The sequence below is a fragment of the Lepus europaeus genome, chromosome 3 (assembly GCF_033115175.1).
Source record: "Lepus europaeus isolate LE1 chromosome 3, mLepTim1.pri, whole genome shotgun sequence".
NCBI classification, from domain to species: domain Eukaryota; kingdom Metazoa; phylum Chordata; class Mammalia; order Lagomorpha; family Leporidae; genus Lepus; species Lepus europaeus.
The window spans coordinates 35,399,943-35,968,352 of NC_084829.1; the positions used below are offsets into that span (position 1 = coordinate 35,399,943).

Here is a 568,410-nt window from a genome sequence, read left to right on the forward strand (position 1 = left end):
GACCATCTTCCACTGCTTTCCCAGGCCACAGCAGAGAGCTGGACTAGAACCAGTGCCCAAATGGGATGCCAGCACTGCTGGGAGCGGATTTACCCGCTACTCCACAGTGCCAACCCTGAGAATTTCTTTTTTTTTTTTTTCTTTGACAGGCAGAGTTAGACAGTGAGACAGACAGAGAGAAAGGTCTTCCTTCTGTTGGTTCACCCCCCAAATGGCCACTACGGCTGGCACGCTGCGCCAATCTGAAGCCAGGAGCCAGGTGCCTCCTCTTGGTCTCCCATGCGGGTGCAGGGCCCAAGCACCTGGGCCATCCTCCACTGCCCATTCCGGGCCACAGCAGAGAGCTGGACAGGAAGAGGAGCAACTGGGACAGAATCCGGCACCCCGACCAGGACTAGAACCCGTGTGCCGGTGCCGCAGGCAGAGAATTAACCTAGTGAGCCGCGGTGCTGGCCAGGCCCCGAGAATTTCTAATCTTTAACCCTGCCAGTGACCTCATGTGGGAACTCTCCTTCAGTTTTTCCATTTTTCCAATGGTGTTTCCTACTCCAGGTTCTTTAACTCACAAATAGAAATTGACAACAGGCCAATGTCCACCCAGGAAAGGCTTACTGGCTTGTGCTCAGGCAGAAGGGAGAAGCACAGCAGGAAGAGGCTCTGTGCACTGGCTCAATGAAGTGAGCTAGGCAGGGGCTTTTACCATGCAGGGCGATGATAGCTCGCCACTGGCACATGGGGGAGTGTTCTGCATAGGCGTGGTTCCTTCTTTTTGCACAGGACATGATCAAAACCGGTGTTGCTCACTATAAATGTGTAAAAAGCCATGAGTTCATGCTGATACCTTCGATTATAACCCAACATCAGATAGTACATCACCCTCCCTTCCATTGTTTAAAAAATATTTATTTTGGCCGGCGCCATGGCTTAACAGGCTAATCCTCCGCCTTGCGGCGCCGGCACACCGGGTTCTAGTCCCAGTTGGGGCGCCGGATTCTGTCCCGGTTGCCCCTCTTCCAGGCCAGCTCTCTGCTGTGACCGGGGAAGGCAGTGGAGGATGGCCCAGGTCTTTGGGCCCTGCACCCCATGGGAGACCAGGAGAAGCACCTGGCTCCTGGCTTCGGATCAGCGAGATGCGCCAGCCACAGCGGCCATTGGAGGGTGAACCAACAGCAAAAAGGAAGACCTTTCTCTCTGTCTCTCTCTCTCACTATCCACTCTGCCTGTCAAAAAAAAAATTAAAAAATATTTATTTTGTTTATTTGAAAGTCAGAGTTACAGAGACAGAGGGAGACACACACATACACACACATACACACACACATACACCTTCCATCTGCTGATTCATTCCCCTAAATGGCTGCAATGGCCAGAGCTGGGCTGGGCCAAAGCCAGGAGCCTGGAACTCCATCCAGGTCTCCCATGTGGGTGGTGAGGGCCCAAGCACTTAGGCCGTCTGCTGCTGCCTTCCTGTGTGCATTAGCAGGAAGCTGGATCAGAAGTGGAGCAGCTGGGACTCAACTTGGCATTCATATGGGATACTTATAGCCCAACTCACTATACATACCACAATGCCAGGCCTATCCCCTCCATTCTTGAAACTCCCTGTTCTGTCAGTGAGAGAACTGACTCCTTACGCCCTCCATGTATTTTTTCATTTACTGAAGTCTAACCCACTAGCTACAATACTGTCAATATTTGTTTATTTATAGGGTGCGTTTGAGGAACAGTGGATATGAGCTACACAAATCTCAGGTACATAATTTGATAACTTTGACAAATGCCTATATTCATGCAGCACACACCCCTATCAAAATATAGAATATTTCCATAATTTCCAATGCCTCAGCAGTTTCTCTGGTGTTTATTCCCAGTTGACACCCCAAACACAGCCATTTTTCTTCATTTTATTCCACCATAAATCAATTTCATTTGTTTTAGACCACCACATAACTAGAAACATACTGTGTGCACTCCTTCGTGTCTGGCTTCTTTCATTCAGCCTAATGTTCACGCACAGAGGTTCACCTGTGTTGTCCTGCGTATCTGTTATTGTTGAGTAGCATTACTTTGTGCAGATTTGTTTAGCCATTCTGTTGGCATGGGCCTCTGGATTGTTGCCAGCTTGGTGATTATGAGAACAGCTTCTTTGAATTCTTGCACAAGTCTCTGTACAATTTTTCATTCCTGTCAGCAGTTTATGAGAGTTCCAGTTGCCCTATCATTTTTTAAAAAAAGTTTATTTATTAGATACACAGAGCTACAGAGAGAGGTAGATCTATCTGCTGGATCACTCCCCAAATGGCTGTTATCAGCCAGAGCTGGGCTGATTCGAAGCCAGGAGTCAAGAGCTTCTTCTGGGTCTCCTATGTGGGTGCAGCGGCCCAAGGACTTGGGACATCCTCCATTGCTTTCCCAGGCACATTAGCAGGGAGCTGGATTGGAAGTGGAGCAGCAGGGACTCCAGCTACACATATGGGATGCTGGTGCTGCAGGCTGGGGCTTTACCTCCATGTCACAGTGCTGGCCCCTACTCTTCAGTTAGGCTCTGTCCTGTGGATGGTGAGGAATCCAGGCTCCCACAGGCACTGCAGGGCAAGAGCACTGTTCTGTGGTTGTTTACAAACTCGCCCTGAGGCCAGATGACCCCTAGAGTCAGACAGCCTGGAGCAGGTTCGGAGCAGATGAGGAAGCTGCAGACAAGAGCATTCTACAGCTGAGCCTGGACAGCACTGGGCAAGCTGGGCACAAGCTGTGCTGGGTGCTGGTCAGACAGGGATTCCTGAGTGTCTTTGGCCAGTATCTGAGAGGTGGGAGTCCTCTGCGGAAGAGCCATCTAGGGGCTTACGAGGGGGATGGCCTGGGCCCTGGAAGTTGCTCTAATCTTTACCAGTGTTTCACATTTCAGTGTTTTACTTTTAACCATTATAGTGCTTTTGTGATGGTATCTCATTGTGGCTTTAATTTACATTTCCCTAATGAGTAATAATTTCGGGAACTTTTTAAGGGTTTCTTGGCCTTTTGCATATTTTCTTTGATGAAGTGTCTTTTGTACATAGTTTTTGGTCTTTTCCTTACTGATTTGTAAGTTTTTTAAGCAACATTTAAAATATATGTCTTTTTGAAATAAGTATATTTACTAGCATTTTCCCTCAGTCAATGGCTTTCCTATTTATTTTATTAACTATGGTGTCAGGTTGGGATACTGCGTGTTATATGAGTCACTTCCTCCAATGATCAGTCTCCTGAAGAAAGCAGGTTGCGTACAATCTTGAGAAATGATCCAGCAGTGGCAGCAAGTCCTGTGGCATGCCCCTCTCATGTTGTTTACTTTCCTTTTATTAACAATTACTTAATTAATTTTTAGTGTTTATATAGTTTTTTTTTTTTTTTTTTTTGGTCAGGCAGAGTGGACAGTGAGAGACAGAGAGACAGAGAGAAAGGTCTTCCTTTTTCCGTTGGTTCACACCTCTAATGGCCGCTGTGGCCGGCACACCACGCTGATTTGAAGCCAGGAGCCAGGTGCTTCTCCTGGTCTCCCATGCGGGTGCAGGGCCCAAGGACTTGGGCCATCCTCCGCTGCACTCCCGGGCCATAGCAGAGAGCTGGACAGGAAGAGGGGCAACCAGGACAGAATCTGACGCCCCGACCAGGACTAGAAACCCGGGGGTGCCGGCGCTGCAGGTGGAGGATTAGTCTATTGAGCCGTGGCGCTGGCATATAGTTTATTTTTTAAGATTTATTTATTTAATCAAAAGTCAGAGTTACACAGAGAGAGGAGAGGCAGAGAGAGAGAGAGAGAGAGAGAGAGAGAGAGAGAGATAAAGAGGTCATCCATCCGCTGGTTCACTTTCCAATTGGCTGCAACGGCCAGAGCTGTGCAGATCCGAAGCCAGGAGCTTCCTCAGGGTCTCCCATGCAGGTGCAGGGGCCCAAGCACTTGGGCCATCTTCTACTGCTTTCCCAGGCCATAGCAGAGAGCTGGATTGGAAGCAGAGCAGCTGGGTCTTGAACCAGCGCCCATATAGGATGCCGGCACTTCAGGCCAGGGCATTAACCCATTGTGCCACAGTGCCAGCCCCAGTGTTCATATAGTTTAAATGCCAAAATTGGGACCAGTGTTGTGGCACAGAAGGTTAAGATGCCATCTACAATACCAGCATTCCATATTGGAGTGCTGATTTGAGTCCCAGCTGCTGTACTTCCAATACAGCTTCCTGTTAAGGTGTCTGGGAAGGCAGCAAAAGATGGCCCAAGTAGTTGGGCCCCTGTCACCCACATGGGAGATACAGATGGTGTTCCAGGCTTCTGTCTTCAACCTAGCCCAGCCCTGGCTGTTGTGGCCATTTGGGAAATAAATGAGTGAATAGAAGATTCTCATTCTTTCTCTCTCTCTGCCTTTCAAATAAAAATAAATCTTTAAGAAGTAATAAACATCAAAGTTTTGAGAATTATACAGTGAGATATTTTTCCCATTTCTACCCTATACCACGGTTACTTTTTTCTTGCACCTCCTTTGTGAGATTTTAAACAAAAAATTTATTTATCTTATTGAAAGGCCTGAGTGGGGTGGGGTAGGTCTTTCATTGCTGGTTCAACTCTCAAATACCTCCCAAGAGCTGTAGCTGAGTGAGGCATAAGCCAGGAGCCTGGTACTCAGTTCCTGTCTCCCACATGGGGGGAAGGGAACCAAGTACTTGAGCCATCACCTGCTGTCTCCCAGGGTGCACCTTAGTAGGAAGCTGGAATTGGAGTGAAGCCAGGACTTGAACCCTGGTTCTCCAGTATGTGATGCTGAAATCCACATGGCATCTTAACTGCTGCACCAAATGCCCACCTTGAGAAAATTTTTTTAAAGATTTATTTATTCTTGAAAGTCAGAGTTACAGAGAGAGAGGCACAGAGACACATAGAGAAAGAGATCTTCTTCCATCTGCTGGTTCACTCCCCCAGATGGCTGCAAAGGCCAGCACTGGGCCAAACGGAAGCCAGGAGCCAGGAGCTTCGTCTGGTTCTCCCATGTGGGTAGCAGGGGCCCAAACACCTAGGCCATCTTCTGTTGCTTTTCTCAGGCCATTTGCAGGGAACTGGTTTGGAAGTGGAGCAGCCAAGACATGAACTTTCATGCCCATATGGGATGCCGGCATTGCAGGCGGTGGCTTTTCCTGCTGCATCACAACACCAGCCCCAACCCTGAGAAAGTTTTAATGTGCTTATAAGATAATACAAATAATATTTCAGTCTTAAAGTAGATGATATCAACTAATAATACTCTTCTGTACCCTGTTTTTTCAATTATTAATATAGCTTGGAGAGTTTTCCATATCAGTATAAACAAATATTTCTCAGTTTTCTATTGCTTCATATGGTGTAGATCTCCCATCTGAGAGACAGAATTATAAAGAGAGGGAGAGACAGAGAGAGGTCTTCCATCCGCTGATTCACTCCCCAGATGGCCGCAATGGCCAGAGCTGAGCTGATCTGAAGCCAGCAGCCAGAAGCTTCCTCTTAGTTTCCCATACAGGTGCAGGGGCCCAAGCACTTGGCCATCTTCTGCTTTCCCAGGCCATAGTAGAGAGCTGGATCAGAAGAGGAGCAGCTGGGACACGAACCAGTGCCCAGATGGGATGCTGGTGCTGCCGGCGGAAGCTGAGCCTACTGCACCACCGTGCCCCACACCCATAGTTTCCTTATCTGGCCCTTTGTGGATGGGCATTTTATTTTCCAGACTTTGCTCTTCCTTTCAAACACTGCTTTAATGAGTAATCTTTGTATATGGCATGGTGCACATCTGTAACTATAACTGTAGGATAAATTTCTAGAAATGAAATTGTTGAATTAAAAAGCATTTACATGGGAGGATGTTTTGTGACACAGCAGGCTAAACTGTTGCTTGGATCCCTATATCCCATATTGGTGTGCCTGGGATTGAGTCCTTCTTTGGATTTCCACCCATCTTTCTGCTACGGTTCCTGGGAAGGAGCAGATGATGGCACAGTGCCTGGGTTCTTGGCCCCTGGGTGGGAAATCCAGATGGAGCTCCTGGCTCTTGGCTTTGGGCTGGCCTAGCTCTGGCTGTTGTAGGCATCTGGGGAATTAATCAGTAGATGAAAGATCTATGTTTCTCTTTCTCTCTGTCAGTCTGCATTTTAGAAGAATAGATTTTTAAAAAGATTTATTTATTTGTTTATTTGAAAGGCAGAGTTTCAGAGAGGCAGAGGTAGAGAGAGAGAGGTCCTCCATCTGCTGATTCACCCCATAAATGGCTGCAATGCCCAGAGCTGTGCCAATCTGAAGCCAGGAGCCAGGAACTTCTTCCAGGTCTCCCACACTAGTACAGGGGCCCAAGCACTGGGGCCATCTTCCACTGCTTTCCCAGGCCATAGCAGAGAGCTAGATCAGAAGTGGAGCAGCCAGGACTCGAACCAGTGCCCATATGGGATGCTGGCACTGCGGGTGGTGGCTTTACCCGCTTGCTACACCACAGAGCCAGCCCCTTCAAATGAACAGATTTTAAAAGGTTTTTAAAAAACATATATATGATTAATTTTGATAATCATTATCAAATTGTCCTTAACAGGAATTGTTTTGATTTAAATAGCCTGGTAATATACGAGAGTTCTTATTTATCCATAATCATGGCGATTCTAAGATCAACCTTTTGGATTTTTACCAAACCAATAAGTGATAAGTAGTATTTCAATGACTTTCAATTTGGATTCCTGTTGTTATGAGAGAGGATGAGTGTCTTTTCATATGTGTAAATGACATTTATAGTTCTTTTTCCTTAGTACTTTTCTCTTGACTTAATGGTCATTTTCTTATTTTATAGAAGCTCTTTATATAATATATCCTACATCTTTTAGAAATTCAGGTTTATTGGTATATAATTGACTTAAAGTAAGATTCACCTGTAGGTGGAGCTGTCCCTTCTATGTGGAAGGCCTTCTAACTGGGCAGCTGGGGCTACATGTTGGCACTTTGAAGTACCTGTCTGAAAAAACGAGGTTCCCTATTGCAGCAGGGAAGTTGCTGAGAGTGAGTTACCCTTGAGATGAGATAGTGAAGGTCTCAGATGTACTGGCAATATGTTCAATGGAAAGAGCACTGGAATGTGGCCATCGGGGCTCAAATCCTGTCTGTCACATATTTGCCATGTGATTTGGTTCAGATTACATCACTTCTTTGGATTTCAGTTTTCTTATCAGTAAAGGGCAAAAATGCAAAAACAAAACAAAACAACAACAACAAAAAACCTTCAGAATCTTATCCCAGGAGAGATAGGATAAAAGCACACTGTCTAGTGCTGACACAAACAAGATGCTTAATAAATGTTAATTTCCCTTCTCTCCCAGTAAAAGCTACCCACTGAAGACAACATGCCCTGGGGCAGTAGACTGGTGGATGTGCATGGGGTGTGTGTGTGCATCTGTAAGTCTCATTCCTAACCACAGCCTCAGATCCTGCTGGAGTATTAAGCCACGCAGAGGCCACCTAGGTTCCTCTTTCCGGTTCTCCAGTATGGCACCCCTAAAGTCAAACTGGCAGCTTCTGATGATGGTAAAAGAGGCTCAGAGGAAATATCCTATCTACTTAAAAGAAGACGTTTCCAAAGTGAGTAGTACTTCCTTTGTAGAGTTTTCAAAATTGCCCTGCCAAACCCGTTCTTCTGCCTGGGTGATTAATGCTTGCCTGGTTTCTCTTGATGCCATAACCTGTTGGTCCAATGGCTTTAGATTAATAAAGAGGTTCAAACAGAACATGTTCCTCAGGCCCCAGGACTTCAGCCTTTCCGGTTATCAGCAACAAGCGTTCTGTTTACTGTAGGGGAGGCAAGACAGTCACAGCAGAACTAATGAATGGTTATTTCCTTCTCACCTGGCCAGGCAAAGATTGACAGTGTCTGCTGCTGCGGATGCCAGATGGGCATGCTCTTTATGGTCTTCCTGTTGCTGTCACTTGTTCAGCCTAGGTGGAGAAACCCTTGTTTCCGGGCACCATGACCTTGGATAGCTGCAGCCAGGTCACCTCCCAATCCACTGCCCTTGGAGGGTGGGGTGGATGAAGACAGTCAGCAGCAATCATGGAGCTCCCAGCCACTGCTATGTTTACGCCCACCTAGGAGGCCTTGCTGTGCACTTGTGCAAGTTCTCAAATAGAAAGATCAGGTGTCAGCTTTCTCAGTTCATTTTGTGGCCGCAAGCTCTCAGTCCAAAATGAGAAATGGGGGTTGGAGGAGGGAGGCACAGCAGGTGTGATCCACTCCAGTGGAGCACCTATCAGATCAGCCCCCTCTGAGCTGTGCTACGAGAGGAAAGCATGCTTTTGAGGTTCAGCCTCTCCCCTGCAGGTCAGGGCCCTGGGCTCTAGGAATGGAGCCAATAATTGTGAATTCTAAATATGACTTAACAAGTGGAAGAGCCAGCAGCCAATTATGGCTAAAATATGATGCTGACGTTTTTTTATTGGGATAGGGAAAATGCTGCTGAATTACTGGGCTCAGTTCCTGTGCTGCCCTAAAGGGGCCTGGAAGGAGTCCTGGACTTGACATTCAAGGGACCTGGGTTTTGGGAACCTGTTCTTGTTATCGACAGTCCCAACCTTGCACACCAAGTGTTGCAATGCTTTCCATGCAGTGCTAAGTGCTTTATCAGAATGATTTTATTGATTGATTGATTGACAGGCAGAATGGACAGTAAGAGAGAGAGAGAGAGAGAAAGGTCTTCCTTTTGCTGTTGGTTCACCCTCCAATGGCCGCTGCGGCCGGCGCACTGCGGCCAGTGCATCGTGCTGATCCGAAGGCAGGAGCCAGGTGCTTCTCCTGGTCTCCCATGCAGGTGCAGGGCCCAAGCACTTGGGCCATCCTCCACTGCACTCCTGGGCCATAGCAGAGAGCTGGCCTGGAAGAGGGGCAACCGGGACAGAATCTGGCACCCCGACCGGGACTAGAACACAGTGTATTGGCGCCGCAGGCGGAGGATTAGTTTATTGAGCTGTGACGCTAGCCTCAGAATGATTTTAATCAGCCCTCACAGTCATTATCCTGTGAAGTAATATTGTTTCTCTTTTAGACTAGAGGAAGCTGAGACCCAAAGAAGTTAAGCAACAAGCAACCTCCCCAAGATCAAAGCAAGAGCGTGTGGTGGGCCTGGGATTCAAATATGGACAGCTATGCTCATTAGCACCAGGCGATACTGCCTCTTGATAAAAGCATCTAGCCACACCGTGCTGTAATTCTTCATTCTCCCACACTGAAGTTGATGGCGGGCAGTGTGTTATTCATTTTCCCACTGATGGTGGCCAATACAGACCTAAACACCAAGTAGAGACTCAGTACATGTTTTGCTGAATGAATGTTGAATAATGAAGTATTACTTCTTGTGCCTTAGCACTGGAGAAATGTCTGGGAGAATTGAGGAAAGGTAGAAGTAGGTGATTAAGGAATGCAGGGCCCAAGTCCTCCAGTGGTGACAGTAGAATTTACCACCTGAAACTCGTATTTCCTTTGAGTTGGGTTTTGCAAGCTGTGTTAGGTATGCCCAATGGCAGCAGCGGTACCTACCAGTTTTGCTCCGGGATGCTTTTCTGTACTTCTTTGGCAGCAGAACACCTCCAAGTTTTGTGTACTTCTCTCTCACACCCTGAAGTTTACTTAAGCACAATTTCCCACCTGTACCCAACAGGGGAGGATTCCTGGCCTAAACCTGGCCATTTAGGTCTTTCCCAGCCCCGATTTCTGGCATTAAATGCTGGAAGAATGGAAGTTTACAGATATTTGAGGTTGTCTTACCTGGGGGCATGGGGAAAGCCAGGCTGTAAGAGGATGAGGCCAATATGCAAAGAGAAGACAAGCAAGATAAGGATGGAGCGAGACCAGTGTTGGTGTGCAGTGGGTTAAGCCACTGCCTGCCATTGCAGATATCTCATGTCGGAGTACAAGTTCCAGTTCCCACTCACCACTCTGCTTCCAGTCACCACTCCCTGCTCATGCAGCTGGGAAAGGCAGAGGATGGCTCAAGTGGCTTGGGCTCCTGCCACCCATGTGGCATATGTAGGAGAGAATTTTAAAAAGTTAATCTCAGGGCTGGCACTGTGGCATAGTAGGCTAAGCCACTGCCTGTGCTGCTGGCATCACACATGGGCACCGGTTTGTGTCCTGGTTCCTCCACTTCCAATCCAAATCTCTGCTTATAGCTTGGGAAAGCAGTGGAAGATGGCCCAAGTGCTTGAGCACCTGCACCCACGTGGGAGACCCAGAAGAAACTTCTGACTCCTGGCTTCGGAGGGGCCCAGCTTTGGCCATTGCAGCCATTTGGGGAGTGAACCAGCGGATGGAAGACCTTTCTCTCTGTCTTTACTTCTCTGTATGTGACTCTACCTTTTAAATAAATAAGTAAATATTTTTTAAAAAAATTAAAAGTTAATCTCAGAGCAGTGAAATGGCTTTTCTATATATGACCCAGAGTCATAAAAGAAAAGATGAATAAGTCTGGCCAAAACACAAATTCAAAAAAATTTCATGATAAAACCACCCAAAATAAAGCTAAAGACAAATAACTAATGGAAAAATATTTGCAACTAATATGACAGACAAGGAGTTAACTTCCTTAATATATAGAGCTCTCTACTCAAATCAAGAAAAGTATGAGATCAACAATGTAATAGAGAAAGGGACAGAGGATATAGGAAGGCAGTGTACATAGAAGTCTATTACTTTTTTCTTTAAAGATTTATTTATTTGAAAGACAGAGTTACAGAGGCAGAGGCAGAGAGTAAGAGAGAGAGAGGTCTTCCATCCGCAAATGGCCACAAAAGCCACAGTTGGGCCAATCTGAAGCCAGGTCTTCTCCCAGGTCTCCCACTTGGGTGCAGGGCCCAAGCGCTTGGGCCATCATCCACTGCTTTCCCAGGCATATTAGTAGGGAGCTGGCTCAGAAATGGAGCAGCTGAGACTCAAACTGGCGCCCATATGGGATGCAGGCACTGCAGGTGGAGGCTTTACTCGCTATGCCACAGCACGGCCCTGGCTCGGTGACTCTTTAAAGATTCCTTTAAAAAATTTTGGGGGGGCAGGTGTTGTGGCACAATGGGGATGCCTGCATCCCATATCTGCTTGAGTCCCACCTCTGCTTCTGATCCAGCTTCTGGTCAATGCATCACGGAAAGCAGCACATGATGACTCATGTACTTGGGTTCCGGCTACCCACACGGGAGACCTCGATGGAATCTCTGGCTGCTGGCTTTGGCCTGGTCCAGCCCTGGCTGTTGCAGGCATTAGGAGAGTGAAGCAGTGAATGGAAGATCTCTGTCTTTCCCTCTCTTACTTTTCTTTTCAAATAAATAGATCTTAAGAAAAACATTTTAAATTTAGAGCAAGTGAGCAAGTGTTGCTGTTGATTTCTTCTGAGAGGATTCGTTCTGAGAGAAGGAGCGTGGTGAGGGCAAGAGAAACGGAGTCACCACACAGACCCCGGAGTTGGGTGAAAGTGGGCCTGAGGCGAGCAGCCCACAGACTCGTTTATTCCAGTTGGTACAACAGCTTATATAGCCAAGACAGCCAATCTGGTCAAGGGGCGGTTTATGCCCTAACCAATCACAGCCTGTTGCCAGGCAGGCTCCATTTGCCATGTGGTTTCCAAAGCCATCCAATCACAGCCTGTTGCCAGGCAGTTTCTGTTGTCAGCGGCCATCTTGGCATGACCTTTTCTCCTCCTCATTCCACCACAAGCGAGTGAGCTTCCATCTGCCAGTTCACTCTCCAAATGCCTACAATGCTTGGGGCTGAGTTAGGGCCAGCGCCAGAAACAAGGAATTCAATCCAGGTTTCTCATGTGGGTGGCAGGAACTCAACCACTTGAGCCATCACTGCTGGCTCCCAGAGGCTGCTCTCAGGAAGCTGGAGTCAGGAGCTGGAGCTGGGCATTGAACTCAAGCACGCAAATGTGGAACAAGGATAGGCAGGTCTTAACTGCTAGGCCAGATGTCCTACCCAGGAATCTTAAACACATGAAAAGAAAGTGCTCAATTTTATTCATGATAGAAAGAAATTAAAATATTAATACAATGCCATTTTAAACATGTTATATTGAAAGGATAGAAAAACATTCTGAAATACAACCACAATGGAGAGCAATTTGGTAGTATTTTTTTAAAAAATATTTCTTTATTTATTTGAAAGGTAGAGTTACAGAGAAGTAGAGGAAGAGAGAAAGAGAGAGAGGTCTTCCATCCGCTGGTTCACTCCCCAATTGGCTGCAATGGCTGGAGTTTAGTTGATCTGAAGCCAGGAGCTAGGAGCTTCTTCTGGGTCTCCCACGCAGGTGCAGGGGCAAAAGGACTTGGGCCATCTTCTACTGCTTTCCCAGGCCATAGCAGAGAGCTGGATCAGAACTGGAGCAGTCAGGACTGGAACCAGCGCCCATGTGGGATGCTGGCACTGCAGGTAGTGGCTTTACCCACTGTACCACAGCACTGGCCCCAGTAGTATTTTTTAAAATTACAAATGTAAAGCTTTTCAGCCCAGCAAATCTAGAATTTGACTTCATTTGAGTGAATGTGAATTAATTTAAGTACTATGGTATCATTATAACTTCAAGAGGTAGGAAACAATTTAACTGTTCGTTAGTAAAGAACTAGTTAGTAAATTGAGGCACAGGGGCTGGCATTGTAGCACAGTGGGTAAAACCTCCGCCTGAAGTGCCAGCATCCCATATGGGTGCTGGTTTACATCCTGCCTGCTCCACTTCCTATCCAGCTCCCGAATGGTGGAATGGGAAAAGCAGCAGCAGATAGCCTGAGTGCTTGGGGCCCTGCCACCCACATGGGAGACTGGAATGAATCTCCTGGTTCCTGGATCCTGGCTTGCAGCTCGCTCTCTCTCTCTCTCTCCTGCCCCCACACCAGTTAAATCTTTTAAAAATGAATAAATAAACTGAGGTACATTATTATAATGAAATTTATGTGTTTTTAGGATATATTTTGAGTGTCCTCCGAGGCTTCATGTATTGAAGTTTAAGTCCGATTGGGAGGAAAAAGGAGGGTGGAGACTTATTTATTTATTTTTTGACAGGCAGAATGGATAATGAGAGAGAGAGAGAGAGAGAGACAGAGAGAAAGGTCTTCCTTTGCCGTTGGTTCACCCTCCAATGGCCGCCACGCCCGGTGCGCTGTGGTCAGCGCACTGCGCTGATCCAAAAGCAGGAGCCAGGTGCTTCTCCTGGTCTCCCATGGGGTGCAGGGCCCAAGCACTTGGGCCATCCTCCACTGCACTCCCGGGCCACAGCAGAGAGCTGGCCTGGAAGAAGGGCAACCGGGACAGAATCCGGCACCCCGACCGGGACTAGAACCTGGTGTGCCAGCGCTGCTAGGTGGAGGATTAGCCTATTGAGCCACAGCACCGGCCGGAAACTTATTTTAACCATGGTGTTTTTGAGATGGGGGTCTCTGGGAAGTGATTAGGATTAAATACAGTCATTAGAGTGCAGCCCCCATGACCAAATTCTGGTGGCTTTATAAGAAGAAGGAGAGAGACCAGACACACATATACACTCACAGTCTTGGTCTCACCACGGAATGCTCTCTGCTACCCCATATTGCACCAAGAAAGGGCCATCATCAGATGATGGCTAGAACTTGTACCTCCAGAAATCTGAGACAAAACAGACCTCTTTTCTTATATTTACTTATTTGAAAGGCAGAGTTATAGAGTGTGTGTGTGGGGGGGGGGAAAGGGGGAGATCTTTCAGCTGCTGGTTCACTTCCCAAATGTTTTCAATGGCCAGAGCCAGACCAGGCCAATGGCAGGAGACTGGAACTCTATCCCAATCTCCCATGAGAGTGGCAGGGGCCCATGTACTTGGGCCATCATTCACTGCTTTCCCAGGTGTGTTAGCAGGGAGCTGGATTGGAAGTGGAGCAGCTGGGATTCAAACCAGTGCTCTTATGGAATGCTGCTATGCCACAATGCTGGTCCCACCTCTTCTTTTTAAAGTAGTGTGGTGCAAGTATTTGGTTACAATAATGAAAAGTGGATTGCATCTATAAAATAGATTCAGGAAATGTGGGGTGTGTGTGTGTGTGTGTGTGTAAGAGAGAGAGAGAGAGAGAGAGAGAGAGAGAGAGAGAGAGAGAGGGGTTTTCATTACTGTAACTGTAAAATACCCAAGAGAAAGTTTTTAGGAAGGATGGTGGTTTATTTCAGTTTATAGTTTAGAAGCTCACATTCCTAGATTAGGTACTTCCATTAGTCTGGTGTCCAGCCCAGCCCTAGCTGTTGTGGCCATTTTGGGAGTGAATCAGCGGATGGAATATATCTTTGGCTCTCCCTCTCTCTCTGTCACTTTGCCTTTCAAATAAATACTCTTTTTAAACTTTTTAAGTTAGAATGACACCTTTTCCTGAGTTGGTGAAGGAAAGAGGTCCGTCTCTCCAATGTCCGCCTTCTGAATTTGCCTGCTGCCTTTTGCTTTCCTTTAGCTTCATCCCCTCACATATCCTATAAACTTCCTTGGATCCAAGTTAAACATTTTTCGTGATAACACAACATACTTGATGTATACTCTGCTGGCATTCCAACAGAAAACACCTAACAATTAATGCTAAGATTTACCACTGCCATAGGGTAGTTAGATGTTAATAACTTCTTTATACAGCTAACTTTTCCCTTAAAACCAGCAAGTAAACTTTGTGGTACTTAACCTGGTTAGCGCTTAGTTTTCTTATCTAAAATACGAATAAAGAGTTGTTGAATGGATTAAGTAAATTAATGTATTTAAAACACCCAGGAGAACGTAAGCATTTAAATGAAGTAGCATTTATTATTTTGGTTGCAACTACATCATCAGAGAATGTAGGGCAGAAGAACATAAAGTTCCTCCCCTTGAGTTCTCAACTCTTATTTCCCTTTGCTAAGAGGGAGGCAGGTCATTTTGTCATCAACAGCCCAAGCTGGAAGTTGGTCCTTGGGGCTACAACAGATTACATCTTTAGAGAATATACTTCCATCGTTTTTTCTATTTAATAGCTACCACTTGTGGAAGGCTTAGTACAAACATTTGATTAAACACTTTACAAGCATGTTCATATTTCATTCTTCCATCTGTTTACACGAGTAAGAATTATTACCCATACTCTTCAGATGAGAAAAATGAGGCTCAGAAAGACCAATTTGCCCAAGCAGCACAGCTAGGAAGCAAGCAGACGGGACTTAAAACCGGGGTGCTTGCGGTCGATACAGCAGGGTAGCAGGTAAAGCCGCTGCCTGCAGTGCCTGCATCCCATATGGACGCAAGTTTGAATCCCGGCTGCTCTTCTTCCGATCCAGCTCTCTGCTATGGCCTGGGAAAGCAGTGGAAGATGGCCCAAGTCCTTGAGCCCCTGCACCCAGGGAAGAAGCTCCTGGCTCCTGGCTTCTGATTGGCTCAGCTCCAGCAGAGTGAGCCAGCAGATGGAAGACCCCTCTCTCTGTCTCTCCCTCTGTCTGTAACTCTGCCTCTCAAATAGATAAATAATAAGATTTATTAAAAAATAAAAAACTGGGTATTCTACTATATTCCCTGGGCTTAAAGGGACTCAAACACTGTAAGTAAAGCGGTTTGCACTTGGCTTTATGCTTTAAGAAATTATCATTTCTCACTTGTCACCTCCTCAATAAGCATCCTGTGTCTTTAAAGTTGAACTTATCCCTTACCTGTTTCATTTTTCTCCCTCAGTACTTTGGTCCATCTAACCTAATACATATCGCTTTTATTATGTCTTACCCAATAACGTATCAATTTCATGAATACAAGGATTTTTGTCTGCTTTGTTCACTGCTGGTTTTCAGCATTTATAGAGGCTCCTGGCACACAGCAGAGGCTAATTAGGTAGCCGCCCAAAGAACGAATCACGCATTTCCGGAAGTATCCAGAGTCAGAATTAAATGGGCGAGTTTTGAGCCTCGTAGGGTCCCGTAGCACCCGCCATTTCCGCCTACCAATAGGTGACGGAGAGGAAGAGAAGCCCCGCCTCTCACTCGGCTGCAGCCGGCGAGGGCTTCTGTAGCGGTTGCGGCTGTCTCGTACTTCCGAGGCGTCGGCGCTCGTTGTGTGCGTCATTTCCGGGCGGCGGGCAACGGAGTGGCCAACGGCCTGCAGAGCAACATGCCCAAGTGAGTGGGGTCTGAAATTTGAGGGTGGTCGCGGTGGGTGCTGGTGGCCCTGTGGGAGAGCGGAGCTCGTGGCCTGGTTCTTGAAAGCCTCGGGGGCAGAGCGGATCCGGGAGCGGGGAGGGGAGCAGGGGCCGGAGCTCTGGATAGCGTTTCTAGAGTGGCGGTCGACCCGCTTAAGACAACGACGAAAATCTCTGCTTTGTGTCTGGACGCTTTGTGGGACACCTTCGAGGCGTCAGTGGGTCGGGGTGGGTTTCTTTGGTTTGTTTTTTACCCTTAGTTAATGGCGCTTCCGCGGGTGACTGCTTGTCATCTATCTACCACCTCTTTTCAGGTTTTACTGTGACTACTGCGATACGTACCTCACCCATGACTCCGTAAGTATCGTGTCTTTTCGTAGTTTGAAAACGTCGTATGTGCAATACGAGTTTACGTCTGCCGAGGTTTTAAGGCCTACTGCTTGGAGAAAATAATTGGAGATGTTTTATTCCGCCCCCTCCATCTTGGAACGATATTCATAATTTGAGGACATTTGCAAGAGTTAGTTTTCCAGCAGTCAGTATTTTCATTGGAGACCCAAAATAATAAAGCTATAGCAGGTTTGAAGACAAAAAAATTAATTAAAAATTCCTGGAGAGTGTCCATAAAGATCAAATATTTGGCTCTGTCAGGTTACTCAAATGTTTGTTTTGAATGAATGAAAAGAAAGGCCCGCGCCGCAGCTCACTAGGCTAATCCTCTGCCTACGGCGCCGGCACCCCCGGGTTTCTAGTCCTGGTCGGGGCGTCAGATTCTGTCCTGGTTGCCCCTCTTCCAGGCCAGCTCTCTGCTGTGGCCCGGGAGTACAGTGGAGGATGGCCCAAGTGCTTGGGCCCTGCACCCGCATGGGAGACCAGGAGAAGCACCTGGCTCCCGGCTTCGGATCAGCACGGTGCGCTGGCCACGGCGGCCATTGGGGGGGTGAACCAACGGCAAAGGAAGACCTTTCTCTCTGTCTCTCGCTCTCACTGTCCACTCTGCCTGTGCAAAAAAAAAGAAATGCCTTGACCTGAGCCAGAGTACTTTGCCTGAAAACTAGCAGATGATTGCAGCAGTTAAGAGTGGTTTTTTTTTTTTTTTTTTTTTTTTTTTTTTTTTTTTTTTTTTTTTTTGGTGAGGCAGTGTTGCAGACTTAATGCTCATATAATCCTGTGAGGGAGGAAGCTGAGGTAGAGGATGGCTAAAAATTGCTTCTGGTGTCACAAAGCCAGAGAATTGTACAGAGCTGGAAGGTGAGTCCAGGCAATCTAATTCCAAAGCTAATGATTCTAGCAGACATTTTGTTTTTTTGTTTGTTTGTTTGTTTGTTTTGACAGGCAGAGTGGACAGTGAGAGAGAGACAGAGAGAAAGGTCTTCCTTTTGCCGTTGGTTCACCCTCCAATGGCCGCTGCGGTAGGCGCACTGCGGCCGGCGCACCGCGCTGTTCCAATGGCAGGAGCCAGGTGCTTCTCCTGGTCTCCCATGGGGTGCAAGGCCCAAGCACTTGGGCCATCCTCCACTGCACTCCCTGGCCACAGCAGAGAGCTGGACTGGAAGAGGGGCAACCGGGATAGAATCCGGCGCCCCAACCGGGACTAGAACCCGGTGTGCTGGCGCCGCAAGGCGGAGGATTAGCCTAGTGAGCCGCGGCGCCGGCCTCTAGCAGACATTTTGTTCCCAGGGCCCCTTTACAGTCTTAAAAATTACTGGGTTAAATAAAAAAAAAATTATTATTTTGAAGACAGAGCAACAGAGAGAGATCTTTCACCTGCTGATTCCCTGCCCAAGTAGCTGCAACAGCCGCGGCTGGAGTGAGCTGAAGACTTGAGCTTGGAGCTCCATCTGGGTGGCAGGGCCCAAGCACTTGGGCCATCTTCCACTGATTCCCCAGGTGTATTAGCAGGGAGCTGGATGGGAAGCAGAGCAGGTGGGACTGGAACCAGTGCTAAAATAGGATGCTGATGTTGCTGGCAGCAGCTTAATCTGTGCTGCAACGTCAGCCTTTAATAGTCTTTTTAGATAATCGTAGGTGTTCTTCAGTACTGTTAGATTACTATACCAAAACTCCATACATGGCCAGTGGCAGTGTGCAGTCTCAAACTGTGTCAAACTTTTCATGCTGTTTCAGTGAAATTCAGTAATATGTGTTGCTCTTTAAAAGACATTTAACAGTGTGTGATTCTGAAACATATATTGGTCATTTGGAAAATATTGGTTCACCGTGTCATACAGGTCTTTAAGTACATTTATATAATATTAAAAATTCACATTTATTAGTGCTACAATCTAATTAGAACTGACTAAGTACTGAGCAGTTGGCAAACTTAGGGTGGCAGATTTTCTAAAATTGCAATTTTTGCTTCTAAGTTCAAATTTTATTATTGGTAACAAATATGATCAGTTGCTTTCTTTAATGTGACAGGCTCACATCATCCATTTGTGAGAAGTCCAAATACTTGTATGTCTGGATTTAAAAAATGTTTTGTGTCAAAATAAATACAGCTTTTTATGGGTGTGTGAAGTTAAGATGCCGCTCAGGACACACATCCCGTATCCGAGCGCCTGGGTTTAAGTCCTGGCTCTGCTCCCAATTTCTGCTTTCTGCTACTGTACACCCTGAGAAGCCTAGCGGAATGGCTCAGGTACTTGGCTCTCTGACACCCGCATGGGACACCCAGTTAAGTTACCAGCTCCTTGCTTTGGCTTGGCCCCGTCCTGGTTGTTTAGGGCATTTGGGGAGTGAAACAGTTGTTCGAAGTTCTCGTTTGCTCTCTTTGCCTTTCAAATAAATAAAATAAGTGTTTGAAAATTAAAAAAGAAATCTTTTAATTCCCTTTTCCATGAGCTTTTTAGAGTACCCTTAAATAGTTTTTTCTTAATCATTCTTTGAAATAAAAGTGGTGTTCTATCAAAGAGGTAACCACCTTTGATGGTAAAGCTCACAACTTGAAAAGCATGCCTGATTTTCTTTTAGATAGCAATATATTTGGCATACAGGGATATTTTTTTAAAAAATAAACTTAAGAGCTGAGATTTAAGAAACTTAATTTTATTGCTTCATTAAGGACAGTCTTGGTAAAGCTGACTCCCCCACCCACCCCGTGACATTGAAGAAAACAATAATCGCGCATACGTTAGGGTGCCACTGCCTTGATTTGCTCTGAAGTACCAGGGGTTTGACAACATCAGTATAAATGTCAACACAGTGAAAGACGAAAGTAATGTTTTAGTTACAATGAAAATGCTTCGACCTTGCAGACCCTTTCATTGATTGACTTTTCATGCAATTTGTTAAGCTCTTAGTATAGAGTTAATCGTATGTGTATGAAGTTGATTGAAAATAGATCTTGGCCGGCGCCGTGGCTCAACAGGCTAATCCTCCGCCTTGCGGCGCCGGCACACCGGGTTCTAGTCCCGGTCGGGGCACCGATCCTGTCCCGGTTGCCCCTCTTCCAGGCCAGCTCTCTGCTGTGGCTAGGGAGTGCAGTGGAGGATGGCCCAAGTCCTTGGGTCCTGCACCCCATGGGAGGCCATCGGAACAGCGCGGTGTGCCGGCCGCAGCGCGCTACCGCGGCGGCCATTAGAGGGTGAACCAACGGCAAAAGGAAGACCTTTCTCTCTGTCTCTCTCTCTCACTGTCCACTCTGCCTGTCAAAAAAAAAAAAAAGAAAATAGATCTTAATGAAAAACAAGAATGGGACTAGGAGAGGGAGAAGAGGGGTGGGAGTGTATGTGAGAGGGCAGGTACAGTGAGAAGAATAACTATATTCCTAATACATATGAAAAGCATGAAGTTTGTATTCCTTAAATAAAAGGTTTCTGGGAGGGGGAACATTTTGACCTTGCAGACCCCTTGATTGATTTATTGATTTTTATTTATGTATTTGAAAGGTGATATAACAGAGAGAGGGAGAAACAGGGAGAGAAGTCTTGCATCTGCTGGTTTCACTCCCCAAATGGCTGCAAGGGCCAGAGCTGGGCTGATCCAAAGCCAGGAGCCAGAAGCTTCCTCTGGGTTTCCTACGTGAGTGCAAGGGCCCAGAAACTTGGTCCATCTTCCACTGCTTTCCCAGGCGCATTGCTGGATCAAAAGTGGAGCAGCCAGCACTTGAAACAGCACCCATAAGGGGTGCTGGTGCCGCTGAGGGCAGATTGACCCACTATGCCACAGTACTGGCCGCATCTCTTGGTTTTTGCCTGTAGATCCCTAGTATTTTTTTCTTTTTCTTTTTCTTTTTTTTGTCACTAACCCCCTCTAGGTAAAACCCCTAGTCATAATTTTCTGAACTTCTTAGTGAGGGAGCTATATCTTTCTATTTTTGAGGCGTTTTATATATATATACATATATGTGTATATATATATGTATATATATACACACATATGTGTGTGTATACATATATATAAATAATAAAAAATTTTTATTTGTGAGAGGAAATGAGACAGATGCAGAGAGAGCTCCATTTACTTCACTCTAAATACCCTTTTGCTGAGTGAGACCAAAGCTGGGAACTCAAGTAGATCTCCCAGATGGGTAGCAGGGATCCAACTACTTGAGTCATCACCTGCTACTTCCAGGGTATACACATTAGCAAGAAGCTGGAATTGGGAGTGGAGCTGGGACTTGAACCCAGGCACTGCACCTGCATCCCAGCTGGCAGTTTAGTTGCTAGGTCATATGCAGCCCTTTGGTCATTGTATTTTCATGTACTGACATCTTGGTAATGCCAGATGTCAGATAATTGAAAACTATCTTTATAATAAGTGTCTCTTTATGAGAAATGTCAGAAAACCTATTCATATTGTTCTAAAATTGGGGCCGGTTCTGTGGTGTAGTAGGTTAAGCTTCTGCTTGTGGCACCAGCATCCTGCATGCATGCCAGTTCATATACTGGTTGCTCCTCTTCTGATCAAGCTCTCTGCTTATGGCCTGGGAAAGCAATGGAAGATGGCTCAAGTGCTTGAGTCCCTGCACCTGCGTGGGGGACCTGAAAGAAGCTCCTGGCTCCTGGCTTTGGATTGGCTCAGCTGCGGCCGTTGGGACCATTTGGGGAGTGAACCAGCAGATGGAAAACTTTTCTGTCTCTCCCGCTCTCTCTCTTTAATAACTTTATCTCTCAAATAAATAAAATCTTTAAAAAAGTATTTTTTCTAAAATGGTTTCTTGAAAAAACAGAACATTTCCACAGTGATTGTAGCAGTTCCATTTAGTGGACTTTGAAATTTATAAAAACATTTAGTGGTGGTGCTGTGTTGTATAGTGGGTTATAGTTTGAGGCCTAGCTGCACTGCTTCTGATCCAGCTCCCTGCTAATATGCCTGGGAAAGCAGTGGAAGATGGCTCAAATACTTGAGCATTGCCACCCACCTGGGAGGCTTGAATAGGTGTTTGAACTCTTGGCCTGGCCCCAGCCATTGCAGCCATTTGGGTAATGAACCAGCAGATGGAAGAACTCTCTATTGATCTGCCTGCTTGCCTTTTTTTTTTTTTTTTTAAGATTTATTTATTTATTTGAAAGAGTTACAGAGAAAGAGGTAGAGACAAAGATCTTCCATCTGCTGGTTCATTCCCTAAATGGCTGAAACAGTCAGAGCTGGGCCCGTCCAGAGCCAGGAGCTTCATCTGCTTCTTTCATGTGGGTGGAGGGGCTTGAGTACTTAGGCCATCTCCTACTGCTTTACCAGGCACGTTAGCAGAGAGCTGGATTGGAAGTGGAAGAGCTGGAACTCGAACCCATGTCTATATGATATGCTGGTGTTGTAGGTGGCTGCTTAACCTGCTATGTCAGAACACTCACCCCAGTCTGCCTTTCTAATGAAAAAAAAAAAAAAAAAAGGGAAAACTTTTAGTACTATAATTTTTGGATTTTGCTTGGCATGATTTTGTTATCTCCTTTTGTCTTAAAGTATCATTGTATTTGTGTAAGTGGTTTGGGAAACAGGGAGTAATATTTTGAATTTTTATTTATTTGAGAGATCGTTCATCTGCTGGTTTATTCCCCAGAATGTCTGGAATAGCCAGGAAACTGGAACTCGTTCTGCTTCTCTGGCAGGGACCCAAGTACTGGTTGATTCTCAGGGTTTGCATTAGCGTGAAGCAGGACTCAAATCTAGACACACTGTGATAGGAGATGTGAGTGTTCAAAATGGCATCCTTTTTTTTTTTTTTTTTTTTTTTTGACAGGCAGAGTTTGACGGTGAGAGAGAGAGAGACAGAAAAAACGGTCTTCCTTTTTTCTGTAGCTTCACCCCACAAATGGCCACTATGGCTGGCGCGCTGCAGCTGGCGAACTGCTCTGATCCGAGCAGTTGCTTCCTCCTGGTCTCCCATGCGGGTGCAGGGCCCAAGCACTTGGGCCATCCTTCACTGCCCTCCCGGGCCACAGCAGAGAGCTAGACTGGAAGAGGAGCAACTGGGACAGAATCCAGCACCCCAACCGGGACTAGAACCCCGGGCACTGGCGCTGCACGCGGAGGATTAACCTAGTGAGTGCGGCGCCGGCCCAAAGTGGCATCTTAATTACTGTGCCAAGAACCTGCCCTTGAGCAGTATTTTGAAATATAGACTGTGGGAAGACCATATCTGATTGATTGACAGTAGTCATAGCTACTGCTGCTGAGTCAGTCATGTGAGGAGTGGGTTGCCTGTAATTTGTAGTTCCGGCAGTGATGGGGGGCCTCTGGTAGCATTTGAGTTCCTGGCCTTGGTTACTGCATATGAGCTACATGTTTTTATTTTAAAACAATTTTTGAGAGGCAAAGAGACAAGAGACACAGATACACAGAGACAGACAGCTAAATGGCAGCACCAGCTGTGTGTTTTCAGAGAATGCTTTAAACATAACAGAAGATGATTTTTTTCCACCAATTTTATTGAATTATAATTTATGGTCAAATGCACAGATTTTAAGCCAGTAGTTTGATGATTTGTCAGATGATTGCACCTTGGTGTATTTCTCAAGATTTAGAATGTTATCATTCTAGAAAATTCCCTTGTATTTCTTTGCAGTTAGTCTCTTTGTGTCTGTGGCCTTAACTGATCATGTTTTTATTAATAAATGAGTACTGCTGGTTTTAAATCTTTCCATGAGGAGAATCTTACAGTAGAAACTCTTAGAAAAAGAAAAGAAAAAAAAAGGAAATGAAGTATAGACCGTTTGTGTGTCTCACCTCTTTTCTTAGCACATGTTTGAGATTCATCCATATTGCATATAATTTGTTCTTTCTATGTAAACATGATTTTTATGATGATAAATAGAGATGTTGCTTGTAAAGAACATAGTATGGTATCTGGCATATAGTAAGTGTTCAATAAATAGTAAGAGGTACAGTGATGATGATGCCACTTGAGACACCCGTATAATATTAGAGTCCCTGGGTTTGAGTCCTGGCTCCGTTTCTGATCCAGCTTCCTGCTGATGCATACTGTGGGAGGCAGCAGGTATTGACTAAGTGCTTGGGTCTCTGCCACCCACATGGGAGATCTAAAATGAATTCTGGCCTCCTGTCTTTGGCCTGGCCAAGCCCCAGCTGTAGTCATTTGGTGAGTGAACCAATGGATGAAAGATACCTGTCTGCCTTTCAAATAGATTATTTTTTCAAAAAAATTAAAAATGCATGTATTGTATGTCAATTATATATTAATAAAGCCATTGAACAAAAGGACTAGTAGGCTAGAGATAGGGGCTGTGGGTGATTTGTTCTAGGCTCTTAGTTCTTTAAAAGAGCATTTTCTCATAGAGTTTTGAAATGTATATAAATGAAATTATTTGGCCTTGGAATAACCTCTGAAAGGGCATTGAAATGATACTGATTTCTAAAGATACTAATGTTCTAAATTATGGGTTTGCAAACTTTTTCTTGAAGTAACAAATTGTGATTATTTCAAGTTTGTGGACATAGAGAACACACAGTCTTTGGTGGAATTACTGAACTCTGCCATTGTACAGAGTAAATATGTATATGTACACACGTATATATATGTGTGTGTGTGTGTATGTAAATGAATGTCTCTTTGTTCTCTCTATATATTTATATATTTTTTATAAAAATAGCTGACTGGCTTATGGGCCATAGTTTGCTGACCCCTGGTGTTGATAATATAGTAGATGAATTACTACAGTGTCTTGCTGGATGGTGTAAGTGTAAGGCTTTATAAACTTTATAGTATTTGAAACTTGTTCCTGTCTCTGATATCACCTTTGTGTTTTACAGCCATCTGTGAGAAAAACGCACTGCAGTGGTAGGAAACACAAAGAGAATGTGAAAGACTACTATCAGAAATGGATGGAAGAGCAGGCTCAGAGCCTGATCGACAAAACAAGTATGTTTCAGTCTCTTGTTGTGGTAGCATGATCTTATTCTTTCTTATCCCTGTCTGTGTTGGTTTTCACAAAAGCAACTCATTCTGAATGATAAATAGGGCATCTGGCCATGTTGAATGGAAGAAGTGCAAGGTCATTGGTTTCCCAGGGATATTGGAACACATTAATATTAATTATTGAGAATAGAGCAATCAGGTGTTGGTTGGACTGGGAGGGGAGGCAGAGAATAGAGTTGCCTAGTACTTTCTTTTGACATGGGCTGGACTTTTTAGCACGTTTATATAAGACCTCCTTTGTAGTAATGCCTGGTTTTTAGAAGTATTTTCCTGTTTTTATAGGAAAAGGTAAGGGGGTGGGTTGGAATCGTTTGAAAGGCTTCATTTGGATTGCTTTTTTGAAATCCTCACAGAGAACTAGTCAAACAGTCTAGCTGATAATAGTATGGTTATATTTTGGAGGCTTGATGTTTATGTCATGCCCATTTGAAAATTAGTAACGTTTTTGTTCCAGCTGGTTGGGTTGAAGACACTGATAAAAGGAGATGTTGCAATTTTACTTTATAGATAGTGCTGGTGTATTTGAAACAGTTTTGTTTTGATTTTTTTTTTTTTAAGATTAATTAATTTACTTAAAAGAGTTAGAGAGATCATCCATCTGCTGGTTCACTCCCCAGATGGCCTCAATAGACAGGGCTGAGCCAGACCGACGCCAGGAGCCAGGAGGTTTATCTGGGTTTTCCATGTTGAGTGGCAGGGGCCCAAACATGTGGGCCATCTTTGCTGCTTTTCACAGACCATCAGCAGGGAGCTGGACTGGTAGTAAAGCAGCAGGGAAGCAAACCAGTGCCCATATAGGATGCTGGTGTTGCAGGTGTTGACTTAACCTGCTTTGCCACAACACTGACCCCAGCATAGGCTTTCTGATTCATTGTATTCAGAGCTGGTAGGCAAATGTGGACTGAGTAAATTTTGGGGGAAAATGATTTGTTCAAGGGACAGAAAGAGGCAGAGAGAGCAGACAGATAGGCAGGTAGAGCTCTCATCCACTGGTTCACCCCCCAGATGGCAACAATGGCTGAAGCTGGGCCAGGCCAAGCCAGGAGCTGGGAACTCACTGTCTAGGTCCCCCACATGGGTGGCATGGATCCAACTGCTTGAACTGTTACCTACTGCTTCCCAGGGTCTGCATTGAAATTGGGAGCTAGATTCGACCATGGGGAAAAGTGAGTGCCTTTTTGATTAGACAAGTCCTTATTTGGGGCTGTTGCTGTGTACAGTGGGTTAACGCCCTGGCCTACAGCACATATGGTCACCAGTTCGAGTCCTGGCTGCTCCACTTCCAATCCAGCTCCCTGCTATTGTGCCTAGGAAAGCAGTAAAGGATGGCTCAGGTGCTTGGACCTCCACAGTCACCTAGGAGACTCTGAAGAAGCTCCTGGCTCCTGGGTTCGGATTGGCTCAGCTCTTGCCGTTGTGACCATCTGGGGAGTGAACCAGTGGATTTCTCTGTAACTCTTTCATATAAATAAATCTTTAAAAAGAAGAAAAAAAGGGTCCTTAGTTGGATATAATCTCTGATAGAACACAGGCTTTATTCAGAAGCATATGAATAACTGTTTATGCATCTGCATTTTATAGCATCATTTTGGATTTAATCTCTGTGAATTATCTGTGATTGACCTGAGTAATTAGACTTCCTTTGCACTTTTGGGATTGGAATAGGGTAATAGGGTAGGCTGCAGAGAACACTGAATTGGGAAGGGCTTACTTCAGAAGTAGACTTTGTAACTATACATTTTAGCATTTATTTTTGATTCTAAAGCCATATAGAGATGATCTTCTGTTTCTTTTATTTTCACTGTGCTGCATATTGACTGAAAGAATTAAAAGTTGATTGCATTATACTTTTTCTGAGTGCAATGTGATGTTAATCTTCAGGACAGGGTCTCCTAGTTAGTGCATCACTTGCAGAACTGGGAAACCAGAATGATGTCCTTGTTTTGACCTAGGACAGCATAAATAGGAGAGAGGTAGAAATGTGATAAAGTCTGGTCTTTGGGCATGTATTGCAAATTTTTCAAACAAAACTGTGAACATCTTCAATTAGTTATAAACTACATTTAAAGATTAAAGGTGGGCTGGTTCTATGGTGTAGTAGGCTAATAAGCCTCTGCCTGTGATGCTAGCATCCCATATGGGCACCGGTTCATGTCTTGGCTGCTCCTCTTCTGATCCAGCTCTCTGCTAATGGCCTAGGAAAGTAGTGGGGCCAAGTCCTTGGGCCCCTGCACCCATATGGAAGACCTGGAAGGAGCTCCTGGCTCCTAGCTTTGGATTGGCCTGAGCTTGGCTGTTGTAGCCATTTAGGGAGGGAACCAGTGAAAGGAAGACCTTTCTCTTTGTCTCTCCCTCTCTCTGACTTCTCAAAAACAAACAAACAAAAAACCTGCTTCTACTTGGTAAAGGATGTTGATAAGTAGGAAATTTTCACTTGAATCTCACATAGTTGTTTTAGCCATGGAAATAAATACTAAGTAAAAATAGCTTTAAAAACCTACATCAGGGGCCTGCACTGGGGCATAGCTGGAGCGGCACTGGCGTCCCATATGGGTGCCTGTTTGATCCCTGGTTGCTCCACTTCCATTCCCACTCTGTGCTGATATGCCTGAGGAAGCAGTGGAAGATGACCCAGGTGCTTGGTGCCCTGCACCCTCGTGGAAGACCTAGAGGAAGCCACTGGCTCCTGGCTTCAGGTAGGCCCAGCTCTGGCTGTTGTGGCTATTTGGGGAGTGAACCAATGGATGGAAAATCTCTCTCTCTTTCTTCCTCTTTCTGTAACTCTGCCTTTCAATTCAAATAAACAAATATTTTTTTTGATAAATTACTTTTTTTAAAAAAAAGATTTTGTTTATTTATTTGAGAGGTAGAATTACTACAGAAAGAGGAAGAGACAGAGAGAAAGTTCTTTCATCAGCTGGTTCACTCCTCAAATGGCCACAACAGCCAAGCTCAGGCTGATCCAAAGCCAGGAGCCAGAGCTTCTTCTGGGTCTCCCACGTGGGTGCAGGGGCCCAAGGACTTGGGCCATCTTCTATTGCTTTCCTAGGCCATATCAGAGAGCTGGGTCAGGGGAGGAGCAGCTGGGACACAAACTGGTGCCCATACGGGATGCCGGTGCCACAGGTGGAGGCTTAGCCTACTGTGCCACAATGCTGGCCCTTAAATAAACAAATCTTTAAAAACAAAAAAAGAAAGAAAAATAAATTGAATTATCTTTAGGGAAAAAAAACCTGAAAGCCTAAATCAGTAAGCCAATTAATTGTGATTTTATTTATTTACTTTTTTTTTTATTTATTTATTTGAAAGAAGAATTACAGAGAAAGAAGGAGAGATAGGTATCTTTCATCTCTTGGTTCACTCCCCAAATGGCCACAGTGACTGGGGCTGGTCTAGGCTGAAACTAAGAGCCAGGAACTCCATCTAGGTATCCTACATGGGTACAGGGACCCAAGTACTTGGCCCATCTGTCACTGCTTTTCCAGGCGCATTAGCAGGGAGCTAGTGGAGCAGCCAGGACTCCAACTAGTTCCTATATGGATGCTGACATTGCAGGCGGAGGCCTAACCTGCTGCACTACAACACCAGCCCCTTGATTGCAGTTTTAACTGATGAATATTTTAAATTTATTTAAAAACTAAAGCCATAATGTAATAACTTTAGATTACTTGCTAAAGTAAAGTAATTGGAATTATTTAAGATTTAAAAAGAAGTGGTTATTTTAGTAAATGTTCAGGGTGTTTTCATTGTTGTTTTTTCCTTCTCCAAAGCGGCTGCATTTCAACAAGGAAAGATACCGCCTACTCCATTCTCTGCTCCTCCTCCTGCAGGAGCAATGATCCCACCTCCCCCCAGTCTCCGTAAGTAAAGTTTTTATTGGAAGAGGTATGACTGGGCCAATTCTCCTTTGATTGGCAGATCATCTCACAGTTGTCTATCAAATGCTTGGTGAATGAACATACAGTGATAGAAAACAATTTTAGTGGTGTAACTTTTTAAGTAGTTACCTTTTGATTGCATTGTTACTAAGATAATGTATTTGTGACATCCCAAGTATGGGTCTGAGACAAATTCAGATGGAAGGCTCAGAATGAACCTGTGATTAGATGAGCTGGTACAAACAGGTGTTGTTGAACATGTTAGATTATTTTTGATAAACTCCTCACTCCTTCCGCCTATTTTCTAACCCATCTGATGGCAATGTGTATACTGTGTGAAAGCTAAGAATTAGGTAGTTGAAAGTGGAATCCTTGAGGGGCTTCCTCAACTCAAGAAAGGTTTGTGGTTTCTGCATGTCGGACAGGAGGAGTTTGAGTACTAAGGCATAAGTTCTTTGGCTCTCCTGGGATAGTTCAGATTGGAATTCGGCTGACACAGAAACTCAGTCTTGTAAGTAATCATGGATATAAAGATAGAGAAGTAGGCTGTCGGTAATCACTAACACAGATGGATCACTAATGACCCCTTCTAGGATCCTGCCATCCTGTGACCTGGTTAGGCCTTGGCACACAACAACTCCTAGGTTACTTCTCTGTCCTACTCCACCTTGACTGACTCATCTCCATTATTTTTTATAGCAAAATAGTCTGTTTTTTGAGTATTCCATTGTAGGCCTCACCATTTTCTTATTTTAAATATTAAAGTTGTTCCAAATTTTTGCAATTATAAATGGTACTGTCAGAGTTTCTCTGTAATACCAAAAAATATTTAAACCTTTTTGTCAAGAGTTCTATAGATAAATCCATCTTCCTTATTTTAAAGCTAAATTATCTTAAATTTTGTTTTTTTTTAACCTGGGGAGCCTGACTTCATTTTATACTTCTATTTAGGCAGGCTTGTTCTTGCTTTTCAGTCACAAAGTAACTGAAGTTTTCCTGCATGTGATTTTTGTGGGTCTACTGTAACAAAAAGAAACATAAGAGGTCCACTGTTTCGGAATTTGAACAAGTTCAAGAGATCACATTGGTGTCATTAGGAAGAGAAAATTATCATATAAGCATTCTTTAACCACGGGCTCCATTCTGTGTTTCAGCGGGTCCTCCTCGCCCTGGTATGATGCCTGCACCTCATATGGGAGGCCCTCCCATGATGCCAATGATGGGCCCTCCTCCTCCTGGGATGATGCCAGTGGGACCTGGTGAGTTTGGATGTCTTCGCTTCTAGGATGCTGCATTGTGCTTTAGTTTTCCGATTATATGATTTCTTAACTAACCATCTAAATGTAACAAATCAAATTTGATCAGTCTTTAATGACAAAGGAAAAATACTTGGTTTATCAGTGTAATTGGATGGTATCCAGTGACCTTGTGCTACTGAAAGCAAGATGTGATGTGGCTGCCTTGTTTTTCTTTTTTCCCCCTCCCACCTGTTTCCTTGCCTTATCCTGACTTTGGGCCATGTATAATAGAGAGAATGGTGGATGAACTTGTTCCACTTGGGGTGGGGTGGCAGAAACAGTAGAGATATTTTCTAGGTTTTGATTTGGAACAGAAGTGCTTCCTGTTGCTGATTTAATCTTGTATGTTGACTGATCCAAATCAGTATAAATTAGGTGTTGGGCTTGGTGATTAGTTTTTGATTGAGGAAGAAGGAAATTCTTATACTTCAGACATTTTATTTTAATGTAAGCATAAATATTCATGGATTTGTAAGTCTTTCTGATAAATGGATAGGACCTTCATTGTGAGAATGATTCTGCTGCTTGGGACATCATGTATTTCTTGCATAAACCATAACCATAATGCATGCTTTACCAACTTTAATTTTTTTTTTTTTAGGTGGTTAGGGGTCTTGTGATGCAGACTAGTTCCAATCTTTTATGGTCATTTTGTCTACTAAATTTGTGAGCATTTTGAGGGAATGATTTGCCTGAGTATTCCCAAGTATCAAGTTAGTTTTCATAGTTTACAATTCTCTTTTTACATCCTTATTAGCTTAACAGTAGAATAAATTTATGTAATGAGAGTAATGAAGACCACTGACATAATGCGGTTTAGGATCAGATGTGTCTGTGCAAAATGTTAGAGTAGCTTCCTAGCCAGAAGTGTTCAGTGAAGTGTTGAGAGGGATGGGAGTGAACAGCTAAAGAGAATACCTGCCTTCCTGGCCTGTGAGCCAGAACACAGTCAGAGTGGTTTAGATGCCTTTGGCATTCTTAAATCCAGGGAACAAATTCAAATTTCTTAGAGGAATTAGTAGGGGATGAATGGGGAATGCGTGACACATCTAAAGAAGGGTTCTGGAACTCAGCTTTTAGCCCGTGTTTGACACCTGAGAGCAGACTTGGTGTTGCTGGTTGTGTTTAAGTTTTTCTGTTCAGTCTGCATAAAATAAGATTGTGGGATTTGTGTTAATAATTGTGTAGTTGCGGGAGGGGTTGGGTAGGATAGGAAAGGACGGGAGTACAGATACGCAACATTCTCTGTGGGTGGGTGATTATTGAACCCGGATAATGGATACATGGATGTTCATTAGACTCTGGTTTACCCTTTTTTTCTAAGTTTGAACCTTTCCATAATAACAAGTTAAAAAAAAGTAATTTTAATTTCCATATGAAACCCCAAAGTCAGCAGCTGATTCAAATTTGTTCTAGAGACCAAAGAAAACACTATTTTAGGCACCCAGTTTTTAATCTTTGGTCTAAATCTGTTCCTCTAAGAAATAATTGAATATAGGTTGTGTAAAGCATAGGCCTTTATGTGATATTTTAGAAATTTAGTACTTTTCTCTGTTCCTTTTGAAATTGATCTTAAAAATCTGTCTTTGTATAGCTTTACGTCTCACTTTTGGTGATAAGGCTGTATTCAACTTTGAATATAGTTTTCAATCATTTCCTGCAAATGATTATAAATAATTAGGTGAAATTTGGTATTTAAAAAAGTATATGTAGGATGAAAATTGCAGCATAATAATGAAGTGAATGTCTGTGAACCCACCACCCTGCTGAAAAAGTAGAGCTTTGTCAGTCCCACGGAAGCTTCCTGTGCTCCTCCTCTACCCTGCCGCTTGTCCTTTCCTCCCTGGCTCGTCAATTTGGTTTGTTTATTGATGGAACACTTTAAAAAAATTCATTAGTAGTTTCTAAAATGCATTAGGAAAGTCAAAGTTTTGTGTGTGTTAATTGTTATCACATTCTTGCTATTATCTTTCTTGACTTGAGCTAAGTATGGTTACTAACAGGTTCTCAGCATGGGCCTCCTGCTCACCTTTCCTACAACTCCGAACAAACGCTTAGTGGTAAGATTGTCCTCTGTGCCTGTGTACATTCATGAACTAGCTCCTGGTTACATGGTGGATATAACTGGTTAAAAGAGCTGACTAAGTAACATGTGACTAGCTGTGAACTTCCCTGAGTGAGAGGAGAGGGCAGTGTAGGGAACTAGAGTCCCTGGTGATTTCTTGGAAGCAGTTTATTTATAGTTTCCCCTTACCATCCTTAGATTATGATTCCCACATGGTTCTTGTGTTGAACTTTTTGTTTTTTGTTTGAGAATGTCCAAGTAATTTACCGATGTGATGAATTTGTTGCATTTCTACTGTCAAGTGTGTCTTTTTTTTTTTCCAGCATTTTGCAAGGGGGGGGCTACTTTTAAAATTTTTAATTAGAAACCCCATCAGATTCTCTCATAAATACTATTTTCCTCATTTTTATTCCCCATTTTTTCTTTGTTTCATCCTGCAGCTCCTGGAATGAGGCCACCCATGGGAGGCCATATGCCAATGATGCCGGGGCCCCCAATGATGAGACCTCCTGCCCGTCCCATGATGGTGCCCACTCGTCCAGGAATGACTCGGCCGGACAGATAAGGAGAGAGGGGAGGCCTCTTCCTAGCAGCTCTGTATCGCTTGTTGTGCTTCACCAGGAGATCATGGTGCTGTGACTCTGGGTGTTTTCTAACAGCATGACAAAGAAGACTTGCTCCCCCTTCTTATCAAAGAAAGAATAGTTTTGGGGGGAAGTGGGATTTCAAAAAGTGCAGTTTTCATTTGTATTGTGAAATGTGAGAATAAAATTGTCAACTCTTTTAGTTAAAAAAGGTGTTTCTTTTTTCATCCCCTTTGTATTCTTTCTGTATTATAAAGAAATGAAACCTTCCAGTTGTGTTTCTCCAACTCATTCCGTTTTCAGCTTGTCTCTGTGTGAGATTCTTTGCCCTTAGATTGAATCCCTTTGGACACCTGCCTTTATTTAGTAAGGTTCTCCTGTGTAGGACTTTGGTAAATCTAACAGTCGTAGAGCTTTTGTGGGTTAAAATAATAAACAGCACAGTAATTTCTCACATGAATAATGCTGTGTAATAAGTTGAACATTTTAAGACTTTTATGTTGAAGTAAGGGAAAATACTTCATGTTGTGTGCATATCAGCTAAGAATGGCAAGAATTGCTTTAATATCAGCTTCTTTCTCTTCTCCTTTCTTGGCTTCACATAGTTTGAAAACCTCTGAAGAAGTAGTGAAATTACTCGCAATTTCCTTGGTATGAAAGTCATTAGAATGCTATTTGTTTCAGCAGCAGACTGTAAAAGTACAGTATTTTCAGGGAATCATCTAGAAGTAAGCCTTTGTCCCTATTCATATTTAGTGCAGTATAAAACTTAATCTTCTGACATTGTAAGTAGGATTGAAAATTGTTATACCATCTGGGGACAGAAATTTGGCAACATCTATCAGAATTACATTATCTGTATCCTAGGGCCTAGCATTTTCATGTCCAAGATTTTTTTTAAGAGCCATTTATTTGTTTACTTATCTGAAAGGCAGAGTAACAGAGAGAGGGGAAGAGACAGATCTTCTGTCTTCTATTTCTCTCCCCAAATGCCTAGAACAACCAGGGCTGTGTTGAAGTCAGAAGCTCCATTCATATCTCTCACCTGAGTGGCAGGTGCCCAAAGGACCTGGGCCATCTGCTGCCTTCTTGGGCACATTAGCAGGAAGCCAGAATGGAAGCAGAACAGTTGGGATTCAAACCAGCACTCTGATATAAGGCATGCTGGCTTTGTAAGCAGTGACTTAATCCTCTGTGCCACAGTGCTACCTCTAGGAATTTTCCTTACAGATAGACTTGCTTGTGTGTAAAGTATTATATATAAATTTATGCATTGCTGCAAAGATTGGAAGTAACATCTGCAAGCATGAGGCATTTAGAAAGTTGCCTAGGGGGCCGGCGCTGTGGCGTAGCAGGTAAGGCCACTGTCTGCAGTGCTGGCATCCCATATGGGTGCTGGTTCGAGTCCTGGCTGCTCCACTTCGGATGCAGCTCTCTGCTATGGCCTGGGAAAACAGTAGAAGATGGCCCAAATCCTTGGGCCCCTGCACCCGCGTGAGAGACCTGGAAGATGCTTCTGGCTCCTGGCTTCGGATCAGACCAGTTCTGGTCATTGCGGCCATCTGGGGAGTGATCCAGCAGATGGAAGACCTATCTGCCCCTGCCTCTCTGTAACTCTGCCTTTCAGATAAAATAAATAAGTATTTAAAAAAAAAAAAAAAGTTGCCTAGGGCTGGCACTGTGGCATAGTGGGCTAGGTTTCTGCTTCCACATGTGGTGTTGGCATCCCATGTGAGCACAAGTTTGAGTCCTGGCTGCTCCACTTCTGATCCAGCTCCTGGCTCCTGGCTTCAGATCAGTCAGCCTAGCTCTGGCTGTTGTGACCATTTGGGGAGTGAACAGCGGAAGACTTTTCTGTTTCTCCCTCTCTCTGTAGCTCTGCTTCTCAAATAAATAAATAAAATCTTAAAAAAAAAAAAAAGTTGCCTATACTGTGAATATTAGAACAAGGAAGCTTCATGTATAGATAGGAAAAGATCTGGGATACACATTGTTCTGCACCTTGGTGTGTTCACATAACAGGACATTATTCACGGCTATTCTTTTTTTTTTTTTTTTTTAAAGATTTATTTATTTATTTGAAAGAGTTACACAGAGAGAGAAGGAGAGGCAGATAGAGAGAGGTTTTCCAAGTTTACTTCCAAGATGGCTGCAACAGCCAGAGCTGTGCCAATCTGAAGCCAGGAGCCAGGAGCTATTGGGTCTCCCACGCAGGTGCAGGGGCCCAAGCACTTGGGCCATCTTCTACTGCTTTCCCAGGCCACAGCAGGCGCTGGATCGGAAGAGGAGCATTCAGAACTCTGACCAGCTATATATGGGATACTGGTACTGGAAGTGTTGCCTTTACCCACTTTGCCACAGCACCAGTCCCCACTGCTATTCTTTATAAAAGAAAATATTTGTATTTGCATATATTTAAAAGTTTCTGCAAAGACATATAAGAAACTGGTAATACTGGTTGCTTATGAAGAGTAAATGGGTGACTAGGGGACAGAGATGAAGGGAGAAAGGCTTGTTATCTTTTGAATCATTTTTAGAAAAACAACTGAGGGGCTGGTGCTTAAGCCTCTATCTGCAGTGCCAGCATCCCAGATTGGCTACGGTTCAAGTCCCAACTGCTCCACTTCCAATCCAGTTCCCTGCTGGTGGCCTGAGAAAGCAGTGAAAGATGGTCCAGGTCCCTACACCCACATGTGGGAGACCCACAAGAAGCTCCTGGCTTTGGATTGGCCCAGCTCCACCTCTTGAGGCCATTTGGGGAGTGAACCAGTGGATGGAAGACTATCTCTGTCTTTCCCTCTCTATAACTGCCTCTGAAATAAATAAATAAATAAATCTTAAAAAAAAAAAAAAGAAAGAAACAAGACCTCCCTCCATACACCCAGCTGAAATTACACTAGAGTGTGCCGTCAGCCAGCAATTTACAACCTGCCTGATGATCAGACTCAAGGGATCTATTTCAAAATAAAGATTCTAGGGGCTGGCACTGTGGTGCAGCGGGTTAACACACTTGCCTGCAGCGTCGGCATTCCATGTGGGTGCCGGTTCGAGACCCGGCTGCTCCGATCCAGCTCTCTGCTACGGCCTGGGAAAGCAGCAGAAGATGGCCCAAGTCTTTGATTCCCTGTACCCACGTGGGAGACCTGGAAGAAACTCCTGGCTCCTGGCTTTGGATTGGCCCAGCTCTGTCCACTGTGGCCATTTGGGGAGTGAACCAGCCAATGCCTCTCTAACACTGCCTTTCAAATAAATAAATAAATCTAAAACAAAAAAAAAAAAACCTATTTCTTTGAAAGAGTACAGGGCAGTGGGGGGGATCTTCTACCCATGGTTCACTTCCCAAATGGCCACTATGGTAGGGGTTGGGCCAGGCTGAAGCCAGGAAGCAGGAGTTTCTTTAGATCTCCCACATGGGTGCAGGGGCCCAAGTACTTGGGCCATATTCTGCTGCTTTCCCAGGTGAATTAGCAGGGAGCTAGATCGGAAGTGGAGCAGCTGAGACTTGAACCGGTGCCCATATGGGATGCTGGCATTGCAGGTGGTGGCTTTACCTGCTACAGCACAATGCTGGCCCCCATAGATACAGTTATAAAAATATAGTAATATTCCCTAGCTCCCTCCCTTCCTTTCCTTCTTTCCTTTCTTTGACAATTGGTTTTAATTCTAAAATATGAATGAACTGTAATATCAAGAATTAAAGAAGTTAAGTGTCAATATAGCATACAATACTTGCTTCCTTTTCTGTTGGCAGATCTGAAGCCATTATGAGAACACTTAGAAGTCTAGGCTTTCTCATTTACACTGCCATGTTTTTTAATAGTTTATCAGAATGTTGTCCTGCTTGATAGTAAGCTGAATAAGAAATAGGATCCTTGTATGGAACCATGGGCTAATTTGGCCATCCCACATGGAAAAAGTCCACTGATAAGTGTTTGTCTCAATTACGTAGCTCAGTCAGATAAGTATCTTTTGGCTCCTAGGTACATTTGGGAACAGAAGAAAAATGCCTGGCCTACCTTCTGTTTCTCCATCCGACAGAAGTGTCCTTGGAGAAATGTTAAGAGTGGAGCTTGGCTTTGTAGCACAGCAGGTTAAACCACTATTTTTGATGTTGTCATTCTTTATCTAGTGCTGATTTGAGTCCTCACGGCTCTAATTCCAATCCAGTGTCCTGGTATTGTGCCTGGGAAGGCAGCAGAGGATGGTCCAAGTGTCGGAGGCCACCCGACAAACCACATGGAAACACGCAGCACTCAGTCAATTCATCACCACGTTTATTGCCTCATCGCGTTCCAAGCCAAAGTAGGGGGCCCGGCGATGAGGGACTGGAGGCAGTCTCCCTAAGGAAACCCTTCAGTCTCCAGCCGCGAGCACCAAGAAACACAAGGATATATACCCCAGGCCCCATACAGATAACATTCATTGTGTGCAATCATGCATAGCACAGGAACAGAGCAAGTTTACAAAGTAGCAATGATCAGGGTACAAGCTCTGCAGATAGAGCAAAGAACATCATAAACCTTCATCAGAAGTCACATCCTGCCTGCAGGAATATGGGACAAAAAGTCTTGGAAACAGGATTAGATAAGGGACAGCCTCAGCCTGCTGCATCTCATGTCGGGCCAGGGCCACTGGCCCCGACATCCAAGTAGTTGGACTCCTGCTACCTATATGGGAAACACATGGAGTTGCCGGCTCCTGGCTTCCACCTGGCCCAGTCCCAGCTGATAACAACCATTTGGGGAGTGAACCAGCAGATGGAAGATCTCTGTCTCTTCCCCTCTCTCTGTTGATCTGGCTTTCAAATATTCAAAAATGAAAGAAATGTTGGCTGTTGCTATGGCTTAGTGGGTAAAGCCGCTGCTTGCCGTGTCAGAATTCCATATGGGTGCCGGCTTGAGTCCCGGTTGCTCCAGTTCTGATCCAGCTCTCTGCTGTGGCCTGAGAAAGCAGTAGAAGATGGCCCAAGTCCTTGGGCCCCTGCACTTGTGTGGGAGACCTGGAAGAAGCTCCTAGCTTCAGATCAGTGTAGCTCTGGCCGTTGTGGCCAACTGGGGAGTAAACCAGTGGATGGAAGACCTCTCTCTCTGCCTCTCCTCTCTCTGTGTAACTCTTTCAAATAAAAAAATAAATCTTTTTTCTTTTTTTTTTTTTTTTGACAGGCAGAGTTAGACAGTGAGAGAGAGACCGAGAGAAAGGACTTCCTTCTGTTGGTTCACCTCCCAAATGGCCGCCATGGCTGGCGCGCTGCACCGATCTAAAGCCAGGAGCCAAGTGCTTCCTCCTGGTCTCCCATGCGGGTGCGGGGGCCCAAAGTCTTGGGCCATCCTCCACTGCCTTCCCGGGCCACAGCAGAGAGCTGGACTGGAAGAGGAGCAACCAGGACAGAATCCGGTGCCCCAACTGGGACTAGAACCTGGGGTCCCAGTGCCGCAGGTGGAGGGATAGCCTTGTAAGCCGTGGCGCCAGTCAAAAAAAAAAAAAAAAAAATCTTAAAAAAAAAATGTTAAGGAGGTAGGCATTTGGCACAGGGGTTGAATCTCCACTTGGGATTCCTGCATTACATATTAAGATCTAATTCCTTTTGCAACGCCTCTGCTTCTGATTCAGCTTCCTGCTAATGCTCACCCTGGGAGGCAGCAGATGATGGCTCAAGTGCTTGGGTCCCTGCCACCCATGTGGAAGACCCAGATGAAGTTCCAAGCTGCTGGCTTTGGCCAGCCCAGCTCTGGCTGTTGTGGGTATTTGCAGGAATGAACAAGTAGATGGAACACCTTTCTGTGTCTCTCTCTACTTTTCAAATGGGAAAAAGAGAAATTCTAAATGTTTTATATGCCTTGATTGGAATTGCACAATGTATACATGTGTTGAAATAGCACATAGTACCCCATAAATATGTACAATTTTTATGTCTATTAAAATTTTTTTAAGGAAAATTCTCTTGACTACTTGCCTGCACATTATTTATTTTTTTTAAAACCTTAAGTACTCTTAAAATGTTTATTTTTTATTTACTCATGGCAGAAAGACAGAATGATTTATGCTCCATTGGCTGGTTCACTCCCCATATGCTCACAAAAGCCAGGGCTGGGCCAGGCCCAATCCAGCTCTCTGCTGTAGCCTGGGCACAAATGCTTGGGCCCCTGCACCCATGTGGGAGACCCAGAAAAAGCTCCTGGCTCTTGGCTTCGGATTGGCCCAGTTCCAGCTGTTGCAGCCATTTGGGCCATTTGCTGCCTCTACCTTATCAAATAAATAAATCTGTAAAAAAAATTTATTTACTTGAAAGGTAGAGTTACTTTTTTTTTTTTAAATTTATTTTATTTATTTGAAAGGCAGACTTACACAGAGATAGAAAGAGAGGTCTTCCATCTACTGGTTCACTCCCTAAATGGCTACAATGGCCAGGGCTGGGCCAGGCTGAGCCAGAAGCTTCTTTCAGGTCTCCTACATGGCCCAAGCATTTGGGGCCATCCTCTGCTTTCCCAGGCACAATGGCTTTGGTCTGGCAAGTGAACCAGCTGATGGAAGATCTCTCTCATCCTGTATCAGAGTGCCTGAGATTAAGTCCTACTTCTGCTTCTGATCTTACCTCCTGATAATGTACACTCTGGGAGGCAGCAAATGACGGCTCAAGTACTTGGGTTCCTGCCACCCATGTGGGAAACCTGGATGGAGCTCTGGGCTCCTCGCTTTGATTTGGCCCGGTCCTAGCTGTTGCAGGAACTTGGGGAGTGAACCAGAAGACGGAAGATCTCTCCCTCTCTGACACTTTGCCTTTCAAATAAATAAAAGATAAAGACACTTAAAAAATGGACAAGGGAGTATTTAGTCTAGCAATTAAGATGTTAGGACATCTTAATTGTGTCCCATATTGGAGTACCTGTTTGATACCCAGCTCCTGATTTCAGCTTCCTGTTAATGCAGACCATGGGAGGGGAGGTAATTGTGTTCCTACTACCCACATTGAGCCCTGGCTTTTCTGGCTTCCAGGCCACTGCAGAGATTGAGAGAGTGAGCCAGTGTTGGGAGTTGGTTCGTCACCCTAGAGAAGCTGTGGAGTTCTTGTCTTCACACAAGAAAGAATTCAGGTGTGAGACAGAGAGCAAAGTGATACGGTTTATAGGGGATAGGGAAGGGATAGGGAGAGAGTGGGGAAAGTGAGGGTACATGGTTGAGTGGAGAGAATACACCTGGGCAGGCCAGGTGGGCGGCTCAGCAAAGAGCAGAGAGCAGAATGCTGAGCTCCTAGTTTGTTTGGACTCCCTTGGCTTTTTAAGGGTGGAGAGTCCTATCGGGAAGGGTTTGTTGGGTGAAAATTGGCAAGTTCCTCCCCTAAATTTCTGACTTGCTACCTAACAGAAGATCTCCCTCTCCATCTCTTTCTCTGTAACTCTGCCTTTTAAATAAATGTCTTCATAAAAAGAAAAAGAAAGAAAAACACTCCTATAAGCATACAAGAAGACCTAGCTAATACTTCCCACTACAAAAGGAAAGATCTATCTATCTATCTATATGACATCCAAAATTCCATTTTACAGCTGAAAAACGTTGAGGCCAGTGTTGTGGTGCATTGCGTGCAGCACTGGCATCCCACGTGAGAGTGGCAGTTCCAGTCCTGGCTGCTTCCCATACAGCTCCGGGCTAATGTGCCTGGGAAAGTAGCAGCAGATGGCACAGTACTTGGGCTCCCGCCACCCACGTAGGGGACTCCCCCCCTGAGGCTCTGCCTTTACAGAGAGGCAGAGATAGAGATAGAGATAGAGATAGAGATAGAGAGAGAGAGAGAGAGAGAGAGAGAGATTATCTTCCATCTGCCGGTTCACTCTCCAAATGTCCACACCCGGGGTGGGCCACGCGAAGTCAGGAGCCGGGAACTCTACATGGGGTTTCCTACGTGGGTGGTAGGGGCCCAAGTGCTCTTGCCCCCCACGGTGCATTATCAAGGTGTTGGATCCCAGGAAGCTGGGGCCAGGACTCGAACCCAGAAACGCAGGCATTCTGAAGGCGTCCCAAGCGGCGACTTCCCCGCCCAAAAGCCCGCCCCTGCTCCTAGGTCTGGAGTCAGCACCTGCCTGGTGGCTAAGGGGCTGGAGGCCAGCGGCGCCACAAAGGGCACGGCGAGGCGCCGGGTCCGGGTCCCTGGGACCCTCAGCACGGGGCCTTGCGCGGCGGATCGCTGAGGGCGGTCGGCCCGCCTCTTCAACCGGCCGGCGAAGCGCCTGAAGTTACTTCTCAGTCCCCAGAATGACTTCTGGAACAGAATTAGTGCTCAACAAACAACGCGCTACTGCGGGAGGGAGGGTCCATGAATAAGAAATGGACCCTGCCACCCGCGATTAACTCACGACTTCCCGCAAAAAAACGACTGAACCACCACAACCACCCCGCCTCGCCCCGCGGCGCTTCCGAGTCCCTGCGGGTCGCCGGCCTCGCGGTCCTGAGGCGACATCCGCGGGCTCGCGCGGGCGGAGAGGCAGCCGGCAGCGCGGGGGAGGCGGCGGCCGGCCGGCGCCCGCCCCCGCGCCGCGCGCGTCCCCGCCCCGCGCCGCTCTGCGCGTCGCTCTGGGCTGGCGGCGGCGGCGGCGGCGGCGCGGCGCGCGCGGGTGGGTGGGATCGTGGCGGAGCGCCGGGCGCCGGGGCAGGGGCGAGAGAGCGCCATGGCGGCTGCTGTGGCGGCGGCGGCGGCGGCGGCATCCGGTGCCCGTGCCGCGGCGACGTGAGGAGGGCCGCCTCTGTTCCGGGACCGAGGAGGCCACAGCTGCCCTGTGCCTTCCACGCGGGCCGCGGCCTCGGCATGGCCGGGATCATTAAGAAGCAGATCCTGAAGCACCTGTCCCGGTGAGAGCGCCAGCGCCGGCCCCAGCCCTCCCGAGGGGTCCTTCCTATGCCCCTCTGACCTCCTCCCGGGCTCCAGCCCCAAGCCGCGGCTCCGTGGCCGCTGCCGCCCCAACTGGCGCCTCGGCCGCGGGCGCCGACCGTTGTCACCCCTCTCATTCATCCGTCGCTCGGCGCCCCTTGTTTCCCCTCCCCACCCTAACAGCCCCCCGAGACCCCTCCCGTCCCCGAAGGGCTCTCCCGGCCTGCAGCCCCATCCTCGGTTCCCACCCCCGCGCCGGCCACCCGGCCCTCCGCTGGCCGTCGCTCCAAGGCCCCCACGGAGCCCACCGCCCCCTGCCCGCCCCCGCTGGGTTCCCTCTGCCACCTCTGCCGTTGGCCCCGCCGCCGCCCCTCCCTCGGGGCCCCAGCCGGCCTCTCGCGGACCCTGCCCGTTCTGAATGACCCTGCCCCCCAGTCCTGCGTGGCCGCCTCCCCCTCGTCTTTCCATCGCCAGCACTAGTTTTCTGCTTCTCTGAAGCGCTCGGCTCTTCCTGCTCTTGTGTTTGACCCTGTTGCATCACCCTGGAAAGAAGATGTGAGCCCTGCACCCGGGGCCCTTCCTCCGAACTCATTTCTTCCTCCTTTGCTTCTCTTGTTAGATCAGTTGGAGAAAGGTCAGGAGAGTTTGGGATAAAGTTTTCGCAGCCTCCCCTTTAAGAAGATGTGGAGGTTTTTTTGACAGCCTGTGAAAAGTGCCAACAAGGTCCACTTCTGCTTTGCAGCCTCTTATTAAGCAGTGTTGTGCCATTCAGTAATTTAGGCGGGCGTGAGGGAGTTGGCGGGCAAAACAGTTGTCAGCTCTAGCTGGGTGAGTCCGGCCCCTGTGTTAGGGTTGCAGATGGCTGCAAAAATTTGGGGCTAGGATTTTTGTTGTTGTTGTTGTTTTGCTTCACTGGTTTTCACTGCTTATTCCAGGCTAGGATTGGTGGTTAATCCCTTCGCCAGCCCTTGTGGCTCCGGTGGAGAGTGATCCAGGGGTTGGCTCCCCAGAGGTCAGTGGTTTCCAGGAGTTGAGATGGGGAATTCCAGTCAACATGGGACACCCAGGCCCTGTGCTGATGTAGCTTTCCGGGTCTTCTTGTGGCTGGGGTGAGTGGTGCGTGAGACACTATGCCGCTGCCGCATCCCCTTTTCCTGGTCGACACTCTGGCTTATTTACTATTACTTTGATCTTGGGCTTCAGTTAGTTATTAGATTCAGATACATCTTTTGGATAATCCCTACTTTATAAAAGAAAAAGCACGTTGGAAGCTAAAACTGGAAAATGCCTTTGGACCCTTTACTACAGTTACTTACATTCTTTAGGAAGTGTTATCTGAGTGTTCCCATGAGTCTGGTTGTTCACTAAAGATTTCAAGGTGGGACTAAAGATTGCGGAATGGTACAGAGAATATTGACTCGAGGTAAACCTTTTTGTTTGGATGGACATAGCATTTTTTTTTTAACTTTTATTTAATGAATATAAATTTCCAGTGTACAGCTTATGGATTACAATGGCTTCCCCCCCCCCCAATAACTTCCCTCCCACCCGCAACCCTCCCCCCTCCCGCTCCCTCTCCCCTTCCATTTGCATCAAGATTCATTTTCAATTCTCTTTATATACAGAAGATCAATTTAGTATAAAGATTTCAACAGTTTGCACCCACATAGAAACACAAAGTGAAACATACTGTTTGAGTACTAGTTATAGCATTAAATCACAATGTACAGCACATTAAGGACAGAGATCCCACATGAGGAGCAAGTGCACAGTGGCTCCTGTTGTTGACCCAACAAATTGACACTCTAGTTTATGGCGCCAGTAACCATCCTAGGCTGTCGTCATGAGTTGCCAAGGCTATGGCAGCCTTCCAAGTTCACCGACTCTGATCATATTTAGACAAGGACATAGCATTTTTTGGGCTTAGAGATGATCTCACATATCACGGCACTGTGTTTAAAAGCTTGGGCTGTTTCTCATTTACTTTCTTCATCTCTAAAATGGGGCTAATAATATCTAGTTCAGAAGATTATTGTGAGGATTACAAGATTATATGAGAATTTTTTTTTTTTTTGACAGGCAGAGTGGATAGTGAGAGAGAGAGAGAGACAGAGAGAAAGGTCTTCCTTTGCCGTTGGTTCACTCTCCAATGGCCGCTGCGGCCAGCGCATCTCGCCGATCCAAAGCCAGGAGCCAGGTGCTTCTCCTGGTCTCCCATGGGGTGCAGGGCCCAAGGACTTGGGCCATCCTCCACTGCCTTCCCGGGCCATAGCAGAGAGCTGGCCTGGAAGAGGGGCAACTGGGATAGAATCTGGCGCCCCAACCGGGACTAGAACCCAGTGTGCCGGTGCCAGAAGGCGGAGGATTAGCCTGTTAAGCCACGACACTGGCTATATATGAGATTTTTTTAAGGATTTATTAATTATTTTTTGAAAGGCAAATTGACAGGGAGAGACAGAAAGAGAGAGAGCACCCATCTGTTGATTGACTCCCCAAATGGCTCAGTAGCCAGGTCTGGACCAGGCCAAAGTCAGGAACCAGGAACTCCATCCTAGTCTCTGACATGGATGGCAGATGACCAGGCACCCTGACCATCTTGTGTTGCTTCCCCAGGTGCATCAGCAGAGAGCTGGATTGGAAGTGGAGCAGCCAGAACTCAAACTGGTACTCCATATGGGCTGTAGGTGTCAACAAGTAGTGGTTGCTTAACTTACTGTGCCACAGCACCAGCCTTGTGTGTGAGTTAATTATGGAAGGAGTTGGCACATGCCTAGCGTATGTCAGTGCTCAGTAAAACATGAGCTATGGTTATTTTTGGGACATATTCTGTGTGATAATTGGATACAGCTGTAGGTCTCTCCAGAGAAATCCATATATGCAAAGAGGTAATTTTTAATGTAAGTTTTGTGTGTCAGGGTGGAGTTAAGAATCCCTAAAGCACATACCTCTCAAGGTATCCTGAAACTAGGTAAATGAACTTGATTTGGTTTAATGCCTCAGTCTGTGGTGAGGAATGTAAAACCTAGAGGGACAAATGACTTGCCCAAGTTGCATAGGAAGGTAGGGCAGTGGAATAGAACCAGCTTCCTAACTCTGGTGCTTTCCCCTGTAGTATACACGTATTCTGTGTACCTTCTATGAACACAGGTTGTTTTAAAAGAAAAGTTGTTATATTGTATGCTGACACATTCAGTGAGTTCTTGGTGGATAAAGTATTTTTTTTTTTTTTTTTTTTGACAGGCAGAGTTAGTGAGAGACAGAGAGAAAGGTCTTCCTTTTCTGCTGGTCACCCTCCAAATGGCCGCTACGGCTGGTGTGCTGCGCCAATCTGAAGCCAGGAGCCAGGTGCTTCCTCCTGGTCTCCCATGTGGGTGCAGGGCCCAAGGACCTGGGCCATCCTCCACTGCCCTCCTGGGCCACAGCAGAGAGCTGGACTGGAAGAGGAGCAACCGGGACAGAATCCGGCGCCCCGACCAGGACTAGAACCTGGGGTGCCGGTGCCGTAGACGGAGGATTAGCCTGTTGAGCCACAGCACTGGCCCAAAGATTTATTTTATTTTTTTGAAAGTTATGGAGAGAGGTAGAGACACAGAGAGAGGTCTCCCATACACTGGTCCACTCCAGCGGAGCTAATCCGAAGCCAGGAGCCAGGAGCCTCTTCTGGGTCTCCCACAAGGGTGCAGGGGCCCAGCCTCTTCTGGGTCTCCCACAAGGGTGCAGGGGCCCAAGCGCTCGGGCCATCTTCTACTGCTTTCCCAGGCCACAGCAGAGAGCTGGATCGGAAGAGGAGCAGCTGGCACTAAAACCGGCGCCCATGTGGGATGCCAGTGCTTCAGGCCAGGGCTTTAACCCGCTGCTCCACAGTGCCGGCCCCTAAAGTATCTTTTTAAAAATGAAGTAAAGATAAGTATGCTAGACACTGGGGGGAAGTGTGTTTCTTTCAACCTTGGGCAGGTGACTGAGAAGGAAGAGGTTATCGTTGTAATTTCAGGGCTCCAGGAAGAGGTGTTAGGACGTGAGTCTGACTGGGGGAAAGGCCAGACTTCTGCAGCCTTTGTGTTTGTTTAACTTGGAAAAGCTGCCTGATCATGTATGTCATTCATGTCTCTGTATAGCCCCATCACACACAGAGGTTAGCCTGTTTGGGGAGGAACTATGGCCCTGTGGCTTGTCAGACCTGATTGGGAAAGCGAGAAGGGAAGGTTTATGGAGTTACTGTGTTAAATATTATAGGTGTTTGATAATTGCTTGTTGCTGATGCTGACAATGCCATTTGACCTGGAGGAGAATGTCCTAGAAGTGACGGGATAGCCCAGTGACTCTTGTGTCTAATTTTAGGCACGAAATTTCAGATGATAAAGTGTATTATTGGAATGCAGCTTCCTTATTAGTATTATGCACTTAACAGTAGTGTAAAAACAGGGGGCTAAGGTTTTTATTTTTGCTTATTTTCACTCCTTACTCCGGGCACTAATCTGGGCACTGGGGATGCAGCAGGAAGAAACACAAATGTCTTCTTAAGGCTTTCACCCTTGGCTTAGATGCCTGCTGCTCAATACAAATCACTTTATTGCACAGTATTCAATTTAAATAAATCCAGGAAGAGACCTTTACTTAGAAACACAAAGTAATCATTGATTTTAGAATTATCAAAATTGGGTTTTCATTTGATTAGATTATTCTTGTTTGAGATCACTTTAGCTCATGACCTTTTATTATACAAGCAAGAAGAATTGTGATTGATTATGGAATACGTCAAGAGACCATGGCTCACGGGAAGAGCATGGGCTCTGCTGCTCTACAAGCCAGAGTCGCCTTCCCGCTCAGCCACTGATGAGCAGGGCAGCCTTAATCTCTTTATCCTTTAACGATAAGAATAAGGAAGAATCATACCACCTAATCTATGTTTTGGAGAACTGGGGATAAAATATTTATTTGTAATTTTTGACATGTAAATAAGTATTTAATAAGGAGTAGCTACATAGCTTGTAGTAGGGATATCACCACATCACACACCACAGAAAGCCAAATGCCTCTTTTAGTTTTTGATTTAAAAAATTGTTTTTTAATTTTTTTAATTTATTTTTTTGACAGGCAGAGTTAGTGAGAGAGACAGAGAGAAAGGTCTTCCTTCTGTTGGTTCACCCCCAAATGGCCGCTACGGCCAGCGCGCTGGGCTGATCCGAAGCCAGGAGCCAGGTGCTTCCTCCTGGTCTCCCATGCGGGTGCAGGGCCCAAGGACTTGGGCCATCCTCCACTTCCTTCCTGGGCCATAGCAGAGAGCTGGACTGGAAGAGGAGCAACCGGGACAGAATCCGGCGCCCCAACCGGGACTAGAACCCAGGGTGCTGGCGCCACAGGCGGAGGATTAGGCTAGTGAGCAGTGGCGCCGGCCTGATTTAAAAAATTTTTAAGAGATTTATTTATTTGAAAGATAAGAGACAGAGTAGAGGTGTGGGAGGTGTGGGGAGGCGAATTTTCCATCCGCTGGTCCAATCCTCAAATAGTTGAAATGACAGGGGCTGAGCCAGGCCTTTAAAGGCAGGAGCTTAGAACTCTATCTGGGTCTCCCACCTGGCTAGTAAGGGCCTAAGTAGTTGGGCTGTCATCTGCTGTTTTCCCAGGCACAGTAGCAAGGAGCTGGATTGGAAGTGGCACAGCTAAGTTGCACTGGTACTGTGATGTGGGATACCAGTGGTGACTTAACCTGCTATACACCAATACCAGCCCCTCTAAATGCCTCTTTTAGAAACCCATCAGACTTCTAGACTTCTTAATTATTTACTCTAAATGACTGCAGGAAATGTGATCTTGACTGACAGACATGGCTGATAAACATGATAGAATGTTGGCCGGCGCCGTGGCTCAATAGGCTAATCCTCCGCCTGCGGCGCCTGCACACCGGGTTCTAGTCCAGGTTGGGGCGCCGGATTCTGTCCTGGTTGCTCTTCTTCCAGTCCAGCTCTCTGCGCTGGCCCAGGAGTGCAGTGGAGGATGGCCCAAGTGCTTGGGCCCTACACCCCATGGGAGACCAGGATAAACACCTGGCTCCTGGCTTCAGATCAGTGCCGTGGGCCAGTTGCAGTGCGCTGGCCGCGGCGGCCATTGGAGGGTGAACCAACGGCAAAGGAAGACCTTTCTCTCTGTCTCTGTCTCTCACTGTCCACTCTGTCAAAAAGAAAAAAAAAGATAGATATTTTAAAATATTAATGTAATTCAGAGACAAATTTTTTAATAACTTCTTTTTTTAAAGATTTATTTATTTATTTGAAAGGAAGAATTACTGAGGCAGAGGCAGAGAGAGAGAGAGGTCTTCCATCCACTGGTTCACTCCCTAGATGGTGGCAACAGTTAGAGCTGAATCAATCCTAAGCCAGGAGCCAGGAGCTTCTTCCTTGGTCTCCCACATGGGTGCAGGGGCCCAAGGACTTGGGCCATCTTCTACTGCTTTCCCAGGCCATGGCAGAGAGCTGGATCAGAAGTGGAGCAGCCGGGACTTGAACCAGTGCCCATATGGGATGCTGGCACTGCAAGTGGCGGCTTTACCCGCTACCCCACAGCACTGGCCCCCAGAGACATAGATTTCAGAATCCCTTTTGGACATAAAGAGATCCTGACTGTGAGCTCAGCCCTCTTAGTTCATGCTCAGTGCCTCTATTCATTATTAGTCATCATCCTGATGAAACATTGAAGAGCTGGGAGGATCTTGGATCACTGGGACCAATGACTCATTAGGAGCCCCAGGCTCAGAGGGCTGACTGCTTTTTCAAGACTTATTTAGATGGAGGTTTATAGGACTTCGGTTATTATCACTTTCATTTCCCGAATTATTTTGTGCGTTTTCTAGTAACAGTCAAATCATACATGTTATTTCGCTTTCTCATTTTCTTTTTTTAAAAAATGTTTATTTTCTTCTACTTGAAAGAGAGAGAGACAGAATTGTCCATTTCCTGGTTCACTTTCAAAATGTCTACAATAGCCAGAGCTGGACTGGGCAAAAGCCAGGTGCGAGGAGTCTGTCCAGTCTCCCACATGGGCAGAGGAGCAAAGTACTTGGGCCATCATCGTCTTTGTACCAAGATGAATTAGCAGGAAGCTGGTTCGGAAGCAGAGGAGCCAGGACTCCAGCACTCTGATGAGGGATGCAGGTGTTACAAGCAGTGGTTTAACTTGCTATGCCACAGTGCCCACTCCTCCCTTTCTCATTTTTTTTTCTTTTTTTGTTAAATTTTATTTATTTATTTATTTGAGAGGTAGAGTTACAGACAGAGGGAGAAACAGAGAAAAAGGTCTTCCATTCTCTGGCTTACTTCTCAAAATGACCACAAGGCCAGAGGTGAGCCAACCCAAAGCCAGGAGCTGGGAGCTTCTTCTGGGTCTCCCACGTGAGTACAGGCCCAAGCACTTGAGCCATCTTCCGCTGCTTTCCCATAGCATAGAGGGGGATCAGAAGAGGAGCAGCTGGGACTTGAACCGATGCCCAAATGTGATGCCATTGCTGCAGGCGGAGGCTTAGCCCACTACGCCACAGCACTGGCCTCCTCTCATTTTCTTATGTTGCTTCAAAGTAAAGCACTTTTATTTACTTACCAAATATTTAAGAATAGCCAACTTTGCTAAAAAGCACTTCATGAATCTTAGGACAGTAATCCTAGGAGATAGATAACAGTCTCATTTTATATATGAAGAAATGAAGAACTACTTTATAAGTGAAGAAATGAGACAGAAAAAGGTTAAATAACTTGCCCAAAGTTATAACTAGTAAATGATGAATCTGAAATGCACACTCAGACCCCGAGATTCCAGAACTGTGTTGTTTAAATGGTGTAAGTGCTACTTACCTACTGAGTGTTTCAAACTGGATATACCATGTCACCAGCACTCACTTGAAGAATGGCAACCAAGAAACCTCCCATCCCATATTTATTTGAGAGGCAGAGTTACAGAGAGAGAGAGGTTTTCCATCTGCTGGTTCACTCCCCAAATGGCTGCAATGGCTGGAGCTGAGCCAGGAGTTTCCTCCAGGTCTCCCATGTGCGTGCAGGGTCTCAAGCACTGGGCCATCTTCCGTTGCTTTCCCAGACCAGCTCCCTGTTAATGAAGTGGAGCAGCCAGGACTCCAATCAGTAAAGCCCATCACAGGTGGCAGCTTTACCCACTATGCCACAATGCTGGTCCCTTCCTGTAATATCCTGTACTGGGAATGGATGAGATGCTTGGCTCTCTGTGTTTAATCATTTTTTACACTAAAACACTGGAAAGGCATTTGTTTTTCTTGAATATTGGGTCTTCAGACTACCTTGGGTATTAAGTAGCTTGTCTCTGCATGTAATTGTAGTAACCATGAGCATACCATTTCATCTCTACTAGAGAAGCAAAATTTTGAATTATATAGCTTTTCTTTTTAAAGAAAAAGTATTAATTTTTATCTGAAAAGCAGACAAAGGGGAAAGTAGATATCTCCCATCTCCTGGTTCACTCTCCAAATACAACAGCTGGGCTGGGCCAGGCTGAAGCCAGGAGTCTGGGATCCAGTCTGGGTCTTTCTTGGGGTGGCAGATACCCAATACTAGAGCCATTGCCTGCTAGCTCCTGGGGTGTGCATTAACAGGGAGCCGAACTGTGGCAGCTTAACCACTGCACTAAACTCCCTCTACAGATTGCATAGCTTTCTATTGCAATCTTTCTTCTTTTTATAGTAAAATGGTCACTTTGTGTCTTAAGGAACTGATGTTTGGTCCAACTTTGGGCTACTTGTGATGCCTTCATCCCTTATCAGAGTGCCCAAGTTCGATCACTGGCTCTGCTTCGGCTTCCAGCTTCTTGCTTACATACACTCTGGGAGGCTGCAGGTGATGATTCAAGTAATTGGGTCCCTGCCACTCGTAAAGGATTCCTGGATTGAGTTCTTGGCTTTTGGTTGTTACCTAGCCCAGTCCTGCCATTATGGGCATTTGCAAAGTGAACCAGTAGATGGGAACTCTGTCTCTAAAATAAATTAAATTAAGAAAATAAATTTTTCAAAGTATTATTTAGTATGTGTTTGACATGCAACAGTTTACTGTGGTTCATGATAATGAAAGTTATACGCTTCAGCCGGCGCCGCGGCTCACTAGGCTAATCCTCCGCCTTGCGGCGCCGGCACACCGGGTTCTAGTCCTGGTCGGGGCACCGATCCTGTCCCGGTTGCCCCTCTTCCAGGCCAGCTCTCTGCTGTGGCCAGGGAGTGCAGTGGAGGATGGCCCAAGTCCCTGGGCCCTGCACCCCATGGGAGACCGGGATAAGCACCTGGCTCCTGCCATTGGATCAGCGCGGTGCGCCGGCCGCAGCGCACCTACCGCGGTGGCCATTGGAGGGTAAACCAACGGCAAAAGGAAGACCTTTCTCTCTGTCTCTCTCATTGTCCACTCTGCCTGTCAAAAAAAAAAAAAAAAAAAAAAAAGAAAGTTATACGCTTCAAGGGGCAGGTGTTGTGGCACAGTGGGTGAAGCCAATGCTTGGGACTCCTGCATCCCGTATCAGAGTTACCTGGGCTCGAGTCCTGCCTCTGCTTTTTTTTTTTTTTGACAGGCAGAGTGGACAGTGAGAGAGAGACAGAGAAAGGTCTTCCTTTTCCGCTGGTTCACCCCCCAATGGCCGCTGCGGCCGGCGTATCTCGCTGATCCGAAGCCAGGAGCCAGGTGCTTCTCCTGGTCTCCCATGCGGGTGCAGGGCCCAAGGAATTGGGCCATCCTCCACTGCCTTCCTGGGCCACAGCAGAGAGCTGGACTGGAAGAGAAGCAACCGGGATAGAATCCGGCGCCCCGACTGGGACTAGAACCCAGTGTGCCGGCGCTGCAGGCGGAGGATTAGCCTATGGAGCCAAGGCACCGGCCCTGCCTCTGCTTCTGATCCAGCTTCCTGCTAATGCACCTAGGATGCAGCAGATGATGGCCCAATACCTGGGCCCTTGCCATCATGTGAAACACTAGGATGAAGTTCCTAGTTCTTGGCTTTGGCCTTACCCAGCCATGGCTGTTGTGGGCATTTGGAGAGTGAACCAGTAGATGGAAGATTTCTCTGTCTCTCCCTCTCTATATGTCATTATGCCTGTCAAATCAATCCATCCATTCCATCCATCAGTATTTTTTTTTAATATTACCTGGGGGCCAGTACTGTGGCATAGCAAGTTAAACTGCCACCTGCAGTGCCAGCATCCATATGTTTGCCAGTTTGTGTCTGGCTGCTCCACTTCCTATCCAGCTCCTGCTAGCACACCTGGGAAAACAGCAGAAGATGGCCCAAGTCCTTAGGCCCCTCCCACCCATATGGGAGACCTGGATGAAGCTCTTGGATCCTGGCTTCAGCCTGGCCCAGCCTTGGTTGTTGTGACCATCAAGTAGTGAACCAGCAGATAGAAGACTTCTCTCTCTCTCTCTCTCTCTCTCTCTCTCTCTCTCCCCCCCCCCCTCTTTGTAACTCTGCCTTTTGAATGAATAAATATATAAGGACCTGATTGAATAATAGTCTGTGAGTATGGTATTAATCAGTGAAAAGAAAGAGTCTTTTTTTTTTTTTAAAGATTTATTTATGGGGCCAGTGTGTAGTGTAGTGGGTAAAGCCTCTGCCTGCAGTGCCAGCATCCCATATGGGCACTAGTTTGAGTCCCGGCTATTCCACTGCCCATCCAGCTCTCTGCTATGTCCTGGGAAAAATAGTAGAAGATGGCCCAAGTTCTTGGGCCCTTGCACCCTCATGGGAGTCCTCGCTTTGGATTGGCCCAGCTCTGGCCATTGTGGTCATTTTGGGAGTGAACCAGTGGATGTAAGACCTCTCTATATCTCTGCCTCTGCCTCTCTGTAACTCTGCCTTTCAAATAAATCAATAAATCTTAAAAAAATTATTTATTTATTTGAAAGTCTGAGTGGATGCCAGTACTTCAGATGGTGGCTTAACCTGCTGAGCCACAGCACCGGCCCCAAGAATGATTCTTTTTATCACAGTTTAGTTCTTTATACCTGCTGGAGGCTGGTTTCCATGATAGCAGGGCTTGTGTCTTTTGATTGCTTTGAAACCAAAGACTTCGACAATACTTGGAGTGGATGAAGTGGGTATGGGAAAAGGCATGTGGTGTGAGAGTGTGTGGTTGGAGCTCAGGGAACCTTAGACTTGGAGGGGAGGCTTAGAAGACAAGGACACCCAGTTCAGCCAGTGTCATTACAAGGCCTTTTATCTCTGTGTAGTGAGGACAAGTTCTTGCTCCTGGTGGTGATCACAGTTACCTAAGAACCTTCTTCAGTGTTTGTAAGCAATCAAATCAAATCAATGTCTGTAGTAAAGGGGACATCTAAAGTGTAATATTAACACATATTAGTAAGTTAGGTGGAGGGTATATAGTTTGTACTTACTTTCTAAATACATAAGGGCTAGGTATTGTAACTATTTGTTGAGTTGATGTACTTGTTTTATTGCTTCTATCAGTAATATTTTTACATGATGTGCTGTCTGTAAGTACATTAGTTATGTGTGGCTTGGCTGCCAGCCTGGCATTTAAAAAATTATGGAGAGGGGATGGCACTGTGGTGCAGCAGGTTAAAGCCTCAGCCTACAGTGTCGTCATCTCATATTGATGTGGGTTCTATTTCCTGCTGCTCCACTTCCAATCCAGCTCCCTGCTAATGTGCCTGGGAAGGTAGTGGAGGATGGGCCAAGTCCTTACCCCTCTGCACTCACGTTGGAGACCCAGAAGAAGCTCTTGGCTTCGGATCGGCTCAGCTCTGGCCGTTGTGGTCATTTGGGGAGTGAATCAGCAGATAGAAGACCACTTTGTCTCTCCCTCTCTCTCTGTAACTCTGTCTTTCAAATAAATAAATCTTTTTTTTTTTTTAGAACTTTTTTTTTTTTTTTTTTTTGACAGGCAGAGTGGACAGTGAGAGAGAGAGAGAGAAAGGTCTTCCTTTGCCGTTGGTTCTCCCTCCAATGGCTGCTGTGGCCGGTGCATCCTGCTGATCCGAAGCCAGGAGCCAGGTGCTTCTCCTGATCGCCCATGTGGGTGCAGGGCCCAAGCACTTGGGCCATCCTCCACTGCCTTCCTGGGCCATAGCAGAGAGCTGGCCTGGAAGAGGGGCAACCGGGATAGAATCTGGCACCCCAACCGGGACTAGAACCCAGTGTGCCGGCACTGCAAGGCGGAGGATTAGCCTGTTAAGCTACGGCGCCGGCCCAAATAAATAAATCTTTAAAAAAATTATGGAGAACATTGATGGTGAGTTTTTTTTTTTTTAAAAGATTTATTTATTTGAAAGAGTTACAGAGAGAGAGGGAGAGACAGATCTTCCATCCACTGGTTCACTCCCTAGATGGCTGCAATAGCCAGTGCTGGGGCCAGACTGGAGCCAGAGCTAAGAGCTTCTTCCAGGTCTCCCACAAGAGTAGCAAGTGCCCAAACACTTGGGTCATTTTCTATTGTTTTCTCAGGCCATTCGCAAGGAGCTGGATCAGACGTGGAACAGCTGGGACACAAGCTGGTGCCCATGTGGGATGCCAGCATCACAAGTGGCGGCTTTACCCACTATGTCACAAAAATAGTCATTTATTTGAAAGGCACAATGACAGGGAAAGAGAACTCATATTCTCATCTACTTATTCATTCCCCAAATGGGAGTGACTTGCTGGCAGGGGCTCAGGCACTTGGGCCATCTTCTGCTGCTTTTCCAGGTGCATTAGCAGGAAACCAGATCAGAAGTGGAGCAGCTAGGAGTCAGACCAGTACTCCCATATGGAATGCTGACATTGCATCAGCCTAACCTGCTGCACCACAACACAAGCCCCAGTGGTGAGATATTGTGCAAGTATTTAAGTCTGACTTAATGGAAGTGGTTTTTTTCAAAAATTTATTTCAAAGTTTGAAATTTGGAATGTATGATCAGGTAGAAATAGTATTATAGTGAAATATAATGAAATATTTTCTCAGATATTCCACAAAAGCTGCAGTGGATTAGTTATTCCTGATATGAGTATACGCTTAACAGATGCATGTCTTGATTCCTGGTTGTTAGGGAACTATTTGAATAGGGATAGGTGAAGGAGAAGAAGAAATAAGTATTTGCTTTAATTTATTTTTAAGATTTATTTATTTACTTGAAAGTCAGAGTTACACACAGAGAGAAGGAGAGGCAGAGACAGAGACAGAGAGAGGTCTTCCATCCGCTGGTTCACTCCCCAATTGGCCACAATGGCTGGACCTGTGCTGATCCGATACCAGGAGCCAGGAGCTTCTTCTGGGTCTCACGCACGGGTGTAGGGACCCAAGGGCTTGGGCCATCTTCTGCTGCTTTCCCAGGCCATAGCAGAGAGCTGGATCAGAAATGGAGCAGCTGGATCAGAACTGGCGCCCATATGGGATGCCAGCACTGCAGGCAGCGGCTTTACCCACTATGCCACAGCGCTGGCCTCATATTTTCTTTAATTTTTTAAAAATTTTAAGAGTTCATTTGAGGGGCAAATACACGCAGGCACACACAGATGAGAGACAGACAGACTGGGTGTCGCCTCTCATCCATTTGCTGGTTTACTTCTCAAATGTCCTCAACTACCAGGCTGGGCCAGGCCTAGAGCCAGGAGCTAGAGTCAGGAATTGAATTCAGGTACTCTGACAGTTCAGATCTCCCATGTGGATGGTAGACATGCAATTACTTGGCCTGATCACGGTTGCTTCCCAAGATCCTTATTGGCTAAAAGCTGGAGTCAGGAGCTGGGAGTCAAAGCTAGGCACTCTGATGTGGAATGTGGGGCCTTGTAACTTCTAGGCTAAATCCCTGCTCCTAAGAGTGATTTCTTTTGCATTCCTTGGAGTGAGATCTTAATAAATTTCTTTTTATTTTATTTTATTTTTTTATTTTTGACAGGCAGAGTGGGCAGTGAGAGAGAGAGAGACAGAGAAAGGTCTTCCTTTACCATTGGTTCACCGTCCAATGGCCGGCGCACTGCTCTGATCTGAAGCCGGGAGCCAGGTGCTTCTCCTGGTCTTCCATGTAGGTGCAGGGCCCAAGCATTTGGGCCATCCTCCACTGCACTCCTGGGCCACAGCAGAGAGCTGGACTGGAAGAGGGGCAACCGGGACAGAATCCGGTGCCCCGACCAGGACTAAAACCCGGTGTGCCAGTGCTGCAAGGCGGAGAATTAGCTTGTTGAGCCGCGGCGCTGGCCAATAAATTTCTTTATTTGAGAAGCAGAGGGGTGGGGGTGAGAGAGAGAGAGAAAGAAAGAAAAATTCCATTTTCTGGTTCATTCCTCAAATGTCCACAATGGCCAGGGCCATTGCCAGAATCCAGGAACACAGTACAGCTCTTCCATGTGGGTGGCATGTATCCAACTACTTGAGCCATCATCTGCTGCCCCCCAGGTTATGTGTGAGCAGGAAGCTGGAATTGGGAGAGCCAGGCACTCCGATGTGGTAGATGGGCGTCTTAACTGTCAGCTTAACTGCTAGGTCAGCTGCCCGCCCCAGGTCCTTACACTGTATGTCTTTTTTTTTTTTTTTTTTGACAGGCAGAGTGGATAGTGAGAGAGACAGAGAGAAAGGTCTTCCTTTGCCGTTGGTTTACCCTCCAATGGCCGCTGCGGCCGGCGCATCGCGCTGATCCGAAGCCAGTAGCCAGGTGCTTCTCCTGGTCTCCCATGCGGGTGCAGGGCCCAAGCACTTGGGCCATCCTCCACTGCCTTCCCGGGCCATAGCAGAGAGCTGGCCTGGAAGAGGGGCAACCGGGATAGAATCCGGCGCCCCGACCGGGACTAGAACCCGGTGTGCCGGCGCCACAAGGCGGAGGATTAGCCTGTTAAGCCACAGCGCCAGCTACACTGTATGTCAACAATGACTGTTTTTGGTTGTCACAGTGATTGAAGGGTGCTATCAGCATTTGATGGTTGGAGAGAGGGTAGGGATACTGATGTACTGGAATAGGCAGAATAATCTCACATAAAGAGGCATTGTCTCTCATCTCTCTTAACTTTTCAGTGTTGTTAGATGTTTATGTGGATGAATTTCCTCTTTAGATTAAATGAGTCTGGAATCTAACTTTGTTTTACATAAAACCACAAATATTGCACAGCTTTAAACTGTTTTAAATATTCTAGGACAACTATTGTGAGGGAAGATTGTTTTGAATTTTACCAATTTGTCACCAATTTAGTGACACCCACCTGAGAGACCGGATGAAGCTCCTTGCTTTGGCCTGGCCCAGTGCTGGCTGTTGTGGCCATTTAGGGAGTGAACCAGTGATGGGAGATCTCTCTTTGTCTCTCCCTCTCTCAGTCACTCTGACTTTTAAACAAATAAATAAGTAAATAAATTATTAAAAATGTATAAAGTTTTAAATTTTTAGAAAATGTATAAAGTGCTTAGGAAAGCACCTGGAATAAAGCAAGCAATTAATAAGTGTTAGTTATTATTATTATTATTTTTTTTGACAGGCAAAGTGGTCAGTGAGAGAGACAGGGAGAAAGGTCTTCCTTTACTGTTGGTTCACCGTCCAATGGCCGCTGTGGTCGGTGCGCTGCGGCTGGCGCACCGCGCTGATCCAAAGCCAGGAGCCAGGTGCTTCTCCTGGTCTCCCATGCGGGTGCAGGGCCCAAGGACTTGGGCCATCCTGGAAGAGGGGCAACCATGACTAGAACCCGGTGTGCTGGCACCGCAGGCGGAGGATTAGCCTATTGAGCCATAGTGCCGGCCTAATGTTAGCTATTATTTTAAAAATGAGTTCTTAGAGAAATATTATCCTTATTCAGTTTATCTAGATGATGGTTGTATTGTGTGTTTTTAGAATGGACTGATTTCTCTCCCTCCTTTCCTATAAAACACTTTGCACCTTCTAATTATCTGTAATGGGAAGGGTGTGCCTTTAACCTAGCCTTGCAGAAGAGCTTCTTTCCGTGTTGGTAGATGATGCTCTTTTTTTTTTTTTTGACAGGCAGAGTGGATAGTGAGAGAGAGAGAGACAGAGAGAAAGGTCTTCCTTTTTTGCCGTTGGTTCACCCTCCAATGGCCGCTGCGGCCGGCGCACTGCGCTGATCCAAAGCCTCTCCTGGTCTCCCATGCGGGTGCAGGGCCCAAGGACTTGGGCCATCCTCCACTGCCTTCCCGGGCTGAAGCAGAGAGCTGGCCTGGAACAGGGATAGAATCCGGCGCCCCAACCAGGACTAGAACCCGGTGTGCCGGCGCCGCAAGGCGGAGGATTAGCCTGTTAAGCCACGGCGCCGGCCAGATGATGCTCTTAAACCTGGTTTAACATGTCTGGTTAATCGGACACATTATAGTTGGTTTGTAATATATGAAAGAATGTGGACGGATTGTTGGATATGCCTCTTTTTTTTTTTTTTTTTAATTTTTGACAGGCAGAGTGTATAGTGAGAGAGAGAGAGAGAGACAGAGAGAAAGGTCTTCCTTTGCCGTTGGTTCACCCTCCAATGGCCGCTGTGGCTAGTGCGCTGCGGCTGGCGCACCGCGCTGATCTGAAGGCAGGAACCACGTACTTATCCTGATCTCCCATGGGGTGCAGGGCCCAAGTACTTGGGCCATCCTCCACTGCCTTCCCGGGCCATAGCAGAGAGCTGGCCTGGAAGAGAGGCAACTGGGACAGGATCCGGCGCCTCGACTGGGACTAGAACCTGGTGTGCCAGCGACGCTAGGCGGAGGATTAGCCTGTTGAGCCACGGCGCCGGCCCTGGATATGCCTCTTAATTCATTTCACTTATTTGGTAGTTATCATTGCTTTGTAATTATTATCAACTCATTCAATAGATGTTAATTGAGCATCCTTATCCTAGACTTCATGGTAGACACAGACTAAATGACACAAGGATAGCCAGTAAGGAGCTCTTTGTTCTTGAGGTTAGAGACCTTTTTTTTTTTTTTCTTCCAATTTATTTATTTGAAAGTCAAAGTTACAGAGAGAGGGAGAGAAAGAGATATCTTCCATCTGCTGATTCATTCCCCAGATGGCCACAACAGCTGGGGTTGGGCCAGGCTGGAGCCAGGAGCTTTTTCCAGGTCTCCCTGTGGGTGGCAGGGGCCCAAATACTTGGGCCATCTTCTGCTGTTTTCCCAGGGGCACTAACAGGGAGCTAGGTTGGAAGTGGAACAGCTGGAACTTACGCCTGCAATGCCCATATGTGATGCTGGTGTTGCAGGTGGCAGCTTTACCCACTCTGCCACAACACTGGCATTTAGAGACCTTCATTTTGTTTTCAACTCCTCTTTGTATTCTCTGCTGCTCCATTATGTCTGCAGACCCACAAATGCTTGTCAGATACACGTGCTGCTCTCTTACATATTTGTTCACTGGGTCATCTGTGCTGGGGAAACAACTCACAGATCTAACACCAGATGTGAAAGAGAGCTCATTTTGACTCATCTTTGCCTCTTAAAACAAGCATACATGGTCAAAATTAGGGCCACTTGTGCTTATAAATTAAGGACAGACTCAGTGCATGTATAATTTTCCTTTCAGTTTCCTTCTTGGACAGTTTTCAAAGCCTAGACAATCAGTGTGTCAGATTTCTCTAAATAGTTGTTACAGGAGGTACCATGAAGAACCTATTGTTGAGGTGGGCGTTGTGGTATAGCAAGTTAAGCCACAGCCTGAGATTCCAGCATCCCATATGGGCGCCTGTTCATGTCCTGATTCCCTGCTAATGGTCTGGAAAAAGCAGTGGAGGATGTCCCAAGTGTTTGGGCCCCTGCCACCCCTGTGGGAGACCTGGATAAATCTCCTGGCTTCTTCCTGGCCCAGTGCTGGCCATTGCAGCCATCTGGAGAGTGAACCAGCAAATGGAAGAGCTCTCTATCACTCCCTCTATTGCAGTAACTCTGCCTTTCAAATAAGTAAATGAATTTTTTTTTAAAGAACCTATTTTGGGCTGGTGCTGTGATGTAGAGGGTTAAGCTACTGCCTACAACACAGGCATCCCGTATGGATGCCAGTTTGAGTGCTGGTTTCTCCAGTTCTGATCCAGCCATCTGTTAATGTTCTTGGGACAGCAGTGGAAGATGGCACAAGTCCTTGGGCCCTGCACCCATGTGGGAGACCCGGAAGAAGCTGCTGGCTCCTGGTTCCTGGCTTTGGCCTGACCCAGCTGACCATTGCTGCTACCTGGGGGGGGGGGGGGGGGGCGCGGTGAACCAGCAGATGGAAGATATCTCCGCCCCTTTCTGTAACTTTGCCTTTCAAATAAAAGAAATCTTCTTTAAAAAATGACCTATTTTTTAAAAAAAATTATAAGCATTTAAACATTTATTTCATTTATTTGAAAGAGAGATGCAGAGAATGAGAGATTGATCTTAATCTGTTTAACTGATTCATTCATCTACAGCCAAACCACCCTGAATGGATCCGATTTCCTCTGATCTCGGAAGCTAAGCAGGATTGGGCCTGGTTAGTACTTGGATGGGAGACTGATTCACTCCCCAGATGCCTCCAACAGCTGAGGCCAGGCCAAAACCAGGAGCCTGGAACTCTGTGTAGCTCTCCTCTGGAGGTTGCAAGAACCCAAGTGCTTTAGCCATCATGTGCTACCTCCCAGGTTGCATGTTAGCATTACACTGGTTTATAAGCTGAGACAGGAACACAGGTACCACGATATGGGATATGGGTGTCCCAAGTGATGTGTTAACAGATGTGTCTAATGTCCGCCTGAGAAATACCTATCTTTACCCAGTAGTGATTGGCCACCAACAATATCTGTTAGTGGGTTAGTCTTTCCTTTGCTGACCATTAGAAAATATGTTTTTATTTTGCTAATCCATGCCTGTAAGTGGACTTTTAATAGAAATCTAATATTTAGGTTTAGTCAATTAATGTCCTTGACCTAAGTTTGGGAATTGTTAAGAAATGAAAGTAATGAAAATAAGGGGAATGTGTTAGGATGACAGAAAATGTTTTTAGCATAGTTAAACATGCCAAGACTTGGTGTGATATCTTAAAGACCAGTGTAGGAACAGAATCTGGGACCTAAACACTATGGGAGCTAAATGGTTGAAGAATTGATAGAAGGCAGCTGTCTCAGAGTTAGAGTTACTGAGGAGTTTGTTCTATGTCCTAATTCTCAAATGATCAATGAAAGGGTAGCTAATTATGTATGAAAGATGCTGCAGCCATAATTCTGGAGGGCAAATATATGACAATCAATTAGTCGAGGAGTCTGTAGATACATGCCTTAAATGCCATGAACCCCACTAGTGGGCCAGATTGCAGGTCTTCAGTTCCAGGACAAAAGATTTGCTCAAACCAAACAGGACTTTAGGGCTTCAGCTAAACAGCATGGCTGTGTGCTCAGAGGAGGGAATTAGTACGGCAGGGCTACTCCTGAGACTTACGAGAACCTTTGCAGAATCTTTGTTCTGTAGGTTGGTCTCAAGCTGTGCAGCCATGGATTGTTGAGCTCTCAAGGGTAGGCAGTCAGTCATAGCTGCTGAGAATGTAAACCAGTATCAGTCATGTCTGTGAAGGGAGATCTGGGAGCATTTGGTAAAATGTAAAATTCTACTTCTGTAAATGTGTTCTGTAGAAAAACAAGTAAGAAAACCTGTGAGATTATTTAGTTATACGAATGAAATCATTGTAAAGGAGAAATTACTTGGGATATTATTAAATTACAGTGCATACATATAGGGGTATAGTTTGTATATGACTTTCTAATCATTAGTAAGTATTAAAAAGTTGACAATGTAAAATGACCAGGATACAGTGTTAATTAAAAATAAAAGCAATTTTTAGAAGAGTATATGTGGTTTTTGTTATTGTATTTTAAACATCTGTCTATAAAATTACTTCTGTATAGTAGAAACTCATTTTTATACCTTTGTATTTTAATTTTTATAATCACATCACCAGCAGACAAGATATTCCTCATCTGTTTTGCTGCTCTGAGAGGATGCATTGTGCACATCTGGTCATATGTGTTTTTGGTCACTCATATCATGGTTACCTTTTGGGCAGCACATGAAATCTAGTAGAAAAAGATTATGCTGGGGCCAGTGCTGTGGTATAGTAGACTAAACCTCTGCCTGCCACACTGGCATCCCGTATGGGCACCAGTGTGTATTCTGGTTGCTCCTCTTTTGATCCAGCTCTCTGCTTATGGCCTGGGAAAGCAGTAGAAGATGGCCCAAGTGCTTGGGCCCCTACATCTGCATGGGAAACCAGGAAGAAGATCCTGGCTCCTGGCTTCAGATTGACCCAGCTCAGGCTGCTGGGGCCATATAGAGAGTGAACTAGCAGATAGAAGACCTTTCTCTCTGCCTCTCCCTTTCTCTGTCTATAACTCTGCCTCTCAAATAAAGAAATAAATCTTTTTTTAAAAAAAAAAAAAGTTACAGATGGGCCAGCACTGTGCCGTAGCAGGTAAAGCCGCTGCCTGACATCCCATATGGGTGCTGGTTCAAGTCCCGGCTGCTCCACTTCCAATCCAGCTCTCTGCTATGACCTGGGAAAGCAGTAGACAACGGCCCAAGTCCTTGGGTCCCTGCACCCATGTGGGAGACCTGGAACAAGCTCCTGGCTCCAGGCTTCGGGTCAGCACAGCTCTGGCCTTTGTGGTCATTTGAGGAGTGAACCAGCGGATGGAAGACCTCTCTCTCTCTCTCTTCCTCTCTCTTTCTCTCTCTGCCTCTCCTTCTCTCTCTGTGTAATGCTTTCAAATAAATAAATAAATCTTTTTAAAAAGCTACAGAGAAGCAGAGGGGCTGGTGTCATGACACAATGGGCTAAGCCACTTCCTGCAATGCTGGCCTCCCATATGAGCACCCATTGGAGTCCAGCTGCTTATGATCCTGCTCTCTGCTAATGTGCCTGGGAAGACATCAGAAGATGGCCCAAGTGCCTGAGCCCTGCCACACAAAATGGAGACACTGCTGTAATTCCAGGCTCCTGACTTTGGCCTGGCTCAGCCCTGGCTGTTCCTAACACTTGGGGTAGGAACCAGCAGATGGGAGGTCTCTGTCTCTGTCTCTCCCCCTCTCTCTGTCACTCTGTTTTCAAATAAATAAATCATTTTTAAAAATCTGAGGGATCAGCACTGTGGTGCAGTGAGTTAAGCTGCTGTCTGCATTGCTGGCATCCCATGCGGGTACTGGTTGGAGTCCCGGCTGCTCCGCTTCCAATCCAGCTCCTTGCTAATGTGCCTGGGACAGCATTGGAGGACAGCCTAAGTCCTTGGGCCCCTGAACCCATATAGGAGACCTGGAAGAAGCTCCTGGTTCCTGGCTTCAAACTGTCCAGCTCTGGCCATTGTGGCCACTTGGGGAGTGAACCAGTGGATGGAAGGTCTCTCCCTCTATCTATCCCTCTCTCTCTGACTCTGCCTCTCAAATAAATAAAATGAATCTTCAAAAACACAATCTGCTGAAATTCTCATTGGGATTCCATTGAATCTATACCTCAATTTAGGTAAATTTGACCTACTAACAATAAGGAGTCATCCTTTTCTTGAATATCGTGTACACTCAAGGTGTGGCATATTTACTTAGGTCGTCTTTAACTGCTATCCCAGTAATGTTTTGTAGTTTTTACTATATTCCATTCCTTACATTTGTTTCTTCATATTTTCTTTTTACACTATTATAAACATTTCTATTTGTTTGCTGCTAGAAAATAGCAGCAAAAGTGGTATTTTTATACTTGACTTGTATCCTGCAATCTTAAATTTAGTTATTGGCTCTAGTAGTTGTTTTGTGGCTTCCTTAGGATTTTCTTTGTAAGCAAGATCATCTTTTAGAGTTTTATTTCCAATTCATTTTTAATTTATTTTTATTTTTTAAAAGATTTAGTTATTTATTTGAAAGGCAGAGTTACAGAGAGGCAAAGGCAGAGAGAAAGAGCAAGAAGTCTTCCATCCGCTGGTTCACTTCCTAAATGGCTGCAATGGCTGGAGCTGAGCTTATCCAAAGCCAGGAGCTTCTTCTGGGTCTCCCACGCAGGTGTAGGGGCCCAAGTACTTGGGCCATCTTCCACTGCTTTCCTAGGCCTTAGCAGAGAACTGTATTGGAAGTAGAGCAGCTGGGACTGGAACCAGCACCCATATGGGATGCTGGCGTCGCAGGCGGAGGCTTAGCCCACTGTACCACAGCTCTGACCCCTATTTCCAATTCTTGAAACAATCCACATACTACAACTCTACTAAACTCATTAGCTTTAATAACTTTTTAAAAGCTGTAATATTAGGGCTGGTGCCGTGTGATAGCCAGTCAAGGTACCATTGGCATCTCATTGGAGTTCTGGTTTGAGTCTTGGCTGCTCCACTTCTGATCCATCTCCTTGCTGTTGTGCCTAGGCAAGCAGGCGATGATGGTCCGAGCACTGCCACCCACAGAGGAGACCCAGATGGAGTTCTAGGCTCCTGGTTTCAGTCTGACCCGCCCTAACCATTATAGCCATTTGGAGAGTGAACTAGCAGATGGACAGTATTTTTTTCTGTCACCCAGCCTTTCAAGTAAATAAAATCCTAAAAACTCCTATTTTAATTTGGGGAAACAAGTCATACTCAAACCATAGCATTCCAACCTGGTCCCTTGAAACTCTTATTTTCATGTATGAGACATATTCATTTCATCCTCAGTTGTTCAGTCTTAATTTAGTCTAACATTAATGCAAAAGTCCAAAGTCTTACCTGAGACCCAAGACAAACTGTTTAGTTGTGAGCCTCTCTAAAATAAAAAAAACACATTATCTTCTGAGATAGAATGACAGAGTGGGCACAAAAGAGTGGATTACGAGAGTAGAAAAGAGTAATTGGCCCAAAGCAGAGTGAAACCCAGTAAGGCAGAAGTTAAATCGCATTTTTTTTTTTTTTTTTGACAGGCAGAGTGGACAGTGAGAGAGAGACAGAGAGGAAGGTCTTCCTTTGCCGTTGGTTCACCGTCCAATGGCCACCGTGGCCGGCGTGCTGTGGCCGGTGCACCGCGCTGATCCGAAGGCAGGAGCCAGGTGCTTCTCCTGGTCTCCCATGGGGTGCAGGACCCAAGCACTTGGGCCATCCTCCACTGCACTCCTGGGCCACAGCAGAGAGCTGGCCTGGAAGAGGGGCAACCGGGACAGAATCCGGCTCCCCGACCGGGACTAGAACCCGGTGTGCTGGCGCCGTAGGCAGAGGATTAGCCTGTTGAGCCGTGGCACCAGCATAATCACATTTTTGACATACTGCAGTGAAGGTTGGCCCCCAAGAGCATGGTGCTCTCACGGGCTGCACTTTGAGATCTACGGCTTTCCAAAGCTTGCACCATGCTCCTTGCAGCTTTACGTGGCAGGTGTTATATGCTGCTTCTTCATCCACCTCCCTGGGATCTCCTCTTAAGCTTCACTTTCACAGCTGCGCTAGCCATCATCCCATTGCGGGCTCCCTGTAAATACAGCAAACCTGGGGCAAACTTCTCTACCTGGCCCTCCAGCCTTTTTTTTTTTTTAAATATTTATTTATTTAAAAGGCAGTATTAGAGAGAGAGAGAGAGACTTTCCATCTGCTGGTTTGCTCTTCAAATGGCTGCAATGGCCGGGACTGGGCTGGTCTGCAGCCAGGAGCCAGGAGCTTTTCCAGGTGTCCCTCATGGGTGCAGGGCCCAAGCAGTTGGGCCATCTTTGGCTACTTTCCCAGATGCTTAGCAGGGAGCTGGATTAGAAGTGGAGCAGATGCAACTTGAACAAAATAATCTTGAAAAAGAATGAAATGAAAGGATAAGCTATCTACCTTCAACACTAAAAATGAAGCTACCATAATAAGTGTGTGTGTGTGCATGTGTGTATATAATATATATCTCAGATGAACAATATATATACATATATGTATATGAAAATATATATATATCTCAAATGAACAGAATAGAAAGTTCAGAAATAAGCCATTGTTTATAAACTACACCTTAAATAACTTGACAGTTAAAACACCCAACGTTGTAAACAAGAATCTGGAAGAAAGAAAATTTTCTCTAAGAAAGGCATCTAATCTATATATCAAAGTTTGGAGTATAAAATATATTATGGCAAACCTCTAAGATAGAAGCATTCCATCAGGTTATCTGAGATGAATAGCACTGGCTATGTTAGTGATTGTTCTGTTTTATTTGGGTGATTCAGGGGAACCTGCTGTCTAAGCCAGCTGCTTCAGAGCTGTGTTGTATCCTGTTAAAAGACAAGTTGGTGGTGTAGCTGAGCAGTGAAAGTACTTTGATGTAGATTTATGTAAGCAGTTTAGGAACCAAGGCCTAGGCTGCCATCATTTAATCAGTGGAAAAGATAGTGAAGAGAGTAAATTGTATTTATAGAGATTTAAAAAAAATATTTCTCCTAAGGAAGTTTAATTTCTTTCTCTTTCTTTTCTTCTTCTTCTTTTTTTATTTTCTTGAAAAGTGGAGACTCAGAGCCAGACAAGCAATCTTCTGTCCACTGGTTCATTCCCCCAAATGCCTGCAACAACTAGGGCTGGGCCAGACTGAAAAGCCCTTCTCCATCTGGGTCTACCACATGAGTGGCAGGGGCCCAGGTACTTGAACCATCGTCTGCTGCCTTCCAGGGTATGCATTAGCAGGAAGTTGGATTAGAAGTGGAGGAGACTTAAACAGGGACTTGAACCAGGCACTCTGACATGGAGTGCTGGTGTCCCAAACAACTTTTTTTTTTTTTTTTTTTGACAGATAGAGTTAGTGAGAGAGAGAGAAAGAGAGAAAGATCTTCCTTCTGTTGGTTCACTCCCCAAATGGCCGCTACAGCCGGAGCTGTGCTGTTCCGAAGCCAGGAGCCAGGTGCCTCCTCCTGGTCTCCCATGCGGGTGCAGGGCCCAAGGACTTGGGCCATCCTCCACTGCCCTCCTGGGCCACAGCAGAGAGCTGGATTAGAACCCGGCGCCCATATGGGATGCCAGCGCCGCAGGCGGAGGATTAACCAAGTGAGCCACAGCGCTGGCCCCACCAAACAGCTTCTTAACTGCTGTGCCAAATGTCTGCCCCAAGAGTTCAATTTCTTTTTTTTTTTTTGACAGGCAGAGTGGACAGTGAGAGAGAGAGAGACAGAGAGAAAGGTCTTCCTTTGCCGTTGGTTCACCCTCTAATGGCCGCCGCGGTAGCGCGCTGCGGCCGGCGCACCGCGCTGTTCCGATGGCAGGAGCCAGGTGCTTATCCTGGTCTCCCATGGGGTGCAGGACCCAAGCACTTGGGCCATCCTCCACTGCACTCCCTGGCCACAGCAGAGAGCTGGCCTGGAAGAGGGGCAACTGGGACAGGATCGGTGCCCCGACCGGGACTAGAACCCGATGTGCCGGCGCCGCAAGGCGGAGGATTAGCCTGTTGAGCCATGGCGCCGGCCCCAAGAGTTCAATTTCTATGGGACCCGGAGCAGGATGAGTATTGTAACTTGCCCCATTAGTAACGAAGGTACTGAATTAGTGGGAGAGTTGAATGAATTCTGGGGTAAATCCTGTTTCTGACATTTATACCACTGCCTTACTGTGACTCTTGGGCAAGTCATTTAGCCTTTGACCATTTGTTTTGCTCATTTGCAAATTATAGATGTGGTCCAAGTGATTATTTAGGATCCCTTTTAGCTCTGAAATTCTGAGAATCTTCAAATCTTTCTCAGTTCCCAAAACAGGAACATTTTCTCGATAATGTCTGAGAGCCTTTCTCTGTCATCTCTTTGGCAGATTGCAATCCCCTGGCACAAATGAAACTGGATCAAAATCTGTTTTTCCAACTTGATTTCATCTTAGCATTTACGCTCTGTAACAGTAACAGATGGGCAGAAAATGTTTTCCCACATTTTTGAAGTGGAATAAATAGCAGGCTTCCATTAGCCTTTTTAGCCACCCTTGGACTAAATAGTATCATCCTTGATTGGGAACCCAAATGCCGGATACAGTTTATGCCTAGAGACTGTGAGGTATAGGAAAAGGTATGTGTGATTATTTTCAAGAATTCACTATTCATTTGTCGCTTGTGAATTGAAGACTGTTGAAGGTGACTTGGAATAGTTGGTTTCATCATCGCATTGCTGCAGTGTAACCTCACTGTACTCCAGTATGGATGGAGAGTTTGAGCTGTTGCTCCCTGCTTAGGAGCAGGGATTGAGAGAGCTGACACTTGGGCCTCATGTAATTCTCACAGCAGTGGTTTCCTTGGCCCATCAAACCTCCACAAACCTCCACAAACCTCCTACCACTGTTGCTGTGTGATGCAGGCAGAATCAGGTAAAGAGTTCTCACTGCCTTTTTTGAGATGCTAATAAGGTAGTATCCAATTTTCTTGAACCAGGAAAGTAAATTGACAAATGAAAAAGCAGATTTGTATCATTTCTCTCATGAGAGAAGAGCCCTTGGTGGTCTGGCAGACAGACTTGCACGGGCAGCAGTTCTGAGCATGTACTGGAAGGATTCTTGGTTGTTGAGCACTATTCAGCTTTGGTCGACTACTTCTTACCATCATAGACTCTATGGTTTCTTTTCAGCGTCTTGCCAGAGACTAGGGGTCACCGCTAGACTAGTAACAAGTTAGTCCTTCTGGGCATTCTTAAGATTTTGTTAATCTGATTGAGTTGCTGAATTGTCTGAAGGTTTTTTATAGTACTCTGTAATTTCAGCCCCTGCCCTCAAATTTAATTTTTTATTCTTATACATGTTAATCAGATTATAAAAAGGGAAAGGATGTTCTCTAACCATTTTGGAAATAGCTTATAAATTTATTCTGTGCCAGGTATGTTTTGCAGGAATTGTCCATAATATCAAGAGAAAGACGATAGTATGAGTGAAAGTGAGCAAACCCGGCTCCATGTCTGCTTCTGCCTTCTCTTGTCCTGTTACCTGGGGCCAGTTACTTCACATCTGAATCTTATTCTCTTTCTCTCTAGAGTGGAGCTAATAATTTACATCTGCTGTGGGTTGTTACAAAGATTCATTGAGATAATGTTAGTAAGAACCTTCATTCAGTCCCTGGTGCAAAGTAGAATGTCATTATTATAATTAGTTTGGTTCTGCTAGTCCAGGTCACAGGATGAGGCTTTTTTCCACTTATACAAAATAAATTATGTTTCGAAAATGATATTTTCTTAGCTAATCAAAGGGTATTTATCTGGTTCAGCCTATAGGGTAAAAACACATACTTTTTAAAAATATTTATTTATTTGGCTGGCGCCGTGGCTTAACAGGCTAATCCTCCACCTTGCGGCGCCGGCACACCGGGTTCTAGTCCCGGTTGGGGCGCCGGATTCTATCCCGGTTGCCCCTCTTCCAGGCCAGCTCTCTGCTTCAGCCCGGGAAGGCAGTGGAGGATGGCCCAAGTCCTTGGGCCCTGCACCCGCATGGGAGACCAGGAGAAGCACCTGGCTCCTGGCTTCGGATCAGCGCGATGCGCCGGCTGCAGCGGCCATTGGAGGGTGAACCAACGGCAAAAAGGAAGACCTTTCTCTCTGTCTCTCTCTCTCACTATCCACTCTGCCTGTCAAAATAATATATATATTATTTAAAAGGCAGTATTAACAGAGAGAGAGAGAGAGAGAGAGAGAGAGAGAGAAAGAGAGACCTTCCATCTGCTGGATCACTCCTCACATGGCTGCAACAGCTGGAGCTGAGCTGATCCGAAGCCAGGAGCCAGGAGCTTCTTCTGGGTCTCCTACGGAGGTACAAGGGCCCAAACACTTGGGCCATCCTCTGATGCTTTCCCAGGCTCATTAGCAGGGAGCTGGCTCGGAAGTGGAGCAGCCAGACTCGAACCTGCACCCATATGGGATGCTGGCGCTGCAGGCAGCAGCTTTAACCTGCTGTGCCACAGTGCCAGCCCTACATACAATTATGATTATTATTTTTTAAAGATTTATTTATGCCCATGAAAATTTCACAGGCATAGAAAGCTGAGACACTCCGGCAAAAAAAAAAAAAAAAAAAAATGACTTAAATGAAAGATCTCTGTGAGTGAGATCCCAGCGGAAAGAACGGACCATCAAAGAAGGAGGGGCCTTTCTCTGAAAGGAGGAGAGAACTTCCACTTTGACTATGGCCTTGTCTAAATAAGGTCGGAGTTTGTGAACTCAAGAGGCTTCTATGGCCTTGGCAGCTCATGACAAGAGCCTCGGGTGATTACTGACGTCATAAATAAGAGTGTCAATTGATAAATCAACAACGGGAGTCACTGTGCACCTCTCCATGTAGGATCTCTGTCCTTAATGTGTTGTACTATGCAAATTAACGGTAAAACTACTACTCAAACAGTACGCTATACTTTTTGTGTCTGTGGGGGTGCAGTCTGTTGAAATCTTTAGTTAGTATATGCTAAGTTGATATTCTGTATATAAAGATAATTGAATATGAATCTTGATGAAGAATGGGATAGGAGAGGGAGTGGGAGATGGGATGGTTGCCAGGAGGGAGGGAGGTTATGGGGGGAAAAGCTGCTGTAATCCAAAAGTTGTATTTTGGAAATATACATTTATTAAATAAAAGTTGAAAAAAAAATGAGAAATTCACAACAACAACAAAAAAGACTTATTTATTTACTTGAAAGTTAGAGTTACACACAGAGAGAAGGAGAGGCAGAGAGAGAGGTCTTCCATCCACTGATTTACTCCCCAGTTGGCCACAGCAACTGGAACTGCGTCGATCCGAAGCCAGGAGCCAGGAGCTTCTTCCGGGTCTCCCACTTGGTTTCAGGGACTCAAGGACTTGGGTCATCTTCTGCTGCTTTCCCAGGCTTTAACCGAGAGCTGGATCAGAAGTGGAGGAGCAGGGACTCGAACCAGTGCCCATATGGGATGTAGGCACCACAGGCAATGGCTTTACCTGCTACGCCACAGTGCCGGCCCCAGATCCCACATACGATTATTTTAAGTCATTGTTCTGTCACCAAATTTAGTCAGCCTTCTTGTGTGTCCAGGTAGAGTAAAAATGGGAAAAAGTTAAGAGGAAGGTATGTACAGGTAGAGACTGAAACAGGTAATCTCTATAGAGAGATTTTCTCCTCTGATAGTCAAAATTATATAATAAAATGCAGTTTATCCTCTCACTTGGTTCTTCACCTGTACCTCTTTTCTTCACGTTCCTCCCAGTCTCTTACCTAGAAATTTGTGTGATCACTTTTGATTTGGGGCCTGATTCACTTTGGGTGAGAAGACAGATTGTTTTGGGTTTTGTACATTTCTGGTTGTTCCTATATATTAGTGTTGTTGACAACATATTTGGGGATGTGGCCCAATAGTCAGCATTTTAATATCACCCAGGTGATTCAGATCCATCTGATTAGTGGACTATAGTTTGAGACACTGCCCTAAATACTGTGCAGGTTAGGATGAAATGTGACAAAATCTCATAGATGTTTTTTAAAGCTTGAGAAATGTCATTTGTTTTATATAGAACTGTAAATGGAGTTAGATTTCACAAAGAAAAGTCTAGAAATTCTATTATATGGTAACTATTTGCTATAATCAATCACTCTGTGACTTCAGTGCTAAGAAGCAGTGTAGCTTATTGTTGACTCTTTTTATGTTTCATTTTATCTCAAGTGTGTTTCCTTTTCAGAGAGGTTGTCAGTTTCTTTTCTTTTCTTTTCTTTTTTTTTTTTTTGACAGGCAGAGTGGACAGTAGAGGGAGACAGAGAGAAAGGTCTTCCTTTGCCATTGGTTCACCCTCCAATGGCCGCCGCGGTAGGTGCGCTGCGGCCCGCGCACCGCGCTGTTCCGATGATAGGAGCCAGGTGCTTCTCCTGGTCTCCCATGGGGTGCAGGGCCCAAGGACTTGGGCCATCCTCCACTGTACTCCCTGGCCACAGCAGAGAGCTGGCCTGGAAGAGGGGCAACCAGGACAGGATCGGTGCCCCGACCGGGACTAGAACCTGGTGTGCCGGCGCCGCAAGGCGGAGGATTAGCCTGTTGAGCCACGGCGCCGGCCCAGTTTCTTTTCTTTTTAAAAAAATTTTTTAAAGATTTGTATTTATTTATTTGAAACAGGGAGTTACAAAGGCAGAGGCAAAAAGAGAGAAAGAGAGAAAGAGAGAGAGAGAGAGAAAGATCTTCCATCTGTTGGTTCACTCCCCAGATGATTGGGATGGCGGGAGCTGCCCGGATCCCAAGTATAGCAACCATACAGGCCACTTTGGGAGTGAACCAATGGAAAAAGGAAGACCTTTCTCTCTCTCTTTCTCTCTTTCTCTCTCACTCACTCACTGTCTAACTCTGCCTGTCCAAAAAAAAAAAAAAAAAGTGGAGCAGCTGGGACACGAACCATTGCCCATATGGGCTGGCGGCGCCTCAGGCGGAGGCCTAGCCGCTGGCCCATCAGTTTCTTTTCTTTAAAATGGCCTTTAATCCTAGGAAGAGCAGCTTTTTATTTGAGTGGTTCTCATCCTGATCCTCCCTATTCAGCGGGAGCCTCACTCCCATCCCAGTGCACCTCCCCACCCCAAAGAGTCTCAGCTGCTGGGGCGGAGAAGGGGAGACAGTCTTCAAGGCTAATATGCCTGTTAAAAAGTTCTTGTTAGGCTGGCGCCGAGGCTTAACAGGCTAATCCTCCGCCTTGCGGCTCTAGCACACCGGGTTCTAGTCCCGGTTGGGGCGCCGGATTCTATCCCGGTTGCCCCTCTTCCAGGCCAGCTCTCTGCTATGGCCCCTCTTTTTTCTTTTCTTTTCTTTTCTTTTTTTTTTTTTTTTTTTTTTTTTTAAGATTTATTTATTCATTTGAAAGTCAGAGTTACACAGAGATAGAAGGAGAGGCAGAGAGAGAGATCTTCCGTTTGCTGGTTCACTCCCCAATTACCTGCAACGGGCGGAGCTGTGCCAGTCTGAAGCCAGGAGCCAAGAGCTTCTTCCAGGTCTCCCATGTGGGTGCAGGAGCCCAAGCACTTGGGTCATCTTCCACTGCTTCCCCAGGCCATAGCAGAGAGCTGGATTGGAAGTGGAGCAGCAGGGACTCAAACTGGTGCCCACATAGGATGCTGGCACTGCAGGCAGTGGCTTACCTGCTATGCCACAGCGCCGGCCCCTGTCTGCCTTTCTTTCCCTATGAACTATACCCCAGGAGTTCCTGGGCGCTACACTGTCTTTCTTCACCCTCCATTATGGTTTTAGTCATTAGCAAGTGTTTAGAGGCCTTTCCACTCTTTCACAGCTACTCCCTTTTCATGGTACGTAGGCCTTCCTTTCAGCAAAGGAAGGATCTGCTTTCCCTCCATAGCAAGTTTGTTTTGGAGGCAAAGGAGCCATTATAGAACTAGCTTTTCTTTTTGGTCCAGAGAATAAAATGTACTCATTAAATGTTATTTCAAAGAAACGTTAAAAATCAATTAAAATCAGTAAACGTGTGCAGGCTCTGAGATTTTTATTTTACCTTCTGTAAGAGCAATGGGAGGCTGGTGCCGCGGTTCAATAGGCTAATCCTCCACCTTGCGGCGCCGGCACACTAGGTTCTAGTCACGGTCAGGGCACCGGATTCTGTCCCAGTTGCCCCTCTTCCAGGCCAGCTCTCTGCTGTGGCCCGGGAGTGCAGTGGAGGATGGCCCAAGTGCTTGGGCCCTGCACCCTATGGGAGACCAGGATAAGCACCTGGCTCCTGCCTTCGGATCAGCGCGGTGTGCTGGCCAATGACAAAGGAAGACCTTTCTCTCTGTCTCTCTCTCTCACTATCCACTCTGCCTGTCAAAAAAAAAAAAAAAAAAAAAAAAAAAAAAAACAAAAACAAAAAACTGCAATGGGAAAGCTCCCCCTTTGCCCTCTCACTTGTCTCTGGAATGAATGGATGATAGGTTCATGGGAGGAAGGGACGTGTACAAGGGGCAGTCACAGGAGTGTGATTGCCCATAAGCCAGTGAGGTCCAGATCCTTTTGTATCCTTCCTCAGGGTTGGGGGAGGAGGGTTATGACCATTTGGAGGGGTGGTAAATGATTTTAGGTGAATGGAAGGGCTCCATTAGACCCTATAGATAGTAAATTATTCTCTTTGGGAATTAAATGGGTCTAGGAAATGGACCATAGTTTGTGACAAGCTCTGTATAAGTGTACAAGTATGGTTACATTCTTCATGTAGATCAGAGTTTAATTCATGAAAATTCAGAGAAGAGACCAAAAATATTTTTTTCCCCTTTTGGTGGGACCAATCTTCAGCAGATAAAGGAGTTTCAGAATAAAGCCTCTGGGGCTATCATTGTGGCACAGCGAATTAAGCTGCTGTCTACAATGCCTGCATCCCATGTGGGTCTGGTTCAAGATCCGGCTGCTCTACCTTTTATTTTTTTAAGATTTATTTATTTATTTATTTATTTGAAAGACACAGTTATAGAGGCAGAGAGAGAGAGGGAGGGAAGGAGGGAGGGAGGGAGGGAGGGAGGGAGAGAGAGAGAGAGAGAAAATCTCCCATCTGCTAGTTCACTTCCCGAATGGCTGTAACAGCTGGAGATGGACCAGGCCAAAGCCAGGAGCTCAGAACTCAATCAGGGCCTCATAGTAGAATGATAGGTCTCATCTAACATCTTACATTGTATGAAGACAGTGTGATCATGATCATTACTTGTCATTTGTTTTTAACTTTTTTTCCAAATTCAAAAATATCATTGACTATTAATTCCTATTTAGCAGATTCCTATGGGAATAATAGCTTCTTTATCATCATTCTTTTCAGGTTCACTAAGAATCTTTCCCCAGACAAAATCAACTTGAGCACTCTGAAAGGAGAAGGTCAGCTGACAAACCTGGAGCTGGATGAAGAGGTTCTGCAGAATGTGCTGGAGCTGCCCACCTGGTTAGCCATCACTCGGGTCTACTGCAACAGGGCCTCCATCCGGGTGAGACTGGGGGTCAGCATGCTGCTGTGCTCTTTGGCTGGCAAGCCTGCCTTCTGGAGGGACAGCTCCACAGCTCTGAGTCTCTGCTTTCCTCTTTCAGATTCAGTGGACAAAGCTGAAGACACATCCAATTTGCTTGGTAATGGTCTTTTTTGGTTGCAAGTAATCAAATGGGGATGTCTAGTATTGGCTTTTGAAAAATAAGAGAGGGTGTGGGGAGGAATCCTATTGTGCTGACCCTGCTGGGACTGGCGGATGCTTCTTTATGGCCCTATGAGCGTCTCTGAGACAGAGTGACCATTGTCTGGGCTTATTCAGGAACCACTGTGTAGTGTAGGAATTAGCACCAAGGCACGAGACCCAGGACTTTTGTTACCTAACAATTTCTGCTGCCCAAATTCCATCCCTTGATATCCCCCATTTCTCTTGGCATCCTGACAGAATTGAAGTTAGAAACGTAGTTCCTGTTGACTATTGGGTGATTGTCAGAGTCTATGCTGTCTTCCTTTGTATTGTGTGTGCTTTTGTGTAGACACTTAGCTTTGCATGGCTTTTATTTCAGTGTCTAGATAAGGTAGAGGTGGAGATGAAGACCTGTGAGGAGCCTCGGCCCCCCAATGGACAGTCTCCCATCGCCCTGGCTTCCGGACAGAGGTTAGTTGCTTTGAGTCCTGTTGTTTTCCACATGTGAACTGTTGCAGACTCTATTAATTAAAAACAAACCAGGGCTTTTTATTGTAGGAATTTTCAAACATATACTAAAGTGGAGAGAGTAGTGTGATGAACCCCCGTGGGTGTGTGTGTGTGTGTGTATGTTTGTGCATGCATACTGACAATGTATCTCAGGTGCCATATGATTCCACCTGTAAATGTCTCCATATCATATGCTTTTAAAGGTTTGAAAAAATGAAAACTACTTTTACATTCAGTGAAAATAACAAGAATTCATTAATATAGTCTAATACCTATTTCATTACAAATTTTCCTGAGTTACCTCTAAAATATTTACAGTGTGGGTAGAAAGAGGTTCACACGTTACATTTGGGTGATATTCCTTTTGAGACGCTTTAATGTTCTCCCATCCCTTTTAATATTTATTCATTGTAAAAAATTTTTAAAAGATTTTCCCTTGTTTTGTATTTTGATGATTATATCCTCAAACTATCATTTAAAATGTTTCTCATTTAATCTGGCAGTTAGATTTAAGAACTTGAGCTGATTTGATTTTCTGTTTCCTTGGTGTTTTTCCTTAAAAAAGGCACTAACCCCATTCACGAGGTCTTGGCCCCAACTTCTAAAGCCATCACGTTGGGCATTAGATTAGATAAATTTGGGGGAACAAGACCATTCAGAATAGCACTGAATAATATCCAGTTGTACAGAAATACCACCATTTAGTTATGTATTCACTTGGTGGTGGTTGTTTATTTCTGCTTTTTGGTTGTGCCTAATGCTGCTGTGAGTGTTCACATACACGTTTCTGTGTAGTCACGTGCTTTTATTTCTCTTGGGTGAATAGGAAATGGGTGGTATGGTGTGGGAGAATTTAGCGTTATAGGAAACTGCCCACCTTTTCCAGAGTGATTACCTTTTATATTCTTTTTACAGTTGAACCCACATTTCCATTTTCCTCTTCAGTATATTTGTTGCATACCCTGCATTCACAGTCAGTGCTCTGTTCAGATGTCCTCATCTGTGGCCAGGTAGAGCCTTTCTAAGTAAACTCCTGTGTCCTTTGGACAAGACCCCAGTAATCTCTCAGCTTTTTTTTTTTTTTTTTTTTTTTTTTGACAGATAGAGTGAAAGAGAGAGAGAGAGAGATAGAGAGAGAGAGGTCTTCCTCTGTTGGTTCACTCCTCAAATGGCCACTACGGTTGGAGCTATGCTGATCCGAAGCCAGGAGCCAGGTGCTTCCTCTTGGTCTCCGATGCAGGTGCAGGGGCCCAAGCACTTGGGCCATCCTCCACTGCCTTCCAGGGCCACAGCAGAGAGCTAGACTGGAAGAGGAGCAACCGGGACTAGAACCTGGTGCCCATATGGGATGCCGGCGCCACAGGTGGAGGATTAACCAAGTGAGCCACAGCGCCGGCCCTCAGCTTTTTAAAAAACAAGATGTTCCAAATTTCTCTTACATGTGTTTACCCAGACCTGGAATCAGAAGTTTCTCCAAGGAGCCCAGATTCACTTTTGTGAGAAACACTACTTGAGACTGCTGTCTGGGCAAAACTGTGTTAGTGGAGTTATCTTTGCTTTAAGTCATTTTCAGTGTCCAGTGCTAGGAAAGAAGTATTTTTCTTTTAAAGATTTATTTTTATTTATTTGAAAGAGTTACAGAGAGAGGTAGCGACAGAGAGAGAGGTCTTCCATCTGATGGTTCATTCCCCAGATGGCCACAACGGCAGGAGCTGTGCTGATCCGAAGCCAGGAGCCAGGAGCTTCCTCAGGGTCTCCCACGCAGGTGCAGGGGCCCAAGCACTTGGTCCATCTTCTACTGCTTTCCCACGCCATAGCAGAGAGCTGGGTTGGAAGTAGACCAGCCAGGACTTGAACCAGTGCCCATAAGGGATGCTGACACTTCAGGCCAGTGCGTTAAGCCACTGTCCCACAGCACTGGCCCCTAGGAAAGAAGTATCTTTAAGAAAGAGAAAAGGGGCCGGCGCTGTGACATAGTGGGTTAATCCTCTGCTTGTGGGGCTGGCATCCTATATGGGTGCTGGTTCTAGTCTCGGCTGCTCCTATTCCAATCCAGCTCTCTGGTGTGGCCTGGGAAAACAGTAGGAGATGGCCCAAGTCCTTGGGCCCCTGCACCCACATGGGAGACTGGGAGGAGGCACCTGGCTCCTGGCTTCGGATCGGCGCAGCTCTGGCCGTTGCGGCCATTTGGGGAGTAAACTAAGGGACGGAAGACCTTTCTCTCTGTCTCTCCCTCTCACTGTCTGTAACTTTACCTCTCAAATAAATAAATAAAATCTTCAAAAAAAAAAAAAAAAAGAGAGAAAAATAAATCATGATAATACCCTGATATTTCTCAATTCAAATGAAAGAGGTTTTTTTGACTTAACTTTTTGAATTTAATATTTGTATTTTAAAAAAATTTACACACTGAATTTTGATGCCTAACAACAGTAACATAGTAAATGATTTATAGTATTTCTCGCTTCTTTTTTGTTTGTTTTAAAAAGATTTGTTTAATTGAAAGGCAGAGTTATATACGGAGAAGGAGGGAGGTAGGGAGGGAGAGGGAGAGAGGGAGAGAGGGAGAGAGGGAGGGAGGGAGGGAGAGAGAGAGAGAGAGAGAGAGAGATATCTTCCATCTGATGGTTCAATCCCCAAATGGCTGCAACGGCCAGGGCTGGGCCAGATTAAAGCCAGGAGTCTGGAAATCCATCCGGGTCTCCCACATGGGTGCAGTGGCCTAACAACTTGGGCCATCTTTGGTTGCTTTTCCCAGATACGTTGGCAGGGACCTGGACCAGAAGTGGAGCAGCCGGAACTTGAGCCAATTTAACTCGCTGCACCACAATGCTGGCCCCTATAACAGTTTCAAAAAATAACGACCAATATACTAAGTATCAGTAAGACTATTTAATGCAATAGATACTTGTGTGGTTTTGTATGTTTTAAACTTATATCACATTAGGGGTATATGGTCAAAATATTTTAAAGGTACTTGAAATCATTTTTTATGTGGTTGAGTGGCAATTTTTTTAAACTTTTATTTAATAAATATAAATTTCGAAAGTACAACTTTTGGATTATAGGGGCTTTTCCCCCCATAACCTCCCTCCCACCCACAACCATCCCATTTCCCACTCCCTTTCCCATCCCATTCTTCATAAAGATTCATTTTTAGTTATCTTTATATACAGAAGATAACTCTATACTGAGTAAAGATTTCAACAGTTCACACCCACACAGACACACAAAGTATAAAGTACTAATTAAAGATTAGTTTTACCATTAATTCTCATAGTACAGCACTTTAAGGACAAAGATCCTACATGGGGGGTAAGTGCACAGTGACTCCTGTTGTGAGTAGCAATTAAATATACAGAAAGCTTTGCTTGTTTTAAATTATTTTAATTTTTGAGAGGTAGAGTAAGCTCTCATCTGATGGATCACTCTCAGAATTCCCACAGTGACTATGATCAAACCCCGGAGCTGGGAACTCAACCTGAATCTCCCACATGGGTGGCAGGGACCCAACCACTTGAGTCATCACCTATTGTCTCCCAGTGTGTATATATATTATCAGGAAGCTAGAATTGGGAGAAGAGCTAGGACACTCTGTTATGGGTTGTGCGCAACCCAAGTGGCATTTTAATCACTAGATCAAATGCCTGCTGTAATTTATTTTTAACTATATAAAATAATATAGTTCTACAAAGATGGTACCAGGACTGGATGCAATGGGTTAATCCATGTGAGTGACAGTTTAAGTCCCAGCTGCTCCACTTCTGATGCACCTGGGAAAGCAGCAGAAGATGGCCCAAGTATTTGGTCCCCTGCCACCCACATGGGAGATCCAGATGGGGTTCCAAGTTCCTGGCTTCAGTCTGCTCCAGCCCTGACTGTTGCAGCCATCTGGGGCGTGAACAAGTGGATGGAAGATCTCTTGATTACCCACCCCACCCTGCTGTAACTCTGCCTTACAAATTAGTAAAATGAATCTTTTGCGAAAAGGTTGAAAGAAGTATTATGAGTTTATTTGTATTTTCCCCACCTGCTTCTTTTTTTTTTTTTTTTTTTGACAGGCAGAGTGGATAGTGAGGGAGAGACAGAGAGAAAGGTCTTCCTTTTTGCCGTTGGTTCACCCTCCAATGGCCGCTGCGGCCGGCGCATCGTGCTGATCCGAAGCCAGGAACCAGGCACTTCTCCCAGTCTCCCATGCGGGTGCAGGGCCCAAGGACTTGGGCCATCCTCCACTACCTTCCCGGGCCATAGCAGAGAGCTGGCCTGGAAGAGGGGCAACCGGGACAGGATTTGTGCCCCGACCGGGACTAGAACCCGGTGTGCCGGTGCCGCAAGGCGGAGGATTAGCCTGTTAAGCCACGGCGCCGGCCTTTTTTTTTTTTTTTTAAAGATTTATTTATTTATTTGAAAGAGTTACACAGAGAGAGGAGAGGCAGAGACAGACAGAGACAGAGAGATCTTCCATCCAATGGTTCACTCCCCAGTTGGCCGCGACGGCTGGCGCTGTGCTGATCTGAAGCCAGAAGCCAGGTGCTTCTTGCTGATCTCCCGTGTAGGTGCAGGGGCTCAAGGACTTGGGCCATCTTCTACTGCATTCCCAGGCCACAGCAGAGAGCTAGATAGGAAGTCGAGCAGCTGGGTCTCTAACTGGCGCCCATATGGGATGCCAGTGTTTCAGGCCAGGGCATTAACCCACTGTGCCACAGCACCAACCTTCCCACCTGCTTCTTTACAAAAAATATACCATGGTTTAAATGTTTTCTCTACATTACTTCTTTCATGTAAGAGTATGTCCCGGAGATCACCCCGTAGGAGTATAAAGATATTCTTTATTCCTTTTCCTTAAGATTCATTTATTTATTTGAAAGGCAGAGTTACAGTGAGAAAGGGAGAGACAGAGAGCTCTTCCATCTGCTGATTGGTTCTCTGGAGAGCCACAACAGCCAGCAGTGGGCCAGGCCAAAGCCCGGAGCCAGAATCTTCTTCTGGGTCTCCCACATGGGTTGCAGGGGCCCAAGCACTTGGGCCATCCTCTGCTTCTTTTCCCAGGCCATTAGCAGAGAGCTGGTTCAGAAGTAGAGCAGCTAGGACACAAACCAGCACCGATATGGGATGCCAGCATCAGCTGCTTTACCTATTATGCCACAATGCTGGCCCTCTGTTCCTTCCTTTTCTTTCTTTTTTTTTTTTTTTAAAGATTTATTTAATTTATTTGAAAGACAGAGTTACAGAGAGAGAGAGAGGGAGAGGGAGAGAGAGAGAGAGAGAGAGAGAGGTCTTCTATCCGCTGGTTCACTCCCCAGATGGCTGCAATGGCCAGAGCTGCACTGATCCAAAGCCAGGAGCCAGGAGCTTCTTCTAGGTCTCCCACATGGGTGCAGGGGCCCAAGTACTTGGGCCATCTTCCGCTGCTTTCCCAGGCCATAGCAGAGAGCTGGATCGGAAGAGGAGCAGCCAGGACTAGAACTGGTGCCCATATGGGATGCCAGCGCTTCAGGCCAGGGCGTTAACCTTCTTCGCCACAGCGCTGGCCCCTATTCCTTTTCATATCTGCTGAATCTGCTTATTTTATTGAGGTACTGTAATTTACTTAACCAGTTCTCTGTGTTGATAAATATTTGGATTATTTCCAGGTTTTTTAGTGTTGCAAATGGTGTAGCAGTAAATAACCTAAGCCAGTATTTTGCTAACATGTTTTAAAAATCAGTTCATTAAAAAAAATAAAAAATAAAAAAAAATCAGTTTCATTGAGATATAATTTCTGTACTAAAGAATTCACTGATTTGAAGTGTGTATTTGGTTTTTTTTTCTAAATTTACTAGTATATGCAGTTATCACCACAATCAATTTTAGAACATTTTCATCATTCCAAAAGAAACTCCAGGCCGATTAGCAGTCACACTTCATTCTCCCTTGCCTTAGCTCCACTAATCTACTTATCTACTTTCTTTCTTTTTAAAAAAAAAAATTTTATTTATTTATTTATTTATTTGAAAGGCAGAGTTACAGAGAGGCAGAGAGATCTTTCATCCGCGGTTCATTCCCCAGTTGGTCACAATGGCTAGAGCTGCACCGATCCGAAGCCAGGGGCCAGGAGCTTCTTCCGAGCCATCTTACACTGCTTTCCCAGGCCACAGCAGAGAGCTGGATCAGAAGTGGAGCAGCTGGGACTTGAACTGGTGCCTATATGGGATGCTGGCTCTGCAGGCGGCGCCTTTACCCCCTACGCCACAGTGCTGGCTCCACTAATCCACTTTCTATATCTATTCTGAACATTTCCTATAAATAGGACTATATGTTCTTTTTAAAAATGTTTTCTTTTTAAGATTTATTTATTTGAAAGTCACAGCTACAGAGAGAGAGGGAGAGGCAGAGAGATTTTTCCATCTACTGACTCACTCCTCAGATGGCCGCAATGGTTGGGGCTGAGCCAGGCTGAAGCCAGAAGCCAGAAGTTTCATCTGGGTCTTCCACTTGGGTGGCAGGGTCCAAACACTTGGGTCGTGTTCCACTGCTTTTCACAGGCCATTAGCAGGGAGCTGGACTGGAAATAGGGCAGCCGGAACTCGAACCAGTGGCTTAACAGGCTTAGCAGGCAGTGGCTTAGCAGGCTAATCCAGGATGCTGGCTTCCATGCCAGTCTTTGTACTGGAAGACATCAGACTAAGCTATTGCCTACTAACATTGTAATTGATTGTCTTTATTTTTCTCTTCTTGTATTTTTTAAGTTTCTAATTTTTTTTATAATGATGATAGAGTATTCTTTTTAATGGGATTTTTAAAAAAGAACAGAATAAAAGGGAAAAAGTTAATCTGGCAGCAATGTCCCTCCTATTAGAAAGAATAAGTTGATAAATCTTTTTATGACCCACAAACCACCTGAATAAATATTTAGATACTGTTTGTGAAGGGTGGAATAACTATAAAAAGAAAATACTAGGTTTCTATAAAATCTTCAAAGATAAAGCACATTCTGCAAAACCAATGGAGTGAACCAATGATGGAAGATTCTCTTTTTCGCTCTAACTCTGTCTTTTAAATAAATACATAAACATTAAAGGGGGGGGGCACAGTGCTGTGTTACAGCAGGTTAAACCATTGTATGCAATGCCGACATCCCATATAGGTCTGAGTTTGAGTTCCAGATGTTCCATTTCTGATCCAGCTTCCTGCTAATGTGCCTCGGGAGGCAGCAGAGGCTGGCATAAGTGCTTGAGGCCCTGAACCCACTTGGGAGACCCAGATGATGCTCCTGGCTCCTGGCTTCAGCCTGGCTAAGCTCAGGCTGTTGTGGCCATTAGGGGAGTGAACCAGTGGATGGAAGATCTCTGTCTCTCTTCTCTGTAACTCTGCCTTTCAAATCAAATCAATAAATCTTTAAAAACACTGTGCATGAAGTCTCATGATTCTGATCACTGGTTTGCTTCATTTTTGTAGTGAGTATGGCTTTGCCGAGAAGGTGGTGGAGGGGATGTTCATCATCGTCAATTCCATCACTGTCAAGATTCACTCGAAGGCCTTTCACGCTTCTTTTGAACTGTGGCAGCTCCAGGGCTATAGCGTCAACCCCAACTGGCAGCAGAGTGACCTCCGCTTTACTCGCATCACCGACCCCCACCGAGGAGAGGTGACAGCCCTAGCATCGTGAGGGGAGTTGATGGGGGATTCAGAGGAGGACTAATTCTTAAAGGAAATTACTCCTGCTTTGGCAGTTTCCTCAAATGTTCCCTATTCCCAGGAATCCAGAATTCTTTCTGTCTGGTGTTGCTGAGACACCCTTTCCTCCGTTATGAGTCTGTTGTGATCCACTGCTGTTCATTGTTGGGATCCTGACCGAGAATGCTGGGAGTCTCTGCCTTGCCAGTCTGTTTCCTTTCTCCTTCCTGCCTCTTGGTTAACTTCACCCATGGAATTAAGGGATTTACTTTATCTCCTTCCAGGTTTTAACATTTAAGGAAATAACTTGGCAGACACTTCGAATTGAGGCAGATGCCACAGATAGTGGTGATCAGGACCCAGTCACCACTCCACTGAGGCTCATTACCAACCAAGGCAGGATTCAGATAGCCCTCAAGAGAAGAGTGAGTATATTCTCTGTCCTCGTGAAAATGCCCGTCTTTCATTCTTCTACACAGCCCAAGATTTGGCATCTTCACATTGTTGGAATTTTATTTGAAGGGGGGAGGGCCTGCAGTTCAGTACTGGACAGTATATACCAGTGAGAGAGCATGTCCATTGCTCTGTTCTCCAAATTTTGGAAATCACCATTCTTAACACTGGTATAGGCATCTAGTGGTTAACTATTGATGCTTTTTTGTTTGACAAGGGAACTTTAGTAGTTTGGTAACTAACTGGCTGTCCATACTGGAGATTGAAAATCTACCTCTGAAACTGATTGGGCAAGTCAGTTTGAGAAGTTGGGTGGTACAAGGTGATAAACCCCATGTTTTCTGTGGCTCCCTTAGACCAAAGATTGCAATGTGATAGCCTCCAAGTTGATGTTCCTGTTGGATGACCTGCTCTGGGTGCTAACTGACTCACAGCTCAAGGCTATGATGAAGTATGCTGAGTCACTGAGTGAGGCCATGGAGAAGTCAGCCCACCAAAGGAAGAGCCTGGCCCCTGAACCTGTACAGGTTAGAAACAAAACAGATACCCTTGGTGGAGCTTGGGGAGACGGTAGACCAGACCTAATTCTTCTCAACATAGGTGGAAGCAATACTTTATTTGGCTTATTTTGGAGTTTTTTATTTGCTTTTGGATGTTTGTGGGCTTTGCTTATACCTCTGATTTTGTTCATTCTTTTGTTGGATAATTCCAGTGTTTTAGGTATACAGTGTTAGTCACCAGAGAGGAAAAGTGGAATAAGCCTCATGTTCTTGTCCTGGAGCTCTTACTGTCTGGAAAGATGAACCAGACACAGGTTGTTGTAACATGCCATGAGAATTGCTGCAACACAGGCAAGCACTGTGCCCCGAGAGCACAGAGGAGAGGCATTTCACCACTAGAGGAAGTGGTGTTTGGTTGGTTGTTTTTTAAAAAGATTTTATTTATTTATTTATTTATTTATTTTTAAAGATTTTATTTATTTATTTGAAAGTCAGAGTTACATAGAGAGAGGAGAGGCAGAGAGAGAGAGAGAGAGAGAGAGAGAGAAGGGGGGGGGTCTTCCATCCGACGGTGCACTCCCCATTTGGCTGCAACAGCTGGAGCTGTGCTGATCAAAAGCCAGGAGCCAGGAGCTTCCTCCAGGTCTCTGACACGGGTGCTGGGGCCCAAGGACTTGGGCCATCTTCTACTGCTTTCCCAGGCCATAGCAGAGAGCTGGATTGGAAGTGGAGCAGCCGGGTCTCAAACTGGTGCCCATATGGGATGCTGCTGCTTCAGGCCAGGGTGTTAACTTGCTGTACTCCAGCGCTGACCCCAATTTTATTTATTTATTTACTTGAGAGGCAGCGTTACAGAGAGAAAGAGGCAGAGACAGAGACAGAGGTCTTCCATCTGATGGTTCACTCCCCAATTGGCAACAACGGCCAGAGCTGGCCCGATCCGAAGCCAGGAGCCAGGAGCTTCTTCTGGGTCTCCCATGCAGGTGCAGGGGCCCAAGGACTTAGGCCATCTTCCACTGCTTTCCCAGGCCATAAGCAGGAAGCTGGATCAGAAGTGGAGCAGCCAGGACTCAAACTGGCGCCCATATGGGCGAGGCTTAACCTACTATGCCACAACGCTGGCCCCTAGAGGAAGTGTTTTATTATCTGTCAGCTAAGTCCTGGTGATTGAGAACTTGGAGTGCAATTCATACCTCAGGACAGTATTCCAGCAGTTACTAGACTAATTAATTAGGCATTTTGGAGTTTGAGTTATCGAGTTCGCACCAGACCTAAGCAAACAGTTATGAGAAACAAAGGACATTTTGCTAAACTGTAGTTTTATTCAGGCTGGACTGAAGCTTAAAGAAAACCTCTGAAGGAGCATCTCAGGGTCTGCACTTCTTGTTTTTCTCTCTGTCACATGTAGATCACTCCACCTGCTCCCAGTGCCCAGCAGTCCTGGGCCCAGGCATTTGGTGGCAGCCAGGGCAACAGCAACAGCAGCAGCAGCCGCCTCAGCCAGTACTTTGAGAAATTTGATGTGAAAGAGTCCTCCTACCACCTGCTCATCTCCCGCCTGGACCTGCACATTTGTGATGATAGCCAGTCCCGAGAGCCAGGTAGCCCATGAGGCCTGCGCTTGGGCTGGGTGGTCCACGTCACTGTCTAGATATGGACAAAGCCTGGGATGGAAGGTTCTTTTCCCAAGATGCTATGGAGTACTTTGGTTTCCCTTCACACAGCACTCACTGGGCCTCGGCCGTCCTGCGGTAGCTCTCTCGGTTAGCGTGAGGCAGTGCTCTCTAGCCGTTAAGGTTTAACGGGGCCGCCTGCCATACTTAATGAGGTACACGTTCTGGTCCTTTTCCCCGAACTCACCAACTCAGAATCTTCAGGGGAGAATCCAAGCACCGTGAGCCTTGTTTGCCCTCCCCAAAGTCCCTTGAGCAATGCTGATGCTTGCCAGTGGCTGAGAGTCTCTGGGTAAGATTTTAGGGAAGTAAATTCAGCTGTAGGAAACCTCTGAACGATCAGGCTTTTGAGTCATCTTAGTATAATTTATTTGGTATAGTTCTGCTTTTCTCAAATAGAGAGGTTTTGCTGTGTTCTTGTCATATTTAGAACTACTGATATTGCATATATCTACACATTTATTCAGAATGGAAAAAGGATTAACTGATGTCTTTTCTTGATGAGCCTTGGGGAAGTCCATCTCTTGGTCAACCTTTCTGAGTTTCCTCATTTGTGAAATGGAGCTAAATCATATCGTATCCATTACTTCAAAGGTTGTCATTAGGCTCAAATGAGATAACATACTGAGCCCAGAGGCAGATATTGGCTGTTGTTATCACTCTGCTGCGTATTCCTTCAGCACTGTCTCTGTGTTCCCTTTATACTGCTCTGGGCCACCAGCTGTTGGCTTGTGATGTGCACTTGGGGTAGATGATTTTCTTACTATGTTATTTGTTTTTAAAGATTTATTTATTAAAGCCAGAGTTACACAGAGAGAAGGAGAGGCAGAGAGAGAGAGAGAGAGAGGGAGAAAGAGGTCGTCCATCCTGAGAGAGAAAGAGGTCGTCCATCCTCTGGTTCACTCCCCAGTTGGCCACAATGGCTGGCAGTGAGCCAATCTAAAGCCAGGAGCCAGGAGCTTCTTCTGGGTCTTCCACACGGGTGCAGGGGCCCAAGGACTTGGGCCATCTTCTGCTGCTTTCCCAGGGCATAGCAGAGAGCTGGATTGGAAGTGGAGCAGCCGGGACTCAAGCCAGCACCCATATGGGGTGCTGGCACTGCAGGTGGTGGCCTTACCTGCTATGCCACAGCGCCGGCCCCCTTACTATGTTATTTTCTCTGAAGGCTGAGTTTGCCTCTCAGGGAGAGCTAGGCTCTGTTTCCACGGCAGCCCCACCTATTCTTTTCTTCCTGGGGACAAACAGTGTTGCGTCTGTGCTTGGCTATTCCTTGCTCTTCAGGTGATTTCAGCCCCTCTATGCCCATTCTGAGAGGGAAGAAGGAAGCAATGATCGCATCTTTGCTTTTGCTCTTGCTACCAAAGAAAATCATGTGCCAACGATCATTTTGGAAGTTCACTACTGAAGCTGTTTTTATCTTTGGTTATTTCTTCTAAAGTCTTTTTGTTTGTTTGATAGTTGTTTTTTAGTTCTTTCAGAAGCCTTAATTAAGAGTACATTATTAAGAATTTCAGCCTGTTGCTAGCTGAAGAGTGTATAGCACATTTGTGTGTAGGTGCCAGTGTCCTAAAATCCATACAAAGATTTTAATGACTGTGATCTTTTCACTTATTTTTGTTTATTTTAAAATATTTATTGAAAGGCTGAGTGACATGAGAGACAGAGAAACAGAGATCTCTCATAAGCTGGTTCAGTCCCCAAATGACTGCTACAGCCAGATCTGGGCCAGGTTGAAGCCAGAAGCCAGGGACTCTTCCAGGGCTTCCACATGGGTGTCAGGGGCCTTGGTACTTGGACCATCATCTACTACCTTCCCAGGTGCATTAGCAGGAAGCTGCGTCAGAAGTGGAACATCCAGGGCTCAAACTGGCACTTCAATATGGGATGCCAGCATTAATGACTTAGCCCATCACGCCACAAAGCTGGCCCCATTTTCTATATTTTTTTCTTTTAAAGATTTATTTATTTTAAGAGTCAGAGTTACAAAGAGACAGAGAGAAAGAGAGTGGTTCACTCCCCAAATGGCCACAACGGCCAGCCCTGGGCCAGGCTGAAGCCAGAAGCCAAGAGCTTCATTAGGGTCTCTGTCTTGGGTGGCAGGGGTCCAAATACTTGGGCTATCCTCTGCTGCTTTTGTCAAGCCATTAGCAGTGAGCTGGATTTGAAGTGGAGAGCTACGATGTGAACCATTGCCTGTATGGGATGCTGGTGTTACAGGTGGTGGGTTTACCTGTTATGCCTCAACACTGGCTCCTTTTCATTTATTTTATGAAACTAAATTAATCTCCTGGGTGGATGAGATATTTGTAGCTGTGGGGATAATTCCCAGCCTATTATGCCCACATATGGTATATTCCTTTGTGTAGGAGCATTCAACAGGGAGGGTTCTTATAACTTTGACTCTTCCCCCTTGGATGTTGGGATGAAGAGAAGGGAAATCTAGGAGGTAAAGAAGGGGCTTTAAGAGTGTCTGGAGTTATTCTGTCCAGGGAAGTAGCCACTAGCCACAGGTGACTATTGGGCCCCTGGAATGTGACTGATGCAATTTGAAATACTGAGCAAGTGTGATATAAATGTTGAATTTCAAAGATATGGTATGAAAAAAGGTGTTAAATACCTCAATAATTATTTTTATATTGATTACATATTAAAATAATATTTTAGGTATATTGACTTACTTTTTAAGATTTATTTGTTTATTTGAAAGGCAGAAGTAGAGAGAAGGGAGGAGAAAAAGAGAGAGAGTGAGAGAGATATCCTCCATCTGCTGGTTCATTCTCCAAATGGTCCCAATGGCCTTGGCTTGGCCAGGTATAATCCAGGAGCCTGAAACTCCATCCAGGTCTCCCACATGAGTGGCAGGGGCCCAAGCATTGGGCTGTGTTCTGCTGCTTTCTCAGGCACATTAATGGGAAGCTGAATTGGAAGTGGAGCAGCCAGCACTTGAAACTGGCACTCATATGGGATGCCTGCATTGTAGGTAGGCACAGAACCCACCATGCCACAGAACTAGCCCTGAGTATATTAATTTGAATAATAGATAATGTTAAAATCAATTTTGCTTTTTAAAATTTTTTCACATAATACAAGAAAATTTTAATTACTTATGTGGTTCACATTATATTTCTGTTATACTAAAACTGTCCAATCTGGTAACCACTAGCCACATTTGGCTATTTAAATCAAAATGAGAATTAAAACTATATTTTATTTTTTATTTTTTGACAGGCGGAGTTAGTGAGAGAGAGAGAGAGAGAGAAAGGTCTTCCTTCCGTTGGTTCATCCCCCAAATGGCTGCCACGGCCAGCACACTGCGCCGATCCGAAGCCGGAAGCCAGGTGCTTCCTCCTGGTCTCCCATACGGGTGCAGGGCCCAAGCACTTGGGCCATCCTCCTGCCTTCCCAGGCCACAGAGAGAGCTGGACCGGAAGAGGAGCAACCGGGACAGAATCTGGTGCGCCAACCGGGACTAGAACCTGGGGTGCCAGTGCCGCAGGTGGAGGATTAGCCAAGTGAGCCGTGGCGCCGGCCTATAATTTTATTTTAAATATAATTGAAATTAGTTCTTTGTACTAGCCACATTTCTTTTTTAAAAAAAGACATATTTTTTCTCTTTTACAAGGATTAATTTATTCATTAATTTTGAAATAAAAATACTTGCAAAATACAACGTATTTCCTCTGCACATACTATTTACACTGTCTTAGAACTCTTCAAGCTGGGGCCAGTGCTGTGGCATAGCAGGTAAAGCTGCTGCCTGCAGTGCCGGCATCCCATATGGGTGCCGTTCAAATCCTGGCTGCTCCACTTCCAATCCAGCTCTCTACTATGGCCTGGGAAAGCAGTAGAAGATGGCCCAAGTCCTTGGGCCCCTGCACCCACGTGGGAGACCTGGAAGAGGCTCCTGGCTCCTGACTTCAGATCGGCACAACTCCAGCCGTTGTGGCCAGTTGGGGAGTGAACTTTTGGATGGAGGATTTCTCTCTCTCTCTCTCTCTCTCTCTCTCTCTCTTTCTCTTTCTCTTTTTCTTTCTCTTTCTCTTTCTCTCTCTGCCTCTCCTTCTATCTTTGTGTAACTCTGATTTTCAAATAAAAAAATAAATATTTTTTAAAAAATCAAATGGGAGCCATTTTTCCATTCAGTTATCATTTATAGCCATTGTCTATATTCCTACTAAACCTTGTAAACATTTTTACTTATTAAACTTCTTATTTGGTGAAGTACTAGGAGCCTTTTTACTGTAATGTAAATTCAAAATATGTTATCTCAAAAACTAAACGAACTAAAAAGAAAGAAAAAGAATGAGAGTGGGAGGGAAAGGCAGAGGGAGGAAGGGAATATCATTATGTTCTTTTCTTTTTAAAAATATTTATTTATTTATTTGAAAGACAAAGTTACAAAGAGACAGAGGGAGAGACAGACGGAAAGAGAGAGAGGGAGGGAGGGAGGGAAAGGCAGCTTCCATCTGCTGGTTTACTTCCCCAAATGGCCACAATAGCTGGGGCTGGGCCAGGCTGAAGCCAGGAGTCAGGAGCTTCTTCCAGGTCTCCCATGTGTGGGTGCAGGGGCCTAAGCACTTGATCCATCTTCCGCTGCTTTCCCAGGCGCATTAGCAGGTAGCTGGATCAGAAGTGGAGAAACCAGGATTGAACCAGCTCCCATATAGGATGCTGGCATGGCAGGCAGCAGCTTTACAGCTACACCACAGCACCGGCCCCCATCATTATGTTCTTAGAATTGCATCTACACATCACATTGAATCTGTTAAAAACTAGTTAAAAATTAAAATAACGTGTAAAAAAAAAAAACAGGAGAAAAAATAAAATCACACACACACAAATCCAAAGGGAGCTGCTCACACTTCAGGCTTTAGAGTGGAGGTGGGTAGCTGATGGGGAAAAGAGTATTACCTGCCTCTTTCTGTTTTCTTCAGGATAAAGTCTGTGAGCCCCAGACTTTCCTTATCTCTCTTAAGCACAACCTGTCCTATCCCCACCAGCTAATTGGAGAAGTTTAATCACTCATTTACTTAAACGGTTTACCATTTATGGCTCATGTGTGATTATATGTTTACAATTAGATATATTGGCAGTTGTTAATTACATTTGGTTTCAGTTCTGTATTTTAAAGAGTTATTTATTTATTTGAAAGGCAGAGTTAACAGAGAGAAAGGGAGAGAGACACTCAGGGTTCTTCAGTCCACTGGTTCACTTCCATAATGGCCATGCAATGGCCAGGGCTGGTTCAGGCTGAAGCCAAGAGCCAGAAAGTTCATCTGGTCTCTCAAGTGGGTAGCAGGGGCCCAAGTACTTGGGTCATCTTCTGCAGCTTTCCCAGATGCAAATTAGCAGGGAACTGGATTAGAAGTAGAGTAGCTAGGAATTGAACCAGCACCTATATGGGATACTGGCATCTCAAGTGGTGGTTTCACCCACTGCGCCACAACACTTGCCTGTATTTTATTGTAAAGATTTGTCTATTTGAAAGTCAGAGCTACAGAGAGAGAGGGAGAGTCAGAGATAGAGGTCTTCCATCTGCTGGTTCATTCATCAGATGGCTGCAATGGCCAGGACTGAGCCAGGCCAAAGTCAGGAGCCAGGAGCTTCATGTGGGTCTTCCACTTCTGTGCTGGGGCCCAAACACTTGGGCTGTCTTCTGTTGATTTTCACAGGCCACTAGCTAGGGAGCTGAATCAGAAGTGGAGCCACCTGGGGAATGAACCAGCAGATGGAAGACCCACTCTCTTTGTCTCTACTTTTCTCTGTAACTTTGTCTTTCACATAAATAAAATAAATCTTAAAAAAAAAAAAAAGTGGAGCAACCAGGACTGGAACTGGTGCCCATATGGAATGCCAGTGTCACAGGCTGCAGCTTTATCCATTATGTCACAACTCTAGTCCCTAAACCCTATTTTAATATGCTCCATTCATGTGGTCTTTTGTTCTTTTAGCTCCAAATAACTTTAGTGTGGAACCCTCTTCCTACCATAGCCTAGGTCATGCAGTTTCAACTGAGATGATACTACCTCCAAACGTGAAAATGACTCTTTTTTTTATTAGCCTTATTAAGATAATTCACATATCACAATTCATTTATTTAGAATATACAACTCATTATTTTTAGGTTATTCATAGAGTTGTGCAGTCATTACCAAAATCCAAAAAAAAAAAAAAAAAAAAAGAAACCTTGTATTCCCTGTTTCACAGCCCTTGTCAACTGTTAATCTACATTTTGTCTTGATATCTGCCTATTCTAAACATTGAGAATTGGTTTTGGGAGGCAAAAGAATCTCAGATATAACAATAGTTGTGGCCTATACAACAAAACTTTAATCCTTAGTATTTAATTTCTCTCATGGGCTTTCTTGAGCATCATAAAAAAGTTCATGGAAAATACCCAAAATGTGTAGAATATCAGTGCTACAAACTATTGGATGGTTGTGAGCAGAGGACTTTCTCTCAGTTCATTGCTCGACCTCAAAGTCACATGGAAAGAGATGGCCTGCCATTGCCTGTCAGCTGCCACTGGCTGCCCTGCTAGTGTTATTTTTGTTTGATTCTCAGTACTTTTGTGATTTGAACTTTGAGAATGAAATTAAAATATTTTATGCTTTATTATTTAATTATACTCTACTATGAGATGAGGGTATCCCAACCAGTGTTTTAACTGCTAGGCCAGATGCCTGCCCCCAGTTTAATTTTTTAAAGATTTATTTCTTTATTTGAACGGCAGAGAGAGAGAGAGAGGTCTTTCAACCCCTGGTTCACCCCCTAAATAGCCACAGTGGCCAGGGCTGGGCTGATCAGAACCCAGGAGTCTAGAGCTTCTTTCAGTCTCCCACATGGCTGCAGAGGCCCAAGGACTTGTGCCATCTTCTACTGCTTTCCCAGGCCATAGCAGAGAGCTGGATTGGAAGTGGAGCAGCCGGGACTCGAACCATCACCTATTTGGGATGCTGGTACTGCAGGTGGCGGCTTTTCCCGCTAAGCCACAGTGCTGGCTCCACCTAATTTAATTTTTAACTTTAAAATTTTATTTAGTGTTTCCTAGCCATGCATTAAATAAAAAGAGTAGGTTTCTGTGTATTTCCTTTTATGTATAAAGCACACACATGTACCTGTGGTATTAAAATTTAAAATTTTTAAATAAAAATTAAAATTTAAAATTAAGATTTCATGGGAAGTGGGCTGTTAGGAAAAACAATGTCAGAGAAGGCTCATTAGGGGTAGTTATTATGAAAAAAGATTGAGAAACAGAAACATTGGTGCTGATGTCTCTCTTAACAGGAGTGTAGAACTCAGGATGGTAAAATCTAGAATGGATAGAACAAAAAAGTCCCTACTGGTTGAAGGTATAAAACTTACACCTAGAGAGATGTCCATGGTTACCTCCCTTCTCTCATGTTTAATAAGTATCTACTACTTACAAGGCTCTGTGCTAGATACACTAATAGGGGACAAGGTGGAAGTGCAGAAGAGGGTATGTCAGATAGCACATGTATGTTGAAAAATACTTCCTATTGTTACAATTCTTCAGTCTAATTGGAGAGAGAAGAGAAACATGGAAAGTTCATTCATTTAGTAGCAAATATAACTCCAAGAAAAACACAACACAGTATTTGACTTACTGCTCAAATTCTGATTGTCCTGCAATATTCAGTGTGTTTAACTGATAGTGTCCCTGCTTCAACAGTCTTTAGCGTTCATGGCTACTTTGTACAGTGATGACTGTCTCATGTTATAGCTTCAGTTCTGAGACCAGAATACAAAGTGTTGTGGGTCCTGTGTTTTGAGGAATTGGCTTATGGTTCTCCCGTTGTTGTGTTGAGGATCATGAATAGTAATTCTGTTAGCATTGGGGGAACTAGTCGGTCAAGAGTGTGGAGTGTGGGGAAACCTGGGATTGGAATTCCTGAATCCTGAGTTGAACAGTTTCTTTTGTCTTTCCAGAAACTGCAAAAGTTGGCAGTTCGTTACAGAGAACATGGAACATACTATTTTTTTTTAAAGATTTATTCATTTAATTGAAAGAGATACACAGAGGGAGGAGAGGCAGAGAGAGAGAGAGAGAGAGAGAGAGAGAGAGAGAGAGAGAGGTGTCTTCCATCCACTGGCTCACTCCCCAGATGGCTGCAACGGCCAGAGCTGTGCTGAGAGAGAGAGAGAGAGAGAGAGAGAGGTGTCTTCCATCCACTGGCTCACTCCCCAGATGGCTGCAACGGCCAGAGCTGTGCTGATCCAAAGCCAGGAGCCAGGAGCCAGGAGCTTTTTCCTGGTCTCCCACGCAGGTGCAGGGTCCCAAAGACTTGGACCATCTTCTACTGCTTTCCCAGGCCACAGCAGAGAGCTGGATCAGAAGTGGAGCAGCCGGGACTCGAACCAACACCCATATGGGATGCCGGCACTGCAGGTGGTGGCTTTACCTACTATGCCACAGCACTGGCCCTGGAACATACTTTTTAAAAATCTTCTAAAGCATACTCTTTACCTGTTGCTGCTCAAATGAGGAGGAGGGCCTCAGTCTTAGAAATCAACTGACATCAGGGTCTTTCACCTGTACTACATGATTACCTGGGCTTTGGACCTGGTCCTCAGAGGACTTTTCAGTGCTTTAAGTGATATTTAGGCTTCTTTGTTCCTTCCACTGCTATTCACCTGTATTTTTCTTTTCTAGGTGTCTCTGCAAACAGACTCATGGGTGGTGCCATGCAGCTTACCTTCCGCAAGATGGCATTTGACTATTACCCCTTCCACCGGGCAGGTTAGGAGAATTCCTAATAGGATCAGTTTTAGTGTGGCCCAAAATACTGAGGACAGATTCCCTGGATCCCCCCTGCCAAGCAGAGGGTGCCGGGGACTGCTGCACATGCCCAGAGAGGCATTGGGAACCCCCTCTTCAGGAGGACGTGTAGGAATTTGCGATGTCTGCTATTGATGATTCCTTATTGGTGATGAGACCCAGTGGGGGAGGAAAGGCAGTGCCTGAGGTGATGTTCTTGGTTTTATCTTGGCCCCTTGCTTTCACTGGCTTTATCACCTCTCCAGCAGTCCAGAGTCAAAGAGGGCAACAGCCAGCAGCTGGCTTTCAGGGAGCTGTCGGGGAAACTACATACGGAATCCTGAACTTGGGGACTCTCATCGCATAACTTTTTCTTAACCCAGAGGATTCTGGACTGGGGGTGAGGGATCAGTTTCTGAACATGAATATGACTGACAGAAAGTCAAAATTGGAATGTTGGTTCATCAATGTAGGTTAAAATCATTTTGCTTCTTTGTTATCTAGGTGATAGCTGCAGACACTGGGTCCGGCACTGTGAGGCCATGGAGACACGAGGCCAGTGGGCCCAGAAGCTGGTGATGGAATTTCAGAGTAAAATGGAGAAGTGGCATGAAGAGACCGGTCTGAAGCCACCCTGGCACCTGGGGGTGGACTCTCCCTTCCGCAGGAAAGCAGGCAGGTTAAGAGAAGCTGGAGGACTGCAGGTGTTGGCCTCTTGCCATTCATCTTGAATAGCTGTTGAAAATAGGCAGTGGACTAGTTAATTACCTCATTGGTGTCCCATGAGAGGCATCAGTGAGTTTTTTCTTTGCAGAGTCCTGTGTGTCCCCAGGGGTAGCTGCAATGTTGAAGAGACATTGTCATCATCTCTATTCACTCGGCTGTTGTCTTGTTCTTAAGGAAAATATAATTTTTTGAGCTCCCTCCAGGAGCAAGACTGTGTTAGGCTGTCTCATTTGACGTTTGGCATTCATGATCTTAGGATTTCTACTTTCCACGTACTATGAATAGTGAGAGTTGAATGTATCTGATTCTCATTCTCACTTTTTTTGTCTTTATTTAGATTCTTTGTCCAGTCCTCGGAAGAACCCGCTTGAGAGAAGCCCATCTCAGGGCCGGCAGGCTCCCTTTCGACCCCCAGCCTGGAATCGCCTGCGCTCTAGCTGCATAGTGGTACGGGTGGATGACCTGGACATCCACCAGGTGAGGACACAGGGAAACCTGGTTGGAAATGAGTGTAATGTTCACTTGGAAGGCACCTGGAACAGTATGAGCAAAGTGGTGGGATTCAGGGACTGCCAAGCTCACTTGGTGGTAGATTGATTGTTCCATCTGTTTCTTTCTGAGCATGGTTGCTGAGATGAGGGCTTGGACTTCCCCATAGAATCCTCTGAATACCCTACTGCTCCTTCCTGCTGAAAACACTAACTTGCCAATGGTGTGAGGCAGTGATGAGAATGCCTGGAACGAGAGAACAGTTCAATAAGTTCATGGAACACTTGAATTAAAGATACGTTTATTTTGGTGCAAGCCATTTTTGAAATCTATGCAGAGGGTATTTTTTTAAAAAGATTTATTTATTTATTTATTTGAGAGTCAGAGTTACACAGAAAGAGAAGGAGAGGCAGAAAGAGAGAGAGAAGTCTTCCATCTGCTGGTTCACACCACAATTGGCCGCAACAGCTGGAGCTGTGCCAATCCGAAGCCAGGAGCCAGGAGCTTCTTTTGGGTCTCCCACGTGGGTGCAGGGGCCCAAGGACTTGGGCCATCTACTGCTTTCCCAGGCCATAGCAGAGAGCTAGATTGGAAATGGAGCAGCTGGGACTTGAACTGCGCCCATATGGGATGCCAGCACTGCAGGCAGCGGCTTTACCTGCTACTTCACAGTGCCGGCCCCGGTTTTCATAATCTGTTGTTGTCATGAGCTTTATGAGGACCTTTCATATGCATGGATTTTGAAATTTTTTACACCAGAATAAACTTACTTATTAATTCCATTGTCTAAGAACCTTTTGAAGTACCTCCAAATGTGTGGAAAAACACCTTGCTCCCTGTACAGACTCGGAAAGGATGGTAGAGCTTGGTATTCCTCAGAGGAGACTGAGTTCTCTCTGGCTGCTGCTCTGGATGCTAACATAAGTTGCAATTGCTTAGGTTTCTACAGCTGGACAGCCAAGTAAGAAGCCTTCTACACTCCTTTCCTGCAGTCGGAAACTCCACAACCTGCCCACTCAGGTCTCTGCCATTCACATTGAGTTCACAGAGTATTACTTCCCAGATAATCAGGAGCTTCCAGGTAAGCACCTGGGCTGACTACTTCTGTCTCCCCAGGCCCTTCACTTTTGTCAACCTGGAGCCACCTCTTTTTCTTTGTCTTTTAAAAATGTATTTATTTGAAAGTCAAAGACAGAGGCAGAGAGAGCTCTTCCATCCTCGGATTTACTCCTCAAATGGCTACGTGATCAGGGCTGGGACAGACTGAAGCCAGGAGCAAGGAGCTTCATTCAGATCTCCCACATGGGTACAGGGGCTCAAGCACTGGGTCATCTTCTACTGCTTTCCCAGGTGCGTTAGCAGGGAGCTGGATTGGAAGAGGAGCAGCTGGGACTTGAATCAGTGGCCATATGGGATGCTAGCACTGTAGGCCACGGCTTTACCCACTACATCACAGCACTGGCCCCTGGAGCCACTTCTTATGTTCTCTTTTATTAGGAATTGTAGATGTTCAAATTAATTTAGAGCCCCTTTGTTAGAAACTCTGCCCTATGTAAGTGTGTAACTTTGCTCTCCTGATGATAAAATAAATGTTAGGTGGAAAGTAAGAGTTGAACTACTGCTTTATACCTGAGGATTTTTTGGTTCTGCTTTCCAGTTCCCTGTCCCAATCTCTATATTCAGTTAAATGGCCTGACATTTACTGTGGATCCTGTCAGCTTGCTCTGGGGAAACCTCTTCTGCCTGGATTTATACCACAGCTTGGAGCAGTTCAAAGCTATCTACAAACTGGAAGATTCAAGCCAGAAAGATGAACACTTGGATATCCGACTGGATGCCTTCTGGTTGAAGGTAGGGAGAGTGTGGGGTTTTTGTTTCCTGTTGGGAGCCACAGTTGCATTTTCCCATGGCTGTAATCCACAGTTCTGCTCTGTTCATTTGATGAAAGTCCAAACTGTCTTTCATTTACGTATTAACAGTGTAGTGCTGTTACTCAGATGGCCATTGTGAATTGTTTCATTTCTGTTGGAAGGTAAGCTTCCCGCTGCAGAAGAGAGAACGGGCGGAGTTGCATCGTCCCCAGGCCCTTGTCTTCTCAGCCTCAGGCATGGTTGCTACCAATACCCGCCATGCTCCACACTGTAGCTGTCCAGATCTCCAGAGTCTCTTCAGGGGCTTTGCTGCTACTGAGTTCTTTCACTCCAGTTATGATCACTTTCCCAAGGTTCCAGGTGGCTTCAGTCTTCTACATATGCTGTTTGTATACCATGCCTTCCAGATGGACTCCCGGCTCCCTCAACCTAGCACACTCCCTCCCCAGAGGCCTAAGGCTTCCCAGGATCTCTGGTCCATCCACTTCACCCAGATCTCCCTGGACTTTGAGGGAACAGAGAACTTTAAAGGCCATACTTTGAATTTTGTGGCCCCCTTTCCTTTATCCATTTGGGCCTGCCGCCCCCACCGCTGGGAGCAAGCCCAGGCACGGAAGCTCCTTTTGGCCTCGGAGGGGAGGCTGAAACCATCCGCCAGCTTCGGCAGTGCGGCCCAGGCTGAGGCCCTGGCCCCTGACTCTGTGTCCCATCAGAGGTCAAAGACTGAGCATGATCTGAAAAGCCTGTCAGGACTCACAGAGATTCTGAGAGAAGGCAGCGGTGGTGTGGAGAGCACAGGGCCCCTGGCAGAGCTCGAGGACGCAGCAGACATTCACGTGCTTGTGCACTCCCCTGTCCACGTCCGCGTGAGGCTTGACCACTACCAGTACTTGGCTCTGCTCCGCCTGAAGGAGGTGCTGCAGGGGCTGCAGGAGCAGCTGACGAAGGATACAGAGGCCATGACCGGGTCTCCCCTGCAGGACCAGACAGCTTGCGTTGGCGTCCTCTTCCCCAGCGCGGAGGTGGCTCTTCTCATGCAGCCTGCCCCGGGGACTGTTGATGCTGACTCTGCAGGTTCGGATACTACCAGCCTCATAGATTCAGAGCTGTCCCCTTCAGAGGATCGGGAGCTCAAGTCTGATGCCTCCTCAGACCAGGGCCCGGCAAGCCCAGAGAAGGTCCTGGAGGATGGTAGCACTGGAAATCAGGATGCATCCCAGGAGAGGCCACAGAGCGATGGAGAGCTGCAGGCCTCGGGCCCTCTTGCACAGCAGATGACAGGGAAGGGTGACGAGGCAGTTGAGTCCCTACAGGCCAAGACACTGAGCAGAGCCCAGGCCTCTAGCTCAGCAGCCGCACCGAAGCCCCCAGCTGCCAGGGATCCGACTGTGAACGGACAAGGTGAACTCATCCCCTTGAAGAACATTGAGGGAGAGTTGTCAAGTGCTATCCATATGACCAAGGGTGCCACCAAGGAGGCTCTGCATGCCACTATGGACCTCACCAAGGAAGCTGTGTCCCTGACCAAGGATGCCTTCAGTCTGGGAAGAGATCGGATGACCTCCACTGTGCACAAGATGTTGTCCCTGCCTCCAGCCAAGTGAGTGCTTCTCTGCCTCCCGCAGCCATCTCTTCGCTTCCTCCTAGTCCTGACATGTGCATTTTAGATTGGCAAGCACCTATAGTCCAGGAGAAGGCATGGAATGGCCTATTCAATCAACATTTATTTTTTCTTAGAATCAGATCATGCTCCCTTTCACTGACTCACTACTACTGAATATGCTGTTGGTGAACAGTAATACTTGGCATCTGTCTAGTACTCTTTTCAGAAGGCTTTTTTTTTTTTTAACAGTTTTTTGTTCAAATTGATCTGCACAGCAGTCTAGTAAATTAGCTATAGACGTTTCTATTCTGAACTTATGGCTGAGGAAACAGGCCTTAGGGAGGTTGAGCCCATGGGTTCTGACTTTGTATCTTGTAAATAGAAAAGCTGGGGCTTTGGATTTCTGGCATGCCTTATCAGTGACTGCCAGGGAAACAGAAGGATTTCATTCTTTTTTTTTCTTTTCTTTTTGACAGGCAGAGTGGATAGTGAGAGAGACAGACAGAGAGAAAGGTCTTCCTTTTTGCCGTTGGTTCACCCTCCAATGGCCGCTGCGGCCGGTGCATCTCGCTGATCCAAAGCCAGCAGCCAGGTGCTTCTCCTGGTCTCCCATGCGGGTGCAGGGCCCAGGGACTTGGGCCATCCTCCACTGCCTTCCCGGGCCATAGCAGAGAGCTGGCCTGGAAGAGGGGCAACCGGGATAGAATCTGGCGCCCCAACCGGGACTAGAACCTGGTGTGCCAGCGCCTCAAGGTGGAGGATTAGCTTGTTAAGCCACGGTGCCGGCCAGGATTTCATTCTTCTGTTCAACAAATTTTTTTTTTTTTTTTTTGAGTCCTCACTGAGAACTAAGCTCTGTGTTAAACCCTGGAGATACAGGTAGGGAGTAAGCAGAAAAACACTGAAATGTACTGCTAGAAGAGTACAGAAGTATGGATTTTCTCATGGGTGCCTGGGGGTTTTAGGAAAGATAATGAAGACTTACGGAAATCTTTGAAGGAATACTTTGTGCTTTAGAGGCTGTGGTGTGAAGAGCAATGATTTCAGAGCTTTTGTCTAAATGAAATGAGTTAAAAATGAGTTTCTAAGCACTCCTGTGGGTGTGCTGGTTTATCAGCTGGGATAGGCAGTATGTTAATACTAGCCAACCTTTTATCAACTGCTTTCTGTGTGTCCGGCCCTGTCCTAATTCAATATTTACCCACTGAATTCTTGCAGCCTCCTAAGATAGCTCCTAATAGTACTCCCCATTTTGCACATGAAGAAGCTGAGGCCTTTTACACATGACGAAACTCGGAGCATAAGCAGTTTGCTCAAGATCCTACAACATGGGAGTGGTGGTGTGAGCACTGAAAGCCTAGCTCCGCATCAAATGTGCTGCCTTTGTAAATGGAGATAAGCAGGGGGATGGAAAAAGAGAAGGGAAAAAGAGAAAAGAAAGGTGTGTGACACAAGCTCTTTTAATACGTCAGTAATAACTTCCTAACTGCCCCAGCTGCTGGTTTTTCTTGGTCCTCCTTCTCCTGGACCTGTTTGTGGCAGCTAAATGCCATTGAATTCCTTCTGAGCATTTGTGGTTAACCCCACCCACTTACTCGCACTTCTCTGAAAACATATTCTCTTTCTCCTTGCCCATTCTCTTCTTTGGTCCTATAAATGTAAATATTCCATAGGGCTAGGCCATCTATATTCTGATCGCGTTTCTCTTAGTTATTATTTTTTAAATTATAAAAATTAGTTGTGCTCATTGTATTATCAGTGTAGGAAATAGAATAGAGAAGATGTAGAGATCGCTTACCTGATTGTGGTTCTGGCTTTAGCTCCTGACTGCAGCTTCCTGCTAGTGCCGGCCCTGGGAGTTGGCCATGGTAGCTGAGTAACTGGGTTCCTGCTATCGTGTGGGAGACCTGACTTGAGTTCCCTGTTCTGGTTCTGCCCCAGCTCTGCCCTGGCTGTTGTGCACAGCTTGGGAGAGAACCAGTAGATGGGAGCTTTCTCTCTGTCTCTTTCTTTATCTCTCAAGTCAATCAGCCAACCAACAAATCTTTGGGAAAGAGAAATGAAATTTCTTATCCCTTCTTTTGATAATGACATTCACCCATTCCTCCAAGCTCTTCGTTTTAGCTCTTTCCCTCTTAAGCTTGCTTGTTGGTTCTGACCACAATTCCTGAATCAGTGGTTCTCAGATTTGAACGTCCATCCGAATCACTGAAGCTTGTAAAGCAGAGTGCTGCATCCTACCCGTGGAGTTCCTCGTTCAGGGGGCTGAGAGAGGCCTGAGAATCCATCTGCGTGTCTAACAAGCTCTCTGTTGCTGCTCACCTCCTGCCAGGCCCACGTGTTACGAATACTGCTCTAGGGAATCTCGCATCGGTTTTTCCTGTCCCCGTATGTGCACTGTTTTAGTGAACTCTTCATTGATTCCTGCATTGGAGATCTGTTCCTCTCTAACTTGTTTGGGAAAGCCAGGGCAAACTTCCTGAAACACAGGAATGGTCTTATGATTTCCCAACTGCCAAACCCTTCATCTGTTTCCTTATCCCCACTGAATTGAGACATAGTCAGTTAAGATGCATCCATGTGGCTGGCGTTTTACAGTTTTCAAAACATTCTTTTTTTTTTTTTGACAGGCAGAGTGAGAGAGAGAGAGAAAGAGAGAAAGGTCTTCCTTCCATTGGTTCACCCCCCAAATGGCTGCTACGGCTGGCGCTGCGCTGATCTGAAACCAGGAGCCAGGTGCTTCCTCCTGGTCTCCCGTGTGGGTGCAGGGCCCAAGGACTTGGGCCATCCTCCACTGCCTTCCTGGGCCACAGCAGAGAGCTAGACTGGAAGAGGAGCAACTGGGACAGAATCCGGCGCCCCAACCGGGAGTAGAACCTGGGGTACTGGCACCACAGGCAGAGGATTAGCCAAGTGAGCCATGGTGCCGGCTCAAAGCATTTAATATATAGTCTCTACACAAGGTTTTCTGTAGCCTAGCTGCAACCCATGTGGTAAAGTGAGCAAACACCTAATGGGAAGTTAGGAGACTTGGGCAGTTGATAATTCCACCTGAAAGTGTGAGCTTTATCAGTTTCTTCATCTGTTCAGTGGGAAGGTAGCATTAAGGGGTCCTTAAAGGCTTCCTTTCACTGTGCTTTGTTTTTCTAACTTTTTTATATAAAGATTTATTTATTTACTCGACAGGCAGAGCTACACACAGAGGGAGAGACTAAGAGAGAGGTCTTCCATCTGCTGGTTCACTCCCCGAATGGCTAAAATGGCCAGAGCTGGGCCTATCGGAAGCCAGAAGCCTGGAGCTTCTTCTGGGTCTCCTATGCAGGTGCAGGGGACCAAGGTCTTGGGGCCATCTTGTACTGTTTTCCCAGGCCACAGCAGAGATCTGGATTGGAAGAGGAGCAACTGGGACTTGAACCAGTGCCCATATGGGATGCTTGCGCCACAGGCAGATGCTTAACTTACTATGCCATGGTGCTGGCCCCTATAACTTTATCTTCTATTGCTTTTCTCAGCAGAAAGTACTCCAGCTGGGCCAGCTACTTAATAGTCTTTGAGGGTACTTTTTGTTTCTGATTCTTGGCATATGTGCTGTTTTTCCCTACAGAATACTCTCTATCCCCCTCTCTCTCCCTCTCTCTTCCTCTCTCTCCCTCTCCCTCCCTCTCTCTCCTTCGCTATATCCCTCCCTCCCTCCTAGTCCTTCAAGGCCCGTCTCAAGTGCCATCTCCTTTCACACAGCCATTCTTTTTTTTCCCCCAAGATTTATTTATTTATTTATTTGAAAGTGTTACACAGAGAGAGGAGAGACAGAGAGAAAGAGGTCTTCCATCTGCTGGTTCACTCCCCAATTGGCCGCAATGGCCAGAGCTGCGCTTATCTGAAGCCAGGAGCCAGGAGTTTCTTCCTGGTCTTCCACACAGGTGCAGGGGCCCAAGCACTTGGGCCATCTTCTGCTGCTTTCCCAGGCCAAAGCAGAGAGCTGGATCTGAAGAAGAGTAGCCAGGGCTCGAACTGGCATCCATATGGGATGTTGGCACTGCCAGCGGCGGCTTTACCTGCTACACCACAGTGCTGTCCCCCCTCCCCCACTCTTCATCCTCTTCTCATTAGCCTCTGGCCTGTGTGGCTTACTCCCATTTAATGTTATGCATGTATAAATCTCTCTCCTAACAGAGACGAATTCTTTGAGTCAGGGAATGTCTTCTTCTTCAGGGTACCCATCTCCATGCCTCTCTCATGTTGGTAGGGAGTCTTACATACAGGAGCTATTGAGTGAATAGGAGGGGGCTTCAGAAAGTTTGTGGAAAATGTAAGGAAAATATTTGGGACTTTTCCATGAACTTTTGGAGGCCCCTTTGCATTTGTGCAAATGAATATGAATGGCTTCAGGTACCATTCAGCCATTCATCAGCACCAGGGTCTCTTTTGTGTATAGAATGACCCTGAATAACCTTGATACTTAATGTTAAGCGTTTATGCAGTTAAAAGTACCCAAGTAAGGATTCAGAAAGGCCAGCAATTGAAAAATGACTTCATTCCTTTATACAGCACATTTGTGTGCATAGTAAATGAGCAGAAGGGGAAGGGAAAGGGAGCAAACGTACCTCCAAAGCCCCATTTGTGGTTTTTGTTTTCATTTTTCCCAACAGGGAGCCCATGGCCAAGACAGAAGAGGGGGTGGCAGCCCCAGTGGGTGGAGGCGCTGCCCGACTCCGGTTTTTCTCCATGAAGAGGACCATGTCTCAGCAGTCATTTGATGGTGTCTCATTGGATAGCAGTGGCCCTGAAGACCGGATCTCAGTGGATAGTGATGGCAGTGACAGCTTTGTGATGCTCCTGGAGGCTGGTATGTGGGAACAGAGCCAGACAGAGCTGCAGAGGCTGGGAAGGGTTCTCTCCACTGCCCATGTTCAAGAGGAGCTAAGATTTCATAATAACAGGCATTTTCTTAATCAGAACCAAAAAAAAGAAAAAAAAGAAATTTGAGTGGATTTGTGACTCTGGCTTTATTTCCATATCCTAGATTATTGGTAATACTTGACCTTTATCACAGAAAGATTTAAATCAAATCTACAACTATAGGATTAGTTTTGTGGTTGGTCTCAGTGTTGAGTATGTTGATTTTTTATATGTATTTTATTGTTGGAAAATAACTATGAGCCTTTAGTCTATTGATAAAATAAGTAACTGTTAGGCCGGCGCCGTGGCTTAACAGGCTAATCCTCCACCTTGCGGCGCTGGCACACCAGGTTCTAGTCGCGGTCGGGGCGCTAGATTCTATCCCGGTTGCCCCTGTTCCAGGCCAGCTCTCTGCTATGGCCCAGGAAGGCAGTGGAGGATGGCCCAAGTCCCTGGGCCCTGCACCCGCATGGGAGACCAGGAGAAGCACCTGGCTGCTGGCTTCGGATCAGCGCGATGTGCCGGCCGCAGTGGCCATTGGAGGGTGAACCAACGGCAAAAAGGAAGCCCTTTCTCTCTGTCTCTCTCTCTCACTATCCACTCTGCCTGTCAAAAAGAAAAGAAAAAAGAAAAAAGAAAAAAAAAAAAGAAAGAAAATAAGTAACTGTTAAGAATTAAATCAATCAGTTGTGAAGTTATATTGTTCTTTGAGCTTATAGAAATAGAAACTTATATGATCCTTTAAGATTATCTAAAGAGGGAATGTATTTCCTTTCTATTTTTTTTATTGGATATTGACAAATTGTAATCGTATATACTTGTGGGATACTAAGTGATGCTATATGTAGACAGTATATAATTTTTGATTCAAGCTAACATATCCATCACTTCACAGCACTAGGCATTTATTCTTCCTGTGCACCTGAAACATTGTGCCCTCTGACCAACGTCTTCCCATCTCCCCCCGCTCCCCTGCTCCCCAGCTCCTGGTGTCCACCGTTCTGCTCTCTGCTTCTCTATGTTCAGTTGTTTTGGATAGACTAGATTTAGAGTGGTAGTTTTGTCTTTCTGTGCCTGGTTTATCCCATTTAGTATAATGTCCTCGAAGCTCATCCATATTAGTGCAAATGACACGTTTTCCCTCTTTCTTAAGATGAGTAGTATTCCATTGTGTACATACATTTTCTTTTTAAAAATTGTACTTATTTAAAATTTTTATTTAATTTTTTAATTTGAAACAGAGAGGAAGAGAGGGAGGGAGGAGCAGAAGGAAAGAGGAATCACCTGTTCTCTGGTTTAGTCCCCAAAGCCTGCAACTTCTGGGGCTGCGCAAAACCAAGGCTGAGATAGGGTTTTCTGCATGGGGTGCAGGGATCCAAGAACTTGAGCCATCACACCGCCACCTGGGGTGTATATGAGCAGGTGGCTGGAGCTGGGAGCTGGGACGCAAGCCCAGGTACTCTCATGTGAGGTGCAGGCTCCCCAAGTGGCATTTTTTTTTAAAGATTTATTTTATTTATTTGAAAGACAGAGTTACAGAGAGAGGTAGAGACACACACAGAGAGTTTTTCTCACTGATGTTTTACTCCTCAAATGGCCGCAATGGCTGGAGCTGAGCCAATCTGAAGCCAGGAGACAGGCGCTTCTTTCAGGTCTCCCACGTGGGTACAGGGGCCCAAGGACTTGGTCCATCTTCTGCTGCTTTCCCAGGTGCAGTAGCAGGAAGCTGGATTGGAAGTGAAGCAGCTGCGACTTGAACCCGGTGCCTACATAGGATGCTGGCGCTGCAGGCTAAGGCTTTAACCCACTGCATCACCCCCACCCCCGCAAGTGGCATCCCTACCACATTTCTTTAGCCATTCATTGGTTGAGGGACACTAAATTCATTCCATAACTTGGCTATGTGGATAGTGCTGTAATAAATACAGGAATACAAATGTCTCTTAGATATACTGGTTTCAGATACTTTGGATATATACCCAGAAGTAGGACTACATAATGTATTCAATAATGGTGGTACTAAATTTATAGTCCTTCAGCCTTATTCCAGGGTTTTCTTTTCTCTATAGCTTCACCAACACCTATCATTTTTCATCTTTTTGATAGTAGCCATATCTTGTTGTTTTAAGAGAATGGGTGACATGTACTCATGGGGCATCATTATTTGTCATTATTTTTACCCTCTTAGGGAAATTTTCAGATATGCATTACAGTATCAAATAGTGAGCCCTCATATACCCATTACCTGGCTTCAACATGGAGAATTCAAGGCTGTTCTGCAGATACATTGCTGCCCACCTTTCTTCATCCCATAACACCTTGAAGTAAATCCCAAACATTCCTGTTTATCCATAAATATTTTCAATTGCGTGCTGCTAGAAAATATAAACTTAAAATGTTTTTTAAAAATTGCAGTGAAAGGCCAGCGCCGTGGCTCAATAGGCTAATCCTCTGCCTGCGGCTCCTCTAGTCCCAGTTGGAGCACCGGATTCTGTCCCGGTCGCTCCTCTTCCTGTCCAGCTCTCTGCTGTGGCCCGGGAGTGCAGTAGAGGATGGCCCAAGTCCTTGGGCCCTGCACCCATATGGGAGACCAGGAAAAGCACCTGGCTCCTGGCTTCGGATCAGTGCGGTGCGCTGGCCGCAGCGGCCATTGTGGGGTGAACCAATGGAAAAAGGAAGACCTTTCTCTCTGTCTCTCTCTCTCTCACTGTCCACTCTGCCTGTCAAAAAAAAAAAATTGCAGTGAAATCCACATGAATCTTATCATCTTAGCCATTTTTAAGTATGTAGTCAATTGGCCTAAAGGCCATTATCATTGTTGTGCAGCCACCACGAGCACCATCTCCAGGACTCTTTCCATTTTGCAAAACTGAAACTCTGTACCAATTAAACACTTAACTCTCCATGCCTTCCTACCTCCAGCTCCTGCAACCGCTGTTCTACTTTCGGTCTATAAATATCAGTATTTTATGTTTCTTATTTAAATGAAGTCATACAGTGTGCCTCTCCATTTTCTTTTCTTTTTTTTTAAAAGATTTATTTATTTACTTGAAAGTCAGAGTTACACACAGAGAGAAGGAGAGGCAGAGGGAGAGAGAGAAAGAGGGAGAGGGAGAGGGCGAGGGTGAGGGCGAGGGTGAGGGCGAGGAAGAGAGGTCTTCCATCCTCTGGTTCACTCCCTAGTTGGCCACAATGGCCGGAGCTGTGCTGATCTGAAGCCAGGAGCCAGGAGCTTCTTCCAGGTTTCCCTCATGGTTACAGGGGCCCAAGGACTTGGGCCATCTTCCACTGTTTCCCCAGGCCATTAGCAGGGAGCTGGATCAGAAGTGGAGCAGCTGGGACTCGAACCAGTGCCCATATGGGATGCTGGCACTGCAGGCAGTGGCTTTACTGGCTATGCCACAGCCCCGGCCCCTTCCATTTTCTTAAGATTTATTTATTTGAAGGCAAAGTTAGAGAGGGACACAGAGAGAGAGAAAGAGATTGATTTTCCATCCACCCATTGGTTCAGTCTCCAAATGTCCATAATGGCTGAAGCTGGGCCAATCAAAAACCAGGAGCTTTTTCCAGATCTCCCACGAGGGTGTTAGGGGCCCAAGCACCTGGACCATCCTCCGCTGCTTTCCCAGTCATATTAGAAGGGAGCTGGATCGAAAGTGAAGCAGCCTAGGCTCAAACTGGTTCCATATGGGGTGCTGGTGTTGTAGGTGGCAGCCCTACTTGCTTGGCCACGATGCTGGCCCTGTGCCTCTCCATTTGTGATTGTTATTCTACTTAGTATAATGTTCTTAAGGTTCTGTGTTGCCAGCATATGTCCAAATTTCCTTCCTTTTTAAGGCTGAATGATGTCCCATAGTGTGTGTGTATCATATTTTGTTTATCCATTTGTCCTTCAAAGGACACTTGGATTGTTTCCATTTATAGACTTGTTGAAATGTGACCAAAACCATTATCACACTTTTAAAACCTAACAGTAGGGACTGAAGCACCTGGCTCCTGGCTTCAGATTGGCTCAGCTCCAGCCATTGCGGCCATTTGAGGAGTAAAACATTAGTGAGAAGAATTCTCACCGCTTGCAGTGTCGGCATCCCATATAGGTGCCAGTTTGAGTCCCAGCTGCTCCACTTCTGATCCAGCTCTCTACTATGGTCTGGGAAAGCAGTAGAGGATGGCCCAAGTCCTCAGGCCCCTGCACCTGCATAGGAGACCCAGAAGAAGCTCCTGGCTCCTGGCTTTAGATCAGCGCAGCTCCAGCTGTTGTGGCCATCTGGGGAGTGAACCAGCAGATGGAAAACCTCTCTCTCTCTCTTTCTCTCTTTCTCTTTCTCTGCTGCTGCCTCTCTGTAACTCTGCCTTTCAAATAAAGAAATAAATCTTAAAAAAAAAATAAAGCCTAACAATACTCAGGGATTTCCTATGTTATCCCCATAAATATGTATAATTTTTATGTGCTAAAGATAATTTTAAAACAATTAAAAAATAATTCATTAAATCCATCTAATACGTAGTCTTCAGTTTCTAGTTGTCTCATAAATGTTTTGATAATTGTCGTTGTTTTTAGAGGTTAGATTTGAACAGAAATTTCTGACTTTTGGACTCTTTTGCCATGTTTCTCATACAGAGTCTGGTCGAGAATCTGTACCACCTGGCTCGCTCCCCAGTGTCTTGGATGATGCCGGAGTTCGATGCAGCCCTGTTGTGGATAATTCTGGCCAGGGGTCATCAGAAGCCAATAGTTCGGTCTCACCCAGTGGGGAAGACCTCATCCTTCAGCCGGTCAGCTGCTGCACTTTATTCTCTGCAGAGGGTTGGCTCCGGGCTGGAAGCTTGAGACTCAGAGCTAAATCTCCTTTGACAGGTCTCAGTCCTGGTCCTGAAGGTGAATGAGGTGTCTTTTGGGCTTGAGGTACGTGGTGAAGACCTGACTGTAGCCCTACAGGCAAAGCAACTGAGCCTTCAGCAGCTGGGCACCGTGGGACTCTGGCAGTTCCTGCATGGGCAGTGCCAAGGTGAGGACGGTGGCCATTCCATGAGGGCCGGTGGGATTCATGTTGGGAAGCCATAGGTAACTGACACCTGTCACTGTGCCCTAAGAGGCAACTCTGCGAGTCCAAGCCTTTGGTGTATCTCTCCAGCAGCCATTAGGGGGAGGGAAAACTCCAGTGATGCTTCCTCTTGCAAGGAGCCTCTTGAGCTCTTTGTGGGGCTTATTCATTCCCTGGGCTGTTGCCCATCTTCCATTCCCGGTACTTCTTGAGTTTCTACAAGGACAGTGTGCACATCTTCATATGTGTGGCTGCTGGTTTAAAACTATCTGGGGGCGGGCCCTGTGGCATAGTAGGTAAAGCTGCCACCTGCAGTGTTGGCATCCCATATTGGTGCCGGTTCGAGTCCTGGCTGCCCCACTTCCGCTCCACTTCTGCTATAGCCTGGGAAAGCAGTGGAAGATGACCCAAGTGCTTGGGCTCCTGCACCCATGTGGGAGACCTGGAAGAAGCTCCAGGCTCCTGGTTTTGGATCAGCCCAGCTCCAGCTATTGCAGCCACTTCTCTGTCTCTCTGCCTTTCAAATAAATAAGTAAATATTTAAAAAAACCCAAAACTGTATCTGGTTAGGGATTCATATTTAGTTTTTTGATGTTGATTAGTCATTTCTACTGTTTAGATGACAGGGAAAACTGGGTTCATGTTACATGCTTCATTAAAAAATTATTTAAAAAATATTGAGTAGATATTAAAGATTACTTATAAAATACATATAAAGCATAAAATGATAACAATATGACTCCATGTATTCACCTCCTAATTTAATAACTTCAACATACCATTATCTTTGAAGTCCTTGGAGTCGCTCTCTCACACCTTCCCTATTGTAGGTAATCACTATCCTGAATTTTTTGTTCATTATACTCTTGCTTTACTTTTAATTCTCCCACATGTGTTTGTCTGAAATGTGTTTGGTAGCTTTTGCAATTTTTTAATTTTCCTAAATAAAGCCATAATTTGTACTATTTTGTTTTTAGTTTCTTACATGAAACACAATACTCTCGAAATTCTTTTAAGTTGTTGAGTTAGCTGGAATTCATTCTTACTACCATATAGTATTCTATTATCTAAATATGCTTTTTTTGCTTTTTAAATTGAGGTATAATTTGCATAGTATAAACTTCACTTATTTAAAAAAATTTTTTTTAATTTACTTGAAAGAGTTACAGAAAGAGAGAGAGAGAGAGGTCATCCATCTGCTGGTTCACTCCCCAAATGGCCACAATGGCCGGGGCAGGTCAGGCCAAAGCCAGGAGCCCAGAGCTTCTTCTGGGTCTCCCATGTAGGCACAGGGGCCCAAGCACTTGGGCCATCTTCTGCTGTTTTCCCAGGTGCATTAGCAGAGAGCTGGATCAGAAGTGGAGCAGCTGGGTCTTCAGCCAGTACCAACATGGGATGTGGGTGTCGCAGGTGGAGGTTTAACCTGCAACACCACAACCTGGCCTCAAACTTTACTCATTTTCAGTGTAAAATGTGATACAGTTTAGTGAATATACAGAGTTGAAAACCCATTATTACAACTCGAGTTTAGAACATTTCCACCATCCTCCAAATATCTCTTGTACTCATTACTCTGCTTCTCCAGTGTATTCTGAGCAGACACTTGTGTTGTTTTTGGGTATTTTGCTATTTCTCTCTCTCTCTCTCTCTCTTTTTTTTTTTTTTTTTTTTTGACAGGCAGAGTGGATAGTGAGAGAGAGAGACAGAGAGAAAGGTCTTCCTTTTTGCCATTGGTTCACCCTCCAATGGCCGCTGCGGCCGGCGCATCTCGCTGATCCGAAGCCAGGAGCCAGGTGCTTCTCCTGGTCTCCCATGCGGGTGCAGGGCCCAGGGACTTGGGCCATCCTCCACTGCCTTCCCGGGCCATAGCAGAGAGCTGGCCTGGAAGAGGGGCAACCGGGATAGAATCTGGCGCCCCAACCGGGACTAGAACCCGGTGTGCCGGTGCCGCAAGGTGGAGGATTAGCCTGTTAAGCCACAGCGCCGGCCAGTGTTTTGCTATTTCAAATCAGATTGCTGTGAATATCCTTCTGTGTGTCTCCTGATACACATGTTGTAGAGTTTTTCCAGGGTGATATTCCTGAGGCTATAATTTCTAGATCATTTGCATAGGTATAGCTTTAACTTTACTAGTAAAGATAATGCCAAATTGTTTCCCAAAGTGGTTGTACCAATTTACGATTCCATAAATATTTGAGTTGTTTCATATCCTTGGCTGAACCTGAGATTGTTCTTTATGGAGTTTTAGAGAGAGAAGCATAGATCCTACTTGGCTTTATCAACAAGAGATGAGAAGACTAAGCCTTCTGTACAGAAAGAAAGAGACATTCAAATTAGTAAGACCAAGTATCCTATTAGGACCTTTCCCTTGGCTACCAGCCCAGCCTCAGATTGATAGCAAGGCTGGCTTTTTGTTGGTCCTTAACCTCTGTTCCACCAGAACATCATCGCATCATAGTGAAGTGGTGACTTTGTGTCAGCCTGCCTGGCTTCATTCAGATCCTGTTCTTGCTCTTTGCTAACTTGTAACTTTGAGCAGCATATTCTCTACAATATAGTTCACTCACCTGTAAGAAGGTGGTTATGGTGATTCTTTAGGCACATGCTTGTTATGAGTACTGAAGACATGAAAAGTGCTTGGAACAGTCCCTGGCTGCTAGCTCAGTAACGTTTTCCTTGGCATCCCTTCTCCTAGGCACAAGCTTTCAGGAATCCTCCACCTTGAAGACTGACCACATCAGACCAGCTGTGGGCCTTCGCTTTGAGGTGGGGCCTGGTGCAGCTGTTCACTCCCCGCTGGCCGCACAAAATGGCTTCCTGCATTTCTTGCTTCAAGGCTGCGATGTTGAGCTGCTCACATCGGTGCTCAGTGGCCTGGGGCCCTTCTTGGAAGATGAGGAGATCCCAGTGGTGGTCCCCATGCAGATTGAGCTCCTGAACTCCAGGGTTACCCTAAAGGTGAGGGGATCCCGTGGGTTTTGCCCTGGACTTCAGGTGAGGAGTTCTGGCAGAGACAGCTGTTCAGCTTTGCCCTTGTCACAGTCAAGTGTGGTGAGGATCCAGGGAGGAAATGCGCAGTAGCATTCTCTTCCAGTGTCCCAGGAAGTTATCCATGTGTGTTGCTATGATGGAGGCCTAAGTTCAGGTGAGCAGACCTGGACTCTGTGGTAACCCTGTCCTTGTCCTCAGCCTATCACATCTTCAGTTTCACTCACTGTAGTTTGGGGGAGACTATTAAGTCTCATACCTTGCAAAATGTATGGAAAAACAACAGAAAACTGCTTAGAGCTGAGTGGTGGAAGCACAGGTCACGTTACCTTGACTTCTATGAGCTAGTTGGGGGCTTCATGTGGTTTCCCTCTTCCCTGCAGGATGATATTCCCCCCATCTATCCAACGTCTCCAGGCCCTCTCCCCATCACTGTGGCCATGGAGCACATTGTGCTGAAGCGGAGTGATGACGGGGTGTTCCACTTAGGCGGTGAGTTGGGCTTTCCAGTCTCCTGGCCTCAGCCTTTTCCCCGCTGTAAGTGAAGAGATGACAACTGGGAACTGGCTGGTGGTGGCAGCAGTTTGTCACTTCCAACTTTCACTTTTTTTCCAGCTGCTGCTCAAGACAGACCACCAGCTGAAGTGCCTAAAAGTGAGAAGAGGCAGCCCCCCAAAGAACAGGTGTTTCTCATGCCCACGGGAGAGGTTTTTGGACAGCAGGTGAGGACCTAACTGACCAGTACCTTCCCATAAACCCTTAGGGACTGTAATTGTGGAAGCTGGAAAACCCAGAGGGCTGTGTATTGCTGGTGGTTTCTAGAAGCAGCTTCTAGAAGTGCTAACTAGAGGATGTAAGTCAGGACCTGGAGGGGCAGAGTGGCTGATCACACACTCTGTCTGTTAATGTCCATGCAACCGACGAACACTCAAGTGGGAAGCAGCTCTTAGAAAAGATCTAGTTGCGGCTGGCGCTGTGGCTCAATAGGCTAATCCTCCGCCTTGCGGCGCTGGCACACCGGGTTCTAGTCCCAGTCGGGGCGCCGGATTCTGTCCCGGTTGCCCCTCTTCCAGGCCAGCTCTCTGCTGTGGCCAGGGAGTGCAGTGGAGGATGGCCCAAGTGCTTGGGCCCTGCACCCCATGGGAGACCAGGAGAAGTACCTGGCTCCTGCCATCGGATCAGCGCGGTGCGCTGGCCGCAGCGCGCCTACCGCGGCAGCCATTGGAGGGTGAACCAATGGCAAAAAGGAAGACCTTTCTCTCTGTCTCTCTCTCTCACTGTCCACTCTGCCTGTCAAAAAAAAAAAAAAAAAGATCTAGTTGAGTTCTCTTGTTCACTGGCCTAACTTAAAGATTGTTGAGCTTGAATTCTTCCCCCGTTACCCTTACTGCCTGCCATGGCAAGGTGGCACGACCATGTGCTTTAACTGTGAACTACTTATTGCTTCCTAGGTGCAAGAACTGCCCACCCTACAGAAAGAACTTACAGAAACTAAACAAGCCCTGGCCAGTGCCAACCAGGATAAAGAAAGACTTCTTCAGGAGATTAGGAAATATAACCCCCTCTTTGAGCTCTGATGGCAGTGGCTCAGCCATCTGTATCACGGAGAGAGGAGATCACCAGCAATAGCACCACCTAGGACAGAAGGCAATGTCTGGTGTTTGAGTACATCTGCCAAGGATGCAGAGCACCGAGGGTGGGTACTTAGCCGCTCCTGCGGGCGTGCTGCTTTCCGGCTGTTCTGATTTGGATGGCGGACACGGCTAAGCATGACCACGTCCCAGGAAACTAGGAGTAGCGCTGGGTGGCTCGCGCATCATGGCTTGCCTGTATAAAGCCTTTTGGCCTTCTGCGTACTAGGTGGCATCTTCTCAACACAATAGGGCCATTTCACCTCCTCATTTCATGTCAGAGACATTTCCTTCCTTTGCAGCCTGTGTGAACAAGTGGAAAGTACCCACCTCCTCTGGCCCACAGAGTTACCAAAGAGTCAGTGTCCCAGAGCTTCCCATAGCAGGCCTGAGAAGTCCTCGACTTAAGCTTTGCCTAGCGAGGGGGGCCGGGGAGCAGGAAAGGCACAGGAACAAGGGAGCCCAGGACTCTGCCTTTTGTGAGAGGGGAACCAACTCCTGTCATCTTGGCAGAGGGTCAGGCTTCCTGTTATACTTTCATCATCATGGTGCTGTGATAGTAGAAAGTAAACAACAGCAGTAGCTCAGTTCTATCATCCTTCCTCTGTTAAAGTATATTTGAAATTTAAGTCAAGGAATCTCTCCCTGAGCTGGGTTGAAGGCATGATGTGGTAGGGTTAAGCAGGAAAACTTGATTCTGCACCCCCTCCACTTGCCCACCTACAGCTTTGCCCCTCTTCCACCATTGCACCCGAGGGGTTACTTCCTGTTCCCCTGGGGCCCTGGCACATCTGCCTTCTCAGCACTGTGATTTTCCAACAGTGCTCTCCTTAGCACTTGCTGGTTTGGAAACTAAAAATGTGCTTTAAGCTTGAACATCTTAACCTGTTGCTTCTTCTCCCCCTCTCATATAAAATCATGTAATTGTAACTTAACAAAACCCTTCAACCTTTATAGATTTTGTCCCTGTCCCCATAAAAGAGAGTAATTTCTCCTCTTTCTTTCCTATCTAACTCCAACTCTGTTTCATCCATACTGCTCTGTTGTACACTCCAAGCTGTGTTGATTGCACTGAAGTTCATCAGCTAACTCATCTTGACTCGGCAAGATGGTAAAATAATAATTTATTGATATCAGTAAAGTCTTCATCATACACGAGTTATTGGAGGAAATATAAAGTGGTTTCTTTCAGAGGAAACCATGCTCGGCTTGTGTATTCTAGTTTTCTGAGGGTAAAAAGAAACAAGCATTCATGAAGAAACAAGATCTAATCTGTTCAGATTTGTAAAGGACTTTGGCCAACTGTTTCCACCAAGGCAAATTTGAAAACTGCTATTACGTGACTGTGGGAATCTGTCACATTTACAAACCAACCTAGAGACTAAGAATACAGAAATGTCATTCTCGAGATAATGTTAACAGGGAAGTTCCCAAGGGTTGGTGCTTAGTTCAGCCTTATGTAATAATTTTGTAAGTGACTTGAAGGTAGGATTTTACAGTGAAATCAAATGTCACTACTTTCTGGAAGTTAAATATAGACCGGAAGAGACTTAAAAATGCAACCAGAGCAAGGTCACAAGCAGCAGGCCCGTGAAAGCTCAGAATAGCAACAGGTGAGGCTCAGCATCCAGAGTGGAAGCATTGTCAGGTGATTGGCAGTGAGCACTTTTAGAGCTCCAGGAACGGAAGTGCTGTTGGGAGGCAGCGGGTTCAGTGTGCTGCTCTGAACAAAAGTCTGACTGCCCTTTGGGTTCGTCAGGAAGGATGCTGGGAGACAGCGGCCAAAACAGCACCCCCTGCAGACCCGTGGTTGTGTCTCAGATTATCTGCGTTTCTAGAGACCTTCCTTATAAAATCTATGGCGTAGCTAGGGAAAGGCTGAAGACCACAGAAGCTCCCAGGGGCAGATGTACTTCTTTATGAGGCCACATCTCTGAAGCGTAGACTCTCGTTCTGCAAGGACGAGAGCTGAGGGGAGTGCTAATCCAGTAACTATCCAGTCAAGAGCAAGGAGCTGGTCCTGCAATGCTAGCTCTACCTCACAGCCTGGGGTAAAACAAAGCACTTCCTGTGGTGAGGCAGAAACGTAAGCTTGTCCTCCAAGTGTACACATGGGTAAGATGGCTTAAGAGGAATCCTTGTATGATGACCTCCCACTAGGAATTAGAGAAAACTAGGGCTACTTTGTGATGCACAACTGAGGTGACTGTGTCCCTCTACAGGCTGCCCGTCAGTGCTTTTGAATGCTGAACCAAGGAGACTACTGGTTCTCCCCGGGATGGCAGTTCTCATGTCTGTCCTTGAGGGAGGAGGGAGATCCACTAAGCAGGAAGTAGAATTATTCGACCCTAAGTTCACCTGAGCTGGTTTAAAATCACAACTGTTTCCTCCTCCTCCTCCCCCACCTACCGTACCCCTCCGGCACCCCTCCATGCAGGGAGAAGGTCTAACAGGCATTGCTTTGGGGTACCTTTACCTTAAGCTGTGCTTCGGGGGAGGCAATAGAAACAATCCAGCAAATACTAAGGCTTAACCAGCAGAGTGCAGCCAGCTTTCTGGGCTCTTGTCTGTGTGACACATGGAGTCACATGGAATTTCTGTGGACTTTCTTTAGTGGCAACTTTGGCCATTGTATGTTGAAGTCCTTCTTCAGGAAATGTGGGGGTCAATATTCCATGGGATTTTTGTAAAAATTACAAATAATTTAATATTCCTGTTCATTGGGAGAAGAGACTTTCATAATGAAGAATGTGAACTGGTGGTACTCTCCACTGTAAACGTAAACAATGGAAGGAAAAAGTGGTGTCAGCTCTTTGATACTGCTAGGTTTCTGCCTTGGAGCCGCAAGACTCTGACGGAGAAATAACAATACCTCAAGCAAATGTCTGCGGTGATGACAGCACCACTCCTCTCAGACTCGTCACTGCACGCTACCATTTCAGCTGGGAAGCATCTGTTACATCTTAACATCTGTTACAGATCTGTAATTTGGATTTCCTGTTTACATGGTCCTACTGGGGATATGCTTAGTGTATGTGGACTTGAGTTTAAATCTTGTCAAGAATGGGTTCTATTCAGAGGATGGCTGCTCTTCACTGTCTATTTCAGCTGCCCTCATTTTGCCATGGCCTCAACCTGTATGCTTCCTTTTTCATGGTTCTGAGAGGAATGATTCCTATATATGAAATATATGAGGGATTAAACACCATCACCCAGCCTTTAACTTAAATGCTTCCATTGAATTCATTTACATGTTTCCCCTTAGAGAAAAATGGGTAGTGAAGAAGGTAATTTGAAATATGGCCACAGTAACATGGAGATTCTCCATTTCCCAAACCTTTGCACCAGGATTTTTAATAAAAAAAAATGTATTTAATCTATGTCTAAAAACATCTGAAGCCTGCTGCAGTAAAATCACAAAGCTATGGAAACTAGTTAACTAGACTTTGCCACACAAGCTAGTGTGATGACATCTAGCTGTAAGAACTGTCAAAGCTGTGTCCTCACCTCCTAATTTTTCAGTTGTCACTACGCGTTGTCAGAATCTGGAATGGTGCACTGTACTTTCAAGGGACCAGGGCCAGGCCGGCGCTGTGGCTTAACAGGCTAATCCTCCGCCTTGCGGCACCGGCACACCAGGTTCTAGTCCCAGTCGGGGCGCCGGATTCTATCCGTTGCCCCTCTTCCAGGCCAGCTCTCTGCTATGGCCCGGGAAGGCAGTGGAGGATGGCCCAAGTCCCTGGGCCCTGCACCCACATGGGAGACCAGGAGAAGCACCTGGCTCCTGGCTTCGGATCAGCGCGATGTGCCGGCCGCAGCGGCCACTGGAGGGTGAACCAATGGCAAAAAGGAAGACCTTTCTCTCTGTCTCTCTCTCTCACTATCCACTCTGCCTGTCAAAAAAAAAAAAAAGAGACCAGGGCCTTCCTAGTTGCCCCTGCCTCCGCCAGAATAAGGACCTTCCCACTCTCCTCTGAGTAGTTATGGATAGTAGCTATCATTGAATTTGGGTTATTTTCCCCTGGTGCAAAGGGAAGCACTCCCATGTAATGCTTCTCAATGAGGCTTCACTAAGTGACCAGACTTGGGATTTATCTTTCCCTTTTGTTAAGTTTCAGCCTTATCCAGCATCTCTGATTGTTAGCAGGTACAGTTCCTATCACTGGTTTTATGAAATTCTTATTAGAACTGCGAGAATACCTTTGTTGTTGTTAATCAGTTTTTGATCAAGATTTAGCTCGAGTCTTACAGCACTTCTTCATGGAATGCCCCACTGAAGTGTCTCCTCCATTGGCTAAGTACGTGTTTGAAGCCATGAGTTTTCATGTAAGATACTAACACAGTCACATTTGCCCAACTTCATGTGTCCAAGCTGTTTCCCCACTCCGGGTGTTAAACAGAATTGGGATCATTAAGACATGCTCAGGAATGCTTCAAAAAAGGACGGCTTCAAAACCCTTCTCCCTGTGACACTGAATGATAGAGAAGAATGAATTCCAGGGGTTTGCCAACTATATACAGTCGCCTTATTTCTGCTAATCACTGTCAATAAATGGTCAATAATGGTCAATCAGTGGTCACTCCATTCCCCTCTGTTTGAGGAAAACAATGAGAATGTATCTAATAAACTGGAATCCTGGTCAGTATTGGAAAATTTTAATGTTGCAATAGCTAATCAAGCTGAGTGTACTGGTTCTGTGAACCACCTGAAAAAAAAGCAAATTAAATTTATTAAACAATAATGGTTGTGGTATATCTGCTTTACAGGAATCTGGAAATATATGGGCTTTTACACTGTTTTGAGCAGTGTTTGGAATGCTCTTTTGTGACTTTTTAACAGTTATAGTAGAAAGTGGGAAGGACTAAAATTTTCACAAAAAAGCCAAGAGCAGTTTCATTTGGGTGCCAAAAATGAATGCTGAACTTCTCTATTCAAACCAGCTATAAAGAAAATGAGTACACAGATGGCAAGTTGGAAAAGAGTTTAATGATCACTCACCACAATCCACGGGAAAATCTTAAGTGTTTACAATCACAAATCATTCCACTAACTGCTATCACCGTATCCTTCCTGGTAGAGTATCACAAGTCACAAGTTTCTAGTTGTTTCATCTACATAAACCAGATGTGAGAAACAACCTAAATCCTAGCAACTTTAGGCTTCAATGTGAAACCGTCCAAGCTCTCTTGGGAATGTTCTCTCTCAGAAGGCAGCTTTCCAGCCCAGAAGATTGTTAAGGCCATGCAATGTTGTTCTCCAGCTAGCCGAGAGACATCTCAGCACCTCAAAATGCTCAAGACGTCCCAAAATTTAGTCATGGCAGGTGTGAACCAGGCTGCATGCCTTGTAGGTGTGGCGAGAAAGACATTAAAATTGTCAGGGAATCCTTGGAGGACTGAGGTACGAAAGCACCGGTGCAGAAAGTCTCAGTAACAGAAAGGCTGGAGCCAGGACTTCTTCCGTCGGGAACTGATCTTTCTAGGCTTTGGTCTAGAAGAAGATGATTTTTTTGTGCTTCGAATTGGGGATCTGCCCCTTTGACTTTAACCTCCGAACAGCCTCCCTCATATGTTTGGGTTGTAATGGTGGCATTTCTCCCCACTTCTCACACACGTCCAGTGCTAAACAGGGCAAGGAGAAAGTTTCATTATCATACAAGGATTTTATTAGTCACACAATCCTTTTGAATCCTAGAATTCTTGTTAACTCTTCCCAGCTTGTAACAAAATAAATCATGCCTCTTCCCTTCTATAGAGAATGCTATACAATGTGACATGTTAGTTTTAGTATAATGTCCCACACAGGGCTTTATTCCAGGCAACAGTTTAAAACATATTCACTGCTTAAAAAAATAAGATTTTACCAGCTGGGTGAAATCAGCTAGACTTTTTACTCAACAGACAGGACAGTCCCCAGAGGCACACAACGTCAGAGACAACTCCCCACCATCCAGCTGGTCAGCCCTGGTGGTTGCTTCCTCTTCATCTTTAATTGTGGCAACAACAACGAGCAGGTCCACTAGCAAAAAATATAAAATCTGCTTCTACTACCCTGGGCTGACGACAGGAATCAGGGAGGGGGATTTCCTAGATAGTTCTTGCCCCCGAGTATGGAAACTTTCCAGGAATAATGGCCATGCTCTATGGACTATAAGGCTACATACCTGGTCAACTTCTAGTACAAGTGGAAATTCCCACAGATGCTTAATACATTCCTTAGTAGAGAGATTCTTGAAAACAAGATCATTACAGGTATAACCCAGTACTTGTACCCACCACCACTTACCTTCTTCTACCACCTCCCCGACGAAGACCTTGGAAATACCTGACATGGCAATAACAACATTCTGAGACACTGAGGTGCCGGTGATGGACTGAATCAGCTTGAAAGAAGAACAAAGATTCTGTGACTAAGACAGTCAAAGACTGACATTAGCACATAGCACCAACAAATGAGCTGTGCACTGGAAAAATGTTTACTAATGGCCATGGGCTAAGACTATTAAAACAAGGACTCAGGTGTGTAATGACTTACTTTGTGTTGAGATACCGTCACTGGCTTATAGAAGTGGCCTGATCAAATAATCGAGCGCATGTTATTTTTGTTTTCCTAGATAATATACTAGCTCGCCTAAAAAGTCATTTCAAAATGCAAGTGGTCATGGCTCTTGAGTCTGGATCACTTCTAATCTAAGATGGAAATGAAGTGTGGTGGTCCATCCTTACCCTTTTAATGGCTGCCTTCGGGAAAGCTGACCGGCGATACATTTCGTAACGGTTCAGCTGCTCCTCAGAAAAAGATGAAACCAGGATTCTAGACAAAGATTCGGGTATTAAGTTGGTTTATAAAATTGAGTGCTGGATAGTTAAGTCAATAAAAGCAAGGCAGAGATAGCAGAAGACCCTCAGGTGATCAATGGCACCAGGCTTGGTGCTTGAGGAATGGAGATAAAAACATTTCTGCTCTGAAGGAGCTTGAGAAAACATGGATCACAAAGTTACTTTGGTCGTTTAGGACAAAAACAACAATGTTGTTCCATTACTATTTGTTTTCAGCTTCAGGCGCTCCATAATTTTACCTTATTGCACTTCATATTGATGGCAAAAATTTAATGCATATATATTCAAATCACTATTTTTTTTTTAAATTTATTTTTTATTTTTTGACAGGCAGAGTGGACAGTGAGAGAGACAGAGAGAAAGGTCTTCCTTTTGCCGTTGGTTCACCCTCCAATGGCTGCCACGGTAGGCGCGCTGCGGCCGGCGCACCGCGCTGATCCGATGGCAGGAGCCAGGTGCTTCTCCTGGTCTCCCATGGGGTGCAGGGCCCAAGGACTTGGGCCATCCTCCACTGCACTCCCTGGCCACAGCAGAGAGCTGGCCTGGAAGAGGGGCAACCGGGACAGGATCGGCGCCCCGACCGGGACTAGAACCCGGTGTGCCGGCGCCGCAAGGCGGAGGATTAGCCTAGTGAGCCGCGGCGCCGGCCTCAAATCACTAATTTTTAAAAAAGATTTATTTATTTATTTCAAAGTCTGAGTTATAGAGAGAAGGAGAGGGAGAGGGGTGGGGGGTCTTCCATCTGTTGGTTCATTGCCCAAGTGGCTGCAATGGCCTGAGCTGCACCTATCCGAAGCCAGGAGCCAGGAGCTTCCTCCATGTCTCCCATGTGGGTGCTCTTAGCAAGCACTTGGGCCACCTTCCACTTCTTTCCTAGATCATAGCAGGGAGCTGGATCGAAAGTGGAGCAGCTGGGATTCAAACAGGTGCTCATATAGGATGCTGGCACCGCAGGCGGCAGCTTTACCCGCTATGCCACAGCGCCAGCCCCCTAAACCAGTAATTTTCAAAGTTAACAGATATAGGAAAAATATGGCAAAATATACAGAAAACATCCATGTGGGAGACCCAGAAGGAGTTCTGGGCTCCTGCTGGCCCACCCGTGCCTGCTGCAGACATCCGGGTAGGGAACCATGAAATGGAAGATACTTCTCCCTTGCAAACTGAAAAAGATGGCAAAAAACCAATTTTAGAAAATGAACAAAGACATGAACAGGACATTTACAAAAATACTAATGGCCAACAAATACAGAGAAAAAAATTTTTCAAATGAACCCTCACTTTTTTTTTTTTTGACAGGCAGAGTGGACAGTGAGAGAGAGAGACAGAGAGAAAGGTCTTCCTTTTGCCGTTGGTTCACCCTCCAATGGCTGCCGCGGCTGGCGCGCTGCGGCCGGTGCACCGCGCTGATCCGATGGCAGGAGTCAGGTGCCTATCCTGGTCTCCCATGGGGTGCAGGGCCCAAGCACTTGAGCCATCCTCTACTGCACTCCCGGGCCACAGCAGAGAGCTGGCCTGGAAGAGGGGCAGCCGGGACAGAACCGGCGCCCCGACCGGGACTAGAACCCGGTGTGCCGGCGCCGCAAGGCAGAGGATTAGCCTAGTGAGCCGCGGCACTGGCCCAAATGAACCCTCACTTTTAAAAAAATATTTATTTATTTGAGAGGTAGAGCTACAGATAGAAGAAACAGGTAGACAGATAGAAAGGTCCTCTATCTGCTGGTTCGCCCTCCAAATGGCTGCAATGGCTGGAGCTGGGCTTACCCAAAGCCAGGAGCCAGGAGCTTCTTTCGGGTCTCCCACATAGGTGCAGGGGCCAAAGCACTTGGGCCATCTTCAGCTGCTTACCCAGGCCATAGCAGAGAGCTGGATTGGAAGTGGAGCAGCTGGGACATGAACTGGGGCCCATATGGGTTGCTGGTGCCGCAGGTGGAGGCTTAGCCTACTATGCCACAGCACTGGCCTCTTGAACCTTCACTATTAACTAAGGAAACTAAAACTGAACTACAACAAGGTAATATATTTTTTTAATTTAAGTAACTATTAAAAAGAACAGTTCTAGACTATAAAGACAAATTCATACAATCTGGCAGAGTATGAACTGGAACACCTTTTTGAGTGCAGTCTGGAAACATATGAAAAGCCTTTGGAGGGGAGCAGTGTTGTGGTGTAATGAGCTAAGCTGCCGCCTGAAATGCTGGTATCCCATATGGGTGCTGGTAGGAGTCCTGGCTACTCTACTTCTGATCCAGCTCTCTGCTATGGCCTGGGAAAGCAGTGGAAGATGGCCCAAGTCCTTGGGCTCCTATATCCCTGTAGGAAACCTGGAAGAAGCTCCTGGCTCCTGGGTTAGGTCTGGCCCAGCCCTGGCTGTTGGGACCTTTTGGGGAGAGAATCAGCAGATGGACAGTCTCTCTATCTGTAAAAAAAAAGAAAAAGAAAAAGAAAAGCCTTTGAAAATGTACATATTGTTTGAACCAGCAATTATACTTCTAGGAGTTTATTGTAGGAAGTAATGGACAAATATGCAAACATGTGTCCAAGGACACCTCAACATGTTGTGAAAGGAAAAGACTCAACCTGCATAGTTACAGGATTGGTTACATTGCAGCTGAGCCACATAATGGCACAAATGGCAGCCATTAAAAACGAAGATTCATGGGTGTATCTGCTGATAAGAAAATATTTAGCTGTATACACCAACCATTTTCTAAAATCTGAAAAAGTATATGCCCAATTTATTGTACCCAAACATATATACTTAGAGAAAATGCTGAGATAGCATTAATTTTTTCTACATTTATAATGAGCTAACATCACTTTTAAAATCAGAAAATATAATAAAGCTATTTCCATTTTCACAAAAATTATGTCCTAGAGGTAGAACTGTTGATATGAGAAATACCATATATAATAGGAAAAGCAGGTTATGAAATAGGACTTTTATTTTTAAAAAAGATTTATTTATTTATTTGAAAGGCAGAGAGAGATCTTCCATTTACTGGTTCACTCCCCAAATGGCCAACAGCCAGGTCTGGGCCAGGTGGAAGCCAGGCACCAAGAACTCCTTCCTGCTCTCCCACATGAGTGGCAGCGAGTCCAAGTACTCGGGGCATCTGCTGCCTTCCATTAGCAGGAGCTGGAAGGGAAGTGGAGCAGCCAGGACCCAAACTGACACTGCAGTATGGGATGCCAGAGTTGCAAGCAGCAGCTTAGGCCACTGTGTCACAATGCCGGCCCCAGTATTTGACATTTTTCAAAACAAAACAAAAACCCTGTAAAAACTTATTAATTTTATAAGTTATATGTGTAGAGAAAATATCTGGGATCATATACATTAAGGTATTGGTAGTATATACCTCTTACGGTGGTAGGGCGATGAGTTTTCTTTTTACTTATTCACATTTTATAACAATGTATTAATTACTTTATTTCCTCTTGAGTCAGAAATGTAGAGGCCAAGACAAATTTATTAAATTTGTGTGGTCAGGCTGGAGCTCTGAAAAGGAGAAGGAACAAAAAGAGACTTACTGCATCTTCTGAATCTCATCTTCATCCACTTTTTGCTTCTTCTCTTTCTTTTCTTTGGTATCGATTTTCAGTTTTTTGGCTGCAGGAGTAAGTAATGACGCGTCTTCCCTTTCACCTGCTGTTAAATCGGAGACGTCTTGACTTTTGAGCTGGGAAGATGAAAAGAACTCTATTATATATTGGTCCTACTTTCCAGGCTTGGCTAAGGTTAAGACATCATCCTCATAACACAACAGATCTACTTATTGTGTAGTTTTTTGTCCCAGAACTGACTGTACCACCCAGTATATGATACAGTATCTCTCCTCAAGGATGATTAGTCAGGCTGTAGAAAGAACCAGTTAAACAATCACAGTTTAGCTGTGATCACACCTTCAGTGTCTGTATACAAGGATAAAGAAATGGCCAAGATCATGAAAAACACTCTCTCCGTGGGCTCTCTCTCTTGCTCATTCCCTACAGGGGATGTCAGCAAAGCCCTCTCCAGCCAGCCAGCCAGCTCTTCTCCTCTGGATCCGAAGATATTTTTACTATTGATGATTCCATTTAGAAAGATTATTAAAAAGGAGGCCCTGGAGTGAAAATCTGAGATGCTGGTTGGGATGACCATGTCCCCTATTAGAGTGTCTGAGCTGTTTTGGGCACTTGGAGTGTGAATCAGCAGATAGGACATTTTTTTTTTTTTCTAATAAGTACATTTTTTGAAAATCAAAAACATGTAGGGGCCAATGCTGTGGCATAGTGGGTTAAGCTGCTGTCTGCAGCATTGGCATCTCATATGAGTGCTGGTTCAAGTCCCGGCTGCTCCACTTCTGATCCAGCTCCCTGCTAATGTGCTTGGGAAAGCAGCAGAAGATGGTCCAAAGATGGCCCAAGTCCTTGGGCCCCTGCACCCATGTGGGAGACCTGGAAGAAGCTACTGACTCCTGGCTTCAGCCTGGCCCAGCTCTAGCCACTGTGACCATTTGGGAGAATGAACCAGCAGATGGAAGCTTGCTCACTCCCTCCCCCCCCCCCCCCCAGCTTTGTGATTCTGACTTAAAGAAAATTAATAAATATATGTTACATACTTAAGTGCATTATGTTACATATTGAAAGCTAATCCACAGTGCCGGCCCCAACATAATCAATTTTTTTTTTTAACTGCCTTTGCTGTTTCTCTTTCTTCAGTTTGTCCAACTGTCCTTCAAGCTCTTGAATTTTCTGAAGAGCTCTTGTAGGCAGGCCTTCCTTCCATTCTTCCAAAGCCCAGCTCATTTTATTGTCTTTTCTTTATTATTCCAACATTTGTAAAGAAACTTTCCACTGGGGAAGGCAAAACAGCCGCCGACAGTCCGATTCTGCCGCAGCCTCCACGGGGTAGAGCACAGCTTCCAGTTCAAACTGCCCCAACATAATCAATTTTTAAAGATTTATTTATCAAAAGGCAGAGTTACAGAGAGAGAGGGAGAGACAGAGAGTTCCTTCATTTGCTAGTTCACCCCCCAAATGGTCACAACCACCAGGGCTGGGCCAGGTGGGTGCAGATGCTCAACTTGGGCCACCTTCAGCTGCCTTCCCAGGCATATTAGCAAGGGCCTAGACTGGAAGCAGAGCAGCCAGAACTGAAACAGTGCCCATATGGGATTCTGGGGTTGCAGGTAGCTTAACCTGCTGTGCCACAATGCTGGTCCTTGATTAATTTTTAAAAATGTTTCAGGCCGGCGCCGTGGCTCAATAGGCTAATCCTCTGCCTTGCGGCGCCGGCACACCGGGTTCTAGTCCCGGTCGGGGCACCGATCCTGTCCCAGTTGCCCCTCTTCCAGGCCAGCTCTCTGCTGTGGCCAGGGAGTGCAGTGGAGGATGGCCCAAGTACTTGGGCCCTGCACCCATGGGAGACCAGGAGAAGCACCTGGCTCCTGCCATCGGATCAGCGCGGTGCGCCGGCAGCAGCGCGCCTACCGCGGCGGCCATTGGAGGGTGAACCAACGGCAAAAAGGAAGACCTTTCTCTCTGTCTGTCTCTCTCACTGTCTACTCTACCTGTCAAAAAATTAAAAAAAAAAAAATGTTTCAGAAGCATCACAATTCTATCCTCTGCTGGCTCCAATTTCTATATTGTAGTGAGCTCCTTTAGTGGACCAAGCTAACTATTCCATTCCTTTGCGTCCTTGAGACCCATTTTAACCTTTCCTTCTTCAGTTTTGTCAACTGTCTTCTCTTTTTCTAAAAGCTTACCGTGTATGTTTTGGTGAAAAGGCTATCCATCTAACAACGTTCAGTCCATGAGCTCTTCAGTTCCTTCTGTCTCTAAGATCCTAGAGATTCTCTCTTTAGAACAGGAACCCACAGAACGCTGAGATTCTGGTCGCGATTGTTGCGCGGTGAGGCAACCCTGCTGAGCTATCCTGAGAGCACAGCTGGTGGATGTGGTGTTTTTACGTTATAGAAACCCCTGGACATTAGCACGGAGGACACTGGTAGCAGCTGGATGAGAATATGACTTCAAAGTCTCCCGTTAAGGAGAACCCCATGAGCAACAGCAGTCAGAAGATGATGGTGTCACACACTCAAAACCCTAAGGGCAAACAACCACCGGTGTGGAATTCTACCCAACCAAGCTCTCCTTACGCGGCAGAGGTGAAATAAATACACTCAGAAACATGTCAGAGCCCAGAATTATTTACTATCCACAGCTCTTAAATGAAACAGAAATAACCAAGCAGAAAACTACTAGTAAAATAAATACTTCAGCAAGAACCCAGAGGGAATGCAAGAAATAATTGTGACGATTGCGTTGCTGGTAACAGATGTGTGAATCATTATATAGCTAATTAAAGTACATTTCTGAAAAAAAAAAAAAAAAGTCTCCCGTTAACAGATCTGATCAATTCTGCCTCCTATAAAGACGAAAGCTGTACTTAAACAACAAATAACTCAGAGGACCTACGGTGCGGTGAAAGGCGCGCTGGGAATCCTGGATTTTGGCTCTTGCACTAAGTCTCGGGATGACAAGGGATACCGACTTCATCAATAGGAAAACCAAGAAGCTATTTAAAATTCACTTAGATGTAGCTTTAATCCCGAAAGGCAAGGACTAAAAATATTAAAACCGAATGCTCGAGTCTCTGGAACCAAACCAGCACCACAGTTTTGTTGCTCCTCCCACACTCCCCGGACGGCAGATCTAGAGGGAATCGTGGCGAGCTCCAGGTAACAATCCCGGCGTATGCCGCCAGCCTCAGCCACACTTCTCTGCCTACCTCGCCTTCCTCCGCTGCCGCTTCTTTCAAGTCCGCGTCTCCGTCTCCGTCCGCTTCCTCCGGGATCCCGTCCGTGTCCGCAGTCCCCGGGCCCCCAGGAGCAGCGGTCGTCTCGTCTGCCTCCCCTGCCTCCCCACCTTTGTCCGTAGGAGACTCGCGGGCATTGTCCATCACAGCTAGAACGGCAAGGGGAGGAGATCGCGGTGCTGTCGGCCGCGGGGCTCCGGACCTCGCGCGGCACAGTGGGCTAGGCGCTTACTTCCTGTCGTCGCGCCGCGATGTCGTCACCACTACCGGGCCTCGGAAGGGCCATGCGGAGGCGCGCGGAGGACCTGAGGGCTTCGTTTGAATCCCGGGTGGGTGGTGCTGGAGAGAGAACGCTGAGGGTGCAAAGTCCCCTGTGGATGCTCCGTCCTTGGAGACCAGCACCTGTGAAGAAGTGCAGTTGTGCTCCCTGAAGGGTTTCTTTTTCCTTTCCGTCTTTCTAAAAGTGCTCTGTCAGTTAACGTCTTCCTCAGAGTAAAGTTGGAGGACCCGGGAGAAAACTGCTCCTGGGGTAGCAAACTTTCAGGCAGGGACTCAACCTCCTTTATTTCAGCTGGACGGACGGCGGGCCTGACTTTACATTGAATTGCCACCATTTCCCCTCTACGAATATTTCACGAGCACCTTAAAAAAAAAAAAAAAGCCCTATTGCTTGAGCAGTGTTTATCCAACCCATTCATTCACTCCACGAGTGCCGACTGCCTGTTTCTGAGTCCGGAGCAGCGCTAGTACAGGGAGCAAAACATTTTCTACCGAATTAAATCATTTTTCCAGTTCGCCAGTGCTGAAGATCGGGATAGGTTTCTCAAGCCTGACTTCTGTTGCCCACTCCGTCTCATCGTGAGGAATCCCTACAGGGTGGGAGGTCTCTCCTCGGAGCGCTCCACGTCAATGAGCCATTTCACGGATTGGGATGGTGAAGGGGCGAGGATATTTCTGCTTTTAAAATGTCCTTCCTTTTCTCATTGAGGGACGCGGAGGGAGGGGCAGGGCGTTCTATTCACCACTGTATTACCAGGCCCCCGCACCTGTTACATATTACTTTATGCTTAAAGAACGGACTTGGAAATGTAGGTGCGTATTACCATATTTCTCTCTTTGTTTCCACACCGCCGGGACGAATTACCGTATTTCCTGTCCCGTGAGCTCCCAACACCTTTGGAAAAGAAGCGCACTCCGGCGGCGTGTACAGGTGGGTCCCCTTTGCCCCTTTCCACTTCTCCAGTGGGTACCCACATGGCACTGCCCCATTGACCTGTCCTGTCCGGACGCACCAAGGTCCACCTGCACAGGGACGCGGAGCCCCGCCCAGCTAGGTGGGCAAGGGGGCGGGGCTTGGGGGCGCGGTGACGCGTGACGCCGGATCCCGGAAGTGACGCGCTCGTGGGGAAAAGGCGGGGGGGAGGGGGGTGGTGTCCCCGGCCGGTTTAGGGGGTGCGTTGCCCGGAGACGGAAAGTTTGGGAGCCGAGCCGGCTCCACGGTGGCCCCGGGGTGGGGGGGTCCTGGGGTGGCGGCCCTGGGGATGGGGAAGGAGCAGGAGCTGCTGGAGGCGGCCCGCACCGGGCACCTCCCGGCCGTGGAGAAGCTGCTGTCCGGGAAGCGGCTCTCCTCAGGCTTCGGGGGTGGCGGCGGCGGCTCCTCCGGGGGCAGCGGCGGCGGCGGTGGCGGTGGCGGCCTCGGCTCTTCCAGCCACCCTCTCTCCAGTCTGCTCAGGTGGGTACGCGCCGGGGCCCGGCAGCCGCCTGGAGACCCCCCCACCCCCCCGTCCGTCTCTTAGGTCCCTGGAGAGGTCGGGCTCCAGAGACCCGGCGGGGTGGGCTCGCGGCGTACTCGGGGAGCGACGGCAGGCGGCCGGCGGGACAGGAAGCCGGAGGGGGCGCGGGTCCGAGTTGGCGCGGCGCACCGCTCTCCGTGTCTCTCGGTCCTGACCCGGGTGCGAAGAATGGTGGGAGTGCCCAGGTGGCCGCTCCGCCGCCTGGCACAGCCCGGCGTCACCCTCGCCCGCTGTGGGATGCCAGCTGTCGTTGCTTCACAAAAGCCACTAGGGAGCAAGTGATCAGTGTATGTGTATGGAACCTGCCTCACCTCCTGCAGAAGCTCCCACGGCTTGCAGAATGCCGCGGCTCTGCTGGAGGGGATTCCCTTCCCACAGGAACTTGCAACCTTCCACCAGGCTGTGCAGAACCTGGCTTTTGTTTATATCAGAATTGTCTCTGGATCGGTCGCGTTTGGAGAGTTCGTCTTGGAGCCCCTCTCGTGCTTGAGGCTCGAAGTGTGGCTCCTTGTAATGAGCCTCCTTGCAGGGTTCTTCTGGGGTCTGTTCATCAAGAAGTGAAAGTTTAGGAAGACTTGGTTGGGAAATTGAGGGGCGCTTTAAAATTTTCTGGGGTCTGTTGGACACTTGAATCCGAAGCTGTGAGGTTCGAGGGGGGAAAATGACTTCTGTGTCGTTTGGAAGGGGGATTGGAGATGCTTTGTCATTGAGTAAAATATGTTGGTTCAGCAGCACTTTCACAGCCTGTTTTCCTTCCTTGTTCTTTTGAGGTTTTTAAGAAGTGGAAGTTCATTTAGAAATGGCTTCGTTAGCTTCTGTTCCCCATTAATTTGTGTTACTTCGATTTGGGTGAGCTTGGACCAAAAAAGAAGCCCGAGTCAAGTATTTTAAGCACTGAGTACCAGCCAGGGTCTTTACAGGAAGATTTGAAAAGGCAGTGTAAGACAAGAACCCTTCCCAGGAGTTTCCTTAAGGAAAGAACAAACAAGCAGACCAGTACCGTTTCCTGCTGTTTTGCCAGCCCTTACAATACTGGCCTATAGTAGATATGGACGATTTATCAAATCATAAAAGTGTCAGCTGGAGGATCGCACATTTCCAAGTCAACTGATGGTGGTACTTACCGTAGTTGTTAGTAGTTCAGAGAACGCTTTGGGATGGGGAGGAGGTCACATCTTGCAGGAAGAGTGGGACTTAAGAGGATTTGGGTAAACGGAGTATAATGGGAGTGTTCCAGGTGGGCAAAGAAGTGAGAAAGTTGGCCTGTTGGGTACTTGTGGGGCACTGGGAGAAGAACTTCCTGCTGGGACTTTCGAGTAGTTGGGCACGATACAGTAAATAAGAATGGACGCGTATTCTTCCAACTATCAGAGTGACAGTTTTTGTCAGGCTTATTTCTCCTGTCCTTAGAGGTGCTCAATAATTTCACACTGAACACATGAATTGGGCTTTGAACTTTGATTACTTTGATACTGTGTAATTCTGACGTCTAAGCAGTGAGGGAAAGACTGTACATGATTGGAGGTGCCTCTGCCTCTAATGAGTTGATGATATAGCTTTTGGAGGTTTGCCAGAGATACCTTAACCCCCACCCAGCCTATGCTGCTGAAGTGAGACACTTTTGCATTACCTCCTGCCTTTAAGTACAGGTCAGATTTTTCTTAGTGCTGCTCTTCAGAGACTTGAAATTCTGCTGTAGTTTTCACTGCCATGCAGTTAAGCAAGACCAGGAAATATGTTGAGCAGAATGTTTTTATTCTGGCCCTCCTGCTGATGTGTCCATTCCCTGCCATACAGCGTGGGTGGTGTCTTGGTTCCCTGGAGTTGAGAGAGCTGACTCCTTCTGACTTGTTCCTGTGTCTGTTACAGATGTTAGATGCTGAACAGCTTCCCCAGCCTCTCATTCCTGTGACTTCTAGGGCAGGGAGGATCTGCAGTCATTAGTTGTATCAGGTGTGCTATTTATTAGCGGTGACTCTGATTAAACATTTTGAAAGATTTCTGAGTGGGGCCAGCGCCGTGGCTCATTTGGTTAATCCTCTGCCTGCGGCACCGGCATCCCATATGGGTGCCGGGTTCTAGTCCCGGTTGCTCCTCTTCCATTCCAGATCTCTGCTGTGGCCCAAGTGCTTGGGCCCCTGTACCCACATGGGAGACCAGGAGGAGGCACCTAGCTCCTGGATTCAGATCGGCGTAGCTCCGGCCGTGGCGGCCATTTGTGGGGTGAACCAACGGAAGGAAGACCTTTCTGTCTCTCTCTCTCACTGTTTAACTCTGTCAAATTAAAAAAAAAAAAAAAAAAAAAGATTTCTGAGTAAATCAGACCATACAGTTAAGTGATCATTAGGTCAACATGTCATCTCTGTTTAGGTTTGGAAATAATAGAAAATGGGTTTTTAGGTCCCCAATTCCTCTGTCTCCCAAGGACCTGTGTTGTTTTAAGGTGGATTTGGCCTTTGTATCCTACTGTCTGGAGTACTGCCAGCTGCAGCCTACCTGTGTCCTGCTGTTTGAGTGATACAGTAAAGCCGGCAGGAGTAGAAGCTTCAGCCGCAGTGAGTGTCAAGGTTCCAGACGGCCCAGGTGTTGTCTGTTCAGCTATTTATGACCCTCCTTTCCCCGTAATCCACAAACACTGTGCTTATTCTTAAACTACAAAGTGTCCCTTTCTCCCACCGTCCCTTGTTTCTTATACTGCTTGGGTTTGGGTTTTAACTTCTTGTAGCCTTCTCTGATGACCCTAATGTGTACAGATTTCTCAAACTTGTCTTCCTGGAGCACATCTTCTGTGGTTCATTGACTTATACCTTGCTTGCCTAGCTTTGGCCGGCCAGTATACTGTTAATACTTATGTTGTCACCTATTGAGATTGTAACTGAGAAGCAGAAAGGTAGCAAAGAAAACTTGTACTAGAAAACAAGTTGTTATAAACTTTATGTTCTTCCAGCCATCATTTATTTCCATACCCTTGTTTGGAGGCAGTGGAGAGGTATACTTAAGACTGCTTGGTCTGGAGTCAGGCTGCCTGGATTCACAGTCCATTGTCTAGCTGCTTCATTTTCTACAAGTTAACCATTTTAAGCATCAATTTTGGCATCTGTAAAACAGGGATAATATCTGCTGTATAAGAATAGCCTTATTTAAAGAGTGTAAGAATTTTTTTTAAATTTTTTTTTTTTATTCTTTTGACAGGCAGAGTGGACAGTGAGAGAGAGAGACAGAGAGAAAGGTCTTCCTTCTGCCGTTGGTTCACCCTCCAATGGCCACCGCGGCTGGCGCGCTGCGGCCGGTGCACCGCGCTGATCCGATGGCAGGAGCCAGGTGCTTCTCCTGGTCTCCCATGGGGTGCAGGGCCCAAGAACTTGGGCCATCCTCCACTGCACTCCCTGGCCACAGCAGAGACCTAGCCTGGAAGAGGGGCAACCGGGACAGAATCCGGCGCCCCAACCGGGACTAGAACCCGGTGTGCCAGCGTCGCAAGGCGGAGGATTAGCCTAGTGAGCCACGGCACCGGCCAAGAGTGTAAGAATTTATCACAGTCTGGCGCCCCGGCTCACTAGGCTAATCCTCCGCCTGCGGCGCCCGCACACCGAGTTCTAGTCCCGGTTGCCCCTCTTCCAGGCCAGCTCTCTGCTATGGCCCGGGAGTGCAGTGGAGGATGGCCCAAGTGCTTGGGCCCTGCACCCGCATGGGAGACCAGGAGAAGCACCTGGCTCCTGGCTTCGGATCAGCGAGATGCGCCGGCCGCAGTGGCCATTGGAGGGTGAACCAACGGCAAAAAGGAAGACCTTCCTCTCTGTCTCTCTCTCTCACTGTCCACTCTGCCTGTCAAAAAAAAAAAATTAAAAAAAATTATCACTACTTATCACTATTTGTGGCATACCCTAAATTGTCAGTATTAGCCATCTTCAATTCAACACATACAATTTTTACCATGCAGTGCCTGCTATGAGTAAAGTTGCATGCCAGACACATTTTAAAAGGTGTTTTTTCCTGCTTGGAGATCTGTTTCCTAAGCTGTGGTAGACTAGAAACAGTAAATAAGGGAGAGGACCTGCTTTGGGAGGCAAATGCCATTCCTTTACCAAATGTTTACCCATTGTCTACTTGGTCTGTCACATTGTAGGCACTATATCAGTATTAGCCCCTTAGCCCATATATGGTCTGTTCCCTTACAGGGTTTGTGGTAGCATACATCTGTGTGACAGATTGACTCCCTCCCCCAAATAAAAAACCCACATCACCAAAAAGGGAATTTAGAGCTAGTATAATTACTGTTACCCCATCCCTGTCATTGAGCATAGTAGCGTAGTCCTGCCTACCTGGTTAGGTCCTAGACTTCACTGTACTATATCTTTCTGTTATAATTTATGGTTATTATGACTCTTGCCATGAAATAAATATTAAATTATGTACACTTTGTTAATGAGGTGGAAAGAATATTTTAGTTTTGTATCCAACATGATTTAAATATTTGTGTTACTTAAAAGGATAAGCAATAAATTATCTGGAAAGTGTGTTATCCAAAATATCTGGTTCTACAGAGGTTCTGGATCACATGGATTGTGTTTTCTATAATACTGTCTCATTGTTTAATTATTGTGTGCCTTGTTTATTGCTTGGGAGCTTGGGACAGGCTCTGTATTAAACTTTTTTTTGTTATGATTTATTTTTTTTGAAAGGCAGAGAGAGAGAGAGAGAGAGAGAGAGAGAGAGAGAGATCTTCCATCTGCTCGTTCATTCCCCAAATGGTCTCAATGGCCGGGGCTGGGCCAGGCTGAAGCCAGGAGTCAGGAATTTCTTTTAGGTCCAAGCACTTGGGCTGTCTTCCGCTGATTTCCCAGACATGTGAGCAGGGAGCTGGATTGGAACTGGAGCAGCCACAACTCAAACATGTGCCCATATGGGATGCAGGCAGCACTTTACCTGCCATACCACAATGCCAGCCCCTGTATTAAGCTTTTAAAGTAACGGTATTTTTAGCAATGGGCACATAGCAGGCACTCAAATTGTCACGAGAGAGTTGGTATATTTAGGGTTGTAGTGAAACTATGGATTTCCAGGAAAACAATTTCTGCACCAGAATACAGTAAGTTTTGGGTTGAAAATGAATTTCTTAAAAAGATTTATTTATTTATTATTTGAAAGGCAGAGTTACAGAAAGGCAGAGAGAGAGAGATTGATCTTCCATCCACTGGTTCACTCCCCAAATGGCTGTAACCTTGGCTTGAGCTGGGCCGATCTGAAGCCAGGAGCTTCTTCCATGTCTCCCATTTGGGTGCAGGGGCCAAACACTTGGGCCATCATCTACTGCTTTCCCAGGCCATAGCAGAGAGCTGGATCAGAAGAGGAGCAGCTGGGACACGAACCAGTGTTGCAGACAGGAGCTTAGCCTATTATACCACAGCACTAGCCCTTTGAAGATTAATTTTTTATTTATTTATTTGAAAGAGAGACACACACACAGAGAGAGAAAGAGAGAGAGAGATCGAGCGAGCTTTTCTGTCTGCTAGTTCACTCCCCAGTGGCCACAATGGCTGGGTTTGGGCCAGGCTGAAGCCAAGATCCAGGAGCTTCATTCAGGTTTCCTGTGTGGGTGCAGGGGCCCAAGCACTTGTACCATGTTCTGCTGCTTTCCCAGGTACATTAGCAGGGAGGTGGGTCAGAAGTGGAGCAGCTAAGACTTGAACCCATGCTCATAAGTAGCCTAACTGTGCCACTATTCCTGCCCCATTGAAGGTGAATTTTAAACAACTAAAAGGCCAACAGAGCTGAGAAAAGGAAATGTTAAAACTGTTTATATAATAACTTAAAACTGTAAGTTGAATTATGAGCTAAATACTCTTGTGTGTGGATGGAAAGGTAAGTGAAATGCATTCCTCAGAGTTGAGAAACTAAACCAAAGGTTATCGTTATGGAGGATTGTGTCATAGCAAATTCTATACTTAAATTTTTCAAGAATGAGGAGAGAAGAGTGAGTGAGGGAAGAGGAAGCCATGGAGGCTTGCTAGAGAAATTTGAGAATTTATAGACAGCAGTGATAAGCTACTGTTAACTAGTTTTCACTCGGTGGGGTGGGGTGGGGGGCAGAGGGGAGAACTGTCCGCAGACACACATTTCTCAATAAATTGTTTTGAAAATGAATGGAGGGGCTAGTGCTGTGGCACAGTGGGTTAAAACCCCAGCCTGCGGTGCCAGCATCCCATATGGGTGCCACTTCGAGTCCCAGCTGCTCCACTTCTGATCCAGCTCTCTGCTGTGGCCTGGGAAAGCAGTAGAGGATGACCCAAGCCCTTGGGCCCCTGCACCGGCATGGGAGACTCCTGGCTCCTGGCTTCGGACTGGTGCAGCTCTAGCCGTTGTGGTCAATTGGGGAGTGAATCAGTGGCTGGGAGGCCTCTCTCTCTCTCTCTCTCTCTCTCTCTCTCTCTGCCTCTCCTTCTCTCTTTGTGTAACTTTGACTTTCAAATCACCCCCCAAATGGCCTCTATGGCTGGCGCATTGTGGCTGGCGCGCTGCACCAATCCGAAGCCAGGAGCCAGGTGCTTCCTCCTGGTCTCCCACACGGGTGCAGGGCCCAAGCACTTGGACCATCCTCCACTGCCTTCCCGGGCTGCAGCAGAGATCTGGACTGGAAGAGGAGCAACTGGAACAGAATCTGGCACCCCAACCGGACCTAGAACCCAGGGTGTCGGCGCCGCAGGTGGAGGATTAGCCAAGTGAGCTGCGGCACTGGCCTAGAAGGTAGTGATTTAAAAAAAAAAAAAAAGAAAGAAAAGAAAATGGATGGAAAGTTTTCAAAAGTGGACCCTGTTTTGAGGACAATAGCAGGTTCTCCAGCATGTCAGAAGATATCATCAGCATTCATTGTTTTTAAGAAAGGTTCCTAATGCTTATTTGGGGAATTTGGACTTAAAAAAATAGCAGGGGGCTGGCATTGTGGCACAGTGAATTAAGCTGTTGCTTGTGTTGCCAGCATCACATACTGTGGTGGTGGTTCCAGCCCCAGCTGCTCTACTTCTGACCCAGCTCCATGCTCATGCTCCTGGGAAGGCGACAGGATGGCTCAGGTACTTGGGCGCCTGCCACCATGTGGGAGACCAGGATGGAATTCCTGGCTTCTCCCTTCAGTCTGGTCCAGCCCTGGCTTTAGTAGCCACTTGGAGAGTGGACCAGTGCATGGAAGCTCTCTCTCCCCATCTCTTACTCTCCGTGTGCTGTTCTGCATTTCGAGTGATTAAAGAGATGAGCAACTTCAAAAAGAGTGGTTCACATGATCATTCTATTTGAAATGGTCTTGTCTTCACCTCCAGACTGGATTTGTAGTGTGGAGACTGGAATGGCCTGTCAGCCTTGTATTTGCTAACCCTTTTACTTTTGCCCTTCTGTTGTGCCAGATTTCTTCTAAATGTTCCTATTTTGAGCAAAATGATTTTAACATCCTAAGGAAGAAGGCAATACTGACCATGTAGGGACTGTAGCATGGGAGGCCTGGAAACAGGATCTTGTGAATTTGTCTGATCTAAGTTCCTGCTTTTCTAAAAGAATGCAAATACAAAAACAAAATGAAACACTGCCTTTCACTGGAATAGCACTTATCTGAATCTTTCTTTAAACTACCTAGAGTAAAAATCATTTCTTAAGAACTTCTTAAAATACTCCTTTTAAGTATGAATTTGTTGAGATGGCAAACCCTGTTCCCTTGTTTTGCAATTGCTGAACTTTTTTTTTTTTTTTTTGACAGGCAGAGTGGATAGTGAGAGAGAGAGACAGAGAGAAAGGTCTTCCTTTGCCGTTGGTTCACCCTCCAATGGCCGCCACGGCCAGTGCGCTGCGGCCGGCGCACTGCGCTGATCCGATGGCAGGAGCCAGGTGCTTCTCCTGGTCTCCCATGCGGGTGCAGGGCCCAAGCACTTGGGCCATCCTCCACTGCACTCCCTGGCCACAGCAGAGAGCTGGCCTGGAAGAGGGGCGACCGGGACTAGAACCCCGTGTGCCAGCGCCACAAGGCGGAGGATTAGCCTAGTGAGCCGCGGCGCCGGCTCTGAACATTTTTCTTTAAAGCAGAATGTTCCCCTATTTAAAACACACACACACCCACACACACACCACCACCACCACCACCACCACCACCCATCTACTTACCTACCAACCCCAAATGGGTAGAATGCCTGGAGATGAATCCTGTGTTGGCTACTTTATACTAAAATCTAAAGAGAGTGCCTTATCTTAAACTGAATAGGGCATCTACTTCTTGTAAAAGGTAATTTATAGAAGTTTAGTTAGTTAGCGGTCTCCCTTCTGAATCCTGTAATTGAAGTTTAGTTTTTACTATCTTAGTTACAAAAATTAGACAGGAAACAATGAAGCATCTTGTGGTCTGAAGAATTTAATTTGTATCCAGTCAGTTTCAGCGTGTTCACTTGTCACAGGAGGTTGTGGTCCCAGTGAAAGTTGAATCCTTGACCAGAAAAATCCCTTCAAAAGGTTTTTTTTTTTTTCCCCTCCCTTGATTTGTTCCCCTCAAACAGCTGTGAATTTTGGTTTGCAAAAAGGGAAGTTCAGGCTATTTCTGCCCTTGTCTTTAGTAGGGAAAGTAAATTATTGGGTTTTGTAGCCCAGAGAGACCAAGGAAACCCCAGAAGTAGACAGTGGAGAGTTTGTTCTTGGAAAAGTCAGGCGCTCCTGTGGATAGAACTTGGTCTGTTTTTTGGAGAGCCCTCAGAAAATGTTTCCCACACTGATTTACTAAAGATTACTGGGAGATTTTCTGTGGTATGGAAAATTATATCATAGAATATGTTACATTCATAGAATGTCTTCAAATAACTTTGGTGTGGTTAGAGTTAATGGTAGTAATACTAGAAATTATATGGTATGGCTTCATATTTATCCTTTCTCAGTAATTTGTAGATCAAGTTTGTTTAGTTTACAAATCAAAAGTTTTAAAAACAAGTCAGTTGTCTCTGCTTTAAAACAAATCAGTTGAACCTCTTGTGACGTTACTACCTCTATTAAAACGATGCAGCTGACCCGGGAAGCAAACCTGTTCCCTGGCTCACCTAACTAGTGAGGGCAAAGCGTGGCTGCTGAGGATCAGACTCTGACGCAGCTCTGCCATGACTAAGGCACTTTAGGTAACTGCTGTTAGCCTGGGGGTGTCCGTGTGCATGATTGGCCTGGGACACCGACCTGCTAAAGCAGCATCAGATGAGCCACAGGATGTGTGCAAGGCACGAATGGCCTGGCTCATGCCAGTGGGTTGGTAAAAGGCTGCTCGATTGATCTGATGGGAGCCAGATGCTCGCCGTCTTTGGTAAATCTAAATAACAACCCTGTTTGTTAAGTACATATCTTTTATTGATGTTGCCATTTTAATAGTTTTAAGGGTTTTTAATGGTCAACTTAGGGCCTCACAGACTCCTCGAGAGGCAAAATGTTTAGAAGAGGCCCACTAATAAAAAGCAGTTTTCTGTTTTAACTTTTCTTATTGGAAATTTCAGACATACAGTTCTTGTGAGCCTGAGGCTGTGTGTGGTTCTGCCTCCACGTGATGGGATCTGTCCTTTGTCGTGGGTACACGCTGTGCTCCTGCCTAACAGTGGTGGCTGGAAGCAGCTTGTATGTAGGGATCAGTCAGGCCGTTTACTGGGCATGGAAAAGCAGTTCCAAATGTATGTTCCGCTGTACCACTATCAACAGTCACCATTTGTGATAACTCTGCCTTTCAAATAAATAAGTAAATCTTTTTTTTTTTTTTTTAAATGGCTGCAATCACCAAGGCTGAGCGAGGAACCTGGAATTCCATCCAAGTCTCCACATGGGTGCAGGGACTCAAGCAGCTCAGCCACGTCTTTTGCTGCTTTCCCAGGCACATTAGCAGGGAACTGGACTGGAGATGGAGTGGCCAGGACTCGAACCGGAGCTCATATAGGATGCTGTGCCACAACACTGGCCCCAGATTCACTTCTTGGGCACTTAATCCTTTGCCCTGTGTATGCTGACAAGCAGTGGAGGATGTTCCAAGTCCTTGGGCCCTTGTACTCACATGGGAGATCCACAGGGAATTTCAGACTCCTGGCTTCTGCCTGACTCAGCCCTGGCTATTGTGCTTATCCTGGGAGTGAATTAGTGGATGGAAGATCTCTGTCCCTCTAACTCTGCCTTTCAAACAAACAAAATTTTTTAAAAAATAATAAAGCACATCTGCATTTTCTGTTTACCTTTGCAGCATGCCTGCTAGACAGTTGTTATTATTTGCATTTTACAGGTGAGGCAAGGGTTTAGAGAGGCTAAAGTTACCAGCCCAGGGCCACACAGAGGATTGCAGTGCTAGGAGTCTCTGTGACTGCAAAACTGATACTAACAAAAAAACAGTACATTTGGGGTCGGCACTGTGGCCCAGCAGGTTAAAGCCCTGGCCTGCAGTGCCAGCATCCCATATGGGCGCTGGTTCGTGTCTTGACTGCTCCACTTCCAATCCGGCTCTTTGCTATGGCCTGGGAAAGCAGTGGAAGTCCTTGGCCCCTGCACCCATGTCGGAGACCAGGAAGAAGCTTCTGGCTCCTGGCTTCGGATCAACTCAGTTCTGGCCATTGCAGCCATTTGGGGAGTGAGCCAGTGGAAGGAAGACCTCTCTCTCTCTGGCTCTACCTCTCTCTGTAACTCTTTCAAATAAATAATTTTTTTTTTTTTTTTAAAGCAGTACATTTGACCACTTGGAGAAGTTCGTTTCTGGACAAGATTCAGCCATTACTTTGTATATGGTTAGGTAAAATTTCACCAAAAAATTGTTAGGGATTTATTTTAACTTAATGGTTGCTTTTATAGCACTTTGTGCCATACACTGTTCTAAGCACTTTATAAATATTAATTCATTTTGCCCTTATAACAGTTCTTCAGGGAAAGTACTAGGGGTGTTCCCATTTTTCTGATTAGGAAGCTGAAGCATAAAAAAAAAAAAATATCAAGTAACTTGCCCAAGGTAATAAGCTGGTAAGTGGTAGCACTTGGTTTTGAATCCAGGCAGGCTGGTTCTGGAGTCTTTGCTCTTAGTTATTATGCAACTGGGAATTCTTCTTTTACCCAAGAATATAACACAGAATACCTTTGACCACATGAAATGAGGTAAGCTTGTTATTATTTTTTTAATTGGCAGTTTCCCTGGAATATAGGAAAGTTAGATGAGGGGAATGTCTTTAAACTTATGCCAAATAATATATTAGTTTGTAGGACAGAGGGAAATGCCTTGCAGATCATAAAGAGGAAAAAGCCTCCTCCATTGCTTTTTTCTGATGTTTCTGATAGAAAATTCTCATCTTCCTCAGATAGGTTCACATGTCGTGGATTTTTACCTGTGAGAAAATTCAGACTCTTCTTGTTTCTCCCTCCCTTTTGCCCCCCAATACAAAATAATGATTTGTTTTGGATGCATGAACTGCCAAATGCACTGCTCGGGAATGTGTGCTGGGAAGTGAATCTAAACAGTAGGCAAGAAACCAGAGGCCTTTGTGTTTGAAGTTGTTTCCAACTATTGCTACAAACACTTCTTTCTTTCTTTCCTTTATTTTAAATTTTCTGTTCTCTCCCACTAGTGATTTACAACCATGTTTTGGATTCTTAAAATAATTTGTCCATAAAATATTTTTGGGGGCTGGTGTTGTGGTGTACTGGGTTAAGCCGCTGCTTGGAATGCTGACATCCCATACGGGTGCTGGTTCAAGTCCTGGCTGCTCTATTTCCAATCCATCTCCCTGCTGATGCACCTGGGAAAGCAATGGAAGACGGCCCAAGTCGTTGGGCCTCTGCACTCATGTGGGAGACCTGGAAGAAGCTCCTGGCTTCAGGTTGGACCATCTTGGGCCATTGTAGCCATCTGGGGAATAAAACAGCTATAGAAGATCTCTCTCTTTGTATCTCTCTCTCTCTCTCTTTGTATCTCTCTCTCTCTCTCTCTCTGTGTGTGTGTGTGCGCGTGTGCATTTCAAATAAAGTAAAATAAATCTTTGAAAGGAAAAACCAGAAGGCAGTACTTTTCATGTACTCAAAGACTGGAAAGATGATGGACCTTCTCAGTTAAAAAAAATTTTTTTTTCCAGAGAGTATTATCTGACTGGCTCAGATGGTTGTTGGAACTAGATTGAAGCCAGAGATAATGGGATGGGAGGCCTGCTTGCCTGCCTTCCTTCCTGATATTTATTTATTTGATAAGGCAGAGTTAAGGGAGGGAGAAAGAGAGAAAGTGGTAGATACCTTCTGTCCTCTGGTTCACTCCCTGGATGGCTGCAGTGGCCGGGGTTGGACCAAGCCAAAGCCAAGAACTCCATCCATGTGTGTGCAGGGGCCCAAACACCCGAGTTGTGTTCCTCTGACTTCCCTGGTGCATTAGCAGGGAGCTGTATTGAAAGTGAAACAGCTAGGACTCCAACTGGCATTCATATAGGATGCCAGCATCGCAGGCAGTGGCTAAACCTGCTGCACCATACTGCCGGCCTTTCAAGTGTTACTCTATAGGCTTTGGTGCCTCAGTCTTCACAGTACAGATATCAGTGCCCGTTTTAGAGATGAGACTCAGAGGTCAGGTGACTTGCCCAGGACTGAGCTTTTCCATTTGCAGGGCCTCTGTCTTATGGAAATCATGGTTACCAGAAAGATGTCTGAGTCCCTGGTGGTGGAAATAAAGGGAAAAGATGGTATTCTAACTAAGTAGCTCTGAAAATACCTATGAGTCCTATAAGCTTAGCAGTAATAGAATAGAACTATTACTTCCCCCTACAATTGAAAATACCTCAGATGTTGAAATTGGCAGAGAGTCCCTATGTGTTACCTTTTAATCTGTTGCTATCACCGTAATTGTATGTTTGAGACCCAGTAGGAGCATAACTTTCTTTTTGGGCACTCATGAGAAGTCCCTTTCACCATCTTCAGCAGCCCCAGAGCCGACATTCCAAAAGGTTGTTAAAGCAAATGATCCAGCACTTAGTGCTTCACTTAAACAGGTTTTTTTTGTTTTTGTTTTTGTTTTTTTAAGAGCAAGTGTATAAGAAATTAGGACCTGGTATTTTTATTAATTATGTTTTGTTGCTAAAACTGATACAACTTTTAAAAAAGTGTTTTTCTTACTCATCGTAATCTGTTAGACTCATTGTTGTCTTTTGTTACCAGCATTTCTAGTTCTCTCCTTAATATTTGCTCTTTTTGCCACCTTTATAGTTCATTTACAGTGAGAACCGATGAAAATGGTAGTCTTCCTACTGTAGCTTCTTATTCAATATATCTGTGAAGATCAAATTCTTTTGGGTGAAATGTCACAATCATTTAAATATACCTGCTGGCTCTGTGGCCTAGTGCATGAAGCCGCTGCCTATAGTGCTGGCATCCCATTTGGGTGCCCATTTGAGTCTCGGCTGCTCCACTTCCAATCCAGCTCTCTGCTATGGCCTGGGAAAGCAGTAGAAGATGGCCCAAGTCCTTGGGCCCTTGCACCCTCATGGGAGACCCGGAGGAAGCTCCTGGCTCCTGACTGTGGATCAGCCCGCAGCTCTGGCCATTGTGGCCATTTGGGGAGTGAACCAGTGGGTGGAAGACCTCTTTCTTTGCCTCTGCCTCTCTGTAACACTTCCTTTCAAATACATAAATAAATCTGTTTTTTTTTTTAAAGAATTATTTTATTTCTTTGAATGACAAAGTTACAGAGAGAGGTAGAGCCTGAGAGGGACAGGTCTTCCATTCTGCTGGTTTACTCCCCAAATGACCGCAATGGCCAGAGCTGAGCTGATCTGAAGCCAGGAGCTTCCTCCAGGTCTCCCACGCGGGTACAGGGGCCCAAGGACTTGGGCCATTCTCCACCGCCTTCCCAGGCCATAGCGGAGAGCTGGATTGGGAAAGGAACAGCCAGGACTTAAACTGGCACCCATAAGGGATGCCAGCGCTGCAAGCTGGGGCTTTAACCCACTGTGCCACAGCACAGGCCCCTACATAAATAAGTCCTTATAAACATACCTGTTTGCTGAGAGGATCACATGTAAGTCTAATGGAATACTGCTAGTACTAATGAAATTACATAGCAGATGCCAAACTTAAGGTTTTCTTTGGCTGAGGTGAAGTCCCATTGTAATCTACAAAACTGATTTTTGTCTATAACCTGTGTGTTTTAGTGCTTTCCAGTTGACTTCTTGTGGAGTTTGTCATTCTAATAAATCACACTGGGTGACAGGGATAAGAGAACTCTTTGTGCCATCTCTGTGGCTCTTCCGTAAGCCTAAATATTTTCAAAATAGTAAGTAACCCAGTAAGGCCACTTCCAGGTAGTGGCTCTGTAGTCAGTCTCCCTGGACTCTCAGCCACCTGCCAGTTGGGAGATACAGACAACTTTCTTAATTTTGTTGCCGTAATTCCCTGGCCTACAATATCAGAATTTCCCCTATAATGTTGTGTGAATATTAAATGAGGTAAATTATAAATACTCAGAACAGTGGCTGGAACATAATAATGTCAGCTGTTAACTATTTATGCAGAGGAGGTTCAGCCTCCTTGTAGGTACTCAGCTGTTTAACCATGGACATAAATAGTTTGAGGAGAAGGAATCGGTAATGGGCTAGGGTGGTTTGGAGACTCCTCCCCCTACCACAAGTACTCTTAGGAAGTAGAGCTCAGGCTCTGTGCTTTAGGACAGAGATTCAGGGAGCTGATGAAAGACTGGTGTGGTAGAGGGAGGGGAACAGACATGGGCAAAGGGGGAGAAGCTAAAATGGGAAAGACCTGTTTGCCCAGCAGTGACTAAATTGAGCTTTCCAGCAAGAGTGGACAGAGGCTTCTTGGGGAGTCAGTGGAAGTGAGGTTGGCTGGTGGGTCCCAGCTTGTCATGAGCTTGGACCTTGACTTGATTGAGAGTTATCTCTAGGCTACTTTATCTCTAGACCAGAGAAAGAGAGGGGATATGAGAATTCATACAGTTCTAAAAATTGTTCAGGTCTTACAATGCCGTGGTTATCCTTGGAGTACTTGATGACTGAGAAGATATGTTTGATAGAGTGATTGTGAACTTAGTAACTTGCTGAAGTGAATTTGTGTTTCATTAAGTGTTCGATCAGTACCCTTGGGACCTTGTGAGACATTTATTTTGTCTATTCCGACTGTGTGGAACACAAACGCATCTGCTGCCCCTTTGCAGTGACAATGAGGCTCCAGAGCTGAGCCACTGCTTTCGGGGTGCAGGTATGCTTTGACCTTGGAGGCTTATCATTTGGACTGTCTTTGTTACAGAGGAAATGTGTTTAATGAAAAAAATTGGAAAGCAAATACATATAATTGAGTGCATGTACAGATCAGTGTATTTTTACCTGTGTTTACATTTGTGTGATCATCACCACGGTAACATTTCCAGTGCCCAGAAGGCTCTCTTGCATCACCTCTCAGCCAAAAAAGCCCCTCCTTGAGGTAACCACTATCCTGACCTCTCTTACTGTAGACTTTTGCCTGGTAGCATACTGCATACCCCTAGGCTGATGCAGTACAGTGGGGTGGGAGCAGAGGAGAGTCTGTGTGTGCCAACTACTGCACTAGACACATTCCCAGACTTAAATAAATTCTCCCATAAAACCACAGACCCAGGCTTATATAACTTGTCTAAACTCAATTCCATCTCATTGACTTCAGAGTTGCTGTTTTCTCCATTGCACTTTGCTCTGTGTCTTCAACTGACATGTGTTGTAATAATTATCATTAATGAAAAGTCATCTAGACTCTTCATGGTGGTCAGAAAGTGGTTGTTAACACCCAGTCCTTCTTTCTGAGTGCATTTAAAGTCAGGGATGGAGTACGTCGTTTGGTCTTGCTGGCCCTGCCAAAGCAACTGCAGGCAAGACTCAAAATTAAATAAATCTATAGCAGGCTAATTTAAAAAAAATATTTATTTATTTACTTGAAATTCAGAGTTAGAGAAAGAGTGAGAGAGGGGCCTTCCATCTGCTGGTTCACTCTTCAATTGGCTGCAGTGGTTGGAGCTGGGCCACTCTGAAGACAGGAGTTAGGAGCTACTTCCTGTCTCCTATGTGGGTGCAGGGGCCCAAGCATTTGGGCCATCACCTGCTGCTTTCCCAGGCACATTAGCAGGGCTGGATTGGAAGTTAAGCAGCCAGTTCTCGAATCAGCGCCCATACAGTATGCCAGTGCTGCAGGCCAGGGCTGTAACCCGCTAAGCCACAGCACCGGCCCTGGTCACAAACTTTTTCAGTCACTCTGGAGTAGTGTGGGCCGTTGCATGGATTTTGAATTAGAGGATAATTGCACTTTCTTTCATTTAATGAGGCTCTTGTTTGTGCCAGAGCATTGCTGGCCAGTAGACCTAAAGAGGGAAAACAAGTGTGAATCGCAGTGTTTTGAGTGTGATGAATGCGATGAAACAGAGGGGTGCTGAAGGGTCATGGAGAAATAAGAGGGTCAGGGAGATACTCCTAGAGGAGGTGAGGTCTGAGTGAAGTGTTAGAGCTGATAGGAATTGTGCAGGCAGAGAAGGGCAGAAGTGAAAGTTGTAAAGGGGAGAACATACAGAGTGTACGAAGAATGGGTGTCTGCAGAGCATGGCACGTTTAAAAGACTTTAGGCGGTTGCCTGGTGTGTAGGAGGCAGGCAGGTGCTGTGGGTGGAGAGGTACTAATAGGGTAGTAGGCAGAGGTGAGACCTTCATACTCATGTTAAGGAGTGGGGTTTTGCTCATACACTGAAGGTAATGATAGATTTGCAATTCAGGAGAATCACTTCAGATTTTTTTTTTTTTTTAAGATTTATTTATTATTGAAAGGCACAGAGAAAAAGAGAGATTCCCTCTGCTGGTTCATTCCCCAAATGTCTGCAACGGTTAGGACTGGCCAGGCTGAAGCCAGAAGCCAAGAGCTTCTTCTGAGTCTCCCATGTGGGTGCCAGGGCTGAAGTACTTGGGCCATCTTCCTCTGCTTTTCCAGGCACATTAGCAGGGAGTTGGATCAGAAGTGGAGCAGCTGGTCTCAAACAGGTGCCCATATGGAGTGCTGGTACTGCTGGCGGTGGCTTTACCCACTATACCACGCTCCAGCCCCAACTTCAGATTTTTAAGAAATGCATCAGAAGGGTTGAGATCAACTAGGGTGAATGATTAGGGTCTGATGGAAGGCAGGAACATTGGGTGTGAAGAGGAAGCCAAATTTGAAAGACCTCCAGGAAGTGGAATGTGCAGGACTTTGTAGTTAGATTTGCAGTTGAGAGGTTGATTTCTCCTATGACTTTGTATCCAAAAAGGATATTACAGTATAAAATCAGAGAGTGCAATTTTGTGAACGGCTGGGTTCTTGTATATTATAACAGAAATGCAATACTTTTTTCCATCTTTAGTAGAAGGGTAGTATTTGCTTTAGAACTGCTCATTACTTATTTTGATGTACATCAGGAATTTGGAGAGAGAGAGGCCTAGAGTTCTGTGATAACTTTTTTTTTTTTTAATCAGGCAGATAAATCAGTCTTTCAGTTTGTTTTGATCTTCCTTTATCATGGTCAAAGCTAAATCTCCAAATGAGTGTTCCCACAGGGAAGATCTTTGAACCCTTGAACTAAATTGGACTGATGATATGGAAAGCAGACTTCTTACTCCTTCCAGGATTGATTGATTTATTTACGGACCAGTGTGTACTTTTGGCAAAAGGGTGTATGACTTTTGTGTTCTAAGAGTTTTAGACTTTGCTTTGACTTGTTCTCTGCTGAAATAAGCTCCTCCTGGGTACACAGGGTAGCAGTGTATGTGTGTAGGAGGGGCCCTAAGGTAGCAGGGCTTCCTTACTCATCCTTACAGTCCTGGTCCTGGGCTCTGAGAATCTTTCCTGAAGCCCAAGGGCCATGCGCTCAAGACCGAAAACTTCTAGAAAAGGCTTTGTGATTGACAGTGTCTGGAGTCCAAGCCCTGAATGGTCATTAAGAAACCCACACCACATGCCGAGAGGAAGCTTTTCTTCCCAGTCAGCTCAAAATCAGATGTCTGACTACCCCAACTCCAGAAGCCCTGTGATTATGAATCCTTGACTGTTTAGAATGAGGGATGGTGGTGTAGAGAGTATAGAATCCTTACTTCAACGAATGGAAGAACAATGACAGTGTTTATAATAAGATTGCAAGATACATCTCTTGGCTCTGGAGATCACTGTGTAGTGCTCTGAGCTACCAGGAGTCCCTGCTATTCCAGTTCTCAGGTTGTGTTGACAGACTGTTGAAGTTCTGCAACAAAACAAGTTCCTGTTCCTCTAGAGATGTTTATTTCAGCTTGAAGTCCTAAGTAAACAAGCATGCCATGTGTGGGCTGCAGTCTATGAAAGCCAAGCATATGTGACCTCAGTTTGGTTTTCTGATGAAATCACTCACAATCTGGGGTGGTCCTCTAGCCCAGTGATTAAGATACCAGTTGAGACGCCTGCTACACACATCAGAGTAACTGGGCTTGTATTCCAGCTGTGGCTCGGATTCTCGTTTCCTGCCGATGCACACTCTGGGAGGCAGCAGTAATGGCTCAGGTGGTTGGATTCCTGTCACCCACATGGGAGACTATGATTGAATTCTCATCTCCAACTTTGGCTCTGCCTAGCACTGTCTATTGTGGGCATTTGAAGGGTGAACTAGTAGATGGAAGCTCTCTCCATTGCTCTACCTCTCAAATAAACTTAAACAAACAAAACACCACTCCTAATCTGACATGATCTTTGTCATGCTGCATAACTAGCCAAGCAGTTTACGCAAGAGAATATAATTAGTATTCATTTTTACATGACCAAGTCAAATTTTACACCTTTTTATTTATTCATTTATTGGTTCTCCAGCATCTCTGATTAGTATCATTCTCAGCATATATTTCAATACCTGTATATACTGATCCTCATCTCTCTCTCTTTTTTTTAATTGACAGAGTTATAGACAGTGAGAGAGAGACAGAGAGAAAAGTCTTCTTTCCGTTGGTTCACTCCTCAAATGGCCGCCACGGCCAGCGCTGCACTGATCTGAGGCCAGGAGCCAGGTGCTTCTTCCTGGTCTCCCATGTGGGTGCAGGAGCCCAAGCACTTGGACCATCCTCCACTGCCTTCCCGGGCCACAGCAGAGAGCTGGACTGGAAGAGGAGCAACTGGGACTAGAACCGGTGCCCATATGGGATCCCGGCGCTGCAGGTGGAGAATTAACCAAGTGAGGCTGGCGCCGTGGCTCACTTGGCTAATCCTCTGCCTGCGGCGCCGGCACCCCAGGTTCTAGTCCTGGTTGGGGTGCTAGATTCTGTCCCTGTTGCCCCCTTCCAGTCCAGCTCTCTGCTGTGGCCCAGGAAGGCAGTGGAGGATGGCCCAAGTGCTTGGGCTCTGCACCCGCATGGGAGACCGGGAGGAAGCACCTGGCTCCTGGTTTCGGATTGGCGTGTACCGTGCCAGCCATATGGGGGGGTGAACCAACGGAAAGGGAAGACTTTTCTCTCTGTCTCTTTCTCTCTAACTCTGCCTGTTAAAAAAAAAAAAAAAAAAGGGAGCCGGCGCCGTGGCTCAACAGGCTAATCCTCCGCCTTGCGGCGCCGGCACACCGGGTTCTAGTCCCGGTCGGGGCACAGATCCTGTCCCGGTTGCCCCTCTTCCAGGCCAGCTCTCTGCTGTGGCCAGGGAGTGCAGTGGAGGATGGCCCAAGTGCTTGGGCCCTGCACCCCATGGGAGACCAGGAGAAGCACCGGGCTCCTGCCATCGGAACAGCGCGGTGCGCCGGCCGCAGCGCGCCTACCGCGGCGGCCATTGGAGGGTGAACCAATGGCAAAAGGAAGACCTTTCTCTCTGTCTCTCTCTCACTGTCCACTCTGCCTGTCAAAAGGAAAAAAAAAAAAAAAAGAATTAACCAAGTGAGCCACGGCACCGGCCCCCCTCATGTCTTGCATCTTGTGGCTCCTCTATGTTAAAATGCCATGTCTGTGTTCCCTCCCAGCCCCTTGGAAAAATGGATAGTCAGATGCTCCATTCTGTCTCCCCACACAGCCTCAATAACAGAGCAGCTCTTGTGGCTTTTCCCTGGCCCCAGGTGTTCTGGGAATGTGACATTTTCACACTCAGGACCCTGAGACCTGAGTGGCCTGCCCAGAGGTGGAATAGTATACTGTTGGGTGAGAGAAAAACCCTTTCACCTCTGGGAAGAGGTTTGTAATACATTTTATTGAAGAGCATGGATTAAATAACTGAAAATTTCTCATGGATCAGATAGTAAGGATTAAGGATTTAATGATATTTATTTTAGAACTATCTTATAAAATTAATTTTAGGTTACAAAATGGGCACACCAAAAAAAAAAAAAATGGATACAGTGGTAGGAATACTTTGATATCTTGATTAGGGAATCATTGAAAAGAAAATGATATATTCTGGACTTATTGAGAAACAAAACTGATTTTGAGTGACATTTTGAGTGCCAGCCCCCAGTAGCATAGGTTCTTAACCATTGGTCTGATAAAGTTATAAAACAAAAGTTTTTCAAAACTATATTTTTAGCAGTACTGATACACACAGACATTTCTCTCTTTTGTTTTTTGCTTTAAATGTAAAGGGGAACATGCATCATTTGTCTTTCTGGGATAGGCTTACATCACTTAACATTGTGTCCTCCAGTTGTGTCCATTTTGCTGCAAATGGTAGAATTTCATTCTTTTTTATAGGTGAATAATATTCCATTGTGTATATATACCAATTTTATTTATCCATTTATCTGATGATGGATACCTTGGTTGGTTCCAAATTTTGGCTATTGTGATCAATGTTGTTATAAAACATGGTGGCACAGGTATCTTTTTGATATAGTGTGTTCAAGGCTTTTGGATATATGCATAGTAGCTGGATTTCTGGACCACATGGGAAGTCTATTTCTAGTTTTTTAAGAAATCGCCATACTGTTTTCCACAGAGGCTACACTAATTTACACTCCTTTTTTAAAACATATTTATTTATTTGAAAATCAGTGTTATACAGAGGGAGAAGGAGAGGCAGAGAGAGAGGTCTTCCACCCACTGGTTCACTCTCCAATTGGCTGCAACGTCCAGAGCTGCGCCAATCTGAAGTCAGGAGCCAGGAGCTTATTCTGGGTCTCCCATGTGGATGCAAGGGCCCAAGGACTTGGATCATCTTCTACTGCTTTCCCAGGCCATAGCAGAGAGCTGGATTGGAAGTGGAACAGCCGGGACACGAATTAGCACCCTTATGGGATGCCGGCACTGCAGGCTGCAGCTTTACCTGCTATGCCACAGCACCAGCCCCTAATTTATATTCCTACCAGCAGTGTATAAGTGTTCCCCTTTCTCCACATTCTTGCCAGCATTTGTTACTCTCTCTGTTTTGAATTTTAGTCATTCTAACAGGATTGAGGTGATATTTCATTGTGCTTTTGATTTACATTTCCCTGATAGCTAGTGATGTTGAGTGGTTTTCATATATTTTTTGGCCATTTGTATTTCCTCTTTTGAGAACTGTCTTTAAAGTCCTTTGCCCATTTTTCAGCTGGATTAATTTTTGTTTGTGGTTGAGTTTTTTAAGTTGCTGATATTTTTGGGATATAAATCCTTTGTCAGATAGGTGGTTTGCGGTATTTTTTCCCACTCTGTTGGCTGTGTCTTCACTCTATTGATAGTTTCATTTGCTGTGCAAAAGCTTCTGAGTTTGTTATAGTCCCATGTTTTTAGTTTTTCTCTTCTTGCCAAAACCAAAAACAGAACACAAAAAGAAAACTACAGATTTAAAGCATTAATGAACAGAGATGCAGATTATCAATAAAATACTAGCAAATCAAATCCAAAATCTCATCAAAAAGATCATACATCATGATCAAGTGGGATTTATCCCAGAAATGCGAGGGTGGTTCAAAATTCACAAATAAATAAACATCATAAATCACAAGAATAGAATGAAGAACAAAAACCATATGGTCATCTCAATGGCTACAGAGAAAAAATTTGATTAGATTCAGCACCCCTTCATGATAAAAATCCTCCACAAATTACGTATAGAAGAAACATTCCTCAAGATTATAAAGGCTATATATCACAAACCAATAGCAAATAAAATACTGAATAGGAAGAAACTGAAAGCATTTTCCTTCAGTTCTGGAACAAGAGAAGGATGTCCTTTCATCACTCTTATTCAATGTTTTACTAGAATTTTTAGCAACAGCAGTTATGAGGGAGAAAGAAATAAAGGACATCAAATTTAGAAAAGAAAAAATCAAATTATCCATGTTTGCTGATTACATGATGTTGTACATGGAAAAACCTAAACACTCTACCAAAAATCTGTTAGAATTGATAAACCAATTCAATAAAACTTCAGGTTACAAAATAAACATACAAAAAAGTAGCTTTTTTTTTTTTTTAAAGATTTAATTTATTTATTTGAAGGAGTTACAGAGAGAGGTAGAGCCAGAGAGAAAGAGAAGTCTTCCATCCACTGGTTCACTCTCCAGATTACCACAATGGCCAGAGCTGAGCTGATCTGAAGCTAGGAGCCAGGAACTTCCTTGAGGTCTCCCATGTGGGTGCAGGGGCCCAAGGACTTGGGCCATCTTCTGCCTTCGCAGGCCATAACAGAGAGCTGGATCGGAAGTGGAGCAGCCTGGACTCGAACTGGCGCCCTTATGGGATGCTGGCGCTGCAGTCTGGGGCTTTAACCCGCTGCATCACAGCTCAGGCCCTCCAACAGTAGTTTTTTTAATATGCTAATGATGGACTCACAGAGAAATCAAGAAAGAAATTCCATTCCCAATAACCACAAACACATCAAATATTTAGGAATAAATTTAACCAAAGAAGTAAAAGAACTTTACAATGAAAATTATCAAACATTGATGAAAGAAATCATCAAGTACACAAAAACATGGAAAGATAGTCCTTGTTCAAGGATTGGAAGAATCAATATCATCAAAATATCTATACTGTCTAAAGCAATTTACATTTTCAATGTGATCCCTATCAAAATACCAATGGCATTCTTTACAGAGTTAGAGAAAACAATGCTAAAGTTCATATGGAATCACAAAAGCTTCAGATAACTGTAGTGATCCTGAGCAAAAAAAACAAGCTGGAGGTATCACAATACCTGATTTCAAAGCATAGTACAAAGCTATAGTAATTAAAACAGCTTGGTACTGGCATAAAAACTGATGCATAGATCAGTGGAACAGAATAGAGAGCCCAGAAATTAATCCATGTACATATAGCCAACTGATTTTTGACAGAAGTGCTCAGACCATACAGTGAAGTTAGGATAATCTCTTCAACAAATGGTGCTGGCAAAACTAGATGTATATATGTAGAAAAATGAAATTAGATCCATACCTCTCACCATATACAAAAATCAACTCAAGGTGGATCAAAGACCTAAACTGAAGACCCGAGGCTATGAAATTGCCGAAGAAAATGTAGGGAAACATTCCAAAACATTGGTATGGAGGAAGACTTCTTGGGCAAGACCCCCCTGAAGCAAGTATTTCACTTCAAAACCTTTTACAGTTACCTCTATAATCAACTGTAGCCTCATCACCCCTGTAAAATGGAGGACTGTTTACATACGTGGTCACAGAGAGGTGGGCAGACTTGTTAAAGCTGCACATCACAGCAGTGGCTGAGCTACAGTCTCATCTTTGACCCACCAATTACTCACTAGTTAGGAAAGTATAAATAAAGTAACTTTCTGTTTTTGGTTTTTCTGTTGACATCGAGAACTTTATTGGTGGGGAAACTTGTTTTAGTCTGGCGGAGGAGTCTGGGATGGAAAGGTCCATGGCCCATGGCGGGGTGGGAGGCATTTTCCCAGATACCATGCTTTCTCCATACACAGAGAGCAGCCCGCCTGTGATACTGGCTTGGTGTGGGTGGTCAGAAACTGGCCACAGTACCTGTGTGTGGGCATATGGTTAGGGCCTGCTGGGTGGCATTGTATGGCACGTTGAACACCAGGGCATGACCTTGGGATCAATCACGAGTGCACCTTGGCTCTCTTCACCTCGTGCCTTGGGAAGAAGCATGAAGCTGGGCTGCAGCCTGCTCTGGATTTGGACATACTTGAGAGGGAATTCAGGATCTCTTCCCTCTTGGTGTCCTCCTGATGCTCAGACTAGTTGCTCTGAAGCTGAGCATGACCAGGCCCTGGTCCCAAGGCACCCTTGCAGCTTGTTGATCTGATGTGATCCGGGCTCATGGTGCCTTGGATGATGCTACATTCTCAGTGGGCAGCACCTGGCCCCACAGGCATCCCAGGCTCAGGCTGAGAAGACCACACTGAGGACTGGGCCCCCACTAGTGGGGCTCATGTGTGGTGAGGGTGTCTGAAAAGTGATGGGAGGGCCCTGGGCAGCACAGGAGCTAAATAAATAGTCTAAAACTATTTTGAGTCTAAAACTAGCTAATCAGGAAGGATAGCCTCTAGCCAAAGAAGTTTATGCAGGCACTTAAAAAATATATATTCAAATGATTTGTAGACTGGCCTACTTTATGAGAAATAACTAAAAACATGAGAACTTAAACTGTTACTAAGGATTTAAAGTTTGCCCTATAAAAATACTCATCAGTTAGTAAGTCACTCTAATGAATCTAGATTGATTTAGTCATTACCATTTGGTTTATAGTGTTTTCAGGAAGATATTATTCAATTTATTTTTATTTTTAAAGTATAATTTCTTCTTTATTTTTCCAGAAAATAGTTTTTTCTCACTCCTTCAGGACTCGGCCCCTATACTGGGCTTGGATGCAGGTTGTGGGACAGCACAGGCGGGTCTAAATTGCAGTGCCAGTGTTTGGTTCTCTGGACTTGCTCAGGTTGATTTCTGACTGCCTTGCTGTGACTCGCACAACTCAGTAATGTCGCTTCACATGGAGCTTGAGAAGCAACTGGGCATCGAAGACACTTCATAAGCGTCCCTGATGTCTGTGGCCTCCACTGTGTTTCGGATGATGAGCTTCTTAATAGTCTTGTCCTTGGGCACTCATTGAGCATGGGTTTTGTGGCAGATAGACTGCATGAAGCTGCAGTCCTTTCTGGTGTGACTTTTTTTTTTTTTTTAAGATTTGTTTATTTCTGTATTTGCAAGGCAGAGAGAAAGAGAAATCTTTCATTGTTGGTTCACTCCCCAAATGGCTGTAACAGCTTGGACTGGGCCAAGCAGAAGCCAGGAGCTAGGAACACCCTTCCTGATCTCCCACATGGGTGGCAGGGGCCCAAGTACTTGGGCCATCTCCCGCTACATTCTCTGGTACATTAACAGGAAGCTGGAATCAAAGCAGAATAGCCGAGACTCAAACCAACACTACAATATGGCATGCTGGCAGCACAAGTGGCTGGCCCCATTTGTTCCTTCTTTGTCTTCTTGGAAGCGAGGACCTGAGAGAGGCCAGTGCATTTTTTAGTTGGTAGGGAAGGAAGATTTTTCTAAGGATGAGAAGGAGACAGTTTGAAAATTCTTCTAGCCAATATTGAGTTGGCCAAAATGGGAGAAATAGTTAAGTTAACGTGTCAGCTTTTTCTCTTGGATATTGAGTAATTCCCAAGGGCCCAATAACCTGTTTGGATGTGTACCATGAAAAAAAGTCTCTGGGCTTCCTGTGTTACTCCTTTTAGTTTCTGAAGAACTTGAGAAGGGAAATTTCCCTATGAGTGAAGTGAAAAGAACATTGATGTTGTACCATGGACACCAAAATGGTGTTTAGTGGTCATAAGTATGTCCAAAGGCCCTGAGTCTGGGAGCTGGTTCAGTTGTAGAGTTGTTTCTTCCTGGAAAATCACATGGCTCTGGCTGCTCAGCCAAGGGTGGAGGCGATGAGCTGAAGGCATAAAGTGCTGTTCAAACAGGAACCTTGATGGAAGGAGAAGGAAGGGATGAAGGTATGCCAGTTAGCTCTCCATGGAGGGACTTCAGGAAAAAGCCGAAGGAGGGCTCTCTGTTTCTGGAGTTAAGAGTTACTTGATAATGAAGGTTGTTTGGGGATTACTGTACTACTGGTATTGCTAACAGCACTGTCTTATTGATTGCAGCATGCCTCAAGGGCTTGCTTTCTTTTTTTAAAGATTTATTTATTTATTTGAAAGTCGGAGTTACACAGAAAGAGAAAGAGAGGCAGAGAGAGAGAGAGGTCTTTCATCCGCTGATTTACTCCCCAATTGGCTGCAATGGCCGGAGCTTAGGCGATGGGAAGCGAGGAGGCAGGAGCTTCTTCTGGGTCTCTCATGCAGGTGCGGGGGCCCAAGGACTTGGGCCATCTTCTACTGCTTTCCCAGGCCATAGCAGAAAGCTGGATCGGAAGTGGAGCAGCCGGGACTCGAACCAGCACCATATGGGATGCTGGCACTGCAGGCGGCAGCTTTATTCTCTATGCCACAGTGCCAGCCTCTTCCTGGTGGTCTTACTGAGGGTTTTGGGGAGTAGTAGTGAGAGGACGAGCTTGCCTGGCGTGGTTTGATGTGCAGTTGGAGGCACTGCTGAGCTGAGGTGATTAGGTGTACAACCCTGGGCAAATTGTTTAATGAAGCTAATTTTTAAAAAGATTTATTTATTTGTAAGGTAGAGCAACAGAGAGGGGAGAGGCAGCTGCGATGACAATGGCTGCAGCTGGTCCAAGACAAATCTAGGAGGCCAGAATCCATCCTGTTCTCCCACGGTGGCAAGGGCCCAAGTATGTGGTCCATCTTCCACTGCCTTCCCAGCCATGTTAACAGGGAGCTAGATGGAAAGCAGAGCAGTGAGGACTCAAACTGTAGCTCTGATACAGGATGCCAGTGTTGTAAGCTGTGGATTTTTTTTTTTAAAGATTTTATTTATTTATTTGAGAGGTAGAGTTACATAGATAGGGAGAGACAGAGAGAAAGGCCTTCCATCTACTAGTTTACTCCCTAGATGGGCACAACGGTTGGAGCTGGGCCAATCCAAAGCCAGGAGCCAGGAGCTTCTGGGTCTCCCATATTGGTGTGGGGACCCAAGCACTTGGACTATTTTCTACTGCTTTCCCAGGCCATAACAGAGAGCTGGTTCAGAAGTGGAGCAGCTGGGACTTGAACTGGGCACAATAAGATCTCAGGCAGAAGCTTAGCTTACTATGCCACAGCACCGGCCCTGGCTTTAAAAAATTTTTTTTAAAGATGTATGTATGTATTTGAAAGAGTTATAAACAGAGGGAAAGACAGAGAGATCTTCCATCCTCTGGTTCACTCCCCAAATGGCCATGGTGGCTGGAGCTGGGCCAATCTGAAGCCAAGAATAAGGAGCTCCTTAGTGAGCTGAGGTGATTAGGTGTATAGCCTAATGTCCTACATGGTGCAGAGGCCCAAGTACTTGGGCCATCCTCCACTGCTTTCCCAGGTGCATCAGCAGGGAGCTGGATCAGAAGCAAAGCAGCCAGGATTGAACAATCACCCATATAGGATGCTCGCACTGTATACAGTGGCTTAACCCCCTGTACCACAGTGTTGGCCCTGCAAACAGTGGCTTAACCTGCTGTGCTACAATACTGGCCCCAAGGTCTCTGATTTTTTTTTTTTTTAATCTGTGAAATGAGATTGTATTTTATTTGAAAATGGAATTTGGGGTATCATATATGGAGAAGATCTTTCTATTTCTAGTGGGAAGTATTAGCTAAACCTTCATGTATGTTTATTTATGGGAATGTTCCAACTGTAAATTCCATAGGGACTAAGGCTGTGTCTGTTTTGCTTATCAAGTGTCCATGCCCTTATGGCAATGACTAGAGCTTAATAGATACTCAAGTACTTGTTTTATTGTACATCTGTAAGTGAACGAGTCTCCATAATGAATACTTTAACAATGTGCAGTTTGGATTTTTATATTCGTAAGAGTTCTGGAGGGTTTCTTCTACTTTAGCTTGATTGATTAAAATATAATAATGAAGGGAAAGAAATGGCTTACTGTGTATTCTTTTTGAGGTGGGCCGGCATGTTTGAAGCCACTCTGTTTTGTTTGGAGTCCATTCCTAGTTTAAGGCAGAGCTAGATTTTTCTTTTTCTTCTTCTCAGAGAAAGTATGATTCCTGATCAAAGCCACTTAAAAACTTTTGGAGAATTTTGGGTAAATAGGAATCATGTCCACATCTTACTTATTAACAACACTGAGGAAAGTCTGGACACAGTGGTTTGTCAAAGAATAAAACCAGAATCTCAACCATCGTACATTTTTCCCCTGCAAAGATTTTTTGTTTGTTTATTTAGAAAGTCAGAGTTGAGGTGGGGGGACAGATGGACAGACCTTCCATCCTCTGGTTCACCCGCAGATAGCTGCAGTCAGGAGCCAGGCGCTTCATCTGGGTCTTCCACGCAGGTGGCAGGGGCCTAAACACTTGGGCCATCTTTTGCTGCTTTTGCCAGGTCCAGTGAACTGGATCAGAACTGGAGCAGCTGGGACACGAACCAGCACCCATATAGGATGCCAGCATTGCAGGCAGTGGTTTTACCCCACTGTGCCACAGTGCCAGTCCCTCAGCTATAGTGCTTTCTAACAAATACTGCTGAACTGGAGTTAAAATGCTCATTAGTGGGAAAATGAAATTACTTTGGATTGAAACTGCAGCTGCTTCTGTGTTCTCAATGGAGCCTGCTAAGGAAGAAAAATTTGACAAAATCCTCTCCACAAAGCCTCTATTTTAAGAAGAATGAGTCAGGGAGGAACCCAGGTCTAAGACATTTTCATCAGCAAATGAAATCTGAATTGCCAGGTTTGCCAGATGTCTCATTTTAAAGATATTTTTCTTCATTTGGCCTCTTGTAAAAGTTTTCCTTTTACTTCTGAAAAAGGCTGTGCCCCCATGTAAGTTAAAAAAGGTCTTGGAATGTTCAGGGTTCTGTCTGTGTAGGATTTGTAATTCTGAGGAATTCAGCTGGGAATTATATTGCATAAAAATAAAGGCAAAAAATGCCATTGTTGGACTGCAGAGTTTTGGGAAATTTCCTTAAGTTGCTGAGTGTATTTGTCTTGGTCTTTCAGCACTTATTGAGCACCCGCTGTGAACAGAGATCCTTGTTCTCTAAAGCAGAGAACAGCTTCACTTCTGTGTGTTAGCATATTTGTCCCCATTAAAGATTCATCGTGTGGCCATCCTACCTTATGTGTCAAATGGGGAAGAATCCTTAGTCTTTGAGGCCGGCGCTGTGGCATAGCAGGAGAAACTGCTGCTTTTAGTGCTGGCATCCCATATGGGAGCCGGTTCAAGTCCTGACTGCTCCACTTGTGATCCAGCTCTCTGCCATGGCCTGGGAAAGGAGTGAAAGATGCCCCAAGTGCTTGGGCCCCTGCACCCGTGAGGGAGACCAGGAAGAAACTCCTGGCTTCGGATTGGCACAGCTCCTACTGTTGTGGCTGTCTGTGGATGGAAGATCTCTCTCTCTCTCTCTCTCTCTCTCTCTCTCTCTCTCTCTGGCTCTCCTCTCTCTGTAACTCTGACTTTCAAATAAATAAATAAATCTTTTTTTAAGAAAGAAAAATCCTTAGTCTTTAAGAGCGGGCCTCTCCCATTCACCGTTAGAGACACAGGGCCTTCTAATGGACAGATCTAGTGGGAGATCCATTTTGGGAACAACGTAAAACACCTTTGCTGTTTTTTTATTTAGAGAGCCATCAGTACTCTCTCAGCATCCTGTCCAGGGGTCTTTGTACTCTGGCAAGGGGAGAAGAAGGAAGAGATTTTCAGGAGCTAACCCCAACAACCTACAGGCCACCCTCCTGGAAATACAGAGCTACCTGTGGAGAAATTGGAGCAGGGCCCTTGGCTGAGTACAGAGGCAGATTTGACTTGAGGCACAATTAAATGTCAGCTGTGTGTTCTTCTGACACTTTATCCTGATGACCTCTTCAGATCTACCCACACTCCCCTAGGAGTGCTGAGTCACCATCACAATTCCCAACAACTCAGTAACTATATTCAACTTGACAGAAAAGCAGTTTTTGTAAAGAGAACTCATGTTCAAGTGCAAATGAAATGGCACTCTGCCCTGCCCTCCTCTGTCTGTTAAACCAGCAATCTGGTATTTTAATAGGAAGAGGTCTTTGTGAGTTCTTTGCTATCTTTTAACTGAGTAGAGGGACAGGCCGCCCTGTTCCTACAGAGTTGGTGCCTGGTAGTCCACTCTCCTTCACACTCACCTGCCTCTTCCCTGCACCTGGTGCTGGGATCTCCCACCCAGCCAGACTCTACTGCTCCACTGTAGCTGCCTTGCTTAGGGAATTAGGGATATTTCTTTCCGGCCAGCAGCTCAGGAGGCTAGTGATGTGAGTGGGGGCTGGATTGTACAGTCCCTGGAGACAGGAAGAGGCTGTCTCTTGTTGTCAACAGTCCTCCCCCTGCGTGTTAGCTCAGACACAGCCTCTCCCAAGGAGCCTTGCTTTCCCCCTCACTCCTTCAGCCTCAGGCTCACTCTGCAAGTGTATTTTCCCTGTTTCCTTTCTATTCTCTGCCATATCCCTGGGACCTGCCCCCACTTCTTCCTTCATAGTGGTTTAGGCGTCATCATGGAATCGCAGCCTTGAGACTTTGTGAGTATGGAGCACCTTCAGGCTGAAGACCAAAGGGCATGGCATCCCATGTAGATGAGGATGATGCATTTGAGGTGACTCCATTTTGAAGCCAGTGTGTGTAAGTGGGTAACAGGATGAGTTTGAGAGCCAGTTCATCTGCGTTTCAGATGACAATTGTCTGCTTAAATTTCTGTCTTCCAAAATGAGGGTGTCTTTGTGAAGATCAAAGGAGATAATATACATGAAGGGGTTTCAAACAGTGCTTGGCACATAGTATGCGCTTGTTAAATGTTAGCTCTATAATGATTGTATAAGGAGAAGCCAGGAGGCTGATAAAATGCCTGCCAAGCCCTCTGTGCTTTCTGTATGGAAAACTGTGTTGCAGGGGGAAAAGGTGCAAAAAGAATCTTGGGATCATTTTACAAAAAACATCATTTTAGCACATTCTCTTTTTATTTATTTATTTATTTTAAATTTTTTTTTTTTTTTTTGAGAGGCAGAGTAGACAGTGAGAGAGAGAGAGGGGGAGAGAGAAAGGTCTTCCTTTGCCGTTGGTTCACGCTCCAATGGCCGCCACGGCTGGCGCGCTGCGGCCGGCACACCGCGCTGATCCGATGGCAGGAGCCAGGTGCTTCTCCTGGTCTCCCATGGGGTGCAGGGCCCAAGAACTTGGGCCATCCTCCACTGCACTCCTGGGCCACAGCAGAGAGCTGGCCTGGAAGAGGGGCAACCGGGACAGAATCCGGTGCCCTGACCGGGACTAGAACCCAGTGTGCCGGCGCCGCAAGGCGGAGGATTAGCCTGTTAAGCCACGGCGCCAGCTTAAAATTTATTATTATTTATTTATTTGAAAGGCAGAGGCAGAGAGAGAGAAGTCTTCCACCTGCTGGTTCACTCCCCAAATGGCTACAACAGCTGGAGTTGGACATATCTGAAGCCAGGAACCAGGAGCTTCTTCCAGGTCTCCCACATGGGTACAGGGGCCCAAGGACTTGGGCCATCTTCCACTGCTTTCCCAGGCCATAGCAGAGAGCTGGATCGGAAGTGGAGGGGCCAGGTCTCGAACCAGCATCCAGATGGGATGCTGGCACTGCAGGTGGTGACTTTACTTACTATGCCACAGCATCAGCCCTGGGAAAATTAACTGTTAACTTAGCACTTTTCAGCATCATGGCCTACTTTGAGTCCAGACTCCTTACTAAGTCTGAGAATTTTTGAGTCTGGCTTACTTCTCTTTCCCCATTGTTCTCCACTGTTAGCTTTGCACTGGATTTCAGGATTACTTAAGTCAACATACTTTAGGTTCTGCCTACTTTGTGCCCATAGATGTGCTGTTTATAGTTCCCTTGAACCCAGGTCCTGCGCTGACTGCTTCTGGACCTGTACTCATGCCTCTCTGCTGGCAAAAGCTTCCCATGCTCTGGTCTTTGACAGAGCCTGTTAGAAGGGGCGGTAGGTGATAATTAAGTACTTAGACTCTGAGTCAAGGTGTGTGGGTTCAAATGCCAGCTCTGCCGGTTGCTAGCAGTGTGACCTTGGAGAACTTTCTTAACCTCTTTGTTTCATCTTTAAAATGGCAGCAGCAAAAAATAACTGTCTTAAGGTGCTGTTTTGAGAATTAAATGAGATTCCTATGGCTCATGCTTAGCACACAGTAGTAGCTTTTTAATAGCTGTCAGCTGTTAATTTTCAGTTTTAAAAGTCATTTCCTGGAGGAAGTCTTCCTGATTCTGCTTGTTAGGGCCCTTCCTGTGCACTCCTGGATCCTGCTCTGTAGCTCCTATCACTGTATTTTCTATGCTGTATTGTAATTTCCTGTTTGTCTCTGTCTACTTCTTGGCTGCAAGCTTCTTAAAAGTAGGTAGTCTGTTTCTTGGCCACAGTTATATCCCCATTATTTCCTTTCTCTACCAGGTTGAAGATGTTAGGGTAGGTTATTTATCTAGTTTGTTTTTTAAGAATCTCTAATTGCTAGTGATTTATTGATAAGTAGATCTGCTTGCCTGTTTTGTCACAAGCCAAGAGATTCAAAACTGTGTATTTCCTGTCTCATTAGGGCAATTTTAAAAAATACAATAGAGTATTTGGATTGGAAATATGACATACATTAAGCCTACTTTGTGGCAGGCATTGCTGTATGCTCTTAAGAATTATTGTAATTTTTATTGGGGATTAGGCTAGGTGCTTGACCTAGCAGTTAAGACACTGAGACAACTGCATCCCATATCAGAGTGCCTGGGTTTGGATTCCAGCTCCATTCCTGATTCCATGTTCCTACTAATACATACCCTGGGAGGCAGCAGGTGATGGCTCAAGGCATTGGGTCCCTGTCACCCACACGAGAGACTTAGATTGAATTTCTGGTTCCTACTTAATCCTTTGCTGGCATTTGGGGAGTGAAGCAGTGATTGGGAGTGCTGTGCTGTCTGTCACTGTCTCGCCTGTCTCAAATAAATAAATACTTTTCAGTTAAAAATTAAAATTATTTATTTGAAAGTTGGAGCATGGGGTGGGAGAGAGCTCTTTCATATGCTGGTTCACTCCTCAAATGGGTGCAACAGCCAGGGCTGGACCAGGCTGAAGCCAGGAGCCAGGAACTCCCATCTGTATTTCTCACATGGGTGTCAGGGCCTCAAGTAGTTGGACCATCACCTTCTGCCTTCCAGGTGCATGAGCAGGAAGATGGAAGTACTCCAATATGCAATGCTAACTTTGCAAGTGGTGATTTAACCTGATGCATCACAAAATAAAACATCTTTTAAAAAGATAACATTCATATTGAATTTCCCCTCAATTCCTCTAAGGTGCTAATGTTCCCATTTTAAGAATTATGTAGGGCTGGCCTTGTAGCCTATCAGATAAAGCTGTCACCTGCAATGCCAGCATCTCATATGGGCACCAGTTCGTGTTCCAGCTGCTGTACTTCTGATCCAGCTCCCTGCTATCCATGTGAGAAACCTGGAAAAAACTCCTGGCTCCTGGCTTTGGCCTGGCCCAGCTCCAGCTGTTGTGACCCTCTGGGCGTGAACCAGTAGATAGAATATTCTCTCTCTCTTTCTCCCTTATCTGACCCTCTCCTCCCTCCCTCTTTCTGCAACTCTTTGAAATAAATAAATCTTTAAAAAAGAATTATGTAAAATACTCAAAGTCATTCAGCTTAGTAAATGCCACAGATGAGCTCTAAACCTGGATCTGTTTGACTTCATGGCACATGCTGTTTCTCTCCTGTGCTTACTGACTTCCTGAGAACTTGGTAGCCTGACTGGTTCCCTGTCTATAGTGGATTCACTATTTATAACTGGTTCCCTGCCTACATAGCTGTACAGTAAGACTTCAAAATGGTTGTTACAGAGATTGAGTCTGTAAGACAGATGCTAAGTTGACTATGTTCTTATATGTGTAATTAGAATAATTTAATAAACAAGACAACTGCCATGGAGGCAAATAAGGATTATGGGCAAACACAGCAAGCTTGGGGACTTTGGGGAGAAGAGAGCCTATAAACATCAATTACTACAGCTTCATTTTGTAGTTTGTCCAGAAGTTAAAGATGGAATTAAACACATACCATAGGGTACATAGAAAACTTAGACAGTGTCTCTGAAAGGTAGTCCATCCATGTCAAGACTTCCTTCCTTCCTCCTGTCCTCCCTTCCTCCCTTCCTTTCTTCCTGTTTATTTGTTTGAAAGAGTTACACAGAGAGAGGAGAGGCAGAGAGAGAGCGAGGTCTTCCATCTGATGGTTTACTCCCCAAATGACCGCAATGGCCAGGGCTGCGCCGATCTGAAGCCAGGAGCCAGGGGCTTCTTCTGGGTCTCCCATGTGGGTGCAGGGGTCCAAGGACTTAGGCCATCTTCTGCTTTCCCAGGCCATAGCAAAGAGCTAGATCAGAAGTGGAGCAGCCGGGTCTTGAACTGGCGCCCATATAGGATGCTGGTGCTTCAGGCCAGGGTGTTAACCCACTGTGCCACAGCACAGGCCCCAAGACTTTCTTTCAAAACACGCCATTCATCAAACCATATTCTTTTCTGAATGTGATTTTTAAAGAACCATGCAAATTAGCTTGGAAACCCGAGTTTGTTCTAACTGTAGCAGGCCTTCAAAGTAGTAGTGATAAACTAACGAATCAAAATAATAACATGTCTTGTCTTTATGCTAACAGTTGGTAGAGAACCAGCCTTTTATAACATCATTACATTTGCGCTTTCTGTGCATGTTTAAAAAGACAGGGAGCAGGGTGTTTCTGATGATTAGCACCTGCTTGCTGAGCTGTGGTACATGAGGCCTGGTAGGCCTGTACAGCACCTAGGGAATCTTTGCGTCGTGTTGTCTGTCATCTCTCACCCAAGCTGAGGGGCACAAGGACTAATCACAGGAACCTCTAAGTGTAGCAGTTGAGGAAGACCTGGGCTTCAGAAATATCTCAAGCTTCTTCTAGCTGTGAAATTCTGTAAGGACTCTGAAAATACAGGAGAAAGGAGGAGAGAGAGACTCTTTGTGGTTGATTTTATGTGCTTCAACAACACTAACATCTTCATTTTTTAATTTAAGGAAGTTATACAGCACTGATACCTTTTTTTTTTTTTTAATTTATTTGACAGGTAGAGTTATAGACAACGAGAGAGACAGAGAGAAAGGTCTTCCTTCTGTTGGTTCACCCCCCAAATGGCCGCTATGGCCGGAACTGTGCCTATCTGAAGCCAGGTGCTTCCTCCTGGTCTCCCATGTGGGGGCAGGAGCCCAAGCACTTGGGCCATCCTCCACTGCCTTCCCTGGCCACAGCAGAGAGCTGGACTGGAAGAGGAGCAACTGGGACTAGAACCCAGCACCCACATGGGTTGCTGGCGCCGCAGGCGGAGGATTAACCAAGTGAGCCACGGTGCCAACCCCTACCTTTTTTAACATTTTTTTTTTTTTTTAATTTGCCTCTTTTAAAGGCAAAGTGACAGAGACAGGGAGATTTTCCATCTGCTGGTTCACTTCCAGAATGCTCACTGTAATAGCCAGGAGCTAGGAACTGCATCTAGTCACCCATGATGGTAGCATGGCCCAAGCAGTTGGACCACTGCCTGCTGTCTCCCAGGACATATTAGCAGGAAACTGAATACGAAGTAGAATATCTGGGACTGGAACCAGCACTCAGACATGAGATGTGGGTTTCCCAAGCATCAGATTAACCTGCTGTACCACACCACCACCCTCCATTAACATACATCAAAAAGTTTATCATTAAAAAAAAATTTGGGGGCTGGCGCTGTGGTGTAGCCGGTAAAGCCGCTGCCTGCAGTGCCAGCATCCCAAATGGGCACCAGTTCTAGTCCCAGCTGCTCCACTTCTGATCCAGCTTTCTGCTATGGCCTGGGAAAGCAGTAGGAGATGACCCAAGTCCTTGGGCCCCAGCACCCGTGTCAGAGACCTGGAGGAAGCTCCTGGCTCCTGGCTACGGATCAGCCCAGCTCTGGCCGTTGCAGCCATATGGGGAGTGAACCAGCGGATGGAAGACCCCTCCTCTCCCTGCCTCTCACTGCCTCACCTTCTCTCTCTGTATAACTCTGACTTTCAAATAAATAAATAAATCTGTAAAAAAATTTTAATGCAGGCATATGGGAACTTACAAGCGTAAAAAGTCTTAGTACAACTTGAAGCTTTCTGATCAGAAGGAACATAAAGACTTACTTGTCAGAGCCCCTGGCATTTGGAATTCATAAAAGCATAAGCCACAAAACATTGAGGCTCTTTTTGGAAGTTGGTCTGTCTGTTCAAACTTGAAGATTTTGTGTTAATAGCAACCGTTTAGTGTAAAAAAAAAAAAAAACAAAAAAAAAAAAAAACCTTTCTTGGGTAGAGAACATGTTATGGGCATTAGAGGTTTGTGAGGGGACTCAGAAGAACATATCTAACTGGCCTGAGTAAATTGATACCCTTTCCAGGGTGTTAGATGTCAGTAATTCAAAGCACTGGTTATTGGTTTTCAGTTTGTATTATTCCTTCTTGTTTGTGTTAGGACATCTTAACTGACATGCTTTTCTGATTATAAGAGTAAATGGAGAGCAATAGCAACTAAAATTTCTTGCACATTTGCCACATTGTAAGCATTGTGCTGCTGCTTTGCATGTTCATCATTGAATCCTCACAAAGCCATGTCTACTGGTACTGACACTTCCCTTTAAAGATGAGGTGGCTGAGGCAAGAGAAACTAAGTAACATGTCTGCAGTCACAGAGCTAGCAAGTGAATGAGTTAGGGTTCTGTCTGGCCCCAGGGTCCACATTCCTTAAACACTGCATGATCCTTATTGGGGCTGGAGATGTTATGAGAAATGTAGACATTCTGTAAACCTACCAGTCAGTTCAAGCTTTTTTTCCTTTTTTTAAGATTTAAATATTTGGAAGGCAGAAAGAGAGAGACAGACACAGAAAGAAAAAGAGCCTTCAACTGCTGGTTTCACTTGATAGATGGCTGCAACATCCACGTCTGGGCCAGGCTGAAGCCAGGAGCCAGGAGCTTCTTCTGAGTCTCCCACGTGGGTTCATGGGCCCAAGCACTCGCACCATCTGCTGCTGCTTTCCCAGGCACATTAGCAGGGAGCAGTTGGAACTTGAACCAGTGCTCCAATGTGAGATGCAGTGAGCAAACAGTGGCCCATTGTGCCACAACGTTGACTCCTCAAGCTGTTGTTTTCACACATTGTTTTGTTTATAGATACCTCCTTTCCACTTGGATTAACACACCTGACTTTATGTTTCATCAGTTTGCAGAGGTCAAATCTGTCCTTGTGGGGTGAAAATGTTCTTGCATATAATGGTAAAGACCCAGCTCAGGTGAAGTTACAGTCAGTGTCTGTAGTTCTGTGACTCATTCTAATGGAAGATGAGATGGATTCCAGGGAGCCCAGGGACACACTTGAGCAGAGAAAAGGGCCACAAGATTCTGAACCACAAACACTTCCTTACTCCAGGGGCAAAGGGAAGAGCCAGGGAAGCTGACAGAGGAGGAACCAACAAGAACTAAAGAGGAGTCTTGGGAGAGTATGATCCAGGAGTCCAAAGGGAGGTTGGCTAACTGTGTCCACTGCTACAAATACAGGGAGGAGGAAACTAGAGGCTGGTTTTGGTGACCTCTGAGAGTGTGTTTCAGTAAGACGGGGGAAAGCTGACCATTGCCTCGGGGTGTGCAGTGAATGGGTAGGGAGTTCACTGCCCAGCCATCAGGTATAGGCAGGGACAGGAAGGATGGAAATAGGATGGGGATTTGTGGGGCCTGGGAGCTGCTAAAATCTTTTTTCCTCTGTTGGGAGGTCCCTTCTGACCTTATCTGATAAGCACTCGGAGAACTAGAAGGAAAGATAGAAATGGAAAATGCTGGGATGTCATTAGCATATATTGAGTGCTTACTGAGGGCCAGGTGCTGGGGGAAGCACATTTCCTATACCATTTTACTTATCTGCACCTCAGCCCTGGGAAGCAGATAGTCAAAGTCCCCTTTATAAACAAGGAGACAGAGATTTAGAGTTTAAGCAACTTGCCTAAGCTCACATGGTTACTAAGCTGTATGGTTTTAAACTGAGGTCTGTCAAGCTACATCAAGATATAATTGAAAGAAGCAAATTATAGGGGAGATAGAGTCCGAGAAGAAAGGTGCCTTTCTTCTTTGGAGACCAGAGGAAAGGATGCCTCAGTTCAGATGGAGAGAGGAAACTGAATTAACTCTGACATTTATTTTAGTGCCTGCGTTATGCCTGATGTCAGGCTTATACTGCTTCTCACTGCTCGGGTCTGCTCCCCACCACCCATACTGCTACATACTTAAAGAACTTGCAAGCTGTTTGAAGGATGCCTGTATTTATTTATTTATTTTCTTTCTGGTAGCCTAAGTCTTCTTGCAAAGGTAGGGGCTTCAGATATCTAGTGGAGGTTTTTTTTTTTTTTTTTTTTGACAGGCAGAGTAGACAGTGAGAGAGAGAGAGACAGAGAGAAAGGTCTTCCTTTTTGCTGTTGGTTCACTCTCCAATGGCCGCTGCGGCCGGCGCATCTCGTTGATCCGAAGCCAGGAGCCAGGTGCTTCTCCTGGTCTCCCATGCGGGTGCAGGGCCCAAGCACTTGGGCCATCCTTAGTGGAGATTTTTTTAAAAACCAGTTTTAAAAGCCAGTTTTAGGGCTGGCGCCGTGGCTCAATAGGCTAATCCTCCGCCTGCGGCGCCGTGACCCCAGGTTCTAGTCCTGGTCAGGGTGCCGGATTCTGTCCCGGTTGCCCCTCTTCAGGCCAGCTCTCTGCTGTGGCCTGGAAGTGCAGTGGAGGATGGCCCAAGTCCTTGGGCCCTGCAACTGCATGGGAGACCAGGAGAAGCGCCTGGCTCCTGGCTTCGGATCAGTGCGATGTGCCAGCCGCAGCGCACTGGCCGCAGCAGCCATTGGAGGGTAAACCAGCAGCAAAAAAGGAAGACCTTTCTGTCTGTCTGTCTCTCTCTCACTGTCCACTCTGCCTGTCAATAAAATAAAATAAAATAAAAAGCCAGTTTTAGACAGTGAACTCACTGGGGTGTTGGCTTGGCTCCATGGCCTCCCCGAATCCATTTGTATTTGACATAGAATAAAGTGTGTGTGTGTGTGTGTGTATGTTTCCCTGTATTTATGGGTGTTAATATGAATCATCCAGCCAGATCTATAGGTCTGTGAAGTCTGATAGAAGTTGGTCAGGGTCTGGTTTTGCAATTTTTCTTTAGCTTTTCTTTCAGTTATCTTGAAGTTTGTTTTTGTTAGGCATTTATAGATTCCGGAGACCCACATCTTACAGCTTCAGTACTCATGTTAGTCCTCATAAAATAGTTGAAAATTTGTACACATTCTGTACTCCCAAAATCATCTATAAGCATAGCTGCCTTCCAAAAACCTTCTGCAAATGCATTTTCATGCTTTTTTTTCTCCTTCAACTTTTAACCCTATAAGGAGCCATTCTTTGGGGTAATTTATTTAAGTTTCATATTTCCCTGAAGCACTGCTATTTCTTTGTATGGCTTGGCAACCATCAGCACAGGGTTTTTGGATTTTTTTAAATGGGTAGCTCCAGCCTGTCCAAGAAAATCCATCTGAAATGATAAAGGAGGTAGAGGAAGAGACAAAATGACTGGAAAGACAAAAGCAGAGCAATCTGTTAGTACACTTATTCATATCACTTGATTTTAGAATAGTCTTAATTGTCTCTAACATCACTTTTATTTTTCCTACTTAATTACCTTGTTATTGCTGAAGACTAATTTTAAAATAGTCAATTCAGCAGGTACTATAATATTTATTTTATTGAATTTTAAAGTGTCCTCATATTTCTTCCTTATATTAATTTACAAGGAGGCAGTTTTTCATACCTTACTGGTCTGTATTAATTATAATTTCAGGACTGGCGTTGTGGCATAATAGATTAAGCTGCCACCTGCAGCGATGGCATCCCATATGGGTGGCTGTTCGAGTCCTAACTGTTCTACTTCCAATCCAACTCCCTGCTAATGTGCCTAGGAAGGCAGCAGAGAGTGGCCCAAGTCCTTGGGCTCCTGCACACATGTGGGAGACATGGAAGAAGCTCCTAGCTCCTGGCTTTGGCCTGACCCAGCCCCAGCATTTGTGGCCATTTTGGGGAGTGAATCAGTAGATGGAAGATCTCTGTCTCTGTCTCTCTGACTCTGTCTCTCTTTCCCTTTGTGTCTCTCTGTCTCTCCCTCTCTCTCTTTTTGTAACTCTGCCTTTCAAAATCAATAAAATAAATCTTAAAACTCTATTTGTGGCCGGCACCGCGGCCCAATAGGCTAATCCTCTGCCTGTGGCGCCGGCACACCGGGTTCTAGTCCCGGTTGGGGCACCGGATTCTGTCCCGGTTGCCCCTCTTCCAGGCCAGCTCTCTGCTGTGGCCCGGGAGTGCAGTGGAGGATGGCCCAAGTCCCTGGGCCCTGCACCCCATGGGAGACCAGGAGAACCACCTGGCTCCTGGCTTTGGATCAGCGTGGTGCACCTGCCGCAACATGCCAGCCGCAGCGGCCATTGGAGGGTGAACCAACGGCAAAAAGGAAGACCTTTCTCTCTCTCTCTCTCTCTCTCTCTCTCTCTCTCTCTCTCTCTCACTCTTTCACTGTCCACTCTGCTTGTCAAAAAAAGCAAAAAAAAAAAAAAACAAAAAAAAAAAAAACAAACAAAAACAAAAAAACACCAAACCCAAAAAACAAAAAACCCTCTATTTGTTTGTAGCCTTCCATAAATGTTCTGTTAATCCATTTTTCTCTCCAAGATAGGGTCACTTTTACCCCAAGTTTCTGTTAGTAGAATAGTGTTCCTAAAGTCCTGTCTGATAAATAACATCACAGGTGTCAGGAGGGGTGTTTACTAGCATGTCATTGGGTCTTAAGGCAAAGGCTTTCATACACTCTGCCTGAGATGGGAGGGTAAGCCGTTGAGCCCAGGGGTCACTGTGTAGAAGACTTAGAATGTTTCTAGAGAAGTAGAGTAAGCATGAAAGAGCCTATGACAAGACAAGACAGAGGAAGGATCTTCTTGCCAGAAATTGGAGAATCTAGTTCAGGATAAGTTCATCAGTAGATTCCTAGAGAATGGAAAATGGAAGAAAAGTAGTTTCAACCTAATACTAGAGGGACAGAAGTACTTTTTGGGGTTCAGACCAAAAAGAGTTAACTTTCATTTCTTTAGAGCAGTGATTCTAACCAGCGGCAACTTTAGCACCCCAGGACACTGGCCATGTTTGGAGATTTTTTTTTTTTTAATTTTTTTATTTTTGACAGGCAGAGTGGACAGTGAGAGAGAGACAGAGAGAAAGGTCTTCCTTTTGCCATTGGTTCACCCTCCAATGGCCGCCGCGGTAGCGCGCTGCGGCCGGCGCACCGCGCTGTTCCGATGGCAGGAGCCAGGTGCTTCTCCTGGTCTCCCATGGGGTGCAGAGCCCAAACACTTGGGCCATCCTCCACTGCACTCCCTGGCCACAGCAGAGAGCTGGCCTGGAAGAGGGGCAACCGGGACAGGATCTGTGCCCCGACCGGGACTAGAACCCGGTGTGCCGGCGCCGCAAGGCGGAGGATTAGCCTGTTGAGCCACGGCGCCGGCCTTGGAGATGTTTTTGATTGGGAGCAGAGGTCCTGGCATCTAGAGGGTAGAGACCAGGAATGCTGTAAATTTCACGCACAGGAAGCCTCCTACAGTCAGTAATTATCTGCCTGAAAGAGCTGAGACTAAGAAACCTTGCTTTAGAGTGAGTCTTGGGCTTTCTTCAGGAATGAATTAGAATCGGGAAGTAAAGCTAGAGGAGGCTGTAAAAGGCTCAGGTCTCATTGTATTAACTTGTCTTAAGCTAATGTGAAGAAAAATTATAACTAGATTGTGTTCTTTCTCTGGTATGATGTCTATCCTGATGGACACAAATTACAGTAAAGAAGCTTTCACATTCCAGGCCACTGGTGTGCTACCCAGCGCAGAGCACAGGTGAAGGATGCTCACCTGTGAGTAGGGCAGGGCATTCTGGGGTCTTAGACTTTCAGGGGCAGACCTGAAATCCCCTTTGGGCAGCAGCAGCAGGAGAAACTTACCTGTGGGAACTGGGAAGCTCTTTGTGGGCTACCTGCAGCCTCCCTTGATCATCCATGCCTGCGATGGGAGAACGAGAATCCCTCAGAAGCTTCTTTAGAGCCCTCTGAAGTGTAGTGTTCCCACCTCTCTTACTCATAGTTTCCCAAGTGAAACTTTTTGAGTCCTTTTGTGACTCTTATGATTTGTCATGTAGCTGACCTGAACACTATTTCTGAGTAAATATTTCTCATCATAAAATTCTAGATTCCTTGGCTAGATTTCCTGCGGACTTTGAGATACAAAGTGTATTCTGTCTGTACTTGAGGTGGATTTTATATTGGAGCAGTCATGAGTTAGATGTTGTTTAGAGGGTCCTTCCACTCATTCACAGTCACTCTGATGTACCCCAACTTCCCCAGAGGAAAGAAAACTTTTTTTTTTTTTTTTTGGACAGGCAGAGTTAGACAGTGAGAGACAGAGACAGAGAGAAAGGTCTTCCTTTTTCCATTGGTTCACCCCCCAAGTGGCCGCTACGGCCAGCACGTTGGCACTGGCGCACTGCGTTGATCCAAAGCCAGGAGCCAGGTGCTTCCTCCTGGTCTCCCATGTGGGTGCAGGGCCCAAGGACTTGGGCCATCCTCCACTGCACTCCTGGGCCACAGCAGAGAGCTGGACTGGAAGAGGAGCAACCGGGACAGAATCCGGCTCCCCAACTGAGACTAGAACCCAGGGTGCAGGTGCCGCAGGTGGAGGATTCGCCTAGTGAGCCTCGGTGCCGGCCGGAAAGAAACCTCTTTTAGCACTTCTGTGCACCAGAACCAGTCACCAATCAGGCGGCTTGACCTGGCTTCTTTAATTACAGAGTATTAGATGGTATGTAGCTTTGGGACTTGGCTGTGGGGAATATAGGTATGGATCCTGCTGTCGAGTAACTTATAATTGCAGGGCAGTATGGATGATTTGTAATTACTGTGTTGTGGTTAGGAATATAGGCTCTGGCACCAAATTGAATCCTGGCTCCAGAATTTCCTGCTATGTGACCTTGGGCCAAGTTAGCCTGTCTGTGTAACTTTGCCCTTTGATAAAATGAGACTGATTCCATCATTGGAATTATTGTAAAGAGCAAATAGTCATAGAACATTAAGAATGGTGCCTGTTATGTACTAACTGCTCAGCAAAATGATTCTGTAAGATGGCGTGGTGTGGGGTTAAGTGCTGGAGGAACTCAGAAGTGGAGGAGGTGATTTGGTCCAGGAGGGGTGTCATTGGTGAGGTTTGCAATGGACTGAAGGTTTGAATCAGTGTAAGGGAACAGTTGGAGATGATGTTCCAAGCAAGAGGAGCACTGTGCTTAAGCTTGCAGAAGGAAGAAGGGGGTTGAATGTCCTAGAAACTGTAAAGAAACTGGGATAATGGAAAATTAAATTGGGTATGAGATTTGGGGGCTAGGAGATGGGGAAAATTGATAAAAAGGGCACTAAAAATTAGTTTTTGTGAAGGGTTACCAGGGGACCATTTGGGCTACCACCAGTTCTTGTGAAGAAAAAGAAACTGGAAGTTCAAGCAGATGAGTCAATTGTAGATTTACAGGGTGAGTTGATGTGAGGAGTAGGGACAGGAGTTGGAGACTAGCCAGGAAGCTGCTCTGCTGGTTTACTGCATTTGGGTTGGCCTAAGTGATGGCTGTGAGAAGAAAGGGGAAAGGGTAAGTGTGGGTGGTATTTTGAAACAGGACTGTAACACACAGAATTTGATGGCCAATAGCAGTGTTAGGGAGATAGATATAAGGTGACCTAAACCTCCAATTCAGCTTGCATGTCTGGGCAAAAGTTATTGGTCATAGGGAGGAAGAACAAGCTAGAGGAAGGTAGAGTGACAAGTAAGAGAGCAATTGCTTACCTACCCCCTTATAATCAAGAGGAGCCCTGAAAACTGCCCCAGGCCCCTTCCCCAAACTGAGATGGCTTTTGGGCTGCATTTGAGACCAGGCACAGTGGGCAAAGACAGCTTTTCCATGTTCATTCACAGGGTGTCCAGATCCACATGGCCTGCTTCATGAGGATCCACATGTGGCACCTGCTTCTTAGTGGTTTCTACCCAGTCTCATGTCCTCTTCCTCAGATGCTCTTGAGCCACATGCTTTTCAGAGAGTCTGCTGGGATTTGGGCTTCACCCTGTTTTCTATCCATAAGGAAACAAACAGTTGAACCCTGATAAGGATTGGGAACGTTGTCTTGCCATCCCTGTGTTCGCCAACCACGTACGTGTGCTGTCTCACATCTCATTACAGCCCTCCTGGCTTGCCATGGTGGGGCGCTGATGGTGGTTACTTTTGAAATTGCAGAGGAAGAAGCGCAGTGGAAGAAGCGATCAGCCTTTTAGAACCTCAAGCCTCTCTGGATCATCTGAAAGGACTCAGATTTTCATGCTTGGAGTCACTCTGTCAGAAGCACTCTGTCATGGGGAAGCTGTAATTTTTTGATAAAGGAGAGCCCTTTCCCCCAAGGCCAAGACTGTCACCCAAACTCCCAAATAAAAGCATTATCACAGTGGGGTAGAGTGGGACAAGGCCCTTATCCATATTTGCCTACTTTCTCAGTTATTCTCTCTAGAACAGCTTTTTTGATAATATTGTTCTCTTTTGCTTACTGCTTTGTGTCAAACACAATTCTAGTACTTTCCATATACTGGCTTATTTAATTTTCACAACCACTCTGATGAGGAAGGTGTGATTGTTATCCCGTTTGCAGATGAAGAAACTGAGGCATGATGTGGTTAAGCAGCTTGCTCACAGTTGCATTCCTAGTAATGGAGCGGCTGGGGTTTGAATCCTGGCAGCCACTTCAGGATCCTTGTTCCAGCTGTGTTTCACAGGCTTCCTTCAGTTAGCTGGTGGCATTTTCTGTTACCTGCTTTTAGTTCTGAAGAAGTTATTTTAGGAATGTTGCTGGTGATGTAAGAGGGAACAGATGCTTATGTAAAGTGCCTAGAATTTGGTGCTGTGGGGTTTGGGACAGGTTATTTAATCTCTATAACATGAAGATACTAATGGCTACATCCACACAGGCTTTCCTGTAAAGCCCTTGGGAACATATCTAGAATGTAGTGACTACTCAGTATTGTTACTGCTAGCAGGCTCTTCCTACAGTGCATTGTGGTGGGAGTGGTTACACTGAGTCTTCTGGTTAGATTTCATGTACTTGTGACCCTTAAGCAAAAGTGCCTTGCATTGCAGGGGCTTGATAAGATTATGATAGATGAATGGGTATGTGTGTTCCACCCATGTTTGATTTCCCTGTTTAGCAAATACCTGCTTGGAAAGCTCCCATTTTTCTCGAGCATTATCTGCAGATATGCTAGTTGAGTGACTTGGCTCATTTTCCATTCACTCGTGTGTAATTTGCCATTGAGATACCTATTCTAGGAAGGAAATTTTGTTCTTTATCCTTGTCATTTGGAGTTTTTGGCCACCTGCTTCTTTGCTTACTTTTTTGTTCTTGTTTCTTTATCCTTTTGAAATACAGATACTTTGTTGTAAAAATCATACTGACTAATCATGACTTTTAAGTTATGAGACCCAGACTTCTAAAAAGTGCCTTCTCTGTTGGGCCTTACTTTTTAATCCTGTTTATTTTCCCTATAATTTCTGGCTTATTCTCTTTGATCCTGCTCTTTGACTTCTGAAATTTGTGAATGGGATTTTTCTTTTCACTTATCATTCATTGATAACTATCTCCCCTCTCCCACCCCCACCTTGGATTCCCAGAGACCTATTTTAATAAATAAAAGGGTTTGGTCTTCTTTCTGTTGTGCCAATGAGTAGTTTCCAAAACAGGAAGTTGGTTTCCATATCTAGTGTGATGATTTCCCAATGATTCAAAATTCTCTCCAAGTCTGTAGGAATATTCATAACGTTTTTAATATTGATCTTTATTCTTTTCTCACTGTGGGGGGGTGTGGTGGGTACATCTGTCCTGTACTGGATGGTTGATGGTTGACAACATAAATAAATCAAGCAGAGGGATGGAATGAGAGAGAAGCTTTACAGGAAGGTAGGGGAATGGATAGTCTGTGTAGTGTTGGTAGCACGGGCTGAGGAACCCCGTGGAATAAGGTTCACACTCCAGCTCTGCTTTGCTCTGTGTAACTGGGCTAGCTAAGTGTTCCAAGTCCCTGATTGCTTTTGTGTAGAAAAGGGATGCTAATGTTTCTGTGTAGAGTTGTATCAGGACTGAGTGAAATGTCCTGTAGTGAGCTCTGATTTGTCTCCTGCTCATCATTTCATCTTGTTCTGCTTATTTCCGATGAAGTCAGCTTTTCTGCTTTTCTGCAGTTCTTCTTATGGAAATTAACATACTTTGTCAAATTTTGAAGTGTTATCTTTCTGTTTTTTAAAGATTTATTTTATTTTTTTTAAAGACAGTTATATAGAGAGAGGAGAGGCAGAGAGAGAGAGAGGTCTTCCATCCGCTGGTTCACTCCCCAATTGGCCACAATGGCCAGAGCTGCGCCAATATGAAGCCAGGAGCCAGGAGCTTCTTCTGGGTCTCCCACGCAGGTGCAGGGGACCCAAGGACTTGGGCCATCTTCTACTGCTTTCTCAGGCCATAGCAGAGAGCTGGTTTGGAAGAGGAGCAGCCGGGACTGAAACCGGCGCCTATATTGGATGTCGTCATGGCAGGCGGCAGCTTTACCCGCTGCACCACAGCTGTGGCCCTGCTTGGTTCTTTCTTAATTGTCCATCAGAAATGACTCTTCTGTATTGCTTTGGTTGAGGGAAGAGTTTTATGCTTAAATAGAGACATTTTGGGGAAGGTATTTGGTTCAGCTGTTAAGATGTTGTTTGGGAGACCTTTGTCCCAAATCAGAGTGCCTGGATTCAAGTCTTGGCTTTATTTTGATTCCAGCTTCCCACTAATGCACACCCTGGGAGGCAGTAGTTGATGGTTCAAGTAGGTGGATTCCTACCAACCATGTGGGAAGCCTAAATTGAGTTCCTGGCTCTTACTTTGATCTGGTCCAGCCCCAGCCATTGTGGGCATTTGGGCGAGTGAACCAGTTGATGGGAACTTGCTGTCTGTCTCTGTCTCTCTGCCTCCTGAATAAATAAGTAAATTTAAAAACAAGGCATTTCAGTCTTGGGCATTCACACCTTCTTAGCTTTCAAAGTTCTTAGAAGCGAGTTTCATTTTTGTATAGAGAACCTCCTCCCTTTCCCTTCTTCTTTTTCACTTCTTACAAATGACATTATTTTCATAGTCTTTTAAGCAGTATTTAAATATTTAAAAACTTAAGAGACTCAGAATGGTTATAGGAGGGAACCTGTTAAATCTTTTCTTCCAGAGAGTCCAGGTAAGGGATTAAGTAAACTTGCTTAGTGCCCATCTTTCATACAGGAAACCCCTGAGTATCTATTTGCAAGTCTGAGAAGATGTATGCTTAGATGACCATATTACTTGGTTCAGTAACTAACACTCATTTCTGTTATGGACACTTCCAAAGAGCTAAAGGGCATCAAAATAAATGAGCAAGAAGCACAGAAACAGCAGAAGATTAATAAATATGACTGATCTTTTTGATGCTCAAAAGGTAATGAGCATATTTTGCAGATACAAGAGAGACTTCCCTTAAAACAATAGCCTCTAGAGAAGGCGTGAAGAAGGCTGTTGGAGACTGAAGCCTCCAGTGGCTAGTGGGATAACCTTGGGTGGTTCTGATAAAGTGCGGAGATGGAAAAATCCACACAGGATTAGGCCTTGACTTTAGTTCTCGTCTCAACTCTGCCTTGTTCAGAGTAAGTCCCCCATTTTGACCATACTTTCTTCATATATAAGCTGAGGGAATTGATCTGCATGGCTTTTCAGGTCCCTTCTAGCCACAGCTGCTGATTACTAGCATCTGCCTGTAATAGTCACTGGTTCATATAACCATACTCTGTGTATATATGTGTTGTTTTCATCTTTGACCTGGTCATCCCTGTCACTTAAATTGTGTATTCCTTTTTGTTAGTGCATGTTTCAATAGTTTATATTGGATCTGCAGAATTGTATAACCACAGTCTAATTTAGAACATCTGATTCACACCTGAAAGAAACCCTATACACATTAGAATCCATTTCCCATTTTCCTTCAATCTCCCCAACCCTGGGCAACTACTTAACTACCTTCTGTCCATAAAGATTTACCTATTTTAGACATTTCATGTAAATGGAATCATACAATATGTGGTCTTTTGTGACTGTATTGTACTTAGCATAATATTTTCAAAGTTTATTCATGTTTAGTACTTCTTTTTGCCAGTTAATATTTATTGTGCATGTACCATGTTCATCTGTCAGTTAATGAAAATTTCAGTTTCCATATTTCAAATATTATGAATCATTACTTCTTTAACACATATATACAAGTCTTTATGTGCATGTATGGTTTCATTTCTTGTGGACTGAATTGCTGAGTTGAGAGCCAGCCAAATTGTTTTCCAAAGTGGATGCATAATACTACAATCCACCAGCAACATAGGAGGGGTCTAGTTTCCCTGCATTCTCACTAACACCTATTGTTGGTCTGTTTTATTTTAGCTACCTGAATGAGTATAAAATGATTTTTAATTTGCATTTCCCTCATGGCTAATGATATTGAACACCTTTTCATGTGCTTTTAGCCACTTGTATATTTTTGGAAGGATGTCTTCAGATCCTTTGGCCACGTTTGAATTAGATTATTCATCTTTTTATTATTGAGTTGTAAGAGTAAATTTCTTTCTGAAAAAAATTTTTTAGCAGTCTGGAATTTAACTCTATGGTAAAGATCATCCTGTCAGTACTTTTATAGACTAAATGTTATTGACCATACAGATTTTCTTGAAATGAGTTATTAGTAATGGATGAATAAAAATATTTTAAATACAAAGTGTTGTAGGGGGTCATGGATACAGCAATGGGAAGAAGATTGTTCTGGATTTATACATAGGAAAACTCTATCAGTCTTCTGGAATCAACTGCCCTTCCTTCAAACACTTACCCTCCTTGGATATCATATCTATCTCTGCTTTGTTCCAGTTATTTTGTGGCTTTGACATCTTCCAAAAGAGTTGTCAGAGCTAATTTTTTTTTAAAATCTAACAAATTAAGTGGAATTAATGTAATTAAACATTTTTGAGAATATTGTGGTTTTCTTTGGATAGACCAAGACCAGTTAACAGCTGGTATTTTAGGACTGTCATTCCAGAAATTGTGGCATTAGACCAGGATACCAATAGGAGGATTGACTTGGAAAAAGAACACCCAGATAACTGTGTATGCTGAAGAATTCAAAGTGTTTTTTTTTTTTTTAAATACTCCTTACAAATTGAAGCATTTTCCAGTGAACTGATGAGACCTCATTTTAGTTCCCAGGATACTTACAACACTAGGTGAAATTATTGTAGTCATTGAAGTCTCTGGAACTTACCTCAGACTTAGCTTTAAATTATATTTTGGGGGTAGTCATTGTAGCACAGCAGGTTAAGCCACCACTTGGGACACCTGCATTCCATATTGGAACAAAGCCAGTTTAAGTCCAGCTACTCCAGTTTTGATCCAGTTTCCTGCTAATGCACTTGGGCAGGCAGAAGATGATGGCTCAAGTACTTGGGGCCCTGTCACTTGTGTGGGAGACCCGGAGTTGGGCCCTTGTCTTTGGCCTGTCCCAGCCCTGGTTGTTGTGGGTGTTTAGGGAGTGAATCAGGAGGTGGAAGAGTTGAACATAAACATTAAAAAATTTTTAAAATTATTTTGGCATTCAAGGCCCTGTCTAGTTATTGCCCATTTTCTCATTTGCAGTTGCATGTAACGCTGGGGTTTTGCCTATGTCTCATTCTCGTTTAAAAAAAAAAAAAAAAAAAAAAGCCAACAGAAAAAACCCTTACAACTGTGCCTCATAGTAAGTGTTGGAAACTGGGCTTCATGACAAGTTGGCTCTGAACCAAGCTTCCCTTGCTCTTACACATGTGAAACCTGTTTCTTTTGGCTCAGGCATTTAAAGAAAAAACTGTCTACCTCCCAGCTAAAACAGTCTTGTCTTAGTGTCCTCTATTTTCATCCCCCAAACCCTAACATTACTTTTCTCCTCTTCCTTCCTGTTTTATTTTATAAGACTGCTGTGGATCACTTTTTCTACTTGTCTGAAACACTGGGCTCTTCTTTCATCTGTGATTATTATAGAGCACCAGCCATGTGAGATCATTCACATTCACTCCAATTTAAGAAAATCTTTTGAGTGTTGTTCATTGAGCACGCTTAGGAGATTTGGCTCCATTTTTTATGCTTGTTTGGCCAGGGATGGTCTGGAGTACTGGTTTTTTTTAAAGATTTATTTATTTTATTGGAAAGGCAGAGTTACAGAGAGGCAGAGGCAGAGAGAGAGTGAGAGAGTGAGAGAGAGAGAGAGAGAGAGAGAGAGAGGTCTTCCATCCACTGGTTCACTCCCCAGATGGCCACAATGGCCAGAGCTGGCTGATCCGGAGCCAGGAGCCAGGACCCCCCTCCAGGTCTCCCGTGCAGGTGCAGGGACCCAAGGACTTGGGCCATCCTCCACTGTTTTCCCAGACCATCGCAGAGAGCTGGGTCAGAAGTGGAACAGTTGGGACTTGAACCAGCGCCCATATGGGATGCCGGCACTGCATCACCAGCCACAGCACTGGCCCCTGGTTTACTGTTTTAAATAAATTTTTATTTGAAGGAAAGACAGACAGACACAGGGATTGCCCATCTGCTGGTTTAATCTCCAGATGCCTGCAACAGCTGAGGCTGGGCCAGGCCAGGCCAGGCCCTAGCCAGGAGCCCTAAACTCATTTCAGGTATTCTGCATAGGCATAGAGAGAGAAGGAGAGACAGAGAGATCTGCCATCTGCTGGTTCACTTTCCAAATGGCTATAATGGCAGGGCTGAGACAGGAGCTTCATCTAGGTCTCCCAGGTGCGTGGCGGAGGCATAAGCACTTCGGACATCTTCCACTGCTTTCCCAGACAGTTAGCAGGGAGGTGGATCAGAAGTGGAGCAGCTGGGTCTCTAACTGGCGCTCATATGGAAAGCCATGTCACAGACAGAGGCTTAACCTGCTGCACCACAACACTAGCATGTATTTTCACATTTTCTGCATGTCTTGTGGGCTAAGGAGACAAAAATCATTTTCTCCCTTGAACTATTCATTTTCTTTTGCCAGGCCTTTTGTCAAACTATCCCAGTGCCTAGATTATGTTTTCGTCCTCAAAGTGCTACCATAATTTCCAACCAATCCTGGGTCTCTAATTCCTTCAGAGATTCTCTAAGGGTGATAGCTCCTAAGGATATTCAGTTCCCTCACTTGACTCACTCCATTCCCAACATGTATAGGATTAATGGCCCCTTTGTTACCAGTTCTTAAGAAATATGACCCTCATGACACCTAAATAAAAAAATTCCTCAGAGCCAGATTTTTGTAAGAAACTACTCTTGTTTGAAAAAGCTAAGACTGACATGTAGCTTCTGCTTACCAGACATTTTATCCAGATCCTACTATGTGCTGGGTGTCAAGTGGATACAAAGATGAATCTCACATACCTGAACCTTGATCTACAGAGTTTTGAGTATAGAAAGTATAGAAAGGACACATCACATACACATGTATGTATATGTATGAGAGATCTTCAGAAAGCTTACAGAAAAGGCAAATTATGAAAAAAACTATGCATGATTTTCCAATGTTTTTAACCAAAATAAGCTTATTTTCTAATCCCATTTTCCATGAATTTTTTAAAGTACCTTCATACATATCACATCACTTTTTACTCCATTATCAATGAGGTAAAGTGTAGTGGAAGTTCAGGAGAAAGAAGATAGTCCGTTTGGATATATAGTACTGAAAGGCACAGTGATGGTTATGGCTTTGGACCTGGATTCAGATCCTGTTTTAGTACAGTCATGTGCTACTTGTGTCATTGACAGACTGCATAGTCAACAGTGGTCACATGGACAATAATGGAGCTGAGACATTTCCATCTCCTAATGGCATTGTAGCCATTGTAAGGTTGTTGCACAGCGCATTACCCGTGTTGTGGTGTTGGTGTAAACATACCTACTGCACTAGTATTCATATAAAGGTATAACACAGACAGTTGTAAACAGTACACAGTGCTAGATAATGATAATAAATAATGTGTTCCTAGTTGTTGTATTTACTATATTTTTTTTACCATTGTTTTAGAGTATATTCCTACTTTTGAAAAAGGAGGAAGCAAGTGTTTGGTTTAGGGCTTGACACTAATCATTCCATATTGGAGTACCTGACTTCAAGTCCTGGCTCTGGCTCCTGACTCCAGCTTCTTGCAAAAACAGATTCTGGGAGGAAGCAGGTGGTGGCTGAAATATCTGGGATCCTGTCACCCATGTGGGAGAACTGGGTTAAGTTCTCAGCTCCTGGTCGGTGTGGCTCAGCTCTAGCTGATGCAGGCATTTGATAAGTGAACCAGTGGATGGAGCATGTAGCACATGCCTCCCCCACCTCCCTACTTTCCCTTTCCCTCTCTGAATCTGTCTATACCTCTTAAATAAATAAAAAAATTTTTTGAAAAGCAAAAGAAAAGTTTTAACTGTAAATGTTATGCTGAGTAGCAGCGTATCTCATTTACATCTCTTGATTATCTCAAGAGGCCAAGTCCAGTGGTTGGTCTGTACCATCTGGGTTTGTGTAATACTGTGTGATGTTTGCACAGTGACAAACTCAGACCTACCAATGTGTTTCTCAGAATGTATCCCCATTGTTAAGCAATGTATGACTGTACTTTTTATTGCAAGACTCCTGGATGAGTTATTTTTCTAAGACTGTTTCTTCTTATAAATGGGGATAATAAATACCTATTTCACAAGGTAGTTGTGATTATTAAATAATATACAGGAGTCCCCCCTTCAGTTTTACTTTCAGTGGTTTCAGTTACCTGTATTAACCTCAGCCTAAAAATATTAAATGGAAAATTCCGTAAATCAACAATCCCTAAGTTTTAAGTAACTTTTGTTACAGTATATTATTATAGCTTGTTTTATTATTGTTAATCTCTTACTATGCCTAACTTATAAGTTAAACTTTCTCATAGGTATGTATGTATAGGAGAAAGCATAGGATACATAGAGTTCAGTACTATCCATGGTTTCAGGCATCCACTGGGGGTCTTGGAACATATTCCTCATGGACAAGGCGGGGACTCCTGTAGTACAGGTAAAAGCCCTTGGCAGAGTGCCCGACACATTGTAGGCCTGGTTACTGTGAATGGGAGGTCAGAGAAGTAGCGTGGAGGCTGTAGCTTGTGGAGAAAGAGGAGAATGAAGCATGAAACAAGAGAAGAGTAGAGAGAAAGGCAGAATGAGCTGTGCATGTTTGGAGAAAAGCTAAATTTCATCGATTTAATGGGGTACTGAGGGTCGGTGCTTGTGGTGTAGCAGATTAAGCCACTGCCTGCAACACCAGTATCCCATGTGGGTGCAATTTGAGCCCTGGCTCCTGCTAATGCTCCTGGGAAAGCAGCAGAGGACAACCCAAGTGCCTGGAAACCACCCCTGGGTGCTGGCTTCGGCCTGGCCCTGCCCTGGCCATCTAGGGAGTAAACCAGGGGATAGAAGATTGATCTCTCTCTTTCTCCCTCTATCTCTGTAACTCTGTCTTTCAAATAAACAAATAAATCTTTTTTTTAAAAAATGGGGTATAAAAGGGTAACCAAGATACTAAGGTGTGGAAGAAAGCTTTGGCTGGCTAACATAAGGTGTCACATCCTTTACTGTGTCATTTGACCTCATTCTTAAAGGCCAAAGGTTTGGGGTGGGTTAGTAATGACCAGACTCTGGTAATAGTGTCTATGATGGAGAAACTTGTTAGGACAAGGTCATGAGCATCTGTTGTATGACTTGGTCCCTTGCATATCATGGACCCTTTCTGGTCATTCAATTTCCTAACACATCATCATTTTAAGTGATGGTTTCTACATTTTTTTCTCCCACCCCACACCTCCCTCTGTAGTGACCTCTTTTCCACTTAGGGCGCCTAGTGACCTGTTTTTTTCTTCCCTCCATCAAAGCTGGGAAGGATCTGACATGTCATTTATTCATAATTAAATAAAATGCATTCAAAGCAAATGCATTACTTATCATGCGTTTTAAATCACATGTTAAGCCATTTCTTTCTTTCCTTTTTTTTTTTTTTAAACCATTTATTTCTAATTGCTGTTTAAAAGGCTTTCCTTTTCCTTAGAAAAATTTCAGGCATCAAGCAGATTGCAAACAGTCCTTTTTAGGCCTATTCAAATGACCCTAAAAAATTAATCTTATTTAGGCCCTTTTGAAATAAGAGGTGGGAGGAGTCTCTAGTATCATCTTCCAAAGAGAGCTGTCCTCTCCCTAAAGGAGAGGGGCAAAATTGCTCCTGTGTCGTTCCCCCTGCCTGACCCAAATGGTCCTTCTACTCAGTGGATAAATTTGTTTGTCATGTGCCAGTTATGGCCATGGCCCTGTGCTGATCACATAACCTTACAGTCATTTTTTCTGTCTGCCCTTCAGAAATCTGTTTTGGTCACTTTTGAATTTTTGTCTTTTATTTATTTATTTGATTTCTGGGATACTCCAGTGATTCCTGTAATATTTTTGTTTGTTTTTTGTGTTATTCTGAGTTTGGAAGAGTCATAAAAAACCAAGTGTATCATAAGTAGTTACAGCATTAGAGTATTCACTGGTTGTCTTAAGAATTGTGACCTTTTGCTCTGAAAACATTTGGTTTTGTATTATATAAGAGCTTAGAACAATAATTTTAGGCTCTTTGGAGGCAGCTTTTATAGGGTTCAAGAGAGTTAAAGAATACCCCTATTGTTTCTGAAATAATTGAACAAAGAGTGAAATATAGATTCAGATGGATGAAAAATATCAATTAAGGTTTTTTTTTTTTAAATTTTGACAGGCAGAGTGGACAGTGAGAGAGAGAGAGAGAGAGAGAGAGAGAGAGAAAGGTCTTCCTTTTGCCGTTGGTTCACCCTCCAATGGCCGCTGCGGCCGGCGCGCTGCAGCCGGCGCACCGCGCTGATCCGAAGGCAGGAGCCAGGTACTTCTCCTGGTCTCACATGCGGGTGCAGGGCCCAAGCACTTGGACCATCCTCCACTGCACTCCCGGGCCACAGCAGAGAGCTGGCCTGGAAGAGGGGCAACTGGGACAGAATCTGGCGCCCCGACTGGGACTAGAACCCAGTGTGCCGGTGCCGCAAGGCGGAGGATTAGCCTGTTGAGCCACGGTGCTGGCTTTCAATTAAGTTTTATTTTATTTATTTGAGAGACAGAGAAAGAGAGCAACTAATTTATTTCTCCAGTGCCTGCAATAGCCAGGACTGGGTCAAAGCAAAGACACTGGCTTGGAATTCAGTCCAGGTCTGTCATGTGGATTGGAGGGCCCCAACTACTTGACCCATCACTTACTGCCTTCCAGGGTGTGCTTTAGCAAGAATCTGGAAACAGGAGCAAAGCTAGAACTCCAACTCAGGCACTCTGATAGAGGGTGTGGGTGGCACTGACCTGCTAGACCAGAGTACCACCCCTGAAATACCACTTTTATTGCCAATAAAATTGACTATTGTAACTTTGATCTGTTGCCAGAAAAGCTTTCTAACATCTGCCGTCTGGAGTAGACAGACTTACAGACCAGTCGCTGGCATAACTGTCTGGGGAGCCCTTGCAGGCTGGAGCTAGGCAGAATGTATGCCTCCTGCAGACAGGGTGGTGGAGTCCCTCCGGAAGCTTCACAGCAGCGATTTCACAAGTCTGCTTAACAAACGTACTTCATGTGATCCTGTACATTTCATCAGATTTGTGGAATTTGCTTACAGATCTTGTTGATTCATTGGACATCTAAGTTGCAATATGCATTTGGTAAATATTTTTGATGTGAATTAATGCAGTTTTAGCAAGGTTAGGATATGCACTATGGTGAAGTATTTAGTTGCCTTCTGTGATTTCCTTTCAAGCAACTGGATATAAAATGTATTTGGGAATATGCTAAGGACAGTTAATGCTTTTCATTTATTCACATGGTATGTTAATGGTTTCCACATTCTGCTTAGAAGAAATATCAGCAAAGTAGATGATGGTGCAAAAATCAGCCACAGCAGGCTTGAAGAGTCAGGAGCATTTTCTATTTCTGAGGCCTTTTCATTTTCACATCTTGCTTATCTAAGAAGTACGATTGCTGCTGCTAGCACTTGTAGGCAGTGTCTGAAGCCATTCGACCAGACTTTGGAGGAAGTGCTGTGGTGCAAGCACAATGGGTATCAGTTGTCTTGGGTCTGGTTAGATGGCTACTGAGGCTCCCAGTCCCAGAGCTGGCTTCTCAGGGACTGCTCACTTGTCTTTCAGGCCAAGAATATTTGCAAGATAGGCAGCTTTGTGGACTTAAGATCAGAGGGTATTTTGCACTGTCTGATGAGTACTTTGTTTCTCTAAAGTTGAGATTCTACATAGTGAACTCTGGAAAACAACTGTTCTTCAATTCAGAAGATAATGAAAAGATTAATTATACATTCCTCATCTCGCTGACCACTCTGTGCTGACCCATGCAGTTCACTGACCTGAAGACAGATCCAGGAAGCCTGGAATGTGTTGTTTCACATGGTTTCTCCCGTAAATTGTTTTTTGTGTGTGCAGAATATTCAGGGCAGAATCCTTGGTATGACCTTTATCCTTGAGGTACCTGTGGGAGTTTGCATGTGACAAGATAAGGATGAGAATTTGAAGCAAAAAATAGAAATGAGAGCTGTTCTAATTGGCATCAGTCCATATAATTGAGACTTCTTTTCCTGATGGTTCTTAGAGTCTTTTCTTTGTCCTTGATATGAAATTAAGTGAACCAAGTTTAGGAGTGCCTTGAGTCTAACCTTTATAAGATAAAAATATCATTTAGAAGATGTTAAGGGACAGGCATTGTGGTACAGCATGTTCAGCCGTCACTTGGGACACTGGCATCCCATATCAGGGTGCTTGAGATAAAGTCCTACCTCCGCTTCTATCCAGCTTTCTGCTAATGTGCCTGGGAGGTAGTAGATAATGGCACAAGTCCTTGGGTTCCTGGTATCCACATGGCAGACCCAGATAGGGTTCTTGGCTCCTGGCTCCTCACATATGGTTGCTGGTGTCCCAAGTGGCAGTTTAACCTGCTGTGCCATAGCACCTGTCCCCATTTTTGTTTTCATGACACAAAATATGCAACTTGGCTATTTCACTTAATGTAATATTGACATTGAGAAGGTTTTTTTAATCGTAAATGAATTTTGAATCGTTTATTTTTAAATGATCATAATGATTTTCAAAAATTTATTTATTTAAGAGGTAGAGTGACAGAGAAAGATCTTCCATCTGCTAGTACACTCCCCAAACTTCTACACAGCCAGGGTTGGTCCGGGCCAAAGCCAAGAGCCAGGAAATCTATCTGAGTCTCCTACATGGATGGTAGCGACCCAAGTACTTGAGCCATCATCTGCTGCCTCTTGGGTGCTTTAGCAGGAAACTGGATCAGAATCAGAGGTGAGGTTCAGTTTTAGTACCCCGATATGGGATATAGGTGGCGCAAGCTGCAACTTAACTCTCTGTGCCTCAGTGCCTGCCCCTCATCAAGTATTTTTTATCTAAAGAACATACAGCTTTCCTCCTCCATTCTGTTAATGGGTACATCAGATCCTGATGCTCAGCACTCCTGACACTCAAGTTGATAGCTGCTTTAATGACATTTCAGGAATGTCACAAAACTCAGCATGTGTGACCTGGGCTGGGAAACCTGAGAGGGACATGGTTTAACCTGTGCTGAGAATGTGACTGACCATTTAAACTGGAGTCAGAGAAAGTTAAATGGAGGGAACAAGCACTTTCAGGAGCTCTTCTTAGTGTGTGGTTATTAGAGGTGATATTATTAGAGGTTAATATAATTTGCCTACAGTTTTAGATTGTGATTTATATTGTCCTAGCTGTTGACATTTTTTTCTTTTAGATTTATTTATTTACTTATTTGAAAGGCAGAGTGACGGAGAGATTTTTCATTCACTAGTTCATTCCCCAAAGGACCGCTATATCCACAGCTGGACCAAGCTGAAGCCAGGAGCCTGGAACTTTATCTGTGTTTTCTACATGGATGGCAGGGACCTGAGTATTCAGGCCATCATCCACTGCTTTCCCAGGCACATTAGCAGGGATCTGGATTGGGACTCAAATCAGCTTCCAATATGGAATGCATATGTGGTGCAGTGAGTTGGTGGTTGATCTATAGTTTGTTCCAACTATGAGCTTTTGGTTTTGTGTAAATGCTCCCACTTCTCTTAGACAGATCCCTCAGTTGAGTACTGAATGTTACAGATAGGGGGATGCAAAGATATTGATTATGTGTAAATTGTGCTATTCTTGGTTCTTTTTTAATTTTAAAGATGTATTTATGTATTTGAAAGGCAGAGTTACAAAGAGAGAGAGGGAGGAAGGGAGGGAGAGAGAGACAGAGTGAGGGAAACAAGGAAGTGGGGGGAGAGAGAGAGAGAGAGAGAGAAATGTCTTCCATCCGCTGGTTTAGTTCCCAAATGGCTGGGACTGGGCTGGGCCAGGCCAAAGTCAAGAGTCAGGAACTCCATCTTGGTTGCCCATGTGGGTGGCACGGGCCCAAGTAATTGGGCCATCTCCTGCTTTCCTAGGTGCATTAAGCAGGGAACTGGATCAGAAATGGAGTAGCCAGGACTTGAGCCTGCTCTAATACAGGATCACAAGTGGGGACTTAATCTGCTGTGTCACAAAACTGGCCTTCATGCCTCTTTTCTTCCTATGTTTTAGATTGTGTATTGTACATTGTCGTTTATGTTATTGGTATATACATTTAGGAAGTATGAGAATTTTTTATAAATTTGACTTTTTAGAGAAATTTGAGATTTATGGAAAAATTTCTCAGAAAGTGCTGAGTTTCCATATACCCCACCTCTTCTCTCTCTTACTCTTACAGTTTCTCCTTTAGGTGTACTATACATTCAAAATACTATATTATAATTTTTACATTTGTTATAACTGATGAATGATAGTTTTGATTATTAGTATGAACTGAAGTCCTTTAGGGCTCACTTGTGTGGTATAGTTCTGTGGATTTTTGACAAATACACAATGTTGCATCTACCATTATGTCATACAAAATAGTTTCACTGCCTTAGTAATGTCCTGTGTCTATTCACACACTCCTCCTCCCCACTCTCCGAACCCCTAGTAAGCACTGATCTTTTTACTGTCTTCATCGTTTCGCATTTATTGATGTGTCATGTAGTTGGAATTATGCAGTATGTAGCCTTTGCAGACTGACTCCTGTCACTTAGCTGTGTGCATTTACAATTCCTTTAAGTATTTGGCCTTGCTACGCCATTTTTAGCATGAAATATTTCCATTGTAAGCTGCAGCTTGTTTATCCATTCACCTATTGAAGGGCATCCCGATGGCTTCCAAGTTTGGGCAATTCTGAATAAAGCTGCTATAAACATTTGTGTGTTAGTTTTGTTTTCAGTTCATTTGGGTAAGGTTTTTATGTGGATATAAGTTTTCAGCTCGTTTGAGTAAATACCCAAGAACCCCATTATAGATAGAGTCATATAGTTAACCTATGTTTAGCTTTTTAGAAACTGCCAAACTGTCAAATTAGAGGTATAATTTTGTGTTTTCTACCAGCAATGAATCAGAGTTCCTGTATTTATTTATTTGAAAGTCAGAGTTATGCAGAGAGAGAGAGAAAGGTCTCCCATCCACTGGTTCACTCTGCAATTGGCCACAACAGCTGGAGCTGCGCCGTTCCAAAGCTGGGAGCCAGGAGCTTCTTCTGGTCTCCCATGTGAGTGCAGGGGCCCAAGGACTTGGGTCATCTTCTACTGCTTTCCCAGGCCATAGTAGAGAGCTGGATCGGAAGTGGAGCAGCCAGGACTTAAAACAGTGCCTATATGGGATGCTGGCACTGCAGGCTTTTCCCACTACACCACAGCGCTGGCCCCAAGAGTTCCTGTTACTTGGCATCCTTGCTTTTCAATAGGTATGGAGTGTCAACTTATTGTTGTTTTAATTAGTAATTTTCTGATGACACATGATTTTAAGCATCTTTTCATATGCTTATTTGCTACATATACATCTTCATTGGTGAGGTGTTCAGATCTTTTACCCATTTTTAAATTTGATTGTTTTCCTATTGTTGGCTTTCAAGTGTTCTTCATATATTTTGGATATATCTATTTTCCAAAGATTTGCTCCCAGTCTGTGACTTGTCTTTTCATTCTCTTAACTCCTTTTCACAAAGCAGAAGTTTTTCTTTTTTTTTAAGATTTATTTATTTATTTGAAAGAGTTACAGAGGAGAAGCAGAGAGAGAGAGATCTTCCATACACTGGTTCACTCCCAAAATGGCCCCAAAGGCTGGAGGTGGGCCAGCCTGAAGTCAGGAGCCAGGAGCTTCCTCTGGGTCTCCCTCGTGGGTGCAGGGGCCCGAGGATTTGGGCCATCTTCCATTGCCTTCCCAGGAGCATTAGCGGGGAGCTGGATCGGAAGTGGAGTAGCTGGGACTCTAAACGGCACCTCTATGTGATGGCAGCGCTGCAGGTTGTGGCTTTAACCCAACTGCACCACAGTGCTGACCCCTAAATCTGTATACTTTCGAATTTCCTTTTCTTATTGAATTAGCTAGAACTTTCCAGATGATAATGAGTAGGAATGATGAAAAGTAGGCACACACACAGACACACATACACACATATACATCTCTCCCATGTACTGATTCACCCCCCAAATTCCTGGATCTGGGAACTTAGTTTAAGTTTCCTGTATAGGTGGTAAGGACCAAACTATTTGAGCCGTCATTCCCTGCTACCTTCCAGGAGTGCATTAACAGGAAGCTGGGATTGGGAATGGAGCCACGACAAGCATTCTGAAATGTGATGCAGGCATCCCAAGTGGCATCTTGACTACTGCAACAAATGCCCACCCCGTCTCTACAGTTTAACCTGAAATTGCTGCAAAGACATAAGTATTAGGAGCTAACAGATAATGACATTAGAACTTAGAGTCCTTAGACATGAGCCGTCAGTTAGTTAAAGCTACCAGACCACTGAGGTAGTAGGGAGTGGAAGGGGTAGTATAGCTGTGGGAGGCAGGTGGAGTTTTACATGCTGGCTCACCATGCTCAGTGTGTAACCTCGGGTAAGTGACTTCACCTCTCTGAGCATATTAAAATGTGCACAATGCAAATTCTTATTTTGCTATTTGGTATAAAAAGAGTTAATGAATATATATTAGGTGTCTAGTGTGATACCTAGTATATAGTAGGCTCTATTGTGGTGCTTGTGTTTCTAAAATGTGATATCTGTGAGACTCATTAAAGAAATTCTGGATTTTTTTCATGCTGCAAAGCCAGAAGCATGTGATAGGACTTTCCTCTTGTTCTTTGATACACGAAGCTGTATTTCTTCCCATATAGAGTTTTGATTATTATAAATGGCTACCTCTTGATTTGTACATTTAATGTGTGGGAAGTAAGAAGCTATTTGAGGGAAAACCATCTTCTGGTTTGGAAGACTAACTTTTATGAGTTTCCCGGCCAAATCACTTACTCCTCAGTTGGGAGATGACAGCATGGCGTTGTTTTCTAGCCAGGTGTTTGCCAAGGCTCTTAGTCATCCATGAGTGCTTATTTTTGGAAAGACTCCAAGGATAGGGTACGGGTGCCTTTTGAGAAAGCTGGAAGAAGAATTTGGCATATAGAGCAGATTTGGGAGGTTGATTAAATACAGATCTCAGGAGTCCTGACACAGGTTCTGGGGTTAAATTAAATTTAAGCATGTTACTTGCAGAGACAAAGAAAGTGAGAAAAGCCTGCTAGACCTAGTTAAGGCCAACAGTTTATGTTTTTTAATGTTCCAAAGTAATTTGCCCTTTTCAGGGAGTTTTACTTAATGGAAGTTGCACTAAGTGGCTACAATGTTTCCTGTATTATGGAGAAATGGCTTTAAAAATAGTTCAAACAGAAAAGCTTAAGATCCCAGTATTTGATCTGTTAACCTGTAAGTATGTAATCTTTCAGAAAAAGAATACTGTTTTACTCAACCGAAATATAACATTTATTTTCATAAATCAGTTTTGTTAGGATGCCCTTTAAAATTTTTTATTTTATTACTTGAAAAGCAGTGAGATAGACATGGAGTGGGGAGAGAGGAGAGGCAGATAGGGAATCTCCCATCTGTTGTTTCACTGCATAACCACAGTGGTAGGTCAAAGATGGGAGCTGGAATTCAGGCCTGGTCCACCACACAGGTGGCAAGGATCCAACTACTTAAACCATCATCTGCTGCCTCCCAGGGTGCACATTAGCAGGAAGCTGGAGTCTGCAGCAGAGCTGGGACTCAAACCCGTGTACTCCAATATGGAATGCAGGTGTCCCCAGCGGCATCTCAACTGCTGCACCATATGGGTGGTTCTGAATTTAACTTTTATAAAAGAAATAATGTGCTTGGGGATGCCTCCCTGGGCTACATAGAACTAAGGCAGAGAATGCATTACTAGTAAAAGGATTCTGGGAGTGGCGTAGTTCTTTGTATCCTGGCTCTCCTGATGTAGAATAAAAATGGTTTTTGCCATGATCTAGGTACCAAGTAGACTTGAGTTGTGGGGTTACTTGCCACCTGTTGGTCCCTGCAGTGTGCTCTAGCTTCCTTTGCAAATCCTGGAGAATTAACCTAACCCCATTCCTTCCCTCTGACCTCACAGTGCAAAAACCATTTCTCACACCTAGATTTATGGGCTTACCTCATAGGAAAATGGTTCTGACATTAACAAGTAGACTCTTTATCTGCCTTCTGGCCTGGATATTCAAGGCTCTTGTTAGATCCTTTCTTGAGGAGAGAGAGGAGAAGGCAGGGAAGATGAGCAGAGGGTTGCCAAGGATGGGGCATGTGTTTCAATTATACTTCATTAAGTGGTTTTAAAAATATATGCATGAAATCACACACACAAAGCTATACATTTTGAAAAAATAACAAATTAATCAAAAATTGCAAATACTAGGTGGTGGCATGTGGTGTAGTGATCCAGATATGGCTTTGTGTGAATACATCCCATATCAGTTAGAACTGCATTGCTTTATTCTTTGTTTAGAATTGTATTCTTTAAGTTTTCACAAGATAACCTTGAAATGTGCTATCTTAGAAATTGCATATTTCAAGTATCCTATTTTGAACTATGAAGAATTGTCTGAAGAAGTAAAGAGGCTGATCCCTGTGTGAGGAGTGGTGGGGAGAACACGTCACTGGAAGGCAGAAGGCCTCCGTTCCATCAGTGTACTAGCTTCCCTTCTCCCTGCTGTGGCTCAGTTTCCCCTTCTGCTTTGCTTCTCTTAGAGAGCAAAGGTTTTGGAAATGACGGTTTAGGCACTGGAGACAGAGATGGAAAAGACGAGGCCCCTGCCTGTGTTCATTGTCTAATGAAGGAAATAGGCTTGTTGCAAATAACTGAAGAAAACAAAGTATTGTTAAGTGTTTCCAGAAGAGATCCAGAAAGAGCTGTGGGTATACTTAATTCAGCCTGAAAATGGGTGACATTTCAGTAGGGCTTTAGGGAATGCACAAAGATTAAGATGGGGTAAATCAGGGAGAATATTATATACACAGACCCAGACTATTTTATTTTTTGTTGATGGAGAAAGACACTTGGCAGTCAAGATTGCCTTGGAAGTTAAGACTAAGACAGTGACTTTGGAAATAGGAAGGAACCAAATTTCTGAGCTGTTTAGGATATAAAATATTCTAAATTTGATAACCTCAGCTGACATATTACCTTCCCTATTCTCAATCATCATTTAAACTAGTAAATAACTATTCTGTACAGTTCCTGCAATGTCTTCTAAAATCCACTCACTTTTGAAATCACTGACCTATTTGGTCCGCTCCCCTGGGGGTGGGTACTGAAGTCATTCAGGCAAGGTTGTTCTCAGCCTCTGTAATTGAAGGACTCCATTCATAAGCAAGAGGGAGTAATTGATGTTCATCCTCCAGAGGCTAGAAAAAAATTAAAGACCAGGGAGGCTTTTTAAAAAGCCAAACCCCGGAATAAATTTTCCCTAGAACCCCTTATAAAAACTCTTAAGATTTTCATAACTGGAAGCCTGTCTCTCTCTGGAATAGCTCTGGCTTCACTTTTAAAAGTGTTTATGTTGTAAAAGTGAAATTAATTCTGATACTTCTTAAAATAGCAAGGAAGACTTTATTCTGAATTATTGCAGTAGGGCTATTGCAGCAGGGGAAAGCAACCGGCTTAACTCCATATGCAGCAAGGGCAAGTGGGGATTTATGAGGAGACTTCAAAGAGATCATGGAAAAATGAAGTTAAAAGATGAGTTTATTTAGGCAGCAAAAAAATTGAAATCCATGCATAGCTGTTTCATATTACACATTTTCCATGAACTTTTTGAAGACTCCTTTTATAACCAAGGAGCCAGGTGAAGGGGTTGATGGGTGGAAAATTACTTAAAAGAAGCATCAACTGGGGCCAGTGTTGTGGCGTAGTAGGTGAGGCTGCCGCCTCTGGGTGCTGGCATCCCATGTGGGCGCCGGTTTGAGACTGCTCCACTTCCGATCAGACTTTCTGTTGTGGCCTGGGAAGGGAGACCTGCATGGGAGACTCGGAAGAAGCTCTTGGCTCTCTGTCTCAGATTGGCACGGCTCCGGCCGTGGCAGTCATTTGGGGGATTGAACCAGAAGGTGAGTCTCTCTCTCTCTCTCTCTCCCTCTCTCCCCCCCCTCCTCTGTCCCCCCTCTCTCCCCTCTCTGCCTCTCTGTAACTTTTCCTTTCAAATAAATAAATAAATAAATAAATAACTTTTAAAAAAGCATCAAGAATAGGGGGTTCTTTCTCAACTGATCTAAGAGGATTCTTGCTGATGGCAGGCCAAAGACTTGAACATCAAAGGTAAGGGTTGAACATCTTGCTCAGATATCAAGGGTGGGGGAACTCTTTAACTTACTTAGCAGGATTCTTGATAAAACTGGACCGGGTCGGCCAAAGACAGGTGGTCAGTGTGGGGCCAAGGTCAAGGCTCAGTTGAAAAGAAGACTCAGAGAAGCCTGACTAAACTTTGTTGAGAGTCTTTGTCAGAATGTGTTTTATTAAAAAAATATATGCCTTTTGGTATGCAGCCTTCCATATGTTAGTATAAGCTTAGAAAAACACATCGTTTCTCAGCCTTTTGGCTAAGATCAAGTGTGTGTAGAAAAACACTGCTCTTAGAGAAATGAGATCATTCTCTACATACTGTTATGCAGGTACATTTTCCACTTCATTTATCTTAGGTTTTTTTTTTTTTTTTCTTTATGTCAGCAAACATACCTTGGTCTCATTCTTTAGAATGCCTTGCCTCACTTTAGATATTATTTACATACACACATACACAAACACACACACACATATATAAACGGTACAATTTAAACTCTTACTTTTTTAAAAAATTATTTACTTATGGCCGGCGCCGTGGCTTAACAGGCTAATCCTCCGCCTTGAGGCGGTGGCACACCGGGTTCTAGTCCCGGTCAGGGTGCCAGATTCTATCCCGGTTGCCCCTCTTCCAGGCCAGCTCTCTGCTATGGCCTGGGAAGGCAGTGGAGGATGGCCCAAGTGCTTGGGCCCTGCACCTGCATGGGAGACCAGGAGAAGCACCTGGCTCCTGGCTTCGGATCTGCGAGATGCGCCGGCCGCGGTGGCCATTGGAGGGTGTACCAATGGCAAAAAAGGAAGACCTTTCTCTCTCTCTCTCTCTCTCTCTCTCTCTCTCTCTCTCTCACTATCCACTCTGCCTGTCAAAAAAAAAAAAAAATTTTTTTTTTTACTTACTTATTTGAGAGATAGAGCGCTTCTACCTGGTCAAAGCCAGGAGCCAGGAACTCAACCCAGCTGGGAGGAGCCTAATTACTTGACCTATCACTGCTGCCTTCCAGGGTCTACATTAGCAGCAGGCTGTGGTAAGGAGCTGGAGCTGGGTATCGAACCCAGATACTCCTGGGACAAAGGTGTTTTAAGCACTGGGCTAAATGCTTGCTTCAGTTTTTACATTTCAAGTTATCTCCAATTTATATTTTTTCACATACATTATTCCATTTATTTCATGAAACAACTCTCTGAGGGTGGAGATAGGGCAGGTAATAGCCCTATGTTACATACAGTTTAGACTGTTTACTAGGAATTTTGCATCTATTATGTGTCAGGTCTACAGTTCACACATGGCTCAGTTTCATGTGTGAAAAATTTAGATCTTTGACATTCAGCTTACATAATTACAGAGTACCATTTTTACCTGTGATGCTTGGAGGTACAGATGGGAAATGTGTGGAGTATGGAGGATCTAGAATCTGATAATAAATTCATTTGAAGTGTTTGTTCCTTTTTTTGTGTATTGTTCATTTCTCCATTGAAAATTCTTGTCATTTTAATTTTCTCACAATAACAAAAGGATCATTTAAAATATTTAAGTTTAAATGAATTCAGTCAGCTCATATCCTTCATTGTAATGTTGATGCCTTCAATTGTTAGGTAACAAAATTTGTCATCTAACTGGATTTCTGGAAATGTTAGTGAAAGTCTTTTTTTTTTTTTTAAAGTCCTTATGTCTTAAACATTTTTTTTTTTAAAGATCTATTCATTTATTTGAAAGTCAGAGTTACACAGAGAGAGGAGAGGCAGAGAGAGAAAGAGAGAGAGAGGGAGGGAGAGAGGAGGGGTCTTCCATCTGATGGCTTACTACCCAATTGGCCGCAACGGCTGGACGGAGCTGTGCCGATCTGAAGCCAGGAGCCAGGAGCATCCTCCAGGTCTCCCCCGTGGGTGCAGGGGCCCAAGGACTTGGGCCATCTTGACTGTTTTCCAAGGCCGTCAGCAGAGAGCTGGATCAGAAGTGGAGCAGCCGGTTCTCAAACAGGCACCCATATGGGATGCCGGCGTTTCAGGCCAGAGCGTTAACCCACTGTGCCACAGCGCCGGCCCCAGTGGAAGTCTTTGAATTAACTACCTGTACTCATTTCCCCCTGGGATACTCTTTGTATCTAGAACATCTTACCTCTGTTTCTCAGTACTCTTTATTGGATTTCTGTGACCCTGAGAAAAGGAGCAAGGCAGAATGAATGAGGAGTGGGCAGTGTGAGGCAAGGTGGAAGTGAAATGGTACTGTGAGTGGGAGGGAGTTCATCTTACTCAGGAATGAGAAAAGCAACAAGGAGAAAAGCTATTTCTCAAGAAACTTTATAGCACAGAGGTTAAGATTTTAGAGTTGGTGGTGGATATTTGGCACAGCAGTTAGGACACCCACACTCCACGTCAGTTCACGTCCTAACTGTTCCTGATTCCAGCTCTCTGCTACTGCACACCATGGGAGATAGTTGGGATGGCTCAAGTACTTGGGCATCTGCCACCTATGGATTTGGCTTTTATCTGGCCTACGTCTGGCTGCTGCACACATTTTGAGAGTAAACCAGAGGATGGAAATCTTTTTCTATTTCTGTCTCTCTTCCTTTCAAATTAAAAACAAAAAAGTGTGGCGTTCAACTGTGTATTACCTTTTCTAGCTCTGTGACTCTGGGTAAGTTATTCATTATTTGCCTACATACTTGTCAGTTTCCTAGGCTTTCCTTATAGGATTCTTAGAAGAAATAAATAGTGGGTTATTTAATCCATTTGAAGTATACCTGGTTCATAGTAAGTAGTGATGCTGTTACTTCTAGGCCATTTAATACAAAATTTCAGGAAGAGGCTCTCAAAGTCTGGATGGAATAAAGTGACCATATACTGTGCCTACAAGACTGTTAATAATTGTGCTGGGATAACAGATAATGAGCCACAATTTATGATTTCCTGGAAGCGGAGGCATCTGTGCCCCATGCATGTGGCTGATTAAGCATCTTTCCTTCCTCCTTCAGTCCACTTAAGACTTGGACTTTGGTGAGCCAGGGAACAAATCATTGTTTAAAACCTGCAGCCAACAGACACTCACACACACACTAAGTCACGGACGAAACTTTGCTTTTTCTTTCTAGCTAACATGTCTTAGAGATAGGAGTCTACTCGAATATTTAGTACAATTTGTGCAGTATTATTTACCCAAGAAATAACATAGAAGAGGGAATTTGCATTCTTAGAAGTAGTTTATATCATACAAAAATTAATTTTGCCATACCTCTCTTTAACCAAACTCCCTTCTTTCCTTTAGGTATAGATTTTTCTTACCTGTTGATCTCTCAGAGTGTGCCAGATGTTGTGAGAATATAATGACTAGTAGAATGAATTTGAAATTTTTTAAAAGATTTTTTGTTTATTTATTTGAGAGGGAGAGTTACAAACAGTGAGAGGAAGAGACAGAGAGAATGTTCTTCCATCCACTGGTTCACTCCCCAAATGGACTCAATGCTTGGAGCTGTGCCGTTCCGAAGCCAGGAGCCAGGAGCTTCTTCCAGTCTCCCATACAGGTGCAGGGACCCAAGGACTTGAGCCATTTTCTACTGCTTTCCCAGGCCATAGCAGAGAGCTGGATTGGAAGAGGAGCAGCTGGGACTAGAACTGGCGCCCATATGGAATGCTGGTGCTGCAAGCGGAGGATGAACCTACTGAGCCACAGCACCAGCCCCTGAATTTGAAATTTGACCCAGAGTGGCTTGTGGTCTGATGAAAAAGACGGTCAAATAATGACAAATATGGACTCTAAACTGAGATCGTTGTGAGGAAGGCAGCGTACATGGCCACTCTACGGATAGCTCATGAAGATCTCTGGCTGGCCTGGGAAGGTGAAGGAAGTTCCTGGAGTAGGAGAGCTCTGCTCAGCACTGAACAGGAGTTGAGGAGGCAAGATGAGCTGGGGTCTGGGGAAGAGTTGGGAGGGAGCATAGTCTTTTTTTTTTTTTTTTTAAGATTTATTTATTTATTTTAAAGTCAGAGTTACATAGGGAAGGAGAGGTGGGGCGGGGGAGAGGAAGAGAGAGAGAGAGAGAAGTCTTTCATCCACTGGTTCATTCCCCGGATGGCCGCAATGGCCAGAGCTGTGCCGATCCGAAGCCAGGAGCCAGGAGCTTCTTCTGGGTCTCCCAGTAGGTGCAGGGGCCCAAGGACTCGGGCCATCTTCTACTGCTTTCCCAGGTCATAGCAGAGAGCTGGGTTGGAAGTGGAGCAGCTGGGACTAGAACTGGCACCCATGTGGGATGCTGGCACTGCAGGCGGCTTTACCCGCTATGCCACAGTGCCGGACCCGGGAGCATAGTCTTCTAGGAAAGAAAGATCTGTGTGAGGAACACAGAAAACCATGACTTTCAGGCCGGCGCCGTGGCTCAATAGGCTAATCCTCCACCTGTGGCACTGGCACCCTGGGTTCTAGTCCTGGTCGGGGCGCCGGATTCTGTCCCGGTTGCTCCTCTTCCAGATCAGCTCTCTGCTGTGGCCCGGGAGTGTAGTGGAGGATGGCCCAAGTGCTTGGGCCCTGCACCCACATGGGAGACCAGGAGAAGCTCCTGGCTTCGGATCAGCGCAGGGCGCTGGCTGCAGCAGCCATTGAGGGGTAAACCAATGGAAAAGGAAGACCTTTCACTGTCTCTCTCTCACTGTCCACTCTGCCTGTCAAAAAAATAAATAAAAAGAAAACCGTGACTTTCTTTAAAAAAAAAAAAAATCAAAGTGGCTTCAGGGTAATCACACTTTTTCTCCTGTTTTCATTTCCCTTGCACTCCCCCCTCCTTTTTTTTTCCTAATGGAATCCCCTGTCCAAGCCTTCCTGTGTTCCCTTAGCGTTTGTACACTTCTCATTGCTGCATAGTGTCTTTGCTTCTGTGTCTCTGACTTCCTTTCAGGTAGGACTCAGGCAGAATTAGAGAGAGAGACAGAGAGAAAGGTCTTCCTTTCCATTGGTTCACCCCCGAAATGGCCACTACGGCTGGCGCTCTGCGCTGATCCGAAACCAGGAGCCAGGTGCTTCCTCCTGGTCTCCCGTGCAGGTGCAGGGCCCAAGCACTTGGGCCATCCTCCACTGTCTTCCCAGGCCACAGCAGAGAGCTGGACTGGAAGAGGAGCAACTGGGACAGAATCCGGCTCCCCGACCAGGACTAGAACCTGGGGTGCCGGCGCTGCAGGTGGAGGATTAGCCAAGTGAGCCACGGCGCTGGCCAGGACTCAGTCTTAATCACCATAAGACACCTAGAATAGTACAGTGACCCCCTCCTCCCCCCTTTTCCCTTTCTCCACAATGTTAGGTACTGTGTGCTTGCTGCTTGGGAAGGTGGCACAAGACAGGTGCCATCTCTGTCATGAAGTGTGCAATGTGCTGATGCCCTTCTCAGCAAGTGAATACATTGAATGATTCACGCTTACCGTTTTGAATTTGAGAGACCATTTTCATGTGGTTTGGCAGTTCTCTGCCTTATTTGCAGTTGTGAAACAGAAACAGTGAATGTTCCAGCGTTAGGAGGCCATTGTTGGTGCCAGTGCTGTGGCACCGCCTGCGGCAGTGACTTCCTATTTGGGTACTGGTTCTAGTCTGGCTGCTCCTCTTCCAATCCAGCTCTCTGCTATGGCCTGGGAAAGCAATAGAAGATAGCCCAAGCGCTTGGGCCCCTGTACCCACATGGGAGACCTGGAAGAAGCTCCTGGCTTCTGCTTGGCTCAGCTCCAGCCCTTGAGGTCATTTGAGGAGTGAATCAGCAGATGGGAGACCCTTCTCTCTGTCTCTCCCTCACACTGCCTGTAACTCTACCTCTCAAATAAATAAACAAAATCTTAAAAACAAACAAACAAACAAACAAACAAAAAAAAACAAAAAACATCGTTGGCCAGCGCTGTGGCACAGCAGGTTAAGCTGTGGCCTGCAGTGCCAGCATCCCATATTGGTGCTGGTTTGATCCCAGCTGATCCACTTCCAATCCAGCTCCTTGCTGTTCCACCTAGGAAAGCAGTGGAAGATGGCCCAAAAATCTGAGCACCTACCACCCACTTGGGAGACCTGTAAGAAGTTTCTGTCTCCTGGCTTTGGCCTGGCCCAGCCCCGGTTGATGCAGCCATTTGGGAAGTAAATCAGCAGGTGGAAAATCTCTGTCCTTTTCTCTCTCTCTGTGACTCTGCCTTTCAAATAAACAAATAAATCTCTCTCTCAAAAACCATTATCAAGGCAAATTGAATCAAATAAAAGATAATGCCCCACCCCCACCCCAAATAGCATAGACCTTTCGAGAAGTATGGCTTTTAAGATCCCAATTCATGGGGCCAGCACTGTGGTGCAGCAGGTTAAAAGCCCTAGCTTGAAACACCAGTATCCCATATGGGCTGCTCCTCTTCTGATCCAGCTCTCTGCTGTGGGCTGGGAAAGCAGTAAAAGATGGCCCAAGTCCTTGGATTCCTGCACCCACGTGGGAGACCCAGAAGAAGCTCCTGGCTTCGGATTGGTGCAACTCCAGCTGTTGCGGCCATCTGGGGAGTGAACCAGCAGATGGGAAATCTCTCTCTCTGTCTCTACCTCTCTGTAACACTGCCTTTCCAATAATTTTTTTTTTAAAAAAAAGATCCAATTCCTATCGCAGCCCTCAAGAATACACCTTAGTGCCTGCAGAGAACTGTAGTGACTTTCACTTTGTGTGGTATACTCCTCAGGTTGTCATGTCCATGTGCATAATGAAAGGACAGTCTTGCTCTGCCCGCCTCACGAGATGCCCACAGTCTGCCTTCCTATTCCAGGCATTGAGAGGGCAGGACTGCCTGACTTGCCTGAGATAGCAGTGGCTTAAAATAGCAGTCCTTAGAGTGCTCACATGAGGAGGTTTGGAAGAGTCTCTGCTTTCTGGGACCTGCAGATGTGAGGGTTCAGGTGGGGGTTGTACGTGTACACACAAATTTCTGACTAGAAGAGCCAAGAACAGACTAGAAGGGCAACATTGCTTATAGCCAGTGTGTCTAGCCTGGAGAGAATTGTTTCTGGCAGGAGAGAGAGAGAGAGAGAGGGAAGAGCTCCTTGCTGGCTTTGTGGAACAAGGAAGCCATCACCTTCCAAGCTTGTTGGAACTGTGTCCCATATGCAGTTAAAATGGGGCATTGCCTTTACTGCATGTATCTGTCTCTCATGAGGGAATAAGCCCTTCAAAGCCACTGCTTTTGAGGATAGCTCAAGTAGTTGAGTCCCTGCCACCCCCATGAGGAGACCCAAATTGAAGTCCGGGCTCCTGGCTTCAGCTGACCCAACCTTGGCTGTTGTGGGTATTTAGGGAGTGAATCAGCAGGTAGGAGATCTCTCTCCCTCTGTCTCTATATCCCTCTGCCTTTCAAGTAAAGTGGAAAACAGGTTTTAAAATGTCATGGCTTTTTATCATATCCTTGAAACACAAAACATGGCCATAACAACCCAAGGTTACCAGAATTATACTGAACATTTCTTGGTTGATAAGGGCTTCTCCTACTTGCCATGTAGCAACAGAATCCTTTGTGTGCCATTGTGGCTGTGGCCAGAAGGCCGTTTTTGCACGCCTAAGTCTGAAATTTGAAAAGCAGCTACTTGCAGCTCATGTACTGCTTCTTGTGTTTCCTCTGTACTTCTGATTATTGTACTTAGGCTGTTCTTTATTTCTTAGACCTCCTCTGTTATCTCTGTTGTGGAAGTGGAGGGTTTGGCTTTCTTACACTCTGTTGGTCCACTGCCTTCCAGTTTGTCCTTCAGATATATCACAGGTTTTAGTATGTCAGGATTTCATGCTTTTATGTTATTATGATTGCTGGTATTATTCACCTGTGAGCCACAGATCACTAGATTGTGATTTTTTTTTTTTTTATAATTCATCAGTTGCTTCTCTTGGTTTTCTTTTTCACTTTTTAAAAATACATAAATTTATTTCTATTTTGAAGGGCAGAGAGAAGGGGTGGGTATCTTCCCTCCGCTGGTTCATTCCCCAGATTCCTGCAACAGCTAGGGCTGGGCTAGGCTGAAGCCAGGAACTCAATCCAGGTCTCCCACATGGGTGGCAGGGACCCAGATACTTGAGCCATCGCCTGCTACTTCCCAGTGTGTGCACTGATAGGCAGCTGGAGTCAGAAGTGGAGCTAGGCCTTGGATCCAGACACTTTGATAAGAGATGTGGGTACCCCAAGCAACAACTTAACTGCTGGGCCAAAAGCCCACCCCTCTTGTGTATGTTCTGAATTTTTTCTCTCCTTCTCACTCTTACTTCCTAAATCACAACCGTGATCCTTAAATCCCTAAAACCTCTTTCCCAAATGCTAGGCAGGTCCATCGTTGGCTCTTGTCAGTTTCCTTTTCTCCTGCAGTCCGTCTGTGGTTTCCTGAATTCTGCAGCTACGGCCGGGACTGCGATTCTTGAGACCCGCTGTATGGCTCAGTCCCTTTGCCCCGTTTCCCGAGTGCCTGTCTTCCTCCTCCTTGGTTTGCTCATTTATTTGGCAGAATACATTCTCCATTCACTTCCTGATAATACGGGTGTGGGAGGTAAAATTTGAGACCCTATGTGTCTAAAAATATCTCTATTCTCTTTTAAAACTTGACTGATAAATTGTCTGCTATAGAATTCTCTGTTAGAAATCATTTCACCTCAGAATTTTGAAAGCATTTCTCCTTTGTCTTATGATTTCTAGAGATGCTATTAAAATCCCGATACCATTTAGTTCTTTGTGAACTTTTTCCTCTGTGGAACTGTGTTCTGTTTATCCTATATATTCTGAAATTTCAAAGTATATAGGTCTTATACTGAGTCCCAGTTTATTCTTTCAACTGGACATTCAAGGAAAATTTATTTCTCTATTTTTCTCCTTTTTTCCTGTCTCTATTCTGTAACTGTTAGTCCTCCAATTTTCTTCTTATTGTTCCTGTTTCCCATCTCTCTCTTGACTCTGTTTCATGAATAATTTATTCAGCTTTATCTTTTGGTTATTTGCATTTTTATTTTCACTATTTTAATTTAAAAAAACTTTTCACCAGTTTGGTTTTTTTATCCTGTTTTTGTGTGGTGATAAGTTCTTATTTTTGAGGTTTGTTTCTCTTTGTTTCTTTGAATCATTTTTTCATGTTTAAGGCTTTTCTCAAATGTCTCTGGGTTCTTGGACACAAAAAGATGATTGGATACAGAGGTGGAAAGAACTTATCAAGGATGGACTTTATTTTTTATTTTAAAGGTTTATTCACTTGAAAGAGTTACAGAGAGAAGTAAAGGCAGAGAGAAAAAGAGAGAGAGAGAGAGAAAGCCCTCCATCCACTATCCACTGGTTCACTCAGCAAATGTCTGCGATGGCCTGGAGCTGGGCTGATTGGAAGCCAGGAGCTTCCTCCAGGTCCCCCACATGGGTGCAGGGGCCCAAGGACTTGGACCATCTTCCACTGCTTTCCTAGGCCACAGCAGAGAGCTGGATTGGAAGTGGAACAGCCACAACTCAACTGCCACCCTTATGGAACTGCAGGCAGTGACTTCACCCACTACACCACAGTGCTGGCCCCAAGGATGGACCTTGTAGAAAGTAATGTGATTAGGCAAGAATCTCATTTGGTTGGGAGGTCCCCAGAAGTCAGCCCTCTTGATCTTCTCTGTTAAGTCTTCCTCCAGGAAAGATTGATTCCTCCTTCCTACCTTCCTTCCATCCATTCATTCATTTATAAGGCAGAGGTAGACAATTCCATCCGCTGGTTCACTCTCCAAATGGCCACAACAGTCAGGCCTGGGTCAGGCCAGAGCCAGGAACTTCTTCAGGGTCTCCCACATGGGGACAGGGTCCCAAGGAGTTGGGCCATTTTCTGGACTTGAATCAGTGCCAATATGGGATACTGGCATTGCAGGTGGTGGCTTAACCTACTGCACCACAGCACTGGCCCTGAAAGAGTCTTTATTGGTCCTCTTTGGTGGTGGAGGTGGAGCTACCAGCATACTAGAAGTGAGGTGGACTCAGGGGTTGGGATCATGTCCTTCAAGATACAGACTTTCAGAGCCTGTCTTTTCAGTACAGTGCCTTGCCCTGCCTTCTGCTGCTCCAATCCACAGGTCTAGAGCCACATTCTTTTGCCTGGGGAGGGGAGGAATAGTCTCCTGGTTGCCCTGGATGTGACAATAGAGCTGGTGGTCCAAGATGTATTACACAGAATTTGTATCAAGCCCTGACTTTCCACTCCTCCTCATCACTGGCCTCCACTGCCACCCAGGGCCTCCAATCCCTGTGCCTCCGCAGGGCTGGTGTGTGAGTTAGCATCCCCTTCCCTGGGTGTAGGAATCCAACTCTGCTAATTTACCTGTCTCCATCTTTTAAAAAGATTGATATTTTATGTCCATTGTTATCTTCCCTTCTGTTCCTTTTGTACTTTTTGTTTGTCTGTACCCTGATTTTAATGTATTTTAAGAGGGAGCAGAGATGAAAGTGCAAGTTCAATGCTTCCAAGTTAACTGGGCTCCTTTGGCACTGTTGTGTGGGGATTTTGTGATTGTTTTGTACCTGTAGGTGTTGTCTTTCTCCAAAGATAATGAGCTTTGCGGGTGGGGGTGGTTTCCTAAGCTGCTTGTAGTTCTCCTTTTACTCTCAACCATTAAGTATATAGAAATCATTTAAGTAAGGATATGTCAAATTCATTTTAGTAAGAAGGAGTCTTTACTAAATTATACTGATTTGGGACAGTGTTTCAATGTATTGAAAGAACTTCCAGCCCTACCTGAGGTTTAGAGAAAAATCTGTCTTTGAGAGGAAGACAGCAAGGGCCTTAGGCAGAAAAAGATTGATCAGACAAACTCCTATTTAGACTTCATGAATTAATGAAGAATTGATGAGAGATCTATATGTGGGAGTCAAAATTTGCTTTAATAATCTGAAACAAAACTCCCTCTCCTTCATCCCTGTACTCCCCTACCTCAACTTACTACAGTGATCAAACAAACCAACCCTGGTTTTCCTACTGAATTTACTCTCGCTATCCTCTGAATTGCCAAGTTCACATACCTTCAAGTTCATTGCCTTTGCTTCCTCTGTATAGGGTCTGTGATCCAGAAGGCCTTTTCCTGATCTAATGCTCTGAGAGCCCTTGACCTCCTGAGAACTAGTGCAGGAAGAGACCACAGAGCTGCAAGTTGTTTTCTCTCAACATTCAGGGTCAAGGACCTGGGCAGACTGAAAGAAACATGCACTAGTGGTCAAACGTGGGGTTCTGCTTCATGTTTCATTTAATTAGCTGGCTGATAATCAGCAACTCACTTGAACTTCAATGTCCTTATCTGTAAAATGGAAAAAACAGTATCTTTTTTCCTACTCCATAATATTGTTTTCAGGGTCAATTATAGATAACATGAATATGTAAACATTTGAACATTGTCATTTTAAACTATTTTTTTTTTTTTAATTTTTGACAGGCAGAGTGGACAGTAGAAGGAGATAGAGAGAAAGGTCTTCCTTTTTTTGCCGTTGGTTCACCCTCCAATGGCCGCCGCGGTAGCGCGCTGCGGCCGGCGCACCGCGCTGTTCCGATGGCAGGAGCCAGGTGCTTCTCCTGGTCTCCCATGCAGGTGCAGGGCCCAAGCAGTTGGGCCATCCTCCACTGCACTCCCTGGCCACAGCAGAGGGCTGGCCTGGAAGAGGGGCAACCGGGACAGGATCGGTGCCCCTACCGGGACTAGAACCCGGTGTGCCGGCGCCGCAAGGCGGAGGATTAGCCTGTTAAGCCACAGCACCGGCTATTTTAAACTATTTCTGATCTAGACCCTTGTATCCACCAGACATCTACATGTGGGAGCCAAAATTCTTTTCAGCCTTAACAAATATAAAATTAAACTCTCTTTCTCCCTGCCTCATGCTATTCACAATCACAAAACGAGATGATCCTGGTTTCCCTCCTGAATTTACTTCCGTTGTCCTCTGAATTGCACAGTTCACACACTCCAGTGCCCTCCATCCTGAGTCCTATCTTTTCTACTGATTCCATCCTTGTTTTTCTCTGTTTCCCTTAACCACTGCATTCATTTGGGCCCTCACTTCATGCCTGAATTGGTAACTACCAACTTGGCTTCCTGAGTCTAATCACATAGTTTTTCTAGTCCATCATGTACACAACTGCTTAACATAATTATTTTTAAAAAATATTTGAGAGGTGGAGAAGCAGAGATAGAGAAAGAGAAACAGCTCCCAACCATTAGTTTATTCCCTAAGTGCCCATAGGAAGCCAGGAGCTCAACCAGATCTTCCATCTGGGTGGCAGGAACCCAACTACTGGAGACATCAGTGCTGCTTCTCGGGGTCCACAATATCAGGGAGCTAGCATCAGGAGCTAGAGCTGGGCATTGAACCCAGCACTCCAGTGTGGGCACAGACCTCCTAACCAGTACCTCAACTGCTAAGCCGAACCCTAGCCCTGTGGTTGTTTTTTTTTTTTTGTTTGTTTGTTTTTTTAATTCTGAAAGATATCAGCCTGTCTGAACAGTTAGGTGAATAACAAATTGGCCATCTGAGTGTGGCCACCCCCAGCTGTCAATAGAAAGATTTTTATTTTTTAAAAAATGAGTATTTCCCTTTTAAAAATATTTATTTATTTGAAAAACAGAGTGACAGAGAGAGGGAGGGAGAGAGGGAAGGAAGGAGAGAGAGATGGAAGATGAGATAGAGGGAGACAGACACGTAGGCATCTTCCGTCTGCTCATTCACTCCCTGAATGGCTGCTATGGCCGGGGCTGGGCTAGGCTGAAGCCAGGAGCCTGGAACTTCACTCCAGGTCTCTCACATGGGTGTCAAGGGCTTGGGCCATCATCCACTGCTTTCACAGGCACAGTAAAAAACTACATGGGAGCCGGCGCCGTGGCTTAACAGGCTAATCCTCTGCCTTGCGGCGCCAGCGCGCCAGGTTCTAGTCCCGGTTGGGGTGCCAGATTCTGTCCCGGTTGCCCCTCTTCCAGGCCAGCTCTCTGCTATGGCCTGGGAGTGCAGTGGAGGATGGCCCAAGTCCTTGGGCCCTGCACCCGCATGGGAGACCAGGAGAGGCACCTGGCTCCTGCCATCGGATCAGCGAGATGCGCCGGCCGCAGCAGCCATTGGAGAGTGAACCAACGGCAAAAAGGAAGACCTTTCTCTCTGTCTCTCTCTCTCACTGTCCACTCTGCCTGTTCAAAAAAAAAAACTACATGGGCAGCAGAGCAGCTGAGACACGAACAGGCACTTTGAGACAGGATGCCAGCAACATAGGTGGTGGCTTACTCTACTGTGCCACACCACTGTCCTCAACAGGAGGATTTTTCTAGAGCACACATTTGGTCATTGCTTGCTTGAGACTTTTCAGTGGCATGCTGGAACCCTCCTGGTCTGCCCGTGCGCCTCTTTACCTTGGAGTCACCATTCTCTCACTTGACGTGCAAGCTGCTCACAGTGACCTGCGGTTGTTCTGCTCTGCAGAGACCACGTGGATGACCTGGAACCCAGGTGTTGCTTTGTTTCTTCTGCCTGGCTGATTCCTCCAAAGCTTTGAAGACCGAGTTGGAGGATCTCCTCTTTGGTGGAGCCTCACTATTCCCACTTCCCCATAAGCCACTTTGTGCACTTCCTCTTCAGAATGTTACGCACTGGGCAGTACTGTCATTTGTTTACTTGGTCTGCCTTCCCTACTCTACTTGTAGGCAGGGATGACCCAGCTCCCTGCCATAAACATGTGTTGAACTGAATTGGCCAGTTGAGATGCTGTTACTTGTCTGTGCAAAGTAAGCTGTGAAGCAGCTGGACAACCACATGAAGCATGTTTACTGCCACTAAGAGCCACTCTAGGGTATCATCCAGTCCAGAAATGTGATCCCACAGAGTGGTCACACATGGAAATGGGCTAGGCACTTTGATTCCTACTTAAAGTTCTTCTGCCTCTGTTCTGTGTGCACATGTCTCACAGCTTTCGCATATGTCCCAGCATGAGATTGTCAGTGGTTTTGTTGTGCTGTTATTTTCAAGGCAGAGAGAAAGATATAGCTAGCTAGCTATATCTTTTACCATCTGGTTCACTCCCCAAATATACTCCAACAGCTAGATATAGATCAGGCTGATGGCCAGGAGCCTGGAACTCAAACTGGATCATGCACATGGAGACTTACTGCCTTATCACGGTTTAGACTTTAGCATCTGTACCCCCTTTTGAAAGTGAGTCTTCCCCTTTTCCCTCAGATGAGGTCAGGCACATTTCGGGTGGTATGGCCATAGACTTCCCTCTTTTCCTTTAGCTTGTGTCTTCCTCTGTGTTCAGCCTCTGGCATTTAGCAATAATAGATGTCAGGTGGGTGCTTATTGAGTGGACCGTGCCTCACTGTCCTTTGTGATCCCTGCTCCTCCTCGGCTTTCTCGCCACATGTCAAACATGTTCCTTTTCAGGGGTTCTGCTTTCAATGCTGTCTCCCTCAACGCTACCTTGCTCATTCCTTCACTTTATCAGATCTCTTCTCAAAGGTCATCTTCTGAGGTCATCCCTGGTTACCTTATCTAAGACACCACCACCATTGTCCATCCTTTGCTGCTTTTTGATCCTTACGACTATCTAGAATCATGCTCTCTGTTTATTTACACACGCTGTCCCCCTCCCTCTTAAATTCATGCTCTATGAGGGCAGGAACTTGGTTTTTTTCCATTCTGTGTCTCTAGCCCCTTGAATAGTGCTTGACACATAGGGCACACACTTTACATGCCTGATGAATATGAGAGGACTTCAAAAAGTTTGTGGAAAATGAAATTAAAAAGTTTGGCTGGCGCCGCGGCTCAATAGGCTAATCCTCCACCTTGCGGCTTCAGCACCCCGGGTTCCAGTCCCGGTCGGGGCACCGGATTCTATCCCGGTTGCCCCTTTTCCAGTCCAGCTCTCTGCTGTGGCCCGGGAGTGCAGTGGAGGATGGCCCAAGTGCTTGGGCCCTGCACCTGCATGGGAGACCAGGAGAAGCACCTGGCTTCTGGCTTCGGATCAGCGCAGTGCGCCGGCCGCGGCAGCCATTGGAGGGTGAACCAATGGTAAAAGGAAGACCTTTCTCTCTCTCTCACTATCCACTCTGCCTGTCAAAAAAAAAAAAAAATTTAAAGTTCATTTTGAGAGAAAGGCCCACCTGAGTCTTAAATGACGGTGTTCCAGGGTTGACTATGGCCAAAGAAATCCTAAAACCAGGCATCAATTCCATATTCTTTAAGACATGCTTTAGATTTTACTTTTCTGGATGTCCTACTCCTACCCTAAAAATTGAATGTATTCTAGAACAGACTTATGGCCAATGGAGTAGAGTCTACATAGAATTATGCTTTGGGGTGTTCTGGGAAAACTTTTGACTTATTGGCTGTATTGTCCCGGATGATTGTATAGCTCATTGTGCTTTTGAATAAATTGGCTGTGTTGTTATGTATTCTGAACCATTAGTGGAGTCTACAATTCAAAAATTAGATGTTGTCTTTGTAGAAAATCTTAGTTGACATTTTTATGGTATCCATAGGTGCCAGCAAGTCATATTTGGTTAGAGGGTGCAGAGTTCTACAGATTCCAGGGACTGTGGAATATGGAAATGCCCAGTCCTGTCCTGTTGAGGTGGATTCGTTCTGAGAGGAGGAGTGTGGTGGGGGCAAGAGGCGCGGAGTCACCACACAGACCGGAGGCGTACAGCCTACAGACTCGTTTATTTCAGTTGGTACAGCAGCTTAAATAGCCAAGGCAGCCAATCTGGTCAAGGGGCAGTCTATGCCCTAACCAATCACAGCCTGTTGCCAGGCAGGCTCCATTGTCATGTGGTTTCCGAAGCCATCCAGTCACAGCCTGTTGCCAGGCAGGCTCCGTTGCCAGTGGCCATCTTGGCATGGCCTTCTCATTCCACCACATTTCCCCCTTTTTGCTTATTTTTGAGCAATGGGAGGCATGATTCTTGGCCATACCATTGTTGACCCCGTTTCCATGTGGTCTCTGTATGCGGCTGTGCCTGTCTTAGGTTGCCCCCCAGGGGATCTTACCCTTCGTTGACTAACCAGCGTCAAAACGGGAGACCACAGGAGTGCTTGCTCAGATGGGGGTAGGAATGAGGAACAATGGTAATCAGAAATGGTGTGACCGCACACAGGCTGTGGGCCATTTGAGTGGCTGACCAGAGCTAGTGGGATATAAAACAGTAGCGGATGTGGCTGTGGACAGTTCATCAGGGCAGGATGATAGGGCAGCAGTGTGACAATCAGTAGCAGGTGTGTCCACTAACAAGGCGGACTCTCAGTCTTGTTCAGCTGGTTCTGGTTGACTGTCGGTTGCAGGCTTGATGTTTCTGGCTGGTACCCAAATAGGCTGTCCCGCATTCTCTGGAAAGACACAAGCATATCCTCGACCCTTGGTTAGCAGAGGGTGTGGTCCCTTTCATTCTCCTGTCAGGGGATCTTTCCACCTAACCATAGGGGCTGGGGTCTGGGATGGAAAGGGTCCCCAGTGTTTTGATTCCCTTGGGAATCAAAAGTAAGAAAATTGATAGTGAAAAGTACCTCAGTCAAAGCAAGCTGTGGGTCTAGGGGCATATGATTGTTTTTCTGACTTGGTAAGAGATCTTTAATTGTCCTATGAGTTCTTTCAATGATTGCCTGTCCCTGTGGGTTGTATGGGATACCTGTGGCATACTGTATGTTCCAGGACATCAGGGAGAAATTAAATTCCTGTGATGTATACGCTGGCCCGTTATCAGTCTTATGGTCCAGGGGACACTGAGGACCAGCATGGCTGACTTAACTGCCTTTATCACATTACTAGCCTTTTCTCCAGATTGGGCTGTTGCAAATAGGGCTTTGGATAAGTACCACCACATGGATAAACTTCAGTGAACTTTTTAAAGATCCCTCAAGCAACCTCATTCAGCTCTTGCCTCACCAGAGTGGACTATGTTTGTATGAAATTCTTATTCCTTGATACCTCCAAATCCAGCACAGTACCTGCCGTGTGTAAAGGTGCAGTCAGCTTTTAAAGGGATGGCCTTTGAGGTAGAATTAGTCACAGGTTCTCATCAGTCTTGTTTGTTCTTGCTCTCGGCAAGGCTTGCTGTTTGACACATCACAGGCCTCCCAGTGCTAATGCTAGTAACCTGGCTCAAGTTTCTATGAACTGTTTAAGTCCTGGGGAGCCTATCCCAGGTTTTACAGATGCAGAGACTGGTTTGGAGGATGAAGTGGGCTGTCCAAGGTCACACAACTGACAAGTGACAGAGACAAGTTTTGGAGTCGGGTCTGCTAACCGCAGAGCCCACGCTGTTAATCTAGGTTCTGTAGTTTCATCACGCAGGATTTCTGTGACTGGTCTAAGACCCATAAAAATTATTCTGAGGCTTTGAGCTGCAGGCCAAGAGTAGCTATTGCATTTCTGTACAATCTGTACAAGTTGAACTTTGTCCATGAATCTTCTGGACTGTGTTTTACTTTTTTTCCCCCTTGGTTTTCTTGGTGCATTGTATTCAGCTTTTGTTTGCTGGTGAGAATCCTTTGATACTTACTGTTTCAGAAAATCCTATTAGGACAGCTGCGACAGGGAGGAAAACCTAGATTGTAAATAGCTCTTCTTGTGCTGCCAAAAAGGAAGAAACTTGGGTGGAGGTGGATGTTGCTGCCATCCTGTCTGACGCTAAAATTCCAAACAGGGAGATTGTATTTTCATTTAGGTTTTGTGTAATGTGTTCCCCAGTCCCTAAAATTTCTATATTGTCTCTTGGAGGCGATGTTAGTTAGAGAAAAGATAGGAGAGATTGGAAGTGTTGCAGCTTTCTGCAGAAAAGTCCCCATCTCCCTTGTCTTTTCTAATTGTTTTGAGGGAGTGTTATTGCTGGCATAGTCTGTCTAGACTTAATGATCTGTACACCAGAATCATGGAGGTAAAAGAACATTTTGGAGAGTTTGCTCAGTTTTGCTTTTTTGTTAAAATAAAGTACAGTTGAAATCGTAGTTTCAAGGTTACACTGGGATCTGGGTTGAGATGGCTGAAGTCCTAATTGAGTACTCAACTGGTTGCCTATAGGCCTGTGTGCTCAACTGCTTTACCTGATGCGGATATTTCCTCTTTCTTAGCTCCTGTTGGTTATTCCAGTCATTTTGGTATTGAATGAGCCTTCTATTACTGCATATTAGCTTCATCTTGTCTTTATCATTAGGTTATAAAGTCCTTGATTGGTCAACTGTCAAGAGCTCCTTAAATAAAACTTTTTGTCTACTACTGACTTGGTTTGTGATTTAAGGCAAATAATTTGGATTCCCAGTGTTACTTACTTTATAATAGAATGATAATCTTTTGTCTTTTGTAGCAATTTGAAAACTAGTTTAAAAACAACTTTGTAGATTTTCTAGGTATATTTCACTTTCCATCATGCTGATCAATCCATTTTTAGGCATAATTATATAATTTTTGGTTAAAACAATGAGGTCATTCTACAAGTATGACATGGTATAATTGCTTTAGCTCCTTGTTTGGAAAAAGCTGTAGGAATCCAGTCTCACTGGAGGATGATATACCATCTTGTCTTCACCACCTTTAGCTGACAGTGAACAAATAACATAGATGTCAAAACACACTTATAAAAATAAAAAAGTGATACGACAAAATGTATTTTTATGTATTGTGTACATAATGATGTTTTAAAATACATATACACTGTGGAATGGCTAAATGGAGCTGACTAACCTATGCGTTAACCCACATCAACGAGTTGTTAGTAACTTGTCACCACGTTATAGGGGAGATGGGTTGAATCTTCCTCCTCCTCATTGAGATTTTGTGTACTTTGACAGACATCTTCCCTCTCCCACCCCAGCCCTCATATTCATCATTCTAGTCTCTTCTGTGAGTTCAGCTTTTTGACTTTCCACATACTAAGATTATGTGGTATTTGTGTCGGATATATTATCCTCCAGGTCCATGTTTGCTGTTGCAAATGACTGAGTTTTTTTCTTTTTAGAAGCTTTATAGAACTCAATTGTGTATATATACCACATTTTCTTTATCCACTCATCCTTTGAGAGACATTTGGGTTGGTTCAGATTTTGGTTGTTGTAAATAATACTGCAGTGACTGTAGGAATACAGATATCTCTTCAAAATACTGATATTATTTCTATTAGTGGTATTTCTGGATCATGTGGTAACAGACAGCTGCCATCCACTGGTTTGCTCAGAAGATGTCTGTAACAGGGCCTGCTAGGCCAAAACCAGGAACCAGGAACTCAATCTGGGTCTCTTACTCCCAGCTACTTGAGCTATCACATTGCTCAACTGCATTGGCAGGAAGCAGGAACCAGGAATCCAACCCAGCCACTCTGATGTGGGATGTGAGCATTTTAACCACTAGGTCAAACACTGTTCCAATTTTAAATTTTTTGAGGAATCTTCATAATGTTTTTTTAGAGAGACAGAGGTTACCCATCCATTGCTTCACTCCCTAAATGGCCTCAGTGGGCCTGGTCCAGGCCAAAACAAGGAGCATGGAATTTGTATTGGGTCCTCTATGTGGGTGGCAGGGTCCCAAGCATTTAAGCCATCTTTTGATGCTTTCCCAGGTGCATTAGCAGGGAGCTGGATTGGATGTAGAGCAGTTGGCCATTGAACTGGCGCTCATAAGGTGACATCATAGATAGCAGCTTAAACTGCTGCGCCACAACACCAGCTTCTCTCCATGTTGTTTTCCACTATGGACGTACTAATTTACATTCTCACTAACAGTGTACAAGTGTTCTCTTTTCTCCACATCCTAATAACTTATCTTTTGTCTTTTTGATAATAGCCATTCTGGCAAGTGTAAAATGGTATCTCACCGTGGTTTTAATTTGTATTTCCCTGATAATGATGTTGAACATTTTTCTTATACACCTGTTGACCATTTGTATGTCTTCTTTTGAGAAATGTCTTTTCAGGTCCTTTGCCAGTTTTAGAAGTTGGGTTGTTTTCTTGCTGTTGAGTTTGAGTTTTTTATGTATTTTAGATGCCTGCCCTTTGTCAGATGTATGGATTTCAAATATTTTGTCCTATTCCATAGGTTGTTTCTTCACTCTGTTGATTGTTTCATCTGCTGCACAGAATCACAATTTTCTTAAAAGTTTATCTTATTTTTAAAATTATATATTTGATATAGACACATACACATACATGTATACATACATACATACATACAGAGCTCCCATCTGCTGATTTATTCCCACAGTGCCCAGTACTGGGCCAGACCAAAGCCTGGAGCCAGGAACTCAATGCAGGTCTCCCAGAACGGGGGGCAGGGACTTAAGTAGTTGAGTCATTATCTGCTGTCTCCCAAGGTGTGTATTAGCAGGAAGCTGAAATTGAAAGTGGAGCTAGGACTGAAACCCAGGGATTCTGATTTGAGATGTGACTGTCCCAGCCGACAGTTCAGCCTCTAGGCCCAATGCCCATCCTATCTTAATATTTTAAAGATATGATTTACATGCTTATTAAAGTGGCCTGTCATCTGTACACAACATTTATTCTTGACATTTTATGTATTTTTGTTTTTCCTCTGTGCATATTCTTCCTTTCTTTCCTTTGAAAATTCCACTGCACTCCCTGGCCACAGCAGAGAGCTTGCCTGGAAGAGGGGCAACCGGGACAGGATTGGTGCCCCGACCGGGACTAGAACCCAGTGTGCCGGCGCCGCTAGGCGGAGGATTAGCCTATTGAGCCGCGGCGCCGGCCTCGGAAATTGTTATTTTCTTAAAAGATTTTATTTATTTGACAGTCAGAGAGGTAGAGAGAGAAAGAGGTCTTCCATCCGCTGATTCACTCCCTAATTGGCCACAATGGCCGGAGCTGTGCCGATCTGAAGCCAGGAGCCAGGAGCGTCTTCCAGCTCTTCCCACATGGGTGCAGGGGCCCAAGGACTTGGACTATCTTCTGCTGCTTTCCCAGGCCATAGCAGAGCAGAGAGCTGGATCAGAAGTGGAGCAACTGGGACTCAAACCAGCACCCGTATGGTATGCTGGCACTGCAGGCGGCGGCTTTACCTGCTACGCCACAGCACTGGCCCCAACTTTTGAAAATTATTTAAAAATTAATTATCACATAAATGCAGTCTTATTGTGTGGATTTTTTGTCTTTTCTTTTAATGTGGTAAGATTCAGAACCAAACAAGATTCTCTCTTCACCATTCCGCAGTACCCCAACGTACATACTTCCTTCCCCAGAAGTAACAGCTGTCAGTATTTGGCGAGTGCTGCTCCAGCCTCTGTTCATTTATAGGGTTATGTGTATATGTACACTTATAAAAAGGGACTCGTATTCTGTGTTTTATAGAAAGTCTCCTATTTTTCACTTACCCATGGCACACAGTATATCATGCGAAATCTCTGCAAATTAGGACATACAGGTCCAATTTGTTTTTCTGTCATTTTTAATGGTTTTGTAGTGTTTTTTGGATTGCTTAGTATTTATCTATTTGTTGATAGGCTTTAAGTTTTTTTTTTTTTAAGATTTATTTTATTTATTTGAAAGACAGAGTTACAGAGAGAGGTAGAGACAGAGAGAGAGGTCTTCCATCCACCGGTTCACTCCCCAGATGGCTGTAATGGCTGAAGCTGCGCCAATCCAAAGCCAGGAGTCAGGAGCTTCTTCTGGGTCTCCCATGCGGATGCAGGGGCCCAGGGACTTGGGCCATCCTCCACTGCTATTTCAGGCCATAGCAGAGAGCTGGATTGGAAGAGGAGTAGCCGGGACTAGAACTGGTGCCCATATGGGATGCCAGTGCTTCAGGCCAGGGTGTTAAACTGCTGTGCCTCAGCGCCAACCCCAGACTTTAAGTTTTTAGTTTTTTACTCTTAGAGTGAAGTAGTCCTATATAAACATGTGTCTTTGTGCACATGTAAAAGTGGTTTTGTTGGATAGTTGCCTGAGAGTGGAATTGCTGGCTCAAAGTGAATGCTATTTTTGATTTTGGTAGATTCTACCAAATTGTTTTCCCAAAGGAATTCACCAGTTTAAACTCATACCAGTGATGTTGAAGTGTTCTTATTTCCCTGATATTTACAAATACTTGATAATGTCAATATTAACATTTTTGTCAATCTGATAGGTGAAAAATGGTATATGATTGTTTTAATCTGTATACTTCAAGATTGTGTCTTGGTAGATTTGATCTCATCTTAGGAATTCCTCAATACTACCAGTTACTTAATGACATCTTTTAAAAATATTCTTGGGCTGAATCTGTTTATCTACCTATCTGGCTGAATGACTCTGTGGACTCATTAGTATAGGGTGGGGTATCTTTTCTCTCACTTCAGAGAACTTAAGGCAGGAGATGGATTAAACTTGTGCGCTCAGTCTGCTATCTGATAAGTTTCTGTCATAGATTCTTCCGGAGCTACAACTATACATTATGTATAATTTTTCTTTTTTACTTTAACATTATAATCTTTCTGTCTTACTACATAGCAGGGCTTTTTTTTTAAAGATTTATTTATTTATTTTTAAGAGTTACACAGACAGGGAGGGAGGGATAGAGAGAAAGAGAATGTGTGTGTGTATGAGAGAGAGAGGGAGGGAGAGAGGGAGGGAGGGAAGTAAGGAGGGAGGGAGAGGGTCTTCCATCGCTGGTTCACTCCCCAATTGGCCGCAATGGCCGGAGCTGCACTGATCTGAAGCCAGGAGCCAGGAGCTTCTTCTAGGTCTCCCAAGCAGGTGCAGGGGCCCAAGGACTTGGGCCATCTTCTGCTGCTTTCCTAGGCCATAGCAGAGAGCTGGATCGGAAGTGGAGCAGCCAGGACTGGAACTGGCACCCATATGGGATGGTGGCACTGCAGGTGGCAGCTTTACCCACTACGCCACAGCTCCGACCCCAGCATAACAGTTTAATTGTTATATGATAGTTTCTGTATCTATACTGCATTTATCAAAATAATTTCTCTAATGATGACTATTTCTAAATGTCATTGTTATAAAGCTGCTTCCAATATCTGATCATGACTCAAGACTTAGATGGTTTTACTGGCAATACTTTGTAATTTTAATGCTCTATGTCAATGATTCCTGAATACAGAAATGAGTAGAAAGCTGCTCACCTGATCTGTGGTCCAGATGTGACGTTGATTCCCTCCAATAGCACTAGCTTAAAAAACAAAACCTTTGGACCTACTTCAATTAATGAATATAAATATGAAAATCCCAAGTAAGTAGAATTTCAACTAGATATTCTTTTTTTAAGGTTTATTTATTTATTTGAAAATCAGAGTTACAGAGAGAGAGAGAGAGAGAGAGCGCGCGTGAGAGTGATCTTCCATCCAATGGAATGGGAATTGGCCAATCCCCAATTGGCCGCAACGGCCGGAGCTGCGCTGATCTGAAGCCAGGAGCCAGGAGCTTCTTCTGGGTCTCCCACATGGGTGCAGGGACCCAAGGATTTCGGCCATCGTCCACTGCTTTCCCAGGCCATAGCAGAGAGCTGGATCGGAAGTGGAGCATCCGGGTCTCAAACTGGCGGCCATATGGGATGCCAGAGCTTCAGGACAGGGTGTTAACCTGCTGTGCCACAGCACCGGCCCTGATACTCTTTTTTAAAAAATATATTTATTTGAAAGTCAGAATTACAGAGAAAGAAAGAGATCTTCCATCCATTGATTTACTCCCCAAATGGCTGCAACAGCCAGGGATGGTCCAGGACAAAGGCAGGCGCTTCATCCAGCTCTCCTACATGGGTGCATTGGCCCAAGCACTTGGGCCATCTTCTGCTACTTTCCCAGGCACATTAGCAGGGAGCTGGATTAGAAGTGGAACAGCTGGGACATAAACTGGCACACCTATGGGACGCTGGTTTCACAGATGGCGGCTTAATCTGCTGCGACATGATGCTGGCCCCTCAAGTAGATGCTCTTAAGCAGAATTCATGAACAAGGACATCATGAATAATGAGCAGATAAGTTTTATTGAAAAAAGGAAATTGAAATAAAGGCTAAAAAAAATTGCTCAATGAAAAGTAACCTGTATACATGTTTAAGTCATTAAATGTGAAAAAGTGTGATTATCTCTGTAGATATATAAAATGTATACAAATTAAAGCAACTATCTCTAACAACGCTGTAGAAAATAAAATAAAATAGAATACTTCCTTTATGTTTTGCAGAGTGTCTCCCTCAAACCATTAGAGGCATTACTAGAAGTAAGGACAAACAAGCTTAACCTCTGCTACTTTTTTGTTTTATTATTTATTTATTTATTTATTTATTTGAGAGAGAGAAGGAGAGCTCCCATGCTGGTTCACTCTCCGAATGCCCATAGCACCCTGTGCTGGTCCAGGCTGCAATTGGGAACAAGAAGCTCATTCTGGGTCTCCTGTTGGGGTGGCAGGGACCCAACCACTTGAGCCATGAACCTGCTACCATCCAGAGTGTGCATTAGTAGCACCCTTATATAAAATGTCTTAATATCTTCATATAATGTATGCACTTTCCCCATATGCTTTAAAACACCCCTAGATTACTTAAAATACTTAATACAATGTAAATGATATGTGAACAGTTTTTATTTTTTTATTTGTCTGACAGGCAGAATTAGAGAGAGAGAGAGAGAGAAAGAGAAAGGTCTTCCTTTTTCTGTTGGTTCACCCTCCAAGTGGCCGCTACGGCCGGCACGTTATGACAGGCGCGCTGCACTGATCTGAAGCCAGGAGCCAGGTGCTTCTCCTGGTCTCCCATATGGGTGCAGGGCCCAAGGACCTTGGCCATCCTCCACTGCCTTCCTGGGCCACAGCAGAGAGCTGGACTGGAAGAGGAGCGACCAGGACAGAATCTGGCGCTCCAACTGGGACTAGAACCCAGGGTGCCGTTGCCGCAGGCAGAGGATTAGCCTATTGAGCCATGGCGCTGGCCAAAGTTGTTATATATGTTGTTTAGAGAATAGTGACAAGAAGAAATGGTCTGCACATGTTCCGTATAGACATATTTTGTCCCTGCGTATTTTGGATTTACAGTTGGTTGAATCATGAATACGGAGGGCCAATGATTTGTAAAGAAAGGACAAAATATCTATTGTGTCTTAATACATTTATCCTCCTGTGTGTGTGTGTGTGTGTGTTTCTTTTTTTGACAGGCAGAGTTAGTGAGAGAGAGAGACAGAGATAAAGGTCTTCCTTGCCATTGGTTCACTTCCCAAATGGCTGCTATGGCCGGTGATGCACCAATCCACCAATCCGAAGCCAGGAGCCAGGTGCTTCTCCTGGTCTTCCATGCAGGTGCAGGGCCCAAGGACCCGGGCCATCCTCCACTTCCTTCCTGGGCCACAGCAGAGAGCTGGCCTGGAAGAGGAGCAGCCGGGACAGAATCCGGCGCCCCAACTGGGACTAGAACCCGGGGTGCCGTTGCCGCAGGCAGAGGATTAGCCCAGTGAGCCGTAGCGCTGGCCCTCATGTGTTTTTGATCTTGATCCTTGCTGTTTGAATCTGGTCTGTGTTGAGGTCCTCTCTGATGCATTCAGTCACCAGCACAGGGGTCAGCGTACCTGTGACGACTACGTGGTATGCTCCCATGATATAGTTGATGTCCTTTCAATGAGCTGTTTTTGCAAACCTGGCATCAGTCTCAGACTGAGTGAATAATGAAGTTACAGACGAGGAAAAAGGTGCAGAAGAACAAGCTTTTTATTGATGCTGCTGCTGTTTTGACACTTGACTCCTTGTTCACAAAGCTTTGTGTACCCTCAGTGCCGTGTGTTTTTGTAGTGTATAGCTTCTGGCCTTTATCAGGAGTCATTTCTAAGTACCCAGTTTAATAAACACCACACAGAAATATTTTCTAAGTACTAGCTGTTTCTAGCTTTGGTTTGTGGCTGCAGTCTGTGAACTCTGTCTCTCTTTTTTTCCCCTGATAGCATGTGGAGAGGGCCAAATGTGAACTGTGTTGACAGCACTGGCTACACACCCTTGCACCATGCCGCTTTGAATGGCCACAAGTAAGTATTAACCCAGCCCCTCAGGTTGTCTTCTTCACTTTTATAAAGCAATGAACTGAGGAAAAGAGAAAAGCATACTAAATTCAATCCATGCAGAATTCCCAAGTCTCTCTATAGGATATAATTTAAACATCCTCCCCAGCCATACCCCACCCTCTAAAAGACCTTTGGCCAAAGGTTAAGTTTTATCTTTTCTTCTACTTGTTCTTTTCTCCTCTGGAATGTTCCAGTGCCACATAATGATCTAAATATGAAGATCACATTTGGGACAACCAAATCATAAAGAGGCTGGAATCTATTAGGTAACTAACCTCTTAATAAGATGAAAATAGATTGAGTGGTCACGAGAAACTTGTCTTCTATTAAAGTAGCTATTGATTTATTCTGACTTCTTGCCTGACATTATTTCTTCATAAAATTAGCCTGTAAACAAAAAGATCAATTTTTTGTAAAGATTTTATTTATTTATTGGAGAGGTAGAGTTACAAAGAGAAAGGTCTTCCCTCTGTTGATTCAATCACCAAATGGCCGCAACGGCCAGAGCCACACTGGTCTGAAGCCAGGAGCCAGCTGCTTCTTCCTGGTCTCCCATGTGGGTGCAGGGGCCCAAGCACTTGAGCCATTTTCTACTACTGCTTTCCCAGGCCACAGCAGAAGGCTGGATTGGAAGAGGAGCAGCTGGGACTAGAACCGGCACCCATACGGGATGCCAGTGCCATAGACAGAGGGTTAACCTACGGCACCAGCCCCAAAGATCAATTTCTAAGAGATAAAAATACATAAATAATATGGCCTATTTAATCCTCTTAAATATAAAGATATCATTAGAAATTTGGTAGAATTTGTGTGGAAAGTTTTCTGGAGAAGGTGTGGTCTGGGGGGAATTGGAGAAAGAAGGGATAAGCTTAAGTGATTGGGCTCTACCCTTTAAATGAGGGAGATGTGATGGCTCCACAAAGGGGCTGGCAAGGAGCACAGTCAGTGGGTTTGCCAGGATGTCCAAGAATGGAAACCAAAGTATGACAGAGTGGAGCGAGTTAAAGACAGTTTCAAATAAAGTGCTATAGGAGGTAACCAGTAAAGGTTTAGTTTTTATTAGATAGGATTTACTGGATCATGTTACATTATCCTGAGCCAGTAGCAGGCCCTTACCGTCTTACAGTACTCTGTATTTCTTGTTCAGTATTTAGCCCAGCTTAATTAACTCCTGTGTGCCAAAAAGAGGCAATGGTTTCCTTCAACGTTAATTTTTTTAAAAGATTTATTTATTTATTTGAAAGGCAGAGTTACAGAGAGGCAGAGACGGGGCAGGGGGAGGGTCTACTATCCCCTGGTTCACTTCCCAGATGGCCGCAACAGCCGGAGCTGCACCGGTCCAAAATCAGGAGCCAGGAGCTTCTTCTGGGTCTCCGACACAGGTGTAGGGACCCAAGGACTTGGGCCACCCTCTACGGCTTTCCCAGGCCATAGCAAAGAGCTGGATCAGAAGTGGAGCAGCTGGTACTCGAACCGGCCCCCAACATTAATTTTTTTTCTAAACTGTGTTGCGTGTGATCATTAGATCATTGCTATAACAATCGTAAACAAACCAAAAAGAAATTTGTAGACATTTCTCCCGAAAATAGAACAATCTGAATTAAAGTGAATATTGAACTTAAATGATTATAGGTAGGTTGTCAGTCAGTTCATCTCCAGATGCTGTTTTTATTTACAGTGAGGATTTCCTTTGGCTCCATGTGCATGGAGGTAATTACAATCTTTTATCTGCCGAATTAGTGGTGTCCCCAAGAAGAAAGCCAAATCCCTCTTTCTGCATCAAATGATACTGTATGTGTCTGGCTTATGTTTACAGCAACTTTAATTCTGCTTTGTCTATCTACTTTAGCTCTCACATCACTAAATGCTGTGATTAATGTAATGAATAATACTTGTCTTACATGATCATTTTAACATAAATTCTATCTTTCAGTGCTATTTAAACATCACAAACTAGAAATCGAGTTCAGAATGGAGTCCAGACATTGTCAAAAAAACCTCAACAGGGAGGAGATGAATCAGTGTAGCAAGTCAAGATGGCTCAGCTGCTGTATGTCAGCAGCTGTATGGGTTGCTGGTGGAATAAAAGGAAAAGCCTGGACAATGAGCTCAGGTCCATTGGGAGGGAAGGGATAGGAGCAAATGAGATAATTCCTGTGCGGGGGCTTTGTGGTACACAAATGTACAGAGCGGTTGATGTTCTGAAAATTCAGGACTAATTTTTGCCTTCTAGGGATGTGGTCGAAGTTCTGCTGAGGAATGATGCACTGACCAACGTGGCTGATTCTAAAGGCTGCTACCCTCTGCACTTGGCCGCCTGGAAAGGAGATGCCCAGATAGTACGGCTGCTCATCCATCAAGGGCCCTCGCACACCAGAGTCAATGAGCAGGTTGGAAGGAGGGGAGGGTTAGGGTTTCCTCCTTCTATTCAGTTCTAGCCAGACCTTGGCAGCCCCATCACATCTCAGTCCCATAGTTCACATCTCAGGGAACCAGCTCTTCCATTCTCCCTCCTACTTCTACTCATCTTAATGTATTAGAAGACTCCTTTTTAAATTTTAAAGTTTTTTAGTCTTTTTTTAAAAATTTTAAAAATTATTATTTGTAAGTGGAAGAGAGAGCTCCCATCTATTGGCCAGGACTGGGCTCAGCCGAAGCTGGGATCTAGAAACTCAATTCGATCTCCCATATGGATGGCAGGAATCCACTTACTTGGGCCATCATCACTGCTTCCCAGGATCAAAATCAGAAGGAATCTGGAATCAGGAGCTGGAGCCAGGAATTGAACGCAGTGACTTGATATATGTGGATGTCTTGACTACTAGGCTAATGAATATGGAACTCCAGGATGCATTTTTTTTAAAAGATTTATTTATTTATTTGAAAGTCAGAGTTACACACACACACACACACACACTGGGGGGGAGGGGGTGTCTTCCATCACTGGTTCACTCCCCAATTGGCTGCAACGGCCACAGCTGCACCGATCTGAAGCCAGGAGTCAGGAGCTTCTTCCAGGTCTCCCAAGCGGGTACAGGGGCCCAAGGACTTGGGCCATCTTCTACTGCTTTCCCAGGCCATAGCAGAGAGCTGGATCGGAAGTGGAGCATCCGGGACTTGAGCTGGTGGCCACATGGGATGCTGGTGCTTCAGGCCACGGCGTTAACCTGCTGCACCACAGCACCAGCCCCTCAAGGATGCATTTTATATGCAGTTGACTCATGTGGACTAGAAAGAGTGCTATAATAAAACTGTACATACTCTGTGCAAAATTTGAAATAAGGTAAATCCTTCAGAATTGCATAGAGTTAAAACTGGTAGACTTAATTAATTTTAAATTGTGTTTATGTCATCAGCATGGCAGTGCAGCTTTCCCAGTGTTTGCCATGTGAACCATGCTGTTGTTCTACATACATCAGAATACACAGAAGGGGATGTACTTATGCTGGTGCTGAAAATGAACTCAAAATCAGAAACACATGAATGGAGGTCAGAGGTGATTCAGTGGAATGAAGATCATTTCCATGGTACCCTCTGATGTTGACTCAAGAGTGAGCATGCTTTGAAAAAGCAGAAATAATTCTTAGAAAATAAGAAAAAGACAGCATTCAAGCAGAAATACATCACAGTGGCCATGGATTTAGGGACTGAGAAAATACAACTGCTTTTCTTTATTATTCTGGAATTATTGAAGCTTTAGCTAAGGCTGTCTTTAACACATCCCTGTCACTGGGTCAAGGTGCATGCCCAGTGAGAGGAGACGGTCTTTCCTTAAGCGACCAGCCATTTTCCTATTTTCCTCTCTACTCTGAATGGAGCAGGAGACACTGCTCTTTCTCAATAAACATGACACTGTTTCCCTAATGACTTTGCTGACAGGAGATTGTTAAATTACCTGTAGGATTAGATCAAGGTTTTTTTGTCTTTGTTTTTTTCTCAGAAATGTAGGAAATCATTCTGGCCAGTTTGTCCACTAGATCCATGCAAATTTTCATTGAGCTGTTAAGAGCATGACTTTGATTCCAAGAAGTGCAGCTTTGCTGTGAGGTGTGAAAAGATTGAAGCAGTGCTCCCAAACCTCTCAATTTGGAGATTGTGTGTATATTGCTGTTAATCAGCTTCCCTTTTGTCTTTTGAGTCGTAGTTCCTGGGTAGGTGAGCAACAGACACTTAAGATCATCAGTGAAGATGCTTATTAATAGCATTTGGGAATGAAAGTCATCTCTTCAGAATTGCCTCTGTAAAATCTAAATGCAATTTTACTCCTCTTAGCTAAAGTGGTAATTTCTCTTCTGAGGAAATATATAAGGAAGTTTGCTTAGAATTCATATTCTTTAATATTGAAAAAAACTGACCACCCATTAAAGTCCTTCTCATTTAAGAAGTTTTCAGCAACCATTTCTAATCCTGTCTTTGCTCACTTTTGCCTTGGAACACAGCTGCTTATATATTGAGCCACTTGAGTACGCTAGCTTGTTCTGCTCACACACAGCTGCCTCCTGCGTGGAGTATCTGTTGATAGGTGGGACGCGAACCCAGTGCTTTGAATATCTGGCAGGTGGGTGGACGGGACAGGATGTGGGTACTAGCTATAAGAACCTAATGGATCTGGGTGGTAGTTGAAAGTACTGCATTGGTTTGTTTAAAAACCGTTTATGTGGTTCTAGTTGGATGCTTAGATTAAAAAAAAAAAAAAAAAAAAAGGGGGTTATGAGTATGATGCCCTGGAGGTTGTCTTGCCCATTAACTTCCTTGTGAGGCATCCAGAGGGCAGGTCCAAGTCCTTCTGTTGTTGGGCCTCCTCAGGGCTATGTATTGCTTTGATATATTTCATCCATTTTATCATCACATTTTTTCCTCTCCTTTTTGTAGAATGCTCTTGAGATCAAAGAACTCAAAAAGTACGGCCCTTTTGACCCTTATATCAATGCCAAGGTGTGTACTTTGCTGCCAGGATTTCTCTGCATCATTTCTCCAAGCTGCAGCCCCACTTTGGTCCTCTCTGCCTTCCACTCTTGTCCTCTCAGGCCCCTCCTCATCATTCTGACTGTTGTCTGCTTCAGCCCTCTGCTTTTGGCTTGTTTGGGAATGGGAAAATGCAGCTGCAGTGGATTTTGGTTTTATTTTTAAAACCCATACTAATTCTGGAAAGGTTGGTGCTTTTCCTGGAACATCTGACATGGCAGAAATTGGGAATTAAAAGGAACCACATTATATGCTTAGTTTGCCGTTGTAATTTCTAAAATCATGTAAATAAAAAAAATAGTTAGAAGATGTCAAACAAATTATTTTACCTTTTGATAAGCACAGATAAATTATTAAAGTATACTTCCTGAAATTGAAATTAAAAGTTTAGTCTACATTCTGTATTTCTTTTGAATTGCAATCTGAATTTCTTTCAGATTTCAATAGCTGCTGGTAGGGGTGTGGGGGAAAAGACCTAGATAACTCCATTTTATTCTTTTAAAAACTGTTGCTTGCCACTTGCCTCTCATTTTCCTGGAGTTTGTGCTTTTCTGCCTGATGTTTCAAAGCTTCAGTCCAGTCTCTCTAGCATTACCTTCCAACTCTGCTTGGTCATTCATGACCCACAAAGGACTCTGAAAACAGTGGGCCAGGCAGAGCACTTGCCTGAAGTCTCCCTCCTGGTGGGGTTGGGGCCTGGGGATGAAAGGCCAACCTGCTCTGCCCCTTGGAAGGGCCAGATCTTGCCAGTGGAGTGGTGACATTAGTCTGTTCTCACACTGCTCTTTTGCTGATTGCTTATTTGTTTTATTTGAAAGACAAAGATCTCCCAACCACTGTGTCACTCCTCAAATGTCTATAATAACTCGGGTGGAGCCAGGCTGAAGCCAGGAGCTTGGAACTCCATCTGTGCGTTCTGTGTGGGTGCCAGGGACCCAGGCATTTGTGCCATTACCAGCTGCCTGCTGGGGTACACTTTAGCAGGAACCTAGAATAAGGAGTAGAGCTGGGACACAGACTTAGGCACTCTGATATGGCATGTGGATGGCTCTATGCCGCCTTGTCAAATGCTCACTCCTCACCTGTCACTTTTTGATTAGAGGCTGTACTCTGATGACGTTTGATAGAGTTTGGCAGAGATACACTGCATTATCTACATTAACTATCTTTTATTTACTCTGAATATGGCTGCCTTGAGGAAGGGAAACATAAGGAACTTCTACTTCTTTCCAAACACAGGCAAATATTTTATACCTTTCTTTGAGAAATACTGGTTTAGCAAATCAGTATCTGGACCAGACCTAGGAGGCACTGTGGGGAGTTTTCTTCTATGGTTGGGCATTAATGAGCTGCAGTAATGGAACACATCAACTCTGTTTTGGCTTACTCGTTGCATTTTTTTTTTCTGTGTCTTTATTTTCATTTTATTTGAAAGAGAGAAAGAGAGAGAGAGAGATTGATCTTCATCTGCTGGTTTACTGTCCAAATATCCACAATAGCCAGGATTGGGCCAAGTCAATGACAGGACCCCAGAACCCAAATACTTGCGCCATCTTCTGCTGAAAGGGAGGAGTCAGGACTCTAACCAGACACTCCCATGGGGGATGCAAGCATCCCAAGCAATGTCTTATAACCACTGTGCCAAACACTGACCTCTTTTGTAAGTTCTTAGCAAAATAGGAAGATGCTATACCTTAGTTATTCTCTTTTGGGGGAAGTTGAGAAATAGGAGTGAAAATTTACAGGACATAGGATTTCACGTCATTCCTGAGTTTGAGTTCTGTGCTGCCACTTATGGTTTTGTTGACTTGAGTGGGTTGTTTAAGCACTCCAAGCCTCAGTTTCCTCTTGTGTAAAATGGGGTACTATCATCTACCTTGCTATAGTGTTTGGGAACGTAAATAAGATAATGTAGATAAAGTAAAAATATCTACTATTAGTAATATTTTGATCCTATTTTCGAAATGTTATGTAGTATTTTTGGATTCTATTTTTGTTACTAGTAGGTAATGCTCAGTGAAACATTGCTCAATTAGCCTCTCTTTGGGTTATGTTTTGAGGAGGGCTTGAAGTGATTATTTTCCCACTTAGTGGATCATTTAGTTAGCCTATAAAGTTTTGATTAAAGGCTGAGTCTTTGGTTTTTGAAAGTATGTTTTCCTATCCTTTGATTTTGCATACATAAAATAAAATTAGGCTACATGTAATAAGAACCTTCTCTCTTTGGAAATCTTGTCCTTTGCTGCCCTCTCCCCTGATCTTGAAAACCAAATGGTGCCAACTACAGTGAAGGATAAAGCTGTTCGGCTCGTGCTGAGAATGAAAACCCTTCTTGAGCTGATTCAGGCCTAGCCTTCCGGGATTTTGTCCTGACTTGGGTTTTCATTGACCTGCCTTGTGTCTAGGATTGTTTTGCTAAACTACACTTGACTGCTAAGTCCTACCAGGCACCTGTAAAAATTAAGTCTCAGATGACTTTTCTGGAAGCAGAAATAGTTTTCATGAGCTTTGATGTCCTCTTCAACATCTGGGACTTTTTCTTTTTCAGCAAGTCAGCAAAAAATAGTCCAAATGAAAAACATTCTTGGCCAAGGTGGGGATGTGAAAATTGTTCATTTCCCAGCTTTGAAACCAATTTTAACTTACTCTGAGTATCATAAGATGAGCAACAAATTAGTTTTAGAGTAAAGCTATTTTTTCTATGCGATTAAAAATAGTTTCCACTCTTAGAGCTAGAAGAGATTTGGAATTTGATCTAGACCAATTGTGCCTGAACATTGGTCACATCAGATTAACCTGGTGAGCTTTTAAAGCTTTTTGTTTTTAAAATTTTTTCAATTTCAAGTTGTGAGAATAATACTGTGAGCTGCATTGTACTTTTCTTGTTTGTAAGACTGCTAACATTTTGCCACATTTGCTTTTTTGTTTTGGTATTAGCTGATGATAAGTTGTTTGAGATTAAGTCATGAACATCATAGCCTTTTAACCCTAAATAATTTAATATTAGTTATGACTTCAACCTAAATCTCCTATAATCAAAGACCTTTATTTAGAAGACCGCAATGCAATTGTCAGATCCAGAAAATCAACATTGTTCTCATACCATTATCTAAGATAGAATTCATGCTAAATTTTTTTTTTTTTTTTTTTTTGACAGGCAGAGTGGACAGTGAGAGAGAGACAGACAGAAAGGTCTTCCTTTTTGCCGTTGGTTCACCCTCCAATGGCCGCCGCGGTAGGCGCGCTGCGGCCGGCGCACCGTGCTGATCCGATGGCAGGAGCCAGGTGCTAATCCTGGTCTCCCATGGGGTGCAGGGCCCAAGGACTTGGGCCATCCTCCACTGCACTCCCTGGCCACAGCAGAGGGCTGGCCTGGAAGAGGGGCAACCGGGACAGGATCGTTGCCCAGACCGGGACTAGAACCTGGTGTGCCGGTGCCGCAAGGCGGAGGATTAGCCTAGTGAGCTGCGGCGCCGGCCAGAATTCATGCTAAATTTTACCAGTTGCCCCAGTAATATCGTTTAGACCAGTTATTTTTTTCTGGTCCAGGATCCAGTCCAGGATTCTACGTAATAAAGCAATTCTTAAGTCTTTCTTAGATTTTCAGACATTGAGATTTGGAGAACATAGGGTATTTGTTCTGTAAATTTTCCCTCAGTTTAGGTTTGTTTGCTATTTCCTCCTGATTAGATTCAGATTATTCATTTCTGGCAGGAATGCCACGGAAGTGATTGTATGTTGTTTGTAGTCCATGAAGTTGTGAGGTACATGATGTCCATTTGTCTCATTCTTGATGAGGATGGCTGCTTGATTTTGTTGGTGCCTGCCAGGTTGGTGAGTTTTTTGTTTGTTTTTAATTTGAAAGGCAATTACAGAGAAAAGATGGAAAGAGGGAGATCTTCCAACTACTGGTTCAGGCCTCAAATGGCCACAGTGACCAGGGACGGGCCAAGCCAAAACAAGGAGCCAGGAACTTCATCTGAGTCTCCCAAATTGGTGGCAGGGGTCCAAGGACATGGGCCATATTCTGCTGTTTTCCCAGGAACATTAACAGGGAGCTGGATGGGTAGTGAAGCAGCCGGGACTCAAAGTGGTGCTCATAGGGGATGCCCGCATCACAGGCAGCAGCTTAGCCTGTTGTGGCACAGCACAGGGCCTGGTTGGTGAGGTTTTTGATAATGCTTTCCTGGGCTTCACCTTCTGAAGTACTATCATGGCAGGTCTAGGGTAGATCTACTGCCAGTTACTTTGAAGCTGTCATTTAATTCCAAATTGAAGCTGGTTTGAGAACCACTGATCTAGATCAACTTGCCACTAGGGCAGAAATTCTGTTCCCTCTATTACTGGAAAATGTATCTATCTACCCTTTACTTGTTTTTCCTAATAACAAACAGAATTCATTACCACTTGTGGCCTCTTTTTAGATTCTACATATTTTTTATGTATTATGACATCTGTCTTCCTAAATCTTCCATCTTTTGGTCAGAGTTGTGCTTTCCAGAGCAGTAAAGAGTAAGTCTGGCTCTTCTTCCACAGGAGGGACTCAGTTCTCTGTTTTCTCTATTCTACTCAAGCCTGGTTTGGCTTTTCTTTCTAAAGATGATGTTTCTAGAGCCTATAGCATCATTGCTGTAGCCCAGGTGTCCCTAACTTGGGCTTCTGTCAACTGTGGATAAATGTGCTGCTGGGCTGTAATCTCAGCACTGGGCAGTGACGGTCCTGAAGTAGTTTCAAGAAGAATAAAGCCATGGAGATGTTTCTGTTATTTTCTGCTGCTTGTAGTTTATATAATGGATTTATACATTGAATGGAATCTTCAGGGGTAGGGGTATTCATAGGGATCCCCTTTTTTCTTTGAACTAACCATAGCAAAGAAAAATGAATGTGAGTCTCAAGTTGAGTAGGTATGGAGAGTTTATGCAAAAGCTTTTGGGGAAATTGGAACATTTCCTCTCACCCCCTTTCCTTGGTCCAGACTAATAGGGATGTGATTCTGGAAACCCTTGAGGTGGTCTGATCACCTGTAGTGTGAATTGCCAGGTGTGAAAAGAAGGAATTCAGGTGGTTAGAATCCCTCCCTTTCTTGTGGGTGTGTGAATCAACACTTAATGACTTCTTGGGCTGATAGTTGTCGGGCTCAAAGAGGAAACAGTAACACAAGCTCATTATGTTGGCCTGTGTTCAGTGGTAGAGCAATGTGGTCAGCCCAGACATAAACTCAAGAGTACTGTAATTACCAGATCATGTCTGGCCAGACTGAAACATACCCAGATGCTCCCTACACTGTGAACATGAACATAACTTTCTGCAAAGATGTGGCTAGACCATTTTTAACATGCCACAAGAAATTTGCCAGTAGTCATCAAGACCTTCCTATTAGCAGGGCAGCTCCCCTCATTCAGGCAAAAAGAGAAGAGAGATCAAGAAGACTTTATATGTGTGTGTGTGTGTGTATGTATTTAAACAAATGTGTGTTTGTGTTTAAATACAAACACACACATATATACACACATACATGTGTATACATATATAAAAATATATATTTCTCTCACTGCATGGAGTCTTACACTTCTTCAGAGTTCTTCAGCCTTTTTTTTTTTTTTCTTTTAGTGGTTTATTTATTTGAAAGGCAGAGTTAGAAGGAGAAACAGAAAAAGATCTTCTGTCTGCTGGTTTGCTTCCCCGAATGGCCACAATGACTGGAGCTGGGCCAGAGTTTTTCTGGATTTGAATTCTTATAAGAATAAGCTGACTTTTTGGCCCTTGCTGTCACTCTAATCTTGAGCTAGAAATCCCAGAGACTCCTCTTAAACTTCTTTGGGTTGCCAGTGTCTCCTGGAATTACTCTCTAGAAAACTCTTGAAGGCTTTTTTTTTTTTTTTTTTTGACAGAGTTAGAGAGAGAGAGAGAAAGGTCTTCCTTTTTCCTTTGGTTCACCCTGCAAATGGCCGCCACAGCCGGCAGGCTGCGCCGATCCGAAGCCAGGAGCCAGGTGCTTCCTCCTGGTCTCCCATGCGGGTGCAGGGCCCAAGCACTTGGGCCATCCTCCACTGCACTCCCGGGCCATAGCAGAGAGCTGGCCTGGAAGAGGGGCAACTGGGATAGAATCCGGCGCCCTAACCGGGACTAGAACCCAGTGTGCCGGCGCCGCAAGGCGGAGGATTAGCCTAGTGAGCCACATTGTTGGCCAAGGGCAGCTTTTTTTTGACGTGGCTGTCTTTTCCTCCTAAGAAGAGAAATGACAACTCTGAGTTTGCACAGGGAATCCCCAAGTCAAAGCTTTACAGGAAATGGGCATTCCAATGAGTGTTCTAATGATTTGTATGGCACCGGAACCCCAAGAATTTGCTTCCTGCGCAGCATTTCCTTTCCTTCACGCTTTTAGGTTGGCATGGAAATCGCCGCTTGGGCCCAGTTGTACCGCAGGAGGCCCTGGCTAACAGGCCGTGCTCTGGGCCAGTGGAGGCTCTCCACGCTTTCTCCGCAGCTGTGTTTGAACTCAGGGCTTCTGCCTCTGTATCCTCGTGTTTATCTGTGTGCATTTATCTTTGCATGTGGCTCCTGCTACCACTTTTTCTGTCCTTATTTCATTTAAAAAATATCCTTTGCCGTCCTTCTGGCCTTTGGAGGCCTTGCTCCCTGCAGCTGTGGATCTGACTGGTACACTTGGTATAGCTGGAAAAAAATGATGCAGTCAAATGCCAGATCAAAAGCAAATGGTATTGCATGTGTGTTTGGGTAACTTCTAATCTGTTATTTTTTGTGCCGTTAATTAAAGCAATGGTAGAAACATTTAACTTTTACCTTTTGCCCACTGAAAGGTGCACAATATTGCCTTGATGGGAAAAACCCCTTCTTGTACTCCTAAATAAAATTAGGAATTTCAGATTGTGGGAGAGTTATTTTCATTGGAGCTTCTCAAAAAATGAGAGGTCATGGAAATGATTTTTTCTCTAATTATATGTTGTCAATAACAATAAAAGAAAGAGCATAATTGGAATGACTAGCATTTTGCTTCTAATAGGATAAAGCACAAACTTCTCCCATTTTATCCCAGACTAAATTTTGTTCAGTTTTAAATGAATTGGCATCAGGGTTGTGAATTCAAATTGATGGCGACATATTACATATTGATGACAACATTACATTTGAATATTTTGCACCTCTCATGCAAAACATTTCAGCATCTGAATTGTATCTCTCACATAAGATGCACTTCCCTGTCCTAGCTTCCGTTTTAATGAAGTAGACCCTGCATGCATTGATCGGTGCAGGCTCCTGGAGCAGGCACAGTGCAGCACCAGGTCCCGTGTTGCTCTGCGACTGAGCCCAAGTGCTTCCCTCCCCTGGAAGTGGCTGTTGCCTGATGACTTCAAAGGGATTTTTGGTGCTCTGCTGTTACTTTCATTGATGGCTGATTGGTTTGCATGCAAGAAGCTGTACCGATTGCAAATTCTTCTTAAAAAGCTTGTGTTTAAGGCAATGGATGGTTGATGAGTCTAGAATTAGAACCACAGAGTTGAATAAGTATAAGTTGTTGTAAAACCAGTGAAGTTTAAAATGAAACTATGGCAGTGATATTATTGGCATTAGTCTGTGCCAGGACTTCTACAAAATGCCTGCCACGTTCCTTTGTTCAGTCTCCTTACAGTCTGGAGACACTTTCTTCAACGCACATAGGAAACTAAATGTTTTGGAGAGGGTGGCTCCCCTCTTGCAGAATGGGGGGAAGATGTGGCTGTTGGTGCAGGCAGACTTGTTTCCAGGGGAGCATTCCTGGATTCTGACTTTCATTAGTCCCCAGGTATTGCTGCTATCTTTCTCATTTAAATTTCAGTGGTTTTACATGTGCTGTCCTGGTCAGGTGCCAGTCTGCCAGCCACCTTTCTGATGAGATCTGCTTGTTACTTCTTTAGAACAACGACAATGAGACGGCCCTGCATTGCGCAGCGCAGTACGGCCACACGGAGGTGGTGAAGGTGCTCTTAGAGGAGCTCACGGACCCTACTATGCGCAACAACAAATTTGAGACGCCTCTGGACCTGGCAGCACTCTACGGGCGACTGGAGGTGGTGAAGATGCTCCTCAACGCACATCCCAACCTCCTGAGCTGCAACACTAAGAAGCACACCCCTCTGCACTTGGCAGCCAGGAACGGCCACAAAGCTGTGGTCCAGGTCCTCCTTGATGCTGGCATGGATAGCAACTACCAGGTAGCGGGGCGGCTACTCCTCCCTGGCTCAAGGGACTTAGTTTGGAAAGGAGGCACAAGTACCATGCTTCTGGGCTGTGTTCTTATTTAGCACGTTTCCCATCACCTTTCAGATGCTTCCATTTGTTGACTCGTTTGAATGTGAAACTTTAGAGACAGATGAACTCCTCAAGTGAGTCTGTTATTTTTCTACTTCTTTTCAGGGGGTAGTTTGTCATCATTAAACCCTGAAAAGATGAGCTTACGGACTATCTTTCAACATTCAAAAAGTTTCATTATCTTCCTATACAAGTGTGTTCCCACTGCTACCAGCTAGCTCCAGAGTCTCATCAGTGTGATGTTGCCAGCAGGACACCTAGTCTTTTCCTTCATTGCTTTGCCCATTGAGATGAAGGATTCCTTAGGTTTTGCATGCACTGAAGCACATTTGCAGTGAAGGTGATTTTCTTCACTTGTGCTTGCTTCCCATTATTCCTCCCACTTACGAAGGTAGACTTCCGAGGATTTTCACCAGTAGGTGGCTCCAAGAGCACCTGTTCATTTATTCACATATGACCTGCTGGTGGCATACAAACAACTTTGAGATACATACCACAGTTGTGGTTTTGGAATCCATACACGAAGAATTGGAAAGATAATGACAGAGGGCTCTGTGGTTTATTTTCCTTTCCTGTCCCTTCTCATCCATGTCCCATTTGTCATGGGAAGCCACGCCAAACTGTTCTGATGACATCCTGCTCTGCGCTCTCGTTTGCTTTCCAGACGGAGATGGGCAGTGCTTTGCATGAGGCTGCTTTGTTTGGCAAGACCGATGTGGTGCAAATCCTGCTGGCTGCAGGTGAGAGGTCGGCAGTGCTCTTGTCTACACAGCACGCAAGGGTTGGGATTCTTTCCCCATAGCCTCCCCTGAGGGGATGTTTGCTGGCTGCATTTGAATCCATTGTATGTGTGAGTCTGCACTGGTTGGTTACAAGTGTGTGAATTGTTCTGAATAGCTAGATTAAATGGCTTTGGATAAAAACCTTTGGTTGTGCTGCTGGGAGCCTTAAGTGTCCTAGAATTTGACCTTCTTTGAGGCTGGCTTGCAAATGCTTACTCTCCTGGTCCACCTGGTGTGCCTTTCTAGGAATTGATGTCAACATAAAAGATAACCGTGGACTGACTGCACTAGACACTGTCCGGGAACTGCCTTCTCAAAAGAGCCAGCAGATAGCAGCGCTTATTGAAGGTATCAGCCCATCTTCCTTATCTGGGTGACCAGGGGACACGCTACCTGAACCATGGCATTTGTATTCGGTGCAGCTCATTTAGTTTTTTTAATCACTCCATGTAGATCACATGATGGGAAAAAGAAGTACAAAAGAGATGGATAAAAGCCCCACAGCCCAGCCACCTCTCATCTCCAATACGGACTCCATATCACAGAAGTGTCAGAGTAAGGCAATTCTTCTCTTCTTGGTGAAGGTGAACATTCTTGGGCAGTATGAAAAATCTTAGTTTAAATAATAATTTCATGGGATTGTGAGTACTCAGTAAATTTATGTTCATTTTCCCCCCAGCTATTACATGAAGGTTTATTGGACATAGCTTAGGCCTTTGTTGATGGGCTTTTGTTCTGTTTTTACAGCTGGTTCTATGAGATCTATTATGGGGTGTGAATTCTCAAGATTTCAATGGAATCTTCTTTTGCTAACACTATCATGCCTTGTGCATAGTTGGCCCACAGTAATATATGATGATTGTCATCTGGTTGGTAGATGTGTGGCAGACTTTGGTAATACATTGTTTGGCCACCAGCTGCTCTGGAGGCTGTCTTAGACAGCGCAGGCGATCCGTTATTAGCCACGTCTACCATTTCAGATTTGTCGAGCAGTCTTTCAGGTCTTTCATATGATGAATGACAAAGACAAAGACTGACACCTTCCTCCCAGTTACAAATCACAGTACAGAAGGCTAGAGAGACAACACAGCTAAACGTGAAAAAGGGAAAGGAGTTTTGCAGAGGAGAACAGAGATACAAGGGTTAACGGGAGCTCAGCTTATCTTGACTGCGGATTCCTTGTCTCCCTCTTTCCCTCCCCATGCACTTTTTACCTTGACCTCTTAATCTGCTAGTAATAGGATTACTAGTTCACTAAGCCCTTAGCTTTCAAGGATTTTACATTTTTAGGTTTGGCTATTTGCAGATGAGCCAGAGCTAACTGGTCTGTAACAGTAATTTTGCAGTCACGGATTTAGATCCCAGGTACTCAGGTTGGTGCTTACCCAGCAGCACGTTGAGTCTTCACACTTGCGCAGAAAGGCATTACGGGATTACTGAAGGTTTTCGGTTATATGTTGCTACCCTTTATAGGTTAAGTTTATACTCTTATAGTATTGAGATACTTGGGGGATTTTATAAAAGTCTTAGGAGGTATCTCTTAGATAGATGTCAAGGTTTTTCCATACTGAGTTAAAGAAGAATGTGTTTAGTCCTTAGAGTATGAAGAACAGCTGAAACTTTTTATCTCTGTCCTTGGAACAAAGTAATCATTTCCTGCTCTGGGTTGGTGTTTGTCTTGTGCAGGTTACTAAAGAAGCTTTGGGTTGCTGCAGTAGTTGGAACCTGAGATTCTTCTCTTATTGACTGTCTTACCCTCCAACCTCCTCTCAGGTGATGTGGAGAAAGCAGTGACTGAACTGGTCATCGATTTTGACACAAATGCTGAAGAGGAGGGTCCCTACGAGGCACTGTACAATGCTGTCTCCTGCCATTCCTTGGACAGCACGGCCAGTGGGCGATCATCTGACCGAGACTCCACAAACAAGGAGGCTGAAGCCGCAGGAGTGAGAACTGCTGGAGTGAGGCCTGTATGTCCCAGCGTCCTACGTCTCCTGGGGTTTGTGCTGACCAGCTGTCCTGTGCTTTGTGGGGCATCAGGAGGGGTGTGACCCACTGCCTGCTCACCTCACAGAGGCCTGGATTCCACTCACTCTGCTCTTCTTCATAGGGGCTCTGCCATGTTTCTCTTGCCCAGGGTAGTAAAGCTGTGTATCTCACACTGAGGGAGAATTTTCAGTTTTTCTGGTTTCATTGTAACCAGCTTGCATCTTTCGATTACTTCAATGGCCTTTAGAACAAATGAAAACATTTTATGTCAGTGTTAATGCTGCTTGTGTCTTTGGGGTCTCAGCTCTATATTATGTATTTCTCTCTGGAGAGCAGAAATGTACAGTGAAGCAGCTCACTGGAAATGAGTTCCTGTCTACTCTGAGTACATGTTCACTTTCCATTTGCCCTCAAGAAATTACTCATTTGGATCTGGTCAGGTAGTCTATTCAACAGGGTTTTAGCTAGGCTTAATCAGACGTTGTATTTACATTCCTACTTTATCCAATTATAGTGCCTCTACCTGTTGAGATAATAGGATGAGAACAACTTTGAATGTTTCCTTTCTCAGGGTCTACCTTCTCATATTACTGCTTCTTTCTCTGTGTATTGTTACTACTTCTAGTCTTGTGGATGGTTCTTAATACTCCTGACCCCCTTTTTTTCTCCCACTGTATTATGCTGTCAGCTGGGGCCAAAATCACCCATTCCACTGACCTCCCTCCTACACTGCCAGGCACAGTACTGTGAAGGTTTGAGTACTGCCAGGCCATTGCTCTAACACTGCTCACCCTACTTGGAGGTGTGTGTTCCGGTGTATGTTGTTTCTTCCTTTCGGAGAGATGGCCTTTCCCTTTTGGTGTGAATCTGACATATGACCATTCTGATGATCAGCCTTGGCTCTTTTAGGTGTGCCCTGGGAACGGCCTGATGCTTTCTAGAATGTTCCTCTTTGTTAGGCTCCTTACCATACCCTGCCCGAAGTCATGCCAACATTTCAGTATGGATCTTGGGGAGGCCTGCCAGATTGTGGTAGCCCATCAGAGCAGGTGTTACTGAGGACTGTAACAAAATTCCTGGTGAGAGGTGAAGGCAACTGCACATACTGAACACCCATAGCATGGAGCTTCTATAGACAAAGGTTTTCCCCCATTTCTTTCATTTTCAAGCAAAATGAGTTAAGCAAGCCCAGTTGTGGAGGAGGGCTTTGATTTAAATGGTACTTACAGGTGATGCCCATTAGGGGGAGCTGGAGCCTTTGTAAGAAGCAGCATAGGGTTACTGAAGTAAACAATGGAGTTCTGTGATTGATTTACCCAAGTCTGTGAATTCTTGTCCCACCCTGTAAACCTAGCCCCTTGTGGTCCTAAGTAGAAGCTGAAGCATCTTTGGGTGCATGCTTTGCCATTTTTACTTGTGTGTGTTGTGGCTGTGCTGTCTTCCCGGACCTTGGTAATTAACAGTGGCTGAGAGACTGCTTTGCATCTTGATGAGCGCATCAATGGTGTGTGCGGATCAGCACTGTGCTTCCAGTACCTGGTCCAGAGTTTGCACGTTAGAAGAAAGAGGCTTGGGGCCAGCATTGTGGCATAGTGGGTTAAGCTGCTGTCCGCGACATCAGTATCCCATATGGGTGCTGGGTCCTGTCCTCGCTGCTCCACTTCCTATCCAGCTCTCTGCTAATGTGCCTGGGAAAATAGCAGAAGATGGCCCAAGTGCTTGAGCCCCTGCACCCATGTGGGAGACCAGGAGGAAGCTCCTGGCTCCTGGCTTTGACATCGTCCAGCCCTGGCTGTTGCGGCCATTTGGAGAGTAAACCAGCAGATGGAAAATCTGTCTCTCCTTCTCTCTCTGTAACTCTGTCTTTCAAATAAATAAACTTAAAATTTTTTATAAAAGAAAAAAGAGGTTTACAGGTGCTTCTGCTTAATTCCAATGTCCCTGGTGATCACTTCTTCCAGGATTCTAGGGTGAGTCCTTTTTGTTGTTGGATTTCGTTTTGATTTTCCTCTGCTACTTGTGTCCCAAGACTGGCTTACTGGTGGAGCATGAGGACCTGTTTTTTTGCCGTTTCCTACCTTACAAAGTGGCACTGAGACAAGGCTCATTGCTGCATTTCTGCACCAAAGAAGGGTGGAGAAAATTGGATTTTGTGGTTAAATGTGAGCTAAATAGCTTAGTTTGGTTTCAACATTTGAAACCTGCTTTGAAGTTGTTGCCATTGGGCATCCATCTGGCTCCAGGGACAGTGGGAATGACCCATTTATCAAGATCAATATGGGGCTGGCGCCACAGCTCAATAGGCTAATCCTCCGCCTGCAGCGCCAACACACCGGATTCTAGTTCCAGTCGGGTCGCCGGATTCTGTCCCGGTTGCTCCTCTTCCAGTCCAGCTCTCTGCTGTGGCCCAGGAGTGCAGTGGAGGATGGCCCAAGTGCTTGGGCCCTGCACCTGCATGGGAGACCAGGAGAAGCACCTGGCTCCTGGCTTCAGATCAGCGCGGTATGCCGGCCGCAGCGTGCCGGCTACAGTGGCCATTGGGGGGTGAACCAACGGAAAAAGGAAGACCTTTCTCTCTCTGTCTCTCTCTCTCACTGTCTACTCTGCCTGTCAAAAAAAAGAAGAAAAAAAAAAAAAAAAGATCAATATGGACCAGAGAAGCTTGTTTAACAGAGGGATCGTGATCGCCAAATGCTATTTCTGATGGATCCTCAAACATGAGAAGTGTGTTTCCTGGAAGATTTCTCTGAGGTTCTCCCATAACTCCGTATTCGCCTCTACCTTGGCTTTCTGAAATACTCCTGTTTGAGCAACATGGTAAACTAACCTACAAGCCAGGGAATTCCCTGTGGGCCCACTTCAATTCAGGCCCCTGCGCCCTTCAGTAGGAACGCCTGATGATCGAGCATGGCCAGGGCTGTGGGAAAACAGTACGTGCTGGAAGTACTGCAGCTGCAACAGCAGATCTCTCTTCAGCTTTGATCCGTTAGGTTTCCTCTACCAAGATCATTCTGGGTGTTCCTGAAATTGTCCACCCGTGATCTGACTAATCTGATGTTGCCTCTTTAGTGATTTTCTCACTCCAGGGGAGGGGTTGGCAAACTAGAGCCCACAAGTAGCTGTTTTTGCACACAAAGTTTTATTGGAACACAGCCACACTTGTTCATTTACATAAAGGTATTGTCTGTGGCTACTTTTATATTGCAGTGGCAGAGTTGACTGCAGAGCCCAAAATATTTACTATGTGGCCCTTTGAGAAAAAGCTTGCCAATCCCCACTGTAGAGCAGACAGCTTTTCAAATATTTTTATTTTATTTTTATTTTTATTTATTTATTTTTTTTTACAGGCAGAGTGGATAGTGAGAGAGAGAAACAGAGAGAAAGGTCTTCCTTTTTGACGTTGGTCCACCCTCCAATGGCCGCTGCGGCCGGCGCATCGCGCTGATCCGAAGGCAGGAGCCAAGTGCTTCTCCTGGTCTCCCATGGGGTGCAGGGCCCAAGCACTTGGGTCATCCTCCAGTGCCTTCCCGGGCCATAGCAGAGAGCTGGCCTGGAAGAGGGGCAACCGGGATAGAATCCGGCGCCCCGACCGGGACTAGAACCCGGTGTGCCGGCGCCGCAAGGCGGAGGATTAGCCTGTTAAGCCACGGCGCCGGCCAAATATTTTTAAATTTTACAAACAGGTTTTCCTTTTTGAAAAGGGTGCAGATGAAATAGAGTTTTCATATGCTAATGATATGTAATACTTATTATTGAAGGAAGTGACCAACATTTTGAACTTTTGCTAATAAATGAGCATAGACTGGTATTAGAGCATTAAAATTTGAATAGGAATTGACATGTTTTTGTCCTTGATTATTTTCCTCATTACTTCCTCAAAGAACTTTGGTTTGTTAGAACTGTTTCACAAGTTGATTCTTTTGATCTAGTGTTTCCTCTTTTTAGCGTAGATTGAAAATTGAGCCAGTGGTTTTCCTACTCTGAAGTTTTATGTATCAGTATTTTGAAGGACATTTTCTTTTTCTTTTCTTTTTTTTTTTTTTTAATTTTTGACAGGCAGAGTGGACAGTGAGAGGGAGAGACAGAGAGAAAGGTCTTCCTTTTGCCGTTGGTTCACTCCCCAATGGCCGCCGCGGTAGGCGCGCTGCGGCCAGCGCACCGCGCTGTCCCAATGGCAGGAGCCAGGTGCTTCTCCTGGTCTCCCATGGGGTGCAGGGCCCAAGGACTTGGGCCATCCTCCACTGCACTCCCTGGCCACAGCAGAGAGCTGGACTGGAAGAGGGGCAACCGGGACAGAATCGGTGCCCCGACCGGGACTAGAACCCGGTGTGCCTGCGCCGCAAGGCGGAGGATTAGCCTACTGAGCCGCGGCGCCGGCCTTGAAGGACATTTTCTAACAAGGCAGTTAGGTGTTCTCAGTGCTGGCATTTCTCACTGGGGTCTTGAGTATGAAAGGGGTGTTTATGATCTCTGCTATGAACATCAAAAACCGCAGAACATGCTAATTGTGTGTGTGTATGTGTGTGTGTGAGTGTGTGTGTGTGGTGTGCAAGGTTCTCCAGCTGCTCAAAGACTAGACCTTAACTGTCGTCTCCCAGGAGAGTTCTTTACATTATTCTCTTCATTTGCAAGGGTTAAGATAAAGGTGGACTGTGGAACACCTTCTGTTTTCCTTTTGCAGAGGGAGCGTCCACCGCCTCCAGCAAAGCCACCACCTGACGAGGAGGAGGAGGAGGAGGAGGAGGAGCACAGAGATAAGAAGTATTTTCCCACGACAGCTTCTGAGGTAGAGGGTTGAGGGTTTATTTCCATTACTGAAATACGAGTTTATTGGAAAATGATTTGTGCTTTAAGACTTTGCTTTCTCATTTTCTTAGCACCTTCTTGGATTGTAAACTTGTGTGTATCAGTAATCTGGAAGACGACCTTTCACACTGATAAACGTGTGTAACACTGACACATCTTTATTGGATCTGTCCCTCTCTAGCAGACAAGCTCATTATTGACCAATGGTACCATGTGGGAAACAAAACATGCAAAGTTTCTCCTGGCTCCAGTGAGCAGAACAGTCTCACTTTTAGCTTTTATGCCTGTGTTGTCTTAGGTTGGAAGATGTAGGGTATCACTGTTCTCTCGACTGTGGCCTGTTCGTTGACTTTGGTGGTTCTGCCCCAAACGTCTTATTTCTGTTTTTGCATTTTCTGTTCATTCCACATGCAGACTGTATCCCACCACAAACATGAATTGAGTCATGAAGACTCATTAGAAAAGAAAATAGGAGTTGTGTGGGGTGGGTGAGTAGAAAGATCAAAGGAGGTAATTTGAAAGGAATAGTCTGCCTTTTTTAAAAAAACAAATTTTATCATGGGACAAATAAGCTTCTCACTTAGGTGTGTGAAGAAAATTATATTTTCCTTGATCTTTTATCTTCAGAATGCTCTTTTACTTCTTCCCATATTGAGAATGTTTATTGACTACCTGTTCAAAATATTACATAGTTGTAATCATTACTTTGTAGCTCATTTCATTCTTTAATTTAAAAATTATTATGTAGGGGCCGGCACTGTGGTATAGCAGGTAGAGCTGCCACTTGCAGTACTGGCGTCCCATATGGGCACCCATTCGTGTTCTGGCTGCTCCACTTCCCATCCAGCTTCCTGCTGATAGCCTGGGAAAAGCAGCAAAAGATGGCCCAGCCACTTGGGCCCCTGCTACATGTGTGGGAGACCTGAATGAAGCTCCTGGCTTCTGGCTTTGGCTTGGCTCAGCCCTGGCCATTGTGGCCATCTGGGGAGTGTCTGTCTGTCTGTCTCTCTCTGAAACTCTGACTTTCAAATAAATAGGTCTTTAAAAAAAATAAAATAAAACTCAGTAAATATAAATCAGCTAAATCTCATATCATATATCCCTGGAAGTTAGAGTTAATAATTTTTTACTGTCTTACCATGGGCCACCTAATCTGACAAGTTCTTTTATTCTCAGTAAACACATGGAAACAAAAAGAATGGCTTTAGTTTAACAAAATATGTAATTATAAGGAATCCCCTTTAAAGATATAAAAGTCTGTGTTGGAGATAGGGAAATATTTCTATGCTAGGTATAAATTCCATATTCTTTTCCACTCCTTAATTACAAAATACTTCTTATCACGTCTCAACTAACAGTCTAGAATTGGGTTGCTTGTAGATGGCAAGTGCATGCACATTTTATGTGAATAGAGCTTTGCTTCATTACTTTTTTTGTTTGTTTTACAAGGACAAGCCTAGTAATGTGGAGCATGTTCAGCTGGGACCCTGTAAATGCCTTGTGCCACCTGTTTAACAGAACTTCGATTCGTTCATAGTGCCCAGGGATAAGGATGAGGCTCTGAGAAATACTGGATAACTAGAACTTTCTGTTTTCCTAAGGCTTTCTAAAGCAGGCAATTTGGTAATAAGGCAGTCTCAAAAGAATTTGGGGAGACAAAGATCTCCATTTACTTTCTTGGATGGAAGAGTCTTTCTGAGATGTATCTTCTAGAACTGACATCTGAATAGTCTGGAATTCAGGATCAAGTGGACCAGCATAGTCAGTACTTGGAAGACCACAAGAAACATGAATTTGCTTATTTACTGGTGATTATAAGCACCTGGATGTAGATACAGCTCTAGGTCGCTGTCTTTTTAACAATCCAAGCAGAGTTTATTCATATGCTGTAGTTTGAATGAGGAGGTATTTTTTTAAAAAATAGACTTACCTTTTTTGAACCCTGCAGTCTTCACCATCTTTGTTTCCCATACTCTCAAAGCTTTAATGTCGTAAAACCTCATATCTCAGGAGACACTGGCTTCATCAAACTTTAGGTTTTTGTGTTTGACAAGCAGTCTCTTCTAATATTCGAGCCCCTGTTCCTGAGACATCTCATCATCACATGACCTGTAGAAGCCTTTAAGGGAAGCTGGGATATACCTGCTCTGGGAGAGCTTTTTAGAGTAATGATTGATGATGAAACTGGCTTTATTCTTTTTTTTCTTTTTTTTTAATTTTTGACAGGCAGAGTGGACAGTGAGAGAGAGAGAGAGAGAGACAGAGAGAAAGGTCTTCCTTTGCCGTTGGTTCACCCTCCAATGGCCGCCGCAGCCGGCGCGCTGCGGCTGGCGCGCTGCGGCCGGTGCACCTCACTGATCCGAAGGCAGGAGCCAGGTGCTTCCTCTGGTCTCCCATGCGGGTGCAGGGCCCAAGCACTTGGGCCATCCTCCACTGCCTTCCCGGGCCATAGCAGAGAGCTGGACTGGAAGAGGGGCAAGAAACTGGCTTTAAACATTTTAGATACATATGCACACACATGCATGTGCTTTTGAGATATTTTTGCCTCCACGGAATGAGCTGCCAGCTGCCTCAGAATGGGCTCTGGTCTTCTCTCTCCTCAGATGTGCTAAATGTTCATGGAGGGTGCAGCTGCCCACACCCCCCAGCTGGACATTCCACTGAGCGCAGTTAGACACTGGCTATAGATACAGTTAGTGACTGTCTGTAGTTTTTCTCTACAGCAGAAGTGTTGCTTCTCACATAGCAGAAAATGTATTTTTTCAGCTTTTATTTATTGCCAACCCTGGAAGAAAGGACAAAGAACATTAAGAAGTGATTTAGTAAACAGCAGAAGCCTTTCTGTTGAAAATCAATTATTACCATCCCCACTTTGGCACAGGGCTTCTTGAATGGGGGCTAAGAAGGCTCAAAAAAAAAAAAAAAAAAAAAAAAAAGATTTACTGCTCAATTGTGAGATCTTAATCCCATAGTAGGTAGGGGCCAGCACCAAGAGGAAAGTCTGCCTACTACTCATTGTTGGGGTATGAGGCAACTCATTAGACATCTAAAGGAAACAAAGAGCTCTAAAACGTATGGAGAAAAAGTGAAAGCCAGAAAAAAATGAGGCCAGGCTGCCCCAGAAACAGAGGAACTGAATTTTATGGCCATGGATGTGCAAAGTTCCCTGTGTGATCTAGAGCAAGTCCCTAGACCTCTCTGGGAGCCGTGCTTGTCACCAAAAGTGAAAGGCCTGGAGCCAGGTGCTCTCTAGCTCTGCCTGTGAGGGTTAAAGTTCTAGCTCAGGCTTTTGCTGGCTCTCTGATTCCAGTTGTCCCGCACAAGAGTCAGGCACAGAGTGGTTTTTCCAGATTTAAGTTGTCAGTCTTGTCCTGCTTGAGAAGAAAAGACATTTCAGGCCATGCATCCAGGCTGTCCCTTCCCTCTCAGGGAAGCATGCCTGGGGCTGTATGGGAGCTCCTGCTGTGTGCAGAACTCGGACCAAACTCTAGTGCAGATTTCCAGGACTTGCATAAATGATAGCTATGTGGATGTGTAAACCTGCAGAACACAAATTCCTGTCTGTGAACACATGGCCTTAAGTTGACACCGTAGGAACTGCTTAATGGCCCCTCTTTGTTCCTTTAATTGTGTTCCCAGGAAGAGGCCAGGAATAAGGAATACAGGCCAAGGGCTCGTGGTAGTGAAATAGCTTTCAGTTTCCAGGTGGCTTGCAGTAAGTGAAGGCTCCTGCAAGGCTTAGCAGAATTTTGGAAAGAGATTATCATTTTGCCTTTAGAGTGGCAGCCTTGTTAACAGACAGGAGCTGCTGTTTCTCGAGTAGTCTAAGACTGCTGGAGTCCTTCTCTCATTAAGCCATAGCACAGTCAGCTGTGCCTCAAAGAAGCAAAATTCTGATGGATCACAAACAGGACGCTTTCCCAGTGATCTGTGGGCCGTGTCAGTGTAGGAGGAGGTTTCTGTGAGTGCCGAGGAATCACATTTGAAGGGTATCATTATTTGTCAGGGGGAGTTAGGAATTCCCCCCACATGCTTGTTTATAATACATCAGTTGTCCTGACCAAACTGCTCAAGCAGAGATTCTGTGTATGTGCTTACCCTTGTAGTGATTATTCTTAATTTGCCTGTAAAACATACCAGGTTTTTCAGACGGATGAGCCAGAATCATCCTTCAAAGCCAAGATCTCTTGTTCTCTCTCCCACTGTGGTTGGAGCACACTAGTCATGGCATTTCTGGCTTGGTCTGAGGGAATGCTTGGCTACTGTGGTGCCATGACTCGTCGTGACCACCCGGCCCTCAGCTGACCAAAGCCTCACAGTTGGCAGGTGCAGGAGCCAGCTCTAATTCAGTTACTGCATCAGACACACTTGACTGCCTGGGTTAGGGATTTCTCAGTAGACTTCCTCCACTGAAATTCATTCATAGTTCCTGTCCACTTGACTGTTCCAAGCAGAGACTGGTAGAAGTGATTAAAATTGTGTTATCATACTCGTCAATGTGTTCAGAAGCCAGATATAGGAAAACCCTTCCTTCCGGTACCTGAGAAGAAAGACAGTCCATGAGGCAGGACTATTTGTTTCTAATAAATGTCAAGTGTTGCGAGTTGGTCAGAACTCATTTTTGGTTCCCTCTTAAGCAGGTGGGAAGAATTCCAGCCTTTGTATAGTATTAAGAAAGAAACATGGAGAGGAATGGCTTTTATGATGCACCATGGCCAAAAACCACTTGGGAAATATCACCAGGAAAGAGATCATGCAGAACATTGTGGAGGTGGGAGAGGCAAGGGGAGGAAGGATTTTGGAATTTATTTATCTTTTTTAAAAAAGATTTATCTATTTATTTGAAAGTCAGAGAGAGAGAGAGAGAGTGAGCACAAGTGAGCGAGAGAGATCTTCCATCCACTGCTCTGTTCCCCAGATGGCTGCAATGACTGGGGCTGGGCCGGGGTTGAGCCAGGCCGAAGCCAAGAGCCAAGAACTTATTCTGAGTCTGCCATGTGGCTGTCAGGGGCCCAAGCACTTGGACCATCTTTTGTTGATTTTCCTAGGCCACCAGCAGGAAGCTGGTTGGAAGTGGGGGAGCTGGGACTAGAACTGGAGTCCATATGGGATGCCAGCATCCCAGTTGGCAGCTTTACCCACCATGCCACAACACTGGCCCTTAATTTATCATTTTTTAAGGGATAAAACAACATAAGGAAAGGGGAGCATTTCAATAAAAGGTTGTTGAGATGTGAGGTACAGGAGAGCAGTTGTGAATCCATGTGACACTTGAGTTACTCACCTTCTTTTCCCCTCCTCCCTTCCTCTTAGTGAAAAAGGAGCCAGTAGCTTCACATTTGTTCAACACCCCTGAATTGGTATTTAGCCATGTGCACAAGAAGTACTGGCTGTTTCTCTTTCTTAGGTCTTGGCCGCGAGACCTAGGATTCAGGGGAGTGGAGCCAGGGAAGAGGATGAGCACCCGTATGAGCTGTTGTTAACAGCGGAAACAAAGAAGCCGGTGGCAGTGGACAGTAAAGTAAAAGGTACAGCCTGCACACCCGGGAAGACGCCCCCAAAGGGGTTATTAAAATTTGTCCTCTTGGTTGGAAGGGGAAGATGATGTGGCTGCAGTACTCTTTGGGCTGGGGACTTCAGACTTCATGGCAGTCTGGGGAAGTGGGGGTATGCATTATGGTCTTTCATTTTTGATATGTGGACTTTATGCCCTGGGTTGGGTTGGATGGCTATACCAATCAGCTTGTGAAGTAAAGAGAAGGTTAGGCCAGAGTAAGTGATAACTGGGGAGGGGAGAGACTGCCGGAGACTGACATAGGGTCTGCAATCATAAACCCTAAAGTTAGTGCTGTGGAAAAACAAGTCCAGCAAGTCAGTCCCTTTGGGTTCAGGCTGACGGCACAGACTCTGCCTTTGAGTCCTGACCTCAGAGCGATTCACTCCTAGGGAGGGGCCCGTGATTGGCTGCCACCCTGTAACTAGAGTGCTCGGTCGCCTTGGCCTACTTTCCCGGCCTCTGCACAAGTCAGTTTCCTCTGTGAGGAAGTGCTTGCTGCAGGACTGAGAGCAGCCTGCTGATGTGAAGGCAGTTACAGCAGAGGTAAGTGTGCACTGCTGCAGGACTTGTGTCAACCCCACTGCCCAAGGAAGAACCGGGGGGCACTGCAGGTCCCCCTGCAATTTTACTAGCTGGGTTGTGGACTGTTAGTGCCTCCTTGGAATCCTAAGACTGTCTGTGGTTCAGGTAAGATCAGGGCATGAGATGGTTTCCTTTAAAATGCCCTTTGCTAGACATGTCAGAGGGTAGGGGGTGGCAAAGAGGTGTGTTCATATGATGGTGACATCGTAGACCTTATTTGTAATGGTTCTGCTTAAAAGGTTTTCTTTTCTAGCGTGTAGAAACTTTGTGGTCATTTTCATAGTAGTTTTTGATTTGGTTTGATTTGTTTTGGATTTTATGGTTTCCACTTAGAGCTTTTAAAAAAAGTTTTAATTTGATAGAGTAAAATTCATGCTTTTTGTGTAGAGTTCTGTGAGTTTTGACATACTACTGTATAACTGCCATCACAATCAAAATATAGAGCAGTTTGGTCATAGGAAAAAATTTTCCCATGGCCTTTGTCATCAGCCCTTTTCCCCTCCCGTGTCCCTGGTAACCACTGCTCTGATCTGTCCCGGTGACTTTGCCTTTTCCAAAATGTCATATAAACAGAATCATATAGTATATACCTTTTTGAGTCTGGCCCCTTCCACTTAGCATAATAAATTTGAAATTCATCCTTGTTGCATATTTCAACAATTTATTTCTTTTCATTGCTGAGTAATAGTCCTTTGTATGGATATACTACAGCTTATCTGTTCCTTATCTGATCTCATTATGGGTTTATAATTTGCTTTTCTCTAATGAATAGTGGTGTTGAACATCTATATGATTATTTGCCATCATTATATATATATATATATATATTTTTTTTTTTTTTTTTTGACAGGCAGAGTGGACAGTGAGAGAGAGACAGAGAGAAAGGTCTTCCTTTGCCGTTGGTTCACCCTCCAATGGCCGCCGCGGCCGGTGCACTGCGACCGGCGCACTGCGCTGATTCGAAGGCAGGAGCCAGGTGCTTCTCCTGGTCTCCCATGGGGTGCAGGGCCCAAGCACTTGGGCCATCCTCCACTGCACTCCTGGGCCACAGCAGAGAGCTGGCCTGGAAGAGGGGCAACCGGGACTAGAACCCGGTGTGCTGGCGCCACAGGTGGAGGATTAGCCTATTGAGCCTAGGCGCCGGCCCCATCATTATATATTTTAAAATATTCTTTAAAAATTATATTTTTAATAGACACATAGTTATTGTACATATATATATATTCCTTTCTAACATCTAATGAAGTGTCTGTTCAGATCTTTGGCTTATTTTTTATTAATTGGATTATTTATTTTCTTATTGTTGAATCTTGAATTCTTTGTATATTTTGGACACAAGTTCTTTTCAGATATGTGATTTTCTCCTACTCTGTGACTTGTCTTTTTATTCCCTTATAGTTCCTTACAGGTTCTTAAAAAAAAAAAAAATTAAGATTTATTTATTTGAAAGCCAAAACTACAGAGAGAGGGAGAGACAGAGATCATCCATTCCCTGGTCTCCCACGTGGGTGCAGGGGCCCAAACCGTTGGGCCTTCTTCCGCTGCTTTCCCAGACACATTAGCAGGGAACTGGATCAGAAGTGGAGCAGCCGAGATTTGAATCAGCGCCCACGTGGAATGCAACACTGCAGACAGCTGCTTAACCTGCTAAGCCACAGTGCCAATCCTAGGTTCTTAATCTTGATGTTCAATTTATTCTCTTTATATAGTGGGTAAGGTCACAAGTAGTTAATTCCTGTGGTCTAGCAATCTTTTAGCTGTAGGTTTTATATTGAGATCTATGATCCATTGTAAGCTAATAGTGTGAGTATGTATAAAGATTTATTTATTTTTCTTTCCTTTTTTGGACAGGCAGAGTGGACAGTGAGAGAGAGAGAGACAGACAGAAAGGTCTTCCTTTTCCATTGGTTCACCCCGCAAATGGCCACTGTGGCTGGCGCGCTGCAGCGTGTGCACCGCTCTGATCCAAAGCCAGGAGCCAGGTGCTTCCTCTGGTCTCCCATGCGGGTGCAGGGCCCAAGGACTTGGGCCATCCTCCACTGCACTCCTGGGCCACAGCAGAGAGCTGGACTGGAAGAGGAGCAACTGGAACAGAATCCGGCGCCCTGACTGGGGCTAGAACCCGGTGTGCCGGCGCCGCAGGTGGAGGATTAGCCTATTGAGCCGTGGTGCCGGCCATGGATGTTCAGTTTCAGCACTGTTTGGTGAAAAGACTGTCCTTTCTCCATTGACTTGACTTTATAACTTTGTTTTTCTTTTTCAGAATTTTTTTTTTTTTTTTTTTTGGACAGAGTTAGTGAGATATAGAGGCAGAGAGAAAGGTCTTCCTTCCGTTGGTTCATCCCCCAAATGGCCGCCACAGCCGGAGCTGCTCCAATCTGAACCCAGGAGCCAGGTGCTTCTTCCTGGTCTCCCATGCAGGTGCAGGGGCCCAACCACTTGGGCCATCCTCCACTGCCTTCCTGGGCCACAGCAGAGATCTGGACTGGAAGAGGAGCTACCAGGACTAGAACCCAGCCCCCATATGGGATGCCGTACTGTAGGTGGAGGATTAACCAAGTGAGCCATGGTGCTGGCCCCTTTCAGAATTGTTTAAGGTATTCTAGTTCCTTTTGCCTTTCTATAAAAAAATTTAGAATCAGTTTTTGTTTTTCTCCTTTCTAAAAATGTATTTTATAAGGCCGAGTTACAGGGTCAGAGGGATTGGAGGAAGAGAAAAAGACACACAGATCTTCCATCTGCTAGTTCACTCCCCAAATAGCCTCAATGACCAGGGTTGGGTCAGTTCCAGACCAGGAGCCCAGAACTCCATTGGATCTCCCATGTGGATGGCAGCAGCCCAAGAACTTGGGCCATCTACTGCTGCTTTCTCAGGCACATTAGAAGGGAGCTGGATCCTAAGTGGAGCGGCCCCTGCTAAATCGGCCCCCAACTTCTTGGTTTACGCAGACTTCTGGGATTTTGATTGGGTATTGCCTTAAATCTATATAGCAGTTTGGGAAGAATTAACAACTGTATTAAGTTTTCCAATTATGTTGGTAGGTTTTAAATTAAAACATTTAGAGATGGTATAGTGGAACACCAATGCCTTCTCTAGTTGCTTTCCAAAAATACACACACACACACACACACATGGGCCAGCATTGTGGCTCAGCAGGTTAAGGAGCAGCCTGGGACAGCAGCATCCCTGGCTGCCCCATTTCCCATCCAGCTGCCTGCTAATGCATGTGAGAAAGCAACAGGAAATGGTCCAAGTGCTGGGCCTCTACCACCCTTGTAGGAGACCTGGATGGAGTTCCTGGCTCCTGGCTTCTGCCTGGCACAGCCCTGGCTGTAGTGGCCATTTGAGGAGTGAACCAGCCAATGGACAGTCTCTCACTGTCTCTCCCTCTCTTTGTAACTCTGCCTTTCAGATAAGTAAATGAAATTTTTCTTTAAAGATTTATTTATTGGCCGGCGCCGCGGCTCAATAGGCTAATCCTCTGCCTAGCGGCGCCGGCACACCGGGTTCTAGTCCCGGTCGGGGCACCGATCCTGTCCCGGTTGCCCCTCTTCCAGGCCAGCTCTCTGCTGTGGCCAGGGAGTGCAGTGGAGGATGGCCCAAGTCCTTGGGCCCTGCACCCCATGGGAGACCAGGAGAAGCACCTGGCTCCTGCCATCGGATCAGCGCGGTGCGCTGGCCGCAGCGCGCTACCGCGGCGGCCATTGGAGGGTGAACCAACGGCAAAAGGAAGACCTTTCTCTCTGTCTCTGTCTCTCACTGTCCACTCTGCCTGTCAAAAAAAAAATAATAAAATAAAATAAAATAAAAATAAAGATTTATTTATTTACTTGAGAGTCAGAGTTACACAGAGAGAGAAGGAGAGGCAGAGAGAGAATTTGTTCTTCCATCTGCTGGTTCACTCCCCAATTGGCCACAATGGCTGGAGTTGTGCCTATCCGTCCAGGAGCCAGGAGGTTCTTCCAGGCTTCCCACGCAGATGCAGGAGCCCAAGGACTTGGGCCGTCTTCTACTGCTTTCCCAGGCCATATCAGAGAGCTAGATCAGAAGTGGAGCAGCTGGGACTCGAACCGGTGCCCATATGGGATGCTGGCACTGCAGCTTTACCTGCAACGCCTCAGCACTGGCCCCCGAAATTTTTAAAAATAGGTAAATATTACTGCAGTTAACCCTTATAAAACATGCAATTGATTTAATTTAATGCTGTGTTTGGAAATGGGTCTAAGTAGGGGAATAGCCTGTAGCATCAAGGAGAATGGAAATTCCAGTTCTTTCTTTGAAAAGCTTCCTCCAGAACGTCTCCAAGATTGCCAGCCCAACCTCTGGAAGGAAGAAGAGGGGAAAGTTAGAGAAACTTCATGAGTGGGGCCCATCTCCTGGGCTGCCAAATATCCTTGGATTTTCTATCCCCAGGTCAAGAGATCTTCAGATTAAGGAAGAAACTGCCAAGAAAGACCTAAGACCTCACATCTGCTCCTCCTCTTTCACTTCTTCCAGCCCTGCAATATTGGAGAGTGGGTGGTGTGGGAAGATGATTTAATTGAACCACAGCATGTGAGGTGTGCCTGCCTCCAGGCTAGCTGCTTGGATTACTCAAAGAGCTTTCAGACAAAGGGGTTGAGACATTAAATATGAAAAAAAGACTGTGGCAGGTTCTCGGAAGCCCAGCCTGATCTGGCAGCCTGAAAGGGACAGTTAGCCTGGAAGCCACGCCTGCTTGGTGGGTAAAAGTGAGACATGTCAGCAGAGCATGTCAGGGGTTCGTTCATACTCAGTCTTTTCTGCTTTGCCATTAATGTCATCATCTCATACAGCTTTTGTGAATTAATTGATTAGTTTTCAAAAGGCTGTGTTAATGAGACTACCAGAGCTTTCAGCCTCTCATTAGAATTCAAGAAACTGCAGTATGAGTGGTGGGATGGAAAATGGTTTTAAAATTACATTAGTACACTCTCTGAGAAGAAAGAAAAATTAAGATGTGTATTTGGTACAACTGTTAAGGTGCTGCTTGGGATGTCCAGATTCCATATTGGAGTACCTGGATTCAAGTCCTGGCTCTGCTTCCAATTGTAGTTTCTTGCTGATGTGTACCCTGAGAGGCTACAGATGATGGCTCAAATACTTGAGTCTCTGAAACCTACATCCTACTTGAGTTTCAGGCTTCTGGCTTATGAGTGTTTGTTAAAATAAATACTTTTTTTTTTAAGGTCTCTGACAGTTCTGATCAAGAAAAAATTAAAAACTGCAACATGATGGAAAGAGTGTATAAACACATAAGTGATTTTAAAAATTAATGAGAATTTATAGGACTAAATTTTATATGGTTAATCAGAGTTGCTTACCATCCCCCTGGGAGCATTGAGAATTGGTTGGCAGAGTTTTAATTCCATCACAATGACTGGTTGACTAGGAATGCTAAGCATCCTGAACTATGCAGGACAGTCCTGCACAGTGAAGGACTTTACTGCCCTGAAATGCCCTTTGTACTTGTGAAAAACCACCGTGGGCATTTGGCCTAGTGATGAAGACATTGGTTGGGATGCTGACATTCCATATTGGAGTGTCTGGGTTTAATACCCAGCTCTGCTCCTGAACAGCTTCCTACTAATGCAGACTCTCAGGCAGCCATGATGGCTCAAGTGATTGGATTCCTATGACCCATGTGGGAGACTTGGATTGAACTCCTGGCTCCTGGCTTTGGCCCCAGCCAGAGGCCATTGCAATCATTTGGGGAATAAACCAGTAGATTGGAGTTCTTGATTTCTCTGCATCTCTCTCCCTCTTCCTCTACCCCCCTCCCCGTCCTTGTCCCTGCCTTGTCTCCTTTTCCTTCTTTTTCATTTATATGCACAATAATTTTTTTTTAAAGATTTTATTTATTTATTTATTTGAGAGGCATAGTTACAGACAGAGAGGGAGAAACAGAGAAAGGCCTTCCATCTGCTGGTTCACTCCCCAAATGGCTGCAACAGACTGAGCTGGGCCTATCTGAAGCCAGGAGCCAGGAGCTTCTTCCAGGTCTGCCACCCGGGTACAGGGCCCAAGCACTTGGACCATCTTCTGCTGCTTTCCCAGGCCATAAGCAGAAAGCTGGATCAGAAGAGGAGCAGCTGGGATAAGAACTGGCGCCCATATGGGATGCCTGTGTTGCAGGAAGAGGCTTAGCCTAGTACACCACAGCACTGACCCAACAATAGTTTTTTTATAAAGACAAAAATAGGAAGTTTTAGTAGACTGATGAAGTAGGAAGCTCATTCCTGCAAAGGGCACTAGGCACAGATGGTTTTATCCAACTTGGTATTCCTTTGCTATTTAAATTGTTTCAAATATAGAAACTCTTTCTGAAATCATTACACAGGGACAACATGACTGAGAGCAATGTTTCCTGATGGTGTAGCATTGTCATTTATCTCTTTACTGTTTGACTTTGCTCCTGGACATTCTGGACAAATGAGAATTACCATTGAGAGAAAACAGTTTTGATAGAAAATGGGAAAGTAGCCAACAACCCTAAAAGTCATATGGCTTTCTGTGGTGCTTTTTCGTGCGGTGTCCACTAACAATGCTTGGGTCTAGGTGAAGTGGTTACTTAGCTTAGGACAGTGATGGGTGATTATCTAAAAACAGCAATAAAAGCTTTAATAGACTCATCATGCAGTTATACTTCTGAGGGTTTTTAAGTGCAGGTAAGTTAATATTCCTGAGTGCTATGCATTTGGGTCTGTATGCAGTTAGTGAATGAGCATAGTCCTCTTAAAGAGGAGACAGCTTTTTTTTTTTTTTTTAAGATTTATTTATTTATTTTGAAAGTCAGAGTTACACAGAGAGAGGCGAGGAAGAGAGAAAGAGGTCTTCCATCCGATGTTTCACTCCCCAAATGGCCGCAGGGGCCGGAGCTGTGCTCATCCGAAGCCAGGAGCCAGGAGCTTCTTCAGGGTCTCCCTCATGGGTGCAGGGGCCCAAGGACTTGAGCCATCTTCCACCGCTTTCCCAGGCCATAGCAGATGGATCAGAAGTGGAGCAGCCGGCTCTTGAACCAGCACCTATATGGGATGCCGGCGCTTCAGGCCAAGGCGTTAACCTGCTGTGCCACAGCGCCAGCCCCAGGAGACAGTTTTTATTTTAGTATCTCTCTCAACTTACACATCCAGAGTGCTACCAATTCCTGAACCTTTGAGGAATGTATTGTAAATCTTGGCTTTTCCTTTTGCCAGCTTCGGATTGAATTTTCTCAGGTGTACTTCTATCTGCTGTTCTGTTTTTACTGTTGGTTTACTGAGATTTCAGGAAGAAGAGAAAGTAGGTACCTATGTCACATTCACCATTTTGGCCTGGAGATCTTGTTTAGTTTTTTACAGTACAGGCCAAGGCACAAGTTTGGTTGCTTTTTCCAGAGGCAAAAAAATGTCAGTGAGAGTGTCACAATTAAGCTTTTTCTTCAGCAGCTTCCTCACTTCTCACCTTGCATTTCAGGAGCTTCTGCCAAAAACCTTGCTGTGTGACTGTTTTCTTCCTCCCAGTTTATGTTTCTAAGTGGAAATAATTCACTTTTCTTTCCATTATGGAACAAGTCCAAGCCTTGTGAACTAAGTGTCTGTATTTTCTTCCACCAACTGTATTGACAACCATTTATGTAAATACATATACATGAGACATATATAAAGTAACTGAAAGAGGGCAGAATATGTTAAATTAACTTAAAAGTAATTTTGATATTTAAAGGAGTGGATAAACTAAGTCCGTATAAGATATCAGAGATGGCTTTGTGAAGGAAGTATCATTTGAGCTATACCTTAATATAGAGAAATATACCTAATGGACCGAAGTAAGGAAGAAAGAGAGGACATTACAAGCAGGGAGAGTGGCATATTACAACAGTAATATTGTAGACCGGTGCCGCGGCTCACTTGGCTAATCCTCTGCCTGCGGTGCTGGCACCCTGGGTTCTAGTCCCAGTCGGGATGCCGGATTCTGTCCCAGTTGCTCCTCTTCCAGTCCAGCTCTCTGCTGTGGCCCGGGAAGGCAGTGGAGGATGGCCCAAGTGCTTGGGCCCTGCACCCCATGGGAGACCAGAGGAAGCACCTGGCTCCTGGCTTTGGATTAGCACAGCATGCTGGTTACAGCGCGCTGGCCGTAACGGCCAGGGGTGAACCAACAGAAAAAAAAAAAAGGAAGACCCTTCTCTCTGTCTGTCTGTCTCTCGCTAACTCTGCCTGTCAAAAAATAAAAAAATAAACAGTAATATGGTGGCAGGAGGTAGCGTGTTTGGAGAACAGTTAGCTGGAACAAAAGGGAACTTGTAGAGTTTTGTTTGTCAAATGGCATTCTTTATCTCAAAGACAGTACAGTTTTGTTGAAGCCTTTTGAACTGAGAGACAGGGCCAGAGCCTCACTTTAAGAATGCGTTAATTGTGGAGTCTTGGGTTGCTTAGTTTGGGACAGACTGGAAGTAGGAATACCCTAAGTCAGGACACCTCAAGGAATCCCTTGAAGGTAATTAGAACTCCACCTGGGGGGGCACTAGGAAGTTATAGGAAGGAGGATATGCATGGAGCAGGTGGAATTAACAGGACTGTACAACCAAATGTGGGAGAGTGAGGGAAGGATATTAAAGATTCTGAGGCTTTGAGCCTGGTTAATCATGAAGGTATTATGTAACAAATAGGGAATTGAGGGAAGAGTGTGTATGAAGTAAGATATTATGTGTAATTTTAAGTACGTTAAGGTTGAGGTGTTTTAGCTTCCAGGAGAATATCCAGGTCAAGGTACTCCATACACACTTGGAAATGTGAGTCTGATGTTCAAGAGACAGGTTAAGATTAGAAAGAGAGAATCAAGAACCAGCCAAGTTTCAGCTGATCATTAACATAAAAGAGAATCAGCTGCTTAGAGAAAGACTAGAGAGATTGGAAAGGTCAAGAATTGAACTTAGATTTAGAGGCACAAGGGAAAAGAAACCTAGGAAGATAACCAGGATAATGCAGTATTTTAGAAATTCCCGCTGAATATGACAGCAAACCAAACCACAGTTTAAACAAAATAGACATCTAGAGTAAGAAGTAGAAGGCCGGGTGGCAGTTCACGATCATCGAGGGCTCGTTCTTCTGCTCAAGTTGTCTGTTCACGTTTAAGCCATCTGACTGGGAAGAAAGAAAGGGGAGAAAAGGACTTTGAAAACAATTCCCAACAGTTGCACATTCCGCTTTCACTTATGACCCATTGGCCAGAACTTTGTGTGGTTAATGCTAGAATATGGAAAATGTAGTCTTTGTTCTGTGTGGCTGTACGCCTAAGTAAAAATTCCATAACCAAGGAAGAAAGGGAGGGTGGATACTGGGTGCAGCAAGTAAACAGTGTCCAATGATATACATAGGGCTAGAGGGATAAGGTTAAAAAACAAAGATTTAGGCAATTAGAAATTCGTTGGTAAATCACAGATGAAGAGATACTTTTCTGGAGCAAATGGAAAGAATGAAATTACTCCCAAGTCTTGACATAGTGTTAAGAGTAGTTAAGGAAATTTGTCTTGTGTAAGTTTTCTTAGGAAATTGGTGCAGTTTTCCTCCAAGAGTGTAAGTGGGTAAAGATGATGGTTTGAAAAGAGTAGAATGGGGGCCGGCGCTGTGGGGTAGTGGGTAAAGCCATCGCCTGCAGTGCCGGCATCCCATATGGGCGCTGGTTTGAGTCCCGGCTGCTCTACTTCCAATCTAGCTCTCTGCTATGGCCTGGGAAAGCAATGGAGGATGGCCCAAGTCCTTGAGCCCCTGCACCTGCATGGGATACCCAGAAGAAGCTCCTGGTTTCAGATAGGCGCAGGTCTGGCCATTGTAGCCAGTTGGGGAGTGAACCAGCAGATGGAAGACCTCTTTCTGTGTAACTCTGACTTTCAAATAAATAAATAAACCTTTTTAAAAAAAAGGCAGAAGGGATGAGGAATTGATGTAATGGTGATGGAAAAAAGGATGACTGAGTCTGGTAGCTGGGTTTGCATTTGAGTTCTTGCTCTGCCACTTACTGGCTGGTGACCTTGAGGAAGTCATAGAACCTCTTGTAGCCTCAGTTCCTGTCTGTAAAGTAGGGATACTAATTCTTTCTTCATGGTTATTACGACTGTTAAGAAGAAAATGCTTGGCACAGTGAATGGCTACTGCTCAATCAATGGAAGCCATTGGAAGCCAGCGGAGGTAGACAGATTGGTAGAGGATTCAGTCAGTTGTTTCTCGAGTGTATAACAGGGTTCAACATTCCAGCAACTGGAGAAGAGAAAGCAAATGGCTGTGAATATCCAGTACTGGAACTGGCAGAACATCAAAGGGAACAAAGACAGCAAATGTGCTGTTAAGTTAGGCATGGTTACATACTGTGGCTGCTTGGAAGCTGGTCAGGTAAACTCAGTATATTGAAAAGTAGGCAAGTTTGAGCGACCAGAGGTCCAGAGACAGGCTGCAAGTGGACTTTTCAGGAAGAGTTGAAGAAAATGAGGGAAATACAAGGTCATGAAGTCATCAGAACAAGACCAGTGTTTAGGTCTTAGGTCCCAAAGCTGGGATGTAGCTGGGGGGCCCAAGGTGATAGGGATGATCCCTATCCTGAAGATTCTCTCCTATGCCATCACATATCACCCTGAACCAAACTTGCGAGGCTACTGAACCTCTCTTGGCATTTGAGATTTATTCTCAAATGCCTGGTTTACAGGACCACAGAGAAGAAACCAGTCTCCTTTTCAGAGGTGAGAGAAAGGAAACCAACCTCTGTGTGCATGTTAGTGTGAAGAGCAGTTTAGAAAGGATTGCAAGTGAAAAATGGTAATAATGACAGCTGCTACCAATTACTGAATGCTCCTATGGGCCAGCCTCCTTGCAAAACTGATTTACACTGGTTATGTCATTATATATCTCAAGGCAAATCTTGAGGTTGGAGGCTATTTTTTGTCTTATATAATACATGAGGAAGAAGAGGTTAAATGTTAGAACTGGGATTTAAGGGGCCAGCGCTGTGGTGTAGAAGGTTAAGCTTCTGCCCGCAGCAACGGCATCCCATATGGGTGCTGGTTCGAGTCCCGGCTGCTCTGCTTCTGATCCAGCTCCCTGCTGGTGGCCTGGAAGGGCAGTGGAAGATGGCCTGGGTCCTTGGGCTCCTGTGCCCACTTGGAGGACTCAGAGGAGGCTTTTGGCTCCAGCCTGGCCCAGTCCCGGTCGTTGTGGTCATCTGGGGAGTGGACCAGTGAATGGAAGTTGTGTCTGTCTGTCCATCTGTCTCTCTCTGCCTTTCAAATAAATAAATCTTAGAAAAAGAAAGACAGGAAGGAAGGAAGAGGGGGAGGGAGGAAGGAAGGAAGAGGGGGAGGGAGGAAGGAAGGAAGTGGGAGAGAGAGGGAGGAAGGAAGGAAGTTGGGGGGGAGGAAGGAAGGGGACTTTAAGCCTTAGTGTGATTGAATCCAAAGCCTGTGCTTTTTAACCGTGACATTAAACTGTTCCATCTGAAGTCTTGCTGCAGTTCACAGTCTTAACATCATAGAACTGGAATGGATGTTAGGGAAGTCCTCTTAAACACAGCTTCAAGCCATACTCACTCCCAAAGCCCTCAATAATGCAGCCCAATCTTTCAAATTTTGAAAGATACCCAGAAAGAAAAAGTCGTAACGCTTAGGTCTCTTGAATCTCAGCACGTTCTTGTTTTACTTCTCAGGTTGCTGTGGAGCAGAATGGGCTCTCAGTCTATTGGCCTTATCAGATCACAGTCTTCAGCGAACGTCCGCATAACCTAGCCTCTACCTTCCTTCTGGGGAAAGCCTGGCGATCCCCCGGAAGCGGCCATGTACACTCAGGAGTTCTGGACACACCCAGTGTCTGATGCTTGCCCCAGCAACTAGATGGCTGGAGGGTCCCAGTCCTGATGTGTGGGAAACCGGGTACCCCAGCTTTCTCTCTGTGTCTGAGGATTGATTTGAATTAGCAACTTCTCACATGAGCTGCATTTTTCAGCCCTAATTTAAATGGGCAGAGGTAACTGAAAATGTGTAAATGTTAAAATGTTGTTATTCAGAAGCCCTTGAGATCCCCACAGATCATCTCAGTAATTAAAATGCAGTGCAGACGACCCCTTGCTTCAGCAGCTCACGCGTAAAAGGAAAATGAATGGCCAGAATGAAAAAAGATTCTAAATTAGTGGGGCTAGAGGCTGACACGGGAATTAGCACGCTGGTATGTCATATTCAGTAGAACAGCTGGCCTTGATGTATGGGGAGAGAGAGAAACAACCTCCCTGCTTGTGAGCTGTTACCTTCATATTTCTCTCCTAGAAGAGGAGGAAGGCTAAGTGGAGTGCAAGAGAATATTGGAAGCGGTGTAGGTTGGCAGAAGGAAAGCCTTAGTCTTGAGGGATCTCTTCTTTGACTCCAGTAGTCGCTGAGCACAAGGTTCATGTCTCTGCCTTTTCTGTGTATTTCTATCTCTCTTTAAGCCTGGCAAGATCTTCACTTTTATGTTTAAAAAAAAAATTATTTGGGTGCTGGCATCTCATATGGGTGCTGGTTCAAATCCTGGCTGCTCCACTTCTGATCCAGCTCCCTGCTTATGAGCCTGGGAAAGCAATGGAAGATGATCTAAGTTCTTGGGCCCCTGCACCCATGTGGGAGACCCGTAAGAAGCTCATGGCTCCTGGCTTTGGACCAGCCCAGCTCTGGCTGTTGCGGCCATCTGGGCAGTGAACCAACAAATGGGAGATCTCTCCATATCTTATTTATTTGAAAGTTAGAGTTACACAGAGAGAGATATATCTTCATCTGCTGATTCAGTCCTCAGATGGTCACAACAGCCAGAGCTAGGCCAGTTCAAAGCCAGGATCCAGGAGCTTCTTCCAGGTCTCCCACGTGGATGGCAGGGGCCCAAGCACTTGGGGCATCCTGCACTGCTTTCCTAGGCCATTAGCAGGAAGCTAGATTGGATGTGGAGCAGCCGGGACTCCAACTGATGCCCATATGGGATGCCGGCACTGCAGGCAGTGGCTTCATGTGCTATGCCATGGTGCTGGCTCCAGGTTTTCACCTTTAATGCCCAGCTCAAAAGCTGCCTCTTCTGAGAAGGTTCCGAGTTCAAAGTAATTACACTTTCTGCTCACTGTGCATGTGAGAATGCCTTTTTTTTTTTTTAAAGATTTATTTTATTAATCTGAATAAATAAAATGGGGGAGAGGAGTCTTCCATCCAATGATTCACTCACCAAATGGCCGCAATAACCAGGGCTAGGTCAGGCCGAAGTCAGGAGCCAGGAGCTTCATCTGGGTCTCCCACATTAGTGAACAGGTCCAGGGACTTGGGCCATCCTCCACTGCTCTCCCAGGCAGATTAGCAGGGAGCTAGATCAGAAATGGAGCATCCAGGACTAGAACTGGTGCCCATATGGTATGCCAGAGTTGCAGGTGGTGGCTCAACCCATTATGCCACAACTCTGGCCCCTATACCTTTCTTAAAGCATTCTGTTAATTTTGTTTTCTAATTATTTCCACATATATCAGTCTCTATTCCAACAACTGTGAGCCCATTAAGTTGGATTAGTTGTCTTCATCTTTATGTCACTGGGTGTCTGAAGGCAGATGTCTTGCACACTCTCCATTGGTGGATTGAGTAGTTTCAGTGGCAGTTCTGAGGCGGCTGGTTTGAGTTTGACTTCAGCGCTATCACCATATTAGAGAGTTGTAATGGATGTTTATAAAGTGCTTTGTAGCTTCAAATACATTCATATCCATTGTCTTTGATGACCCTGGGGTAGACCTTTGAGGAACAGGGAAGTACGTGATCTCGTCTACAAGTAAAGTATGTTGTGATGGATCCTGTATGGAGGACAGTAACAGTTGCAGACATCTGTGGAGGGCTTGGCATGTGCCATACATGGTTCTAAATGCTTTACATGTATAATTCTTAAAACAGTCGTAAAATAAGTGCTAGTAAGATACCAAAATTGCAGAGGAAAATAATAAGGCACAAAGAAGTTAAGTCACTTGCTCTATATCTGTCTTTTGATCATTATGTTATATTGTTAATACCTTGTTTGTGCCTATTTGTGCTGTGGCTCAATAGGCTAATCCTCCACCTGCGGCGCTGGCACCCTGGGTTCTAGTCCCGGTTGGGGCGCCAGATTCTGTCCTGGTTGCTCCTCTTCCAGTCCAGGTCTCTGCTGTGGCCCGGGAAGGCAGCAGAGGATGGCCCAAGTGCTTGGGGCCCTGCACCCGCATGGGAGACCAGGAGGAAGCACCCGGCTCCTGGCTTTGGGTCAGCACAGTGCCGGCCGTAGTGGCCATTAGAGGAGTGAACCAACGGAAGGAAGATCTTTCTCTCTCTCTCTCTCTCTCTCTCTCTGTCTATAACTCTCTCTGTCTATAACTCTCTCTCTGTCTCTGTCTCTCTTTCTCACTAACTCTGCCTGTCAAAAAAAACCCAAAAAACAAAAACAAAAAAAACCTTGTCTCTAAGATACCTTCTATTACCTGACTTGGCAAAGGAAGAAACCATTAGGAGTTTTTTTCCCACCCATTGATTTGGCAGAAAACCTAGCTTAGCTTATATATAGTTTTAATGGGAAAATGAATACCAGCGTTAGGGCCAGCATAGTGTCCCAGCAGGTTAAGCCACCACTTGTGATGCCAGATCCTGTATCAGTGTCAGTTCCAGTCCCTGCAGCTGTGCTTCCAGTCCAGCTTTCTGCTAATGAGACTGGGAAGGAAGCAGAAAATGGCCCCAAGTAGTTGGGCCCCTACCACCCATGTGGGACCCCAGAAAATGGAGTACCTGGCTCCTGGCTTCAGACTTGGCCCAGACCCAGCTGTTGAGCCATTTGGGAAGTGAACCCCCCTCTTTCCCTCTCTCCCTCCCCCTCTCCCCCCTCCTCTCTCTCTCTCCCTCCCTCCTTTTCTTCCTTCCCTCCCTCCGCTCCCTCTGTCTCAGTCTCTGTCTCTTCCTGTCTCTGCTGCTGGTCTGCCTTTCAGATAAATAAATAAATAAATAAATAAATAAATAAATAAATCTTTTTTTTTTTTTAAAGAATACCAGCTGATTAAGATCCAAAGTTTCTTAGATCTTGGCAAGCTCTCAGATAGATACCAAGGTGTCCTATCTAGGAATTGCCTTCATAAGTCAGGTAATAAGAATCTCTTTCTGTGTTTCTTATACTTCACAAACTATTGGTGAATTGTGGTTTCTGTAATGGAAGTATGACTCTCAAAAACTGTTCCTCTCCATATATTTCCTCCACTATAAGTTTCCATTGCTTTTTCTGCCTACCTCCTTCTCCATGGCATCTGTCTGGTGCTGGAGCTCTTGGCATCTGCCTTTCTTTCTTCATTGATAGCTAGCGTGAATGGGTGGTTGTGTGACAAGGACTTCATTGTTGGCTCCCACAGCAGCAGTCGACATTTTCTGTGGTCTGTTCTAAGTCTACCATACAGCATGAGCCAGGCTGGCTCACAGTTCTGGGCAGTGGTGCTTTTCGTTTGTCTCCCCATCCCCCATGTTGATAAAGAACAAGCTAAAAGCAGATGAGAAGAGGAGACGCCTGTACTCCTGTAATCAAAGTCCTCTTCCACTCAAATGCAGTCAGGGACATTGCACCTTGGGCCAGATCTATAGAAAGTTGGCTATCAGAATACAGTCCTAGAGGCAGCAGATTTTGCAACCTGGTTGCCTGTCCCTGTCAGCCTCTCCTAAAAAGTATTGTTGTCCTGAAGCACCATCCGATGGTCATATGTCCTTTCTGTGGCCCCACCATGCAGTACCACAGGACAGCTTTGTCCTGGCTTGTTGTATGTGATATTGTGTTATGTTATGCTGCCACTTGTTTTATGTTAACGCCCATAGCTGTGTAGTAACAGCTTCCTGGAGCCTCAGTTGCACTGTGTGGAACTCTTAGGTACTCAGCATTTTTTCTTCCCAGGAGAAATGATGTTCAGTGCATTATCATTGTTCAGGGCCTGACCTTGGGGTGTTGGGTTTGTGAGCTAGGAGTGTGAAAAGAGCTGAAGCTGTCAAATGAAGAGAAGGAAGATGCCAGAGTTTCTGCTTCTGGGCTGTGGCTTAGTAACCAGAGCCATAAAGTAGAACTAATTGACTGTCCTGCTGCGGTGTCTGCGGAGTTGCCAGAAGCTGAACAGACTGTGGGGACTGGACCACTCTTCTGGAAGGGTGGGGTGGTTAGAGCTGCATCTCTGCCCAGGAGAGCTAGTTGTTGGGATCCTTCTTTAAAGGCTGCCTTGAAAGAACCAGCATTGTGGGACGCTAGTGTCAACATTAGGCAGTAGATACTGTTTTTAATACATCATGAATTTTATAAAATTCTCATTTTGCACCCACCTCCTGACTTCTCTTTTCGGTTATGGAACTGAGCTTTCATAGGGGACTTGGGACTGCGGGCGTGTTGATAAGGGAATGTGGGTGGTGAGCAGGTGGCAACAGCAGAGCGGTCCAGGCAGGGCTCTATATATCCCCAGGGGAGGAGTTTGTCATTGCAGCCTAGTGGAGACTTGCATTCTCAGCGCTACCATAACATTGAAGGGGATCATAAGGCTCACCCAGGCTGTTCCACTTGTTGTAGACACTGAACCCGTGAAACCACTGCCAAGGCCTCACAGCCAGAGAGCAGCCAGGGCCAGGACCAGATCCTCAGACTCCTGAGTTAAAGTCTTCTCTCTGATCATCTTGGACAAACTTATATAGACCCATGGACCTTAGATTTCTCCTTTGTCAAAACAGAGGAACTCCGTCCATTTGCTTCTAATCTCATGGATAGTTTCTGATCTCATGGATAGTTCTCAGGAGATTTGGGTTGACGAGGAATTGTTTGTTGTATGGACCATGGGTATTTACAGAAAAAATAAAGTTGAGTGTTAGCTTTTCTGGACATAGGGCTGTTATCTACCCTGACAGTGTGGGTTAGAATCTTAAATGGGTTTGAGTTTAGGCAGGGAAAGGCCCTGGGTGCCTCAGTGCAGTGCTGGTGTTAGACTGTGATTTGGTCAATTATTTATGCTACTTCAGGGCAGAGATATTGGAGTGTACAGTAGTAATTGGCCTCATGAGCAAGTAGTGTCGGATTTCTAGGATGTTAGGGAGGTTTCGAGAGAATTACAAACGTCTCCTGGCATTGACAAATTGGACCGCTTTTTCAGCAGATCAACTAAGGTTAAACTTAAACAAATAGGAGCAGCTGGGAGACTTTGGAAGGTGCAAGATGTGCACATTCTCCATGGAAAAAAAAAAAAAGAAAAGCCTGTGCTCCCTGAGGAAGGAAGGATGAGGCGTGGAACTCTGCATGGGCTCCTCTGAGGAAGGAAGCGGTTATTTCTCTGCTGTTTTGTTTTGCACTTTCAGTTAAGAAATTCCAGAAGTGGCAGGTTGTGGATCATGACCTCCCCACCCCCGCGCTGTTGCTGCTTGCCAGAGGAAGGGAGGGCGGGCAGCTGTAAATAACACTTTGGCCTTTACGGAAATGTGTCAGATGGCCCAGCAGTGAGTCTCCTCGCTCACTCTCGCTCACCAGCTCGCGCGTGCTCTCCCTCGCTTGCTCGCTCTCGCTTTCACTCACCTCATGTTCACTCGCTCTGTCCTCACTTGTGTCCTTTCTGTAGGATGTTGTTAGCACTTCTCCTCGCCTTATATAGCAAGGCCTGGTCGTTAATGTTAACAGAAATCCAACAGCAGGGAAGGCAGCCAGATAGCATTAATCAGGCCAGTGTTTGGAATTTCATAAATGCTCTGACTTTGAGTACAAATTGAACATTAAGAACAATATGAAACTGTTTTTCTTCCTCTCTCTCCTTCTCTCCCTCTCTCCCCTCCCCAGCCAACCCCTCTCCTCTCTCATTCCCTGCTTTTGAATTCCTCTGCTTTGCCGGGTGCTCACTGCATTGGAACTTTGTTGATTTTTGCCACATTTAATTTTTTATTTCTCTGTCTCTCCGTCCACTCCAAGACTACAGGCAAAGCAGCAGCAGCCGGAGCCAGGACTCTGCGGAGGAGCAAGACGGACAGGTCCCTGAGCAGTTCTCAGGTCTCCTCCACGGCTCCTCCCCGGTGTGTGAGGTGGGACAAGACCCTCTCCAGCTGCTCTCTGCCACTGGCCAGAGCCATCCAGACGGGTCCCCCCAGCAAGGCACCTGCCGCGAGGCCAGCATGCAGCTGGAGGAGACGGGTGCGCATACCCCTGGAGCCTCTCAGCCCAGCGCCCTAGACCAGAGCAGGAGAGTGGGCTGCCCATCAGGCTTGCCTACCACCACCAACAGCCGATTGCACCCCGGAACTTTGACTCGCTCAGCACCTCTGCACCCTGGTGGTGCTGAGGAAGAAGGAGAGCAGCCCGGGGCCAGAAGCCGGGCCCCTCCCACCAGCAAACCCAAAGCCGAACTCAAACTCAGCCGCAGCTTGTCCAAGTCTGACTCTGATCTCCTGACCTGCTCACCCACAGAGGACGCCACAATGGGGAGCCGAAGCGAGTCCTTGTCCAACTGCAGCATCGGGAAGAAGAGGCTGGAAAAGTCTCCCTCCTTTGCCTCAGAGTGGGATGAGGTAAGGCCGACGTGACATCACAGAGATCGAGGCTTGTTGGGTTCCCCTGCAGGCTGACTCCTTGGACTAGGATCTGGGCCAAGATCACCCTTATTCCTTCTGACTGACCAGGGTGTTTCTGATAGCTTGGGGGGGGGGGGGCGGGCAAGCCCCAGCATAGCCAGGGGCACAGAGCACAGGTCCACTGATGGTTAAACTTAAGGGTGGAGGCCCCAGTAGAGCAGGGCCAAGGGAGGGGCAGTCCTTAGGAATGACATGCTGTTTGGAAATATTTGGATCCCATCAGCAGCCCCACTGAAGGAATCCTGCTCAACCTGAAGATGCTTAGAGCTAGAGGACTTCCTGTCAGTGCCTCAGCAGAAAGAGAGGAGTCCAGGATCAGCTGGGAAGCAGGGGAGAAGGGCAGCGAGGGGTAGCGCTTGGGAGACGCTGATGAAAAGGGATCTGAGGGGGCTTTTCTATTCCCCACACCTCCGTGAGTGTTCCTACAGTCTTCCTGTGGAAGAACAGCTTTCTCTCCCAGCAGTGTCTCGCCCACCCACAGTCTCAGGCTGGACACACAGGCCAGGTGATTTCAGGAAACAGAAACCTTGGTGAGGAGAAAGCGTTTGCTTTCTCCTGAGGCCCAGGTTCCTTTCATAACTGCTGTTAGAGAATAGTTGGAAATAAATACCCAAATATTTTTCAGTGACCTATGGCCTTACTGGGCAGGAGAATATGTTTCTCAAAGACTGGTAAACACCCCAGGAATGTTCAAGTGCCACCCTTGCAAGCTTCTTGCTAAGAGGAAGCTGTCTTTGAAGTGAACTGAGTCTGTCTCCCAGGAACATTTTCAACAGATGCATTTAGCTCTCCGAGAAGAGGGGGATCGTACAGCTGACACGTCCATTTGAACAATCTGTAGACTTAATGCCCTGCCCAACTCTATTTGGGTTGCAGCTGCAAAGTTATGTAAACCAAAACCATTCCCATTCCCAGTATGGGAACAGGGCGGGACAATTTCTCCAACACTGTTATCTCCAAATAAAATGAGGCTTGGGACTCTGTTTAGTCAGACAGGAATCCTGTGCAAAAAACGATTGTCATTCCTTAGTGAACAAAGATTTGGTGAGCCTGAACTGCATGCTGCAGTAATGGAGAATCACTATATAGGTGAGATAGCTCCTGGAGTGGCCCCTAAGAAGCTACACAAAAGAGTATGTGTATTGGTAGGAATGTTTTCAAAATAGAGCTTCACTAATGTAAGTCAGCTATACAATAGGGCAATTCAAGGGTAGGGTGGAGACAAGGGCAGTCTCTGAAATGGCAGAGAGGTCAAGAGAGGAACATATTGGGGGGAGGGGGAGACAGGAGGTGTAAGAGGGTGGGAAGGGACTTTAGGAAAGATCACTGAGATGTGGAATTTGACATGGCATTAGAGACCAAGTGTTGAGGTTAAAACCAGGTGAAAACTTGGGGGTTGGATAGGGGGCTGGTAGGTGGAGAGAGCATAAGCGAAGGCCTGCAGCTGGGAAGTTAGATCACCTGCTTTCTGTGGAGTGTGGAATGTGTGCAGGGGAGAATAAGAAGTGGGGTTAGGAAATAAGCTTTGGAACAGAGTGAGAAGGCCTTGAACATGAGTCAGATGTAAGTACCTGATTGGATATCAAGGTAGTATCTCATGATCTTCAAATGGGCTGAAAGCTTAACCAGTCTAATTAATTACTGTCTTCATGGCTCCTTCTCCCAAGCACACACCTGTCCAGGGAGGTCTCTAGTGCTGAGTGATTCTTCATGGGATGCTCATGCCCTCTTAGCATGCAGCACTGCTGGGCAATCTTTCTGGCTCCACCATTTCTTCTTGGAGAACACAGAATCACCAAGCCAAAGTCTGGCTTAATCGAAGTTGGCCATTTGGGTTAATAAGGCAGTTAGTTGTGTGTTTATGTCTTAACGAGAGAAGGTTCATGGTACTTTTGCAGATAGAGATTGCACATGGGTGCAGTGAGCTCAGGAACTATTGGAGAGCTAGGTGCCGTGGGCTAGTTCTGTCTTGTGGCTGATGCACCAGCAGCACTGCCACATTTGAAATTTGCAAAACTTTAAAGGCAGTTGAAGACTTACTGGAAAGAACTCAGAAGATCAGGCTTTGCTTGCATAGTAAACATAACCCTTCCACATTGTTTTTGAGTCATATTAAACTTGGTTTTTTTGGATAGCTCTATTCAAAGAGAAACGTCAGAAGTGTTTCCCTCAGAGATGGGCCCTAAATCCAGGGCTTTGGCAGCCTTTCCCAGAACAGGGTGTTAGTTAATGACTATTCCCCACGCTACCCCCCACCACTGCTTGAAGCCTGCTTTGCTTATTATTTTTTTCTTTGTGAACCATTAGATCCCCAGGAGGTGAATAAAACTGCTCCGGAGGAGCTTGAGACCAGATGAGTTCCTCACTGTGAGATCAGGGGAAGAGAGAGGGCTTGGGGTCCTGGACAACTGTCATCCAGGCACAGGTCAACCTGCAAGTTAGTGTGCACAGCCACGCCTAGAAGGCAGTGCAGGGCTGACACTGTCTCAGCTTGAGTCCCAGCTCAACCACTATATCACTTTGGTGTGTTAATGGCCTCACTAATCCTTGGTGTTACTTATCCTTATTTGTGAAACAGAGACAGATGGATCTGTGTTTCAGAGTTTTTTTGTTTTGTTTTTTTGTTTTTTTTTTTTTTTAATACAAATTAGAGATATTTTTAAGTGCCTCGCACACAATTCCTAGACGCATATGGTATTATCTAAGTGACAGGTCTTACTGTTATTGCAAGGACAAGTGTTCGGCTCAGGGGTCAAGCCATTAAGCCATTGCTCAGGTTCAAGTGCCCACTCCACTCTCGATTCCAACTTCTTGCTAATGTACACCCTGGGAGGCAGCAGGAGATGGCTCAAATACTTGGGTCCCTGCTGCCTACATGGGAGACTTGGATTGAGTTCTGGACTCCTGGCTTCAGCCTGCCCCTGCCCCAGATAGTATGGGCATTTGGGGAATGAACCAGCAGTTGGAGACCTTTCTTTGTCTCTGTCTCTCTGGCTTTCAAATGTGTGTGTCTGTGTATGTGTATATGTGTGTGTGCATTAATATTCCTGAAACCTGTGCAGTATGGAAACTGAAGCCTGGGATGTGTTCAGACCTTAAGGAAAGCGGAGCTCTATACAAATGATCCCTGGCTGTGGTGCTGCTGGAGTGGTTGGAAAGCAGTGGAGTTCAAGCCCTTCTCCTGATGATCTCTCTATATGGCCTTTTCCCACCCTAGAGACAGGAGAGCCTATCCAGCCTGGAAAAGGCACGCAAGTCCCAAGCATATACTGTTGCTTCTGGAGAAATTAGTGGGCCTTCCTGCTTAACTCTCTTGAGGAGAGAAGAGGAATCAGAAGTCTGTAATTCCCTCTACTATATTTTTCCCAAATATGTTCACCTACATAATGGCCAGCAGTGGCTATTGAATGGTTGTGTTAAACCAGAACTCTTGAGCCTGAGGGAACTCTGAAATAAAAGGGTTTATTGAGCCTTTATGGATGCAGTCTGGAGCAAGGACCAGGTCCCGGGACAGGTTTCCACCACTACCAGTAGCAGGACTAAGGAACAGTTGGAAAAAATGTCTGTTGGACCTAGAGCCGAGAGTATTTTTGTAACAAAAATTTGGAAAAGGAAAGCATAAGTTGTTGACTTTGGCTATAGATAAGAGAGGCAGGATAACACAAAGCAGGGAAAGCTTTGGGATAGGAGAGTCCTCCATAGGAGGAAGTAACAGGCCACTGACTACCATGGCCCCGGTGACTGACATGTATTCAGGGGTGTGAAACAGTCTTTTTTGGTTTCACCAGTAGCTATTAACTGGTTAACTTACCTCTTCCCTACCCCACCCCACCCCATTTTCTATGCCTTTGTGATTAAATTTGGGATGTCTTAGAATTTTTGTTTTATTAGTTGCCTAGGATGACCTTCTGGTTGGGGAACAAGCAAAGCTAATAGTTTTAGGAGTCATTTTCTCTAGACTGTTCCTTAAAGCTAGTTAAAGAAGCCCTTATTGAATTGCCCTGGACGAGACAACTTCTGAAAGTCGGCCCGGCTAAGGTAAACTTCTGAGGCAATATCCATTATTGACACTAGCATTCTCCCTACTTTCTATATTTTTGGCAACAAATAAATAAGAGTCTGCCCTTAAAAGAGGTTAGCCAAGCTTCAGTAGATATTTTCTGTGAAGTCAAAGCTCATTTTGTTGTCTTAATGATCCCTGGGGCACAATAGAAGTTAAACTAAGAAGCTGTACATAAATAAAACTTTAAATATAGATAAGGAGTGGGGATCCCTTCTCTATCTTTTGGCTAAGATCAAGTGCAGATAAGGAATGGGAAAAATCTGCATCCCTTTACACACAGTTAACCGTTGTTAACCTTTGATGTACATCCTCATGTAGAATCTGTTGTTTTTTAACTAATGACTGCATGTTGTGGCTGTCACCACAGCAGTGTGGGTCATATCTGGATTTAGATCTTCATTCTCAAAGGCTTACTGTTCTGTTGTATGGCTGTTTTATGTGAGTTTGTTTGATGTGAGCTGTTGCGCAGGACATTTTCTACCTGCCCAATCCTTTCTTTTCCCTTTTTAACCTGCTTGGGGGTCCTGCATTGATAGGCTAAGGAAATGCTGAGTTACTTGTGTCCCTCTACTGAAGGCCACCTCTCCTGTGAGTGACCTTCCCTTTGATCCTTTTTGCTTGGGACTTCTGTGACAAGCCCCACCCCCCCTTGCTTGCTTGCTTGCTTCCTTCCTTCCTTTCTTTTTTAGTTAGTTAGTTACAAGGAGAGACAGGGAGAGACAGAGAGAGAGAGCAAGTAACTTGCATTTGCTGGTTCATACTCCCCAGATAGCCACAACTGCTGGGGTTGGGCCAGTATGAAGCCAGGAGCCAGGAGCTTCATCTGGGTTTCCCACATGAGTGCAGGGGCCCAAGCACTTGGACCATCTTCTGCTATCCCAGGCGCATTAGCAGGGAGCTGGATCAGAAGTGGAGCAGCCAGGACTCGAACTGGCACCTTATGGAATGCTGATGTCATAGCTGGCAGCTTTACCAGCTGTGCCACAGTGCCGGCTCTGATTCAGACATTTTTTGCACCGTTTCTATCAACACTAAGCAAGCATCAGTGGTCATATGCTGAAGTAGTAAATGTGACTCCAGTGTGTAAATTGTAAATTAATCTTCATTTGCAAATGAGCCAAAAAACTTGATAGCCAGGGTACTGGGAAGCAGGACAGATTCATCATTTAACTTGAAGCTTTTCTCACTGCCAACTATCAGAACAAAGCCTGTTCTCCCTTTTACTAACTTGGCAGTATCGTCAGCATTTCAGTTGTGTGCTCCTGTATTAGAATCTCCTTCAATGTATTTTCATTCTATTTCTCCTACATGGATAGAGAGAAAGAGAAATCTTTCATCCACTGGTCTACTCCCCAAATGGCTTTAACAACTGGGACTGGGCCAGACCAAAGTCAGGAACCAGGAACTCCACCTTGGTCACCCACGTGAGTGGCAGGGGCCCAAGCACTGGGGCCCTCATCTGTTTTTCCAGGTGTATTAGCAGGGAGCTGCATCAAAAGCAGAGCAGGGACCAGCGCCGTGGCTCAATAGGCTAATCCTCCACCTGTGGCGCCGGCATCCCATATGGGTGCCGGGTTCTAGTCCCGGTTGCTCCTCTTCCAGTCCAGCTTTCTGCTGTGGCCCGGGAGGGCAGTGGAGGTTGGCCCAAGTGCTTGGGCCCTGCACCCGCATGGGAGACCAGGAAGAAGCACCTGGCTCCTGGCTTTGGATCAGCCGGTCGTAGCGGCCATTTTGGGGGTGAACCAATGGAAAGAAAACCTTTCTCTCTGTCTATAACTTTACATGTCAAAAAAAAAAAAAAAAAAGAAGAAGAAGAAGAAGAAGAGAAAAGAAAGAAAGGAAGGAAGGAAGGCAGGCAGAGTAACCAGGTCCCAGGCTGATGCTCTGATATGGGGTGCCAGTGTCACATGCAGTGGCTCAACCTTCTGCTCCACAGTGCTGGCCCCTCTTTACTTTATTTGAAAGGCAGAGAGATAGACACGGGTTTCCCGTCTGCTGGTTCATTCCTAAAATGTCCACAATAGCCAGGGCTGGCCAGGCCAAGACCAGGAACCAGGAACTCAATCACTGTTTCTCATGGGAGTGGCAGGAATTCAATTGGCTTGAGCAGTCACCTGCCACCTGTGCAGTAGCAGGGAGCTGGAATCCGTGGTGGAGCTGGATCTTGAACTCAGGCCCTCTCATAGGATGTAGGCATTGCTATGTAAATAGTTGTTCTGTTGTGTTGTTTAGGGAATAATGGCAAGAGAGCCAGTTTGTATGCTTTCAGTTACAGACCCACTATTTTTTTTTTTTCTGAATATTTTTTATCTACATTTGATTGAATCCAAAGATGTAAAACTCAAGGATAGAAAGGACCGCAGACAAAAGACTAACCATAGGAAGAGCAGCGACCTTCTGATCAGCTGTGACTTGAATGTATAAGAGGACTCTGGGTTAGCTGGGTCTTTCACATACCTGCCTTTGAGTGGCACTGAAGTTGATGAAAGAGGAAACCACAGAAGCCTGCCTGTCTACCTAGCGTAACACTTGAGTCATTTAAAATTTGGCTAAAGGCTTAAGTGATAAATTTATGTTTTGTATTCTGCTTTCATAAATATTAAACAAGTGGGAAATGGATGAAGAGCAGGGACATGCTTTGTATGCATTTTGTATAAGCTGAGACTCATTTCTGGACAGGAATGTCCATTTGGGATGTCCTGGTTTTGTGTGAAATTGTAGCTGAAGGGACTGTTGGCTCTTGAATCCCTTCTTGAGATGTGAAGTGGCAGCAGCAGGGAGGGCACCCTTCCAGACCAAGCCCTAGACGCCTTGCCCTTTCCAGCACTGTCCCATTAGAGGCATGATGTCATCACGAGAAAAGATGATTGGTTAATTCCACAGTGGCTTTAGCTGCTTTTAACCCTTGATGGTTCGGTGTGCAAAAAAAATGACATCATGTAAAATAAAGAGATTCGAGTCTGCACTATGAATCTCTAAATTTCCCCATGCAGTATTCTGCAGTATGCATTGTTCTTTATTATGTAAAGAACATAATGCTGTGTTGTCCTTTCTGGGGAGCAGAGCTCTCCCACTCTCAACAAGAATGTGACTCTCCTGCCACTGGGGACAGATTGGAGCCTGGAGTGTCCATTCAAGGTGCTTCCTGTTATACACAGGAGTCACAACTTGGATCCTAGATGAAATACTCTCTAAATACTCTCTAAATTTTCACCAATTTAGATGGCCTGGTAAGACAAGTTTTTTTTTCCATAAGACTGATTTATTTATTTGACAGGCAGAGTTACAGAGAGAGAGGTCTTCCATCCACTGGTTCACTCCCCAGATGGCCGCAACATCTGGAGCTGTGTTGATCCAAAGCCAGGAGCCAGGAGTTTCTTCCAGGTCTCTCAAGCGAGTGCAGGGGCCCAAAGACTTGGGCCATCTTCTACTGCTTTCCCAGACCATAGCAGAGAGCTGGATCAAACATGGAGCAGCTGAGACTTGAACCGACACCCATATGGGATGCTGGCACTGCAGGCGGCTGCTTTACCCACTGTGCTACAGTGCCAGCCCCTTTTTTCATATTTTTAAAATAATCTCACTTATATTATAGTCCTGAATAAATAGTCTTGGCCTTTCTACCAGATAAGGTGATTTTTGTTAGATTGCATTTCCGGGGCTTTGATGCTAATAGAAGAAACAACACATTCTGAACAAGTTGAGGTTAGGCCTGGCTGTGCAGTTAAAGCAGAGAGAAGACTGGAATGTTACCCATCCCCTGCCCCTGTGGCTATCTCCCTGTGACTTCAGTTTGAAAGGCAGAGTTACAGAGGAAAGAGGAAGAGATCTTCCATCTGCTGGTTCACTCCCCAAATGGGCACAATGGCCAGGACCACCCAAATCCAGGAACCTGGAGCTCTTCCAGGTCTCCCACGTGGATACAGGGGCCCAAACGCTTGAAACATCCTCCGCTGCTTTCCCAGGTGCATTAGTAGGCAACTGGATTGGAAGTGGAGCAGCCAGGACTCAACCAGCATCCATACGGGATTACCGACTACACCATAATGCCAGCCTCAGGAACTCTTGGTGGGGACAATGGATTGAAAAGGGAGGTGGGTCTGTAAGCCTGTGAACTTTCCTTTTCCTCCTCCTGTACTGTTTCTCTGCCTGTCCTAAATTCCTCCTGGCTGCTATTGCTGTCTTGTCACTCATCCTGCTTTCTTCTTTTTCCCTTTGCTCTTTCTCCCCTGTCCTTCTATGTTCTTTCCTGTCTTTTTAAATTATTATTATTGCTTTCTCCCTTCTTAAATTTTATTATCTTAGATACTTTTGCTTTTCATTCTGATTTTTGGTGGTGAAGTAAAGGATACACTTCTCTGGTAGCCTTTCCTTCTCACCGCTCTCTACCAGAGATGTTTAAATTTTTCCCCCTTTTTAACCTTTAAAAAAAAGGTTTATTTACTTATTTGAAAGGTAGAGTTATGGGAATAGGGTTAAAGGTGGGGAGTGGGTAGATATTCCATCCACTGGTTTATTCCCCAAATGGCTGCAACAGCCGAAGCCAGCAGCCTGGAACTCTATCCAGGTCTCCCACGCAGGTGGCAGGGGCCCAGGCACTTGAGCCATCTGCTGCTGCTTTCCCAAGTACATTAGCGAGGAGCTGGATTAGAATTGAACAGCCAGGACTCTAACCTGCACCATATGGGATGCCAGCATTGCAGGCAGCAGTGTAACCACTGTGCCACAACTCCAGCCCTTCTGTTTAACCTTTTTGCCAGTGTTTACCCATGTGTTTACATTCTGCAGAGGCATTTCTAGCTCTTGTGGTGTTAGCATGTCACACCCCCACTGTCTGCTCACCCTCCTTTCATGAGCAGTCTGGTTCCACTTAACTGCAGCTGGAGGGGCACCATCATGCACCATGTAGATTTTGTCATATTTGTGAAGTTGCCCAGAAAATGAGCATTTCCCTTTTTTTCTTTTTCTTTTTTTAAATGGCAATCCAATATAGGATGCCAGCATTTCTTTTTCTTTTAAGATTTATTTATTATTTTAAAGGGGGGAGAGAGATTGAGAGATAGAGAGATCTTCCATCCACTAGTTCACTCCGCAAATGGCTACAACAGCCGGAGCCGGGCCAATCCGAACCCAGGAGCCAGGAGCTTTTTCCGGGTCTCCCACTTGGGTGTAGGGGCCCAAGTGTTTGGGCCATCTTCTGCTGCTTCCCCAGGCCATAGAAGAGAGCTGGATCGGAAGTGGAGCAGCCAGGACTCAAACCAACACCCATATGGGATGCTGGCACTGCAGGCAGTGGCTTTACCACATCACTGGCCCCTCCTTTTTTATTTTGACCAGACCAAAAGTTTGAGTGACAGTGAATGTAGGTGAATAGATCAGAAAAATTTGATCTTTACTCCAGTGCACACAAATTCTGAGAATCACAAAAACATTTTCTGGGACTTATTAAAAATAAATTTCATTTTTGTCTTGTTCTCTGTTCCTTCTGTTTGTCTAGTAATAGCACCAGTAGAATGCAGACTGAGTGCTCTTACGTAATTTAGGATATAATAGTTCATCTTATATTACTCAAAGCAATTGTGTCTGAGAAATAAGTAGAGATATTTTTACATGATTGGTAATAATAGAAAATTTGGGGCCAGCATTGTGGCACAGTGGATTAAGCCATTGCTTACATATCAGAGTGCTGGTTTGAGTCCTGCCTACTTCACTGTGACCTAACTCCCTGCTAGTCTGTCCAAGAAAGTAGTGGAAGATGGTCCAAATGTGTGGGTTCCTGTCAACCATGTGGGAGACCCAGGTGTAGTTTTTGGCTCCTGATTTCTGGCTGGCTTAGATCTGGCTCTTGCACTCATTTGGAGAGTGAATCAGAGCATCGAAGATCTCTCTTCCTCTCTGTCTCTTTTTCCCCACCTCTCTGTTACTCTGCCTTTCAAATATGCATGTGTGTGTGTTTATCTTTTGAAAATATATACAATTTAAGTTCTGTGTATTTCTGTTATTCCTGTACATTAATTTAACTGATTGGATGAGTACCTGCTCTGTTCCAAGCACTGTTGTAAGTGCTGGAACACAGCAGTGAATAAAATAGGCAGAACCTCTTTTGCTTGCATGGGGACATTCTAGAAAGCAAGAAGGGAAAGAAAAAAAAAAGATAAATAAGTGATATCTCCAGGTTGCTAATTTGTAATATATGTAGGTGCTAATGAGAAAAATAAAGCTAGGAAGAGAGATGGAGCATGTGGTGGGCATGGGTGGTTGCAATTAGGTGGGTCAACTGGGAAAGGCCCCTTTAAGAAGGATTTAAAAGAGCAAACCTTGCAGGCATGGGCGGGGAGGAGAAGCTTGAGCAAAATTATGGCTCTGCTTTCTCTTAATTGATTTCTTCCATGACAGAAATGTGGAGGTCCATCCTGCCTGTCTTGAAACGGGTTATAACTCAGCCATTCTACTTCCTGTGCCTTTCTGTTTAGCCATTATTGTCACCTGCTGCTACTGCTGCTGCTTTTTTTTTTTTTTTTTTTTTGGTCTTGGCTTTTTACCCTGATGTTTTTCTTTTAAGATGTGTTGGGTGACTTTTTAAATTTTGTATACAAATACATAAATTTTTCTAAGGCTATTGACCTAGCAATCTGAATTTCTTTATTTTTAATCAATGCAAAATCATTGCATGTGATTATGGAGTACAGTGTGATAATCAGTATATGTATGGTGATCAAATGAAAGCTGAATTTTTAAGAGATTCTTAAACTAGATCACTGTCCTTATCCCTATCCTGGTTAAGGATCATGAGTTCTGGTATAGAGGCTTGGTTCTAGGTCACGGTCTCAGGAAATTTCCATGAGCTCATCACATACACAAAGTAGAAATAAAATCTTTAAACCAAGGTAATAAGGCAAAGAAAGGGAATTCAAAATTACTAAGTCCAGAGATGGCCAGGAATCTGGAGAAGAGATCTAGTGAGAGGAGGACCACTGATGCTGTGCTGAGGGAGTGAGGGAAGGTGGATCTGTGAGGCAGCACCACCGTCTGGAAAACAGACGTGGTGCCAGTGTCCTGAGAGGGTGCTCACCACAAATAATTTGCCCTGATGAATCTTAAATACTTCCTCTCGGAAGCCAAGCATATAGGTTCCACATAGGTAGTGTAACCAATGAGAGTGAGCTGCTGGTGGCTTTGCATTCTCCAAGCATGGTGGGCTTCTGTGAGGTGGTGTGGGATGAGCTTCTTAGACATCAGATACGAAGGCAATCTGTGTATACATGCATGCGTGTGAGAGAGAGAGTGTGTGTGCAGGTCCCAAAGAGGTTCAGTGAGAGATGTGCTGTGTGTTCAGAGTGGCAGCTGAATTAACTGACCAGATAGTGGAGGACAGACTTTTTGTTACAGAAGCCTCTAGGGAGACAATTAATCTGGACCACACTTGGGCTTCCTTTGGGATTTGTGATCTCAGAAACATCACAGAACTTTTCTCTGGACCCCAGTGTCGTGCCTGCACCCTCGGAGATACTGTCTAATCTCAGTTCTGTGTTTTCGTGGAAGGCTGCCCTCCCTGCTTAGCATTCCTTTGCTATCGTTTGTCCTGCTTTCTTCCCCATAGATGTTCCTTTTTGATGCCAGCAGTTGCTTACCCACTGGCTATAGACTCTGGGCAGGGCCAAGACGCAGAACAGATCTTTCCCAGACCTCCTGCTCTTGCTTGCTCACTACCTCTAATGAACCAGTCTCTGGCGCCACAGGACCCACCTGTCCATAATTCAGGGCAGCCTGTTTATTTGTCTGGACAAGTGGAAAACTGCCTAAGCTCACTAGGGGCCTGCAAATGACAATTTGTCAGGCAATCTGTTCTTCACTGTCCTGATTTAAACAGCCAGGAAGCCATTGTAAACTCATATGTAATGTTGAAGTTTGTGTAGATGTTCTGGTTCCTTTCCACTTTGGATCTAGTCGTTTTCAACAGAATCTCTCCCTGGGAGTACCTTGTATCTGTTCTGCAGCGAGCATGCCGTCCTGGGATTTGCTGCTGGGGAAACAGCTTCCCTTCCTGACACCCAGAAGGTAGAAGATCCTGGAGAATTCATCCTCCAGGGACCAGCCCTGCCCTGTTTGCTGGCCCTTAGGACAGTAGAGAGACCCTGTATTTTTGAGCCTTTTCTTTTTTAATGCCCTTGGAGGGGGATATTTGTCTTAACCTCCATATTTCACTATGTATAGAAATCTAGGCAAAACCATCTCTGGAAATGGAATTTTTATACTCTTGGGATTTTCCAAAAATTATGATACCTGAATGTGGCTGACATTTTAAAGACACTAAGGAATACTTAGTAAAAAAAGAATAAGTCTTACTTCCTCCTTATCATCTAGATACTAGTTCCTTCCCCCAACCTTTTTTTTTTGAAGATTTATTTGTTTATTTGAAAGGCAGAGTTAGAGAGAGAGAGGGAGGGAGAGACACAGAGAGGTCTTCCATCTGCTGGTTCACTCCCCAAATGGCCAAAATAACCAGGGCTGGACCAAGCCAAAACCAAGAGCCAGAAGTTTCTGGGTCTCCCACTTGGGTGCATGGACCCAAAGTCTTGGGTCGTCCTCTGCTGCTTTCCCAGGTGTATTAGCAGAGAGCTGGATCAGAAGTGGAGCAGCCAAGACTTGAACCAGCACCCATATGGTATTCCAGTGTTGCAGGTGGCAGCTTAACCCACACGTATTTTAGCAGCTGTATGACTCACCATGACCTTGATTTGCAAGTAAAGTTCTTTTGTACCAGTTTGTCATTTGAAATGAATAGGACACTAGAGGGCTGAGAAGGCTCGTGTTTTATAAATAACCTTGAGCCAGACCCTGAAAAGAGTATCCTAGCCTTCATGTGCCCTTGACTCTGACCCTTTCTTCTTCATCCAGTTCTTTTGTGAGTCATCCAGCTTCCTCCTCACATTTCTCTCCTTCCTCTCATTCCCACTCAGCCTCCTGGGATCCCCGCAACAACTGTGGCCTTGGTGTTCTCCTCGCCCGTGGGCTTCTCTAGTCCACCTTCCTTGTGGCTGAAAACTTTCCTTGGTTCCATGTTCCTTCAGTGCCAAGTCCAGGATCTTCAGTGTGGATTCATGCTTCTCCAGAGAACAACCTTCTCACACATCTTGTATGCTGCTTTTTTGGCTTTGGTCACTTCCTTTGCTCACTGTTTTCCTATTAGGATGACTTTCTCCATTTCTTTTTTTGCTGAAATTCTACCCTTAATTAAAGGCTCACTCATTCATTCCCCACATTTATTGAGAGCCTACTCTGTGCCTGGCATTGTTCTAGGCCAAGCAAACAAATGAAATCATAATCAAAATAAATAAGCAACTTTTGAGGAACTTACAGTCTAAAAGAGGCAGATATTAAACAAGTACAAACAAATAAAAATATAATCACAAATGAAAATACGTGCTCCTAAAGAAAAAGAGCAGAGGGGCAGGTGCTGTGGTGTAGCGGGTTAAAGGCCTGGTCTGCAGTGCCAGCATCCCACATGGGCGCTGGTTTGAATCCTGGCTGCTCCGCTTTTGATCCAGCTCCCTGCTATGGCCTGGGAAAGCAGTAGAAGATGGCCCAAGTCCTTGGGCTCCTGCACCCGCGTGATAGACCCAAAAGAAATTCCTGGCTCCTGGCTTTGGATCAGCACAGCCCCGGCCATTGTGACCACCTGGGGAGTAAACCAGCAGATGGAAGACCTTTCTCTTTCTCTCTCTCTCTCTCTCTCTCTCTGTCTCTCTGTCTCTCTGTCTCTCTGTCTCTCTTTCTTCTTCTTCTTCTTCTTCTTCTTCTTCTTCTTCCTCTTCCTCTTCCTCTTCCTCTTCCTCTTTGTAACTCTTTCAAATAAGTAAGTAAATCTTTAAAAAGAAAAAGAGCAGAAAGATGAGGAAAGGCCTTCAATGAATTGGCGCTAAAGACCTCTCTGTGCAGTCAGGTGCTGTGAGGTTTAAGGAGACCCAGAGTTAGCCCCATAACAGTAACTGGGGCTCTCTCAGGCTGTCTTAAAACCTGCCCCCTTGCTTCTCTAGACTGCGCAGGCCTTGCAGTGGGCAGTCCCTTCCCAGCCCCAGTTTTGCTCTGAAGGCATTGCTGATCTTGGTTATGTGCATGACCTGTCTCCCCACTAGACTGGAGAGCTTTCAAGGGTGGTAATCAGTTCCTTTTTCTAGCTCTGTAGGCTCTGCAGCCCCAGTGCACACTTAGAAATGCAGGTTGGTGTTTAAGGACCCTGGGAGGAGAGAAGGATGTTGGATGTCTGAGGCCTTAAAATGTCATGGTCTCTCCAAAGAACTCAAGGTCTGGGGTACTAAAGACCTTGCTGTGCGTGGACATAGAGAAATCTCTCTCTTCTTGAGGGAGGCACAATAAAGTCCTTTACCTCATCCTTAGGTTTTGAATTTCATTTTCTTTTTCATTCTTTAGTAATAAGTAATAGCCTTTTAAACTACAACTGGGAGATTCTAAGAAAACTCAGAAGCATTTGCTTCCCAGATGGAAGCACAGAAATGTGCAGATTTCAGGAGAGGCGTGCTGCTGATATTTTGTGCACTTCTCAGTTTGACAGATTAATCCCCCCTCCTTTTTTTTTTTTTTTTGACGTTGAGAATATTGTTTTACTGCAACTTGCTGGTTTGGAAAGGAAGGGAGATGCTGAATTTGACATTTAAATGTCAATATAAATTTCAAGCTGACTCCACTCACTGCCTTTCCTCTTCCCCATACGTAAAATAGGTAACGTTTATATACAGAATGTGAAAGTGGAAGCCCCTTGATAATGTCACAGTGGGTATTACAGGTCTTCTGCATTCGAGTGTTGTGTATGTAAGTCGAAAACAGAAATGGATGTGGCCAGATCTTAGCCTGTAACCCTTTAAATTAAATTTGAAGGGGAAAATATCCAAACCAGACTGGGTGTATTTCAACTAAAATGTCACCTGCCCAGGTGGCTCCACCAGTCCCCTTGGTTTCTCCGGAAGAACTTGCTGCAGTGGAGCCCATGCTTAACTACACAGATCCTCACCCACGTCTTTATGTTTACAGCCACTCACAGGTTCACAGGCACTGTGACAGAGCAGAATTATCTGACTTGGTTAAAAAAAGAAATTTTTCTAAAACCCATTTTTTAAAAATCTGAAATATCTCTGCTGACCCAGAAATAAGGCCTGTGAGTCTCCCCTGTTGGGGTGTTACCCAGAGGTGTCTGGCCATGCTCCCATTCAGATAACACTATTTCTCTGTGCTGCATTCCTCCTGAGGTTCGGATAGATTTGGCCGCTTTTCATTCTGGGCAGCAGCTCAAGAACTGCCAGTTTCTAAGGCTGGAGCTTAGTGATGGATGCATTTGTTTCACTGCTGACAAAGATTTCAGCGTAAAATCTCCCAGACCCTTGAGGATGGACGTAGATTGATCTCAGTGAAGAGGTAGGCTGTTGGTCCCCATGCAGAGCTGCCGAAGTACCCCCTGTGCCCTGGGAAGGGTTCCCCGTTGCCAGGTGACCTGAGCAGGCTGGATGTTGCAGCCTGTTCAGCAGCAGGATCCTTTCCTGGGAGAGAGCTCCACTACGCTACTTATTCGAAGTCATCAGTGGTGTTAACACATTCCCAGTGCCTTGAGTCAGACATTCACAAACCAGCATTTGCTGAAGCTTCTCTAGAACAGGGCCGTTCCCTTAGTGGGTTCTTAACTTGCTGCCTCATTGCTCGATTGGCACTTAGTTTTGCTTTTTCTTTCCAAGGATCAGTTTGCTTATGATTCCTTCACATCAGTGGTTCATGGTAACTCTTGTGTCAACTGTTGTCAGTGCTTTTCTGTTTTGACATCACCATGAGTGTTTTGGTTCTTTTTTCTCTGAATGTTTCTCTCTATAAAATCAAATTCGGGGCTGGCGCTGTAGCTTAGCAGATGGAGCCAGCCACCACCTGCAGTTCTGGCATCCCACGTGGGCACCAGTTCAAGTAGTCCTGGCTGCTCCTCTTCTCATCCAGCTCTCTGCTATGGCCTGGAAAAGCAGTAGAAGATGGCCCAAGTCCTTGGACCCCTGCACCCGCGTGGGAGACCCAGAAGAGGCTTATGGCTTCAGATTGGCCCTGCTCCAGCCATTGTGGCCATTTGGGAGTGAACCAACAGATGGAAAGCTCTCTTTCTCTGTACCTCTGCCTCTGCCTCTTGCTCATTGTAACTTAGCCTTTCAAATAAATAAATAAATCTTAAAAAATAAAATAAAATCCAAGACAGACTTGGAAAGTGAATGGCATGGGACCTGCTGTCCCACAGTCCCTAGTTTCCTCCAGCCTTGTTTCTTGGGGATAGCAGGAAGAGTAATAAGTGGACCTGCAAGTCACTTATTGGCATTAGTAAGAGTATCTGAAACAAGTAAATGACAAAGATTTCTGGGTTTAGACCCAATTTATGGAAAGTCTACATAGAACACTAGGTAACCCATCAGATCTGTAACTCTGCCCTTCACTTGCTTCAGTTCATACAATAGACCTTTCTTGTACCAATTAAAATACATTTCTAAGCCTTTGTAGTCTTAATTTTACTTGGGCCAATATCATTGCATCATTTGCTACGTTTTATGTAGTGAGGTAATTGTGTCTATATTTGTGTGATATTGAGCTAGAAAATGGGAAACGAAACACCAATCTGTAGTGAGCTTGGCTAAAGGCAATCAAATCTACAAAAATGATTCTGAAGAGAGGAAGTCCACGCTGAGGTGATTGACACCTGTTGCATCACAGGACATAAGGCTAAGCACAGCCTTGATCCTGAAGCCTGCCATCGTGAGCTTAAACATAGATAGTGCCACTTAAAGGTAGAATTTGAGGATAAATGAAGGAAATAGCTCACTTGCCACTGGAGGTAATAAGCCCTTGAGACTCATTATGCTGCAGTAGGTGGATACGGTGGCTTAGGAGCAGTCTCACCCTGAGAAACAGGCGCCTGCCTGGAGCCCTGTTCTCAGCCGCACCTCTGCCGGTGGCTGACCAGGCTGGCTGGGACCTTGCACTTTGCTATCAGCAGGTATTTGTTAGGCGCAGACATATGTCAGGCACTATGACAGGGGCTGGGTGAAGGGGTAGCGTGAAAGGCACGACTGCTTCTCTGAAGAAGTTGGGTGGTTCCTGAAACTGTATACAGGAGAATCTGAGAGCGGTAGTCTGGCCAGAAGTAGGGACTTGGGCTTGTCTTGATGTGCTTCACTGCTTTTACCTAAGTTTTCTTTGTTAGATCAGTAGAAATCATGTTCTAAATATGCTTTTATTTAACTCTCACATCAGGCTGAGAAAATGTTAGTTATTTATAGAGAAAAGAATCTTATTTTTATTGTGCTGCCATGTCAAGAGGCTGTTGCACCAGAGGGGAGTAACATTGCCCCAGCCCCCTCGTGGCCCTCCTTGATCGTGCCGCCACGGGGCTCTGTCTCCACCTATGTAACCCTAGTGTCATGTTGACATATGGACCCGAGGGTAGAGGTCTCTTTTAACTGAGTTCTTTTCTACCTTAAGCCTTGTTGCATCCTGATCTGAGGATGAGAAATCAGCCTCATTTCTCTTTCTCTGTTCTACAGTTGATCTTCTGGTCACCCCCACATATCAGTTTGTCTGTAAAATAGAGTAAAACAACGATGTTCCCTGCAGGCTCCCCCTGCAGTCTGGAAGGTCAGTGCTTGCCGGCTTCATTCAGAAGCTGGCCTCTCACAAATACAGAGCATGTCCTCAGCGCCGCCCTTCACAGGTGGCTGCCCCACCTCTCTCCACGTGCGTCCTGCTTTACATTCAGAGCAGGAAAGCTGTTAGCACAAGGTTCATTTAAAACCCCAGCTGAGGAGGTTGTCATAGCATCCTTAATTCGACTGAATAGCTCTGGTTTTCCCTTCAACGTTTGGAGTGATTAAATGTCATAATATATCAGAGGAGTGCCAATTATGACAGGGGTTTCATGCTGGGTGCTTTTAGATTCTTTGCTTGGTATTGGGCATAGTACTAACTTACCTTGGCAGCACCTTTAAGTGGGGCATTTGTTGAATTGTGTTGGACTCTAACCAGCTCAGAGGGTCTGAGAGAGGACACAGGACTGCTGCCAGGGCTTCATCTGCCTGGTCACAGTTGGCCCATTGGAGCAGCTGGGATCTGACATTTTCTGTCTCACTGTCCGGATAGCTAGGCAGAATATTTTTGCTTTGAGCTTTGATGCTGCTTTGATTTTTATTGTAAAGCATCACAGCCAGGAGGTTCCCTAAACAAGAGTTATGTCCTTTACCGCTTAGGAAGCTGAGGTCCGTAGAGAATGTGAGTCTCACAAGACCTTTGACAGCACCCAGGCTCCTGTGCCTAGCAACGTCTTCCCATAGGTTGGGCACGTGACACCTGCTTGTTGCATAAATGAGCAAGCCCAGGTCTCCTGGGATTTGGGTAACAGTTAATTTTACCATTTTTGGTTTAAACCTTCTTTTTAAACCAGAACGTGTTTGGTTTTGGCTCAGTGACTGATCTAGACTGTTGGAAGATTCCACTTGTTTTCTTGAAACTATAGACTGGTCGGCCTTTTGTCTTGCTGATGCCCACTGACGTTTAACCTGTAGTTCTTCCTTTATGGGGCTGTGAAGCAGTGGTTCTCAAGTGATTGCAGCTTCACCTGGGAATTCAGGACTACAGGTCCTCCTCTTCCCCAGACCTTCCGAATTAGCAACTCTGGGGCTGGGCCCCGGAACCAGTGTTGGACCAAGCTCCCCAGGTGCTTTTGCTACACCCTGACTGGTGAGAGCCCTGCTGTAAGTGCTGAGTCCTAAAGGTCTTCCCTCTGGTCGTGGACAGACTGTGCAGTGTGAGTACCCACTTAGGAGCACACAAGAACCAAACATGAGGTTGCAAAACACAATCATCAAATAAAATGTAATGCGAGTTTTATCTGACACTAATAAATACGTGGTAGTTACTGCACCAGCGGCAATCAGGCAAATGAGAGGCAGTTCATATAAATGGCTCTAATGATTTTACTAAGGCACATCAAGTTTTTATAGTTTTTTTCCCTGTTAGCTTTCTAGTATCTACGAGCAGCCATACTCTTGGTGGTTTCTCTCATTGTTACATACATGTACATCCCTTCAGACACCCACAGAGGTACTCATCCGTACTTGAAATTCTGGCTCTCAATTTCCCGATTATTGAGGTTCCTTGTGACCACCTAGCTCAGGTTAAGTTCCCTCCATGGCAGCATTTCAATGCAAATAATTTGGGATATGATCCCAGAAAGTAATGCTAAGGGGAGTAGAGGAATGAGAAAGAAAGGAAACCAGTAAAGGGTTTGTTATTAAGTAGGTTAACACTTGGCCCAGGGGCTCAGACCTCTTGGGGGACCCCAAGAGATGGTCTCACAGTTTTTTAGAGTCCAGAGAGCTGGATTTTACCTGCCATTTCCAGTCAGTCTGGGTGAGAACTCCTCTCCTAGTGGACTTGATTCTACCCAGTATGCAGGCTCAGGTGCCTCTGGTGGCCTGAGAGGACCCTCAGAGTGTCTCCAGGGCTTGCATTTGGAAACTGCCAGATGGGAGCACATGTCTGCCAAGAGAACATAGGCAGATATGCACCGTGTCTGCATCAGTGTCTTTCAGTGGCCCCAGGCTGAGGTTGCTCAGGACTTGCTATGTATCCCCCTCGATCTGAGGTCTTTGAAGAGCACCACCAGTGCTTTTATTTCTTTTTCAAACTTTTTTTAAAAATTTAATTAGGTTTTAAAATGTGCTTTGTAGACACAGGTTTTTTGTTTTTTGTTTTTAAGATTTATTTATTTGAAAGGAAGAGTTACAGAGAAGCAGAGGCAGAGAAAGAGAAGTCTTCCATCCACTGGTTCACTTTCCAAATGGCCACAACAGCCAGAGCTGCGCCAATCCGAAGCCAGGAGCCAGTAGCTTCCTCCAGGTCTCCCACGTGGGTGCAGGGGCTCAAGCACTTGGGCCATCTTCCACTGCTTTCCCAGGCCACAGCAGAGAGTTGGGTGGGAAGTGGAACAGCCAGGTCTCAAACTGGTGCCCATGTGGAATGCCGGCACTGCAGACAACGGCTTTACCTGCTGCATCACAGTGCCGGCCCCCTTGTAGACGCGGTTTTAAGGACGTAATAATATTCCCTCCCTCCCTCCCACAGGTGTCCATCTTGGCATGGGAAGGGCTTGCTCCTGGGGTCCAAGCTCTGGAGGAGATGTGGGCCGGCAGCACTCAGGGTCTGCTGCTAGGGTGGTGGCAAAAGGCAGGAAGAGGTTGTTGCAAGCACAGACTCTGCATCCTAGAGCCTGAGCCAGGGAGAGGGAAAGGTGGAGTAATGAAGAACACCTGGGCATGTGACTGTCTGCCATCGCGTCTCTGTGCTCTAGTGGAGAAGAGGAAAGCACTGGGTCTGGGCACTGGTAAGAGGGGCAGAAGCAGAAGAGAATCTTAAGCTTCTTGCTAGCAAAGCCCCACGTGCCCTTTTCCCCAGCCCTAACCCACGCTTATCCTGTCCCACTTCTGTTTTCTGCCCCTCCAGCCTATAGAGTTGGTAACCACCCACCAGGCCAGGAAGAAAGGGAGCCTTATGCCAGGCCTCCTTCTGGGTGGATCCACTGGCACATTGTTCTCTTGTCAGGCTGGTGGGATACAACACAGAGTCTTGCATTCTTACTGAGGTAGCCCTCAACTCAGTTTCATTTGTCCATTACAAATGGGAAGAAATGAGCTGTGAGGAGTATTGAGGTGGAGCTGGTGGCATTTGGCTGCCAGCCACCTTTATTGATAGCATCTGCCTTTTTCCTACTTTGGACTTAAGCCATCCTTTCTTTAATAAAACAAGAGGATAGTTCCATGGTAATTTTTAGATTCTTTTCCTTTATCTAAATTTTCTGTTTTTGTTTTAATCATAGAAAGTTGCAGAAATAGTACAGAGCAGCCTTTTATTTGGTACCCTTTACCCAGTTTCTGCCAGTGTTAATATATAACTCCAGTACAGTACCAAAACCAGGAAATTAGCACTGGTACAGTCCATAGATCTTATTCACATTTTCCAGGTTTTACATGTACACGTATGGTGTTTGTACATTTTTATCATCTGTAGGTTCATGCCTTCACAATCAAGATACAGAACTGTTCTATTACTTCAAAGATCTCCTCATACTACCCATCATGTTAATTTTTAATTTTTTTAGAAGATTCATTTTGTTTATTTTGAAAGAGTTAGAGAGAGGGAGAGACAGAGTGAGAGATCTTCTCTCAGCTGTTCACAGCCAGCACTGGGCCAGGCCAAGCCAGGAGCCAGGAGCTTCATCCGGGTCTCCCATATGAGTGGCAGGGGCTGAAACACTTGGGCCATCTTCCACTGCTTTTCCCAGGCCATTAGCAAGGAGCTGGATTAGAAGTGGAACAGCTGAGACTCAAACCAGCACCCAAATGAGATGCAGGAATTGCTGACAGAGGCTTGACCGGCTACATGACAACACCGATCCCATATTTCTAAAGATTTATTTGTTTGAAAGGCAGAGTGACAGATCTTCCGTTCACTGGTTCACTGCCCAGATGGCCACAACAGCTAGGTATGGGCCAGGCTGAAGAGGAGCCAAGAACTCCATCCCAGTCTCCCATGTAGGTGGCAGGGGCCCAAGCACTTAGGCCATTTTCCACTGCTTTCCCAAGAGCATTAGCTGGGTCGGAAGTGAAACAGCTGGAACTTGAACTTGTGCTCATATGCAATGCTGGCATTGCAAGTGGAAGTTAACCTGCTGCACAACAGCACAGGCCCCTCTGAGAGGTCTTCGTGCCTTCACCTAACCCTAGTTTTTTCTCAAAGGTCCCATATTCAAATACCTTTACATCAGGAGCTAAGGCTTTGGGATGTGAACTTGACGGGGAGTCACCATCCACTCCAAAGGTAGTATCTTCACCAAGGGCCACTCCCTTAACTGCAAGATCAGTGAAAACTCGAGGCAGGAAAGAAGCCAGGTTCAGTGCCTGTCTGCTCATTGCCTATATTAAATTATGTAGCCTCTGTATACCTTGGCTTCCTTGCCTGCAAAACTGAGATTCATCTGGGTAATCTCTAAGCTCCCTGCATACTGAACCTACGGCTTCCTGCCTCCTTGGCTCTTGTCCTCCTGTTGGCTGTTTGCATTGATATGGTGGTGAAAGCCCCAGGGCCAAGTAAGTCCATCTCCCTACCAGCTGTTCTCACTTATTCCCACTTCGGGGAGCAAAGAAGAAAAGAGGAGTTCAGAGGTTTTGTACTTCACAGTTTTGACTAGGGCCATCCTGTTTATTTTCTGCTGAATGGGAGCATATTTGAGATTCTAGTGCATGTGTGCAAACACACACACAGCATGGGCCCAAACAGATTAGAGGAAAATGAGTCTTCTTGATCACTTCTTTCAGTCTGAACTTATACTTTCTACCCCAGTTCATTTATTCCTCGTGTACTTGATTCTACAAGGGGTGTGAATCTTAAAAGACAGAGTTCTTGTACTCCAGTTAACGATGGAACTGGGAGGCCCAGCCTCGGATTCCTCCCCCTTTGCCAGGATCTCTTCAGAATCCCAGCAAGCATTCCCTTCCCGCCACCCTCCCCCATAGACCTCAGGGATTGATAAGCCTGTTCAGGCTGCCTGCCCCCACTGTCTCTTCCCTGTTTCCTGTCATGCTAAGACTCTGGGAGAAGGAACAGAGTTTTCTTGTCTCTAGTTTTTCCGTATCTGAAATAAACAGACTCCTTTTAAGTTTTTATTGCTTGTTAAAACAAAAGTGGGAAACTGAGAGGCTGGAAGAAAATAGCCAATAAGTAGCCAACAATAGGGATGTTATAAAGTTACCAGAAATAATTCTGGGGCCTGTGGTATGGTATAGCAGGTAAAGCTGCCACCTGCAGCACCAGCATCCCATGTGGGCGCTGATTGGAGTCCCAGCTGCTCTGCTTCTGATCCAGCTCCCTGCTAATGTGCCTGGGAAAGCAGTGGAAGATGGCCCAAGTGCTTAGGCCCCTGCACTCATGTGGGAGACCCGGGAGAAGCTCCTGGCTTTGGTCTGGCCCAGCCACGGCTGTTGCGGCCATTTTGGGAATGAACCAGCAGATGGAAGTTCTCTCTTGTCTCTACCTCTCTCTTTGTGACTCTACCTTTCAAGTAAATAAATAAATCTTTAAAAAATATTATTCAAACATCAATAGAGTAGTTTGTTCCTTGTTTCCTTAGACCAACCTTCTCTAGATGTTTTCTTGAGGTTGTAGCTCCCACTCCTTTTCTGAAGAGACCTTCCTCCTAGGCATGCACACAAAACTCCTAGAGACGAGTTCTTGGCAAAGATCACTGCTTGCAAAACAGTTGACTAATGGGCTGTGACTGCTTTGGAATCTGCAGTGAGGCTGAGGCTGGAGATGGTCTTTGAAGGGCTCATTGAGTGGAGAGGGTTGTATGGCCATCGTTTCTGTTGTTCCTCTCCCTACGCGTGACCTGTCTTCATGTCACCCTGCGGAAATTCATATATTCCATAACTGCAACTCGCATGGTCCCCTTGCCAACAACCCCACGAGGTTTCAGTCCATAGGCCTTTCCTAGGGTGGGCAGTCTTCAGTGAGATGGTTTTTTTTTTTTTTTTTTTTCGTTCCAAGATACTTTATTAAGATCAAAGGTTTTCCATTACATTTACTTATAAATCCTCACTACTCAAAAAGGAAATAAATAATAAAAATCTGTATCTTCAGGAAGACTTTAACAACATGTTTTGTAATTCTGAGAAGTTTACATACTTGTCAATTGTGAGTTATTACACTTTTGACACATTTCAATCATTCCACACTCTCAGGAGATTCCAAGAAAGAACTCCCATATTGCTTAGTCAAGTCATGTCAGTGAGATGGTTTTGATAGGCTATGTTCTTTGTAGTTAGCCACATGGTTGTGTATTTTAATTTGAAATCCAGCCCCCAGCTTTTGCATGGTCCTGGGAATGGATTTTCTCAGGGTGCCTCACATTGTTGCCCAGTGGGATGCCAGGGCCTGTTCTCTGTTTACTGATGCTGCTGCTTTTTCAGTTGCTGGGTCCTTCTGTGACCTCTCATTTCCTTAGTAGCCCAAAGGAGACCCTTGCACTGATCCCTGGTCCTCAAACCTGTTGGATTACCTCGCAGATTCCAAGTTGTGCTCCTGTCTGCTTCCCCTAGAAAGGAAGAAAGCAGTCTGTGTTGTTGAGGACTAACATCTAGTGCAGAACAGGGGTGGCCTCAGAGGAGCAAGGACCCATAAAGGGCATGTCCTATTTCTCAACCAGGTGGCAGCCATATAGATGAGTCATTTATTATTGCTGTTGAAGTCATAATAGTATGGGATGTGCTTTTGGAATTTAAGAAACAGTTTTGTTTTCAAAGAGGAAAGAACAAAATTCCATGTAATTAAGGTCAGCATGCAGCTGATGTAAGAGGATGCTGACCCAGCTTACCAGTGAGACAGTGACAGTGCACATGGAGGAATTTTGGGTGGGAAAAGGCCACACATTTGCTAGGAAACTAGAATTCCTTCCTAAGAATCAGGGGTAAGCTCTTTAAAAGCTGTGTAGTGTTTTTCCACTGGGTTTCCACTAAACGTGCCCAGTGCTCAGTACCTGGTGGGAGTACCAGTGGGAACTACAAAACAAGCAGAAGAGGTGGGCACATATATGTCAAGGGATCAGGGACCACCCCTGGACCGTGTTTACGGGAGCATGTTTGTCTTAGTACAGTACAACCAGGCTGCCTCTGCTGCAAGTGTCTAAAAAAGACTCCTCAGTTGCAGTCTGCCCTCAAAGGGCACTGGCAGAGCACCAGTGCTTCTCAAGCACTTGCTGGGTGCCAGCCACGCTACTTGTGTCATCACATTTTATCTGCACCCCCTCCTGTGAGGCAAGTATTGTCAACCCTGTTTATAGATGAGGCATAGGCAAGCTATGCATTTTGCCAAAAGGACAAACCAAGGATAAAGCCTTGCCCTCACCCAGAAAATTTTTTATATTAGACCATGTGCATCAGGTAAAAGCACAGGTGACTTGAACTGGTCCGGGAAGAATTATAGGGTGAAGATTGACAGGGTTGGGGAAGAGGGAGTTGCAGAGGCCTGCCAGGCTTGGGCTTTGGATCTCCAGGAACATCAGGATTGCAGGTTGGATGGATACAGAGTGCAGAGTATACCACTGGGCCTCCAGTCAGGGTCAGGTGTCTCAAGTGCATGCATTTAAAAAAAAAAAAAAAGATTTATTTATTTGTTTATTTATTTATTCAAAAGGCGAGTTACAGAGAGGCAGAAGCAGAGAGAAAAAGAGAAAGGTGTCTTCCATCTACTAGTTCACTCCCCAAATGGCCAGTCTCCCACACAAGTTCAGGGGCCCAAGGACTTGGGCCATCTTCTACTGCTTTCCCAGGCCATAGCAAAGAGTTGGATTAGAAGTGGAGCAGCTGGGACTCAAACCGGCGCCCATATGGGATGGCGGCACTGCAGGCGGTGGCTTTACCCGCTATGCCACAGCGCTGGCCCCAGCACTATCTTATTGGTCGCAGCTTACCTCAAGGACTTTCTACATGCACCATTGCTCCTGTGTGGGTCACATGGCCATTTGGGATGGGGCTGTTTGGTAGTTATAAAACCCTATTAAAGGGGGGAGTCTTTTTGAAAGAAATATAACCATTTTGGTTTAACCCCGGATGGGGTGGATAAGCATACTAGCGTTTGATGTGGAGCCGGGCCTTTTCTTCGCTAATTAGGAGCTCTGTCCCATTTATAATTACATGAACCATGTCCATTATGTACCATTGACTGAAATTTTGTTTGAATTTCTTAAAAGTAAAGCCACAGTTCAGCCACTTGTGAAGCAATCTGGGTGTAGAATTCTTGTAGAAGTTTTTCATAACTTATTTCTCTAGCCATACTTAATTTAAGAGCACATGTAAGAAAATGGTCACATCACCAAATCTCTTCAAAGTATCTATCTACAGGGTTGTCGTAGAAACAGCTCTTTCTGCACTTGTTTCATCGTTTATATAGTGTTTAATTAAACTTTCTGTTTTCATCAACAACCATAACCATCATAAACACTTTTGGATGATTCCAGCTGATTCTTGGTAAAGGTAATGCTTGCTGAGTGGAAGCAGAAGATTGTGGGTGTGCCAGAGAGCAGCCTGCTGGCTGTGAACCTGAGCGTCTGTTGGTGCCCTTTGCTGAAGGAGTAGAAGCCGTGTAGTTAGCTGATTGGCAGGTCACCTAAGTGGAGATGAGTAAGAGACTTGCCAGGTAGGTGTTATTCCTGTCATTGATGACCAAGCTGAGGCTGTGAGAGACCAGGTACCTTGCTCACTGTCATGCTGCTAGAAGCTGCAGAATTGATTCCCCAATCCTGGCCTGTGTTGTCCCCGCTGACCCTGCCCTGTGGCACCAGCTCTCTGGAGAGGTGTGGGAGATGGTATAGGCACCTTGGCCTCCAGCCCTCACCTCAGCCCTTACGTGGGAAGGAGTGGGCCTGAGCCGAGACCCTGCTCACCACGTCACTTTGGTATTGTCTTGGTTCCTCAGGTTCGTGCCCCAAGAGCTGCCTTACAGAAAGGCGTCACCTTCCTCTCCTGAAACATTCTGTTCTGAATGGAGGAGCTGCCTGCAGCTGAGTGTCCAGGAAGTGAGCTATTGTTCATACAGCACGTTTTAAACATTTTCTGCCAGAAGGGAGCCCTTTCCCTCTGGTCTGTCTTAAGAAAAAAAAACACACACACACACACACAAAGGAACCTGGGTTGTGATTAACTTGTTTTTTAGGTAGAATTCTATTTATTTTGGAACCAGATGAATGTGAATGAGGAACAAATCCTTTGGTAACTTTTTAAACTAAATGAGCAGGGGAGCAGGGCTGTGTAGACTGTTTGCCTGGCGTCTGTGGCTCTACAAGGGCTGCATGTGTTTCCCAGTGTAGGGAAGGCTTGCATCTGGCCAAATGGGTTGCAGAGAGAACAGTAAATAACTATTAGTCTCAGTCCCATTTTCCTAAGGATTTAATTTGCGGAGGCGCCTCGGTACCTCCTGCTATGGCCCCGGGAGATGGCAGGAATGGGACTCACCCCAGAGCAGGGGCAGGCAGGCGCCGCCCTTGGAGGAGGAGCAGTTCTCACCACTGGGGCTTCCAGCCACAAGACCCTTGCTCCTAGGCTCATGCCATTTGGAAAACAAATGAACTACACAAAGAACCCACGTCTTTGGCTCTGCGTGGCGTCCTCAGACTTGTGTCATGATAAATTAACTCCTCGACAGAGTGCCATCTGGAAACCAAACACGCCCTCACTCTCCTATATGTAGTCTCAGATTTTTGCCGCAGGCTTATTGTATTGTGTCTGCATTTTGAAGAAACTGAGGCTTAACAAAAGGCAAGTCCAGTATTGTCCGTAACAGTGATGCCATGGCTGAGGAAGTTATTCACACTGTTGCAGAACCAGAAGCAACCTGGGTCCCCTCCTCTGACACATGGGAAACTGGTCACTGATACCATGGTGGAGGGGAAAAAATTGCAATTTATTTTGCGATGCATAGAGCAAGGAGTTGGACAACTGTGGCTTAATTCCCAGGTTCCCTGAGAGATTAAGGGTGGCGAATCTTTCAGATTTCAGTTGTGGTTGAGCAGTACATGATGAGCTTGTGTGCTCGCGGCTTTCCTTGGATTGATCAGTGATGGGAAGCCTGCATATTCTTTGGAAGGTGCTTGTGATGGCCAAGTGGGCTATGGTCCTTCTGGGGGTATATGGGTAGATTGGGTATTGCTTTGTTTACTCGGGGCCTGGGATTCCTATGAAACTCTCAAAATAGAGTCTAGCAGTAAGGTGTTAACTAGAGGTGATAACTGAATTCTGAGTTCTGGGACCTAGGTCTCCCACATGAGTGCAGGGGCTCAAGGACTTAGGCTCTCTTCTCCTTTCCCAGGCCATAGCAGAGAGCTGGATTGGAAGTGGAGCAGTCGGGACCCAAACTGACGCCCATATGTGATGTCAGCACTGCAGGTGGAGGCTTTAACCACTGTGCCACAGCGCTGGTCCCCAATTTTTTTTAGTGATTTGTTTATTTACTTTGAAAGTCAGAGTTGGGGGGTAGGGGATCTGTGGAGAGATCCATCTTCCACCCACTGGTTCACTCCCCTGATGGCTACAATGGCCAGCACTGGGGCAGGCCGAATTAGGAACCAGGAGCTTCACCCAGGTCTCCCACATAGGTTGGCAGGGGCTCAGGGACTTGGGCCATCTTCTGCTGCTTTTCCCAGGCCATTAGCAGAGAGCTGGATTAGAAGGGGGGCAGCTGGGACTCTAACTGACGCTCATATAAGACCCAAGCCTTGCAGCAGGTGGCTTTACCTGCTCTGCCACGACGCTGGCCAGACGCCTACAGTGTTTTATTCTAAAGTCTTCATTCTTTCCATTCCTATACGCTGTCTTTCCAACTCAATCCAATATAGTTGAAATTCTGCTCTGAGCTTTAATAGAGCAGAAGTTAAGGCTGAAATACACTGTAACTCTGAATTAGGTAGATAACACATGGGCAGTGACCACTTACTGCTAGTGTGGTGACCCTGTGGTCATTTTGCTTTTCTGATGTTTGGTTTTCTTTTCTTTAAAGTGAAAGAATTCATTTCCCACACAGGGCTGTTGTGAGGAGGAACTGGATCACTGGAGGGCAGTCAGGATGCACTGAGTGAACCCAGCCCTGAGCCAAGGGCCCTGGGGGTTGAGGGGTGGGGCTGAGTTGGCTTTCTGGAAAGACAGCCTCCTGGAGTAGGAAGGAGATGATCTAATGGGCTTTCCGTGCTGTCTATATACCTCTCTCTGTCCCTTCAGTATCACTAGCTTTGTCGATCCAGACTGTGGAGGATACAAGCATATTCTGCTAGCTTCGTGTTCTGCCGTGCAGCTTCCCATGCTGAAGTAACCGCTAAGCGAGAGATCAATTTCTTTTGAGGCTCATTAATAAGAATCAGTTTCCCAGGGTCTGCTCATCCTTAAGCAGACTGTCAGACTGGGGTTGGACTGGGTTCCAGAATAGAGAAAGCCACCCCACAACACAGAGGCTTTGCTGGGAGCCCTAACCTCTCAGGAAGCTTTGTGGTAGGGAGGAATGGTGAAGGCAGCTTCCCCCGTTCCTTTCTCGTTGTCCCCTCGGCCTCTTGGCCCGTCTTTGCTTGTTAGCATGTTGAGCAGCTGAGCAGAGTTCATTACAGCAGAAACTCAAACCCAAATGGATGTTATAATTTATTAATTTGTAAAGATTGGAACCTGAAAGATTTTTTTCCCCAATGTTTCATTCTGAGAATTGTAAAACTACAGGAAACTTGTATTTTTATTGCATAGTGAATGTCTACATGTCCATGATGTAGAGCCTAGATTCTATACTTAGCGTTTTGCTGTAGTTGCTTTATTTCATCCATCCAAATGTCCAACCCACAGTCTGCTTAGCAATTTCCATGTTATTTTTTGATGCATTTCAAAGTTACAGATGTCAGTACATTTCATCCTGAAAATGCTTTAATGTGTGTATCATCAGTATTTGTTTACAGAGTTTTTTTGGGAGTGGAGGGTAAAATTTATACAAAGTGAAACATAAATTTTAAGTCTGTCATTCCATGAGTTTTGACAAATACAAGTACATGCATTTGTGTAACCCAAATTCCCATCAAGATACAGAACATTAATGAGCATCACCGGAGAAAGTACCCTCTTGCCCTTCCTGGTCTGTCCTTACCAGCCACACCCTCCAACCTCTCCCTGGCGCCTACTTTTCTGATATTTTTCCACCGTGAATTAACTTTGTTTACCCAGAACTTCATGTAAATGCAATCAGTGCAGTATGTACTTTTTTGTGTGTTGTCTGAAAGACATTACTGCCTTAAAAATAAAGTTTGGGGACTGTCAGCCTCATTTAGCCAATGTCTTCCTGTTTCACAAGTTCAGAGATAATTAGGAGTGGCAAACTGCATGGCATCTCAAGGCAGCTGGCGTCTACTGATAGTGTATTTGTAGTGACTATATAATTTTTTAACATATTAAGTATGTATAGTTTGATGCTCAGAATTCTACATCTGACTACCCTGATACTATAAGATAGGTGTTCCCCTGTAGAATCTCAAGAGTGATGGATTCAGGACCCCATTCCCTAGCCATACTGCTGAGGAAATTGACTTTGGGTCGGAGTCAAAGATGTTTCTTGGGACTGTTTTTATCCATAGCCAGACTAATGGTGCAGTAAGCTATAAGGAAACTCCGACGATGAAAGAACCAGACCAAGGGAAAGTTACTTGGAGACCATTGGTGGTACAAGAAGGACCAGGAGGCGGGCTCCCAGTGTTGTAGGTAACTGCAGCCTTTCTGAATTTGTGTGCTTCCTCCTTGCCCCACCCCTACACCAAAAATCAGGCCTCATCCTGGACAGAAAGTAGATTGTGTAAATTGGACTAAAACCAACTACATAATCCTCATTAATCTTTGAGGTTCTTGTCCTACTTATTAAATCAGTACTTGGCACATAACTCAGAGTTGTGTGGCGAGCAGTAATAAAGCTAATTAGAATCTGAGTCTCCCAAATGTTTTCTTCTTTCAGCAGCTTCTTGAGATTTTGAGTTGAAGATTGCTTTTATAGTAGTCTATTCTGGTGTGAGAAGGTCATTTGACAAATATTGTATCCATGTATTTCCTTTATGTTATATCCATCTGTATCTTTTCTGTGTATTTCTTTTCTGTGAAGTTAGAAGTTTAAGGCTTTAATTCTGACCTCTGGGTTGAGCAGAGGGTCAACTGGTGTTTATAGGATTTGCGATGTGCTGGGGAACTTGACCCAGGTGTAGGACGAGGAGGCTTGGGACTGGTATTGTGGTGCAGCAGGGTAAGCCACCACTTGGGACACCAGCGTCCCACATCAGAATGCAGGTTGAAGTCCCAGGTACTCTGCTTCCTATCCAGCTTCCTGTTGATGCATCCTGGGAGGCAGCAGATGATAGCCCAAGTACCTGGGCCCTTGCCACCTGTGTCAGAGGCCCTGGCCTCTGGCTTTGGCCTGGCCCAGCCCAGGCTGTTGCTGCTACTTACGGAGTAAACCAGTAGATGGAAGATCTCTGTGTCTCCCTCTCTCTTTGTTGCTCTGACTTTAAAATAATCTTTTTATTCAAAAAAAAAAAAAAAGAATTAAAAAGGAAGTGCTGAGGGAGAGTAGAGACGTAGACTGGGGTCAGAAAGCCAGAATGCCCTGGCCTAACTCTTTCCACCAGTCTAGCCTGAGGCAGACAAAAGGGTAGGCTTTAATCTGAGCCTTTGTCAGGAAAGACTGACAAAGCACTTTTTAAAAAAAAAAAAAAAAAAAAAGGATTTATTTATTTGTTTGAAAGGCCTTGTGATGCATGCTTTTGAAACAAAAAGCACTTCTGTTGTCTCTTAGCCTAGTAGAAAAAGGCAAATTTGAGAGGGAAGGTGACGGTGGAAGAGGATTCAAGTTAAGGGATATAACAATAGATACGGCACTGTGTGAGCATGCACACGCGTGTGCACACACACTCACACAGCCAGGAGACAGATTATGCTGAGGCTGCCAGCCTGCTCCATGCAGGAGTTACTGTTGGTCATGGAGCTGCTCGGGAAGGACCGCCCTGAGCCCTCTGGCAGACATTTATTCATTCCCTGCCCGCCTCCCTCTCCTAAAAGCAGTTGACAAGGTTAGAAAATCAGGACAAGTCATCTACTTCAATCCATCTTTGTCTTTCCTGAGGCCTTGTGCAATTCAGTCTGGTAGAAGGAAAAAAACTAACCCAGACCCTGGTCAGTGACCCTTTTTCAGATGTGGAATCAGAGCCCACTCCAGGCTGAGAGCCTGTCCACTGCTGACAAGCAGAAGACAGAGATGGTGATGAATTCTTGCATGGTTTCTTGGCCTGGGAGTGCAGCTGTCAGCAGTCTTTAGGGTTCCTCGCCCAGCCTAAGGAACCGATCTGACGCCAGCAGTCATCTGATGGGATGCAGGGAGCATGGGGGAGGCTGGGAGGTTGAGGCTCCGCTCCTGAGAATGGAGAGCACTGTGCAGGGAGGCATCAGGCAGAGGAAAGGGCTTGCTCTTAGCCCTGCAGCAGGAGGCTCCAGGTCCCGGAGCAGGCTCGCTGCCATGCACTGAGACAGTGCCCTCAGAGCCTTCCTGTGGAGTGGAGATTCTGCAGCCTCGCCTGAGGAAGGCGTCACGTGTGTGCTTGTCAGTGAGCTGAGGCTCTGAAGGATTCCTGATGGAGGACCAGCAGGTGGCTGTGTGGGGCTTTGGGTAGACAGTAGACCTTTGCCAGCAACCCAGGGAGGCCAGGCAAAGACAAAACTGAGGCGAAAAGGGGAGTTAGAGAATCCAGGCTGGTCCAGCAGTCAGTGTTGGCTGCCACCTCCCCTCTTACTCTCTCACTGTACTAGTGACGACCCTAGTGTGTTTAGCCAATGGTGGGCATTCCTGTTTGTCACTGAACACCTCCAGTGTGCCAGCTCTGTGCAGGGCACAAGATGGGACTAACAGCACAGTTGAAGCAGGATCCTTGCCCTTGAAGTCTGTAGTGTCTCTGGGACACAGCGTACAGCAGTCAGGGAAGTACCAGTGCAGATCAGAGTGTGCTTCTGGGCCAGTGAGGTACTAAGTGTCAGGACGAAGAAGAAGCAGAAATAGTGTCCCATCCTATGGGGCAGACTGCGAGAGACTGCTGTGTGTTTTCCAACTGGCGGGGAGTCCTAGGGCACCAGTACTGCCCAGGCAGCAGCCAGGGCTTGAGGAGCTGGGAGACAATTCCAGTTGCTGGCAGATTACAGAAGCGTCACCCTTCGTGTTCCCTTCTGCACCAGAAGAAAGGGTGAAGGGAATTCCTCTATGTTCTTCTTCCATGGGACCCCGGCTTCTAGGCCTGCAGTCCTGATATTTGGCCTGAGTGCATCGCTGCCTCCAGCTGGTACCACCTCCTGGGAAGGTTTACCACAGGCCTCAGGGCCAGGCTGTACCAAACTAGCTCATGATGCTCCAGAGTCCCCGGGACTGCTGGTGCTTGGCATACTTCCTGGCACAGAGAAGACCCACCAAATTTGGGAAAGGTGTCCCCCCCCCCCCCCCCCCCAGTATTCATCACGGACTAGTGTCTGAATGTCTGAACGCAGCCTGGTGACGGGCGATGAGGCCCCTCCATAGACAGAATCTCAGCTCCTGTTGCCAGCCCTTGGGCAAGTAGGATCCCGTGGTCTGAAAACAAGCAGATGTCAGACGGCCTGAACAGCAGTATCTCTAGGGTTTGTTTTTGTTTTCTACCATATGGAGAACACATTTTATGCAGCACTGGTGGGGGGAAATATGTCTCGATAGACTCATCCTGACTACTTTCCAAGTTTTCTGTTTTTTTTGTTTTTTTTTTGTTTTTTTTTTAATTTCTTCGCTTATTTAAGAGACAGAGATACAGAGGGCAAACTCCCTGTGTTGTCCCACTCCCCAGATGCCTACAATGGCAAGAGGCTAGACCAGGATGAAGCCAAGAGCTGGGAACTCAGCCCAGGTCTCCTGCATGGATGGCAGGGACTCAGGGACTTAAGCCATCACCTGCTGTTTCCTAGGAAGCACACTCGCAGGAAGCTGGAATCAAGGGCAGAGCTGGGACTTGGTCTAAGACACCCCAAGATGTGCGGGCATCCTAACTGATGTCTTGACCACAGGGCCAAACACGTGCCCCTCCCCGCAAGCATTTTTTTCAAATATGAGTCCGTTGTGATACCTTTCAGGCCTTACCTTAACAATCATAAATGTAAGTTCTCTATCATAGTTCACATGAAGGGCAGTGATAAATCTTGGCCATTGCCCATCTTGCTTACAAAAAAAAAGTCACGTAACAGGGGCAGCCATTCGGCCTAGCAGTTTAATGCCGGTTGAGATGCCCACTTCATATATCAGAGTTCCTGAGTTTGAGTTCTGGATCTGCTCCTGATTCCAGCTTTCTGCTGCTGCATACCCTGGGAGGCAATCGGTGATGGCGCCCAGCCACAGCCTCGCCCAGTCTGTGTCGTCAGTACATTTGTGGTGTGAACCATCTCTCTGTGTGTCTCTCACTCCTTCTCCCTCTCTTTTCTCTTTCTCTCAAATAAATTAAAATCTCAAAATGTCGCTTAACACCAGGAAAAGACGAGAACACTAAAGTGCACCCTTGCATTGTATTCTATCTACCTCCTCCTCTCTGAGGTGCTCAGCAGCTCTGGGAAGGCAGCCTAATGAGATTTTCCTAACTCAAGCCTCAGTGGCTACACTGCATGCAGTGTACAGATCAGAGTGTTATCTGCTGTCCCTGAACACTGTTGTTTGTTAGACTGAAATAATCATATTTCCTCTGCTGGTTCTGGGCCAGGAGGGTGAGGCAGGGAGAGATGACTCTCAGCTCTGCCCCATCTCCGCAGCCTAGACTGAGGGGTGGGGCAGCATCACGACCTCAGATGGCCCCACTGTGATGCCAGGGTCAGGACTTGCCCATTTCTGCCCCAACAGCTGTCTTCACTCCTCATCACACCTAACCTTGAGCTTTAACCAAGGTAAGTTCTAATTGCTAAGGAAGGATTCCTGGACTATAAGCTGTTAGTAAACTGCCCAGTACCCTAAGTTCCTCTGTTAGCTAGATTCTTCTCAGCTAGACTTAGCTACAGCAGTTCACAGACCAAGCAAGTGCACTTTCCTGGTTTGAGTGACATTGTTTTAGAGCAGTCACTAGCACTTCTCTGCTGGCCTGCATTCTGGCGCACCTCGCGTGCACCCCGGGGAGCTCTGGGGACCAGGGCCTCTGCTGGCCCTTGGTGGTGGCATGCAGGTGTCCCCCGGGGCAAGCAGAAAGGAGCAGAGAAGTAGCAGGTGTTCGCTTCTGTTCACTCTGATTTCAAAAGGCTTGTGGCAAAATCTCACAAATTGTGCAGCCAGGGGTGTTGATTGGACAGGCCAGCTGGGGCTTCGAGTGTTAAGTGATTAGATGATAATGAAATTTGTACATGACTTGACATTGTTTCTGTGGACGCCCTGGAGTCACTCCTCCGTTTCAGCTCTTTCCGTGCTTGGCGCTCTGTGTGGCCTTGGGAACACAGCTTTTTTTTTTTATTTCTGGACTGAAATAAATGGCGACTACACTTTCATTCATTCATACATTTGTTCGTTCATTCAGTAGGTCGCCTATTGTCATAGACCCAAGAGGTGAAATGGTAAATAAAATGTGCTTGGTTCTAACCCCCACAGTGTTTGCAGTGTCAGTTTTTCCATATACCCTTCAGAACCATTCTGGGACTAAGAACCTAGCCCTACGTGTAGGAAAAAGTTTCCTCACTTTGTTTTTAGAAGAAGTTCCATATATATACACATCACACATACATATGTATACATTTAGCTCCCTCCCTCCCTCCCTCCCTCCCTTCCTCCCTTCCTCCCTTCCTCCCTTCCTCCCTTCCTTCCTTCCTTTTCAAAGAGCAACAGAGAGAGGAAGAGACAAATCTTCCACCAGCTGGTTTATTCCCCAAATAGCTGCAACAACTCAGTCTGGACCAGGCCAGAGTTAGGAGCCAGAAACTCTATCCTGGTGTTCCTCATGGGTGACAGAGGCCCAAGTTCTTGAGCCATCTGCCGCTGCCAGGAAAGGCATGTTAGCAGGGAGCTGGATCGGATATAGAGCAGCTGGAACTTGAACCTGCACTCTAGTGTGGCATACTGGCATCACAAGTGGCAGGTTAACCTGATGTACCACAATGCCAGGCCCCAGAGTTTCCTCACTTGAACATCCTCCTTTCTCCCATGTAAGTGTTGAAAAAAAGGAAAAAGAAGACAAATTGGCAGATATTTATGGAGTACCTGCTCTTTGCCCACAGCTTGTATAAAGATTGAGGACGACACAAATATCTGTCAGGAGATTGGCTAAACAGATAATCATATAGCCATATGTTTGATGATAGCTCATCCAGTGAAAAATGAACATCCTGGGATGGGTGTTGTGGCACAGCAGGTTAAGCCACTGCTTGGGATGCCTGGATCCTATATTGTGAGTACCTGGGGTCAAGACCCAGCATCCTGCTGATGCACTGTGGGAGGTAGCAGGTGATGGCTCAAGTACTTGAGTCTCTGCCACCCACATGGGAGACCCGGATGGTGTTCTAGGCTCCTGGCTAAACTCTGGCTTTTGGTGGGCATTTGGGAAATAAACCAGTAGATAGAAGATATTCTTTCTCTCTGTGCTCTGCATTTCAAATAAATAAAAATAATTTTTTATGGTTTCTTTATTTATTTGAAAGGCAGAGTTAGAGGGAAAGGCAGAGAGATAGATCAGGGCTCGGCCAGGCTGAAGCCAGGAGCTAAGAGCTTCATCCAGGTCTCCACATGGGTGCAGAGGCCCAGGTACCAGGCACATTATCAGGGAGCTGCTTCAGACTCGAACTGGTACCCATATGGGATGCCAGTGCTTGTGGGCGGTGGCTTAACCCACAGCACTAACCCCAATAAACTTTTAAAAAAATGTTCTTTATCAATTATGGAAAGAACTCCAAAGATATATTGTTAAATGGAATAAGATGCAAAACAGCATATATGGAATATCTCTATTAGTAATGGGGTGAGGCTGCGTATGCTGTTAAGCTTGCTTGCATTTGAGTAGAATAGATCTAGAAAGATCCATGAAAAACTGATTGCCTCCAGAGAGAAGAACTAGACAACTGGGAGACAGAAGTCGGAGCCGGAGGGGGGGTCTCTATATGACCTCTTATATCTTTTGAATTAGGTGAATGTATTACTTTAAAGAAGAAAAAAAACAAGAATAAATAGCAGATTTTTTTAAAGCTGAAAAAATAGAGGCTGGCACTATAGCATAGTAGACTGAGCTCCCGCCTGCAGCGCTGGCATCCCATATGGCTGCTCCACTTCCAATTCAGCTCTCTGCTGATGGCCTTGGCAAACTGTGGAAGATGGCCCAAATGCAGTTCTTGCACCCATGTGGGAAACCCGGAAAAAGCTCCTGGCTCCTGGCTTTGGATTGGCCCAGCTCCAGCTGTTGTGGTCATTTGGGGAGTGAATCAGTGGATAGAAGACCTTTCTCTCTCTCTCTAACTCTCTCTCTCTAACTCTGCCTCTCAAATAAATAAATAATAATAATAAATTTCATTAGACTTTACTCTGGGGAGCACCCGGAGTCCAACAGAAGGGAAGCAGAAAGCAAACTGACCTTTTATTGAACATCTATAGTGTGCTAGGCTTTGGCTAGATGCTTTATATACACACCTTTTAATACACGCAGCCCTGTTTGGGAGGCATTACCATCTCTTTGATAATACATTGAAAACTGAGGCTTTGGGAGGATGAAGTTCTCACCTACGTGGCTCATCCTTGCTGAAGGAGGTAGCACTTGAAATGGGCAGCATCAAAGGAAATGATGCATGGGTGGAAGCAGTACACTCATACTCTGGTGCTGTTCCTCCCTCCCCCAGTGCCTGCCTCTGAGCTTCTGGGGCCAATAAGTAGGGACACACTCTCAGTTCGCTCCAGGGAGGTCAGATGTGGGGTGTTTCCCTGTGCTTGTGTAGAGCTCAGGGATGCAGGTCGCAATCCGTGTTAACAAGCAGACCAGAGACAGCCTGAGCTAGCATTCGCTTCTGTGCCTGGAGGAGAGTACGTCTCTGAGCTCTCGGCTGCAGGGGAGAGGTGGTGCTTGCTCTGTGCTCTTTGCTGGGTGTCAGATATGTGTCTCTGTCTGCCAGCTGGAGGCTGGCTGGAGAGTTGTTTTTCTGATTGTCAGACCCAGGCTCCTTCCTTGCACTTACAGGAAAAATCCAAGCCCTGGTACACAAGGTCTTCTTTCTGTTTCTTTGGAAAAAGAGCAGTGAATGAGCTCATTATCACTGCAGCTCAAAAAGGAGGAAGGAAAGGTGGCTTCTGGTCGCTGCCTGGTGCTGCTCCTGGCCAGTTTTCCTGAGATGGGATGGCGGCTTGGATCTGGCCAGAACAGGTGGTCCAGACGACAGGCAGTGTTGGAGACATTGGAGGCTTTTGAGACTGGGGCAGAGGAATGTGTCCCTTATCCCCTGAATGCAGAGCGCTCTCCAGGACTGCTGGCCTCCAGGCAACAAAGGGAATGCCCATAAGGACTATGTGGCATCTTCATCCCACCTCACAAGAGGTTCCAGTGTGTAGCGTTCTCCTGTCTCAGCTCTAGAAATTGCTGTCGCACCTCAGAGTGGCAGTCATGCAGTGTCAGTTATCTGTCGAATGCTTGCAGCTTGCCGGGCACCACTCTCCACACTTGGGGTGTAGCATGGACAGAGACTGGCACAGCGTCTGCTCTCGTGCTGAGCCGTGAGATGTGCCAGGTGAGGTCTGCTGGTGTGCCCTCCACGCAGTCTCTGCTTGGGTGGTACACGGTGCCTTCTAAGGGAGGTGCTCTGGCATTTCTAGCAGTGAAGCCCGGATTTCAAGCGCTCTCTCCCTTCAGAGCTGTCTTCAGGCCCCTGGACCAAGGCCAAAGAAGGGCTGTGCTAGATCTGAGCAGCAGAGAGTTCTGATTCCTTGCAGGTTAGAACTGGACCTGGGATTGTCTGAAGGACACCTGAAAAGGTCCGTCCCCCAAGGGGCACTGATTGATAGTGAGCTGACGACCTTGAACCCGAACCTGACTGCCCTTCCTGTTCTCTCTGTCATTTCAGATTGAGAAAATCATGAGTTCTATTGGAGAAGGGATTGACTTTTCTCAGGAACAGCAGAAGATCTCAGGTACCGTACCCAGCAGCCGTCTTCCCCATGAATACAGCTGCAGCGCCTTTGTCGCTCAGCTTTTCCTCTGACACAGGAGATGGATGTTTGGGGGGGAGGGAGCAGCCTCAGTCTGAGCCATGGGCTCCCATTCGGAACCTCCTCTTTATAGACAGTGCTTCTTGCTAGAGCCATGGCTGCTTTCCCACGGGGAAAGTGTACAGGTAAAGTTTAAGATGCCTGTAAGGAATACTTATTTTTAGCCAGCAGTTGTCACTCACTTTTCTTTAAAAATGTTAGCTTTCTCAGACTGTGATAAATTGGAGGGCACCTCAACATTGGTCTCCCCGGCTTGGGGAGTGGCTCTGGAACAGAGTCTCCGTGAGCACAGGGCTATTGTTTGCCTCACGTGTGGCCGTAGCAGAGTGGTGGTTAGACCAGTGGCCCTGAACTTGTAACCTGCCTCAGAGTTGCGCCGCTTCCTCCCTGTGTCTGTTCCTCCATTTTCCATTTTACTTAGTCACTGTTTTTACTCTATCACTGTTGCTTTGGTCCTTCTTTTCATTTCTAAGCTGTAGGGGTGATGTCTGGCTCTGTTTTCGTTATTTGAAGCAGGGACTGGGAAGGACCCCTGAGCTGTTCTCCTTGGTAATAAGATTGGTTGTTTTACCTTTCTCAGGAGAGGAAATGTGCCTCTCAAAAAAACTCTCCCACCCCTTACCCCAGACATCTGCAGTTAGCCGGGTGCCCTGGGACCAGGACTGACAGCAGCCATCCAGGAGCCTGGCTTCTCCCCACCTGATGAAAGTGCCTCTCTGCTCTGAAGGCATGATCCTTGGTCACTTGGAAGGCTCCACCCAGGACTGGCCTCCCGGCCTCCAGAAGCGTCTCTGGTTCCTCTGTGTGCAGGAAGTCGGACAGCTGAGTCAAATGTGCATATCAGGGAGAAAGAAGCTGCCAGGGCCATGAGGCTTGATGGGGAGAGCCTGGAGCCTCCCAGTCCTAGGTTTGAATCCCGACTCTGGCTACACATGAGTCTTAGCAAGTCACTTAATCTCCCTGAGCCACGAATCCCCCATCTGCAACATTTGGATAATGGTGCCAAGCTTAAAAGTTTGTTGTGAATGAGTTGAGTATATAAGACTATACTCAGTAAATAGTTGTGTGCCCATTTTTTGTCTGTGAAATGAGAAATTTAGCAAACACGGTCCGTGCTCCCTTGGCTTGTCTCCCTCCACCAGCTCTCAATGTTGGTTCCCGACACTACCCTCCCTCCAGCAGTCTTGTCTCCCTAGGTTCTGGCCCAGATCAGTCTGTGTCAGTCTTAGAGTATGCTAGGATCCACAGAAGTGGCTCTTCTGGCTAAGAGTTTGTGGATGTTTCCAGACAGTTGCTTGGATTCAGGCAAGCGATCTCACAGTCCTTTGCAGTTCTCAGGCTTTCTGTGGGGCCAGTGTTTGTTGGGGTTAAATGTTAAGGTAATGTTGTTTGAGGTAAATACTATTTCCGTTTTCAAAGCTCTGCTTTTGAGGAGCAGGCATTGGGCACAACAGTTAAGACACTGCTTGGGGTGCTGGCGTCCCACATCAGAATGCCTGGTTTCTACTCCTAGCTCTGCTTCCATACCCTGGGAAGGAAGCAGTGCATGATTGCTCAAGTACTTGGGTCCATGTCATCCATGTGGGACAACCGGATTGAGTTCCAGACTCCTGGCTTCATCCTGGTCCAGCTCTGGCTGTTCCAAGTATTTGGGAAGTGAGCTAGCAGTTGGAAGATCTTTCTCTGTCTGTCTCTGTCTCTTTCTGTCCCTCTGCCTTTCAAATGAAATGAAAATAAAAATTTACAGAGAACAGCTGTGCTTTGGGGACAGTCAGGGGATGACATCAGTAGCAGTCCATTTGAGGCTGCTTTCTCTTCCCCTGTACCTTGCTGTGTCCAGAGAGCAGGAGCGCAAGTCACTTGCATGTGTGTATAGCCTTGAGTCAGAAACAGGCCATTGCCTCCTGGATTTGATGAGCCAGGAGATGTGGCATTGCTTTGGGAAGAGCCTTCTTGTGAATGCTACACTTGAGCTCTTTCCTCGCCATTCTGGTCCCATCTGTCAGTTCTTGCCTCTACTCCCTCTTCCCATGAGCCCATGTGAGTGAAGGGAAGTGTTCTGTTTATACCCCGCTGGGTGTCTGGATTCCAATATACAGTCTTACTTCAGTGCTCATTTTGTTGAACCATTCTACATACCCCAGTTTGGGAAGATCAAGACAGTGACCACCTAAACAAAAGGCTCATGCACCCATGTTGTGGAGCCCCACCCACTGTGTCTGCACTGTGCCAGGCCGTGGGGAATGCAGAGTGTGGCTCTGGCCTGATGACCTGTGACTCTGTCTGATGGGTCAGGCAGGGTTTTCTCCAGGACCTCAGGGATTAGTACCATTCTTCAGCTCAGGTCCCAAAACAGAATTACCGATTCCTTTGGATGGTCAGTGACAAGGTTCAGATCGTCCTTGGGTTCCAGGACTAAGGAGAGGAGACCCTCGCTCTGGGTAGGCAGCCTGGAAGGGAGGGGTGTTGTCTTCAGCAGCCAGTCCTGAACCCAGCATGAGTGTGCTCACTGTGCCCCGTATAGCAGAGTCCTCACTTGAAGGACATTAGACTCTTCAGTTCTGTTTGGGGACCATGGGCTCCTGGGCTAGTTACCCAGATCTCAAAGACATGTTTTACAACGAACTCATCCCTCTGTCAGCTCCCACCCTCAGGAGCCCTGGAGGATAAGCCTTTCCACACTCCCAGGCTGCCCTGGCTGCTTCCCACAAAGCCTGCTCTGTCAAGCAGAAGAGAACTGCGTGGCTTTCTTTTGCTAAAGCCAAGCCCATTCTGTGTGTTGAGCTGCTGTTAAAGGCAGGCTCCTCTGGGGCCTCATCTCCCAGTACAAAGCCCTTTCTTTGCCAGGGCCCATCTTCAAGGCTATGGGCCTGCTGGCACCCCCAGAATATTTAGAGGATGACAGGACTGTTATCTCTATCTCTGTGCACCCATTAGCTTTTTGTGTGGACTTTGGTCCTGTCCCCTCTGTCCACGCCTTTCCCTTCCCAGCTTCCCTCCCCCACCCGGGGAGTGGCCTGCTCAGAGTACATCCCTCTCCCCCGGGGCTAAGAGGCCCAGAGAGAAGTCTGTCCCTGAGTTGTGTGATGCGATCACCTGAGGGGCATCGGACCACCTTTCTCTGCCTGTTTTTGTGGTGAGTGGCACAGTTATTCCTGAAGTGGCAAGTGAGAGGTCATTTACCTATGGGCTGGACTCTCGGGCAGCGTCGTTCCTCTGTTCCCTGTCCTGGAGACTGTCGGCCAAGCCACAGGAATGCTCCCTTTCTGATAAGCTGCTTCCAGCCCCTGAGCTGCAGGTAAAATTTCACCGTCATGTGCATTTATACTGGCCGGCATCAGACACGGGGAAATCTGTCATTTTGCTCTTAATGCTAGTGCTGCTGTCTCTAGCTCCCTCAGCAGCAGCTTCTGCTCCAATGTCCGATCCCTGATGTATTTTCCTGAGCATGGAAGGGGGGAGGGCGGGGAGGGGAGGAAGGGGAGGGCCAGACATTATGAGTGAGCAAGGACTGTGGAGCCGGCAGCGTGGAGCCCAGGAGCCTTTAGACAAAGCATTCGGCTGCGGTCCTGTAAGCGCACACATCTACCGGCAGCAGGCAGGACCACGGCTGCCCGGCTGGGGATTACAAGCAGGAATGAATCAGCAGCAGAGGACACTTGTCTTCGTGGGCATACAAGAGCCTGCTGCTTAGGATCCTGGAGCAGACCACCCAGTCGAGGGCAGGGGCGCTCCAGCAGCCCCCAGACTCAGCATTTTGGAGTGCTGTTGCCGCGTGCATCCTGGAGGCCTCCGGGTCCCTGACCACCGTCTGTTCTGCAGAGGACACAAGAGAGGGGGTGGAGGCTGCCACAGTTGGTCACCCAGGTCTTTCAGATAACGAGGCAAGTTGGCATTGTCCTGCCTGGGAGGCAGAAAGTGCCCAGGAACGGCAGATGACTTTCACCGTGTCAAGAGTGCACTGAAGGTGATGTTTTTGTAGTTGCTTCTTCTCTTTCCTTCCTCGCACTTCTTTTTCCTCCCTTTCTTTTTTTTTTTTTTCTTCTTTTACCTGTTTTTACCTACAAGAACCAGGTGTTCAGTTGCTTGGCTCAGAACATCCAAGGTCTACCAGGAGGGGCTGAACTCGTGTCCTCCGTGTGCCACCACCACAGTGCCTGTCCTGACCGAGGAGCCTAGCAAATAAATGTCCTCGCTGCCCCGCTCATGCTCGGAGGAGGACGTCGAGACCTGGAGAGCCCGGGAACACGGTCACTGTCTTTATCACACAGCCAGGGAGAGGACAGCGCAGAACGTGAACAGACTTAAGCCGCCACAGCTCAGCCGCCACAGGACCGCATCTTTTTTCTCTCTCTTTCTTCTGGTTGGGTTTTGTCTTCTTCAGCCAAGAACTGAATCTGCCTGCCTGCTCTCCACCTGAACAGGCGAGCGAATCACAAGAACAGCCACTCTTAGAAGAACATGAGTGCTCAGCTCTTGAATGCCAGCCTGGCCCCGGACGAAGGCTCTTCAGACGGCGCCCCAGCCCAGGAGACGCCCTGCCCCCCGGCCGCCAGAGTGTAGCCTGGGCCCTAGTCCTGCTGGCCCTGCAGCCCAGAGGAATGCGATGCTGCCGGCCCAGCACAGCCACACCTGAGTCCGCTCCGCACGCCCTGGCCCTTGTGCCCTGCTCAGTCCCTGGCTGCCCTGAGGTTCTGAGCACAAAGGGCCAGTGGCCATGGTTTGCTTATTCCGGGACTGCTGGGGGAAAACAAGTAAAAGCCTCCTTCCTCCCCTGCCGTGTCTGTGCTGCTTGTGTTGCATGTGCTGGGTGTCCGTGAACAGCCACCGCTGCTTCCCTCCCGGAGCCCTCGCTGCGTGCCTGTGTCCCTCAGCTGCATGAAGACGTGTGCTTCCTCCTGACCAGTTTATGCTGCAAGGTCACAGAACTTGCCCTCGGCACAGCCCCGCACGGGCTTCCGGTGGGGCTCGTGGGCCCTGAGGAGCTCCCGGCCCCTCTGGCACGCGTGGGGGCAGATCCTCAGCAGTCACTCAGTGCGAACGCTGACGAGGAGTGGACGTGGAGACTGTCGGGGTTGGCTTGCCCCTGACCTGCAGGCAGAGATCATGCATGCCCACTGACGCTCTGGAGCAGCTCAGCCCCAGGGAGTGTGAGTGGGCGGCGGCCGGGCAGTGTGCGACTAGCACAGGCAGCCTGCCCTTGGCCTGTACACGGAAGAGCTGCGTGTCCGCTGCTCCCTGTTCTCTTGTACATAGTTTGGCTGCTTTATGGTAATGACTATGATGTGGCAATGCCATCTGTCTTCCTCTGAGTGCCGCTGCTACCGCCTTAATGGTTTTTCCCTTTTCAAGCGTCTGCCGATTCCTCTCTCGTCAGGTTCGCGACCACTGGAGCAGAGCGTTGGGGAGTGGCTGGAGTCGATTGGGCTGCAGCGGTATGAGAGCAAGCTGCTCCTGAATGGCTTTGACGATGTGCGCTTCCTGGTAAGTGCAGCAGGCCCCTTGGCTGCGTGCCGGGCCCCGCCTTGCCCGCCGGAGCGTGAGTCGGCTTGCAGTCAAGGGTGGGGCCTCTGCCTGCTTTCCAAACTGTGTCCGCTCCAGCTGTGCTCCAGCAACAGTTCCGCAGGGCAAGCTGTTTGCAGGCCTGCAACCCAAGAAGGAGGGTTTCCTACTCAGGAACGCCCCCAACCTCAGCCACCTGCCATGCAGCCAGGCATCCAGACCAGCTTGTTGGGAGTCCTTGGTACCTTCAGTGGCAGCACAGCCAGGTTCTCCATGGCGACTGTCCTGTCTCATCTGGACACCAAGAAGTTTCCTTTATTTCCCAAAACTTGGTGTCAAGTGATTTGTCATTGATCAGAACCCTCTTCCCTGCCTGGCCAAGGCCAGTGCTTGGTACACCTGGGCTGCACAGCCTCACGTACTCAGGCCCCTGGGTTGGTTTGGGGGATTGGCTGCTTTTCTGAGGTGTAATTCTATACTCTTACAAAACATGAGAGGCCAAGAAAAGGACAACACCAAGGTGTCCCCCTCTGACTCCCAGCTGGGGCCCAGGGCCTAGGATCTGACCCGGTGTTCCTCTGCCCAGAAACAGCTTAGAGGAGGGCGACGTCTACTGTTGCTCTACTGGAAGCCCTCCTGGGGCATCCTGCTATGTTGGGCAGTGGGCTAAGCTTGCACCTGCATCCCCAGGAGCAGCGTTTGATGTCACGGTAATGGCATGGCAGCTGGCACTGCTTATCAGTGCATCCTGTGTGCCCGTGCCACTCAGAGAGGTCTGCATGTTGGCTCGTGGGGTCTTCAAGGCAGCCCTGAGCATGCACTCACGCCTCTGGGTGAAGTCTCAACCTCTGAGCCACAGAGTAGTTAAGTGGCTTGCTTGGGCTCCCGCTGCCTTAGCGGGCAGAAATCAAACGTGTACCCAGGCATTGGGGTTCCAGGAGTTGTGCTCTAACCACGATGCTACTCTACCTGTTGCTTCCCTGTGGGTGCAGGGAGTAGGGTGTAGCCACTTACGTGCCCCAGTTACCTTCTTGTAAGAGCTGTCATGGAGCTCTGAGGTGACTCCAGCAAGCCCTCCCCGTCCCTGCACCTCCTTGCTTCCCAGAAGGCCTCCGCACGATCTCATAGTCCCTGGGCATGCAGACCACAGTTGACGTTGCCTTCCCTTCCCCCTTCTGGAGCAGATCTCCGTACCCCATGCCCACCTCACCCTGCTGCCTAGGTCAGAGTCGGCACAGAGCTGCCGCCGCCTGTCCTCCACTCCCTCGTAGGCCTCTCTGAGCTTCCGGCTGGTGGAGTTGTTTGAAACCTGTCCAGGGAGCTGACCTAAGGCTTCCAGGAAGGACGCTGGTTCAGACCCTTCCCCTCTCCAGGGCAGCCATTAAGGTCTGCTACAGACAGCCAAAGCCAGCTGGGGTGGGTTTTTTTGTTGTTGTTGTTGTTTTTGTTTTTGTTTTTGTTTTTTCAGTTTTAAAAAGTTGTAAGTTCTAAAATAACAGTTCATCTTTTTTTCTTTTTTTAAAAGTTAAACTGAATATATTTGTAGTTCTTGTGACCTAACCCCTGACTTACCACGTTCCTTAGGAAGGGCGACAAAGCCAGGATAGAGGCGGTGAGCAGGGGTGGCTCACCCCGGCTCTTAGTGGGGGACCTTTCCTCTCTGACGTCACCCTTCATCAGACCGGCTGTCAGGCCAGTGAGGGTAGTGGTGGACCATGGAATTTTCCTTCCCTGTATGTGGACGCTGTAGAGGCTGAGGGTTTTGTTTTGTTTTTTGTTTTTTTTTTTTTAAGAAAAAAAAAAAGAATTATTTTATTTATTTGAAAGACAGAGTTACAGAGAGAGGTAGAGCCAGAGAGAGAGAGGTCTTCCTTTCCGCTGGCTCACTCCCCAAATGACCACAACAGCCAGAGCTGAGCTGATCTGAAGCCAGGAGCCAGGAGCTTCTTCCAAGTCTCCCACGTGGGTGCAGGGGCCTAAGGACTTGGGCTGTCCTCTACTGCTTTCCCAGGCCATAGCAGAGAGCTGGACCAGAAGAGGAGCAGCAAGGACTCAAACTGGCACCCATATTGGATGCCAGCACTGCAGGCTGGGGCTTTAACCCGCTGTGCCACAGCGCCGGCCCCGAGGCTGAGGTCTTGGCTTCTCACCCCTCCTCCTGCTAATTCTGGAAGGGTAAGGTTCCCACACTCCTTAGAACTGCCTTCTTGCCCTGCCCAGGCTCTGGACCCCAGGTCACCAGGCAGTCATTTGGGAAAGGGTGGCCCTGGGCCGGACACCCATACAAGGCACAGGGTCTGCGGTAGGATGTGTCCATTCCTAAACTGGAAGGCCCCTCATTGAGGGAGGCCAGCAGCTCAGTCCTTCCAGGGGCTCTCTTGGTTCTGGGCAGCTGGTGGGCGGAGCCTGTACTGGAAGGCATGCTGAGTACTCCTGGCTGGGCGTGTTGTTTCAACTGGCTGGAGTGGTCTGAGCAGCCATGCAGAGCATGCTGGGTAATTGCATGTGAGTTGCCGGATGGGCTTTAAGGGTAATTAAGTTTTAGCAACCAGAAAAACAAATAAATACCAAGGAAGAGGAGCATTTTTGTTATTGAGCCATTCCCTCGTTGCATATAGCATTTTACCTCGTTAGGTATGGTATATCCCCATCAGGTTTGGTTTTCAATAGGCTAAGAATGCTTCCTTTGGTTCTTAAATTCCCTGGAGACTCTTTTTTTTTAAATTTACTTATTTTATTTGAAAAAGCAGAGTTACAGAGAAGGGGTGTGGAAGGGGAAAGATATTTTCCATTCATTAGTTCTCTCCCAAAATGGCCACCACAGCCAGGGCTGGGCCAGGCCAAAGCCAGGAGCTTTATCTGGGTCTCCCATGTGGGTGCAGGGGTCCAAGTAGTTGAGCTACCCTCTACGCTTCTCCAGGTGCATTAGCAGGGAGCTGGATGAGAAGTGGAGCAGCTGGGGCCAGAACTGTGGCTTAGCCTGTAACACTGCCACCTGCAGCACTAGCATCCCATATGGGGGTGCTAGTTCAAGTCCCTGCTGCTTCACTTCCAATCCAGCTCCCTGCTGATGCGCCTGGGAAAGAAGCGGAGGATGGCCCTGTGCTTGGGCCCCTTCACCCACAGGGGAGACCCAGAAGAAGCTCTTGGCTTCAGACTGGCCCATCTCCAGCCTTTGAGGTCAGTTGAGGAGTGAACCAGTGGATGGAGGATTTCTCTCTCTCCCCCTCCAACCCAAACCTCAACCTCAACCCCACCATCTATAATTCCAAATTACAAAAAAAAAAAAAAAAAAAAAGAAGTGAGCAGCAGGAGCAGACACCCATATATATGTGTTGCTGGCATCACAGGAGGCAGCTTAACCTGCTGTGCCACAATGCCAGCCCTACAGCGGAGACTAATGCAAGACACAAGCAGCTCCCAGGAGGCAGGCGCTCGGGCAGCAGCTTGTTTCACATCAGAGTGCTGCTGTGGACTTCCTCCCCATTGTTGTGGAACAGGGTACTGCGAGTGTCACACAGCTCCCTCTCAGGTCACACTGCCTGGTCACCCTCTCTCTGCTAATTCCCTCCCACGGTACCTCTGCTCTGATGTCTTTCCAGTCGAGGAGGAGTCACTGCCTTACAGAGTTGTAAGGACCAGAGGCCTCCCTTCTTTGCCTTGCACTGGCACTGCCCATGCCAACCTTCACCTGTCCTACCTTGAGCCTGAGACTCAGAAATTTCCAATTACAAGGAGAGGAGAGGCGGGTGAGAGAGGCCTGCCCACAGAGAGTGAAGGGCTAGCTGGGGTGTAGTGAGGGCAGGGCTTTGATGAGGCAGAACAGGTGGGCTGGGCCAACCTGAGGGCCCTGAAAGGCACGTGTGGAGGGAGCCCCAAGGTCTCCAAGAACCAGATGTGTTGGGAGAGGGGCCTCTGGCCCATGCCCCTCGCCAGACAGAAAGACCCTTGAGTCGAGGCGGGAGAGGTTGAGAGCCAGCCTGAGGTTGAGGTGCAGAGAAATGATCCCTGGAGAGGAGGCTGGCCTCAGGCTCAGGATGAGTTAGGAACAAAGAGAAGCAGCAGGCCAGAGCCGGGAGGCCTCCTGCTCTCCTATCACTTTCTTCCTTCATGGGCTTTTGCCACGAGGCAGATGGACCCCGCTGTTCTGTCTCTGAGACTGTGCCAGCTTGTTCCCCTGTGTTGGGAGAGACGACAGGTGAAGAGGGGCCAGAAAGCACGCTGTGACTGACAGGGCCTTCTTTATTGGCTTCCACGAAACTTCCAACCAGACCTCCAAGGCCCTGGAGTCCCTTCTTGCTCCTGTCCCGATTTGCTCCTCACTGTTGGGCCCCATAAGCCAGCTTTACATGAGCCCGGGGCCTGTGCCCATGCTGCCCCTCCTCCCAGGGGCTGTGGCCAGCCTGAGGAAAGGTGCCTCTCTTAGAGAGCATCGCTGCCTCGACCCCCTCTCCTCTGGCCTCTGCCCGCCTGTCTGCAGCTGATCGTGTTGGAATCTTCCGAACCGAGTTGAGGACCTGCGTGGGGAGATGGGTGGAACTAAGGCTTGAGAGGAGCGCCCTTAGACGAGTGTGGGTCCTGCCTCCTGGACTGTTTTTTTTTTTTTTTTTTTTTTTTTTAAGACAGGCAGAGTGGACAGTGAGAGAGAGAGACAGAGAGAAAGGTCTTCCTTTTGCCATTGGTTCACCCTCCATGGCCGCTGTGGCTGGCATGCTGCGGCCTGCGCACCACGCTGATCCGAAGGCAGGAACCAGGTGCTTCTCCTGGTCTCCCATGGGGTGCAGGGCCCAAGCACTTGGGCCATCCTCCACTGCACTCCCGGGCCACAGCAGAGAGCTGGACTGGAAGAGGAGCAACTGGGACAGAATCCGGCACCATGACTGGGACTAGAACCCAGAGTGCCAGTGCCGCAGGCAGAGGATTAGCCTATTGAGCCACGGCACTGGCCTCCTGGACTGTTTTCTGTGGCCACTTCGGGACATAACTCCTCAGGTATCCCAGGAGTTGACGCTGTACCAGGTGCCTCCCTTGGTCCCCAGCACCTGCCCAGGGCAGCCCATTCACCTTGAGATAGGTGCAAGCTGTGTCTGGGAGCTTTCCCAGCATGTGCACTCTCTCACTGTCCCTCTGCTGTCCTGCCTGTGCCAAGTTACTCAGGGTGGTACCTGCTGGAATGACGTAGGAGCCCACCTCCAGCCACCCCAGGCACTGCTCTGGCCTTCTCCAGCCCCTGTATAAATGTGGAAAGAGATTTGAGAACTTGAGTGCTTGTTTTCCTTCTGTTCATCTGACCAACAGCACTTTAGACTTGGCTGGCAGCCCCTGTTCCGTGCTGACATCCTGGTGAACAGTAGTGGAAGGGTCTTTCCTGGCACTGCAGAATGTCCAGTGTTCACGTTGCCAAACAGCCCCCAGCCCCATTGTCCATGTGTGGAACGTTAAGACCAGGGGCAGGCAAGGGGCCGCATCTCTGACATTCCACCAAGGGTCAGCTATAACTGACCCTCATGGTTCCCAGGCCCCCCTGAAGCCCAGGAACAGCAGCTTCAGGGCCTGTGGATTGAATGATTCGCTCATGGTTGCCCCTCAAGCAGACAGCAGAGTTTGGACTGTCCTCTCGGTCCCCTGGGCTCAGAGTGGTGCTCCTGCTTCCCCACCCCAGGAAGGCGCCGCCGCTGAGCCCAGCACATTCCCACAAGGTCAGAGCCTGGCACGAGGGCCAGTCGGGCCAGACAAGCACACCACTCCCAGGGGTGGTCTGGGTCAGTCTGTCCTGTCCACCCGCAGTATAGGGAGGCATTCTACAGAAGGCTGAGAAAGGAGCTGGCAACAAAACAGACCTGAGTGAGCTCTGCGCACTGACTTAGGGCTCCGGGCCTGCACAGCCACCACCACAGCCCTGCCCTGCTGCCCGCTGTCTCTGACGCTCTGGATGGAGGTCAGACTTGTGTAAACTGAGGGGAAAGGTTCAGGAGAAAGCTTAAGATCATACTTGGTGGCAAAGAGAATTGGACCAGGGATCAGGAGACCTGGATTCTCCTCCTGGCCCCTTCCTGTGTGACTTTGAGCAGGTTGCCCCGCCTCTGTGTTTATCCTCTGTCACGTGGGACTCCATTTGACCCTCTTGCCCCATGGGACATAAGCTCTGAAGGTGACGCACTGTTGTATGTGGTGACATTGTGAGGGATGTGGCCGTGTCCTCACTGAGAGAGTGCACAGCACTCTCTCTCTGCAGGAAGCAGAGGTTAGTCTGTCTGCTCTTGTCCCCAGAGCCGTGAGATAAAGCTGTTGTGAGTGGTTTGGAACCCAGGACTGGGCCCTTTATCACCAGACCAGCAGGCCCTACCTCCTGATGACAGGGTGAATGTGAGTCCTGGGCTGCCGCCAAGACCTCAGAGGAAGGTGTCTGAGCTGACAGGCTCCAAGGGCAGGGCAAGGATGCGACCCTGGCCTGCAGAGGGCGGACACCAAGGACCTGCTGGGAGAATGAGGGCCAGAAGGCGTGCTGCCACCAGGAGCCAGTAACATTTTTGCTTCCTCTTGCTCACTGTCATCATTAAGTTTTATTACTTGAGTGAGGCCCGGGCCTGGGCTAGGCAGGGTTTTGGCTACTTGGGAAGGCAGGGAGGTATGGGTCAAGGCCAAGTACCTCCTGGGGCAGCCATGAGTTGAGGTGACCACTTCGGGAAATTGCATCAGAAAGTCCAGAAGAGGCACGGGTTGGTGCCGCCAGGCAGCATGGGGGGACAGAGGGGAACGCAGCAGGAGTCACTGAGCCCCTGACTCACGTGCAGGTTGGTGCTCACCCAGTGACAGTCGCTACTCAGCCTGTGCAGCAGGTGCTCTGTTCCTGCTCGCCAGGTCCTGAATCGGTGAGAACCTTGAACAGCAAAAACAGGAGTAGAACTCGGTCTCATGTCTTTACAACACAGCCACCTTGTGTCGTTGCTGGCGCTTGGAAAGCCCTTACCCCTGAGGTGTCTAGGAGCACACCCTTGAGCAAGCGAGAGCGCTCTCCCTCCGTGCTGTCTGCCCCTCACTCCGAGGCTTTCCTGCTGTCCCCTGGCCAGCTCCTCTCACCCCAAACTCTGAGTCTGGGGCTGTTCTCTGGGCTGGAGGGAAGAGTGTGCTCCACCCCCTCTCCTGGCTCACTGCGAGAGCCCCCACGGGTTGGTGACAACACCCCAGTCCGAGCTGAGACCAGAAGCCTGGTCTGTGTTCAGTGGCCTGTACCGCAGAGGTTGTTCTGGGAGCGATGGCAGCCTGCCGCAGCGACGACTAGCAGGCAGAGCCCAGAGCAGGCAGCCTGTGGGTGTGCGTGCGGCCGCTGCCATGTTGGCAGAGAACAGCTGTGTGTCCTGGGCAAGTTCTGCACACAGTCCATGGGTGTGTGGGAAAAGCTGCATATATGGGGGTGTATGCATGCACAAGTATATGTTACGGCCCCGTTTTACCCCCCAAAATTTAATAAAACTTAGAAAAGTACACTAAAATGGTAAACATCCCACTTTTTAAAGAAAATTCATTCATTTAGAAAAATGTACCGGCCGGCGCCACAGCTCAATAGGCTAATCCTCTGCCTGCGGCGCCGGCACACCAGGTTCTAGTCCCGGTTGGGGCACTGGATTCTGTCCCGGTTGCCCCTCTTCCAGGCCAGCTCTCTGCTGTGGCCCGGGAGTGCAGTGGAGGATGGCCCAAGTGCTTGGGCCCTGTACCTGCATGGGAGACCAGGAGAAGCACCTGGCTCCTGGCTTCAGATCAGCATGATGCGCCGGCCACAGCACACCGGCCACAGCAGCCATTGGAGGGTGAACCAATGGCAAAAGGAAGACCTTTCTCTCTGTCTCTCTCTCTCTCACTGTCCACTCTGCCTGTCAAAAAAAAAAAAAAAAAAAAAAAGTACCAAAATGGGAACCTTTTTTTTCCTCTCGAGGTGATGGATTTACAGGTTACTTTCACATTTTTCTTTGTGCTTTCTTTACTTTCAAAATGTTCTATAATTAACGTATAATTCTACTCAGAAAAATAATTTGGAGAGAGAATGCAGGGCCCAGTGGAAATCCGCCATGCTCTTGAAGGCGGAGCAGATATCCCAGCCCGGCCCTGACTCAGGAAGCTCTGAGTAACTTGGGCCCTGCCTCCTGCTCTGCCCAGGGTTTGGTGAACAACTGTCACCCAGCCAGGGCACAGCTTTCCCCTGTGCTGGCTCTGCTGGCCTTAGGGGGATTCTCCTTTCTGGTCCTGAGTCACATTTGCTGTGTTTCCAGAGTGTGCCCCCTTGGGTACCGCACCTGCTGTGTGAGGCGAGAGGGGAGGAGCTACGGGGAGAAGCACCTGTCAGGCCAGGATGTAGCTCTGTCTCACGGCCGCCTTTGCATTTTTATGTCTGGTGGCAGGCAGGGAGTGACCAGCATGGAGATGAGGCTGGAGGAGGCGGCAGTGGCATTGGCGTGTGGTCTGAAACCAGAGCCTAGGCCAGTGCTGTTCTGGCCACTAGGCTTTGTCTCTGTCTCTGTCTTGTCTTTAAAGATGAATTTATTTATTTGAAAGAGTTGGAGAGTGAAGGAGAGACAGAGAAAGAAAGGTCTTCCATCTTCAGGTTCACTCCTCAGATGGCCACAACAGCCGGGGCTGGGCCATGCTGAAGCCAGGAGCTTCTTCTGGATCTCCCACATGGGTGCAGGAGCCCAAGCACTTGGACATCTGCTGCTGCTTTTCCCAGGCCACAGCAGGGAGTTGGATTAGAAGTGGAGCAACCAGGATGAGAACCAGAACCCACAGGGGATGCCGATGCTGCAGACGGCGGCTTTACGTGCTACGCTGCAGTGCCAGCCCCTCACCCTTGCATCAGAAGAGGGACCTTGGTATGCATGGAGGTCCCATGCTTGAGAGGCTGGTTTTGGCCGAGGTCTGGGCCCAGGGCTGCCCCTCCACCCCACAGCCTTGGGATCGTGCCACAGGCCCAGCCCTCACGTCCCTGGCCTTTCTTGAGCAGAGGGGAGTTGGTAGATGGTGGCTTCATGCCTTTCCCACTGGTGTGGAGAGTGAGCCCTGGGACACTCCGCCTTTTCCTCAGCTCCCTCTGGAGACCCCAAGACTGGGGAGAGTGACATTTCCCACACCAGGCTTTTCTGGTTGTGGTTTAAGTGAGCTCTGTTTCCTTACTGTATTTCCCTAACAAACCCACCCCTGGGGCCTCTGTTATCCCTGCAGGTGGACAGGGAGGTTCTCTTGGTTTCCTACTCTACAGTGTGGCTTTCTCCTCCTCCTGGAGTTACTGTAAGGATTAATGAGATGCGGGCAAGGTGCTTGTGCTCATCACTGTCAGCCCCCTGCAGGCCATCGTTGGTATTGGCGCCATCCTCATCTCGGCTCTTGCAGCCCAGAGCCTCTGCTGAATCCTCCACCTGTCCAACTCTTGGCCACCTTGCACGTCCCCTCGAGGGCCACCTTCCCAGGACGCCTCCCCCTCCCTAGCTCTCTCCCCCTTCCTCCTCTGGTGAGTTCTCTGAATTCCTGCAGCCCCCTCAGGAACTGCTCCCTGGAGCGCTGGGTCATTGTTCAGTGGCGTGGGGCCAGCAGCACCGAGAGGTGACCGTGGTGCAGGCCCTGGCTCCCGTATGTTCACCACCTCCTCGGGACAGACACGTCAGCACAGCCATAGTGCAGCTGATATGCGTGAGCCTCGATTTGTCCCAGGAGCCAGGCTTTGCAGTGTGGTGGGTTGTGGAGCTCCCTGCTGCTCCACCGTGTTTTCTCTCCCACACGTGGCCTGTGGTCAGGGGAGGGGGAGGGCTGGTCTCCCCCTGGTGTGGGCCTTCCCAGGCTGAGTGCCTCAGAGTCCCTGGCACTGTAGGCAGTGAGTGGAAACGGTGGAAGACACCTGGAGGACAGAGGTGCGGTAGGAGCCAGGGTCCCCGGGTTCTGTGCCTCTGTAAAGAGGGGATTCTCGATGACCCATAAACCTAGATGGGCTTGGGGTTTTCCTGGCTCTCCCAGGGTGGTTGCCTCAGTAACCAGAAGTCACCTGTGCCGTGTACACCCTCAGACATCTCTGGACAACCTTGGCATCTCCCTACACCTGTCAGCCTTGCCCTGCTCTGGACTGCTTTCCTGCAAGACTAGAGATTGAGCGTGTTAGAGAGTTTGAGCGTTGGGAGGACTTACCACACTGACCACCTGTGGGGTCCTGTATTCCCAGCTAGCAGGGGGAGAGGCAGGCTTGGCCAGGCCTGGTGTGAGGGCTCACCAAGTGTCCACACACCAAGGGCTTGTCTTCTCCCAGGATAGGTGGAAATGTCCGGTGGATCCCAGTGCTGGGGACTGACAGGAGACCTTGACCCCCACAGGCCCAGCATGTTGGCGGCTGCCATGCCCTTCCTCGCCCTGAGCTCCCTGTGCAGATGGGGGAAGGGCAGTGCCCTGCGTCTCCGATTTACTGTTCTAGCCCTGGCCCCTTGGCTGGTGTGCCTGGGAACAAGCTCTTAGTCCCATTCTGTAGCACCAAGTACCAGTGCTTTGGTTCCTCTCTGTGAACTGACGCAGGGACAGGGCTGCGTGACCTTGTGTGACCTTGCCCACCTCGCCTTCCTGGCTACAAACTGGGACAGCCTTTCTTCACTTGGAGCAGGACCCTGGCCGGACTCCAGGGCCCCTCCCTCAGCAGCCTGACCCTTCCCACCTCTGCAGTGCGGTGCACCTGCTGCTGGCCGCAGACCCACTTCCCTGCCCTCTTACCACCTCCAGACAAAACCCTCAAGCCCTTGGGGTCTGAGGCATCGATCCCTTTGACCCTCCCCTGAAGAATACTGTGATAGGATGAGAAATGTCTGTGTGGCTCTTCCTCCTGTTTCCTGACACACAGCTCCTAAACCCCTGGAGATCTTTGGTATGCTAATGAGATGACCGGTGGCCCCCTCAGGGAGGGGGAGGCTGAGGCTGGCCAGTGATTTGGTCAACTTGCCTTGAGGTCTCAACAAAAACACCGAAGACGGTGGGGGTGGGGTGGGAGGTGGTTGGTCAGAGCACTTCAGGGCAGCCGCCTGCCTGGTGTCCCTCTAGCAGAGAGGCTCCCAGCCCCTCCCACATGCCCACGAACACATCCTTATTACACACGGGTGAGCAGAGGTTCTGTGAGCTGCCCTAGTAAGTGATCCAAGCCAAGGAAAGGGCCATGGGAACCCTGGCTTACAGCCGGTGGGTCAGGTGCGCAGGTCTCAGCCTGGGCTTGGGTTGTGGCACTGAGCGCTGTACCTGTGGGATCCACTCTACTCCAGGGGGCAGCGTCAGAGGTGACTTAAACTGCGGGCTGTGTGCAGAGAATCAAAAGGCTGAGGGGCGTGAAGAGTGGTGTGAGCCAGCGCAGGCACGTTGGCTTCGTCTCACATCAGCCCTGATTCGTCCCAGCCTTCACCAAGGAGTCAGAGACCAAGGCTGGCTGGCGCTGTGGCTCAATAGGCTAATCCTCCGCCTGCGGCGCTGGCACACCGGGTTCTAGTCCCGGTCGGGGCGCCGGATTCTATCCCGGTTGCCCCTCTTCCAGGCCAGCTCTCTGCTGTGGCCCGGGAGTGCAGTGGAGGATGGCCCAAGTGCTTGGGCCCTGCACCCCATGGGAGACCAGAAGAAGCACCTGGCTCCTGGCTTCAGATCAGTGCAGTGTGCCGGCCGCAGCGGCCATTGGAGGGTGAACCAATGGCAAAAAGGAAGACCTTTCTCTCTGTCTCCCTCTACTGTCCACTCTGCCTGTCAAAAAAAAAAAAAGAGAGAGAGACCAAGGCTGTGAGGTTGGCAGCATCGAGTTCAACTAGTCATCCGTTTCTTTTTTTCTTTTTAAGGTTTTATTTATTTGTTTAAGAGGCAGAGTTATAAGACAGAGGGAGAGACAGAAAAGTCTTCCATACTTCCATACACTGGTTCATTCCTTAGGTGGCCACAATGGCCAGAGCTGTGCCAGTCCAAAGCCAGGAGCCAGGAGCTTCTTCTGGGTCTCCCACATGGATGCAGGGGCCCAAGGACTTGGGCCATCTTCTACTGCTTTCCCAGGCCACAGCAGAGAGCTGGATCGGAAGTGGAGCAGCGGGGACACAGTCGGTACTCGTGTGGGATGCCAGCACCACAGGCAGAGGCTTAACCTACTGCTCCACAGCACCAGCCCCTATGTTTCTTTTTTATTTCATAGAGTTTTTTATATTTGAGGGAGCTCCCGCCTCCTAGTTCACTCCCATAATGCCTGTAAGAAGCCAAGAGCCAGGAGCTCAATCCAAGTCTCCCAGGCACAGACCCCGTCACTCGAGCCGCCATCCCCAAACCTGGGTCTTGATCCACTTGTTCTAATCCGGGCTGTGGGGGAGGCCCCATCCTTTCCCTTTTCTCATGTCGGCCGCGACCCCTCCGACTGTCCGTGGTCACTGGACTAACATGCTGAGCACAGACACGGCAGCCATGTTCCTCCTCCAAGAAGTCTGACAGGACAGGGGCCTACCACAGCTTCCCTGTACCAACCCCTCCAGTCCCTCGCCATGCTCCCAGGACAGCTCCTGCTGTGTCCTTCCCTTCCCGCAAGGGGAGCCTGGCTCCACGCCCAGAGCCACCTGCACCCAGCTGGCGGCCGCCCGCGTCTGGCTGTGGCTGAGGGCCAGGGCAGAACCTGTGAGTCTCCTATCGGGGCCCACACTGTGCCTCTCAAAGTTGAATCCGAAAATAGCTGTCTGGTGAGTCACAGGCACGAGGCGTCCTCACAGGGGTCAGGACGTGACGTTGTCACACTGCCCAGGTTCCGATCAGCTCCACCTCTGGCTGTGTGACCTCAGGAACTTCTCACCTGTGTGTGCCTCAGTTTCCTCATCTACAGAACAGGACCGTGCGTGCGACGTGGGGATGACCCACATGAAAGCTCTCAGAGCGAGGAGCGTGCAGTGAGTGCCAGCCACGCCCTCGCCCCATCACACGGGGTGCGAGCAGCAGGTGCCCCGTGTGCTCGGCCTCCCTCAGCTGCTCCCTCAGGGCCGGTGGAGGTCAGGGAGAACAACCCGAGTGGACGCGGCTCTGGCCCACTCGTCATGGGGCGGGGAGCCCTTCCTAACTGGGTGCCCTCCTCCTGGTGGCAAGTCCAGCTCCTTGGCTCTGCCTCTGTCACCAGCTGCCTGCCTGCAGGCGTTCTCACACTCTAGAATTACAGTCACACCTGCGAGACCCCTTGGGACTAGCCCAGCGGTTCTTCCTCTTGGCCTTGGGACTGCTCCCCAGACGCACACATGAACACTCAGGTGGGCTAGTGCAGGTGGCCAGGCGTGGGAGGTCCCACCCCTCAGCCCTGTATGTCCTGGCCCAGGTCCCCAGATCAGCAGCCTGCAGGGTTGTGTGCAGTTGACCCCAGCCTCTGGCCCCAGGACCCCTGAGTCCCCTTGCTGTCTTGGTGCTGTTGGTGCAGCAGCAGAACTTGGCCACAAGCCATGGGCTCAGGAGGGACCCTGACGTCTTCCTCTCTGTTCTCAGGGGTCTAACGTGATGGAAGAACAAGATCTGCGAGAGATTGGCATTGGTGACCCGCAGCACCGACGGAAGCTGCTCCAGGCCGCACGCTCTCTGCCCAAGGTGACCACTACTTATGCCAAGGCCAGGGCCCTGTCCCTAATGCTGTCCCCTGGACTGAGGATAGCTGGGCTCCAGCACGTACAGATCATATGGGTCTCTTCCTTGTCCTGAGAGCCCCAGCAGGGCCAGCACACATCCTGTTTGCTTCCTCACTGAGTCGCGAGGCCCCTGGAGAGGCATCAGGGCTCTAGGAGCAGTAAACACCTTGTCAGGATGGACCGCAGAGGTGCCAGGCTCTCATGTGAGCCTGATGCCCACAGGGTTGGCCTGTCGCCTCGAGCCCCTTTGGGGCATCCAGGCCACCCCGTACTGACCTCCGGCAACAGACCCCTCCCCAGGTGGGCCTGGGAGAGCAGGGCAGCCAAGAAGGCATAGTCTTCCCCTGGGGAGCTCGGAGCTGGCAGGCCTGGGCCCCTCCCCCGAGCCGTGCTGGTGCCACATCCAGGGCCCCGTGTTCCTTCCACTCGGTCAGGGCTTAGAAGCACCTGCTTCACAGACACCCCATTTTCTGGTCCCTGCACCCCTCATCTAGCCTTACCCGGCCCTGAGGGTCAGCCAGTGGTTCCCACCTCCCACATGGGGAAGCTAAGGCCAAAGCGCCAGTGCTAGAAAGGGAGGGACTTGGGGGTGCTCAGGGGCTTCCCTCAGCCGCTGCCCCTGGTGTAGTTGTGTGAGCTGGCCTGGGCCCCAGGTCCTCAGGTCCCCATCCTGTGAGTGTGGAGATGTCAGCCCCGTTGCCTCCCTTGCCCCATAGGTGAAGGCGCTGGGCTGTGATGGGAACAGCCCCCCATCAGTGCCCTCCTGGCTGGACTCCCTGGGGCTGCAGGACTATGTCCACTCCTTCCTGTCGAGTGGCTACAGCTCCATCGACACTGTGAAGAACCTCTGGGAGCTGGAGCTCGTCAATGTGAGTACAGCCTGGGCCTGGGCCGGCTCCTCCATGACACGCCTGGCCATGGGGACCCCGCTGACACCTCCCCTCTTTGCTGCCCAGGTCCTGAAAGTGCACCTGCTCGGCCATCGCAAGCGCATCATTGCCTCCCTCGCAGACAGGCCCTACGAGGAGCCGCCCCAGAAGCCCCCGAGGTTTTCCCAGCTGAGAGTGAGTTGAGGGATAAAAGGAATCTGCATGTTCTCTGTGTCTTTAGACTCAAAGAGAATCCTCTCGGAACCTTTCAGAGAGGTATCCGCTGTGTTGTTGGGGCCAAGTCTGCCCCTGGGCTCAGCTCAACAGGGGAGCACAGGAGATAGGTCTTTGCCTGGCTCTTTAGAAATCACGTGCCTCCCAGAAGCCTGGGGTGGTCTATGATAAAGGGGCTGTGGGGCAGACATTCGGCCTCGTGGTTAAGACACAGCTTGGCTGGGAGTGCCTGCTTTCAGCTCCACCTCCCAATCCCAGGGTCCTGCGAATTCTCCCTTGGGAGCCAGCAGGTAATGGCTCAAGTGCTTGGGTCCCTGCCACCCACATGGGAGACCTGGACTGAGTTCCTGGCTCCTGGTTTCAGCCTCATTCCAGTCCCAGTTGTTGCAGGTATTTGGGGAATGATGGGATCTTTTAAAAAAAAAAAAATTTATCTTCATCTACTCGAAAAGCAGAGTGACAGATCTATCCAATGATTCACTCTCCAAATGCCTACCACAGCCAGGGATGTGCCACACTGAAACCAAGAGCCTGGAACTCCATCCCGATCTCCCATGTGGGTGGCAGGAACCCAAGTACTCGAGTCGTCACCTGCTGCTTCCAGGATGCATTGGCAGGAAGCGGATAGACAGGCATCCCAAGCAGCCACTGAACCAGTTTGCCACAACACCCACCCCTAGGAGCTTGCTTTCTCTGCCTTTCAAAAAAGATTTTCCAGAGATTTTCTTTAATTGGGGCAGACATTTGCCACAGCTGTTGTCACTGCTTTGGATACTCACAGCCCGTATCAGGGTGTTGGGGTTCAGGTCCTTCTCTGCTCCCAGTTCCAGCTTCCTGCTGAGCTGCACCCTGGGAGTCTGTAGGCGCTGAGTCTCTGTAGGCCACGTAGAAGCCCAGATTCAGTGTCCAGCGCCCAGCCTCAGCCTGGCCCAGCGCTGGCTGTTGTGAGCATTTGGGGAGTGGACCAGTGGATGGGAGATCTGGCTCTGTCTCTCTGCTTTCCAAATAAATAAACATTTAAAAGAAAATAAAAGTTGAGGGGAAAGTAAAACAAATATACAGAATGCAGGCTTTGCTGGGGCTGCATCTGGGTGTTAAAGTCAGCCCCCACGCTTGCGCCCTAGTGCCTGGGGCGGGGGTGGGGGGTGGGCCCGGGGGTGAGGTGTGAGGAGTCCCCTCAGGGCGGTGTGATCTGAGCCCCAGGCCTAGCTGGATCGGGATATGGGGGTGGGGAAGAGCAGGCCTCCCGGTGACGTGATGTGTTGCAGAGGTCCTGGAGCCCTGACTGCAGGCAGGATGGGTTGCACCCGCAGCCTGTTGCCCCCTCAGGCCAGCTGCTGCCTGCCAGGCCCCTGTCCCAGGCCTCATCCCATTTCATTCTCCCGCAACTTCAGCAACTGGGGGCTATTTTATCCTCCTCCGATGGACGAGAAAGCTGCAGCCCAGCCTCGTTCTGGGAGCCAAGCGCACAGCGGACGTCCATTCTTAGGAAGCCTGAGGGCGCAGGTTCGTCCTCTCTCAGCTGGGACCGCGGGGGCCGCCGGCAGTGCTGTAGTCTTCCCAAGGTTTTGTGCAGATGATTCCCTCTCTGATGGGCTTAAAAGCAGCGCCCTGGCCTAGCGCTGTCCTTTCCACAGAGGGCCCAGGCCCAGGGGAGCATCGTGGCCTGAGGGTGCTTGCGGTGGCCACACCCCTGCGGGTGGGGTCGTCACACTGGGCCAGTGGGCTGTGGTTCTACCTGGGTTTCTCCCCATGCAGTGCCAAGACTTGCTCTCCCAGACGTCATCCCCCCTGAGCCAGAGTGACTCGTGCACCGGGCGCTCAGCGGACCTCCTGCTGCCTTCGGTGGACACGGGCAGGCGGCGGCACGAGAGCCTTCACGAGCCTGTGGCGCCCTCTCGAACTGAGCGCTGCAGAACCCAGGTGGGCAGGACGGACCCCCAGAGCCATCTGCTGCCCCGTGCCTAGGCCTGCTTCCCTTGTCCTCCACTCGGTGGCCCAGCTGAGGCCCGGCCGGCCTCCCGGAGCTCGGACTGCACAGTGCGCCGCAGTGTCGGTGCTGGGCCACACCCACAACCTCAGTGGCCTGGACTCCCCCCTCAGGTGTTCAGAGCCACCTGCTCCTCTGTGACCGCAGCTCCCTACTGTCCAGCCCCGAAGGCCCTTGCTCATTCCCACGGCCCATCCCAGGGCCCTTGCTCCCGCCCATTCTCTCTTCCTTGCACGGGTTGCTCCCACAGCTGCACATCTGTTCACCTCCCCAGCAGAACTGCAGCCCAGCTCAGAGCCGGCCATTCCTGCTCTGTGCCTGTGGCCTCCAGTGGGTAGAGCCGGGGACCCCAGGGTGCTCACCAGCCTTGCTGGCCCTAGTGCCGCCTGTTGTCCTTGCCCAAAGCCGGCTCCATCTCACACTCTAGCTCACCTGCTCAGGGCATCGAGATACTGAAGACTGGCCTGCCCCATGTGCTGCCTTGCACAGACCCCTGGCCGTGTCCCTTGTCCCCTTTGGGCTTGTCAGATATCGGATTGGCAGGTGTCCCTCATGCCTGTCAGGGTGAACTTTAACTTCACTCCTGCCTCTTTTTCTGACTCACACTTTTCATTGCTGGCGTCTGGGGATTTTGCTTGCTGTTCCACAAACTTGACCGTGACTTCAAAGGTCTTAATGGCCCTTCCAGCAGTTTCAGGCGCTCTGTATTGCGAGGCCACAGCTGCTGGCGGTGGAAGCCTTACACGCTGCCCTCCTGAGGAGGCCATCATCTTTTTTTTTTTTTTTTTTAAATTTTTGACAGGCAGAGTGGACAGTGAGAGAGAGAGACAGAGAGAAAGGTCTTCCTTTTGCCATTGGTTCACCCTCCAATGGCCGCCGCGGTAGGCGCGCTGCGGCCGGCGCACCGCGCTGTTCCAAAGGCAGGAGCCAGTTGCTTCTCCTGGTCTCCAATGGGGTGCAGGACCCAACCACTTGGGCCATCCTCCACTGCCCTCCCTGGCCACAGCAGAGAGCTGGCCTGGAAGAGGGGCAACCGGGACAGGATCGGTGCCCCGACCGGGACTAGAACCCGGTGTGCTGGCGCCGCAAGGCGGAGGATTAGCCTAGTGAGTTGCGGCGCCGGCTGGAGGCCATCATCTTGACCCAGGCCCAGCTGCTGCCTGAAGGCTCTGTTAAAATGCAGCCCCAGGGGCAGGTGTTCAGCCTGGTCCTTAAGCCTCCCACATCCCCAATCAGAAGGCCTGGGTTTGGTACCTGGCTCTGGCTCTGGCTCTGGCTCTGGCTCCTGACGCCAGCCTCCTGCCAGTGCAGACCCTGGGGAGCAGTGCTGGCTCCGGAGTGGGACTTGTTACCCACGTAGGAGACGTGGGTTGAGTTCCCAGCGTCAGCTCCAGCCAGGAGCCATTGTGGGTATTCAGGGAATGGGCCAGCACATGGGAGCTCGCTCTTTCTCTCTCTGTCTCTCAAGTAAAATTTAAAAGCATCCTAGCCAAGGATTCCCCGTCTTGCACTGTGAAACACAGCTCAAGTCGTGTGCGCCTCTGCTTTGTTCTGAACAGCGCCCAGCAGCCCGGGCGTCCCCACGCGGAGTCTGCTGTATTCCCCTCTGCTTTTGGCCATTTCCAGTCTCCTTTGGGACTTCTCTCGGACTCTGCAGAGCCAGCCCTTCCTCACTGAGCCCTGCTCTGAGCCGTGGGTCCCCCCTTCCTGCTGTCCTCAGCACCTCCTCCCCTGCACAGTGCATTTGAATTGCTAGTTGCCCCTGCCCTCTCCACTGGCCCTTGAACTCTGAGGTCGCTGGCTTCTGCACCCTTGGGTGTGCTGCAGCCAGCCAGCAGCCAGCAGCGATCCCACAGCATGTGTTCTGCAGGAAGAGCACCGCGAGGCCAAGCTGACCCTTCGGCCCCCCAGCCTGGCTGCCCCCTACGCCCCCGTGCAGAGCTGGCAGCACCAGCCAGAGAAGCTCATCTTCGAGTCCTGTGGTTATGAAGCCAACGTGAGTTCCTCCCCACCGCCGCTTCCCAGCCAGGCCTCTAGAGTTCCGAGTCCAGCCGGCCCCCGGACCCGCCCAGGCCCAGGGCTCAGAGGCTTTTTTCTCTGCTCTTCAGCGCCTCCCCACAGCATAGGGGCAGGGGTAGAGAGCTCTGGATGGGCTTAGCCAGGGGGAAAGTGGAGGCCTTCCCAGGCTGGGCAGAAGCGGGTTCGCTGGGTTGTGGGACAGCCCCAGATTGGCGGGTCACACTGGACAGTAACACCTGAGTCCTGAGCCCAGCCACTGTTCACTCCCACAGTATCTGGGCTCCATGCTGATCAAAGACCTGCGAGGGACAGAATCTACACAAGACGCCTGTGCCAAGATGCGGGTAGGCTGGAGCACGCAGGAGCCGGCTAGGGCAGGAGGCCGCAGGCGGGAGCACTGTGTGGCGGCTGGGAGGGAGGCCGGGGCTGTGAAACCAGAGGTGAAGGGACATGCACGGGCACTCCTTGTTCTCTCCAGAAATCCACTGAGCATATGAAGAAGATCCCCACTATCATCCTGTCCATCACCTACAAAGGAGTCAAGTTCATCGATGCCTCTAACAAGGTGCGCTTCTCCTGAGGCCTGTAGACAGGCGCAGGGGCCTTGTCGTCACAGTGATGGGGCTCCAGGGCCAGCAACCCGGATGCCCCTCCTCACCCCTGGTCTCAGAGTGCACCCGGGTCCCTGTCATTCTCATCCCACCACCCTTGCCAGGCGCTTGCCTATCCTCTACCCTGGTCCCTGCCACCCGCCTCTGTCCCCACCCTAGTCAGCATGGCTTACGTGCCCACAGGCCTTCGGTGAGCAAAGGCCCCTCCCTGCGCCATGTACTACCACTCGGGGTACCACCATCCTAAGCCCCTTCCCACCTTGCCCCTACCCTGGAGGCCAGAGAGGCTAGAGAAAGCTCAAGATTGGATGTCCACACTTTACTGCCTTAGTAGCTGTGGTCACAAGCAGAGACCCCGCACCTAAGTTGGGAGAGGTGGAAGTGGGTTTTGGCTAATGCACTGGGCTGAGACAGTGGGAGATGGTAGAAGCCTGGGCGGTGGTGCCGGGGGTGGGCCTGGGGGAGGCCGGGGCTCCAGAGCGCTTCCTTCCCACAGAACGTCATCGCGGAGCACGAGATCCGCAACATCTCCTGCGCCGCCCAGGATCCCGAGGACCTGTGCACCTTTGCCTACATCACCAAGGACCTGCAGACCAGCCACCACTACTGCCACGTCTTCAGCACAGTGGACGTGGTGAGTGGCGCCCCGGGCCCGGCGGACACTGAGCACACGCGTGGTCCACGGAGCAGGCCCTGCTGCCTCCCGGGCCGGTCTCCTTCACACAGGGGTGAGGCTGAAGCACGGAGGGCGGCCAGGGCTGGCCAGGGCCTGCGTGGCAGGGGTTTCTGAGGGCTGGCGAGGCCTCTGTCTCCCCAGGGCTCTGTGCCCAGTCCCGGCAGCGCCCTCCCTTGCAGGTTTCCTTCCTCACGTTTCTTCTCACACTCAGCCTGGGTGCCTGTGGGGACTCTGCCCGGAGACAAGGCCCCAGGGCATCCAAGTCCCCGCTGCACTCGGGGAAAGCAGCTACTTCAGAAGCTCTGTGGCTCCTGGAGTACTCAGCTCTCAGCACCCCTGCACCCCAGGCTTCGGAAGCTCCAGCCCCCTGCTTGCTCTGGGCTGGCGGAGTTAGGAACCAGGTCTGGCATCAGACCCCTGGCTGTGCCCCTTGCTAGCTAGCTGTGTGACTTGGGAAACCTCTGGCCATTTCCTCATCTATTCAAAGGGAAATATGAGGGACTGCAAAAGGGTTTTGGAAAATGAAATTAAAAGGTAAGTTTATTTTTGGTACACATCAGTTGAAATCCATGCATAGTTTTTATATAATATGCATTTTCCGTGAACTCTCTGAAGACTTGTATAGCCAACCTCGCAGTCAGGGAGGCAGGGGAGGCCTGGAGATGGAGGGAGGTGACCCACGCCGCACTCACAGTCTGTGGCCCTTGTCGTGTGCAGCCGGTTCTGTGTCGTATGTGCTCCTAGAACTCACTGTGCTGCATAAAACCACACAGAAACACCATGGGGCTATGGGTAAGGGGTTAGGGGCACAAACTCAGTGACACATTACAAAAAAGGCACTTTAAGAACACTGGCACTATTGTATTAAGTGGTTACGGAACATGGAACTAGATACTGCAGCACACGCACCGCCTTGAAGGCTTGTAGAGCCTGGTGCGGACACACACACACCCACCATCACACACACACACACCCCTGCCTCCCCCCTACCATGGCGCACACACACCCACACCCCTCCCTCCATCCCTTCCCCCCCCATGACACACACACACACACACACACCCCTGCCTCCCCCCTACCATGGCGCACACACACCCACACCCCTCCCTCCATCCCTTCCCCCCCATGACACACACACACACACACACCTCCCTCCATCCCTTCCCCCCCATGACACACACACACACACACCTCCCTCCATCCCTTCCCCCCCCACTATGACACACACACGCACACACACACCCCTCCCTCCATCCCTCCCCCCCTACTATGACACACATACACACACACACACACACACCCCTCCCTCCTTCCCTCCCTCCCTCTCTCCCCACCCCCACATGACACACACACATCCCTCCCCCCTTCCTTCCCTCCCCACCCCGGCCATGACCTTGTGAGTGAGGGGAGAACGGGAGAGGCCCAAGGAGTGTGAGGGAGGAGGGCCAGCAGGCAGGGAGGGGAGGCGGTGGGAAGGGTGGCTGTCTCGGTTCCCGGGACCTGCCGGTGCGGCGGCCACAGGTCCTGCATTCACCTGGCCTTTCTGAAAGGTGTAATTACGCAAATGGACAAAACGGTGCTGTGCTCGGATTGTCCCCGATGTCTCAGTCCTGCTGCAGCACCCTGTTTTCCAGACAAGCGCTCTCTGTTAGCCGTGCTCAGGCAGGACGGCCCCCCGCTCACCAGTGCTCTGTCTCCCCCCAGAATCTCACCTACGAGGTCATCCTGACACTCGGGCAGGCCTTCGAGGTGGCCTATCAGCTGGCCCTGCAGGCCCAGAAGGCCAGGCCTGTGGGGGCCCCCGCAGCGGAGACGATTGAAACCAAGTCTACCAAACCAGTGCCTAAGCCTCGGGTCGGCGTGAGGAAATCTGCAGTACGTGGGCCACCAGCGCCAGGACGCCCTGGCCTGGATTCGGGGTCCCTGGGTGGGGGGCTGCCCCTCCAGTGGTCCCTGCCCGTTAGGACAGCAGCTCCTCCCCTGCTCACCTCCCTTACCAGGCTCACCCCAGGGCAAAGCCACCGCGGGGCTGCAGAGTGCGAGCCCGCAGCAGGCCCGTGACGCCACCCCTGTGTCTGTCTGCTTTGCTCTGCGCCCCAGGTGCCGCTGCCCCCTGATAGTCGCTGTTGTTACTGTCACACCTGCACCACCCACCGTCCCTCCTACCTACCGCTGCCGTCTCTTAGTCCTGGACTCAAGGTCTTTGCGCCTCCTGCTGTCTTGTGTGTCCATCTCCCCGAAGTGACCGTGAGCTCTCTTCCTCGGCCTGCGTGGCCCACGTTCCCTTCTCCTTCCTGGTTGGCGCTCTGCCCCTCCCTGTGTGTGCTTCCGCCCCTGTGTTCCTGTTGTGTGTCCTCTGTCCCGAGGCCTGGCATGGCTGCTGTGGTCTCGCTCCAGGGTGAGCTGTCTGGCCCCACTGAGGGAACCGAGGCTTGGAGTTGCCCAGCCCCGGGTCCCTTTCTTGCCCAGGGGAGGGGCAGAGGAGACTCAGGTAGGGCACGCTTCCTCCCCTGAGCGGACCGAGAGATTCTTGGGGGGAGGAGGAGCTGCCCCTGGAGGTGGCCGACCCCCAGGTGCTCCGAGGAAGGCCCCGGCCCCGGCCCGCTCTTGGCTGAGACTCCTGTGCCACCTGGGTGGTGAAGGGGCTGCGGGCTGCTTGCCTCCGGCCCCGGCCTGGGGCTGCCCTCTGACTCTTCTCTGTGTTCTTGTTTGGCAGCTGGAACCGCCCGACACGGACCAAGATGCTCAGTCCCACGCCAGTGTCTCCTGGATTGTGGACCCCAAACCAGACTCTAAGCGGAGCCTCAACACCAAGTATGAGACCACTATCTTCTAAAACAGCCCACTCCCCGTCTCCACTAGTGTCACTGTGCCTTGCCGCCCGGTCTTTCTGCTTTCTCAACTCCTTCCAGCTGCTGACGCCACGGCGCCGCCTCCACTGGGCCCTGCTCTCCTGGGCAGCTGCTCCAGACACCACACTCACAGCTGTACCCCACACCGCCACACACTGTGAATCCTCCCCCTTGGGCTGAGGACAGCTTAGGGGGTGAGTTGCCTTTGAAGTGGGCAGCAAGGGGGCAAGGGACGTGCTGGCTGGGAGCCCACGCAGAATGCACCGTTAACACCCTCTCGGGTGGGCCTGGCTCCCGGTCCTGCCCCCCGTCTTCTATCCTGAGCCGCGGCGGGGCGCTGTCCTCACCTTCCCTGACACAGCCAGCCACTGTGACGGCCCAGTGCCAGAACCCCGCACCCTGCGGCCCCACCCACTCCCCTCGGCTGCTCTGAGGTGCTGGCCTCACTCTTGTGGTCGGGCCCCACTGAGACTGAGCTCGGAGATGTGGCCTGGCCAGGGACAGACTGCGCTCTGGGAGGGCCCCAGGTACGTGCCAGGCCCGTGGGCGCCGGCTGGCTCCACTCGGCATGTTTCTTGGTCCTAATGGGCCCTCCACTCCAGGGAGCCTGGTGGCATGCATGTGTCTCAGCCGTCGAATCACCAGGCAGTGGAGCTGTAGCTCCCAGGGGAGTAAGGCGTTCCTGTAGGAGTCAGCAGGAGGGGCCCGGCCCTGCTCCCATGGTGCACCACTCCCGTAGTCCTCTGAGAGCTCTCTGACTGTGCGAGCCGCCCGGGCGAGGAGCGGCTGTGTAGTCTGCCCCACCCCCAGCAGCTGCGGAGCGGGGCCGTGATGGAGGGAGCAGCCCGTGGTCCGACACGGGCATCAGTTTAGGTGGCAGCAGTTCCCGTCGGAGGCCGTGCAGATGTAGCGTAGTCCGGTGGCCGAGCCCAGTGGGCCCTTCCGCCTCCTGACCTTGTGCCTTCCTGAGCAGAGGGCGGGCTGGGTGTGTGGAGGGCAGGGAAGCGGGCGGGACTGCTCGTCTGCACCTCCTCTCCACTCCTCCGCCTTGTGCAGCCCCTGTAGTTAACCCTCTCCTCCCCCCATTGTTTGCTTCTGCCAAGCTGAGCCACTGAGGAACCACACTGTGCTGCGGACACACACACGTGGGGGCGCAGGCTCCTGCCACCACCACCGCCACCTCACCTGCAGCTTTGAAGACCCAGGCCCGACCTCTGCCTGTGGGGACCTCCACCCGACTGCTCGGCCTGGGCCTGCCGCCCCCAGGCCTTGCAGAGCGAGCCCTGCCCTGGCCGCGGGAGGTGCTGCAGGCCCCAGCAGAGGTGCTGACTCTGCAGGGCAAGAAGTGACTCGTCTGAACAGGTTTTTAATAGAAAAAAAGCTTTTTTATAAAATGAACTTTTAACACTTGGCTCAAACCTCTGCCAACAGTTAGACAAATGGCTGTGGGATCCGAGGACAGGGGACCTGAGATTGGCAGCCTCTGTCCTCACGGTGGGATCCCAGTGTGACCTCTGTGTGGCTCAGGCCAGGGGAGTGGACGGGTTTCTCTGCTTTTCCAGCCCCCAGCCAAGCTGCTGTCCTTCACACACTGCCCGACTTCTCATCCTGGTCTTGCACTGGACATGGGCAGCTGGGCAGAAACAGCTGCTTCCTGCTTCCAGGGTTCCTAATGTGAGGGTCCAGTGGCCAGATGGAGACGAGGGGCCAGGAGCTCCTCCGTGCCACGGAGTCGAAGAGCAGCAGCTTGCTTGGGGCCTCAGTGGGCAGTCCGATTTGTCCCATCAGAGCTGTGCTGTTAGGGCGCATTTTGGTTCTCTGAACAATTGGGCTGAAGCTTGTATTCCCTGGTGCTCAGCTTCTCGCTGGCTCCAGGCATAGGAGAGGCCTGTTGGTCCCTTTCATTCCCCCAGGGCGGCCTAAGAGCAGGCCTGGTCTGGGCCCACCAGTGCTGCTTAAGCCTCCCCCTGGCTCGCTTTGCTTTTACCAGTGGCCTGGGCTGTGTTCTTCACCCTGGGTTTGTTCTGTGGTGTTGAGAGGCAAAGCCGGGCCAGGCCTGTTGCTTCCAGGGTCGTGGGCAGGTACTGCCCACCATGGTTGGGTTAGCAGGCCTCATGCTGGGCCCAGGATACATGGTCCAGGACTCAGCACCACGCCCTCCCTCCCAGGTTGGATGCTGATGTCTGTGTCCCCGTCCACAACCCTGGCCAGAGCGCGATGGCAGGCCTGTATCTTGCAGCTGACTTGAGGCTGGGCCTCGTGGCTCCTGTCTGCTGAGCGTCTGGCATGGCGGGTCCTGGGATGCAGCTCCCCGCTGTGGGAGAGGCAGACTCCTCCTCCTTGGTACTAAACAAGGACCTCGACACCTGCAGTTCTTCTGTTGGCTTCAGGGCCTGTGAGAATCCCCGTCAGTAACACTGCACAGTATTCAGCCCCTGCTTCCTCCCAGAGCTGCCCAGGAAGCCTAAGGATCCTGAGTGCACAGTGCTGCCTCGCGCTGCGGTGCGGGGGCGGTGCCGGGGCGGTGCCGTCATCTTCTACAGGGGCCGAGTCCCAGCGAAGCCGGCGTCTGCTGGTGGGCAGGAGACCCAAACAGAACGTAGACACTAAGATGCGTCCGGAGGCAGTCAGGCGTTTTTAGAGCATAGGTGTGTCTTCCCCTGAAGCTGCTATCTCTATTTATTCAGGGTGTGCTCGCACCCCAGCGCCTCAGCCGGTCTCCTCCGGCTCTGGTTTTGAGATTGGCTTATTTCAAAGACAGGAATGTGAGGAAGGCTGCGCACTCCCCTGTGCCCCCTCCCGGCCCCCCGCCGCCTGCCCCGGGAAGGCCAGGCTTGTGGTAGGAGAGCCCTGTGTTTGCACCGAGTGCAGGTCACACCGGGAGGCCCAATCCCTGTTTCTGAACTGTGAAGGAGCCCCGAGGTGGGGGACTCCAGCTGGGAGCAGACCCAACCCTGGTCCCCAAGCCCCCCACCTTCTCTTCCGCTTGCTCTGCACTTGCCACGCTCCGTTGCTAGCATCAGATAATGGGGGGGGAGGGGTTCCTTGAGCAGCCTGGGCTGAGCCCACAGCAGGCACAGCCGTAGTCACCCAGGCACCGGGAGCCTGGGCTGAGCTCGGCCTTCGGAGACACCCAGGCCTGCGGAGTGCAGCTCACGGAGGTGTGGTTGCAGATGGGGTGGCAGTGGGACTGAATTGTAATAAAAATGTTATTTAATCTTTGTCTCTGTATTTTGATACTTGAATGACTTCCCCTCGTTTCACTGTACATACATTTGTTCATCTGTCTGATTTTTGTCTGAATTATAGACATCTTGTGGTACCAAACATAACCAATCTGTGTGGCAACATAGACTGACCTCACTTCACGAGAGTGTAAATATTCCTGGGCTTCCAGCTTTGGTTTTGTTATTTTCGTAACTGTACAACTTAGAACAGATGGAATGAATAAATGAGGAGCGACATCAAACCAGCCTCTTTCTTGGATCCCCGGATTCCGAGAGCTCGGGCTGGGGCGGCCGAGGTGGCAGTCTGGGAGTCCTGCCGTCTGAGCTCTTCGGCGGGCAGCTGGCACAGTCAGCAGGGCCGGTGCAAGGGCTGTGCCAGCCACCTTCCTCTCCCAGGAGACGCGGCGCGGGGAGGGCCGGGCAGGGCCACGCCCTGTGCTCGGAGGCTCCTCGCGTCCTGGTCGCAGCTCCTGAGTCCACAGTGACGGGGCAGCTGTCTGCCAGGCAGCAAGGGGGACCTCATAGCTCAATGAGGGGAGGGGAGGGTAAAGGTGGAGACATACACAGCCAGTGGAGGTGCGAGGCCAGCCCGTGGGCTCCCAGGGGGCCACTGGTGGGCAGAGGGGAGGCTGGCATGCGGGCTGCCCTTTAACGGGCAGAATCTGGAAAGGCACAGTGGTAACAGCAGCCGCTCACTGCCTGAGCACCTGCGCCAGCAGCCATCACGGCAGCCTTATCGCTAGAGAACAAAACGGGCTCGGGAAGCTCAGACACCCGCCTGGAGACCCGCAGCTCCCTGCTCCTACACCTGCTTCAGCCCGAGCTGCCAGAACACAGCACTTACCCAGTCCAATCCCCAATCTTACTTGGAAGAAAGTAAGACTCAGACATGGAACATGCTCCCCTGAGCCAGGGGCCACGCCCGGCCCCTGCGCCCATGTAGGACTTGGAAGGGCAACACTGCTGCAGCCGGGCCAGAAGACCTGGGCCCGCTGGGCCGTGGAGAGTGGCCCCCTTCACTCCCTGACCAGGGTACTCTCCTAGGCAGAAGGAGCCACAGCCTGGAAGAGAAGGGTCAGGTCCGGCCTAGTGTCACTGCACTGCCGCAGTCCCTGCCTGGGCCACTCGGAAGCCCCCGTTTGACTCTGACACCGCCCAACTGTAGTGCTGGCGGGGCCGCAGACTGGTTCAGGTTGGGCCCAGGCCTGCTGCTCAGAGCCAAAAGTAGCACCAGCTGTCTCCCCTGCCTCCCTCTGGGGGACCTGGAGGCAGGAGCGCTGCTGGGAGCCAGGCACTGCCAGCTGCTCCCGTGTCTTGGCATGGGGTGTCAGTCGGCCCTCTGCCCCTGCTGCGTGCTCCTCTCGCCCCTGCAGGGGCCCACTTCTGTCACACTCCCCTGTCTTTACATCTCCCCTCCGCAGGTACTGTGTTGGTGGAGGCTGAGACTGGCCTGGCCACCCTTCTACAACGCCCAGGCCACTGAGCACACCGAACTCTGCCAGCCCGTGTACCTTTTTTTTTATTTCAAAGGCAGAGTTAAAGAGAGGCAGAGAGGAAAGTCTTCCATCCGCTGGTTCACTCACCAAGCGGCTGGAGCTGCGCCGATCCAGAGCCAGGAGCTTCTTCCAGGTCTCCCACGTGGGTGCAGGGGCCCAAGGACCTGGGCCATCTTCCACTGCTCTCCCAGGCCACAGCAGAGAGCTGGATCAGAAGTGGAGCAGGCAGGACTCGAACTGGCTTTACCCGCTATGCCACAGCACCAGCCCCTAGTGCACCTTTTAAAGCAGCTTTGGATTGCAAAATACAGAGTGTGCAGCTCCGAGCCGAGCAGAACGTCACAGGTCAAACTGGCTCACACAGGCCCCAGGAAGGCCGAGGCTTGGCCCGGCCCGTACTTGCTGCAGGCACTGCCTTTTCCAGGTCACAGTTCTTAGGAACACTATTAATAGAGCGTTTAGCAAATAAAGGAATTTATCCTGAACCCAGAATATGGAGCTGGGACAACTGGGTCCACAGGGAGGTTCCTGTTCTACGTTCCAGGTGGCTCGTGTTGTACTGGTGCAATTAAAACCTCCGACAGAAACACCAGTACAGACACAGGAAAATGTAAAAAATTCAAAGCTAGAAGAAAATTTTTTCATAATCTTGGGATGAGAGCAGCCTTTCTAAATGCCACAAACTGGAATCCAAGAAGGATTAATATATTCAAGTATATAAAAACCAAACATCTCTACAGAAAATGCACCATTAAGAAAAGGAAACAACTGAAAAGTATTTGTACCACCTGTAGTAAAGGACAGCTCGACACGTCCCCAAACCAGAACCGGAACTTGGGCTTCCAGGCGGGTCAAGTTAGCTGCGCCCAGCCTCCCCCTGAGTATGATTAAAACCCCTGGCGGGGAGGCCAGCATCATGATGTAGCAGGTTAAGCCTCCACCTGCTGGTTTGAGGCCTGGCTGTCCCAGCTCCCTGCTAATGCTCCTGGGGAAGCAGCAGAGGATGGCCCAAGTGCTTGGGCTCCTGCACCCATGAAGGAGACCTGGAAGAAGCTCCTGGCTCCTGGATTTGGCCCAGCCCAAACACGGCCATTGTGGCCATTTGAGGAGTGAACCAGCAGATGGAAGATCTGTTTGTCCTCCTCTCTCACTCTGCCTTTCAAATAAATAGGTTAAAACCTTGGCAGAAACAGCAGCACACACAGACAAAAGCCTGCTCTCGTTAGCCACAGGAACGGAAAAGGGGCAGCCCAGCAAGATGGGGAAACTTTGAGACGTTACCTGCCCGACGCCAGCCAGACACCACAGACAGAAGGGTGGCCCAAAGCTGCCCATTCCAGCAGGGGCCAATTGAGGCAGCCGCTGAGACCAGGCTATAACAGGTGCCCCAACACTCTAATGGGGTGGTGTCCGAGGAGGCCCAGTACACAGTCTACTGCTCAGGGAAGACAAGGCTGCTCCCACCTCAGGGGGAGCCCGACTGCCACCCCAGCCTGGCCATAGGAGGTAACATTTCCCTTTCCCTCACTGGAGTGGTGTCAAACAAAATCAGCTGAAACAGAGTTTGAGTAAGAGCCCGCATCTCAGAACATAACACGGAAATGTCAAAGTTCCGATAGAAAATGACTTATAGCGAGGGACAGAGAAGTCTCCAGGGGCGAGTGTGCAGCTATTACACCACCACTTGTAACGCAGCATCTGCTGTCAGAGTGCCAGTTTCAGTCCTGGCAGCTCCTCTTCCACTCTAGCGAATTTGCCTGGGAAGGCAGCAGCCAATGATCCAGGGCTGAGGTGGCACCGGTTAAGCTGCAGCCTGTCATGGCGACATCGCATATAGGCATCTGCTCTAGTCCTGGCTGCTCCACTTCCCAGCCAGCCCTTGCTATGGCCAGGTGCTTGGGCCCCTGCCACCCACATGGGACACCCAAATGGAGCTCCAGGCTCCTGGCTTTGGCCTGGCCCAGCCCCAGCCATTGCAACCATGTGGGGAGTGAACCACTGGATGCAAGACCTCTCTTTCTAATTCTGCCTTTCAAATAAATAAATCATTTTTTAAAGAAAACCTGTTATATCATTTTTTTCAAAAAATCATTTCACAGGAGAAGTCCAACAAATGTTTAAAGGTGAATTAATACAAATAACATGCAATCTGTTCCAGCAAACAAGAACACTTCCTGATTCATTCAATGAAGTTAACATTATTCTGAAACTAAAACCAGATAAAGAACAGAATAAAGAAACCAGAAACAAATTCCCATCATGCGTATAGGCACATGCAAGGTGTCCAGCATGTAACAAATCTTCCCAGGCAGACGAAATCAATTAATTCACAGGCTTTTATTGGGGTTCCGCTCCCGGGCGAGGTTCCACGGTCCCAACAGAGCAACAGAGCAACAGAGCAGGGGCCAGGGAAGTCGCGCGTCAGAGATTGGGAGAGCTCCTTTGATAGATTCAGGGCATGGGGGTTAAAGGTTGAGGCGGGTCTGATCCTCACTGGTTGACCTTTAGGCACTCGCGGGGACCTTGACAAGGACTTTTCTTCCCTGGAAGTACAGGTAGGAACTTTCCATTCCCAGAAGTACAGGCCTTCCCTCCATGCGGATCCCAAAGCTACCAGCACATACACACAAAAACCTTCACAAGACATTAGCAGATAGAATTCAGTTACACGCATGTGCGTAGGTATGATTAAACACCATGATCTAGTGGAGTTTATTCCAGGGCTCCAACAATGGTCAATATTTGAAGATCAATGTAATTCAACATATTAAACTGAAGAAAAAAAATCACATTATCGTAGTGATTGATGCCAGAAAAAAATGTGAGAGAATTCAACATCCATTCATGGTTAAAAAATAAAATACAGAAAAATGGCCACAGTATGAACAGCTCCCCTAAAATGTTCACATCCTGATCAACACACTGTGACTGTGTCTCCTGCGGTGGTAAAGGATGCTAAAGGCTCTGGAGAGGGGGGTGGTCGTGATTACGCAGACGGCCAGGGGAGAGGGGCGCACAGAGAGGAGAGGTGACGATGGAGGCAAAGGCTGCAGGGACCGGCTTGGAAGGTGGAGGAAGGAGCTACCAGCCAGGAGCGCGGGCAGCCTCTAGGAGCTGCAAAGGCAGCAAGCACTTTTCCTTTGTAGCGGTCTGAACGAGGGCCACCCAAAGCTCTCCGGTCCTAACTCCTGGAACCTGTTCCTGTCGCTGTTAGCTTCCTAGGGCTGCCATAAGAAACCACCACAAATCACATGGCTTAAACACCAGCAGTAAGTGTGTTTGCTGGAAGGCTGGGAGTCTGAAGTCAAGGTGTCAACAAGCTCCACCCTGCAGAGGGCCAGGAGGGAGGGTGGGTTCCCAGTCCCTCCTCCGGCTCTGGCAGCCTCCACGCCCCTCTCCTTGTGGATGATGCTCTGTGTTGTCCCGTCTTGCCTCTGGTCTGTCTGCACAGGGATTCTTCTTATGAGGACAGCAGTCACATGGGATTAGGGACACATACCACCCCCCCCCAGCTCCAGCACAATTTCAGGTTAACCAATCTCATCTGCGATCACATCAAATAAAGCCGTGGGGCCCGCACTGTTGGCGTAGCAGGTAAATCTGCTGCCTGTGGTGCTGGCATCCCATCTGGGTGCCGGTTTGAGTCCCGGCTGCTCCACTTCCAATCCAGCTCTCTGCTATGGCCTGGGAAAGCAGCAGCAGATGGGCCCCCTGCACCCACGTGGGAGACCTGAAAGAAGCTCCTGGCTCCTGGCTTTGGATCAGTGCAGCTCCAGCCTTTGTGGCCAAATAGGGAGTGAACCAGCAGATAGAAGACCTCTCTCCCTCTCTCTCTCTCTCTCTCTCACTACCTCTCCTATCTCTGTGTAGCTCTGAGTTTCAAATAAATAAATAAATCTTAAACAAAAAAAAAAAAAAATTAAAGCCGCGTTCTGAGCTGCTAGAGTTGGGACTTTAACATACGAGTTTCGGAAGGAAGGAAGCACAATTCAACCTGTAATAGTTGCCTTATAAGAAAAAGGAGTCTTTTCCTATGTAACCAAGGACCTTGAGATGGGGAGATTAACCTGGACTATCTGGGTGGGCCCTACATTTTTTTAAAGATTTATTATTTTATTTGAAAGGCAGAGTTAGAGGCAAAGAGGGAGAGAGAGCGGTCTTCCATCTACTGATTCACTCCCCAAATGGCTGCAATAGCCTGAGCTGTGCCAATCTGAAGCCAGGAGCTTCTTCCGGGTCTCCCACATGGGTGCAGGGGCCCACAGCCTTTGGCCATCTTCGTCTGCTTTCCCAGGCCACAGCAGGGAGCTGGATCAGAAGTGGAGCAGCAGGACTCAAACAGGTGTCCATTTGGGATGCTGGCACTGCAGGCGACATCTTTACCCGCTACGCCACAGCACCAGCCCACCCTGAATCTTAAAGAGGCAGACGGAACCTTGGTACACACAGAAACACAGGTTATCCCCGTGTAAAGATGGAAAAGACTAAAATAACGTGGCTGCAAATCAAGGGACACCGGCAGGGCCTAGAGGAGGGAGAGCAGAGCCCCCCTAGAGCTGGCAGAGGGCGTCCTGTTCTGCCAGCTCCGTGACTCTGAGGAGATGGACTCCTGGTCCCCAGAGCAATCTTTAGTGTGAAATAGTATTACTCTCACCTTTCTATTTTATTGCTTCTTACTGTGCCTAATTTGTGTATTAAGCTTTACCATAAGTATGTATGTATGAGAACAAACAGTATCCACAGCGCACGGTACCAACCATAGTGTCAGGCACCCACTGTGGGAATGTGTCCTCCATGGGTAAAGAGAACGAAACCACAAACAACTAAAGGAACCAGGGAATGACATGTGCACTTGTGCCAAGTGTGACACTGCCATGCCCCGCTGGAGCACCAGGTCCAGTCCTGGGCTGCACTCCAGTCCAGCTCCCTGCTAATGCACGCTGGAAAGCAGAAGACCCCAAGTTCTCCCGCTCCTGCCACCCCCGTAGGAGACCCAGATGGAGGTCTGGACTCCTAGCTTTGGTCTGGCCCAACCCTGGCTGTTGTGACCACTTGGGGAGTGAACCAGCAGGTAGAAGATATCTCTTTCTCTCACCCTGTCACTCTTCCTTTCAAATAAATAAATCTTTTTAAAAAGAGAATATCAATGATGATCTGATATAAATGGTAACAGGGGACCAAACAGACATTCTGGAGCTGAAAAGTAAAATAGTTAAAGTGAAAAATTCACTAAAGAAGTTCAAAAGGAGATTTGAGGAGGCAGGGTAAAGAATCAGTAAACTGGAAGGAAGGCAATTAAAATTATCCAGTTTAGGGGCCGGTGCTGTGGCATAACGGGTAAAGCCGCTGCCTGCGGGGCCAGCATTCCAAATACATGCTAGGTCAAGTCCCAACTGCTCCACTTCTGATCCAGCTCTCTGCTATGGCCTGGGAAAGCAGTAGAAGATGGCCCAAATCCTTGAGCCCCTGCACCCGTGTGGGAGATCCAGAAGAAGCTCCTGGCTCCTGGCTTTGGATAAGCGCAGCTCTGGCCGTTACGGCCAATTGGGGAGGGAACCAGCGGATGGAGGACTCTGCCTCTCCTTCTCTCTCTGTGTAACACTTTCAGATAAATCAATCAGTCTTTTTAAAAATTAAATTAAAGTGGCCGGCGCCGTGGCTCACTAGGCTAATCCTCCACCTGCGGCGCCAGCACACAGGGTTCTAGTCCCGGTCGGGCGCCGGATTCTGTCCCAGTTGCCCCTCTTCCAGGCCAGCTCTCTGCTGTGGCCTGGGAGTGCAGTGGAGGATGGCCCAAGTTCTTGGGCCCTGCACCCGCATGGGAGACCAGGAGAAGCACCTGGCTCCTGCCTTTGGTTCAGCGCGGTGCGCCGGCCGCAGCAGCCATTGGAGGGTGAACCAACGGCAAAGGAAGACCTCTCTCTCTGTCTCTCTCTCTCTCACTTTCCACTCTGCCTGTCGAAAGACAAAACAAAACAAAAAAACAAAAAATTAAAAGTAAATATTATAATCAAACTAAATTTCCATAAACTTAGAATGTTGACTATAACCCTAAGGACAACTACTAAGAAAATAAAAAGGAGGCAAGAATTTAGCCTAGTAGTTAAGATATCTGTATTCTACACTGGAGTACCTGGGTCCAAAATTCCCAGCTCCAGCTCCTAACTCAAGCTTCCTGCCAATGCAGACCTGGGAGACAGGGGTAATGGCTTAACTGGGTTCCTTCCACTCACATGGGTTGACCCCAAATCAACCCTGGCCAGTATGGGCATTTGAGTAATTAAAACAGTGGATGAGAAAGCACTCCCTCTCCCTGCCTCCCGAAGTGAAAAAAAAATAGGAACCGGCATTGTAACATAGCAGGTAAAGCCATTGCCTACAGTGCCAACATCCCATGCAGGCACCAGTTCAAGTCCTGGCTACTCCACTCCCAATCCAGCTTCCTGCTAACGGCTTGGGAAAGCAGTGGATGATGGCCCCAAGTGCTTGAGCCCCTGTACCCAGATGGGAGACCTGGATGACACTCCTGGCTTTGGCCTGGTACAGCCCTGGCTGTTGTGACCATTTGGGGACTTCTCTCTCTCTCTCTCTCTCTCTCTCTGTCTCTCCCTCTGTGTAACTCTTTCAAAAAAAAATCTTCAGGTTTTTTGTCAAGATGGTGGAATAGGGAGGGAGCTTACTGCTCTAGTCTAGGGGAGGATAGTTTAAAAAAAAGTGGAGGCCGGTGCCATGGCTTAACAGGCTAATCCTCCGCCTTGTGGCACCGGCACACCGGGTTCTAGTCCCGGTCGGGGCGCCGGATTCTATCCCGGTTGCCCCTCTTCCAGGCCAGCTCTCTGCTATGGCCCGGGAAGGCAGTGGAGGATGGCCCAAGTCCTTGGGCCCTGCACCCTCATGGGAGATCAGGAGAAGCACCTGGCTCCTGGCTTCGGATCAGCGAGATGCGCTGGCCGCAGCAGCCATTGGAGGGTGAACCAACGGCAAAAAGGAAGACCTCTCTCTCTCTCTCACTATCCACTCTACCTGTCAAAAAAAAAAAGAAATGTTAACATAAAAAAAAAAAAAGTGGAAAGAGTGCAATCTCAGGAAAGTGTTAGGGAGAAAATGGCAGAGGAAACTCCACGCAAACTGGGGGCACACTGTGGACCTCCATGAAGGGTGTGGACACGCACAGCTCGGGACCCCAAGAGCCTCAGTGCTAGCTCTGGAGTGAGGAGAGACCTGACTGCAGCAGCCCAAGCCACTGGTGATAAAGCTGTGGGAAGAGCTTGGCACGGGCCCAGCTTAGAACTCTGGGGGGACTGTGTACCTGCCAACCTAGAGGGGAAAAGGGTGGCACGCTTCTCTCTCCCTGACACCTGGCACCAGCGTCCTGTAGCTGGCTGAGGGCTGGCGCCATTTTGACATACATAACAACTGCACTAGTGCGTGTCCGCACCCAGCAACTAGCCAAGAAGAGACACCCGAGTCTGTCTGGAAGAACTGACAGGGGGCTGGGTGCTCGTGACCGTGGGAGCCTTGTGTGCCAGCATTGTGGAAACACTGCAGCTGCATGGGAGGGCACAGGGTGTGGCTAGGACTTTAAGCGGTTCCACATGCTCGGGGCTCCCTGATTCCCTGTGAGGGTCACTGCTGCAGGATCCGGGTTCACACTGAGGACTGCACAGATCCTTTGTGTGGTTCTTGTGGCAGCATGGATGAAAACTGTACCCACGGGGGCTAGCATCCAGGCATTGGTCTCCTATGAGGAGAGGAGGTGAGTATGAGAATAACCAACAGATCTCAACAAACCTCCCCTTGATTAAAAAAACTACCATGCCCAACTTGGCTGTCACCTTGAACACTCCCCTCACCCTGGTGCACTGAACAGAGCTCCCTGGCCACACCCAGAACACGTCTCTGGGTATTCACTGAAAGAGCGACACCCCATTGAGCCACAGAGACATCATCCAAAGATAAAAGCCATTATAGGGGGGAAAAAAAAACAATAAGTTTCACCACAAATGCCTAATAACACAGAAATTCAAGAAACAATAAGGAAGACAAGGACACTTTAATCCTAGAACATGAAATGAAGATTGACGAGATGCCAGAAATGGAATTCAAAAAATTGATCGTAAGATTACTTAGAAATAATCAGAAGCAAATCCATGAACTAAAGAAATCTTTACATGTCATGAAAGAAAATTTTCCCCATGAAATTGAGATTTTAAAGAGAAATCAAAATAAAATATTAGAGATGAAGAATTCAATAGAACAAATTAAAAAAATGGTGAAAAGCCCTAAGAACAGACTTGATAAGGCAGAAGAACATGCAAGTTAGAAGACATATCTCCATCTAATTTTACAGTCAGACCAAAAAAAAGGAAACATTAGAAGACTAACAAAGCATTGGAGATTTATGGGATACTATCAGATGACCCAACATACAGGTCTTAGGAGTTCCTGAAGTTGTGGAAAGAGAGACTGGATTAGAAGGTTTTCTTATTGAAATAATTACAGAAAAATTCCCTAATTTGGAGAAACAAAGGGACATCCAAGTACAGGAAACACATGGAACTCCTAATAGATATGACTAGGAAAGATCCTCACCACAACACATTGTAACCAAACTCACCACATTAAAACATAAAGACAATATTCTAGGCCGGCGTTGTGACTCACTTGGCTAATCCTCCGCCTGCGGTGCCAGCACACAGGGTTCTAGTCCCGGTTGGGGTGCCGGATTCTGTTCCGGTTGCTCCTCTTCCAGTCCAGCTCTCTGCTGTGGCCCGGGAAGGCAGTGGAGGATGGCCCAAGTGCTTGGGCCCTGCACCCCATGGGAGACCAGAAGGAAGCACCTGGCTCCTGGCTCCAGATGGGCACAACGCGACGGCTGTAGTGGCCATTTGGAGGGTGAACCAATGGAAGGAAGACCTTTCTCTCTGTCTCTCTCTCTCACTAACTCTGCCTGTCAAAAAAAAAATTTGAATAAGAATTAATATCATTTCTCGCAAACTCTTCAAGAAACAGAGTATAGAACACTTCCTAGTTCAATCTTTGAGGCCAGCATTACCATAATTCCAAAGCCAAAGACACTACAAGGAAGCTAGACTGATATTCTTTACAAATACAGATGCAAAAATCCTTAATAAAACACTAGTAAGCTGAATCCAACAGCTTATTAAAAAGAGTACATTCCATGATCAAGTGGGATTTATCTCATGAATGCAAGGGTGATACAACATAAGAAAACCAAACAATGTAATTCATGTTAATAGAATAAAGGGAGAAAAACACACATTCATCTAAACTGATAAATTAAAGGTATCTAACAAAACTCAGGACCCTTTCATATAAACACACTTAGGAAACTAGAAATAAAATGAAATTTCCTCAACATGAAAAAGAATATCTATGAAAAACCCAGAGCTACCATGAAATTAATGGTTAAAAATTGAAAGCTTTCCCCTAAGAGTCAGGAACAAGACAAAGATGCCTGCCATTCAATCTTTTTTTTTTTTTTTTTTTTTTTTGACAGGCAGAGTGGATAGTGAGAGACAGACAGAGAGAAAGGTCTTCCTTTTTGCCGTTGGTTCACCCTCCAATGGCCGCTGCGGCCAGCGCATCATGCTGATCCGAAGCTTGGAGCCAGGTGCTTCTCCTGGTCTCCCATGAGGGTGCAGGGCCCAAGGACTTGGGCCATCCTCCACTGCCTTCCTGGGCCATAGCAGAGAGCTGGCCTGGAAGAGGGGCGACCGGGATAAAATCCGGTGCCCCAACCGGGACTAGAACCCGGTGTGCCGGTGCCACAAGGTGGAGGATTAGCCTGTTGAGCCACAGCGCCGGCTACCATTCAATCTTGTATTGGAAATTCTAGCCAAAGCAATTAGGCAAGAGAAAGAAATAACTGGTACCCAAATTAGAAAGCAGAGTACAAAACCATCTCCATTCTTAGATGCCAAACAGATCAACAGAAGAGAAAACTCAAAAATAAACACTGGCATGTATGGTCAATTGATTTTTTTAAAAGATTTATTTATTTATTTGAAAGGCAGAGTTACAGGGAGGGAAGGAGGGAGAGGAAGAGGGAGAAGAGGGGAGAGAGAGGAGGGGGGAGAGAGGAGGGGGGAGGGGGGAAGGGGGAGGGGAGAGGGAGAGGGAGATCTTCCATCCACTGGTTCACTCCCCCAAATGGCTGCAAGGGGTGGAACTGGGTCAGTCTGAAGCTGGGAGGCCAGGAGCTTCTTCCTGGTCTCCCACATAGATGCAGTGGCCCAAGCACTTGGGCCATCTTTACTGCTTTCCCAGGCCATAGCAGAGAGCTGGATTGGAAATGGAACAGCCAGATCTTGAACTGACTCCCATATGGGATGCTGGCACTGCAGGCGGCAGCTTTACTCGCTACACCACAACACCGGCTCTTTTATTTTTCACAAGAATACTAAGACCATTCAATAGGAAGACAGTCTCTTTGACAAACAGTGCTGAGAAAAGTGGATGTCCATAACGCAAAAGAACAGTCGAGGGCTGGTACTGTGGCACAGTAAGTTAAGCAGCCTTTTGGGGTGCCTGCGTCCCACATCGGAGTGCCTGCCTGGTTTGAATCCAGCTACTCTACTTTCACTATGGCTTCCTGCAATACATCCTGGGAAGCAGCGGACGATGGCTCAAGTGTTTGGGCCCCTGCCATCCACCTGGGAGATGTAGATGGAATTCTTCCTTCCTGATTTCAGCCTGGCCCAATCTGGCTGTTGCAGGCATTTGGGGAGTGAACTAGCGGAAGGAAAACCTCTCTCTCCCCACCTCTCCATCACTCTACTTTGCCTTCAAATAAATAAATAAATCTTACCAAAAAAAAAAAAATTGGGTCCTTTCCTTACACCATATCCAAATATTAATTAAAAATAGTAGTTTCTTAATAAATTAAACATAGATTTACCATTTGACTCAGCAATTCTATAGTATATGGATATATACTCAAAAGCACTGAAAACAAGTGTTCAAATAAAAACTCATCCTGGCATTTATTTATAAAAGCTAAAAGGTAAAAACAAACCAGGTATCTAACAACTTATAAACACAATTTAGTATATCCACACAGAATATTAGCCATAAAAATGAAGTACCAACACACACTATAACATAAATGAATCTTGAAAACTAAGTGAAAGTAAGTCACAAACCTACCTATTGTGATTCCGTTTATATGAAATACCCAGCGTTGGAAAATCCATTGAGAGGCAAGGAATGAAAATGAGGAGTTCCTGGTTACTGGTATGGGAGCTAGTCACGACAGCTGTACGACGCTGTGAATGTACTAACTGGCACTGATGGTAAGTTTCATGTTGTGTGTTTTTGACCATAACTTAGAATATGGAACTATATATTAAATCCCCTCAAAGCAGCTGGCAGGATTGACCAGAACCATCTTTTCTTGTTTAGGGACATGTGGAAGCATAAGAAAACCGAGTCAAGACTCCTACTAAATTAATGATTCCAGATTTAAATTATGAAGTGCAAGTTCGGGCCAGTGTCTGCACCCTCCAAGCAGGCAGGAACCCCTTCAGACCACTTTTATGCTAACCTAGCTCTGTCACTCATCTAGGACCTTCCCTCTAAGAAAAGAAAGTCAATTAGCAGGAAACCCTGAGCCTAATGGAACTCAAACCCCTCCTCTGCTGTTCTCCCCAGAACATTCAAGTCCTTCCAGCTCCTGCGATGGCCAAGACACCTTGTCCTGAGAACATGGTGAACTTCCATTTCTCTTGTGTATTACAGAAAACGACCATATCTGAACTGGACATTTCTTCATTTCAGTTGTGTTAGACAGGGGCTGGCGTGCTGCTGTCAACCTGAAAACAGGGGGCTGGATCTCTACAACCCCAGGAGACACACCCAGGTCCTTCCCGGAGCATCTCTCATTTGTGCTGCCAAATCAGACTGACAACCTCATCTGCCCAGGCACCTCAAAACGTCCCTGTCACCTCTGCCACGCAGGACAAGGTGCTCTAGCCCTAGAGAGAGGCCGGGAAGGAAACCTACTTTCCGCGCTAGAGAACAGGACCAGAAACTGATGCAAGGCAGTTGCTGACGGAACTGTCTGCGCCTGCGCTCTTGGTCACGTGAGACACCGCCCACGACCTCTGAGGCCATCCTCTGCAGAACGCGTGCGGCCATCACCCTTGCCCTTCACGCCTGCCTGCGCGCTGCTCCAGAAAAGGCCACACGTGGGGAACAGAGGCTCGTCACTTCCCCTGGCCCTCTTGTTGCATTAGAAACCTTCAGGAGGATTTGGCCTTGGAAACAAGCTGTCTCATGTCTTTCAAACATGTGCCCTCCTGAGCTAACTGGACACGAAAGGCTTCCTAGAGAAGCCTTGATACTCACGGCTGGGATAACTCCACAGAGTTCTTAGTTCTCAGAGAAATGCTTTACCCTCCTAGAGAAAATAATGCTACCACCTGGTGTCTCGGCTGCGCATCCTGGCATGTTAAGGTTGCATGCCGCCAGAGAGAGGAAAACCGGGCTTGCTGGCTTCTCAGCTGGTTGGGGGCTGAGGACATAGGGCCCAGCCTCAGCCTCCGCCTCAGCACAGGAAGAATGGAGGTTTTCTTGCAGTTCAGAAGTTTATTGGTGAATGGGTTTGGGCCAGCTGGTATTTACATGCTTGATCCCTACAGCCCTGCTGTATTGGCTGTGGGGGCGGGAAGAGGCTCTCTGCTCTGCTGGTCACTGGCGATGTTGTCCCAGGAAGATGATGGGTCCCTCTTCTGGGTCCAACGTGCAAGGTCTCTGGACTGGTGCTATCAGGGAGACTCCACTTTTGTTTCCAGAGCCTGGGCTGGGGATATGAGGGATTGTAGGATCTCAGTATAGTAGGGGCCAAACACCTGCTGATTGTGATGTGTCAGGTTGACAAACTTTTGGCCTAATTCCGCCAGCTCTGTCTCAATGAGAGTAAGGCCTCCTGGAAGGTCTAACAGAGATCGCTGCACACCGAGAACCAAGCAGCATTTGAGAAACAAATGGATCCGCTGATCTGTATGAAAGACAGTGAGAAAGGAAAGGACAGATTTGGGAAAGAAATACTGCACTCGCACTCTGTTCATTCACATTCTAAGTTAACTGAGACATTTGCCAACCACCTGGACCACCTACAGATAAGGAAATGTGTTTTGTTGGGGAAGGGATTGTCTCCTAGCTCTCAAGGCCAAGGCAAAGATAAAAAACTAATGGGTTAGTAAACTTCTGGCAATTCTCAAGACTGCTTAAGTAGCCATCAGTTAGATCCTGGTGAGTATCCAACATAATAAGATCTTGGAATGATCTTTTAGATGGTTGAGGTTAGGAACAAACTGGCCAAGTTCATGGCCTCCATTCCAACATGGGATAAGGCAGTCCCTACTATTGGAACATATTTTTCAGCCTAATTCAGTATCACTTTCTTGTTAGAGGGCTGTGGGTGCGGGTTGCCAAATATTTTGAACAGCATTCAGAGAATTCAGTTACTAACAGGCCAGGTTGACTTAACCAGGTGGGTTGAACAGTCTCCCACACCCAGAAGTCATGGATTCCTGGGTACAGATCTTCCTTTAGTCTACAGACTAAAAGGAAAGTGTTTTCAACCCAGCATCTTAAAAAAACTAAAGGCTAAACAATGACTTGCCCAATGACCATGCCTTTATTGCCAGTTCAGCAACTGACTTCTAAGGCTGGCATCTCTCTCTCCCTCCAGTGTACTCCCCACTCTACAGGCATGCTCACCAATGACACTGCGGACACAGTTCTCCTTCTTGGCAATGTTCTGGAGCTGTCCTACCAGAGATGCTGTGTTGTCACTGCTCAGGGCGGCAAGGCCCATATTCTTGAGGCTTTGATGGATTTCCTGAGACACCTGTTCACTCACAGTCAACATAGCCTCCTCAGGCCTAGACAACGACAGAGAAGAAGCTGGCACCTATCTGGCAGCCATGTCACAGGTCCACAGCCAAGGAAGCTCCACACCAGAAGCGAGGCCCATCCGAGGAAGAGCTGGGCATCCTCCCCATGCCCAGCCCCCGGCCCCCAACCGCACTGTACCCAGTGGGCAGGTACAGTGTCTACTGTTACATTCAAGACACCAGTAGTCTGTCTGTATATATGGTCCAATGGTTCTACTTAGAAAACAAGATAAACTGTAATATCAACTCTAGAAAAGTATTTAGTTATGCTGTTGGGTCCACTCAGTATTCTTTAGTCCCACTGACTTTTATATACACATATCTACAACTATTTTAGACATCTGCCATGGTCTTTTGTCCTACCTCATCAATTACAATTACAAACCTGGCCTTCTGATTGCTTTTCTCTTAGGTGTGATGACTCGTACTCAGAAGTAGTCCAGCCAGTGTTGCTGACTGAGCCACTCTTGGACATATGAACAGTCATCCACTCAGCTAGATAATGACTGTTGGAGCAAACCATCCTCCACACTACCTTGTTGGAAGAAAGTTTTATCTTTCTTTGTCACAAGCCATAACACCTTTTACAGAAAGCATCCAACATTCTTTGTGGCTGGTTCCAAAGGGCCTCTGTGTGGTCTGTGGTGGAGAGGAAGCAATCATTCACTGTTTGCCTGTGTCCTAAATAAACATATCATCACCTTCTACTCTGAGAATTAACATCTAAGCTGCTTACCTGGAGTTAAATTCCTCCATCAGGGATTTGGTTATGCGTTTCAGTTTATCCACAAACTGGGGGGAGCCAAACAAAACGCTGCCAGAGAAACTACTGGCCACTAGCAAGACGGAGGCCAAGATGGTTAACTGGTGCAACTGGGACTCCAGCTCCTGCAGCCGAGTTCTGTCCATCAGCAGGGTCTGGGAACCAGGGAAGACCAGGCTGTCAGGACAGAAGGGTCCTGACAGAAGCTGAATACAAACCAAAGTGACGTGCACACTCTCCTACCTCAGGGAACTCCTCATTTTCAGGGTCCCAGAGGAGGAGGTTCAAGAAGCCCTGGGACAGCACCATCGCAGGGCTGACAGGCTCCGGGCTGTTGATTGCTTCATGTGAAGAGGTGCCAGCCACACTGGAGGCGTCAGGGGTGTCAGGGCAAGATGGAGGGGGTGTTGTGAGGTCTGCTGCTGCTTGGGTCAGCCATTTGGTGGTGTGATCCAGGAGGCCTAGGACAGGGAAGGCAGCGTGTGAGTGTCTTCAGTCTTTTATCTCTGTGGCTTCAAGATACAGGTTCTTCCCCAGATATACTCCTGTTCAATAAGTAAATGCTTTGGGGGGTCTTCTCTCTTCCTTCCCCTTACCCAAGGAAGAAACTATTCCTAAAATGAGGCAGAATACTCCGTAACATCCTAAAAGTCAGACTCAAGGTCCTATCTTCCCACTCCTGCCCTCATGTTACATACATACCAGGCTGTTTGTTGAGGAGTTCCTGGAATTTAGCCCGTTCATACTGAATGGAATGTTCCTGTAGGTGGGGCTGAAGGCTCTGGATAGTATAGTTCACCATGTCCATTTTCATCAGGCCCAGAACCTGGAAGATCCCTCTGAACAGGGGGAAATAGAATGCTTACTTACTCCATGAAATATTGTGACTACTTGTAGGGTACAGTCACGTAAGGAGTCACTAAACCACTGCTTCTAGAATTGGGGCCTCAAAACTAACTTCATACTACTAACTTCATACACATGTAACAATGTGTGGCCCAGGACCCAAGGAACAGAATCAGTTGGTGGCAGAACTGGGGACAGAAAAAGCCAATGTTTCACTGTGGTCATTCTGTTGTCTCTTAAAAGGGGTAATCAGTGGAAGGAAATATACCATGTTAACAATTCTCTTTGGGGAGTGGGATCATAGATGTTGCTCCTTCTGACTCATTGGGACAACTGCATTTTTTTTTTAACTTTCTGTGTCTTGATTCCTATAGCTGTGAAATGGGAATGACCTCCCAAAACCTATCCCCTCATGGGATGTGAACTAGGACAAGAGAAAATCTGGTGCCAGCATTGTGGCATAGCAAGTGGGGCCACCACCTGTGATGCCAGTGCCCCAAACAGGCACCAGTTCATGTCCCAGCTACTCCACTTCCAACCCAGCTCCCTGATAATGGCCTGGGAAAAGCAGTGGAGGATGGTCCAGGTGTCTGGTTCTCTGCCACCCATAAAGGAGATCCAGATGGGACTCCTGGCTTCAGCCTGGCCCAGCGCTGGCTGTCTGGGTAGTGAGCCAGCAGATGGAAAATCTCTCTAACTCCTTCAAATAAATCAAATAAATAAATAAATCTAAAAAGTTTAAGAGAGCCAGCGCCGCGGCTCAATAGACTAATCCTCCACCTTGCGGCGCCGGCACACCGGGTTCTAGTCCCGGTCGGGGCGCCGGATTCTGTCCCGGTTGCCCCTCTTCCAGGCCAGCTCTCTGCTGTGGCCAGGGAGTGCAGTGGAGGATGGCCCAAGTGCTTGGGCCCTGCACCCCATGGGAGACCAGGAGAAGCACCTGGCTCCTGCCTTCGGATCAGCGCAGTGCGCCGGCCACAGCGTGCCGGCCGCGGAGGCCATTGAAGGGTGAACCAACGGCAAAGGAAGACCTCTGTCTCTCTTACTGTCCACTCTGCCTGTTAAAAAAAAAAAAGTTTAAGAGAGAGAACCTGGGAAAGAGATGTTTTCATTCCTTGGAAGAAATAATAATGTATTCCAGTGTCTTACGCAGCATGATGTAAAGGAGGGCCCAGTTAATACAAGAATAACCAAAAGTCTCTTCAAAACCATCTTTGTAAAAGAAAAGCCAATAGGCCAGAGAGGAGAAAAGGGGTGTCAGGTCTTCAGTCAAGACAATGGCTATAATCCAGTGTCTGACCTAGCTTTTCCTGGCCCAGGGGCTGAGACAGGTTTGGGATGGGGTGGGCAGTAATCAACTTTCACACCTCAGTAACCGAACAGGATCTGCAATATTCTCTAGCTTCTGCACTTCTTCATCTCGAACTGGTGCACACAGCAAAGTCATCATGTTGAGAATGTACTTGGAAAGATAAGGGACATCCAGGGCCCCGTGTTCTGCTTCCTGCTTGAGGAAGTCCATATCCAAAGCTTCTTCGATCTCACTTCTCAGGCGGTTCTGGCGTGGTAAGAGTAGAGACAGCAAGATCTGCCCAGGAAACAGTCAGAGAAGAAGTTGTATTCTGTTTAGTGCTCCAGACTTTCTCTAATGGGCAACCCCTTTACCTATAGACATCCTGTCAGGCAAATAGAAGATATGAGTCACTGGGGACAGGCCACAAACCCTTCTCCCAGGGGTGAAACCCAGGACCCAGCCTCCACTGGGACCCACCAAAGCTGCCCACCTTGCAGTTCAACTTGTGATTAAAGTATCCTGATAAAATGGGAGTTCAGCCAAACCAGAAAAGCCTAGTTTATAGCTACATGTGCAGAGAGCCCAAAGGTTTGTAACTCCCAGCTGTCAATCACAAATGCCAATAACGAGTGTCATGGCTACATCATCAGTCAATACCCTTCACTTCATACTTTAGGGATAAAAGCCTCAAACCAGGAAGAAAGAATGCCACAGGCTCTCCTGACTGGCCTGTTTCTCTTGTGGAATGTGCGTTAATAAACTTTGGTTTACTGTCACTACTGTAATTCATTATTCTATCACTGCAAAGGTATGGCTGCTGCCAGGGACACTCCAAGCCTGTATCTTTTAAGGATCAAGAAGTTGGATCCCCGACACAAGAAACAATCAATGTTTGAGGTATCAGATATGCAATTACCCTGATCTGATCATTACACACTGTAAACATGCATAGCAATGTCAACTGTACCCCATAAATATGTACAATTACCATGTGTCAATTTAAAATAAAATGTATTTAAAAGAGAAATTAGACCCCTAATTTTCCTACAGAATTTTATTTATCTTTGTTTAGAGGCCAATGGTAATTCAAAGTTGAAGAAAATAAATTACAGTAATAATGTATCATTCTCTAGGCAGAATGAGATAAAAGAGGTTAATAATATTCAAGGAGTATAATAAAAAGAAAGGCAGGGTCCAACAAATATAAAGTATACATCATCACATGGTGATGAGATACTGTTAATTTTAAAAGGCAGGCATTTTGAGATTATTTTACTTCAAAGGGCAAGGATGAAATAGACAAAGGAATTATTATGAGTTGCTTCAAATAGCCTATTAGCCCAAAAATATAATTTTCTGGTGGACAGGGACTCTTATTTGCCACTTTGCCTCTGTAACACACTGACCCCAGCAAGGCTAGGGAGTGGGGTTCACGAATATTTGTGTAAGTGAATGGAATGGTGTGTAGTCACGGCAGGACCCCACTGTTCAGCGTTGCATTAAACAACTCAGCTGCTCTGCACCGTCCATGATAACTGTAAGCTACGCCAGTCACCGATCCGGCGCCTCTCAGTACAACCACACCCTTACTGCCTCCTCAGAAAATGGAACCAGGGCCGGCACTGTGGCACAGCGGGTAAGGCCGCCACCTGCAGCGCCAGCATCCCATGTGGGCACCAGTTTGAGTCCCCGCTGCCCCACTACCAATCCAGCTCTCTGCTATGGCCTGGGAAAGCAATGGAAGATGGCCCAAGTGCTTGGGCCCCTGCACCTGGTGGGAGACCTGGAAGAAGCTCCTGGCCCCAGGTGCTGTAGCCATCTGGGGAGTGAACCAGAGGATGGAAGATCTCTGTGTATCTCCCTCTAACTGTGCCTTTCAAATAAACAAATCTTAAAGAAAGAGCGAGGAAAAAAAAGAAAAGAAATTAATGAAACCAGGCCTCTGACATATTTTTCCTTTGCTGATTGGCACACTGTTCAGTTTTGTCAGTAGAGGTTGCTAAAGAAACATGGAAGTAAGGAGAGACATTCCCGGCTTTTGTGTGCTCCTCTCTGCGAGCTCTTGCATCGTGGAAGCTTCTCTGTGCTCATAACACTGTCTTGTTTCTGTCTCTTGACTGGACTCGGACTGATAAAAAACTGGCGCTATGAACAATGTCTGAACTCGGCTGGTCATACTGGATCCAGTGAGCAGGAAGTGGAAGTTTTTGAGATACTTCAGATATACAAACCAAAGGATGGCAGATAATCCTCATGAAAAGTCAGCAGTCTGTCGCCTCGGTGAGGTTTCTGGAGCTAACGTGCTCTGGAACTTGTCTAGCTGTCCCCTCCAAGATGACAACAGACTGCTATTCCTCAAACCACTCACCACGGGTTGGCCTTTTAGATGTCTGAGACAACATATACCACATTGGAGTTTGTTACTTCAACACTTACTTAGAATCACTCATAAGGTTACCAATTTCAAATAGGTACTAGAGCAAGAGTATGTTCTGCAGCAAGTGTAGACCGCAGTACCGGCCACTCTACTGTTCAGGCCCATGACCCAACAGATGCAGGCTGTACCATGGCAAGTAAGGACGCTGCACAGCTAAGAGAATCACAACACAGACTTCAAGGGTTTGGGAGCAAATGTATGCTCTCTCTGCAGATGATTTGAGAAATTTCTTTGAGAAACAGCTTCTGGCTTACTACTGGCCCTTGGCAGGAGCTAACACATTACCATAGGACATCAAGTGGCCAGGTAGCCAGAGTTCCCATCAGGAAGCTGTGAGACCAACACGCATAGCATCAATCTATCATTAAATGAAAACGGCATGTAAGAACCAAGCACACACTGGTATAAGGACAGATACGCAGACCAACAGAACAAAACAGAGAGACCTGAAATTAGACCTGGATATACGGTCAAATGATCTTCAACAACAGTACCCAGAACATTCAGTGGAGAGCAGTCTTTTCAACAGATGGTAATGGGGAAACTGGATATCACGCAAAATAATGAAGCTGGAACCTTTATGTTATACCATATTTTAAAAATTAATTCAAACTAGAGCAAAGAGATAAACGTAAGAGATAAAGCTATGATGATCTTAAAAGAACACACAGGAGGGGCAGTGTTGTGGCACAGCAGGTAAAGTCATCACCTGCAGCGCCGGCATCCCATATGGGCACAGGTTTGTGTCCTGGCTGCCCTACTTCTACCCAGCTCCATGCTAAGACCTTAGGAAAAGAAGCAGAAGATGGTCCAAGTGCTTGGGCCCCTGCCACCCACATAGGAGGCCCAGATGGAGCTCCTGGCCCAACTCTGACTGTTGTGGCCATCTGGGGAGGAAATTAGCAGAGATCGATCTCTCTTTCTCTTCCTCTAACTCTTTCAAAAGAAATAACACTTTAAAAAAACATAGGTATAAATGTCCACAATCTTGGTTTTGGCAATATATGACACCAAAAGCATAAGAAACCAAAATTAAGCTAAATAAATTGGACTTCATCAAAATTAAAACCAGGAGCCGGCGCTGTGGCATAGTGGATAAAGCCACCACTTGCAGTGCTGGAATCCCTTATGGGTGCCGGTTCTAGTCCAGCTGCTCTACTTCCAATCCAGCTCTCTACTATGGCCTGGGAAAGCAGTGGAAGATGGGCCAAGTTCTTGGGCCCCTGCACCCATGTGGGAGACCTGGAAGAAGCTTCTGGCTCCTGCTTCAGATCAGCACAACTCTGGCCATTGCAGCCAATTTGGGAGTAAACTAGTGGATGGAAGACCTCTCTCTCTCTCTGCCTTTCCTTCACTTTCTGTGTAACTCTGACTTTCAAATAAATAAAAAATGAATATTTAAAAAAGATTAAAACTTTTGTACATCAAACAACATAACTGAGAAAGTTGACTACCTACAGATTGGGAGAAAATACTTGTAAATCATATATCTGACAAGAGTATAGCATACAAAATATATAAAGAACTCTTGTAAGTCAACAACAAAAAGACAAACTACCCAATTTTATAATGGGAAAAAGACTTGAGTAAACATTTCTTCAAAGAATATATACAAATGGTCAATAAGCATATAAATAAATGGCTCAACACCATTAGCCATTAAGGAAATGCAAGTTGTAACCACAATGAAATATCACTTCACACTTATTCTAAGAATGGCTATTAACCAAAAAAAGTGGAAAATAACAAGTATTAGCAAGGAAGTGCAAAAAATGGAACCCTGGTACATTGCTGGTAGGAATATAAAATGGTACAATTAGAACAGTTTGGCAGCTCCTCAGAAAGACACAGATTTATCACGTGATCCACTCTAGGTATGTGCTTGAACTGAAAACAGGGACTGAAACAGATAAGTGTATGCCAATGTTTATAGCAGCATTATCCACAACCAAAAGGTAGAGACAACACAGGTGTCCAGAAAATGAATGGATAAACAAAACATGATCTTACCCCCATAATGGAAAATGATTCAGCCATAAAGAGAAATCAAATTATGATACTTGCTACAACATGGATGAACTCTGAAAACAGGTTGAGTGACATAAACCCAATACAAAAGGGCAAATACTGTATTATTCCACTTACATGAGTTACATAGAGTAGTCAAATTCATAGAGACCAACAGTGGAGGTTATCAGTCACCAGGAGGACAGGGGAAAGAAGAATTATTGCTTAATGGGCAGAGTTTCTGTTTGGGAAGATGATAACTTAGAAATGGATAGTGGCGACAGGCATAATACTGTGAATACTTAATGCCACTGAACTGTATACTTAAAAATAATAAATTTTATGTTACATATATTTTACCAGAATAAAAAAAATACTTAAAAAAAAAAAAAACCCATAGAACTCAGCCTCCAGTAAGGCCCATTCTGCAGGACCGGCACTACCTGGTGGTAGGCGATTTCCCTGGACCCCTTCTGGACTTTACAGCAGGTAGAGATTCATCCTCATTGAAAAGCAGATTCTGTGGGTGGTTTTTTTTGTTTGTTTTTGTTTTTGTTTTTGTTTTTTGACAGGCAGAGTGGACAGTGAGAGAGGGAGACAGAGAGAAAGGTCTTCCTTTGCCGTTGGTTCACCCTCCAATGGCTGCTGCGGCCAGTGCACTGCGCTGATCTGAAGGCAGGAGCCAGGTGCTTATCCTGGTCTCCCATGGGGTGCAGGGCCCAAGCACTTGGGCCATCCTCCATTGCACTCCCTGGCCACAGCAGAGAGCTGGCCTGGAAGAGGGGCAACCGGGACAGAATCCGGCGCCCCGACCGGGACTAGAACCCGGTGTGCCGGCGCCGCAAGGTAGAGGATTAGCCTATTGAGCCACAGCGCCGGCTGAAAAGCAGATTCTGGACATGAATTTGTCTCCCCTGTCTGCAGTGCTTCTGTCCGCACCACCCTCTGTATAGTCACATAATGCCTTATCCATCGTCCTGGGTCCTGACATGCCCCCAGCACCACAGCTGATGAAGGCACTCACTTCACAGCAAAGTACAGCAACGGATCCCACCCATGGGAGTACCAGGTCTAAGCAACACCCCTGAGTATCAACTGGCCTATCTGGGAAGTGGAATGGCCACTGAAGACTCAATGACCTCAGTGAGCAATAATATCTGAAAGGAAGGGGCTCTGTCTTAAGGATGTATGCTCTGAATCAAAGACCATCCTATGATGCTATGCCCCAAGGGTCCAGGAGTCAAGGATTGGAGGCAGAACTGGTTGCTCTAATGCACCTAATGACGACCCATTTGAAAATGACCCAAGTGCTTGGGTCCCTGCCACCCATGTGGAAGACCCAGATAAAGCCCCTGGCTTCAGGCTGGCTCTGGCCTGGCCACTGCAGCCACTTGGGGAGTGAACCAGCAGGTGGAAGATCTTTCTAACTCTTTCAAATGAATAAATAAATCTTTTAAAAATTTTTAAATGAGTTACTCTACTGACTGGAGTAACTGATCCTAAGTACCAAGGAGAAATTAGACTGTTACTACACAATGGGAACTAGAAGCCTGGAGCCCAGGAGATTCTCTGGGGTGCTTCTGAGTACTGTAAAATCCAATAATAGGGGCCGGTGCTGTGATGTAGTGGATTTAAACCCCTGGCCTGAAGCGCTGGCATCCCACATGGGTGCCTTTCTAATCCTGGCTGCTTCTCTTCCGATCCAGCTCTCTGCTAAGCCCTGGAAAAGCAGAAGATGGCTCAAGGCATTGGGTTCCTGTACCCATGTGGGAGACTCGGAAGAAGCTCCTGGCTCCTGACTTCGGATTGGTTCAACTCCAGCCATTGCTGCCATTTGGGGAGTGAACCAGCAGATGGAAGACCTCTCTCTCTCTCTCTCTCTCTCTCTCTCTCTCTCTCCCTACCTCTCTCTATAGCTCTTTCAAATAAATAAATCTTTTAAAAAATCCAATAATAAAAATGAACGAATATTTGGGTTACTCAACCATAGCCAGTTGAGGTTTTGGCTAAGGACAACAGAAAGATAGACTTAACAGTCTGTTAAAATGGAGTCTTAGATATGAAATATAATCATGGGAGTAATATTCTATCACCTTTTGCGTTTTATATTGGTTAGAAGCCTGTTGTAGATCTCATTCATACTCAAGAGACAATAATACAAGAGTATGAATCACTGTGGGATAAGGTACATCTGCCACATACTAGAAAGACACTGTAAAAGACAGCTGCTTTGCTCTCTGGCTCTGGCAGGCTCATTTGCCAGGTTTACTCGTCTCCTACAGCATGAGCGAGTTCTCCAGTGCTCAGCTTCTGCAGTGCAGTGGTCAGCGGCACACATCAGCCAGCAATTTCCCTTGGCACAGCCATGCCCACTCAGATGAAGCCCTTGGGTGTTCTGCACTGTCCCAGGAGTATGATATATGATCCTTACATTCCAGGATCCGTTAGTAATCTCTTTATTTCATACTAGCGAAGCCCTCATTTCTCCAACTCCATGTGATGCTACTTTTTATACTAAATCTTCCCTGTTCAAATTACTGTGTGGTTTCTCTACTGATTAGATTCTGACTGATTCATCAATCACATTAATCCTTATTAACCATGGGCACTCAAATGAACTGAGGACGTCTAAGAACTCCATGCCTACAAACGCAAGAAAGGTTACTCACCTCTTTAATTTCTTTCAGAAGTTCAAGAGCACAACTGAAATCAGGGGGAGAGGCTGACAGCTGTTCTTTAAGATGGTCCCAAAAGGCATTGTGCATTGTCTCCTTGACCTTGCCTTCCAAACTGCAAGAGGGTTAAATGAGCAAATTACTCTCTCTCCCCCAAAACTGATACAGGGTCATAATCTTCCAAACCCCAAATACTATTTTAATGTGGTTAAAAAATTATACTGAGAGGGAAAGACCAGAAACTATGTTTGGATGGCAGAAGACTTTAATAAGCTAGGGTTAGACTTGCATTCCAAGGGCTTCAGAAGGGATCCCCATGATTCCAAAGCAACCCTTTTTGTGTAGTAGAAAAAACCCAACATAGAGAAAGATCAGGCTGAGTTTTTTTTTTTTCTTTTTTTTTTTTTTTAAGATTTATTTTACTTATTTGAAAGACAGAGTTACAGAGAGAGGTAGAGACACAGAGAGAAGTCTTCCATACAATAGTTCACTCCCCAGATGGCCACAACAGCCAGAGCTGCGCCGATCCGAAGCCAGGAGCCAGGAGCTTCTTCTGGGTCTCTCACGTGAGTGCAGGCGCCCAAGGACCTGGGCCATCTTCTACTGCTCTCCCAGGCCATAGCAGAGAGCTGGATTGGAAGTGGAGCAGCCAGGACTAGAACCGGCGCACATATGGGATGCCAGCGCTTCAGGCCAGGGCATTAACCCGCTGCGCCACAGCACCAGCCCCTTAGGCTGAGTTTTAACACAGACTGTGCCTCTAGCTTAGGTGTATGACTTAGTTTCCATTTATGTGTATGTATGTATGGTTTTGAATTCAACTTTTCATTTTCTTATGCTCCTAAAATATAGGAAAATATTTTCCTTCTTTGATGACTCCAAAATATCCACAGATATTTCCAAATTAGCTGGTCTAAAATTGAATTCACTGCTAACACCATCCAACCTATTTCTCTTGTATTCCCACTCTCAGTGGCACCACCATCTAATCCAGTTACGGGAGACAGAAAGATCAGTGTTGGTTTGTTTTTATTTTAAAGATTTATTTTTTATTTATTTGAAAGGCAGAGTACCAGAGAAAGAGGGAGAGACAGAGTAAGATATCCCATTTTCTAGTTCACACTCCATATGGCCAAAACAGCCAGGACTGGGCCAGGTGGAAGCCAGAAACCTAGAACTCCAGTATCCCATGTGGTGGCAGGAGCCCAAATACTTGGATCAGCTCTTGCTGCTTTCCTAGCTAGGCACATTCGCAAGGAGCCAGCTCAAAAGCAGAGCCCCTAGGACTTGAACCGCATTTCAATACAGTATGCTGGCATTGCAAACTGCAATTTAACCCACTGCGCACTACAATGTGGGCCCTAGCTTTGTTTTGCTCTCCTTGAAAAGTACAAGAGGCAAAGGCAATTCAATTCAGAAAGCAGAGTGTGGAGGCAGGCATTTGGCATAGCTATGGAGATGCCCCTTGGGGTATCCTCATCCTATACTGGATTCCTGGTTCATCTCCCAGTCCCAGCTTCCTGTGAACCTGCACCCCAGCAGGCAGCAGGTGATGGCTCTAGGAGTTGGGTCCTGGATTGAGTTTTGGCCTCCTGGCCCAGCCCTAACTGTTGCAAGCATTTGGAGAGTGAACCAGTAGATGGAGGTCTCCTTATTTCTCTGTCTCTCCCTCTCTGTCACTCTGCCTCTCTAAATAAATAAATAGAGTTTACTTTTAGAGTATTTTCAACAGATGAGATGGTGTTGAACAATTGGATATCCACATGCAAAAATTGAATCTAAACAGGCTGACATCCTTCACAAAATTTAACTCAGAATGGATCATAGATAGGCATTAGATTTAGCAGTTAAAGTAACAGTTTAGATGCCTGCATCACATGTAAGAGCCCCTGAGTTCCATACCCAAATTCAGCTCCTGACTTCAGCTTCCAGCTAATGCACACTGTGGGAGGCAAAGGTGATGGCTCAGCGATTAGATGGCTGCCACCCTCATGGAAGACCTGAATTGAGTTCCTGGCTCCCAGCCTCAGCCCCAGTTGGGGGCCACTGTGGACATTTGGAAGTGAAATAGCAGAGGGTAGCTCCATCTCTGTCAAATAAATATTTTTTAAAAAAATTTGTCATAGATCTACAAGTAAAATACAAAACTATGAAACTCCAAGAAGATAACACAGGAGAAAAATCTAGATGTTGTTGTTAGGTGGTAACTTTATAAATACCAAAGGTACACTCTATGAAAGATAAAACTGGTAAATTGGGCTTCCTTAAACTTAAAAACTTTTGCTTTGTAAAAAGATATTGCAGGGCCAGCACTGTGGCATAGATTAAGCCTCTGCCTACAATACTAGCATCCCATATGGGTGCCAGTTCGAGTCCTGGCTGTTCCACTTCTGATCCAGCTTCCTACTAATGCACCTGGGAAAGCAGTAGAAGATGGCCCAAGTCTTTGGGCCCCTGCCACCCATGTGGGAGACCTGGAAGAAGCTCCTGGCTTCAGTCTGGCCCAGCTCTGGTTGTTGTGGCCATTTGGGGAGTGAACCAGCAGATGGACAATCTCTCTCTTTCCCCCCTTCTCCTTCTCTCTGTGCCTCTGCCTTTCAAATAAATACATAAATCTTTTTTAAGGGGGGGGGGCAGTGCTATGACATAGAGGGTTTCCTCTTTCTGTATTTCTGCCTTTCAAGTAAATAAATCTTTAAAAAAAAATAAGACATTGCTGAGAAAATGGTAAGACAAGCTACAGACTATGAAACAGTCTGGGCCGGTGCCGTGGCTCAACAGGCTAATCCTCTGCCTTGCGGCGCCGGCACACCAGGTTCTAGTCCTGGTTGGGGCGCTGGATTCTATCCCGGTTGCCCCTCTTCCAGGCCAGCTCTCTGCTATGGCCCGGGAAGGCAGTGGAGGATGGCCCAAGTGCTTGGGCCCTGCACCCGCATGGGAGACCAGGAGAAGCACCTGGCTCCTGGCTTCGGATCAGCGAGATGCGCCGGCTGCAGCAGCCATTGGAGGGTGAACCAATGGCAAAAAGGAAGACCTTTCTCTCTGTCTCTCTCTCTCTCACTATCCACTCTGCCTGTAAAAAAAAAAGAAAGAAAGAAAGAAAGAAAGAAAGAAAGAGTCTGAAAAACACATATCCAATAAAGAATAGGTGGGATCTTCAAAGACCGGGGAAAATGTGTATTATAAAAACATCAAGCATGAATTTCTTTTCTTTTCTAAAGATTTATTTATTTATTTATTTATTTAAAAGACAGAGTGACACCCAGAGGGAGAGAGACCTTCCATCCACTGGTTCACTCCCCAAATGGCCACAAAAAGCCAAGTTTGGGCCAGGCCAAAGCCAGGAGCTCCATTCTGGTCTCCTACATGATTGGCAAGAGCCCAAGTACTTGGGCTATCATCCATTGCCTCCCCAGGCACATTAGCAGGAAGCCAATTTGGAAGCAAGGATCAGCCAGGATATTAATTAGCACTCAAAGTGAGGATTCCAGGGGGTGATTCCAGGGGCTGGTGCTGTGGTGCAGCAGGTTAAAGCCCTTGGCCTACAGTGCCGGTATCCCACATGGGCACTGGTTCAAGTCCCAGCTGCTCCACTTCTGATCCAGCTCCCTACTGGTATGCCTGGGAAAGCAATGGAGGATGGCCCAGTCCTTGGGCCCCTGCACCCATGTGGGAGACCTGGAGGAAGCTTGTGGCTCCTGATCAGCTCAGCTCCAGTGGGTGTGGCCATCTGGGGAGTGAACCAGCAGATAGAAGACCTCTCTGTCTTTCCCTTTCTCTGTAACTCTTTCAAATAAAACAAATATTTTAAAAAAGTGAGATTCCAGCTTCACAAGCAGCAGCTTAATTTACTGCTCCACAACGCCAGCCCATTTGTATGGATTTCAAAATTGTTTTCAATAAAATTAATTTAGTTTTAAATTCCATTTTTCCATGAACATTTTGAAGTATCCTTACATGTATCTAAAATACATGAAAAAAACTCAAAACTCAGCAGTAACATGAATTCAATTAAAAAATGGGCTAAAGAGCTTAACAGACACCTCACAAAAGAAGACATATAGATGGCGAATAAGCATATGGAAATACATTCAATATCATGTCTTTAGGTATAATATGCCATTATACACCTATTAGAATGGCCAAAATCAGGATACTGACACAAAATGTTAGCAAGGATTTGGAGCAATAGGAGCTCTCATTCAACTGCTGGTGAGAATGCAAAATGGTATGGTCTCTTCGAAAGTCAGCTGGCAGCTTCTTAGAAATCTAACATACTCTCTTCACATTATCCAGCAACCTTGTTCCTTGGTATTTACCCAAAGGAGCTGAAGACTTACATCCACCAGATACCTGTACATCAATGTTTACAGCAGCTTTACTCGTAACTGCCAAAACTTGGAAGCAACCAAATGTCTTCCAATTGATGAGCGCATAAGCCAATCAGTAGATCCAACCCAAAAAATATTTATCCAGAGATAAAAAGAAATGAGGATTCAGTCAAAAAAGAAAAAAGAAATGAACTGTGAAGCTACAAAAAAACTTTACATGCATACTGCTGTGAGAAAGAAGTCAATCAGAAAAGACCTCACGTCATGTGATGCCAACAGCAGGAAGAGGCAAACCACTGGAGACAGCAGGAGGGTGAGTGTTCACCAAGGGCCTGAGGGCAATTAAAGGGAGGAATGAAGAGGTGGACCAGAGATGACTTTTAGGGCAGTGAAATCACTTTATAGGACACAGCAGTTGACACATGTGTTATTTTATTTATTTATTTATTTATTTTTTGACAGGCAGAGTGGACAGTGAGAGAGAGAGAGACAGAGAGAAAGGTCTTCCTTTGCCGTTGGTTCACCCTCCAATGGCCGCCGCGGTAGCGCGCTACGGCCGGTGCACCGCGCTGATCCGAAGGCAGGAGCCAGGGGCTTCTCCTGGTCTCCCATGGGGTGCAGGGCCCAAGGACTTTGGGCCATCCTCCACTGCACTCCCTGGCCACAGCAGAGAGCTGGCCTGGAAGAGGGGCAACCGGGACAGGATCGGTGCCCCGACCGGGACTAGAACCCGGTGTGCCGGCGCCGCAAGGCGGAGGATTAGCCTAGTGAGCTGCGGCGCCGGCCGACACATGTGTTATTATACACACATGAATAATACCATATTAACACTGGGTTAACACTGAGGCAGGTGTTGGCCTGGCAGCTGAGATGCCCACAATCTGTACTGGAGCAGCTGAGTTTGATACCTGCCTCCAGCTCCTGACCCCAGCTTCCTGCTAACACAGACCTGAGAAGCAGTGGAGATGGCTCAAGAAGTTGGGTCCCTGTCACCTATATAAGAGGCTTGGATTGAGTTGCTGGCTTCTAGTTTCAGCCCAGCCCAATCCTTGTGGTTGTGGGCATCTAGGGAGTGAACCAGTGGGTAACAGTTTTATCCACCTCTCAATAATAATAACAGAAAAAAAGTCTTATTTTAAAAATATACTGGATCATGTACCACATTCATACAAGAATAACAGTGGAAATGGGGTAGATGTTGAGGCACAGCAGGTTATGCTGGGACACCACATCCTATTTTGGAGTCCCAGCAACTCTGCTTCCAATCCAACTTCTTGCTAATGCAACCTGGAAGGCAGTGAATGATGGCCCCTGCTTGGGGCCCTGCCACCCATGTGGGAGACCTGGATGGAGGTCCAGCTCCTGGCTTAGACATGGCACAAGTCTGGCTGTTGAGGGCACTTGGGGAATGAACCAGCAGTTGGAAGATAACTCTCTTTCTCTCTCTCTTTCTCTCTGTGTGTTTGTTGCTCCTCCTTTCAAGTATACAAAAATAAACAAACAGGAGCTGCCATTGTGGTACAGTGGGTTAAGCCGCCAACAGCGACACTGGCATCCCACATGAGTGCCAGTTCAAGTCCCAGCAGCTCTGCTTCTGATCCAGCTCCCTGCTAATGTGCCTGGGAAGGCAGCAAAACATGGCCTGAGTATCTGGGCCCCTAACACACATGTGGGAGACCCAGATGGAGTTCCTGGCTCCTGGCTTCAGCCTGGCCCAACCCCAGCCATTGTGGCCACTTCAGTAGTGAACCAACTATTGGAAGATTGCTATTGCTCTCTTCCTTTCAAATAAATAAATAATTATTAAAAAAGTAAAATAAATTAAAATATAAAGATATAATAGGGGAAAGAATATGAGGCAGTAGGTGAGTATCCAGGAACTCTGTACTCCTATAATTTTTCCATAAATCTAAAGCTACTAAAAAGAAATAAAATCTAATATTTTTTTTTTTGACAGGCAGAGTGGACAGTGAGAGAGAGAGAGACAGAGAGAAAGGTCTTCCTTTGCCATTGGTTCGCAGCTGGCGCACCGCGCTGATCCAAAGGCAGGAGCCAGGTGCTTCTCCTGGTCTCCCATGCGGTTGCAGGGCCCAAGCACTTGGGCCATCCTCCACTGCACTCCCGGGCCACAGCAGAGAGCTGGCCTGGAAGAGGGGCAACCGGGACAGAATCCAGCGCCCCGACCGGAACTAGAACCCGGTGTGCCAGCGCCACAAGGTGGAGGATTAGCCTATTGAGCCGCGGCGCTGGCCATCTAATAATATTTTTAAAGTTTTATTTACTTACTTGAAAGGCAGAGATGGAAAGAGAGAGAGAGAGAGAGATCTTCCATCCACTGGTTTACTCCCCAAATGGTCACCATAGCTGGGTCTATGCCAGGAGCTTCTTCTAGGTCTCCCACATGGGTGCAGGGGCTCAAGCACTTGGGCCATCTTCTACTGCCTTCCCAGGCCATTAGCAGGGAGCTGGGTTGAAGTGGAGCAGCCAGGACTCAAACTGGCAGTGCCTATATGGGATCCTGGCACTGCAGGCGGAGGCTGAACTTTCTACGCTGCAGTGCCAGCTCCAGCCTAATAATTTTATAAAGTGAAATTACAGGACTTAGTTTCCTGTGTTTATTTATTTATTTATTTATTTATTTATTTTGACAGGCAGAGTGGATAGTGAGAGAGAGAGACAGAGAGACAGAGAGAAAAGTCTTCCTTTGCCGTTGGTTCACCCTCCAATGGCTGCTGTGGCCGGTGCATCGCGCTGATCCGGAGCCAGGAGCCAGGTGCTTCTCCTGGTCTCCCATGCGGATGCAGGGCCCAAGCACTTGGGCAATCCTCCACTGCCTTCCCGGCAGAGAGGTGGACTGGAAGAGGGGCAACCGGGACAGAATCCGGCGCCCCAACCGGGACTAGAACCCGGTGTGCCAGCGCCGCAAGGCGGAGGATTAGCCTGTTAAGCCACGGCGCCGGCCTCCTGTGTTTATTTAAATGATGTCTTTGACCTACAGAATTAGACTAAGAAGAAGAAAAAGAACATCTGAAAATTATGAGGCTATATCTAGTCACTGTCAAATAGCTATTGGTTTTCCTGAACTAAACATCCCTCCGAAAAAATTACATTAATAATGCACGCTCCTTTTAAAAGAAATCTGTGCATAGATGTGTGCAACACAAATAAAACAGAAAGCCAAAGTTCTCTCTGGACACACTTGTTAGGAAACTGGCTCAGTTTTATGTATGGCGCGATGATCTACACCCTGATTTACATCCCAAGCTCTAGCCCTGCTGCCATTGCTGGAAGCCAGGTGGCCACATGGCCCAACCTCTGTTGTCAAGCTCCACCCTCATCCTAATGGGATTCGCTGCTCCTGCTTCCCTGCACGCCCTCGGGCAAAGTTTTTTTATTTTTATTTATTTATTTATTTATTTTTGGCAGGCAGAGTGGACAGTGAGATAGAGAGTCAGAGAGAAAGGTCTTCCTTTGCCACTGGTTCGCGGCCGGCGCACCGTGCTGATCCAAAGCCAGGAGCCAGATGCTTCTCCTGGTCTCCCATGGGGTGCAGGGCCCAAGCACTTGGGCCATCCTCCACTGCACTCCCGGGATTAACTAGAACCTGGTGTGTCAGCCCGGCAGGCAGAGGATTGGCCTATTGAGCCGCGGCACCGGCCTTGGGCAAAGTTTTAAAAGGGCCTGTTCCTGAACAAGTGCTCTCTTGGCTCTCTCTCTTCTGTGCTCTCTCTTGGCTTCTCCCTTCTCTCCTGCTTACTCTCTCTCCCTTCTCTCCTCACCTCTCTCCTCTTTCTCTCTTACTCTCCTTTTCCCTCTTCGCCCCTTCCCTCCACTCTGTTGGGTGTTCCCCAACAAACCTTTTCCCTCACTCCAGTGTTTGGTGTGTTTTATGACAGCTAACATTAATATATAACAACACTAATCTCCGTAGTCAGACATAACTAATCTAATAGCCTAGCAGGCATTAGAATTGTTCTTAACTACTTTCTCCTTTCCCTAGTCATCCCCAGGTTCCACTGACTCGACCATTGAATGCCTCTGAAATCCATCCCCTCCTCCTCATCTTGGACCATTAACCAGTCCCGTACCTCTAGTCTTGTTCCTTTCTGACTTGTTCTCCACACAGCCACCAAACTATTCTAGAACTATTTTTCTAAGATGTAATTCTGATCATGCTCATTTAAAGTCCTTTGAGGTACCCCCATCACCAGCTTACGTGCTTATTTGGGTCCAGAAAATAAGTCCAAATAGGCCAGTCTGCACTGAGGGCACCTGGGGAGCAGCAGGTACAGGGAAGCTCCCCATCTACCAAAAGAGCAGCTGCAGAACACATTCGGCTGCTATGAACCCCTTTCCTAGATATTGCCTCCTACTGCAGAAGGACGACTACATTGACACCACCCTTGGGGCCCATTCATCTCCTTAACAATCACACACGTGCCTATCGTCCTCTACAATCACCTACTGCCCCTCCCGTGAAGAGAGTATTTACACTCTAGTCATTGCTCTGTTTTGCATAATTCCTGTGTGCTTCCACATTAACACATGCCTATGCCCTTTCTCCTGTTGACTGGCCTATTGTCAGTGGATTTCAGCAACTATCACACCTTCAAGGGAAAGTTCTGACCTTCCTACAGTTCTGGCAGAGTTAGCAGGGAAAAAAATCACTCTGCTCATTTTGGAGTCCGCATCTGGAATCCCAAGACAAGTGACAAGAAAGTCAGCACACGAAGGTAAGAATTTTTCCCACAGCCATCTCTCCCAGACCTCTGTTTGAAGTGCCTGTTGAGTGACTGTGGCCCTTCTCCCTTTTCAAATTCGCAAAAGAAAATGCATGTGTAACTAGTTCTTGTTTTGGGAATAAACAAATTGGCTAAAGAAAACGGTCTAGAGACCTTTCATCTTAAACAACTGTCTTATTGGTACCTATGGAAATGTAAATTAAGGAAGACACAGGTGTTTGGCGCTGATTAGAATACCTATGTCCCTGGGGCCAGTGCTGTGGCATAGCAGGTAAAGCCGCTGCTTGCAGTGCCAGCATCCCATAAGCGCTCTGGTTTGAGACCTGGCTGTTCCACTTCTGATCCAGCTCTCTGCTATGGCCTGGGAAAGCAGTACAAGATGGCCTAAGTCCTTAGGCCCCTGAACCCACGCGGGGACCCAGAAGAAGCTCCTGTCTTCAGATCAGTCAGTGCAGCTCCGGCCATTGCAGCCAATTAGGGAGTGAACCAGTGGATGGAAGACTCCTCTTTCTTTCTCTCTCTTCTCTCTCTCTCTCTCTCTCTCTCTCTCTCTCTCTCTACCTCTCCTTCTCTCTGTGTGTAACTCTGACTTTCAAATAAACAAATAAATCTTAAAAAAAAAAAAAAAGAACACTTATGTCCCACAACAGAGTGCCTGAGTCTGTTATAAGCTTTTGGCTCCTGATTCTAGTTTCCTGCTAACGTGGATCCTAGGAAAGCAGAAGCGATGGCTGAAGTAATTGGGACCCCGCCACCACGTGGGAGACCTTGATTGAGTTCCTGGCTCCCAGCTTTGAGCCCCACACACATCCTGCCCAGCCTGTAGTGAGCAGGAGGTGTTTGAGGGTGTTTGGGGAGTGAGCACATGGGAGCCCTAATGTGTCTAAATCTGTCTGATGAACAAATAAAGAATTCAAAAAGAAAAGTAAAAGATACACAGAAAGCAGATTTAGAATAAAGTTAAAATCCTTTAAGCTAGAAGATCTTGTTGGTCTCTGATTGAAACCTGCCCTCATATGAGTCCAACTTCATTTGCTCAGTATATTCCCTTACTCAGGAGAGTAAAATGAGTCTTAAGTTACCTGCTATAATCTGTTTGGCCCTTGGCTTTGGGGGCACACATTTGTTAGCGATTTCCCCTCCCGTGAACAGCTTTGTTTCTCCATCTCTGGTGGGCACACTAGTTACTGGGCCTACATGTGAAGGGAGCCAACCAGAAGGCTGGGAACCCCAAGAACACAGCCAGAGAGAAGCGTGCGCTGCATCCCGCTCGCAGCTGAGCGTTAGGCGTACCGAATGTTGCGTTGTCTAAACTCTTCTTTCTTTTTGCCTGACTTTGGGAATGATCTGAGTCTTGAAACAGCTGTATCTTTTGCTTCCTCTTTTGAAGACCTTGGTTAAAACCATAAAAGATTTTATTAGTTTTGGTCTTGAGTAAAAATTAATTTGAATTATTTTTGTGCCTTGAGTCATTTGTAGGTAGACTTTTGGTTCTGAATTTTAGTTTATATTCAGAGCATGGTAAGATTTTTTTGTTTGTTTGTTTTGCCTTCTGTCCTAAGCTAAAATGGAACTATATAATCAGAAAGAGATCAGTTAATTGAGAGATTTCAAACAGCTCTAAATTTGGAAAAGAGAATTTTTTTTTTTTACTTCTATCTATATCAATCTATATTCTTTGATTGAAAAAGGGAAAATTAAGGGCTGGCACTGTGAGGCAGTGAGTCAAGTTACCACCTTCAGTGCTGACATCCAATATGGACACTGGTTTGAGTCCCAGCTGCTCCACTTCCAATCCAGGTCCCTGCTAATGCACCTGGGAAAGCAGTGGAGGATGGCCCAAGTACTTGGGCCCTGCACCCATGTGGAAGATATGGATGAAGCTCCTGGCTCCTGGCTTTAGTTTGGCCCAGTCCTGGCTGTTGCAGCCATTTGGGGAGTGAACCAGCAGATGCAAGATGAAGATCTCTCTCTCTCTCTCTCTCTCTCTCTCTCTCTCTCTCCCTCTGCCTCTCCCTTTGTAATTCTGCCTTTCAAATAAACAAATCTGAAAAAGGAAAAAGAGCAAATCAAAGATAATACAGTTTGATAGACGTACCTGTCCCCTTTTCATTCAGAATGTGATCCAATTTTTTAAAGATCTAAAACCAGGAACCCTTTCTGTCCAATTTGAATATTTTTTTTTCTTCCTAAAGACTCATTTACTTATCTAAAAGACAGAGTTACAGAGAGGCAGAGGCAGAGACAGAGAGAGGAGTCTTCCATCTGCTGGTTCACTCCCCAAATGGCTGCAATGCCCAGGGCTGGGCTGATCCGAAGCCAGGAGCCAGGGGCTTCCCTGAAGTCTCCCATGCGGCTGCAGGGGCCCAAGCAATTGGGCCATCTTCCACTGCTTTCCCAGGCGCATTAGCAGAGAGCTGGATGGGAAAAGGAACAGCTGGGACTTGAACTGGTGCCCATATGGGATGCCGGCACCACAGGCAGCAACTTCACCCACTATGGCACAGCGGCAGCCCCTGCAATTTGAATCTCTACAAAAACAAAAGCATGATTCTAGAAGTAACCCGAAGTCCACTCACTGTCCTCATCACTCACAGAAACTGCTCCATTTGCCTTACACATTTACAGATGCTGTAAAAATAAGGACATTAGAAACGCAAGTGCTCTGCACTTAAAATGAAGAAAAAGAATCTTATTAAAGAACTCTATGGTCAAAAGCCAGCTTAATTAAAAGCTGATATTCAGGCTGAAATTTTTTAAGTATTTTGTCCTTCCTATAGGAACCTACCTCTTTCTCTGGTGGGAACTTCTCAGCTGACTGAGGGCTTTTTTCTTTTTCTTTCTTCTTTTTAAAGATTTGTTTATTTATTTATTTGAAAGTCAAGAATTACAGAGATAGAGAGACACAGAGTGAGATCTTCCATCTGCTGGTTCACTCCCCAAATGGCCACCAACAGGCAGGACTGGGCAGGTTGAAGCCAGGAGCTTCTTGTGGGTCTCCCACGTGGGTGCAGGGGCCCAAGCACTTGGCCCATCCCCCACTGCTTTCCCAGGCCATCAGCAGAGAGCTGGATCAGAAGTAGAGCAGCTGGGACTCAACCCAGTGCCCATATGGGATGCTGGCGCTGCAGACAATGGATTAACCAGCCCCTGAAACCCTCTTTTCTTGAGCTGTTCCTTCTCTGTGGAAAATGTAAAAATCTCCTCAAATGGGCTCTTCTGAGACCTGATCCGTTCACCTGCTTCTGCTCCTCCCACCGCCTCCTCCCATCCAGTTCCCTTTAACTTCTGACAGGACTCCTTGAAAGCCCCTATCTCCCCAGGTGGCGGGCGGGGGGCAAAAGTTATTCAAAGGAAACCACAGGGCTCTGGCTACCACCAGGAGGAGGCTTCTGGAGGCCCTGAGAGCCCTTCAGGAACACAGGAAGGAGCCGCCAGCCCCACGGCTCCAGAGCGGGCTCCCCTCTGGCCTGGAGCTCTGCTCTCCTGCATTCAGCCGCTGAGCTTTCTGTGTGAGCGAGGGCACCCGGCCCTTGAGGTGGGAAGAGCTGCCATTTTAAAGGACCGGGGTTGCAGCGAGTGGTTATTCCCGCAGAGAGCAAACTCCCGCTGTCTATCGCTTCATTTCCTTGTGTGCTTGGGGGAGAAAAGCCTCAGACATCTGACTGGGTCAGACAGAAACTGGCAATAAACGGCAAAATACTGCAAGAAAAATCACTGGCTGAGACCTCAGAGCCAAAGCCACAACTCGATGGGGGAAATGGTCTGAACACTTAAGAGGCTGTTGCAGCACTCACCACCAAAACACAAGCGGTGCTCCTGCGGCAGGGTGCACCGCTCCCAAATAGGCAGCCTCTGGACGGCGTCCTCGCGTGCAGATGCTCCGTAAAGCACCGTGGCACACCCTCTCGGGCTTTCACCTTGGTTGTGGGAAGACTCAAGATTTAAAGGCAGGCCAATGTAAGGGTTAGTAAATTTACTCCATCTTTCCTTCTCTAATTCTTTCAAATAAATAAATATTTTTAAAGGGGTAGAGGGGCCGGCGCCGTGGCTTAACAGGCTAATCCACCACCTTGCGGCGCCGGCACACCAGGTTCTAGTCCCAGTTGGGGCGCCGGATTCTATCCCAGTTGCCCCTCTTCCAGGCCAGCTCTCTGCTATGGCCCGGGAAGGCAGTGGAGGATGGCCCAAGTGCTTGGGCCCTGCAACCGCATGGGAGACCAGGAGAAGCACCTGGCTCCTGGCTTTGGATCAGCGAGATGCGCTGGCCGCAGCGGCCATTGGAGGGTGAACCAATGGCAAAAAGGAAGACCTTTCTCTCTGTCTCTCTCTCTCTCACTATCCACTCTGCCTGTCAAAAAAATAAAAATTAAAATTAAAAATAAATAAAGGGGTGGAGGTGGGGAACCAGCGTTGTAGCACAAATTAAGCCACTGTCTACAATGCCTGCATCCCATGCGAGCACCTGTTCAAATCCCGGCTGCTCCATTTCTAATCCAGCTCTCTGCTAATGCACCAGGGAAAGCAATGGAAGATGGCCTGAATATTCGGGCCCCTGCACCCACATGGGAGACCCAGATGAAGTTCTTGGCTTCTGGCTTTGGCCTGGCCCAACTCTGACCATTGTGCAGAGTGAACCAGTGGATGAACATTTCTCTTCCTCTGTTTTTGTTTCTCTCTCTCTCTCCCCCTCCCCCATTAGTCTGCCTCTCAAATAAAAAATCTTAAAAAAACACAAAAAACAAAAAACAAAGTTAATCTAACCTGGAGGGCAAAATGATACTTTTACTTTCTCAAGGCAAGAACTGTATACAGAGCTTAAATTAATTTTTCTTAATTTCTTAAATTAATTTTTCTACCTTAGATTTGGTTTTCATTTTATTTTTTTATTTTATTTTATTTTATTTTATTTTTTTTTATTATTTTTGACAGGCAGAGTGGACAGTGAGAGAGAGAGAGACAGAGAGAAAGGTCTTCCTTTTGCCGTTGGTTCACCCTCCAATGGCCGCCGCGGTAGCGCGCTGCGGCCGGCGCACCACGCTGATCCGTTGGCAGGAGCCAGGTACTTCTCCTGGTCTCCCATGGGGTGCAGGACCCAAGCACTTGGGCCATCCTCCACTGCACTCCCTGGCCACAGCAGAGAGCTGGCCTGGAAGAGGGGCAACCGGGACAGGATCGGTGCCCCGACCGGGACTAGAACCCGGTGTGCCGGCGCCGCAAGGCGGAGGATTAGCCTAGTGAGCCGCGGCGCCGGCCAGATTTGGTTTTCAACTCTATTAGTATGTTCTGATACTCTATAAATAAATGAAAACACTTCCATTAGAACGGGCATTTAGGGGCCAGCGCTGTGGCGCAGCGGGTTAAAGCCCTGGCCTGAAGCCTGGCATCCCATATGGGTGCCAGTTCCAGTCCTGGCTGCTCCACTTTCGATCCAGCTCTCTGCTATGCCCTGGGAAAGCAGAAGAAGATGGCCCAAGTCCTTGGGCCCCTGCACCTGTGTGGGGGGACCTGGAGGAAGCTCCTGGCTCCTGGCTTCAGATCGGCACAGCTCTGGCCGTTGTTGCCTATTTGGGAGTGAATCAGCAGATGGAAGACCTCTCTCTCTTTGTCTCTACCTCTCTCTGTAACTCTTTCAAATAAATAATAAATCTTAAAAAAAAAAGAACGGGCATTTATTAACCTAGCAATTAAGACACCCACCTCCCACACTGGAATTCCTGGCTTCCATTCCTGGCTCTGGCTCCTGACTCCAGCTACCTGCTAATGCAGACCCTGAGAGGCAGCAATGATGGGTTCCTGCCACCCACACGAGAGATGTGGATTCAGTTCCTGGCTCCTGGCTTCAGCACTGGGGGTAGGGAGGGGGCACTGCAAGCACCTGGGAAGTGAAGCAGTAGATGGAATCTTTGTCTCTGTGTCTCTTTCTCTCTCAAATAAAGGGGGAAAAAAATTAATGTTTCAAGTCTGGTCAGAAGCCATTGATGCTAAGTAGCTATTCCAGGATGAGCGACATGGAGAAAGCAGAAGGGCCCATACCTGCCTGGAGGTACAATCTTCTCGTCCATGTGGAAATCCTGACGCATCTCAGTTTCGTTGCTCAGCTTGGAAGCTTCATTGACGGTCTCTGTCAGACCTGCAACAGAAAGAAGCAGCCACGGTGAACAACAGTGGACCCGTACAAGTCGGAATCTGTTTCATCCAGACTCACCCACCTTCAGACTCCACACGTGGATGCCTAAAACCCACCTCACAGAGATTCCCTCAACCACTGCTGAGCGAACTCCATGACTCACAACACAGAGCTCCCGCCATGGAGGGAAGGGACAACAAAGAAGTTAATTTATAAAAAACAGAAAGTGAAGCTCATTTAAAAAATTTCCTTATAAAAGCAAAATCACAATTAAAACAGCAAAGAATCAATAATTTATGATTTGTGAAAATAAACATTATCTAAGAGTCGTCTACTTCTCAGGGTTGGCATTGTGGCACAGTGACGTAAGCCGCCACCTACAATGCCAGCATCCTATGTCAGAGTGCTGGACTGAGTCTCACCTGCTCTGCCTCTGATCCAGCTCCCTGCTAATGTGCCTGTGAAAGCAGCAGATGGCCCGAATTCCTGGGCTCCTGCCACCCACATGGAGTTCCTGGCTTCTGGCTTTGGCCTGGCCCAGCCCCAACTGGTTTGGTCACTGGGGGAGTGAAGCAGCAGATGGAAGATCTTTCTCTCTTCCTCTCTGCTCCTCTACCTTTACATAAATAAAAACAGGTCTTAAAAAAAAGGTCTACTTTTCCGTGCAGACATTTTGACCTGGTGATTAAGTTGCTGATAGAAATGGCCACATCCCCAATCAGAGTGTCGGGGTTCACCACCCGCCTCCAGCTGCCTGCTGGTGCAGACCTTGGGAGGTCCCTGACAACCACACCAGAGACTTGGATTGAGTTCCTGGCTCCTGGCCTCAGCCTCAGCCCAGCTCCAGCCATCGCTGGTGTTTGGGGAGTGAATGAGCAGATGCTAGCACTGCTCTCTCTCAAATAGTCCACTTTGCTTTGCTGCCTCTGATGCTACACACAAGGAAAGCTAGCTTCTTACAGATAATATTCAGATGTTACTGAGTAGTGCTAACATCCCTTGGTTTCTAAAGCAGCTTCAGATTTTTTAGAACTTCACAGATTAATGCTATTAATTTCCAAAAAGACTTGAAGCAACTGACCAACATTGCCAACATTTAATTTTGCCAAGTATGAACTAAAAATCTACTCTATCAACATCAAAATTATCATCTCATAAAAGTAACAGACAAAAAAGCAGAAATGAAATACCGTTAAAGCGCAGTCCTTTAAACAGAATCAATTTTGCTTCAGAAAATCTCATTACAGTATCTATAATTTTTGCCAAAATTACTAGGAATTTTGTCATAGATCTGCACCAGCATCTGGCGACCACTCTTCTAAACTAAGTACAGGGGCCGGCACTGTCGTGCAGTGAGTTAATACCCTAGCCTGAAGCACCGGCATCCCATATGAGCGCTGGTTCTAGTCTTGGCTGCTCCACTTCCGATCCAGCTCTCTGCTATGACCTGGGAAAACAGTAGAAGATGGTCCAAGTCCTAGGACCCCTGCACCTGCATGGGAGACCTGGAAGAAGCTCCTGGATCCTGGCTTCAGATCAGCACAGCTCCAGCCATTGCAGCCATCTGGGGAGTGAACTAGCAGATAGAAGACCTCTCTCTCTGTCTCTTCCTCTCTCTGTAACTCTGTCTTTCAAATAAATAAAATAAATCTTAAAAAAAAAAAAAAACTAACTAAGTACAGACCTACAAAGATAGCATTCTCACATAATACATATGTGAGATTTATAAAGACTACCTGGTTTATAAAAAAAGTTAAAGACAGTAACTATTTTCCCATTCTCAATGAGAACTTCACAATTAAACATAATTTGTTTTCAGAAAATGGAGACGACAGATGAACTAAGATTGGCCATGAATTGATCATTGCTGGAGCTGATTGATCTAAGAAAGGGGGGTTCCACATGTTGGTTGCTCTACTTTTGTAGAAGTTTTCTACAGTAAAAAGATTAAGGGGCTGGCACTGTGGTGCTATGGGTTAGGCTGATGCTTGTGATGCAGGCATCAGTTCAAATCCCGGCTGCTCTGCTTCTGATCCAGCTCCCTGCTAATGCACCTGGAAAAGCTTAAGATGGCCTAAGTCTTCAGGCTTCTACCACCCATGTGGGCACCGGGAAGGAGTTCCAGGCTCCCGACTTCAGCCTGGCTCAGCCTGGAATGTTGCAGCCATTTGGGGGATTGAACCAACACATCGAGGATCTCTGTCTCTTCTTTTCAAATGAATAACTCTCTTTTTAAAAAAAGGAATTAAAAAAGGGCTAGCGCTATGGCTTAGTAGGTTAAGCCTCTGCTTTTGATGCTGGCATCTCATATGGGGTTCTGGTTAAAGTCCTGGCTGCTCCACTTCCGATCCAGCTCCCTGCTGATGGCCTGGGAAAGCAGTGGAAGATGGCCCAAGTGATTGGGCCCCTGCACCCATGTGGCAGACCCAGAAGAAGCTCCTGGCTTCAGATCAGCCCAGCTCTGGAAGTTGCAGTCATTTGGGGAGTGAACCAGCAGATAGAAGATCTCTGCCTCTTAAAAAATTTAGAAATAAAGCTGTGAGTCAAACATTAAGAAAAATTTAAAAAGTCTTTTGTACCAAAATAAACTTATCTTTTAATTCCATTTTCTATAAACTTTTCAAAATAATGATATGCACACACAAGCATATAAATAAGTATATACTTTTTACACATGGGGAGAAAAAAGAAGTGTGACAGAATATTAACAATATGGGCATCCACAGTTATTTTAAAATTTTTCAACTGATTTGAAATATTCCAAAAGAAAAAGTTAAAGGGAAAAGGTGACTTTAGGCCTTTACTAAAAATCTTCTGAGCCTTTGCTTAGGTAAACAAAGATGAACTGAACCTCCCACAGCCTCTCTAAATCCTTAGTCCTGGCCTGACCAAAAATGGCAAAACACAATCAAATATGTAAATGGACTCACTGGTAATTCACTGATGCTAAATGAGAAGAAAAATTCTTCAAAGGGAGATCGGCTACAGCAGCTTATGGAGGGACTCGGGAAGTGTTATACACTTACAACTACAACAGATCAAAGTCCATAGCCTTCGTGAAAGACTGTTCTATGATTCAAAAGTAATACAGCAACAACTTGAGTTGTTAACGAAGTCAACCCAATATACAAAACTTCAAATTTATTTTCTTAAATAGGAGTTTGGTTATTCAGCTTACTACGAGTTCATTTACCGGAGGATCCATGTAAAGAGCCATCTCGATGCTTACACCCCACATTAGGCTTACACCTGTGGGACGCGCCCCAGAACGCGGCTTTGGTACCATCGTTAACCAGCAGCGACCCCACGTGGCCACAAGGGGAACAGCTAATTAAGCAGCAAAGCCTCCAACTGCATTTTTGCCCTTCAACCTTCACGCTTTTTGGTGTAGGCTGTTGCATGCGGACAGCGCTTCACAACGACGACTGGGTAAATTTCCTGGAATTAATTTAAAAGGAATTCAGCAGAAGTCCCAGGGAGCGCGGCCTACCACCCAGGGCGGAAGAGACCTCGTGCCCTACTAGGAGCACCATCAACCTGGCCCGGCAGCGCGGGGCGGGAGACTGAGCCCAGGGCAGAATGGCACAGAGAAAACAACATGAATTCTTTTAAAATCAACCCCAGGCAGCTGCCGGTTGCCACCTGCAAATTCAGAACACAACACTACGAGGATGGCTTGGAACCGACTCAGCCTCCAACCTTGTCAGACTCAAGGTCGCTCCGGGGTCACGTCCTCCTCCAGGACCTGCCTCTCTGAAGATCCCTGGTCAACAGGGGGCCTGGGGCCAGCTAAGGCAGGCCTGGGCTCCGGGGAGACAAACAGAAAGCGGGGGCTGCGGGGGCTGCGGCCCCTTCCAACCCAATCCGCCCTGAGACCCCCAGGGGCCACGGGCCGGAGGCACCTACAGGGAGCGGGGTCCGTGGGGCCGCTCTTGTCCTCCTGGGTCGGTGCTGACGTTTCCGGCTTACAGGGCCCGCTCTCTACCTCGCCGTGGTCCTTCGGCGGCACGCTCCCCTCCACGTCCGGCATTTTGCTGATGGTATCCGAGCTGAGGAGAAACAGCGCGGGCTTGGTATCCGGGGAGGGGGCTCCCCAACCGCCGGGGCGGCCCCCGAGGCCTGGCTCGCCGGACCCCACCGGGGCACGGGGCACGGGTGGGCAGCCGCTTCAGGGTCTCTCAGGTGACACTCAGGCAAAGGGGCCTGGGGAAGCCGAGGCCAGAGAGCAGGGGCGAGCCGGCCGAAGAGCCGGCCCTGCAACCCCGCGCTGTACCGCCCGGGCCCCCGGCCCCTCACCTTCTCCCCCGCCGCTGCCCGCCCACTCTGTGGTGAGCGCCGAGCCTCTGGGCTTCGCAGCCTCGCGCGGCCTCGGAGCCTGGGCCGTACCACAGCTGCGCGACGGCGGGGGTGGCGGGGGTGGCAAGCAGGCGAGAGCAGCGGGGCAGCGAGGAGGCCGACCCGCCGCGCACCCCCGTCGGCCACGCCGGCGTGCTCTTTGGTTGAGTCCGGGATGAGAAGACAATGCCCCTGGGTCTCCTTGGCAACGGGGGCGGGGCACTGCTGGCCACGTGCTGGCCACGTGCCGGCCCCACAGCCCTGGCCTTCCGCCCGCCCTCGTGAGCACGAAGCCTCTGAGGCTTCCGGCCACCGTCTCTGCGGGCGCCCCTGGCCACCGGCTCGCGCGCCCACTCCACGAAGATCACCTGACACCAGGTCACCTGACACCAGGTCAGCAAGGCCTGCTGGGTTGTGGGTTCTTTTCAGCTTGCCCATAAGGCCGGGAAGACAACACCGCACCCAGGAGCGCGGGTTTTGTTCATCTTCCGCACGGGAAGGCTTCGGTCCTGGCCTGGGGCCCTCCTGCTCCTGGGCGCCAGGTCACTCACTGGGCTTTCTTGGTTCTCAGCCTGCCCCGGTAGCCTGTGGAGAAATGTGAGCCCCCCCCCCCCCCCCACACACACACCCAAATCCTGCAATTCTGGGAAAAGTGGAAGTTTCCACTACACATTCTCTCATCTCCCTTTATTACCCTGACTTGGTTTCCTACCAACAAAAGCCTCCTTCAAGAAACAATAAAACAAAAACAAAAGATAAAAGTAATACCTACGAGAAATTCTGCCTTGCCCAAGTTCTCATTGTAACTGTTGCCTGGCTTGTTAGAGTGGAGTGTGGCTGTTTTCTTGCACAACTCGTGGGTTTTGAAGGAGAAAATTACGAAATGGCCCAAGAACATTTCTGCTTTAAAAAAGCCCACATGCTACTAAGGCCCAGGAATGTAGGAAGGGCATGGCCCAGAAAGTTACTCTTTATCCATGGTGCCTCAAGCAAACACATACTGTACACCTTCCTCCTCCTCCTCCTCCCCCCTCTGCTGCTGCCTCCCCTGGGGACCTGGGGGTGAGGCCGGCTGCCCTTCGCCCTAAACCCACCTGCCCTGCAAGGAAACCAAGCATGGTGACTTCAGGGAAGAGTTCAATGAAATAGGATGCTTCATTGTTACATAGGGGAGCATTTAGACTGGGGCTGTTAATTTCTCTTCCAAAAGAAAAAAAAAAAATCCAGAAATCTGAGCACTTTTATGTCTGGCAGAGAGAGAGCGTCACACCAGTTTGTATTCCCCACAAACATGGCATCGCGGTGAAACTCTTCCTACTGGTGGCCTCAGCTTCCGCTAGCAGTTCATTCAATACATGAAATCATCTCTTAAAATGTCCTCTTAATATTGGAATTCTCCGGGAGGGTCAGAGGGAAGAAACAGCAGTATGGAAGCACGCGGGGACTGAAACCAGAAGAGGAGGAAAAGATGGAGGTAGCAGAGAAAGGCAAAAAGCAGGGTTTTCCCGGGGTCACTCCAGGTGCAGCATTCCATGATCCTTATCATTAATGGTTATCAGAGCCGGCCAGGCAAAAGTTAGAGGTGGGGGGAATACAAAGATGATGTGAAAGATATACCCCCTTTCCCTTTGGGGTCTTAGTTAATAACTGATTTTTGCTTAATGATTTACACAGTGCTTTTACATTGCAAATCCATATGCTATGCCCGCGGTCTACCCCCTCAGCAGGCAAGGCAGCTGTTGTGTCGGAGCACTTCAGTAGGCCAGCAGGAGAGATTTCAGGGAGGAATCCCAGAGTCACAAGGTCGGCAGGCTCGCGACTCTGGATCGTAAGACTTCTTAATTCACACCACCTGCCCGACTCAGCGGAGACGCCGTAGACACAAAAGAAAACGGAACTAATGGCATGAGTGTACCAGGGCTGAGGGTGCACACCCGAAGTGCCGCTGGGGGTCGGAGAAACACTGAGTGTGAGAGGTCTCCCCGCGTTTGGGTCAGTTCAAGTCCAGCCGTTAGCCAGTCCTAGGTAGGATTCTGTAACTCCTTTGGTCTTTTGTTCAGCTTGGCTCTCACTCAACCTCAGGACCCGATTTGAATTCTCCTAATGGGTGAAATTGGATTTTCTACATACCCCTCCTGGGTAGCTTAACATGTTTACCCTATTAAAGTGCACATACATCAAAAAGGCCATAAGGCAAGTATTTTTCAAGCAACTCCAGAACAGAAATAAAATCTGTTTCCTCTCACACGGAATGAAGCAAGCTCAAAGCTGTCCACCCAGGGTTTCCTTTATGTAGTGTCATAGGACTTTTATCCTCTCTTCATAATATATTCATGTTTGCTTGAATACTAAGTCTATTTCTCCTCCTCAAATCTTCTTTTTTTTTTTTTTTTAAGATTTGTTTATTTGAGAGGCAGAGTTACAGAGACAGAGACAGAGAGAGAGAGAGAGAAAGGTCTTCCATCTGCTGGTTCACTCCCCAAATTGCTGCAATGGCTGGAGCTGAGCCAGGAGTTTCTTCAGGGTTTCCCATGTGGGTGCAGAGGCCCAAGGACTTGGGCTATCTTCCCTGCTTTCCCGAGCCATAGCAGAGACCTAGATCGGAAGTGGAAAAGCCAGGACTCGAACTGGCACTCATATGGGATACTGGTGCCGCAGCCAGAGGCTTAATCTACTATGCCACAGTGCTGGCCCCTCCTCCTCAACTCTTTGAATAGAATTCTTGTTCCTGAAGGAAGGGCTTCCTGTATTTGTAGGCACACCTCTGTGTTCCCCTGTAAGTACCTCCATCCCAGTTTGAGAAGCAATCTAAGAGAATGTCAAACAGTTGCTAGAACTTTCCTACTCTTTAATTATGCTCTAGATGTATGTGAGCTTTCTTAAAAAGAATTATTTTCATCTACTTGAAAGGCAGGGCAATAGAGAAAGGAAAATAGATTTTCTACCTGCTGGTTCACTCCCCCAAATGCCTACAACAGCCAAGGCTGGATCAGACTGAAGCCAGGAGCCCGGATCTCCATCTAGGTCTCCCAAATGGATTGAAGGGCTCCAAGGCACTTGAGCCATCATTGTTGCCTCCCAGGGTGCATGAACAGGAAGCTGGATCAGAGATGGAGTAGCTGGGACTCGAACCCAGGCTTCCCCAATACAGGCTGCACATGTCCCATGCAGAGCTTAACGCCACTGGGCCACTATGCCCGCTCCACGCATACCTTAGCTTTAGCGCGAGTTATCAGCATCTATTCTCATTTGTTAAATACTGTTCTGTGTACAAACCCCACATAATTATGCAGGAAGTCAGTCCTACCCACAGAGACATTCAGTGAGAGAGGGGATGAAGACACAGATGTAAGAAGAACACCCCTGAGTGGCTGAAAGAGATCCAAATCATGGGCTTTCCCAGGAATCTTGGATGCATATCTGTTGGCTAAATAAAACCAGCAAAACAGCACGGAAGACACCTCGCTGTACAAAGAAGCCTCTCAGGCTTGGTGAGGTTAAATGACTTGGCTAAGGTCACCACCAGTTTATGGAAAATTCAGGACTAGAACCCATAGCGTACTGTTTGTTCCATAATGTATAGAGCTATGCAAGAGTAAAAGCTAATACCGTAAATAAATATTTACGTTTCCTGAAGCAAAAATGTAAATGATAGACCGTGGAATGGAAAAAGTAAAGACTGAAGTTAAGCAGAGGCCAAGACTGTTCATCGGGTCCACTGGAAGATAAACAGTGAACTGAAGTGGCGAGGCTGCGTCCACACAGGGGGGAGCCGTTTAAACGGAACCAGTTGGAGTCATGTAAACTGGGGCTGACTTCATTATAGCCTCCCTCCCGGGAAGAACCGCATGTCCAAACTATTTGCTTGAGTCTTTTGACAAATGTGTTTTCTTCACAGACCCCGAGACGAGTATAGGCCGGGTTAGGGTGATCTGGGGGCAGTCTGGAGGCGACCTTTTCAAGCTCAAAGTGGCCTGCAACGGCTGAGGAGGCCCTGTAAGTCTTTAAGGAAGCAGGCACAACACAGAGGACAAAGAAGGTTCTAGAGCAGTGTTTACCGCCTGCCTCCTCAGCCACGCCTCACTCCCAGCACCGCTGCTTCCTGCCTCAGGGTCTGTGCTCATGCTGTGCCTTCCATCTCTCACGCTTCTCCCTTCTCCTCCATAGCTAGCTTACCAGGCCTAACTTCCTCAGAGAATCTTCCATGGCCTTCCAGAAGCTTCTCTCGAGACTGTTTCTTCCCAGCGCACGTTGGCTTGCATAATTAACCTTTATTAAACTATATAACTCCCGGGAGACTGTAAGCTTTCTGAGAGCGAGGACTGTGTGCATTTTATTCATCCCTGTGCCTGGAACATACTAGGGCCCAGTCAAGAATTGAGGAATTGGCTGGTGCCGTGGCTCACTTGGCTAATCCTCCACCTGCAGCGCCGGCACCCTGGGTTCTAGTCCCGGTTGAGGCACTGGTTCTTGTCCCTTTTGCTCCTCTTCCAGTCCAGCTCTCTGCTGTGGCCCGGGAGTGCAGTGGAGGATGGCCCAAGTGCTTGGGCCCTGCACCCACATGGGAGACAGGGAGAAGCACCTGGCTCCTGGTTTCGGATCTGTGCAGCACGCCAGCCGTAGCAGCCATTTGGAGGGTGAACCTATGGAGGGAAGATCTTTCTCTCTGACTCTCTCTCTCTCACTGTCTAACTCTGCCTGTCAAAAAAAAATTGAGGAATGAACTGGGGCGGGGAGGGAGGGGGGTAGTGACAGAGAATGGGCCACTGCTCCCCTCCTGTGCCCAAAGCCCTCAGCGAAGGCATCTTTCCCCACCCAGCCTCAGCCGCCAGTCGCCGTGTTTTGCTCTCTGTTGGACTGGACGCGGGCATACTTTCTCCCTTCCACCCCTCCTCTGTCCGTAGCTTCCTGCGAGAGCCTTGTAAAGCAGCAGAGAGAGAAAAGGAAAGGCGGTTAGGGCTCTGGGCTCCCCCTGAACCGGAAGGTGGCAGCAGGGGGCAGTGGCACCACAGGGAGGGCGTCACAGAAGCAGGCTTCTGGGTGAAGGCGCTCTCTCTCTCTCTCTCTCTGGATCTGCAGAGCAATCCAGGGTCAGCAGCAGCTGAAAGCCACAAAAACTGACTTTAAAAGTCCTCCTAAGAGCTGCATCTTTTGAGTCCCCAAAACAATCGTGCCTTGTGCCCCGGGACACGGCGCGAGTTACACACTTCAAGCAGTTTCCACAGAACCGCATTCAGTTGGCTTTAAACTCTGGGGAAAGCTGGCAGCCTCTTTGTGGGTTTTTTTAAAAAAACTAGTTAGAGGGACAATTAAACCTTTATGGGCCCCGGAATGCACCTATGCAGACATAAATAAGGGTCATTCTTCATCATGGAGAATCCGTTCTCTGGCACCAGATCCGTTTTCCTGCCGTTGCAGAAGTGAGTGGAGCTCCCAGGCGAAGCGTGGCGATTAGGGGCAGGTGACGGGGTCAGCAGGAGCAGAGGGAGCACTTTGACCCCAAGTTTGGCACAGGCCCTTTCTCAAAAGGACACACCGCAGGCCTCTGGGCTTAGCTGGTCTTAAATAAATCACATAAACTCCCAAAGCCTTTCCAGAAAGCCGCCAGGATTCTGGGCCAAGAAAACTCGTCTTGCTCCATCCTTGTGTTACTCTGGGCCAAAGCGGTCCATTTGTCAAAGAACCCTGACTCCTTCATCCCCACTCTTACAACACAATACAATGCATTCACATATTTACAGTCCAGTGTCCGGGAACGGTCCGCATGATTTTTTTTTTAATCCAATAATATCGTTAAATGCACCAGGGGGCTCTCATCTTAAAGGAACTTTTGAGTAAGCGCCTTTGTTGAGTGAAGCAGTCTTTTGTAAGGCATATAATCAGCCACCAATTTGTTTTCCCAGATTTCACACAGCAGACTTTCTTATACGGGGCCCACTGTTAGGTGGTGGCCTGCGCATTCTCTTTTCTTTTCTTTTTTTTCCTCCTCACTTTGGTAAAGACAGACTTTTCCCAAACAGACACTACTGGGTAGGGGTGAAGGCAGCTCAGACATTTGAGAAATAAATCATTTTCAATCATGGTGACATCCATCATTCCCTGGAACAAGCAGCCTAAAGCAAAATATAATGATCTCTTGACAAAGAATCCAGCTGCACAGATTTGAGGGCCAGTCTATTTGAAGTCCATCTCAAAAGAAATGCAGAGAACAGGCCGAGGGTTTGGGACATCATTGTAGGGTTTTTTTGTTTTCTTTTTTTATTGTGGTGGAATAGCATAATATTCATCACTTTTACCACTTATAAAAGTGGCATTAAACAAATAGAATTCACAGTGTTGTGCAACCACCACCACTATCTATACTCAAAACTGTTTCATCCGTCCTCCACAAAAACTCTGCACCCATTAAACAATGACTCCCCCTCCCGCGCCTGGTAACCTCTGTGCTCCTTTGCTGCCCCTCTGAACAGAACCGTTTGACACTCCCGTTTCTCTGTGGGGCTTTTTTTTTTTGTCTTCCCACGGCTCGGTGGGAGAATAGGCGAAGCTGTGGCCATCTCTTTTCACCTTGTAGATTCTTCCCAGTGCCACATCCCCACTGCCCTTTCCTCCACCGACAGCCTGTGAGACGAACCCAGAGCTCATTGCAAGGTTTAAACTTGCAAAGGGGCTGCAGCCCCCAGCGGGAACAAAAAGAGGTCACCGGGTCTGAGTCTCTGTTACCCGCTCAGGAATGGCAGGAATTTTCTGACTTCAATAGTCTGAGGAAGAAGGAACGCAGGAGCAGGAGCCCGGATGGCTGTTCTGGTGTCTGGAGCCTGCGTGTGCCCCCTCCTCCCCCGTCCTGCACCCGTTGCGCACCTGAGATCCGTCAGGGCGGAGATGGGAATGCCAGGAGAGACAAGGAGGGCTCCCCCAGGGGCCCCCAGATTCCACGCTGTGGAATTTCACACTGAAAAACACAGGCTGAAGCACCCACAGCTCCTGCAAAATTTACGTCTCTTGGACCCGTTCGTTCGGAGCCCCAACAGAGGCACACTCAAAATGAGTCATACCCTTCAGTTTGCATTTTGGCTCAAGGTGCTTAGAGACTTGGGGGAACTAGCCTTCCCCAGCCCCCTCACCCTCACACACAACTCTGGGTAACAGCAGGAGATGGGGCTTATGAAAAAAAAACAGTCTGGGATTGTTTCAAGAACTACTCAAGTCTCTCCTCCCTAGCCCTGAGACTGCGTGCCTGCCAGGGACCCCTAGGACAATTGTGGCATGGGGAACCTCCGATTCACACGGCGGGCAGTGGAAGAGGCGTCCTCTCTAACGCAGGACCCCTTCTGCCGCTCCCTTGCTGGAGACCCTGCTAAGTCACTTCAGGGCTGGCCTCACTTCCCTGAGCCTGCTGGGAAGGCCTGCGACCACGTGGGGGTGAGAGGGAGGGAAGCCCTTTGTCTCCCCCAGGTGCCAGCTCCTACAGGGAAATCTCAGCTGCAGAGAGGGGCAATGTGAGGAAGGGGAGATGGTGCCTTTTAGGACAGATTGGGGAGGGCATTTTGGCTGCATCTGTATCAGGAGATGCTTCATGGCAGCTGGAGTTGAGGGGAGAGAGGTTGGGACTGATGGATGACAAGACGGAAGAGCGATAATAATCCCGGGCCCCACATAGCCAGTGCTGCCCATATGCCAGGCCCTCGGCGAGCGTGGACGCGACACCTGTCATTCACATGTCCTCCCTCCGACGAAAGTGTTGCTTTTATACACACTTTGCAGGTGAGAACAGAAGTATCCTGCCCCAGGTCAGACCAAAAATAAATGGTAGACAGGGCTTGAACTAAGGAGTCTTTTATATCACCTCCGGACACCATGGAGGTAGAAGAGCATTCGAGAGAAGAAATTATAGTGGGCAGAACCTTGACAAGTCCTTGTAAGGGAACTGAGCACATACTTTGTGGTAGGCACAGTACCTTATCCAAGTTAGTCCTCTCACAGATCCTACGAAAGAAAGGTCTTACTCTCGTGCCCATTTTGCAGGAGAGGAAACTGAGGCTCCACAAGGTTAAGGGGATTACCCAGCTGGCAAATCCCAGAGCAAGAAACTCTGGAAAAGCCAAGCTGTGTGTGTTACCCAGGCCAGAAACGCGGTGCCGCCTCCCTCCCGGCTGTCCTCGAGTGGAGCCCTTGACTTTTGTTTCGTGTACGGGCTACTCCCTTTGCAGCAGTGTGTAGTTGATGCCAGTATTGAAGTCGGTGGGTCAGGAACTTGCTAAGGGGTTACCAGCTGTCTTGGACTAATGTTTAAGTGCCGTAGAATAAACCAAGACCCCTGAGGCCCTCCCACCTTGTTCCTGTCACACCCACTTCCATGGAGGCGGCTGATTGGTCTAAGGGTCCCACTTCCTTTTCAGTGATTGGGTCAGATAAGAGCACGTGACACAGTCGGGCCAATGAGGCACAAGGAGAGGTGAGCCGGCATCTTACCTGGCGTTCCTGAGCGCTCCAGTTCCTCACACTCCCTTTGGAGAGTCCTCCTTGCTTTTAGACTTCATCCCGCCGGGGTGACTGCCAGGGGAAAAGGAAGTGGACTCTGAAGTCCAGCGTCCTGCCCGGGGTTCTCCAGCACGGAGCCAAGGTGCCCCTTATTGTTTAGTAAGCCAGCGGGGCTTGGGATGCTCAGCGCCAGCCGGGAAGGAAGCACCATGGAGGCACCAGCCTCGTCTGTCTCCACTTCGGCATCGCCAGCCCTGGCACGGAGTGAGCACAGGCAGAGCCCTCGCTCTGTGGCCAAGTTAACCTAATATGGACACAGGAGATGGTATACCTGGAAAGCACTCTTTGAACCATCTAACCAAGTTTCTCTGTTCTACTCTACAGGGAGAAAAGAAACAGGAGTTGCTGTGTTCGAAAGTTATGGTGTTTGTCTCACGAATTAGGGCAGCCACCCTCCAGGGCTCACCGCTGGGATGTTGGGTCTCTGCAGGGTGAGAATCAGAGAGACTTCGACGCCACACCCGGCCCACGCTGGAGAACAAGACACTCAGCGGCTCTCGAGATAAAGCTTTGGCATTAGTTGGTAAAAATAGAGACTTAGTAGGGAAGGCACAAGATGTCATCTCCAGCATTTCTTTTGTTTTAAGTACAAAATATTGGCTTTTAATGGTTGGTCCGTTTACTGTTGGATGAATAATTATGGGAGAAGCATGGTCATCACTACAGGGGCCTTTCGTGTGGGGGATTAGTTCTCTCTGCCTCCTCTTTAGACGGGGCTAAGGCTCACCCTAGCCCCGCAACTGAGTTTGATGAGCGCCAAATTCAGAGAGCCAAAAAGAAGTTGTGAAGCATTAGCAAACTCCTCAGCCTCTGGACATTGCATTCCACAGCTCTTGTCGATGCTTTTTTTTTTTTTTTTTTAAGATTTTGTTTATTTATTTGAGATATAGAGTTATAGACAGAGAGAGGGACAGACAGAAAAAAAGGTCTTCCATCCACTGGTTCACCCTCCAAATGGCCGCAATGGCCAGAGCTGGGCCAATCCGAAGCCAGGAGCTTCTTCCAGGTCTCCTACGTGGGTGCAGGGGCCCAAGGACCTGGGCCATCTTCTGCTGCTCTCCCAGGCACATTAGCAGAGAGCTGGCTCAGAAGAGGAGCAGCCGGGATATGAACTCGTGCTCATATGGGATGCCGGCACCGCAGGCAGAGGCTTAGCCTACTACGCCACAGCGCTGGCCCATCTATGCTTTTTGTAAACACTTTAAATAATATTTTATTTCTTTTAAAATAAATTTGATTGAGGTAGACTTTTCATATAAAATGTGCTGATTTTAAGTGTACATTTGGATCAGGTTTGCAAGGATGTATAGCTGTGTTAGTCCCCATCACAGTCCAACAGAAAACGTCCATCACCCTGAGAGTTTCCTTGTGCCCATGTGCAGACACTATACATCTTCTTTTCCCAGGCCCCAGGCAACCATTAACCATAGATTAGTTTTATCTATTCTAGAACTTCCTATAAAAGGAATTACACAATCCTTAGGTATATTAGTCGGCTAGGACTGCTGTAAAATACCATTCTGTTGTATGTAGCACATGCAACAGAAATGTATTCTTGGTTCTGGAGACCAAATGCCCAGGATTAACGTGCGGCAGGTTTGGTTTCTCCCGAGGCCTCTTTCTTTGACTGGGAGATGGCCACCTTCTCACCGTGCCCTCATGTGGCCTTTGCTCGGTGTACACACGGCCCAGTGTCTCGTCCTCTTTTTGTAAGAACACCAGTCCTATTGGCTTAGAGCGCCACCCTTTGACCTAGTTAGTGTGCAGTAGTTTCTCATCGGGATGTTAATTTGCATTTCCCTGATGACCAATAATGCTGAGCATCTTTTCCTGGACTCATTTGTCATCCAGATGTCTCATTTGGGGAAGTGTCTGGGCAAATCTTGCTTATTTTTTTAACAGACTATTTTTCACAGAGCAATATTAGGTCCATGGCAAAATGGAGAGAAAGACTCAAAGATTTTTCATATACCCTCCGCTCCCACACATGCATAGCCTCCCCCATCACCCTCCTCCCCCGCTGCTGTGGTACAGTCGTTACCACCAATGAACCAACAATGACACATCTTCATCACCCAAAGCCCACAGCTACATTAGGGTTCCCTCTGGGTGTTGTTGGGCTTGGACGTGCACGCGAACCAGGATGGGTATCTGTCATTACAATATCCACTGAGTATTTTCACTGCCCTCAAAATCCTCTGCACCCTGCCTTGTCTTCTCCACCCGTATCTTTCCCTTTCAGATTGATTGATTTATTGGAAAGGCAGAGCTGCAGAGAAAGGGGGGGGGGGAGAGCGAGCTTCCATCTACTAGTTCATTCCCCAAATGGCTGCAACAGCAGAGGCTGGACCAGGCTGAAGCCAGGAGTCCAGAGCTTCTTGGAGGTCTCCCACATGGGTGTAGGGGTCCAAGCACTTGGGTCATCTTCTGCTGCTTTCCCAGGTCATTAGCAGGGAGGTGGATGGGAAGTGGAGCGGCTGGGACACCAACTAGTGCCCCTATTGGATGCTGGTGTTGCCGTCACTGCTTAACCTGCTGCTCCACAATGCCAGTCCAAACTCCCATCTTTCTTTAAATTGGCACTGACAAAGCTGTTTATAATAGTTCCTTGTGATATCCTTTTATTATCTGTACAATCTCTAGTGAATTCATGTCTCTCATTTGTGATAATGATAATTTAGGTCTTTTTTCTCATCCATATGGCTAGTGGTTTATCAGTACAATTGATCTCAAGAACTAATGTTTGACTTCCTTTTATGGATTGAACACAATGTGGCTCCCCAGACTCATACAGATGTTTGAGTCTCCAAGTCTTATGTTAAGGTTAATGGATTAATGCTAACCGTGGATGGATTAGGGTGGGACCTTTGGGTAGTGATTGGATTAGATTCGGTTGCTGGGGTGGGGCTCTATGATGAAACCATGATAGCATTATAAGGAGACAGCACATAGAGGGTTCAGGAAGAGTGCGCTCCCTGTATGTCTGCTTCCTGGCTCACCAGGTGCTCAGTCCTCCACACTGGCTCCACCATTCCAGGTGCCACACTGATGGGACTGCCCTGTCTTGAACTGTAAGCCAGAATAAACCTTTCCTGCTATGTTGTTCCTGTCCGGTCTTTCAGTTAAAGTAACAAAAAGCTGACTAACACAGCTTCACTGGTTTTTCTCCAGTGTTTTTCAGTAATTCTGTCTCATTAACGTCTCCTCTGATCTTTATTATTTGCCTTTCTCTGCTTCTCCTGGTTTGTATTTGCTCTTCTTTCTCTAGTTCCATGAAGTAGATCAGGACATTGCCCTTTTGAGTCCTACTTATGTGGAACCCACCAGTTTTGGTTTTAAGCTTTCAATTCACTCAAAATGCACTCTAATTCCCTTTTGTATGTCCCCCCCACCTTTGGCCCATAAGTTTTTCAGAAGTGTGTTTATCTAGTTCCAATTTTTATTTATTTTTATTTGAAAGACAGAGAGACAGAAACAAACAGAGGTCCTCCATCCACTGGTTCACTCCCCAAATAACTTGCAACAGCCAGGGCTTTGCCAGGCTGAAGCCAGGGGCCCAGAATTCAATCCAGGTCTCTCATGTGGGTGACAGGGATTCAGTTACTAGAGTCATCACCTCCCAGTGAACACATACTGGAATCAGATGTGGAACTGGGACTCAAACCCAGGTACTCCAATGTGGCATGCAAGCAGCCCAAGCACCATCTTTTTTTTTTTAAAGGCTAAGGCTGGGATTTTTTTTTCAAACCTTTCTTCCCCCACCCCCCTGCCAAAGATTCATTTGTTTATATAAAGGGAAGAGTTACAGAGAGAGAGAGGGAGAGAGAGAGACAGAGCTAGAGAGAGAATTTTCCACCCACTGGTTCACTCCCCAGAATGGCTACAATGGCTGGGCCAGACTGAAGCCAGGAACCCAGAGCTGATTCTAGGTCTCCCACATGGGTGCAGGGACCCAAGCATTTGAGCTATCCTCCGCTCCTTTCCCAGGCACATTCTCAGGGGGCTGGACGAGAAGTGGAGCAGCTGGATCTCGAACCAGTGCCCATATGGGATGCTGGCATTGCAGGCAGAGGCTTTACCCACTACATCACAATGCCAGCCCTTTGTTTGTTTGTTTTTGTTTTTACATTTATTTTTATCTATTTGAAAGGCAGAGTTACAGAGAGGGATGGATTTTCCATCCACTGGTTCACTCCCCAGTCACAAGGCTAGGGCTATAGCAGGCCAAAGCGAGGAGCTTAGAGTTCCTTCTGAATCTCCCACGTGGGTACAGGAGCCCAAGCACTTGGGCCATCTTATTCTGCTTTTCCAAGTGCACTAGCAAGAAGCTAGATCAGAAGTGGAGCTGCCAAGACTTGAACCGGTGTCCACTTCAGCTTATCCTGCTATGCCACAATGTCAGTCCTCCAAGCAGCATCTTGAACACTGTGTCAAATGCCCACCTCTTGATTTCTTTCTTAATTCCATTGTGGTGAGAGAACATTTTAAAACTTTATAATTTATTTATTATTATGTACTTGGGATAGAGAGGGAATTCCCATCTACTGGTTCACTCCGCAAAAGCCCACAACAGGAAGCCCTGAGCCAGGCCAAACCAGGAGCCAGGAACCCAATTCAGATCTTTCATGGGGTTGGCAGGGACCCAACCACTTGAACCGTACCTGCTGCCTCACAGGTGCATATCAGCAGGAAGCTTGAATCAGAAGCAAGGCCAGGACCTGAATCCAGGCACTGCAATGTGGGGCACAAGCATCCCAAGAAGCGTCTTCGTTGCTGGGCAAAACTCCTACCCCAGGATTTTTAAATTTTATGACTTTAATCTTTCAAAATGTATTGATACTTTTTATGGCCCAAATATGGACTATTTAGGTGACTATTCCACATGCATTTGACTAGAATGTACATTCTATTGCTGTTGGATAGAGTGTGTGTGTGTGTGTGTGTGTGTGTTTTTAAGATCTATTTTATTTATTTGAGAGGCAGAGTTACAGAGAGAGGGAGAGGCAGAGAAAGAGGTCTTCCATCCTCTAGTTCACTCCCCAAATGGCTGCAACAGCCAGAGCTGAGCTGATCTGAAGCCAGGAGCTGGGAGCTTCTTCTGGGTCTCCCACACAGGGGCCCAAGGACTTGGGCCATCTTCCACTGCTTTCCCTGGGCACATTAGCAGAGAGCTGGATCGAAGCAGAGCAGCCAGCACTCGAACCAGTGCCCATATGAGATGCTGGCACTGCAGACAGAGGCTTAACCTACTATGCCACGGCACGAGCCCCGGATAGAGTGTTCTGTATAAACGCCAGTTAGGTCAAACTGATGGATGTTGTTCAAGTCTTTTATACCCTTGCTTATTTTCTGCCCATCTGTATGTCAGTTCTTAAGAGAGAGTATTAAGATCTCCAAGTATAATTGTGATTTTTCCATTTGTCTTTTTATAGTTCTATTTTTTTTTTGTTTGTGTATTTTGAAGCTCTGTTATTAGGTACATAAAGTTTAAAATTTTTGATGAATTGGCTCCCTTATCATGAAGTGATCTTCTTTATACATGGTAATATTCTTCACTCCAAAACCGACTTCATCTGATATTAATATAGTTATTCCATCTTTCTTTTGATAGCTTATCCAATCTGACAACCTCTGCCTTTTAATTAGAGTATTAGACCATTTACTTTTGTTTTGCACTTCAAAGAAATGTGTAAGGAGTTGTTTTGTTTTAATTGTGGTAAAATATACAAAATATGGTTTGCCATCTTAACCATTTCCCAGTATACATTTCAGTAGTCTGAAGTGTATTCACACTGTTGTGCAACAAACCTCTGGTGCCTTTTCATCTTGCAAAACTGAACTTCCATAACAATTCAGCAACAACTCTGCATCAGTTCTGTAACAACTCCTCCTCTCCGGGGTCCTGGCAACCACCGCTCTGCTTTCCGTGCCTACGAATTTGGCTGCTCCGGATTCCTCCTCTAGATGGAATCACACAGCACACTTTATTGTGAGAGTGTTTATTGACAGATTAAGCCCCCCATCTCGATCTTTGCTTTATATTTGTTCCATGTCTTTTTTGTTCTTTTTCCCCCCCCCATTTCTGCCTCTTCTGGGTAATTTCATCTCCATTGTTGAGCTTAGTAGTTATAATTCCCTGTTTTGTAATTTCAGTGGTTGCTTCGGGGTTTAGGATATGTACCAGAGTCCGCCTTCTCCACTTCACATACAGGACAAGAACCCTACTTGACTATACTTCCATTTCTCCCTTCCTGACCCTTCTGCATTTATTATCTATCTTTTGTTTACACACATGTATAACTACATGTGCTTTTATTTAAGTAATCATATTTTTAAAAAAGATTTATTTATAATTTATTTGAAAGTCAGAGATACACAGAAGGAGAGGCAGAGAGAGAGGTCGTCCATCCACTGGTTCACTCCCCAACTGGCTGCAATGGCCAGAACTGTGCCAATTCGAAGCCAGGAGCCAGGAGATTCCTCTGGGTCTCCCATGCGGGTGCAGGGACCCAAGCACTTGGGCCATCTTCCGCTGCTTTCCCAGGCCATAGAGAGCTGGATGGGAAGTGGTGCAGCTGGGACGCGAACCTGCTCCTATATGGGATCCTGGCACTACAGGTGGTGGCTTTAGCTGCTAGGCCACAGCACTGGCCTCACCAATCATCTTCTAAAAAGATGTGAACACTTTAACAAGTCTTATGTATTTACTTTGTTTCCTTTGAGTAGATCCATGTTTCCATCTGGTATCATTTTCCTTCTGCAGTTCTGCTGGTGATTAATTCATTCAACTTGTATGTCTGACAAGGTCTTTTTTTTTTTTTTTTTTTTTTTTATTCAACAGGTAGAGTTACAGACAGTGAGAGAGAGACAGAGAAAGGTCTTCCTTCCATTGGTTCACTCCCCAAATGGCCGCTACGGCCGGTGCGCTGCCCTGATTCAAAGCCAGGAGCCAGGTACTTCCTCCTGGTCTCCATGCGGGTGCAGGGGCCTAACCACTTGGGCCATCCTCCACTGCCCTCCTGGGCCACAGCAGAGAGCTGGACTGGAAGAGGAGCAACCGGGACTAGAACCCGATGCCCACATGGGATGCCGGCGCCGCAGGCGGAGGATTAACCTAGTGGGCCATGGCGCTGGCCCCTGAAAAAGTCTTTATTATAAACCTTCACTTTTGGAGATATTTTTGCTGAGTACAGATTTTAGATTGATAGTTGTTTTTGTTTTGTTTTTTTTCTTTCAGCACTTAAAATATCTTGCTGTACTGTCTTCTCACTTGCACATTTTTCAGTGAACATTTGCGGCTATCCTTATATTTGTTCCTCTGTATCTAATGTCTTTCTCTTCCTCTGGCTGCTTCTAAGATTTCTCTCTTATTATACATATTGAGCAATTTAATTCTATGTGCATGTATTGGCTTCATTTTCTTCGGGTTTCTTGTGCTTGGGGCTCATTGAGCTTCATGGCTCCATAGTTTTCATCAAGTTTAGAAACATTTGGGCCATTATTTCCTCACACAACTTCTCTGCACTCCCTCTACTCTCTTTTGCAGGGACTCCAATATTAGGCTGTATATGAGGCTGTTAAAAGTTGTCACATAGCCCACTGATAATCTTTCAGTTTTCAAACTATTTTTTCTTCATGTTTTATTTTGAAGTTTCTTTTGTTATGTCTTCCTGCTCACTAAAAGATTTCCTTTGTAATGTCTCCTCTACTATTAATCTTTTTTTGAATTATTTTTATTTATTTTGAAAGAGGAGTTACAGACAGAAGTAGATCCAGAGAGAGAGAGAGAGGTCTTCCATCTGCTGGTTCACTCCCCAGATGGCTGCAACGGCCAGAGCTGTGCCGATCTGAAGCCAGGAGCCAGGAATTTCTTCCAGGTCTCCCACGTGAGTGCAGGGGCCCAAGGACCTGGGCCATCTTCTACTGCTTTCCCAGGCCATAGCAGAGAGCTGGATCAGAAGAGGAGCAGCCAGGACATGAACCAGCTCCCATATGGGATGCTGGCACTGCAGGCTGGGGCTTTAACCTGCTGTACCACAGTGCCGGCCCCCTCTACTATTAATCTTAACAAGTATATTGGGGCCGGCGCCATGGCTTACTTGGTTAATCCTCCGCCTGTGGCACCAGCAGGGGTTCTAGTCCCGGTTGCTCCTCTTCCAGTCCCGCTCTCTGCTGTGGCCCAGGAGGGCAGTGAAGGATGGCCCAAGTCCTTGGGTCCCTGCACCCACATGGGAGACCAGGAAGAAGCACCTGGCTCCTGGCTTCGGATCAGTGCAGCACCGGCCATGGTGGCCATTTGGGGGTGAGTATAATTTTCATCTTATTCATTGTAGTCCTTATTTCCAAAGTTCAGTTTGGAGCATTTTTATATTTTGCCTTTTAAAAAATATTATCTTTATTTATTTGAGAGACCAAGAGAGACAGCTGCCATCTTCTGGCTCACTTAATGATGCCCACTACCCCTGGGGCTTGTCCATGCTGAAGCTGGGAGCCAGGAACTCTGGGTCTGCCACTCCCCATCACCTGCTGCCTCCCAGAGTGCACATCAGCAGGAAGCTGGAGTCAGTGGGAGCAGCAGGTGGAGCTGAGATCAAACCCAGGCACTCTGACATGGGGTGGCAGCAACCCAGGAGGCAGCTTAACCACTACACAAAACACCCACCCAAGCCTGGTGTTGGACATACGGAATACGGTTATGAGAGCTGAACACCCTTGGCTGTCAGTTCTAACACCTTGGTCAGTTCTGGGTCAGCTTTGACTGATCCTTCTCCTCTCTATGGGTCATATTTTGCATGCCTGCTAATCTTCTATTAGGTGGCTGATATTGTGAATTTTACCTTATTGGGTACAGAATATTTTGATATTTCTATAAATATTTTTGAGTTTTGTTATGGGATTCACTTGGATCACTTTGCAATGGTTTGATCCTTTTGGTCTTACTTTTGAGTTATTAGGGCCATTGTTCAGCTTCCTTGGTTTGTCCCCCCCACACACACACACCCCGCTCTCAGTAACTATCCTTCATTGCCTGAAACATTCCTGAATCCAGACATCCCCATCTCTCTTTCTCTCTCCAGAGAAGAGAGTAAATCCAGTCCCTATGGCTCCTGGCTGGAAGCAGTAGTCCTTTCTCTTCAAATTATTTCTGATCCTATATAGCAACTAGAATAATGCTGTGCACATAGTTGGTTCATTCACTGCTTCTTGAATTAATTCATCTTTGCAAGTGGTGACATTCAAATAAAAATCTGTTTAGAAATTCAATCGTAGGTGATTGGGTTAATTTTTTTTACGTTCGATGACAGATTATTATAATTCTTACTCAAATGAAGACCATATTTGTTTGTGAAATTGCATGGAGCCAGATTTTAAAACTTGATGACACTAGACAGCAATGTTTTCGATTTGCTTGCTTCATGTTGGGCCTGCCTTTAGTTATTGTTTTGAATTGTTTTCTTACAAATGACAAATATGGGGTCGACACATTATGTCTATTGTTACCGCCAGACTCTCTCCCTGAAAGCCTGGCACATAGTTAACACTCAGTGGGTATTTAAAGGGTGGTTTTTGAGTAGAATGCTTTCCACTGCACCAAACGGTCTAATTTTGTTTCAGTACCATCTCCATCCAGCACACCTGTCTTCCCATTACATAAACTGAGCTCTGTTTCCAATAGACTCGTGCTGCTTCTGGTCTCCTCACAAGGTGCTCAGCTGGCCCTCGCTGTTGAACGTTGCTTTGTCAAAGTCAACAAAATGAATATTTCCAATGCTCATATTCTGCTTTGGGAATCCTAACCGAAGAGACCTGACTTATGCTCTTGGAAGCGTCAAACGTGCCTCACTCTTTCACTTCGAGCTTGTGGGAGCCCAGGGTCCCGGCCCCTCTCCCACGTCTCTCTGTGGCCCAGCCAGGTGTTCACATCTTTCGTCCTTCCTGCGGGAAGCCTCTCCCCAGCACAGTGATCTTCCCTGTCTGCTCCCGAGAAAGGCCTTTTCCACTCAGACGGGACCTCACCAGCCAGCCCGCCTTGTCAGAGCCTCTGTCTTTGTGTGGAAGTGTCTGTCTCGACGGCTGGTAACCGCCTGCAGAAGGGAGGCCCGCGTGGACATGACACAGCCATAATGACAGCAACAGCCCACATCCATTCAGTGCTCACTGGTGCCAAGCCCTGCGCTGGGAGTTTTCCACACATGATTTCAGTTCTTCCTGACCACATTCTAAGGGGGTAGCACTGTTTCTGTCCTGTCTCCTAGATGAGGAAGCAGAGGCCACTTGCCCCAGTGAGCCAACAGCCAAGGTTCAAACTCAAGCACATTAGTGCTGGAGCCTGAGCCCATGACCACCACAGCACACCTGCCGTGGCACCGGGGCTATCACGCTGCTCCATGTATCTGTTGAGGGAAAGAAAACATGGCAGCTTGGCCTGTGCACGAGAGGCATCGCCTCACAGCCTTGCTTGTTTCCTGTCACTACTCATACATGCTTGCTATTTATTGTGTGAGTGTGTGTGTGAGAGAGAGAGAGAGAGGGAGAGAGGGAGAGAGGGAGAGAGGGAGAGAGGGAGAGAGAGAGAGGGAGGGAGAGAGGGAGGGAGAGAGGGAGGCAGAGAGGGAGGGAGAGGGAGGGAGAGAGGGAGAGAGGGAGGGAGGCAGAGAGGGAGGGAGAGGGAGGGAGAGAGGGAGAGAGGGAGAGAGGGAGAGAGGGAGAGAGGGAGAGAGAGAGAGGGAGGGAGAGAGGGAGGGAGAGAGGGAGAGAGGGAGGGAGGCAGAGAGGGAGGGAGAGGGAGGGAGAGAGGGAGAGAGGGAGGGAGGCAGAGAGGGAGGGAGAGGGAGGGAGAGAGGGAGAGAGGGAAGGAGGGAGAGGGAGGGAGAGAGTGAGAGGGAGGGAGGCAGAGAGGGAGGGAGAGAGGGAGACAGAGAGGGAGGGAGGGAGGGAGAGAAGGAGGAAGGGAGAGAGGGAGGCAGAGAGGGAGGGAGAGAGGGAGGCAGAGAGGGAGGCAGAGAGGGAGAGAGAGGGAGGCAGAGAGGGAGAGAGGGAGGGAGGCAGAGAGGGAGAGGGAGGGAGGCAGAGAGGGAGGGAGAGGGAGGGAGGCAGAGAGGGAGAAGGAGAGAGAGAGACAGGGAGGGAGAGAGGGAGGGAGGGAGGGAGGGAGAGAGGGAGAGGGAGGAAGGCAGAGAGGGAGGGAGAGGGAGGGAGGGAGGGAGAGAGGGAGAGAGGGAGGGAGGCAGAGAGGGAGAGGGAGGGAGGCAGAGAGGGAGAGGGAGGGAGGGAGAGAGGGAGACAGAGAGGGAGGGAGGGAGGCAGAGAGGGAGGGAGAGAGGGAGGCAGAGAGGGAGAGGGAGGGAGGCAGAGAGGGAGGGAGAGGGAGGGAGGCAGAGAGGGAGAGAGGGAGGGAGGGAGAGAGGGAGAGAGGGTGAGAGGGAGAGAGGGAGGGAGAGAGGGAGAGAGGGTGAGAGGGAGAGAGGGAGGGAGAGAGGGAGAGGGAGGGAGGGAGAGAGAGAGGTAGGGAGGCAGAGAGGGAGAGAGGGAGAGGGAGAGAGGGAGGGAGAGATCCTGTGTGGTCCAGGAGGAAAAAGAGGATAGGAAGTGAGCTGCCTGCACCTCTCTCCTCCCTTGCAGCCTGGGCAGAGGGCAAGCTGAGGCAGTTCTTCTCCCCCCACCCTTGCTTTCGGAGCCAGCCTGCAAACTGTAGCGTGGGGGAAGCAGGAAGGAAGGCATGGGGGCTACTGACAGCCTCACCATCACTGGTTTCTGGGGCCCTGGCTTCCCAAGGCTCAGTCAACCGGATGTGCCTTTAGCTTGCCGGAATGTGGCTGGATTTGCAGAGATAAGATCAATCTGACCCTTAATTCCCCAAATGTAATTGATGGGCTTGCCTCCTCTGTGCCACAACACGTCTGGCTACCCGAAATCTGGTAATTATTTATGTAAACACAGCATCCTGCCTTTGTGGATTATAATTGGACTTGCACAGGGACTTACGCATTTGGGACCGCACTGAAACCCTCCTTTTGAAAACACTACCTGAGTCTTTGAAACCCTCCCCGTGGCTCATGGGTAGCTTTCAACTAGCACGACTCTTCCTCCAGCAGGCCTGGGCAAATGCATCCCCAACATTTCGTGCCTCTTCTGTTCCTCTCTGAGGATGGGGGAAGGGGCCCCCACCCGTCTCTGCTGGACCCAGGCTTAGAGGACACAAGCCCCGGGTGGGGTGGGGGCGGGGGGGGGGGGCTCCGTGGGTCTCCTCATTGTTGCAAGGTGCGTTTTCTGCCCCCACCAAGGATAAACAGGATTAGGAATTTTATGCTATTAGGGAAAGAGGTGACTGGTGCAAGAGAAAGGCTTCACCTTTCACTTACTCTGCAAGTTCCCCGGGAGCCCTCGCTGTAAGCGCGCACACACACGCACACACACACACACACACGAGCGCCAGGAGGATTAGGGGCAAGAAAATGAGCCGATTGAACCAGATGGCCAGGGAGGCCCTCCCCAGAGGCCGCTGGGGTGGATGAATCTGCACCTTTAAATAACATTAATTTCTGAAAGGCCCAAATTGTTCCTTAGTGGCTGCCCGGAACTCGGCTTCCATGTGATTTTACAGCACCTTTTCTGGTTGAAGGCAGGAGCTGCCGCTTTCTGACGAACTAGCTTTGGAGAAATGCTTCATACTGGTGCCACCTGTGAGGAATCTGGTTCCTAATTAGGAAAAAAAAACAAACTGTAGGAATCAAGGTGCTTGGAAAAACGGATTTTGGCAGAGAAAACAAAACCCAGCACCCCTGAGTGATCTGAACAAACCATCAAGCTCTAATGCCAGCTGAAACAATCGTTTCCTCAGTAGCTGGGGGCAAACCACTTAACCTCAGTTTCCCCATCTGTAAAATGGGGTTAATAATACTTACCTGCTGCAGGAGCGCTGTGAGGTTTTAATTGGGTAATGGTTGTGGAGCCCTTTGATGCAGGAAGTTTTATTAACTTGCAAGGGATTCCCTGAGGCCAGAAAAAGCAGTTAAACCCAAGAGAGAAGAAAGGCATTGAAAGGAAAGCAAAGCCCAGTTAAGCGTTTCGCTGCCAGCTCTGATTTCAGAATGTGAGTGGAAGCCGTGACCAGCCCTGGGGCTGTCGCACGCATCTGGGGAGGGGAAGGCTGAAGCTGCCTCAGAGGGAGCCGGGCTGGGCAGGCCGTGGGGGGCCACAGCAGACAGACAGCCGTGTCTGATCAGCCACGATTGTTCTTTGGCCCCCACGGAAGTCCCTTTCTTAGAACAAGTCTCCAACAAGAGAATTACTTTGGTGTCAATCCAACGTCCTTGGCATTGAATTTAGAAACCCCAACCTCTGGTCTCCTGCTTCCCAACAATTCAATACAGAGAGAACTCGAGGTCTGCCCTCTGGCCGGGGCTCCTGACCAGAGAAGGGTTGGGGTGACAGCCTGGCCAAAAACCAGCAAACAGAGGCTCTCCCCAACCTCTGTCGCTCACAGTAGGGGAGACCAACCTACATCGCTATGCTGGCTCTGTCCGTGCCTCAGTTTCCCACTCCATAAAAGTAATTTTAACCAGACATCCTTGCCTTAGAGGCCCTGGTCGTTACGATTTGGAGTGTGAAAATGCACCCTCAAAGTGTCAGCAAATCCCTACTTTTCCATTGAGAACTTTAAAAAAGCCTCAGTTATTTGAATACCTGTCCTGCAAGCCAACTCATTCAGCTGAGAACCCCCCTCCTCCTTCTTCGCCCTCTCTATTTTTTAACCTCCTCCCATCCCCCTGACACGTTGCATGCCAGGTCATCAGTCAAGGCTATTGGACATCAGCTGCATGGACACAGCCCAGCAGAGCCACCAACTTGTGCCAGTTTGCCTGGGCCTGTCCCAGTGTTATCACTGAAAACCTTGTGTACCAGGAACCCTCCTCAGGTCCAAGAAGACCAGGATGGCGGTCACCTTACCAGGAGTTGGCCTAGCAGCCGCTGAGCACCATGGGTCTATCACAGAAGAGGCACTGCGGGGAGGGGCAGGGGAGGGCGTCTCAGGACCCCACCTCTCATTCCTGGCCGTACCACTCTCTGTACACTGGGCCTCGGCTTCCGGCTTCCGCACATGCAAAGGGAGGGGTGTGAGTCGATGCCTTTTCGCCAGGTGGTTTGCAGGGGAGGGGCAGGCCGCACGGCGTGCACACACGCTGGGGCCCAAGTCCCTCTCTGCGCATGGGGCTCAGCTCCCTGGTGTCCCGAGTCCTTGGATGCCCTCTCCTTGTGAGAAGCAAGCGTGCAGCTGAGAACGTGTCAGTCCTCCACAGCCAGCGGCTGGAGGCGGCTCTGGGGGCCGCCTTCCTTCCGAAAATGGGCCCATTAGACCCCCAAGACGCGAAACTTGCCTTTTCCAAGGCTGTGTTTGGTTCGAGTTTGGCAACATGATTGCTGGGTCTGAAAACGAAGCCCGTGTAAAAGATCCAAGGTTTGCTTTATTATATTTAACCAGGCCACACGCTCCTGAGTGTGGTATTCTATACCTGTGTTCTTTGTTGCAGGGTTAAGGTAGACAAAAGTCCCTGCCGAGAAAGGAGCAAAGGGTGGTGATGGCACCTCGGAGTGTGTTCCGACTTCGTGGTCCAGATCCAGTGGCCAGGATATCCCCTTTGTTCGACCCCGGTAGACGGAGGAGGTAACCAGGGATGGGATTGGCTACTCTAGGGAGGCGGAGTCTTTTAAAGTGCTCCTGACAGGCTCTTATGTCCATGCCAGCAGACTTCTCCTGGCAGATCAGAACCTGGCTTTTATAGCATTAAAAAAAAAAAAAAAAAGTAATTTACATTGAGAAGAAACGGGAAACAATGGTTGAATCAAAGCCGCCCTCCATGGCCTCCCCCTACTCCGCCCCATCTGAAAACAGCCCTGTTTCAATTTCGCCGCTGAGCTCAGCCGGCCTGCTCCAGACGGCCAGACCTCGCACTCCATAAATCGTCTCTGCCCTCGCCTGGAGTTGCTGACTACATGTATTTTGGGGCCCGGCATTAATACCCTCATCCTTGGCTGGTGACATTAAGATTTGTAACTGATAGAATGTGTTTTTAATGTATTTCCTGCAGGTTACTATTAAAGAAATCTAATTCTTCTGAACTTGCAAAAGGTTTTGCTTCCAGTTAAAAAAGCATTGGTGGGGCGGGGCAGGGGGCTGAGGGCACGGGTTACGGGAAGAATTTCCCCTCGCAGATGGACTGGGCAGCCAGAGGGCTCGGGGCTCGGGGCTCGGGCTCGGGGCTCCGCTCCACCAGCCGCTCTTCCTCCTCCGGCCCCGTCAGTTCCCTCTGCTCCTTTGCTTTCCTGGGTATGAAATGAGAATAAATATTTGTCTATGAGATGAGGGTGTTGTAAGGATTAATTGGTTGGTGCTTCGGGAAGCCTTTGAAGATGAAAGACGCTCTCTACAGATGCTAAGTAAACTCGTAATGTGTCTGGTTTTAATGAGCCAGGTGAAACCAGTGAGGATGGCTGGAGATTAACTGTGCCTAGTTCAGAGCCTGCCTGGAGGGGCTGGACCAAAAACAGGGGTTGGGGGAGGGGGGAGCTCCCCACCGGTGCCCTGGCTGGGATCCCACTCCCAGCTCTGTTTCCTCCCAGTGCAGGGCCTGGCACGTTGGTTCTCCAGCTCACGCAAAAGGAACTGAAACGGGCTCTAACCCAGACTCCCCAAATCATGCCCATTGCCTGTCATTCCAGCACATGGCTTGGGCACGTTCCTTGGCCTCTCTGAGCGGAGGTTCGTTGTTGGCTGGCAGGGACCGTCAGAGCCCCTGTCTCACAGGGTTGTGGCGGGGATCCACCGCAGAAGTGGCGAGTGGCCATCGAGTTCTTGTGATTTGTGTTCAAAGCACTTCATCCTCACCAACTCCTCAAACTCTCACACCTGTCCCACGAGGCAGAGACCAATGCTCTCACCCCCATTCTACAGGGGCAACACAGCCCCACAGAGATTCGTTGGTGGTTTCCCTAAAGCCCAAGTCCCTAAGCGTGAGCTAGAGCCCTGCATGGTGCACGTGGCTCTGGACACATCACAAGTGCATAACAGACAAGTGGCTTGGGCAGGTCTCGGACTGTGCCTGGCTGGCCCAGCCAGCAAAGCTTCGTCCCACAGAGGTTCAACACAGGACAGGCCCTGGACATGGAGAAGCCAGGAAGGAAGGGGACCAGAGCTGGGGGAGGGAGCCAGCTCGCTGTGCAGGTTTTGGTAACGTGTTAAGTCCGGGCCCACCCAGGGTAGGGACTCAAGAAACTTTGTGAAAAGGGTTTCATGCTAAATCCTGGTACCTCAAACGCCGTCTGGACCATGAGGTCTGCATGATGAAATACAGAAGCTCCTTGGCTCAAGGGAGGGGTGGGCTGTGTTGTCGCTGTTCCAGGCAATCAGCAAACCAGGAGATCAAACACATTAAGCCCCCTGGAATAGATTTCTGGAGGACCCACATGCCAGGCCACTATCCTTCCTTCAAGTCCACTTGAGGAGCCAGAAGGGGGAATGACACCCATGCAGGAGTGATTTCACAGCCCAGCCCTGTGACATCATAGTGTGGTGCTGACCTAGGAACCAGCTGCAATTTGGGCTGGGGAAGCCCCTGGTCAGAACAGAACCATCTTTAGCAACTGCCGCTGGTTATGAACAGGGAAATGGAATTTTGTTTAAACACGATGTTGTTTTGCAAAGTCTGAGTAACGTGAAAGTCCCTATTTAAGAAGGAGTTGACTCTACATTGAAATTGGTTGGTGTTTCCACACCCACATGTTGACTAAGGCCTTGAAAAACAAACTTCCTGGTAGATCCTGATTCAAATCACCTGGGAGTGAATGCTTCCAGGTACAATCTGTGAGCTGTGAGTGGACGGGCCCAGCCAAGAAAAATCCTGTGTCTGTGTTTATGAAAAGGCAAACAGATCCCAAAAGGAGGCCCTGAGTCCTTGCTGGCTTTGGGCACAGGCCCTCCAGGAAAGAACACGTGGATTTGGAAGCGGCCCTAGCACAGCCTCCCAGGGACCCCGCTTAGCCCCATTCTGAGGCCTTCTCAGAAACAAAGCCCGGAGGCCGAGGGGCACGGCGACATGGAGCCTTCTCTTCCTGAGTACCCCCTCATGCCTACCACGGCGCCCACTTTTCCAACACAGAAATGGGCTCGGCGATTTGAAGCAGGGTAACCCAAAGAGTTTCAGCAGATGCTCTCAGCATAATTAACTGCAGCCTTCCCCAGCATCCTGCTAAGCGCTCCCCACTGGGTGGTAAATGCTACAGACAGGCCTACTGAAGTAAATTGCCCCAATTCACCAGCTAGCGAGTGGCAGAGTTGGGATCAAGTCCAGGTTCCCCCACCCCACCCTCACCTCACTCAAAAAGCAGACCTAGGGGCGGGCGTGTGGCGTGGCCGTTAGGTTGCTGCCTGGGACGCCCATATCCCATATTGGAGTGCTTGGGTTCAGGTCCCATCTCCACTCCTCATGCCAGCTTCCTGCTGTTGCACACTCCAGCAGGTGATGGCTCAGGTCCTTGGATCCCTGCTACCCATGTAGGAGACTCCGATGGGGTTCCAGGATCCTAGCTTCAGCCTGGCCCAGCCCTGGCTGTTGGAGACATGGGCGGGGGGGGGGGGGCAGCAACTGGAAATTCCCTTCTGTCTCTGAATCTCTCCACATCTCTGTGCCTTTCAAATAGAATGGGGCGGGTGGGTAGACCGACCGAGGGAGAGTTCTTCCTCATTGACGAGGACAAAAAGGGCTCAGGGGAGGGCGCGAACTGCAAAGCCCAGGTGGCCCCTTGGGAGCTGTGAGTCTGCTGCCCCACCCCACACCCCGACTTTTACTTAGGGCTTCTCAGGGCCTGCTGAGCGGAAGGAGCGCATTGGCCACGTGAGCACTCAGAACACACACGTTCACCGACAACCACCTTGTGTTTGTTTTGTCTGCTGAGCACGGCACTAGCAACTCCTCCGTGAGAATAATGGAAGAACTGGCTTCCCCGTTTCGGCCCCTGGCCCAGCTGCTGCGCTCCAGCCTCTAATTTCAGCCCACCCCACCAAGAGGACCTGCTTTCCTCCGCTGGCTGCCCTGAGATTGTCCTCAGCTGTGTTGTCATTGCTTCTCTGTCTGGCGGTTATCTCCGGGACCCCACTGCGGTCTGTCTGGTGCCCCACGTTCCTCTGCAGCATCTATTTATGTGTTGGGACCACAGAACTGACCCAGTGCAAGCTCATTTTTATCAGTGAAGAAACTCAGGCCCAGAGAGGCCAAAAGACTTGCCCAAGAGTACATAATGCAATTGTGTGTGTTTGCATAAATATAACACACATTTGAAAGGACAAGACAGATACAGAGACAGAGATAGAAAGAGCATTCCCATTACTGGTTCACTCTCCAAATGCCTGCTATGGCCAGGCCAACTCCAGAAGCCGGGAATTCATGCCAGGTCTCCCACACAGGTGGCAGGGATCCCCAACGACTTGAGGTCTCTGCTGCCTCTCAGGATGTGCAGCAGAAGGATGCTGGAGTCAGGAGCCAGAGCTGGGAATGGAACCCAGGCCCTCGGAGGCAGGCATCCTAACCAGCGCCAAATGCCCACTCCCATGACTGCAGGTCGAAGGCAAAAGACCAGGTCCCACGGCTCTGAGGCCAGTTCTTTCTGAGCTGTGCTAGTCCTGTCTGGCTTGAGGTCTCTTGGTAGGGCGATTCCCTCCATAACACAGAAATCCTTTATGTAGTGACACCTGTCCGATGCCAGAGCCCAAGGTGCTTCTGCTACAGTCCCAGGTGAGCGGCAGGGGCCTCCAGGGCCTCCATTCAACCTCCTGCTTGCATCCTAGCCTGCCTCCCCACCACGTAGTGATGCACAAACAGCCCCAGGGCCGGAGACTTCAGCACCCGAGGCGGCCCTCTGCCGCCCCACAGCTGGCTGCCAGGAACGTCCTCCTCTCGAAGAGCTGAGATGGATTCCTCTCCCTTCCATCTCGGTTCTTCCCAGTGATTCAACACAGGGGAAGTTGGATCTGCTTTCTCCCCCACCCTTGCAGTCATCAAAGATTCACAACTGCTCCTCCTGCCACTGTTCCTCACATGCGATTGTTTGGGGCTAGGCAGAAGAGAGACGAAAGGTCGAAGCCCACCTCTGCCTTTTATTGTTGTGTGGCCTTGGGCAACTCTTCTAACCTCTCTGAACTTCAGTCTGCTATTGGAAACATGGAGAGCTCGTGAATACTGCTGGCTTCACTGGGTATTCTGAGGATCAGGTGAGATAATCCGTGGAATCGTCTAGATCCAGTGTCTGGCCCAGTAAGCACTTATAAAGGGGAACAATTAGCATTCTCAGTCTTCTTCGGCTTCCTGCTAGATTTCTCTAAACACAGCACCAAAGCCTTAGTTGCTCTGGAAGCCATAATTGTAGGACAGAATTCCATCATCAGCTGAGACCCATGTTCCCCTGGCCCACACCTGGCTGCTGGGACTGTCACCCTGACCTGTCCTCTCTCCGTTTGGTGTTCCGTTCTCTGCACTGGTTACAGTGTGTCCTCACGAAGGCTGCCCGTCTTCCTGGCTCATCACAGCTGTCTGGATCTCGTTCTTGGACACCAGGGGAAGATGACAACCACGTGGGCACCACACAGGCTCCACCACGTGAGGCTCTGGCTGGCCTCTTTTCTCTTTCCTTCCCCTACTGTGGGTGCATACAAGCAAGGTGACCCCTCCGAGGCAGCCGGGCCACACTGATGTTCCGCTGGCGACTGTCACACTGGAGCCCTTGTGCACTTTTGAAGTGCAGTGGAGTGGAGTGGATTCCAATGGAGCTGGAACACATTGTGCTAAAGCCGCCTCCATGGCCAGGCGCGTCCCTTCGGCTCAGCCGTTAACACGGGAGGCTGGGCCATTCTGAGCTGTCCTGTCTGGTACTACAGCCCCTGCCCTGGCCTTGCATCTCAGGATGTGAGGCTATGGGCACTCGAAGGGATAGCTCTGTCTAACCTCCCCCTTACAGATGAAGGCACTGGGGCTCAGAGAGGGGGAAGTGACTCGCCTGAGGTCACACAGCTGCTGAGGGGCAGAAGCAGGGCTGGGCCCCTTGTTCTTATCCACCCTCAAGGCTGATTGAGCCCACAAGGCCCGATCTCTCTCTCCCAGGGAAAAAGGACAGCTACTCTGCAAAAGGCTTCTTGCCTGGCCAGCGCCGTGGCTTAACAGGCTAATCCTCTGCCTTGCGGCGCCGGCACACCGGGTTCTAGTCCCGGTCGGGGCGCCGGATTCTCTTCCAGGCCAGCTCTCTGCTATGGCCCGGGAAGGCAGTGGAGGATGGCCCAAGTCCTTGGGCCCTGCACCTGCATGGGAGACCAGGAGAAGCACCTAGCTCCTGGCTTCGGATCAGCGAGATGCGCTGGCCGCAGCGGCCATTGGAGGGTGAACCAATGGCAAAAAGGAAGACCTTTCTCTCTGTCTCTCTCTCTCACTATCCACTCTGCCTGTCAAAAAAAAAATTAAAAAAATAAAATAAAAAGGCTTCTTGCCTGGACTTCTAAATCCACCGACTGCGGGGCTTACAAGCACTCTGTGCCCCTGCCACACCAGTTAGGGGGGAGGGTTCAGGCTGTTTGTCCTGGGGCATCAGCCTGTCTTCGGGAAGGAAATGCACCCAGCCCAAATAGCCCCTTTCCTAGTTCTGTGTCGCGGCCTCTCAGCAGTGGAGGCTGGAGAGGGGCTTCCTCGCCCTTGAATGCCATCAGAGACCCTGGAACAAGACACACAGCTGCTCCCCTCCCGCCTGGCTGAGGGGTGCCAGGAGGCAGAGTATGCTTATTGGGGGCTCCTCTCTGCACGGTCTCCCAGTCAGGAGTAGCGTGGTGCGGGGCAGCTTGCGTTGCCTGTAACCCATTCCTGGTTCTGCCCCTTGCTGGCTACGTGATGGGAACAAGTCACTCAACCTCTCTGAGCCCTTCGCCCCTCTTGTGGAAATACAAGGACAACGGTCCATCTCCTGGACGGTCACTTGGGAGCCCACAAAAGCCCCTAACGTGGTACCTTAAGCACATGGGGAGTGGGGGAGAGGTTGGGCCATTCATTTCCTTATTTATTCACTTATGTCCTCCCTGTTTTTTTAAAGATTTATGTATTTATTTGAAAGGCAGAGTGACAGAAATAGAGAGGCAGAAAGGTCTTCCATCCACTGGTTCACTCTCCAAATGGCCACAGCAGCCAGTGCTGGGCCAGGATCCTGAAACTCCACTCAGTCTCGCAAGTGTGTATCAGGGACTCAAGCACTCGGGCCATCTTCTGCTGCCTTCCCAGGTGCAGTAGCAGGAAGCTGGATCTGAAGCAGAGCAGCTGAGACTCGAACTGGCGCACTGACATGGGAGCCCACGTACACGGCTCCTTAACCTGCTGTGCCACAACACCAGCCCCCTGGAGACGTTTTTGGTCAAAACTAAAAGGGTGGTTGGTGGTAGACAGAGGCTAAACACGGGACAGGCTCCCACAAGCAAGAGAGAACAGTGCCAAGTTGAGCTCCAACTGGGCTGCCAGAATTTGGGGGTCCAATTATAAAACAAAGGAGAGAAATGATGCATAGGGCAACAACAATTCCTGCTACAGTCACACACACCCAGGGATGTGACTGAGAGGATTAAGGGGCTATCTTTTCCCAGGGCTATCTCCTTCCAGCAGGGATCAAAGCTTTAAGTCAACAGGGTTTCATGGACTATCAAGCATTAGCCCAGGAGACAGGCAGGATTGTGGCTGGGCGTTCTGGAATTCTCACTCCTGGGTGGCCCGTTTGGAGCCACCAGGGCGACCAGCACTCACACGCCTCTGAGAGATGGGGCCCCACAGGTGGGGTTCCAGCCGGGCCCTGCTGCCTTCCACCTTCCGCCTGAGACGTTTGAAACCCATTTCGGATTGGTTCCGTTTTTCAAGGAGGTGAAATCTGGGTTGGGCAAAAGGCAAGTGAGAGATAAGGGCCTTAATTTCCAAGAAAACAAAAAGAAAAAAACACCAAATTGCCCATCTCAAACCCCTGCATGAGAAACTGGGCAACAGACAGGAGTGAGAATTTGGAAACTTTTTTTTTTATTAAACTTTTATTTAATGAATATAAATTTCCAAAGTACAGCTTATGGGTTACAATGGCTTCCCCCTCCCAAAACTTCCCTCCCACCCACAACCCTCCCCTTTCCCGTTCCCTCTCCCCTTCCAATCACATCATGATTCATTTTCAATTCTCTTTATATACAGAAGATCAGTTTAGTATATATTAGGTAACGATTTCAACAGTTTGCCCCCATATAGCAACACAAGGTGAAAAAAAATACTGTTGGAGTACTAGTTATAGCATTAAATAAGAGTGTACAGCACATTAAAGACATTTTTTTAAGAATTATCCCAACGCCACCCTGCTGAACTGAGATTTCTCAATATCTATGGTTTATTGGGCATCTACAACATTCCAGAAACGGCCCTCAGCAGTCACTCCCCTTAATCTCTCCATCCATCCACCCATGAAGACGCTACACAGTGGGTCAGAGAGATTAAGTAATTTGTCTAAGGCCACACAGCTAGTGAGATTCTGAATGTCTGGCCCTAAAGCTCCAGTTCATCCCACAACAGCCTCTTTATCTTCCAGGATGGCCACACGGGGCTCTAACCTATTGTTAAGTGTCTACACCTCCAGCGAAAGAGGAGGCTCATCGCATCTCCTCACTTGCTCCGTTGTCTCATCCATAAACAAACCTCACGTCATGGATTACCTCCCCTTTCCCCGCAAAGAAAGGGGCCATCCATCCTCTTGTGTCCATCTGGGAAAACAGGAGCACACAGTGGTTGAGTGGTTTGTTCACAGCCACACAGCAAACCAGAAAGTCACCCAGAGGCCCTACCTCCCTCTGCTCCCACAAATAAGCAAGCAGCCAGGGTGCACTGCTCTGTGGGTTTTGCCAGGAAAGCTGGGCTCTCCATCTGGGGAAGACTCCAGACTTTCGTAGGTGTGGGACTCGTGGGGCCGCACGGGGGAGAGCAGCCGGTGGAGCGAGGTTGTTTTTGCCGGTGTGAAGGAAACAGCAGTGACTCAAAGGCACACGTGCTCTGACTCCATTCAGCAGAAAAGGCCCATTTTTAGATAGATGCTCTTTTGAGCCATCCCACACCCAATGCCACAAGCCAGCCTTTGTCAACAGGAAGCCCAGCCCAAGGATGCGTCTTGGGCTCCCTGGCACTCACTGCCAGGGGTGACTGCTGGGGGCGGGGGTTGGTGGTGGGAACCAGCAACAAGAGGCTAGGCTACCAGACTGAAGGAGCCAAGCCCAGGCAATGACCTTCATGCCTCTAAGGGGGGCAGTTGTGTCCAGCAGCCAGGACCTCAGATTTTCCCAGGCCAGGTCTACCACGGAACAGCCTGAAATAACTCTGAGGTTCTGGGCCCACGAGGCCGGGAGGGCAGCGGCAGGCACCGTGGGCAGTGGGAATGAGACAGGCCGCTTTGTTGGAGAGGCAAGGAGCTGCCTTCACCAGGCCATTCCACCTGCCGTTGACAGCTGAGCAAGATGGTGGCCCAAGGCTCAGCTCTGCAAGGAAGCCATTTGTTAAGCTATGACAAATGGTTCAGGGGCAGGTGTTATGGTGCCATTTGGGATGCCCACCATCCCATGTCAGAGTGCCTGGTTCAAGTCCCAGCCAATCCACTTCCAACCCAGCTTCCTGCTAATGTGCATCCTGAGAGGAGGAGGTGATAACTCAAGTACTTGAGTTCCTGCCTCCTACATGGGAGACCTGAGTTCCTGGCTCCTGGCTTCAACCTGGCCCAGCCCTGGCTGTTGTCCGCATTTGGGGAGTGGACCAGCAAATGGAAGATATCTTCTCCTACCCCCTGTCTCGCTACCTTTCATTAAAAATCAAAAAATAAATATGAATGTTTAATGGTGCAGTGAACCTGAAACTAATCAGAAGAAATCAGACAATCCAAGGGGCTGGTGCTGTGGTGTAGCAGGTAAAGCCACCGCCTGCAGTGCCAGCATCCCATATGGGCGTCGGTTCAAGTCCGGCTGCTCCAGTTCCAATCCAGCTCTCTGCTATGGCCTGGGAAAGCAGTAGAAGATGGCCCAAGTCCTTGGGCCCCTGCACCCATGTGGGAGACCTGGAAGAAGCTCCTGGCTCCTGGCTTTGGAGCGGCATTTGGAGAGTGAACGAGTGGAGGGAAGGACTCCCCCCACCCCCCACCCCCCACCTCTGCCTCTCTCTGTAACTCTGACTTTCAAATAAATAAATAAATAAATCTTAAGAAAAAAAAAGAAATCAGACAATTCAAGTAGAAGAACATGCAGTCAAACAACAATCAGTGGGCCAGCGCTGTGGCGTAGTGAGTAAAGCCGCCGTCTGCAGCATCAGCATCCCCTGTGGGTTCTGGTTCTCATCCTGGTTGCTCCACTTCTGATCCAACTCCCTGCTGTGGCCTGGGAAAAGCAGCAGCTGATGCCCAAGTGCTTGGGTCCCTGCACCCATGTGGGAGATCCAGAAGAAGCTCCTGGCTCCTGACTTCGGCCTGGCCCAGTGCTGGCCACTGTGGCCATCTGGGGAGTGAACCAACAGATGGAAGACCTCTCTCTCTTTCTGTCTCTCTCCTCCTCTCTCTGTAACTCTGATTTCTAAATAAATAAATCTTTTTTAAAAAGAAAAAAAGAAACAGCCCAAGGTCCAGCAACAGATGCATGGATAAATAAAATGTTTATAACCTATCCTATAGGTTATAGGATAGTACAGGAATAATGTAAGAATATTATCCAGCCATAAAAAGGAACAAAGTTCTGATTCATGCTACAACACAGATGAATGTGGAAAACATTCTGCCAAGTCAAAGGAAGCAAACACAGAAGGCTACATGGAGCAAGATCCCACTCAGATGAAACGTTTAGAATAGACAAGTCCGTAGAGGTGGAAAGTAGGGACTCGGGAGGCAGAGAAGTGAGAAGGGACCTGTAATGGGTACAGGGTTTTTTGAGAATGAACAAGCTTTTCTGGAACTAGATAGCAGTAGTAGTCCTGCAACTTTGTAAAATGTACCCAAAAAGCCACTGAATTGTACTGTATCCTTTAAGGAAGAATTTTATGATATGTGAATTATATCTCAATATAAAAAAATTAAACCTTACCATAAAATGCAATGTGTGGTCCTTGATTGGACTCCATATTATTTAAAAACAGCTGCAAAGGACATTGCTGGGCTCATTAGGGACATTTGAAAATAAACAGTGAATCAGAGGACAGTGAGGTCTCAGTGTTTACCTCCCTGAGTTGGTGACGGGGCTGAGGTCACGGAGGGTGGCGTCCCGTTCTTGGTGGATACGTGTTGAGGTATTCTGAGCAAAATGTCACATACTGACTGTCAGGTGGTCCCACAATTGCCACAGGGCACACAGCTAAGAAAAGACAAGTGGAGGAATCGGGAACTGCCTCTCATGCTGAGCTCAGAGCTTATCTCTGGAGCCATTTCGGGAATGGTGATGATGGCATCTGCCTCCTGGCGCTACGCGGTGCTACAGGGTATCACGTGAAGCCTTGGGAACCAGGCCTGGCCCTGGGAGTGGTCCAAATGTGTTCCGGGCAGACAGCATGTTGAATGAAAGGGCCCAGCTCCTCCAAGGGGAGGAGGTACAGGGAGACAGGTCAGAGAGAAGAAACAGCAGCCACCAGGCGGGCAGGACCTCAGAAAACAAGTCCAGGGGACTGGGGACTGGGGACTGGGGTGAGGGGAGCAGGGAGAGGCCCGGCAGAGGTATGTCACACAGGACGGGACTGACTAGGGTGATGACCTGAACCAAAGGAGAGGGGTTGAGCACAGACCTTCCACATTCCAGCTGGGGAAACTGGGGCACAGGGCAGGGAGTGACAGGGCCCAGAGCTTGCAGCTGGTACTAGCACAGCTGGGAGAGTATTGGCAGGGCTCCTGGCCGGTGCCCCGCCCTGACTGCCATCCTCAGAAAGTACCCTTTGCTGTTAAAGAACTGAAAACCCCCTGGCTACTTAAACGGGCATTATTAAAAGGTTCCTTGAAGAATCACCATTGCTTTGAATACTTTTTTTTTTTTTTTTTGACAGGCAGAGTGGATAGTGAGAGAGAGAGACAGAGAGAAAGGTCTTCCTTTTTGCCATTGGTTCACCCTCCAATGGCCGCTGTGGCCGGCGCATCATGCTGATCCGAAGCCAGGAGCCAGGTGCTTCTCCTGGTCTCCCATGCGGGTGCAGGGCCCAAGGACTTGGGCCATCCTCCACTGCCTTCCCGAGGGGCAACCGGGATAGAATCCGGTGCCCCAACCGGGACTAGAACCCGGTGTGCCGGCGCCGCAAGGCAGAGGATTAGCCTGTTAAGCCACGGCGCCGGCCATGAATACTTTCAATACCTGCTCCCCCACACCGTCTCCCATCTGGTAAGTGGGAAGCTGATATCAAGGAGGCCTATCATCTAATATTTATTGCTGCTCACAGGGTGCTGGGCACGATGCTGGGGAACATACGAAACCTAGCCAGGTGGATTCTACTCCTATTCTCATTTTGCTGATGACAATGCAGTGCCACAAGATTAAGGAGTTTGACCAAGGCTTCAGCAAGGGAGCGGCAGAGACAGGAAGGAACAATAGAATGTTTTGTTTAATTTGTTTTATGCTATTTATTTGAAAGCGGAGTTAGAGAGAGAGAGAGAGAGAGCGCGCGAATCTTCCATTCATTGGTTAACTCTCCAAATGGCCATATCCACTGGCTCACTCTCCAAATGGCCACAATGGCCAGGGCTGGCCAGGCCAAAGCCAAGAGCCTAGAACTCCATCCAGGTCTCCCACGTGGGTGCAGGGGCCCAAGCACTAAGGCCATCTTCAATGCCTTCCCAGGTGCATTAGCAGGGAGCTGGATAGGAAGTGGAGTAGCTGGGACTCAAACTTTTGCTCTAATATAGGACGCCATTGTCACAGGTGGTGGCTTAGCTGTGCCCCAATATTGGCCCCTGTCTATTTGTTTTTATCTCTTCCTTTTAATTTCCTATTTTCAATGTTTTAATTGTACGTGTTTATGGGGGTACAGTGTGATAACTCATATGTGCATGTGATATGTAATGATCAAATCAGGCTATTTAGCATTTCCGTCCCTTAAAGATTTATCATTTCTTTGGGTTTGAAAACTTCAAACTCCTCCCTTCCGCTTCTTTATGAACTACATAATAAGTTGCAGTGAGTTACAGTCAGCCTACCGCGCCTGAACACCCGCAGCCGTTCCTCCCTCCAGCTGTACTTTGATACCTGTTAATCGGCCTCCTCTATGCCCCTTCCCTTCCTGGCCTCTGGTAACCACTGTCCTACTAATTCCATCACATCGACTTCTTTAGCTTCTACAGCTAAGTGAGAACACATGGTGTTTGTCCGTCTGGGCCTGGCTTATTTCACTTAGCGCACTATCCTCCAGTTCCACCCACGAAAAGCCCTAATTTTTTTTTTTAATGTAGGTCTTATAACGTACCCAAAACATGATCCCAGGAGGTCATGTGTTTTGCAGACTCTACAGGATGACCACACAAGAGCCAGGCCCACCCCGACTTGTCCTCGTTGCCTGATACTTTCTCAGACCGTTCTGCAGCCAGTAAAGCCGTGTGCGACTCAGGGCACGTTCACCAGAGGGTTCTGGAAAAGACATTTTGCTTCTCAGAAAGGCACCACTGTGCTGCTGCTTGGGATGCCTTTGTCCTATATGGGAGTGCCTGGTTTCAGCCCCAGCTACTCTGAACTTCCAGTCCAGCTTCCTAATGTATCTGTCACTCCTTCTCTCTCTCTGCCATTCATCCAAATAAATGAATCTGAAAAAATACAAATTAAAAAAAAAGAAAAATGGGAAAGGATCAGGTCCCATTGTGTGCGTGCTTGGCACTGTTCCCGCCTCCATTTTCCTGCTGAAAGACAGGATTAACATGTGACTTTGAACATGTGACAAACCGGGGAACAAGAGTCAGCACATTAGGGCACTCTAGAAAGCCAGAGAGGGGTGAGCACCTGGCATGGTGGTTAAGACGCCAACTTGGGAAGCTCACATCCTATATCAGAGTAACTGAGTCCCAGGCTGGCTGCACTTCCTGCTAATGTGTACCTTCGAAGGCAGCCGGAGATGGCTCAATAACTTCAGTCTTTCCACTCACACGGAACAGAGTCCAGGCTCCTGGCTTTGGTCTGGCCCAACCCTGGTTGTTGTGGGCATTTGGGGAGTGAACCAGCAGATGGAAGATTTCTGTCTGTCTCCACCTTTCACTTTTAAAAAAAATGAAAATAAAGAAATAAAAATTTAGAAAAAGCCCAGTCCTTAATCCTATCTGTGACCTGATGAACCTCAGACCACCCTCCTCCTTAGCAAGCAGTCAGGGTCCTCAGGGATCCAGCCATTGCGGCCAGGCTTTTGGTTACTTGGAGTTCCGCATATCCTAAGTCAACAAATGCGCATCTCTCGGGTGTGTGTGCTCAAATTCTTTTACAGGTGCTGAGTCATGTCACACGGATCACAAAAATACGGACCCTACCACTGGTGCTGTGCTTTGGAGTTCAGGGGCAGATGAGTAGGCCCCGAATGATGTATTCTCTGTTCCACCCTCTGGGAGCGTGCAGGGGGTCTGAAATGTGTGTGTTTATAAACAGAAGAATCTACTCTATGCACCTGCGGAGTGCCTGGAATTCTCACGTGTTCTTCCCCATCAAGGTTTGCTTGGCCACAGGAACAGAAGATGGTGCGTCCTGTGTCAGGTCCTTTTGTCTAGAACTCTGGGCAGGTTCAAGGGCGCAGAAAGACACCTTCCTGGGAGGGCTGTCCCGACCCAGGCCCCACAGGCATAACTCCGCGCTCCCAGTGAGTGATCAGGAAAGGAGCAGGAGAGACTGTGCAACCCCAGAATTGAGGTCTCTGACTCTGGAGAAATTAAACTGGGCTGCAAACAACAGAAAATCATATAGCAGTGGCTTAAACAAGATAGAAGTTTCTTTCACACATAGAAGAAGTCTAAAGAGGGCATCTGGGCTGGTGTGGGGCCTCTGGTCATTGGAGACTCGGGCTCTGTCTATATTTCTGCTGTACTACTCCAGCCACTTTGATCCTCAAAATCACCTCATTGTCCGCAAGAGCTTCTAGCTCCAGCCATTACATCTGAATTCCAGCCATCGAGGAAAGTTTAAAAAAGGTCCCCTGTTGGGCCGGCTCTGTGGCATAGAGGGTAAAGCCACCACCTGCAGTGCCAGCATCCCGTATGGGCACCAGTTCAAGTCCCAGCTGCTCCGCTTCTGATTCAGCTCCTTGCTGATGGCCTGGGAAAGCAGTAGAAGATGGCCCAAGTCCTTGGGCCCCTGCACCTGCGTGGGAGACCCAGAGGAAGCTCCTGGCTCCTGGCTTCAGATCGGCACAGCTCTGGCTGTTGCAGCCATTTGCGGAATGAACCAGCAAATGGAAGACTTTCTCTCTCTCTCTCTCTCACTCTTCCTTTCAAATAAATAAATAAATCTTAAATAAAAAGAGGAGGGGGTCCCTCATCCCTACCCTATAAGGACTTTCCCTGGGAGTTTCTGCAAGTGAGGCCGGAAGTTTTCTTCTACCTGAGCACTATGCTGCCTTGGACACAGTTGAGAGTCGGTTGCCAAGGAAGAAATGGATTTGGGATGGCAACGAGCAGCCTCTGTCCCAGTCTCTAAAGCAGGGTCAGAGAATAAAAGACAGGGCCAGAACTGAAAAGACATGCCCCCACCTCTGTGAGTTCAGGACCCTGGCGAAGGCCCGGAATCTCTCGGAGCGTCTGCTGTGGGAAGGTCAGTGGCGTGATGTTGTGAAGGAGTCACTGTGGCTGCTCCTGCTATGGTTAACACCCAGGGCCGCTGGCTGGCTGGCTGCAGGGAGAAGGCAGAGCCAGGAGGGAGAGGGTGGACAGCGCCTTCCGAGATGAGCAGGAGGAAGGAGCTGCCGCCGCCGTGGCTACGCCCGAGGAGCACTCCAACGAGCAGGGGTCGGTTCGCCCAGCGCCACGTGCCCAGCTCCTGTGAAAAGCAGCGTGTACAAAGGCCTGTGCTGCCTGCTTCAGTCCGCAGGCCCCAGACGGGCAGGCAAACAAACATGGCTCAGTGGGGGAGTCCCAAACACCCAGTGGAGAAGAAAAGGCCCCTGGGAACAAAAAAACCAAGTTCTGGGTCCCCACAGGGCCAAAATAACCTGCTGATTGAGTCAATCAGCCAACATGCTGGTCAGGCCGTGGGTCAGAAACCGAAACCCCGGCCAGATCTATTATTTAGTAGTTTGTCACCAAGCAAAAAATAAAATCTATCCCCTCCCCCTAAACCCAACCGCGGGGTTGTTTGGCATTAAGAGTCACGGAGCCAGCTCGGGTCAGCCCAGGCCAAGTGGGATGTTTGGGATCCACTGTCTCCAGTAGGGTGGCCAGGAGCTTGGGGGAAGGGGCAGCTCCTCTCCGGGGTCCCTGGACCCTATGCCCTAGGGACCCATGCTTCAAGGTGCTGCAGAGAGCACCTTCTCTACCTGGGGCTGCTCCAGCGACCAGTACTCAGTATTTGCCTATTAAGTAGCTGCATTCCCACAGCCATGGTGGAATTCTATTCCAGGGGCCGCAAGCTTGGGGATCCCTGCGTCTCCTGGTGCTGGGTGTACCCCCTTCCCGCTCAGGCCCCGCCCCTCTGCCCGTCCTGTGCAAGCCATACAAAGTCTGCCATTTAGAGTTCAAAGACTAATTGGTTACAGCTCTTGGAGGCTGGGGGGAGGGAGCAGTACGAGCCTTGCTTTGGAGGCCATTTGGCTTGGCACAGGTTAAGTGCATGAAGCAGGCTTCTAGGGCTTTAGTTTCTAGTTCACCGTTCCCTTCACTCAAGACTGGAACCAGAACTTAAAAAGAAAAAGCAAAAATGTCTCATTGAAGCAAACATATATGTAGAGAAGAATACACCAGGGCAAAACAGCCTGGAGAATGTTCCAAAGTGAGCACACACAACACACCCAGGGAACACGTCTAGACCAGGAAACTGAATTGCAATCATCAGCCCCGGGAGCCCCCTACTGCTCTTCTCCAATAACCACTCCCCCTCGGCAGCCCTGTCCTGACCCCTAGCAACACAGGTGAGTGGCACCTGGTTTTGAACTCTGTGTAAAAGGAATCATACCGGAAGTGCTCCCTCTATGTCTGGCTTCTTTCACTCGACATCGTGTTTGAGAGATTCACCCAGATGGCTGTAGGTGGTCGTCGTTTGTTTTCATTACTGCATAGTATTCCAGATGGCATTTCATCCGTCCTGTCGGGAACATTCACAAAAGTGCTGCTAAAATTAAAACTTTCTTTTCACAACCAGGTTCCACAGCCTTTTTTTTTTTTTATAACTTATTTATTCTGGTAAAATCTACATAAAGTTTGTCATTTTAGGCATTTGTAAGAGTACAATTCAGGGGGCCAGTGCTGTGGTGTAGCAGGTAAAGCCACTGCCTGCAGCACCCATAACCCATATGGGTACCAGTTCAAGTCCCAGCTGCTCCACTTCTGATCCAGCTCCCTGCTATGGCCTGGGAAAGCAGTGGAAAATGGCCCAAGTACTTGGGGCCCTGCACCCACATAGGAGACTCAGAAGAAGCTCCTGGCTTCCAATCAGCCTAGCCCTGGCCATCGTAGCCATATGGGGAGTGAACCAGTGGATAGAGGCTCTCTCTCTCTCCCTCTCTGTGTCTGTGCCTTTCAAATAAATAAACAAATCTTAAAAAAAAAAGTGTAATACAATATAGTGGCACAATTATATCCACGCTGGTGTGCAACCGTTACCACTATGTCCAAAACTTTTCCATCATCCCAAACAGGAACTCTGTATGCATTAAGCAGTAACTCCCCACTTTTCTGGTAACCTCTAATCTACTTTCTATCTCTGTGAATTTGCCTACCCTTGGTATTTCATGTAAGTAGCATCACACCATATACGTCCTCTCATTTAGCATAATGTTTTCAAGGTTCACGTCTGCTGCAGCACAGATAACCTCATTCCTTTTTGGAGCTGAATACGGCGTCTTGCTGATCTATCCTCTGGTGGACATCTGGGTGGTTTCCACCTTTCGGCATGGTAAACAGTGATGCAGCAAGCAATGCCTACAAGGGTCGGACCTGCCACAGCCTTTAGCTGAGGATCTGCTGTGTGCCACAGGCTCAGATAGATACTCCTCATGAGCAGACTGTCACGTCCATGACGTGAGATTATCGTCCCCAGGTTAAAGATGAGGAAACCGAGCCGCCAAAAAGTCAAGGTACTTTCCCAGGGTCGAAGTACGGTCTAAGAGGCCAAGGTCATGGCTCCAATCCAGATCTCCTGGCCCCAAGTCCAGTGTTCTTCACCTCACCCCACCATTCAGCTCCCGCAGCTCTCCTCACAGAGGAAGTTACGAGAATTGGGTTTGTGATCCCGTTCTTGCTACAGCTCCAGGTAGGAAATCTTTCCCTTGGAGCCACTGAACCAGGACTTGGGCTTTCTGGAAGTGTGCTCCTCTCCCCTGGCAAACAGCCCAGGACAAGGCACGGAGAGCGGCTTCTCAGCCCCCTTGACCCAGCCCTTAAATTTTGTGCTCTCGCTTTTCTCCTTTAAACCCACCAGTTTTGTCACACCTCTGCCTGCCCTCCTACCACGAGCTGAGCCACCCAGAGCGCTTGTGCCACATTTCTAAGTTTCTCTCTTGGTACAGAAACCCAAGAGATATCTAAGATCTAATTTGATTTTTTTTTTTTTTATTCAGGGACACGAAGAAAACTGCTGGACCCGAAGTGTCTTCTTTCTCCACCATGTCACAAATCTGGAGAAAGACTCACCTACTGGTGCTGTGTCCTGTATGGCTGTGCCCTGGTAAGGAGCTACATGTGTGACTTAGTGCCAACCTTGGGGCTTCCCGGCTTTGCTGGGGATGCAGGGGGTTAAGCCTAACGCATAACCCAACAAACACCAGGCTCTGGAGGTAGGATGTGGCTACAGAAGCGGGCATATCCCCGCGCAGTGCCCAAGGCCCTTGTCATGCACCTGCAAATGTTTCAGGGTGGGGGGGCTAGATCGGGCAGGGAGGGGGCCGCTAACCCCGGCAGGGCCGACTGGAGCCATTCCGGGGCTCCAGAAAGAGGCCACCCCGGGCGGTAAATCCTCCTAAGCAGCGTACAAGCAGCGATCGCCTTGGCGCCCCACGGAGGCCCTAGCTCGCGCCAACCTTCAAGGAGCGGCAGGGTGGACGTGACGGGGCGCGGGGATGCGAGGCGCCGCCCCCGCCCCGGCCTCGCGGTCGGCGATGTCCCCGCGCCGCGCCGCGCCAGCCTCCCCGGGACCGCCGACAATGCGCCTTTCAGCGGCCGCCGCCCCCGCCGGAGAAGCCCCGCGCTGCGGCTCGGGGGGCGGCGGCTTTCCTCGAGGTGAGGGCTTCCGCGCCCGGGGAGGTGCAGCGGCCGTGCGCCCGCAGGCGCCGGCGGAGCCCGCCCGCCCGTGACTCAGCGCCCAGAGCGCGCCGCCGCGGGAGACCCCGCAGCCCGCGCCGGCCGCTCGGGAGTCGCCGCCGGCAAGGTCTCCGGGGCTGCTGTGGACACAGGCAGACGTCGGCGCATTTACACGCACGCGAGTATCCGCGAGTGGCGTCTGCCTAGACTTTTTACCCTATCTTTTCCTGCTCATTATTCCTCCTAGGAACTGGAGGAGCTGTCTAGCAGTCTTTTTAAAAATTATGGCCATGCCATTCATCCATTGACTGACATGCATAGCTGGCTGGATTTTGCATTCTGGTAGTTACACGCAGTGGAGCGGCCACCACCAAGGCCAGTCGCACCCCTGCCCTCCCCTTACCAGCAGCGGACCCTGCCTCCCAACCCACCAGTGAATGAGGGTGCCATCTCCCCCATCACACCCCAGCAGCAAACAGGTGGCACAGACAGGGACATGACTGCCACCACTCTGCCCAGGGCCCCCGAGGTATCTTTTTTTTTTTTTTTTTTTTTTTTTTTTTTTTTTTAAGATTTTATCCATTTATTTGAGAGGCAGAGTTACAAAGAGGGAGAGACAGAGAGAAAGGTGTTCCACTGCTGGTTCACTCCTCAAATGACCTCCATGGCCAGAACTGGACTGATCCAAAGCCAGGAGCCAGGAGCCAGGAGCTTCTTCTTGGTCTTCCATAGGAGTGCAGGGGCCCAAGCACCTGGGTCATCTTCTGCTTTCCCAGGCCATAGCAGAGAGCAGGATCGGAAGAGGAGCAGCCAAGACTCGAACCGGCGCCCATATGGGATGCGGGCACCAGAGGCAGAGGCTTAGCCTACTATGCCACGGGGCGCAGCGCTGCCCCAGCCTGCCCAGCTATCTTGTTACTGCAATGTGTTCTCCTCTGAATGAACTGGAGCAGTTTCCCTTCTGTGCCGGAGCCTTTGCCTTTGCTTCTGCAGGAACTCTATCTTGTGCTTTAAAGCAGAGGCATTCCCATTCGCCCAGAATGGCTGGGAAAGGAGGCGCTTGGCGTTAACGGCACACTCTAGTTAACAGAGAGCTCCCTCATTTGTCACACCCAATGGCGAGCTTCCAAAAGATGAAATCCTAAGGACATAAACGTACTAATAGGACAGTAACAAAGAGGAGAGATCGGGGCCGGCGCCATGACATACTAGGTTAATCCTCCGCCTGCTGCGCCGGCATCCCATATGGGCGCCGGATTCTGTCCCAGTTGCTCCTGGCTCCTGGCTTCGGATCGGCACAGTACCGGCCATGGTGGCCATTTGGGGGGTGAACCAATGGATAAAGGAAGACCTTTCTCTCCGTCTCTGTCTAACTCTGTCAAATTAAAGAGAGAGAGAGAGAGAGAGAGAGAGAGAGAGAGGAGAGATCAATGGACAATGGAGAGTGAATGTGCATTGGGGTGGGGTAAGTTACCTAACCCTTCTGAGCCTAGGTTTGCTCATCCATGGAATAGGAATAATGGTGATTATGGTTGTTTAAAAGTTGGCAGTAATTTATTACATGAACCCTGGGACAGAGTACATGGTCAGTAAATGCTGGCCAGTTAGGACAAACATGGCTTGGGCCTTGTTCTGGTGCCTCTGGAGACACAGGGTTAGCCTGACCCACCAGCAACACTGCACAGGCCTGCGTGAAACTGGGATGGTATAAACTTGCTGTGGGCCCAGTGATCAGACTACCAGGAAGCGGTGTCTCACAGTCTTAGTACCACGCACATTTTGAGCCACATCCTTTTTGTTGCGACAGGCTGTCCTGAGCTTTGTAAAATGTTTAGCATGATCTTCAGCTTCTTTTTTTTTTGACAGGCAGAGTGGACAGTGAGAGAGAGAGACAGAGAGAAAGGTCTTCCTTTGCCGTTGGTTCACCCTCCAGTGGCCGCCGCCGCTGGTGCACTGCAGCCGGTGCACCGCGCTGATTCTATAGCAGGAGCCAGGTGCTTATCCTGGTCTCCCATGGGGTGCAGGGCCCAAGCACCTGGGCCATCCTCCACTGCCTTCCCGGGCCACAGCAGAGAGCTGGCCTGGAAGAGGGGCAACCGGGACAGAATCCGGTGCCCCGACCGGGACTAGAACCCGGTGTGCCGGCGCCGCAAGGCGGAGGATTAGCCTAGTGAGCCGTGGCGCCAGCCGATCTTCAGCTTCTACTCACTAATGGACAGACACGCATCAGTCATAACAATCCAGAATGTTCCCAGACTGGACTAGGTGTTCACCACAGGGCTGAATTGCTCCTGGTTGACAACCACTGATAGCAATCCTTTGGAAGACCCTTCCTGAGGGTTTCCATAGCAAGAGGGAAATTCCCGCCACACCCCTGCTCCCTCTCCACAGGACAGCCCCTTTTTCCTCAGTTCCCAGAATTCCTGAGCAGGGGCTACATAGCAGCCAGGTGTGGGCAGGGCTCATCAGGGTGGATGGAGCAGACCCGAGCCCGCCCGCCTAACGGGTGGCCTGCTGAGCTCCCGGAGGTAGAAGCTGCCATGTCTGCCCCCAGAGGCCGGGCAAGGCCAGATGAAATCATCCTGAGTGATGACAAAGGATGGTCTGTCGTTTTTTCTTTTACAAACTGCTCTTGCACCCGCCCCCTCCCCGCAGGCTCGGGCCTAGGCAATCAGCAGAGCCATGGTGTTAACTCTCACGTCTCTGCGGTTGACCAGACAGTATATATATTCAACCCTTGCTGCACAGTTTCCACTCCCATCTCAAATAGGATACTTCATCCGCAGTGCAAACTCTTCATGGTCCCAAACACAGTTCCTTTTCTTCCCTTCTGATTCTATTCAATGGATATTTATCGGGGGCCTTAGCAAAAACTGCTTGTTGCTCCTAAGTGTCAGTCCTTCCTTTCTTCATTATTAACAGAACCCTGAACGCCATGCACAGCTTTAAAAAAATAAAATAAAATGAAATAACTGTGTTTCCAGGCCTCCCTTGCAGCTTGGTGTACCCATGTAACTAAGTTTTGGTTAATGACACACAACAAAGGGGTGGCTGAGGACTTCTAGAAAGGTTCCTTCAGAGGTTAGGGGGACATAAGTACCCTCTTGCCCTTCTGTCCTCCTTCCTCTCCTCCTGGAAGTCAGACATAATGAGTGGAACTCCAGTAGCTATTTTGGGCCACGAGGAGAATTTGAGGATGACAGTGCCCAGAGACTATGGAGCTGCTACACTAACCCTGGAGCTGCTACACTAACCCTGGACTTTTGCAGGAGAGCAGAGGCCCCTGTGTGTTGAAGCCATTGACAGTCCCGACCCCCTCCCAAGGTTCTGCCGCCCTCCCTGTTCTCAGGCAGAGCACTCTGGAACTGTCATCGGCTTGTCCCTCATTTTGGTTCCCCTGCCAGCCAGCCAGCGCGGCCTGCCGTGTTCTGCATTAACTACCTTCTTGCATCCCTCTCTCTTAGCCTCTACGTCATTCTCAGCAGGGCACGCAGCTGACGGGACTCGGTACAGGTGGGCAGGATTCAGGAGATGCGTGGAGCCCATCTGGGACGGGAGACGCCAGTCAGGGCCGGCCAGAGGTGGTAGCGGTCAGCTTAGTAGCTAGCACTCTTGTGTCCCCTGTGTGCCCAGTGCTGCCTGGTGCCTGGCACACGGTAAGCACTCACAAGCACACCTGGGAATTAATGGATTCCCTGACAGTCACCTCTTTGCATGGAGAAGACCTCTCCTTTCACCACCCATGCACATACACATTGCCTTTCACGACAGAGACACCAGGCTACAAAGAAAACCCTCAAGAGTTTGCTGTTGACTTCAGCCATGTCACTTGTAAGGGGGGACAAAATATGTATGTGGTCAGCTCCAATCCCAGGCTGACTACTAGAAATAAACTAACCCCTTGTTGAAATGGCACAGGACAACTGCAGGGGGGCAGGGATGGGGGGAGCCGGGCGGCAGGAAACCTGCCTGAGATCTGACACAACTTGTGCAAACAGAATGACGGGTTCGCAGCCCTGGGAGTGCAGCAATTAATAGCCCCGCTGAGGCTCCGGGGCTCCGGGGCTCCGGAGATGGAGCTATTTAAAGCCGAGAAATGTCATTTCCACCCACAGAGGCTGCCCCAGTTGTGCGATCTGGACCCTGTTCAGCTCCGGTGTGCCGGCAGCCTCCCTGGCCTGACCTCCCAGTGGTGGGCCCGCAGGGCTCCCAGCCAGCCTGTCGTCACCGCTGAGCAGGAGGGTGGCTGACCTTAGCCTCTCCGGGTTTCTCTTCCTCCTCCCTTCTGCTCAGGCCCCAGGCAAGGCTGAGTGGACACTCAGAGCCCAGTTTACCCTTCCCCAGGGTAGCTGAGAGCCTGAGGCTGCTGCCCACGCCACCCCAGCGAGGGGTAAGGGGTGCGGGTAGCTGGGGTCTGGAGAAAGAAAACCCTTGTCCCACCAGAATCAGATCCTTGTCCTGCTGTGTGACCTCAGGCCATTTGCTTATCCTCTCTGGACCCCTATTTCCTGATCTGGACTGGGACAAGAGTCTTCCTCTCCCTTCCCTGTCTCTGGGGGAGGCTGCAGGAGATCAGAGAAAGGGAAATCTTTTGAACCTTTAGGAAGAAAAGCACCATAGAAATCCAGGTATTACCTGCAGCTCCTCCCACTCTCCCCTCCAGGCAAGGTAATCCAGGAACGCTTCCTCTGGAGGCGAGGCAGGAAGCTGGCGTTTGAAGTGTCGGTGGGCCCCAGACTCCACGACAGAGCCTTCAGCTCTGTGCTCCTAGGTGCCCAGGCTCCCTTTCCTGCCAGATACCTAAGGCGAGAACTTCCTCACATCCTGTCTGCTCTGATCTCGTGTATCTGTTCTGGCTGATGTTGCTGTGGCTTAGGGGAGGTGGAAGACTTGGAAGTCTAAAGAACGTGCCAAAACCAAGTCTGCCCTGCAGGTGTCTAATGCCTGGGGATTGCTGGGTTTGTTTTCTGAAGCTGAGGCCTTGGCCAGGGGAGAGCATGGGGCCACTCAGCAAGTTCCTAAGGGAGACGTAGTGAGATGCTAGGGACACCCAGCCTGAAGTCTCCCTGAATTCATACTGCTCTTGTCCACTGCTGCCACCCAAGGTTGCGAAGAAGTGTCTTTTAACATTGTCATTCTGCTACATGTCCTTTGTGGAAGTCCAGGGGCTGTGTCCACTGACAGCGCTCAGAGATCCAGCCAGGGGGATGGCTACCACCTCAAACACTGTCAGTAGCGAAAGAGCAATCTGGATGGTCTCAAAAATGCGAATTTTTAAAGGCAGACAGAGCAAGTCCCCATCTGTCGCTCACTCCTTAAATGCCTGCAGGGCCAAAACTGGACAGAGCTGAAGCCAGGAACTCAATCCAGGTCTTCCTTGTAGGTGGCAGGAATCCAATTACTTGAGCCGTCACCACTGCTTTCCACAATCTGTATTAGCAGGAAGCTGGAACTGGGAGTTGGAGCTGGGACTTGAATCAGGGTGCTCAGATATGGGACATAAGTGTGTTCACCACGGGATCACTTGCCTCTCAAAAATGCAACACGTAATGCTCTAGCCTACAGCTCCCTGGCCAGAACCAGTCAATGGCTGGGCTCACTTCCCAACCAGTGAGAACCGAGTGGTACGATCTCACTGTGCACTTGGAAGGGGAAGGACACTCACGCTTGTTGAACAACAGTAATGATGACCACATGATAAAGAATTACATCAGCAACACCAGCCTGGGAAATAACACTGCTGATACCAGGAAGTCCCTGATCTACCTGCCCCAGCCATGTCGCTGCCCTCCCCACTGAGGTGCCCGTTAGCCTGCGTTTGGTGTTACCACTCCTCGGGTTTCGCTTTGTTTTACTGCGTACTTCCAATATATGATGTCGTTCTGCGTGGATTTAAAGGCCGTCTTCATCTGCCACTGTCTTTTCTCCACGGCCCACTGTGTCACGGCCACATTGCATTGCCAGGGTTTTGTCGCTGCGGACAGCACTACCGTGAACGTCCCTGGGCATCCACAAATGAGAGTTTGCCCGGAGTAAACACTTGGAAGGGCGTGTCATCTGATGACACATTGCCGAATAGCTCTCTCCAGCGTGGCTGCACCAAGTCACGACCCTGCATATCGGCAGCCTTCCAGTTACTCCACGTCCTCGGACTCACTGGGGTCTGTGTGATGGACGTGGACACCTCCTTCATGGTTTGGGGTTTCGTTTATTTATTTATTTATTATTCACTTGAAAGGCAGAGAGACAGAGATCTCCCATCCACTCGTTCAATCCCTAAATGCCCACTACAGCCAGGCTGACACCTGGAGACAAGAATCCAATCTATTTCTCCCACCTGGGTGGCAGGGACCCAAGCACTTAGCCTTCACCTGCTGTGTCCCTGAGGGTGCGTTAGCAGGAAGTTGGACTCAGGAACAGAGCTGGGACTTGAACCCAGGCACTCCGGCATGGGATACGGGCATCCTAAGCGGTGTCTTAACTGCTGGGCCAAATGCCCGCCTCTCCTCATGCTTTTAATAAAGTTGAATTCATTGGTTCAGTCCACAAATGTTTCTCCAACACCATCCATGTACCAGCCACACTGCTAGGAGTGGAGGATGATGAAGAGGGATAGAGCTCAGGCCCTGCCCTCGGTGCACTTACAGGCTGGTGGGTGAGACAGACGCGCTTACTCAGGAACCGTGAGAACAGGCCAGGAAACAGAGGCCGGTAGCAATCACCCTGCCCTGCGGCCCACCGGCTTCTTTCTCATGGACACGCTCAGAAGCTCAGAACAATTCAAAGAAGCCTGGGCAGAAGGACTGGGCCCAGCATCCTGAGGCTCAGGCAGCGTGGTTAGAACCTTGGCCCAAGGATGGGGGCCCTTCAGGTGGGGACCGCTGCCGCATAGCCCGCGCACGACAGCACCATCTGGGGGACCACCCTTGGGTGATTGTGCCCCTGCATTCAGGAGGTCAGCAAGAGGCCTTCCATTCTGAAGGTGCGTGGTTGGCACGACTGGACAGGGAGCAGTATCCCAGCAGTATCAGCAATAATGATCATCGTGTGAAAGCAACACTGCAAGGTGTGTGTATGTGTATGTGTGTACACCTCCTGGGATTTGGGCCTGAGCCTCTGACAAGGAGAACCAGGTGGGAGACTGAGACTAGGAAGGGAGAATTCTACTTGGGGCCCGCTGTTTGAGGAGCCACTTCAAGCCAGCACTGAGTACCCGCACTAAGATAGTTCTGGTATAGCTGAACTCAGCAAATCAATCCACAAATGCTTTTAGAATCCAGTTATCAGCAGGATATGACTCTAGACTGTAAGGGATATGAAAACTTAAAAAAAAAAGAAAGAAAAACCTTCTTCCAGGAATAATTCACATAAAATGAAATGCAACCATTGTAAGCACATGGTCTTGATGAGCTTTGATAAACGCATACACCTGTGTAAGCCCCGCCATGCTCAAGAAACAGAGAGCGTCGATGAGAATACTTTTAAGATTCCTTCCACTTTCTTCAAGGAGCCTTTCATTTGATTCGAGTTATAGATACATAAGGAAGACAGTCGACTACACAAGGCAGCAAAGAGTTAGTCTCAATTGTTGGCATTGGTTATGAGAGCTGGGCTCTGGAGGGGGCAACCCCTTGGGAAATACCTGGTCCTATTGCAAATATACTTGGGGCTGGAGGCTGACCCACGGAGGGCCAGGGGAGAGGCAGGCCAGGCACCACAAGACTGACTTGTCCCGAAATACCTCGCCGTCCTGAAATGCCACCATGAGTCACTCCTCCGGCTTGAAGCAGTCGGCATTCCCCCTGGAGTAGCCATATTAAAATGCACATAAATGACCTAATAGACAGCTTTTGAGCACAGAGAATCAGTTACCCGGTTCTGCCACATGGGGGGGGGGGGCTCTCCTGGACAAACCAGAAACAGACAAAGCAGCTGCTGGTATATGTGTGTGTGTGTGTGTGTGTTTGTGGTAGGGGTGGGGGGGTCCTCTCAACTTCTTTTCTTTTAAAAAAAAATGTATTTATTTAAGAGGGAGAGAAGGAGTGAGACAGACACACAGAGAGACCTCCTGCCCTCTGGGTCACTCCCCAAATGTTGAAGCCAGGTACTAGGTTTCCAACTCCTTGAGCCATCACCTAAGCCTTCTAGGATTGCATTAGCAGGAAGCTGAAACCAGGAGGCAGAACCAAGACTCAAACCCAGGCCCTCTAATATGGGACACAGTCAACCCCACTGGTGTCCTAACTGCTGGGCCAAGTGCCTGCCCACTTGTCTTTTTTTTTAACCTGTATGAGAGAGTGATTCCCCCCCTATAGGGAGAGCCTACATTATTACGTGGAGGCAAGTCCCATCTGAAAAGCTGTAGCGTCCATTTTGATCCAGAAAGGGAGTTTTGCTAGGATAATGAGTTCTGTGAGTTTAGGGGAGAGACTCAGTGTGGGAGTGGGGACAGAACACCCCGTGTCCATGGCCATGGAGGTCAGATCTGGAGGACTGCAGAGGCAAGGACCACAGCCCTCCCACATATGAAGTAGACAAGACTGGAAGAGGCTTCTATGGCCTGGCAGGCAACAGGGTGGGGGTAGCCAGGAGGTTCAGGCTGTAGCTCAACACAAGGATGAACTCTCCCTTGATTTTTGTTCAAATCAAGGTTTGGTTGGTGTTGAGAATTAATATACAGACACTTCTGGGTCTAGCACTGTGGCACAGAGGTTAAAGCCACCACCTGCAGTGCTGGCATCCCATATGGGTGCCAGTTCAAGTCCCAACTGCTCCACTTCCAATCCAGCTCTCTGCTATGGCCTGGGAAAGCATGGAAGATGGCCCAAGTCCTTGAGCGCCTGCCACCAACATGGGAGACCCAGAAGAAGCTCCTGGCTCTTGGCTTCAGATCAGCCCAATTCCATTGCAGCCATTTGGGGAGTGAGCCAGCAGATGGAAGGCTCTCTCTCTCTCTGCCTCTGCTTCTCTGTAACTCTCTCTGCCTATCAAATACATAATTTTTTGTGTGTGACAGGCAGAATTAGACAGTGAGAGAGTGAGAGAGATAGAGACAGAGAGAAAGGTCTTCCTTTCCGTTGGTTCACTCCCCCCAAATGGCTGCTATGGCCAGCACGCTGCGCCGATCCGAAGCCAGGAGCCAGGTGCTTCCTCCTGGTCTCCCATGTGGGTGCAGGGTCCAAGCACTTGGGCCATCCTCCACTGCACTCCCGGGCCACAGCAGAGAGCTGGACTGGAAGAGGAGCAATCGGGACAGAATCCAGTGCTCCGACCGGGACTAGAACCTGGGGTGTCGACACCGAAGGCAGAGGATTACCCTAGTGAGCCACGGCGCTGGCCAATAATTAAAAAAAAAAAAAAAAAAAGTTATTCCAGTGACATTCTTCCAGCTTCCAATTTGGAGTAAACTCTTCCTAAAGAGGAAATGCCAGTCTCTTCAAGTCTTGATAAACTGTCACATGAATCCCACCCACTCAAAATGCATTAGCATACACTATAAGACTGGACCACTGTCCCAAAGATGTTACAGAGTGTGCCCAGTTCTGACAGGGGAACAGGAGTGGTTTTCTGTAGAAACCAATTCTATTCAACAGCATGAGGATAGAAGTCACTGGAAATGTTCAAGACAGAATAAATGCACACTCACAACTCCAGACTGCCATTTAGCATGCGTTGTATTGCAGGGTTTAAAGACCACCCCCACCTATGGATTGTTGAGCTGACACATAACACATAACACACAGCACATAACACAAAGCCTCCCATAACTCAATATCCCTCTATTTTCTGGCTGTGCCAAAAAATAAACAACCAGCAAATGATTTCACCTCTTAAAAAATCATTTACACTTAGAAAATGGGATGAAGTTGGATTATCTCCTCCTTAAAAACGTTTCTAGAGCTCCTAAAACACTTTGATTTATGGAACAGTACACTCTGTACCCTCTGGGCCACCGAGAAGACGTGTTGTACGACAGTTCTCTCACTTGGTTCTTCCTTGTCTGCTTCATCAGAGGCTGCACCCCTCATTTTGCTTCTCCGTTTTCTGCAGGCCAATATTTTTAATGAACTTATCTTTTAATTCCATATTCCCATAAACTTTTCTTTCTTTTTTTTTTTTTTTTAAAGATTTATTTATTTGAAGGGCAGAGTTAGAGAGAGGTCTTCCATCCACTGGTTCACTTCCCAAATGGCTGCAATGGCTGGAGCTGGGCTGATCTGAAGCCAGGAGCCAGGAACTTCTTCTGGGTCTCCCATGTTGGTGGCAGGCACTCAAGGACTTGGGCCATCTTCCACTGTTTTCCCAGGCCATAGCAGAGAGCTGGATTGGAAGTGGAGCATCCGGGACTCAAACCAGTACCCATATGGGATGCCGGCATCATAGGTGCGGCTTTACCCTCTATGCCATGGCGCTGGCCTCCAGGTAGATCTCTAGTTCCCTGGTGAACCATCTCTGCCTCTTTTCCCTTTGCTCCTCTTTTCCGTTTCTCTTGTCTGATGAGTTACCCTTCCTGGCTGCCATTTTTGGCTTCGTTTCCACTTTCGCAGGAGCAGGTGTACCCGACAACCTGGCTGATCACCCCTTGGAGCCTCACCACCCCTTTGGCCAAGCCCTCTTTCCTCTTGGGCACCTTGGTGGTGGGAAGGGCACAGCTGGGTGCCCGCGGACCTTGCATGCCAAGAACCTTCGCAAAGCTGAGCTGCCTGACCGTTACTGCTCTTCCCCCTGCCTGAGCTGGATGAACTTTGTTATGTCAGAGCTATCAGGAACAGATTGCCCCAGAGGTAGCCAGATCCCCACTGCTGGAGACCTGGAAGCTGAAGCCAGGCACCCTCAGCAGGAATTTAGATGTGGAGGCCCCATCCAGCACTGAGATTCTCTAATGTGTGGAGAACTTCAGGGCCTGCCTGTACAATGCCCACATCGATGACTAGTCATCGAACAAGCGCTTTGTAAAGGAGTGATGGGGGAGGGACGAAAAGACACCAGGCATGACCTCTGCTTTCCTTCCAGCTGGGCAGACAGTATGGAGCAGGGTGTGTCTGGAATCACAGAAGGGATAGAAAGTGGGAGATCCTGACTAGAGTAGTCCTGGGGGCCTCCAAGGAGGAGGTGACATGGGAATAAGGCCCGAGAGCTACTGCAGAATTCAGACAAGGGGAAAGAAAGGGGAGGGCAGGGGCTGGCACTGTGGCCTAGTGGGTAAAACTGCCACCCGTGATGCTGGCATCCCATATGGGCAACGGTTTGTGTCCTGGCTGCCCCACTTCGAATCCAGCTCCCTGCTGAGGCACCTGGGAAAAGTAGCAGGAAATGGCCCAAGTCCTTGAGCCCCTGGTATCCATGTTGAAGACCCGGAAGAAGCTCCTGACTCCTGGCTTTGGCTTGGCCCAGCCCTGGCCATTACAGCCATTTGGGGAGTGAACCAGCAAATGGAAGATCTCCCTCTGTGTCTCCATCTCTCCCTGTCTCTCTCTCTCTAACCCTGACTTTCAAATAAATAAATAAATCTTAAAAGGAAGAAGGAAGGAAGGAAGGAAAGGAGGGAGGGAGGGAGGGAAAGAAGGAAAAACAGGCGAGGTTCTCCTCGGGGGAGAAGAGGTGCAGGCAAAGGCCAGGAGGTAGGAAATGACCGGGTGTCATGTAGGTGGAGGAACAAACACAAAGGAGTAAGAAGGGCTGTTGGCGAGAGGGCTGAGGAGGCTGAGAGAGGACAGAGGGCACATATGCCCCAGGAAGAAGTGGAGAGGCACACATCCAGAGAGAAGGGGCGAGGTCCGGCGTGGGCCTGGGGGCTGGGGTTTCCAGTAGGGACGCAGAGGGTGTATGGCAGGATTTCTCCCCTGCTCCAAATGAGCTGCAGCTACAAGGCCTAAGGCCCCAAGAGTGCCTCTCACCCCTTCCCCCACAGCTGGGACAGCTCCCCCACAGCCTCTGGGCCCCTCAGGGCAGTGAGCACTGGAGAAAGATGGGAAAACCCACAAAAATCTTCCAAATAAGACAAATATGTGGTGCAGACAAAAGCAGTGCAGGGTGGGATGAGGTTTCCGTTGCTCCCTGATGGGGAGGACCCGTCGAAAGCGGCTTGCGGCTGCTGAAAACTGCGTCATCTCCTGCCCTGGGTGGAGGCTCGCGGCCCCAGCCACCCCCAGAAGGAGCCCAGGCAGGGGGTTCCCATGGTGAGGGGACTGGCCTCCAGGTCATCACAGGCCCCGCACACTCCCAAGCTGGATGCTCCAGGGCTTCTCAAAGCAAGATGCCCTCTTGACGGTGCCGGTGGAGCTGCTGTCGGCTGCCCCTTGTTGCAGCTCCTGGACTTCCTGGTGTGCGGTGAGGGTCCAGGGCAGACCCCCACGCAGCCCCTCAGAGCCCCTTGAGAGTGGGGTCTCCCAACAGAGAAGTCCATGCCCCTGGGAGCTGCCTCAGGAGCACAGGAGGTGCAGGGGCTGATGGGAGGGGACAATGCTCCTGTCTCCCCTGCCCCTCCCCGCCTCCACTCCCCTCCAGGCTCCCGGGCCCCTGGGGTTCACGTTCCATTTCTGCTCCAGTTCCATGCCTGTTAATGGCCATTGTTCGATGGAGAAAGACAAAAATGTTTTCAGTTTAGAGGCATTGTTTTGGACTTTCTCTCCATGGGCTAGGGGCTGGGGATGGAAGGCCTCCCTGGGCAGGGTGGCCTCAGGAAAGGAGAGGCTATGCTTGGCAAGGGAGGGGCTGCCTGATGGGGAGGGCCCAGGCGACAACCCCATCCCTCTGCCTGAGCTGCTTGTGTACGGGGGTGGGGGGTGGGGGGGAGTGGGGGGTGGGGGGGTGGCCCCCTGGAGAGGCCTGCACTGCAAGAGGGCAGTCCCCCTAGCACAGCTGTGGCCTCAGTCTGCCTTCTAAGCCCTGGCCCCACCCTAACTCCTGGAACCCACGTTTCCTTTTCCATTTGGGCTCCCCGCTGTGGATGAGTGAGCAGCCATCTCCCTGGGGGTGGATCTCCATTTCCTTGAGAGGATCCTAAGACTGCCAGGGGTTTGAATGTCTGCTCCAGAGCCCCGTGGTGGCAGTGTTAGGGGGTGATTAGGTCGTGAGGGCAGAAGCCCCTGGGATGGATTACTTGGGCAGAGCACTGGTTAGCACTGGGGTGGGCTCCCTGCCTGGAGCACGACTCCCCAGCACAGGAAGCCTCCGCCCTGGCGGCTTGCCGGCACCTGCCCTGGGAGCACACAGCCCCCAGACTGTAATAACTGTAAGAATTCTGCTTTTTTTTTTTTTTTTTTTTTTTGGACAGGCAGAGTGGACAGTGAGAGAGAGAGACAGAGACAGAGAGAAAGGTCTTCCTTTTTCCATTGGTTCACCCTCCAATGGCCGCCCCGGCTGGCGCGCTGCAGCCGGCGCACCGCGCTGTTCCGATGGCAGGAGCCAGGTGCTTCTCCTGGTCTCCCATGGGGTGCAGGGCCCAAGCACTTGGGCCATCCTCCACTGCACTCCCAGGCCACAGCAGAGGGCTGGCCTGGAAGAGGGGCAACCGGGACAGAATCGGTGCCCTGACCGGGACTAGAACCCTGTGTGCCGGCGCCACAAGGCGGAGGATTAGCCTATTGAGCCGCGGCGCCGGCCGAATTCTGCTCTTTATAAACTACCTAGTCTGCGTTATTCTGTCCCAGCAGATAACGGACCAAAGCACTCTTCCTGGTTCTGAGCCTCTGGGCATCAATAACTCAGCCGCATCAATAGACTTCAGGCCAAGGCTGCAGCAGCCGTGCCTGGCCTAGGGTGGGCGTTTAACCTAGCAGTTGTCTTCTGAGATGCCTGCATTCCTCATCAAGAGCCTGGGGTCAGCTCCCAACTCTGGCTTCCTGCTACTACAGATCCTGTGGGCAGCAGGGAAGGCTCAAGTAGTTGGGTCCCTGCTACTCACACAGGACACCTGGATGGAGTCCCATGCATCCAGTGTCTGCCTCAGCCCAGCCTCAGTTGTTGCTGGCATGTGGGGGAATGAACCAGCAGGTGGGAGTTCTGTCTCCCTCTGTCTCTCAAATAAATTGAGTAAAATTGGAGACAGAGCCGGCGTTGTGGCGCAGCGGGTTAAACCGCCATTTGTGGGACAGGCATCCCATATGGGCACCAGTTCAAGTTCCAGCTGCTCCACTTCTGATCCAACTCCCTGCTAATGTGCTTGGGAAAGCAGTGGAGGATGGCCCACGTGCTCAGGCACCCACACGGGATACCTGGAAGAAGTTCCTGGCCTAGCCCTGGCCATTTTGGCCATTTGGGAGTGAACCAGCAGATGGAAGAGATCTTTTTCTAATTCTGCCTTTCAAATAAATAAATAAACTCTTTTTAAACATTAAAGAAAAAAATCTGGCCTAGAATTTGGCTAGTGGCTGTTGGTAACCACCTGGGCAGTGAGTGTTGAGAGGGGGAGTACCTGCACCTGGCATTTTAAATACCATATTATGACTTATTTTGTAGTCTGGAATTCCATCATTAGAGATTTGTTCCTTTGGGCCTATTTCAAAAGCCATTTGCAATAAATGGATCAGATAACTGCTAACATCTGTAACAGGAAGATTAGACCTTTGCTTATATTATTTCTCTGCACAATGCTGAAATCGTTTTCAGATATTTGATCTCATCAGGGGCTTCAAACAACCTAGGAATTAGCTGACATTCAGCAGGTTAAGAACTTAGAGGGTGTGGCTCAGTAAAAGAATCTGGACACAGGTGACCTCCTTTCAGGAATTACCTACATTTCCACGGAGGAACTCATGAAGAGAAAAGTCATCACAAAGGAATGCCTCCCTGGCGGCAGGAACTTCCAGCCCTAGGACACAGGGCAGGAAGAGGAGGCCAGGGACTATGCGCCCACTTAGCCAAGAGCCAGCTGGGCCTGCTCAGTGCCTGTCCCTGCCCACTCTTATCAAATCCGATAACCAACCCTTGAACATTTACTGGACAGCCTGCAGGGACAGATCTGTGTGGGCAGGTGTCTGGTTCACAAGAAGCCCCAGAGAACGATCCTAGGAGGTCAAGGCCAACAGGCAAGAGAGCCAGAGAGAGAACAGAAGTAGGGGCTGGGGGCCCCGGAGTCGGGAGTGGTTGAGGCTAGATGAGAACTAGTGTGGAATCTGGAAGGTGACTGCAGGAAGAAGAGGCGGAGAGTGGTGGTCTCCCACATGGAGGGCCACCTGGATCAAAAAACACATGGCTTATGGATACTGGGAAGGGCATCTGAAACTGGCCCGTAATCACTAAAGACCAACCCTGGAACAGCTCTGGTGTCCACATTTAAAAGAATGACCCAGGGTGGATGTTCAGTGCAGCAGTAAGACACCAACCTCTCATACCTAAGTGTCTGCTTCAAGTCCGGGTTATTCTGTTTCCAACACAACTTCCTGCTGATATGCATCCTGGGAAGGAGTGGATGTTGACTCAAATACTTGGATCCTGCCACCCATAAGAGAGACCAGAATAAGTTCCTGAATCCTGGTGTTGGACTGGCCCAGTCCAAACTGGGCATTTGAGGAATAAACCAATGGATGGAAGATCTCCCTCTATCTCTCTGCCTTTCAATCAACCAATATTTTTAAAAAGGATAACCATTTATGAGGTCTTCTAGGTCTTAAATGTTTTCTGTGCATCATCTTGCTTGACCTTGAGCTTCCCTAGAAGTGGATTTTATATGGACAGTTTACAGAGAATCAAGCTGAGGTTGAGAATGAGCATGGAACCCACCCAAAGTCATACTGCTGGACAGCGGTGGGGCTGGAAGTCAAACCCAAGTGAGCTGGGTTCCAAAGCCCGCCTTCCGAGTCACGTGTGCAAGTGACAGCCATCTGCAACACGACCTCCTCTCCCCTCATGTGAGCATTCTGGAGGCACAAAGAGCATCCTTGCTACTTCCTGCAAGGTGACAGGGGTTCCTCTTCTGCCCCAGCTGGGGGATGGCAAGAGGAGGAAGAAAATATCCCTCTACTGGTCAACAACATTTTATTCAAAGGGTTTTGCAGGTCATCCACCCTCTCTCGCACCGACTCCTCTCTAGGGAAACAGTTACCTTCTCCTGCTTCCCCAGGCCACAGCAGAGAGCTGAATCAGAAGTGGAGCAGCCGGGACTGGAACTGGTGCCCGTATTGTACGCCAGCACTGCAGGCAGTGGCTCTACCCACTACGCCACAGTGCCAGCCCCTAAATTACATATTTTTGGAACATTGAACTTTTACCAATATATAACAACTTCTTCCTCTTCCTCATCCTTTATCTTCTTTTTTAATGCTTTTTTACCCTTGGATTCCATTCATACTTGCTTTATTTTTGTTATCATTTGGTTGGTTATTCTTCCGTCTGTTCATAGTCAAAGGCTCTTGTCATTTAGTTTTAGCATATCTGTGCACACAGCATAAAGCTGTTTAATTGGGAAGTTTTTTCTCATGAATCATTAACAAGACTTTTATACTCAGCCTCTCATTTCATCTCATGCTTCCTCTACCTCATTTTCTTCTGTTTTCTCTCTTTTCCTGCCTTTTACATTTTTATTTATTTATTTATTTATTTATTTAGAAAAGCATAGAGACAGGGAATGAGGAAATAGAGGAAAAATACAGACACACACACCCCTTCGATCCACTGATTCATTCCCCACAAAGCCAAGTCAGGAACTCCATCCAGGCCATGGGTGCTGAGGACCTGAGTCCATGACAGTGAGAAGCTAGAATTGGGAACCAGAACCAGGATTCGAACCCAGGCATTCTGATACGGGATATGGCTTTTTTTTTCTTTTCTTTCTTTTTTTTTTTTTTTTTTTTTTTTGACAAGCAGAGTTAGACAGTGAGAGAGAGAGAGACAAGGAGAAAGGTCTTCCTTCTGTTGGTTCACCCCCCAAATGGCCACCACGGCCAGAGCTACACTGATCTGAAGCCAGGAGCCAGGTGTTTCTCCTGGTCTCCCATGCGCGTACAGGGCCCAAGCACTTGGGCCATCCTCCACTGCACTCCTGGGCCACAGCAGAGAGCTGGACTGGAAGAGGAGCAACCGGGACAGAATCCGGTGCCCCAGCCAGGACTAGAACCCAGTGTGCCGGCGCCACAGGCAGAGGATTAGCCTAGTGAGCCACGGCGCCGGCTAGGATATGGCATCTTAACCACTATGCCAAACATCTGCCCTTCTTTTCCTGCTTTTTGTTAGATTAAGTTTACTTTGCTCTCCCTTCTGTTTGTAACTCACTCTAATGACACAGAAGTTGACTTTCCATCTTCTGTTGGTTACCCTTACATTTGAATCCTATATTCCTTAAGTTGGGATTTTCTATCAATATCTAGAACCAATCAGGAACTTTTTCTCCCTTAGCTTTAACTCCTCACACCCTCCCTCACTCATTTCCACTCCCAAAGCTGAGATCATCTGGGTAGATAATGGCTCCAAATTGTTTGTAAAATGTTTACATTATAACTCAATTATTTAAACTTCTCTACAAATTTTACTAATTTCTCATATCTTTTTCTTGAGTCACTGTTTGTTTTTTAACTGAAGGACCTCCTTTAGGAATTCCCTGAAGAATATGAGGGTGGTGAATTTTCTCCTTGTAAAAGTGTCTTAATTTTTTCCCTCCCACTTGAATATTTCACTTCCTTCAGAACTTTGGAGTTAGTGTTCTCACATCCAGTCTGACGCCAATTTAATGTTTTACTGGTGACCTGCTTTTTCCTCTCTGGAAGTGTCTAGTCCCCCCCACCCGCTGCCCTCCTTGTGGTTCTGAAATTTCACTATAATATGGTCTTCTCTCCTTGGGATGTCAATTTAGTGATTAGTTTATTTCTTCTGGCACTGGAAAATTTTCTTTTGTTAGTTCTTTCATTATTTCCTCTCTTCAAATCTGAAGTTCTCTCCTACTGTAATGCCTATCCAAAAGTCAGCTCTTAATTCTTTCTTTCAGCGTTTTCATGGACTTCCCAGGCATATTAGTAGAGAGCTGAAGTGAAAGTGGAGCAGCCAGGACTTGAACCAGCACTCTGATTTGGAATGCCAGTATCACAAGCAATGGTTGAACTCACTCTACCACAATATCAGCCCCTCTCCTTTTTATTATTTTCACTGTATTAACAGAGAATTCCTCAGCTTAGTCTTCCTAAATTTAATCCTTAAATCCATCTCAGATCTTCACATTTTTTTTTTTTTTACAGGCAGAGTGGACAGTGAGAGAGAGACAGAGAGAAAGGTCTTCCTTTGCCGTTGGTTCACCCTCCAATGGCCGCTGTGGCCGGCGCACCACGCTGATCCTATGGCAGGAGCCAGGTGCTTCTCCTGGTCTCCCATGGGGTGCAGGGCCCAAGGACCTGGGCCATCCTCCACTGCACTCCCTGGCCACAGCAGAGAGCTGACCTGGAAGAGGGGCAACCGGGACAGGATCGGTGCCCCGACCGGGACTAGAACCCGGTGTGCCGGCACCGCAAGGCGGAGGATTAGCCTAGTGAGCCGCGGTGCCAGTGCCGGCTCAGATCTTCACATTTTAATAATCAATTTTTGAATTTCTAAGACCTCCAATTAACTGTTTTTAATTGATTTAATTTTACTTTGCATTTCTTTAAAACTCTTTAACTTGTTTCAAGTAGTTCTTTATTTGAAAGGCAGAGTGACAGAACAATCTTCTATCTACTAGTTCTCTACCTAAATGCCTACAATAAGCCAGGGCTGGTCTAGGCTGAAGCCAGGAGCCAAGAACCAGGTGCGGGTCACCCCTGGGGGTGGCAGGAACCCAAGTACTTGAGCCATTGCTGCCTTTCCAAGTGCATTTGCAGGGAGCTGGATGGGAAGCAGAGTGAAGGGATTCCATCCAGGCCCTCTGATACAGGATAGGAGCATTCCAAGCAGGGGTTTAACCATTGTGCCATACATCCACCCCTATTTTGCATCTCTTGAAGATAATAATAATCCTACTCCAACTAAACTGGTTTTTGTTGATGTTTGCACTATTATCTTTATTTCTCTGGTCATTAACTCTTCTATATATTAAGTTTAGAGTTGCACAACCCAGTACAAAGCAGCTAGCTATTTAAATGTAAAACAATTAAACTAAAATTCAGTTCCTTGGTTGCAAGAGCCATATTTCAAGCTCTCAGTAGGCATATGTGGCATGTGGCTACATGTTGAACAGCTTAAATATAGAACATTTCCATCACCATAGAAATTTCTATTGGACAATTGGTTTAGTGCTTCTCCCTATGGTGGTTTTTTAAATTTAAATTCTGGTGATTCATGGTGTTCTCATCTTTATTTGCTAGCTTTCTGTTCACTGTAGCCTGTTTCTTTTTTTTTTTTTAATTTGAAAGGCAGAGCAACAAAGAGAGAGAGAGGCTTTCCATTCCCTGGTTTCACTCCTCCAAATACTTACAACAACCAGAGTTAGGCCAGGCTGAAGTCAGAAGCCAGGAGCTCTATCCAGGTCTCCCATATGGGTGGCAGGGACCCAGTATTTAGCCAATACTGGCTATTTCCCCGGCATTAGCAGGAAGCTGGGTCAGAGGCAGAAGTGGAGTGGGACTTGATCTCAGGCACTCTGATATGAGGTGTGGGCATCCCAAGTGTGCCACAACACCCACCCTCCTCTCTGGATGTCAAGTGTGAGAGAGAGATCAAGGCCTGCCGGCAGCTTTCTTCCGAGACAAGGCCTCTCTCAGCAATCACTAGCTACATGGACTATTGCCCACCTCTCTGCTCCTGCGTGCTGCCAACGGGACACAGGTGTTCAGAGACAGGCCTGGGATCTCCTCGTTCTGAGTTTGCTGTCTCAGGCTCGGAGACCCCCAGACCATGCTCCCTCTGCAGCCGGCTCCTCCTGCCAGCCGTGTAACCCATGGCTTGCCTCTGGTGTTTTTTCCTTGTGGTTTGATAGTGTCTCTCAGGGATCCCACATTTTGGTCCACTGATGGTTCTCTCTTGTTTTCTCACAACGTATTTGATTATTATTTTATTTGTTCCAATAGTTAGTGTGTGTGTGTGTGTGCTGGTGCAGGAGACAGGATTTTATGCCACCTTGAGCCAAACTTCAACAATGCCTCTGTGTAAAGCATCACTCTGCCTTCTGTAGACACATTCCCCAACCAACGGGTGAAAATCGGTTGGTTCCCAAGTTCAGACAGGTGCATCCCGGCTACACAAGGAACACCTGAGAACCCCCGGGTCCTGGGGCTCTTGAATGGACAGCTTGGCCTGGGAAGTGGGATAGGTGGAAACGAGGTGCTCAGGATGGGCCCCCACTTTACCAGAGTCCGTGGCAGGGTCTCTGGGAGCCACAGCACTGTATCTGTGAGTGAGGGGGGCTCTGGCCGGCTGTGGATATGAGGAGTCTCAGGAAGCCCTTCCCCTTAGAATTGAAGGGGAATGAGAAATTGTAAAATCCATCAGGAAAAACTAAAGGACAAGGGAGTCAATAAGTACAACTGAATGAAACTGAAATGAAAGGCTGCTACAGGCCTCCCTCCCTCCCACATCTATATCAACCCCACAAACCCCAGAGATCAAAATTCCCCCATCTAAAGATTAAAAAACAAAACAGAAAAAGCTTTAATTGCTATCCTACTGAGCGGCCCCACTCCAGCTTTGAGGAGACGTATTTACTGGTTAGATTTGCAGTAATGATTATTATTGTTACTGTTAGGAAGAATACACTCATTGTCTCCAGCGAGCTCACAATGCTGCACAAACATGACCTCATTTCTCCTGTGAGCGGGGCAGGTATTGTTAGCTGTGTTTTTCAAAGGAACACAAGGTCCATTGCAGTCCAACGCCTTGAGCAAGGCCACACATCACGAGAAGGCGGGAAGGGGCAGGCATCTGGCCTAGCAGTTAGGACACTGGTTCAGATGTCTGTGTCCCATATCACAGCGCTCAGGTTCAAGGCCTGGCTCTGTTCCCGATTCCAGCTTCCTGTTAATTGCAGATCCTAGGAAGTGACAGATGAGGGCTTAAGTCGTTGGGTTGCTACCACACATGTGGGAGAACTGCACTAAGTTCCAAGCTCTTAGCAACAGCCCTGGCCCAGCACTAGCTGTTACAGGCATTTGGGGGAGTGAACCAGAGGAAGAGAGTTTCTCGGTCTCCCAAATTTTTTTTTTAATTAAAAAAAAAAGAGGGAGAGAAACCAACATTGTGGTAAAGGTTATGCCACCTGCCATGCTGGCATCCTACATGAGCACTGGTTCGAGTCCTGGTTGTTCCACTTTCTATCCCTCTTCCTACCAATGCTCCTGGGAAAGCAGCAGAGGATGGCCCGAGTGTTGGAGTCCTTGCCACCCATTCGAGGAAACACAGATTGAGTTCCAGGCTCCTGGCTTCAGCCTGGCCTAGCCATTGCGGCCATTTGGGGAGTGAACCAATGGGTGGGAGATCTCTCTCTCTCCTCCCTCCCTCCCTCTAACTCTGCCTTTCAAATAAAGCAATCTTGAGAGAGAGAGAAGATGGAAGCAGACCCCAGGCCTCTCCTATTCGGATGCTGGGGCAGGTCTCAGCTCATGTGTGTCTGTTCCATCATTTGACATCCCTTGTGGCCATAGAGCTGGTTCCAGGGCTCCAAGGGAACCAGAGTCGTCAAGATTCCTAACACTAAAGCACCAGAGGTGGTTCGGTCCAGGCAAACTAGAGATAGCAATCAAAACCCTCCCTGCTTTTGCCAGGCTCCAGCCCAGCCAATTTCCCGCCCCACTTCCTTGGCATTCAGGAGATTCAAGTACTTCATGCCCTGCACCCACTTAGACTGAAAATCACAATCACACCGAATTTGTCCTCCTGTCCTGTGATCACTGTCTGTCGCCTGCATGTCCCTTGAGAGCATCACAGTCCGTTTTGGCCACTGTGGTTACATCTGGGGCCTTTGCTTCTGACATCCTCCAAACCTACCCCCAGATCCATTTTGTCCTTCCAACCCATGCTTCGTGCATCAACGTGCCCAAGAAACCTTCCCTTGCCCCTTGGGGAGAACCCCTCTGCTCCTTGGGACTGCCGGCCACCCTTATTCATTCACTGCCAGATCGTCATTGAGGGCTACTATGTGGCAGGCAGAGTGGGAGGTGACGTGGGTCGAACAGTGAAGGAGCCAGGCAGGGCACCTGCTCTCATGGAGTTTACATTTTAGCAAGGACAACAGGAAAAACAAAGGTAAATAATCCACTAAGTCAAATATTTACAAGCTGTCATAAGTACATATGCAAAGGCCTCCAAACAAATTCTAAAGCATACCCCAGATCTGCCCATGTCTGTTCATCTCCCACCCTGTCTGGGTTGAGCTTGTTTGTCTAGGATGTCAGAAAGGTTTGGGTGGCTAAAGGCTGATGGTAAACGAGAGCAGAGGACACAGAACAGCGGTGCAGAGGGAGGTGAAGCTGGATTGTTCAGGGCCTCAAAGAGCCCATCTAGCAGATCTCACGCTCAGAGCAAGGGGGCTGCTACACGGCCGCTTTACAATCAGGGGATAACATGACCTCACATGCTTTGCGACAGAGATTTGCAATGGGGCACAGAGTTGGCAGGGGTGCAGTTTTGCTTCCCTTTCCCAAGAGACATTTGACAATGTCTGGGGAGGAGGGTACTGGGAGAGGCCAGAGATGCTGGGAAACATTCCACAATGCCCAGAACAGCGCCCCCCAGAGGCAGCAAGCAGCAATGCTGAAGCTCACTCTGCCTGTTCCGTGAAGGATACGCTGGGTCCCAGGAGTGGAATACAGAGGCCACCTGGGAAGCCATTTAAATGAACTCCATACAGTTATCACGCTGGCTCACCTGAGCCTCTCTTCCAGTATCCCAGAGCTTACATTTCCTGGCCTGGGGAACCAGCCCAACTCATCTTCCAACAAGTATTATTGCATTGGAGACAATGCAACAGCCAAAAGAAACAGCCAGCCTGGCAGAGCTGGGTGCGTGGAGGGGGAAGGCGGGGGGCAAGCCACTTGAGGCATAACTGTGCAAGGGCCACCTGCTCTGGCAGGGGAGGGGGTTCGAGGGGTTCCAGAGCCCAGCTCCAAGTGTGCCCTCTTCCCCCGTAGCCACATCAGCCCCTCTCATGCCAGCTGCTGCCATCTTGGTGCTCTCCTCCTCCCTGAGCTCCTGAACGCTGGGCCTGTACAGGCTGCACAGGCTCTGGGCACCAAAGGCAGGCGACGCCCTGCACTTAGAGCAAGTTTATGGGTATTTACAACAGCATGTATACCTATCATTTCCAGCCCCGGCATGTAAATCAACCTAGAGGGAAAGGGCTCTCCTCTTGTCCTCCCCCAGCTTGAGGTTGATTTCCAGATTTGGGAGAAGCCTGGTCGAGCTGTGGCAGCAGTGGGAGGTCTGTGGATGAGGCAGCATCTCTGAGGAGGAGGGGAAGGAGCCCCCTTAGGAGCAGGGCCGGCCAGGCAGGTGGCAAAGAGGAGAGAGTCCAGCCTCGGTGCCCAGTTAGGACCCAGTCTCCTTCCACTGCTACTGAAGTTTTTGACCTTTTGGGTGGGAGTGTGAATGTTAGAGAAATTCTGAAGAATGCTATAGAACACATCTGTCTGGAAACATGAAGACTGAGGACAAAGGTCTGCCTACAACTTGGGAGATTCTCAGGTCCCCTCAAGGCAGCCTTTGACCTGGCAGTTAAAGACACCGGTTAGGGATGCCCAGGTCTCCCTTTGGAGTATCTGAGTCCTGGCTCCCAACCCAGCTTCCTGCCAGTGCAGACCATGGGAGACAGCAGCGGCAACCAAAATGACTTCCACGCACATGGGAGACCCGGACTGCACTCCTGCCTCCCAGCACCAGTCCGCAGGCCCAGCTGTTGCAGGCATTTGGGAGTAAATTGGTAGATTGGAGCTAGCGCTCCCCCCCATTCTGTGTGTGTGTGTGTGTGCCTTTCAAATAATAATTTTAAAACATTTTAGGGGTCAATGCTGTGGCACAGCAGGTTAATCTGCCGTCTGCAGTGCCAGCATCCCATATGGGCACCAGTTCAAGTCTCGGCTGTTCCACTTCTGGTCTAGCTCCCTGTTAATGTGCCTGGGAAAGCAGCAAAGGATAGCCCAAGTACTTGGGCCCCTGCATCCACTTGGGAGACCCGGAAGAAGCTCCTGGCTTTGGCCTGGCCCAGCCCTAGCTGTTGTGGTCATTTGGGGAGTGAACCACTGGATGGAAGACCTTGTTCACTCTCTCTCTCTCTGTAATTTTGACTTATAAATAAATCTTTTAAAAAAAATGTAACGCCTACACCAACAAATGCCTAACAAGTTTCAGTGTATTTCTATTACAAAAAGGAGAGGAGACCTTAAAGCGCAGGACCGGGCACTCTTCCTAGGGAAGCTGTGTTGAGACACATTCTAAAGGACATGGGGAAGCGTCTCCTAACTTCTGACTTCCCTGTCTGCTGTATCTGCATACGAAACTGCGCTAGGAGGTGGGGAAGCGACAGAGGGAGGAAGGGCAACAGGGGCTGTTTTCAGGCTAATTTGGAATCTGAGGCTGCCTAACACTCAACCCAACGGAGGTTGCTCAGAACATGGAAACCAGATATTCCTGGTCAGCCCAGAGCATCTGATCTTGTTAATGAGCCAATAAAAATTAGAGGGACAAAGGCCAAGCCCCGGCTACCCAAATGAAATCTCTTCTGTGAAAGGGAGCAACCTCATAAAGAGTTGTAACTGAGCAAATGGAGGAATCATTGCATTTCATTAACTTTAACAGGGCTCGTTAGGTTGGCTTCCAAGGGCTGCGGGACAGGAGCGAGAACGCCAGGGTTGGGAGCGAGCCGGGCCACTCGGACGTCCCCTGCGTCTCCCAGCCAAACTGGAAGCCGTCGCTCCTGCTTGCCCCTCAGGCTCCCCGGCCCAGCACGACATCCTGACTACACAGGCAAGGAGCCCAGGCCTCAAGGACTAATTCTTTCCTGCCGGAGAAGGGAAAGACAGGGACAAAGAGCACAGGGCAAAACATCCCCAGGGCTGAGCAGGCCACCTGGCTGCAGGCCCCCACACAGAGGTCCCTCCCAGCTCCAGTGTCCACGAGCTCCCACAAAAGGATTCCCCCAGCCTAGAGTCCAGCCAGGGGACCATTGTCAATGCTGGCCACACCTCTGCCTTCCCCCTCTACCCAGACATGTCCAATGCCAGAAAAACAGCAAACAAACAAACAAGGCCAGCAAAAAACACAACACCAAACAAGCCCTCCTCACATTGTCCGCTGTGGTTGGCCAGGGCCAGGAGCCAGAGGCTGCTGGCTGGAAAAGCCCCAACAGCTCCCTGGGCTCAGCCCCTGAGCTGAGCCCACTGCCAGCGCGGGAGCTGCCTTGCCCCCTCTCCCTCTCCTCCTCTACTCTCTCTTCCTTTGCCTCACTAGTGCTCTCTCTATCACTTCTTTCTCCTGTCCCCTTCCCTCTCTTTTCTCTTCCTGTGTCCACAACAAAATAAACTTACTATAAACCATAGCATCAAAGAACTCCCAGGCGTACACAAAGCCATACCATGATGGCAAGCCGGCCACACTGCCACATTGCTTTAAAGTTGTTGGGGTTCCTAAGCCTATGCACCTGATGGAAAACAGGCCCCATCCCACCTGTCGGCTCTTCCTCCCCACTGCCTTTCAATGCTTGTTTCTGATTGAGCCACATTATTAATTCCCTGAAGGGGCTGGCGCTGTGGCACAATGGGTTAATGCCCTGACCTGAAGCGCCAGCATCCTATATGGGCGCCGTTTCTAGTCCTAGCTGCTCCTCTTTAGATCCAGCTCTCTGCTATGGCCTGGGAAAGCAGTGGAAGATGGCCCGACTCCTTGGGCCCCTGCACCCACATGGGAGACCTGGAAGAAGCTCCATCCATTGCAACCATCTAGGGAGTGAACCAGCAGATGGAAGACCTCTCTCTCTGCCTCTCCTCTCTCTGTGTAACTCTGACTTTCAAATAAATAAATAAATATTTTTAAAAAAATTCCCTGAAGGGCCAGCGCCGCGGCTCAATAAGCTAATCCTCCGCCTGAGGCTCCGGCACACCGGGTTCTAGTCCTGGTCGGGGCACCGGATTCTGTCCCGGTTGCCCCTCTTCCAGTCCAGCTCTCTGCTATGGCCCGGGAAGGCAGTGGAGGATGGCCCAGGTCCTTGGGCCCTGCACCCGCATGGGAGACCAGGAGAAGCACCTGGCTCCTGGCTTCAGATCAGCATGGTGCGCCGGCCGCAGCGGCCATTGGAGGGTGAACCAACGGCAAAGGAAGACCTTTCTCTCTGTCTCTCTCTCACTGTCTACTCTGCCTGTCAAAAGAAAAAAAAAATTTCCCTGAAGACCTTCCCCTTCCAGGGCCCTGCGCACCTACTTGCCTCACCTGGAAAGCTCTCATCACCCTACTGAGAATTCTGTGTACCCTTTGAGGTAAGCTTTGGGCAGCCTTCTCCTCCACCGAGCCCAGGTTTCCAGCTGGAATTCATTTGTCTCCTCTATGCCCTCATTGGAATTTTATGTTGGCACCTCTGCCTTATATTCTAATTACTCTGATGCAAAGCCCTCTCCTGCCAAGTTGTAAACCTGAACGGAGAGATGATGGCATCGTTGAATCTCCACATTCTTTAAGTCCCTGGCACAAAGTGCACAATAAATGTCAAACATTAAAACCTGAATACTATCAATCTTAATTCCACAGCTTAACGTCGCCCATGGGGGTGTATCTCATTTATAAAAATTTTACTTGCGAATTTGTTTGAGGCCCTGGGTTCCTGGGGCAGGCTCTGAAAGAGGTCCGATTTCAGGACTTCTCAGGGGCTGGAGGATGGGATGTTAGATGGCGGCACCTACTGGTAAAGGGTGGCATTACAGTCACTACAGTCGGTCTACCCAGAGAAGCCACAGAATTTCTCAATCAGTCCCAGCAACACTGGACCAGGAGGCAGAGGGTGAGGACAGATGAACACTGGAACAAGTTCCTCTCCCTCCTCAGTAGCCCTTGGGCTAATGGAAGGGTGACATCAGGCCATTGAGTCAGGGTCAGGGCCCCTTTGCCGGCCTTTGAGGCCATTTGGGGAGTGAATCAGCGGATGGACGACTTTTCTGTCTCTCCCTCTCACTGTCTGTGCATCTACCTCTCAAATAAATAAAATATTTTTTAAAAAAATTCCCCCCCACACACTCGGAGTTGGGCCTGTGGAAGCTGTCTCCCCGGAATTCAGGTGGGAGGTGCCTGTGGCGCCCTCTTCACCTGCTTCAGCCCCCAGGCTTCTTCTTGCCCAGCCTCTGCCTCTGGCTACTTTGTCCAAGCTGACATTATCCATATCTCCAGACCTGTAAGGGAGCTCCCGAACTCCAGCTTGGAAGGTCCCAGCTCTGCGTCTCTGTCTTCCAGAAGCCGAGAGCCTTTGGCCAGAATCCCCTCCTAAGTCCTCTGCATCTCCATGGTCTTTCTTCAGCTTGAGGCTTCTACATGGGCCCTGGCTTCCACATTGCCCTTCTGTTCAACACCCTCTGCTGCCTCTCATCCTTTTGGCAACAGGCAGCACCATCGGCCTGGGCGGAAGCAAGGATGCAGGGCCTGGAAATGCCCCACCCTCCTTGGGGTTCCCATGAGCTCACCGCTCCTTTAGGCTTTCAGGCATCTCATCCAAGAAGCATGCACTGAGCTCAGCTGTATCCGAGGCTTGTGCTTGGGGCTGGGGATACGGTGGGGCTCAGGTGGACCATGCCCTCCGAGGTTTGACAAAGGCAGCCACTTGGCCTGGTGGTTGAAACCCCAGTTAACCTGCCTGCGTCCCACAGTACCTGGGCCTGAGTCCCAGCTCTGGCTCCCAGTTCCAGCTTCCTGCAAGTGCACACCCTGGGAGGCAGCAAATGATGGCTCGAGTAGTTGGGTCCCTGCCATCCATATGGGAGGCCTGGATTGAGTTCCTAGCTCCTGGTTCTGGACCTGACCCAGGCCCAGCTGTTGCAGGCATTTGGGGAGTGAACCATAGTGTGGAAGATCTCTCTCTCCCTCTGTGTCATAGATAAAGGATGACAAGTGGAAGGCAAACTAGACCATTACAATATTACAATGCACATACCCAGGGGCATCATTTGGGGGTAGGTTTCAAGGACCATGGAGCTTTCCATCTGCCAGGGAGTGAAAAAGACTCCACAGACACAACAGCATTCAAGTTGGGTCGTAAAGTGTACACGGAGTATCAGGCATGACGGGGCTCAAGTGCAGTACTGGTGAGATGGAAGAGAAACATGAAACATCGATGGGGAGGGAGGCTTGGCACTTGCACAGAGGCCACGTACACCAGGCTGGGGAGTTGGCACCTAGTCCACGCGAGGCACGGCCAGCGCCTGGTGCTGTGGCAGCAGCAGTGGGGATGCAGGGGAGGGGTGGATTTGAGGGAGGTTTCAGAAGTTCCAGCCTCAGGCTCTGGTGGCCTATAGGGCTCGGGACTTCAGCTGGGACCACTGAGTGGGTTACAGGGCCACTCAAGGTGGAGACTGTGTTCAAGTGCTTGGGATCCTGCCACCCACATGGGAGACCAGGATGGAGCTCCTGGCTCCTGGCTACAGCACGGCCCAGCCCTGGCTGTTGCAGGCATTTGGGGACTGAACCAGTAGATGGAAGATCTCTCTGTCTCTGTTGCTCTGTCTTTCAAGTAGATGAAAATAAATAAACATTTTTTTTCCAAAGGCGGAGCTTATAGGAAGAGGACAGGTGTGTGTGTGGAAGGCGAGTGTTGAGAAGGACACACTGGGTTCTATTAGAAGGTTTAACTTGAGGTCTTGAGAAATACCATTGAAAGTATCTGAACATAAGCGGAACTGGATAAAGACAGGAGGGAGAGCTACAGATCTGAACACCAGACACACAGAGTTAGAGCTGGAAGAGAGATGGGGCCAGGGATGTAGATTTGGGAGTCGTCGGCATACTGGTGCTCACACCACATGCTACCTCAAGTCCTTGTGCATGACACTCCAACTGCCTGCATGGTCAGAATTTCCTCTCTGTTTTCTAGATGAGGAAGGTAAAGCTCGGACAGGCGGAAAACTTGCCCCAGCTCACCCACCGATGGGGCTGGAATTTAACCTCGGGATGGTCTGGCCATAAAGCCAGGTAATTTCTCCACCTCCCTTGCGGTGCCCTGGTGAGAGGCTGCACGGTGGAGAAGCACGGGCAGCCCAGGTGGTAGCCCAGACGCTTCAGGAGCTACAGGGCCAGTGGAGTGAGAGCAGGCAACAGGAGAGTCAGAAGAAAGGGCTCCAAGAAGGGGCAGGAAAATAGTCAGAGGTTCCGCATGACACAGAGAGGTCAGGCTGGGAATGGCCTGGCAGGCAGCCCTGGAGGTGGGGACCGTGAGGCTGGGCGTCAGAGGGAGCGCGGGCCAGACTACACTGGGGTAAGGGGTGGAAGGGAAGCCCCAACATGAAGACGGATAGCAGGTGGGGCTCCTGCAAGAAGTTTGGGAGACTGGAAGGACAAGAGGGGGCAGGGTCTGGATGAGCTGGTTGATGCTGCTGCTTAGGCTGTATTTCCAGGGGGAGGGAGGCCAAGGAGCCAAGGCGAGAGCTTCCGGCTAGGGAGAGGATGACTGAGCCAGTGAGCTTCCCGTGGGGGCAGGCGGCGATGGAATCCGTATACAGGTACCATACTGACCCTGGCCAGAACGAGGGACCCTTCTCCCAGCAGCGGAGGGAGAAGGAGGAAGAGCACTGGAAGTCCGTGCCAAACAACTTCTCAGTGGAGCAGGGGCTGAGGGCACTGACTGACAGGGCTTGGGATGCAGGCGGGACAGAGTGCAGGTTCTGGCAGACTGGAGACTTGCCTTGCGACGTGCAGGGGGCTGGAACCACACGTCGGTGTTGATGCCAATTGGCAGGCCGGAGATCTTTGTTTTCTTCATAGAAGCCGCTGGGGAGCAGGTGGAGAGGAAGCAGGTATGAAAGTAACTCAGGTGTGGGGGTGGGCAGGGAGGAGACTGGGGTCAAGGGAGCTCAAGAGGTGGCCAAAGGGGGCAGAGGAGAGGCTGGCACAGGAGTCGGCAGCTTGGGCCTGGCCGCCTCCTCCCCAAGTTCTGCAGGACCTCTCTGGGAAGGCAAGGCTAGGGCCCCGGAGCAGGTCACTCGCAGGACGCGGGGCTGGAGCAGACTTTGAGAGGGCGTTGCTTCCAGTGCTCTGCCTCTGAGCCATCCCGAGGGAGCGTGAACCAAGCACCCACCAGGCCACCCTGCTCGCCTCCTCCCTCTCTCCCTCTTTTCATCTGTTGTTGATGTTGTTGGACCCCCTTGTCTCTCCATCGGCCAATCATTAGTTTTGCTACTGTTCCCGTCTCATCCGTTTATTTCTGTCTACCCTCAAATCCTGCCTTGTCCATGAAGCCTTCTTGGCCCATGAGCTTCCTGTCTGACTTTGCACAGCACTTCCTGTCTGGGCCCTCCAATGTCCTTCAGACGCCCTGCACTCGCACAATCTGTTTTGCATATGCAAACGCTGCCTACCTACCTGCTAAGACTCAGGACCAGTGGGGGCTTTGCCTTGTGATGCTGAGGGACCCAGACCACACAGTGATGATCTGAACCCTCTAGTGAGGACCACATGTTTGTTTGTTTGTTAAGATTTATTTATTTATTTATTTATTTAGAAAGTCATAGTTATAGAGGGGGGAGAGACAGAGCAAGAGAGAGAGAGAGAGAGAGAGAGATATCTTCCAACCATTGGTTCACTCTCCAGATGGCCGCATTAGCCAGGGCTGGGCCAGGACAATGCCAAGAGCTAGGAGTCCCATGTAGGTGCAGGAGCCCAAACACTTGGGCCCTCTTCCACTGCTTCTCCCAGGTCATTATCAGGGAGCTGGATGAGAAGTGGAGCAGCTGGGACATGAATCAGCTCCCATATGGGATGCCAGTGTCACAGGCAGTACCCTTATCTGCTATACCACAAAGCTGGCCCCAGAACCATATGTCTATTTCTTTGATTCCCCCTAGGGTGCATAGGATGGGGGTGGTAGGAGAGAATTACCATATGCTAGTTGATGAAAGGATTGATGACTGTTGAAATCATGAGGAAGACAAAGAGGTGGAACTGGAAGGGGGTACTGGCAGCTCTGAGAGTATAGGCTGTGGGGCATTGAGCTGGAGTCAGAAGGCAGGAGAAAGATGGATTCTGAATTTGCCTGTTGGATACGTGGTATGACTTGGGGAGGTCACGTGACCACCAGGGGGCTGGCTGGTCTTCAATAGCTCTACTGCTGCATGAGCCTCCCCAGCAAAGGTACCAATCAGCACCTTGTAACAGGCAGAGGCTGGTCTGGGACCCTCCTCCTTCTCTAAATGGTTAGGCTGGGAGAGTGGTAGCAGCGGGTTCAGAGAGCAGAGCGGGCATACAAGCCTCGGAGGCAGGCCTGGGCTCGAGTTCTGCTTTCTCCTTTCTTAGTCTGTCTTCTTGGGCAAGTTAGTCTCTTCCAGAGTCAGTTTTCCCATCGGTAAAATGAGAATAACAATTTCTGTCTCATGGGTTTGTGGTGGAATGCCTGGCACACAGAAAGCACCTGGTATACATGGTAGCAGCGAGCTTTGTGTCTCAGAGTGTCTGTGCCTTCTTAAGATGGAGTGCAAGGTGCAAATAAGTAGAAGAGAATACAGAGCTAGCTACCTGGCAGGTGAATTTCCTCCTAACTCTTCATAACCGTGGAAGTGCTGCTGACAAGGGCCATGTGCTGGTATGCATGGAATTTTTGGAACCTTCTCAGCAGGAATGTGTGACAGCCAGGAACCTGTTGGGGGGTGGTGAGAAGGGAGCACAGTTGGCTGTGCTGGCACTATGCAGCACCAAAGCCTAGCCAGGTTGGAGCTGCTTCTTCCCTGGTGCTTGTAGCCTTTTGCCTGCTTCCATTTACTAAATGCCTACTATGTGGGGGGTGTTTTCCATATATTATCTCCTACCCCTACTAGGTTCTTAGCCCCTGAGGCAGATAAGAAAATGAAGCTCACTAAGATTGAGTAACTTGCCAGAAGTCACACAGGTAGGGGCCAGCATTGTGGTGTAGTGGGTAAAGCCGCCACCTGTGACTCCAGGGCCAGTTCATGTCCTGGCTGCTCCATTGCCGATTCAGCTCCCTGCCAATGTCCTGGGAAAATCAGCAGAAGATGGCCTAAGTGCTTGGGCCCCTGGCATTTACCTGGAAGACCCAGATGAAGCTCCTGACTCCTGACTTTGGCCTGGCCCAGCCATGGCCATTGTGACCACTTGGGGAGTGAACCAGAGGATGGAAGACCTCTTTCCCTTTGTCTCTCCATCTCTGTAACTCTGTTCAAGTAAATAAATAAATAAATCTTTAAAAAGAAGAGGAGGAAGAAAAAAGAGAAAGCAGCCACACAGGTAGAAAGGAACCACGCTGGTATTTGAATAGCAGTTTAACTCTAGAGCTCATGTATACTGACATGTACCTTACCTTTGAGGTTTTTAAAACCATACCCGTTTTCCAGATGAGGAAGCTAAGCTTCAGAAAGTAAAATAAATCACCAAGAACAGGAAGTTGGCCGGGAAAGAGGAAGGCCGACCCTGACCTGGGGCAGTCTGGTTCCACGTCATTCCTCTCTCTTTCGGAGGTAGGGTCACTGCCCTTAACATATGGGGCAGCAAAGCTTCATGGGAGGAGCATGGGCAGGGCAGGGGATCCTGCCCTGAATGTGGTGGGGCCCTGGCAGGGTATCCTTTAGCAGGATCTAAACCGAGATACATCAGTTATGCAAACCCTAGCCCTGGACAGATCTCTCAGACATATCTGCAGAGAAATTTCTATTTTAAAAAATAAATTTCCATCTACTTGAAAGGCAGAGTGACAGAGAGCCAAAGAGAGAGAGAGACAGAGAGAGAGAGAGAGATAGAAAGACAGAGAGAGATCTTCCATCACTGGCTCACCCTCCAAATGCCCACAAAAACCAGGGCCAGGCCAGGCTGAAGCCAAGGAGCCCAGAACTCCATCTGTGTCTCCCACATGGGTGGCAGAGGCCCAAGCACTTGAGCCATCAACTACTTCAGCATCCCCACATTGGCAGGAAGGTGGACCAGGAGTGGAAGTGCCAGGACTTGAACTGGCACTGTGATACAGGGTGGGGGTGTCCCACCCATCTCCCTGTGCCACAGTTAGAATGAAATGACTGTCACAGCATCCCTGGGGCAGAAGGTGAAGCCCCACGGCAACTTATGGCCTCAGAGGTCAATGCAGGAGCCCAGAGAACAGGTGCCATTCCTCCCCCGCTGCAGCTTTTGCAGTACTGCTTGCAAGGCCCAGCGCATTAGTCCTTGCTTGTCATCCTCCCAAGTGACTACACCACTGTGAGTCCTACAGAAATGGACAGGGCAGTGGGCCCACTTGACGGCACCCTCTTGATATAAGCCCTGCTTCTACTCCTACAGACTCCTCTAGAGGTCTGGGGGTGGGCTGACAGCAGACTGGGGTGGGGGCAGGGAGCACGCATGCAGGAGGAGCTCACCCGGTCCTATAGGAGCAAAGGAAGCCATCAGAGGGAAGCCAGGAGGATGAAGAAAAAGGAAACCAAGCTTAAAGATGCTCAGTCTTCCAGGCAATCTGCCCAAAAGCCAGGGCGATGGCCACACTCAGAGGACCAGGAAATCATGTTGCACCAGAAGGCAGGTCGCAGAAAACCCCAAGCCTGCCCCTACAGAATCCCGCCTGCCTCCCCAGCTGTGAGTTAGAGGATGAGCTGAAGTCCCTCCCCTCGAATCCACAGCGGCCCAGAGTTCACATCAGTGTCCAAAGAAGGCAGAAGCAAAGCAAAGCAAGGAAGAGCACAGTGTCCCCTCCCTCCTTGGTTAGGTGACCAGGGGAGACTTAGCTCTCGCCCTGTGCCCCCTGTAGATCACAGGCACTGTCTGGCAACCTCCAACTCTTTCTTCCTCTTCTTTTTTTTTTCTTCTTAAACCCACTCTCTTGTCTGGGGAAAGACGATGGCAAGTTTGCACTTGTTCACCAACTCAGCGTAATTGGTGGCAGCAGGCAAAGCTGCTCCAAGGGGAGGGGTTTGCCAGTGGAATGAAGCAGGGAGGGAGTCTTAGAATGACAGGGCTGGAAGAGACCTCAGGGATCATCTGGCCCACCTCCCTGGCCTCCACACCCCCACCATCTTTGTGCTGCACCCCCACAGCCACCTCCCACACCGTGCATGCCTCCCACGGCCTCCTCCCCAGCCCTAAGGTGCTGCCCCCTTCCCACCACTGAGTGCATCCATCTTTTTGTTTGCTAAACGAGGGACCTGAGGCCCACTGAGATGCCCCAAGTTAATCTCCCTCCCAGAATGGAACCAGGACAAGAAACCCAAGACCTGAATCAGTCTTCATTCTCCACTCTTCCACTCAGTCCCTGGGGAAGATGGGGGGTGGTGATAATGCAGCAGCACGGAAGGCCCATCCCCCACCCCAGCTGATGTGGACTGCCAGTGTCAAGGGTCTGAAAACTGAGTCCTTTTCAAGGAGGTCTTGGACGTTGCCCCTTCCTCTTGGGTGCCCTGAGGGCTTTGTGAGGCTAGCCTGGGTCCTTAAGGTGTCTTCCCTGCAGAAAACTGGCTCTGAGGCAGGACTGGCTGCCCGCCTGGGGTATGGTCTCAGTCTGACTGCGGCCCCTACTCCAGGAAAGCCCTTACTTACCCCTCCTGGGGACTTCCTTCTTTCCCTACTCTGGGAGGCCAGCGCATTCATGGGGGGGGGTGGGTGGGATGCTGCGCCGTGGGCACCACGTCCTGAAGCTGGGAGGGCAGCTCTGGAGGAGTGTGCCTGCATGCCTTTGTAACTACACACACATGCATGGTCCTGTGGGTCAGCTTTTGCCCCGTGCTGAACACGAGAATGCCTGTATGCGAGCCCACGGCTACAAGGATAGGGCAGCCCAGTGGGCTTACCTCCAAGGTCTTTACGAGGGATCTGCCCCGGGACTGGCAGTTACAGCAGGGAGAAGGCTACTTTCTTAGTTTTCAAAGTGAACTCAGACTTAGGAGCGGGGATTGAGTGCAGAAAGTGGGGGCAAAGTACGGGTAGGAGTCGGGAGGCCGTTACTCCGCCGATATAGGCGTTTCGAGGTCCCCGCGTTTTCTCAGCGTCTCGCGTGTCGGGCTGTGCCGGTGGACCCGCCCGAACGCCAGTGCGTCCACGCCTGCCCAGTGGCCCGGACCTCGCACCCTCTTTGTCTTCCCGACTGAGGTGTGCGTGCGAACCTGCGCGGCTTGGCCCTCGTCGCGTGCGAGCGCGGGGGTGCGCCCTGGCTCCCACACTCTTTCGGCGGGGAGGCAGGACGAGCCGGAGCCCGGTGCTGTTTGGTCTGGAGCCGAGCGGGGCTTGCATTGATCCATTGATTGTGCGCGGTCTGCGCCTGACCTCCCTGCTCCCGGGGAAGCCGTCTCCATGGAGACCGGGCCCGCTCCCCCAGCTCCGGATTGTAAATTCCTGCAGGCAGCGGCCCGGCAGCCTGGGGAGGGGGCCGCCGCGCCGGGGCGCGCAGGGGGAGCGGCCGCCGCGCCGAGGCCCCATTTGAAAGAAAAAAGGGCACGGAAAAGGAGGTGGTGGCGGAGCAGGAGGAGGAGGAGGAGGGGAGGAGGAAGAAAACGAAAAGGAGCGAGGAGAGGAGGAGAGAGGAGGAGGAGGAGGAGGAGGAGGAGGAGGAGGAGGAGGAGGAGGAGGAGAAAGGCGAAGAAAAAGAGACGGAGCCTGAGAGACGGAGAAAGGGCGAGAGGAAGAAAGAGGCAGAAAGGGCGTGTTTCTGGAGCTGCCTTTCCCCTCCCCTTTCTCAGGTCCCTCGCTCCGGCTCTGCGCGCTCTCCGGCGGCAGCTCTCTCGGGGCGAAGCTAGGAATAGGGTGGGATTGTACCGGGCAGCCCCGCCGCCGCCGCGGGCAGAGCTGGGCTGGGAGAGGGCGGGGGTTCCCTGCCGGCAGCCGCCCCGGGCGCCCCTCGCCTCGTCGCGCTCTCCGCCTCGCTCTCCCCGACGTCCGGCCGGGAGGAGCGGGCAGCATCGGAACCTCCCGCCGCTTCGCGCCTGCAGCCCCCCGGTCCCGGCGGGGCGCCCCTCCCCTCCCCCCTTCGGCGCGCGGGGCACCCAGGAGGCTTCCGCCCTCCCCGGACTGCGAGACCGGCCCCGGCGGACCGGCCGCCCGCAGCTCCAGCCATGGGCTCGAGGCGCGTGCCCGGGCTCTGCCTGCTAGTCCTACTGGTCCACGCCCGCGCCGCCCAACACAGCAAAGCTGCGCAAGGTAAGGAAAGAAGGGCGCGCGGCCGCCGGGCTGTCCGGACTGCGGGGTCCGAGGGCCGGGACGCGATCTCCGAGGGGCAGGGCAGGTGCTAGGAAGCGAGCGGCTGTCAGGGCCCGGTCCTGAGGACGCCGACTCCGGCTGGGTGCCCGAACCCTGCACCCGGGCGTAAAGCCGGAGGAGCCTGGCGCCACAGGGCTGAGAAGTTTGGGGGGGGGGGGCGGTGAGAGGCGGTGGGTAGACGTGACCATGCGCCTCGCAAATTCTGCCAGACGTCACCGCCACCCCCAGCATCTCCGTAAGACTTCTTGTCCTCCAAAGTCCCAAAGAGAATCTTCTCTCCCCTCAAACGTTGCCAGAAACTTCAGTTGTGGCCTGGAGAGAGACTAGGGGAGTGAAAACTTTTCAGCCACGCCATGTATTTCTTCTCCCCATTCTCAATCCGCACGCAAGGACCAGAAATTTCGAAGTTGCTGTCTTATCAGTAGAAAAATGTTGAAGAAAATAGGATCTTTTCTGGAAAGACCGACCCCTCCATCACACGATGGTAGGGGCTGCCGGAGAGAAGAGGATCCTGTGACTTGTGCCGCTGGCCAGCGAGCTGGGTTTCTGCCTCTTTTGGGGGAGATCTCTTTCGTCTTGCATGGCTTTCATTTCTTATCATAATATTTATTTATTAAGGTCTCGGGTTTCCAATTCCATTTAAATCCAGATCAGAATTGCATTAAAATAACAAAAGTAAAATTCCAGGCTCGGGAGCTCTGACAGATCCCTCCAAGAATGAGAGACAGGGAGGCCCTCCCGCCCTAGCCCTAGTCCCTGACCCAGAGCTCATCGCCTAGCGGTCCCCCAGGGCTGTGCTGGCAAGAAACTAGGCTGGTGTGCCACAGAGCTCTTGGGACAGCTTCCCCTCCCCCCTTGACCTCTGGCTGCACCCCTCCCCCCAGGGTGCCCTCACTGACAAGAGATTTATATGGACAAAAAGAAAACTGCTCCTGGCCAAGTTTGCCCAGGAGGCTAGGATTCTGCCTATTGTCCCAGGGGCTCCCGAAGCCAGCCTGGTTGATGAGGTGGCTGGCTGGGCCAGAAGGAAAGTTGAACTTGGGAGTTGGGGCAGCCCGAGGGTCTGGCAGTCAGGCTGCTGTGTCTGGTAGTCTGGGCACTTGGCTTTGAAGCAGCTCTGGGTGCTGGATGGGCTGCCGCCCTCTCACAAAACAACGCCTCCTCAACTAACCCCTCCCCCCTCCAACCTGTTCTTGAACAACGGACACAGGAGAAACCCTCAGCTGTCAAATATCGGGCCCCAGCCCCACCCCCTTCCAACCTCTTCTCCAGTCCTGGTTCCAGACAACCCACGGCTGCCACCCCCAGCCTGGGAGTAGCCCCTCTCCTCACTGTGGATTTGCTTGTGTTTTCATAAACAAAGCTGGCTTTTGTAGTGTGTGCTGACTTACTCATAACATAGAATTAGCCTGGGAGTTTAGTCTGAAGGAAGAACAGATTTCATGCCGTAATCTGGAGACAAGATAAGGGCCTCTTTCAAGTTGGAGCCAGTGTCTAGTGGCCTAGTGAGGCTGGGGTGCACGCGCATGGAGGGCGCAAAAGGAGAGGCAGTATATTCAAGGGGGTAACAGAAGTAGGAGGGGAGCCCCTTAAAAGGGGACAGGTACCATTGAGCCTAGGTGCTCAAGCCTGGGAGATGGGCCCACCCTTCAGGGACGGGTCAGAATCCTTCCAAGGTTCCCCCCTCCTCCAGTAGACACCCTGCTGGGTGCTAGGGGGAAATGCTGGCTGCCGAATGGTAGTTCTGTCCACTGCTTATCACTTGCTCGGCCTGGACTGCAGTTGGCATGGCTTCTTCCTTCCTTCCTTCTCATTCTTGAGTCCGGAGTGGCTTAGAACGGAAGCCTCTTACTGACCTCTCTGTTCAGGAAATCTATAAACCCCATATGCCAGAGGTTGCCTAACGACGCGCTTGCGGGATCAGAGGGATGTGTCTGAACCCAAATTTGCAGGCAGATGCTGCAGGAATGCTGGGAGCACCGCGGAGGCCCACCTTGTCCCTACAAATAAGTGTCTCCCTGGTGCCAGAAAGTATGCTTTGAAAGCTACGTGGTTTTCAGTAAGGCTGTAGCGGATCTTTAAAGACTACAAGTACCCGTGGCAGTGACTTTTGCGTGGAGCCACTGTGTCTCTGGGGCTCTGTGGGTCTCTGTTCCTTTTCACTGGTCATCCCACAGTGGGAAAACCAAAGTGAAGTGGAATGGGGGTGCCAGGAAGCGAGCCCTAAGTGCGAAGGAGAGGGAGTGTGTGTGAGGCTCACCACGATCACCCACAGGGGACACAGCTGGGCGTCTGTGTCCACTGAAGCTTGGTTGCTCAGAGTGAATGCTGATGTTTTAGTGTCTGGGAGAAGTGTGTGTGGACCAGTGGGTGGGTCCATGGTATGGCTGGGAGGGAGTGAGCATGAGAGTACATGGTTTTGAGTGTTTTTCAAGTGCCTGTGTGTGTATTTTAAAGTAGACAGACTGGATAACCAAGATGATTGTTAACTTAAAAGCATTAATTTCCTTTGCTTTTTTTTGGGGGGTGGGCAACAGCGGCTAAAAAGTCCTAATCCTCAAATAGGGCTCAGGTTACAACTGAATGAAAAGGTCTCCCAGCCTCCAGGGAAGCTGGTCCCCAAGGCAGGGCCTGAGAGGGCCAGCCTGCCCCTTTAGTTTACCTGGTATTTTTCTTGTCTCCATAGGGGCAGTTTTGATAAAGTCACATACGTAGTTTCTGAGTGACAGCACCCCTGGACCTAAGCGTGTTCGGCTGGCAGCAAACAGTGTCTGTCTCAGTGCGTCTCTCTGGTCTCTGTCTGCCTGTGTGTGTGTGTCTCTCCCCCCCCCACCCCTCTCTTCCTCTTTAATGTGCCTGTTTCCTCTCCTCCCGCTCCCCTCGGCTCCTGTGGCCAGCTCTTACAGTGAGGGGACTGTTCCTCCTAGCCCCTCCCTCCAAAATATGAAATGAAAACCATAACCGTGTCAGTGGGCAGCCACGTGGTGGGGAGAGGGAACCCCTACTTCTGGAGCCTGATCTTCAGTCAGTTCCCTCTAAGTCTTCCCCTCCCATTTTTCCAGAAAGGTGGAGAATCGGCGCTGGACTGCGAGAAATTCCTCAGCGATCCCTTTGACCTCTCCTCTCTGTGACTTGTCTTGGCGGGGAGGGAGCCCCCGGGCCAGCGAGCACAGAAACCTTTCCCTGTTTCCATCTGCTTGAGTCTCCGCAGGGTGGAGTGAGAGGGGCCAGAATTACTGCAGGCAGAGGAGAAGGAAAGTCAAGCCCAGATGGGAGTGTGTTTTGAAACCTCCGGGAGTCCAGAGGGCGTGAGAACCGGTTGGAGATGGGAGCCTGAGCGGCTGAGACCTGTTGAGGCCCCCACCACCACCCGGCGGGAGTCTGGGGAGTGTGAGGTGTGCTTTCACCTGGGTGTGTGAGCCTGTGTGCGTACGCGCATGCCGCCAGTGAGGGAAAGGGAAGTGGGGCCATGTGGGTTTTGTTTTAGTTGGAGAACTAAAGAAGAGGCAGGGCTTGGTCCAGTGCCTTTTGCTGAGGGTGGGGGAAGGGAACGGATGGCTTCAGACCCTCTGGAGGCTGTGGGGGTGGAGAAGCCTGCCCCCGGCGCTGGTCCCTGCGTGTGAGGGTGTGGGCCTCCTTTGACGTCCCGTACCCCTAGCACATGACCACTTCTAAGAAAGAGTCCCTGTCGGGGCTGGAAACTGCGGAGCTGGTCTGAGGCTGGCAGCGCCCGCAAGAGGCCCAGACCTGGGGGACAGTTTCTTCAGGCCCAGTTAGAAGACAGGAGGCTGAATGAGGAGGGCTGCTGAGCCCTCGGAAAGAAGTGACGCAACAGCCAATCCAGGGATGTCTGGGGTGGGAAGGGCCGGGCACCTGGGCACAGAGGGGACATGGGCTCCGCTCTCCTCCTGCACTGCCTCACGCTGGCACAACGGGGTGGAGGCTATGCGCCAGTGGACTTGGATAAATACAGAGCCTAAGGATTGGGATCCTGGAGGAAATCATTGAAATTCTCCTCACTTGCAAAGAAAATATCAGTTGGGGTCTCCTGCAGTTATGAGATTCCACCACCTCTCATCAAAACCCTGCCTGCTGGAGGCAGAAGTCGCTGTGGCCAGCCTGTTCTGCAGCCGGGTCTCCTCAGGTTCCTCACCTAAATGTTGGGGCCTTTCCTCCCGGGACCCTGTTCCACTTCTGCCTACCCAAGTCTAGGTCACTTAGCTGCTCAGGGCCCCATGCACCTGACAGGTCCTTAAAGTGGGTATTTGCTCATAGCCCATGAAGAGTGAGTGTGTTGGGATGTGCGGCTAAAATGCCCATGTTGTGGGAACGGGGTATTCTCGAGGTGGGACCCTGAGTCCTTGGCCCTACACCATATATTTCCAGCTCCAAGCCCAGTCCTCTGTATTCCGCCCTGGTCTAGACGGCTCCCCTCTTCAGATCAAAGAACTACTCTGTGTAGTCATGATTGGATGCCGTGATTTGGCCACACAGGTGGGGTGATGACCCCCTAAATGGGGCGCGGTGGCCCTTGCTCTTACCTCTGGTCTTCTCTTGGCGGTGTGCGAAGCAATGGAGAGCTGTGGGGTTGGGGTTTCTCAGCCCATGCCAGGGGCTCTCCAGGTCTGATCACTGACAGTGAGCTGAGGAATGACCTGGACAGAAGATCCAAGATAAGGAGACAGATCTAAGGGTCCTTGGGTGAGGGTGGATTACTAGGATCCGTGGGCATTGGTGGGGAGGGCTTAGAGAAGGGGGGGTGCTTAAAGGGGAGCCCCTGGGGAGCAGGTTTACAGAGAGGACGTTTTTACAAGTTTCTAATTATATTTATTTGGAGTTTTCCTCCGGCGGTTTGAAGCTGTTAACAGCAGGAACCTGTATCCCTGGTGTTTGTTTTTGTTTCTAACCAGCTGCTTGGCTTCAGTGTAGAGAACCCAGGGCGCAGGCGACACCTGCCCACTGCTGCGCCGCCCACCCCTTCTTATTGTGACTGTGCCTGCACCCTCCCCGCTCGCTCCTCAGCCCTGCTCCCAGCTGCTGCTGCCCCAGACCCAAAGCCTCAGAGCATCCGCATGCCTCCAGGTTTCAGTGCCAGGCCGTTCCATGGTGAGGTACTGAGTGCTTGCTCCACACTGAACCAACTGCTGACTGGGGGTGGGGGAGGCACCACAGTGACTGAGTCCCGGCTTCTTCTCTCAGGTGCTTCTAGAAGGCAGTGGTGCTGAGAGCACTGGACGGGGAGTCGGAAAACCTGGGGTCCTGGCTCCACACTAGCCATTTGCTCTTTCCTGGGATGCCCTCACTTTGCTTCAGTGTCCTTATCTGTTTAATTAGAGACTGAACCATTTGAGGACTAAATGAAATAACTTACATTAAAAAAAAAACAAACACAACTCTGCAAACTTAGTGAAAGTGTACACATCTGACACCATGGTTGTGTTGTCATCTTCTCTGAAAACTCATAATGGTGAAGCCAGAATCTGCCTCTGCCCGCCTCCCTCCTACCCACTCCCTCTCCAATGCTGTTCTTCCCCCAGCTCATTAGCCCCTTCCTGTCCTCGACAGGCCTGACGCAAAGCTGTTAGTTCTGCCCATACCCAAAACTGAAATGAGCAAGGAGCTGGATTAGGGGCAAGGTAGGACTTCAGAGAGAAACTCAACAGGTTCCCCTGACAGGTGGTAAGGTCTCAGGGTCAGCCCTGTTCCCTCCGCATCACCACTCATGACTGCTTTTCCTGACTCTTCATTTGGAGAGGCTAAGATTATGGGAAAGGGAAGTGTAGTTGTTTAAGAAAGAAATAACTCTTTTTTGTTTGGGGTCAAGAGGTCGTCATCTGTGTGGTTTCCTGGACTCTGTCTAGGTCTGCCTCACCTCTATGTTTTGTCTAGGCTGAAAATGCACCCAGGCTCCAGCTGAGGTCACAGGGCCTCACTGGGATGACAGCCTGTGACAGCAGTACTGTGGAGCCGGGCCCTGTCAGTTTCCCTAGCTGCCGTTTTGATCGAAGAGTTAGAGCAGATGTGTGCGGATGCGGGTGTACATGCAGCGTGCTGCAGGTTAGGACGTCATGGCCAAAGCCTGGCTGGTTGTCTTGGACATTACTTAGACGAGGAGGAAAGAATGAGGGAACCGACCAGGAGCAGCAAGGGAATGCCGGTCTCTGTCTCAGATGGCCTCTGGTGTCCTGTCATCAGGTGTTCGCTCTGGGGCTCAGGTACCTCTGATGGGGATGCTCTGGAGAGACGCCTCTAGTGGCCCCAGGTGACAGCTGAGTACCCTGGGATCCTAGGACCCATTTGTCCCAATCTGGTCCCAGCACTCACCAAATGGATGCTTTTTTAGGTGGGTACCACCCTTCTTTGAGTTTCCCGTCTCTCTTGAGATTAAAATTCCTGGGACTCCTGGACTTCCCTCCACCCAAAACGCTGGTAGGATCACAGGACAGTAAAGAAATGAGCTGCTTCTATGAGCTAACACAGAGCAAAGGATGCCCCCACCATTCACTCCCCCACCAACCCATCTACTCACCTGTCTACTCAGCCATCTGTCCCCACATATGTACTCACTGCCTTGAATGTGGTATTAGTCTGCTTTGTTTGACTGATGAACCCCCAGCACCTAGCACAGTGCTTTTCATGTTGCAGCCACTCAGCAACTACTTGCTGAATGGCTGAATGAATACACTCAACTCTATTCCAGCTGCCACATAGGTTTTAGAGATTCCAAAGCCATGGCCTCATAGACCTTTAGGCTTCAGTAGGTAATACATGTAAACTAAGACTTAAACAGTGATATCAAGGCAATGTATAAGAGACTGATCACAAGGCAGTGATCCATCAGGTGACCAAAGAACCTGACAATGAAAGCCTCAGGAGTTAAGGCTGGAGCAGTCCCAGGTAGCTTCCCACCAGTGGCGCCTGAACGGGGCTCTCAGTGATGGGTGAGATTTGGAGCCATTTAGGGAGAGGGAGGAGTGAGGCAGACACCATACATCCTGGGCTAGCCTGGCAGAGACAGAAGGGTGTCACAGCCATGTGAGCGCGTTACAACACCAGGCAGCCTGTGTCTGACCTTCTGCTTGGGCCCATCAAATTTGCCCCTAACTTTATCCACTGCTGAGTGGCATTTGCTGTGGTAATGTAAAGGTAGGGCAGATCCTGCCTGGGGATGTCTGTCCATAGCCCACAGTGCACAGCTCTGCTCATTTCCAAAACTATAAAGTAGAGGAAGTGTTTCCTTGGGGGTCCTGCTGCTCCTCTTTTGGGGTCTACTTCCCCATCCTCAGAAGGGATCTTGAGGCCACCTGTGTTATGATGATCCATCCTTTCTGGTCTGCCCTCCAGGTTGTATCTGCCACCCTGTTTCTCCCTTTTCTGGAGTGTTCCACCAGGCACTGGAGCAAATTCAGATGGAATGTCAGATGGTGCTGGGGAAAGCTGCTGCAGTTACAGACCTGCATCTTTGTACCAGGAGGGTGAGGCAGGGAGGGCTCTGCTCATCTGTAGTTATCTCTGCAGCCACCACTCTCCGATTTCAACGTCTGTTCCAGTCCAGCACCTGTGGTGGGGTCTCCATAGCCTTCACAAAGGACTGTGGAGGGCAAATTTTAGCCAGCACCTTCAGGGATGTCTACCCCCAACTCGTCTGCACAATCATATGCCCTGTGGTGCCTCCATAGCAGGCCTGAAATGGGCCTTTGATAAGGAGAACGGGGTTTAGAAAGGATACCAGAGAGAAGGAATAATGATAGCAAACATTTACAGAGCACTTACTGTATACCTCCACTGCGGTGCTAACTACTTGATGAGTGTTAACTCATCTGATGCTCACAGCAGCCCTCAGGGGGGTGCTATGATGATTATTCCCATTTACAGAGGAGGGGACAGGTAAGTTCGGAGGCTGGCCCAGACCACACGGACAGCTGACAGAATAATACTCCAGAACCTCTTCTCTTAACCACTTTGTCATGCTGCCCCATGGTCTCTTTCCAGCGTGGGCCAATAGTTTATCCACATTACCTGAGTTGGGAAAGGGAGACAGGTAGCACCCTAGCTTTACTCTGGTTATCCTAATTCAGCTGCTTCAGGGGGGTACCCGAACACTCACATTTTTAAAGAGGTCCCCAGTATGCCGTCAGGGTTGAGAATCACTGGTCTCACTCAGTCCATGCCCACTGGTAGCAGGGGTTTGGCCTATGTCCTGAGAGAACAAGCTGAGGCTGTGCCCATAGCATGGAAGGGATCCCTGCAAGGCCAGGTTCTGGGTGGGCAGGTAGGCAGGTGACAGGGGCTCTAAAGAAGCTGCTGGATGAAACTTAGGGCCCTGTTTCATAGCTCTGCTTTAGGCCTGTTCTGCTTCAAAAGATGCCAGTTTTACACCTTGGTTTCAAGGTGGGAAGCAACTCATCATGAATCTTTAATAAATTTCAATCTCAAACCAGTAGGTGCTTAATGTTTCTTGATTTCTCACTTGAACGTCATGGGTTCTATTAATAAGAAGGAAATTTAGGGTCCCAATCCATTGTCATCTAATTGCCCTTGGATTTTTTTCCAAGATATAAAATGGGGCTTTATGAAAAATTCCAAGCTACCAAGTAACTTTGGAGTGATTCCCTTCCGTCCTGTTCTGTACATCGTTCTGGTCCAGAAATGCCAGGCTTTGTAAAGGCAATACAGCTTTTGAAGTACTGGATGGTCCTTGGCTTATTCTACAGGCTTCCGCTTCATGGCCCATTAGTTTTGCCACATGCATAGGAGAGCTTTTCTCTATGAGACAGATCAGAGCTGCAAATATCACATGCAAATGATACGGTAGCTTTGAGAAAGGTCTGTATTGTACTTGAAGACCATTTCCCACAAACCTGAAGTTTCCCTGTGTGTATTTCAATTTGGTATGCTAAAAAGTACTGAAATAATGTGTAATTCTTCTGTGTTTTTCTTACAATCTTGTAATCTCAGTTCAAATGTAATTGAAAATATAAAACCCAAATGATTTCAATGCAGTTAAACTGAACTAAAAGGTAACTTGTGTGTGATTCTGAAGATGTATATAAAATATTTTTATTTCTAAAAGAAGATTTCAAACAAATAGTTAGGGTTCTTTCTTCAGCCAGTGCTCATCTGTGGGGAGAGCTGAACATGATACACAACATGGCTTTAAAGAGTTAGCTGAGAATGTGCACCCTGGGAGGTGGCAGATGATGGCCCAGGTACATGGGTCCCTGCCATCAAATGAGACCTGGATGGAGTTCCAAACTCCTGGCTTGGGTCTGGGCCAGCTTTGGCCATTGCAGGCATTTGGAGAGTGAACTAGCAGGTGGAAGATCTCTGTCTCAGGCAAATTGAATCCCCCAGGAACAGGAGTTCACCAGGAATGAGGCTGATCAGAAAGAGCTTTTGCAAAGATCTGGAAAGCCAAGCAGTGTAGCTATGAAAGAAAAAAGAGGAATGCACCAGTGTGGTCAGTGAAAGACTGTGGTCAGTGAGATGTGTGGAAAGGAGTAGAGAAGGTAGGTGCTATAGAGGGCGTGGGGGGAGGTAAAGTCTTCCAGGGAAGAGTCTTTTTGCAGGAGATGGATCAGCATTGTGAGCAGGGAGATGAGGGAGAGCAGGAGATGGCAGGAAAAGCCTGGCTGCTGGAGGGTTTGAAGGCTCTGCCAAGAGGCCTGGGTTTATGGTGATATCCATCAAGGTCCATCCTAGCAGTGGTGCACATTAAATGGAGACAAAGGGAAGAACTGGGAGCCCAGGTAGCCTGTGGTAGGCCCTGGTGAAGCACCAGCTGATACGGGGATAGGCACACACCTCTGAGACGGCCCCAGAGGAGGGGAGGGGCTTCTGTACCAGTTGCTCCAGGCCCAGGGGTATCCCTTATTCAGAACTCTGTGCTGTCCAATAGATCTGTGATGTTGGAAATGTCCATGTCTGTGCTGTCCACTGTGGTCGGAGCCACTGGCCACATGTGGCTATGGAGCATTTGGCCTATGGCTAGTGCAACAAGGGAACTGAATTTTAGATTAATGTAATAGCTACGTGTGGCTAGCAGCTACCATACTAGCACCATCCTAGAGTAACTGTTGATTTCATACTTATCATGTCAAGCTTCCTACACTGGGAGCCTCCTGTTACCAACACTCCATTGGGCACGTTACACAAAGCACCTAATCAACCGCTCACAGCCTCTCATGAGGAGGTATTGCCATCCTCACTTTAAAGGCAGAAGAGACAGACAGTAAAAGTGGCCTCCACAGAGAGTGGTAAACTGGACTTGAATCCGGAACTAGTGCTTATGATTGTCCTGTGATAATGCCTTTCTTTGTACTGCTTTCTTTCCATCAGTTGGACCAACTGATTCTCCACACAGCCTCTTAACCATCTATAAACTCCCTTGCACTGGCCGGTGCCGCGGTTCACTTGGTTAATCCCCTGCCTCCGGCATCCCGGGTTCTAGTCCCGGTTGGGGTGCCGGATTCTGTCCCGGTTGCTCCTCTTCCAGTCCAGCACTCTGCTGTGGCCCAGGAAGGCAGTGGAGGATGGCCCAAGTGCTTGGGCCCTGCACCTGCATGGGAGACCAGAAGGAAGCACCTGGCTCCTGGCTTCGGATCAGCTCAGCACGCCGGCCATTTGGGGAGTGAACCAATGGAAGGAAGACCTTTCTCTCTGTCTCTCTCTGTCTCTCTCTCTCACTGTCTAACTCTACCTGTCCAAAAAAAAAAAAAAAAAAAAGTCCCTTGCACCCTCACTTATGAACCAGTCTTCCATCCTCCTCTTCTCCATTCTTTCACTTTGGGAGGACTTCCCACAGTGGGAGGGCAGGTGTACACCTGGCTGCAGGGTCTGAGTGAGGAACAGATTAAGTGTGGCCAGGCTCTCCGCACTGGGCATGGGGGGCAGCTGCAAAGGAGCAGAAGGGGGCTGAAGGGTAGAGTGCAGAGCTGAACAGACGCCTGGAAGACTTCAGGCAGAGCGTCTGGGTGGCACTCTTCCAGATTCCAGTTCTCTGCTTAGCCCAGGGAACTTCAGACCTGCCCCCTAAAGTATAAACGAAGAGGATAGATAACTGTGTCCAGCCAGGACTCAAGGGTGCCTAGAGAGAGGTCACTGGTTTACTCACCCATTCAGTAAAAACAGATCGAGCTTCTTAAGGATTTGGATTCAATAGGTCTACAATAAGGACTGACAATAGCATTTTTAACAAACCCAGGCTGTTCTGTAGCCCACAAATCATACCTGGCATTCAGGCTATCTTGCTTTCAAATCCTATTTCTCCTACTTGGAGGCTACCACTTGTATACTACCTTGGATATCCCAGTTCACAGCTCAAAGTAACACAGGTTCTCAACCCTGGCTGCACATTAGAATCACTGGGATGGACGGCTGTAGCAAAACACTGATAGCCAACAAACTTCAGCCCAGGTTTGTCGACCAGAGTCTCTGGGGGTATGGACAACTCAGGAGAGCTGACACTGATGTTCTGCAGCATTGAGGACTCTCCTCAACTAGTCTCTAATTTCTCTGAGGGCACGCACCATACCCTGCTTCATGTCATGAGTCTCTTCTGGACTGGGCTGAGCCCGTATAGTAAGCATTTGCAATGGAATTTCAGTTCAGCTTATGGCCACATGATACTGCCCCGGAAGTTGGAATCTTTTGCCCAAAGACTTCCCTGTGGCCTTTCTTCACCATCTTTTTTTTTTTTTTTTTTTTTTTTGACAGGCAGAGTGGACAGTGAGAGAGAGAGACAGAGAGAAAGGTCTTCCTTTGCCATTGGTTCACCCTCCAATGGCCACCACGGCCGGCGCACTGCGCTGATCCGAAGGCAGGAGCCAGGTGCTTCTCCTGGTCTCCCATGCGGGTGCAGGGCCCAAGCACTTGGGCCATCCTCCACTGCACTCCCGGGCCACAGCAGAGAGCTGGCCTGGAAGAGGGGCAACCGGGACAGAATCCGGTGCCCCGACCGGGACTAGAACCCGGTGTGCCGGTGCTGCAAGGCGGAGGATTAGCCTATTGAGCCGCAGCACCAGCCTCTTCACCATCTTTTTAAAGTTAGATCTTGGAGGTCTGTGTGTAGCGCCTGTTATCAGGGCAAGGGGAGAACAGCACTGTTACAGCACAAGAGCTGAGAGTCCTGGGATGGACGGCCCTGCCTGTGTCACCTGGAGAGCCAAGAAGGCTGCACCCATCAGTCTTCTGGTTGCTGAAGTCCCACTGCTGCTGGTGGCAGAGAGGCCAAGGAGAATCTCCCAGGATGGAACTTCTTTCCTTTATAGCTTCTTGGTGCCATGGAGGACAAGTGGGGGCAGGCCTGGCCTCAAGCAGAATCATGAAGCACAGGAGGATCCCTGAGATGCCCTCTTTCTTCCTCCTTTAATTACCAGTGGCCCCTGGACCCTGCCCCCTTTCCAGAGGATGCTGTGCCCATGCCTTTTCTCTTTCTCTTCCTCCAGCCTGCTCCTAAGAAAGGCAGTAAATCAATTCACACTAGGTAGACTACGTCTAATCAAAATTAGGTATACTGCTCAGCCCAAGAGGTTTTTGTTTGTTTTTAAGTCAGAGGAGTGAGCTGTCATTGTGGATTAAGCTTTTCAGAAAGTGGTTGGGGTTCCTTCTGAGTTCCTAAGATGACAGAGTCTGTGCAGAAAGATCGGTGATGTGCAGCACATCTCTTTCTGGAGAGGCTGCTGCCTCTGTTTTAGAGAAGAGGGGATTTTGCCTGGGGAGCCCACCTCAAGACACCTGCTGGGAGACATCAACAGAAGGTCTCACGGGTTCCCCGCTCTGCTCCTGCCAGATGTGGACGAGTGTGTGGAGGGGACTGACAACTGTCACATCGATGCCATCTGCCAGAACACCCCGCGGTCCTACAAATGCATCTGCAAGTCCGGCTACACGGGAGATGGCAAACACTGCAAAGGTGAGGCTGGGAGGGTGCTCAGAGAAGGGTGACCTGTGGGAAAAGGGAAACCAGTGTGTTGCCCTCAGTTAGCCACACTGGACACAACACCCAGCACTGAAATCCCTGCTCGTCGAGGACGGGGGGCAGCTGCATCTTCCCAGAGGGTGCTATCTCCTAGTTTGCACAAGGGTGCCATACAGGTTAGCTGAGCCTCTCTGCTGGGATGGTTCACAGCCCCACAACTCAGCTGGGGCGGGAGCACCAGAATCATGGGACTAGGGCGGTTTAGATCCTTACACCATGCCAGCAAAGGATGGGAACAGAAAATATACCTCAGGGGAATTCCTACTGTAAACAAACACATCTTCCCCTCATAATTAAAGCAATGCAAATTAAAGTAGCCTTGAGATACTATTTTAAATTTATGAACTTCAGTGCTGGTGAGACTTCCACAGGCAAGGTAGAGACTCATTAACTCCTAATGGCATAAATTGGGAAGTACAGTTGTCCATCAGTATCTACAGGGGATTGGTTCCAGGTCATCCCCACCCCCACTCGAAGGAGAGCAGACTCCACAGATGCCCAGGTCCCTCAGATAAAGTGCTGTGGTATTTGCACATAACACGTGCACATTCTCCTGTACACTTTACCTCATCTCTAGATTACCTAAAATGCCTAATGTAAATTAAACGCTATGTAAATAGTTATACTGTGTCATTTAACAATGACAAGAAAAAAGTATGTATGTCTTCAGTACAGATACAATTACTTTTCTTCGAATATTTGTGATCGTGGTTGGTTGAATCTGTGGATGCAGAACCCCTGGAGGGCTAATTTAATTTAAGGAAACTTTAATTTAATTTAAGGAAACTTTAATTTAATTTAAGGGTTCTTAAAAGGTATTTTATATCTTTCAACCCAGAAATTTTAGTCTTGGGAACTTATTCAAAAGAAATTTAAAGAAACAAATAATATTTGAGTAAAGATGTTCTCAAATGCATTATTTTTGATATTAAATTAAATGAAAGAAACCTAAGTGCCTAACAATGGAGAAAAAGGATTAATAAGATACAATATGGCAACACAATGGAATATTCTGCCACCGTATACAATGGGCATTAGAAAGACTGGATGGAGATGTGAGAAAATGGGCTTAGCTGAAAATTTGCAAAATGTAAAGTGGTTTGTAGGCTATGACACGACCATGAAAACACAAACACACACAGAGGTTATATTTTAAAATAAAGTAACCGCAAGGCTGAGCCCTCGGGTGGACAGTGCAGGGTCCGAAGTGGGGTCAGCTGTCCCAGCTTCTCTTTGCCCACAGACGTGGATGAGTGTGAGCGGGAGGACAATGCAGGTTGCGTGCATGACTGCGTCAACATCCCTGGTAATTACCGATGCACCTGCTACGACGGATTCCACCTGGCACATGATGGACACAACTGTCTGGGTGAGCGAGGGGGAAGGGGGTGGGGGTGGCTGGATAGTTTGCGGGGAAGAGGATGCTTCCAGCATTTCCCATTTCCCAGGTAAGGAGGGGAAAGTAACTTCCACGAGCCACATTCCCATAAGGGGGCGAGGTCAGTCTCCCCTTTGGGACTGGCCTCTAAGGATGAAATAATCTTGCTGCCAGATGAAAAATAGCAGAGGTGACCCTGCTAGGAAGAGCTCCCAGGCTGAGGGCCAGGAGATGACAACAGTGAGCTTGGTCACAGTGGGTGAATAGAGCAGGAAGACGACTCGGCTCTAGATAAATCCTGGTTCTGCTGCTTACTAACTAGTTGTGGGGCCTTGGGCAAATCAGCTAATCTCTGGAAACCTTAGCTTCCTCATCTCTCAAATGGCAACAGCGATAACCTACTCAAAGGCTGCTGGGTGGGTCCCCGTGAGAGGATATGTCTAAAGAGCCCTGTCCAATCCCTAGTATATAGTAGGTGCTCAACAAGTGGAAGGAAGAGTGTTCCTGATGAGCGTGGTGATGTGGCTCCCCAGGGCACAGAGAAGCATCATCATCAACTGAATGGGCCTCTGTTCCCCACCTCCCCACTGAGAAATGGAGGCAAAATCTTAGCCAGAGTAGCTAAACTGTGAGGTTGGAACAGAAGGGGACAAATAGAGGGATGGAATGTAGGATGGGGCAAAAGCAAGAAGACAGTGCTGGGGAAGCCCAGGGCATAGCAAGAGATGGGGCAGACACAGGAGCAAACCTGAGGAAAGTATACCTCCTTAGCTTATCTAGCAGGTGCACCTCACAGGCAAGGGCCAGCTGGATCCAGGTCGCCCTGCTCTTAGCCAGAAGGGGAAGTGAGGATTTTTAGAGCCTCAGCAGAAAAGATGGGAAGCAAGAGGCTGATGAGTGCCCCAGGAGGCCAAATTCTAGTTGCTCCATTTGGCAACCAATCTCCCTGATGCCTCCTGGGCCAAGGCAAACTGAGAAGGGCTCCAGACGTGGGAGGTCAGTAGCTAGCATAGGGATGGAGTCAAGCATTGAAGCTTGGCTCTGGGGCTTGGGGGTAGTGATTTGGGGGTGAGAGCCTACTCTTCTCCCTCCCATTGAGGGTGTGGCCTGGCAGTTCTCCCCCTATCCCTCCCCGCCAAGCTGCCAGACTGTGTTTTGTTAAACCAAAATAGGAGAAAGGCCGGGGAATATGGCAGCAAGCCCAGGCATGGGGGAGGGGGGAAAGGACAGGGCTGTGGCCTGTCCATAGAAATGGTCCCCGCCCCACAAGGAATTAAGGCCTAGCTGCCTTTACCCGGCATGCCCTTCCAACCTCAGCACCATGGCCATAGGCTCTTCTTGAACTCAGAACCGTTCCCAGGTTCCTTGATCCCCTGGCTGCTCATCACAACCAGCAGCCACCCCCGTTTACCTCTCCCTGACCCTCTACCCCACCTCCATCCTCATCATCACTGTTGCTCTTTTCTGAGCACCTCTGCCCCTGGGACCCAGTTTCCCCAGGTGAAGGAAGTGAAGGAAAGTCTTCACCATCGAGAGCCAGGTTCAAATGCCTCCCCTTGCCTAGTTCCCCAGGTCTGCCCTGTTTGGGCGGCCTCATCACACTCACTGGAGTATTAGCTGACAAGGAGTTGGATGGGAGCTGACGTGTCTGGCCTAGGGCTGGGCTTGGGAGGTAGGAGGCTGGATTCTTAAGACTGTCTCCACCCCCCTCACACCCTGCACCTTGGTCTGCACCCCATGGCCCCACCTATCGCCTGTCCTGCACAGACGTGGACGAGTGTGCCGAGGGTAACGGTGGCTGCCAGCAGAGCTGCGTCAACATGATGGGCAGCTATGAGTGCCACTGCCGGGAAGGCTTCTTCCTCAGCGACAACCAGCATACCTGCATCCAGCGGCCGGAAGGTCAGCCCGGGACCTGGGAGGTCCCCGTGCCTGCCCTCCCCAGGCTTCCCTTTCTACCTGTCCCTCAACCTCCTTCCTCAACTCTGCTAACTCCTTCTCTTGTCCCCCGGTTTGATCACATTCTGAGTGCACCACGGGCAGATACTCCGAAAAAGAGCAAAATGTGGGGAATTAATTTGGGGCTGGGGTCATTTGCAATTGAGGAGACTGTAGCCTGTCCAAGGTCAATGTTTTCCTAACTGCAGGCCTTTGAGCCTCTCTAAGCTCCAGCTTATCTGAGGGCCCCATCAGTGCTGTCCTCCTTGCACTCAACTGGGAGTCAGGCAGGGAGAGTGGGGCTTATGTTGTTCTGCTCTGTGATTCTTCTCCCCACCCCAACCCAGTGTGACATCATCCCTGGGGCAGGGACTTTAATTCACCTTTGTATCCCCAGTACCTTACACACTGCCCTGCACACAGTGGGAGCTTGGTAAATGTTTGTTGGGTTAAATCACATAGTAAGTGTACCAGTTACTCCCCACTCACATAACATACCTGATTGGTATTTATCTTCTTCCCAATTCGACAGGAATAGAGCGCATCTTGTCTAGGTCCTTACTAAGTCCACCCTGTCCCTGACACAGTGCCAGGCAACTGTTGGACCCCAGCTCAGGTGTTGAAAGGACAGTATGATCGTGCAGGCTTTCTCTGGGATGGGTATCTGATCCTATTACACCAATCAGGATGGCTTTCAGCACTGCTGGCTAGCACTCCATTTTGTGGGCAAGACAGGAGACCTGTCCCTGCAGGGAAGAGTCCTTGTGTTGCAACCTCAGAGAATTCTCCCAATTTCTGAGGCCCCCAAATGCCCCTTCTAGCCCTTCCTCCCCCAGGAGGGAGACAGGCCACGCACCCCCTCCTCTTCCCTTTTAGAAGGAATGAACTGCATGAACAAGAATCACGGCTGTGCCCACATCTGCCGCGAGACCCCTAAGGGGGGAATCGCATGTGAATGCCGCCCTGGCTTCGAGCTCACCAAGAATCAACGGGATTGTAAATGTGAGATTCCTGGGACAGCAGTGGAGGGAAGGGTGGACAAAGCAGCAAGGGCTGGGAGGGAAAGGGAGCAGGGGAGGGACAACTGGAGAAGAGCGCCAGTTGCCACGCCGTGGCACTGTGGCACTCAGCGAGGAGAGAGCTGACAGGCCTCCTGCCCTCTCTGCACAGTGACGTGCAACTATGGCAATGGTGGCTGCCAGCACACATGCGATGACACAGAGCAGGGGCCCCGGTGCGGCTGCCATGTCAAGTTTGTGCTCCACACGGACGGGAAGACATGCATCGGTGGGTGAGGCCAGGGGAGAACTCAGTCTGCCTGTGATGGGGGTGGGTGGGGACGCTCGGGAACCAAGGCAAGGAGGGGAGCACAGGGGCCCAGAGATTGGGTACAAAGTGACTGATGAGGGAGTTGAACACCCGGACAATGGCAGGTCCAATGAGGGACAACTTGGAGAGAGACCGATGGGGCTCACCTGACCCTCTGCCCGATTCACTGGTTGCATCACCCACCCTGAGAGCTTCACTGCCCTCTTTGTCCCATAAAGTGTGGCCAAACTGGAGTAATTCGCAGAGGTGCTTGTTGATGGAGGCTATGGTGGGAAGGGGGCAGAGCACGGGGGAAATGCAGCTGGCTGGGCCTGGCTGGCGCCCTGGTGACTAGTGTGGCGAGATGGAGCTGGCCCAGCCCACTACCCCTACTCTGAACTGATGCTGACAGTGTTCCTTCCTGCAGCAACCAGCCCTCAACAGAAAAGTGGGGTTTCCTGGCTCCAGCACCCTCTTCCTCTCCAGCCTTTCTTCCCTCACTTTCCTCCTGTGTGCCCCTTCTTTCTCTCTTCCAGACCTCAGTGGTTCACACTCTCAGCTCCACCTGTCACGGTCTCACTTCCTCACCAACTCCAGTCTCCCATCCCTCTCACCCTGCTTTGAGGCTCTCTTAATACCTGTTTCCCTTTTCCTGAACTCCTAGGTCTTACCTCACGTATCTTCAGGAACCTCAATTTCTTAAATTCCTGGTTCCCTGGGTCTTTAGGTCATTAGAGCTGAGAAGATGACAGGACAAGGTGAGCCCGTGCAGAGGAGAGGTGGGAAATAAACAGGAGAGGAGGCTGTGTCCTCAGGCAGGCAGGAGGCAGGCTTGCTCTTGGCATGTGTGTCTGTGGGCAGCTGTTCAACTGGTGGCCCTGACACGTTGGGGATGGGGAGGTGTGAACAGTCACTCTGGGTGAGGTCATGAGTGTCAAAGACGTGAGAACCAGCCCCTCCTAACCTCCACTACCAGAGGCCTGCCCCCCGCCCCCCCCCCCCCGGAACAGGGGAGCAGGTGATGCTCTCCCAGGTCCCTCTCAGGCACCTGCTCGAGATTCGCACAGCCAGTTCCCAAGTGCATCTTCAATTAAGACCCCTCCTGCTCCACGTTTCCCTCTGAATTCACTTTTCAAAGACCACAGAACATTTTTAGGTTGTTACTTTGCCTTCTCTGGGCTACTTTTTTCCCAGCTCCTTTCATTTTTCCTCATAGGTCTAATTCTTCTACTTTGCGAACCTCCCACACTCCCCTGGACATATTCCCACAGCCCAGAGCCTCCCCAAAGACACAGCAATGGCCCCCCAGAAAAACCGCATGAATCAGGACAGAGTGCAGGGCACACAGACACGAGGGCCTGACCCCACTCTGGTTCCCTTCTGTTTGGACAGCCCGTGACATGGCTGCTGGAGTTCTTCTCTAAACCGAGGTTCATCCCGCCACCTGGGCCCCGGGCGCCTGAAGCAGAAAGCTAATGAGGCTGTCCGAGGGTTCCAGCTCCCCCTCCTCCTCTCCCTCAGAACTTTCCTTACCTTGCCCTTTATCTCACTTTTCTCACCAGCCCTGGGAGGAGGAAACTTCGTCGGAGTCAGCCTGACACTTGGAGTTAGTGGGGAGACACAGGGTACAGTTTAGCCGAAAGCGTGGACATGGGATGTGGGACTTGGCTGTTTGTAAGACCTGAGGCTGCCTCCCAGCTTTGTCACTCGCATGCTGTGTGACACTGGGCCCGTGACTGCCCCTCTGAGACTCAGTTTCTCAGTCCCTTGGTGGAACTCTGTGAGGATGCCAGGCAGGACAAGGCTGAGGAGTGACTCTGTTGTAGGGTTCCAGGGCTCATTTGGGGGTTAGTGGTGTGGGCTTACAGGGGGAGGAGGGTAGGGAGGGGTCTGGGGCCCAGTGGGCCGCAGTGGCTCCCGCCCGGCATCTAAACAGCTTTTTTACAATGTCAAACAGGGGAAAGGCGGCTAGAGCAGCACATCCCCACTCAGGCCGTTTCTAATGGTAAATATGTCTGCTCTCTCCGCTTACTCTCACTGGCTTGCTAGGGGAAGGGCTAACCTGCCGGGGCTCCCACTAACCGCATGCCCATCAGCCTGCCCGCAGGGCTGTCCTGGCAGCCGGGCACTGGGCCCACTGGGTGACAGGAAACCTAAGTCTCTAAGGACTGGCCTGGGAGCCTTCGTGTTGATCTTGTCTTCCTTTGTCCCTCACACTCTTCCTTTTCCGCGCTTTCCTCCCACACCCACTTCCTAACACGCCCCTCCCAGCCCTCTGCCCCTCCCCACTCACTCCTTCTCTACTCAGTTAAAAATCCAGCTAGCACCATCTTACCCACCATGCCCGCTGCGCCACTGAGATGGGGGTGCAGTAGGTTACGTGCCATCCCTTCCTTGAGATGCCTTCTCTGGGTTCTTACCCACATTCATTCCCCGTGCCAGCACCATGCACCATTCTGGTTAAGAGCACAGCATCTGAGTTGGGACAGAGTTGAGTGTGAATCCTGCCTCTGCCACTTTCCACCTGTATGACCTCAGGCAAGCTACTTTTCTCTGTGATTCTCCGTTCATTCTTCTGTAAGACGAGGAGACGAACGGTCCTCCCTTCAGGTTGCTGTGATGATTCAAACAGTGTGTGTGGTGTACCTGTAAGCACCTTGCATGGAGTAACTTGGTGGTTCTAATTCTGCAGCCTTGGAGAGCAAGGGGTGAGGCTGTGTGTGCCCTGGGCTGCCCCACCCTGCTCTGCTCTGGAGTATGCTGTCCTGCAGAGGCAGGCAGCCATGCCTGGTATCGTGGTCTAGCTGAGGGCAGACGGCATGTCAGCTCTCCTGCTCCCGGTCCTGGATCCTTCAGAAGCTACCTGGACCTGGCCCAGGATCTCTGTTCCCTTGTCTTGGGCCCAGGGCTTAGTAGACCTCTTCTTATGCTAACAGCACTCTTGTTGGGGGAGCTGGGCTTGGGGAATTTCAGGAACGACTACAGTGAGAATGACACAAGGGGGTCCCACTGTGGCTCTTCCCAAACCCGGGCATGATGGCCAGGAACCCAGTGCCAGGCATCTTCTGGAGCCCTGGCCTTTCTGCTTCTGTCACAGTGACAAGAGTTGGGCTGAGTGTCAGGTCTCAGAGATTCCAGAAGATGGTAGTGCTGTCCAGTTCTTTTCTCAGTTTCCATTTGAGAATCACTACTGGAGGCCTTGGGATTCTCCCTCTCAGGGGAGAATTCTAGCCCCCCACCCCCACCCCAAGGATGGGCTACCCCTCCACAGCATCAGGGCACCTGTCAGGGCCTTGCACTATTTGAGCTGATAGCTTTTCCTCAGGCTCACCTGACTACCAAGCTGCTCTCTAAACCTGTTTTTCTTCTGCTCTGAATTCAGAAAACAGTGAGGGGAGTGGTACAGCCACACTCCCCCACCTCTGATCTCTTGAAAAGCTTAGCAGCCAAGAGGGAGCAATGCAAGACTTAGCTGAAAAAAGGACTTTGGTTTTGTCAAACTCTGAGGTTCTTACACTCTTTCACCTACCTTTCCACACCCTCTGGATTCTTTTTCTCTTTTTGCCCCTTGCCCTAACCTACGTTGCCATTGGGAAAGTAAAACAACACAGCCTGCAACTAGAGGGAGGCTTGGGAGGAACTGGAGGAAGATGACGCAGGGTGTGCTGTCTCCTCTGAGGGTGAACAGTCATCTGGGACTGCGATCTTTCTCAGGATAGCTGGGCAGGGAAGAAGGGGCATGTAAAGAGATGGCATCCCTCAGTGGGCTTGGGAGGCACCAGGCACACTCTTCCCACCCCACCCACTCTAAGACTGTCCCACATTCCTGCCCCATGAGATGTTCAGTGGGAAGAGGCAATTCCTATCTGTCCCTCTGGTTCCCTGGCCGCCAGAAACCCCCTCACTCGGCTCCCATCCCTCCCTGCTCCCCCTCACCTCCTCCACCCCCTCAGCACATTCCTGCCTGACAGCTCTGGCTTGTACCTGCCTCACTGCTGTCCACCTTGTTTCAATCAAGCAGGGGGCAGGGATGTGGACTGCTTGGCTGCACTTGTGAGGGGATGGGGGCTGGGAGTGATGGGAGGAAGGGGGCTGGGAGCCGGCAGCCGCTGCTTAATACTCCTCCTAAAGCACAGGGAGGGAGCAAGGCCTTCCCTCAGCCCTCCGTGGTTTCCACAGCCCCGAGCTGAGAACTCCTCTAGGCTACTAACCTGGTTCCCATCCCCCAACTCCCTCCTAAACAGAGACCTGTGCTGTCAACAATGGGGGCTGCGACAGTAAGTGCCACGATGCAGCCACCGGTGTGCACTGCAGCTGCCCTGTGGGCTTCATGCTGCAGCCAGACAGGAAGACCTGCAAAGGTAAGGACTTGGAGAAGACGGGAGCACAGAGCCCCTGGTAAGGGGCTGCGGTTGGGACCAGAGCTGGGTGCTACCTGTTATGGGACGTCTCAACCCCTTTTATGAAGAACACGGGGCGTGGCTAAGAGCTGTCTCCTGTCTACCTTTCCCATCTCAGTTCAAGGGGCACAAAAGTCCAGCCTGTTCCTTAGTGTCCCCTGCCCCATCTTTACCTCTTTTCCCTACTCATCCCCGTTCCCCTGTGGGTCTCTTCTTTGTGTCCCTGGGTCTGAAAGGCCATCTGAGCCCTGGCTGTGCAAGAGGTCACAGGTGTGGCTCAGAACCTTCTTAACCCACATTCCCTAGACCTCCCAGGAGGCTCAGGGTGGGCGTGGTGGTGGGGTGTGACAGCTCCCTTGGGAAGGTGTACTTGCCAAAGGAAGACTAAGAGGGTGGTCAGGAGCACTGATGCTGGAGTTCAGATCCCAGCTCTGTGATTCTGGGCCAGTTGCTTAACATTTCCATGCCTCAGTTTCCCCACGGTGCTTGCCTCACAGGTGTGTGGTAAGGATTAGATGAGTCACTGTATAGGAAGCACTTAGAACAGAGCGTGGCAAATGGTAAACACTTTGTGTTGGCTGTTATTATGGTATAATCTCCCACAGTGCCCATTCTATTTCCCCTGCCTTTTAATTAGCCAGGTCAGGGGGAGGGTGGGGAAGAGGGAGGAGGAGAAAAGGGAGGGCAGCCATACTGAAAATGATGATTCATCAGGTCTGTGTCCCCTGGTCATAAGGAGTGGGGACTCCGAGGAGGACTGGGCTGGTTCTTTGTGTCTTTTGGCCAGACAGCTGCGAGGGGAGGAGGGGGCGGAGCGGGGGAGGGCTGGGGCAGCAGGTCAGCCCAGCGGAGTCCAGAGGCTTCCTGCTGGGAAGGACTGTTGACAGGTATGCTGAGAGCGAAGTGGAAGGCTGCCCTCCCTGCCCCCTTCCCCCAAGTCGGGCTGAGTAGCCTGGGTCCTGTCTGCCACCAGCTTAAGGAACTTGACCTCAGGAAGGAAGCTGCTCACCCACCCCCTTTTCCCTTACTGGTGCTGAAAGCTGCCTCGGGCCTGAGTCTCTCCAGACCTCTCCCAGCCGGCCCCCTGCCTGGCCCCCCAGCCCTCCCCCACCAGCTGCCCAGCCTGACTGGCTCTCCTGAAGGTCCTCCCTCGCCTGGCCTCCTCCCCAGCTCCTCCCAGGAGGGCAGCCCCTTCCCAGCGAGTCCCTTTGGACTCCCCATCTTTCCCTGCCCCCCCTCAGGGCCTTCGTGACAGGGCTGGGAGACAGGAGAGGGATGATCCTACCTACCAGTCGTCTCAGGAATGACCGTCAGCTGGAGAGCACAGGTCATGGACTGGCCTGTAGGTCAGGTGCCCAGCTGCTCCCTGGTTCTGGCAGTTCCCTGAGGGCCTTACTCTGGTGCCCATCTGTCCCCTTCTAAGAGGACTCCGTCTCAGAAGACACAGACAGGAGCATGAGACAGGAGCAGTAGGGGCGGGCCCTCCTTTTTCCCCTGTGTCTGGGAGGGAGGCAGAGATTTCGTCTCCTTGCTTCTTTCCAGCCTTCAATATTATCTTCCATTCTGTTTTGTCCTGCTTGCCCAGACATAGACGAGTGCCGCCTGAACAATGGAGGCTGTGACCACATTTGCCGCAACACAGTGGGCAGCTTTGAATGCAGCTGCAAGAAGGGCTATAAGCTTCTCATCAATGAGAGAAACTGCCAGGGTGAGCTGGCTTGGGTGGGAACTTTTAAGGAGGAAAGAGGTCTGGAGTCTGAGAAACTCAATAGACACTGTGGAGAGGCTCTGGAGAGCGCCGTGCTGTGAATTACCAAATGGTACCACTTCCTCTTGGCGAGCCAGCTCCACGCTGGAGCACACATCCTGGCAACTCACATCCCCCAGCTGCTACCCTTGGCAGAGTACGACCTGCCTGACCACACAGAGTAGCCCAGATCCGCATGCAGCATGTCTCGCAGTTACTGACTTCAAGGACTTCAAATGGAGGGGACCTTGCTCAACCACTGATCATAGGGCTGGGTTACAAGTAGGGGCGCTTTCAGCTCAAGGGGGAGAGCCAGGGCCCCTCATCTGGGCCCCTTACCCGCACAAGGGTCAAATGCCCCCAGATAGATTCAGTGGCTGGAATCTTTGCTCTTCCAGATATAGACGAGTGTTCCTTTGATCGCACCTGTGACCACATATGCGTCAACACACCAGGAAGCTTCCAGTGTCTCTGCCATCGTGGCTACCTGCTGTATGGTGTCACTCACTGTGGGGGTAAGCCAGCAAGCTTGCGACTCCTGGCCCCTCTCACCTCACCCTGGGTGCACGTGCCATGTCTGTAGCCACTGTAATGAAATGCAAGGGATGAAGACAGACTCTGAAGGCCAGCGGGTGACAGGAACACAGGGAACAGCACCCTACCTCCAGAATTTCTCTCATCCCCTTCACTGTCCCCAGAACCCTATCCTCAGCTCTCACATGACAGTCCCACTGGTAGGTAGGTGTGGGAGGCTTTTAAAAGGTGATCAAGCTGTTGGCTCCTTCTGAACAAATTTTACAGTGTACACTATGGTATGGCTAACTATAGGCACAATGCTGTACAGCAGATCTCTAGAACTTACTCATCTCGCATAATTCAGGGTGCCTGGAACTAACCAAAGGTCTTTACTCACTGCCCATACTGTGGCTCCCACTGCCCCCCACCATTTGTGTCTCTGTCCCTTCCCCCAGATGTGGATGAATGCAGCATCAACCGAGGAGGATGCCGCTTTGGCTGCATCAACACTCCTGGCAGCTACCAGTGTACCTGCCCAGCAGGCCATGGCCGGCTGCACTGGAACGGCAAGGATTGCACAGGTGGGCAGTGCCCTCTGCTGGCTGAAGCTGGCACTGCAGTCTCAGGGGGTAGTTGGGGTCCTGAAAAGCTGAAAAGCCACGCTAGGGAAAGTATGAGATGGAAGGGCTGGAAAATTTAGCCACTGGAAGTTTCTGGCAAATAATTCCTTCATCAGGCTCCATGGGTACAACAGTACCCAACTAAGGGAGATCGGGGAGAGGAATATGCCATCTCCTCAGGCCTCTCTTCCCTTCCTAGAGCCAGTGAAGTGTCAGGGCAGTCCTGGGGCCTCGAAAGCCATGCTCAGTTGCAACCGGTCCGGCAAGAAGGACACCTGTGCCCTGACCTGCCCCTCCCGGGCCCGGTTTTTGCCAGGTACATGGGAAGAGGGTGCTGGAGGGCTTGGCGGGTGAAGGGAGGAAAGGCTGGCTGTTTGGGCAGCTCTTCCACTCCCCCTGGATTCCACCACTGGGGGTGGTGTTGGGAGGGCAGGTCAGGGTGGTAACAGGCCCTCTCTCTCAGAGTCTGAGAATGGCTTCACAGTGAGCTGCGGCACTCCCAGCCCCAGGGCTGCTCCAGCCCGAGCCAGCCAACACGGGAACAGCACAAACTCCAACCAATGCCATGGTGAGCACCAGTCCAGAAGTTTTGTTACCACCCTATTCTCTTGAATTAGCCCCTTAGTGCTCTTCTTCATCCATCCCTTGTTTGCTCTGTAATCCCCCTGCCCCGCTGCCTTGTTCCCTCTGAGCACCTTGACTTTCATGATCTCACTCTCCCAGCCAAGCTTCTGACTCACTGCCCAGCTTCTCAGCACCCTCTCCTGCAGCCCCCACCCTCACGGGTCCCCCAGCCTGTGCTGAGCTTCTACCATCCCTCTAGAGACTGCAGTGCTGTCAGTTAAACAGCGGGCTTCCTTCAAGATCAAGGACGCCAAATGCCGTTTGCACCTGCGCAACAAAGGCAAAATGGAGGAAGCTGGCAGAATTCCAGGGCCAGGTCTGGACTGGGGACCCCACTCCAATGGGCCAATGGGCCACCAAACCCTCCCGAGCCCTTGACTCCACTGCTGCGGGAGCTCTCTTCCCAAAACCCACCAGCACCCAGCACTGTGGAGACAGCAAGGTCAAAGCAGGTGTTGGCGGAGGGCCCAAGGGAGTCCCACATTCCCTTCTCCCAGATCCTCAGTATGCTAGACTCAAAGGGCACTGAGAGAGCGCAGTCAGGGATCCAGCACGGTTCGTCTGGGTTAGGGAGGGAAGTGAGAGCTGGGGTGGGCACTTGCCCTGTCCCCAGAGGTGCCCCCCGGGGTTGACAAGGCCTCTCCTCCAGGTGGTGCCCCCTGCTCTGACTGCCAGGTTACCTTCATCCACCTCAAGTGTGACTCCTCTCGGAAGGGCAAGGGCCGGCGAGCCCGGACCCCTCCAGGCAAGGAGGTCACCCGGCTCACCCTGGAACTGGAGGCAGAGGTCAGAGCCGAAGAAATCACAGGTGGGACTGGGGTACTGTTGGGAGGAGGGCCAGAAGGGGACAACAGAGCTGGGGAAACCACAGGTCTCAGCAGCGAAAGGAAGGGACAAAGCCTGTACCTGGGCAGATCCTGCCTGACGCCTCTCCCAACAGCTGGTCCCTCTCACCACGCCCCGCCCCGCCCCGCTCCCTGCCCTCTGCTCACGACGCTCTCTCTCCTTCCTGACTCACACCACCATCCATCACCAGCGGGCTGCGGGCTGCCCTGCCTCCGGCAGCGGATGGAACGTCGACTGAAAGGGTCCTTGAAGATGCTCAGAAAGTCCATCAACCAGGATCGCTTCCTGCTACGCCTGGCAGGCCTTGACTATGAGCTGGCCCACAAGCCAGGCCCAGCACCCGGGGAACGAGCAGAGTTGGTGGAGGCCTGTAGGCCTGGGCAGCACCGTTCTGGGGCCAAGTGTGGTAAGGGAGCTTGATGGGGGCAGGGGAGTGGGGAAGGCCCAGCTCAGGCCTGGCTCAGAGCAGGACCCCTTAGGGCCTCAGTTGCATCTCTCAAATTATGAGGCAGCCAAGACCCTCCGACCTACCACCCTCCCTTCCCAGGGTGAACTCTAGAGAGGTACCAAGCAGTGCCAGCACCTCTCTTGCAGTTTTGAACCCCACCCCCACCCTCACCCCCACCACTTCCCAAGCAGGATTCTGTTTGTTCTCTGACAGAGATTCTCCCCAAATCTGAGGGAGTGGGAAGGGGAGTCCCTGGCCTGGGTGGTGGGAAAAAGGGGGGTGGGTGGCTAGCACGGCCGACTCTCCCTCAGTCAGCTGCCCGCAGGGAACGTATTACCACGGCCAGACGGAGCAGTGTGTGCCATGCCCAGCGGGCACCTTCCAGGAGAGAGAAGGGCAACTCTCCTGCGACCTTTGCCCTGGAAGTGATGCCCACGGGCCTCTTGGAGCCACCAACATCACTACGTGTGCAGGTGCCAGGGGAACAAATACAGAGTGGGGAAGGGTGGGATTTCCCAAAGGGCAGACCCAGGCTCTAGGCCACCCCTGAAACCGGGTGACCCCACGGGGGTGACTCGGGACCATCCCCATCAGAGTGGGACCCTTGGTTCATTCCAGGTCAGTGCCCACCTGGCCAACACTCCACAGATGGGTTCAAACCCTGCCAGCTGTGCCCACGTGGCACCTACCAACCTGAAGCAGGTCGGACCCTGTGCTTCCCATGTGGCGGGGGCCTGACCACCAAGCATGAGGGGGCCATCTCCTTCCAGGACTGTGACACCAAAGGTGAGGGGGCTGTGCTACTGGGGACTCTTCAATCCCAGCTGCTCCCCAAAAGACCTCCTCAGGTTCCCAGAACAGACCTGGGCAGGTTGTCCACCATTCTCCCCAAACCGAGAAAGGCCCAGCTGCCTGACCGACCACGCCATCCTCTTCCAGGACCTGTCCTGGCCCTCTGCTAGTCCCAGGCCTGAGAATCAAGAGTAACAGTCTGCGTTGCAGATCTGTTAACTCTGCTTTGACGAACTGGAGGCACAGTCCCCCTCCATTTCCCACATGGGTTTCTGTACAGGTTTGGCACAGTGCTCAGTGCCTGAAAGAAAAGGACTGGCACTGTAGCCAACCAGTCTGTAAGGTTGGTTTTTCCCTGGACTTTGAAGTTCTGACATGACGGGAAAAGGTGGGGACCCCGAAAGAAACTTTGGAGTCTTCCATCTGCTGATTCTCCATGAAGAACTCCCCCTGCCCACCACCCTGACTCCTGCCTCTCCCCCTTACCTGCAGTCCAGTGCTCCCCAGGGCACTACTACAACACCAGCATCCACCGCTGTATCCGCTGTGCCATGGGCTCCTATCAGCCGGACTTCCGTCAGAACTTCTGCACTCGCTGTCCAGGAAATACAAGCACTGACTTTGATGGCTCTACCAGTGTGGCCCAGTGCAAGAGTATGTGGCAGGCTAGGCTGTGGGAAGCAGGGGTGGGGAGTGGGGTAGGGGTGGCGGCAGGCAACGGGCAGGAAAGAAAGAGGAGTAGGGACGTTCCATCCTCCACCTCTCCGCAGCCCAGGCAGTACTGAGGTCAGTTGCTAGGCTGGGTCCTAAAGCACCCTCTCCCTGCGGACAGCTAATGAGGCGGCAGGGGGAAGTGAGAAGAAAAGCTGGTAGAGTAAGAAGGAAGGAGCGCCCAGATCGGGGGTGGGACGAACTCCAGGGAGGTTGCCCATGGGTCTGACCTCCACTTCAGAACCCTTCAGCCTCCCCACTGAGTTCCCTTCTCTCTCTTGTTCCACCTGCCCGGCTTGCTGCAGATCGCCAGTGTGGTGGGGAGCTAGGTGAGTTCACTGGCTATATCGAGTCCCCAAACTACCCGGGCAACTACCCAGCCGGCGTGGAGTGCATCTGGAACATCAACCCCCCACCCAAGCGCAAGATCCTTATCGTGGTACCTGAGATCTTCCTGCCATCTGAGGACGAGTGTGGGGACGTCCTCGTCATGAGAAAGAACTGTGGGTGGCTGCAGAGCTGGGTCAGGGAAGGGAAGTCCAAAACTGGCTGGGAGGGACAGAGACAGGGACAGGGAGAATTGGGACAGTGAAGTCAGCGACCCGTGAGAAAGGCCCAGAAAGAGAAGCTGACAAAGGAGATCAGTGAGTGGTTCCTGTTCAGTAGACAGCAGAGTTAAGAGAGCTAGCACTCTAACGAGGTTAGGTGTTCACTTTCCTATCCTAGCATTTTTTGCCACTCTATTCATCTAAATGTCGAATGTCACACTTGGTGGGAGAAAGAGGAGCTGTGGCAGGAGCCCAGGGCAAGTGGGGGGCATGTGTGGTGTGTGGATGGGTGTGCGTTTGTCTGTCTGGGGCTAGCCTAGGTCAGTGATCCCTTTCCCGCCCCTGTTCCACAGTCCTCACTTGATCCAGGAGGGCGCGGGTAGCCTGCCCTGTTGCTCCACTGACCTGCTGCTTGCTTTGCCAGCCTCCCCATCCTCCATTACCACTTACGAGACTTGCCAGACCTACGAACGCCCCATCGCCTTCACGGCCCGATCCAGGAAGCTCTGGATCAACTTCAAGACCAGCGAGGCCAACAGCGCCCGCGGCTTCCAGATCCCCTATGTTACCTACGATGGTGAGCAAGGGCAGCAGAGCCAGGGAGGCGGGTGAGAAAGGGCAGGCTCATGGATCTTGGGAGGGAGCCCAGGAAGCAGGAGGAGCTCCCCCTCCCAGCACCGGCCCCTCACCCCTCTGCCATCCCCACTGGGTTGTCTCTGCAGAGGACTACGAGCAGCTAGTAGAAGACATTGTGCGAGATGGCCGGCTCTATGCCTCTGAAAACCACCAGGAGATTTTAAAGGCAAGTGAATACTGACAACAACATGTAATGACGGGCAGGCAGCATGCAGAATGCTATTGTGAACCTTCTCATTTGATACATAGACTTGGTCCGTGAGGGAGATGCTTTACAGATGAGAATACTGAGGTCAAAGAGTTAAATATTTTGTCCAGTGGTAAAGCTGGGCTCTGAGCCCAACCCACCTATCTGACTGCAGCATCATCTACACTGCAGTATACCTTTGGGAAAACATGGACAAGACAGGGAAGCTGAGAAGAAATGTCCCTTACCGCTTCTACTAAGAGACACAGGGAACACGAAGTATAGAAAGATGCTCTTGCCTAAGTCCCTTCCTTCCCTTCTGCCCTCCCCAGCAGCCCCTGCCCCAGAGAATCAGATGTAGCAACTCGTGTGTAGACTTCTTTAGGTAAAAGAAGTATTTCTAACATTAAAGAATGGACTGGATACTGTGGGTCTAGGGATCCAAATTCTACTTAAGTATACTCACAGTCCTAAACACAGAACTGTCCTTCATAAATGACCACTGCAAAAAAGTCCTATCTCTATTAGCAATTTTTGTATTATCATCAAAACAAAAGCCATGATGAAAACAACCTCCTAGAACTTGCAGACTTCGAAGAATATAATTTCAGGAATACTTTTCAAGTATTTTTAAGCATCTAAATGAGCCCTTACTTGAAGTCAAATGTGCCATGGGGCTTTAATGCATAGGGTAGTACAGCTGTTCTGATTAAAGTATGGTGATGGGCTGGAAGCCTCAGCTCTCATTCTAGAAATCCACCGATGCAGGATGAAGACTACCAGCCCGGGAGCCAGGAGGTCTGAGTTCTAAGGCACAGTACTGGCACGTGGCAGGCTCCCCACACTTGATGGTGCTACTGTAGACAGGGCAGTCAGAAAGGCCTCAGAGAAGAGACCTGAATGGCGTAAAAGGGTTGCCCACTGGAGGATCAGAGGAGGAGCACTGCATGGGACAGTCTGACGTGTTCCAGAACCTCAAGGAGGCCAGTGTGGCTCAGCAGCATGAGGAAGTCAGGGGGCGGGGGAGAGGGGAGAAAGAACAGAGATCACACGAAGCCAATGGGCTAGACAAGGGATTGCTTCGCTCCGAGTGGTAAAATAAACCATAGAAGTGTCTCAAATAGAAAAAAGATGAACTAATTAAAAATCCACAAAATCCCACACAGTGTATGGGAGGACACAGGGAGAACAGTTAGGAGGCTACTCTGGTGGCCACAGTGACAGATGATAGTGGCCTGGAGCAAGGTAGAAGCTGTGCAGATGGTGAGAAGTGGTCAGACCCTGGATATATTTTGAAGGAATAGTCAGTCAACAGGATTTGCAGCAGTTCCAAGAGGGGCCAAGGATGGCTCCATGGGTTGAGGACTGAGCAGCGGGAATGGAGCTGCCATGGAGCCAGCTGTGGAACTCTGAAGGAGCAGGTGATGGGGATGAGAATGCAGGGTTCATTCCAGATGTGTTCAGAGTGAGAGGTCCATTAGACAGCAAGAGGGGCTGCCGAGTAAAAGCCGTGTGCTGCTGTCCCACTGCTGATGCCAAGGCTGACGTTGCTGCCTGCCATCCTCTGCAGGACAAGAAGCTCATCAAGGCCTTCTTTGAGGTGCTGGCCCACCCCCAGAACTACTTCAAGTACACAGAGAAACACAAGGAGATGCTGCCAAAATCTTTCATCAAGCTGCTCCGCTCCAAAGTTTCCAGCTTCCTGAGGCCTTACAAATAGTGCCCCTAAATCCAGGGATCCAGGTTTTGAAGCCCCCAGACTCCTCAGCCCTCAGAGCTGGCAGCCCCCACCCCCAGACAAGGAACCCTCCCCTCTCTCTTTGGAGAAAAAAACGTATCACTACACAGACCAGGCACTCTCCTTCTCTTCGTTTCCTTTCTCTCTCCCTTTCTTCACTGTTCTCGTTTGTCCTACGTGCTCCCTGAAAAGGCTATTCAGTGCTGGCTTTATTCCCCCGTAGGGGTGAAGGAACAGTACAGCTCATATCCCTGGGCCCAGCAGCTTGGAAGGAAGTGAGCCTAGTTGAGTACGGGGAAGGCAAAGAGGGGCTTCTGCCATTACAGGGTTGTGCCTTGCTAGTTGGGAGCCCAACTGTCCCCTGACTGTGCTCCCTAGGTTTACTCTAGCAGCCCAGGGTCCTGCCAAAGAAACCTTCGGCTTCCAAGCTTAATGCCACTAGCAGTCCTCTGGGGGCACATGGCTTGTGTCCTAGATCACCTACGTGGCTGGCTTTCTTATCTATACAATCCTTTCCTTCTTCCCTCCATGTCTTTGCCCAAGGTCCCCTCCATAAGGATTTACAAGTGGCCCACGTCGCTGGGCTAGTGGACACAAGCCAGATGAGGAAAGCGACAGGAATTACCATGCTGGATGTGCCACGGTGGCTCCCTGAGAGAAAGACTATGGCTCTGCAGGACAGATACCAGGTTCTCAAGTATCACTGAAAAATTTGAAACAGAAAGAAAACATATTATCTAAAGGATGAGACTAGAGAACAACTGGAAGCCAGCCTCAAACACGAATGCCTTTTCTTACTTGTCTTCCCTGGCCCAGCTATCCCCTCAGCCCCACACGAGTGCTCCCTGGGGGAGCCCTTCTCCCCTTGCTGAATGTCCCTAAAGAAGTGTGGCTGTTGACCTGAAGCCAGCTGGGCCTCACCCAACAGTTGTCTTTCCCTTTGTAGCCCCAGGTGGCTTGTGGGCTCCACCAAAGAGGACCCCCGCTCTGCAGCCAGCCTGGAGCCACCTACCTCTGGCCTCAGGCTGTGGGCAACAAGAGGAGTACGTGTGCACCCGGCAAGCCTCCTGCCCACCCTGTCCACATCTAATAAGTGCAATCATTTTGAGTCTATGTTGTCTAGAGGGAGGAGTTTTTGTCTTCTGGTATTGTTTTGTTTTGTTTTTTGTTTCTTTTTCTTCAATTAGAACAACCCTATTTATAGCTGCCCAGGAGTGAAGACTGTATGTTTGGAGTGGAAGAATATCAATTTTGAATCTCATGAACCTTGAGTGCTGGAGCATGTCTGTCTCTATTCCAGTAGCGGCCACCCAGACCTCCAGGGCCCTCAGCTGGGGGAACCCCAGGGCTGGAACTCAGAGGTATCTGATGTGTAGGATGGGGATTCTGGCAACCTGATGGAGCATTAGGAGAGGAGCATGCGTTTGTTAAGCGTATGCTGCCATCACTATGCCTCTCCATGGACTCAGCACAGACCTTCTGATTACTGAGGCCAATGGAATGAGTCAGTGAGTCTCTACCCCAAATAGGGAACACCTGCACCTCTTCCCTGTCTTCATCCTATTTTCTGCTGGTGTGTACATGGAAGAGGACCAGGACAAACCACCTGGGAATGGGCTGACTCCATCCTGAGGCCAGAGACAAGGCTTGGGAGCCAAGAATACGACACAAAGTTGGCAAGGGCACCAGATATTTGCCTGACCCTGGCCGTTTCCCTCTCAAAGATCACTTCAAGCCTAGCTTTCGCGACTACTGTTTTGCAAAAGAAGAATTGAGTGCATGATGAGGCCCAGATCTTAAACACACCCTGCCCTCATTCCAGCTGCTGCCTGTAAGATTATTTTCTATTTGCTCTTTCTAGTTTCCCCAAAGCTGTAGTCCTAATCTGAGGTTACCAACAGACCCTTCAGGCCTATTTCTAGGTGACTGCCCCAACCTATTGTTCTCCTAGGAAACTTAACTAATTAGAGGAGCCTGATGCCCATCCTTTACTCATGGACCAAAACTGCTTTAGCAGTGAGTAGCACTGACACCACTAGATCCCCTGACACCTGTTAGCCAATACTGCAGCTCTTGGTGGAGTGTCTGGCTGTCTTTGTCTCCCTGGGTCAGAGGGCCACTGTAAAGGTGCAAAACGAGTTTTCCAAGCAGTGGAAATAGAAAGTGCCATAAAGACTGTTTTAGTTGCCTTTGACCATCTTAGAATTACCTTCTGATTCCATTTCCCCTGCCACTTTGTCTCTCAGAAAGCCAAAATTGCTTCTTTGTGTATGCCTTCAGGGTCTGATGGCTCCCTTCCTTTCCTGTCATGTCATACATATACATACATATACTTCCTCCAGCCATTTATTCCATGGTTTAAGGGACACAAACGAGTTGCACAGTCTGGAAAGTGTAGACCACTAGGCTTCTTGGTGAGCAGGTCAAGACCTGCTATTGTCCACCAAGTTTAATTTAGATTTTCCCGAGTTAGGGGTTCAGAACCCAGGCAAAGCTACTGCTGAACCTATGGAGGGGGCTGGACCTGGGGCATCCAACTAGGGGTTAAGTGGACTGAATGAGGAGTCGACACTCAGGGACTCTCTAGGCCTTTACAGGTCAGACAGAAAAGAGGTTTTTTTTTTTGTTTGTTTTTGTTTTTTTTATTACCAATGGAGGGAAACAGGAAGATGGTGTAAATAGCAAACATTCATGAACCAACCCAGAGGCCTCTCTGCAGGGTGGGGTGCTTGCAGGGCCATGGTATTATGAGTTATTCATCTTAATAGAAAACCTGCTCGGATCTGCATCGGGGAATGGGAAGCTGTTCTCATGAAGCACAAAGTGACTGCATACCAGAAAGGCACTTATCTCCCCAGCAACATGGCAATCCCTCTTTACTTCTCCGCCCCCCTTTCCCATATTATCAGGCTAGGCCCATTCCCGATTTAAGACTTAAGAGAACTCTCAGAGTCAGGAGAAAACTGATCCGAGCCTGGACATAAGCTGCCCATCCCAAGCATAGAAATCCCCAAATGCTCGACCTTGAGCTGTGACTGCTCTGACTTCCCCCGGAGTTTGGTCAGTTTGAGATGGTGGAGACCCAGATTTATGGCTGTAGGTTCAGTAGTACAGTCCTCATCTTTGGCCCTAATGAACGTTGTGTGCCTGAGAAGTGTTCTCCATTTGCATGTTCAAGGTGATTCTGGAATGGATTAGGAGGTCCCATCTCAAAATGTTAAAGAGCATTCAAATTTTTATATTTGCTACCTAACCTCAATACAACAGCTTAAATGGAGAACAGTGGCAAAGTATAACTGACCATAAGCAGAAAATGTTACCTTGCCTGGCTTCTTTCTTAAGCACCGTAAAAGAAAAATGAAGCAAACAAAAAAAGTGTATCTTTAAATGTGACCTGTCTCAAAGGTAGCATACCCTGTCCTTGGGCCACTATTTGGACTAGGAATTCTTTAAGAAAATATATGATTAGAGGGAATAGAAGCCCCAGTTGTTATAAGCTTATCTAAACAACACAGATTGTAGCAGTTTGAACAAACTGAAAACTTTATTCTTCTGTGTGAGTTCAACCGAAGTTTCAGAGAATCATCATCATCATGTGGGAGGCTTTTTTTTTTTAAGCAGAAGAAAATTCAAAATATTGTATTTTTATCAGCCTTCCACTGCTGCCAATATAGTAAACACCTCCTACACAATCAACAATAAACATCAAATGATGCAGTTCATAGAGTATTTTGCACTTGGGGAAAAGTATGTATCTGAACTTGTAAAAAGAAATGTTTGGGTTTTGTATTGTCTTTTTTATTATTATTATTAAAATATGAAATGAAACTTCTCAGCCTGGTGTCTCTTCCTCTATCTCAGTAGCTTAACTTAGAGCCAGAAAAACCCTTGAGGAGACACAGGATCTGTTGGTTTCACCTAAATTTTTTGGCAATCCATCTCATTCCTAATGATTTAAGGATTTGAAAAGGCTTGTAGTCAGCGCCGTGGCTCAACAGGCTAATCCTCTGCCTAGCGGTGCCAGCACATCGGTCGGGGTGCAGGATTCTGTCCCGGTTGCCCCTCTTCCAGGCCAGCTCTCTGCTATGGCCCGGGAGTGCAGTGGAGGATGGCCCAAGTTCTTGGGCCCTGCACCCACATGGGAGACCAGGATAAGCACCTGGCTCCTGCCTTTGGATCAGCGCGATGCGCCAGCCACAGCATGCTGACCGTGGCAGCCATTGGAGGGTGAACCAACGGCAAAGGAAGACCTTTCTCTCTGTCTCTCTCTCTCCCTGTCCACTCTGCCTGTCAAAAATAAAAAAAAAAAAAGAAAAGGCTTGTTTCTATCTTTAAAAGCAGTATCAAGAATTATTGGGGAGCCAGTGCTGTGGCATAGCGGGTAAAGCCGCCACCTGCAGTGCCACCATCCCATATGGGTGCCAGTTCGAGTTCCAGCTGCTCCACTTCCAATCCAGCTCTCTGCTATGGCCTAGGAGAGCAGTAGAGGATGGCCCAAGTCCTTGGGTCCCTGCACACACGTGGGAGACCCAGAAGCTCCTGGTTCTGGATTTGCACAGCTCCAGCCATTGCAGCATCTGGGGAGTGAACCAGCAGATGGAAGACTCTGTCTCTGCCTCTCTGTAACTCTGCCTTAGGGAGGAAGGGAGGAAGGAAAAAAGAAAGAAATTATCGGGCCAGTGTTGTGGCTGCTCCACTTCTGATCCAGCTCCCTACTAATGGCCTAGGAAAATAATAGAATATGGCCTAAGTGTTTGGACCCCTGCCCATATGTGGGAGACTGGGATGAAGCTCCTGGTTTTCACCTGACCCAGCATGGCCATTGCAGCCACCTAGAGAGCGAACCAGCAGATGGCAGACTTCTCTGTCTCTCCTGTAACTCTCTATAAATAAATAGTTTTTTAAAAGAATTATCTGCTGAGGGGACATCTAGGGAGAGTGGGAAATCTAGGGAATTGTTCCTTCTCACCACAGTATGGTCCATGAAAACTGGCCAGGCCACAAGTGGCTGAGATACCTTCCTACTTAAGGTGTCCCAGTTCTAGCCAAGTCCCAGCCCTGAGGGTCACCCAGTGTCATGCTTTTTATACAATACACTCTTAGCTACCAAAAAGAATTTTGAAATACAACTCATTCAGCCACTATCACCGCCACTACTACTACAAGGCATGAGAATGCAATCACCAATCTCTTTGATAATAGTCAAAAAAATGTTGGGAGGGCTCACCAGAATTTTGAACTTCCCCTTTTAACATCCATGTTGAATAAACATTCATTCCACAATCATTGAGCTCCTACAATAGCCATGCTTAAGAACCTCCTCCTGGGGCCGGCGCCATGTCTCACTTGGTTAATCCTCCGCCTGCGGTGCCGGCATCCCATATGGGTGCTGGGTTCTAGTCCTGGTTGCTCCTCTTCCAGTCCAGCTCTCTGCTATGGCCCAGGAGGGCAGTGGAGGATGGCCCAAGTGCTTGGGCCCCTGCACCCACATGGGAGACCAGGAAGAAGAACCTGGCTCCTGGCTTTGGATCGGCACAGTGCCGGCCGTGGTGGCCATTTGGGGAGTGAACCAACGGAAAAGGACCTTTCTCTCTGTCTCTCCCTCAGTGTCTGTAACTCTCTCTCTCACTGTCTATAAGTCTACCTAGCAAATTAAAAAAAAAAAAAAAAAGAACCTCCTCCTGTAACTTTCTAATTATAAGTGATCATCTCACATAGATTTCCTAACAAGAGAGATAATCCAGTCCACTTGGTGGCTGTGTGAGTATAAATTAATTCACTGGACTTCTATTTAACATATTAACTGCCTGTGAATTTAACTTAGAGTGACAAAACATGACTCTCTTTGTGTGCATTGATGAAAATATATCCGGGACCACTGTGCACACCAACTTGAAGCCATCCTCTCTGACTTCTCTTAACCATCTTCTCACAAATGTTTATGATTATTTCAAATTTCTGATTAACATGATATATTTTTATGAGACATAGTATAAACTGCTCCAATAGGGCAATTAGCATTTCTATTTCTTTAACTTTTATGTTTGCAGCCTGCCAGTTCCTCGCTCCCAATTCTTTGTACAGTAACTAATTCATAGTTATGAATTCTAGTCACCCCACTGAAACCCTCTTCTAATTTAAGAACATCAAGTTGGGACTGGCACTTCAGTGTAGCAGGTAAAGCTGCTGCCTGCAGCACTGGCATCCTCTATGGGCATTGGTTTGAGTCCTGGCTGCTTCGCTTCTGATACAGCTCCCTGTTAATGCACCTGGGAAAAGCAGCAGAAGATGGCCCAAGTGCTTGGGCCCCTGCACCTATGTGGGAGACCTGGAAGAGGCTCCGGGCTCCTGGCTTCAGCCTGGCCCAGCCCTGGCTTTTGTGAGGAAGCTCGCTCTCTAACTCTGCCTTTCAAATAAACAAATCTAAGAAAAGAAAGAAAGAAAGAGAGAAAAAAAGAAAGGGAGAGAGAAAGAAAGAGAGAGAGAAAAAGAAAGAGGGAGGGAGGGAGGGAGGAAGAAAAAGAACACCAAGTCTTCCTCCTTACTTCCTAGGACACTTGCACTGGTGTCCCAGAATAAAGAACAGTCAGGATCACTGCCTATCGTCTTTAAAATGGGACAGATGAAGACTTCCTGAGGAATTCTTTCCAGCAGGATGTGAGATGTTACACTCCGGGCAATGAAATCAACCTGATGAAGAGTTTAAAGGAGAAAAATTTCCAGAGCTTCCTCTTCCACATGAAATCTTTCCTAAAACCAACCTGAGAGCTACTTCTCTTTTCACCATAGTCTTTGTCCCACTTTACAAAAGCAACACAGCCCTCACCTACACTGAATCTTGACCCCTGGGCCAGGGCACAAAAATTTGGGGATTGGGAGGGAGGGGTTGTTTTCTTTTTCGTATCAAAACATTATCATCAGTCAGTCCTCCTCTTATTTCATCTTATAAAATGTTTACCATCTTCCACGTTTTCATCCTACACATGAAATTATTTGCTAGCTGCTCAACCCAAAAGTTTAGTACCTAACAAAAATTACTGGAGTTGTTTTTGAATTCTAGATATCATTCTGATTTAACTGTTCCCAAAAGTCAAAGATCAGAGTTTGATGCAAGTAGGCACACATAATATGGCTCAAAGCATTACATGACAAGACATAGGGAATGTGCATGTCTGTCTCTGTGTGTGTCTGTGGTCTCTCCGTTTGTTTATAAAGCAACCAGGATTCAGTCATGGGGATCCCACCCTAATGACCCAATCTAATCCCATCACTTTCTAAAAGGTTCACTTCTAAGCACCATAGTTGGAGGACATTTCCACCCTCTCAGTATCATTAACCTAAGAGTAGGGATTAAGTTCCTACATGACTCTGGGAGCAAAATCAGATTCAAGCCATAGCAAGGAATATCATTCTAACAAATCTCTTCCTTTACTAATTATGTGAACAAGATTTTTCAGTGCGTAGGCCTTAAAAATAAAAAGCAAGCACAGAATTGAGATTGGCACCTTATCCTCTACACTTAGGTAATATTCATGCATGAATACCCAAACTAATTGACGAGAAACACTGTATTTCTCATCAAGAGATGCATTTTTCAATAAAACTGTGCTTTTTAGGTTTCACAAGTTAAAAAAAGTGTAATATAAAAAAGTGTATATAGTGAATGGATTAAGGAGTTAGAAAAGAAAGGGAACCATACAAAATTTCCATTAAAGAAGAGCTTGTTCATATATCTTTTAATGGATGATGGTGGGCATCAAATTTTTAGGACAGTTGGAGTCTACTGGATGCAATTAAGAATGAACAGTTTTAGTTTAAAATGCAAAAACTTACAATTAGTTAGAAATTATATCCTCTATATGTACTTAAATTGATGATAGAAAATCTAGGTATCAGGCCGGCGCTGTGGTGTATCAGGTTAATGCCCTGGCCTGGAGCACTGGCATCCCATATGGGCACCGGTTCAAGACCCAGCTGCTCCACTTCTGATCCAACTCTCTGTTATGGCCTGGGAAAGCAGTAGAAGAAAGCCCAAGTCCTTGGGCCCCTGCACCCGTGCGGGAGACCCGGAAGAAGCTCCTGGCTCCTGGCTTCAGATTGGCGCAGCTCTGGCCGTTGCAGCCAATTGGGGAATGAACCAGCGGATGGAATACCTCTCTCTCTCCCCCTCTCCTCTCTCTGTGTAACTCTTTCAAATAAATAAATAAATCTTAAAAAAAAGAAAGAAAGAAAGAAAGAAAATTTAGGTATCACCTTAAAAATGAACAAGGGATGCAAAGCTTTTAAAATTATTTTATGGCGGCCGGCGCCGTGGCTTAACAGGCTAATCTTCCACCTTGTGGCGCCAGCACACCGGGTTCTAGTCCCAGTTGGGGCACCAGATTCTATCCCAGTTGCCCCTCTTCTAGGCCAGCTCTCTGCTATGGCCCAGGAAGGCAGTGGAGGATGGCCCAAGTGCTTGGGCCCTGCACCCCATGGGAGACCAGAAGCACCTGGCTCCTGGCTTCGGATCAGCATGATGTGCCGGCCGCAGCGGCCATTGGAGGGTGAACCAACGGCAAAAAGGAAGACCTTTCTCTCTGTCTCTCTCTCTCACTATCCACTCTGCTTGTCAAAAAAAAAATTTATTGCCGGCGCCGCGGCTCAGTAGGCTAATCCTCCGCCTTGCGGCACCGGCACACCGGGTTCTAGTCCCGGTCGGGGCACCGATCCCGTCCCGGTTGCCCCTCTTCCAGGCCAGCTCTCTGCTGTGGCCAGGGAGTGCAGTGGAGGATGGCCCAAGTTCTTGGGCCCTGCACCCCATGGGAGACCAGGATAAGCACCTGGCTCCTGCCATCGGAACAGCGCGGTGCGCCGGCCGCAGCGCGCTACCGCAGCGGCCATTGGAGGGTGAACCAACGGCAAAAGGAAGACCTTTCTCTCTGTCTCCCTCTACTGTCCACTCTGCCTGTCAAAAATTTAAAAAAAAAAAATTATTTTATGGCATCCATTTTTTTTTTTTTTTAATGTCTGAAGAGCACTAACCTACATAGAAATGTGTTATGTGTGGACAGGAAAAAAGCTCCTAGAAATGATCTTCCGTATGCCACTTCAAAAAAGTCTTCCTTACCAGCTCGCCTGAGGACCTAAAATTATCCACCATTAGAATAAATAATTACTTTAGGGGCAGCAGCTAAGATGTCTATGTTCCACACTGGAATACCTGGGTTCCATTCCTGGCTCCAGCTCCTGCTTCCAGCAGTGATGGCCCAACTGAGTCCTGCCACCCACATGGGAAACTTGGATTATGTTCTTGGCTCTTGGCTCCAGTCTTGCCATTGTGGGCACTTAAGGAGTGAACCTGCTGCTTTCCCAGGTGCATTAGCAGGGAGCTGGATCAGAAATGGAGCAGCCAGGTCTAGAACCAGTGCTGATATGGGATACCAGTGTCACAGAGGGAGGCTTAACCTGCTGTGCCACAACACTGGCCCCAATAAATAAATAATTAAAAAAAAAAAAAAAGAGGGGCCAGCATTGTGGTAAAAGTGCAGCGGGTTAAAGCCCCAGCCTGCAACACTGGCATCTCTTTGGATTTCTGCACCCATGTGGGAGACCCAGAAGAAGCTCCTGGTTCCAGATCAGCTCAGCTCCGGCCACTGGGGAGTGAACCAGCAGATAGAAGACCTCTTTCTGTCTCTACTTTTCTCTGTAATTCTTTCAAATAAATAAGTAAATCTTTTAAAAAAGAAAGAAAAAGGAGTGAACCGGCAGATAGAAACTCTCTCAAGTAAATTTTTTAAAAAAGAATTACTTTAGATTGACAACAGTTTTCCAGAACTTTTACTGAATGTATAACATAAAAAAATCATAAGCCAACAGATTAGGATTTGCAGGGAATGTAAGAACATACTTTTTTTTACTCTGGAAAAAGATGTACTAGAGGGGACCAACTCAGGTACATCCATAGCTCTGTTCCCTAATACACGGTCGCGTTTCCCTTGACAACAGGGACACATTCTGAGAAACGCATCTTAAGCAACTTTGTGATTGTGCAAACATCAGCACGTATATTTACACTAATACAGCTCCCTAGGCAATACAACCCATGGGCCCACTGTCATATACACGGCCTGCTGTGAACCAGAATGTCATGGTGTGTGTGACTATCTCCTGCTTTAAGACAAGCTACTTATTCTCTCTGTACTTGAAAATAACTTGTCAAACCTCTAGAAAAAGAACAGGAGAGCCAGAGTGCCACCGTGGCCTGGCTATTTATTTTTCACCAAGAGATATATAAAGGATAATCAACCATGAGAATGGGCCACCAAGTATCACTGCCCACCTATACCGAGAGCCTGACAACTCTGCTCCCAGTCCTCTCCCTGGAACTGCTGGGAAGAGGGGATGTCTAAGAGGGAAAGGCAGGGCTTCCTGTTCAAACTCTTCAGACAGGTGGGAGGAAAAGACCGCCTGTGTCCCCAAAGTCACCATCAGCTAGCACAGGCCTCAACTCTAGTACTTACTACATGTTTGCAGTTTACCTCCTTTTAAAAAATTAAGGATTACTGGGGCCGGCACTGTGGCGCAGCAGGTTAACACCCTGGCCTGAAACGCCGGCATCCCATATGGGCACCGGTTCAAGTCCCTGCTGCTCCACTTCCGATCCAGCTCTCTGCTATGGCCTGGGAAAGCAGTAGAAGATGGCCCAAGTCCTTGGGCCCCTGCACCCGCATGGGAGACCTGGAAGAAGCTCCTGGCTCCAGCCGTTGCAGCCAGTTGGGGAGTGAACCAGCGGATGGAAGACCTTTCTCTCCCTCTCTCTCTCTGCCTCTCCTCTCTCTGTGTAACTCTTTCAAATAAATAAATAAATCTTTTTAAAAATGAGATTTACTAAGTCAAATTGCAGGAGGGAGAGTGGAGAATGCGAAAGAAGAATCCGAGTGAAAGGACACAGAGGGAAAGGTTTCTCACCTCACTCCTCCCGGCACCCTGTTCGCCAAGAGGCCGTCTTTATCGTTCCTTATCCAACTCCTCTCCTTTTTATTTATTAAAAAAAAAACACCTTTTTTTTTTTTTTTAAACTAAAAGAGCATTCCGTTTTAACTTTCCCTCAGGTTTCTTAGAAAGTGGCCAGTCGCAGCCCCACCCAGGGAGAGGGCCTGGACTGTTCACCCCCGCAAGCCCTCACAGGGCAGTGACCGCATCGCAGGCCGGGAGGGGGCTGACGCCGGAACGGGAGAGAACCCCAGAGGACCGTCGGGGCGCGCTGCCCACGGAGGCGAGGAGGCCCTCGCCGCTCCGCCACGTCGTCCTTTTCAACAAGGAGCTCGGAATACCTGCAACTGCTTCCTTCAAGGGGTTGGCTCGAAGATCAGAAGGCACAGAGCACGGCGAAACGCTGCAGTCGGCGCTGCGGGCGCCCACGGGCAGCCAGGAGGAAGCCTGGGGGCTCTGAGCCCCGCGGAGCGCCGGCAGCCCCAGCGCGAACGCGGGAACCCGCGGGAACCGCTTCCCTCGCAACCGGGCCTCCTGCCGCCCGGCTCCTGAAGCGCTGACGTGCGGCGGGAGCGCTCCGGCGCCCGGGGCCGCCGGACTCCCTGAGGTAGCGGCTCCGGATTGCTATAGCGACGACCGGGCTCTGAGCCGCGCCCAGGCCCTGACCCGGGCGTGGTGACGTCATCACGCCCTCCCCCGGCGCCCGGCCTCGCGGGCCGTGCGTCACCCCGGCCGGGGGCGGGGCGGGCTCCGAGGGGCCCGGTTCAGAGCCCGGCCGCCGGGGCTCCAGGGGCCCCGGAACCAGGATAAGTGGACGGCCGCCGCGGCGAGGTGGGGGGGCGGGGTGGAGCGTGCCCTGTATTTTCTAGACGGGTTCCGGGGCCCGGTAGAGGCGCGCCGAGAGGAGAGGAAAAGTGCGGCGGCCCTGGAACCTGGATACCGCGCGAGGCAAGCTGCGCGCGGGCGGGCGGGCTATGGCGCAGGCGGGTTGCGGGGCCGGCGCTGGTGGCGGGGCCCGGTGCATGGCGGTCTGTCGGCGGAGTCGCCCTCGGGGGCTGTCAGGTTGGTGGCTGCGGGAAGAGTGGGTCCACCGTGCCCGAGGCGGGAGGCCGGGCGGGCGCAGGGCCCTGGGAAGATCCCGAGCCCGTCTTGCCCACCCTCCTCCAGCCTTAGCTGGGCCGCTGGACGGTGGCCTGGCCCCTCCCCCACCTAGGGTCCCTGCCCCTCCATTCTACCTTGGGACTCCTCCCCCATGACTCCCAAACCCCACCCCGTGGCTGCGCCAGCCTCCACCTCTTATGACCCCACACCCACCCACTGACCCCAGGACCTTAACTCTCACTCATGGGCTGCCAGCCCAGGGGTTTGCTCAGTCACCAACCCAGTGACCCTCAGCTCTAAGCCAGTGATTCACACGACCACAGGATCCCCACATTCCTCCTCAGTGACCCCCAAACCTTGCCGCAAGTTCTACCCTGTGTTCCCCAGAAACTTGATGACGCCCCTCGAACTCTCCTGGCAGCTGCTCCTAAGCCATATTCGAGAGTTCCCCGCTCACTGATCTTCGGGGTAACCCTTCGTGTCTTTGCCCTGTCACCCCGTGGTCCTCATCTCGGGGTCTCCACCGTCCGGAAGTCATTCACACTGGCTCTGCATCCTCAGCTCTCCAGTGTCAATCAGCACGAGTGGAAAGTCCCGCGGTGCCCTTCTGGTGCTGAGGGGGATGTAGAGGAATATGAAGTAGCAGTCGTTGGAGGCATCAGAGACTTTGGTATTGAGTGTGTAGTCCCAGGTTCAAGTCCCAGCTCTGCCACTCTTGTGCTTTGGGAGTGTGGAAAAGGCCTTTACACAGCCTGGGCCTCAGTGTCTCGTCAATATTGTGATGAGCTTGGGCTAGGTGATCTCCAGATCTTCCTTACAGCTATGAAATTCTCCAGTTCTCCACCAAGATAATGTTTCGGATCATTTTTGTACTCTACCTTAGAAGCTTCCTCTAGCAAACTTAACTCCAGGGTCCACTTCATGAATCTTCCTCCCTTCCTCCCATGACCTCCTATGCTCTTAATAGCCCATACCCATTTCCCTTAATAAGGCCCCGTCGGCTAACATGTTTGCAAGGGGTTTAGCGGAGTGGTTCAGCTTGGAGCGTGGATGTCATAAGAAATCTGTGTTCCCGTCCGACTGTGGCCCTTCAGCTGCGGGACTTCTGCCATAGCGTTTGGCCTGTTGAACTCTGAGTTCCCACCTCTGTGAGGATAATGATGGTGCCTGAGATAAAACAAGCCTGGCAGCACGTGGAGAGCCTCTAAGAAGAGCTGTAACAACAGCTTATACTATTGGGAAGCTCCTGAGTTTCTTACGCTGTTCTGGGTGCTAGGAATTCAATAGACAGTGTCTTACATTCTCTTACTGTACTACTAACCTCTTGGAATCCCCATCCTATTCTTATCGTTGCTATGGCTCCCTCTCTTCTCTGCTTCTTTACCCTGATAATGCCTTCATAATGGTTAGCTTACTGAGCACCTTCTCTGTTCCAAGCTTTGGTTTACCTCTCAACAAGCCCAATAGGTAGTTAATACTATATTTACCACTTGCTTTTGTTTTTTGGAGGGCAGGATTTGCTTTTAAGTAAATGAACCTGGAACTCAACATAGCAGTACATCAGAGCTGAAATTTGAACCCACAGCCTCAAAACACCCACTTATTCCATTGCCTCGCTTGTCCTTGAGTCTACCAGATAACATCAACCTCTTCCTTATTTCTAGTGATTCTTAAAGCCAACATCAACTCACTCCAGGACCTTCAAGTTTCTATTACCCTTTGCCCCAGGGTTTGGTGACTTTCTCATCCTTTTGTTCGTGACCTTTGACCCCCCCAGACTCCTCCTAGAAGGAGAGTGAAAATATCCTAGGTTTATGACTGAGGCCCCTACAACAAAACAGATCACCAAGAGAAAAGCAGACAGATTTATCTAATATTTTACGTGACCCAAGAGTCAAAGAAACTGTTAAACCTGTGTGCTTATGCTAGGTTTGAAGAGTAGATAATTGTGGAGAACTCTAATAGGGCAAAAGGGTATGGTCTTGGGGTCATAAACTGGGGACAGCCCAACAAGGCCTGTTCAGCTTCTTCTCTGTGACCCCTATATCTTCAGAAATAAGACAGCCCTTTTTCCTTTGGGTATAGGAGGACGCCTCTCATACCGTTATGACCTGCTTTAGGAGAAGTGTCATGCCTTGCTTCAGGGGAGAAGGTGAAGATGAAGTGACTCTCCTGCTGTTGTCGTTTTTTCAAAGTGCCATATTTTGGGGTTGGATGACCTGAGCCCAACCAGCCTTAATACCTCTCTTCACCTTTTGCCTAGACAGCCTCCCTCTGTGTGAGTCCTTGGGGCTGCCAGTCCTCACCCCATGAGCCCACTCACCCTACTGTGTCTCCTACCTCACTGACACTCCCACTGATCCTCTTGTCCTATTAAGTCCCTTATGCCCAGGAATCCACGTGTCCATAAACTCTAAAACCTGTAGCCCAGTAGTCTTTCCTCATATGATCCCCTCCTGGTTTCATTCTCAGTGTTCTGTCCTCTCACTCTGCCATCCTTAGCTACATCTTGTCACCTGAAACCTTCATTTAGTGAGCCCTTCATCTAGTGACCTCCTGCTGTGCCTTGCCTTGGTGAGTGAACCCCCTCCACCCCAACATGAGCGCATCCTTCACAACTGTACACCCTCCTGTCCTAAGGTCCCTCGGCACACTCCTGCCTGGTCCCCTGTGTGGTCTGACCTCCCAGGTTCCCCATCTCATGGCATCTTCCCTCTTATCCACCAGTGATCACTTTCTCAAACTGCAGTTAAAGCAGTCAAACCTTCTCCTTCCTGCCTTCCTCTTCTGCCCCCCTAATCTTTGCTCCCTCCTCAGTCTTGATAAGAGATTGATCATCATGTGAATCTCCCTCCCATGCCAACTCGGCCCCTCTTAACTCCTCTCTCCTGGATGGATATCTAAGGCCATGGGCGTGTCAGCTGCCTTGCTGCCTTCAACCCGCCTTCATTCACACACACCTTGTCTACCAAATCTCATTGGCCTCTTTGGTTTGTCCAAAGAACTACACCTGGCCACTTGTGATATAATAGGTCACCAAGATCTCCGTCCTTTAGGTAGCGGAAGAGAACCCCTACAAGCCCTTTAAAGGTGATCTGGCTGTGTCTCCTGGATCCACGCCCACTATCCTATCCTGTTTCTGAAGCTGTTTGCTGTACATGCCTTCAGGGTGGAAGGCTTTGAAGTGTCATCGCATTGAATTAGCTCCGTTGTTTTCCCAACCCTGGGAGGGCTTTCCAGTCCCCTGCTAGATGGTGAGTAGAAAATGTGACATTAAAAATCTATACCCAGAAGTCTTTCCTGTGGGTCACCAAATTCCCAGGTAGCCTATAATGTACTGACTTACTGGTTATACAGCAATAAATACAGCAGAAGATGAAACTAAAGTTATGGAAGGGCCATAGCCTAAGGTCTACAAATTCTGTGGGTGGCTTTTAAAAAGGAGGTTTTACCTTGGGTTTGGTCCATCTTTTTCAGGATTTTAGTTATTTGTGTACTTTTCTCCTCCCTTCCACCACTGCCCCCTCCCACACACTCCTGTAACTTCTTGAGAGCAGCGGCGGGTTTTCTTTATATTTTGTCATTTTAATTATGTCCCTCATGTGGTAATCAGTAAATAAATACTTACTGGATCCAAGTAACTCACCCAGAAATGCTGCGTCAAGTAAAGACAGTTCACACCTGTGTTCATTTTGTCACCACAACAGGCCCTCTCCCCAAAGCCTTCCAAGTATGATAATGGCAAGTCTCTTGATGTTAGTCCGGAATTTAGGTACTTCTTTCTTAGTCCTTGTTCTGGTGGGGGAATGGGTTTAAATGCCTTTTTAACTGTATTTTTGTTAAGACTAGAGAGATTGGTTAACACGCTTGCTAGAACAAAGTGGTTACAAGGTCAAGGTCTGTCTTATTTAGACCTGTTCTGAAGAAAACAGCTAGGCGAAATCTTCAATGGAGGTTGCAAAGAAGATGAGAAAATAAAATCAAATTGGCAGGACTGGTAATTGTGGGAGTTGACTATTGGGTTTGTGAAGTTCATTAAGCTATTCATTCTCCTTCTGTGTTGGAAATCTAGAATAAAAAGTTGAAAATGGCTCCCACATTTTTGGCCTAAGCATATAAAAGGGTGGAATCCCACTTACTGAAATGGGGGAGAAGGGAGCAGGTTGTGAAGAAGGGAGAATTCACTTCTGAACATGTCCAGTTTGAGATGTTATTTGGACTTACAGGCCATGATGTTGATAAGCAGTTGGGTATGCAAGCCTGTTGGACGTCTGGAGACGTCTGCTCCCTTGGGAACTAGAAAGACACTGGCAGTTCAGGTGCAGGCTCTGCTTTGCCACCGGGTAGCTGTCTGATCCCTGCACATTCTTCCATATGACCTGACCTCAGTTTCATCACCTGCAGAATGAGCTGTCTTCCCAGCCCCTCCTGTTATGAGACTTGTTGAATTACGGACTTAAGAGTAGCTAAGATATCTGTATCTGAGGGCAGTTTGGAAACTGCTGAGCTCTCCATGGGGTGTTGGTGATGACTCCTTCACTAACTACCCAGCAAGTGCCTGCCATGTGCTGAGGCAGTGCCGCACACACACACGTATGATGATGGAGGACGTGAATCCATGCCCTCAAGAAGCCCTAGGGAGGAGCCCTGGAGTTGCTTCTTTGCTCCGTGCAGCTGGAGTCTGACGATTTAGTGTGACATTAGCCAGGAAGGGTTTGTTCTAGACCTGAGAGTGGGAGGAAGCAGTGAACAAGCCTGTCAGGCAAGGAAAGATGTATCACAGGTGAGGAAAATGGTCAGCCTAGCTAGGGAAGAGCTAGGAGAGGTGTGGTACAACTGGGAAAGCGTGGGGTGGTCGGCCTCAGTTCCTTATCCCTCAGTCCCTGCCTCCACGTTGACCCCATTGCTAGGAGCTTCGTCTAAGGAGCTCATAGTTCTATAGTAAATAAGGGGTTTCAAATCTCGTCTCAGGAGTTTTCAGTGAGATCCAATTCACCTAAAGTGGAAATGAATCAGGATTCACTTTTAAGCTAAAGTGGCTGGCATTGTGGCATAGCAGGTTAAGCCGCCCATGATGCCAGCATCCCATATGGGTGCCAGTTTATGCCCATGTGCGTCATTTCCCATCCAGCTCCCTGCTAGTGCACCTGGGAAAGCAGCCAAAGATGGCCCAAATACTTGGGCCCCTGCCACCCATGTGGGAGACACCAGTGAAGCTCCTGGCCCAGTTCTGGACGTTGCAGCCATTTGGGGAGTGAACCAGTGGATGGAAGGTCTCTATTATCTCCCTCTCTATAACTGCCTTTCAAATAATTTTTTTTTTTAATTTAAGCTAAAGAACTCGGCTCTGTAGACCTAATAGTATTAATCATTTGGTAATTTTTTTTTTTTTTTAAAGGCAGTTACAGTGAGGCACAGGCAGAGACACAGAGAGAGGTCTTCCACCCACTGATTGGCCACAATGGCTGGAGTTGGGCCGATCTGAAGCCAGGAGCCTGGAGCTTCTTCTGGGTCTCCCACATGGTTGCAGGGACCCCAAGACTTGGGCCATCTTCCACTGCTTTCCCGAGCACATTAGCAGGGAGCTGTATCTGAAGCAGAGCAGCTGGAACTCCACCCAGGCCCGTATGGGAGGCCAGCTCCTCAGGAGGCACTTTTTTTTTGTTGTTGTTAGATGCTAATTAAGCCAAAAAGCTTGTTCCCCAGGAACTTAATTATAATCAGGAAAACACAAAATGTTGTTTTCCCCAGAAAGGTTCAAGTGCTAAACAAAATACACACAGTGGCAGCATAATCCTTTAACTGTTTAGAGGCTGTTTTAGGGCTGTGGTTATCCTTGTGCCATTTAGATGTTGATGTTTATACAGTAGCTACCCCCTTGTCTGTGAGGGTACGTTCTAGTACCCTCTGTGGATGCCAAAAATACCAAACCCTAAATATACTGTGTGTTTTCCTATTCGTGCATTCACAGATGTAATGCTGTTTTCATCTTAGCTAAGCACTTAGCACACTCTGGCCAATCGTTTGCAGTTTGGGGTGCAACAGCAAATCTGTCACACCTTTCTTTTTCCTTCCAAATTTCATGGGTTGAAGATGTATTCTTACTGTAGATCTTAGCAATCTCAGCATGCAGTTTTTTTAATTAAGACCTTCCACTTTTCATTTAAAGGAAACACTTAAACTTTTTGCTTTTTTTTTTTTCTTTGGTGTATCTGAATTGCCAGCTATACTGCTTTGAAGCTATTATTAAGTAAAATAAATGGGTTGCTTGAACACAGGGAGATTCAATCTGATAACCTCAAGGGCTACTCAGTAACAGCAAATAGCAAATATAGCTTGGAGACACTAGACAAGAGTAATTCACCTCCCATGTCATACAGAGCAGAATGAAATGAAAAATCCATCCTGCTACTCAGGACAGTGTGCAGTTTAGAATGTTTGACATATTTCTGGAATTTTCCATTTAATGTTTTTGGACCGCAGATAGCAAACTGAGGATGAAGGGAATTACTGTATTGTGAGGAAAATCTCAGGTAAACAAGAATACAAGGTATAGCTCATCCTAATTGTTAGGTCATCCACAAAATTAGTTTAAAGTGGATGTGTAATCTGCATCTACCGCTTAATGGAATACAAAACCTTTGTCCCAGGGTTAGAGGGAAGCGATATAAGTTCAAGTACAGCTGAATCCATTATCCTTAAGTAATGGCCTTAACCTGCTTCAGTTGCTGTTTCCTAAAGCCATTGGCAAACGAAAGTGCTTCTGGCCCTGGCAGCTGTCACTCAAGGTGTAGAAGTCTGTGGGTCTCGAGTCCTATGCAGTTGTCAGTTTCCCTGGTAGAAGTACTTGGCCTTCTCAGGCCTCCTGCTTATAGTTCCGAATCAGAAAGATCTATGGTGCTGGAGGGGTCATTCAAAGCCTAAAGGCACATTAGACTGTCACCACCTGTAAGTCAGGTCTCTTTTCTAGTGTCTCTGGTTTAACACTGCCCCCGAGCTTGTCCTCCAGTGAATTGTTCATCTCTGAGAAGCCCAAATACAACATGACTTGCCTCTGTATCTCACTTTGTAACTTCATTCATTACAGCCATTGCGGCCATCTGGGGAATGAATTAACAGATGGAAGATCTCTCTGTCTCTCCCTCTCTCTCTGTAACTCTGACTTCCAAATAAATAAATAAATAAATAAATCTTAAAAAACAAAAACACTGCTGGTGTCACTGACACCCCATATCAGAGCACAGGTTCAAGTCCTGGCTGCTCTGGTTCCCATCCAGGTCCCTGCTAATGTACCTGGGAAGGCAGCAGAAAATGGTCCACTTGCTTAGGCCCCTGCACCCACATGGGAGACCCAGATGGAGTTCCAGGTTACTCTCCTACCTTCACCCAGGCCCAGCCCTCGCTGTTGTAGCCATTTGAGGAGTGAATTAGTAGCTGGAAGATTCTCACTCTCTCTCACTCTGCCTTTTAAATAAATCTTTAAAAAGAACAGTAGGCTAAATTCCTTCCCTTATGTTTGAAAAAGTTAAAAATATCAGGGGCCAGCTTTGTGATGTAGCAGTTTAAGGCTCTGCCTGCAACACTGGCATTGCATATGGCCACCAGTTCAAGTCCCAGCTGCTCTAATTCCAGTCCAGCTTCCTGCTAGTGCCCCTGGGAAGACAGTGGAGGATGGCGCAGCTACTTGGGCTCCTGTACCCACGTGAAGCTCCTGGATTCCACATGGCCCAGGCTTCACCATTGCAGCCATTTGAGAAATGAACTATCAGAGGGAGAACTTCTCTATTTATAACTGTGCCTTTCAAATATATATATATGTATATTTTATATATATATATAAATCAAAGATGTAACTACGTCTTTTGTGATAATAAGAAAAGGGAGAGGGGGCCGGCACTGTGGCATAGCAGGTAAAAGCCACATGGGCACCAGCATCGCAGGCTGCAGCTTTACCTGCTCTGCCATGATGCTGGCCCCTGATTTTTTTTAACAAACTCTTTCACTTGATTTTCTTCTGTTTCAGAAGTCCAAACTACTTTCACTTCCTAGTGGGGATCTGCAAGCTGTTCCATTTTAATGAGCTGATGGTGAAACAAAAATTTAACCTTTTTGTCCCAAGGTGATTTTTATTTATTTATTTATTTATTTATTTTATTTTTGACAGGCAGAGTGGACAGTGAGAGACAGAGAGAAAGGTCTTCTTTTTGCCGTTGGTTCACCCTCCAATGGCCGCCGTGGTAGGCGCGCTGCGGCCGGCGCACCGCGCTGATCCAATGGCAGGAGCCAGGTGCTTCTCCTGGTCTCCCATGCGGGTGCAGGGCCCAAGCACTTGGGCCATCCTCCACTGCACTCCCTGGCCACAGCAGAGAGCCGGCCTGGAAGAGGGGCAACCGGGACAGGATCGGTGCCCCGACCGGGACTAGAACCCGGTGTGCCGGCGCCGCAAGGCGGAAGATTAGCCTAGTGAGCCGTGGCGCCGGCCCAAGGTGATTTTTAAATAACAAGAAAATATGATGACTTGGTCCTTGATGGAATGTTTCATTTTCTTTTCTTTTTTTTTTTTTTTTTTCTTAAAGATTGATTTATTTGAAAGAGTTACAGAGAGGCAGAGAGAGAAAGAGGTCCTCATCCACTGGTTCACTTGCCAAATGGCCACAACGGCCAGAGCTGTGCCAATCCTAAGGCAGGAGCCTGGAGCTTTTTCCAGGTCTCCCAGGCAGGTGCAGGGGCTGAAGGACTTGGGCCATCTTCTTCTGCTTTCCCAGGATATGGCAGAGCTGAATCAGAAGTGCAGCAGCCAGGACTCGAACCAGCACCCATATGGGATGCTGGCACTGCAGGTGGCAGCTTTACCCACTGCACCACAGTGCTGGTCCCCAGAATGTTTCATTTCCAAATAGCCCTTCTCAGACCAGTGACCTGAAACTGAATTCCAGCTTGCTTCTTGATGTAAACTTTATCCTTAGGATAATACTTTCAAAATGTCTTTACTTTGGATTTCTCTTTTCATTACTAAAGGCAGGCTTAAAACCGAGCCGTGGCTGTCATGTTAAGGTGTCTACAAAGCTAAGGTGTTAAAATTCACTTAAATGTTTGGTTGAAAATTAGGTGAAAGATTTTTTCTGTGAACTTTTTAAAAACTATTTATTTGTTTATGTTCCTCTACTTGAAAAGGAGAGCAACAGAGAGAAAAGAGATGTTCCATCCACTAACTGTTTGACTTCCCAAATGCCTGCAACAGCCAGGACTGGGCCAGGCCAAAGTCAGGAGCCTGAAGCTCCATCTGGGTCTCTCATGTGCGTGGCAGGGGTCCAAGCACTTAAGCCATTATCCACTGCCTCCCATGATACATTAGCAGGAAACTGCATCCGCAGAGTAGCTGGGATTCAAACCTGCACCTCCACTATGGGATGCCAGCGTCCCAAGAAGCAGCTTAATTTACTGCACCACAATGCCTGCCCCAAGATTGATTTATTCATTTGACATGCAGAGTGACACAGAGAGGGAAGCTTTCGAGTTATTTTAGTTTAAATGCATAACAGTTTGTAATAATAGGGTCTGTATTTTCTTTTTAAAAAAATTTATTTATTTATTTGAAAGAGTTACACAGAGAGAGAGAGAGAGAGGTCTTCCATCCGCTGTTTCACTCCCCAAACAGCTGATCTGAAGCCAGGAGCCAGGAACTTCTTCCGGGTCTCCCACATGGGTGCAGGGGCCCAAGGACTTGGGCCATCTTCTGCATTCTCAGGCCATAGCAGAGAGCTGGATCGGAAGTGGAGCAGTGGGGATTTGAACTGGTGCAGTGGCTTTACCCACTACGTCACAGCGCCAGCCCTTGGGGTCTGTATTTTCATAGCCTTTTGGGATTGGAAATAATCTACTTTACTTAATTACTCCCTTTCTGTGACTAATTCAAATATATTAAAAATTGCAGTAGCCAAATAGGAACCATACCTAAAAGTGATTGAGTTTTAAAATCAATGTGTCTTTTAGAAAGATATTCAGCTGATGTTTTAAATTTATATCATATTAATGTAAGTTTCTGTTATTGATTTTCTTTTTTCTCATCGGGGTTTTTGGTGTGCATTGAAGTCTTTTTGTGTAATAACAAATATTGAATCATTTTACTGCAGCTTTTCCAAATCTGGGTCTAATTGCTTGGCCACTGGTTTCCATCAGCCTTCACCCCTCGCAACCTAATGTTTCTTTGTCATCTATGAGAAGTTTTCCATGTTTGAAAGTGAGAAATTTTCTGAATGAAAATTAAGTCATTGGTTTTTTTAGTCAAAAATTGAACATTCTTCCCTTTCCACACAAATGTTTCATTTTTTTCCTTTTCTTGATTGCTAAATACGGCTGTCCTCTGGGTACAGAAGGCCTTGTTCCCAGTGTTCAGGCAGCTCTGGTTGGCAGAAGCAATAGCAAACAGGTGCCCATGGTCAGCACAGCCTAGCCTGGGTGTGGATCAGATTAGATCTCAACCGTGACAAAATGGAGAAAAACAAATACTGTAGCTGCTCTTCGGTTTCCTCCTTTCACATCCCTTATTTTTCTGCTTTGAGAAGGCAGTCTAAGCAGTCTAAGTGTGTGTTGTTTCATAGAGTGAATCAAAAGTGCGGAATACCTAAGATGTTTTTCTAAATGTTATTTCTCCCCGATAATTCTAATGTATGTTTTACATTAAGAAACAGACTGATATATTACAGAGCGAAGTTCATTCACATTTGCAGTCAGTAGACTTGCTTGCTGGTTCTGGGAAGGTCAAGAGTGCTCCCTTTTGAGTCATGGCCTTTTTTTTTTTATTTTATTTTTTAAGATTATTTATTTGAAAGTCAGAGTCACAGAAAAGTAGAGGGAGAGAGAGAGATCTTCCATCCACTGATTCACTCCCTAAATGGCTGCAACAGCCAGAGCTGGGCCGATCTGAAGCCAGGAGCCAGGAGCTTCTTCTGGGTCTCCCACACAGGGGCCCAAGGACTTGGGCCATCTTCCACTGCTTTCCCAGGCCATAGCAGAGAGCTGGATTGGAAGTGGAACAGCCAGGACTTGAACCGGCACCCATATGGGATGCCAGGACTGCAGACAGCAGCTTTACCCACTATGTCACAGTGCTGGCCCCAGGTCCTGGCCTTTTTGTTACCGATCTCCTGTTTGCCCAGTCTGTCTCTCCCTATATTCACTTCAGGTCATTACAGAGTTGGTAAACCTTATACCCTCTGAGGGTAGAAAAGCAGCCATACCCCCACTCCCAGCCACTTGCATGCCCTTCCTCCGAGGGCCACCAGAGTTATGAAATGCAAGTGCAGGCAGGAACTCTTCCGATACAGCCATCCTGAAGCAGTAACTCAGCTCTGCCCATGTCACTCTTGTTAGTTTGGTGCCAGTGCAGCAGAATTCAGAATAAACCATCATTTAAAGCAGGAATGGGGAGGCTTTTTTCTGCCAAGGGCCGTTTGGATTTTCTAACATCTGCAGGCTGTACAAAATTATCAACTTAAAATTAGTCTGCTACAGATTTATCTCAGGTCCATCCTGCGGCTGCCTTGGCAGAACCAAACCAAATGACTTCACGGGCCTTATACAGCCCAAGGGGCAGGTGTTCCCCACCCCAGACTCAAAGGAAGGGGGAAAAAAATGGCAGTCCGGGCATTGGTACAGACCTGGCATCAGGGCAGCACCCTCCTCACCCCTTGCAGTCCAGCTCTGGGGATTGGGGAAGGTTAGAGAGCAACAGTGTGCTATTTTAAATGTTAGTATTATGAGGCTTCGAGAGGAAAAGTGGGTGAGTTGAGATTATTTTGCCTGGACCGGAGAACTTGCAAAGGCGTAGAGATTTGTTTTCTTTGAGTCCAAGAAGGGTTATTTTGGTAAGTGTGGCTACCAGCTATTCCCTCTTACCATTGCAGGCAGGCCAAGAAGGATTCGGTTTAAGTTTCAGTGGCTGAGATGGAAGTTAAACAACCCATATTCAAGTGTTCTCCATGCTGACAGTGTGCCGGTCACGGTAGATTAGCTGAAGGAAGCAGTAGAGGTGCAGACTCGACCAGCCAGCCTGGCCTTGAATCCTGGAGTCAGCCCTTGGAGGTGTGGGGGTCTTGGGCAAATTATTATCAGTCAGCTCACCTGTATGATGGGCAGAATGTGCCTGTTTCTTCACAGGGATATTTTTAAGATTCTAACAGTTAACGTAGGGGCAAGCACTATAACATAGTAGGTTAAGCTGCTGCTTGGCACTCCTACATCCTCCATCAGAGTGCCTGCTGGCTCCGGTGCTTCTGATGCAGCCCTACTAGTGTGCCCAGGAAAGCAGCAGATAATGGCTCAAGTACTTGAGTTCCTCCATTCATGTGGGAGACCTGGACAGAGTTCTGGGCTCCTGACTTCAGCCTGACCCTGCCCTGATTCTTACAGGTATTTGGGGGATGAACCACCAGGTGAAAGATCTCTCTTGGTCTCTCCCTTGCTGTGTCACGCTGCCTTTCAAATAAAAATAATTTTTTTCTTTTTTTAAGTTACTATAGGTAAAATGCTTTAAGCAGTAGCTGGCACATATTGAGGGGTATGTCTGTGATCAGTATAATGAACAGTAGAAAAGCTCCTAAGGCCATCTAGGCCAGTGCTTCGTTTTACAGGGAAAAAGGCAGACATAGGAGATAGAATCAAGATTAGAAGCCAGTGCTGCAGACTTCTAGTCTGAGGCTGTTGCCACTCCTGGCTACGTTACAGAAATACACATTACACCAAAAACGTTCCCTTTAGGTTCCCCTTGGCTCCCCTCCTCCTCAGAGCCAGGATTTCTGAAGTACTTCCTGTGTGACAGCACTGTGCTACATGCTGACATGTGACTTCATTTAATCCTTACAGCAACCCATGACACAGGTGCCACTGTTTTCCCCATCTTATTAGAAGTGGCACCCAAGCCTCAGAAAGGTTCATTTTCTTGCCCAAATCTACGGCACTTCTAGGAGGGAGAACCTGCATTGGAACCCAAGCTGGCTGACTCCAGAGCCTGTGCGCCCTTTTATTTATTTAATTTTTCTTTATTTATTTGAAAGAGAGACAGAGAGATCTTCCACCTGCTGGTTCACCCCCCAAATGCCTGCAACAGTTGCGGCTGGACCAGGCTGAAACCAGGAGCCTGGAGCTCGGTCCAGGTCTCCCACATGGATGACAGGGATCCAGGCACTTGAGCCTCTCAGGGTGCAGGTTAGGAAGATGGATCCAGAAGCAGAGCTGAGACTGCAGCCCAAGTGTCGCTGTGCCAGATGCCCACTCCAGAGCCTATGCTCTTTATCACGCCACTAATCTTCCTCAGAGTCCCAGGCATCGGTTCAGGAGCCACGGGGCCCAACCATAAAGGTTTGAGGCCAGTTTGCAATGCCTCTTCAACCCACAGTGTGCTTTTTGTTTCGACACATGCATCTCTCACATGTGTCCTTATTTCTGATGTAATGCTATTAACGCTAAAGTTATTAAAAGAATTTCTCTTCCTGATTAGAAGATTGAAAGTTGGGCCTGGTTTGGGGTGTAGCCAGTTAAGCTGCTGCCTGCAACACTGATGGCCTATCTGGGCACCAGTTCATGTTCTGGCTGCTCCACTTCCAACCCAGCTCCCTGCTAATATGCCTGGGAAAACAGCAGAAGATGGGAAACATAGATGCTTGGGCTCCTGCCACCCACGTGGGAGACATGGATGAAGCTCCTGGCTCCTGGCTTTGGTCTAGCCCAGCTGTGGCCTTTGTGGCCATTTGGGGAGTGAACCAGCAATGGAAGATCTCTCTCCCTTCCAACCCCCTCTGTAACTCTGCCTTTCAAATAAATTTTTATTTTTTGTAAAGATTTATTTATTTATTTGAAAGGCAGAGTTACACAGAGAGAGAAGGAGAGGAGAGAGGTCTTCCATCCACTGGTTCACTCCCCAGTTGGCTGCAAAGGTCAGAGCTGCGCTGATCCAAAGCTCTTGGATCAAGAGCCAGGAGCTTCCTCCCGTTCTCCCATGCAGTATGGGGCCCAAGCACTTGCACCATCTTCCACGCTTTCCCAGGCCATAGCAGAGAGCTGGATCGGAAGTGGAGCAACCAGGACGTGAACCGGTACACATATGGGGTGCTGGCACTGCAGGCAGCGGCTTTACCCACTACGCCACAGCACTGGCCCCTATAAATAAATCTTTTTTAAAAAAATGAAAGTTGAGTGTCATGGGACAGACCCATAGAGGACAGGACCAGAGCTTTCATGAAATAAGGACCATGTAGGGGTTTTCAGGGCTCTGGGCAAGGTTATGGTCCATACTAGAACCCTAATAGGTCTGAAAAAATGGATCAAAAATCAGAATTTCCATCTTGACCAGTCGTTCTTTCCTTTAGTCCTTTTCAGACCCTGATGGTAGCCTTGGGCTCCCCTCGCTTTAGAAAAGTACGTAGGCTCATACACCACAAATTTATCTTTAGGTGGCTTCTTGGTTCATAAACAACCAGCTCCAAGAAACTGTATTTGGCAGCATAATAAAAAACATGTTGGATCCTCTGGCCTAGGTTCAGATCTCCTCTCCCACTTACTAATTATGCAACCTTGAGCAAGTTACTTTATGTCTTGGGACTCAATTCCCTCAACTGTGAAATAGGGAAAATAATAGTGTGCAAGTAGAAGGTTGCTGTGAGAAATATTGAGTTAGTATCCTTACTATGCCTAGCACATGGTTAAGTCTATGGTAGTGTTTACTAGTAGTAATGTTGCCCCTTGGAGCTTAGTCCATTCAGTAAATGTTTATGGATAGAATGAATGAATAATTCTAGTTGAGATGCCACGCCTCTGGTGGAGAATACCAACCAGTGTGTTGAAGATGGGTTGTAATTATGCTGAGACGTTGATCTTCTCAGCCCTTGGGACTGCCAGACCCCAACTGATTACTGCTGGCTTCAAGCAGCAGAATCCACACTGTGATGTACAAATATCCTCTCTGTGTGCTCTGATGTGAAAACGCAGTGGGCAGCAGGATATCAGCTGGTAGGTCATGACGCTCAAATGGGCCAGGTTCCAAGTCCAAACCCAGAGCAGAGGCTGTGGGCCTCCTGCAGGCTTCACAGCATGGGGGCCTGCAGCGAGGTGGCTCCACACCACCGTGATGCAGAGGAAATTCTGCCAGCAGTAAGGGCCAGAGCTCCCGTGAATCACACTAAGAGGATCTGCGGAGAGCCCACAGTACCAGTTGCTGGAGAAACCGCTGTGAGCCAGAAAGCAGACTAGGGCTCAGAGTCTGTTAGGCAGTAAAGGTTCAACCGACAGTGCTAAGTACTGAAGCAGGTGAGCCTAGGGCCGTGAGTGCTAGAAGGAGATGGCACCCAGGGCTTCCGGAATTCACAGCAGGCCTGTGAGGGAGATTGCAAGGCCAGTAGAAAGCTGTTGGAGTGCTGTAATCAGGAAAGTGGTGTGTTTAGATCTGTGCTTTATTTCCTTAAGGTTACCATGTGAAAATGAGTTGGAAACGGGCGAGAGTTTATCTGAGGACCTAAGTGAGGAGGCTTCTAGAATAGTCGAGAGGTGATACTTGCCTGAAATGAGTACCTGGGCTTCTGAGGGAAGAGGAGCACTCAAGGATGGCCCCACCAATTCCGAGTGGAAGGAGATGCCTTCCCTGGGATGGGGAACTGGAAAGCAGAGTGGGCCTGGGTCATGGGGGACACTAGGAGTCCTGTTGGGAACTCTTTCCATCTGTGATACCTGTGGGGTGTGCCCTGAGGATTGTCACCAGGGTCTGAGCACAGAGAGGTCTTGGGGTGGGCACAGAGAGTCTGCAACAGCGGGGTTGGCTGCCTGCCCGTCACAGGGGTCCCCTGGAAGGGGAGCCAGTTTCAGAGTGGGTTTTGATCAGTCAGCTCTTCCTTTACAGCCAGTTTGATTGGCATGCTCAACCTTTAGAACTCTTAGGTGTGCATATTTTGAACTCTTTCCATAAAACCAACATAGTTCTCTACTCTGAAGAGTTTGTATCCTTTTTCTTCTTGGGTAGCCTCATTAACTCTGTCCCTGTGTGTCCTCGAAGCAAGAGGAAGCTGCACAGCACAACTCATAACGTGATCCTGTCATTTTCTCAGATTTGTGACCCAGAAGGAAGTCTCTGACCTCAGCTGTGGCTCTCGGTGCTGGCCAGAAGCCAACTTCATGTCTGAGTGCACGAGCAGCAGTTTGCCATGGAGAGCTTGGGGCTGCAGACGGTGACCCTCAGTGACGGGACGACAGCCTACATCCAGCAAGCTGTCAAAGGTGAGTCTTTCCAGAGACCTCAGAATCCTGCCTTGTCCCACAGCCTCTGGGAAGGGATGTGCCCTTCTAAGAGTCTCGCCACCCCCCTGCCCACCACCACCTCTCGCTCTGCCTGAGACGTCCAGGTGGTGCTGGATGAAAAGACAAGCTAGAAAGTCAGACTGGCCTGGCGGGAGGAGCCGAGACCTCCCGGGGGCCGAGTTGCTCACATGTAGTGAGGAATTCATAAACATTTCTGGAGTGGATGAGCACAGTGCTGCTGTGACTTCCTGTTTTTCAAATATTCCCTGTCCAGGTTCTCAGAGCTTTCTAGAAGCAGGCCATCCCTTTAGGTCAAGAAGTTGAAGCACTCAGACTATTTACCAAACATCTGCTGTGCACAAGGAGGCTCTTCCGGGTTCACAGGGAGCACCCATGCACGTATCTCACACCTTGGTTTCTGACACTGGGACTTGCCAGGAATGAAATACAGGACACCTGTTACTTGGATTGCAGATAACAACAAATACTTTTGTGGTGTAGGTATGTTCCAAATATTGCATGAGGCAGACATGTATAAAATTCTCCATCTCTCTTTTAAATAAATAAAATAATAAATATTTAAAATGAGATTAAATACTAAAAAAATACTAAAGCAGTGTTACTGAGTACAGATTGAATATCCCTTTTTCCCATATGCTTGGGACTGGAGGATTTTCAGATTTTGTAGTTTTTTTGGAGTTTGAGATATTTGTGCAGACTTTACCAGTTGAGCATCCCCGGTGCCAAAATCTGATATCCAGAATGCTCCAAAAGCTGCAACTTTTGGGTGTGAGTATATTTTGGATTTTTGGAACTTTGCATTTCAGATTTTCACATATAAGGGTGCTCTACCTGCACTAAGAGGTTTGTCATTTATCTGCAATTCTGATTTACCTAGGCGTATCGTATTTCATCTGGCAGTGCTCCCCACACTTAAGAGCTTAAGATCAAGGTAGTGTGGAGTCAAGAGAGTACTGCTGAGGGCAAGGCCTGCAGGCAAGGACACTCCCGCTTTCCTGCCGCCATCTCAGGCACGCTAGGTGCCATCGTGACTTCTTTGGACAACACTAGGCAAACACTGCTCATTCCTACTCTTTAATTTAAAAAAAAAAAAAAAAGTATGTATTTGAGAGATAGAAAGAGACAGAATTATATAGAAAGAGAGAGTGCACACTCCCATCTGCTGGTTCTTTCCCAGAGTAGCAGCTAAGACTAGACTCGGCCTCGAAGCCAGGTACCAGGAACTCAATCCAGGCTTCCCACATAGGTGGCAGCGGTCCGATCATTTGAGCCATCTCTGTTGCCTCTCCGAGTCTTCATTAGCAGCAAGCTGGAATCAGGAGCCAGAGCCAAGTTTCTAACCCAGACGCTCCAACACAGCACGTGGGCTTCCTAACTGTGGCTTAGCTACTAGGCCGAACATGTTCCCCACTTCCTGCTCTTTATTTGACCTTTTTTTTTTTTCATATATATATATATGGATTTTATTTATTTATTTAAGAGGTAGAGTTATAGACAGTGAGAGGGAGAGACAGAGAGAAAGGTCTTCCTTGTGTTGGTTAACTCCCTAAATGGTCGCAACAGCCAGAGCTGCGTCAATCCAAAGCCAGAAGCCAGGTGCTTCCTCCCGGTCTCCCATATGGGTGCAGAAGATGGCACATAGGCCATCTTCTACTGCTTTTCCAGACCACAGCAGAGAGCTGGACTGGAAGAGGAGCAGCTGGGACTCGAACTGGCACCCATATGGGATGCCGGCGCTGCAGGCAGAGGATTAACCTACTGTGCCACAGCACTGGCCCCTATTTGACCTTTTTTTTTTTTGGGGGGGGGGGGGAATTCCTGAGCAGCAGCATCCTCATGAACACACTGTCTTTGCAACATTCCCCTCCTTCATTTCGGCACATTGCCAAAACAAATCTCAACTGCTAAGTTTACAGAGAAGTTGTTCATTGATTTCATTTTAAATTGTCTATTTCCTGATGACGACTGAAGAGCTGCCCGAATCTCATCAGTAAGCTCTTTCCCGTGGGACTGGGGAGTCACTCTATCTTCTATGTCACGTTCTCACTGGCTTTGTGCTCTTGAGAGCGGCACGTCTCTAGAATACTTGTGAAGGCTGAAACCCTCTGCGTGACACCAGCCCGCCACCAAGGGTCTTGTGGACTGGAAGAATTTCAGAGCCCTAGGTGGGATTGTGTTTACTCCGTGGGCCTGCTTTGTTCCCAAGCCTCAGTTTTTCATGAAGAATTCATGGTTGAATGAATGAATAAAAAGCAGATGATCACCTCTGGCCAGAGAAAGCCACTCTCTTCTGTCTTTCCTTCTTATGTCCAGGTCTCTTTGTTGCCCTGCCTCTCCGTTTGTATCTTTGTCTCATCACTCCTGCTAGCTCTGTTCTCTGCTTCCTCCATAGTGTCACGTGTGTGCTTGTATGCACACACATACCTGCACACAGCAGTTTTTCCAGTGGTAAACTGACAGACCACTGAATCCCTCTGATGCTCTTTTATTTTTGTTTTTTGAAAGGCAGAGTTACAGAGAGAGAGCGAGAGCTAGAGCTAGAGAGAGAGATAGAAACTTCCATTCACTGGTTCACTCCCCAAATGACTGCAACGGCCAGGACAGGGCCAAGGCTGAAGCCAGGAGCCTGGAGCCTCATCCAGGTCTGTCACATAGGTGCAGTGGACCAAGTATGCTGGCCATCCTCTGCTGCTTTCCCAGGCATATTAGCAGGGAGCTGGATTGGAAGCTGAGCAGCCAGGAAACAAACCAGTACATGTTTGGGATGCCGGTGTTGCAGGCAGCTGCTTTACCTGCCACGCTGATATGCTGGCCCCCTCTGATGCTTTTGATGGAGATACTTGTCTATCAGCAGGCAGCTCTGTGTGCACGCAGCTTAGCCAGCAAGAAGCCCTAAATTTTGTGGGATTTATTTATAATTAGGTTGAGCATAAAGCATCATTCAAACTCAGTGCTGCTGAGAGTGGAAGAGTGTACTGTTAATGACTGCACTGGGACTGCTCCAGGCCAATGGGACATGGGGTCACCCCACTATGATGGGGTTCAAGGCTCTCATCCATTATAGTCTCCAATTGTTAGAGCAAATTGTAGGTTGAAATTTTTTCTCTAACAACTCTTTGCAATATTTTGTTCCTGCCTTAAAACAATACCTACTGAGCCAGCAGTAGCTCCACTGGGAAGTTCAGAGTCCCAAGTGCTGGCGCCCCTGCCAGCGTGGACAAAGTGAGAAAGTGAGGGTAGGCTGCTGCTCTCTTAGTAGGAGGGCAGGGAGCAGGTCCTCTGCCCCCATCTCAGCTGCCTTTCCTACTTCTTACCTTTGCTCCACGCTGCCTCTGGCTGGGTTGTAGGACTTTTTTTTTGGTTACTGATCACAAGAAGAATCCATGTGGGGGCAAGCTTGGGGAGTTCTCTGAAGAGGAGGCGAAGTAGAGAGCTGGATCAGAGTGTCTGCTTGGTCCTTTTCCCAGATCACACTGGCTCACGTTCCTAAACTGAACCTAGTAAAGAAAGGGACGAACAAGTCACTGGTCATTACTCTCGGCCTCCCTTTCCTTCTTCTCTTTCTCCCTCTTTCAGACTCACTGCACCTGTGCAGGCAGTACTGTGTAAATCTAGTTTGTAGGCCTTTTAGAAGTACTTTCCAGTAAGATAAAAAGAAAATCTTAGGAAATCTGAGGTCTTGCTAATTTTTTGCTGCTTGTTGTGTCGCCTTAGATGAGTCAATTCTTTATTAGAAGATTGAAATGAATATATCAGAGGCCACTAGAGGAAGCATTACTTAGCAGTAGCAGTGGAACAAAGCCTAGGTGAACATACAATAGCAGAATAGTCTCACTCACATAGCTTTACTTTCCATTTCCTTAAAATACAGATTGGACTTATAATAAAAACCAAAGTTTATTTATGGTTGACCTTGTACCTGGCACTGTTCCCAATGTTTTATATTCTTTAACTCATTTAACTCTCACTGCAACTCTATGAGGAAAAGACAATTTTTAATCTTCATTTTTATTATTTTTAAAGATTTATTTATTTAAAAAGCACAATGACAGAGAAAGGGGAGAGACAGAAAGAGATATCTTCCATCTACTGGTTCATTCCCCAAATGGCTGCAATAGCCAGGGCTGGGCCAGGCTGAAGCCAGGAGCCAGGAACTCTCCCATGTGGGTGCAGGGGCCCAAGTACATGGGCCATCTTCCACTGCTGTCCCAGGCACATTAGCAGAGAGCTGGATCAGGTTGGGAGTTGAACCAATGCTCATATAGATTGCTGGCATTGCAAGCAGTGGCTTCACCCACTGTACCACAATGACAGCCCCTAATCCCCATTTTAGAAGGAAACTGAGGCACAGAGAGGTTAAGTGAGGTATCCAAGATCACAGTCAATAAGAGGTAGAGTTGGAATTGAAGGAAGCTGTGGGCTGCCTCCAGAGCCCATTGCTCTTACCCACAGTGCTAGACTCTGCCTTTTTGGAGGCTCTGGTGTTAGCATGCTGCCACAGGGAAGGATGAGGGGGTGTATTTTGATTTTGTTAGCTTGAGCTATCACTTAATTTTGACCCATTCAGTCCCTCGCAGGTGTCAGGGCATCCCTTGTTCAACTCAGCAGCTTCCTGTTAGGTTGGAAGTCTCCACTTTGCTGATAGCACTAATAAATGAAGTTGCTCTTCTTATGAGTAAGTAATGGGAGAGAGTTCTGTTGGGAGATGTAGGGTTCCTACATGGCAGAATGTCTTCACCCTCAGGGCCTTGAGGCTCAGCCCTGGGGAGGCAGGGAGTGAGGGAAGGCAGAGAATGTTACCAGGCTTAGACCTGCAGGCTGGAGCCCTGAGACTCAAGAGGCCTCTGCCACAGACAGGCAGGCATCTCTTAGTCCTCCTCTGGGCCTGGGCCCTTTCTCCCTCTCACCTCCACAGGAGAGAAGCTGCTTGAAGGGCAAGTGATCCAGCTCGAGGACGGGACCACAGCATACATTCACCAAGTAACGGTACAGAAAGGTGAGGACATCCTGCCCTGAGAGAGAGAGACCTGGGCCCTCTCCAGGCCCTGAGATCCAGAGAAAGGCGGGCAATGTTCTCATTACAGAATCTCTCTCCTTTGAGGATGGACAGCCTGTACAACTGGAAGATGGCAGCATGGCCTATATTCACCGTACACCCAAAGGTGGGTCACAGTTACGGTGACCAGCAGGGAAGGAGGCGGGGCAGAAGTGACAGAGGTTGAGGGCTGGAGTAACACACTGGAGGTTGGGCTGTAGATGCAGGGGCTGTGTTCTCCAAGGTACATACATGCTCACCTGGGTTAGCAGCCTCCCTTTCCAGGTGCACATCACGGGAGCGGCTGTTTTCTGCCAGCCTTGAACCTCAGTAGCGTGGGATGTGGTTCCATCACAGACACAAGGTTCTTAGAGCTTCAGATAGGACCTAAAGACATCACCTGAGACCTTCCTAATATTCAAGAATGACGCTCCTAAGGGACTGAAGAATTAACAGTTTATCCCTTCTATAAGTAACTTCTTTAAAGATTTATTTATTTATTCATTCATTCATTCATTTATTGATTGATTGGAAAGGCAGAGTTACAGAGAGGCAGAGGCAGACAGAGAGGTCCTCCATCTGCTGGTTTACTTTCCAAATGGCCGCAACGGCCGGAGCTTCACTGATCCAAAGCCAGGAGCCAGGAACGTCCTCCAGGTCTCCCACGTGGGTGCAGGGGCCCAAGGACTTGGACCATCCTTTACTGCTGTCCCAGGCCTTAGCAGAGAGCTGGATCAGAAGTGGAGCAGCCAGGTCTTGAACCGACGCCCAATTGGGATGCCAGCACTGCAGGTGGCAGCCTTACCCGCTACGCCACAGCGCCGGCCCCAACAAGTAGCTTCTTGAGTGACTACTGCATGCCAGGCAGTGCACTTGGTGTGGAGCACGTAGAGGGGAACAGACTCAGATGTTGCTTTTGCAGTCTTTTGGGGAAAAGAGAAGTGAAACAGCTGTCCCCGATGACAACATATTTACAGATGGGGATCAGGCTCAGGGAAGGCTTCTGAGGAAGTGATGCAGCCGAGAGCTGACGGATGGAGTGGACTTAGCTAGGGGAAGCTGGGTGACAGGGAGGGCTCAGGACTGCAGACAGAAGGGTCAGCACTTGCAGGCCTGGGGCTATGGCCCATTCAAAAAGCTGGGAGCTGGAGTACTGGTATGAGGATGGACTGCATGAGATGCAGCCCAGGAGAGAAAGGCAGGGCCAGAGTACTCGGGGCTTGAGTGTCAGGATAGCAGTGGGAAGTATTGGAAACGTTTAGGCAGTTAAGTGGCATGATCAAGATCCATCCGAATGCTCTGCAGCGTGGAAGGAGCTGGAAGCGGGGAAAGGACAACGGGCCAGGAGGCTCCTGTGGTCATCTAGGCCAAGAGGATGATGGTCTCCCATCGGGTCCTCACGGAGCTTTTGAGTTCCCCAGCAGTGAACCACAGGAGACCCCATCCTTTGGAGAGGTAGCTGCAGAAGGAGGGGTAGAAAGAGTGATTCACCACGGTGAGGGTGGGGGGCAAGGAGAGACAGAATCCTGGAACCCTCCTTGGTGTATGTACCACTCATGAACCTAAAGCCAGGCCACCGTCTGTATCTCTTCCCTTTGTGCAGCCTCGGGGCTAACCTTGTGTTCCCTGCAGAGGGCTATGACCCCAGCGCCCTGGAAGCCGTCCAGCTGGAAGATGGCTCCACTGCCTACATTCACCACCCCGTGGCTGTGCCGTCTAACAGCACCATCCTTGCTGTGCAGACAGAGGTGGGCTTGGAGGACCTCGCGGCAGAGGACGACGAGGGCTTCAGTGCAGACACAGTGGTGGCCCTGGAGCAGTACGCCAGCAAAGTGAGCACACACAGCCTGACGCTGTCTGTCACTCACACCTGCCCACTGCCTCTTGGCCCTGCTAGGACTTTATTGGGGACGAGGGCAGCCCTGTGCTTGGGCATAGCCTGGGCTACTCCCTTTGCCCCTCTACCCTCGTTCTCCCCCCAACTCATCGCTCACGGGTCAGGGCCAAGGCCGCTGACAGCTACTTATGCTCACCCTTATCTATGGTGTCTCTGCAGAGGAAGGCCTCTGTAAGAAACAGTGACATCCGTATGGTAGGAAGGGAGGCTCGACTTTGCTTTGGCTGCTGTACTAATCCTCTGTGCTATTTGGGAAAGCTCTCGCCATTACAAAAGCTCTTTGTATTAGTCTCCAATCCACTGGAGTCAGATGCTCTTGTATTTATTTCTTCTCTTTGACTCATGCAGTCATTTGGGAAAATAGCCTCAGTAGGCAATGGTGAGGGCACATGAAACAGAGCAGCCAGGATTCTTGGGCGTGAGGCCCACACAGTCGCTCGGCTAAAGAGGAGAAGGACCCTGGCTGTCCCAGCGTCAGCCAGTCCAAGCGCCATCCGCTGGAATTGTGCTCACACCTGTGTGGGGACCAGGAGTACAGGGGTCTCTGAGCTTTCAGGCCCGGGGCTGCCTCCCTGGGCTGGACCACGGGGCTTCCACGTGAATGTGGCAGGGCTTCCTGAAGCTTCCCCCCGGAGACTGGTAGACTAGTGCAGCGGTGTGGTTGGGGAAAAGAGGGAAATCCTCGTATCTCTTCAAAAGGAAGCACAGCCGTGCAGACCCCTGTGGTGTGTTTCACAGACCACATTTGAGACTAGCTGCTCATGAAGGAAGACTTGAGCTTTATTGAATTATTTTTATGTTTATTTGAAAGGCAGAGAGGCAAAGACAGAAAGATTTCTGTCTGCTGGTCCACTCCCTAAATGCCCACATCAGCCAGGCGGGAGCCAGGAGCCAGCAACTCCATCCGGGTCTCCCACGGGAGTGGCAAGGACCCGAGCACTTGAGGGATCACTGCCACCCCCGGGGTGCACGTTAGCAGGAAGGTGGAATCAGGAACTGGAGCGCTCCGGTAAGGGCTGTGGCATCTTCACCGTGAGGGCAGACAGTCACCCTGTGCCCGCTAGCTGACAAGCCTTCCCCTCTCATCTCCACTCCCGGGGGCACTGCCAGAGCCTCCGTCTCCCACCATCCTCTGGCCATAGTGGGCCCTCACTGCTCGTTCACTTTCCTGGGCAGAGTCCTTTAGTCCGGCTGTTGCAGGCATTTTGGGGAATGAATCAATAGGTGGGAGCTGTCTGTCTCTCTCTCTGTCTATATGTGTGTGGGTGTATAAACATATACATATATGTTTGTATGTAAACTCTGTGTGTGTATGTATGTATATAAACTTCAGACTTGAATTCTATAGAAAGAAGCCCTAGGTCCCATTGTGCTTTAAGGGGAAAAAAAAGTGAGCTGGGTGCCCTTGCTGAGATTCCTGTCGTCATGGCTGCTTCTCTCTGGGCCCTGTGAACCTCGGTAGCTCTTCCCCACAGCAAGCCCCAGTGTTAAGGCCCCATTTGAGCACAGGTGTCCCACGGGGAGGAAGGGGGTTCCTCCAGCCAGAGAACAGAGCTGTCTACAGCCAGAGCCTCCTAGGTGGGTGAGGGTGAAAGGGGGGTTTCTGGCAGTTAGCCTGACTCAGCGTGAGCATTCAGACAAACCTCTCCCCATGTTACCCGGCTGTCACAGCCCCTGTGACAGTCCCCCTCTCTCCATCAGAGAGGGGTGGGGGTGCCAGTGCCAGCCCTGGCTCACCACAGCATCTGCTCCTTCTCCATCAGGATATGCCATTCCACCCCTAGGCCACGGTCAGGCGTCATCCTCTTGACTGGGTCTTGAGCTGCCAGCCAGGCCCTGTGCCCTCCTGTTCCCTGTCCTTCATTGAGGGGGAGTCCATGGAGGGACCCCAAGGCTTTTTCCTCAGGTTCTGCAGGACAGCCAGGCTCCCCTGAATGGCAAAGGGCAGCAGGCTGGAGACCGGGCATTCCGCTGTGGCTACAAGGGCTGTGGGCGGCTCTACACCACCGCACATCACCTGAAGGTACGGGCGCTGGCGCAGCTTTCAGTGGTCTTCCCTTCAGCTCTGCTGGAACTGCTCACTGCCCTGTGGTAGCACACCAGCTGCCGGAGGCCAGAGACGAGGGGCGGAAGTGTCGGCACAGGGACTGTGAGACACGTGGACACGTGGAGGGACGGGAAGCAGGCCCAGGCCGCGCCCTTGTCCCTCTGAAGTGTGATTGCTTGTCCTCACAGGTGCATGAACGAGCTCACACGGGTGACCGCCCCTACAGGTGTGACTTCCCCAGCTGTGGAAAGGCCTTTGCCACAGGTAACCCGCCTGGATGGACACTGAAGGCGGACTGCGTACACTGGAGGGCAGGGGCTCTAGACGAGCTTGGGGAGCCCCACTCCTGAGCAGCTACTGCGAGAGCACTCACACTTGCAGGGCGCTCTCAGGAGGCAGCCCTGTTGCAGAAGTGAAAGGCAGCATGGTCCTGGCCAGCACCAGAGATCTGGGGGGCTTGCTGGAGAGATCTACGCTCTGTGTCAGCTCTGATGCTGACCAGCCACGCGGTGGGAGGTGGGCCGTGCTGTCTCCGTGGGCTTTACCTTCCCTCTGTGAAACGAGGACCTCTAGCCATGGGCAGTGAGATTCCCCTTCATGTTCGTGTTCTGGCATGGCTCTGGCTTGCTCTGGAGAGGGAAGGAGGGCAGAGTGGGTTTTCCCAGCATCCCTTATGCGCCCAGGTGGGATTGGGATAGCAGTAAACATGGGCTTCCTGAGCCAGAGAAATTCTGGAACTTCCCGGAGCACACCTTAAGACAGAAACCTCCAGATGAGGTGGACAGTGGAGATTGAGGCCCTGCTGGGTGCTCTTCTTCCCCTCCCCACCACATGTGGACAGGTTATGGGCTGAAGAGCCACGTTCGCACCCACACTGGTGAGAAACCTTACAAGTGCCCAGAGGAGCTGTGCAGCAAGGCCTTCAAGACCTCAGGAGACCTGCAGAAGCATGTCCGCACCCACACTGGTAGGCTGGGCCCTGACCACACCGTTCCTTGGGAAAGGGAGCTCAGCCCGCCTTCCAGACTTAGACCTGGAACCGTCCCATTCGCCTGAGCTGCCCCTCACAACCCCTGTCTGCACAGGTGAACGCCCATTCCGGTGCCCTTTTGAGGGCTGCGGCCGCTCCTTTACCACGTCTAACATCCGCAAGGTCCATGTGCGCACCCACACAGGCGAGCGGCCCTACACCTGCCCCGAACCCCACTGTGGCCGTGGCTTCACCAGTGCCACCAACTACAAGAATCACGTGCGCATCCATACAGGTGGGCCAGCCAGCATGCGAGGACCACCCCTCTGAGGCCCCAGCCCCCTCTGCAGGTTGCTGATTGGAGACAGTCTCAACTCCTAGCCTAAAGCCCTTCCCTGCTAGCCGCTCCCGGCTGGTCTTGGGGTAGAGATCCCCAGAACCGTGTTTGCCTTGCAGTGAGCAGTGCCTCCATTTCCTGTCAGTTCCACCATGATGGGTATCGCTAGCTCTCTCTCCCTGGGGTCCCTCAGCTCCCCACCCTACACTTTCCCCATCCTGCCAAGCTCCTGAAAAGGAGCCAGGGTCATGGATGAGAGGGAAGTAGATGAGATGCCACTCTCAGCTCCCCACCTCGCCCACCGTCCATGTGACTCCTGCATACCCTCGCCTCTCCAGTATCACATCCCCCGGCTGGCCTTCTGCGTGGGCAGTGTGCAGCCTGACACTTCAGGCATCCTCCCTAGCCCCTGCCTCTTCTGTTCACACTCTGAACCCTCCCACCCTCAACCTTGTAAGCCCCAGGACCCCCAGGAGCCCCTGACTCACCCCAGCCTTGGCCCCTCCTCTCATCTTCCCAACCCTGATCATTCATAATCTCAAGCCACAGCCCCTCTCCCTCCCTCTGGCTCTCCTTTCACAGCCCTGCACCTCCCTCCCCCTTCCCCCTAGTTTCCCCTTTGCCAGCCCCAGTTCCCACCCCCCTCACAGCCCAGTGTCCCCAGGGGAGAAGCCATACGTTTGCACCGTGCCAGGCTGTGGGAAGCGCTTCACCGAGTACTCGAGCCTGTACAAGCACCATGTGGTGCACACACACTGCAAGCCCTACACCTGTAGCACCTGTGGCAAGACCTACCGGCAGACCTCCACCCTGGCCATGCACAAGCGCAGTGCCCACGGCGAGCTGGAGGCCACGGAGGAGAGCGAGCAGGCCCTTTATGAGCAACAGCAGCTGGAGGGTGAGGGGAGCGGGCAGGGGGTGCGAATGGGGACAAGCCAGGCCTCCCCCATGGCATCCAAAGCACAGGTGTCAACCTGGGCTCTTGTCTCCCAGCCGCCTCTGCAGCCGAGGAGAGCCCTCCACCCAAACGACCCCGCATTACTTACCTTTCGGAGGTGAAAGAAGAGGGTGACGACATCCCAACCCAGGTGGCCATGGTGACTGAGGAAGACGGGGCTGCCCAGGTGGCTCTCATCACTCAGGATGGCGCCCAGCAGGTACGCGCCCTGGGGGACAGGGGCGGAGTGGGCCGTTCTTGTCTGCTCCCTCTCCTCCCATTCTCTGGAGAGCCCTGAAGTTCCAGTAGTCCTGCTTCTCCTGTTTTGGAGCCAAGGCTGAAGGGGCCAAATCTTGGGGCACAGCCCCTCCTCCACATGCTTCTAGCTCTGCATGTAAGGCTCTGGAGCAGTTAGTAGTTTTATTTACTCTTTACTCGGCCGCTGACAGGCCTCAGTCCTCTGAGTGAGACACTTGGTTGTCCTCCTGCAGAGAGGCATGCTGGTAGAGGGGCCAGAGCATGGAGTGGGGTCTGGAAGCCAAGGGTCTGGTCCCACCGTGACCCTTGGCGGCACCCATACCTGTCAGTGGCACCGTCTAGAGTTGTTGGGACGAGGAGATTGAATTGCATACAACAGGACCCGGAAGCAAAGTGGTGGTAAATAGAGGTCAGCAGAGCTCCTCTAGCGCAGCTTCTCTCAGCAACCGGGGACCTGTTCTCTCTGCTGGCTTCCCCCCGCCCCCATCCCAGGATATAAAGCTATCCTGGCTCACCAATAAGCTAGCCTCATCCAGGAAAACAGATGCACCCTCCGCTGGCACTCCCAGCCCACCTGCTCCCGTCTGTCGGCAGGTCAGCCTCTCCCCAGAGGACCTGCAGGCCCTGGGGAGTGCCATCAGTATGGTGACCCAGCACAGCGGCACCACCCTCGCCATCCCCAGTCATGATGACGACCTGACCACATCTGGCACGCACACGGTCACCATGGTCAGCGCCGATGGCACGCAGACGCAGCCCGTATGACCAGGCGGTTTGCTCGGGGTTTCCTCTTCGCTTGTCGTTCCTTTCTGTTGGGTGGGCAATAAAACAGAGGCTAACCCCGTCAAGCCTCTTAGGAAGACGCAGATTCCCTGCGGAAAAGGACCGTCCCCACAGCTCCCCTGGGCCAGCAGCTGCTTCCGCCCTTAAAGCATTTGGGAGTCAAGAAACAGCTTCTTGATGTCAGTCTATCCCTAGTTTGCTGTGACTGCAGATAGATCACTTTTCCATTTTCAAATGAGGAGATTCAGTTACTCTGGTTTGTTTTTTTTTTTTTTTCCCCACAGCTTTGCCTTGTATGATTCAAAATCCCTAAATTAAGCTGGGCTCTAAATTGGGAAAAATCCAACCTCCTTTGCTCTCAGCCCTAAGCTAATTAGTCTGACCCATAATGGTTTTATCCATTCCCTCAGGTTGTTCCCAGCTATCCCATCTGCCTTGCTTGGAGGGATGTTTTTATTTTGAGTGTGTGGGTGGGGAGAATCTTGTGGATGAGTGGGAAGACCTCATGTTTTAAAAAAATGTTCTTTCTAATTTACATTTTTTAAAGATTTATCTATTTGAAAGAGAGAAAGGGACAGATCTTCCATCTGTTGGTTCACTCCCCAAGTGGCCACAACAGTTGGGGCTAGGCCAGGCCGAAGCCAGGAGCTTCATCTGGGTCTCTCACGTGGGTGCAGGGACCCAAACACTTGGGCATCTTCCGCTGCTTTTCCCAGGCCATTAGCAGGGAGCTGAATGGAAGGTGGAACAGCCAGGACATGAAGCGCGCCCGTATGGGATGCTGGCTGTGCAGGCCTCCCAGGCAGTGAGTGGCTTCACCTGCTGCTCCACAACACGGGCTCCATAGACCTCATTCTTCTGTGTTTCAGGTCACGATCATTACTTCTGGGACTGTGGTGGCTGAGGACTCAAGTGTAGCATCCCTTCATCACCAACAGGTGGCGCTACTGGCCACAGCCAACGGAACCCACATTGCAGTGCAGGTGGGTAGAGGGAGGAAAGGGGATCCCACCCCCAGAGAGGGGAAAGGGATGGGGAGGGGCTAGGCGGGGATCCTGAAGGGAAGCACGTCCGGCTGAAGAAGAGCCCTTTTCCGAGGAGGAACTCCTCTCTGCTACATCCACACGTCTGTCTCGAGAGCTTTTCTTGGCCGAGGCCCAGTGTGAATCCTCTTCCAGCTGTTATCAGTGCTGTGGTCGCAGGCCCTTCTTGTCTCAGTAAGGAGGCTGAAGTAGGTGATCACTAAGGTCTTCGCCCACCAGCGATTCTCCTGTGAGCAAGCTGGGCCCTGGATCCTGCCATGATTCCCTGGCCATGCCTAGCCTAAGAAGACTTTCTGTGTGAACTTCCTGTTTACTGGGGCCCTTCTAAGAGCCTGGGGTGTGTCACTGGGTAGATGGGAGAGATTTGATGAAGTGGACCGCACACTACTTGCACTAGAGGCTGGGATCGAAGGTCTCAGTCTCTCCTTTCCTCTGCACAGCTGGAGGAGCAGCAGACCTTAGAGGACGCCATCAGCGTGGCCACTGCTGCCATGCAGCAAGGGGCTGTGACCTTGGAGACAACCGTGTCGGAGAGTGGCTGCTGAGCCTGAGGCCTGGATTCCGCACCGTGCTGGAGGAGGTGCCACGCTGCACAGGCATCCTTGCCTCCGAGGGCCCTAGCTGTGGCTGACACCGGGGAGGTGGCCACACAGATCTCTGGGGCGAGAAGGCCGCAGGAGAGCAGCCTAAGTGAAAGGGATGGGGCCTGCCCCAGAGGGAGGCCAGAAGGCTGGAATCGGGGGAGTGTGTCACGATAGGAGCTAAGAAGAGCCTTCCCCTCGAAGTCAGCTGGGCACCCGCCGTCCGCCCTCCAGAGGAAACACTTCCTGCCCTCAGTTCACCTCCCTTCTCAGGTGGAGATTGGGTGGTTGTGGGGCTGGCCCTCCACCCCAACTGATCACGGCCCACCAGGGGGAGAGCAGACAGCTCTTCAGCCCAGTAGGGGCAGAACAGGCGCAGCCTGGCCCCACTCCGCCCCCAGCAATAACCACCCCAACCCCACCCCCCAGAGGCCAGCCGAGATACCTGGCCACTTGGCACCAGGGACTTCCTGCCACCACAGTCAGATTAATTCCTCAGGGGCCTGTGGCTGGAGAAAAGGTGCCCAGCCCTCACCACCCCCAACTGCCCCCGGCCCAGAGAGGCAGGGAGCAGCCCTGTATATAGACTGCTGGGGATTGGGTTAAATTTGTTTTGTTTTGTTTTTTAAATTCCATTTTGATAATTTGTTTTTCCTGCTGTGGGTGGTGGTGGCAAATGGGTGAATGAGTATTTAATAAAAGTTCCCAAGTTTCCACCTGGTTCCTTCATCCAGTGAAGCTGTCAGTCCTCCTTCCCTGGCACAAGCCCCGCTCAGCCTCCACGCCAGACCCGGGAGACTGGCCTACCTGGGGCATCTCAGGGAGGAAGGCCTGCTGTAAGGTAGGCCCTGAGGAGCTCCAGTGGCTTCCTGCCCAAAGCCGAGCCTGTGGCTCCGGGGTGACCACTGCTTCCATGCTCTGGCTGAAGCTCAGGCCTCAGGATGGCTGGGTTGGAGGACTTCTGCCCCCAGACCCTCCACCCTCTGGCCCACACATGCCGCCGCTCCAAGAGAGCAGAGTCAGCATAAAGAGGTGCTGAGGACCACCTTTGCCAAGGTTGCTGAGGTTCAAGGAGCAGAGTCTGCTGCCTCTAGTGCTGAAGTTCTGGCTCTGTTACGCACTCGGGGGCCGCCAAGCAAAGCCACAGTCAGACACTTTGAAAAGCGAGTGGTAAAACCAGGCCATTCCCAGCCAGAGGAAGCGATGTGGGGAAGGCATTTGATAAAAGAAGTTCTGGGTTCAACCCTGGCCGGACAGGATATTTGCAGTAATTAGAGATGTCTCTTTTTCTCTCTCACCGTGGTAAAGACAGTGCCCCAAGCCCCTTCCTGCCTCCTAGGAATGTAACCCCAGCCCCCTGACCCAGGCATCCCCTCCTGGGATACCTGGAAAGCCCTAGTTGCTGTCACCACCAGCACCTTGGAAACGGGTGGGGCATGCTCAGGGTGGGGGGAGGGGAGTGTATCTCAGAATTGGCCCAGACTTTAACACCCATGACCACTGTTCTCTGTGGGTGACTCCACACCCTCTTGAGTGCTGGATCCGAAGGTGTGGGTGGCCCTGATGCCCAAGTGCCACTGCCAGGACCCCTGGGGCTGGGCCCCAACACAGATAAGTGCTTCCCAGTCTGTGTCTTCTGGGTCCAGAGTGGCCAGGTTGCTGTGTGCCTTTTAGAGCCAGTGCGGGGGGAACAGAGCCAACAAATGAAGAGCCCGCCTGGCCTGGAGAGGTGCCCTGGCCCAGTTCCTCCCCCAGCTGCGTGGCCCTGCCTTTGTTTTCTTCCGCTGGGTGGAGCCCCACCCGCAGTGATGTTGGGTAGCTCTAAAAGAAGTGCTTTATACAGAGCCTAACGTGCTGCACAGCCCTTCTCGTACCCATTCAGCTCTCTGAGTTTGGTATCCTTCCCGCTTTACCAAGAGGAAGCTTCTCAAGGAAGTTCAATAGCCCACGGCTTCCCACCTGGTAAGTGTGGAATTGACACGGGATCCCTGTCCACCTGACTCCAGAGTCGGGATGGGCTTGCTTGTTCCCTCAGCAAACGACCTCTGGGGGCCCAGGCAAGCTCCAGAGAGCTCTGGGGCTACGGAGACTTGTAGAAAAGCCTCACACGCCCAGGGAGCCAGGTAGAGGCAGAGCGAGCGCTCCAGCCCTGGAAACGTCGGTCCGAGCCCCTGCAGGGAGCGGGGCTGCTGAGCACTTCAAGAGCACCAGGCCTGCACCGGGAGCCACAGCAAGCAGGCAGGTGGAGCTCTCGCTCCGCACCGGGGCCCCTCTGCGGTCTCGGCAGCCGTTTGCATTTCCTGAAACCGGATCTCAGTGTTAGAGCCGCCCCTGGGCCGGGCGGGCGCCTCAGCCATGGCCCTGCGCAAGGAGCTCCTCAAGTCCATCTGGTACGCCTTCACCGCGCTGGACGTGGAGAAGAGCGGCAAGGTCTCCAAGTCCCAGCTCAAGGTGAGGAGCGTCGGGGGCACAGGGGAGGCAGGCGGACATGCCACACCACTCCCCGCCGCCTGGGAGCCGGCCACTGACACCCGGTGCAGCTCCGGAGGCTCCCAGCTGTCCAGCAGCCCCAGCCCCTGGGGCGGAGCGCCGGTATTGAGTGGCCTGGCGGGTGCCGCTGCCCACCTCGCAGAGGCCAGTGAAGTGCCACTGAGAGCCTGGCCCCCCGACTGGAGGGTGGAGGTGGTAGCATCATGGGGTTCTGCTGGCCGTGAGCCAGGCCACATCCCAGACTCGGCTCCCCAGAGTCATGCTTGGGCACGCACCCTACTGCTTCTTGCTGCTTCCTCCTGGCTTTGAAGAGAGACAGTTAGCCAGTACTTGTCAGTCACTTCCTGTGGAGCTGAGAGAGGGGCATAACGGGCTGCCCCACTCCCAGGCTGCTGCTGGACCCTGCTCCCCGGTGGGACAGGTCCAGGGAGGGGGTGAAGACTGAGGACCCTGGTATACCACTGCCCAGCTCACATCCCACTCTACCCACACAAATACACTAAGGTAGGAAGCTCTGCTTGGGCCATAAGACTGCGGGGGGGGGGGGGGGGCTGAGTGCTGGAGCAATCCCATCACTGATTGCCCTAAAACCCAACCCCCAGCCTAGACAATTACCAGGAGGTCAAAGAGTTGCTCTCCCTCTTGGTTTAGTCCTGGATTAGTGCTGCCTTCCCCACCCGAGTTAGTGGGATGGAAGAAAGGTCCTAGGCAGCTGGAACCAGGGAACGCTGAGGGGAGGGAGCAGGGCAGGCCTCAGCTCTCTGGGACTTAGGGGTTCATTGATTCACCCTGCAGATACATTTCTGAGTGTCCCACATGAGGCTGTATGCCAGGCGTGAGCCCTGGTGCCACCTCCACCCCATTCTCCCAAGCGAGAGTGCAGTGTCAAGAAGCCTTAAATCTTTACTTTTTAAAAAATAATATGAGAGAGAGAATCTCCCGTCTGCTGGTTCACTTCCCAAATGCCCAAAATAGCTGGGGCTAGGCCAAGCCAAAGCCAGGAACTACAGACTCAGTCTGGTGTCCCACGTGGGTGGGTGGCAGCTACATGAGCCATCACTTGCCGCCTCCCAGGATGTGTATCCAGCAGGAAGCTGGATCAAAATCAGAGACGTTAAGCCCAGCACTCCAGTGTGGGATGCAGGCATCCCAAAACACGTCTTAACTGCTGCACCAAATGCCCACCCCTCTTCATTCTTTTTTCTAAAGATTTATTTATTTGTTGGAAAGGCAGAGATACAGAGAGAGAAGGAGACATCTTCCATCCACTGGTTCACTCCCCAAATGGCCTTAACGGCTGGGGCTAAGCCAGGCCAAACCCCAGGAGCCAGGAGCTTCTTCTTGGTCTCCCACATGGGCACAGAAGCCCAAGCATTTGGGGCCATCTTGCACTGCTTTCCCAGGTGCATTAGAAAGGAACTGGATTGGAAGTGGAGCAGCTGGGTCTCAAACCCACACCCATATGGGATTCCAGCACCACAGGTGGAGCCTTAGCCTTCTATGACATAGTGCCGGCTCCCCCCCTTCATTCTTAATGACCAAGGTAGGAAGTGCCTAGAAACCTGAGAGATGGATGAGCAGGATAGACTTATGCCCCACCCCATCCCAACCCCCACTTTGCTGAATTTGGATTCCTTGAACTTGGATGTCTCAAAGTGGTCCTGTCCCACAGTCTATCCCCTAGCCAGTTTTGTAAGCCTCTAATAAATGATTTTCTACTTTGCGTGGAATGGAAACACACTACCACCTTTGGTCACCTCTGGAGAAGCTCCCAGCTGCAGCCTCTTCCTCAGATCCTACTTCGATTCCTCTGTCGCAGGGCCTCAGGATAAATGGCAGGAAGTAGATAATCCAAAATCTATCCCTGCAGAAAGTTTGCCCCACATCAATTTCCACCCTACCCATTTCATGTAAACATTTTTTTAGGGGCTGGCACTGTGACATAGCGGGTAAAGCCACTGCCTGCAGTGCTGGCATCCCATATGGGCGCAGGTTCGAGTCCCGGCTGCTCCACTTCCAATCCAGTTCTCTACTGTGGCCTGGGAAGGCAGTGGAGGATGGCCCAAGTTCTTGGGCCCCTGCACCCTCATGGAAGACCCAGAGGAAGCTCCTGGCTCCTGGTTTTGGATTGGCCCAGCTCTGGCTGTTGCAGCCATCTGGAGAGTGAACCAGGGGATGGAAGATTCTCTCTGTCTGCCTCTGCTTTTGCCTCTCTGTAGCTCTACCTTTCAAACAAATAAATAAATCTTTTAAATATATATATTATTTATTTGAAAAAAGAGTTCTTTTCCACTGGTCCACTCATCAAATGTCCACAATGGCTGGGCCATGCTGAAGCTGAGAGCCAGGAACTCCATCCAGTTCTCCCACGTGGGTGCCTGGGACCCAATGACTTGAGCCATCACTGCTGCCTTCCAGGGTCTGCATTAGGCAGGAAACTGGGGTCAGGGCAGACCAGAGCTGGGCATCAAACCCAGGCACTCTGATCTGGGACATGGGCAGCTTAACCACGAGGCTAAATGCCCAGCTCCACCCTTGCTAGCACAACTTCACCCTTCCATGGCCTGTTGCTTCCAAGGTATCGTTTTGCTCCTGTCCACCACCGGCCACTTCTGAGAGCTCTCCAGGCTCTGTGTGCCGATCACATAGGGAGGGTGCAGCCTACAGGTGATCCTCTTTTCCTGGTTCCATAGCCGGTAAGGCCTCCTAGCTTAAGCCTCTGTCTTAAACTCTAACTGGCCCACTACCCCCTTCCCCACCCCCACAGATTATTCCTAGGGAAGATTCCAAGGGGAGCTCACATGGTGGAATTGTCTCTGTTCCACTTGATAGCTCTAGCTGACTCTGCTGCCGACCGTATCTCTGGATCTATGCTAGACTGCACCCCCACTTCTGAAAAATTGTCTACCCTGGGGACCCATCAGTGGGAGTCTTGGGGGCCAGCTTGGGCTGGGGCAGAAATGGCATGGTCTGTATCACAGGGGAGAAGGCTAAGGAAGACATGCGCCCAGCAGCCTATCACGGTGGACCCTGGAAGGGGAGGAAGTAGTGATAACGGTGGGGGTAGGGACGCCGGAAAGGCAAGAGAGTAATAGGGAAGTGGTCAGGAGGCAGAGGAAGGAGGCGATGCGAGCTGTACCAGCAGCACCACCCCCCCGCACCCCCGAGAGTCCTGGGGACAAGGGAGACCTGAAGCTCGGCCTGTTCTAACAGAAACTGCCCCAGCCTGGAAACGGTCAGGTGGGACCAGGCAGGAGACAGGTATACCAGCCCAGGGCACGCTGTGTCTGCGTGTGTGACCAGTGCCATTTGTCCCCCTGAGATGTTGGTAGAGGGGCTGCCACTGGCTGTCTTGGGCAAACCCACAATGAGGCCAGAGAGAGCAGGCAGAAAAGCCCAAAAAGTGAGGATTGATTGCCCTGGAAAAGAGGACTTCAGCGAGAAACCAGATCCATTCTCCATCTTTGAATGAATGGCCTTCATCCATGTGGTTGAGGACAGCGAAACTAGATGGAAAGGAATGGCGTGTCTGCCCGGAAGGACTCAGGTCAGGCACAAAACCTCCCAGAAGCTTAGGGCTGTGGGTGAGTGTAGGTCCACGAAACCTCCTCCGAAAGAGCCCCAACCATGGGAAGGCATCCGAACAGGGCTCCAGTGGGAGGATCCCCAGGGCATGGTGGGCTTCTTCCTGCCGCATCCGCTTCCCCAGGGAGCAACCATGATTTCTGGCCTAGTGGAGGATCCCCTGAGAGCTGGGGCTCCTCCTGCCAGCCAGGCAGCAGGGACCGCAGTGGGCAGTGTGTCTTCAGGTTGCTGAAGATCTCAGGAAGCAGTAGTTCCCCTGGACTGGCAGGAGCTGGGGGCAGGTAAGGAGGGTGAACAGCGACCTCCCTCAGGGCAGTCCTGGAGCCAGCCCAGGGAGGGTCTCGTGCCCACTGAGGGTCTCTGAGCTTCAAGCTCTGCCTCCTCTGGAGAGAGCTGACAGTCCCAGGGCAGAAATCCTGTGGCCAGAGTCATCAGCTCTGCCTTACGCTGCTGATCTCCTCAGGCTAGGACGTGGGCCCAGGACAGCCGGATGCAAGACACTGGACTCAGAACCTCATGGGCTTGGACCTGTCCTGCTGCCCAGCTGGATGACCTTGGGCAAGTCACTGCCCAGCACTGAATGTCCAGTTTCTCACTTATAAAGTGGGAGGGAGGAAGCAGCCAGCCAGTCAGCCTACAAAAATAAGTGAAAATCTAAATGCATCACGTAGTGAAACTGGTCCTCGGTGTGGCCTCTCCTTTCCTTTTTCCTTTGGTGCCCACGTCCTGCTCCTCCAGCCCCTTCCTGCTGTCAGCAGGTTATCCATCCAGCTAATCCCACCTTTTATGGTCCCTAGCACTGGTGCAGACATCATGATGGAGCAGGTTAAGCTGCCACTTGGAACACCCACAGCCCATACCAGGGTGCCTGGGATCAAGTCCTGTGTCTACTTTCTATCCAGCTTCCTGCTAATGTGCCCGGGAGGCAGCAGATAATGGCCCAAGTACTTGGGTTATTCTTTTTTTTTTTAAGATACATTTTTTAAAAGTTTATTTTAAATATTTGAAAGGCAGAGTGATAGAGAAAGAGAGACGGACAGAGAAAGATTGTTCCAGCTGCTGGTTAACTCCCCAGAGGCCCCAACAGCAACCAGAGCTGGGCCAGGCCAAAGCCAGGAGCCAGGAACTCCATCTTGGTCACCCACGTGGGTGCAGGGGCCCAAGGACTTGGGCCATCTTCCACCGCTTTCCCAGGCCACAGCAAAGAGCTAGATCAGAAGAAGAGCAACCAGGCTACTAACTGGCACCCATATGGGGTGTCGGCGCCACTGGTGGTGGCTTTACCAGGTAACGCTAAGCCACAATGCTGACCCCAGCTAAATCTTTTTTAAAAATAAAATTTCTAGCCAGCGCCGCGGCTCAATAGGCTAATCCTCCGCCTGTGGCGCTGGCACACCGGGTTCTAGTCCCGGTCGGGGCTCCGGATTCTGTCCCGCTTGCCCCTCTTCCAGGCCAGCTCTCTGCTGTGGCCTGAGAGTGCAGTGGAGGATGGCCCAAGTGCTTGGGCCCTGCACCCGCATGGGAGACCAGGAGAAGCACCTGGCTCCTGCCTTCGGATCAGCGCAGTGCGCCAGCCACAGGGCGCCGGCCGCAGCGGCCATTGGAGGGTGAACCAACGGCAAAGGAAGACCTATTTCTCTCTCTCACTGTCCACTCTGCCTGTCAAAAATAAAATAAAATAAAATAAAAATTTCTAGCTTGCATCATGATGGTATAAAATTATTCAATAAGTTCATGGAAAATTGAATTAAAAGATAAGTTTATTTTAGTACCAAAATTGAAATCCATGAACAGTTTTCTCACAATGTACATTTTCCACAAATTTTTGAAAGCCTGTCATGGTTGTGCTTTGATACCCACTAGAATATATTCAAAACTTTTATTTATTTCTTTGAAAGAGTTACAGAGAACGAGAGGGAGAGACAGAAAGAGAGAGATCTTCCATCTGCTGGTTCACTCCCCAGATGGCCACAACAGCCATGGTTGGGCCAGGCCAAAGCCAAGAACCAGGAGCTTTGTCCCGGTCTTCCACAGGGTGGGAGGGTGGCAGGGTCCCAAGCACTTGAACTACCTTGTGCTGCTTTTTCCAGGGAGATGTATTGGAAATGGAGCAGCCAGTTTTGAACCAGCACCCATATAGAATGCCAGCATTACAGGCCATGGCTTAACCCATTACACCATAACACCAGCCCCTCTATTTGTAACTCTTAAAAGGGTCTGTGTCTTTTAAAAGGATAACTTTGTAGGGTCTGGTGCCGGGGCTCATTTGGTTAATCCTCCACCTGCGGCGCTGGCATCCCATGTGGGTGCCAGGTTCTAGTCCCGGTTGCTCCTCTTCCAGTCCAGGTCTCTGCTGTGGCCCAGGAGGGCAGTGGAGGATGGCCCAAGTGCTTGGGCTTCTGCACCCGCGTGGGAGACCAGGAAGAAGCACCTGGCTCCTGGCTTCAGATCAGCGCTGCGCCGGCCGTAGCGGCCATTTTGGGGGTGAACCAACGGAAGGAAGACCTTTCTGCCTTTCTCTCTCTCTCACTGTCTGTAACTCTACCTGTCAAATTAAAAAAAAAAAAAAAAAGGATAACTTAGTGCTTAATCTCATTTAAAGACCCTAGTATGGGGCCAACATTGTGGTGAAACATGTTAAGCTGCTGTCTACAATGCTGGCATGCCACACTGGAGCACTGATTCAGAGTCCTGGCTGTTCCATTCTGATTCTGCTCCCTGATAATGTGCCTGAGAAAGCAGCGCAAGATGGCCCAAGTGCTTGGGCCCCTGCACCCACATGGGAGACACTGATGGAGTTCTTGGCTCCTGGCTTTGGCCTGGCCTAGCTATTATGGCCATTTGGGGGGCCGGCGCCGTGGCTTAACAGGCTAATCCTCCGCCTTGCGGCACCGGCACACCGGGTTCTATCCCGGTTGCCCCTCTTCCAGGCCAGCTCTCTGCTATGGCCCGGGAAGGCAGTGGAGGATGGCCCAAGTCCTTGGGCCCTGCATCCCATGGGAGATCAGGAGAAGCACCTGGCTCCTGGCTTTGGATCAGCGAGATGCGCCTACCACAGCGGCCATTGGAGAGTGAACCAACGGCAAAAAGGAAGACCTTTCTCTCTGTCTCTCTCTCTCACTATCCACTCTGCCTGTCAAAAATAAAAAATAAAAAATTAAAATAAAAAAAAATGGCCATTTGGGGAGTGAACCAATAGATGGAAGTCTCTCTCTCTCTCTTTCTCTCCCTCCCTCTCTCTCTCTCTCTCTCTGCCTCTCCTCTCTCTGTCACTCTGCCTTTTTTTTTTTTTAAAGATTTATTTTATTTATTTGAAAGAATGACACTGAGAGGTAGAGACAGAGAGAGAGGTCCTCCTCCAGGTCTCCCACATGGGTGCAGGGGCCCAAGGACTTGGACCATCCTCCACTGCTATCCCAGGCCACAGCAGAGAGCTGGATGGGAAGAGGAGCAGCTGGGACTAGAACCAGTGCCCATATGGGATGCTGGCACTTCAGGCCAGGGCGTTAACCCATTGCGCCACAGCGCCAGCCCCCTCACTTTGCCTTTCAAATAAAGTAAAATAAATCTTTAAAAAGAAGAGTCCACTTAGCAGAAACAAACTATTCACTTTCTCTGTAGCCATTGCTTGCTGCTTTTATGGATTCCCAAGTCCCCCATGTCTGCATCTACCCCTTGATCAGACTTGGGTTCAGGAGCCTGAACGATGGGAACAGGACCACTGTGCTTGACTTCTTATCAGCCCAGACCTCACACCAAACCCTATCCCCTACTTGAGTTTTATTTTTAAAATTCTATCTTATTTGTTTGAAAGGCAGAGTTGTGGGGTCAGCACTGAGGCTCAGCAGGTTAAGTCACCACCTGCAGTGCCAGCATCCCATATGGGCGCTGGTTTAAGTCCCATCTGCTCTGCTTCTAATCAGCTCCCTGCTATGGCCTAGGAAAGCAGCAGAGGATGGCCCAAATCCTTGAGCCCTTGCACCCACATGAGAGACCTGGAATAAGCTTCTGGCTCTTGACTTTGGCCTGGCCCATCCTCGGACATTGAAGCCATTTGGGGAGTGAATCAGCAGTTGGAAGATCTCTCTCTCTCTCTCTCTCTCTCCGCTCCATCTGTAACTCTGACTTTCAAATAAATAATTGGAAGGAAGGAAGGAAGGGAGAAAGAAAGGAAGGAAGGAAGGGCAGAGTAACAGAGAGAGAGAGAGAGAGAGAGATCTTCCATCTGCTGGTTCACTCCCCAAATGCCTGCAATAGCTGGAGATGAGCCAAGCCAAAGCCAGGAGTCCATAACAACTCCAGGTCTCCCACGGCACATCAGCAGTGACCTGGATCCAAAGCAGAGCAGCCCATTACCGGTGCTCTGAGATGGAATGCTGGTGTCACAAGAGGGACAACCCACTGTACTGCAGCGCCAGCCTGCTCTGCTCACGTTTGAGCTTTTAGAGGGCTTCGGCTCCCCAGAGGAGAACCACTCTGTGCATGCCTCCAGAGGAAAGGGTGAAAACACGGAGCTATCCCAAGGTCAAAGGCTGCTGACCCCCCAGATCAGGGATGGCCTGGGTGGGTAGAGGAACTGTGGAAGCCCAGCCCACAGCTGGTGAGCAGTAAGACACCTGGACCCCACCCCCTGGAAACTGTGAGTCAGTGGCTCTGGGCGGGGCAGGCGGATTTCAGTTTCACCAGCTCCCCGGGCAGAGTGGGGAGACCGGGAGCAGGGTTTGGAGTCAGATCTTGGGCAAGACACCTCTCTGAGCCTTCATTTTCTCCCCTGTAAAATGAGGATAATGAGAGTCCTTGCCTCCAGGGTTGAGGGTTGATTGAGATCTGCAAGTGAGCTCCTGCTCACCGCTCCACCCCTGCCATTTCCTTTCCAGTGTGACCCCTGACTCCACCCCCTGCCCTACCCACACCCAGGCACAGGAAGCCCTGCAGTCTGAGGTCTGCCCAGCTCTCTGACGGGCAAATGAACCTAGGAGGGAACAGCTCCGGTAACCGTGTGCTACTGTGTGCAGATTCTAGGAACTCTCTCTCCAGATAGGAAAACTGAGACCCAGTAATTTGCTCAGAGATCCAGCCCATGTCTGTTTGACTTTTGTATTTTTCTTTTTTTACATATATTTTTAACAATTTATTTGTTTATTTGAAAGGCAAAGTTAGAGAGACAGGACGAGACAGAGAAATCTGCCATCTGCTAGTTTGCTCCCCAAATGACCACAACAGCTGGGGCTAAGTCAGGCTGAAACCAGGAGCCAGGGGCTTCATCCGGGTCTCCCACGTGGGTGTAGAGGCCCAAGCACTTGGGCCATCCTCAGCTCTTTCCCAGGCCATTAGCAGGGAGCTAGAATGGAAGTAGAGCAGCGAGAACTTGAACCAGCACCTATATGGGATGCTGGTGGGCAGTGACTGAACTCACTACGCCAGAGCGCCAGCCCCTCTCCTTTTGTATTTTATATCCTTCCTGAATTTCTTCTCTTGAAGCATCTAAGTTCATTTCCCAAGTATTTATGGGTCATCCCTTATGCGCCAGGCCCAGTGATACAGCACTGAACAAGACACACACCTTTCCATCCCATGGTACTGATGTTCTAGTCCTGGGAGACAGATGATGAACAAAACATAGAACTCAAACGTACAGTCTGATGGGAGCTGATCCACAACATGGAGGAAAAGGAAGCAGAAGCAGGGCTAGACATTGTAGGCGTTAGGGGGGACTGGGTTGTAGATTTGAATAAGATGATGAGGCAAGCCCTTCCTGAGAAGGGGCCGTTTAAGTGACAATGAGAAGGAGAAGAGGGGGTGAGACTTGCAGTGGCCTGGGAGGGCTGCAGGGGCAGTCAATGCAAAAGCCCGAGGCAAGCTTGTTGGAGGAACATCAGGTGGCCCAAGCGGCTGCAGAGTAGTGAGTGATGATAGGGAGGCAGGCAGTGCAGGGGCAGCAGGCCCCACGGATGGCCTGCAGGCCTCTGCTGAGACCTGAGCTTTTCCTCTGAAGATGAAGGGAAACCATGGTGGGTAGGGGACCTGATACTGCTGTCTGGAGGCAGGGCTGGGTTAGAGTCCTTGCTGCCCTCGGGGAGTGCAGGACACAAACAGGGACCAGCAAAGCAATGTTTGTACAGAACAACTTAATCACAGGACAAATTAACAACAGCAATTAATGGCACCCTTTGTGTTTGTTTCTATTATTGTTATTCAAATGTTGCCGTAAAAGCAATGTATGCTCTAGGTTTTTTTTTTTTTAAAAATCTAAGTATAGAAAAATATAATGTTAAAGATGATGAAATTTATTATAAAAGTAAACCATGTTTTGTGTTAAAAAAAATCAGGGATGGGTGTTTGGACTAGTGATTAAGATACTAGTTAGGAAGCCTGCAGTCCACGCTGGAGTACCTGGGTTCAATCTCTGGCTCTGACAACCGATTCCAGCTTCCTAACCACACAGCAGTGGGTGTGAGAAGCAGCGGGGATGGCTCAAGTTGTTGGATTCCCGCCATCTTCTTGGTAGACCAAGAACCTAACTTTGGCCCGTCTATCTGTTGCAGGCACTTGGGGAGTGAACCAGTGGATAGAAGCTCGCTCTATCATTCTCTCTCTCAAATTAAAAAAAAAAAAATTCTTTTTTCAGAGTAGAGAATGATAAAATGTTAAAGGTTACAGTTACTCCCCCGTGCTCTATCTCTCTCCCAAGGGTACTGGGGAAGTGATCACTATTAAAAGTTTGCTGGGGGCCGGCGCCGTGGCTTAACAGGCTAATCCTCCGCCTTGCGGCGCCGGCACACCGGGTTCTAGTCCCGGTCGGGGCACCGATCCTGTCCCGGTTGCCCCTCTTCCAGGCCAGCTCTCTGCTGTGGCCAGGGAGTGCAGTGGAGGATGGCCCAGGTGTTTGGGCCCTGCACCCCATGGGAGACCAGGAGAAGCACCTGGCTCCTGCCATCGGAACAGCGCGGTGCGCCGGCCGCAGCGCGCTACCGCGGCGGCCATTGGAGGGTAAACCAACGGCAAAAGGAAGACCTTTCTCTCTGTCTCTCTCTCTCACTGTCCACTCTGCCTGTCAAAAAAAAAAAAAAGTTTGCTGGGTCATCTGGATTTTTTTTTTCTATGTGCAAGTAAGCTTATTAGGTTAAACTGTGTGGAATTTCTGACATTTTATCATTTTGACCTAATAAAGTAGCAGTTTCATATGATTCCAACCAATCTTTGCACGCACATTTATTTTACAAACATTTCATTCTTTTTTCTTTTTCTTTTTAAAGATTTATTTATTTATTTGAAAGTCAGAGTTACACAGAAAGAGGAGAGGCAGAGAGAGAGAGGTCTTCCATCCGCTGGTTCACTCCCCAATTGGCCGCAACAGCTGGAGCTGCGCCCATCCGAAACCAGGAGCCAGGAGCTTCCTCTGGGTCTCCCACGTGGGTGTAGAGGTCCAAGGACTTGGGCCATCCTCTACTGCTTTCCCAGGCCATAGCAGAGAGCTGGATCATAAGTGGAGCAGCCGGAACTTGAACCAGCACCCATATGGGATGCCAGCACTGCAGGGGGTGGCTTTACCCACTCACTATACCACAGTGCCGGTCCCCAAACATTTCATTCTACAGCTTGCTTTTTTCACATGCTGGTATGGCATACTTACCTTTCCATGTCTGCTCATACAAATATAATAATAAAGGTAGCTCACATCTTTGATTGCAATCAATGTGCTGGGACCAGGCACACTGTGCTAATAAGCTCTTTGCTTAACACAATTCTTTGGAGCAGGCCCCATCATTATCCTTGCAGACAAGAAGATTGAGGTCTTGGGGAATTATTTCTTTTAAAAGATTTATTTATTTTATTTGAAAGAGTTACAGAGAGAGTGGGAGAGACAGAGAGATTGATCCTCCATCTATTGGCTTACTACCCCAAATGGCAGCAATGGCCAAGATTGGGCCAGGCTGAAACCAAGAGCCAGGAACTTCATCTAGGTCTCCTATGTGAGTACAGGGGCCCAAGCTCTTGGGCCATCTTCTGCTGCTTTCTCAGGTGCATTAGCAGGGAGCTGGATCGGAAGTGGAGCATCCGGAACTCAAACCAGCACTCACATGGGATGCTGGTGTTGCAGACAGCAGCTTAATCCATTGCACCACAACACCGGCCCTGGTCTTGGAGAATTAAATCATTTGATGAGCACACAAGTGGCAGAAGTAAAACCTTTCCAACCATACCTATCGTGGTGTGCCTACCCCCTGTTGATGGATCCTCAGGTTCTCTGCAATTCTTTTTTTTTTTAAATGATGTATTTTATTTATCTGAAAAGCAGAGTGACAGATAGGAGGAGAAATAGAGAGAGATCTACCATCCTTTGGTTCACTCCTCAAATGACTGCAACAGCCAGGGTTGGACCGGGTCAAAGCCAGGAGCATGAAACTCCACCCAGATGCCCTACATGAGTGGGGGTACTAAGTACCTGGGCCATCCTCCACTGTTTCCCTAGGCACGTTAGCAAGGAGCTGGAGCAGAAGCAGAGCAGCTGGGGCTGGATCCAGCACTCTGAAAGCGACAGTTTAACCTGCTGCATCCCAACACAGTCCTTCTAGCTCTTACTACAAGCAATACTTCCATGAACATTCTTGTATGTGTAACTGTTCCCTTGAGTGTCTGTAGGTCCAGTGATTAGAAGTGCTACAGCAAAGGTCGTGCCCAATTTTAAGTCTGATAGGTACCCACGCTCCAGAAACACCCCCAATTCACAGCATGCCACCAAGGCGTCAGAGCCCCTGGTTCTCCACGACCTCCTCAGCACTTGATGTTATCTATCTTCTGCATCTGGGGTGATCTGCTGGCTAAAAACAGCACTTTCCATCCGGAAGGAACCAACGTCTGCTCCGTGCAGACCCGAGTCCAGCACGTCATATGTGTCGCCTCACACCAACCTCACAGCCCCTCCCCGTGGCAGGTGGGAGCCCATTTTATTGACAACAAAACTGAAGGTCGGAAAGGTGAAGGGGTTTATCCTAGACTCTGCAATGAGGCAGCCAAGGTCTCTGGCCTTTCAAGTTCCCTCCTCTCAAGGGGATGTGGCCATTTGGTGGGGCCTGTGCAGGAAGTTTCCTCAAAGAAGGGCTTTAAGGGGGCAGTCCTGTGGTGTACTGGGTAAAGCCACCGCCTGCAGTGCCAGTATCCCATATGGGCGCTGGTTTGAGTTCTGGATACTCCACTTCTGATCCAGCTCCCTGCTAATGCACCTGGGAAAGCAGCAGAAGATGGACCAAGTGTTTGAATCCTTGCACCCACGTGAAAGATCTGGAAGGAGCTCCTGGCTCAGGCTGGCCCAGCCCCTTTTGTGACCTTTTGGGGAGTGAACCAGCAGATGGAAGATCACTCTCTCTCTCTCTCTCTCTCTCTCTCTGCCTCTCTCTGAATGACTTTGCCTTTCAAATAAATACATAAATAAATCTTTTAAAAAAAAGAAAAGAAAAGAAGGAGGGCAAGAGAGGTGCTTTACGAGGCTAACGGAAAGATAAGGGCATGGGCAATTTGAAGAGGCCAAGAGATGGCAGATGGGACTATGTAGCACTCTTGGACTAACAGCTGTCACTGCAGCAGTGGCCACTGGGTGTTATTCTCTTGAGTCAGGCTGGATTGTAAGTGCTAGACATTGAGTCAGTGGCGTCCCTTGGAGTAGGGGACTGGTATCCTATTACCATGGGGTATTAGTCAGGACTTTTCTGGATGTGATAAAAGCCAGACTCAGTTGGCTTAAGGGAAAGGGTAGTTATTGACTCACATAGCCAGACTGAGGGATGGCTGCCCAGAGGGAAGTGAGAGAAAGAGACTGTAGCCCCAACACTGTGCTCCCCACCTCCCCGTTTTGCCAAGAATGTGGTTCCCTGGAGAACACTGGAGAGAAGCCTCAATTCTCCTCCTCCTCTTGGCACCCGTACTCCATCTGAGACAGTGCCTGCTGAGCTGCTGCTGGTGGAAGAAGCTCTTCCGTACAGCATGGAGTGATTGCATGGGGGGTGCAGAAGAGAGCAGAGGTGCTGTGGGGATGTGCAGACCAACAGAGGCCTTGTCTCAGGCTCAGGGTCCACACTCTAACTGGGAGCCAGACTCACCTCCTTCCAACTTCAGCTCTGCCATTTACTCTTAGATCCTCCAAGCCTCCTTATCTTCAACTGAAAAACAGAAATAATAATACCTGCGCATGCTAAGCGTGCAATAGTGACTGTTTCTAATCATTCACACCAGCTCTAAGAGCTCTTACAGAATTACCCCAAGGCCATTTAATACATGAAAAATTTTTTTTACCATGTCTTGAAAACTTCAACCCCTTTGTTCTAATATCATGCATTGTTCAACAAACCACATTTCCCTGCACACTGTCAGACCCACGGTGCCCTCTCAGCCATGGTCCCCACTTCTCTTGGCCTTCTCTCACCCCTCCCAGATCCCTTCAGTCTTTGGAGGGGTCCTTCCAGGACACACACGGCTGGATGCTGGGCACGCTGCAGCCTGCACACTGAGTCTGATGGAAACGGACAGGACTTCTGCCCTGGGGTGGCAACCACCTCCCTGCAAGCTCTTAGGCTTTGGAATCTGACGGGGCTGGATTTGAATTCCAAGCTCTTGTTTCCTTTTCTTTTCTTTTTTCCTTTCCTTTTCTTTTCTTTTTTCCTTTTCTTTTCTTTTCTTTTCTTCTCTTTTTCTTTTTCTCTTCTCTTCTTTTTTCTTCTTCTTTTTTTTTTTTATTTATTTTTGACAGGCAGAGTGGACAGTGAGAGAGAGACAGAGAGAAAGGTCTTCCTTTTGCCGTTGGTTCACCCTCCAATGGCCGCCGTGGTAGGCGCGCTGCGGCCGGCGCACCGCGCTGTTCCGATGGCAGGAGCCAGGTGCTTCTCCTGGTCTCCCATGGGGTGCAGGGCCCAAACACCTGGGCCATCCTCCACTGCACTCCCTGGCCACAGCAGAGAGCTGGCCTGGAAGAGGGACAACCGGGACAGGATCAGTGCCCCGACCGGGACTAGAACCCGGTGTGCCGGCGCCGCAAGGCGGAGGATTAGCCTGTTGAGCCACGGCGCCGGCTTCTTCTTTTTTTTTTTTTAAGATTTATTGGGACTGGCATTGTGGCATATAGGGTTGAGCAGTTGCCTGTGACACTAGCATCCATATGGGCACCAGTTTGGGTTCCAGCTGCTCCACTTCCAATCCAGCTCCCTGCTGGTGTGTCTGGGAAAGCAGCAGAAGATGGCTCAATTTAAAAGGCAGAGAGAGAGACAGACAGACAGGCAGGCAGGCAGGCAGGCAAGAATCTTTCATCCACTGGTTCATGTCCCAAATGGCAGCAACAGTCAGTGGTGGGTCAGGCTGAAGTCAGGAGCCTGGAGCTCCATCTGGGCGGCAGAAGCCCAAGCACTCAGGCCATCTTCTGTTGCTTTGACAGACACAGTAGCAGGGAGCTGGATCCCTGAAGTGGAGCAGGTGGAACTTGAACTGGAGCCCATAAGGGATGCCAGTGGCACAGGTGGTGGTTTAGCCTGCTACACCACAACACCGTCCTGGAAACCCAAGCTCTTGCTCACTGTGGATGCTTGGGCAAGTTACTGAGCCCCCTGGGCCTCCGTGTTCTTGTCTGTAGACCTCATGGGGTGGTTAAGATTATGGCTGCCTGGGTTGGAATCCTTGCTCTGCCAGCTGCAACCTCGGATGAGGAATATTTCGGGACCTCTGGTGGTCTATCCTCTGCAAATGGGATATGAGTAGTCGTTATGGTGGCCAAGTGAATAACACATCAAGAGCTTTTCTCTGAGCTTGGCGCATGGTAAGTGTGTGAGTTTTACATATCACTGAACTGAACAGTGGGTGCAGAGACCTCAGCCAGGATGGGGGTGGGGACAGGCAGGGCTGTGGGAGTGCTGGCCTGGTTTTGGTTGGGGTATAGGAAGGCCCACTGCCACTCTGTCTCAGGTGCTGTCCCACAACCTGTACACGGTCCTGCACATCCCCCATGACCCCGTGGCCCTGGAGGAGCACTTCCGAGATGACGACGATGGCCCTGTGTCCAGCCAGGGCTACATGCCCTACCTCAACAAGTACATCCTGGACAAGGTGCGGCCCAGCTTGTGGGACACCTCTAGCCTCTCGCTGCTTCCTTAGCCCGGCTAGCACCCCAATACCTTGCCATTGCAACGTTTTCTCAGATAGGCTTGCTCTTCGGCCTTCTCTGTCCATCGCTGCTCTCCCATCCTGTCCTTACATCCCAGCCCCCTCCTTGTCCCTTTAATGTCCTTCATCTGTGTTCTGGCCTCCAGATCATGTCCCAGCTCATGACCTCTCCAAGGGACCCTCCACCCCCCACCTCTGCCCCCTCCCAGCAGCCCTCCTGTCACCTTCTTCCCAGGTTCTCCTTGGCTGTTCATGCCCCCTGGGTTTCCCCCGCTTTCTCCCCTGTGCTGAGGGACTGGAATTCCTCTGTCATCAGGGGATTTGGGTGGGTATAGGGATATGGGGGGCAGGGGATGGAGCCTGCTGGTTACCTGCTATTCAAGTCCAGGGTGGAGCCCTGGACTTGGCCAGGTGGGCTGAGCTAGAACCTAGCTTGGTGACAGAGCAGGGATGGGGCAGCTGGCTCACCTGCAGGTCTGGTGGCAGGTGGAGGAGGGGGCTTTTGTTAAAGAGCACTTTGATGAGCTGTGCTGGACCCTGACGGCGAAGAAGAACTACCGAGCGGACAGCAATGGGAACAGCATGCTCTCCAATCAGGACGCTTTCCGTCTCTGGTGCCTCTTCAACTTCCTGTCTGAGGACAAGTACCCGCTGATCATGGTTCCTGATGAGGTGAGGGTGATGGCCGGGGGGACTGAGTCACTACAGGTCAGGTCTCAGGGAAACCGTGAAGAAGGCCAAATCGCTCCTGCACTTTCCCACATCCTGATTCTTTCTTTCCCCATGCACCACACCCAGCTGTCTCCATGCACCTAGAACTGCCCACCTAGAACCGTCAGAGCAACAATGCCTTCTTCCAGGAGAGCCAAAAGCACACTTCCATCAGGGTTCTGCTAGCCTGCACCTAGCAAAATCATTGGAAAGTTCTATTTACACAGAGACCTAAATGCCCAACATTTTAAAACGAGAGTGTTTTAAAACGAGATATGGAAGATCAAATAGTGCAGTTGTGGTGGTGGGACCACATAGGCAGGTGCTTTGTGGGGGAAGAAGACCTTCCTGAAACAGGAGTAACTGCCCGATGACTCCTGGGGAACACCCAAGACTGGCTCTGGCCCCAGGCAGAGCCAGGACAGCCATTCTCAGCACCGTCCCCCCTGCCCATTCAGTCTGCTCCCAGCCCTTAGTCTTCGTGGCGGCTGCGCAGGTGCCAGACTGAATTCAGGTCTTCAGCGTAGGTATCCACGGGAGGGGCCTCAGCGTTGCCAAGCGGGCCTGCGATGTCTAACTGCACTCAGATTTGTATCTTTGCATCTGATTGTGGGAGGGGTGAGCGCCCCTCAAAGCCGCTCAGAGACCTGGCACGCTCCACTAAACACCGCGCCGAGACCCAGTAGCATTCTAAAGAATTTCCCAAGAAGCCGCTGGGGCTGAAGAGAGCTGGCTGTCCTTTTCAGATCCCTGCCAGTCACGGTTAGGTGGCCTTTCAAAGGCCACGGGGCTACTTGCTGTTGTCATCAACACGCAGTGAGAACAGACTGCAGCAGGATGTACCCCAACCACCACTTCCTGTTCCTCTGTAACAGGTTTCCTGTCCCTGCTTTGCTTACCCCAACCCCCAATCCCCGTGCCCCCTCACAAGGGAAGGATCCCCAGGGTCAGGGACTGGGGCTTGGAAGAAGGACCTAAACAGGATTTGGGAGATCCAAGTGGGACTCACTGCCCCCAACTTGCTATATGCTATAGAGCAAGTCTCTTCCTGCAGTGGGGCCTTGGTCTTGTCATGTGCCGATTGAGGGTATCGGCTAGAAGGCCCTTTGTGCACCCCTGACATTGTCTATGATTTGCTGCCTCTGCCTGGCCCCAGCTCCAGGCTCCCACTTTCACCCTGTGTTTAGTTTAAATCGGGAAGGAGGAGACTAAGGGTTAGGGAGGGGGAAGAGAATACCTGAGTTGGGCTTGGGGGGTCCTGGATTCCCTCCCAAATCCGTAATCCTGGTCTCCACTAGCAATTGGTCCTCTGCCCCCGACTGCCACCCCGCTGTCCTGGTCCCCTCTGCCCAAACTCTGGAAGCCAGATGGGAGTACCCCCGCCCCTTGTTGGTGGTGCTGTCCACACTGCCTGCTGCAGTCCCCAGGCCTTCCTCCTCCTGCCCTTCCAGGTGGAGTACCTGCTGAAGAAGGTGCTGAGCAGCATGAGCCTGGAGGTGGGCCTGGGGGAGCTGGAGGAGCTGCTGGCCCAGGAGGCCCAGGCGGCCCAGACCTCCGGGGGCCTCAGCGTCTGGCAGTTCCTGGAGCTCTTCAACTCGGGCCGCTGCCTGCGGGGCGTGGGGCGGGACACGCTCAGCATGGCCATCCACGAGGTCTACCAGGAGCTCATCCAAGACGTCTTGAAGCAGGTCTGGGGACACAGCGGGGACCCTGGGGAGGGCCAGATGGCATGGAAAGCGGGGCCAGTGGAGCCCCTGACTTTACTCTGGCCGGCAGGGCTACCTGTGGAAGCGTGGGCACCTGAGGAGGAACTGGGCCGAGCGCTGGTTCCAGCTGCAGCCCAGCTGCCTCTGCTACTTCGGGAGTGAAGAGTGCAAGGAGAAGAGGGGCACCATCCCACTGGATGCCCACTGCTGCGTGGAGGTGAGGGGCAGGGGAAGGCCCCAGGTGGCCAGGACCAGGGTGAAGGGGGAAAAGCCAAATTTCTACCTAGTGTAGCCCAGACACAGCTGAGCACCCCGAGGCCATTCTCCTCCATGCCAGGCAACGTAAAAAGATCTAAAAGCGTAAATCAAATGTCAAAGTCACTGGTGAATAATGTGGATGTTGTTGAAGATGGAGATCTTTGCTAAAGAGGAGATGGCTTATGTCTACACTGCACATCAAATCCTTCTTTTTAAAAGATCTTTCTCCTTTATCCCTATCCCCTCCCAAGCCGCTCTCCTCTGCCTCCCCTCTCCCTCTGCCCTTGTTCATTATTGTTTTAGAGTGTAAAACAACCATATTTTAAATAGCATATATATATATATGGAAAATTTGCCATTTTAACTGTGCAATTTCAAGGCATTAAGTACAGTCACAGTATTGTGCAGCCATCCCCACTGCCTATTTGCAAATTGTATATCACCCCAAACAGAAACTCTGCACCCGTTAAGCAATAACTCCTCATTTCCCCTGCCCCCAGCCCCTGGTAACCTCTATTCCATACTCTGTCTCTACGAATTTGCCTGTGAGTTCTGGGTACTTTACACGAGTCGAAGCAAATGACAGTTATCCTTTTGTGTCTGGCTTCTTTCAGTTAGCATAATGTTTTCAAACTTCATCGATGTTGTAGAATGTGCCAGAATTTCATTCCTTTTTAGGACTGAGTAGCATTCCATTGTGTGGAGCTGTAGTTATCCATTTATCTGTTGATGGACATCTGGGCTTGCTATTGTGAGTCATGTGGCTTTGAGCATCCCTGTGCACGTTTTTGTGCAGCCGCATTTTTCTTTCTCTGGAGCACACGCACGCACACACACACATCCAGGCATGGAACCCCTGGCTCCCATGGGGGAACTGCCAAACTTTGCCTAAGTAGCTGCACCCTATTGCATCCTCCCCAGCAGATTCTGGGGATCCCAATTTCTCCATAGCCTGGCTGACACTCATTATTTTACAAGCTAAACATTATTATAACCCTGGAAGGCTTGCCCATTTTTGTTACCTAAGGAACCAGGTGGTGCTGTTGGAAAGAGCATGGGTATAGGCAGAAATCCCAGCGTCACCACTAACAGGCATTGTGAGTTGGACAATGTGTATGGGATGAGTGAAGAAAATAATGCATTTAAAACACTAGCACAGGCCGGCGCCCTGGCTCAATAGGCTAATCCTCCGCCTGCAGTGCCGGCACACCAGGTTCTAGTCCCGGTCGGGGCGCTGGATTCTGTCACAGTTGCCCCTCCTCCAGGCCAGCTCTCTGCTGTGGCCCAGGAGTGCAGTGGGGGATGGCCCAGGTGCTTGGGCCCTGCACCTGCATGGGAGACCAGGGGAGGCACCTGGCTCCTGGCTTCAGATTGGCGCAGTGCGCCGGCCTCAGTGCACCGGCCGCGGCGGCCATTGGAGGGTGAACCAAAGGCAAAAGGAAGACCTTTCTCTCTGTCTCTCTCACTGTCCACTCTGCCTGTCAAAAAAAAAAAAAAAAAAAAAAAAAAAAAAAAAAAAAAAAAAAACACTAGCACAGATTCTAGGACTTAAGCTCAATGCGTGGTAACTATTATGAGGGATCTTCAAAAAGTCTGTGAAAAATGGAATTCAAAGGCAAGTTTATTTTGGTGCGGAAAAAATGTAATTATGCACATTTCCATGAACTTGTTGAAGATTCCCTCCTCTGAGTATCTTCCCCTGGAACGTCAGCTTGGTTAAGGCAGGGATTTGGTAGTTATGCCCACCTCCCTATCCCTAACCCCTAGAACAGTGTGTGCCACTCAATAAATGTTCCAGAAATATCCGTGGGAAGAATGCGCTTTCTCCAGCCGAGCTGTATGCAAACGAGTGGCTGCCGGTAGCAAGACTGCAGAACTGGGGCACACAAGTACCCCGATAACTAACTGTTCCCTGCTGGGGCATGCGGCCTCCTGCAGGGCAGAGGCTGGCGCTGGGGGCACCCCCGGGGCACTCAGTGAGGCCAGCCTGCCCTCGCGCAGGTGCTGGCCGACCGCGACGGGAAGCGCTGCATGTTCTGCGTCAAGACGGCCACCCGCACGTACGAGATGAGCGCTTCGGACACACGCCAGCGCCAGGAATGGACGGCCGGTGAGTGCTCGCAAGGTAGCCGGGACCCCGCGAACTCCCAAGGCCCCTGGTCGGGGCCGCGCCGCAGCTGATGCCCTCCCGCTGCCCCCGCAGCCATCCAGACGGCCATCCGGCTGCAGGCCGAGGGAAAGACGTCGCTGCACAAGGACCTGAAGCAGAAGCGGCGGGAGCAGCGGGAGCAGCGGGAGCGGCGCCGGGCCGCCAAGGAGGAGGAACTGCTGCGGCTGCAGCAGCTGCAGGAGGAGAAGGAGCGGAAGCTGCAGGAGCTGGAGCTGCTGCAGGAGGCGCAGCGGCAGGCGGAGCGGCTGCTGCAGCAGGAGGAAGAGCGGCGCCGCAGCCAGCACCGCGAGCTGCAGCAGGCGCTGGAAGGGCAGCTGCGCGAGGCGGAGCAGGTGCGGCCGGCTCCCGGCGCGGCGGGGGCGGGGTCCGGGGCGGAGCCTGGGGCTAAGGAGGGGCTGGGGTGGTGGCGGTGGAGGGGGCTTGGGTGGGACGGGGCCCCGATGGACGGATGGGTGGAACCGGAGCTGATAGAGTGGGGTCTGTGGAGACCTTGGCTGGGGGGCAAGTTGGAGGGAGGGTGCGGGCTTGGACCGAGGGGCGATGACCGGGCCACTGGTTGGGCTAGACTTGTACTGCGTTTACGGTGAAACCAGTTTAGGGGCCGCAGGGCAGGAGCTAGGCAGGACGCACTGGGAGGAGGCATGTCATCCGACTTGCTGTTTGGGAGACCTGGATCTAGAGTCGGACACGTGGGCTCTGTCTCTCAGGAGCTCCGTGACCTCCGGCAATGTCTTAGGCTCTCTTTTATTTACTGATTGGTGGAATGTTGATGCTAATACAACTTTGCTCATAGAGGCAGGGTGAGGATTAAATGAGGAAACACTTGTAAAGTGTTCAATAACTTTTAGTTGTAATAACTACAATTACAGTCACCTTCTCAGCACCAGCCATAATTATATATGGATAATTATTATTATTAAGATTGGTGCTAGGAAGGAGGTACCTATATTTAGTATATTATTATAATAATCAGCTATCATGCATTTTAGTGTTATTAAAGCTGGTGCTAGAAGGTCATAAAGTGAGCCCCTTTCCCCCACGTGGCATCTATTCACTGACATTATCTGACCTGGGAAGCTCTCAGAAAGGGGCCACATAAAACAATTCCCCAGGCTCTCACCCCCAGCTAGCCCGGCAGAGCCAGTCTGGCAGTGCCCTGGTGGGGCAGGTGCCCACCTGCCGTCCTCCTAAGCCTGCCCCGTTGACCAGGCTCTGCATTCACGCTGTAGGCCCGGGCCTCCATGCAGGCTGAGATGGAGCTGAAGAAGGAGGAGGCTGCCCGTCAGAGGCAGCGCATCAAAGAGCTCGAGGAGATGCAGCAGCGGCTGCAGGAGGCCCTGCAACTGGAGGTGAAAGCCCGGCGCGATGAGGAGGCTGTGCGCCTCGCCCAGACCAGGTAGGCCTGAGGGACCGACCCCCTCCTGGTTCTCCCACCCACACCCCTCCCCATTCCTCGTCGTCTCAGAACTGGAGACAACCCGGTGCACGCCCGGCAGGCTCCTGGAGGAGGAGGAGGAGAAGCTGAAGCAGCTGATGCAGCTGAAGGAGGAGCAAGAGCGCTACATCGAGCGCGCGCAGCAGGAGAAGCAGGAGCTGCAGCAGGAGATGGCGCTGCAGAGCCGCTCCCTGCAGCAGGCCCAGCAGCAGCTGGAGGAGGTGCGGCTGCACCGGCAGAGGGCTGACGAGGATGTGGAGGTGAGCCTGGGGGGGAGAGGCCAGAGCCCGCGGAGCCCGCCGTGCCCTCAAACCCTACCTCTAGCATCGGCTGGCTGGGGGACCCCAGGCAAATTGTCTAACCTCCCTGGGTTTCAAGTCTCTCATCTGGTATCGACATGCTAATCAGGGTTAAACAAGATAACACATGCTATTCAGTACATACTTAGTGCTAAAGAAACATCTGCTGCTGCTGTTTCTGAACATTGTTATTAATCTGGGCGAACTTTTTTTTTTTTTTTTTTTTTTAGCCTGCTACTCTTCCAAGCCTCTATTCTGCTATCTCTGCACTTGGAGCCCAAATCTCCATAAAACAGGAGTTCTTTTTCTAATTGTGGATGTTTTGTATTTTTTTTTTTTTGACAAGCAGAGTGGACAGTGAGAGAGAGAGAGAGACAGAGAGAAAGGTCTTCCTTTGCCATTGGTTCACCCTCCAATGGCCGCTGCAGCTGGCACGCTGTGCCCGGCACACCGCGCTGAACCAAAGGCAGGAGCCAGGTGCTTCTCCTGGTCTCCCATGTGGGTGCAGGGCCCAAGCACTTGGGCCATCCTCCACTGCCTTCCCGGGCCACAGCAGAGAGCTGGCCTGGAAGAGGGACAAGCGGGACAGAATCCAGCGCCCCGACCGAGACTAGAACCTGGTGTGCCAGCGCCACTAGGCGGAGGATTAGCCTATTGAGCCGCGGGGCTGGCCTGTTTTGTATTTTATTAATATTAATAATCATATTCTACTTTGTTGACTTACACAGTCATTGTAAAACACTCAAACAACATAAAAACATACCACATACAACAGGATGCTTCTCCCTGACCATGGTCCTGGCGTGGTACCGTAGTCCAGAGCTCGGTGTGTGTTCCTGGACAAGTCACCTAACCTCTTTTGAACGTGTTTGTTGTTCGCTTCTGCTTGCAAAGTAAATAAAACAATGCATACGCAGAGCTGTCCATGGGTGCCCTGAAATTGGGCAAACTCTGTCCACGTACACAGCTGTGTGTGAACATACATGGGTTTTTCTGGGGGAAATTCCCAGCAGCCTTGCTCGAGGGGGCGTGTGAATCAGAAAGGATCAAGACCTCCTGCTGTGGGTGGTGGTTCCGACCTACTCCCCACTGGTCTTGCCTCACAGGCTGCCCAGAGGAAGTTGCGCCAGGCCAGCACCAACGTAAAACACTGGAATGTCCAGATGAACCGGCTCATGCATCCAATTGAGCCTGGAGGTGAGAAGGGTTTGACTCTGGAGCTCTCCCTGGAGTTGGGAGAGGGAAGGCAGGGGAAGAGGACACCTCCAGAGCTCCAGGGGCTGCGAGGGCAGGATGGAGCACCTGGAGGTCCCCTGTCCCTGCGCACTGAGGCAAGACCTCACCTCTCCCCTCCCCTGACCTTTCTCCTGGTGTGCCTGTCTTTGCCAGATAAGCGGCCCGTCACCAGCAGCTCCTTCACAGGTTTCCAGCCCTCTCTGCTTGCCCGCCGTGACTCCTCCCTAAAGCGCCTGACCCGCTGGGGATCCCAGGGCCACAGGACTCCTTCCCCCATCAGCAGGGAGCAGCACAAGTCCCTCAATGGGGGCAATGAGGCTTCTGACCCGGCTTCCGCTGCCCAAGAAGACAAACTGGATCCAACGCCAGAAAACTAGCCTCTCTCAGCCTCTTCTTCCTCCCCACGTCCTGTCCACCAAGATGTGGCCCCAGCCGGCTTGTGGGTGGCACCAGTTCCTGCGAGGAGAGGGAGCTGAGGGCTTGGTGCCAGGGACCCAGACCTTCCAACCGGAAGACAATCCAGGACGGAAGCTAGTTCATCTTTTGCACCAGTCCCAAGCCCCAGGCAACTGAGGCCATCTGAAATATTGATTCTTGGGAATTTGGCCCTGTGCATTAGCCCCCTGGACCTGCAGACCCAGGCTGAGAACAGTGAACAAGCAAGCCAGGGGCCATCTGGCCGCAGGACACCGCTCAGTATGGGGCACATTTCCAAATAAAAACTGCTCTTGGAATTGAGTTACTGGCTCAGGTCCGTTATCTCTACCACTATTTTCTCCCTTTTCTCTAGAGTCCAGTTATAAGTGCCCAAAGAAGCAAGGTACAGCAAGTGGTTTTGTATGAACACTTGGGGGGCCAGTGCTGTGGCACTGGGAGTGAAACGTCTGCCTGAGACGCCAGCATCCCATATTGGAGTACCAATTCTGGTCCTGGGTGTTTTCCACCCAATCCAGCTCCCTTCTAATGGGACTGGGGACACAGCAGAAGATGGCCCAAGTGCTTGGGCCCCTGCCACCCACATGGGAGACCCAGATGGAGTTGCTGGCTCTTGGCTTCGGCCTGGTCCAAACCTGGCTTTTGTGGCCATCTGGGGAGTGAAACAGTGGATGGAAGATCTCTCTCTATGTCTCTCCCACTCTCTCTGTCACTTTGCCTTTCAAATAAATAAGCACCTCTTAAAAAAAATGAAAATTCTAGGAGTGAGTATTGTGGCTCAGTGGATTAAGCTGTCACTGGGAAGCCCACATTCCACGTCAGAGTGCCTGGGATCGAGTCCTGCCTCTCCTTCCAACCCAACTTCCTGCCAATGTGCACACTAGGAGGCAGCAGATAACGGCTCAAGTGTTTGGGTTCCTCCACCCATGTGGGAGATGCAGATGGAGTTCCTGGTCCCAACCTGGCCTAGCCTGGGCTATTTGTGAGCATTTGAGGAGTGAACCAGCAGATGAAAATCTCTCTGCCTCTCCTTCTATTTCTATGACTCTGCCTTTCAAATAAATAAAGAATTTTTAAGAATGAAGACTCTGAGCTAGACTGTTTAGATTCTGAGCCCAGCTCTGCTGCCCTCTAAATGACTGAATTTGTTCAAGTTTCTTCCCATCACTGTACTTCACTTTCCGCATTAGTGGATGGAGATAATCATAGGACCTACTCTATTGGTTTCATGAAGATTAAATGCATGGCACACGAGCAAGCACTAGTATTAGTATCAGCCACAAATACTTTTTTGAACATCTGTTCACCCTATGCCCTACAATTTCCCTGTGCATTTAATTCTCATGACAACTCCAGCGCCTTTGCTGAATAGGCTAATCCTCCACCTGTGGCACCGGCACCCCAGGTTCTAGTCCTGGTCGGGGCACCGGATTCTGTCCCAGTTGCTCCTCTTCCAGGCAAGCTCTCTGCTGTGGCCCGGGAAGGCAGTGGAGGATGGCCCAAGTCCTTGGGCCCTGCACCCCATGGGAGACCAGGAGAAGTACCTGGCTTCTGGCTTCCGTTCAGCGTGATGCGCCGGCCGCAGCGGCCATTGGAGGGTGAACCAATGGCAAAGGAAGACCTTTCTCTCTGTCTGTCTGCCTCTCACTGTCCACTCTGCCTGTCAAAAAAAAAAAAAATACAAAAATCCATTTAAAAAAACCAGCACTCTGATATGGGATGCTGTTGTCACAAGTGGCAGCTTAACTCATTGTGTCATGGTGCCTGGGTCCCCAAATTAGTAATATTTTTAATGACCATTCAAGTCAGAGGAAAGTTTCCAGTTTAGATCTTTATAGTTACATGAAATTTAGAAAGGTTTGAAATTTCTTTTTTTTGACAGGCAGAGTGGACAGTGAGAGAGAGACAGAGAGAAAGGTCTTCCTTTTTGCCATTGGTTCACCCTCCAATGGCCACTGCGGTAGGCGCGCTGCGGCCGGCACACTGCGCTGATCCGATGGCAGGAGCCAGGTGCTTCTCCTGGTCTCCCATGCGGGTGCAGGGCCCAAGCACTTGGGCCATCCTCCACTGCACTCCCTGGCCACAGCAGAGAGCTGGCCTGGAAGAGGGGCAACCGGGACAGGATCGGTGCCCTGACCGGGACTAGAACCTGGTGTGCCGGCGCCGCAAGGCGGAGGATTAGCCTAGTGAGCCGCGGTGCCGGCCCGAAAGGTTTGAAATTTCAACTTACATGCATACTTAGTCTGCAAAGATGTATGGTATGGTGATCAAGAACTTTCAAGCATACAAATATGTGACAAAAAGATTAGATTGAGAGGAAAGTGGAATGGAGATATGAGTACGAGGAAGGAAACAGACAATATAAAATCTCTGATGGCTAAAGAAGTTTATTCATGAGCTTTTATTTTTTTCTAAACCTTCTCTAAAAAGAAATTTATTAGAGAGACAGAGAGCTCCTGTCTTCAGGTTCACTCCCCCAAATGCTCACAACGCCTGGGGCTGAGCTGGTGCTGAATACAATGCAATCCAGGTCCCAATTACTCGAGCCATCACTGCTGCCTTCTAGGGCCTCCATTAGCATGAAGTTGGAGTCAGGCTCTGCAGCCAAGAATCAAAGCCAGGTATCCCGTTATGTGAGGTGGCCATGTTAACTTTGAGGCTAAACTTCTGCTCCCCTATTCGGGTATCTTTAAAATGGATGATGCTGGTGCAGGATTGTGGCCAGTGTGTCAACCTGCCACTTGGGACACCTGCATCCCACATCAGAGGGCCTGTTGGGTCCTGGCTACTCTCTTCTTTTGATCTAGCATCCTGTTAATGCATCCCGGGATGTAGCAGCCAATGATTCAAGTACTTGGGACCCTATTGCCCACGTGGGAGATCCAGTTGTAGTTCCTGGCTCCTGGTTTTGTCCTGGCCCAACCCTGGCTATTGCGGCCATTTGGGGAGTGAACCAGCAAATGGAAGATCTCTCTCTCTCTCTTTCTCTCTCTCTCTCTCTCTGCCTTTCATGTAGATGAAAATAAACATTTAAAACAAACACAAAAAGGATGGTGCTAAGTGTCAAATCACTACATTAGGGACACATAGGTTTAGTTTTAAATGTCAGTATTTATAAAACGCTCTGAAATTATATCAATTCCCTACAACCATTACATTTAAACTCATGGTGAAAATAATAGATGGCACTTTGAAGTATGCAAGGGGTTGCATAGCTCTTATATATTCTTTAGGAATGGGGGGACTTTTTTTTGCAGACCACTACTATGGGAACCCATGTACAGAAAGGTCCAGCGGGACCTAGCGAAGTTTAGACCCAAAATGGCAAGCCAACCCCTGTTCCTCAGTTTCCTGGGGTCCATTCCAGGCCTTTGAATCTTCCACGGTGGGACATAGTCAGTTTTGCAGATATTATTAAGGGTTACAAGAAATTCTCTTTCTCTCTCTCTTAAAGGATTTGTTTATTTATTTGAAAGTCAGAGTTACAGAGAGGCAGAGGCAGAGGCAGAGGCAGAGAGAGAGAGAGAGAGAGAGAGAGGTCTTCCATCCACTGACTCACTCTCCAAATGGCCACAGCGACTGGAGCTGCGCCGATCTGAAGCCAGGAGCCAGGAGCTTCTTCCTGCACCTGGGTGCAGGAGCCCAAGGGGCTTGGGCCATCTTCCTATGCTTTCCCAGGCCATAGCAGAGAGCTGGATCAGAAGTGGAGCAGCTGGGACTTGAAACGGTGCCCATATGGATGTCAGCACTGCAGGCGGCGGCTTTATCTGCTACACCATAGCATCAGCCCCAAGATATTCTCTTTTCTTTCTTTCTTTTTGTTTTTTAAAGGATTTATTTATTTTACTGTATTAAAGGCAGAGTTACTGAGACAGCCAGAGAGACAGGCAGAAAGAGGGAGGAAAGGAGAGAGAGAGAGAGAGAGAGAGAGAGAGAGAGAGAGAGAGAGAGAGAGACACTTCTATCTGTTAGTTTATTCTTTAAGTAGCTGCAATGGCCAGGGCTGCACTAAGCTGAAGTCAGGAGCCTGGAACTTCACTGGAACTCCATGTGGATCTCCCAAATGAGTGGCAGGAGCCCAAGTACTTGGGCCATCCTCCGCTGCTTTCCCAGGTGCATTAGCAGGGAGCTGGATCAGAAGTGGAGCAACCAGCCGGCGCCACGGCTCACTAGGCTAATCCTCTGCCTTGCGGCGCCGGCACACCAGGTTCTAGTCCCGGTCAGGGCACCGATCCTGTCCCGGTTGCCCCTCTTCCAGGCCAGCTCTCTGCTGTGGCCAGGGAGTGCAGTGGAGGATGGCCCAAGTGCTTGGGCCCTGCACCCGCATGGGAGACCAGGAGAAGCACCTGGCTCCTGCCATCGGATCAGCGCGGTGCGCTGGCCGCAGCACGCCTACCGCAGCGGCCATTGGAGGGTGAACCAACAGCAAAAAGGAAGACCTTTCTCTCTGTCTCTCTCTCACTGACCACTCTGCCTGTCAAAAAAAAAAAAAAAAAAAAAGAAGTGGAGCAACCAGGATTCGAACCAGCACTCACATGGAATGCCAGAGTTGCAGGTGGTGGCTTAACCCGCTGTGCCACAACGCTAGCTCTGAAGAAGGTATTTTCTAATATTTTCTTTCCAGTTGTTAGAAAACAACTCCTCTGCCCTCTCCAACAAACTGGACAAAGGAAAGTTGTGTCCTGCCTCCAAAGCCCTCAGCGATACTGTAAACTCATTGGAAGCACAGCCTTTGAGGTCCCAGGCCCATCAGTCTCTTTCTCTTACTCTGCGGCTTGTATGTGAGCAGGGGTGGGGAAGTGGGGCTGAAAGTTGTGTCACAAACCATTGGCAGGAGTCTGTGTAGGCCCAGGAAGTCCCTGCCCAAAGGGGCCTCTCTGGTCCCCAGTGAGAGAGGGACGAAGGGGCCACACCAAGTGGCTGATTTTAGGAGACTAAGGAGGCCCCCACCTACTGGCCAGCGGCTGAAATAGCCGCGTCTGGGTGTGGATGCTGCAGTTTGCAGGGCCACCGAGTGGGTGGGGGTGGGAGGGGTCTGCTCTTACACCTGCTGCTTGGCTGGCCCTGGGAATGAGGCAGAGCTGTTCCCCCCAGTGCACGCTCCCCAGCTTCCAACTCATCTGCTCCGCGGAGCCTCAGTCCCGACGTTGTGCCCTCGCCACGGGAGAGGCTGGAAGCAAACGCCTGATGTGTTCAGCTGCAGAGGAGTCTACAGAGGGATATTCTCCAAACACAGGAAAGGGGTTCAGAAGCTGGGCGGCGAAACACAAGGGAATCCAGAAGGGTGGCTGCTTTCGGAGTCAGTGGTGAAGACAGCCACAGTCACCTCGCTGAGCAAGTAGGGATGCTACCGGTAGATGCAGGCAGTACAAGGGGACGGGACCAAACAACAAGGGCTCTTGGCGCTGGCACTGTGGCGTAGTGGGTAAAGCCGCCCCTTGCAGCACTGACATCCCATATGGGCACTGCTGGTTCAAGTCCCGGCTGCTCCACTTCCAATCCAGCTCTCTGCTATGGCCTGGGAAAGCAGTAGGAGATGGCCCAAGTGCTTGGGCCCCTGCATCTGCTTGGGAGACTCAGAAGAGGCTCCTGGATTCGGATCAACTCAGCTCTGGCTGTTGCGGCCCTTTGGGGATTGAACCAGTGGATAGAAGACCTCTCTCTCTCTCTCTCTCTCTGCCTCTCCTTCTCTCTGTGTGTAACTCCTACTTTCAAATAAATAAATAAATCTTTTTAAAAGGGAGTGGGCTCTTGTGTGGAAAGCAACGTGACTCAGTTTACCTCCGAGGTGTAGAACTAAGGTTACTGGGTAGCAGCAACAGGGGATATAATTTTTTTGCTCAATTTGAAGGAAACTTTCTTTCTGTGGGCCTAAAAAACACACCATGTTTCCATTGTGGGGAAAAAAAAAAACATAGAAAGACAATAATTCACAGACCCACAATTTAAGAAAATTCCTGGTAACATTTTATTGTGTTTCCTTCCAGTTTTTCCCTTGCTAACTTTTAGTTTTCCAGGCAGTGTAATTTTACTCTATTCATACCATCATACTCTTTTTTTTTTTTTTGACAGGCAGAGTTAGACAGTGAGAGAGAGACAGAGAGAGAGTTATAGACAGTGAGAGAGAAACAGACAGAAAGGTCTTCCTTTGGTTGGTTCACCCCCCAAAATGGCTGCGCCGATCCAAAGCCAGGAGCCAGGTGCTTCCTCCCGGTCTCCCATGCAGGTGCAGAGACTCAAGCACTTGGGCCATCCTCCACTGCCTTCCTGGGCCAAGCAGAGAGCTGGACTGGAAGAGGAGCAACCAGGACTAGTACCCAGCGCCCCAACCAGGACTAGAACCCAAGGTGCCAGCACTGCAGGCGGAGGATTAGCCAAGTGAGCCACGGCGCCAGCCCTGCTGCTCCACTTCTGATCCAGCTCCCAGGAAAAGCAGCAGAGGATGGCTCAAGTGCTTGGGCCTCTGCACCCATGTGGGAGACCCAGAGGAAGCTCCTGGCTCCTGTTTTCAGCCTGGCCCAGCCTTGGCTGATGCAGCCATCTAGAGTAAACCAGCAGATGGAAGATCTCTCTCTTTCTCTCTCTCTCTTCTTCTCTCTTTGTAACTCTGCCATTAAAATAAGTAAAGAAATCTTTTTAAAAATCAATAATAAAAATATAAAGAGGATAAGTTTGTTCTGGTGCAAAAAAATTTGAAGTACATGCATATGAAGGGGTCTTCAAGAATATTATGTGGAGCCATGCACTGTGGCACTGCAGGTTAAGCTCCCACTTGGGACACCACATCCCCTACCGGAGTGCCAGTTTGAGTCCCAGCTACTTTACTTCCAGTCCAAGCACTTGGCCATCTTCTGTTGCTTTTCCCAGGCACATTATAGTAAACTGGATCAGAAGTTCAGCAGCTGGGACTTGAACTAACACCCATATGGGATGCTGGCATGGCAGGTATCGGCTTTACCTGCTATGCAACAATGCCGGCCCTTATTTTTTAAAAAGATTTATTTATTTATCTTTTATTGAAAGGCAGAGTTACATAGAGGAAAGAGAGAGAGAGGGAGAAGAGAGAGAGAGAGAGAGAGACAGAGAGACAGAGAGAGAGAAAGTGTTCTAGCCTATGCTTCACTCCCCAAATGGCCGCAACAGCCAGGGTTGGGCCAGGTCGAAGCCAGGAGCCAGGAGCTTCCTGGGTCTCCTACTTGGGTACAGGAGCCCAAGCACTTGGTCCACCTTCTGCTTCTTTTCCTGGGCCACTAACAGGAAGCTGGTTCGAAAGTGCAGCAGCTGGGACACAAACTGGCACCCATATATGGGATGCCGGCATTGTTGTTGGCAGCCTCACTCATTATGCCAAAATGCCAGCCCCAGGAACTGTCTTTATCGGAGGAAATCAGTCTCTCTGGGGTACAAAATGACAGATCTTCAGGGCCCGGATGTTGGCAGGAACCCAAGCAATGAGTGATATAGTTAAGATGTCTCATCCCGCCTGGAAACCCAGAAAGCTTGTGCTTCCTCCCAAAAAGATTGAAAAGAAGGGAGGGGCGTGCAGGGAAAAGAAGAGAGTTGGTAATTTGGGAGAAGGCCAGGCCCAAAGGGGTGGAGGGCCAGTTAGAAAATTTCGGGGTGGGGGTGCGGCACTGTGGTGCAGTGGGTTAACGCCCTGGCCCATATGGGTGCCAGTTTGAGACCCAGCTGCTCCACTTCTGATCCAGCTCTCTGCTATGGCCTGGGAAAGCAGTAGAAGATGGCCCGAGTCCTTGGGCTCCTACACCTGCGTGGGAGACCTAGAAGAAGCTCCTGGCTCCTGGCTTCGGATTGGCGCAGCTGGCCATTGTAGCAAATTGGGGAGTGAACCAGCAGATGGAAGACCTCTCTCTCTCTCTGCCTCTCCTTCTCTCTGTGTAACTCTGCCTTTCAAATAAATAAATAAATAAATAAATCTTTTAAAAAGAAGAAGTTTGCAGAAATCTTAGGAGAGCTCTGTCTACCATGGTTCATTTTTATTGCAACCTGAAAAGGGCAGGAAGGTTAGCATCTACACTGCAAAGGTAACCCACATTCCTTCCAAAAAGTAGGGGGAAGAAAGAGGTGGACCAGGTACATGCACGTACGCGTTTGTGTGTGTGTGTGTGTGTGTGTGGAGAGAGAGAGAGGGAGAGAGAGAATCACTCATGATTCCACAATCCGGCTAGCTGAGTGGCCAAAAGAATGAGGAGGAGGGCGTTATCCATTGATCAGTCACCTGAGAGTCGGGTTTTGTTCATCCCCGGGTGACAAAGCCAGATGGCCTTCCATCAGCCTGGTGCCTTCTCATGGCAGATCTTAAGGTACAAGGTGTGTATTTGGGTTAAGAAGTGAGAACAGAGTTTTCAACAACAGTGGAGAGGATGTCCCCCATTTAGGAGGACAACTGTACTGGGGGGGGGCGGTGCACAGGGAGGTATTGTGGGGTGGAGGGTAAGGCTTCAGCCTGCAGCACCAGCATCCCATATGGGCACCGGTTCGAGTCCTGGCTGCTCCACTTCTGATCCAGCTCCTGGCTAATGTCTGGGATAGCAGTGGAGGGATGACCCAGGTGCTTGTGCCCCTGCACTCCAGGAGACCTGGATGAAGCTCTTGCCTCCTGGCTTTGGTTGCCGTCATCTAGGGAATGAACCAGCAGATGGAATCTCTCTCTCTCTCCTCTATCTGTAACACTGCCTTGCAAAAAATAAATGTTAAAAAAAAGAAGAAGAAAAGCACATGGGAAATAGGTGCGAAGCCCAGGGCCCTAAGTCTGCAGCTTCAGAAGTCTTTCAAAGGAAGCAAGCTCTTACTTTGAAAATTAGAGGCAGTATGGTCTCCTGCAGTGGACGGAGCGCTGGGTCGTGTTTGGAGACCGGCTTCTGGCCTCCGCATTACTTCTTACTGCAAGGCACGCACCTTTTCTGGGCCTGCTTCTTCATTGGAAGGATGAGGAGTTTGCACTAGATGACCTCTAATTCCCTTTCCAGCCCTTTATGATACTTGCTGGACTTGTTTTACTTGCCCTGGCACAACCAGATTCCTCGCAAGCTCCTTCCTCAGCTGCTGCGCCCTCATCCCACGCCAGAGGGCGCTGTCGGCGGGCCCCCGGCAGCGTGCGGTGGGCGGAGCGGCGCAATCAGGGGACTCTCTTACGGGCTCCTTGATTGGCCGCGGCCGGACGGAAGGGGGGCGTGCACGGGGAGGGCCGAGCTGCGCGGTGACGTCGCTCTGGCAGGGGCGGGGCCAGGGTGCGGAGCGTGTGACGCCGCGGTCGCCGCGGAGCTGGGGATTAATGGGAAAAGTTTTGGCAGGAGCCGGAGGATTCTGCGGAGCCTGCGGAACGGCTGCACTGGCGCGGGAGGCGGCCAGGACGGGTCAGTCCGCCT

The 568,410-nt window shown here is 48.4% G+C and overlaps 9 protein-coding genes and 1 long non-coding RNA gene across 28 annotated transcripts in view; 7 read left to right on the top strand and 3 right to left on the bottom strand.

The window, feature by feature from the left end:
• The first annotated feature begins 16,018 nt into the window (after positions 1-16,018).
• SNRPC (small nuclear ribonucleoprotein polypeptide C) lies at positions 16,019-32,643 on the top strand. Its single transcript, XM_062185985.1, has 6 exons — positions 16,019-16,144; positions 16,479-16,521; positions 24,376-24,484; positions 28,312-28,401; positions 29,574-29,678; positions 32,223-32,643. The coding sequence occupies exons 1-6, from the start codon at positions 16,137-16,139 to the stop codon at positions 32,345-32,347; spliced, it is 480 nt and encodes a 159-aa protein (XP_062041969.1). The 5' UTR covers positions 16,019-16,136; the 3' UTR covers positions 32,348-32,643.
• An 8,445-nt stretch (positions 32,644-41,088) lies between these two features.
• BLTP3A (bridge-like lipid transfer protein family member 3A) lies at positions 41,089-117,978 on the top strand. The gene is made up of 21 exons (XM_062185986.1): positions 41,089-41,207; positions 73,837-73,999; positions 74,100-74,138; positions 74,562-74,653; positions 82,130-82,319; positions 82,633-82,773; positions 83,158-83,328; positions 84,710-84,902; positions 93,649-93,735; positions 94,258-94,428; positions 94,817-94,956; positions 95,908-96,049; positions 96,626-96,819; positions 97,001-98,439; positions 103,092-103,288; positions 107,963-108,117; positions 108,200-108,350; positions 111,082-111,344; positions 111,758-111,866; positions 111,990-112,096; positions 112,826-117,978. The coding sequence occupies exons 1-21, from the start codon at positions 41,164-41,166 to the stop codon at positions 112,949-112,951; spliced, it is 4,314 nt and encodes a 1,437-aa protein (XP_062041970.1). The 5' UTR covers positions 41,089-41,163; the 3' UTR covers positions 112,952-117,978.
• TAF11 (TATA-box binding protein associated factor 11) lies at positions 117,973-126,893 on the bottom strand. 2 transcript variants are annotated; one of them, XM_062185989.1, is made up of 5 exons: positions 126,618-126,882; positions 123,377-123,525; positions 119,732-119,819; positions 119,292-119,388; positions 117,973-118,627 (listed from the first exon to the last, which is right to left on the bottom strand). In XM_062185989.1, exons 1-5 carry the CDS (start codon positions 126,786-126,788, stop codon positions 118,497-118,499), a joined length of 636 nt encoding a protein of 211 aa, XP_062041973.1. In that variant the 5' UTR covers positions 126,789-126,882; the 3' UTR covers positions 117,973-118,496. The 2 variants fall into 2 exon arrangements, with proteins under 2 accessions (XP_062041973.1, XP_062041974.1); XM_062185990.1 differs by lacking the exon at positions 119,292-119,388 and having other exon boundaries at positions 126,618-126,893.
• Positions 126,894-127,764: 871 nt separating this feature from the next.
• ANKS1A (ankyrin repeat and sterile alpha motif domain containing 1A) lies at positions 127,765-335,868 on the top strand. Of its 7 annotated transcripts, XR_009865491.1 has the most exons (26): positions 128,186-128,376; positions 219,383-219,463; positions 221,733-221,889; positions 224,372-224,434; positions 232,381-232,677; positions 233,439-233,514; positions 233,803-233,904; positions 234,010-234,111; positions 235,330-235,526; positions 240,227-240,331; positions 245,759-245,879; positions 264,452-264,670; positions 264,944-265,044; positions 303,880-303,946; positions 309,402-309,508; positions 323,021-323,119; positions 323,874-324,026; positions 324,114-324,221; positions 326,019-326,183; positions 328,121-328,246; positions 328,542-328,613; positions 328,748-328,834; positions 329,377-329,514; positions 331,261-331,431; positions 332,273-332,602; positions 333,512-335,868. XR_009865491.1 is itself a non-coding variant. In XM_062185987.1 (25 exons), exons 1-25 carry the CDS (start codon positions 128,186-128,188, stop codon positions 333,513-333,515), a joined length of 3,480 nt encoding a protein of 1,159 aa, XP_062041971.1. In that variant the 3' UTR covers positions 333,516-335,868. The 7 variants fall into 7 exon arrangements, 1 of the variants encoding a protein (XP_062041971.1); XR_009865490.1 differs by lacking the exon at positions 128,186-128,376 and adding an exon at positions 127,765-127,854 and having other exon boundaries at positions 264,452-265,044; XR_009865488.1 differs by having other exon boundaries at positions 264,452-265,044.
• Positions 335,869-349,822: 13,954 nt separating this feature from the next.
• TCP11 (t-complex 11) lies at positions 349,823-381,428 on the bottom strand. 4 transcript variants are annotated; one of them, XM_062187460.1, is made up of 10 exons: positions 381,386-381,428; positions 380,185-380,327; positions 376,185-376,281; positions 361,070-361,190; positions 354,030-354,250; positions 352,519-352,655; positions 352,060-352,277; positions 351,790-351,971; positions 350,878-351,041; positions 349,823-350,152 (listed from the first exon to the last, which is right to left on the bottom strand). In XM_062187460.1, the coding sequence occupies exons 1-10, from the start codon at positions 381,412-381,414 to the stop codon at positions 349,920-349,922; spliced, it is 1,545 nt and encodes a 514-aa protein (XP_062043444.1). In that variant the 5' UTR covers positions 381,415-381,428; the 3' UTR covers positions 349,823-349,919. The 4 variants fall into 4 exon arrangements, with proteins under 4 accessions (XP_062043444.1, XP_062043445.1, XP_062043446.1 ...); XM_062187461.1 differs by lacking the exons at positions 376,185-376,281; positions 380,185-380,327; positions 381,386-381,428 and having other exon boundaries at positions 354,030-354,220; positions 361,070-361,165; XM_062187462.1 differs by lacking the exons at positions 361,070-361,190; positions 376,185-376,281; positions 380,185-380,327; positions 381,386-381,428 and adding an exon at positions 360,585-360,600 and having other exon boundaries at positions 354,030-354,255.
• Positions 381,429-415,499: 34,071 nt separating this feature from the next.
• LOC133755853 (uncharacterized) lies at positions 415,500-501,702 on the bottom strand. Its single transcript, XR_009865494.1, has 5 exons — positions 501,600-501,702; positions 486,951-487,059; positions 463,410-463,523; positions 420,335-420,463; positions 415,500-419,203 (listed from the first exon to the last, which is right to left on the bottom strand). It is a non-coding gene; the product is annotated as an uncharacterized LOC133755853 (long non-coding RNA).
• SCUBE3 (signal peptide, CUB domain and EGF like domain containing 3) lies at positions 458,724-494,059 on the top strand. Of its 3 annotated transcripts, XM_062185991.1 has the most exons (23): positions 458,724-458,808; positions 471,659-471,781; positions 473,091-473,216; positions 474,993-475,127; positions 476,040-476,165; positions 476,334-476,450; positions 478,429-478,476; positions 480,716-480,832; positions 482,457-482,579; positions 483,017-483,133; positions 483,590-483,715; positions 483,954-484,070; positions 484,218-484,322; positions 484,578-484,694; positions 485,028-485,186; positions 485,415-485,630; positions 485,984-486,145; positions 486,291-486,458; positions 486,957-487,118; positions 487,481-487,678; positions 488,148-488,300; positions 488,446-488,525; positions 490,117-494,059. In XM_062185991.1, exons 1-23 carry the CDS (start codon positions 458,724-458,726, stop codon positions 490,264-490,266), a joined length of 3,030 nt encoding a protein of 1,009 aa, XP_062041975.1. In that variant the 3' UTR covers positions 490,267-494,059. The 3 variants fall into 3 exon arrangements, with proteins under 3 accessions (XP_062041975.1, XP_062041976.1, XP_062041977.1); XM_062185992.1 differs by lacking the exon at positions 478,429-478,476; XM_062185993.1 differs by lacking the exon at positions 478,429-478,476 and having other exon boundaries at positions 476,043-476,165.
• Positions 501,703-502,229: 527 nt separating the features above from the next.
• On the top strand, positions 502,230-533,263 carry ZNF76 (zinc finger protein 76). Of its 5 annotated transcripts, none has more exons than XM_062185994.1 (15): positions 502,243-502,320; positions 505,416-505,613; positions 518,454-518,622; positions 523,580-523,660; positions 523,749-523,826; positions 525,332-525,531; positions 527,503-527,619; positions 527,832-527,907; positions 528,485-528,610; positions 528,729-528,908; positions 529,615-529,848; positions 529,944-530,107; positions 530,740-530,904; positions 531,798-531,911; positions 532,412-533,263. In XM_062185994.1, the coding sequence occupies exons 3-15, from the start codon at positions 518,550-518,552 to the stop codon at positions 532,514-532,516; spliced, it is 1,713 nt and encodes a 570-aa protein (XP_062041978.1). In that variant the 5' UTR covers positions 502,243-502,320; positions 505,416-505,613; positions 518,454-518,549; the 3' UTR covers positions 532,517-533,263. The 5 variants fall into 5 exon arrangements, with proteins under 5 accessions (XP_062041979.1, XP_062041978.1, XP_062041980.1 ...); XM_062185996.1 differs by having other exon boundaries at positions 525,332-525,447; XM_062185995.1 differs by lacking the exon at positions 505,416-505,613 and having other exon boundaries at positions 502,230-502,320.
• A 1,098-nt stretch (positions 533,264-534,361) lies between these two features.
• On the top strand, positions 534,362-559,431 carry DEF6 (DEF6 guanine nucleotide exchange factor). Its single transcript, XM_062187465.1, has 11 exons — positions 534,362-535,003; positions 550,574-550,714; positions 551,258-551,443; positions 552,934-553,170; positions 553,259-553,405; positions 555,448-555,556; positions 555,650-555,948; positions 556,846-557,012; positions 557,113-557,311; positions 558,457-558,547; positions 558,740-559,431. The coding sequence occupies exons 1-11, from the start codon at positions 534,908-534,910 to the stop codon at positions 558,961-558,963; spliced, it is 1,896 nt and encodes a 631-aa protein (XP_062043449.1). The 5' UTR covers positions 534,362-534,907; the 3' UTR covers positions 558,964-559,431.
• An 8,840-nt stretch (positions 559,432-568,271) lies between these two features.
• PPARD (peroxisome proliferator activated receptor delta) overlaps positions 568,272-568,410 on the top strand; it is an 88,504-nt gene continuing 88,365 nt past the window's right edge. For all 3 annotated transcript variants that reach the window (XM_062186002.1, XM_062186000.1, XM_062186001.1), the window contains exon 1: positions 568,272-568,398. The gene's annotated coding sequence lies outside the window, so the exon portion shown is untranslated. The remainder of the gene's footprint in view (positions 568,399-568,410) is intronic.

Bases quoted from the DNA above. Each gene is read 5' to 3' on its own strand.
- SNRPC (XM_062185985.1), top strand. The intron at 28,402-29,573 runs GTAAGTAAAGTT...TCTGTGTTTCAG, and splicing joins CCCACCTCCCCCCAGTCTCC to CGGGTCCTCCTCGCCCTGGT. The intron at 29,679-32,222 runs GTGAGTTTGGAT...TTCATCCTGCAG, and splicing joins GATGATGCCAGTGGGACCTG to CTCCTGGAATGAGGCCACCC.
- BLTP3A (XM_062185986.1), top strand. From the start codon at position 41,164: ATGGCCGGGATCATTAAGAAGCAGATCCTGAAGCACCTGTCCCG. The intron at 74,139-74,561 runs GTAATGGTCTTT...CTTTTATTTCAG, and splicing joins AGACACATCCAATTTGCTTG to TGTCTAGATAAGGTAGAGGT. The intron at 82,320-82,632 runs GTGACAGCCCTA...ATCTCCTTCCAG, and splicing joins CCGACCCCCACCGAGGAGAG to GTTTTAACATTTAAGGAAAT.
- TAF11 (XM_062185989.1), bottom strand. From the start codon at position 126,788: ATGGACAATGCCCGCGAGTCTCCTACGGACAAAGGTGGGGAGGCAGGG. The intron at 119,820-123,376 runs GTAAGTCTCTTT...ATCTTTGTCTAG, and splicing joins GATGAGATTCAGAAGATGCA to AATCCTGGTTTCATCTTTTT. The intron at 118,628-119,291 runs GTAAGTGGTGGT...TGCCCTGTTTAG, and splicing joins CGGGGAGGTGGTAGAAGAAG to CACTGGACGTGTGTGAGAAG.
- ANKS1A (XM_062185987.1), top strand. From the start codon at position 128,186: ATGGGGAAGGAGCAGGAGCTGCTGGAGGCGGCCCGCACCGGGCACCTC. The intron at 233,515-233,802 runs GTGAGAGGTCGG...GTGCCTTTCTAG, and splicing joins GCAAATCCTGCTGGCTGCAG to GAATTGATGTCAACATAAAA. The intron at 326,184-328,120 runs GTGGGCAGGACG...TGTGTTCTGCAG, and splicing joins CTGAGCGCTGCAGAACCCAG to GAAGAGCACCGCGAGGCCAA.
- TCP11 (XM_062187460.1), bottom strand. From the start codon at position 381,414: ATGAGAACTTGGGCAAGGCAGAATTTCTC. The intron at 380,328-381,385 runs GTAGGTATTACT...GTTTCTCCTCAG, and splicing joins TGGGCAAGGCAGAATTTCTC to CTCGGATACCATCAGCAAAA. The intron at 351,972-352,059 runs GTAGGAGAGTGT...CCTGGTTCCCAG, and splicing joins AAAATGAGGAGTTCCCTGAG to ACCCTGCTGATGGACAGAAC.
- SCUBE3 (XM_062185991.1), top strand. From the start codon at position 458,724: ATGGGCTCGAGGCGCGTGCCCGGGCTCTGCCTGCTAGTCCTACTGGTC. The intron at 486,146-486,290 runs GTGCCAGGGGAA...GGTTCATTCCAG, and splicing joins CAACATCACTACGTGTGCAG to GTCAGTGCCCACCTGGCCAA. The intron at 487,679-488,147 runs GTGGGTGGCTGC...TTGCTTTGCCAG, and splicing joins CCTCGTCATGAGAAAGAACT to CCTCCCCATCCTCCATTACC.
- ZNF76 (XM_062185995.1), top strand. From the start codon at position 518,550: ATGGAGAGCTTGGGGCTGCAGACGGTGACCCTCAGTGACGGGACGACA. The intron at 527,908-528,484 runs GTAACCCGCCTG...ACATGTGGACAG, and splicing joins TGGAAAGGCCTTTGCCACAG to GTTATGGGCTGAAGAGCCAC. The intron at 531,912-532,411 runs GTGGGTAGAGGG...TCCTCTGCACAG, and splicing joins GAACCCACATTGCAGTGCAG to CTGGAGGAGCAGCAGACCTT.
- DEF6 (XM_062187465.1), top strand. From the start codon at position 534,908: ATGGCCCTGCGCAAGGAGCTCCTCAAGTCCATCTGGTACGCCTTCACC. The intron at 535,004-550,573 runs GTGAGGAGCGTC...ACTCTGTCTCAG, and splicing joins TCTCCAAGTCCCAGCTCAAG to GTGCTGTCCCACAACCTGTA. The intron at 555,557-555,649 runs GTGAGTGCTCGC...CTGCCCCCGCAG, and splicing joins GCGCCAGGAATGGACGGCCG to CCATCCAGACGGCCATCCGG.